Genomic DNA, 576,716 nt, shown 5'->3' with positions numbered 1-576,716 from the left:
AAAATGCAATTGTGACAAAACTAAATTGTGACATAGATGCCAGTAAAGCAATAGATTCGTCAGAAAGTTTAACAAGAGAGTTGTAATTGATATATCATGCATTTTGCCCTTTCATGTCAGTTTTTATAACTCTTTTCTGAAACAATTATCGAGAAGTAAAAAAGTTTTACTTTAATATCGATAGAAGCCTGCTGCTTCTAGCAGACTTTATAATGATAATGATTGGAAGATTAATTGATAAGGCTTACGGGGCACCTGGATGGCTCAGTCGGTTAAGTGTTCAACTTCAGCTCAGGTCATGACCTCGTGATTTGTGAGTTTGAGACCCGTGTCAGGCTCTGTGCTGACAGCTCAGAGCCTGGAGCCTGCTTCGGACTCTCTGTCTCCCTCTCTCTCTCTGCCCCTCCCCTGCTCATGCTCTCTGTCTCTGAAAAATAAATAAACATTATTTTTTTTTAATTAAAACGGCTTACTTTCTATGGAAAGTGCAATTTAATAATGGGAAATTTGTTGATTACATGGTATGTAATTTCCTAGTAGGAGGAAAGAGAAAGATAATTTAGTGATAATAATATATCATGAAATGGATACACCATCTTATGGGGCTTTTTTGTTGTTTTCTTGATGACAACTTTTTTTTTTTTTGCGTCAGAACATGCACATGACTTATAATAATAGTTGGTATAAAAATATTATAACAAACTATTAACTATTTTTAAGTTTATTTTGAGAGAGAGAGAGAGAGCATGTGTGCAAGTGGGGCAGAGGGAGAGAGAGAGAGAGCCCCAAGGACATTCCGTGCTGTCAGCGTGCTGTTAGGAACCCTGAGATCATGACCTGAGCTGAAACCAAGAGTGGGGACACTTAACCAACTGAGTGATCCAGGCACCCCATTAACTGTTTTCAATAGAGCTTTGATTAAAAGTAAATTCAGAAGAGGAGCTATAAGCTTCAGTAGAAAGAAACTTTCCAGTATAAAAGTGCATTTAAGAATGCAAAACCCTGAATTAAAATCAAACTGTTTAGATACATAAGAAAGGTTAGCAAATATTTATACATTAAGCATCATTATATGTGAATCTAAACTTTCTCTGTTTCTTATCATCATAAAGCAAAATTTCTGTTTTTCTGTTTGCTAAATCTATTCCTATGATATTAAAAGGTCAATTTCAGTCATCCCAAGGTCTATAAATGAGATAACAAATGTTGTTCTAATAAGAATGTTTTATTAAATATGTGGTATGAACACGCTGTAATTTAGCTATGTTTGCAAAGCATTGTGAAGTTAATCACTGACCTCACTGTGATTAACTGGTGTATGTTCCACATCAATTGATTAGAACACCTAGTGTGTGTCAAGCACTTTGTAAGCTCTGGTGAGACAATAGATGCAAAATATGTAAGCATGGAGTTGACATTCTAGTAAGACAAACAAAAGCTGAATAAATGTATAACATACTAATGGCAAAATGTTATAAAGAAAAATAAAGACAACAAAATGTTGGTAAACCTCCGCTTCACGTTTTTAAAGTTCACCCACATGACTCAGTCAGTTAATTTATCCAACTCAGTCTTCTGTCCTTAAATCTGGGAGTATACATTCAAATGGATATTTGATTTCCATGCCTACTAGATATCTTATGCCCTTGGCATTGATTGACTCCGCTGGTCTACTTCTTCCCTCGTATTTCATATCTCTGAAGCTGATGGTATTGCTCACCTAGTTGGTCAAACCCCACACTTGGAAACCTCACTGACTCATACCTTTCTCAACATCTAATCCATCAACAGATAATCCTATCTGTCTCAATTCTGACTATTTTTCACCATACCTACTGTGATACTTCTATGAAACCTGGCCTCTATCAGTTTCCACCTAGACTTCAACAAAAGCTTCTCTACTGATTTCCTTGCTCTGTTCTTCCTTCCCCACCAATTTGTTCTCTAAGTTTAACTATTTCATCCCATCCTGAAAATCTTTTAATGGCTTCTCTTCTTATTGGGAATATAATGGATATTACCAGTCATGACCTCCCAGGCCCCATATGACCCTGCCTAATCCTGCTCACCTGTCTGATCTCAGATCCTACTTCTGTCACTTCTGTCACCTTTTGTCTCAGCAACACCAGCCTCCTTTCTGTCACTGTAATGTGGCCAGCATACCCGTGTCTTGGGGAGAGGCACTCCTCCAACAGATGTTACAGAACTTGCAACCTCATCACATCCAGGCCTCTGCTCAAGTGTTATCCCTGGGAGGCCTTTCTTGATGTTTTTTCTATAAGAACACTCATGCTGTACCTGTTTATGCCGATGAATTTTCCTCCTGGGGATTTGTTATTGTCTGCTGTCACATTGCTTTATGTATCTATTTGTTCATTGTCACACTTGCCCCTGTGCCCCTACCCCTCCTACCCTAGTTAAAATACAAGCTCCAAGAGGAAAGGGAAGTTATCTTGTCCCTTGTTGACTACTGAACTATGGGATAAATGAAAAGTGGAAGAAAATGGTAAGCATAATAAAATATAAGACATTCCAATTTGGAGTAAACTAATGCCTAAAGTTGTCCAGAGGAAACTCACCAATCAGTTTGTTTGTGTCCTTTAAAGGAGGTTATATTTATTTCCAGAACTGTTACACAGGGAGAGCACTACTTGTCCTCCACACTGAAGAAGTATATTTTTAACAAGTAAAAGAGGAAACATTTTGCCCTCCAAAGAAAAGAAGGTTAGATTTTGATAGTAGCGGGATGTTCTAAATTATAGGTTATATCTTAAATTCCTCACACTCAAAGTTGCTATAAGGAATAAAAAAGACCAATATGCTGTTTAAAGACCATGAGTAATGGAAGACAGTTGCTCTTTGGTTACTGATTTTATGTAACTTAAAAAAAAGAAAAGTATGTTTTCAAGCATAGAAGAAATACATAACCATTTTGGAAATTATAGAAACGAACAGTGTATACATACAGAAAAGGATAGTATACAATAGTGTACAAAGAATAGTATTATATATAATAATGAACATAACCTCATTACTTGTAGACAATCATTGATAGTAATTGGGTAAACATAATATTTAATAGTTTCATATCCATCTTATAAATATATATAATGTCTTTCAATATATGCCCATGAGTTTATACTACAATTGTTTGAAATTTTCCATAATGTGAATAACATTTATTTTAATATCAGTACATTAAAAATAGTTGTGTTATTATCAATTATTCTCCATCTCAGGTGAATTTGCAAATTATCAAATCAAAAACATATCACAACAGAAAATAAAACTGAGTAAATGTCCAAATTCAAAGTTAATATTTTTAAGTCATTTTTTGATGTGAAACAGAAATATTTCACCACTACCAACTTGATTAAATGTTTTCTTTTCAAGCAATAAGAAACAGAGACAATCACCTTTTAAAAGGCAGTACTATATCATTATAAACTCCTATTCCAGTACATCACCACAGTATAAATGAATACAAAATTAACAGAATTTAGACAGAACAAAAATACTTGCAGTAGTATAGCACATTTTGGTAAAACACAACAACTATGAGATCTCTCATATTTTGAAATATATGAGGTTATGCATTTTGAATTAAGAACAATTTATATGTCTATAGATAACAAAGGCCATTATTTAGAATCTTCTACCATTTCTGAAATATTACTTTTCATCATTTTTCTCATCTTTAATGGCTTGAGTTAAATGCTTATGATGACTTTTTCAAAATTAATTTAATAATGATTCTATTATATGTTGTTTCTATGGCACATAAGCATAGTCAATATATTAAATATTCTTCGAAGTTTAATCTAACTCAAATTTTTATTAAAGTCAAATTAAACATCCTAATGGAACACTGAAGTAAATTCCCAGAGATGATTTCCTTGTAAGTATATATTCAATATATATTTAAACAGCAGCATGTTTTCTTAGAGATAAAACTCTTTTTCAGTAAGTGTTTAAATTTTAATTTTCTAATCTACGTCTTGTTTATTTATTATAGACTTAGAGAGAAGCTCAAAATGAAACACACACAAACACACACATACACACACACCTATCTGCAGAAAAGAGCATTTTCTATAATGTGTTTTCATCTAATGTTTCTTTCAAGGATGGGAAAAAAAAACTGCTTGAAGCTGTATTTTTGAAAATTTAATGGCTGTTAAAGTCACAGGATTTTTTCCTCATTTTATTTCAGTGCCTATATTTTTAAATTTTATATCTTAATTTGTGGTAGTTATACTGAATGACCAATTGACTGGTCACTGATAGACTTAAAATAAAGGTAAGATTGTTTTATATACATATTTCAAATAATAGACCCCAACTAAACTTACCATTAGATTTGTATTATTTAAATAATATATCTTGAGAGTTTTTTTAATGTAGTTAAAATAAAGGTATATTATATGGTGAAAGTATAGATTTTTGAACAATAATATTATGTTTCTACCTTTGCTTATTAATCTAATAATATGGCTAATTAAGTTAACATATTTTGGTAATTTTTATCTGCGAAATTAAGATAAATTGAGGATTATGACAAGAATAACATAATAGTTATTATTAGTAACAGTTTTATTTATATTAGCTTATACACTCCATACAATTTTTGTGTGATTTGAATAAAATAACATATAACAATGCATTTTCTAAACTGCAAAGCGTTTTAGAAATATGTAGCTCAGCATTCACTATGAATTGATTTGTAGAATCAAAATGGTTCATATGACTTTGGTTATTAATAACCAGTCTTTAACAAACTCTGGAATACTAATATTTTTCCTGGGTATGGCAGCATATTTAAGACATGGTCTTTCCAATATTGAAATGCTTCAATAATAGATATGGTAAACTATTGTTTTGCTGATAAAATTCTCACTTTTGCAATGTTGGGCATATGCCTCACATTTATAGGTTAGACTTAGAGTATTAAAACTTTTTAACAAAAAAGTATCTTATTTCTTGCTCATAGAATATTTCCGAGATAAGTAGGGAAAAGCATTATGCAACAGTATAAGGAAGATTATAGCAAATTGCTTCCACAAAGGTTGAGCCATCTAAAGACCTAACCATTGTGAGAGACTGTTAAAGACACCAAAAGAATTTGGAAATTCCCAAGGTTTGCAAGAGTTCTCCCTTTCATATCGAATATGAGCAAAACTATTTCAATATAGTCAGTTCAATGAATTCTTATCTATGGAAGAAAAATGCTAACATAAGCCTGTAACATGCAAGAAAAGGGAAACCATATCCCAAGCTTTTGAGAGAATATTTTCCTATGCTTGAAATGGGGGTGGGGGGGTGGGGGGAAGACACTGAAGGAACTAATCCTACACACTAAACTGTTGACTCCATATGACAGTCATCCAAAAGCATTTTTAGAGTATCAATAAAATTATCTTTTAAGCATATCTATAGGCTGTCTATCATCTATCATCTATCTATCTGTCTATCTATCTATATCTATCATCTATCTATTATTTGCTCCTAATATGTTTGTTGAACAAATTGTTGACCATCTCACTTCTTAGGTATCTTTAAGTTATACAATTCATTATTGTGTATGATGATTCCTTTAAATGTAGGTTCCTCTGGATATCTTCTAAGTTTGAAATGTAATTGACAAATTATATTGAATGTGGGACAAAATTGAATGACAAATTCAATGACAAAATTGAATGGGGGACCTGAAATCTCAGAGATATTTTCAATTTAACTTTTTTACATCCGGATTTTGCCAAGCTGCATGTCCCACAAGCATTGACACCCTGCATATCTTTGATAGATCCATTTTATTTAAAATTGCAGAGCTAGTCTCCAAACCACAGGACCTATGCCTTTTCTTCTGCATCAAACTGAGTCTTATAAATTTTACTGTATTTATCGATGGTTTTCACTCACATCCAAGTTTTTTATAACCTGTACTCATGGCACATAAACAACTATATATTGGAATGTTGCTTGCTGGACCAAAAATATATCGGAGAGTAGTACTTGAAATGCAAAACCCCTTTAAATATGAATTTCCTTTTTATAAATGGTGATTCATTTTATCCTGCAGTGCATTCCCTAACTCTTTCCCTAATTCTAGCTTAGTCTATGTTTTAAAAGTGGTTTGCTTTCTCTCATTGTGTCATTCAGACTGAAAAGCCACCCACTTTTTTTTGTAGGCTTTTTTTCTCTTTTTTCAAGTTTTTATTTAAATTCTGGTTGGTTAGCATACAGTAATGGTTAGCATTACTCTGAGGTGTAGAATTTAGTGATTTATCACTTACATACAACACCCAGTGCTCATCACTACTCATGCCCTCTTTAACCCGTCACCCATTTAAACCATCTTCCTGCCCACCTCCCCTCCAGTAACCCTTGGTATGTTCTCTATAGCTAAGAGTATGTTTCCTGATTTGCCTGTCTCACTTTTTTTTTTTTAATCATATATTCATCTACTTTGTTTCTTAAATTCCACACATGAGCGAAATCATATGGTATTTGTCCTCCTCTGACTGATTTATTTTGCTTAGCATTATACTCTCTAGCTCCATCTGCATCATTGCAAATGGCAAGATTTCATTCTTTTTGAGGGCTGAGTAATATTTCATTATATATATATACCACATCTCCTTGGCTTCTTTTCATAATTTGGCTATTGTTTATAATGCTGCTATAAACATCGGGTGCATGTATCTTTTCAAATCAGTGTTTTTGATTCTTTGGGTAAATTTACCTAGTAGTGCAATTGCTGGATCATAGGGTAGTTCTATTTTTAACTTTTTGAGGAACTTCCATACTGTTTCCCAGAGTGGCAGTACCTGTTTGCATTCCTACCAATAATACAAGAGGGTTCCCCTTTTTCCACATCTTCTCTAACATTTTTTGTTACCCGTGTTGTTAATTTTAGCCATTCTTACTGGTGTGAGGTGATATCTCATTATAGTTTTGATTTGTATTTCCCTGATGATGAGTTATGTTGAACAGCTTTTCATGTGTCTGTTATCCAGCTGTATGTCTTCTTTGGTAAATTGTCTATTCATGTCTTCTGTACATTTTTTTTAAACTGGATAACTTGTTTTTTGGGTTCACCCAATATCCTTTTCCAAATATTATTCCAAAGAAGCAATAGTACTAACTGTGATCTATACAATGTATGGTGTTCCCAAAGATTCAATTTGTTAATGTTACTTTGATTTGTTTTCACATCTTATAAGTAAAATGATCTTTTTAGTTCCTAATAAGTATTTTGCATATAATTAGGATAAATTTTACATTTTCAAGGTGTCTCCATCATTACAGCACTTTTTAAATTTATTATTTTTATTAAGCTTTGTATTTTAATTCCAGTATATATAACATACAGTGTTATATTAGTTTCAGGTGTACAATATAGTTATTCAGCAATTCTATACATTACCCAGTGCTCATCATGATAAATATATTCTTAATCCTTTCCACCTATTGCACCCATCCCCCCCCACCTTCACTTTATTTTAAATGAGTACCCTTAGTTAAAGTTAACTTTTTTCATCAAGAACATTTTTACTTGAAGCATATTTTAGAATACATGGCTCTAAAAGACATATGTATATATATATATATATATATGTGTCTAAAGACACATATATATATATATGTGTGTGTATATATATATATATATATATATATATATATATATAACATTCCATCCAAGGAAATAGAATACACATTTTCTTCAAGTACATACAGAAGAGTTCCCTGGTTATATCACATTAAAAGGGACATAACAAATATTGGAAACTTAAGAAGACTGAAATCATACCAAGTATATTTTCCAACCACAATGGTACAAAACTAAAGACCAACAATAAAACAACGCTGGAATCTACAATGTAAATGTTAAATTTTTAATATGAAATTAAACAATACACTACTGCACAAGCAATGGGCCAAATAAGAAAATCAAAATATGTCTCAAAACAAAAGAAAAAGAAAACACAATATTGCAAAACCCATGAGATACAGCAAAAGGACATATTAGAGTAAAATTTATGCTATAAAAAAAAGTTCAAATAAACAACACTACACCACAAAGAATTAGAAAAAGAGAAAAAAACTTAGCTGAAATTTAGTAGAGGAATGAAATAACAAAGAAAAATCAAAAATATATAAAATAGAGACCAGAATAAACAATAACATAATACTGAAAGTAATGACCAGTCCCCCCACCATCAAAATAAACAAAATTGGTTAACTAAGAAAAAAAAGAGAGAAGTCTCAAAAACAAAAATGAGAAATGAAAGAGAAAATAATACAACAGAAATACATAGTGTGATAACAGATTATTATAAAAATGTATATACTAACAAATCAGATAATTTAGAAAAAAACACATAGTTATTTCTAAAAGCACTCGAGTTACCTGGATTGAATCATAAATTCTGAATCTAAGAAATAGGACTAGACTAGACTGGAAGTTAGACAGAGATATAACCAGAATGAAAGTTGATTTGGGAATCAAAGATCTCCCAGTACAGAAAAGCCCAGGACCACATGATTGCATTGGTGAATTTTATCAAACATTCAAAAAACATATAATTAATGGCAATGTTTGTCAAAATCTTACAAATAATGGAATTGAGGAAACAAATTCAAAATCATTCCATGAGGCCAGTACTACACTGACACCAAAGAAAGATAAAAAAATACAAGAACAAAAAAGTCTAATTGATCCTATTTAAGTATTGCTGCTCTGACATTCTTTTGACATCCATTTGTATGATAAATGTTTCTGTACTCCCTCACTTTCAATTTGCAGGTGTCTCTAGGTCTAAAATAGTTCTCATGTAGGCAGCATATGGATGGTTCGTGTTTTGTTTTGTTTTTTTTTATCCATTATGACACCGAATGTCTTTTGATTGGAGCATTTAATCCATTTACATCCAGGGTAATTACTGATAAATTCATATTTAGTGCCATTTTATTACTTCTATTAGGGAATATTTTATATTTATTTTACATAAAATGGTTCTCTATAGATATTCATCCTAGTATGCTTATAGTTGTTACACCTTTTTAAAAATTGATTTGAAATAAATTTCTTTAAGTTTTTCAATCTAAACTGTATTATGATTTTCAAAATTAAATACTTAATATTTTAAATAATAAGAATATTAACAAGGAAAGGAAGAAAATATTGCTAACTCAAATGCAAATAAAGCAGAAAGGGGCACCTGGTTGGTTTACTTGGTTGAGCGTCTAACTCTTGATTTCGGCTCAGGTCATGATCTCATGATTCATGGGATCAAACCCTTGCCAGGATCCACACTGACAGTGTAGAGCCTGCTTGGGATTCTCTCTCTCCTTCTCCCTCTCCTCCTCCCTAGCTCATGTTCTTTATCTCAAATAAATAAATAATAAATAATTTTTAAAAAGGGGGTTCCTGAGTAGCTCAGTCAGTTGAGCGTCTGACTTTGGCTCAGGTCATGATCTCGCAGTCTGTGAGTTCAAGCCCCATGTCAGGCTCTGTGCTGACAGCTCCGAGCCTGGAGCCTGCTTGGGATTCTGTGTCTCCCTCTCTCTCAGCCCCTCCCCCACTCATGCACACACACACACACACACACACACACACACACTCTCTCTCTCTCTCTCTCTCTCTCTATCAAAAATAAACAAACATTAAAAAAAATTTTTAAATAATTTAAAAAAGAAAAGAAAATAGAAGACGTTAGAGTGTTACAACTGCAACAAGATTGAGCATGTCATTTTACTTATTTCATAGAACACATAGACATACACGTTTCATAGACTCACACATGAGTAATATAAATATATTTACTTATATTCAACTATTATTTATATTTGTCACATAAATTAATTTTATTCCATAAAAGAAGATAAGTAGTATTTTTGTTTGTTTGCATGTGTGTACATATTTTTTTTCCTTTTCATAATCTGCAGTGCCTGGAACTAAATTAATTGCACCAGTCCTTAGTGGGTGCTTGATAAAATTTGCTGATTGAATGAATATTAGTTATTGAGTTAGACTTTTTTTCTTTTTTTTTTTACTTGATATTACATCTTAAAGATCCTCAAATACAGCGACCCCTAATATGGGGGTTTGAATCAACCCTCTCACAGTTAAAATTCTATTGTATAGCTTCCATCTGTCCCAAAACTTAACTACTGATTGCCAATTGTTGACTGGAAGCCTTACTGATAACATAAAAAAATGATTAACACATATTTTCTATATTATATATATTACTTACTGTGTTCTTACAATAAAGCTAGAGAAAAGGAAATGTTATTAAAATATTATAAGGAAGATAAAATACATTTATACTACTGTACTTAGGGGAAAAAATTCACTTATAAGTGGACCCACGCAGTTCAAACCCATGTTGTTCAAATATCAACTGTACAAGTATCTATAACTGCACATAATGATTTATGGGCTGCTTTAAGATTTCACCATTATAAGCTATAAATTTCTATTATATTTTCAACAGTTATTTATGGGATTCCATACCATTATACTGACATCATAGAGGCATTGGAGACACAGGTACAAATATAGATCCCTTCTGTTTTATCATAACACTAACATTCCAAGGGATGAAACATATTAAGCAGGTGAAGAAATGGGGATCCTGAGTGGCTCAGTCGTTAAGCATGTCAGACTTCCGCTCCGGTCATGATCTAGGGGTTTGTGGGTTCAAGCCCCACATCTGGCTCTGTGCTGACAGCTGGAGCCTGGAGCCTGCTTCAGATTCTGTGTCTCCCTCTCTCTCTGCCCCTCCCCTGCTTGCTCTCGCTGTCTCTCTCTTTCAAAAATAAATAAACATTAAAAAAAAAAAAGCATGTAAAGAAATGGAAAATATAGTTTAAGAGTGGATGGTGTTAAGAAATAAGCAGATTTATCTGATACAGGGTAAAGAGAAAAAATAACTAGATCAGGATACATGATTAGGGATGGCCTTTACAGGACATAAATATATGAGTTCAGATATGTAAAAAAGATAAAATCAGCAAAGAAATTAGAGAAAGGAAGAAACAGAACAAAAAGTACAAAATGCCTGAGTTAGAAGAAATTTTTCCCGGAGTAAAAATGATTGTAGTCACGGTAGTAAGAGAAGTACTAGAAAGGTAGATCAGAGCCCTCACTTGAAGAACTTTGTAAACAGTGTTGTAAGACTTAAGTTTATGCTAAATTCAATGGAAAATCAAAATCACTAGTGTAGAAATTATCTGATTTATATATTTTTAAGTCATTACATTTTTGTGTGTAGTGCATATTGTGTGTCATATGAATTGTAGGAGGACCAAAATGGAGGGAAGAAAGTTGTTTACAATAATGGCCATTTAAAAACTTGCAAATCGTATTTTTTTCTTTTTTTTTCTTCTTTTTTTCCTTCTTTCTTCCTTCCTTCCTCTTTTTTCTTTTTCTTTCTTTCTTTCTTTCTTTCTTTCATTCTTTCTTTTGTCTTTCTTCCTTTTTTTAACAAACCAGTTAAATAATGGTGCATTGGATATCTATGCACTTACATTTTTGTGAAAATTATTTTATTTTTTTCAGGACAGATTCATTGATTATTGGGTTTACCTATGTCTTTTGAACTTAAATATTTTTGCCGTCTTTCCTTTATTATTATTAATGCTATATACCATATACTACTAATAAAATCATAATAAAATAATAAAAATATCCTCTAATTTTTTGAGTTTAATTTTGCACATTTGTTTGTTGGTTCTGGCAAATTTCTTAAATCTCCTATAGAATAAAGTCTGATTTAAATAGAAAACAAAATCATTTTTAGAAAGTAAATTTTAAAGTTCAAACATTGCAATCCTTACAACTTCTTCTTCATAATTTTAAAAATAATATGTGTCCTGGCTTATCCATTTTGTTCTTAAGAAAATAAAGCTGATGGAGAGGGAAGATGGCGGCGTAGGAGGACGCTAGGCTCACCGCGCGTCCTGCTGATCACTTAGATTCCACCTACACCTGCCTAAATAACCCAAAAAACCACCAGAGGATTAGCAGAACGGAGTCGCCGGAGCCAAGCGCAGACGAGAGGCCCACGGAAGAGGGTAGGAAGGGCGGCGAGGCGGTGCGCGCTCCACGGACTGGCGGGAGGGAGCCGGGGCGGAGGGGCGGCTCGCCGGCCAAGCAGAGCCCCCGAGTCTGGCTTGCAAAAAGCGGAGGGGCCTGACGGACTGTGTTCCGACAGCAAGCGCAACTTAGCGGCTGGGAGGTCATAAGTTAACAGCTCTGCTCGGAAAGCGGGAAGGCTGGAAGACAAAGGGAGGGAGAGCTGCTGAGCCCCCGGACGACAGAGCTCAGTTTGGTGGGGAACAAAGGCGCTCGCCAGCACCATCTCCCCGGCCCATCCCCCAGCCAAAATCCCAAAGAGAACCAGTTCCTGTCAGGGTACTTGCTCGCTCCGCGCAAACACCCAACTCTGTGCTTCTGCGGAGCCAAACCTCCGGCAGCGGATCTGACTCCCTCCTGCTGCCACAGGGCCCCTCCTGAAGTGGATCACCTAAGGAGAAGCAAGCTAAGCCCGCCCCTCCTGCCCCTGTGCACCTTGCCTACCCACCCCAGCTAAGACGCCAGATCCCCAGCATCACAAGCCTGGCAGTGTGCAAGTAGCCCAGACAGGCCACCCCACCCCACAGTGAATCCCGCCCCTAGGAGAGGGGAAGAGAAGGCACACACCAGTCTGACTGTGGCCCCAGCGGTGGGCTGGGGGCAGACATCAGGTCTGACTGCGGCTCCGCCCACCAACTCCAGTTATATACCACAGCACAGGGGAAGTGCCCTGCAGGTCCTCACCATGCCAGGGACTATCCAAAATGACCAAGCGGAAGAATTCCCCTCAGAAGAATCTCCAGGAAATAACAACAGCTAATGAGCTGATCAAAAAGGATTTAAATAATATAACAGAAAGTGAATTTAGAATAATAGTCATAAAATTAATCGCTGGGCTTGAAAACAGTATAGCTGACAGCAGAGAATCTCTTGCTACAGAGATCAAGGGACTAAGGAACAGTCATGAGGAGCTGAAAAACGCTTTAAACGAAATGCATAACAAAATGGAAACCACCACGGCTCGGATTGAAGAGGCAGAGGAGAGAATAGGTGAACTAGAAGATAAAGTTATGGAAAAAGAGGAAGCTGAGAAAAAGAGAGAGAAAAAAATCCAGGAGTATGAGGGGAAAATTAGAGAACTAAGTGATACACTAAAAAGAAATAATATATGCATAATTGGTATCCCAGAGGAGGAAGAGAGAGGGAAAGGTGCTGAAGGGGTACTTGAAGAAATAATAGCTGAGAACTTCCCTGAACTGCGGAAGGAAAAAGGCATTGAAATCCAAGAGGCACAGAGAACTCCCTTCAGACGTAACTTGAATCGATCTTCTGCACGACATATCATAGTGAAACTGGCAAAATACAAGGATAAAGAGAAAATTCTGAAAGCAGCAAGGGGTAAACGTGCCCTCACATATAAAGGGAGACCTATAAGACTCGTGACTGATCTCTCTTTTGAAACTTGGCAGGCCAGAAAGAATTGGCACGAGATTTTCAGTGTGCTAGACAGAAAAAATATGCAGCCGAGAATCCTTTATCCAGCAAGTCTGTCATTTAGAATAGAAGGAGAGATAAAGGTCTTCCCAAACAAACAAAAACTGAAGGAATTTGTCACCACTAAACCAGCCCGACAAGAGATCCTAAGGGGGACCCTGTGAGACAAAGTACCAGAGACATCACTACAAGCATAAAACATACAGACATCACAATGACTCTAAACCCATATCTTTCAATAATAACACTGAATGTAAATGGATTAAATGCGCCAACCAAAAGACATAGGGTATCAGAATGGATAAAAAAACAAGACCCATCTATTTGCTGTCTACAAGAGACTCATTTTAGACCTGAGGACACCTTTAGATTGAGAGTGAGGGGATGGAGATCTATTTATCATGCTACTGGAAGCCAAAAGAAAGCTGGAGTAGCCATACTTATATCAGACAAACTAGACTTTAAATTAAAGGCTGTAACAAGAGATGAAGAAGGACATTATATAATAGTGACAGGGTCTATCCATCAGGAAGAGCTAACGATTATAAATGTCTATGCGCCGAATACCGGAGTGCCCAAATATATAAAACAATTACTCATAAACATAAGCAACCTTATTGAGAAGAATGTGGTAATTGCAGGGGACTTTAACACCCCACTTACAGAAATGGATAGATCATCTAGACACACGGTCAATAAAGAAACAAGGGCCCTGAATGAGACATTGGATCAGATGGACTTGACAGATATATTTAGAACTCTGCATCCCAAAGCAACAGAATATACTTTCTTCTCGAGTGCACATGGAACATTCTCCAAGATAGATCATATACTGGGTCACAAAACAGCCCTTCATAAGTTTACAAGAATTGAAATCATACCATGCATACTTTCAGACCACAATGCTATGAAGCTTGAAATCAACCACAGAAAAAAGTCTGGAAAACCTCCAAAAGCATGGAGGTTAAAGAACACCCTACTAACGAATGAGTGGGTCAACCAGGCAATTAGAGAAGAAATTAAACAATATATGGAAACAAACGAAAATGAAAATACAACAATCCAAACGCTTTGGGACGCAGCAAAGGCAGTCCTGAGAGGAAAATACATTGCAAACCAGGCCTATCTCAAGAAACAAGAAAAATCCCAAATACAAAATCTAACAGCACACCTAAAGGCAATAGAAGCAGAACAGCAAAGGCAGCCTAAACCCAGCAGAAGAAGAGAAATAATAAAGATCAGAGCAGAAATAAACAATATAGAATCTAAAAAAACTGTAGAGCAGATCAACGAAACCAAGAGTTGGTTTTTTGAAAAAATAAACAAAATTGACAAACCTCTAGCCAGACTTCTCAAAAAGAAAAGGGAGATGACCCAAATAGATAAAATCATGAATGAAAATGGAATTATTACAACCAATCCCTCAGAGATACAAACAATTATCAGGGAATACTATGAAAAATTATATGCCAACAAATTGGACAACCTGGAAGAAATGGACAAATTCCCGAACACCCACACTCTTCCAAAACTCAATCAGGAGGAAATAGAAAGCTTGAACAGACCCATCACCGAGAAGAAATTGAATCGGTTATCAAAAATCTCCCAACAAATAAGAGTCCAGGACCAGCTGGCTTCCCAGGGGAGTTCTACCAGACATTTAAAGCAGAGATAATACCTATCCTTCTCAAGCTATTCCAAGAAATAGAAAGGGAAGGAAAACTTCCAGACTCATTCTATGAAGCCAGTATTACTTTGATTCCTAAACCAGACAGAGACCCAGTAAAAAAAGAGAACTACAGGCCAATATCCCTGATGAATATGGATGCAAAAATTCTCAATAAGATACTAACAAATTGAATTCAACGGCATATAAAAAGAATTATTCACCATGATCAAGAGGGATTCACTCCTGGGATGCAGGGATGGTTCAACATTCGCAAATCAATCAACGTGATACATCACATTAACAAAAAAAAAGAGAAAAACCATATGATCTTGTCAATCGATGCAGAAAAGGCCTTTGACAAAATCCAGCACCCTTTCTTAATAAAAACTCTTGAGAAAGTCGGGATAGAAGGAACATACTTAAAGATCATAAAAGCCATTTATGAAAAGCCCACAGCTAACATCATCCTCAACGGGGAAAAACTGAGAGCTTTTTCCCTGAGATCAGGAACACGACAGGGATGCCCACTCTCACCGCTGTTGTTTAACATAGTGCTGGAAGTTCTAGCATCAGCAATCAGACAACAAAAGCAAATCAAAGGCATCAAAATTGGCAAAGATGAAGTCAAGCTTTCGCTCTTTGCAGATGACATGATATTATACATGGAAAATCCGATAGCCGCCACCAAAAGTCTGCTAGAACTGATACATGAATTCAGCAAAGTTGCAGGATACAAAATCAATGTACAGAAATCAGTTGCATTCTTATACACTAACAATGAAGCAACAGAAAGACAAATAAAGAAACTGATCCCATTCACAATTGCACAAAGAAGCATAAAATACCTAGGAACAAATCTAACCAAAGAGGTAAAGGATCTGTATGCTGAAAACTATAGAAAGCTTATGAAGGTAATTGAAGAAGATTTAAAGAAATGGAAAGACATTCCCTGCTCATGGATTGGAAGAATAAATATTGTCAAAATGTCAATACTACCCAAAGCTATCTACACATTCAATGCAATCCCAATCAAAATTGCACCAGCATTCTTCTCGAAACTAGAACAAGCAATCCTAAAATTCATATGGAACCACAAAAGGCCCCGAATAGCCAAAGTAATTTTGAAGAAGAAGACCAAAGCAGGAGGCATCACAATCCCAGACTTTAGCCTCTACTACAAAGCTGTCATCATCAAGACAGCATGGTATTGGCACAAAAACAGACACATAGACCAATGGAATAGAATAGAAACCCCAGAACTAGACCCACAAACGTATGGCCAACTAATCTTTGACAAAGCAGGAAAGAACATCCAATGGAAAAAAGACAGTCTCTTTAACAAATGGTGCTGGGAGAACTGGACAGCAACATGCAGAAGGTTGAAACTAGACCACTTTCTCACACCATTCACAAAAATAAACTCAAAATGGATAAAGGACCTGAATGTGAGACAGGAAACCATCAAAACCTTAGAGGAGAAAGCAGGAAAAGACCTCTCTGACCTCAGCCGTAGCAATCTCTTCCTGGACACATCCCCAAAGGCAAGGGAATTAAAAGCAAAAGTGAATTCCTGGGACCTTATGAAGATAAAAAGCTTCTGCACAGCAAAGGAAACAACCAACAAAACTAAAAGGCAACCAACGGAATGGGAAAAGATATTTGCAAATGACATATCGGACAAAGGGCTAGTATCCAAAATCTATAAAGAGCTCACCAAACTCCACACCCGAAAAGCAAATAACCCAGTGAAGAAATGGGCAGAAAACATGAATAGACACTTCTCTAAAGAAGACATCCGGATAGCCAACAGGCACATGAAAAGATGTTCAGCGTCACTCCTTATCAGGGAAATACAAATCAAAACCACACTCAGGTATCACCTCACGCCAGTCAGAGTGGCCAAAATGAACAAATCAGGAGACTATAGATGCTGGAGAGGATGTGGAGAAACGGGAACCCTCTTGCACTGTTGGTGGGAATGCAAATTGGTGCAGCCGCTCTGGAAAGCAGTGTGGAGGTTCCTCAGAAAATTAAAAATAGACCTACCCTATGACCCAGCAATAGCACTGCTAGGAATTTATCCAAGGGACACAGGAGTACTGATGCATAGGGGCACTTGTACCCCAATGTTCATAGCAGCACTCTCAACAATAGCCAAATTATGGAAAGAGCCTAAATGTCCATCAACTGATGAATGGATAAAGAAATTGTGGTTTATATACACAATGGAGTACTACGTGGCAATGAGAAAAAATGAAATATGGCCTTTTGTAGCAACATGGATGGAACTGGAGAGTGTGATGCTAAGTGAAATAAGCCATACAGAGAAAGACAGATACCATATGGTTTCACTCTTATGTGGATCCTGAGAAACTTAACAGGAACCCATGGGGGAGGGGAAGGAAAAAAAAAAAAAAAAGAGGTTAGAGTGGGAGAGAGCCAAAGCATAAGAGACTGTTGAGAACTGAGAACAAACTAAGGGTTGATGGGGGGTGGGAGGGAGGAGAGGGTGGGTGATGGGTATTGAGGAGGGCACCTTTTGGGATGAGCACTGGGTGTTGTATGGAAACCAATTTGACAATAAATTTCATATATAAATAAAAAAAAAAAAGAAAATAAAGCTAACAAGCTAGATTAAATAGTAAATCATGAAAATATTCACAAAGCAGGACATTCAGACAACAGCGTGTCTCTGAAGCAAGTAATCAGATGATTTTTGTGATAAGTGTGAAGTATAATCAAAAGAACAATACTTGCCTTTAATCTTCCGTATTGTGTAAACAGCAGTATGAAATTAGCACATTGAGAACTCGGATTAACATTACCCTCAAACAACTATAAACATTTGACAGACTTAGAATTTTATTATAATTACTTTCCCAATGAGCGACATTATTAGAAAAACATGTCCGTTAATATTTTACCTTGAAGGTCACAGCAGAAATTGCATTCACATAATACTTTCCCATAAGTGTTTGTATTTACACAGCACCCATTATTTTCTTTCCAAATAAGCAGATTTACTGCCATCAGCATGCTAGAGTTGTAAATAAATTTCAATATGGTATATAAAAACAGGAAATCAGATTCCTGGAACTTGGCCATTGTTTGATTTTGTCTCTTGCTAGAAGTAACATTAATTTGAAAGACTAGATTGATTGCTGACTTGTAGGAAATACTATAGAAGGAAAAGTAGGCAGTAATGCAGCATCAAGCTCTACTGAATATTCACCAGAAATGAAAATATGCATGTAAACGTGTAAAATTAATTATATCAATTTTGTTCAATTCTTACACTGTTTTCAAATAATCGAAAGTTAATTATATATACTATAAAGTGAACATTTTAGTTATTCGCTGTTTTAGCAAGTAATTTGAACATATACATAAGCTAAACTCCACCTAAGTTCCCTCTTGTAATGTAATATAATGTAATGGAGTGGTACTACATTTTATATATGCCAGTAAATAAGATGTTCTGAGAAAGGAATCTGAGACCATGGAGGGGGGTTATAAAAATACGAATTTCATTGTATTATAATCCCTTAAATCAGAATGTTTGTAAAATAATTTAACAGCAACGATTCCTTATGAAAGTGATCTTCAGCAAATTACTTTGATTAAAATATGTTAGGCAAAATAATGTGGCACAGGATGTGGCCACATCCTGATGACTGGAACCTGTGAAATTGTTACATTACATAGTAAAAGAAACTAAAATAGCAGATGAAATTAAGTTGCTAACAGTTAACTTGAAAATAGGGAAATCATCCTGGATTATCTATGGGGGTCCAATGCAATCATAAGATTCTTTACATATGGAAGACAGAGCAGAAGATGGTCTCAGAGTGATGCATTGTGATGTAAGATTCCACCAGCCTTTGGAAACACTCCCCTTACCATAACTGTTTTCGAAAAATGGAAGGTGGCTAGAAATAAAAGAATCCCAACAGCTGGAAAAGGCAAGAAAATGGATTCCAGAAGGAAATACCATCAGCAAACCCTCTGAAACCCAGTGAAACTCTTTTCAGGCCTCTGACCTCCCTAGAAGATAATAAGTTTATATTTTAAGTCACCAAATCTGTGGTAATTCGTAATAGCAACAATGGGAAACTAATATATACATCAAAGTATTCAGTAAATAACTTTAAGGGGATGTATTTCATATTTCTTTTACACTGGTAAGATATGAAAATATAATTAGTATAGCATCATCTTACTGTACATATTCTAAAGGGAAAGTACAGATTATTGGGGAGAAACTGAATAATCATAAAAGGTCATGAATTCAACCCCAGTTTAACACTCATTTTCATACACCATACTACCTAAACTCACAATGTACTTCAATTCCATAGCATCTTACTTGTAAATGTTTCTCAAAGCCCAGAGAACAAACTTCTTTAAAAAAAATAAATAAATAAATAAATAAAAAGGGAGCCTGAGTGGCGCAGTCGGTTAAGCGTCCGACTTCAGCCAGGTCACGATCTCGCGCTCCGTGAGTTCGAGCCCCGCGTCGGGCTCTGGGCTGATGGCTCAGAGCCTGGACCCTGTTTCTGATTCTGTGTCTCCCTCTCTCTCTGCCCCTCCCCCGTTCATGCTCTGTCTCTCTCCCAAAAAAATAAATAAACGTTAAAAAAAAAAAAAAACAAAAACAAACTTCTTAGACGATTACATTAAAGAAAATAATCATAATTTTGGAATAAAAACACAGTCATTTCAAATTTAAGACCACAAATACAAATTCATTCCAGATCTCTTATAGGGAAAAAAAAATAGCCAATTTTTAACATTTGCAAAATAGGTTTTCCCATAAATAAGTAATATCTCTTCTGTGAGAAGCTTTTCTTTGTGTTTAAAACCTAATCCTGGTTCTTGAGTGCAAAACTGACCCTTTGTATTATATGTAGAAAGTGGTATGAGAATATTTTAAAGAAAGTCTATATTTTTATATTAGAATGAGATAGGTAAAATAAAAATGTAACCTTTTTCTTATTTCTATTTAGCAGTTAAAAGGCTTTGGATTATTTTCACAGTAAATGTTTTACACAAAATCTTTTCCTTCACAGACCTTAATATCACAAACTCAATAATATCTGCCTGAATAAAAAATTTAACTCTTTTATTTGACAGTTGTTTTTAAACATGCACACACACACGAAAAATAGAAACAGATTGGACAAATCAACTACAGACCTGTAAAAGTGTTCCAGATAGATTTGTATAAAGAATTATAAGTTTAAGTAACAACAGTGATTTAACACTAAAGGTGTTTCACAAGTGCCTTTAAATTCCAAGCAATGCGGTTTGTTATTGGTCTATAATACCCAGGTGGTCACTCATGATCATCTGGGAAACAGATCACATTTACATAGGAATTGGAATGTATTCAGTTTTGGCAGGAGCGTCACCTATGGTATAGAGTAATAGACAAAATGTTTTTAAACTGTTTTATGTTTATTTATTTTTTTAAAACATTTATTCATTTTTTGAGAGACAGAGAGACAGAGCACAAGCGAGGGAGGGGCACAGAGCTAGGGAAACAGGATCTGAAGCAGGTTCCAGGCTCTGAGCTGTCAGCACAGAGCCCAACACAGGGCTTGAACCCATGAACAGTGAAATCATGACTGGGGCCAAAGTTGAACACTTAACCAACTGAGCCACCCAGGTGCACCGACAAAATGTTTCTAAATAAACAAATCAAATATAGACCCATAAAGTTACAAATCTTTAAAATTGTTGAAAAATTACATGGATTTCAGATGTGATCGTATTTGAATTTACACTATATACACATGTTATCGGTAGCCTGGGAAAAAGAGCTACTAATACCAGTAAATTCATTTATTTATTTATTGTGTTAAAGATAGAGCAAAAGCATACTTATATACTTTTGGACTTAATTTCTCTTATATGTAAAATAATAATTTCCAAAATCCTTTCAACATTTATAATTCAATGAGGCACAGAGGAGAAAAGTGAGGGTATGATAGGAGAAAATAAAAAATTCATGTGTGACATTTTTTTAACAGCTTCCTTTTGGCAGTTATCTTATACTATAATTGTTCTGGGCAGTGTACAGCATTTAAGAAAATACTAGGCATTTCCTACTGATACAAAGGTAAAATTGTTTTACAACAATTTAAAAGGAGATCATGTATTTTTGGAAAAAAAAATGATTCCTTTGGCAGGTGTCAGATAAATAATAAAAATACAGATGCACTATGAGACCAATGTAGTCTTCCCTTTTCATGAATAAAGAAGTGTCCTGAGACACACTAAAACCTTGGAGAGCCTCGATCTCTAGCAGTAACTAGACTTGTGTTAGGTATGGGAAAATTCACCACCATTTTTTCCTGCTGGATTAATCAAACTAAAGGAATTTTTTTTTTTTAAATTACATACCAAGCCAAACATTATGCCCATATGTTTTGGGGAAAAAAGCAAGAATAAAAACCACAATTATAACACCATTTTGAGACTAGGAAAGCAAATCAATTTCAATATCATTTCTCCATTAACTACCATGAGGTAGCTTCTTATTCTGTTTTATTTTAGTTCTCACAGAAAGGATAAGTTAATGTATCAAGAACTTCCTTGATCTCTTGAGCAATGAAGAAAACAAACTTACGTCAAATCTCTAAGTAGGTGACTAGCTTTGGATGGGCTCAGAGGAACCAAGTGAAGCCTTGTTAGACACATGGATGTATGGCCATCTATGCCATGTATTCTTTAACATTGTGATTATTATTCATTTAGACTATCTACATGAACCTATTTTTCTTCCTTCTCCACATCTCTCTTACTCACCACTTTGTTATTCATTCCACAAATCCTTATTCAGTGGTCCCCAAGCTCCAGATATACTTCCAGGCATTCAGACAACAGAAGTAAACAGATTGGCCAAAAATCTTTGCTTACATCAGAAAGGAGTTTATGTTTTAATGGAGATAAACAAGAAACATGAAGAAAACATGTAAAACATATGGCATGTTACCTCGTGTTTGAAATGTAAGCAAGGTGAGGAGAACAAGGAGGGTAGGGAGTCAGACAAGTTGCAATGTTACATGTGAACCGGTGGAGACTTCAGTTAGAAGATACAGTTTGAATACTACCACAAAATTTACCTTAAAACAGCAATCCTTTTATCGTGTCTCATAGTTTCTATGAATATGGAATTTGGGAAGGGCTCAGCTGGGCAGTTCTACTTGAAATCTTTCATGCAGTTGCAATCAGACAGTAAGTATGTGATTGACATATCCCTTGATGTATCCATTAAGATACTATACCAAATAAAATTACAAAGAATTTCTATCCAGAATAATGGTATAATGGTGAACTTCATTATTGTGCTTCATGTCAATTATAGAAGACAATCAGTTGTCCTGTGATATCAGGACAACTTTCTTTCTTGCATTATGATAGAGTTTTAGCTCTACATATGCTAGAGTTACATTTCCTGATTAGACTAATTTTATCAATTACTGCAGAGAGATGTAGCTATATTACCAGTTCCAGCTGATGAGATTTTAGAGCAAATTGTCCTGAAAACAATTTGACATCATTTTTCTGGTGTTTTCTTTCTTCTGGTGGAGAGATGAGGTGGGGAGAAAAGCTCTCATGGAGCCACAAGCCAAAGCCACTTGCTGAAGATGGGAGAGATACTTGCCAGTAATGGAGTGCCTAAGTCTGTATTGTTACATCAGAAGTAACCTTATACCTTTGTTAGAGCACTAAAGACATTCAGTTAATACAGGGTGAACAGAGGGTAGACAGTTTCCTGTATTCCTCCCAACCCCCTTAAACCTAAGCCTCCCACAGTGGAATGTCCACTGAAGAATGTAGCAGTATAAATAACAAAATAAGTAAGGATGTTATTGGGTTCTAATCCATAGAATAAAAAAAGTGCCCACAAGTCCATCTTACATAGATAAATGAGTAAAGAAAAACAGAAGGTATTGAGGGAAGAGGAACATTCTTCCTTATAGGATTCTAATTTGTAGATAGAGGAGGAATAATGGGAAATGAAAATCACTATTAATAAATAGTAACAATTATTAAAGGCAATAGACGCTAAAATTAGTGGGCAAAACATGATGAGAAAAAGAATGCTTGCATAGTCCCCAAGTATATATTCTCAAAAGATTCTAATGTTTTATAAAAGGAAAAAACAAAGTACAGTGAAGAAACCTGGCAGCCGCCACCTTAGTCAGGTGGGTGATTAAAGTGCCAACACCATTAATAAGAGATACTGACATCATGTACAGCCTGGTACAACGAACGGAGAAGGGGAACAACATAATTTCAGTGACAACCTTGAGCAAACTGCACAAACTCAATCTAATCATCTGAAAACATTAGAGACAAATCCCAAACTGAGAGACAGTTTGCCAAAAAAAGCCCCCCAAAAAACAAACAAAAAAAAAACCAACTAATTACTGGTTTTCAAAAGTCTGAAGGTCATCAAGGACACACAAAGACTGACAAGTTGTCACAGAGTGAAGGAAGGTAAGGAGATATGACAACTAAATGGGATCTTAGACCAAAAAAAGATGTTGATGGGACAACTGGCGAAATTAGAATGTGTAACATAGTGAAAAGTATTGCATTAATACTAGTAAGAGGAGTTGGAAAAAAAGGCTCTGGGAACTCTCTGCACTAGTCATGCAAATTTTGCCGGGGGAATCTAAACTTATTTCAAAATAAAAAGTTAAAAAGGGAGAGAAAGACTGCAACAGTGGATATCCATTATTAACCAAGACTGTCTTAACATTTCTCACAGCCTGAACTTTAAACAGGCTTCTTCCAGACTCTAGGCCCCTGACTTCCCTTTTCTTAGAACATTTACTTCTGAAAATTTTCTATTGTAAGGTCTTGGTCTGTCTCTTTGAGATGTAAATTTTCTCTGCCTTTTGCCAGTTTTATAATCCAAGAATATATCTTTCTTAAAAGACCTGGGAGCTGTCCCTTTGAAATATAACCACATAGGACATCTCCCTTATGTCTCAGTCACTGTGGGTGGGTGGGAACCTAACTTCTAGAGGGGACAATTAAGCACAGAATGCTTAATCACACTGACCAACCTGCTACTAAAGTCCTCTTGTACTTTTCTACTGGTTCACCCATACATTAAAACTCTCCCACATTTTGTTTCCTGGGAGTTGAGTGCAATCTCTCCCCCCTACTGTAATAGTCTTGAGTAAAACACTCCAGGCCTGTTTCACTTGTCAGGTACAATTATTCTTTGACAGTGTTCAAAATTACCATTCAGTCTCATTTTACAGAACCATGATTGTATATAATTTTGGGATTTTAAGACACAATGCTATTTAATTAACTGGTAAATAAAAAATGCCATAATTTAACATTAAGACCTGGAGGGATGGAACATGTGTATTTAATCTCCTCTATTTTTATTTTTGAATTCTTGTAGTGAAAATGACAGGAAAGCAGGATCCTAGGTGCTTCAGTAAGTTTCACCATTTTCAACCAGCACATCTTTATATTTGGAATTTAGAGCTGACCATTTCAGATAGTTTCCTACATGTTGTCCTTTGGTAGAGCAAAAGGAATACAGATATTGAAGTCACACATCATCATCATCATCAACTGAGGAGTGTCATTTAATATCTTTAACTCATTTTCTTCATTTGTAAAAGGGAATCATAATCCCTATGCTGTGGTATCATTGGAGAATTCAATTCCATTGTAAAGTTAAAACAGCACAAGGCCAATTATGTATTAAGTATTTCAGTGTGATGTTGCCCTTTTAAAAACTATTAGAGAAAATTCAAGAAACTTAGTAAATGCCCTTTGACAATTGTTATTCCCACTGAAACAATTATTTGTCTCTGTTTTTACCAGAGGTAACATTAGATTGGAACTTAATTAGAAAATTGGAAAGGGGAAATCAGTAAATAAAAATTATAGCATTGCTGTGGAAAGAATTCTGTTAAATCCCATCCATTAGTCAATATTAAACAAAATGATGCATTTAATAATTAAACTTTTAGGGAAAATAAGACAGTAGTGAAACAAATTTAATGGCTATTTAAGGTATAAACATTTGTTTCCATAATTAGCTATTCTTAAATAAGTGCTTCTCTCTAAACTTCCATAATTATGCACAATTTCTATAGACCTATTAAATTGTTCAAAGTGATCGTAAGTATTAGCAACTTTCTGAGGTAAATTTGTCATTGGCTTTATTTTGAAGTAACTGATGATTCAAAGAATAATATGACTTTAAGAGACAAAGCACATTGAGTAGAGCACATTGGTTTCTTCAGATGTTTAGGGTTGTTAGAAATGGGAAAGATGCTATTAAGTCTAATTAATATGAGCAAATAATAGAAATGGCTTGTGTGGGGATAAAGGAAATTACTTTATATTCCTAAGATATCATCAAAGATACCCTGCTTCAATTTACATATTTAATTCTTTTCTTGTAGAATTTGTGTCTAATCAGATAATAGTTGCATACAAAAAAAGTTACAAGGAAAATAAATCATCTAATTTCTAAGTATATATTTCTAAAAATGAATTTCCTTTGTAAAATAAGGCACACGAAATCTGTAAGTTTTCACATTAGAAGGACTATTTCCATGTGTGGACACAGCAGCATCTATGGGTGTGAGGACAGCATATTTTCACTTTGACTTTGGTAAACTTCAGCATTGGAAGTCTTGCTCAAATATGATCCAAGTCCAGACTTTTAGACCCTTGGTACAACTGCACCAGATGCGAGTTTCCAAAATCTTTTCAACAAATTAGAACACCAAGAATGTAAGTAATTTGACTTACAAAAAGATAGGTTCTGATTGAGTCATGGAAAAAAACTTCCAAGGCTTTCTGGACCATTCTACATGAAATAACAAGAAAACAAACAAACTATAACATCTGTATCTATTTATCTACAGCTACGTCTATATCTATATATATGTTACTGTCTATATCTATATCTTATCTATACCTATGTCTATTTATATCTAGCTCTGTGGTGATCCTTCACTTCCCAGTTTTCATTTTAACCCTTGGTAGTTAGTATCAACTTTATTCCATAATGTTTCTTATCTATTGATCTGTTCACTGTTTAAATGATGATAAAATATCTTATCCCATTGATTTATAGCCTTAACTGCCTTCCTCTCAAATGCATTTTTTTGCATGTAACTACTCAACTATTCTAGAAAAATGCCCCCAGAAATAATAAAGCCTCACCTTTGTAAGATTAATGGCATAGCAATATACTAAAACAATAAAAGCTTGCAATATTCCTAGAACAAGATTTACACACCTAGAGCAATACTGGGGAAACAGAAATTCCCTTCCATTGTTTCTACCAATTAACTAGTATAAACTGTATTTTATATTATATTTATGGGTTTCATGAGATACCATACTTGAGTGTTATCCATGAAAATAAATTATGCATGATTTCTAGTCCTTTATTGATGGATTAATATTTTCCCAGAAAAAATGATGAATACTATTTAATGCATTAGATTAAAGATCTATCAGTGGTATCCAATCAAATTATCAGCAAAAATGGAAACGTTTCATATATGTGGTGTTTAATATGGAACCACTACCCACATGTGGCTACTAAGCACTTGATATTTGAATGGTGTAACTGAGGACCTGAATTTTTAAATTTAAATGTAGCGCATTTAAATTTAAATAGCTACATATGGCTAGATGTTATAATACTGTCCACATAGACAAGATCATTTTATGGGTTTATCTGATAATTCTCAATCTTGTCACAGTTTTGCATTTATTTGTCTGCATAGGAAAAAATATTCTATATTGTAACTATAGAACAAAATAACTATACAACTTTGACTTTGGTATAAACAAATAAGCAAATAACTATAAGTGAACAGTCAGACCAATTTTTTTATTCATATGAGGATACAAAATAAATTTACATTCTGAGTTATTTGATTTATTAAAAGAATAAATAGTGACCTACTTTTTTATTTGGATGTTGGAGGTGGATATCTTCTACATGATTCTACTATAACCAGAACTTTTTACATGAGAGTTGGAAATATAAATATTGAATCTTAATTAGGTAATAATTTGAATAGCTCCAATTTTAGTATATTGAGAAGTAACTTGAAGTCTGGCCGAACGATTATCTTTTTTTTTTTTAAGTTTTACTGATTTATTTTGAGAGAGAGAGAGAAAGCGGGCACATGTGAGTAGGGTACGGAGAGAGAGAGAGAGAGAGAGAGAGAGAGAGAACTCCAAGCAGGCTCCGCACTGACAGTGTGGAGCCTCACTTGGGGCTCAAACTCATGAACTGTGAGATCATGACCTGAGCCGATATCAAGAGTCCCACACCTAATCGACTGAGCCACCCAGGTGCCCCAGAATTAAATTAAAATTAAAATTAATTTTAATTAAGATCAATAATTTGGAGTGCCTGGGTGGCTCAGTCGGTTAAGCACCCAACTCGATTTTGGTTCAGGTCATGATCTCATGGGTTTGTGAGATTGAGCCCTGAGTGGGGCTATGTACTGACAGCATGGAGCCTGCTTGGGATTTTCTGTCTCCCTCTCTATCTGCCCCTCCCCCCAGTTGTATGTGGGCTCTCTCTCTCTCAAAATAAATAAACTTAAAAAAATCAGCAACTCAAAAAACTGAAAAATATCTAAGTTATACACACACACACTGTATCATTTTACTAGTTATTGAAAAATTTTAAAAATTTAAATGAAAAAATAAAAATGATTCTCAATAAAATAACAGGTATCTGTACATTTGATATTCTGCTTATACTCAAATACTGATAGAAGAATGTAAAAAAATATAGGGATTGCTTTTAAAACTATGTTAACTAAATAAAATTTCTACTTAATACTATTCCTAAAGTTTTCAGGTCAAATTCTAAACAAAAAAATAGAATTATATCAGTTGTTATCAGCCAGAAACACTAAAACAAATTTTTTTTTTCCGGAACATAAAGTAAAATGATTCATTCCCCACAACTTTCCCTTAGATGTTTACATTTATACAGCATGAAGCAAAAGTAAAAGGCAAATGTCTTCTCTTCCTGGTCCACCCTACTCACTTAATAGTTTGTGTTATACCTTTAGATTTTCTTCTTTGTTTAATTAATTGTATATTTATAAATCTTAGTCCATGAATCATAACTTGTATTGTTTGTCCACAACCATATCATGTCTATTGCAAACTAGTCTACAGGACTCGTAAGACCTTGCCTTTTCTGGTTTCAGTCCAGGTTCTTGGGGTAACACTGTGGCAAAATTCCAGTAAGACACATCCACTGCACCTTCCTGTTCTTATTCCCGACTGGTCTGCTGTTTTTCGTCCTTCGATCTGATGATAACACTGGATGCATGGGAGCCACTCTGTCTTCCTGCGCCATGCGGGGCCACAGCTAAACCCTGAGATCTAACACTGTCCTGTTCGGCACAGAAGGCATTCACCACTGATGTCTGTGGAGCACTTTAAATGTACCCAGTTGGATTTTAGCTGTGCTGCAAGTGTAAAATACATACCAGATTTTGAAGACTTAAATGAAAAGAAAAAAAGGTAAAAGATTTTACTAATAATTTTTAGACTGCTTGCTTCAATGATTATATTTGGTTATATTGGGTTCAATAAAATATGTTGTTAAAATTAATGTTCCTCATTTCTTTTTACAAAGTGTGGCCACTAAACTTTAAACTTTTCCAATGTGGTTCATGTTGTATCTCCATTGCACAGCGCTACATTAGGCATTGTCCGTCTAAATGCCCCACACAGCTACCCCTCAGGATCTTGCTGCTTCCATAGACAGCTGATCTTAGGTCTCCTCTGCTGTCAGATTTCAACATCTTTCTGAGCATCTTGCTATGTTTTCCTGGGGTGTTTAAGAGTTCAAGTATCAGGCAGACACAGAGATACATATCAGTGTTACCACGAACTTCTCTTTATGATCTGTTTATGATTTGGAGGAGTTGGGTGTGGGGAATGAAAAGTTTTTATGTTTCTCTTTATATATTCTATTAGATTTTTTTTTAACTAGATTTCTTTCCATAGTCAAAGTTGCCTAGGCTTTTGAAATTAAACAAACAAAAATACAGCTTTTTTTCATCTAAATTTTTGCTTTATGCTCTTTTTCCTACTTTGAGAATGATTATAATGAATGCAAAAAAGTATAATGGGAGACAGAAATAATATCACAATAAATTAAAAGTTATTGTTTAGGGGCAGAGGTTCAGTCGGTTGAGCATCTGACTTTGGCTCAGGTCATGATCCGATAGTTTGTGATTTCAAGCCCCACATTGGGCTCCCTGCTGACAGCACAGAGCCCACTTTGGTTCCTCTGTCCCCCCCATCTCTCTGCTCCTCCCCGGCTCACTCTGTCTCTCTCAAAAATAAATAAACCTTTAAAAAAAAGTTATTGTTAAAAAAATCATTAAGCACATGAATGTAAACAAAAATGAATATATAGTGAGGGAAAAAATAAGGATGTTTATAATAAAAAATCAACATCATTCATAGTAACAACAAGGAAAAACTACAAAACACTGTAAATATTTCTACACATATTTTCTCCCCAAATATCATTTCAAATACCATGGCATTCAATTAGCTCTTTTCCATTAATCATAAACTGTTGACATCTTCTTAAAGTCAGTATCTATTTTTAGCTATTTTATTTTATGATATATAAATAACACCTTGTATGTTAGCATTATTGGGGGCAAAACACATTGTTTCCATTTATTACAATCAATACAATAAATGTATTGTACAAACAGTATTGCATACATCCTTGAGTAGACCAAAAACATTATAACAAGCTACACTGAACAATGTGACTTTGGATATAATGGAGTTGGAAAATGGATCCCAACTCTTTTTCATTCTTGAACTGGGCTACCCTCCCAGTATTCTCTGGTCTAAATATTTTGTCAGGAATGGACTTACAAAATGTGTGTTAGTTACTAGGGATATACCTATACATACTGCCACTGTTTGGAAATCTTAGCCACGCACAAGTCTCAGAAATTTCTTCATCAATATTTAAGCCAGAATTGACGCTTACTACCAGGTGGCACATGTCAAATCAAAGCTGTGACTCAGATGGATTCAGATTAGGTAGCTCCATCACTGGAACTATTGGTCAGCTTGCTGGACATGTTTATTGTGGTCATTTCATTAACCACACAATTAAGCCACTCCTTGCCATTGACATTTCTGGAAACTATTTATTGTGATAGAATAGAGTGTCACTATATTTCTAGAAGACATATTTGTAGAAATGAAATTGTACTGTACAATATTGTACACAATTAAATTTTGATAAATGACCAACTCCCAACTCTTCTCTAAATATGTGTATAAATATTATATTTGCTCACTAAACATTCTCCCTCCTTTTCTTCTGCACATAAGGATATTTATCAGCTTTCTTTACACTGACCAAGCCATGCCACTGAGTTCTGGCTAAGGGAATGGGCACAAAGGGAGTATGCATCATTTCCACAGATATTTCACCTATACTTTTAATTCAAAAGGATTTCAAATCATGAGTAGTGTAGCTACAAGGTGAAGGAAGCTTGGGACAGGAACAACCATGGAAAAGGCTACATACTGATTGGATTCTGTATGGATTAAAAAATTGCCTTTATTAAACTGCAGAAATTTTGGAATTGTTGTAGAAATTAGCCTTTGGGACCAACATTTGAATTTTTCATGGCATTTCATTGGCCTTCCCTATATCGTGTGACAGTAATTAAGCTGAAAACTTAGCTAGGAAAGCAAGTATCTGGCCATCTTAGCTTCTTTAGTGGAGATTGTACCGGTCTGCCTCCAACAAGGCTTTTGGATTTAGACTATTTATCTGGAGAGAAGGAGAGAGAGAAAGAGGAAACTTAACTTTTAAATATTCTTAAAATGCCCAGTAATGTCAAGTGAAGCAATGACTTTACAAAGATCTAAAGAAAGAATCTTTTGGAAAGAGTAAACAATGATCCCAAGAGCTATAAGGTAAGAAAATCTTACATGTTTAGGAATTAGGAGGCCAGGGTAATTAGAGACTCATAAATAAAGGAGAGGGTAGCAAGAGCTGCCATCAGAAAATTAGAGAGAAGACATATCGTGTAGGGATATATAAGCCAAGAGAAAGATTTTGGACTTTATTCCCTCTTTCCTTTCCTATATTCCACATTTTATTTGCTCATAAGTAACTTCTATAAACTTTTTTCCCTACTTTAAATCAAATAACCTTATTAGAATATTTTGAGTTTCATGAAATTTAATTTGATGGTTTGCATTACGTACTCCCAAATTTCTCTATGAATGTAACTTCCAAATGTTTTATATTTACTATAAATGTAGTAAGGTACATGTAAATAGATGTAAATACATGGCAATTTGACTCAAAATTTTTATTTCCCCACCATACCTTTCATTCATACACCTACATCCACACACACACACTATAGATTGTGCATAAATGTATTATATATGTGAAATCATTGAAAACAAATGTAACATCCAAATAAATAATAGGAATGCCAACATATTTTATTACCCAGCCATCTTCCACTGAACATACATTATTAGTTCTTGGGATAAAGCCTGTTTGAAAAGCTGAACTATACCATTTTGGTGCAACCGACTTTAGATATCAGGCCTGTGGGTGCGAATGATGAAGTGTGTTATAAAAAGGATTTAGTAGGTTCCTGGGCAAAAGGATGACTCGCATTACAATGCACCAATATCACCTACCAGCTGTTCCACGCACTGCTATCCGAATGTACTGGGAGAAACATATCACCCGCAATACTGACAGGTGCTATAAGGCTAAGCTGCCCTTCACCAGTGAATAAAAATAAGCCACAGTGAAGATCAGAAAGTGAATTTAAGGAAGTATTTTTAGAGAGAGTCTATGAAATTTATATTTGTTTAACCAGTAAAATTACAAAGACTTCAATCTATGTTGAATCCATAGGCTGAATGACTTCAATGGAACAAATATTTAAAATAATGTTGCTGTTGTATTTACTGACAGTATGCATTTATTTTTTTTTTTCCGAGAAACATTCAAAATAAATTTATATAGCAAAAAACTTTCCTTGTACTTTGGGTAAGTCTGAGCCACATAGCAGTTAGTCTTCCTGTATTAAAGTCAGTGTCCATGGGATACCACGTATCTATGTTAAAAGTACTCTGTCTCCCATCCAAGTACTAACCAGGCCCGACCCTGCTTAGCTTCTGAGATCAGATGAGATCCGGGTGCGTTCAGGGTGGTGCTAAGTGAAATTAGTAAGTCAGAGAAAGACAAAAATCATATGACTTCACTCATATGAGGACTTTAAGAGACAAAACAGATGAACATAAGAGAAGGGAAACAAAAATAGTATAAAAACTGGGAGGGGGACAAAACAGAAGAGACTCATAAATATGGAAAACAAACTGAAGGTTACTGGAGGGGTTGTGTGTGGGAGGGGGGATGGGCTAAATGGGTAAGGGGCACTAAGGAATCTATCTACTCCTGAAATCATTGTTTCACTAGGTGCTAACTAATTTGGATGTATATTTTAAAAAACAAAAAATTAAATTAAAAAATAAATAAATTGATACAACCACTTAAAAAAAAGTATTCATATTGTTCAAATAGGAGTTTGGCAACACATGCTTAAAATGTTTACCTTCTCAAACGAGTTTTATTTTTAGCTTAAAATTTTATAACTATATAATCATTATATTAGTGTGGAATGTGCATGTTAAATTTTGAGTTTCTCAGAGATTCTTAGGGAATATAAGAGTAGTGAAATAATAAGGAAGAGATTAGAACTAGTGTTAAAGATCACAGGCTTCATGTATTTCACAGAACTTAAAGAGAGCTTGAAATATTCTTCAACATTAAAAGAAAGCTATAAGATTGTCTTTAAGTAGTTTATTTATAACAGAACCAAATATTTTTCCCTTGAAAGTCAATATTCTCCAGAAAAGCAATAGATATTGGTAATTGTAATATTCGTGGAATTGCTATGATAAATCACACAAATAAATGTAACAAAACAAATATAAACCCAGACAAGCAAGAATTTAAAACAAATATAGGCCAGGAGACTTACAACCTGTGAGAGACCTAAGAAGTGATCTTTAACTATAATTTCAGAATTATAATTGCTAACATGAAATTTTATCAGGCATGTTTTCTATACTCCAAATTCAGGGACATACTAAATTTTTAAGAATTTCTTTTTTTTTTTTTTTTTTAATTTTTTTTTTTTTCAACGTTTATTTATTTTTGGGACAGAGAGAGACAGAGCATGAACGGGGGAGGGGTAGAGAGAGAGGGAGACACAGAATCGGAAACAGGCTCCAGGCTCTGAGCCATCAGCCCAGAGCCCGACGCGGGGCTCGAACTCACGGACCGCGAGATCGTGACCTGACTGAAGTCATCGTGACCTGGCTGAAGTCGGATGCTTAACCGACTGCGCCACCCAGGCGCCCCCCAAGAATTTCTTTATTGAAAACTCATTTCATTGTCATGAAACAAGACAAATGTGCTCTTTATTATCATTATGTATTAGATTATACTCATTTTTTAAAGTCAGTAAAAATGTTTTAAAAATATACACTCTCTTACAGAGAGTGAGAAGAATAAAGTGTCACAATCTATATCCTAGAATCAGTAGTTTGATCGGTTTGAGCTCCAGAGTCTGGAGGCTTAGCCCAGAGGCAGTTGAATCAAAGCCCATTTTCCTGAACAATGTCAAAGACAAAATGGTTAATCATGTTTACTATAAATTTTGAAGTTAAGACACAAAGAGCATATCTCAAATTGATGAATATAAAATCTTTACAAGAACATGGTGAGTGGGGCGCCTGGGTGGCGCAGTCGGTTAAGCGTCCGGCTTCAGCCAGGTCACGATCTCGTGGTCCGTGAGTTCGAGCCCCGCGTCAGGCTCCGGGCTGATGGCTCGGAGCCTGGAGCCTGTTTCCGATTCTGTGTCTCCCTCTCTCTCTGCCCCTTCCCCGTTCATGCTCTGTCTCTCTCTGTCCCAAAAATAAATAAAAACGTTGAAAAAAAAAATTAAAAAAAAAAAAAAAAGAACATGGTGAGAAAGAATATCTTTTCATATAGTATGTTTTTTAAATTTTCATATAGTGTTTATATTGAAAGTGTATTAGTAAAAAAAAAATCCAATGCTCTTTGGAAACAAAAGGTAAGTATGATCTGGGTTTTATGTGTTTATTTGAATTGACCAAAGTATAACATGGTTTTATGTATGTAGATAATGTGAATGTTGTCCAACTTAAGGGAAGTTCTTTTTCACGAAAACCCAATTTGAATATATTTTTCTAATATAATTTTCAATTGAATCATTGTGAGGGATATCTACAGTTATATATAAAATGTTTAAAATAATATAACATTTCTTATACAATTGCAATAAATATTACACAATGCAAAATATTTAAATTAAATAGTTCTTATTCACAACCCTAGTGGTTTTCTAGAGAACACATTTCATGGAAGCAAGTGAAGCAATTAATTGGTTTTTATTTATTAATCCACTTCAGATGTAATGAAAACATAACAGCAAATAAAATATATTTACACTTTAATCTATGATTAATGCTGATACTACTGTTGTATTCAAAGTAGCCTCATATTTCCAACAAATGCATGAAAATATATAATAACAATTTAGATACAAGTCTAAATTAAATCACTAGAGACAAATAGAAGTAGTAAATTATTTTTCTTCATTGATTCAATCAAATTATTTATTGACCTCATACTGTGCTTCAGACCTTGGAATAAGTTTAAAATAAAGTGTTTATCTTAGCACTTTGAAAGTTTTATTGTGGCAATTTAAAAATAATCTCTCAACTAGGGATGCCTGGGTCTGTCTGTCAAGCATCAGACTCTTGATTTCAGCTTAGGTCATGATCGCAAGGTTCATAAGAATCCCCACAGGGTTTCATGAGATCAAGCCCCATGTTGGGCTCTGCATTGACAGCACAGAGCCTGCTTGGGATACTCTCTCTCCCTCTCCCTGTTCCTCTCCATTGCTCTCATGCTCTCTATCTCTCTCTGTCTGTGTCTCTGTCTCTGTCTCTTTTTCAGAATAAATACAGTAATTTAAAACACTTAAAAGGTTAATCTCTTCACTATATTTTTTCAATATATAGACATGTTTTCAACTTGATCTGAATGTAACACTACAACTTTGTTTGTTTCAACAGTTTCAAAGTCACATTTGGAAAATCTTTAGTATTCTTATTTCTATTTTCTTTCAGCCATTTGTTTGTTTCAGAGAATTTTTTATTTATGTTCATACTAATTACCTTACTCTTTAAAATAATTTGGTTGTGGCAAATTTTATATTCCACAGATTTCACTTATTTTAACTTTCCATTTCAGTGAGCTATAATGCATTTATACAGTTGTGCAGCCATCACCACAATCCAGATTTAGATCATTCCCGTCACTCCAAAAAGATCCCTCGTCATCCTCTACCCAAGGGAATTAGAACCGACAAGAGCGAACATCCTTACTCTTTTCCCAGTCTAACAAGAAAGGCTTCCCACTTTCACCATTAAGTATGATATTAGCTGTGTCTTTTTCATAGATGTTCCCTACTAGGTTAATGAAAGTCCCTTCTATTCCTAGGTTGTTAATATATTTTTTAAATCATGAATGGATGTTAAGTATTATCAAATGCTTTTTGTACCTCTATTGAGTTCTTATGGGTTTTGTCTTTTATTCTTTTTCTATGGTGTCTTATGGGGTTTTGAATATCAAAACAACTTTGCATTCCTGGAATAAACACCATTTGTTCATGATACGTGATAATTTTTATATTTTGCTAAAATTCTAATATTTAATTAAAGGTATTTTTCATTCACGTCCTGAGATATGCTGGTTGGACTTTCCTTCTCTTGTTATGTCTTTATCTGTTTGGTCAAGAGGGTAACATAAGCCTTATGAGATGTGTAAGGTTGTATTTTGGTTAAGAGGGTAACATAAGCCTTAGGAGATGTGTAAGGATGTATTTCCTCCTCCTCATCCATTATCTGTGTTTATATAGAATTCTTAGGCCTGGAAATTTCTTTGTGGGAAATTTTTTCTAGACTAAATCAATTTCTTTTTGTCATATGTGTTTAAGAAGACTTTCATTTATCTGGTAAATGTATGTGGATACTTTGTGTGTTTCTAGGAATTTGTCTACTTCATTATATTTGTTGGTATAAAGTTATTTATAGTAGTACCATTTAATCTTTTAAATGGCCCAGAATCTGTATTGATGAACTCTTTTTTATTCTTGATTTTGGTAATTTGGGTTTGTCTCTCTCTCTCTCTCTCTCTCTCTCTCTCACTCTTTCTCTTATTCTCCATCTCTCTCCTCTCTCTATATCTCTTTCTTTTCCTGGCTGTCTAATTATTTATCAATTTTGTTCATCTTTTCAAATAACTAATTTTTATTGATGTTTTATTGATGTTTTTCTATTTTATATTTTAACTCACTAATGTTTACTCTGACATTCCCCCCACTCCTTTCTATTTGTGTTGGATTTGATCTCCTCTTTATTTTCTATATTCATATGAAAGAAGCTTAAGTTGGTAATTTGGATCTTCTTTTAAATGTAGGTGCCAAAAGTTGCAAATCTTCCTCTAAGCCCCATATTCCGTATACATCAATACATTGTTATTTTTCATTTTCATTCAATTTAAAATGTTTTCTGATTTCCTTTGTGACTACCACTAGGTTATTTAGGATTGCATTATTTAATTTCCACATACTTGGAAATTTTCCAGAGTTCTTTCTGCTGCTGACTTCTGATTTAAACCTATTGAGATGGAAAAACATACTTTGCATAATTTTAATAATTTGAAATGCAATAAGATATGTTTCATAATTTACATTTGGTTTATCCTGGAGAACGTACCATATGCACTTGATAAGAAAACTGCATTCTGATGCAATTGGTTAGAGTTGCTGGTTGATAGACCTTTTTTTTTTCCTTTCAGAATTTCAAATATGTTATTCCATTGCCTTTTTTTCTCTGAGAAGCCAGCTGTTTTTAATCACATTGTTATTCTCTGTACATTAGGATTTATAGTCTTCTGCTGATTTCTCTTTGTTTTTGGCTTTCAGCTGTTTGACTATTATATGCCTTGGTGTGATTCTTTTCATGGTTTCTGAGCTCATTGCATCAGTAGATTAATGTGTTACATCAAATTTCAGAAGTTTTAAGCTATTATTTCATCAAGCAATTTTCTGTCATTTTTAATGTTTCTTCTTTTTCTGGTACTTAAATTAAATTTACATTGGAATGCTTGATTGATTCCATAGGTCTGCCACGGTCTTTTCATCATTCTTTAAACTTTTTTTTCCTCTCTTCTTTGGATTGGACATTTTCCACTAATTTCAGGCTCACTGATCCTTTCTTTTGTCATTTTAGATCTGTGGTTAAGTATAGCTGATTAATTTTCATTTAAATTACTGTGTTTTTGATCTGCAGAATTCAATTTCATTTTTTTTACAGTTTGTATTTTCTGCTGAGTCTGCCTATATGTTGACTCATTGTTAACATAGTTTATTTACTCTATGATCATATTTGTAATAACTGCTTTAAAGTCTTTGTTTGCTAAATCAAACACCCAAAACCCCTCATGATCAGTTTCTTTTGAACTTTTTGTCGTGAAACATGGCTCACACTATGCTATTTCTTTCCATGTTTAGTAAGTTTTAGTTAAAAACTGAGTATTTTAGATAACATACTTAAGCAATTCTGGATTTTTGAAAATATATTTTTCTAAAGGTTGCTTTTTTTTTTAAAGTAACTTGACTGAACTTAAACTAGAAACTGTTCCTACCATTGTGTTCACGTATTTACTTAACTACATAGATTTTTTTTTAAACCTATTGTGATTATTTTTTAGCCTATCTATCTAAAAGTTGCTATCGTCATAGCTAATTAGTCGGCCAATGTTTTGGACAGGGATTGCAATTAAATATCTTAAGCACAGAAGACTTCTACTGTCACTAATCAGTTTGTGAGCTAGCAAGACCCTCCAAATTGCACCCACCTCTTGACGTTTCCTTGGCTTTCATTCTTCATCATCTTACTTAGGGTCTCCTCTGCTCATGGACACCCATCTGCCAGGAATGTATGGAGAGCTTTGCTCAGTCTCTACATAGCTGTCTCCTTTCTAGGATCTTCCTTTACATGTTCTGTCTAATCCATTGATGGCCATAAACTAGGACTGTAAACTTCAGTTAGCAAGTCCCTAGGTTTACTTCATCCTTTTCAAAATGACCCTACCACTTTTAGCTGGCAAAGCTGTGGACTTCCCATACCCAGTCCAAATGTGGCTTGCTTCCATCTGACAGGAAAGCTGCTTATTTTCATGGCCATCCTCATGCTGGAAAGAAAGCAGTCTTAGAAAAGAGCTAGAAAGAGAGAGAGGAATGGTCCCAGACTCAGCATCATTCTTCTCCAAAACTTAACATTATTTTTATGATAAAAATGTTTCTCAATTTGTTGTTTGCCTTGAAAATTGGTCAATGTGCAATGCCACAAAATGATTGTTTTTTAAACTTTGTCCAGTTTTAGACAACTTTTCCAGAAGAAAGTCACCGACCTCTTCATACCACCAGTAATGAAAGCTATTCATAACTGGCTGCTTTTGTCACTGTTTTAGGTTGACTATTACAGGGTAAAAAGGCCATAAGACTAAAACCAAATACAACTATTTTGTTTCTCCTTGAAACTTTATTAAAAGTCTCTGTGGAGACTTTGTAAAACTATTGAATTGGTTAATCAATTATCTATAGGTTCTTTCCTTTTGACTTCACAAACTGAAAAAAAACAGCTACCAAAGTAGCAGTTTATAAATATATCTAAATAGCTCTTAACTCTGATAACATATCAAATAAATGGTGTGTTATCTATGAATTGAATATTTACATATATCACACTTCTAATCAAAATTATGTTAACCCTAAATATTTGAATATGGCACAATTACATGCTACAGTTCTAATTAAATAATTGTTATTAAATATGTATAATTCAAAGAAATTATTTCTTTCTGAAAGTGAAAAACTGTTGCAGAATAAATTACAAATTGATGTAGCTATACATTATATATTATGCATAATTATCTGTTTTGGTCATGAAAAATAATCCTAAAACTTCAATAGGGAAAATATGAATATTAGTGATCGAATTTACTCACAATGTGTTACATAAAGTGGTGTATAAACAGAAACCCCAAGGAAATGATAGGATATTCAAAGAGGAGAATCAGACTAAACATGAGCTGCCAAGTTCCCAGTAAGTGGCAAAACAAAGTCCCTAAATCAAAGATTCTTTTTTAAGTTACCATATTTGGGAGAATCACGACAAAGGAGGTTACATTTAATTGGAAGAAGATGTTGAACAGAGGTAACTCAGAGGCTACAGCTTTGCTCAAGTGAAGGAAGAAGAGCCTTTTATGCTTTTTTTTTTAACGTTTATTTATTTTTGAGACAGAGAGAGACAGCATGAACGGAGGAGGGTCAGAGAGAGGGAGACACAGAATCTGAAACAGGCTCCAGGCTCTGAGCTGTCAGCACAGAGCCCGACGTGGGGCTCGAACTCATGGACTGCAAGATCACGACCTGAGCCGAAGTCGGATGCTTAACCGACTGAGCCACCCAGGCGCCCCAAAAAGAGCCTTTTTAAACAGTTTTAATGGAAAGAAGAATATAACTGTGATTCCTGATGGGCTAGAATTCAAGCAAGCTATAATATCCAGCAGGACAAAAAGAAGGAGAACACACATGTAAGGCAGAGAAATACTCACAAAATGTAGAACCAGGAGAGCATATTGCATGTCCCCAATATACCCCTGAGAGAACCCAATGCATGAGGAATTCAGTCACTGTTTTTTTTTTTGTTTTATTTAAAATTCCAGTTAGTTAACAAACACTGTAATGCTAGTTTCTAGTGTACGATATAGTGATTCAACACTTCCATACGATACCCAGTGAAGTCACTGACTCTTAATTTAGATACATATTCATATGTGTTTTCTTTTTAAAAATCACATCCTAGATTGCTGTGTATTGATGAAGATTAACCATGAATGTTTTAAAAGTTATCTTTTCCCTACAGAAATGGATTTTCAGGAATTTTCCAAAGTAATTTGCAAAAAATATATATATATATTTTAGTTTATGTTAGCATAGATATAACAGCTGCAAATAACAGCAACTCAAGAACAAGGATCTAGAAACTCATTAGAAAAAAAAATAGAAGCATCTTTTTTATGAATTACCTTAGACAAAAATGTCAGGTCATGCCCAAGTGGTGAAAAAAACCTGTTAAGTGGGTCCAAATATCCAACTAGATCACCTATTTATTATTACGCCCCTTCTGGGAGAAAATAAAAGACAATATAAAATGGTAGGAATAATTCTTAAGCAATCACTTACAATTAAGAGTAAACTGTCAGAAGTGTTAAAAATAGTAATTAAGAAAGAGGAATTTCAAAGCAGAGGGATAGTCTTAGAAATACAACAGACCACACAGAATAAGACATATGTATGTGTCAAGACTTGAGAGTGGAGGCAGGCAAATCTCTAGAGATGGGAAAGATTTTTAAAATAAATGGTTCTGGGACTATTAGATATTCCTATAAACAAATTTATTGTAGATAACTTCCTCACGAAAATTATATATCAATTTTAGATAATAAAATACTCAAATGTGAAAGGCAACATTATATAACTTGTTAAAATATCTATAGAAATATCTATAGGACCTTGAGGTAGGCAAAGACTTCTCAAAAACTTCTGGAAAACTACATACAAGAAAGAACAGACTTATAAAGTACAGTAGAAATACATTTGTTTTTCTAAGAAAAGAATACCATAAAAAATAAATAAATAAAACAGGGGCACCTGGGTAGCTCAGTTGCTTAAGCGCCAGATTTCGGCTCAGGTCATGATCTCACAGTTCGTGGGTTTGAGTCCCCCCGTTGGGCTCTGTGCTGAAAGCTCAGAGCTTGGAGCCTGCTTCAGATTCTGTGTCTCCCTCTCTCTCTGCCCCTCCCCCAATGGCAGTCTGTTTCTTGGTCTCTCAGAAGTAAATAAACGTTAAAAATTTTTTTGAAAAAGAAAAAGAGGATAATATCAATACATTAATAAATTGAAAGTCGGGGCGCCTAAGTGGCGCAGTCGGTTAAGCGTCCGACTTCAGCCAAGTCGCGATCTCGCGGTCTGTGAGTTTGAGCCCCGAGTCGGGCTCTGGGCCGATGGCTCAGAGCCTGGAGCCTGTTTCCGATTCTGTGTCTCCCTCTCTCTCTGCCCCTCCCCTGTTCATGCTCTGTCTCTCTCTGTCCCAAAAAATAAATAAATAAACGTTGAAAAAAATTAAAAAAAAATAAATAAATAAATTGAAAGTCACTGATATATTCATTGTTTCCTTTTCTTTTCCTAAGATAGAACTACCATTAGTTTTGGATTTTCGCTTTATTATTTCACTTTTCTTTTCCATTGTGATATATACATATATATGTATATCAAAATATATATTACATATGATCATATGTATACATGTATTACATATGATCATATGTAATATATATTTTGATATACATATATATGTATAATTTTTCTAGAAATCATGATTTCAATTTAATTATTTTCATTACCTTATATATTTTGTCTTTGTCACCTACTACTTCAGAGAATTATGATTGTGGGATGTATTCATGCCTACCTATGCATTTGTACAGAGCATTTATGCTGTATAGCATTCCATTTTCTAATATTCCACATTTATTTGTCAATTCTGTTATTGATGGACATATGGACTTTTTCAGTATTTTGATATTATAAACCAGTGGCTATGAATTTTCTGGTATGTGCTACACATATACAGAATTTTCTCTATGGTATAGACTTATCTGGCATTGTCAGAGTGTGGGGTACACACATAATATATAATTTATGTAGTATGTATATATACATGAACCATGAGATCATGACCTGAGCCAAAGTCTGACACTTAATGACTGAGCCACCCAGGTGCACCAATATTTTCCTAACTCTTAAGATGATGAGTATGTGATTGTTTATTGTTGAACTATTTTCCACATATTATTTTATTGAGAATATTTATGGCAACATACATGAATAGGGAGGATAAAATGAGAAAGTAAAGAAATGATTTGATGGATTTAATTTTTATAACAATAAATCTAAAATATCTTGGGGTAGGGACATCTGGGGGGCTCAGTTGGCTAAGCATTCAACTGATGCTGTCAGTGCAGAGCCTGCTTGGCATTTTCTCTCTCCCCCTCTCTCTGACCCTTCCTGACTTGTGCACTTTAAATAAAAATAAATAAATAAATAAATAAATAAATAAAATATCTTGGGGTATTCAGTTGTTCTATATAAAACCACGTGTCTACTTCACTCTGAGAAACATTGGCCGATGTTTTTTCCTTTCCAGCATTTAGCATCCTTCACCTCCCAGACAAGATAGGGCTCTATTTTACCTTTAGGCTGGCACCATAACTCTTTTGACCACATCTTGGGGTTACCTGTACTGTTTGGTACTCTTTTACCACAGTGGCTAGCAAAGCCTCTGACTTGGATGCCTCCATACACCTTGATTCTTTGTTTCTTTGTAAGTCTAATCTTGATCTTTTGCTATGGTTAGACTCCTCAGTTTCTAGAACTTTTTACTGCCAAGTGCTACATAATTTCGTGAGATACTATTTTATTGTGCTGAGGAGACATCCTGATTTTGTATGTTGCCTCTTGGGACTGTGGAAAGGGTGCCTTGCCTGGCATAGAGATTTATAATTCTTTATCTTCTTATAATTTTTTTCATTAGTGCTTTATTTATTTTTCTCCCAATTACACAAACCATTATTTAATGTTGCCTATTGTCCCTGCCAATTTCATCCTTATTTTAATTGCTTCTCTTTTGTTGCTCACTTGCTGTGGTAGTGACAAATCATTGGTATATTTTAATTGTTAAGATAATTTCCAAAGAAATTATCTCTAAATAAACCATTTCATAGAGACAGGCTTAAAATGCTTTTGAATTGTTAACTATACAATCAGTGCTTTGTATTGCCCCAGAAATTTCTTTAAAAAGCAAAATGTGTACTGTGTCCTTTTCTAACTCCTGCAGTTACAAGACACAATTTTGCATTTAATTTATGCTGAACCAAACTATTTTCACATTGTTTAAAGTATATTAGTTTTGTGTTTCAAAATGGGCCATAAGTCGCTTGGGGACAGAGAAAACATCCAATTTTTGTAACAATTTCTAATAACCACCTACCACCTCAATATCTAATACTGAACTAGATTGTCTCGCTCAGTTAAAAAAAATGTTAATTATGTCTTCGATTAATTCCTATACTAAGAATACATTGATATATAACAGATTCCTCATATTTTTCAAATGGCAATTTCGTGGGCTTTCATTCTTTTTCCCTGAAAAAAAAAAATGAACTTTGGAACGAGTCTGATGAGTTTCAGAGACCAATATTTATGGTTTCCAAACATCTATTCTCTTTTTCAAAGTGATGGGGTTACACTAACTTTATATCAAGGAAACACTATCAATTAACTGGAACTTTCTAAGAGGCCAAGAGTCTTAGTAAATTGTAGCTTCTTTGAAACCTGAAACCTATAAATATCTACCCACCACTGCCATCTAGCACCATTGTCCCTGCTTATTCCTCACCCAAGAAAGATCCTGTTTTTCAAGATCTTCTCTAATAAATAGCTGTTAGACAGTGATGTTTTACTGCTGCTGCTCACCCCTGGGTTGTCTCTACATGCAAAAGGTGAAAGGAAGTACAAACTAAGGTTACACTCCTTAATTATAATTAGACACAAACAGAACAGCAATAACCATTTTGCTTCCAATTCCTATAGACTCTAAAGTAAAGGTCATCCAAATTTTAGTAATCAATCTCTAACAAATTTACATAGTATGGCTTCTACTGTATTTAGACAGATAACATGCGTTGTTAAGCCCGATTATTATGGAAAGATCCTTACCTGTATTACCCTTCTCTGAAGATAAGTTTCTATATGTAATCAACAATCTCTTGGAACTATGTAACGAAGACGATAGAATTTCCTGAAAATTACTAACTCCACTACACACAAAAAAACCTTTTCTTCATTTCTATTCTCAACTACAGAATTCAGCATAATATGGAAAAGTATTACTATCAGCCACACGAACGGCTGTAAAGTATTTCAAAGGACAATGCTAGTGCTCCACCCAGATCCTTTCCAATCCCCTTTACATTTTGGGGCACTTCTTCCTCAGTTTTTGTGTGCTTTTGCTTCCAATGGCTAATAACTGCATATTTTCAGAGCCCTGTTCTTGGTTTACAAAGTGCCTAGGAATTTTAGCTACCCTGAGGCAGTCTTTTATAAATGACTCCCTTACAGTTTAGAATTCCTCTGCAAGAGAAGGAGATTTGGCTGGAAATCAAACATTTGTGTGGCTTTCTCTCCTTTCTTGCCCGGCTTTCCCTACAACCTCACCAGTTTTTCCTGGGAGCACTCCTTTGTATATCACATGCACAGTCATCTGCTTCTCTGAGTTTGTTTGTTGATAAATTTAAAGAAGCAGACATTGATAATCACTTATATGATTTATATGTACTGGATGTTGCCTAAACTTCAATCCAACCTCACCTAGAGTCTGTGGATCACCCAAAACCAGGGACTTCAAGGGCATGGTGTAGAGTTTTCAGATAAATTTCACCTTTTCCTGTAAACCTGGCTTTGCCTGTATTCACATGCTGGGTGTCTGCTTCTCACTTCAGATAACTTCATTACTTAATTATAGAGAGTCTTGGATCTCTGCTTATCTAATTTCTTCAAGTATTGTCTTTGAGTACAGAGTCTGTTTCATGCAAGTCTTTTTTCTCCCACTGTAATACACCAAGTGTTTCCTGCCTGCTTATAGATTGCAATGTCATACCACATTATAGTTATACCACATTCTAGTTCTTTAACTCTCCAACTAGAACATTCCAAGTCTCTGCTTTCCCCCCCACTCCTCTCTACTACTTTTAGTTTGCCTTCTGCTTATCAGTGTAGAGCAGTTGTAAATCTCTTTTTGAATAAAACTATTCTCTGTATGTAGTCATGACAGAAAAGATTTTTCTTTAACATTTGGAGCTGTATCATTTCTCCTTAAACATCTTCCTGGCACCCTCCTCTCATGAACATTTATTGCTGAAGACCATCGTGTTTAATATTTGAGGAACAATGATTTTGTACTCTCACACTTTCATAGAATTCTTGAAAAACATCTGTTCTCATATAATAATGATCTTTGTAAAAAAAAGATCATCAAATTAGTTTTTATTCAGGTGCAGCTCTAAATCCTTTTTTGGAACAAAATCTGTATAGTCTGTATAAGAAAGGGATTATAATCATGTAGAAAGGGATTATAGTGATGTGTTTGCCTTACAAATTTGAATGCAGCTTGACTCATTTCTATCTCATATCCCTAAGATCACTGCAAGAAATTCAACTTCTTCATATTAGGTTATTGACTGTGTGATGTTGTTGTTGAAGTTCTGAATTAACTAGTGTTTCCACAAGACCTTTTTAATCTGAATTCTAACTTAACTCTCTTTTCTGTCTTCTTATTCCCTCACTCAGAATTTCATTATCATGAAATTCTCCTCTGTTAAATCCATAGCACATGGCAAAAATTATAAACAAGTATTAGGGAAATAAAGATTTATATTGGTATGTATTACCAAGTCTAAGATGATCAGAAATCAAAATATGTCTTCATTTTTACTATGTGTAGTCTAGTCAGGAACACACTGAAATTGAGGTGTTTGTGGCTTTACCACAGTTGTATGGAATTGACTCAAATATATAATTTAACAGAAGATAGGCTCTGGAGATTAGATGCTTAAAGGAAAAAAAATCCAGAATAAAAAATTTATAAGACAAAGTTCAAAAATTAGACATATATATTTAAAGATTTCTTTAGCTCTTTCTGCTAGAGAGAAATATAAATCTCAATGAGTTTTCAGTAATTTATTTACATGTAAACTTATGATTTTTTACATCAAATAACTCAATAGGTAGCATATGATATTTTTAAAAAGTAGAACCACTAAAATAACTATAAAACAATGTGTTCATATAATAATGATGGGGATTGATGTATCAGAGAGTAAGATAAATTAACTAATGTTTTCAACACTGCAGTGATATTATTTGTTACTCAAAACTCTATTTAGATTCCAGGTTTATTTAATTAAAACTTTTTAGAAACATTAAGATATGTTTTTTTCCCCTGACGGTCAAGATAGAACACATCTAAAGATTGCTTTTATATGACATATAATAGAATTTTTACATAAACTTCAACAAAATTCTCCAAATAAATTAAATACTAGACTCTAAGAGAAAAATAAGTCAAATTTCAAAGTTCTCCAGTGTCCCTTACTTCTACCCAACACACACACACTTATATACACATACGCACACCCACATCCCCATGTGCACATTGAAGTTGAAATATATTTCCTATTTTCCATGTCTAATATCAAGGACTTTAAAATCAGACTACACTTTAGAAAATCATATTTTAAATATTAAAGTATAGAGGCATATGGGTGGCTTGGTCTGTTAAGCATCCAACTTCAGCTCAGGTCCTGTCCTCATGGTCCATGAGTTCGAGCCCCACGATGGCCTCTGTGCTTACAGCTCAGAGCCTGAAGCCTGCCTTGGATTCTGCGTCTCCCTCTCTCTCTGCCCCTGCTCTGCTCTCTCTCTCCCTCTCTCTCTCTCTCAAAAAAAAAAATAATAAATATTGTAAAAAATAATAATAATAAATCATAGTCTGTACAACTTCTAAACAGAAGAGAAATATCTGGCTCTTATCTTTAAGTTGCCAAATAGACTACAAGACATAAACCAATTAAAAACAATTACTAAACTGAACAGACTGTATAAATTATTGTCATCAAGAGGTGGAAATTCTTTTTTTTGGCCTTTCTTTCCTATTTATTTCCATTTCTTAAAAATACATACATAATGTATTTTTCAATAAATGTCTCTAATTGAAAATGAAATTACTTGTTCTAGAGACTCTTACACTATCACAACAAAGTTATTTAAATACCATAAAGGGGATTAAAATTGAAACCCGTGAAATAAGTTTCAGTCCCACAGAACAGAATGTAATAGCTTTGATATTTACAGAGCTCCCACAATGCCTTAGGTGTGCAAATACCATTAATACAGTGTGGAGGGACTTTTCTTAGTTATGTTTTTTCTACTTATTTATTAGAGACCTATATTATAATATCTTATATTTTAATAATATGAATAATCCCAAAAACTGGAATAGAAGCAACACCTTACCAAATATTTTCTGATTGTCCACTCAGTTAAAGACACCAAGATATAAAATAGTATAAGTAAAACACCTGTCCTGAGTTAAGAAACAAATAGGCAGATTCATATGTCAATGAGATTTATAAAAAAGACCTAACTTTCTAATCTTGCAAGAGGGTTAACATTGTCCTTTAAGAAATAAGTTGAAAATGTCTATACCTTTTCACGGAAGAAACCGAAAAAATATTTTTGTCAGGTGAAGAAAGCAGTTGGAGGTAATGGAATTGCAGGCAGAAAGAGTGTGGGCAATTGTCAAAAGGAGGGAAATGTCAACAAATACCATGAGTGCAATGTAGCCAGAAAATAGGATAGAGGGAGGTAGGATGAAATGTATATACAACACAGAAAGCAATTCAAAGTTCTTCAGAAGAACAATGGCACCACTAGTACAATACTTTGATATTTTGATGTCTTCATCTCCTCTCATCCACACGAATTTACACAATAGACAGTTGCAGTGGTAGGAAGCAAGGAGTGGATAGAACACAAAAACAAGTAAAAACGTATTCAAAATTTTCTAGAAAAATAATGCATTCAATTGGAATAACTGCAGTCGTGGAAAGAAACATATATGTTAGAAACATTTTGATACTATACTTAATAGGAATTTATCATGGATTGGGCAAAGTAGAAACTTATGAAAATATGAATAGGCTCATAGGGTGGCATTAAATATAGGGAGAATAACATTAAAGATCTTCATTGCAGAAAAAGTTGAGAAAATCAGGCTTATTAAAATCAGGCTTCTATTTTAGATACTATTTATCTAGAATAGCTCCTAGATGTCAATTAATATATACACAATGAAAGATTAGAAGTGTGGGGAAAATTGTAAAAGAGAAAGTAAGCAAGGTGAGTTAGGATGGCAGAGATGTAGGGGGACCTTAAAGTTGCCTCATCCTTTGAACACTACTAAACATCAAATCATTTTGAACACCCAAGAAATCGATGTGAGGACTGAGAGAGTAAAACTGCACAACTAGAGGTAGAAACAATGGCCGCGTCATGGAAGACAGGAGTTGCAGAGAGTTGATCTGGGGGAGAAAAGAACTGCACTGTGAAGGTTAGTCCTGATCATGGACAGAGGAGTATGAGAGAAAGAGGGAGACAGAATGAAAGATGTGCAGGGGATTACATAAGAGAATGTCTTCCCCAGCACCACTGACTGGGAAAAGGAGAAGGGCTGACTACCACAAGTTATTATAATCAGCAGAGTGCAAAGTCTGAAGTTTTGGAAGCCTGCACCATCTCCAGAGTAGTGCTTAGTGGTGCTCCTGTGGGAAGGAGGGTGGAGACCTGGGGGCAGGCAGTGTGCTCTGAGGATCTTCTGGGTTGCATGGCAGGAAACAGACCTTGTAGTGCAATTCAGAGTGGCAGAATGGCTTCTCCGAGGACAAAAGACAAAACAAAACAAAAAAACCCTGAAGTGCCAACGTGCTACCCTGTTCCCTAGCGTAGGAACAAAGACACTAGCTGAGGGCAGCAAACTTTGGTGCAGGCTTGATTTCTGTAGCGCTTTACCATGAAATATGAACCACTGTGATGTTGTTTGGAAGAAACCAGGAAATGGCAAAAGCATGGTTAGACCCTCCCCCAGAAGATCAGAGCAGGTCCTCATTGCACAGATCCCTAAAATTTGTAGTTTGGAGCTTTAAAACCCAGCCCTGTGCCTGAAAAAAAAAAAAAAAAAAAAAACAGAAGTACTGTGTTGTCTGGCATGCAGGCAGCTTAGACACAGTGTAAAGACAGGGATCTGACAGAAGCTAGTGACACAAAAGAGGTGATTATTTGCTCTTCTGTAAGGGCTTCCTGGAAAGTGAATGTATGTGAATTCCCTACTCCTGGTAGGAGAGAACTGAGCTACGCCATTTCCCTGCCCCTCCCCCTCTGCCCAAGTCATCAGAACTGACCAACTTCAGTGAGCAAAACAATGCGCCCAGTGGAGGCCAGAGTCCTTCACTAAGCTCTATCCCCTGCACCAGGCAGGTGCATCTCTAATAGGGCAAGTCAGTCTGAGAATCAGCACAGCAGGCTCCACCCCCAGACCCCAGAAGACCAGCACAAACCCCTTGCATGCACAACATCGACTGATAATAGAGTGCTGCAAAGCTTCAGCTCCAGAGGAAATAGGATCTAGCTTCCTTTCATTATTTTTTAGGCCTCTTCTTAATATAGCCATTACTCTCAGGAATAGGAATACTCAGGCTTTCCCAACAATCACACACATACAAAAAAACATTGACCTTCACAAAATGGCAATTTTGTGGAGGAACTCACTCCAAAAGGGGGAAAAAAAAAGGAAGAAGTCACAATTAGGGATTTAATAATACAGATGAAAGTAAGATGTCTGAACCAGAATTTAAAACAATAATCATAGGGGGTGCCTGGGTGGCTCAGTCAGTTGAGCGTCCAACTTTGGCTAAGGTCATGATCTCGCGGTCTGTAAGTTCGAGCCCCGCCTCGGGCTCTGTGCTGACAGCTCAGAGCCTGGAGCCTGCTTCCAATTCTGTGTTGCCCTCTCTCTCTGCTCCTCCCCCGCTCATGCTCTGTCTCTCTCTCTCTGTCAAAAATAAATAAACGTTTAAAAAAAATAAAATAAATAAAACAATAATCATAGGGAACCAAACTAAACATGTTGGCAGCTATACTTTAGGAAGGTGTTAGGCCAATAGTCTCCCAGTTTGACAAACTGGATCATTAATTCAATATCACATTATCATTTTTCTTCATAAAACAAACACATGGGGACAGACTCTATTCTGTGGGGTTTAATCACAATAAACAACAAAAACCACAGGGCACAGATCCTAATTAGCTGGGCCGTCAACCACGAACTCATTGTATGCACATGTCACTTCCATTATCATTAGTATGAATAAAACAACTCTAACTTATACTACACATTTGGAAGTAGTTGGATGTCAGTGTTTGTGATTAGATATGTTGTAAAAATTACATTGTTTTATTAACAAATGTGCTTATACATATCAACATGTTTTAGAATTTAATGTCCTCCTTCTTAACAAAATAAATCATTGTTTCCTGAAAAAAAAGTCATAAGGGTACTAGCTGGGCTTGAGAAAAGCATGGAAGAATCTAGAGAATTCTTTCCTACAGAGAAAAAAGAACTAAAAATTGTTAGGCCAAAATAAAAAATTCTGTAACCTAGATGCAAGACCAAATGAATACAATGACAATGAAGGTGGATGAAGCAGAGGAAAGAATCAGTGATACAAAAGATAAAACTATGGAAAACATGGAAACTGAAAAAAAAAAAAAGAGGGAAACAAAGGTATTGGATCATGAATGTAGATTTAGGGAAATCAGCGGCTCTTTAAAGTGTAATAACATTTGTACCATAGGCATCCCAGAAGAAAAACAGAAGGAAAAAGGTGCAGAAGTTTTATTTGAGCAAATTGTAGCTGAAAATTTACCTAATCTGGGGAACAAAACAGACATCGAAATCGAAGAAGCACAGAGAACTCACATTAAATTCAACAAAAGCTAGCCATCACCAAGACATATCATAGTCAAATTCACAAAATACATAGACGAGGAAAGAATCCTGAAAGCACCAAGGGAACACAGTCTTTACCTACAAAGGAAGACAGGTGAGGATCACAGCACATCTGTCTATAGAAACTTGGTAGACCAAAAGGGAATGGCAGGATATATCCAATGTGCTGGGTGGGAAAAAGTCTGCAGCCAAGTATACTTTATCCAGAAAGGCTGTCATTCCTAATAGAAGGATAGATAAAGAGTTTCTCAGACAAACAAAAACTAAAGGAGTTTGTGACTACTAAACCAGCCCTGCAGGAAATATTAAAGGGGACTCTTTGGGGAAAAAAGACCAAAAACAACAAACACTAAGAGGAAGAGAGAACATCACAAGAAATACTAACTTTACAGGTAACACAATGGCACTAAATTCATATCAATCAATAATAACTCTGAATGTAAATGAACTAAATGCTTCAATCAAAAGACATAGAAGTGTCAGAATGGATTTAAAAAAATCCATCTCTATGCTGCCTACAAAAGACTCATTCTAGACATAGAGACATCTGTACATTGAAACTAAGGGGATGGAAAATCATCAATCATGCTTATGGACACCAAAAAAAAAAAAAAATGCCAGCAAAACCACACTTATATGTCACAAACTAGATTTTAAAGCAAAGGCTATAACAAGAGATGAAAAAAGAGCATTATATCATGATTGAGGGGTCTATCCATCAAGATCTAAAAATTGTAAATATTCATGCACCCAAATTGAAACACCCAAATATGTAAATCAATTAATAACAAACATAAAGAAACTCATTGATAATAATACAATAATATTAGGGGATTTTAATACCCCACTTACAACAATGGACAGATCATCTAAACAGAAAATCAGGAAGGAAACAAATGACTTTGAATGACACACTGGACCGGATGAACTTAATAGATATATTCAGAATATTTCATCTAAAATCAGTGGAACACATTCTTTTTTTTTTAATTTTTTTTTTCAACGTTTTATTTTTATTTTTGGGACAGAGAGAGACAGAGCATGAATGGGGGAGGGGCAGAGAGAGAGGGAGACACAGAATCGGAAATAGGCTCCAGGCTCTGAGCCATCAGCCCAGAGCCCGACGCGGGGCTCGAACTCACGGGCCGCAAGATCGTGACCTGGCTGAAGTCGGACGCTTAACCGACTGTGCCACCCAGGCGCCCCTAGTGGAACACATTCTTATGGAGAGCACATGGAACATCCTTCAGAACAGATCTTATATGGGTCACAAATCAGCCCTCAACAAATACAAAAATGTCAATATCATACCATGCATATTTTTCAGACCATGCTATGAAACTTGAAGCCAACCACAAGAAAAATTTGGAAAGCCATCAAATACATGGAGATTAAAAAAAAAAAAAAAAAAACATCTTACTAAAGAATGAATTGGTTAACATGAAAATTAAATAATAAATTAAAAAAACACATGGAAACAAATGAAAATGAAAACACAATGGTTAAAAACCTTTGAGATGCAGCAAAGGAAGTCCTAAAAGGGAAATATATTGCAATACAGGTCTACCTCAAGAAGGAAGAAAAGTCTTAAATACACAACCTAACCTTATACCTAAAAGAGCTAGAAAAGGAACAGCAAATAATGCCTAGAACCAGCAAAAGAAGGAAAATATTAAAGATTAGAGCAGAAATAAATGGTATAGAAACCAAAAAGCCAGTAGAACAGATCAACAAAACTAAGAACTGTTTTGTTTAAAGAATTAATAAAATTGATAAACCCTATCCAGACTTCCAAAAGAGAGAGAGAGAGAGAGAAAGAGAGAGAGAGAAAGGGCCCAAAGAAATAAAATATTTGCAAATGACATATCTGACAAAGTGTTAGTATCCAAAATATATAAAGAATTTAGAAATATCAACACCCAAAAAACAAATAATCCAATTAAAAATGAGAAGACATGAATAGACATTTTTCCAAAGAAATACATACAGATGGCCAACAGGCACATGGAAAGATGCTCAACATCACTCATCATCAGAAATACAAAGCAAAACCATAATGAGATACCACCTCACACCTGTCAGAATGGCTAAAATTCAAAACACAAGAAGCAACAGATGTTGGCAAGGATACAGAGAAAGGGGAACCCTCTTAAACTATTCTTGGGAATGCAAATGCAGTCACTCTGGAAAACTGTGGAGGTTCCTTAAAAAGCTAAAGATAGAACCACCCTATGATCTGGCAGTTGCACTACTAAGTATTTACCCAAAGGATATAAAAATGCTGATTTGAAGGGGTCCATGCACCCTGATGCTTATAACAGCATTACCAACAATGGCCAAATTATGGAAAGAGCCCACGTGTCCATGGACCGATGAATAGATAAAGAAATATGGTATGTATATACAACAGAATGTTGCTCAGCCATCAAAAAGAATGAAATCTTGCCATTTGCAATACGTGGATAGAACTAGTGTATTATGCTAAGCAAAATAAGTCAGTCAGAGAGAGATAAATACCATATGATTTCATTTATATGGAATTTAGGAAACAAAACAGATGAACATATATGAAGGGGAGAAAACAGAAGAGACTCTCAAGTATAGAAAACAAACTGAGGCTTGATGGATGGAGGTGGGTGGCAGATGGGCTAAATGGATGATGGGTATTAATCAGGACACTTTTTATGATGAGTCCTGGTGTTATACGTAAGTGATGAATTACTAAATTCTACTCCTGAAATAAATTTATACTATATGTTAAATAACTAGAATTTAAATTTAAAAAAATGGAAAATAAATGTCTTAAATTTTTAAAAAATTAAAAATTTCTTGCTAAATGATACTTTTACCAAAAATAATAACAATTTCTTACAACTTAGGTGTTCTTACACAATCTTTCATTCAAATGATACTTCCAGGAGCAGTCTAATTAACAAACTACATAACAAATTGATAACAACTATGAATATTAACACAGGTTGCAATGTTGTGTAGGAAAAATAAACACAGAATTCTTTCCAAAAAAAAAGAGAAGAAAAGTAAAGTAAGGGAAAATACATTTAAAATTATTGAACAAATAATATATCAGTAACAATTCTAGATGCTTCCATATACATAATCTCATTTATTCTCAAGCAGCCATGTGAGATAAGTATCACAACTTATTTTTAATGTTGAGAAGCTCTAAACTCAAAGTAATACTTGATTTTTGTCTAAAGTGCCAGAAACAGTAGCTTGTGAAATCAACCCTTCAACCAATTTCCATTTCCGATATACTGATGATGTGAAATATGTAGATTTTTGAGTCATTTACTAAAGAGACAAAAATCAAACTCTTGATAGTAAATGAAGTCACTTTCAAGTAGGTAAAAGAGTAATATAATGTAATAAGTAATAAGTAATAAAAAATGATATGTATTGGCATGCCTGAATGGCTCAGTGGGTTGAGCATCTGACTTCAGCTCAGGTCATGGTCTCACAGTTCATGAGTTTGAGCCCCGCATTGGGCTCTCTGTTGTCAGCACAGAGCTAGCTTCAGATCCTCTCTCCTCCTCTCTCTCTGCACCTCCCCCACTCATACTGTCTGTCTCTCAAAAATAAATAAGCATTAAAAAAAGGAATAAGTATTTAAAAACCTGTCATAATGTCTGAAGAAACAGGTTCTAGGATGGATCTTCAGAATTGGCAGAAAAACACAGAACTATTGAAAGGAGAGCTACAGCATCAGAAGACAACACTGGATGTGTTAATGCAAAATCACACCTGCATTTCAGACGTTAAAAGATGTTTCTACCCTCATGTCATCACACAACTGCCGCTCAACATCCAATGAGCTGAAGGATTGACATTGAAATGACACCACTGATAGTCATTCTATGTCTATCTATGTCATTCTATGTCTATAAGCAAAAGGATGTTTTGCTTATAAATGTAGGAAGGGAGAAAAATAAAGAAAAAAGAAATAACAAAAGCAAAAAATGGAAAGAGAAATATAAATTATGTAAAAAAATCCCTACCCCTCACTTGTCTTCGAAGGGTTATATAAGTGCATCCAAGTGACAGAAACTTAATCATCATCCAGATTTCTAGCTCTGAAGTAATCTGAAAAACCTCTCCAAATAGAAGGATGAAAGAGATATTTAGAAAGTTAATCAGTGATATTTCCCCAAAAAGAGAAAAAGGATGAGTACAGCCATGCTTTATTTAAAACATAGTAGGAGAAAGAGATACCAGTATAAATGATAAAAGACAGACAGCATTAAAGAATGAATGTTAAGTGTAAAGTTACTAACAGAGCCTCCTTTACCCCTGAAAATGTTACTGTTTTTAAGAACAAGGGATATAGACTGAACAGAATCAAAAATTTTAAGAGAAACTAAGGTAATTACAGTATTGTAATATCAGTGTAATATCAGTGTTGTAATTACAGTGTTGTAGTTTGTAGTAAAAGAGAAATATAAAACCAGCCTAAAGAATTATGGAGGTTATTGGCAGGTTTTTTTGTTTGTTTGTTTGAGAGACCTGGAGCAAAATATTTTCCAATTTTATTGATATATGATGGACACCTAATATTGTATTAACCTAAGGTGCATAACATTATGATTTTATATATATATATATATAATAAAATGATTACAACAATAAGGTTATATAACAGCCATTACCTCACATTTTACTTCTTCTTTCTTGTGATCAGAACTTGTAAGATCTACCGTCTTAGCAGCTTTCAAATATATAGTGCAATATTGTTATAGCCACCATGCTGCACATAACATTCCTAGAACTTGTTTATCTTATACTGAAATTTTGTACTTTTTGGCCAACTTCAACCATTTTCCCCTATTCTCCCCTTCCCCACCTCCCATTGGCAACCACCAATCTCTTCTCTGTTTCTGTGATTTTGGGTTTTTTTAGATCCACATATAACTGAGATCATAAGACTTTGTCTGATTTATTTTACTTAGTATAATGCCCTCAAGGTTCATACATGTTGCCATAAATGGCAGAATTTCCTTCCCTTCGTGGCTGAAAAATATTCCGTTGTCTATGTTTACCATATTTTCTTAATCCATTCATCTGTTGAGCTCTTTCCATTCATCTGTTGAGCTCTTAGGTTGTTTACATATTTGTTACTGTAAATAATACTGTAATGAACATGGGAGTGCAGATATTTCTTCTAGACCCTTCCTTTATTTCCTTCAGATATATACCCAGAAGTGAAATTACTGGATCACATGATAGTTTTACTTTAAATTTTTTAAGGAAACTTCATCCTGTTTTCCATAGTGGCTGAACCAATTTACATGTCCAACAGTGCACAAGGGTTCTCTTTTCTCTACATCCTTGCCAACACTTATTTACTCTTGTCATTTTGATGATAGCCATTCTAATAAGTGTTTTGACTAGAAAGTAGCTATCAGAGACAACTAAAATGCAAGTGAAAGGCACATAATTGCTAAAGTGAGTATGTAGGAAAGGGAGAAGTGTTTCAAATGAAAAGAGAAAGAAAAAACTTAAGAAAAAAAAAGAATCATTTTTTTCTTGATCAAAATGTAGGTCCAAAAATAAAACAGATAATAGAACAATAATATTTTTAAGACATAGGAATAAAATTTTGGAAAAATTGCTGTCCAAGGTCTTAGTCTTATACAATGAGCCAGAAACTTTGGATAGGAATTATGAAATTGAAGGTTTGAGTATTATGAAAAAAGGGAGAAGAAGCCACTAAAAGATGGGTCAGAAGATGACATAGAAAGCATGAAATGAAAGTTTATCAATAACCATCAAGTTGAGGCTAAAGTTCAATGTACAGTGAGGCATAATTTTATTCACTTTCCTCACAAAATTCAGCATCATAGATTTGAAAGAGAAAAAAATGACAATAGAGTTGAATATTAGCATAGAAATGATTGTGTAGACTTATAATAGATATGGAGAATGGGGAAAAGTCAAGAAAACACTAATTATGCAAAAGTCTGTAAGACTGAGTGATGAGAGAGGTAGAAGTCAATAGATTTTTTTTTTAACGTTTTATTTATTTTTGAGACAGAGAGAGACAGAGCATGAACGGGGCAGGGGCAGAGAGAGAGAGAGACACAGAATCGGAAGCAAGCTCCATGCTCTGAGCCATCAGCCCAGAGCCCAACGCGGGGCTCGCACTCATGGACCGCGAGGTCGTGACCTGAGCTGAAGTCGGAAGCTTAACCGACTGAGCCATCCAGGTGCCCTGAAAATAGATTTTAATAAGAGAGTACTTCGAGTTTGAGGTTTGGGATGATAGATGAGTCAAAGATATAGTCATTCTAGTCCACGTCTGAAATAAAGGGAAGAGTCAAACACATTGGCTAGAGAAAGTACAATAATGGCAACACTTATAACTGCAGATGTACTATATAAAAGATATGTAGGATAAAAGAATGAATTTGTGTTAAAATCACTGAGGAAATTCATATAAAGTCCCAGAGCTCAGTTGATATAAACATCACATACAGAAGAGTCTGTGGGTGAACAAAATCCTTCACAGAAGTGCAATATAGGAATCTAATTTAAAAATATATTTAATCTTTTAAAATAAGTAGACCATGAATAGTATAAATTCTGTGTTCACCTCCATTGTTATAATGTCACATTTGAATCAATATTATTAGAAAATTATTATAGTAAAGACAGTTTAGGGAACAATTACCAGAAACAGTGATAAATTGGTGATTTAAAATTCTAGAAAATGTCTACCTATTATTTTTCTTTGAAACACTAAGATAATTAGGCATTTTAATACATACTTATTACATTAGTAATATCCTAACTTTCAAAATGAACACAAATCTTTCACTGAAATTTCTCCAATGTCTGGAAGTAAATTTAATTTTTACTGTTAATGTAATCATCTGTAGTCATTCTTCAGGTGGTTATGACGTTATTTCAGATTGATAACTCAACATTTTTAAACTTATTATAAAAAGAATGTTAAGATACTGTTCTACATAGGTCACTTTCTTCAAATAAGACTATATTTGAATTATTCTCACGTATAATGTCAATATAAAAACAAAAAAACTAAATGTTAAGAATAAAAGTTAACATTACTAATTGAAAAACAAACAAAAATTAAAGTTAAATAATGCAAAAGCTGATTATTTTTTAAAAGAACCACAAAATAGAAAATATTCTTATATTAAAAACAGAGGAATCAAAAGATAAGAATGGGAATGAGAAATAAGATATACGATATAAATAAAGAGACAAATGAGTCTAAGAATATACTGCTTACCAATTGATGGGATCAAATGTGTGAAGTGCTGAGGAAATGAATAGTTTCTTAGTAAAAATGTGTTTTGACGATAAGGGATACGAAACTTAGAGACCAGTGCAGAGAAAGAAACTTAAGATGGAAACTAAACATCTATTTTAAAAGATCCCAAATAGCGGAGCGCCTGAGTGGCCTGATTGGTTAAGCATCAGATGCTTGATTTCAGGTCAGGTCATGATCTCACAGTGGTGGGATTGAGCCTGAGGTCTGGCTCCATGCTGAGTGTAGAGCCTGTTTAGGATTCTCCCTCTCTCTCTGTCTCTTTGCTTCTCCCCTGCTCATGCTCTCTCTCTCTCTCAAAATAAATAAATTCAAAAGATGCTTTGAAAGATTCTGAATAGAAGGACACGTGGGTGACTCAGCCGGTTAAGCCTCTGACTTCAGCTCAGGTCATGATCTCACAGCTTATTAGTTCAAGCCCCATGTCGGGCTTTGTGCCAAAAGCTCAGAGCCTGGAGGCTGCTTCAGATTCGGTGTCTCCTTCTTTCTCTACTCCTCCCCCCACTCACACTCTGTCTCTCTCTATCCTTCAAAAATAAATAAAAACATTAAAAGAAAAGATTCTGAATAGCAAACATTTAGGAAAGTTGAATCACTATGTTGTACACATGAACCTAATGTAACATTGTATGTCAAGTATACTCAAATTAAAAAAAAAAGACTGAATTTAACTGTTTTTCTCACTGTGTTGTAGCTACTCTTAAAAGAGTAAAATGTACCACTTGGGGTGGGAGGATCAGGCTCTTCTCCTTTACCACCCATTGGTAGCTGGGCCAACCAGTTGTACGCCTAGAGTTTATGACTCAGCTGCCACTGAACAGGTGGAGGCAGCCCCACACTGCAGGACATGAGAGTCTACAATCCCAAATGCCTATTGACGAGGCTGGTAAGACAACCAGAGAAGACGGTGGAATAAATTTGTGGAGTAAACCTTATTCCCCTTTTCTGGGTTGCACCAAGAAAGAGTTTCTCTAAGATGTTCTTTGCTAGAAGTCCTTAAGTGTCCAGTAAAATCTTCTGGAGTATTCTGTTCAGTTTTTCTTAGGCTTGTTCAAATCAGTAGCTAACATGGTGCGTGATGCATCACTTCCCCCATTGCATCTCACCCTTCCTTACTCCTATTCTTTTCTTCCCACTGTTAGTACCGTATACTTGCACCTTCTAAATAAAATATCCATTCTTTCTTTTTTTCATGCTCTGTTATATAGAGGACTCAAGCTAAGTCACCAGGGATTAAAAAAAGAAAAAAAGAAAGAAAATGATAAAGATTATTTAATACACCTAAACTCATACTCCCAAACTTCTCTTTTCATTTAACAATATAGACAATTTAATACCCAAGAACAGCCCATAAATGAATGAAAAGAGACTAGCACCATCTGTATAAACCACTGTAGTCGAATCATCATTATATTGTTTTGTTATAGATATAAAAAATATTAGTAATAATCTAAGAATATATGTATCAGTATATGTAAGTGTGCGAGAAGGGTGGAATTTATGTAAGTGAAATAAAAAGATGTTTGAGTTGAGAAATGCAATGGTATTGCTGAGCGTCAATGAAGAGGAAAATAAAGGCAAACTTCTATGTCACAATTCAATTTTAAATACACACCAAATGACCCAAGGTATTAATTTTAAAAGTTTACCAGATAGGAGATTACATGTACACTATGGGGGTAAAAAATACCTTCTGATCTTATATTCAACAACAACAAAACAGGTGTATTTTGCCATATTGCAAATTAAAAGTTTTTGTGACAAAAAAAAGAGAAAAATCCAACTCAGATAAAGAGCTAATATTTACACAACAAACGTTTTATTATTTTTTATTTTTTTTTAATGTTTTATTTATTTTTGAGACAGAGAGAGACAGAGCATGAGCAGGGAAGGGGCAGAGAGAGAGGGAGACACAGAATCGGAAGCAGGCTCCAGGCTCTGAGCTATCAGCACAGAGCCCGATGCGGGGCTTGAACTCACAGACTGTGAGATCATGACCTGAGCCGAAGTCGGACACTCAACCGACTGAGCCACCCAGGCACCCCACAACAAACGTTTTAAAACTAAAACGAAAACATTTTGAAACTTTGACAAAGGATATTAAAAAATTATAGATAAAAAACTTATTGACCATACATATATGAAACGAATCTCCAATTTCTTAGGAGCCAAAGAAATGTAAAGTTTCCCAAAATATCTACACTCATTAATCGGTTGATATTAAAAGAATTCTGGTTAAAAATAATAAACAAATCAACAAATATTATCTATAAGGTTTTTTTTTTTTCTTCAACGTTTTTATTTATTTTTGGGACAGAGAGAGACAGAGCATGAACGGGGGAGGGACAGAGAGAGAGGGAGACACAGAATCGGAAACAGGCTCCAGGCTCTGAGCCATCAGCCCAGAGCCTGACGCGGGGCTCGAACTCACGGACCGCGAGATCGTGACCTGGCTGAAGTCGGACGCTTAACCGACTGCGCCACCCAGGCGCCCCTCTATAAGGTTTTGATAAATGCTAAGATGAGGAATGGTCACAGTAAGGGTACAAGGGGTAGGGGAGAGAAGAGAGATCTGTTTTGCTTTTATTTTTAGAAGAGGTAGTAGTCCAAAAGAGTCTCTTCAAGCAGTAAGGAAATGAGGTTGGGGCTGAAGCCCTGAGATGCTGGACTCTGGCCACTCATAACAACCCACTGAGAAGAGAAGAAATTAACCTTAAAGGATTCCACCAACTTTATCAAAACTGAGATTAGCAAATGAAATGCTTCTTCACTCATAATGTGAAAATTTACTGTGTTTAAACATCTCTCCTTCAGTAAAAGTTCAAATTATTCCTGCTTTTGCCAAGAAAGAAGTATGCTTCTTTGTTTTTCTATAAGCCAAATGCATCACCACCATAATTTAGGTTGCAAAAAAAAAGTCAGATACACACCCGAGGGTGAGTCCTTCATACAGAGAGCTGTAAATATAAAAATTGAAGGCCCAGAAGTGTCAACAAGCCAAATGATTTCCAAGGAGGACAATGTGATGGGAGCAGACCCTGCAGCTGAGACAGATGTGAGAACTGAGATGAGAGAAGACAGAGAGAGGCACCTGTGGACCTTGTAGGATTTGGAGGGACTTTAAATGTAAACCCTTGGAGGATTTTCATCAAAGGAATGGCAAGATGTGGCTTACAGTTAGTGAGTGAAAAAACCCAAGTGACAAAGCAAAGTATTAAACATGTTATTATTTCTATATAAACATGTACAAGAAAATAAATGAAATCTCTCTAGGTATGCAGGTTTGTAGGAGCCAGGAGAAAGGACTAGAAAGACCCATACCAACCAGGCTACCAGTACTGCTGCCATAGGTCCATGGGGATGGTGGGTTTGGGATAGAAAATTTCACTGGTAGTGTCACTTGTTACAGCGAGATTGTATTACCTTTCCAACTTTAAAATAATCAAAGAAAAAGGATGAGTTTGAAAAAAGTGTAAATACTATCAACCATAATGATAGTTGAACAAGAAATATAGTAAAGCACAAACTACTAAAAAAGACTATTAATTCAGAATCTTGGCTGTAATTTGAAAGAGTAAATGACTTTTACAATTAAAATATAAACAATTAGATTTGCACTTTCAAGTATTTACATAATGCTAATTACAGTGTACCGCTTTCTAGGATTCATATACTTAATCTCTAAAACTCAAACATGTTTAGAAATTCACATTTGCAAATAGTTGAGAAGTCTAAGAGATCATTCTAACATTTTTTACTCTGTGACTTGGCATTTGCACATAGTATTATTTGCTCTACCCATCAGTAAAATGAGAATGATATTCATCTGTCTCATGGGATTGATATAAGGATTAATTAGATAATGTTTATAAAATGTTTTGAAGATTAAAAGTGCTAAGTATTATTATGCTTATTACTGCACTACTGACTCATCTGTGTTCCTAAAGGACTTAATCTATTAGTTGGCTAGCAATCAACATTTCAAATCAAGCCACTGAAAATAGCTTCCAATCTTTAGCAGGCGAATCCTAAAATAGTTTCCTTTGAAATTGTCTCACAAAATAACAAGAAGTTCTTTTAGTATATTTCATCCAATTTAATACCATCTCCCTAGAATGTTATTCAGATCTCAATGACTTAAATTATTTCTCCAGTGATTAATTCATTTAATCTAACAAATATTGCTTTAACATAATGCCTACAGAAACATAATCAGAATATTTCAAAAGATTTACAAGGAAATCTGTGAATCTTAAAGCTACTATTTAATAAAACAATGTGTCTATTTATCATCTTACTCTTTAGATATTTTAGGTAAGATTTTCAAACTTTAATATAGACAGGAATTCTGTCTTCATTAACAATGATAATGATGTCCCCCCAAAATCTCTCTCATTCATTCCTATGTTTATTCAAATATATATACTATCTTAATTCTATCCCAGGCATCGTTTCTTAGGTGTTGGCTTTAGATAATTTCAGAGTCCACTTTAGTAACAAGAAACTGCACAAATTTTGGAAAGAATAGTACACAAACTGCAAAAATAATGATATAGACAATATTCAGTAGTCTCCCATCTTCCACAAGAGCATAGGTTCAAACTTATAATACACTTACATCAGCTTAAAGTAAAATTGTTATGTCAAAAATAAATCCAGATTGAAGATACTTTGAAATTTTTTCCTAAAATGACAAAGATTTAATACAATTTTATGTTGGTTAAAAACACATTTCTGCCATTGTTCTTAATATAGCATCCATTTTCAGAGCATCAATATTCATTTTAAATGAATATAAAATTTATAATCGTATTTTATACTTTCTATTTGAGTTTCCAAGGTTTACAATTAAAAATCTTATGGAAGAAAAGACATAAATAAGTCAGTCAGAGATACACAAATACCATATGATTTCACTCATATGTGGAATTTAAGAAACAAAACAAAGGAGCAAAGAGAAAAAGAGAGAGAAGCAAACCAAGAAACATATTCTTGACTGTAGAGAACAAACTGGGGGTTACTAGAGAGAATATGGTAGGGGCACGGGTTAAATGGGTGATGGGGATTAAGGTGGGCACTTGTGATGAACAAAGGGTGATTTATGAAAGTGTTGAGTCACTAAATTGTACACCTGAAACTGATATTACATTGTATGTTAAGTAACTAGAATTTAAATAAAAACTTTAAAAAAGACAGATATTGATTCTATCTTCAATAATAACATGTTTCTATCAACTCATAACAACGTTTTTATACATTGAATTTAAAAACACACACAAACAACCCAGAAGTACATAAATTTACACTAAATTTGTGAGTACATGGTAACATGTATATCTGTTAAAGGAATATTTTCTCATCAGCAAATACCATTTCTTCTCATGTGCTGTCATACTATCAAATTTGTTTAGTACAGTCTATAAAACTACTATTAATCCATTTAGGATATTATATATTTTACTTTGACAGTATACTGTCAAATAGGTGTGTAAATAAATATACAACCTATTATTTACAAAGAAGTATCTGTTAATAAGGTCTAGGTCTGTAATGGCATATAAAGTAGGATGCAAGAATTCACATCTATTTTTATGTTAATTGAAAGTTTTAATGTATATTGATTGTTAAATTTCTATAATGGAAAGTGAAAGTGACTAGGACATAAGATTATAAAATATTTGGATATCACTATTAGCATGTACATTGTAAACACTTATAAACTAAATAGGACATGTTATTTAGGGGATTGTTGTAATAGACTCTTATAGATTTTAAAAAGCTCTACAGCTATATTTTATTATTTTCACTAAATGAGGTTACAGCACTACAAAACCTTGGGGAGATTCTATTTAAAGCAGACTGTTTAGAAAGTGGTGCTAGGCTATAAAAAATCTATTAGACATTCACTTAGAATATGCTCGGGATAAAGGAGTGTGGAAAACATCAACATTTAAGGAAAAAGAATAGTAGAAAAAACCAGTAAAAGAGGATGGGAAACAATGACCATGAAAATCTTGTAAAATTAGGTGCCACAAATATGCAAGAAAGGAAAGTAATTTGAGGAAATAGGTAGTGGTTAACAGTGTCTAATGGTCCAGAAAAGGACAGTCACATCATCTATAAACAGACTTTTAAACAAAACATAATTGGCAATTTTGGCAGTGAGCATTCAGTTTTGAAGAGAGGAAGGAAAGGGAACATAGGTTGCTTGTGGCAAAGGCAAGGGAAAAAAAGGATGAAATAATGAATTATAGGTGAGGAAGTAGAGACAGTAAGTACAAACCACTTTTCAAAAGTATGTCAGTAAACAGGAGACTTCAGATAGTGTGGTCATGGATGTGAATGACTGAATGTGATGGTTAATTTTATGTGTCAACTTGACTGGGCCAAGGGATGCCCAGATATCTGGTCAAACATTATTTTGGGGTGTGTATATGAGGGCGTTTCTGGAAGAGATTAACAATTGAATTGGCGAACTGAGTAAAGCAAATGGCCTTCCCGAGGTGCATGGGCATCATCTAATCCACTGAGGGCCTGAAGAGAACAACAATAAAAAGGAAGATTGAATCCTCTGTGTTGGACTACACGAACTGGAAAATTGGTCTCCTGACAAAAGCACTCCTGGCCCTCAGGCCTTCAGACTGACTGGAATCCATGCCATCTTCTCTTTGGCTCTCAGGACTTTAAACTATACCACTGGTATTCCTGGATCTCTGGCTTGCAGATGGCAGACCATGGGGCTTAGCCTTCATAACTCCATGAGCCAACACATTATAATAAATCATATATATTCATATACAAGTATGTATATATAAATATATATTATTGGTTCTGTTCTCTGGAGAACACCTAATATAGATTTTGGTATTAAGTGTAGGTCTAGAGGAGCAGAATTTTAAAGATGAGTTTTCCAAATTAGTTCTGGGTTTTCTGGAATTAGCTCTCCAATTTGATTAGATTTAAAGAGAAATGACTTTATTTACTTACTTACTTATTTTTGAAGTTTATCTATTTTGAGAGACAGAGAGCAGGGGAGGGGCAGAGAGAGAGAGAGACAGAGAGACAGAGAGACAGAGAGAGACAACCCCAGGCAAGGTCCACACTGTCAGCACGTAGCTCAGTGCAGGGTTTGAACTCACACACCATGAGATCCTGACCTGAGCCGAAACCAAGAGTCAGAAGCTTAACCGACTCTGCCACCCAGGCACCCCAGACACAAATGACTTTATTTACACTAGCAGAGAGAGCACTGACGGTCCACAGTGTCTGTGATGTGAGCTGGCAATAGAGATATGCAAGTATGTGCATTATTACTTCTAATCAACCACTTGTAAGAAGAGAGGAGGTAGGTGACAGTATATATGATACTTTGGAACATTTCCAGAAAACTAAAAAATATAATAAGATTGGCTGCTTGCATCCAGTATTGCTGGACAAAGTAAAGAATGAAAAGCAAGAACTCAGGGATTTAAAGTCCCAGCTCAGGCTCTGTGTAAATTACCTGAAGGCTTATATACATCCCTGAAATAGACCCTTATCTTTTGAAGATGCAAAGATGAGATTGCTGAAAATCAACCCAGAGTCTCCTTCTCCTGTGACTGACTGAACTACAAAGCTTGTTGAACTTCCAGCCTCACAAGGTATTTGCTGTTAAAATGAGGATGTTGATTGGGAAAGAATGGGACCTACATTTTGAAATGGGAATGTTTGGAGAGATTCTGATGCATCTAGAAATATGGAGATCCTAAAGTATAATAAGTTTTTTTTTTCTTTTTCTTTTTCTTTTTCTTTTTGCTAGTAGGGGAGGTCTCTCCACACCCAATGGAAGTAGCTTCTAAAACTCCAGTGGTATCAGACCTTTCCATCCATAGTAGCATAAGCCTTTTCACCTCCATATAATAAGATTAACCATATATTCTGCTTTTTTGCAGGGAACCATAAGGGCTTCCACTGAGGCAGTTGCTTTGTGACATAATGCTGACTCTCCTTAGCACCACCCACACCTGACTCTTTGCTTCTGACCTACAGCTAGATTCTAGTTCCAGTGATGAGGGAGCATAAGGCAAGCTGAGCACAAAACACAAGCTAATAACACCGGCTTCCCACCCCAGGTGAGATATGTGTAATATTCCTCAGGCATTGGCTGCCCAAGGACAAAGGAAAGGGAAATAAAACCATTGGTTAAATGATAGAGGTCACAGTCTTGCAGGACTTGAGTCTCCATCAGTTTACAAATCTTAGTAAATTACAAGAAAACACAATCTTATCAATAGCCTAATCTCCAGAAACTCCCTACTGTACTAATGATAATGCTTTGCTAGAGGGTAAAACAACCTTAGTTTAACAATAGCCAAGCCTCCAGTAATCTGTTAGTCTCCTTTAGCATATAGAAATCCCTTTAAGAAACTTCCTCTTGACTGTGTCTCCCTCAATGTTATGTAACCAGTCACCCTTCACAACCCCAGTGCAGCTCTTTCTGCCCACGGGTTCTGTCCCTCTGCTTTAATAAAATCATCTTTTTGCACCAAAGATATCTTCAAGTTTCTTTCTTGGCAGTTGTCTCCAAACCCCACCAACACCCCAACACCCCATCAACTCCAAAACCCCAGCCCCCTAAAAGTGAGATGCAGCCCCCTAAAAGTGAGATGCAACATATGGCCCATAGGAGGTGTGTTGCACCCCAAAAGAACTATTTTGAGTATTATAATTACACCAACAAAAATCTGGAGAACATGTATGGAAATGGATACTAAGGAGGAGGGATAATAGTAGAATAAACATAATATAGTTGACCCTTGAACAATGCAGGGGTTAAGGGTGTTGACTTCCCCCACAATCAAAAATAGTATATAATTTTTGACTTTCCCAAAACTTAACTACTAATAATCTACTGATGACCAGAAGACTTGACAATAACATAAACTGATTAACATATATTTTGTATGTTATGTGTATTACATATTGTATTTTCACATAAGGTAAGCTGGAGAAAATAAAATGTTAAGAAAATCATTAAGGGAAAGAAAATACATTTACAGTACTGTATTCATCAAAAAAAAAAAAAAAAAAAAACAAACCTATAAGTGGACGTATAAACCCATGTAATTCAAGGGTCAACTGTGCAACAGTAAGGCTGATAAATAGATGATATAGGTAGATAGATGACAGATAGATGATAGATAGATAGATAGATGATAGATAGATAGATAGATGGTTTTTGCATGTAAATGTCTTTGTTTTCTTTTGTTTCTTGTTCCTTTTCTATGTAACATAAGATAGGTTGGTTTTATATCAAAGTTTTTAAGTACTGTTAATTTTATCTAACAGTATTTAACTCATGGGTTAACAAAGAAAAAAACACTCAAGTGAGACAGGAAAAATGGAGGGACCACATAAAAAAAGTTATTTTTTTTTCTTTGTTCCTTTTCAGCCTTCTACTCTTGCTAGAAGCAGCACACCGTCCCCATTCTACATATGTCTACATATAGCATAGTACTCCTTGTAAGGGACAAAGAGATAATATCTTTGAAGTCTTACAGCACAATAGATAACATGTAAGGAGTGACAGGGTGGGGTCCTCATAAATATGCTCCAAGACCACTGACTCCAACCACTTTGACACCAAGACCCCTTGACTTCAGGGAATGATGACTTAAGATGGACATCTGGCCCCTGTCCTTGTTTAGATCAGTTCCTGGATGCCTAAGAGGACAGGTGCACCAGACCACAATTGCCAATAAAAATCCCAGACCCCAAGCAAAGATAAGATTCATGCTTTTTTCCTTTTGGAGTCTCCCAGACACTCTATTTGTATCTCTTTATATATCTTTCTGTATGTATCTTCAAAAAAACTCTTCTTTCACCTCATGCTGGCTTATGTGATTTTCATCCTTCATGAAGCCAAGGACTCTCTTGGCTAGTCCTGTGGGATTGTCTCTAGGTCCTTGGACCTGGCCTGCTGACATCATAAGGACTTTACCTCCTTTTCTGGAGAAAGAGTGAGTGTGTTTTCTGTTGTACACAGGATAGCTATCATGTTACGATCTTGTTATTTTGTCTACTTTGAGATTAGGTATAATTTAAGGAGGTGCTTATGAGTGCCAAATTGACAAATGGTGAAATTATGATGGTTAATTTTATGTTTCAAATTGACTGGGCCAAGGAATGCCCAGATATCTCATTAAACATTTCTAGGTTTGTCTAGGAAGGTGTTTCCTGAAGAGATTAGCATTGAATTGATTAACTGGATTAAGTAGATGGCCCTTCTGATGGTGGGTGGGCATAATCCAACCCACTGATGGCCTGAATAGAACAAAAAAGTATAGGAAGAGACAGTTTGCCTTCTTTCTACCTAACTGGATAAGCTTGAGCACTGATCTTCTGTGGTAAGAACTCCTGGCCCTCAGGACATCAAAATATGCCACTGGTTTTCTTGGGTCTCCAGTTTGCAGGTGACATATCATGTGATTTCTTAGCTTCCATAATCGTGGGATTATAAGGTATTGATTTGTTTCTCTGGGGAATCCTGACTAGTAATATTTAGGTATTGAGAATGTTTTTTAGAAGATGGGAATTTTAAGAAAAAGTTTTGAAGATTAGTTCTGGGGTTTCTGGAATTGGTTTTCTAATATATTCCCTATTATCTCTGTTTCTCTGGAGAACCCTGACAATTACACTGAGAAAAGTGGTGAGATAAGTCACTGAATTGGGAAGAACTGGAAACTGAGCCTGGGGTTTTGAGTAGGCCATTTATGTCATTATGAAGTCACCTTCCAGGATTGATAGCTGATCTTTTATTAGAGGGAAAGATAGAGTCAGATACCAGTGTCTTTAGAGGATGATCCAGGGGAGCAATCACTGTAATGTCAGAGAAAGGTAGACAAGTCTCTGCTCTGGCTATATGAGACTCAAAAAGTGTGTTTACTCCCAAAAGAGAATATGTACCATATCTCCTAACCCTGGAGTTTATAAAGTTGTTAAGAAAAAACAAAATCAGTTAATATTTGCAAAGACCAGAAAGCAGTATCCTGAAAAGAATGCCATACTTAGTCAAAACAAGGAGATTAAGGAAACATTTTACATCTAAATTGAAAAGCCAGTTTTTTTCCCTTGGTTGGTTGCTTAAAGGGATGGTGGTTACTTGACCTCCAGTCTTGTTTCCCATGGAAAAAGGATCCAGTGTGTGCAACAGAAAGGCTGACAAGGCTGACCTTAAGAAAGTATGGTTGAGGGATGCCTGGGTGGCTCAGTTGGTTAAGTGTCCAATTTCGGCTCAGGTCATGATCTCACAGTTCATGGGTTCAAGCCCCACGTCAGGCTCTGTGCTGACAGCTCAGAGCCTGGAGCCTGCTTCAGATTCTGGGTCTCCCTGTCTCTCTCTGCTCCTGCCCCACTCACACTCTGTGTGTGTCTCTCTCTCTCAAAAATAAATAAAGATTTTTTTAAAAAGTCATTTTAAGATAGTTTGGTGGCTCTTTTATATTGCTAGCCAATTTTTTTGTGTGTTGTACAAGTATGAGAGAATAAGGGAAGTTAAGTAAGCTTTGTTCAGAATAAGGTTAAAGGTGAGACTAAAAATGGTTCTAAACTCAGACTAACAGCTGATGAGGGAGGACTTTTACAAATAAAATATGCCAACAAAAATGGGAGGGAGGAAGAGGCAAAGAGCCAATAAGAGTAAGAACATCCTTTTATTGAGTATGTTAATAATAAGTTCCAGTTTAACAAATTAGGAATCAAGACAATTGGTTCTGTTTCTAGTTGATTGGCCTTCTAGGCTAACTAGTTTTATATTGTCACTGTCTGTCTGGGGTGCCTGGGTGACTCAGTCGGTTAAGGGTCCAACTTCAGCTCAGGTCATGATCTCACAGATTGTAGGTTTGAGCCCCGAGTCGGGCTCTGTGCTTACAACTCAGAGCCTGGAGCCTGCTTCAGATTCTGTGTCTCCTTCTCTCTCTGCCTCTTCCCCACTCACAGTCTGTCTCAAAAATAAATCAATGTTAAAAAAATGTATATTGTCAGTGTCTGTAATGAAGGTGTTATTCCCAGACCTTGATACATATCATTTGATTTTTCTCAACCACCGCAGCTCATAAATAGGAATTTGGAAAAGATGGAGACAGCAGTAAAGCCCACAGATAGGTTTGGCCATTCCTGTGGAAATAGATTTGTGCTCACAGGTTCTCATGTCTGATAGTCAGCAAGTTTACAGGTGTTCTTTGTGACACAGTGGCATTAGGGCAACAGAGGTGAGAGCTATAAGGGAGGCTTTATCAGTTAACTATTCTTACATATCAAACCACCCCCAAACTCAGTGACTCAAGGCCGTGAGCATTTGTCATTGCTCACAAGACTACAGGCTGGCTGGGTGTTTCTTCTGGTCTTGACCACGTTTACTTTTGCAGCTGAAGGCAGCTGTGATATGAGAACAGGGCTCCACTGATATGACTGGACTCCCTCTCAGGCTTTGAAATTGGCAGCAGTCAGTCTGGTCTAGGCTGCCACTTGGCTAGGATGGATGGGCCATGTGATGCCTTATCCTCCAGCAGACTCACCTGGAATCATTCATGTGGTCTTTCTCAGGATCTGAAAACAAAACAAAACAAAAAGGTAAGCACGGAAAACTTTCCCAAACCTAGGCAAGAACCAATACATCTTCACTTCTAGCACATCCTACTCACCACAGCAAGTCACGAAGCCAGCCAAGATCTGGGGGTTATGGAAATAGTTTCCACGTCTTGATAGGAAGGAGTAGCCACTGTGACAAACAAAATGAGATAAAGAATTACAGACACACTTAGAATAAGTCTTATAAGGGGGCTTTAGGGTGTCAAAATATAAAATGAGGCACATTTTTAAGAGTTTATTGGAGCAAAAATCAGTTAGAATCAGTCAGTGCCAAACTAGGAGTGATTAGGAATGCTCTGGCCCACAAGAACTCGGGGAAAGACTTATAAAGAGAAGGTGTGGAAGTAAAGAAAAGACATTATTAATTGGCTATAGCTTAAAGTCTAGTTGGCTGTTTATGATTGGTTGTCCATAGCATCATGATTTTGTAAACTTGAGGTATTTACAAGCTTGGATTTTTGTTTGCTTACATAGACACTCAAGCATTAGAGCCACCTCAGTCAGCTTCCTTGTGAATTAATTTAGCAAGGGGCAGAGTAAGTATCCACCAACAACTCTTGGTCAAAGAAAAATGCAAGAGAACAGTCTACTGCATACTGTCTAACATATAATGTTAACAGATAAGAACTGAGGGACCTGTAGCAATATTTACAACTAGGAGAGGTGTCCACAGAACGAAAGATGCAGTGTAAACTATCGAGCTGAGTTTGAAGGAAGCAAGGCTACATCCTAGAATATTTCAGTGAAGACAGGAAAATGCCCAGGGATCAGATGAAACTGAGAATATCTCAAATGCTATTAATATTACATCAAGTAAAACCAATAACGAGTCTTCTATAGTCTCCTCCCCCCAATATGGCTGTACTTCCACAAGCCAGTAGATGGTGAGCATGAAATTCAGAAGGGCTTACAGTATAAAATAAAAATGCTACTGGATATGATTGAAGTCATAACTTGATATGACTGAGAAATAACTGAAAATTATACAACTTTAGAAATAAGTTGTTGTGTCGCTGTGCATTAGACAGACAGAATCAGATGTATAAAGTGTAAATTGAATTCATTTATTAAAAAAATAAAGTTAGATTTTTTCCTAAGAATATTTTATTTACTAAAGAAGTTGTATTAGCAGCTAAAACTATTTCTTTAATTCATTTTTTAAATATAAATAAGTTAAAAACTGTTGAGCCAAATAAAAGTTCGATTTTTTTTTTTTAGGCACCTGAGTTTCCAATTGCAAAACCTTTGTTTTACAATTCCACCAAAATTCTTGGGGCACCTGGGTAACACAATTGGTTGAGCATAGGATTCTTGGTTTCGCCTCAGGTAATGATCTCGCAGTTTCATGGATTTGGGCCCCAAATTGGTTCTGCACTGGCAGTGCAGAACCTGCTTGAGATTCTCTCTCTCTCTCTCTCTCTCTCTCTACCCCTCCACTCACACTGTCTCGTCTGTCTCAAAATAAATAAACTTAAAAAAAAATTTACAATTCCACCAAAATTCTTATAGAAGAGAAACATTTACAAAATTGGTAAGGAATTTGGAGGAAGGGTCAATTAGAACTAGATATGGTAAAGTAGCCCTATTTCAGAACTTAAAAAGAAAGAAAGAAAAGCACCTGGGAGGGTAGGATTCATGTTTAGAAGTGTTTACCATATTTCCATAGGTTCCTTACTTTTGTGTATTTTGTTCTGCTCTGTGTTATACAGTTCACAGCCATCATCATTTCCCATCTCTGTTGTATAAAATATAATCTGATGGTTATATTTTATTCCAATAAAGATATACTTATATTAATCTACACTCACTTGTACTTCAAATTTCCTGTGATCTCCCTAGTTGTGTGCTACTATCAAATATATTACTGGAAAGCTTAAGCCCCTGCCAGGCACAGAAGTACTGCTATGACATTTGCAATAATCCATTTATTTATTCTCCAATTTCTTAAGTATCAAAATAACCCTAAGATTTATGAGTAAGGAAAATAACATTGGGTTATTTTCACTTATTTTTCCCAGAGGAATAAAAAACTAACCACTTAGAAACAGCATGGGAACTAGCTTATCATATAGCTCACAATTTGTGTTATATATACATATTTTTTTAAACATTGCTTCACACTCTCATTATTTCTGAAGCTTTCAAACTACGAGTGACCAAAATTACTAGTTCAGTTTTTTTGAATGATCCTTAGCCAGTCAATCATGCAGATTATCAAAGCAGAATGGAGGACAGCAAAGCCACTAAATTTAGACAGACCAGTCCACAATTTGAGAATGCATGTTTGAACCTGTAATCTGAATCAAGTGTCTGTACCTGTTCATCTGTTCCAACATTCACCATATTACAGACAGCAGAGGAAACAGAGGTTGTTTTTATGTGTTGTGTTTCTCTTCTATTTTTGTTTTTTGTTTGTTTTTACTTTTGTTTTTGTTTGGTTTGGTTTGGTTTGGTTTGGTAAGCAAGGATTCTTACAGTTCTCTATTTAAATGGCTTGGAGAATATGCTGAGAAACAATGAAGTTCTCTTGTTTTGGACAGGTAAATTTCCAGAAAACCTCATCAGCTGACACTCTCACATACTATCATCACATTCAGCATCTGGGGGAGTTTGTTCCTCTAAACAGTGGCAGGAAGCATAGCTAGAAGCATAAATGCCAAAGTCTAGAAGGCAATAGCTCTCCTCCAAGGACGCAAAGTCAAAAGGGGTGTGTGGGCTGGAATCTCTGAATTCTAAGAATTCTCCGTCTCTGTCACATGTCAAAAAAAGGGCATAAAAACAGTCAAGATATGTTTTCACAACTTGCCAGGTATTGCTGCTGCACCTGGGCCACGCACAGTGACCACAGTCCAAATTTTAATAGCCATTAATGACATGAAAGTTATATTGTAAACTGAAAAATGTTGCTTAGAATATATTTGTTGAAATTGAGCTACAAATACTGTATTTTATATCAAAATATGTGCATGTGTTTCACTTATAAGTGTATTCATGTGGTATTTGACCTGAATTTGTCTTTCCTTTTTGGAGGGCAGTGGTAGTTGAGGCCCGTTTGGGTCCCAAACACCAGTGTAAGAACTTTAATTTATTCCTCTAGTGACAGGAAGCTGTCCACTTTAAAATATAGCATAAACTAAACTTTATGTCCTATCACAGTGATACAAGGGAGCCATCCCTGAAAATCAGATGGGAAAAGAAGGAAACAAAGATTTAGGAACTCACAAACTAAGCAGTTCTGTTCAAAAACAAGCACTATGCAATTGAGAATAGATTGAATTCAGACTTGTAATTTGAAAACTCGAAATGGGTAGCAATTATGAAGTTCATATCTGAATGATCTGCAACCTGTGGAGAATTCCCTCCGCCCTCAAAGACTAGTTTTTTCTTTGAGATTTTCCTATTTCAATCTTCTGACCTCTCAAACCGCGTGGATACAGGGTGCATCCTCTTGGCTACCCACCATTAACACAATGGTCTATGCACTCCTCATTCACCTGCCATGGCTTCACACTAAAGCTTCTCTCAACACACCCCTTACCTCCTTTTAATCTGCACTAGACTTCTCTCTGTTGGTTCTTGGTCCACACTACTATATTTTCTCAAGGTGTTCCATGTATCCATTCTTTACGCACCATTGAAAACTGTATAAAAATTCTAGGGCCCACATTTTTTGTAAAATTTTCAAGGCCTCACATATCACACAACACAGGGAGGGATGCTATTAGCAGTTGCTGCAGTATTATATGTGCAGTAGATATATTCTACATTAGAAAGTATCTAAAACACAGGAGGCAAATACAATCAGTATTGGTACTGACTGAATGTAATAAGGTACTATGCTGTGAAGGAGAGTGTAGATCAAAAATATCATTGTGAGCGTGTTTAAGGACTCTCTCTAAAACTCTATAGGTAAAGTGAATGAATGGTTAAAAGAATTCAAGCAGAGAGATGTCATGATTGTGTTCTTACATAAGTGGCTCACAAAACAAAAAACAACAACAACAAAAATAATCCCAAGTGTTTATCTGAACCTGGCTTGGAAATGTGCAGGAAAACAGAATAAGGAGCCATAATAATAATCAAATGTATGTCACAATATTGGTAGGTCTGGAAATCAGCACTTGGTGGAAATAATTTTAATTTGTTCTGAGCGTTGTTAATGATGGCACATATTCTCTATTATACACATTTACATTTATATACATATATTTTAATATAAACAAATTATCTGATTTTCTCACAAGCATACAATATGAACACATACCATTATGATCTCGTGGTATTCTTTTTTTTTTTTTTTTTAATTTTTTTTTTCAACGTTTATTTATTTTTGGGACAGAGAGAGACAGAGCATGAACGGGGGAGGGGCAGAGAGAGAGGGAGACACAGAATCGGAAACAGGCTCCAGGCTCTGAGCCATCAGCCCAGAGCCCGACGCGGGGCTCGAACTCACAGACCGCGAGATCGTGACCTGGCTGAAGTCGGACGCTTAACCGACTGCGCCACCCAGGCGCCCCTCGTGGTATTCTTTTAAAAGAATTAATAGCGCTGCTTCTCAGCAACTAATCAAAATATGTATAACTAATTGAATTAGATAATCTATATATCTGTATTTTTCTTCCTGTATCAAACTATTTCTACTGTCACTTTGAAGACAATGAAATGCCATATTTTCTTTACCATACTTCCAGTCAGACAATAATATTATGTTAGGTGCACGTTTCAGCTCAAGAAATTATTATAGTAAACACAAAGAGCAGCCAGCTGCCTAGAAAGGTCCATGCTCATTAGGTAGGCTAAAATTTCTAGTCTTCACCAACAATAATATGACTTTTCAAGTAGATATGTAATATGATTTCATCTAAATTTATAGATAGATTTTACACAAATTATTTCAATAACTATCTTTATCACCCTGTTCAACCGCCACAGTAAATCCCAGACACCATGGGAGAAGTAATCTTTAGGCTACTTGAGGCCAACCTCTCCACATGTAATTTGAAACACAATCTCTTCCTATACTAGGGGACTAGACTTTGTGACTTCACCCCTTGTTACACACTGGGTTCTTGATGTCACATCACTATATGAAAGTGTTTACCTCACCAACTACAATGGTTGATCTCACTGTCTCTGAATTGTACTGCCTCTACTTGAACCAGTTTTCTGACTATCACCTAGTTACTTTGGTTAGGCAAATAAGAGTTCCAATGCCTCAGTTTCCTCCTCTGTAACGCTGGGAAACAACCTACCACCACAAGACTTTGTATGGATTAAATGAATGAAAAATACATAAAGTGCATTTTGAAAATGCATGACATGACAGATAGTGAATATTCAAAGGCGATGGAGTGTTACTGTTTTAAAGTGATCATTCCCATTTTTATTTAATTATCATGTAATTTAACTTCTGTAATTATTCTTTTTTTCTCTTCTTTCTTTAAAAAATAAGTTCTTAAAAATTATTAGTTTATTTACTTACCATATCTACTTATTATCTGATATTTGGTCTTTCTTTTTTTTTTAATTTTTTAATGTTTATTTATTTTTGAGAGAGAGAGACAGAATGCAAACAGGAGAAGGGCAGAGAGCGAGGGAGACACAGAATCCAAGAGAGAATCCTGGAGACACAGGCTCCAGGCTCTGAGCTGTCAGCACAGAGCTTGACTCAGAGCTCAAACTCGCAAACCTATGAGATCATGACCTGAGCTGAAGTCGGATATTTAACTGACTGAGCCACCCAAGCTTGGTCTTTCTTAATGTTAATTTTGTAATAATTCCAAACTTCAAGAAGAGTGACAAGTGTATTACTAAGAACATTCATGAATCCATCACTCAGATTTATCAGTCGTTAATATTCTACCACATTTACTTTACCATGTGCTCTTACTCTTTTCTAACACAGACACACACACATACACGCACACACACTGACACACACACACACACACACACACACACACACACACACCCCTGAACATGTTTAAACAACTTTTTCATGATCACACACTCTGTATTTGTAATTGGCATAAATGGGACAAAATTGACCTTTTTATTCTTGGCTTTGCCCAGTGAAAGAGGCTTGGAACAATTATTCCCATTAGTATTGAACACATCCAGTCTTTTACAAATTATAAAATCAGGAATCTTCCATGCCTTACCCCATTACATATTTCTATCTTCCTTCTTTCATATACCATATACATATATTAACTGTATGAGTAAGCTATACATTGAACTATGTATAGATAATATGTTGATACTTATTGAAATCATAAATTTATAGTGATATTTCTTTTTTACATTTTTTTCCTTTTTTTATTTTTATTTTAGAGAGAGAAAGAGAGAGCAGAGAGAGAGAATACCAAGCAGGCTCCACGTTCAGCGTGGAGCCAAGGCAGGGCTCTATCCCATGATGCTAGGATTATGAAGTAGCCAAAATCAAGAGTTGGATCTTCAGTCAACTGAGCCACCCAGGGGCCCCTAGACTGGTATTTCTAATTGTAAGCTAACACCACAGAAGCCACCTTTGCCTTTTTCATTCCATACTTTATAATCTCTTCTTGTATAGTGGAGGATTCTGGCTCCCAACAACGTCAATATATTTACTCATTACCTTAATGTTACAATACTGCCCGGATAGTTACAGAATTTCTACATCCAAAATACTATGAAAAACAAACTATTAAATATAATTCAAAATTGTTTATTTTTTCTATTTCCACTGAGACATAGAATCAAAGTGTTGGGTTCAAATTTGCACTGGATATTCTTTTTTTTTTTTTTACACTTTTTATTTTGAAATACTTATAGACTCACAAGAAGTTGCAAAAATAGTACACATATTCCTATATGCTCTTCACACAGCTTCTTGCAAAAGCATTATCTTACATAACCAGAAAATTCACATTGGTGCAACATTATTAGCAGAACAACAGGCCTTATGCAATTTCATCTGATTTTATATGCATTCATTTTACACATTCACTTTTAACACAGTAGCAGTCTGACATCTATACTAACATGCAATTAATTCCTCTACAGAAGGTCATCCCTACCTTCTCTAGGTAGGGACAGATGTAATGGACAGAAACTTTTCAAGCTATATTTAACTGATGTTCATGGGATCTTCAATAATTTTGACAACTTCCTCCTTGTGACCCTGCTTTTCTTTCTTTTTTTTTTTTTTTTTTTTTTTTTAGTTTCTGAGATACTGCTGGTCTGAAAAATTGGTATCTCCCCCTTAGTCCTTTTATAAGATTCTCTTCTTTATCTACCCCAGAATGTCAGGATTTTTGCAGTTTACATCTGTATTCTTTTTTTAATTTCCTTTCCTTACACTACTGCCATAAAATAAAAATTCAGTACATGATTACTGAATAAATAGATTGAAAAAGTTCCTTTTGCAAAACACTATTTTGGCATATTTACAATTGTAATTTAAAATTTTTAATAGGTGTTTCAAAGACCAGCAATTAACAATCCTAATATTAAATCCAATCCTCAAAATTAGAGATGAAGAGACAAATGCAGGTTGAAAAGATGTTTCCCTAGAATTCTCCTTTAATTCTGAGCTTTGTTCATAGAAACTTGATTATATAGCAGTCTGAAATAGTTTGAATTCTCTCAACTTCACTGTATTATTAAGGTTCCTATTATTCTGATTAAATAAAACTATTGGTTTCTAAGCATCATCCATCTGAATTTTGTCTTATTTCACTTATAATACAATGGAAAGGAAACTGGATAACAGAGGAGGAAAAAAAAAAAAAGCAAAGTGAAGTGCTAGGAATTAATAAAAAAGAGAGACCAGAAGGCATCTTTGTGATTTAGTTCAGAGTTGGGTTCATTTTATAATCTAAAAACTAACATTCTGCTCTTGCAAAATGTGCAAAATTATGTGATTATGTAAGAATTTAGAGCAGGTACCATGCATCTATTATCTACTTCATCTAACAATATCATTACATCTTAAATATTGGAATGTTATTTACAGAATTAAAAAAAATAAATGATCTATTACTGATTTGAAATCAACTGTGCATGCTGATTTACTAAAATATTTTAATTAGGTACTTACCAAATATTAGATTTTTAATAAAATAGTTTGTTTAATAAAATACAAAGTTTTATTTCACAAATATGGAAGGAAACCACTTATATAGTCATTAAAGGGTAAATCAAATCTACATATCAAAATTGATTATTCCACATAATGGAAAACAATGGAAAATGAGCTAGAAAACTTAATGCAGCTATACACATGTGGAATGAAGGTATTAAGTATAAGGTCCTTATTAATTATAAGGTTTAAAAAGTGAACAATAAAATTATATGATATAATACATGCAAACATTAATTTTTATCATTAAATACTAAAATATACATGAGATTTAAATGATTAAAAATAAAGAGGGTTTATTAGCTCTTAATTTCCAAATAAAAGGGAACTTGAAAAGTATACAATAGAAAACAAATTTTGATAAAGTTCTACCATAGAAAAGGAATGGTTGTTATGCATTCTGTTCTGTAACATACTTGTTTTTTATGTGAATTATCTTATCTATGTTGGGTAAATAAGAGAATGATATTAGTAAGAACATGCTTGTAAACATGCAATTTTCCCCAGCACATTAATGTTTTGCAGCAATTGTTAAAAACATTGAACATCCCACAGAAGCACCTTTCTTAGGTGAATCAGTGGATAGCTGATAATCTTTGAACTGCTAAACCCTCCAATAATAGTAAGTTATTTTAGGATTGTTCACATATAGAAGACAAGCTTAAGTGCATATTGCCCTTTATTTTAAAATAATGATTAACAAAAATGGCTACTCCTGGAATGTATTCATTAACTTTGATGAAGTTTCTCCCTATTTGAAAAAAAAAAAATGTCTTCTGGAATCCTCATGGGAAACACAATTTTCATGATTTAAATGTACAAAAGATTGTCATTTCAGGTGCAAATTCCAGAGGAGATTTAACTATAATAATACCTATATTGGAATTATTATTGTTTTTAAGTCTCTGATTATAAGGTACTCAGGTTTTGGGCGCCTGGGTGGCGCAGTCGGTTAAGCGTCCGACTTCAGCCAGGTCACGATCTCGCGCTCGTCCGTGAGTTCGGGCCCCGCGTCGGGCTCTGGGCTGATGGCTCAGAGCCTGGACCCTGTTTCCGATTCTGTGTCTCCCTCTCTCTCTGCCCCTCCCCCGTTCATGCTCTGTCTCTCTCTGTCCCAAAAATAAATAAACGTTGAAAAAAAAATTAAAAAAAAAAAAAATAAGGTACTCAGGTTTTGAGTGATTGGAAATAACTTTATTATTCTCATAGTCCTATTATTTTTAGTGTATGATTTTTGCACAACAGGGTTTTCAGGAACCCAGATATACCAAAAACTCCTGTTTAATTGTCATATGTTTATAATTGTCATATGTCTTAAATTACTAACAGATGAAGGCAAGATGAAGAGTTAAAAAATATCCACAATGTCAAAACATATATATTCCAAGAAACATATACAAATTTTAAAGTTTACTACTAATTTAATAGCAAGTACATAATAGAAATTGTCATGGACTTCTTAGCATGTAAGCAAAACAGAAAAGTTGTTCTTTCTTTAAACTGTAATATTCTAGCCCACTAAGTAAATTATAAATTTTTCAAGTAGGTAACTGTATGTTTTCTTTCTTTCTTATCCCAGGATGTTTTTCTCTCATTCTATACATGAAGTATTCAGTAGCTGCTTATTGTTGTTAGATCGAGTTTCAGTTCACTTACTATGAAAGAATATAGGGGCGCCTGAGTGGCTCAGTTGATTAAGCGTCAGACTTCAGCTCTGGTCATGACCTCACCTCTTGTGAGTTCAAGCCCCACATCAGGCTCTGTGGTCAGCTTCCGATTCTGTGTCTGCCTCTGTCTCTGCCCCTCCCCTGCTCACACTCTGTCTGTCTGTCTGTCTGTCTCTCTCTCTCTCAAAAATAAACGTTAAAAAATTTTAAAAAATGAAAGAATATATTAAATTTTATGGAAAGTTATACAATAATAGCAATTATATTTATACTTAGTCTATAACCCAATAATCCCATCCCTATGGATTTTCCTTAGAAAAAAGGTTACCAGAATTAACAGTACATATAAAATATGTATTTTTAAATCACTTACAAATATATTCAAATATGTGATAATAATTAAAATGTTTAGTAAGTAAATATATATCAAATGAACAAAATATGTTAAAAAGTAATTACTAATAACATACGGAAACACTATTTTATAAAATAATATCAAGGTAGAAGATATATCAAAAGGTATCATGATGGTAAATGGTGGTGTTTGCTGTTTTGAAAAAAATACCAAGGTAATATGCAAAAATTAACATATGTTTTATATTGTAGAATTATTTTAATTTATTCCACATTTTTATTTTTATTACATATTTTGAATAATTTACAAATGAAATGCCAAAATACTTTTAAGTTGCAAAGTTGACATTTGTTATCTCTGACAAGTGCTAGTTTGTTTTTTAAAAGATTTTTTAGGGGCGACTCGGTGGCTCAGTCAGGTAAGCAAGTGACTTCAGCTCAGGTCATGATCTCATGGCTGGCCCCGCATCAGACTCTGCTGACAACTCAGAGCCTGGAGCCTGCTTGGGGTTCTGTGTCTCCCTCTGTCTGTGTCCCTCCCCCACTGGCACTCGCACTGTTTCTCTCTCTTTCTCAAAAATAAATAAAACATTAATTTTTTTAATAAAAAAATAAAAGATTTTTTAAATACAAAATAAAAAATGTAACAAACTCTATTCGACATTATGCTAGCTACTTGAGAGGTAACCAAATAAATACAGATCTAGATAGATACAGAGAGATAATTCTGTGTAAGTATTGTGTTTTTAATTCTCTCCAGTTACATACTCTATAAATATTGATAATCTGTATCTATTACATATGATGATAGTTATCAATATAGATAATGTTCTTATGAGTTTTGGTTTTTTTCTGCATTTTCATGAATAATTTATAAGGTATATGACTAAAGGCTTAAATATTATAACAATGTACTATGTGAATCAATGTCTTAAATGAGGACTTTTAGTTTATAATTAAGCACTATAGTTATTTCCTCATATTTGATATTTTGGAAATTCCATTTTTTAAACATTTACTTATCTATTACCTTATGTTGTTGAAATAATTTTAACAATTCCTCATCATTTATCTTCATTCATTGTATCAAGCATATAAATATATAATTTTTATATACAACTGTTAAATTATATCTCTGTAAATTGTCCTCTTACTTTTTAGTAACATTTCAGTTTTTATATTAATTTAAATTCTGTTTTGTTTGATATTAACATAGTTATACTAGCTTTATTTTGGCTCATATATTGTACAGTGTATCTTTTTTCATTATTTTATTTTCCACCTTTTTTTTTAATTTTTTTAAAGTTTATTTATTTTTGAGACAGAGAGAGACAGAGCATGAACGGGGGAGGGTCAGAGAGAGGGAGACACAGAATCTGAAATGGGCTTCAGGCTCTGAGCTGTCAGCACAGAACCCGACGCGGGGCTCGAACTCACGGACCGCGAGATCATGACCTGAGCCGAAGTCGGACGCTTAACCGACTGAGCCACCCAGGCACCTCTATTTTCCACCTTTTTGAAGCTGTATATATCACTTATGTTTCTTATAAGCAGTTTATATTTGAGATTGCCTTATTTTGATTATTTATTCATTTCCTACTTTTTAGAAAAATTTATGACAGCTGTCATTCTTCCACTCCTCAGTGGTTATCCTAGAAATTACAATATACATACTTGATTTACCAAAAGTTGACATTTTACTTCTCCCTGGCCAATGCAAATGCCTTAGAATGTATTAACTACTCTATCCCCTCACAGTTTATATCTTCTTATTGCTTTATTATACGTGTACACACATATTCAAAATAAGATATCATATTTTTTTGTTTTATATACCCATGTACTCAGGTTCATCTACATATTTATATTTTACATTCTTTTTCATTTCTATCTTCATTTTCAAACTTGAATCTGTTGTCATTTTTTTTCTGCCTGTAAGAGACACTTCAGAGTGTCTGCTGATCAAACATTCATTTAATTTATACTTGAAGGGTACTTTCAAGTAGCTATAAATTTCTAAGTGGCATATGTTCATATGTCGTGAGTGACCATGTGTCTCTAGTTTAGGAGTTTAACCAGATTCTATGTCTCTCTGTGTCTCTTTGTGTCCGTGTTTCTCTCTCACTTAATCTCTCTCTTTCCCTCTCCTTTTTTGGAAAGCTCTAGACCCCATGTTTTATTTCCCCTAAATTTAAAAGCTATAACATCCCCAGGTAATTTCTCATTTTCTCAGCCTCCCAAATTTCCAGAATTGGCAGATGCTGTTACAGAAAAAGAGACCCCAAATGCTAGACTCACAGCTCTAGTTGTATTTTTCCCCCGTTTTTGTAGCTGTTGTCCCTGTAATTTACACTGCTTTGTTTTGCTCTCAGATGTCCTCAGTAGATGATTATTACTTTTTATTCAGCTTTTCTAGCTGTTTTCTGTGGAAGCATTAGTCTGAATTACCTACTCTTCCTTTGTGGAAAGAAATCATTTGCTACGTGCAATATTATCTTAGTGAAATCCAGCCATCTTGCTGAATGTAAATGGGGTCCATTTTCACCATATAGTTTCCCACTGCTTATTTTTCAGTTCTGGCAAAAAGCTTTTAAAGGTTTTGCTATTGCAAATAGTGTTACTCTAAATATTTTTGTGGATGTCCACTAGTGCACACAGACAAGAATTGTGTTTATATATAAAGCTTATTCTGGGTCTGCATGGTTCTTCCCTCCAGAACGGCTTTGCTTCAGCTATTTCTAATAGCCAGAATGTGCTCAAAACTAAGAGCCGTTATAGGACTCAGATGGGAATTTCAAGCTCAGATTCTCCACATTAGTGTTCCAAACTTTAAAATCTTCTAGCAGTGCTCCATGTCTCAAGGAAGAACAGTGCCTTTGGATTCCTGCAGTTCCAAAATGTTCACCTTTACTTTGACCCTCTGCTGCTCTGACTCCCCACCACTTAAGTCTCCTTTTCCTAGTTTCTCAGGCCCAGGGATTTATGCACCATTCTCAGCTTGCACCTGCTTTTGCTTCCAGCCACAGGAAACTACCCCTTGATCACAAAGGTCTGACTCAGACCCCCGAGGGCATAGTTCATGTTTGTTTACTTGTTCATTTGTTTGTTTGGAGGGTAGTCCTTAGAGACCTCTGTTACCTTCATTATGACTTGAAAATGATGTCCAATTGAGGTCTGGTTGTTGTGGAGTGGGATAATTCCTTACACTTCCTGTTCTATCATAATACTCCAAAGAACTCTTACAATTAAGTACACATAATCCTTACAAAGATCTGTTATATATATGAATTATTATTTTATCTACTGCTCATCTCTTAATTCTGGAGCACATACAGTTCACTGTTTAGGACTAGGTCATACAACTGGTAAATGGAGAAACTGTTTTTCAAACCTGGTTCTTCTCATGCCTATAATCTGCTCATTTCACTTCATAAATGCTGTGGTTCCAAAATAATTCTCACATATTAAATTCTTCAACTATAATTTTTAAAAATGAGCTCTACCGTAGAGGTCAATAAACTCAATGCCTTAGGATTACTGATTGAATTGATAGGGAAAGTTAGCAAACAGAAAAGAGGAAATTTCAATATCATCCTATTTCATTCTTTATTGACTTTGTAACTCTGATAAATCCTAATATCTCAAGGCCTTTAATTATTTCATTGGTTGGTTTCAAAATTATGTCTATTGTAACATTTGAATCACTTAATAGATATGAATTGTCTCAGCAAACCTCAAGAAACTGGATGAATGAACCGAACTACTGATGTTGGCTTACTCAGCATATTTTAGTTGAAAGGCCATCCTGCAAATAGGTGTGTGCACTTATGTATGTATATGGTATATTTTATTTAAAAAGGAAATACACGCCATCTTACAATTGTCTTTTTTTCTGGTCAAGCATGCTTTGAGTCCCTCTGTGGAAACTTGTTTTACACCCATTCTAGGTGCATAATAAAGCATTACTTTGTCATACATAAGATCAATGTACTAATTATATCAAATGTATTAATATCTGACATATATTTATTCTAAAAGCTTTGCCTATTGAAGGAAAGTCTAGTCTTTCCTTTTTTAAAATGTAAAAAGTTTCTATCTGCAATCAAAACCACTGTCTGCTTCAGCAACAAAAATCCAGAATTCTGAACATGGAATATTTATGAAGAAACACATTATGATTAAACGACACATTCTTTCTCTATATAATGCTCCCTGTGCATCTATTACTATTAAAGCCCTGTATAGACTGGGAGTTCAGGAACACAGCAGAGAGTGAGGTGCCCCCATGGTGCTTCAACCAAACCTCATCATTAATTATATACTCTAAGTGGCACATTAGGAATCTTAGGAAGTGTCTTTGCTACACAGGCCAAAAGGATGATTGGAAAGATAAAATGCAAGATGAGAAATCACTGCTACCCCATGAAGTCAAATGATAAGAACATTGTGATTGACTGTGTGCAAGGCCACTGGTAAATTGAGAAAAATCAAGACTGACAGAAAACACTGGGGTTGGCAATCAGTAAGTCACATTTTGTTACATGCGCAAGCATCAGAATATATTTTATGAAATATATAGCAAGAAAAAAAGGAAGAAAGAAAAAGAAAAAAATATCAAGAGGCATGGTTGGAAGGAAAAAAAATATTTCAAATGTGTTTTGGAGTTGAGCTTCCTATAGTTTGAAAAAATAAGTGGAAAATATATTAAAGTCTACAACAGAACAATTGTTATGATTGTAATAAAAAATATCAAGGTCAATAACCGCAGATAACATTATATGCATCTCAGATAACATTATATGAAATTAATCTGAATCTTCAACTCAGTTTTGAAGAGTGAAATTGGCACCAGATTTTAAAAATACAATTAATAATTAAGATTTTTTTAAAAGATAGAGTAAAAGTAATAATAAATCACGAGTATATCTTTTAAGCATTTTTAAATATGAAATTTATTGTCAGATTGGTTTCCATACAATACCCAGTGCTCATCCCAACAGGTGCCCTCCTCCATGCCCACCACCTATCCTCCCCTCCCTCTCAACCCCCATCAACCCTCAGTTTCTTCTCAGGTTTTAAGAGTCTCTTATGGTTTGACTCCCTCCCTCTCTTTTTCTTTTTTCCTTCCCCTCCCCCATGGTCTTCTGTTAAGTTTCTCAGGATCCACATAAGAGTGAAAACATACGGTATCTGTCTTTCTCTGTATGACTTACTTCACTTAGCATCACACTCTCCAGTTCCATCCACGTTGCTACAAAAGGCCATATTTTATTCTTTCTCATTGCCAAGTAGTATTCCATTGTGTATAAGCATTTTTTTAAAGTTTATTTATTCTGAAAGAGAACAAGTGCGTGTGTGAGCAGAGGAGGGGCAGAAAGAAGGAGAGAGAGAATCCTAAGCAGGCTCCATGCTGTCAGTGCAGAACTTGATGCAGGCCTCCATCTCATGAACCTTGAGGTCGTGACCTGAGCCAAGATCAAGATTCAGATGCATAACCAACTGAGCCACCCAGGTACTCCACAAGTATATCTTTTAAAAATACTGTGATTCTAAATAGCTTTATAGAAAACTTTTCAGATGTAGAACCCTATAGTTTGAAATAACAGAAAATTGTTTAAACTCTGAAATATCTATAGAAACCTTTTTGTTCCAAAAAAAATTTCATAGATGTATAGATTAAATAAATGTCAAGTATCATTTCACATTTATATGAAATAGAGAAATAATTTATGTTAGAATCATTCAACATCCTGAAGTGATATTAATGGGTGTTCCATATTTGTCTGCCAAACAAATTTTGGTATTTCTCATAATTGCAATTGTTCTTAATAGCTTTTAGACTTACATGAACTGTAAGTCCCCTTGTACTTCCCAAAGAATAATATTTCTAAGTCATGCATTCATTCATTTATTCATAACCAATACCATCATCTTCTTGCTCTCCTACTCATACAACAGTGAGTAGGCACTGTTCCATATTCTCAAAGATCTCAGATTTTAGTGAATGAGAAAGGAACATCAACAGTAAAATGGGTACCATTAGAAACAGAGAAATTAAAGGTAAAAACAATGCATGTCATTGGGTGACCTAGTCTGAGAAGAATTTATAAAAGTCTTAATGTATGCAGAAGTGAGCTGTTTAAAGTGGCATCAAAATCATAAAATATTTGGGGGTAAATTTAACAACAGATTAACATGAAGCTATAGAAATCAAGACAGCTTTGTATTGGTTTAAAGACAGATATAGAGGGGTGCCTGGGTGGCTCAGTCAGTTGAGCGTCCGACTTCAGCTCAGGTCATGATCTCGTGTTTTGTGGGTTCAAGCCCCACATCAGGCTCAGTGCTGTCAACTCAGAGCCTGGAGTCTGCTTCAGATTCTGCACCTCCCTCTCTCTCTGACCCTCCCCCACTTACACTCTGTGTCTCCCGCTCTCTCAAAAGTAAATAAACCTTAAAAAAATAAAAAAAATAATAATCCAATGAAATGTTATGCTGCCATAAGAAACTAATTATTACAAAGAATATTTCAAGGGGCGCCTGGGTGGCTCAGTCGGTTAAGCGGCCGACTTCGGCTCAGGTCATGATCTTGCGGTCTGTGAGTTCAAGCCCCGCATCGGGCTCTGTGCTGTCAGCTCGGAGCCTGGAGCCTGCTTCCGATTCTGTGTCTCCCTCTCTCTGACCCTCCCCCGTTCATGCTCTGTCTCTCTCTGTCTCAAAAATAAATAAACGTTAAAAAAAAAATTAAAAAAAAAAAAAAGAATATTTCAAAACATGAGAAGACACCCTTGATATAGTGTTACATAAAATAAGCATGATAAAATATTAGGTTAAACGTTTTTAAACCTTTGAGGTATGAGAAAGAGGGAAAAAAAACACAAAATGTAAAAAGAGTCAAATGCATTAATTCAAGAAGTGAAATGCATTGATTCAACAAGTTAATTCTGTGCTGTGTCACATGCAAGACACTATACTAGGTTTTAGGTACACAGAATAAAAAGGTATTTCCTATTATTCTAAACTGACAATTCACATTTAATTACCTTTCAGAAAAAGTAAATTTTAAGTCTCCGTTTTTATTCTGTATTTATTATATTTGTAAGATTAATATTCCAGAATTGTAGTGTTACCAAAACAGATGGCTGTTTAAATTGTCAAATTAGAATAAAAATTAAACCCTTAACAATTTAGTGGGCAAAGCAACAGTTCAAGAAGAACTCAGAGAGGTGCCTGAGTGGCTCAGTTGGCTTAGCGTCAGACTTGGGTTCAGGTTATGATCTCACAATTCATGAGTTTGATCCCCTTGTGGGCTCACTGCTGTCAGCACAGAGCCAGATTCAGATCCGGTGTCCCCCGTCTCTCTGCCCCTCCACCACTCAGGCTCGCTCTCTCGCTGTCAAAGATAAACAAACAAACAAACTCAGAACAGGATAACCAGACCAGAAAGTCTGGTAACAAGATTCTTTGCACGGGCACCTGGGTGGCTCAGTCTATTAAGCATGGGACTCTTGATCTCATCTCAGGTCATGATCTCATGCAGTTTGTGGGTTCAAGCCCCATGTTAGGCTCTGTACTGACAGCACAGAGCCTGCTGGGAGTTCTGTCTCTCCCTCTCTCTGTGCCTCCCCTTCTCACTCTCTCTCTGTCTCTCTCTCAAAATAAATAAACTTAAAAAAAAAAAGATTCTATGCAGATATACATATTGAACTCAACAAAAATACGAGTTTCCAAAATGGATAAAAATTAGGAATGATTTTTCATGCTACAAAAAATGTATTATTCAATTTACAAAGAAACCATTATAAGTCATAGCTGACTCACCTAGAACATTGAAGTATTTTTTTTTCTGAACCATTAAGAATACAATCTTCTTTACTCCCTAACAGCCCTGAGTACATGGTATTGTTTCATTTTACATATGATGAAACAGAAACTAAAAGATCCAAGAAACATGCCCAGTGTCCCACAGCTAGGTAGTGGTGGAAGAAACTTCACTTTGCAATGCTCATGACCTTAACAAAGTTGAGATTGAATATTCAAGATAATTGACTCACCATAGAAAAGCCAAGGAGGAAATGGGATAGAACCTAAGTTTCACCAATATTTTTCTTATCCTTCACAACACCACTTTCTCGTCTCTCTGCCCCACACTACACACCTGTAAAGGAAAATCATGGGAGATGTTATTTTCCTTTTCCATGCTTTTCCATTAAAAAAAATACATACAGGCGTGCCTGGGTGGCTCAGTTGGTTGAGGGTCCCATCAGGCTTCTGCTCAGTTCATGATCTTGTGGTTCACGGGTTCAAGCCCCATGTCTGGCTCTTTGCTGACATCTCAGAGCCTGGAGCCTGCTTCAGATTCTGTGTCCCCTGTCTCTCTATCCTTCCGAAATTTTCCCTCTCTCTCTCTAAAAAAACATTAAAAATTTAAAAAACTACAATTGTTTTATTGAATTTATTTAACTCATTAATTAAATCCATACCATTAATCCTTTAAAAGTGTACAATTCAGGGGCGCCTGGGTGGCGCAGTCGGTTAAGCGTCCGACTTCAGCAAGGTCACGATCTTGCAGTCCGTGAGTTCGAGCCCCGCGTCGGGCTCTGGGCTGATGGCTCAGAGCCTGGAGCCTGTTTCCGATTCTGTGTCTCCCTCTCTCTGCCCCTCGCCTGTTCATGCTCTGTCTCTCTCTGTCCCAAAAATAAATAAACGTTGGAAAAAAAAATTTTAAATAAATAAATAAATAAATAAAAGTGTACAATTCAGTGTTTTGTTTATTTATTTGTTTGTTTTTGAGAGAGAGAGAGAGGGTGCAAGTGAACAAGGGGCAAAGAGAGAGAGAGAGCAGCAGTCTCACCCGAAGCAGGGTTCTGGTGCTCACCCGATGTGAGACTCAAACTCAAAAACCATGAGATCATGACCTGAGCCAAAGTCAGATGTTTAATGACTAAGCCACCTACGTGACCTATAATTCAGCATTTTAAGTACACTTAGAGTTGTACAAATATCACTAATTTAAAAAATGTTTCCTTATTCCAAAAAGAAAACTTAATGCCCATTAGTAGGCACACTTACTCCCCTCTTCCATCAAACGTCAGGTGAACACCAATCTACTTTGCATCTCTATGAATTTGCCAATTCTAGGTATTTCATGAAAATGGAATCACATAGTATGCATCTTTTGTGGTGGGCCCCACTTCACACAGCATTATGTTTTCATGATTCTGCCATTCATTTTATTGCCAAATAATATCCTTTTTATTTTTGGAAGGAGAGAGGATCAGATGTGCAATTATATGCCAATTCATGGGTTTTAGCCAATGGTTTGGCTGGATGGTTAGGGACATGGAAAAACATAATTCGAAAATTGGTGACAAGGAAACTTGGAGAAGAGTTTTTGTATAGATGCCTCTGAATGGGCAAAAAATGTGAAGTTATTTGTGTGCTGTGTGAATGTTCATCAATGGCTGATCTCAACAAGGGAGGATTTTAACAAAGTAACAGAATGATGATCTGTTTTGTGGTTACGAGGCAACCTCTTTCCCCAGCACCCCATGCAATTGCCCGGTTGGCTCACATAAGAAGTGGCCATGTTGGCAGCTCAGCAACATGGACTTCCACTCACCAAAGTCAACCTGACAATGGCTGTGACTGAATGTCCAATATACAAGCAAGAGACATCAGCACTGAGTTTCACATATGGCACCATTTCCCAGGTTGATCAGCCAGCTACCTGGTAGCATGTTGATTACATTGGACTGCTTCCACATTAGAAGGGAAGTATTTTGACCTTATTCAAGTAGACAGTCTGGATATAGATTTGCCTTCCTTGCACCAATATTTCTTCCAAAAATATCATCTAAGGACTTACAGAATTCCTTACCCACCATCATGGTATTCCACATATCATTGCTTCTCATCAAGTAACTAATTTCACGCAAATAAATTGAGGTTCATGGAATTCAATGGTCTTACCATGTTCTCTAGCATTTTTAAGCAGATGGTTTGCTAGAATGGCCTTTTGAAGACTCAATTATAGCACCGGTTAGGTGGCAGTAACTTGCAGGTTTGAGGCCAAGTTCCCCAGAAGGCTTCATATGCTCTGGATTGGTTTCCAATACTTGGTACTGGTTCTTCCGCAGTCAGGATTCATGAGCAAGGAATGACAGGCTATTTCTCCCTGAAGACTTCCTGTGACTCTTTTTTTTTTTTTTAATTTTTTTTTCAACGTTTTTTATTTATTTTTGGGACAGAGAGAGACAGAGCATGAACGGGGGAGGGGCAGAGAGAGAGGGAGACACAGAATCGGAAACAGGCTCCAGGCTCCGAGCCATCAGCCCAGAGCCCGACGCGGGGCTCGAACTCACGGACCGCAAGATCGTGACCTGGCTGAAGTCGGACGCTTAACCGACTGCGCCACCCAGGCGCCCCATACTTCCTGTGACTCTTAATCAATTCTTTACCTGGTCATTCAGCCCTGTAGTCTATGTGTTCTTTTCCCCATCATACTGAACCATCTGATGCATTCACTAATTGGCTTTAATAGCTATGTAATCTGTCACTTCAAATGTCATGTTGGAACGCTGGGGCACCTTCTGTCTTGGGAACCATACCTTATCATCAATTTTGTTCTGATGTACTGAAATGCTAGTGATAATGTGTTTTGAAAGCCATCCTCTTTTCTGAGTCTAAAATGAAAAAAAAAAAAAAAAAAAAAAATATATATATATATATATATATATATATATATATATATATATAAATAAAAGAAAGAAAAAGAATGGATATAAAGAAAGAAAAATAAAAAGAGGAATGGGGGATGAGAAAGGGAGGGCACAAAGAAATGAAGGAAGATGTGAAGGATGGAAGGAAGGAAACAAAGCCTCTGTTCTCGGCTTTCTCCTTATATAGAGCAGGTTTTCCTCCTTGAGTAGGAGTTAGGTGCCCAGGAATTAGGGCCAGAGTCAGGTGGTCTTGTTTAACCCTATCTCTCACTGCCTGTTTTATTTACTTTAATGATTTTCTTATTCTAGGGTTTGGGCTTTTTCCTCCTTCTTGGGTATTCGAGAGCTTCCACATACCCTATTTCTCTCCAACTCAAGGAGTATTTGCCACTCCTTCCTTTGAACTACGCAGGAATTGTTTTTGAAGTGCATCATTTATCAAGGTCAATAATAAAATACACAAAGTTCCAGGCATTATTATCACTCTTCTATAAATTGTATCACAAACTACCTCTGCAGATTTTGACTCTATGTCTTATAGCTGCACTTCCAAAACTCCCTTTTTTTCCCGCTAGTGCTTGTCCAATATGTCAGCATCATATTGAGATATTGAGAAGATAAAGCAATATTAATTTTACATGCAAAAATCCTGATATCCATAAAATTAATATGAATAATATCTTTATTAGAAGCAACTTCTGTATTCATTTTTAATGTTTAATTGAACAGTTATCAAGGTAATGTTTATTCAGATTTTAATCATCACACATATGGTCTCTAACTTTTTCATTTTTATATATTTGTATATTGTTCAACCTATCATGAAGCATGCTGTTAATTTTATATAATTATGAAATGTAATTCTCAAAATGATATAAACGTATATAATAACATATTTAATACAGTGTTTTATGTAGTTACACTTGATTATATATATATATATATATAACATAGAATTTTCAGTTTATATAACTTTTGTAGCTTTCCTTTTTGTATTATAAATTACATTATTCTTGATCATTAAATGATTTTGATAAATCATTTAATTTCACATTTTCATGTTTTCTCACTTAAAATCTTTTTTTAAAGATAATTCACTCAGAATCTTTAGAAAAATTATTTTAATTTTGCTTCCTTCTCAATTTAAAATGACAGCATTTTCTAATAAAGAATTTGAAGAGTAATAATAGTAATTGAAAATTTGAAGTCAAAATTTAAAACCATAGACAGAAATCTTTAAGATTACTTCCAAATTTGATCATGTACAATTGAGAATTTTAATTTTTTATGGTATTTTCTACTTGTAATTTAATGGTATGTAATATTATGCACCAAAATTTGAGATTTATGCCTTTAAGTATTATATAATACTTGGGAGAAAAATGTAAATAATACGTTACTGAATAAATGTATATGATATATAAATACCTAAAACTAGAGTATGAATTTGCTTTTAAAAGTTTACAGCATTATATATTTTCAGAAACCTGAAGGGGAATATGCATATTTCTTTAAACAAATGGTAACGCAATCTTCCTATCCCCAGGGCAGATGTGAAGACACATAATTTATATATTCAAAATGCCTGATTCTAAAGAAAATGAATAAAGGAAAAGTCCCTTTGTAAAACAGATTGGTGAGGAATTTAAACTGTATCTTACCTCAGATCTTTTACAAAGGATATATATTAACAGGAAAGGAAATACAGGAATCTATGAGGATGATGGAGAAGGAAATATAAGGAGACTGAGTGAACATATTACTGTATCAGGTCTATTAACACTATAAATAATATTGAAAATATTTAAGGAATTAGTAATTAGAGTTACTTCAAACTTCATCATTTTAATTAGTTCAGTAAGAGGTTAATGTTTACTTGACCAAAACTTATCTCCTAGAAGCTGACCTACCAGAAAAGAAACTGGCTCAGGCAGAGCCCCATAGAAAGCTGTCACAGTAAAGTGGTTATGCAATTGCTTTTGGTCAAGAACAAGACTTGATCCTGCCAATGAAAGGTTTGTGCTTTTCCGTGCACAAATATTGGACTGCCAGGATAGGACTGGGGCCAAAATTCTGCTGTTATGTTGCTATTGTGTCTTGACCCTGATCTAATTAAGAGGGGGTACTTTAGGGGCACCTGGGTGGCTCAGTTGGTTAAGCATCCTACTTTGGCTCAGGTCATGATCTCATGGTTTGTGAGTTTGAGCCCCAAGATGGGCTCTGTGCTCACAGCTCAGAGCCTGCACCCTCCTTCAGGTTCTGGGTCTCCCTTTCTCTGTGCTCCTCCCTTGCTCATGCTCTGTCTTTCTCTCCTTCAAAAATAAATAAGCATTCAAAAAAATTTTAAGAGGGGGTACTTTATCACTCATTCAGCGTAAGAGATCCTGTGGCCCAAGGATCAGCATCCCTTTCCTGGAGTGTGATGTTGTGCCTTGCTAGATTTCTGGATATGTACTAGAGTATCAGGGACCTGTACACCTGCTACCACTGCTAACCCTGTGTGTTTTCCCAATGATCACACTTTCAACAGTCTGGGCATTTGTGCACTTGTCCATTTGCTCTCATTTGTGGTACAGTCAGCTCCATAGTCAAATTTAGGAATAAGCTGTGTTATGTTCTTTGAGAAAATAAGAGCTTTGTTTTGTTTTGTTTTAGATTACTTTGGTCACTTAGAATTGCCAATACAGGAATATTGTATTGTGTCTTGCCATTCCTTTTCTTCTCAATATTTATAGATATTTGTAAGGCATTTAATTCTCATTTCACAACAAACTATCTTCATAAAAAATAAGGAAAGAAGCTGACAAGATTATTTGATGATATTACACTTTACCATGGGTACACTGGTCTACTGTTAGAATGTCATAACCTAATGGAAGTTAACTCAATTATAGATTTACATGGAGTTGAAAACCTAATTCATTTTCTTATACAATAATTAGTGATTGCTATCTGCAACATGCCTATATAGCTACAAATATTGTTTAGGCCTACAGTAGGGATTTTGCTTAGTCAAAGTTGTCAAAGGCTCACCAGAGAATGACACCTAATTTGTGATATGACCGCTGAGTAGAAATCAAGCAAGTATAGATGAAAAGGCATCTTATTCTGGGTAAACAAAAGCAAGCATAAAGGACCTAAAGCATGTGGGGGCATGACAGAAGAAAATGAAATAAAAGTAGTGTTTTGCTCAAAGAAGATAAAGAAGAGTTTTGTACACCCTGCAGCAGGAGAATTTGGTTGGGGCCAGGTCATGTGGCTTATAGTCCAAACTGGTGAACTGCGAATTGATCCTAAGAGCATTTTAAGGGCAAAGAATCATAATTTGGAGAACGACACAGTTATATGAGTTTCGACAATATATCTCTGACTATGTTATAGAGAATTCAGATTAGATGCAGTTAGGAGGTGTTTTCAGTAGTTCAGATGAGACATAATGATATCTTGGGTAAAGGTTGTGGTAGTACAGTCAAAAATAGTTGATCAGAACAGAGTTGTTTACAGTGTTGCATGTACTTGCTGATGATTGAATACGGAAGTGTAAGAAAGTAATTCAAGAATGACTTACACAGTTGGATGGTGGTACAGTTCACTGAAATTGGGAAGAGTGGGAAAAGAATAGGGTTTAAGGAAAAAGATGGTGAGATCAGTTTTGAGTTTATTGATTTGGAATGCCTTGTGACATTCTTCTAATAGGAGATAATTTATGGTCAGTTATACACATCAATCAGAAGCCAGGCAGAGAAGTCTGGAATGGTAGTACACATGTTCCATTTAATAGCAAATAGGTTTCCCATAAATAGGCGATAGAAACAACTGTGGATCATTTAAGCAGATGTGTGTGTTTATTGGAAGGATTTTTATTACACAAGGGTTTTCTAATATGACCACAGAACCAGGCTCAGAAAACAATTAAGAGCAAAGAATGCAAGGTGGCTAAATCCAAGCAAAAAATCCCCGAGCCCATCTGGTGAGAACACTGATACCCCCATCTCACACACCTCCTACCCCTTTGTGCCACAGGATATTGGATATTGCAAGCACCGCTGTGGCTACTGGGACTGCAAACGAGAAGCTGCTGTTGTGCCTGCTGCTAACGTGAAAATGAGTCCTTTAACGTTTGTGATGATTTGTCTTCCTAGCTGGAGACTCAAATTGCTAGGCATGTGCACCTGATTATCCAACCTAGAACATATGCCTGTGCTGGAAATGTGCATCTCTGTAGCTTCTCTGCAGCCCAACTGGTCTCATTCAGTGCAGAGTCCTTCACTCATAACAATGGGTTTCAGACAATGAGCAAGCAACATTGTGACAAATGTCCAGGCCAGTCCAGGCATTATACTGACTATGTAATGGATTTAAGAATTTCTTAAGGAGAGAATACAGTTGAGAAAATGAAAATGCTTCCATGTAGAAGTTCATCTATATAATTATTCTTATATGGCCAAACATGTCTCAGAAAGATTTCAGTGTGACAATCCTTAATTTTTGTCCCTATACATCCTTGTGTATTTGTTTGATTGACTTAATAACCTGAGTGTACCCTTCCGTGATTGCTTTCATGCTGGAGTATAATAAGGAATTATGTATAACAAACAGTTTATCTCAGGAGTCCTTTCTTTTAATGATACTCTGCAAGTGAGCATTTTCACCTCTAGTAAGGCAGAAAGAAAGTGGTGAATATTGCTGGGCCAGACTGATGGTTAAAAATAATCAAAGACTGTGACTTTAAAGATGAATTAGTATTGAGGCAAATTATTATTTTTTAGCACAGTCTATCTACTATGGACTGAATTGGATCCCTCCCCCCAACCACCAGTTCAGGTATCGAAGCCCTAACAACCCCTTCCCTCCATGTGACTGCTTTGGACATAGGTCTTTAAAAAGGTAGTCTAGGCTAATGATGTCATGAAGATGATGTCCTGATACAATAGAACTGGTGCCCTTCTAAAAAGAGGAAGAAACCAAAGCTTTCTTTCCAAAATATGAGAACACAGTGAGAAGGCAGCCATTTCTACAGGCAAGGACGAGAGCTCTCAGGAGAAACCCAACATGCTGACACCTTGATCTTGGACTTCCCAGTTTCCAGAACTGTGAGAAAAAAATTCCTGTTGTTTAAGCATCCCAGGCTCTGATGTTTTTTAACGGAGCCTGAGAAGACTAAAGCACTGTCTACCTTCTTTTTTTTTTTTTTTTTTTTTTTTTTTTTTTAACGTTTTTATTTATTTTTGGGACAGAGAGAGACAGAGCATGAACGGGGGAGGGGCATAGAGAGAGGGAGACACAGAATCGGAAACAGGCTCCAGGCTCCGAGCCACCAGCCCAGAGCCCGACGCGGGGCTCGAACTCACGGACCGCGAGATCGTGACCTGGCTGAAGTCGGACGCTTAACCGACTGCGCCACCCAGGCGCCCCAGCACTGTCTACCTTCTACTGATTTTGTACTCCCTGCAGTTTTAGGAAAAGATGAGAAGACTCGCATTTTCCAACTTTGACTGAATGATGGAGAACTACAAAGATCAGTAGTTATAATACCATGATAATGTTTGAAGAATTCTCTATGAATCCATAGAATAAAAATGACCTGTATTAAACAAAACAAGTCATATTTACCTATACATAAATAAATATATTTTCTGAATTCTAATACAATAATGAATTGTATATATTATTATAGGTAAACCACCTATTTATATATTAGGCAGAATTTATTACTGAGAATATTTAATAAGAACTATTTTATATAAGTATATGTTAATAGTGAAATCATTAAAATGTTTTAAAACCTGCTAATATCCATGTGTGGGACATGCATCATGATGAATATATTGAGTTTACATTATTCTATATTATATACATATTTATTTGCAAAAATATAATTGCCCTTTGAGAAGTTATACATTTTTCTTATATTCATTTAAGACAATGGTGACTTTCAAAAATCTACTATTACTCAAGATTAACAGCAAATAATACATTATTTTCTAGAAGTGAATGAGATGTTTATGGGCCTGTCAAAACAAATTAAGACCTTATCAAAGGAATTTAGCAATAATTCCTAAAATAATTTTTTACCAGAAATATACACATATCATATTATCTGTGACCAAAGCTTCTACCTTTCATTCTCAATGTCCTCTCTCAATCTCTTCTCTTTATTTTAGCTAATATATTGCTTTTCTTTCTATGTCATTAAGCAAAAAATAATTAAATCTAGAAAAAAATTGACTATATGTATTCTTTTATTTAACTAAGAAGTCTTTAGGGCCTTTAATATCTATGTAAAGAAGATTTACATTAAAATACTTTTTGTCTTGGCCCTAAGGAATATCATCAGTTGAGACAGGACAGGATAGAAAATTAATTTAGGAGGGGTGCCTGGGTGGCTCAGTTGGCTAAGCAGTTGACTCGATTTCTGCTCATGATCTCAGGAGCCCCTCCTAGGACTCGGCACTAACAGCCGGGACCCTGCTTAGGATTCACTCTTCCTCTCTCTCTGCCTCTTCCTCCACTCTCTCTCTCTCTTATTCTCTCTCTAAAATTTGGGACGCCTGGGTGGCTCAGTTGGTTAGCCGTCCAACTTCAGCTCAGGTAATGATTTCACAGTTGTGAGTTCGAGCCCCGTGTCGGGCTCTGTGCTGACAGCTCAGAGCCTGGAGCCTGCTTCGGATTCTGTGTCTCCCTCTCTCTCTGCCCCTCCCCCACTTGTGCTCCGTCTCTTTCTGTCTCTCAAAAATAAATAAATAAATAAATAAATAAATAAATAAACAAACTTAAAAAAAAGAAAATTAACTTAGGAGACTATAGCACATATGTACAAATTGATTTCAAATATAGTTCATGAAATATTATTAATGTACATTGAAGTTAATAATTTTTAGGAAAATTGTCTTACTTTAGAATTTTGAATAATTATTCCCTTTTACATCCTAGATTAAAAATAATTTTCCTGTAATTAATCTCAAATGTTTAATTGTATGTATTAATGTGTTGGCCAATAGTATAGGTAACAACGTGAACTGTTACATTAGTTCAATTACAATTCTTCCTAGAATTCAATTAGAATTCATCAAAAAAGAATAGTTAGATTGGACAATGTTTGTGGATTTTTTCTGAACTGAATATAGGGTTTGAGTATTAAAAGGAAGCTGCTGAAAAAACAAAATTTGTATGAGAAAGACAACATAAGATGATTACATTTCAAACTTCTTTTAAATGTATTTGCATGATAATTTTAATCAATCAAAAATATCCTATGACTCTATAAGATATTTACAATAATCTTGCAACTAAAATTTAATTTTTGATAGTCATTATTTTGCCTTATTGTCCCCTTACTAACTTATGAAGGTCATCACCTTTTAACTATAGAAACTATATACAAATTGGTGGATATTTGCAATGAACTGTGGCTTCTTTGCATTTAACCTACACATTTTTAGGAGAATTTCAGCTTCAAACTTCCCTTCCTTTTTGCCTTTTTTTATAGCGCAGTGCAGGTGTGTGACCTAGGTCCGAAAATTCAGACCCAATTTGAGATTCAATTTTTAAAGTAATAAAGAAACAGATGCTTGGTTGAATTAATATTCTGAAAAGAGTGGGAGTGGAGGCATCCAGACTTTGAAGGTGGAAACTGTCCTGAGTCAAATATTCAGCACTGCTATGACACATTCATTAGATAGCATACTGGAAAGTATCATAGAGAAGACCAAGAAAAAAATATTTACGATGAAAGAAAAACTCACTATTACATGTAGATGGACTCAAACTCATCACCCCATGTTTCTCTTTCTCATAAAGGTTTTGCATAAGTCCACTCTTGGTCTAATACAATGGGGCAATATTTGTATATTTCTATTTAGGAGTTGTTTGCTATTCCTGACCCCTTCTCCCCGCCAAGGAAAAAACAATGTTAATTAAAGTGTTGGGTGTTTAGTTTTTGTTTTCAGTCTCAACTGGCTTTATGGTATAAAACCAAGGTATTTTCTGTTTGCAAGAGGTAAACATTAAATATAATGATTTTTATAAACCTCCCTGTGAAATGGGATGCCATTGGACTCATAGCAAAATTTTTTTTACTCTAGTAGAAAAATTTTAATCTAGAGAATTTTTACTCTGATATTTAGAGCACTAGATAAAGGGTAATTTTATTTACAAAGTTAACAAAAGTTCTTTTGGCCAAGGTGGAGAAGGAGAGGAAAGGGAGAGCCAGATGAAAGATGAGTATCAACAGAAATAATTAGAAATCTCAAAGACAGAGATTTCTGCTCCTTTCTTCTCCTAAAATTTTGGAAGACAACGTGCAGTGGGTGCTGTCCAAGGTATAGTAAAGCTTACATGTAGCATTTTAGAAAGAAAAGGAATCTGAAATAGTATCCCTTTGTTTCTCAGGGACTGTGTGTGTGATGGAGAATATCCAAGTTTTCCAGAGGGAGATCATTCTGGACAGCTGCTTTCAGACCCAGTGAAGTCTGGGATTAAGATCACGTAAGTATAAAAAGGAAATTCCTCTCAATACGATGACTTAAGAAGGAACACGACTGAAAATTTTCTTCAAAGAGGTCAATGTGGCTGGAGGACAGTGACTACAGATATGGTGGTAATAGACTAGGGAATAAAAGAAGGATTACAAGTTTTAGGATCTTGGGAGACATGCAATGATTTTGGTGTTTGTTCTAGATAAATAGGAAACCATTACAAAATTTTTTAGCACAGAACTTGCATGAGAACTTTTATTTTAACAGGATTGTAATATCTGCTGTGTTAAATACAGAAAAAAAAAGTCAGAGCAGAGTAAAGAAGATACTGTTGCAGTAAATCAGGTTAGAAATTATGGTGGCTTAGCTTAGAATGTTAGCAATAAAAGGGATGAGTAGTCAGAAGCTGGATTTATTTTGAAGGTAGGGTCAAGATGATTTGTTGATTATGCATGTCTGAGCTCTGAGAGAAAGAGAAGAGTTAAAGATTCCTTTAGTTTTTTTCCTGACTATATTCAAGGATAGCTTATCATTAAGTTGAGGAAGAATGTAGGTGGAACGGGTTTGAGAGGTGCTGGAGTACAGCAGATGAATTTTGATCATGTTAAAATTAGAATGGTTATTATACTTCCAAGATAAATTATTAAATAGTAATGTCTATAGCCTCTGGAAAGTCTACAAGGAATTACCCTGAAAATATAAATTTGGGAGTAATCAGTAGACAGATGATATTGCGTGCCGTGGAAATGAATGAGTTCTCCAGGAGATTGAGTGTAGATATAAAGAAGTTCAAGGACTGTCCCTTAGTGAATTTCCACTTCACAAGTTCATAAACTAGGGAATAAACTAGGGAAACTAACTGAGAGGCAGCGACCAGAGACGTAGAAAGAAGATCAATTACTGTTCTGTGCTGGAAGCAAATATAGAAACCTTTCCAAGGAGGAGTAATGTGAAAAATGCTGTTGATTAGTCAAAGAAGATTCAGACCAAGAATTGACCATTAAGTTAGACATCCCCTGTGTTCCATCTATTCATCCTATTTTTTTTTTCATTCCCACCAACAAAACACAACCACTGATCAAACACTAATCTTTTTAGTCTCTTTATAACTTTATCTTTTCCAGAATGTCATATAGTTCAAATCATACAGTGGATAGACTTTCAGATTGGCTTCTTTCACTAAGTTGTATGTCTTTTTTGTGTTAGTACACTATTTAAATCAATTAATAATATGATGTGGCATGGATGCACAACCGTTTGTTTATCCATCTACCTTTTGAAAGACAACTTTGTTGCTTTCAGTTGGGGCAAGTAAGAATAAAGCTACAGGTATTTCTCTAGGTATACATTTTTTTTAAGCTTACTTATTTTATTTTTGAGACAGAGAGAGAGAGAGCAGGGAGGGGCAAAGAGAGAGGGAGAAAATGAGAATCCCAAGCAAGTTTCACACTGTCAGCACAGAGCCTGACACCTGACCTGGGGCTGGAACCCATGAACTGTGAGATCATGACCTGGGCCAAAATCAAGTTAGATGCTTAACCGACTGAGCCACCCAGGCACTCCTCTGTTGCCATACATTTTTAACTCATTTTGGTAAATAAGAAGTACAGTTGATGAATCATATAAGACTATGCTTACTTTTGCAAGTAACTGCCAAATATTCTTCCAAAATGGCTGTACCATTTTGCATTACTACCAGCAGTGAATGAGAGTTAATATTACTCTGCATCCTCTGACAATTGGGTATTGTCAGCTTTTTAATTTTTTTTTTTTATTTTAACCATTTGTAGTATGTGTGCAGTGGTATTTTGTTGTTAATATGTACTTCCCTAATGACGCATGATATTGAGCATCTTTGTATGCTTATTTGCCATCTTATATCTTCTTTGGTGAGGTCTCTGTTCAGATCTCCCATCCATTTTTAAATTTTTTCTTATTGTAGCACTTTAAGAGTTCTTTGTATATTTTGGGTAACAATATTTTATTAGATATGTGTGTTGCAAGTATTTTCTCCCAGTCTGTGGCTTTTTCATTCTCTTAATGGTATCTTTGGCAGACCAAAAGGTATCTAAAAAGTGATTTCCTGGGGCACCTGGTTGGCTCAGTTGGTTAAGCGTGCGACTTCAGCACAGGTCATGATCTCATGGTCTGTGAGTTCGAGCCCCGTGTCGGGCTCTGTGCCGACAGCTGGGAGCCTGGAGCCTGCTTCGGATTCTGTGTCTCCATCTCTTTCTGCCCCTCGCCACTCATGCTCTCTCTGTCTCTCTAAAATACATAACATTAAAAAAATTAAAAAAATAAAAATAAAATAAATAAAATAAAAAGTAATTACCAAACTCAAGCTCATGTGGATTTCTTCCTAGTAACTTCTAGGAGCTTTATAGTTTTGCATATTATACTTAGGTCTGAGGTTTATTTTGAGTTTATTTTTGCAAAAACTTTTAAGATCTGTGGATATAAAACTGAGTGCCAATTTTGGGTATAGGGATATTGTATAGGAACATCCAAAGCCATAGGTGTTCATTCATTAACAAAAATTTATTATGTATCAACCATTTGCAGAGCCCATTCTAGAAGCTGGCAAGGACTAGATTTCCTTCTATTACCAAGCAATGCATTACCTATCAAATTCTATCTTCTAATACTGACACGATCATAACAACAAACAAAGTTAAAGTCTCTGTCCTGGACTGAAAGTACAATCAATGTTTGAGAATATCAGTCCAGCAGATTACTATTCATATTCTTTTCTTCTTTCTAGACATGAAATTTTATTTCATTTCACAGCTTCTTTTTTGGTTAGATGCGGTCATAAGAATGTGTTCTGGTCAATGGAATGTGAATGGAAAGGATATGGACCACTTGTGGATCTGGCCCATAAAATCTCCTAAGTAATTCTCCCTCAACATTTGGTCTTTCCCACATTTACCAAATGAATAGACAATATCAGAGGACTTAGTGAAACAATGGGTCATGGGATAAGAGGCGTCTGGATCCTTGAATTGCCGTGTGTCAGATTGTTGCACCCATTCTGCTGACTCCACTAAACTGTGCATTAGACAAAATTAAAAGTGTGGTTGAATTAACGGCATTGGAGTTGTTAATTTTAAACTTATACTGACAAAAAAATTCACTCTGCTGAAACTGTCACCCCTTAAACACTAAGCAAACTCCTCCTGCCAACAAATGTAGGCAATAGGTAAAAACAGTTACATGCTTTCAGAAGCTAGTAAGTAATGTAAATAAGTGAAGCATGATATACTTATTGCTGAAGAGATCTTATGCCTAAAGACACCAGCAATTATTCAAATGTCAGTTTATTGTTTTCTTTTGTGTTGCTGTTATGATTCCGTCAGTATTTGTAAGATGCTTGATGTCCATGATTTTGCTTATCTTATTCAGCATATTATCCTAAGATGTACTTGGCCCACAGATGACAATAAATTTGTTTTTTCTTTCTAATAAAAGGATGATTGATGATGTGAATAGAATGTGGGATAGAGTCAAAAGTACCTTTATATTTATCAGTATACTCTCCTTATCCACCTAGTAGGACATAAAGACTGTAACTTATTTATTTTTATGTCCTTATAACATTTAGAACCTTGCTTCTTATATATAATACTATCAATAAATGATTGTTGAATAAATGCTCAATAAATACTTGTTGAATTGACTTTTAGGCTTGGTCTCCTTCCATAAATATGAAATGAATTCATTTTATATAGTCTTTTAAAATTGCTTTTGTCTGTAAATTCATATTTTCTCCTCAGAGGCAAAACTCCATGATCAATGTGAAGGATTGTTTTTCTTCCTCCTACAAGGTATGTATTTCTTCAGAATAGGAAGTACACGCATTACGGAGATTTAGAGACACCAAGAGAATTGGCAATCAAGTAGCTCAGTTTCTTTTATTTCTACAAGGGGTGAAAGGCCTTAGGAGTTCATGAGACAGTAAAATTAATGATGCATCCTAATTAGGTAAATGTTCAGGTTCTTTCCCTGATTGCATAACTGTATAAAATACAAGGAGAAAATGATCAAATTGCTTCATATCTATCTTTCCATGAAAATAAAAATCCTCCTACATCCTGTCAGTCACTCTGTTGTGGTCTCATTTTGATCTCACATTTCTGTTAATATTTTGCTAATTCTCACTGGCTTCTGCACTTACTATTATATTATGCTTAGTATCTTTTCTTCATACCGTCTAATTTTCATATATTCTTCAAATGTAATGATTATTATTTACTTTCTTACCTGCATCAATATTTGTTACAACCAAATCAGCATGCATTGGCTGCTAATATGTGTAAGACTCTATGCTAGCAGTATGTAGTAAATGAGTAAAGCCATATACTATTATAAATTCTTAATTTTTAGTTTATTTCCGGAGACTAGAGCTATTGTCTAGTTGTCCCCACCCTGGTTTCTATTCATGCTCTATGTAACCATGTTGGATGAATCACCCTGCTTTTTGAGGAAATCAAATTTCAACCTGATGAAAGACAGTGGTTTGTTCAATATCTGGAGGAATGGAATGCCCATGAAGCAAGAATTTGCTGTAAAATCTTAAAATTCCGAGAGAGGAGAGAACATACTACTTATTTTTGAACTCTTTGCATGACTGGCTTTATTAGTTTCCTGTTGCTGCTGTTACAAATTACCACAAACGTATAGTGTCTTAAAAAAAACACAAATTATTAACTCAACGATTTTGTAGGTCAGAAGTCTAAAATGAATTAGCAGGGCTTAATTTCTTCTGAAAGCTCTAGGGTATCATCTGTTTCCTGTCCTTTTTCAGCTTCTAGAGGGTGTCTCAACTGCATTCCTTGGCTAATGGTCCCTCGTCCTTCCATCTGTTTCTGTCATCACATGTCTTTTTCTGACTCCATCCTTTTGCCTTTCTCTTATAAGGATGTTTGTGATTATATAAGGAAGACACAGCTCGTCTAGGCTGCTCTCTATATTTCAAGGTCCTTACCCTTGTGAAATTTACAAAACTCCTTAAATTACGCAAGGTAACACAGTCACACATCGTGGGAATTAGAATGTGGATGTTTTGGGAAATTTTATTCTTTCTACCAGACCAAATAATCATTGAAATTCAGATACAAGGAAGGATTGTAAGGAAGCTGTATCTTATCATATCTTGAATGTTTTCAAAATTGTTACTTTTATCAGTTACTTCAAAAATTGTGCAAGTTTGGGGCACCTGGGTGGCTCAGTCGGTTAAACATCCAACTTCAGCTTAGGTCGCGAAGTAATCTTGTAGTTCTTGAGTTTGAGCCCCACGTTGTCTCTGTGCTGGCAGCTCAGAGCCTGGAGCCTGCTTCAGATTCTGAGTCTTCCTCTCTCTCTCTGCCCCTCCCCCACTCATGCCTATGTGGGCTCTCTCTCTCAAGAGTAAACATTAAAAAAACTTTTAAAATAGTGACGTTTATTCATGTCAGTTGATAATGCATTAATCCATATGACCACTACGCCAATGAACATATTTTGGTCATTGTGCTCATGAATAGATTTTGGAACTATAAATAATTTAGAAACAATCATTTTTGTGAATATCAAATATCTTAATTCTAAGAAGTCTGATTAGCAAAATGTTATATAAACTGATAGTTTTATGATTCAGCTCATAATATTAGAAACCTTTCTCTCTTCTATAAATATATTTTACTTGCAAAAGTTGACAGTTGAAGAATTTACTAACACATATCTTATTTCCAACAAGTTAGGAAATATAATATGGTGGATAAAAACAGCTCAATTGTTTCTTTTAGTAATCAATAATAGTGCTTTAATTTCTTCATACTTTATTTCCCTTATTCTCAAATAAATGAAATGCTTTAATTTACAGCATGGTGAAAGGATAAATTAGTGTGATGGATAATAAGGTATTTATAAAAATACAAAGTCTCATGCGATAGGAAGGGGTCATCTTTTTAAAAATGGTTTACTAAGGCCAAATATATGTCAAATATTCTGAAAATATTTTGAAAAATGCTGCCACTTAGTAATAACATTTCTAAATGTTGTATAAAAATTAAATACAGTAAGTCCTTGTAGGAATATTAAAGATGGAATGTTAAGTTTAGTACTTAATTTCATCCATTAAATAAACAGTTATTGAGTTCCTTCTCTATGTAAGGTCTTGTACTAACTGGTGCAGATTCAAAGCAAGAGGGGTGAGCATAAATATGAAAACACAGTCATGGTTTCTCCTTCATGAAACTGATAGTAGGCAGCTTTTTTCTGAAATAGGTTAGGCTCTGAATTCTATTACATGTCTGTGAAGACATTATTAGTCACACAAAAACACATACAGCAATACAGATGCTATTTAACAAATGCTTCCAGAATGCTTCTAGTATCCCAGTAATTTATATGTGATAGAAAAGTGCAACGGGAATCCACCTAGACTTCGGAGTCATAAAACCTGATTTCTAATTCTGAATCTTCTACTTAGTTTGTGACTTTGGACAAATTAATGAAGCTCTTTGAGACTGTCATTGCGTATATGAAGTGCTTGTAACCAACTTGCACAGCAGATATTGAGATAACCTATTTGAAGAGGTAGGTCTATACTAGGTTCTTCAAAATATTCTATGAATCTACTTACATTTCTCTTTACCAATTAGAAATTTTTATTTAACAACAGGTAGGTTTTAAATAAGAGTAGAATTTTTTTGATCTTTAAAATGTAAAATAACCAATATATATTCTTTCTCATATGTATTCCATCTTTTGCAATATTTCAGATTAGTGTGAATAAGAGCACATTGTATACATTTAAAAATATGTTCACATTTGCTTTTATTCTTATTTAATCTAAGAACAATAATCCCTTTGAATAATGATAACTGTCAATGGATTTCGTTGTTGATATTTGTCTTTTAGGTTTGTTATTTCCAAAAAAAGTAACTTGCATGTTACTCAAATATTGATGTCTATGAAGGAATGAAGAAGAATGGCTTCAGTCACTCCAGAAAACTGAATATTCCCAAGCCACTGAAGTTTTATAACTTTTCTCATATTAAGAAAGCTCTTTGTCGGGGCGCCTGGGTGGCGCAGTCAGTTAAGCGTCCGACTTCAGCCAGGTCACGATCTCGTGGTCCGTGAGTTCGAGCCCGGCGTCAGGCTCTGGGCTGATGGCTCAGAGCCTGGAGCCTGTTTCCGATTCTGTGTCTCCCTCTCTCTCTGCCCCTCCCCCGTTCATGCTCTGTCTCTCTCTGTCCCAAAAATAAACGTTGAAAAAAAAAAAAAAGCTCTTTGTTAATGGAACATGGATTTATTTTTGCATAATAATGTTTCCATCACAATGTATTGTCTTAGTCTCTGCATTTATTTCTTATTGTACATGTGTGTGTCTGTGTGTATGTGTGTGTTTCAGATATAAGTTTAATTAACCTTCTTATTTTGAGATGATGGCTTTCTTCTCGATGCACTTCTATTTTTTATATCGGTAGGGAAATTTAAAAGTAGAACTGCAGGTGACATGATGGAATGTGCTATTGCGGGTGTTGGAATTATCTACACGTTAAGGTTGTGTAGGGGGTGGTTGGTAATAGTCTAGGGAACAACCTAGTGAAGTACAAAAACACTGAGAATCTTTTCTGAGAAAGTAAAATTACACCAAGAAATGTTCCCCAACCACTGAGGGCAGGGATGGGGTGGCGCGAGGGTGGGGGGAACTGGGGAATATAAACCATGATAGGGAAATAAAAAATTTCTACAATGGAGAGTATTAGTTGTCAACAAAATAAACTCCAATAAGGACACATCTTTGTACTACCTTCTCTTTCATCTATTCCTTATCCCAATCTTAAACTGCTTTAACAGCTAGTGTTACAGTTTAATGGATTTACAATGAATACTACCTAAGAAGTTAGGAAAACTACATTTAAAGTTCCTTGGATTACCGGTTAGTGAATGATTACACGAATCACTTAACCTCTCTGGTTCTCAATTTCTTCGTCATAATGAAGGAGTTAGACTCAATGGCCATTAAAGTTCCTTCAAGTTCCAACATACAGTGGTCCCCTCTTATCTCTGGTTTCACTCTCCCCGGTTTCAGTTACCTGGCCGCAGCTTCAGTTTCCGGAAACTTCTGACAAGTGGTCAGAAGGTCAACAGTAGCCTAGCGCTATGTCACGGTGCCTATGTCATTCACCCTACTTCATCTCACCACCTAGGCATTTTATCATCTCACATCATCACAAGAAGAAAAAAGATGAGTATAGTACAATACACACATCACAATACGATACGTGAGAGACACACGTTCACATAACTTTTATTACACCATATTTTTGTAATTGTTCTATTTTATTATTGTTCAACTCTTACTGTGCCTAATACATAAATTCAACTTTATCATAGGTGTGTATGTGGAGGAAAAAACATAGTGTATTTAGGGTTCTCTACCATCCATGGTTTTAGGCATCTGCTGAGAGTCTTAGAATGTATCCCCTGTGGATAAGTGGGGAACACTGCTGTACTTTTTTTGAGATTCAAATATATTGGCTCAGTTTATTTAGCAGCACATTCATTTTATGGAGTAAGGCAAGCAGATGCCTGCACACTTAGGTATTTAAGAAACTTTAGGCACTTTCAAAGAGAAAGATCTAAAACCAAAATAAACATACAACAGAGACTAAAGAAATTTAAATATTCCAATGAGGGAAATTATATATGCATACCTGTGTGTGATATGACCCTTTCATATGCAAGGAACAGTTTGAATTTACTTATCTTCTACATTTTTGTTATAATTTTGATTTAAGGTTAAAACAATCTGAAGCATATTGACATTTTTATTGACAAAGCAAACTGACTCACAATTTCCCCAATACAATATACCTTGAATATTGCTTTTAGATTAGACATTTTTGTGGATTAATAGTTAACAAATATATCACGTGGTACCTATACCACTAAAAAGAAGCAGCCAGGATAGCAAATAAAAACATTACCAGTAATATAAAATGTGCTTAGATACCCATTGCAGATGTGCATTGAGATGATCCAGGAAAAGACATGCTGAGTATAAACTTATAATGTATAACTTTTGAGACAGATCTAAGTACAAACCAGGTAAAAGCTAGCTAACAGATGTAAAAGCCTATGGCTCTATTTTGAGGTTCATCACACTTAATCATATGATTTAGTATAACGCTCAAAGACTTAGCTAGTTTAATAAACTTTAAGTGCTATTAACTATGTTAAAGTTAAGGAAACATGGGTCACAGAATTAATATTTTTTAATCCTGTACTTTTTATTCTCCAAATATTTAAAAGAACATCAATCTTGCATTTATTTTTCATATAAAATAAAAATTTTAATATTATACTTTCTAACTTAAGTCAAGTTGGGTCCTCAAAAAACAATTGTATTTCTTTGAATCACAATTTAGGTAAGTAAGTTTAGCAGCATATTAAATCTTACACGAAAAATATGCTGTCTAATACATCACAACTGTTAAGGTTGAGTTTGTAACAAATTTAATTCGGGGTATCCATCCCCCTACCAACATTTGTCAGCCTGCGTAAAACAGAGACATAACACAGAAATGAGCTTTTGGGTAAAATTAGATCACTGAAGAAAAACTTCTGCTCTAGGTCCTTATTAGGGCTGGAACACAGCCTAAGAACAGAAAGAAAAGAAAAGTTATACACACACATGAAATTTTTTCCCTGGACAATTTTGATAGTAATAACGACTATAGATACTTGTGCACATGCACAGTTTGCCTTTATGTTGTAATATGACACTTAGCTATCTCTCTTCTGGGATTTCCTAGTAGAGATTTCTAGAAAATTGATGACTTGAAATAAAGTCTATTCTTATCAATGGAATTTTAATGTCAGATACTTTAGATGAAATTAAAACCATCCTATTTGTATCAGGAATAGCTCATTCTTTATCATTAAAATTTGGGAATAAGGGGTGTACAGTGTAAGGTATGACAACAATGGAGAAAAAATAATACCGATATTGTACCAGTAAAATATCTGTAACTTAAAATGGCAATAATTTCTCTCAGAGCAAGTCTCCTTTAGTTTTTCACATCCACACTAGTCAGCTTACGCTTGATAAACCAAGTTCACACAATTTGCAAGGTGGATTATTCTGCACACTTAGTGACATGTGATGTAAGCACAATCAAGAGGTGTTTGGCTTCCTCCCTCTTTTTCACTCTTCTCATAATGAGCAAATGCAGGCTGGGGGTGCTATAGACTCATGAAAACCAGAGGGCTTTCTGAATTTATAGCTATCACCACAACATGCAAATAGCTATCTTGGATGCTAATAATTTGTATCTGGTACAAGAGTTGGAACAAAGATGTACAGGTTAGTAAGGGGTATGAGAGCTTTAAGTTACCTTTAGCTTAAAGCTTACTTATTAAGCTTCAGCTGAATACACATTCTTATTTCTGGAGTGGAAAGAATATCATATTTTAGAACATGGCCAAAATATACGAAAACCATGGACACGGAGCTACTACAGTACCCGTGTTCTTCATTTTGAGAAAGAAAAGTGTTAGTAAGAAATAAAGGAGATATTTAAATACTCTTCTAACAAGCAAGCGGGAATCAGCTTTACCTGTGTGTAGGTTTGGAATATAAGAACTGAAGCGCCTTAAAGCCTTCATGTTGCCTCCTTAAAAGCCCGCTAGTTCAAATTCACCCTTACACGCTGCTATTCTCCTAGGAAGAGGGAAAAGAAAATTTCCACTGACCCAGCTCGTGATTTACATACAGAGAGCAAATAAATGAATGGAGTGGGGGATGGGCCAGTGAGAAGCAATGTGTTTCCTTTTCAACCGCAGAAAATAAGATTACTTACCAAGAACATTTTTTATCCAGGGCAAATGTTTATTCCCTCTATCATTCGGCGCCTGAGTCTCTGCAAGAAATCAATTTCCACTCTACCTTTCCCTCCTATTTCTGAAAAAAAGAGAGAGAGGCGGATAATGCTTAAGCTTCAGGGTCCAGAGGAAGGTAGAGCAGAGGGCAAAAGACTCCCACAGCGCTCTTCATCCAGATCCAAGCTCAGACAGGGAACCCATGGGGAGGGAGGGACCTTCCCTAAGGAGGGGACCGAGGGTGGCGAGGGGGGAATCATTTCACAGCCAAAATATAAATCATCTACGAAGAGAGTTACCAGCCCCTAGTCACACAAGCAATCCCCTGGGGAAGTAGGTTTCAAAGAGGAAAGGGAAGTTCCTCACTTGAAAGAGAGGGAGAGAGAGAGAGAGAGAGAGAGAGAGAGAGAGAGAGAGAGAGAGACGAGAGACTGCGATTTGGGGTTGGGGTTTGGGCTTGTAGAAGGGATGGGACCGTGGAGAGGAAAAGAGAGACGGAACAAAGCTAATCTTACCCGATCGATCAGGCGATCGTGCGTGCTGTATCGGGATACGAAAATGGCAAGATAATGCATTCGGCAGCAAAGCCATTTCTAGCACTCTCTCCCTCGGTAACTGTGCGGGAACCAGAGGGGCCGCGAGAACCTCACAGACTGTCACCCGCCTCCCCAGGAACGGTCCTCAGAACCTCCAAAGCCCCAGCTTCTAAAACAAGGCATTTGGAGCTGAGGTTTCGGGTGGAACCGAATTGCCTTGAGTCGCGGGCTGCAGAATTCTCCGAGAAAACAGGACCCGGGAGGGCTCCCGCTGCCTTCGCTGCAGCTGCTGACAACCGCTCCAGGCCCCCGCGCCCGAGCCTCCGGCGCAGCGCCCCCGAGAGCGCCCGGCCACTCGGCCTCCTCCGCATCTTCAGCCCCTTGATTACCACCCCCCCCCCCCCCCCCGCCCCAGTGCAAACCTCTGATGATTTGGTCGTCCTAAAGTGACCACAGGGGCTTATTGGGGGGGGGGGGGGGGTTGTGCTGGGATTCCTTACTACGCCTCCCTCAGTTGCCGCGAGTGAGAGAGTTCAAGGGAAATCCTAGTGAAATACACTGATGGAAAACTATTAATCCTAATAATAATGTGCCCAACGCAGGTAACTCTTAAAGAACTGAGAGTGGGAAGATCAGAGCAGGATTTCCGAAGCAGTGCCCTCTTGAATTCTCATTGGATCCTTCCCAGCAGCCTAAATCATTCCTGCTGCTGAATCTATCAGGATGACTACAGCCCTGCTCACTAGTTCTCGCTTTATCTCTTGTCTTCAGCACATCCTTTTACTTCTCTTTGCAGATTTATCTGTATCTCACCTCCTGTTCTCTGGGGTTACACCGCTTCTATTTCTCCCCACTGTATGGGCATGTTACAGTCAGTAAATTTTCACTTTGTCTGCCCAAGGATCTTCACAAATAAGCCCCCCACCCCCCAAAATAAAAGGCACCTCTTTCGCATGTTGCTTCTTTTCCTTGGGGGTTCCGTGGCTTTCTGTGTAACTGGTTTTTAGTTGGTTACATGCCACCAGGAACTGCTGATTTTTTCAAAGTTCCACCACCCTGCAGCTCATCACTACCTTAATTTGGAAGATCATGGAATATCTGTTTGAATCCTGGATATCTTTTTCTCACAGTCATCTTGCTTCCTGAAATGTCCTCTGGTAAGTTATTCTCCTTACATTTTATTAGAAACTTATTGCTAGTGTTATTTTTAATGAGCTGTGTTGAGACAATATCTCATTAAAAAAAATATTTTTTGTTACTTTCAGAACTCAAACATCTATGTGACTGTTAATTGATTAGTATATTAGTTGCAATTGTGCTACCAAGATACAACCCATGTGATGAATTATCCCATCAGCTTTTACATTATTTATTTCTGTCCTCATTTATATTACAGGTTATAGGAAACATTAACCACCCCTCCCCCCTCCCATTAATGCTTCTTGGCACACATTCTTGTGCCATTTGAAAGGTCAAATTTTATATGTTTATCTAAGAGTAAGCTTAAAAGAAACCTTCAAGAAAATTTCAGGGTCTGAGAAAGTTCACTAGTCTCTGATCTTCAGAAGGTTGTTCAGGTCAGCATTTGTTCATTGCAAGCAATTACATGACTGAAGGAGGACTTTTGTTAAGTGTATTTTTATGGGTTTAGCCGGACACTAAGTGCTAATAGCCACTCTATGGTAAGAAGAAGAGTGGGAGTTTTAAGTGCACCATTTTTTTTTTTCTCACAGTATCCCAAATCACACGTGAACATATTATTTTGGGCATTGTATTTCAATACAGGCATCATATTTAGTATATTTCTGATTTTATGAATTTAGCTAGTGAACAGCTAATTGGACACACAGTACTCATTTCAGAGGAAGAAAGCCATCGGAAGGAAGCACTGATTATCTTCGTTCCAATAAATTGAAATTCAGGGGCAGACTTCATATGAAAAATTTAATTACCTCACTCTTCACACTTGTTCAGCCCCCAGACTCAATTTTTAATAAGTATGTTAATATGGCAGTGTTTTTGGCTTTTATGAACATTTTTTATGGGCTTAACTGACAGTTATGATTATCACTTCCCCTTTAAGTATAGGTATGTTGAGGAACATTTAAATCTTAGCTTTTACTTCACATATTGACAAAGACAGTGTATTAATTAAATGCCAAGCCTGCGTGTGTTAGTTATCTCTAGTGCATACTAAGGTTTGAGGGTTTTCTCTGTGACCCCCTCTCCTCCGCCCAGCCCCCCTTAAGAACAAGTTCCTGGATTCTACAATATTTCTCTTTACTGGGATGGATGGAGGTGAGAACCTATTGTTTAAGCTTTTCTTATTTCCCTTACGTCTTTTCGTTCTTCATTTTCCTTTTATATCTCTCTTTTTTTTCCCCCCTTTCTCGCTCTCTCTGTCTCTGTTTTTTGTTTTTTAATTTCTCGGAAAGAACTGTTCCTGCCCTCATTGATGGCTGACGCGACGACCTAAGTAATGCTTTTTTTAATTCAAAAGCCCTTTTAGCTTCCAGACATAAAAGTACTCCAGCTGCAGCGTCACCCCATCCCCCAGTCTCAGGATTCAAGGGCTTTCCCCCCTTGGCTTCCACCAGCAGCCCATCAGAGCAGGGCTGAGACTGTGGTCCACACCACTTGGCGCCCCTCACCCGTCACTAGTTTCTACCTGGTCTCCTTCCCAGTCTGGTCGTCCTGTCTGACAAGTGCCATCAGCAGCCCTGACTTTACTTGAAGAAACGAGGGCTTCGCATAATTCACCCATTCAAATATCCTCTTTGGAGGACTGTTGCTATTGCGCAAGGGTGCAGGAGGGGGGTTAGGGGGGGGAAAAAGCCCAAAACACCTAAAAACAAAACCAAAAAACGCAACTTTCAGTGCAGTCAGATCTTTTCTTCCTAACCTAGTCTACTCCAGTGAAGCACAGACGTACGTTGTTGAGGTAAGTGCGTTTTGCTATATTCTAGCCTGAAACTCAGGCTTGGGAAAGGGGACATTTACGCTTGAAAGGCTCTGCCACCGCCAAGGACGCTTTAACCGGAGGGCTATCAACAGGCGACTGTGCCTGGAGGCTTCTCCGCAGCTCCTGGCAACGCCTAGGCCACCTGGGCGCGGAGAGCGCGGACGACAAGGTGCCCGGTGGCCTGGCTGGCCCTAGGCTCGGCGCTGGGTGTGGGGATGGCGGCGCGGGGAGGGACTGTGTCCCGCACTCTGCCCGGCCAGCGCAGGCTCCGCACTCAGCCCCTGCGGCGCGCAGTGCTCGGTGTGGGCAACCGCAGCCCTGGAGCGCGGGGCGCGCCGGGGGGCTGCGTCCGTGCCCAACGCTCCGTTTCCAACCTGCCTCAGGCCAAACTTGAGCAAACCCTCTTTTCTGCGTGAGAGGACAGACTTGGGAGCTCTAGACTCTCTTATCAACGCCCTTCTGCATTTGCATTTATTTATTTATTTATGTTTTTTAATGAGCTATATCTAAGACTAATAAATGACGGCTCTTCAGCATGCCCGCTTTGTAAAACCCTAATCGCCCTCTTCATCCCCCTGCTTAGTCGGACTCACACTTGCTAACTGACTTCTCAGGCTCCGTGTTAAAGTATCATTGACCGTCATTCCCCGTCTGCCTTCACCAACTCGCAAGAATCGGGGGGGGGGGGGGGGGGGGCGGGGGGAGGAGAGAGAGTTGAATTTCAACTTGGAGATGGAGCTTGTGATATAAGGTTGAAGTTAAAGCAAAGAGTGGGGTTGGGAGCCGTGTGGCTTATATTAGACCCACTTTCCAGTTGGGCTTTTATTTTTTGTTTCCCCCTTTCTGGAGGTGGGGCGGGAGGTGGGAGGATCTGGGACTGGGCGCGCTCCCCTCCGCTGTCCTGGAGGGGGTGGTGCTTCTTGGCCGCTGGTTACTGCTGGTTCTGCAGCCAGGCAGTGGCAGAGAGTTTAAGTCTCTGATGGCTGTTCTCCTAGTCCCCAGGAGTTGAACCAGAGAGCGTTTTACTCTGCACCAGGTCGAGAACGTGATCAACCCTTTAGAGCAGGGACCTCCTTCTAATGGGGATCGGTCTGGAAAAGGCTGGGGAGGCTCTGCCTCCGAAGATAAGATGCCTGTTTAGAGCTGTGTGAGATGCCAACCAGAGGCTTGAAAAGAGGAAGAGGTGACTGGGGTTGCAAAATAACCCCACTATTGCTTACAGATATTCTAGCCAGTCAAATGTATGTAAGCAAAGAAGAAAGCATCAGGGTATAAAACTGTCACAGCAGCCTCGAAGACAGAGGATTCAGAATTTTGAGACTTTTTTTGCATGCTGTTTAGATTTGTCATCATGCAGTTAAGCAGGTAAGGACTGAAGGTCTATATTTTATTGACAACCATGTAACCTGCATTTGACCAATCCTGTGATAATCTTTTTTCTGCCTCAAGAGATGGGATACATGTATTTTCAGATGGTTCTCCTATGATGCATAACTTCTTGGTATTCATATTCGTGAGCCCTTTAAATCAATTTAAATGTTTAACTTGCATTCATTGAAATGTGTAACAATGCTACAAAAATCATAAACTGGGCAGAGGTCAAAGGAAGAAATGGGGAGGGTACAGAGTTGGAGGGAGGGATGCATTACCCTGATGAAGTATGTAAAATAGTAGTTGAAGAAATGCCTTGAAATTGTGCTTCTTGTTAAGGTCACAGACCTTAATATAAGGACAATTGGAGATTATTAAGGGCATCTTGAACTAGCAATTTAATTCTGACTATTTGAGAGAAATGTTTAATGGGTTATAGTCCTATTATTTTCTCACTTCCAAAAAAACATTATTGGGGTGGGGGTTGGTTGGGCTTTCAAATAGGTTAAGAGAGGAGCTTGCCCTAAGGCAATGTTTCATATAACCCCAGTATAGAAATCTTTGAGCTTGGAAAACTAGTTGCAAACTGAAAAATAAGCAAATTTAGAAAATTATAGTTAATCTCTCATAAATAAAGCTTTTTTTTTAATTTTAAGTTTTGTAGATGTATAATTTTAGCAGCTAATAGATTTCTTCTACTATTAGATTTAACAACAAAATACTTTAATTAAAATGACAACACATGTTTTGAACGTGTGAAGTTTTGTTAGTATTGATAATGTTTTGTAATGTTTTGCTTACATGTTGAAGGAGTCTGGAGTCCCCACATAATGAAGCAAAAAATTAGTGAAACCCAATTCTAAAACTATCCTACTTATTTCTAACACTTTCTCTTCTCTAAGAAATTGTATTCTTTAAGATTTTCCCTGGAAATAATTTTAGTACTTACATTTATTGATGTGGATTTCTGATCAATAATTTTTCTGCTTGTAAGGCTCACTGATAACATCTTGAAGATATAAGAAGGATAATTGCAACTTTGGGTCATAAAATTGCAAAGTTATAGTGCTTTTCTTAAAAGGGAGTTTGATACAAGAGGTAGTTTTTACTCCACTGGAGAAAGTAATTTGTCAATGAATTCCAATTCTTCAATTCTTCCCAATTCCTCAGTTCTTTTGCATTTTACCCTCTAGAATTTTATTGTAGTGAACATGTTCAGTGTGTGTGTGTGTGTGTGTGTGTGTGTGTACGCCCACTTTTGGGTGGGTGGAGAAAGTATTTATTTAAATATACATTGCTTTAATAATGTTTTTGAAGTGAAATATGCACAATACCTATATGATTGATTTCATTTATCATTTAATCAGATAATGTGTTATTCTAGCCTCTCACAAGATATTTTCTTAAACTCAACATTACAGTGGAAATGTAGATTTTTAAATAAAATACAGTACATCTTGATTTTCTTCATGCAAAATGATTGGTATATATAGGTAACTAAATCAAATCTAAATAGGAAGAAACCTTTGGGATTCTAAAAGAATGTGTGTGTGTGTGTGTGTGTGTGTGTGTGTGTGTGTGCGCGCGGTGCGCTTGTATGGATTATATATACACACATGCATATATAAAATGAACCTTATTACTAGATTTGTATGTTCTTTAAATAAAAATGGAATTTATTTTCAGAATAGTGTCTTTGTGTGTTTCCCTCCACAAGTGCAAAGAACTTAACTTGTAGGACTTCAAAACTTTGATACTTTGTTATCAACCTATGCTTCAGTTTCCTATATTTCCTGCTATTTTGATTTTTTTTTCCATATTCTTTTTAAAATGAGCAGTTACTGACTGGAATAAGTGTCTGCAATTTTAGCAATCTAGAAAATTGGGTATTAGTTTGAAGTTCAGACACAAACAGAAATGTAACACCAATGTGGCAAGTTGACATAAATTCATCTTTCATGAAAAAATACCACAAAGGTATTTGGATATTATGATTATGACTTCTGATTAATGACGTAAGCCCCTAAGAGTCTTAAGATTTTTCTCTTAATTTCCTAGCAGTGGGTTATTGTGATACGTAGAGTGAGATGGGTTTAGGATTCCTTCCTCAATGTCAATTCTAGCTCTACCTCAGTAATATGATCCTAGTGAAATTTCTTGACCACTCTTCATTTATTTTCCTCAACTCTCAAATGGGGGAAAATAATATCTATAGTCTTGTTATAGATAAATGACATAAGAGATGAAGATGCTTTAAATAGACAAACATGTTCTGAAAACAAAATATATTTTGAAAAAGATAGCATTTACATTTAATTTTTTTTTTTTTTTTGGCCTTTTTGGATACAGTTCTCCTTCCATGAAGAAGTAATGATGTTGACAACTTTTTTTTTTTTAATGATAGTATCAAATATTCTTGGTATATGGTGTCATGGTGTCTAATGAATTTAAATAATGTTTTCTTTTTGTTTTGATATTGTGTAGCTGAAAAACAAAACAGAAGTTGAAGAATGCATTCCTTCACGCACACTAATTCTTAATTACATTATATTTACCTTGGCTTTAATGTATTTCTGGGACAATAGTCACATTTACAAAAGTAGTAATTCTTCATTAACTTTTCAGTGTCAGTTAGTGAAAGGAACGTCTGATTTCTTAGCAAATTTTTGTTATTAACCTGATTCCTGTCAGTTTAATTGAAAATAAGGTCAACTGTTCTCATGTAGCAACTTTAAAAATGGAGTAACTCAAAAAATGTCAGACTTTAAATTTCGAACATTGTTTATAAACTAGTATTCAGCTTACCAGAATTAATTAGGAGACATCTGGCATTGTTGCTGTTTTAATTTAGCAACTATGTGGATATTTTCATTTAGACATTTAGGTGTGTAATTGAGCAGTTTCTCCATTTGCTGCTATATGGTTTTATGATTTTAATGTTTACAATTTATAAGTTCTAAAGGAGAACAAAAGAAAAAAATAATTTGTTTGAATATTATTATTGACTGTTAATGGATGATCATGATTATTAAAAGAAGGGAATAGTATAATCATGTTTATTCCATTCTAGAAAAGAGGAAAAGAATCTCTAAAGATGAACTTTCATCATGAGCACTAATGATCTTTCCTGAAAATCTATCTGGAAGTTCTTTTTCTTTCTTCTTCTTCTTCTTCTCCTTCTTCTTTAAACTGATATCAAATAGCCACTCTAACAATTTTATACTGGTCATCAAATACTGTCATCAATAACATTTTAAAGCTTTCATTACTGTCATTTCAAGGCATAATTGATGAGTTATTAAGAATATTGGTATCCACTTACTCATGTGCAAACCTATCCAGTTACAAAGTATCCATAGCTAATGATATCTAAAGCTATGAATCCACTTTTCTATACTTAATATATGATATGAAGTATTCCTGCATACAGTTCTGGGATATTTCTCAATTTTGTATTCCAAGTAACAAATCATGAATAACTAGTTGATGCTCCGTAATTGAAATAAACCCAATTATGATTCTCTAACAATTTATTTTCCCCTAAGATTGAAAGATAAAACAAATAGTCAACTCTTTTTAAAGAGTTGACTGGATTGCCAGGTATTTTTCATGAAATAAATGGTTTGTGTTGATTTTTAAAATGATTATTTTTAACCAAGAAAGTATAAATTCAGATATGGAAAAATGACATGTAACCTAAAAATGTAAGAAGTCTTATAGATTCTTACTCTTCCATATTCATTATTATTTCTTAAACATAATTTATACTCACACAATTTTAATTTTTATTAAATTTACAGTTGAAAGTGTATTTTCCCTCAGTGTGACCTATTTTTATTTAAAATTAATATTTTGAGAGTGTTTGTTTTAATGCCTAAACCCTAATTTACTCAGATATAGATGCCTTTGCAAGCACCCAAAGCATAACAAATTCCCTTTTATAGCTAATAAAGAAGTTTCCATGATATAGTTCTAGCAAATTAAATCTATAAAATACACATTTATTGATTAAATTAATAAATATGTTAACATTACATTCAAATGTATTGTAGTTCTCTGCTCTAAAAGAATTATTGTCTCATAATGGTGTGTTTCATTTAAATTCCATTATAGAGTTATGTGAAAGAATACTTATAGATAGACTTATTCTTCCTGATTTCTGTGAATATCAGCCAACCTCATCAGGATTGAGCTGTTTTTTATTAACTTTTCTGGAGTCTTGCATTTTGTTAATTTTAAAAGCTATCTCTAGAATATTGCACTATTAAAAAACAATCTTGCCTTGGGAAGAGCAGAATTGAGGAAGCTAGATTTTCAATGTCAAATAGTAGCCAGAATATAAGCACACTGCTACTTTATAGGTTCATTAAACACTCATTCTCACAACTGAAAAACATTTTCTTTAAAACATGCCAGATGATGTCCACAAATACAAGGTAGTTTGGAAAAGGTGATTAAATCAAACCAAAAATTACATTTAAAAAATCAAGCATGGGTTTAATCAAGTATCATATTACTGAATCCCATGTGTTGTATATAATGTGTTTTTTGTAATTTGTAATATCTTTGATAGGCACATCCTTTAAAGATACAAGTATATTTTAACAGCTTTCAGATATGCAACTTAATACTGTGTGCAGAAGCTTCTTCTGTTGTAGCTAAAGTAAATCTAGAACAAAATTAATTCAATCAGGAAGTCCTGGTGTAGATAATACATTTAAGTGTTTTTCATGTCTTTAGTATGGTAACATTTCTGATGGTTTGAAAAATCAGCCCTTTAAATGTATATAAAGAGATGATAGAACAGTCTTTTTCAGAAGTAAACAACTGTTAAATAATAATAAACACAATTGAAATTTTTAAAAGAAAATCATTAAAGGTTAAATAAATCTTACATCAAAGTTGTATAAAGTGATCTCTTTAGATAATTAACTCATGGTTTTCTCAACATTTTCTTATACCAAAGATATCAATATATAGACCAAGTCTAACTTACACAAAACATTTAAATTGAATGACTCAGGTTTACAAGTAATTGAATTTTTGATTATTCATTCTGACCTGTCACTAATATACAAAAACAAAGTTACAATATATTTTATCAATGTGATAAGTAGTATTTTGGAAATTACACTAGGGAATAATGTGGAAGACAAAAAGTTTCCAGAGAATGAAAATGATCTGCCAATTACCAATCAACAGCAGTAACAACTAGAAAGTATATATTTTTGTTCCATTTTACTAATTTCTGTCCAAATGGAGTTTTTAAACAACTTCTTAATTTTAAGTAAAAAAAAAAAAGCAATTATTATGGGGCGTGTGTTTTCCAATGTGTAAAATTTACTCTTTTGTACATGTCAAAAATTTTAACAATTACCCAAAAACAGTGTTTTCATTTTTACATTGTGAACTAAGAGAAGTGAATCCAGTCTTCTCTGTGAGTCGAAAGAAAATCCATAGTTAAGAAAAACAGGACTCCTGAGAAATTTCTTAAGGGTCACTCCACATATCTTAAATTTAAATTTAAAACTTCTTTTTTGACTAAAGGACTTGCTTTAAGTATCTTTCTCACCTTTGAGTGGAGATATAGCTTATGGATTTATAAACTTCTTTTTCTCCAACACACAGATTTTTGCAATGTATCACTCCTTTTTTTGAGAACTTTTAGATCAGGACAGATTATTGACATTTTAAATATGTAGCTATCTTTATATTTTGGTTAAAAGCATAACACTGATTATGTTTGACTAGTGACAAAACCATGAGGAAAAATAACTGAGGATCCGCGTTTCCTCTCAGAACTCTAGCAGGTTTTCATTTGTGTCTTTCATCCATCCATGAAATGAAGACATTTTACACTCATGCAAAAATAGGCCAGAATGAATAAGAAAGATCACTTATGTCATTATTACTTTTAAAACCTATCCCTGACTTCTGCTATTTAAGAAAATCAATTTTGATTTAGAGTAAGAATCAGCAACTTCATATAAATGGCTGTGATTAACTAGCAAAAATATTTCTTTCTTATCAATAATATTGAGTCCGTAAGACAAACAAGTTTTATCTAGCTTCACCTGATTCTTTCATGACAAAAGTGACAAAAATTTAGCATGCTTTACTATATTTTTTATATAGATTTCTAGAGGTCTAAACTGAAGATGAAAATTTATTGACTCAGGATTTGAAACTAACCAGTTGCTAACTGTTCATGAAAATTTATTTATTACTGGGGAACCTGGGTGGCTCAGTCAGTTAAGTGTCCAACTCTTGACTCCAGCTCAGTCATGGTCTCATGGTTCGTGAGTCCGAGGCCTGCATGGGGCTCTGCACTGACACTGAGGAGTCTTTTCGGGATTCTCTCTCTCTCCCTCTCTCTCTCTCTCTGCCCCTCCCCTGCTGACTCTCTCTCTCTCTCTCAAAAGAAATAAACTTTAAAAAAATTATTTATTACCAAATTTCATTCTCAGATAATTCCCATAACATTGATTCCTATGATTATTGTTTAGAAGGTAATTCTTGACAGGTTCAGACAACATGATTTAAAAAATTACGACCAGTGTGTACATAATGTGCTGGGTATAGCTAATACTCAATAGTTTCTATATATTAGACATAGTAATGTCTTATTTATGCTTTCTTACAATATCCTTCAAAATCTTGCTGTTTTTTAATATAAAAATTCTCTTCAAGAATATAAATTATTTTTTTCAAATAGATTTACTTTGCTTTTCTTTTGAAATTAATATCTTATGTTCCTTATAACTTTCTAAGTTTGAAGAGTTAAAGTAACATAGTGATAAGAATGGTCCTTGAAAATGTCTGATGTTTTCAAAATTGTATGTTGGGGGAAAATAAAACATATTGTTAGAAAAAAGCTTAATTAGACAAGCTGGAATATATTACCAACCAGGCAATATATGGCTAGCTACCATGTGAAAATATTGGCCATTCCAGCATTTCTGGCCATGAGGTAAGATGTGCATTCTTTGATTAGAAACATGGAGAGTCCTGACATGCTTTCTTAAATAAACATGTTTTTAATTTTTTTTTACATTTATTTATTTTTGAGAAACAGTGAGACAAAGCGTGAGCGGGGGAGGGGCAGAGAGCGAAGGAGACACAGAATCCGAAGCAGGCTTCAGGCTCTGAGCAAGACGCAAGGCTCGAACCCCCCAACCGTGAGATCATGACATGAGCCAAAGTCGTATGCTCAATCGACAGCCACCCAGGCGCCCCTGACGTGCTTTCTTAGATGGTAGTTCAGAAGGCACGGAGAACAGTAGATAAAAAAATTAACTACTTGATGTTGGATTGGTTTGCTTATTGTAGATCACCTCTTTTTATTGTTATTTTGGTTTTTTTAAAAATTATTTATTGGGGGCACATGGATGGTCAGCTGGTTGAGCGTTTTCTCTTGAGTTCAGCTCAGGTCATGATCTCACAGTTCATGGGTTCAAGCCCCATGTCGGGCTCTGTGCTGACTGCATGAAGCCTGGTTGGGGTTTCTCTCTCTCTCTCTGTCCATCCTCAACATGCTCTCTCTCTCCTACTCTCTCAAAAAATAAACAAAACAATTAAAAATTTATTGGATGTATGATCAGTGGTGTGCAATGGAGTGAACCTTGGGAATATAATAATGAAAAGATATAACAGTTGTTCATAAGATGTTTATAATTTTTATTTTTGCTCTGTGTAGTACACTTTGTTTTAATTAATGAACAAAGGCAAATTTAATGCTTGGCCACTATTTTTTTTTCACACATGTCCAATTTTGATATTATAAATACCATTCTCTTTGAGAAAAGAAGAGGGATGTCATATTTCTCAGGATAGAGATAGGTCAATAAAGAATGTATTTTCCATTCAGAGTTCTGAGGATAATTATTAAAGGCAAATGAAGGAACCAGGACAGTTCTGAAGGTAAAACCATAACAATTCTCAGAGTGATGACTTAGTTGATGTTTTATCACGGTTTGTTTTGTTTTGTTTTTAAATGTTAGCTTTTTTTTAAAATGGAAACATTTCCAATGTGTTATGCTTTTGTTTTTCAGTGACTAGAATAACGAAAAACGATTAACATTATAAGAATTTGCAAATTTAATTTTCTTATTCCATCATGTGTGTACTGAGGGCTTTCTCCACGCCATGTTATTTTGTTAGTGCTACAGATGCATTAGTGAATAAAAACAGATACCAATCCCTGCCTGGTGTTGCTTGCACTGGAATTGCAGTAAGTATTACATTATTACAGGAATTATTGAATAATTACAAGAATTATCCTGTGAATTTAGTAGTATCTGTAACCAAGACTAGAAGACAAGTTTAGGACTCCACTGGCAATATTTCTAACCATACGCTTCTAGGTTAAAAACACTTCAACATTTTCATTTCCTTACACAGGAATAAAAAGAAGCTGAAGATTATTATTTTGAAATTAAAAAAGAATTTCCTTTGGCTTAATAATCAGAACCTTTTTAAAAACTTTAACAATTTTATTGGACTTTCTTTGAAAATTCCTTAAATGTAGGGTACTTGTGCGGCTCAGTTGGTTAAGCATCCGACTCTTGATTTTGGCTCAGGTCACGATTTCATGGTTCAGGAGTTTGAGCCCTGCACCGGGCTTCTCACTGACAGTATGGAGCCTGCTTGGGATTGTCTCTCTGCCTTTCTCTCTGCCCCTCGCCCATGTGCAGGCACGTGTGTGTGCGCGCACGCATGCACGCGCTCTGTGTCTCGAAATAAATAAAAACTTAAAAAAAATGTTTTTAAGTTCCTTGAATGTAATGTTTACTTTGTGTATGACTTCAGAAGATACACTCCTATTTATGTTTCTTCATATAATAATTTCTAATTAAATAGCCTACTTTACCTTGTAGCACTGGTTAACTCCAAGATAAGTTTTGGTCCTATTATAGAACAATGGATTCATTGTTCATTTGGTTCCAAACTCCAGCGTTTCTACACTTCAACCCAGCATTATGTCTTACTCTTCGAATAAGTATAAATGCTTTTGTTGAAAGTCTAAGTTAGTATTATACTTTGTTTTTACCCAGGATCATTATTAAAAATTTTATTTTAATATTTCTAAAGCCTTTCAAAACTGTGACTCAGTCACAAAACTGTGACTGAGGTCATTGTCCATAGAGGTGAGGGAAAAATGTTTATTGTCCTTGTATTTCATAGTACTTACACATAGTCCTTTTTTAAAAATTATTTCCTCAAATTCTCTTTAAATTTGCCTTTATGTGACAAAAGTCTTTTACTGACCAGAATTGTTTTATCCAGGGTGCTTTATTACCAGACTGTGCCAGAAACAACAGAATTTTTTTCCTGGTTATAGTGACCATACTAAATACAAATGTCTGTAACCATGATTTCCATTCCATTTCTGTATGTACATGTAGATTATTTTAATCTTTATTTTTAATTAATTAATTAATTAATTAATTAATTAATTAATTTTAGTATTGACCATATCCCCTAGGTTGTACTTTTCATCCTTGTGACTTATTCACTCCATAGTTGGAAGCCTGTATCTCCCACTCCCTTTCAATCACCTTTTCCCCCACCCCAACCGTCAGTTTGTTTTCGGTCTTTGTGGATCTGTTTCTGCTTTTTTGTCTGAATGTTTTGCTTTGTTTTTTAGGTTCCATATGTAAATGAAATAATATTTGTTTTTCTCAGTCTGACTTATTTCACTTAGCATAACACCCTCTAGATCCATCCATGTTGTCATAAATGGGAATATCTCATTCTCTTTTATGACTGAGTAATATTCCATTGTGTATATATACCACGTCTTCTTCATCTATTCATCTGTGCGTGGACACTCAAAGCTATTGTAAATAGTGCTGCTGCAGACATAGGGGTGCATATATCTTTTCAAATTAGTGCTTTTCTTTTCTTTGGGTAAATAACCTGTAATGGCATTATTAGATCATATGGTATTTCTATTTTTAATTGTTTGAGGAGCTTTTATACTGTTTTCCACAGTGACTGCGATTTGCAGTCTCATCAACAGTGCATGAGGGTTCCTTGTTTTCTATATTCTGGCCCTGTCTTCTTTCTAGTCTTCTTGATTCTACTTATTCTGACAAGTATAAGGTAATATATCTCATTGTGGGATTGATTTGTATTTCCCTGATGGTTAGTCATACTGAACATCTTTTCATGTGTATGTTGGTCATCTGTATGTCTTCTTTGGAAAAAAATCTTTATTTTATTTTTTAAAAATTGTTGTTTATTTATTATAATGTCTATTTTATTTTTGAGAGAGAGAGAGAGAGAGAGAGAGAAGATATATGGGGAGGGGCAGAGAGAGAGGGAGACCCAGAATCTGAAGCAGGCTCCAGGCTCCAAGCTGTCAGCACAGAGCCTGACATGGGGCTCGAACTCACAAACAGTGAGTTCTTGACCTGAGCTGAAACCAAGAGTCAGATGCTTAACTGATTGAGTCACCCAGACTCCTCTGGAAAAAATATCTTTGTTTTAAGCTGTCTCCTCTTTTATTGTTTTGGTAATCAAAAATACTTATAATCAATTTTCAAAAGCATTTCTCATACTTTAACATTAGATCTTGCAATTTAAATATACTATTCTAAACGTCTTGCATCCGAAATTTATTCTCTATTCTTTTACCACTCTTTCCTTATGAACTAAAAAGAAATACAATCTGAATTTCACCAAGATGTGCTGTTATGTAATCAGTTACGTTGCAACACCAAGATACTTCACATTTAAAATACAAAAAATAAGCCAAATGACTCTTGAACTTTGGGCTTTTAGGAATTATGTCCCCTACGTGCTGGACAGATTTAAGGCACGGAACTCCCCTTCTCTTCAGTTTTTCTAATCAGCTCTACCATTAGGTAGTAGCATTTAACTTCTTCTTTATTGGTAGGACAAGATTGTATTGACAGGATCAAGCAGGAGATTAGTTCCCTCTGCAGTATATACTCCTCAGAGGAATGCTAACCCTCATTAGGATGGAAAACACTTAAAGCTGTAATTCAGAGGCACTGTATTGCCTGATCAGCGAAAATAAATAATGAGAAGGACCCTCTGGAATGTAGGTTTATCAGACTTAAACCACTGGAAAGATTCACTTCTCAGGCTAGTCTCAACCTCTACAACATGATTTAAAATGAGAAAGCTCAATTATTTAAAAAAATAAAGTGAAAAAATATAAAAATAAAGGATTACTAACAGATTAATATAATGACAATCTCTTTCTGGTTTAAGCAGACATAATGAAATAGCCTACAAACAAAAGAAAAAAATGGCATTCGGTGCATGTTCCAGAAATTTGCCATGTACATGACAGTTTGTTAAGCTTTAAGGGCCACAGGGATTACTAAAACATAATCTCTGCCAGCAAGACCTTCACAAACTTCATATGAACAAAGGTGGTAAAAAGGATAATAGTGGCATATTGTGAAATTTTAGAAGATTTATGAATGGAAATCCATCTAGTCTGTAGTTATTTTAATAATTTTAAAAACAACATATTTGAAAGGATTTAAAAGAGTTATTAACCCACCAGGAAAAATGTTTTTAGATTTTTCTTTTTTTAAAAAAAATTTAAATGTTTATTTATTTTTGAGAGAGAGAGAGAGAGAGAGAGAGCATGAGCACAGGACGGGCAGAGAGAGAGAGGGAGACGCAGAATCAAAAGCAGGCTTCAGGCTCTGAGTTGTTAGCACTGAGCCCAACATGGGGCTCAAACCCACAAGATGCGAGATAATGACCTAAGTCAAGTTGGATGCTTAACTGATTAGGCCATTCAGACGCCCCTGTTTTTAGATTTTTCTTAAAGTTCATTTATTTTGAGAGAGATAAAACGTGCACAAGTGGGGAACGGGCAGACAGAGAGGGAAAGAGAGAGAATCCCAAACAGGCTCCACACTGTCAACAAAGAACCCGATGCAGGGCTTGAACTCAAGGAACTGTGAGGTCATGACCTGAGCCAAAATTAGGAGTCAGGTGCTTAACCAACTGAGCTACCCAGGCATCCCCATTCATTTTTAAAATTCAAAAGGAATTGCTATTTCACATAAAGAACACATTCCATTTTTTTTTTTTTAAGTCGCTGATTGGATAACCTTAGGTGTCTGTGATGCCTAGAGTTATATGATATTTTTTTGCTTTGGGGATTATCACAACTTTTTGGCTTTTTATATATTTGTTTTACTTTTTGAGAGATATTGAAAGAATTATTAGTGCATAAAGAAAAGAAAAAAAAAACCTTTCATTATAATTTCCAGATATACCCAGTGACAAATTGCATGGCTAAAAGTCAGAATGACTTTTTCCCCCATTTCTACATGTTACTATTTACTTCAACAGGTGCACAAAGGCAGAGCAACTATTTCTCTATACTCCTGGTGGAGTGCAGGAAAGAGAGAGAGTGGCAAAATTTTGCCTACTTGTGTGGAAAAAGGCACGCATTATGTAATGTATGCAAGATTTTATATCTTGATGAATTTCTTGACATCTTTATAGAATAAAATGCCAAATTCTACTCCATTAGGCTATTTAAAAATTCATTACCTTTATATAAACAATGTGTAGATAAGGAAGAAGAATTTAAGGTCATTTGAGGTAAAAAATTATAGAACATAACTGGCATTTAACTAAAGCCGTAAATTAATACATCGTTACTAAAGTAATGATGTAAATCATTGAATAATGGAACTCTTATTCTTTTATTTATTTGACCATATACCATATATAGGTCATGAATATTCAAAGGTGAAAAGTGTATATGTATATGCAAATAGGAAGATGATGTGTTGTATTATCCATATCTTTGAATACGTTCACCAAATGTAATGCTTGAGTTTGCCATTTTAGAAAAGCAATGCCTTTGAAATGATTTTCCTCATAACTCATAATCTACCCTGCCAAATAATACTTTAAAATATATATTTTTAGTTGTAGTCTTGACTTTTCACACTATTATTCCTTAAAATAATACTTGTGAAAGATGATCCTAGTATTCATGTAATTATCTGGCATTTTTGACAACATAAGAAAACTTACCTTGGTTAAAAATCCATTATTGCATTTCAGAAAATATTAAAATCATCTCATAATTTTATTATGTCTCCATTTTGAGACACCAACTCTTTTTTTTTTCATTTTATTATAAAGCAATTTATAATAATATGGAGTCATTAAACCTACTGGATTAATCTTGCAATTTCTATGAAGAGCAAATAGGTAAATTAAATCACTCTGACCATGATTATACTTTTTAACCCAATAAATAGCACACATAATCTGAAAAAAAGTAGTTTTGTAATTTTTTATTTTATGGTACCTGTTTTTAAAGATATTAAACTGAATCACATTTAACTTTTATTTCATTTTCTATTTCCATTATTTATATTTTCCATTTAAAATTTGTATTTTGTTCAAAAGCATTTTATTAAGTGGTAACAAAATTCCTAATAAATAAATTTCAATCTGCAATCAGTTCCGATTAGGTTGTAGTGTGGTATCATAGGGAGAGCATGGTTTTCAATATGGGTTCAAGACTAATGCCATTCAGTCCTTGCTCTGTTGCATGTTTATTCACCTTGAACCTCAGTCATCTAAACAAGCTAATGGTGATATTAATATATACTGCATTGTGTTGCTATGAGGTGAAATACAGAAAAATTGGCAAATTGTTGGCATATCAAAAGAGCTTGATAAAGGTAATTTATTGGGAAGAAAATAATGTCATTTTCATCATCACTGTCTATTTTCCCCCCAATGAACTTTGGAAGGATTTGAGTTAAAGTTATCCCCAGTATATGACCTTTCAAATGGGGAGGAGCAAGCTATTCAACTGTTGTTTCTGTTATTAAATTCCAGAGTGACAACACAGTATAACATACATTATGCTTAATAATGAAAAGAGATCTATGTTTGACTTTACATTTGACCTTGTGTTCATTTGACCTATCTTTAGAAACTATGAATAACAAAATATAAATGACAGGATCCTAAGTTTTCCACAATTATATGCATGATCATTATATTCCCTTATAATTATACTTAAAGCTAATAATTAATGATAGTTTTACATCCTTGCTCTTAACAATTTTTGAATATTAAGAATGCTTTGCTTTGATACTACTTGAATGTGTCATTTACGTTTGTGATTTGGACATCTAAACCATTATGTCAGGACTCCTTTTCCCTCCTTTCTCAAGTATAAAACTATTGTCATCCTGTGTAGCTCAAATGCAAACTCCTTTGTAAAGCTTTCTTCTTTCCATATAGAATGAGTTTTTTTAATCTTGTCATCCATATCACCTTAATTACACCTCATTTTACTACTTACTTACTCACTATTTATTCATTCACTTAACCAATTCTTATTAAGAAACTTTATTTCAGGTACTTTGTTAACTGTACCTAGTTGTCATTAAAATAAGAACAATTATTGTCCCCTAAAACTAAGTCTGATTGAAGTCAGGGGAGATATGTAGCCAAACAGACAAAATATATGTATAAATATACAATATAAATGTGCTATATAGATGAAGTGATGGGATCATGAAGACCAAACAATCTCAAAGGATCACAGATAGCTTCATGGAGAAATGACAGTATAGTCTGAAATTCAAATATAGGTAAGGATTGGGCAGGTGAAGGGATTCAAGTAGAAATAATAGGTCAGGTAGAATAAACTGCATATGCAAAGATGCTGAAGAAAGGGAGAAAGGGAGATGAATTTGAGGAATAAAATTATGCTTGCAGCATGGTTGATGTTTGATTGATAACTGTAGTGTTATATATAGGGAGAAAATATGCAGAGGAAGAGTTAAGTAAGGAAAGATCATTTTAAAAATTATCTTGAAAAGTTTGGATGTTATCCAGAGGGTAAATGACACAAAATCATAAGTGGGGGTAAAAGAGTTGTAGGTTCAAACTTAACTTTATATCAAGATAACTCTGTAGTATAAAGAGCAAATTGGAGAGAGCCACATGGGCATTAGGAAGACCAGTTATGAAGCTATTGGAGCGACCCAGAATAGAAGCTATGGTGGTAGCATTGGGGGTACAGAATGACCCACTCAAGTCAAGTGCATGTGAATGAAAGTGATAGATTTGATTCTTGGGAAGAACTTGGGAATTGATTGGATACGTGCAATGAGTGAGAAGGTAGAGGAAAGTAAGATTTGGGGTTAAAGATTTGAGGATATGGAAGTATCGTTTATGAGATAAAGAAACCAGAAGGAGAAAAAAATGGAAAATGTTGATTTTTAGTTGACAGAGGTATTGGTTTCTAACAGAGACTACCCTACAGGCCATGTGTCCTTCCTTACATAAAGCTTTCTTCATTTGATTGTAAGTTTCTGAAGACCAAAGCAGCATTTTTAGTGATACCTGTGATCCAGCTTCATACCAAAATATATGAGGGTATTTTGCACATTGTAGATGATAAGTAATATTTACTTTTTTTATTGTGTGATTTCTTTGTTAGTAATTCTACCAAAAAGGAATATAAATAATTGCTATTTAGAAAGACTATTGAAAATTTACAGTTAAAAATATGTTAACTCTTCCATTATTTATTTACTTATACAGTGTTTAGTATATATTTACTTCAGAGCTAATGTTTGTTCAATATATAATAAAACACCATATATTATATGATCTATGGTAATATGATAATATGCTATATATTTTTATAGATTCTAGGAGTATTATATACAAATATATTTATTTTATAATAATAAAATGATTCTAATATTTATGCTTTTGTAGAATGTATTCCATTAAATTATTAAGGAAGAATGTGGTTTTTTAATAAATATAATCATTTGGGAATTAGAGACTTTATTTTGAAGACTTAACTTTTTATATTTAAAAATTCCAATAGTAGTGATTATGACTGTTAAGGAGCTATTTTATAGAGCAATGTAGCAGTTGCTGAAGATGAGGAATTTGGAAAATGGGTGCATGACCTGGAGCAAATCAGTTTTCCTTGGATCCTTGTTTCATACAAAAAAACATGTATAAGGGATTAAGAAAGAGAGAGAGAGTGTGTAGAATATGTGGTAAAATGTAAACAATTGGTAGATGTGACTGAATGATATATGTGTTTATTTTACTAGCCTCTCAACTTTCTGTGTGTTTTCAATTTTCAAAATAAAAAAAAAAAAGGAATCTCTTTGACACAATTATTTTCTGAAGCTTCTTTGCATATGCAAAATTGTAAATGGGTTTTATTCCCTGAGAAACTATTTTGAACATGTTAGCGAAAAATCAGTTCAAATGCAAACCTAAAAGAAGCAATTATATAGTATCCAATATTAATAGTTTAACAAATAGTAATAGTTAATATTCAGCATTCAACTAGACATTAAATAATGAGATAATGTGCTCTAAAAGATGAACCTCTATGACACGACCCTTCAGTCTAAAGGATATTAAGTCTAAGTCAGTAATTCATAATCTACTTTCTATCTCTGTAATTTCAGCTATACTGGAAATTCATTTTTAATATTATAGGAAATATTTCATACATTCCAATATTTTATGAATTTCAAATAATATGATATGTCATTATTTTGGATAAAAATAATGCATTGCCATCCTGCAATAGGATTAAGAAGAGCTAATGATGGGGAATACTTATTATATACTAGAATACATACTATATATATTATGTTACATATTCTGTTATCATTTATGTATTTATTACATGCTTTAGTGTTTATTACTATATATGTAACATCCTTTGGTGTGCTTCTTCTGCATAGACTTTTTGGGTATTTGCAAGTAATAAACTTGTGTCATTTGGTAATGCTCCCACTGAATTTTATTTTGTGAGAATTGATTATGACAGAAGGCCATGTACTAAATATCTATTTTTTAAACAATATGATACTTCAATATTTACTGCTTCCTCTTAATTTTTGAAAATAAAAAACTTGATCAGTGCGATTTTTATTTGAATATCACTTTTTAAATATGAACTCATGTTTTTTTTGCCTTGTTTTTAATGTTTTGTTGTTTTTTGTTCTTCATAAAATACACCCTCACATGTTTCAGAACATGCTGTGCATTGACATTGTCATTTCCTTAGTTGGCCTCTTAGATACTTAGTTAGAAATAGTAAATTCAAGATAATTTTGTCATTTCCTCACAATCCAGAGGGTGACATTGGCAAATTCCCTTCTCAGTTTAATAATTCTTTCTTTCATTGGACCTCATGATTTCCCTTCCTTAGTAACACCTATAAATACAGCTGTTTACTTCAGTAGTAACTTCCAAGTAACTTCAAGAGAACCCTACCCAATACTTTTGAAATTGGCACTCTATATCATAAAGGCATCTCTCACACAAGGACAAATATGGTTATTAATCCGAATCAAATAAAGGAACAAATGCAGGCCATTTGGTAATAATTTAAAATTTACAAATGTGCATTTACCTGCTTTTATGACAAACTAGGTGAACGAAGTATTTTTTTTTAAGTGAACATTGAGTCTAATGGCCACTTGTCCTAAGAATCTTTGGAAGCATACACCTTGCCTTAATGTATTCTGACACTACTTTTCTCTCTGCTTTTTAACTCTTAAAGGTGATTTCTCAAAGGTGACTTCAGTGGAAATGTTGGATATCATAGTTTGGTTATTGTTCATCTCTTTAAAAAGACCTTATAATTATGATTTCAAGAGATTCCCCAAATTAATATAAATTTGGACGGGATTGATTCTCTCATTATCCCAGCGCTAATGAACTTTCTTTCAGAAAAACTCACTTTCAAACAGAAGTGGGAGCATGTACCCAAATTAGAGAAGTAGAAGAAACAGAAATAATTAAAACATAATACTAACATTTTTAGGTAGTTCTCCTACACACAATTTAAGAGAATCTTTCCATTTTTCTCTGTGTTAAGATTATGAAATATCACAACCATGAAACATCTTCAACACACTTGGTAAAGAAAAGAATAAAAACAGTGGTTCTGGCTAATTAAATATTGGAGAACTATAGAATTTTAGAGACCTTAAATGCCAGGTCAATTATATGCTACTTTCTTTTGTAAGTTTGTTTGTTTGTTTGCTTGTTTGTTTAGAGAGCACATATTTCTGCACAGGGGAGGGGCAGAGATAGAAGGGGAGAGAGAGAATCCTAAGCAGGCTCCACGCTGTCAGTGCAAAGCCTGACATGGGGCTCAGTTCCACAAACCATGAGATCATGACCTGAGCCAAAATCAAGAGTCGACTGCTTAACTGAGCCACCCGGGTGCTCTCCTATACTACTTTCTTACAAACTCATGTGCTGGAACATAAAGAGTTGGCTTAATTTTATGGTATATAATTACACAGTTTCATATTAGTATTAAATGTACCTTGAAGCACTCCTAAGCTCCTCCCAACTTCCTAGGCACTATTCTAGGTCTTTATGTAAGAAAATATGACTTTTTTGTAGTGTAGTGATGATTAAATGTTTCTTATTTAAATGTATTAGATCAACAGAATGAAAATACGTGTTTTTTTTTTTAATTTTTTTTTTCAACGTTTATTTATTTTTTTTGGGACAGAGAGAGACAGAGCATGAACGGGGGAGGGGCAGAGAGAGAGGGAGACACAGAATCGGAAACAGGCTCCAGGCTCTGAGCCATCAGCCCAGAGCCTGACGCGGGGCTCGAACTCACGGACTGCGAGATCGTGACCTGGCTGAAGTCGGACGCTTAACCGACTGCGCCACCCAGGCGCCCCGAAAATACGTGTTTAACTGGGGCGCCTGGCTGGTTCAATAGAAAGAACGTGTGACTTTTGATTCTGGGGTCGTGAGTTCGAGCCCTATGTTGGGTGTAGAAATTTCTTAAAATAAATAAAATTTAAAAAAATATGTATTAACAAAGATAAATATTTATTAGTAATAATAGGATTATACTATACCATTACACATAGTAAGAATCCTCAGTTTATGAATATAAATGAAATGTATTAATTTTAAGAAAAGTGGTATAGTTCTTACAGAAGAAACAATATAATTAAAAGTTATGTATTGAATCATTTGACAGTGTTACATTTATACAAGTAATTGATGGCGATCTAGAAACTCTCAACTTATATTCCAAAATCTGTCTATTATATGATATTATTCTTCATTGTGAAAAATACTTTTTTAAATGTCTTTACTTATCAGATTTCCTATGTTGTTTACAAAAGAGGGCATTGTTTAATAATGACAGCGGAGAACTCACATCATTGGGGCAACTCGTATAGTATGTGGGCATTGTCTTTCTAATTGTATAGTGTGTATGACTGAGAATCTGATGACCTAGGTCAGTCATATTGCATCACTGTTTGAGATACTTTATAGTTGTAAAATTATTGTTCTATACCTTTCACGTATAAATAGTGTATGATTAAATTGTGAATTATAGAGTCATAACTAGAAAGCAAATTAAAAATATCAATCACCCTATCCAAACACCAGAGAAATATGGTAACTATTATAATTAAAATATTTTATTTAATACTGTGCATTTTGATCACTTTCTAAAGAGATTTTCCTGACTAAAAACTCTCGCAATCAAAATGTTTTCATTAGTCAGATTTATATATTGCATAGTTCTAGGTGGCATAAATAATGATATTGGAAAAGATTGGTGAAGGTTGGAAAGTACAATTGAATTCAAATATTTGTAGAATATTTTGTGTAACATATAGACATTGCATTCACTGCTCTGTGTGAAGTCCTCTATACTCTCCCATACCAGGATTGCACCTCTGGGTACTTTATTTTTGAATGCTTCTAATATTAATGTATGTGATTTCATAGTTTACGTATAATCTGCATTTGTCTCTTTCTGTGTGTATATGAATTTTGCAGATATGCCTGTTTATCTGAAGAATAAGACACAGATGCACATTTACATGTTTTTAAGGTCCTAGAACTAGTTTCATTATAATTCTGCTTAAATAATGAGAGAAGTTTGTCCATAATAGAATAATGGGAAAAAAAGTCTGAGAAAACACACACACCTCCCCTTCCATCCATCACCCCTGTACATCCATCCATCCATCCATCCATCCATCCATCCATCCATCTATATATAGAAATAGATAGATGATAGACATATATATATAAACACAGTAATTTATTTATGTATTCTTAAGTGCACGATTTTATTCCATTTAGTCTCTATATTATGAAAATAACTACCTGAATATCTTTGATCCATTTCTTAAAGATTATTCTAAAACAACTAAAATAAACAATAAAATACACCTAACATTAAAATTTATAACATAACGTATGGAATAATTAAACATATCAACATTTCCCTTGAAAGTGACCATTGTTATAAACACTTAAGCAGAAAAGAAGTATTCGTCAAAACTTCTGATCGTGGCTGTATGACACTGTCATGACCAAGTTTGTTATGACTCAGTGACTGATTTTCCAGTAAATGCAAAAGGACACAAAGTCTGCAGGCCACACAGCTTTGGAAAAGAAAAAAGAAATCATTTTGTTTTACTTATTATTTACTTCTGCTATCATCTATTTCAAACAATGATATTAGATTAAAAAAAACAAAAGAATTTGCCACCTCAGCACCTTAACTGCTAGAACAGAATCTTCTAGGGGCTAACTAATTGCCTGTGTATTTTGTCTAGGTGTTGAGGGAAAGCTAAGAGAATGAAGGCTCTAAATCCCCAGTGGAAGCATGATATGGCGGAGCAGAGCTGGTGCTGAATTGTTCTCTCTGATGGCTCTATGGGAGTGGATAGCCTTGAGTCTTCATTGCTGGGTTTTAGCGGTTGCTGCTGTTTCGGATCAGCATGCCACAAGCCCCTTCGACTGGCTCCTCTCTGATAAGGGACCCTTCCATCGCTCACAGGAATACACAGATTTTGTGGACAGAAGCCGGCAGGGATTTAGCACAAGATACAAGATATACAGGTATGAAGCAAAGGGAAAGCAATTATAGAGATATCTTCCTTGAAGGTTGTGTATGACTAAGTTTCTCTAAGGGAAAGTTTCAGATGGGAAAGGGTAATTCTCAGAAGGGTTATTATTTACTATTCACAATAGTACTGTTTTCTGGTTATTTAAAAGTATTTCTTGTACATGCAATACATATATATTGTATATTCCAATATATATAAATTTCAATTAACTTTGAAGCTGAGTTTATCATTTTAAATAGCCAAAATTTTAAGTGAATTTTCTTGAGATTCCTTTCTACCTCATACCATGCTATGTTACCTTTTTTAGCTTAAGTAGAAATGGTGTCTTCTAGTTGCTGAGAAGTTGAGTCTCCTGATCCTTTTTTCCCTTAAAGGTAATTGTGCATTCAGAAGCTGGAGAAAATGGCAATGGGCTAAAAAGAAGTAGCAGATAAATGTGACATGATAGCAAAGGCCAAGAAAAAGGAAGGGATGGAGATATATGGCCTTTTCTTTTACCCTTGTTATATATTTGAATATAAATAAGTTACACAAAAGGAGTCATATATTAAATCCAACACACTGCCTGCTTCCCCCAAAACCAGTGAATCCATTAAGTAGAGGAGTGTACAAATGATTGCCTGAATGGATTAGATTGTATTGATCTTTGCCATAAAGAATGTTTTATGTAAGGTTATCAGTTTGGTTTGTTTCTTCATGATTGAAATTTACAATTCCCAGCAGCTGGTTTAGCATTTATGCAGAAGCAAAATTTAATATTGTATTTTTGTGTCTGATTCTATGTAGATACTATTATATAAATATTTTATTTTATGTTGTATGTGCACCAGAGGGCACTGTGCTTCTGGTCTGTATGTAGTCTATTATACATCATTGCGAGAAATTTATAAATCCTATCAGTAATGCATATTTACAGAACAGACTGAAGGTACTGAACAAGTTTCATGAAATCACACTGTTCCCTGTGTTTGGATGCACGTGCGTGCACATGCTTTTGTTTAATAAGAAATCGCTTAGTCCAGGCAGCCAGGGCGCATTCACAAGTCTGCAAAAAGACTTATTCTATTTTAAAAAAATGACATGATAAGTATTAAAGATTTTCTTTCTGAAATGCAGCAGGAAACAGTCAATATAATAAAATTCCAGCTTTATTCTTTTTACATGTGTTTGTTGGTTTAGCCAGATTTCCTTTACAAATTGTGTGAAGCTACTTGAACTTAAGATTGTAAGAATGTCTAATATTTCAGCATTCTGCACGAGGATTTTTAACAGTCTGTCAAACCAACTAACCCAGAGCATGTCTTCATGATTTATTGGCATCTGTATTGGGAGGTCTGAGGTGTTGACTAGTGTGTGATTGTTTGGCTCAGCTTATTGGTCGATCAGCTGTGAGTTGGAAACATGGCCTGACATGTCTTTAGAGGTTCTAAGTTCAATGAAAGAGACACTATTTGGATCACCACAGTGAAAGGTAATGAAAAACAGTGCCTTGGGATGTGTTTGCAAGGCTCATATATACCCTTTTATCTTCATGGAACTGTATTCTTAAAGACCTCCTTTAGCCCTATGCTCCTCATCCTTCCTATGTCTTTATCTGTGTGGCTTGAATAAACATGTATGGGAATTGTTTATTTATAAACAGTGTAATACAGTGTCCCTTTCCCCCAGCCCAGACAAGGCTATAACTTCTTATGTTACCTTTGAAACCTTGCCTAATGATATTCGTTGATGGTTGATATGTAATGAACAGTGTAATATATTTATAAGGATTACTTTTGTTTTGGAACAGTGAGATATTTCATTTATCCAATTAGTATTTATCTAAATTTCAGATAATTCTATCCAACTGTGCATCTAATGTAATGGATCTGCACTGTTCCTTGTGAAGTTAAGCTTGTTTTTGAGATATTAGAGAATCTCAAATAGAAGGATTAGAATGACTTTTTGTTATTGTTGTTTTTACTTTAAAAAGTATTTGTCTTAAAAGCTAATTATTAGAGACTTTGTCTTTTATAAATATTTGTCTTGAAATACAGAATTTAAGGCACATACGTGGAAAATTAACATTTCTTATATTAAGCACTAGATTAATCATTCTAAAAAGACCAATTTCAAAGAATGATCAGCCAAATTTTACTATGTTTATTATTACTGTCATAAGCTCCTTCATGCAGGGTACTGCACTGATATAGTTTCTGCAAGGTATTAGTTCTAAATGTAAAACATATTAACCTATTAAAAGAATTAGGTCAGATCTTTTTCAGTTATCTTCATTTTATATCCTTCTCCAGCAGCATACTTTTCTTTTCACCTCAAAAATAAAACAGCAAGATCATAACCATTAAACATTACTAAGATCACAGTCAAGGCTTAAAGAAGAAAAAAGTGCCATGATTTTTTTGACAAAATACATTTTTGTCAACTAATGAGGCCCATATTTGTATTTTTAAATTAAAGTGTATTATAAAGAAATTTTAGATTTTTGCTCTGGAATAACACAATCAATTAAAAATGGTTATTTTATCAGTAGATCGTTGAATTGGAGGATATAGAATTAACTTGCTAACACTTAACTTACCTGGTTAACATTAATAGTTGGGTGTTTAGCCATCTTTCCCTCTTAGTTGAAGATTGATAATAGAACCTAAGCATAGGCATTTTAAGTGTCCTCAGTTTTAGAAAAAGGATTATGCTTGGAGAAATTTTGTGTGCTACAAGGCATAGAATAGGAGCACACTTGATGCCTTAATCAGTTGGAAGCTTGTGATTGGTTACTATGCTCTAGAACCGCCCATAAGCAGTAAGCCACCAGCAAATGCATAATTTCTTTCAGTCCTGCAGATCCATCCTTCCTTCCTTCCTTCCTTCCTTCCTTCCTTCCTTCCTTCCTTCCTTCCTTCCTTCCTTCCTTCCTTTGTTTCTTTTTTTCTTAAGAGAGTGAAAGTGCAAGTGGGATGGGGAAGAGGAAGAAGAGAGATAATTTTTTTTAATGTTTATTTATTTTGCGAAAGTGCAAACATGAGTGGGGGAAGGGCAGAGAAAGAAAGGGAGAGAGAGGATCTTAAGCAGGCTCCACACCCAGTACGGAGCCCTACACAGGGCTCAATCTCCCCACCAGATCATGACCTGGGCTGAAATCAAGAGTGCAACGCTTAATCGACTGAGCCACCCAGGTGCCCCTTTTATTCTTTTAATAAATTATAAGAGTTCCAGACAAGGGACTCACTTTTAGCAACTCAAACTTAGAATTATCTTGAATCACAGCTATAAGTTCTATGGTCATAGGAAGGTGAATTTTATTTCCATAAAAGAGACATTTCGCATATGTAGATCTTCAGATATGGTGATACAAAACAAAAACCTATAAAATCCTTTCTTTGCTTTACCAAGCTTCTACCATTCTTTGTTTAAGCATATGTGCAGGTAACATTAAGGAAAATAATGTTGCTTTTCTTAAAATCTTCCAAGATAATATAAAGATATGACATATTACCACAACTTAGTTTACTTCCTCAAAGCAGTCTTTCAAAACAAAATTTGAATGAGAATAGGAAACAATTGAAATAAATGTTAAATGTTGTGCCTTATTGGTCTTGGTGGTCATATTCTCTGAAAAAAATGTACTTAAAAAATGGTGTGCAAAGGAGAAGATAGTCTAGAAAATAAACAAATGTATGGACATTTTATATATGATAGGGGTATATGAAATTGTATATGGGAAAGGGTGAGCTTATGAGTAAATGGTGTGCAATTTGAGTATCCATATGAGGTAAGCAGAAATCACATTCCTTCCTCTTCTGATATATACAAATCCACTTTAAATGGAATAAAGATCTAAATAGGAAAGGCAAAAATGTTAACTTTTTAGAAGAAAACAGAGGAAAATACTTTCATGATGTTGGGGTTTGTAAGGGTTTCTTCATCAGGCATTAAACATTGCACATCAACAAATATTGATCAATTCAGGTATATTGACATATATATATATGTGTGTATATATATATATATATATATATATACATAAGTACACACACACACACACACACACACACACACACACACACTAACAGGAATCTGGCCACTGGTAGCAGCATGGATGAATCTCCAAAACAGAATATTAAGTGAAAGAAACTAACACAGGAAAATTTGCACACAGTATGATTCTGTTATATGAAATTCACAAAACTAAATTGTACTGTTTGGAGATGCACACCTGAAGATAGTGGGCAAACTTAAAGAAAAGCAAGGAAATTACTAAAACAAAAATCAATATAACAGTTATTTCTATGAGGATGTAAGAAGGATGGAATTTTTAGGGCAGAATATGAAGGATTTTTAAGGTAATGACAACACTCAATTCCATAAAGTGGATGGTTGTTGCACTGGTGTTCTTTAGATTCTAAATATTTGTTTTAGGGGTGCCTGGGTGACTGAGTCAGTTAAGTGTCTGACTTTGGCTCAGGTCATGATCTCATGGTTTGTGAGTTCAAGCCCCACATCAGGCTCTGTGCTGACAGCTCAGAGCCTGGAGCCAGTTTCAGATTCTTTGTCTCCCTTTCTCTGCCCCTCTCCTGCTTGCACCCTGTCTCTCTCAAAAATAAATAAATAATAAAAATGGAAAGAAAGAAAGAAAGAAAGAAAGAAAGAAAGAAAGAAAGAAAGAAAGATTTTAGACTTTTAATATAGCATTTTATATTTCACAATATAAAAAATTTTAATAGTAGTATTGTGTCAGCTTTGAATTGAAAGATTGAAGTCTTCAAATTAAGTAGATTAATTCTTCCTTTTGAATCACCCCCAAGTTCAATATTTACTATTAAAGCTTATTAAGCTCTTATAAATTCTATAGAAACGTTTAATGATATGAGCAATATATGCTCCATTATAGTTTAGTATCTATACATGCATTAATATGCAAAAATAAAATTTTTCTTGTTGATTTTTGTTTACAAAAACCTTCCATAATTTTTATATGTGAGTTTTACTATAGCCTTTCATTGATGGGATTATTACATAAATTTCAAAAAGCCAACATATAGATATTTTAAATAATATGTCTATAAACAACAAACATTAAAAGAACTTATATTTCTAATTCAAATTAATGACTATTTTACCACAATTAAAAAAAAACAAAAGCCCCCATAGATGACTAAATCTTTCTGCTGTTCAAAACCCAACTCCATTGCACCACTCTTGTCTTTGTGTTCATGCGTATTAGTTTTGCTCAGTAAATATATCCTTCTATCTAATATACATTCTCTGTTGCCAGAGGCCTAACAAAATTGTGTTAGACTGTTGCATTTAAGGTTCCCAATATATCAGGCCTCCCCATCTCAACAACCTTATGTATTACCTCCATCCCTGACTTGGGCTTGGGCAGCCACATTGCCTCAGTGAATGGGACATCAGCAAATATGATGCAGGCAGTATCTTATGAAGTGCTGGTGCACTGGGCTTGCCCTGAATCTTACCTGCAACTACTCTGTGAAGACGTTCAGTCTAGACCAGTAGAAGAGCTGAGGACACATGGAGCAGCTGTTGCTGCTCTCTGGACCTGATAGCCATCATATGAGTGACCCTAGGCATACCAGGAGAACCTTCTAGCTGGGCTCAGCCAATATTGTTTATTCATTCACAGAATAATTAACAGCAACAGCAAAGTCTTGTTTTAGGCCTCTAAGTTTACAGAAGGTTTCCACGTATTATATGTAACTGATAAAAGTATTCTTCATCAGGAATACAGATTGGACAGGTATTTATTAATGGTGTCATAAGTAATATGAAATGGTAAAGATAACATTTATCATAAAGAGCTTTTTTATTTAAGGATGCATACATTTTTTAAATAGAAACTAAGGGGGTTTGGGCTTAAAATCTCTCCTATCCAAACAGCAATTCCTACACAATCACTTTAAATTTCCTACTAAAATACTATGAATCTATGAAAGGGAGTGGATTTTGGAGGAGAATGAAAACTCATAAGAACACAGGATTTGAGATTGATACACATTGTATCGGACTATGAAAGGCATTTCAATAGTCATAAGAATAAGTGATTAGCAAACATACTTAAATGCTTAAGACAGATTAAGCCAAATAGTCTTGACACAGGTGATACCTTAAATACAGTTGGGAACTACATCATTATCACTACCTACTCAGAAGCCTGGATTTGGCACCTAGGTAAAACTATGCAGCCCTCTCTCAACTGCAAGACTCTGTTTTGTGATATAACCAAGTACACATAATTAATTTCTCTATTTTTTTTCAAGTTTTTATTTAAATTCCAGTTAGTTAACATACAATGTAGTATTAGTTTTAGGTGTAGAATTTAGTGATTCAACCCTTACATGATTTCTCTCTTTCTTACCATGCTTGGAGATGGTAGTTCCTAAGAATAATACTATAGGTAGAGAGTTGCCAGTTGAGTAGGACCCATACAATATGTGGGGCATACGTACACTAAAAAAAAAATAATTGTTTATTTAAACTATAATTTGATTGCTTGTCATGTATTTTATCTGTTCTATCTGGTAACTCTATGAGGGGAAGTGATTACTGACTTTGATGATGTTGTATCAATGACAAGGACTCTCAGAAGTAAATTAGGAATAAGAAAAGAATATAATCAATAGAGTTTCTCATGGACGTTTTTTTGTTCACCCTGTCAGAGAAATTAATGTCAGGGTAACTACTGCATTCGATGAAGATAGCCACACACTGACAGTTAAGCCCAAACCTCTACACATCTTCAGCAAACCAAAGAGCATGTGGGGAAAAAAAGTGACTCAAACACTGTCTCTTAGCAAAATCTTTGTATTGATAGAGCTCTCCATTCCACATCATGTAAATAAAATAAGACAGTAATAGCACCTTTGGGTTTGCAGTATACAACAGAGTGCCTATCACATTGTAGTGCTCACAGACCATGTAAAGCATGCTTACAGAAGGAGGCAAGGAACAAATAAAAAAAAAAGATGAAAAAATTACCATAAAAACTCAGTGGGAGAGGGGCACCTGAGTGTCTCAGTTGGCTAAGCTCTGACTCTTGATTTTTGGCTCAGGTCATGATTTCACAATTCTGTTACTTGAAATCTAAAATGCTCTAGCTAAACATGAATTAATTATATAATAGTGGAATTAAAAAAAATGTTGTGTCAGGGTGCCTGGGTGGCTCAGTCAGTTAAGGGTCCATCTCTTGATTTCGGCTCAGGTCTTGATCTCATGTTTCATGAGATCAAGCTCCAAGTCAGGCTCTGTGCTGACAGCGTGGAGCCTGTTTGGGATTCTCTCTCTCTCTCTCTCTCTCTCTCTCTTTCTCTCTGTGCCCCTCTCTTGCTTGCATTCTCTCTCCAGCTCAAATAAATAAACTTAAAAGAAAAAAACTCAGTAGAAGAGATGGCCTCTGTGATCCTCCTCAATACACACATATACAGGCATTACAAACATGTACACCTTGTCTTCTCAATAGGTTGTAAGAAACTGTGAAGTCTACCAAACAGAAGAGACGGTAAGGAAAATATGATCTGAAAAGAAAAGAGAATTGGGTATAATAATGTATAATAACTGGGTAATAATGCAAATAAATGCAGCAATAAGAATAAAATCTACATTAAAAACCATTACACACAGTAAGTGTAAAAATTGCAAGCATGCTTATGAAATTGTATGGAAGTGTTAAAGTATAATTCTTGGAGGATATAATATTTAACATGACAAGCAGTGATTAAATACCTGTGTTGATAAGTTCATTTGATAGAAATAAATACCTAGAAGAAACGTCTTGTTATAGACTGAGTGAAATCTTAAAAACTATTTTAAGAATAAAAATTTATATTTATTTAAATTCTGAAAGTAGAAACTTGAAAGAATAAGTTTAAGTGTTATTGCAAACCTTAAGGGTAACAACTAGTGAATACAAAAAGTATATTTATATTAAAATCTATTGCTACATACAAAAACAAACATACAAAATGTCAAAAAAGAAGATAGTAAAGTAACTTAAGACAAGGTGACTGCAGAAACACCAAACAGAAGGTTAATGTAATGAATGTATATATTTCAAGGTCTAAGCATAATTATTGTATTTTGATTAAAACATTTATTTGAATATGGGACTCATAGCAAAGTTACCCAAAACAAAATTATACCTAACATAAAAGGTCACAAAAGGTAAAAAGATGATCAATTAATTATCTTATTATTCATATAATACTATCTAATGAAAGGTATATTATACTAGATCTTCTAAAGGGAGTTAAAAAAAACAGCTGTCATGAAATTTTAATCTACCGTTCTTATTGATGGATGAAATGGATCACACCAAAAAAAGCAGTGTAGGAGTAGGAAAAAGCAGGTAACTTGAGTATTGAATTTAGCATAATTGTATCACAATAAAATTGTATATGCTAAACATGTAATATACTTCTTAAACATATACACGGGGAATTTATAATATTTAATTTATAAGTTTATGTATATGTGTGTATATATTTATTTTAGTCCACACAAAAGTTTTCAGCACAATGTATCCCTACATTTTAGAGCTTTTGAAATCTTACCATATAGCCTTAAAACTAGTTACTTTCTATATTAATTTAAGATCTTAATTCAACTATTTGCTCATCAAATTGAAAATTGAGATTTAATGGTGTTAAATATGATTTTATTTTAAAATATATTTAATACTATGAGAAATTATTTCATACTTTTAAAAATGCCAAGTTAAATAAAACAAACAAGAGGATTGCTGGAGGGGAGGCGGGCAGGGAGATGGGCTAAAAATGGGTGTTGGGTATTAAGGAGGCCATTTGTAATGAGCACTGGGAATCGATGTAAGTAATGAATCACTAATTCTATGTTTGAAACTAGTATTACACTATATGTAAACTAGAATTTAAATAAAACTGGAAGCATTAAAACAAACAAACTAAAAAACTCAAAAACAGAAAATGGAGCTCAAATGACTTCTTTATGATTTTACTTTTTAAAAATACAAACATGCAGAGCATAAAGACTACAAGTAAATGTATCTCAATGTTTGCTTTATCTCTCCTTGGAAAGTTTTGTACATTTTTCTTATATTTTCTATAATAAGTATGTGTAAATCTGTGATCAGCAAGATACTTAATATCATTTAAAATATTAAGATGAGACATACTTGAAAAACAACTTCCAAATAATTAACAGTGAAATTATTAGTATTAATTAGGATTATTTAAATAAAAGTTTAAAAAAGTTTTAAAAAAGAGTGTACTCTCTGAGTCTTCACACCTATTTTCAAAATAATTATGATAAAACAACTTTATGTCACAAAGAACTATAAAATGGGTCAACACTGGTTTATGGAACATAAAGTGTAGACAAGGAAAAAGAAAGAGATGGAACTAAATATTTTATTTTCATTATGTGATTGTAGTTTCACATGTGAATTTATTTAATCCCCAAACAACCCTAATATAAGAATTCCTATTCTACAGATTAACAAACAAGAACATAAAGCTATTGTCCTTTTGTTGACTCCTAGTATTCCCAAATCTCTTTCATTGCACTTATGCCATTGCACTAAAATCACATGTTGACTCCCTGAACTATGAATGCCTTGAAGGTAGGAATTCTCCATCTTGCTACTTTATTTCTACATTATTATTGTTATATCTATTTATTTATTTTGAAAGAGTGAGAGAGCAAGTAGGGAGGGACAGAGAGAGAGAAGGCGAGAGAGAGAGAGACCCAAACAGTCTCCGCACCGTCAGCACAGAGCCCAACATGGGGCTGGAACTCATGAACGGTGAGATCATGACCTGAGCTGAAATCAGGAGTCAGATGCTTAACTGAGCCACCCAGGCACCTCTTATTATATTCTGTATATTATTCTCTTTCTATATTTCTATCCATCTTTATATTCCTTGAGCAAGCCAGCTGCTCTCCCATTAAAGGCATCAGCTTTACATTTGGGGCTGCCTGATTTCAAAGCCAATGCTCATGCCATTGAAAAGATCCCCTCTTGACTGTGAGTAAGGAGACATGAATTGTTTTCTGTCTTTGCCACTAACCAACTGTGCTACCACAAATTTATAAATTAATTTCTCACATCTCAGTAGCATTTTTGTAAAATTAAGAGTGCACTAGACCTCTAAAGATTCTTTGAATTATAAAATTCAGTGCCTGTAATCCCAAAAGTGAGCAGAAAAATATCAGAACAAATAGATAAGCATTAAATAAAAAATCAACTGTGGTTAATTATTCTATCTGTATTATTCTGTATTTTGCAAAAGTCACTTATAAACACTTCTAGAAACATAATATCTAAAAATATTTCATATAATTCTGTGTTTATGCAAACTTAAACATCAGTTTTGTAATAATTTCCCCTCTACCCACCACTCCGATTATTTTCTATTTCTTTATGTTCTTTTGAAGAGGCTATAGTGGAAGGAAGCTATTTTTCCCAATTGGTTGACTTTCTACAAATCATTCCATTTGTCTGGTACACTTTACAGTGCAGTGATAAATTAGGGAGAGTATTCTAGATAGTGATTTTGTACATGAATGCCATAAATTATTTGATAATTGATATTTATTCAACAACTCTATTTAGTTATATCTCTAATTTTAGGAGTAAACCATATAATAAATTAACAATTTTATTAGTAAAGTCTAATTCACAATTGAATACACATATGAATTCATACTTTGTGTACTTCAGCTGACATCAGGAAACTTTTAGTAAGGAATAAAATAGAAATATTAATTCAAGGGTTTAGGAATTATAATGGATTTTCAGAAAAGCCCGTTTTCAATGGAGATTGTATACAATCTCATGATTATAAGTAAAAGACATGCTTCATCATAATTTCTGTAATTTGTAAGTAAAAATTTTAGTCTAATAGTGCATTCATGTTTGTAACTATTAAAACAAGAAAATGAACAGGACTGCCAGTTTACACTATTATTTACAGAAGAGGAAATAACACTTATGATTTTTTCGTCATTCAAACAAATAATTTATTTGATTATTTTGCCCTCTCCAGTTCCACCTTACCAAACACTCTAATTCTTTACCGTCATCATCTCTGTGATCTTCTTCCAAACAAAATTGCCAAAATTGTCAGTGTTGTTTTCTTTTGGTGTCGCTATTCTGGGACTTTTGAATTGTTAATATGTATTTTTTTTTTTTTACCAAGCGCTATTCAAAAAATGCACTGTTTAAAAATTGAGGGGAAAAAATGAGTAATAATACTTTTACAAGGATTTCCTTGTCTTTTTTCTTGACTGTGTTTGTATTGCACCTATTTAAATGGACTCTTATTTTAAAAAGTCATTTGCATTGCATTTTTTATTGTAAGAAAAGGTCCTAAATAACATTTATTATGCCTTTTCTTGTCTTAACACAAAATAATTACCGTAATTGCCATTTAATTGAAATATTTAAAAAAAAAGCCAACTTTTGAAATATAAGTCAAATGATTAAGATTAGGATATCATCTCTTTTACTTTAATAAACATGTAATGTGAATCATGGTAAAAGATTAGACCTGTACCTTCAAATTGTACTTTCTAAAAAGCCGAAATTTGTCCTGAGTACTTATAGTTTGTAATAGGTTTTATGTAATTAATATATATAATTAAACCATTCTTTTATAGAAGTAGCACATTTTAAATTTTTTGAGATTACTTTCCTATAAATTCCTTATTTTCCCATTATTTTCAATTAGGCTCATAATTCCATAATTTGTTTTAGAATGTAAGAATTATCCAATAAAATTCATTCAGCTTAGAGAAGAGGCTTACCATCAATTAATTAGTAGTATTTAACCATGAAATTTGCCTCTCAGACTCAAGTGGCATATGATAATATGTAGATATTCGACAAATTTGGTAGAAAAAATTACACAAAGAATATTCACATTTATACTTTTTATTGGAGTATAGTTGACATACAATATTGTATTCGTTTCATGTATGCAAAATAGTCTACAAGTCTATATTTTATGAAATACCACAATAAATGTAGTTACCAACTGTCACCATACAGAGTTATTACAATATTATTAACTATATTTTCTATGTTGTACTTTTTATCCCCATGATGTATTTGTATTATAACTGGAAGTTTGTACCTCTTAATCCCCTTCACCTATTACACCCATCTCCCCATCCCCCTTTCCCTCTGGAAAACAAACCGCCAGTTTGTTCTCTGTATTTATGAGTCTATTTCTGGTTTCGTTTTTTAGACTCCACATATAAATGAAATCATGTGGTATTTGCTTTTTTCTGTTGGACTTATTTTACTTAGAATAATGCCCTCTAGGTCCATCCAAGTTGTCACAAATGGCAAGATTTCATTTTTATGGCTAATATTCCATTGTATATGTATACATCTGTATCCGTTCATCTTTTGATAGACACTTAGGTTGCTCCATATCTTGGCTATTGTAAATAATCTGCAATAAACATAGGGGTGTACATATCTTTTTGAATTTGTGTTCTGGGTATAAATACCCAGAAGTGGAATTACTGGGTCATATGGTGGTTCTATTTTTAAGTTTTTGAGGAACTTCCATACTGTTTTCCACAGTGATTGCATCAATTTACATTCCTACCAACAGTGCATGCGGGTTTCCTTTTTCCGTATCCTCACCAACACTTACGTTTGTTTTCTTGTTGATACTAGCCATTCTGATTGGTATGAGGTGATGGTAGCTCATTGTGGTTTTGATCTGTATTTCTGCAATGATTAGTGATGCTGAACAATTTTTCATGTATCTCTTGGCCATCTGTATGTCTTTGGAAAACTGCCTGTTCAGGTTCCCTACCCATATATTCTTAATCTCCCTTTCATCTATTTCTCTACATATTCCAATAAACAAAGGCAATATAAAAAGCATACTATTTATTAAGTATATTTAAGTATAAAAGCTAATAGCCTTGAGTTGAAAAAGAAATTTTTATGCTCTTCAGTTACTATTAAAGAATTGTTAAAAATTATCTGAATGTTTTCTTGGTAGAAACAGAAGATTCCACAATATTTGAAAGTACAGTTGAACTTTGAATAACATGGATTTGAAATGTGCAGGTCCCCTTATGTGAAGAATTTTTCCAATAAATACAGTAAAGTACTATAAATGTAATTTCTCTTATGAGTTTCTTAATAACACTTTCCTTTCTTTATCTTACCTTATTTAAGAATACAGTATATAATACATATAACATACAAAATGCTTTGTTAATCACCTGTTTATGTTATCAGTAAGGCTTCCAGCCAAGAGTAGGCTATTTATTAGTAGTTAAGTTTCAGAGAAGTCAAAAGTTACACACAGATTTTCAACTCTGCAGGGAATCAGTGCCCCTAACCCTCCCCCATTGTTCAAGGGTCAACTGTATATACATTACACACACACACACACACACACACACACACACACTGCAGACATAGAATTATTTTTGTGTCAGCCTTCCCTTTTTTAAAGTAATTTCCTCCTCTTTCCATGGATGTGCAGGCTACCTGTTCTCTTCTTTTTTGACACAAGTGAAGAGAAGCAAAGAGAATGGCCTTACCATGCATTTACATGTCCTTTTTCTAGCAGACATTTCCCAGGCTGCTCACTTAAATAGATATTAGCAGCTAACTAATTAAACTATCTCTTCTGTCAGCCTGAAATTAGCGAAGGCTCTGTTTTGCCGCAGCCTGGTGTGCTATCTTATCTTAAAGGCATGTACTACTATCAAGTGCAAAACATAATAGAAAATTATATTTAAAGAGACATACCTCATTGAACTGTATAAAGTATTTCCTCACAAAATGTATCCTTAAAAGATTAACCATTATATGAAGTGTGATTTTTCAGTCATCACTAAATTCATCACACATGAAAATTACACACAGTTACACATTTTCCTTGTTATAAAAAACAAAAAGATTTTTTTGAATTACATTTTCAGAAGTGATATTTTTTAACGTACAAATAAAGATTCTAATGATAAAAAAATGCCCTTAAAATCCATCTACTCAAATATTTTGGTTCTATTGCATGCTTTTTATATGCCATTGTTTGATATGTGTGTTCCTATCTCCTATAATGTAATACAAAAGCACTTTTAACCATTTGACATATCTGTAAAAAATTTTCTGTTTTTCAACATTATAATCTGATACCTTGTTTTATTTCAAATCTGCACATTTGAAAAGAATGTATCCTATATATTCATTTGCATTGCTGATAATTTTAGCTGAGTAAGAGTAAAAATAGATCGCTCAGTCACATCATGAAAAACCCTCACACAACTAGATATATTTCAACTCTTTGTAAATGTTCGAAGGCCTTTATCAACAACTTCAAAACCTCAAAGCTCTGAAAATGAGTCATTTTCTTTTAGTACACATGACTTGAAAACCGTCCCTGACCTGGGCAAATGTGAGACTACTTACAGTTTTTATTTTTGTGCTTGATGCAAATATTCATACGTTGCATTGCAGGGATATGGGTTGATGCCTTTATCCACTGAAGATATACAAAACATGCACAATGTCTACCTTATTTTTTCTCTAAAATCTGAGAATTTCTGAATTCAGATGCTTCAGATAGAGCATTGTGGATCTGTATTAATCTCTAACCTTTTCTCTAGCTTTTGCATTTGGATAATATTTTTGAACATGTTAAATGCAAACAGCACAGTTGGATCCCACAAGGTGTGTTTTGTTCTCCAGGTGTGTGATGGGGAATATGTGCAGGTCCAAATGGAGGGCCAAGGAGAGGATGGGCTGGGACGTGCTCAGTGTCAGGAGTGGCTCAGAGAACAGGGGAATCAGGCTGCAGACACTTGCTGTTGAGACCACTCTTCCCAGAGAAAGACCTGTCTCCAGGGATCTTAGGAGTTATATGGAAGCAGCAGCATCATTTTGTGATTAGAAATACTTGTGTTCCCCCGGTGCCAGAGACCCCTGGTCCCAGGCTCATCTGTAAGGAGTCTGGCTCACACCAGTTATCAAGTAAACCCCAATTCTCTTCAACACATTTCCTGGTAACCCTCAGAAATTGCCCAGAATACCAACTGATTTCTTGATCTATCAGGTTAACAATCCCATCTAAGGAGATTTCAATACATTTTTCTATTCTTACCTTAACATATAAAAAAATCAATCTTGGACACTTAAATTATTTAAATTAATAAACTAACTTTTTATTTTAGAGAGAGAGAGAGAGAGCATGAGCAGAGGGTGGGGAGCAGTGAGAGAGATAGAGAGAGAGAGAATCTCAAGCAAGTTCCATTCTCAGTGTGAAACTGAACACGAGGCTCGATTCCACAACACTGGGATCATGACCTGAGCCAAAATCAAGAGTTGGAGGCTCAACCAACTGAGCCACCAGGTGTCCCTCCTTTTTCATTTTAAATGTTGAAATTATATTCATAATTTTTTTAGGGGGTTGTGACCTTGTGATTCTTATGCTTTATTGAAAAGTTTTTAATTTTAATATTTTTTAGTTGATCTTTAACTTAAGAAGTTAAATTACTTATTTTTCACATATTTACAAAATTTTTTAAGTTGATTTATTTATGAGAGAGAGAGAGAGAGACAGCACAAGTGGGAGAGGGGCAGAGAAAGACGGAGACACAGAATCCAGATGAGGCTCATGATCAAATGAGGCTCATCAGCCTTCATGATTTCAGCACGGAGCCTGATGCAGGGCTCGAACTCACAAACTGTGAGATCATGACCTGAGCTGAAGTTAGACGCTTAACCGACTGAGCCACCCAGGCAAAGGCAACTCATGGTAGGATAAACAAAAAATGAATTGGCATTATAGAACTAAAGTTTCAGGCCCGTACCTATCATTTACTTTTTGTGTAAACCTGTAAAATTATATATTACCACTCTGTGCTTCTGAATCCTCACTTAACAAATGGTAATCACAAGACAATCTATAAGTTTCTTTCTCACTTTGCGGTTCAGTTGAGGCAAAGCTCTTGCTTGTCATTTTTCTGACAGAAGCTATTTTATAATGCTAATAATTGTTTAGGATATTATCACTGCATATAGAAATTAAATGTCAATGTACAGATATGCCATGGAACTGGTTGCATATTTTTTCTTTAGGATTAATGTTTGAATTTGTTTTGAATATAGATTTGTGATTTAAAGAATTTTACTTAGTGAGTACCATGTTTGAATATAAAGATCTCAGATTTTTCTAGAAAATAATTTCTAAAATTTAAGTGTAATTTTTCAAGATAAGCAATCTTAGTTGCTTCTAAAAGACAATGAGGGGGCATCTGGGTGGCTTAGTCAGTTGAACATCCGATTCTTGATTTCAGCTCAGGTCATGATCCCAGGGTCGTGAGATGGAGCCCCACGTAGGGCTTTATTCCAAACATGGAGCCTGCTTACGAGTCTCTCTCTCTCTCTCTCTCTCTCTCTTTCTCTCTTTCTCTCTCCCACTTTGATCCTCTCCCCCACTCTCCCTCTCTGTCTAAAATAAAATGAAAGAAAGAAAGAAAGAAAGAAAGAAAGAAAGAAAGAAAGAAAGAAACTTAAGTAATGTAAGATATGTGAATAAAAAATCCACTATTGACCCAGCCATGATAATTTGATTTTAGTAAGTCATATGAATAGATTTTTTTTACTCTGTAAAATTTCCAAATAATTGTTTCCTATTTTCAAACTTTAAGTTCACCTAATGCATTTTATATAATTTGTAGCTTTCAAAAATATGATGTTTGATATCTGCCTGAATAAATGTCGTCTAGCAAGATTCTTGAATGTTGTATTAGTACATTTTAGATTAAAGCAGTTATCCAAAGTATTTTTCTGAAAAAAAAAATAGAACTAAAGTATTGTGAGTATTCTTTCCTTTCACCAATGGAAAAAAATTCAAAAGGACAATAAAAAAATCTGTCCATGTCACAGGAACTTAACATCTTGCATCTTGTTTTTGCCCTTATTTATGGACTCCAGTTGCCTTGTTAGAGGAAACAGGATCATTGTCAATATAATATGACATTAATATTATATCTTGTAAAGACTGAGATTCTCTACCTCTATTTCTGGCATCATGCTCATATTTTAGTCTTTTCCCTAGTACTGTTCACTGTTGAACTTTATGCTTTAGGTATCAGGTTTATCAAGTTATCTGCCTTCTGTTTCTTGGCCTTAGTAATACTCCTAAAATAGATCATCACACAGTTCAACATCTGTCTACCATTAACTTATTCAACACACACACACACACACACACACACACACACACAAATACAGGCTTTATTATAAAAAATAATAATGGACTGGTATTTTTCCTGGATTGGAATAAGTCTTTTTTTTAAAAAAAATAAAGTCTAATGATATATAGCATTATATTAGTTTTAGGTATACAACAAAATAGTTCAGTATTTGTATACATTGCAAAATGATCACCACGGTAAATCCAGTCAACGTCTGTCACCATACAGTCACAAAATTTTATTTTCTTGTGAAGAAAACTCCCAAGACCCATCCTCTCAGAACCTCCATACATGCAATACAGCACTATTGACTCTAGTCACCATGCTGGACATCACCCTTGATCTGGTTTCTAACACCTGCCTTATTTCATTAAATATGAGAGTCTTATGCTATGCTTGTGTGACTTTAAACTTCAAAATAAATTAAAAAGGGAAACTCAAACCACATTAGGGTACTAGCATTATATAAAAAACACTTTATGTTAATGTATTCAGTTCGTATTCAATTTCAGTTGAAATACTCTTCATTTTTTCTTTATTATATATTCATGTGAGCGTTATACCTACTTAGGAGCAATATATTTTTCCCCCATAGGAATAGTGGAGGGTAGAAGATAGAGTAAGTCACTTTCACTATGTCTGTTGCCCTGAATTATTTCAGAGCCAAAAGGGAAGAAATATATTCACTTGCATTCCTTTCCCCTTCTGTCCCATCTCCCACACATACACATAGTTCTGAAAATAATACCTTTAAACAGCCTGGATGGATGGAGTATCATGCTAAGCAGAATAAATCAATCAGAGAAAGACAAATATCATATGATTTTCCTCATATGTGGAATTTAAGAAGCAAAACAGATTAACAGAGTCGGGGGAAGAGAGTCAAACTGTAAAAGAGACTCCTAACTATAGAGAAAAAATTGAGGGCTTTGGGAGGGAGGTGGGCAAGGGTTAAATAGATCACGGGTACTAAGGAGGGCACTTGTTGTGATGAGCACTGGGTGTTGTATGTAAGTGATGAATCACTAAATCCTACACCTGAAACCATTATACTGCATATTAACTAATTGGAATTTAAACAAAAATTTGGAGGAAAAAAACCAGAATAGGTAGAAGGAGTGATATCAAATCAGAAAAGATCTGGTCAATTTTACTCTGCCATAGGCAAGCAGAGGGCAAACATGAGTATAGGTAAACCTCAAAATAACCAGTGGAGTTGGTCCTGGAATCTGAGATTGGTGGATCCTATGAAGAGAAAGAAGGAAGTCCCAGAACAGGGCTGGCATTAACCTGTCCTTTGCTCCTTTGCTTCTGTTATTACACTCTTTGATAGCTGAAAGCACCTTATAGTTAGGACATCTTAGGAGAAAACAGTTTCTCTTCCTTGGTTAGTTCTCTGCTTTTTTTTTTTTTTTTTTTTTTTTTTTTTTTTTGGCTCCATGCTCAACTTGGAGCCCAATGAAGGGCTTGATCTCATGACCCTGAGATCAAGATCTGAGCTGAAATCAAGAGTCAGATGCTCAACTGACTGAGCCACCCAGGTGCCCCAGTGCCCTCCTTTGCAATAGATCTTTGACCTAGGCCACAGTTCAAATAAAATTGCTATTCACAAATCACTTATGAAATTGGATGTAGTATATACCACTATTTTCAAAATGTAAAACCTTTGTGAAAATCATTCCACTGTCTTTAAATCTTAAGGTGCTTATGAGATTTCATGTAAAAGGCCCTCAACCTCAGGGCACCTGGGGCTCAGCCGGTTAAGTGTCTGACTCGATTTCAACTCAGGTCATCATCTCAGGATTTGTGAGTTCTAGGCTTGAAGGCTCTGTGCTGAGATTCTCTCTCCCTCTCTCTCTGCCTCTCCCCCGCTTGTGCCTGCTCTCTCTCTCGCTCTCTCTCACTGTCTCTCTCTCTCAGTAAATAAACTTAAAAAAATTCTTTAAAAAAAAGCCCTCATCCTCAACATAGGTTACCAGTTTAATCTAACAATGGAGTTCCATTGGTAAAATGTAAGTTTCCCCAAAGTCAGGAAGTATGTCTTTCTGATAAGGTAATTCTGAAAATCTTGTTAATACAGAATAATACAGATTTGTGTGGTCTTGATTTTAGCATAGTTTGCATACAGATAAGGGTGATAAGTTAGAGGAAGAGAGAGAGAGCAAGCGTGGGAGACAGTACTGTTGATAAGGTCATCTGGTATATGCTTTAAAAATAATATTTAGGGTTCTGTTGAACATTGTTTTATAACAAAACCACAATATTCTAGTTACTTTTATAACTTTTTGTGAAAACATTTAAAAGCTGTGTTTAATAATATACAATGAACAAAGAGTAATTCTGCAATAACTCTTGCACTTGGAAGAGATCTTAGGGATTACTGATTTGTAAACTCATCCCTTTACATTTTTGATTTTATGGTGAAATCTTGAAGAATGAAGGACAGGATTTTGCAAAATAACCTCTGTATTAATATTTATTTCAGCATTACTTTTGTAGTTCCACTACATATCATTCAAGGAAAAATTTATAACAAAATCCTGTGGAACATTAGTCTTTAAAATATTCATTTATCCTGAATATATTTTATTGTCTACAATTCTATAAATGTAAAATTAAATGAGTTAGTTATATTTCCACATAATTTTAACAGCTAAATTGTATACCAATAGGTCATTAAACATTTTAAAATATAATTCTAAAAATTACCTAAATAATAACATTGTTGAATTCTGGCTTCCCAAAGTATTATCAAAATAATCTGTTGATAAGACAAAGATGATTTATTATCCACTGCCACCATTTCCACAACAGAGACAAAATAGTGTCTCAGAGAGGAGAAGATAAAGTTAGAACAGTTCTGAGATTTTAGTTTTGTTTATATGGGTCCATCAATGTGGGTAGTGTGAGGCTTGATTAGGATTGGATAAGAACCCTGGATGTAACAGTTTTAGATGACTGAATGCAGGAAAGGATGGATTTGGAGACCAGGGGTTGAAACAATATTGGTGAAAATCTATTGTTTGCTTTGTTTTGAAGAGTCTATAAGCCTATCAGGAAGATTCTGGAGTGAGCAAGAAACTTATTTGAAATTTATTTTCCTAAATAAGAATTTTCTGGAATTATAAAGTTATGCTGATGTGGATGTTAATAGAGGTAGTAAACTGCATAGAGATGGTACCTTCTCAGAAGTCTATGGTTTTATTGGAGATGGCCAAAAGAAAGTTCAGAAAGATTAAATAATTTGTATCTATTTGGGAGACAAAGGAATAGAGCCCAGGTATTTTGACATATAATGTGCCATCTTGGCATTTTGGTGAGGAAACTTAATGAGGTCACTTAATTTTTTTTAATAAAAATTTAATAATATGAAAAACTCTATAAAAACAAATAGCCACTTTAAACAATACTGATTATTACCAAATGCTTTAGTCAGTTCTCAATTAGGTGAAATTTGTCTTCATTAAATGGGTGGACATGGTAACATTTACATATCTTATATTGTAATTACTTGATTGCCTGACAATTACCTGAGAATATCAGCTTCCTGAGAGTAAACATAATGTTTTATTTATTACCATGGCTCTAGCGTGTAGCACCAGGTCTCGCACATAATATTCGCTCAATAAACACAATCACAGTACAAAAAAAGCTTGTACCAGATGGCACTGAGTGTCTGTAGTTCACACCAAGGCAAATGCTTATTTTCAGCCATGGACAATTGATGCAGCTGTCATGCTACTGTTTTCTTGATATGATTTTCAAACAAACATATTTTTCTGTATTGACTTTTTTTGGTGTATTGCAGGAGGTTAATTATTCAAATAATTTTATTTGAAAACACAATTTTAAGAACATAGTTTTTTTTTTGTTTTTTTTTTAATTTTTTTTTTCAACGTTTATTTATTTTTGGGACAGAGAGAGACAGAGCATGAACGGGGGAGGAGCAGAGAGAGAGGGAGACACAGAATCGGAAACAGGCTCCAGGCTCTGAGCCATCAGCCCAGAGCCTGATGCGGGCCTCGAACTCACGGACCGCGAGATCGTGACCTGGCTGAAGTCGGACGCTTAACCGACTGCGCCACCCAGGCGCCCCAAGAACATAGTTTTTAAATGAATTATTAAGCACCATTATGTGTCACATATTTGCCATTTATAATTCAAATATGTTCAGAGGCAAATCTGGATCTTTTTTTGTTTGTTTTTGTTTTTGTTTTTAGGTAGGATGATTTAATTTGAATAAGTTTATCTGATACAGTCATGGTAATTTTTATCTAAGAAGATCACAGGATTATTGTCCTTTCAGGGAAGATTGTTAGCTATATAAATTTTAAGATCTTTAGGTCTGGAATTGTTCACCCAAGGATTGGTACAAGTATACCAGAGCAAAGCTGGATATTCCACTGTTTCCAATTTCAGTACAATTCCATGACTTTAATATTGTGTTTAAGACACGTGACTTCTGGACTTTAAGTATCAAAGCCATGTTAAGTAGGGCATAATTTGACTTGCATGTGAATGAGAGCAGTAGTAAGATGTGGATAGAAAGGTCAGGTTTTATAGGAAACTGCTGGGATTTATATATTTGTGATTTGTAGTTTTGATTATTTCCAGTACATCCCTCTTCCCATTTGTATGTACACTTGTGTATGAATGAACATAATTTGTCACTGTGTTCTGCTATTACCTTTAGTACTTTCCTCTTAATACCATTATTTAGTTCTTATTTTATACAAAAAATACCCATTTTTAGTGCCCATTAGGGCTCATGAGTTCATGTGCAAATTATTATTAGTTTTTCAATTTTTTTCAGCAATGCAGGTAAACTTTCGAAAGATATTTTGGAAGAAAATGAATTATGTTGTGGATTAATATTAATGTAATTTGCATAATCTGACAGAAAAACAAATAGTTATGCAGTAGGAAATTACTGAAAGAAACTGTGGTTTATGTGTAAAACGTATGAGTATGAATGCATCCATTTTCCCATGAGATTTTTTTTTCATGGAAAAGGAAAGCCTCATCTTTTTCAGTTAAATTATTTATGAATATAATTATTTATACGTAACTGAAATAATCTCTTAAACTTGTATATAAATATTTGAGTGCAACCTTTACACGTAGAATATCAAATGTATTTAAAATGAATTAGTTAGAGGCGCCTGGGTGGCTCAGTTGGGTAAGTGTCCAACTCATGTGTTTGGCTCAGGTCATGATCTCATGGTTGGTGAAATCGAACCCTGCATGAGGCTCTGCACTGACAGTGCAAAACCTGCTTGGGATTCTCTCTCTGTCCCTCCTGCTCTTTCTATCTCTCAAAAATAAATAAACAATAAAATAAAATAAAATAAAATAAAATAAAATAATTAAGTAATAGCCACACTAAATGTATTATTTAAACAAAATTTTTAGTAAAATTCCAGATGTATTTTAATTTAAACTTAATAATGTTAATAGAATTCAGAAGCATATTGCACTTTTAGACATGGCTGCCTAAACTAACATTTTAGCTAAAGGGACATACATACCTATATAATGTCACAAATTTTCTATTTCCTGAGACCTTCTAATAATTACCTACCCCATTATCCTGTAGTTCTCTCAGACATATGACTCAGGAATAAGTTTTCTGAGAAAAAAAGTCTTGTACAATTATCATTTGAACAGGATAAACATATTTGACTAGTTTACAGCACCATTAATTTGATTTCTTATAAATTATACAGTGGGATTGAATTGTTTCATTTTATAGATTGGCTCCAACAGCGAAAACCACAACAATTGAATTCCTTGCTTCATAAAGCTAAATTATGGCTTTTTGTCAATACTTCAGCATTCCACACTAAGAAGAAAATGTGCTATGCCATCATTGTTGTGTATCTGATGATCTTTAAATGTCATTGAGAATTGGAAATTCCCTTAAATGGTTGAAGTTGCAAATTCTAGATAAGAGAAACTCATATACAAAATTAAAATATATTTTAGGTGTATAATTTAGCTATGATATTCTGACTTATTTCTTATATCTGCTTTTCTCCTTTCCCCAAAATTGAGACCCTTTGACCTTTATCATCTGTAGTAGGCATAGTCCCCCCTTTTATGAATCTTAGCCCAATAAAAAATACATATGTGTGTGAATATATGTATATATTCACACACATATATATGTACATATACATATATACATATATGTATATCTATGACTATAACCCTACATTGTAGGACTGAGCCTTTACCCCTCTTTTTCCAGTTCAACTTGAACTACACATATTCAGATTCTGGTGGCTGGGATTCTGCCTTGTTTATAAGAGTAAATAATAACCATAATGGGCAATAATGGTACTTAGGTTTCTGCCATCATTTTCAGTTTAGGTCATAGCATTAATATCTCTCCCTCACTCTTAAATAAGACTACTGGCAAAGTGACTAATAATGATTCCACTCATATGTGGAATTGAAGAAACAAAATAGATGACCATAGGTGGGGGGAAAGAGAGTCATACTATAAAAGGGGCTCTTAACTATAGAGAACAAACTGAGGGTTGCTGGAAAGGAGGTGGGCAGAGGGATAGGTTAAATGAGTGATAGGTATTAAGGTGGGCACTTGTGACGAGCACTGGGTGTTGTATGTAAGTGATGAATCACAAATCCTGCACGTTAAACTAATATTGTACTCTGTATTATCTAACTGGAATTTAAATAAAAACTTGGAAGAGAAACAAAAAAGCAAAACTGACTGGAGGTGTTTGAAAATCTTTTCTTTCTATGATTCACCTAGCCTCTGATAAAAGTCAAATTTAAAGTAAACATCTAAATTTGGTGATCAATGCAGACATCATTATAAAGAAAAATAGAAGAAATCAGGCTACAGTGAAGTCAGATTTTATTAGAAATGTGCCTAAAACTTCCAGACAATAAGAAAGTACATATTGACATAAAAGATTTCTATAATTTTGTGTCAAAAATTTTGTTGTATTGTTTCTTAAATATATATTTAAGATATGCAAATGCACATTACTAACATTGCCCTTCAAAAAACAGTTAGACATAATTAAAATTGCTTACAAGTTTTTCAGATAAATTGTTACAATTAAACATATATACAATAATAAATAAACACAGTACAAATTCAAACAGCACAAGAGAAAATATGGTGAAAAGTCTCCATCCTACTTTTGAACCTCTGTGCACTAATTCTCATTTTTTTATTATAGACGGATACAATTTTAGTATGTATAAACCTACCATATTTTTTCTGCTGGTTAAATTATTCCCACTACATGTGAGAAACACATTTGTCAAACCCATCCTCTGCTGTTGATATTCAGATTATTTACAATCTGTACTGACATGAAATATATCCTTGCACATATGTCTTTGTTCACATGCATTAACATATCTGTAGAGAAAATGCCTATACGTGGCATTATTGGATGAAAAGTTACACACATGTGAAATTTGATACTGCTTCCAGTGGCCTTATAGGTTAAAATGATACTTAGGTTTTTAAACTTGTTTGTCTTTATTATGAGTAAGCTTACAAATCTTATCATCTGTTTTCCCGAAAACCGTTCATTCATGACTTTTGACTCTTCCTTATCTTTACTTAACTTTCATGTTTAAAGAAGTAAAGGTGACAGTATGAAACTGAAATGTTTCTAAAAATTCTATCCAACATAAAAATTATGAAGAGAAGTATTTTAACTAAAAAGTCTAGAGAGGAAAATAGATTTGGTATTTTATCCTTTTGCTCTTCACAAAATCTATTGGCTTTAATTCAGAAAGAGTGATCTTTTAATTACCAGATCCTGGGAACTCTTCTCAATTTAGTGGCAGTATGGGAGTAACTAAATAGAATAATAATTAAAAAGCATGGCCTAGGTTTGAATTATGGTCTTGTCAATTCAATAACTTGTAACCTTGAACAAGTCGCTTAAACTCTAATTATCTGTATCATCATCTGTAAAATGAAGGTAATGATAGTATTTACCTTACAGGTTTTATATGAGGGTTCAGCTAAATAATGCATGTCCAGAAAACACTTAGTGTAGTGCCTGACATAAAGTAAGTCATGTTTCTGTAATTATGATTATTATTGGCATCTTGTCAACCTATCATATGTTCCTCTTGACCACACCTCAAGGTCTAAACTCATTTCTCCTTAGTCTATAGTTGTAGGCACTTGGCTTTCCTCCCGTTTCTCTGATAACTCTTAGAGCTTCTTGCCTTATCCCTCTGTCATCTCTTTAATGAGTGCTTCTATTTTTGGAGGCTATCATATTAGATATGGTATGAGTGTTTCTTAGTTACAGTTCTGATTATGTTATCACTCTGATTAAATCTTTAACAGCAAACTGATTTCGAAACCCTTCTGTTAACTATTCCAAAGTTAAAATCCAATAATATATTGTGCAAAAAAGAACACCATGTCTGCACTTCCTTGTTCATTCCAGCACTGTTTATAATAACCAGGATAGGGAAATAACTCAAGTGTATGTTGACAGACGAATGGATATTAAAAAAAAAAAGTGCTATGTACACACAATGGAGTACTATTCAGCCTTAAACAAGATGGAAATCTTGGGTGCCTGTGTGGCTCAGACAGTTAAATGACTGACTCTTGATTTCAGCTCAGGTCATGATCTCATAGTCTTGAGATCAAGCCCCACGTTGAGCCCCACGTCAGGCTCCACACTGGGCATGGATCCTGCTTAAGATTCTCCCCCTCTCCCTCTGTTTATTCCTGACTCATGCTCTCTCTCTCTCAAAATAAATAAACATTTTTTAAAAAAGAAGTATAAAATTTTACCATTTGGAACAACGTGGAGGACATTATGCTACATTAAGTCAATTACAGAGGGACATATACTGCATGATTTCACTTTTATGAGCTATCTAAAATAGTCAAACTCATAGAAAGAGAGAATACCATAGTGATTGTCAGGGGCTGGAGGATGGGAGGAATGGGGAGTTGTTAATCAACGTGCATAAGGTTTTGGTTATGCAAGATGAGTAAGTTCTAGAGATCTGTACAACATAGTGCCTATAGTTAACATTAGTGCAACAATGTACACTTCAAAATTTGTTAAGAGGATAGTTTTCATGTTAAGTGTTCTTAGCACACACATACACAAAAAAACAGAAACAAAAACAAACAGAATAAGCAACATCAAAAAACAAAAAACAAAAACAAAAACCCACAACAAACGCTGGGTTGTGTTTGGATATGTCCATTACTATATCAGCTATACCTCAGTAAAGATTTTTTTTTAATGTTTATTTATATTTTAGAGAGAGAGAGAGAGAGACAAAGCATGTGTGGGGCAGAGGCAGAGAAAGAGAGAGACACAGAATCCAAAGCAGGCTCCAGACTCTGAGCTGTCAGCACAGAGCCCGACGAGGGGCTCAAACTGAAGAACCCATGAGATCATGACCTGAACCAAAGTTGGACTCTTAACCTAACTGAGCCACCCAGGCGCTGTTTTTTTGGTGGTTGTTGTTGTTTGTTGGTTTGTTGTTTGTTTTTTGTTTTGGGGGTTTTTTTGTTTGTTTGCTTTTAATGAATGGAAAGAAGGCAGAGATTTCAGACAACATTTACAAACGCTCTGGAGGGTCAAGAAGAAAAGAGAGTGAGACAAATTTGAGCAAAGCTTTTTTTTTTCTTTTTTAGTATAAATTATGAGTATATATTTTGGTTGTGAGGTATTAATGGAGAGGAAGAGATGGAACTAGAAGCCATCCTTTTCCCAAATTAAAACCACAAAAATTTATGTTCATAATATATTTTAGTATCAGTAGACATATTGGTTTTTTATTGGTGCTGTAACAAGTTACCACAAACTTAGTGGCTTCAAACAAAACAATTTTTACTTTATATTCTAGAGGTCAGATATCCTATTTAAAAATAATTAAAATTATTGTATAAATGTGATATAAATTAAAGTATTTTATGTCCTTCATAGACAGTGATTCTTGTCAAAAGAAGGCTTCCAAATTGAGTTTGCCTACATGATTTATTTCTCATTTGTACATGTAATGATTCAATGGCTCTTATTTTTTTTATTCTACATTAATTCTAAGTGGGTACCTACAAATACGGACAGTATTTTAAATAACTTGAAATTTAGGATAACTTCTTTTTTATAAGAGGATGTAATTGCTTGTTTTTACTTATGCCCATATAAAGTTAAAAAACAAAAGCATACTGCCTAGACAGAAAAAATACAATATTCCTTTGGCTAACACTATTTACAAGTATGTCTTCCTTCCTACACATGTAGATGAGAGGTATAGAAGTGTCTTCAAAACTCATACAAAATTTTTATGTTATGGAATAAACAAACTAAAAATATTTGATTTTAAGGATATAAAATTTTATTTTTTTAAGTTTTTTTTTAACGTTTATTTATTTTTGAGACAGAGAGAGACAGAGCATGCACAGGGGAGGGGCAGAGAGAGAGGGAGACACAGAATCTGAAACAGGCTCCAGGCTCTGAGCTGTCAGCACAGAGCCCAACGCGGGGCTCGAACTCACTTACTGTGAGATCATGACCTCAGCTGAAGTCGGACGCTTAACCGACTGAGCCATCCAGGCGCCCCAAGAATATAACATTTTAAAGATGGAAGAGTAAACACATACATAGACCAAATGTAAATATTAGATATCAAAATGGCAGAAAATTCAATATTTATATAGAGTGTCCTCTTAGGTTCCAGACGGTATACAGGATATTTTATATTCATTATCTCTTTCAATTCTCATACTAATTCCTGAAATAACTTTTATTTAGAAGTAAAAGTTTTTAGTTTAATTTAGAAACAAAAGTTATAAGAGAAAGTTAAGTAATTTTCTTACAACATAATGTTAATCCAGAATTCAACATTATGTTTCTTATAGCACAGTTTTCTATTTTTGATTAATAAATTAATTGATATTATATAGATAATTGTGAACTAAGGAAAATTATGAAGAAAACAGAATGATTTAATTTTCTGGACAGGGATTGGTATACATATCTAAAGTACAATAATTCCATAAGCCTATAACCAGAGACAACCACATTTTTTCCTTCTAGTATTTTTTCCAAGCATAATTTACAATTGAGGTTATATATTCTTAATCTTAATTTTTCCTAAACATTATAATATAAATAATTCTGTTAGTACATTCTTTATAGGTGTGATATTTTAAAAAATGCGTCCAATTTAATTAGGTTCTGTGCTCTCCTTTAAGGTATAAGTAGGTAGAATGTCAGAAATTATACCATATGTAATCATACACATTATATGAGACATTTAATGTCGCCATACACTTATGTTTTATTATTTTCATTTTATGAGGGGGCTGGAGGGTGTTACGGTGAGACTGGGAATATTTTATTTCTTCCCTCAGAGATGATCCTGAAAATTATCCTCTGGATTTAGGTAAATATTTCTACTACATATTTCCAACCTAAAAGATACGTATAAACTTTTACAATCCTTAGGTTATATTACAATATTGAAAAAATGCTTGCTTCTTCACTTTTGAAGCTATGTATTATACATATCAATATATAATTGTGAAACTTTTTTGCAATACTGACGTTGTGTATGCCAATGCATTTAAATTTTTGCTGATTAAAAATAAAATGCTGGGCTTTTCATTATTTATTGGCTTTTCATGAAAGTCAGATTTATTGGCTTCCTCTTGAAATGAATACTGTTAGAGAGGAAGATTTTATTGCAATGATTCTGGTTTGAGCCATTTACCTTTCAGAAAGGCACAAATCAACATTGTTTGGGTCTAATGGTTATTGATTTGGAAATAATTCTAACAAGTATAGTTCTTTAAGGTCAAGCAAAGGTTTTGCCAACTTAGCTGTTGTGTAACATTACACAGTGCCTAAGTCTCTTTTCATAGGATCCATTTTCTTTTATTTGGCTTACAGTTTATATTCCTAGGGCAATGAGTGGAATGTTAGCCTTTTTCATATTGCCTTGTTAAGTATGTTGATGGTGACTTATAATAGAAGGAATTGTTGTTATTTGCAAGTTAAAAATCCAAATTTCTTTGAAATAAGTAATTTGGTACTCACTTTCTTTGTCTAGCACACTCTCTGTTTTCTCCATTGTTGAAATAAATTAGTTGCTGAAGATTGATTGCAGATGTGAAAGAATTGTCCTTTTGTGTTTAGGAGTTTGGCCATGCTTATTTTGAGACAGTAGCTATGTATTTGCCAACAGCTGTCTGTTAAGTTTTTAAGTGGTTGGTATTACCTTGAAATTGTTACCTCGTCTCTGTCTACAAGCATAAACCTATTTTCAACTCATTAAGAATTTTTTTCCATCCTAATTTTTTATCATTTTCCATGTGTGTAAATTGCTCTATAGGACCTCTATTCATAGGTTTCATATTTGTTTTGGTCCTTCGAACTGTCACCTTGCTTTTTACTATTTTAAACGTCTTTTTTCTTTTTCTTTCCATTCTAGCATTCTTTTCTTGATATTTTCCTCCTTTCTTGCTACAGCTATTTGAAGTGTCAGCTCTCTCTGGGTTTGGTTCTCATCTGATTTTTATTTTCTTATTGTAATTCTAGGTTTTTTGATGTCCTTCCATATCTCATCCATCTTTCCTGTAATCATATCTGTTTTCTCTCTCTGACTTCCTCACCTCCAGATGTGCTCTTTTAAAGAGACACTGTCATCTTAGATGCTTCTTTGCATATTATTGGCACAGTACTGGCATTTCCTTCTGATGTTGGAAAGGGACATCTTTTCAACAGATGACTTCCTATAGATAACATACCTGAAACTTCTAGATTTAGCTTCTTTATTTGTGGCATTTTTAATTAATTAATTAGTTAATCTATTTATATATTTCTAAACTTTAGTTTGAGAGAGAGAGCACGGTAAGGGCAGAGAGAGGAGGGCGAGAGAGAACCCCAAACAGGCTGAGCCTGGTGCAGGGCTCAGTCTGATGAACCGTGAGATCATGACCTGAGCCAAAATCAAAAGACAAGCGCTTAACTGACTGAGCCATCCAGGCACCCCTATCTGTGGCATTTTTTACAGCTCCTGTATTGTAATATGACCTAATCTTTGAGTTCTAAAAAGACTCAATGCTTACAGATATTTCTACCAGACTTGCTGTCACCATTTTCCTTTCTCATATGTACAACAAGAAGGTAATCTGTTGGGCAGCGTTTCTGGACTAAAGTTTTTATCAGCGATTCCTTAATGGTGTGGAGTTGGAATGCTTCACTCAGACATCGTATGGTGCCTTAACAACCTGAATTAAAAGAATGTATGAATATGTAAAGCCCCTATAATAAATACATAGTTGGCTCTTGAACAATATAGCTTTGAAATGTGTGGGCCTACTTATACATACATTTTTTTAAATGAATACAGCATAGTTCTATAAATGAGTTTCCTCTTGTGATTTTCATAACATCTTTTTTTCTAGTGTACTGGACTGTAAAAATGTGGTATATAATACATACAGCATACAAAATATGTGTTAATTGACTATGTTATTGGTAAGGCTTTTGGTCAACAACAGACTATTTAGTAGTTACATTTTTTTTTTTAATTTTTTTTTTTCAACGTTTATTTATTTTTGGGACAGGGAGAGACAGAGCATGAATGGGGGAGGGTCAGAGAGAGAGGGAGACAGAGAATCGGAAACAGGCTCCAGGCTCTGAGCCATCAGCCCAGAGCCTGACGCGGGGCTCGAACTCACGGACCGCAAGATCGTGACCTGGCTGAAGTCGGACGCTTAACCGACTGCACCACCCAGGAGCCCCTAGTAGTTACATTTTTGGGAAGTCAAAAGTTTTACATGGATATGGGGGGGTTGGTTCCCCTAATTTCCATGTTCAAGGGTCAACTATGTTTCTTTTTTTATTGAGGCATATTAGTTTCAAGTATGAAACATAACAATTCAGTATATGTATACATTGCCAAATGATTTAATAAGTTTAGTTAACATCCATTTCTATTCATTGCCTTAAAAATTTTTATCCTTTTTTTTTCTTGTGATAAGAACTTTTAAGATCTACCGTCTTAGCAACTGTCAAATATGCAATATCATACTAGTAACTGTAGTCAACATACTGTACATTATGTCCCTATGATTTTTTTATTTAACATTTTTTAATGTTTATTTATTTTTTAGAGAGAGGGTGTGAGAGAGTGAGAGCGAGCACGAGTAGGAGAGGGCAGAGAGAGGGAGACACAGAATTAGAAACAGGCTCCAGGCTCCGAGATGCTAGCACAGAGCCCGATGCAGACCTCAAACCCATGAACAATGAGATCATGATTTAAGCTGAAGTTGGACACTTAATCTACTGAACCACCCAGGCGTCCCTAATTTATTTTACAACTGGAAGTTAGTACCTTTTTATCCCCTGAACCCATTTTGCCCCATTCCCCCACTGTACAACCACCAATGTGTTCTCTGTAAGAGCTTGTTTGGTTTGTTTCTTAGATTCCACATATAAGTGAGATAATATGGTATTTGTCTTTCTCTGTCTGAATTATTTCATTCAGTATAATGTTCTTAAGTTCTATCCATGTTGGTGCAAATGGCAAGAGTTTATTCCTTTTTATTGCTGAATAGCATATCACGTCTTCTTTGTTCATTCATCCGTCAGTGGATACTTAGGACAGTGGGGAAAAGACAGTCTCTTTGTTGTTGCTTTTTTTTAAATTTTATTTTTTATTTTTTTACATCCAAATTAGTTAGCATGTAGTGCAACAATAATTTCAGGAGTAGATTCCTTAGCGCCCCTTACCCATTTAGCCCATCCCCCCTCCCACAACCTCTTCTGTAACCCTCAGTTCATTCTTCATATTTATGAATCTCTTCTGTTTTGTCCCTCTCCCTGTTTTTATATTATTTTTGTTTCCCTTCCCTTATTTTCATCTGTTTTGTCTCTTAAAGTCCTCATATGAATGAAGTCATATGATTTTTGTCTTTCTCTGACTGACTAATTTCATTTAGCATAATACCCTCCAGTTCCATCCACATAGTTGCAAATGGCAAGATTTCCTTCTTTTTGATTGCCCAGTAATACTCTAATACTCTATTGTGTGTATGTGTGTATGTATATGTATAAATATATATATATGTATAAATATATATATATATATATATTTATACATATATATATATATATATATATATATATATATATATATATCACATTTTCTTTATCCATTCATCCATTGATGGACATTTGGGCTCTTTCCATACTTTGGCTATTGTTGATAGTGCTGCTATAAACATGGAGGTGCATGTGTCCCTTCAAAACAGCCCACTTGTATCCCGTGGATAAATTCCTAGTAGTGCAATTGCTGGGTAGTTCTATTTTTACTCTTTTGAGGAACCTCCACACTGTTTTCCAGAGTGGCTACACCAGTTTGCATTCCCACCAACAGTGCAAAAGAAGAGATCCTCTTTCTCCTCATCCTCGCCAACATCTGTTGTTGTCTGAGTTGTTTATGTTAGCCATTGTGACAGGTGTGAGATGGTATCTTATTGTGGTTTTGATTTGTGTTTCCCTGATGATGAGTGATGTTGAGCATTTTTTCATGTGTCGGTTGGCAATCTGGATGTCTTCTTTGGAGAAGTGCCTATTCATAAGACAGTCTCTTTGATAAATGGTGCTGGGAAAACTGGACAGCCACATGAAAAAAAAAAAGCCACACCATACACAAAAACTAACTCAAAATGATGAAGGACTTGACTATAACACCTGTAATAATATAACAATATTAATTCCCTTACTCTCCCTGACTGTACTCCTTCGTGCAAAGACTCTGCTTCTCATTTTAAAATTCCTCTCTGCCAATATCAGAGGGTTTTTTTGTTTGTTTTTAGTTTTTTTATTTTGGGGAGACTGGAATGCTTCTGAATGGGTATGAAAAGACTGGGAAGGGGCAATACTTACAATTTTGGGGGACTGTAAGGTAGTAACTACCAATATATGTTATGCTGTGTATAACATATCCTTTGGCTGTGTAACAACACATTCAGAAAATAGTAAAGTAAAATTTAGAATAGAATGGAAGAAAGCAAAATTTAGAATAAAGGTTAAGACTGAAGAATTTATATACACACAAGTTCTTTCATGGAAAGAAGCAGAAGAACTCTCTTTTAAAATTTTTAATAAGCTGGAACAAATCCCAAAATAGATTGCACATATACCTACTTAAAAAAAGCAACCGTGCGTATTTATGGAACTCTCACCAACGAAGAAATGGAAAGTAATTTAATATTCAGGATGCAAAGCCTATAAAAGAACAGATTGGGAGCAACACTGAAACTAGGTTAACATAAATTTACCTCACATTGTTCAAAATTAGGTTTTGGTGATATAAAATTATAAACTCCCTGTGAGAGAAAGATAAAAGCTGCCATAACAATAATCAAAGATAAAATCCTTCTGTCTAGCACCAGTAATAGGAAGTGTATGTGCATATGCTGTGTTTGGGGGTGGAATTGTTGAGAGAAATGTGTGAAGTCAAAAGTTTGACAAATTCATTTGTAAATGGGAAAATATCAAAAGGCAATATTTCACTCTTTTGCAATGATTTAATTTTAAAAATGTTTTAAATTATGGTATATTTGGATGCATAAATATAGTATAAAGTAGAAGTAAAACTTAAGTTAAAAGGATTGGCAATATTTTTCTTGTCAATTTGCCAAATAGACAAAGATGCAATAATTTTTCATACGGTAAGAGTAATCTGCCTGCTGTCAATTCATGATATAGATGGAGGAAAAATTTTACACTATGATATGAGTATATTCTAAATATCTACAATATTTGGTCAATATTCTCTCCAATTTCATGCTAAATAAACAGACGGAATTCAAGTCAATGTAGTGGCTTGGGCTGCCTTCAAAAGGCTCCGCTGTGGACTGTTAAAAACAGAACAAACTGAGGGTTGATGGGGGGTGGGAGGGAGGGGAGGGTGGGTGATGGGTATTGAGGAGGGCACCTTTTGGGATGAGCACTGGGTGTTGTATGGAAACCAACTTGACATAAATTTCATATATTGAAAAAAAAAAAGGCTCTGCTGTACTCCTAAAGCACAGAAATGTGAGATAATTTTTTGCAGTTGTTGTCCACGAATTGAAACATATAGCCATGAAAGGGACGTAGAGGTTCAGCTTTCCTCAATGAAAAGGGAACCCCCCATACTAGGTTGTGGAACAAATTTAACCATTAATGACTAGAGTCGGTGCTGTAATGACACACCAGGGAGGGGAATACTTGCCTCAGAAACTCTGTCTCCTTACAGGAAGCTGGAGCTAACCTAAGCATAAGGCACTGCTCATCTATAACGGCAGTATGAAAGGGATGAGGGTCTAGAAACTTCTCCCTTCCCCTCAAAAGAGAAGGATCAGTGGAAGCTTGCTGCCTGCCTGAGCTACAAATGAAAATTGGCACCCTCCAAATATCAGATTAAGAAACCCTAATAGTTCAAAGACTGCTTTCAATAGACAAAATAAGATGTTGATACAGGATAATAATACCCTAGCATTTTAGTTTTTTTCTGTGAAAGTATCTTTTACAAATGATATGATATGTCAAAAGATTTTTTAATATAGAAAAGCTATTTTGATTTAGCCAAAAATCACAAACTTAAAATAAATGCTTAACACTAAAAATACTCAGCGTCCGCTTTAGTTTGTGAATGAGATTCAAGATTTTAAATTCACTCCTTCCTCCCATTCCACTACCCCAAAATCTGGACTTTAGCTCTTATTTTAGGAAATTCGGCTTAGAAAATGTGGTATTTATGGGAGGAATAATTCGCTTATAAATTCTAGAAATCCTATCGCTGCTCTGGTTATCAGTATGTTTGGAGTTACCTATCACATCAGAGAATGTTCGTAGTGAATTTGCAGCGTATGTCCTGAATGTGTCATTTCTCATGCTGACTTCCCCTACAGCATGTATCATTTTTCACTGACAGTTACTTTTATGATTTTTGAAGGTTTAAATAATTTAATAATATAGAATATAATTTTCTGGTGTCTTTTCTGAGGTTCACAGCGAATCTGAGTAATATGATTTCTACAGTTCTAGATTATTTAATATATTCAAAATATGTTACCTACCTCTATCCTGAAAATGACTTGTCAACCAGATTTAAAAAGAGCAAGGACACACATTCATTTATTATCACATTGGTCACAGTTAAGGGTTACAGACATAGGTCTAAATGCTTCATACAGTTTCTTATATATCCCTCAAAGTACACTGTGAGTTAAATATCACATTATGATTTCTCTTTACAGATAAGAAAGCTGAGATGTAAAAATTTAAGAAATTCACCCCAGGCCATATAGCTATTAAGTGGCAGAGAACAATCATCTGATGAGATGTAAGGCCTCCTTGGGAAACATGGACAGGAAAGGAACAGTTTCTACAGATGAGTGATAAATGGACAATTCATCGAGTAGCTAGAAAAAGATAAAGGGTAAAGTGGTTTAAAAATAACAAAGAAAAAGAAAATAATGTAATAAATATTCATGGAAAAAACTTATGAGTAGTGAAAGTGGTAACAGAGACTTTGGCTTTGTGGACATTATGCTAACACCACACACTCATCACATTTGACTCTTTCATGAACTGTAACTAGTAAATTTTTGAGATGAGAAAGTTGCAGCTTAGTGAAGTTAAATAATATGTATAAGGAGTCAGAACAAGTGAGTAGGAGTAACACTATTAGACTATATGTCTATGAAAAGTTCTCAGACATTTATGACTTTTTCTTTAAAAAAGAGAGAGAGAGAGAATACAACTCTTGTTTGCAAGCATTAGAGTAATAAGCCTTCTAATTAACTGTCCCTTCTTAAAAACTTTGTGACTTTGGACCCAGGCTTGATGCTTATAATTGTAGTGATATTACATTTTCTCTTGAACCTCATTTAATTCTGTGTGCTTGAAAATTCAGTTTAATTACAACTGTGTTGAATTTTGAATTAATCAGGGACTTTATGCACATAAATGATATCTAAATGTTTGCTAAAGTTTTAGAAACAACTTTTAAAAATGATTAAATTTTTTATCCTTTAATTTTTTTTCTTTTTTTTTCTTGCTTGAATGACTCTGTCGTTTGCCTTCTGAATGGTTCTAGAACCAATTCTGACAGGTGTGGGTGGGAGAGTCGGTTTCCCCAGCACCCACCAAGCAGTTCTCAGAAGCCATCTGGGTGTCCTGTAATTCAACTCAGTTCTGACACTGTCTACCTGGAAATAGTGTCATATTCCAAAGGTTAAATCAGTCCTACAAGACTGCCTGCTTCAGGCACCAGTCACAATTCCAGGCTGTCATCTATGCTTCTTACCAACTGGCTATAGGTTGGAGGTTCCCAAGGGGACCTCCTTCATTTTGAATAATTTGCTAGAGTGGCTCCTTGGGTTTGAGTAATTTGCTAGAGCAGCTCACAGAATTCAGAGAAACATTTTACTTACTAGGTTACTGGTTTATTGCAAAGGTTATAACTCAGGAACAGCCAGTTGAGAGAGATTCATAGAGCAAGGTGCGCACTAAGTGTACAGAGGTTTTCTGTTCTTTCTGAAGTAATCACTCTCCCCGTATTTCCACATATTCACATGGAAGATCTCTGATCCTCATCCTTATGGGTTTTTATGAAGGTTTCAGTGCTAAGCATTAAAGCATTGGCCATTGATCTATCTCTAGCCCTTCCTCTCTCCCTGGAGCTGGAACAGAGGAGGGTGGAACTGACATGTTGTTGGGTTCCTATCTTTTGGTTACCTGGGCGCTTTCCAAGTCATCTCATTAACTTTACAAAAGACACCTTTTTCCCTTCGAAGTTCCAAAACAGGGACAAAGACCAAACATATATTTCTTATTATAAATCACAATATCACACCTCCTAATGGAATTCCATATTGAATTACATTTAAGCAAATTAGATACATCTATTATGTGGTAATATTACATTATTTTCACTATTAAAGAACTGAATTTTCTCTATTACTGCAAGTAATTATGCAATATTTAACATGCCAAAGCAGATATTAAAAAACAAAAACAAAAAATCAGGTACCTGGGTGTCTCAGTTGGTTGAGTGTCCAACTTCAGCTCAGGTCATGATCTCAAGGTTCATGCATTCAAGACCCACATCGAGCTCTCTGCTGTCAGCACAGAACCGGTTTCAGATCCTCTTCCCCCCTCTCTCTCTGCCCCTCCTCTGCTTGTTAACTCTCTCAAAAAAATAAATATTTAAAAAATTATGATAAAAATTTAGTCATATTTGTTATTAACCTCTTAAGAGATTTTACTTTCTTCCATACTTTATGTGGATCAAACTTGAAAATCAAGATAATTATGAATAAATGAGAAAACTAAATATATAAAGATTTTATTTTAAAGTTTTTTTTTTTAAGTTATTCATTTTAAGAGGTGGGTTGAAGGGCAGAAAGAGGAGAGAGAGAGTCCAAAGCAGGATTTGTACTACCAGTGTGAGCCAGATGTGGGGCTCATACCCAGGAACCTTGAGATCATGACCTGAGCCAAAACCAAGCATCGGATGCTCAACTGACTGAGCCCTCCCAGGCACCCTAGAAAACTACATATTTAGATTTTTTTCTCCAATTATGAAAACTGAAAATTATCTGTATCAATTTGAACACATAAACTAAAACAAGGAAACAAATTAGTCGTATCAAATGACAAAGCCTAAATAATATAGTAATGAGTTTGATGTCCTTTATCCTAGAGGGGATAATCCATGGATTGGGGGAATACAGCACCTCACAAGCAGTGGAGAACTCTTCCCTAGGGATTTTGGGCAAGAGCTAATCTTACAGAATATTAGAAATGCGAAACAAAGAGGACATGATTTGCTAGGAGGTTGCAATTTCCCTATAAGACTAAAACTAAGCTCAGCTAAGGCTGAGTTGGAGGATTGTGATTGGGGTTCCATTTCCTTAACAGTGAAGTGTTTCCCGCAAATGCAGACTGACTTACAATTAGATCTGAGACATGGGACATGAGCCAGGCCACTGGGGTGGCCTCCAATTTGTGGGTTCCCATATATGAATTAACTTTATCAGGCATGTATTCAGAAATTATGTGTCCCCATATTCACACACACACACACACACACACACACACACACACACCTACACACACACTTGTTAAAGTCTTCACATGTTATTAAATCATATAAGCAAGGACATAAAATCTTACAACTATTAAGATAAATGCTGTCATAAGCAATATATGTTTTCCCTAAATTCAGTAGCGTGTATACTCTGTGATTTAAATGAAGAACAAATTGTTTCTGAGGTGATATACTTGAAGAAATGATAAAAATGTGCACATTTTGAAAAATGTCTTAGAATCATATTATTATGCAGAAATTGTATGTGAACATTCTCAAAAGTATAATCTTTGACAAGAGAATAGATATGTGTGCAAAACAACAACTAGATTACACATTAAGAAAATGCTTGTTCAAGCACAATTTTCTTTTATAACACTCATGTGTTAGAAGTATTTTCATGATGTTCACCATAAATTACCACTATTCCTAACATTACCAGATCTAATAATATTTTAATACATATATTGATGGTCTTAAAATGCTGATGTTCACATAACCACATATCCATACTTTAAGTTCTTAAATAGCAAATAATAAAATATATAGATAGCTATAAATAATTGTATATGTGTATTGGAAACTTCTTCCTTTACCTTTATTATAAAATCTATATTTACAAGGACACTTAATATTGTTCTCCAGTTATAGTGTCATGGATCTATCTCCATCCTTCATAGAAATAATTGTAATCTGTTCTTTCATTGCATAATATTTAACATCTACCCCATTTCATATGAAAACTTACTGTCTGTGTGAAAGGCCCAATGTGGTTTTTGTTCAGTTTTACCACCACAGCAGAGTGTCTGACACATAGTAAGACTTCCAAAAACATTTTCCACAACTTTGGCTGAATGAATAACTTGAAGAAACTTTGAAAACTTTGGAACTTACCAAGTTTCAAAAGAAAGCACAATATTTTTGAGGCAATATAAAGAATATAATTAAATAGAAATGCTGAGTTTTTAATGACCTCTGAAATATCAATGATATATAATGTTATATACATATAATATAGACAAAGGAAAAATAAATATAATAACATTGTTAATGCTGTTGGATTACAACTATATTTTCAAGATTATTTTTAAAAGCCTGAATGCATGTGCCAAAACTCTAGGAGTCATTTATTTTAATCTGTGGGGTAATGTGAGCTAATTTTCATGTGTATTAATCTTTTTGTAAGTTCCAATAGTATTAGCAGGCATTATTACTCAACAGAAGGAAAAAAACAGCATATAAACCCAAAAATCTATTTTCTCATTTACAGTTATTTAAAATGGAATGTCTTTCTGCTCAGAGTTCAGGTTTAACTCAATGTAAATATGTAGTTTTATGGCTCCTACACATAAATACATACACCCTTCAAAGAGTTAAAATCCGGGGCGCCTGGGTGGCGCAGTCAGTTAAGCATCCGACTTCAGCCAGGTCACGATCTCGCGGTCCGTGAGTTCGAGCCCCGCGTCGGGCTCTGGGCTGATGGCTCAGAGCCTGGAGCCTGTTTCTGATTCTGTGTCTCCCTCTCTCTCTGCCCCTCCCCCGTTCATGCCCTGTCTCTCTCTGTCCCAAAAATAAATAAACGTTGAAAAAAAAAATTAAAAAAAAAAAGAGTTAAAATCCCTCTTATTATAAATTTGACATTCTTAAATATAATTATACATTTATTTAGATCACATTTGAGATATCATTATTACAAATTCTTTTATAATGAAGCATTTGAGTATTTCTGTCTTAAATCAGTCATTAATCCATGCTTCTTGTTATTTGACTACTATTAATTGTGTTTTGCTATTTGCTACAGAAAATTCTGCTTTCTGGGATTACCACAGTGGGAAAAAAAACAAAAACCAAAAATGTCTTACATTATGGAACCTATGCTGTAATTGAGGGTGTATAGTAAACAAATGAATGGGTATATACATATTATGTCGTGTGGTGATTGTTACTGTAAAGAAAAAATAAAGTAGAGAAGGTGGATAGGTATTTGTGTGTTGGACGCAGGGTTTGAAAACTAAGTGGATGACTAGGGAAAAAAAAACTCATCAAAAGGTCATATAGAAATCAAAGTAGTTTTATATCATACCTCCAATCCATTCTTCATATAAATCCCATAGTGAACTTCCTACAAAATACTTTTATTAATCCAGCAACACATAGTAAAAGTAAAAATATAAAAGTATCAAAAGTCAAATATAACCTTACCTCCAATGCCTACATATTTTTTGTCTATGTTATTTATTCAAGTGTGTTTCTCACACAGCCCATCCAGCTAGGCTTGACTCAAGAGTCTTATGTTTATTCTAAATGTAGGTCCTGCTCAGAAATCTCTTCACCTAACTGTGTCACCGTAGATTGTTTTCCACTGATTATGACCCATCATTTTTATAGGAACGTCAGGAAAACATTAAAATTCTAATGATTTAGCATAAGAATTTTGAAACTAAAATTTAAAAAATTAGCCATATTTTAAAAATTATGAAAAGAATGTATGGAATTGTGATAGGCACAATGGATGACAACATCACTTGGTGCAGAAAAGACTATGATAATCATAAAAGGGATGGAGAAGATTTTATGTGAGGATCAGCTAGGAATACTAGAAACGTTAGAGATAAAAAATTTACATAGATTACAAATTATGGGTAGAGTGATTTCAGGTCTCATGAAATCCTAATCATTATTATATTCCCTTTATGTTGTGTGGAGTCTAAACAGAAGAAAATGATATTTATGTGCATAATCACATATGTTACAAATTTCAAGAAATGGAGCTAAGATTTGTATCATAGGGAATCACTTTTCATAAAATATATTTTGTGACCATGCTTTATCATGGTTGGAGAATCTCCTTTCATCCAACTTATATATAGTGATACATTTCTACATAAAATTGAATAAAATAATGTAGAGATTCATCTTCAGTATCATTTTTTTAAAGATTACATCTTCATTAGTTCATGGGTCATAGATGGACTAAGGAATCTGCTGAAAGGCAGAGTTTCCCTAATAGCCTATACAACTTCAAATAGTTGTAAGAAAAAAGATCTTGTTTAAGTACCTTCTACTATTTTTCATGAATAGGCTAGTCATTACAACATTTTAATTGCATCTGGTACACAATATAAGACATGTGATTTTAAAAAAAGGACAAGTGTCGGGAATGCATATGAAAAGTCTACTGATTAGCAATTTATTGGATTACAGTATGAATAATTTTATTTCTAATTACAATTAGTGTTAGGTTAAAGGTTTATGCACTTGTCAGTGCAACAGCTAATACCAAGATGATATTTGTGTCATTCTTTCATACTAAGTGAGAGTCATGCAACTATTATATTTGCTAAAGTCACAAGGGCAGGAAAGTAACACCTCTTCACTCCAGAGGTTTCAATGAACAAGCTTGTTCTGACCTCTTTCTGATAACTAAAATAGAAACCTTTAGATGGTGGAAGGGCCAAAATCGCACTGGAAGCCCCGTCTTTTGCTAACATCCTCATTCAGACTTGGAAATCTGTAAAATCTCAGCTGTCTTTGTTGGATCTTTGAATGAGATAACTGATGTTGCCTGAATAAGTGACAGGATTTGCGATGTTTCACTTTTAAAGAATAATAAGAATTTTGTCAAGGATGATGGTTTGATGACATTTTCTAAAATCAGAGGACTAAAGTCATTTTTCTAAACAGAAATTTATCAAAACCTAACAATTGACTAAAGTTTTGTGAACAATTCATCTGTTAATTATAAATAGTCTAGTGCTGAAACTTCGGCTTGTGTCTACAAAACGTGACACTTTTTAGAGATAAAAGAATCAGTCAATTTGCCTAATTCAGGGTTACAACAGAATGATTGTTAAAAGTTCGATTTCCTCTTGTGATGAAAGTGGGAAGTCTGATCTAACTGCATTTACTATCAAAGCTTTGCTTTTTTGGGGGGGATGGAATCAGGTTTTACATCCTTACTAGGTCTGGTAATCTCTAACTTTTTTCCACACGTGTCCTATACACCTCTTCGGGATGTAGATTCAAGGAAGGTAACACTAGGACTGTTGAGTGACTGTGACATGTTGTGACAATGGAGACATAATGGTGGCCAAATGATTGACAGAAGATGTCAACTCAATGGACTGGAGAATTAGAGCAGTTGTGTGTGTCCATTGTTACTTCAAGACACTAACACATGCTCCTTCTTGAAGAGCTTCAGTTGTTAAGACATTACCACCTGCAAAACCATCTGTGTGCTCATGGAATCATATTTAAGATTCATATATAGATTTTTTTAAAGAAATCTACTTTGGTCCCCAAATCTGGTTTGCTTGCAAACATATTATACCAACACAGCTGATATTTGTGAAACCTCTTAAAAGAAACAGCTTATTTCAAAAAACAGAATGCTTTCAAATGACATTTGCATATTGACCTGGAATTTTTTTTTTCTAAGTAGGGAATTTTTTTCTTATAGTTGGCAAAGGTCTGTCTGCCAGTATCTTACATTAAATTTCTGTTTCTCATCACCATTGTTCTCTTTATACTTTCTTAGCAACCTGAAATATGTACGAGTGTGTGTGTGTGTGTGTGGGTGGGTGGGTGTGTGGGTGTGTGTAAATGTATGTACACATATAATCTTTAAGACTAGGAGCCATACAAAGAGCATATGAAAAACTAAGGGAGGGAGTAGGGTTTGCCATATTTGTTCACTTGGCATCAGTTACCAAAACTGACATAAAATACTTCTATGTATAGTTTTATTTTAAGTATCCGTTCATTGTAATAAAATACTTTTAAAACAAGTTTAGATACAATACTCATGGGATAAATACATGTATTGTCTTCAAACGCAATGATAAATATTACTGAACAGAATTTTTTGTAAGGGTGACCAATGATTTAAACTTAAAATTCATATAGATTTTGCATTGTGTCCTTGTAGAACAAAAAGAATGACAAGAAACGTACGGGATTTAGTTTTATTAACTCTGTTAATTCAATAAGAAATTGGTGAGCATGCAGTGACTGACTTTTTGTTCTCGAAAACTGGTTTCAGAGTTCTGAGATTCATTTTACATTTCTAAATATAATGCTGTCAAAACACTCAGTTTTCCATTTTCACTTTTGATCATAAAGGAACTCATGTAATTAGATTTTTTAATATTTGAAGTTTAACTAATGAATGAATATTGATTTTAAGATTTGCTTTCTCTCTTAGTAAAGCTAAACAGCCTCTGGCTTTCAAGTGGGTGCTCATATGGAAAAAGAGAATTATTTTAATTTTCCATAAACGTTCTTTAATATCAGGGGCACAAACACTTTAGAAAGGGTAATTTATATGGCAAAAAAATCATATGATTTATTTTTTTTTAGAAAAAGTAAACTCTTACAGGCACAGTTTCAATGGGGTCCCATCAGGCATTACTTAGGTTTGTCAGCAATATAATGAGTAAGTTGAGGGTGCCATTTCTTTTTTAATCATAGTCAGGTTGTGAATTGGATGTAGAGGATCATAAAGAGGCTGGCCTTGTATTAGGTTTGAGACTCACAAGTTAAAGCAGCAAAAGACGAGGCAGGCAGGTGGAAGGCAGATGAGAACCTTAAAGGGCTCACAATAAGTCACTATTCTTGACAGTGTCTACTCAATTAGACTTTGGGGGTTATTCCTTCCATACCTTCCACAACACCTCTCAAACTTATTCCAGACAGAGATATAGATAGCATTCTTGGTTCTGACCCATTAAAACCAATAAGAACTCAGTTTTTTGCTATATTGTTTTTCTGTTTTGCAGACTTTTGTGTAAAAAAGCAGAAATCTATTTAATTGTAGGATAGGGTATATCTAAAAGGATTTAATTTTCAAAGATTTAATATTGGGTAGTTTTATTCAAAGAGTTATATGAAAAGACATTCACCATCATTAATTATCAGGGAAATGCAATTCAGAACTACAATGAGATGTTACTTTGTACCTGTTAGGATGACCCATTGAATAATAATAATAACAAGAGTTATTGAGGATGAGGAGAAAATGAAAGCCTTGTACTCTGTTGGTGGAAATGTAAAACGATGCAGCAGCTATTGGAAACAGTATGAAGATTCCTCAAAAAAATAATTAAAAATAGAACTGATGTTAGATCCAGCAGTCCCACTTTTGGTTATATACCAAAGGAAATGAAATCAAGATCTCAAAGTGATATCCTTACTTCCATGTTTATTGTAACATTGTTCACAGTACTTAAGATATGGAAACAACCCAAATGTTCATCAGCAGATGAATGAAGAATATGTGGTGTATATATATTATACATTATATATACACACACACACACACACACACACACACACACACACATATATATATATATATATATATATATATATATATATATAATGGACTATTATTCAGCCTTATAAAAGAAAAGTCTGCCATCTGTGACAACATGGATGGACCCGGAGGACATTATGCTATGTGAAATCAATAGAAGGACAAATACTGCAAATACTGCATTTTGCTGTTGTTTTTATCATAAAGATCACAGTAGAATATTTAACATGCGTTCAGATAAATCTGCAGTAAGAAAGAAAATAAAAATTCACATAATAAAGAAAAACAAATTGCAAAAATGTACAGAAAGGAGAATTATAAACAAATAGGGTAGAAAATCTGTGCGTTATACAGGGTCACAAATGCAACATGATGCTGAGTGACATTTCAATTTTAGAAAAGAATGAGAAAATAAGTGTGAATCAGAGCATGAAAAAAAACTTTTGTAATCTATTTCTCTTTTATCTTCATCAGCCAGGTTTTCTTTAGATTCCCTCCCTCCTGGTAAATAGCTATGATATTTAAAAGATGTGTAATTTTACATTTAAAATTTTCATTATTGAGAAGAATTATTTATTGCAGCTCCTATTCAATCCTTGCTTCAAGAAATTGGCAATCTAATTAATAATATTACACACAGGGGCCCCTGGGTGGCTCAGTCGGTTAAGCATCTGACTCCTGGTTTCAGTTCAGGTCATGATCTCATGGTTTGTGGGTTCAAGCCCTACCTCAGGCTCTGTGCTATCAGTGCAGACCCTACTTGGGATTTTTTTCTCCTTCTGTCCCTCCTCTGTTCTATTTCTCTCTCTGTCTCAAAATAATAAATAAACTTAATATAAAATAGTGATAATAATTATAATAATAGTAATAATACACACCATCCACCAACACACACACACACACACACACACACACACACACACACACAACTGAGTCCATAAGCAATGAGCATTGGGGGAGAGTTAAATACTTTGAAGGCTTTGATATAGGCTATATGATGTTTTAGGACTTTGTACAGGGAGGACTGAAATTCAAGGAGACATTAAATGGTGATATCTTGAAAGGAGGTAAATTATAGTTGAATCACAAGATGATGAGAATCTCTGTAAGGATGCCTGCAATGCGCATAGTAGGGATGAAGAATAAGAAATTCTTTAGTTAGGAAGAAAGGAGAAACCATACCACTAAGACTTTTAGCTAGAATGAGATCAATAGTGTTGAAGGCTTTGGGAGGTCAAGAGTAATGGGAACTAATATGGTGAGTCACTGTGCTGATATCGTTTAGGGATTAGGTATGCTTAACCTAAGAACTAGATGCTTCATGATGGGACCGATTACAATTCCGTTTTATTCTAAAACTGGTACACTTAATAATTAATTCTCTAGATTCAGAGAGGAAACTTCTGGTTTTATGCTTTTTATTTTATCTGGTTGTTTTGTTAATGGGTCAGAACCAAGTTGAATGATAGCTATAATCTTGTTTTCTAAGAGGAGACAATTTTTTTTTGTGACAATTGTTATAAAGAATGGCCCATCCATACTTCTCAATATTTCTCCCCCTCACCCCTCGCATCATCACCATGTCATCAAATATGGCATATTCTTTTCTATTGTCTAGGAATATAAGGTTCTTATATCTCATATTGAAATAAATTTTGTATTTATAAGTTATGTTTTTGAATATTTTGTATTTTTTTTATTGTTTGCTACTCAAATCCTTCTGTTTTAACTTTAGAGAAGGGTCAGTTACATAGCACTTAAACTGAAAGAAACAAATACCCCAAACTTATGCTATAAGAAAGGCAAAATGTGGTTATATTGAAAATATTTCAATTTTTTGGTAGATGAACTGCTAGATAGTATTACTACATCAACAACAGAAATATCAGTAATGAGTAGCATTCATACTGAAATACCTGTGTGTTGCTGAATAGGGCTTTTAAATGAAGGTTAATAGACAATAGGCATATTATGTTGATCAGATATACTTAAAGTATAAGAAGAGTTCTACCAAAGACTTTTTTTTTTTTTTTTCCAACGTTTATTTATTTTTGGGACAGAGAGAGACAGAGCATGAACGGGGGAGGGGCAGAGAGAGAGGGAGACACAGAATCGGAAACAGGCTCCAGGCTCTGAGCCATCAGCCCAGAGCCTGACGCGGGGCTCGAACTCCCGGACCGCGAGATCGTGACCTGGCTGAAGTCGGACGCTCAACCGACTGCGCCACCCAGGCGCCCCCCAAAGACTTTAATATATGCTCAGGAAAAAAAAAATTCACAAAATGTGTAATCCTATACTTGATTTTTTTGAGAATGAAATCTAATGATATAGTCTTGTTTTGTAAATTCATTTTATAGTAAATTGTATACATATTTGTTATTTCAGTTTAAATTTTTTTTAATGTTTATTTATTTTTGAGAGAGAGAGACAGAGTGTGAGTGGGTGAGGGGCAGAGAGAGAGGGAGACACAGAATCAGAAGCAGGCTCCAGGCTCTGACCTGTCAGCACTGAGCCCGATGCAAGGCTCGAATCCACGAACCATGAGATCATGACCTGAGCCGATGTCGGATGCTTATCTGAGTCACCCAGGCGCCCCAGAAGTTTTTATTAAATTCTAATTAGGTAACTTATAGTGGAATATCGGTTTCAAGAGCAGTATTTCGTGATTCATCACTTACATATAACACCCAGGGCTCATCACAAGTGCCCTCCTTAAGTCAATAAATAGGTATATCTAATATTAAAAACAAAACAAAACAAAAGTGTTAAGTGAGTTTTACTTACCTTAGTTTGTGATTCCATTTTAATAGATATTTCACTGTATCTCAGAAAACTGTTTTTGTTCACTAGAATTTAGGGGCAGTTTACACAATTCTGAAGTGTAAATTTTTTTTGCAATAGGAAAACTGGGGAGCATGATAAAACTAATCTTACTTTGTGCTTAATCTCATACATATAGTTTCCTGATTTAGCGACAGATATGAATCTAGAGAAAAAGGTAATCTATATGGTTTTGATATGGAAGAAAACCCTGGGGGTGTCTCTGCTTACTGAGGTTATCCATGTTCACAAGTTCTAGTTGTAAACCCAAGACTAAATACTCCAGTTGTGTAATAAAACTGTATGTCAATAGCAGTAAAATCTTGGACAAAACAGGTTTATATTCTCTAAATTCCTTGTTGGTAAATGATGGATTATAATAACAATGTGTAGATTACATGGAAAAGACTGTAAAGTACTTACAGAGACTGGAGTATATTTAGTGGGGAGTTAATCTTTGCATCATTATTACTTTCCTCAAATTCATATGAGAGACTTCTAATAAGCTGTGGGCTGTTATAAGCATTGGTAGACATATGCACCAGTACAAAAGTCTTTCAAATATTATGCTCATGTAGGTCTATGTTCTACTTCTGGTTTTGAAATTTAATTGAAATGAACTCCAGATTATTTCGTTTTTATTTGTTCACTTTTGTTTTTGTTTTTTGATATGTTTGTTTTTTTAATAGTCACTCATCGAGCAAGAATTAGTCTCTAACCTCAATAGCTTTTGTTGTAGTAAGAATATTTAAGATGAGATCTACCCTCTTAGATGTTTACGTGTACAATACAGTATTACTAACTCTAGGTACAAGACTGTGCAGCGATCTCTAGAACTTAATCATCTTGCATGACTGAAACTTTATCCCCAATGAACAAGAACTTCCCATCCCCCACCATTACCTGTCAACCACTGTCCTTCAACTTTCTGCTCTCTGTTTCCATGGATTTGACTCTTTTAGATACCTCATGTAAGTGCAGTCATGCAGAAGTGAGACCTCCTCTTCTAGAAGGAAGTGGGGCTTTCCCTAATGGATCTTAGGCTTTTAAAATCCCTCCATATGTAACAACATGGATAAACTCATAGAATGTTATGTTAAGTGGAATAAGCGAGAGATAGAAGAACAGATGCTGTTGGGTCCAGGTTATTTCCTAAGCACACACAATGTGCCAGGTACTCTTAGAGGAGCAGCAGTCATGCCTGGAATAAATCAAAATTCCTTCTCTCATGGTACTCCTGAGCAAGAGGTGGCTAGGGGTATATAAGCAGTATTAGCATCCAGTGGGTGCTTATTACTTAGGTAAGAGATTGAAAACTGAGCAAGTTAAAAATACAGAGAAAGAAATTTGTACATATTTATAGCAGAACTAAGAACTATGTCTTAGCTTGATATATATGTATCTAAATATTCACCTACCATAGATGTGGAGATAATATAAACAAACACACATATATAGGGATAAATTTTTGAAGAGGTTCATAGTTCTTTAGACAAGCTAATGAATTTGTGTATTGAGTTGCTCATTGTTTAATTACACTTTTATATTGTGTTCTGTAGAAATCAATTTAAAAGACATTCAACAGGGACCAAAATTGGGTTTAACTTTAGGAATACATTGAATGTGACTGAGACACAGTAGAATAAAATGTGTACAATAAACATAGATGATGTGTATGAAAGAGAACATTGTCTGAAGATCTTTTTTAATATTGAATCAAATTATATTTAGATTCCTTTATATTGTGCTCATATTCACCTGTTGAGTAATCTTTTCATGTAAAAAAGTGAGAATTTTATTTAGGTGAAAAATGTTCACTGGTGGGTTGTTTAGTATTCATTTGGGATTTGTCTTTTTTCACTTTGCTTCATTTAGCTATCATGGGTCACTAGAATTGGAGCAATTAAATACTAACCATTAATTTATGTAATTTACAAATTGAGGACTTGAAAATTGATAGCTTTCAGTCACACAAAAGTTATCCGTTCATTGTCATTTTTCTTGAATGTGTGGTCTCTTTATTTAGAGACTGTTCTGATTTCGTATCTCATTTGGTAGTAATTTAGGTAGGCAGGCACTTCATGAAGTAGATTTATTTAATGAACAAACTTACATTTCAGCCGATGTTGTATTAGAAAAGAACTGCTCAGCAAGTTGCTGCAAAGGATTCAGGGTCCTTGGCAGGCAACTTCCCTATAGTATCACAAAGTAAAGATGAATTTGGAATTAAACATTTTAAATTCATATTTAATAATCTCTAACTTGCCTATATAACTTAAACAAACTGAATAGTTTTGAATCAAGAATGTAAAATAGGAAATTAGCCTATTTATAGTTTAAGTGGGCAAGAAAGAGAAAGTGGCAGGGTCTCTCTTTAGTCTCAACATGAAACAGTCTTATTGTCTAATTTTTCTTCCTAAAGAGATGGTTGGCAATAAATGTCACATCAGTGAAGCCTCTTGGATCTTGATTTTAATGCTTCTCAGTGACATTTTTATCTTTTTATTTTTTGTGGTTATTTTGTTGTAGTTTATTTTTTATTTTTTTTGAGAGAGAGAGATTGAGATACAGAGAGAGAGAGCATGCACGAAGGGGGGGCAGATAGAGGGGGGGACAGAGAGAATCCCAAGCAGGCTCTGCACTGTCAGCACAGAGCCCATGGTGGGGCTCCATCCCACGAACCTGTGACATCATGACCTGAGCCAAAACCAAGAGTCAGATGCTGTACTGTCTGAACTACCCACGTGCCCCTCAGTGATATCTTTGGTTGTTAGTGCCATGGGTATGGAAGACACTGCCAGTTGTCAAACCAATATCCATTCTTCCTTCTGCCTTAAAAACATTGTGCTCATCTATAAGACTATGATTTGCTGCCTCACGGCAAATTGGGATAGTCAATTAGATATAAGTGGATATTAGAAATCATACCTCCTAAAAGAACAGAGGTTCAGCTGTGTCTTCCTCTTTACCCCTTTTCATTCTCCTATAATGTTGGTCCAGCAGCTACCATATGATGCCCTAATGCCTCTGGGAGGAAAACCATGCACTAAGAATGGCGGAATAAAAAGACAGAAGATACCTGTTCTCCTGGTGACTTCTAGCACTGCTACACCAGCCTTTAATATCCCAATCTTCAGTTTAATTTTATATGGGAGAAAAAAAAACCTGTGAAATGTTGAACTGATCGAAGGCCTCTGACATTAGCAGCCAAATATGATTCCTAAACGATACACAGAAAAGGAGAAACAGATTAATTCAGCCTCAAAACATTATTAATTACATAAATAAGAAAACTAATTCAGGTAGACATGCCATTTCATTGGACTCAATACCCATGGGTACAGATACTTGGACTCTACACTTCAGCCTTTTTGATTAGATATAGGGATGTTTTGTGCTCAGACAGATAAGCAAATGTTATTAATTTTGACTTTAAAGTGAAAATAACATTATTTTTACCTGAAAAAATAATAGTGTCATTGTAAAGGTTAAAAATGTTTTAAATTATAAACTACCAATATTCTCAGTATTCGTTTATAATTCCTGTTACTATATTTTTTCAGGCATTTATGCATGCAGTTTGGGATATGCATTATTTACAAAGTGCCTTTCTCAATTAACAATATAACCTAGGTACTTTTTTCTTGTCAGTGAACATAGTTTGAGATCACAGAAAATATTATCTAGGTCTCTGTCCCTGGTTCCTGACACAGTGCTCCTAGAACCCTTGTAACTTCCAAAGGGATAGGGAGCACTCAGAGCATCTTTTGTTCTAATGAGATGACCGACCCTGGGATGGGAAATGTTTATCATGGAAGACCAAGCATGGTTAGAAGCTTGGAATTTTTAGTCCCCAACCCCCTTTTTTAGAAAGGGAAAGGCAACTGAAAATGAAGTTAATAATTGATCACGCCCATGTTAGTAAGCCTGCATGAAGGCCCCAAAATATAGAGAACTTCTGTTTCAGTTTGCAAATAGGCGTGTTGAGAGAGTGGCACACCCAGAGAGGGCATAGAGGCTCCCAGCCCCTTCCCTCATACGTTGCCTTATACATCTCTTCCGTCCAGATATTCATCTGTACTCTTTATATCCTTTAATAAACTATAAGTAAGTCTTTTCCTGAACTAGCAAATTAATTGAATGCAAGAAGGGGTTTTTGGAATCTCAGATCTGTAACTCGTTGGTCAGAAGCACAGGAAACAACCTGGGTTTTCAACTGACACCTGAAGTGGGGGTTGGGTGGAGTCCTGCAGGACTGAGCCCTGAACCTGTGGAATCGATGCTATCTCTGGGTAGATAATGTCAGAATTAAGTTAAATTCCTGGACACCCTGTTGGTGTCCTACAATCAGTTGGTGTGGGGAAAAACCTCTGAATACTTGATGACCAGAAGTGTCAAAAATGAAGGGTTTTATGTGAATAGTAAAGGAGACCCACAGGAGAGAAACACAAAGTAGGGAATAACTGGGGTTTTCCCCGCTCAGGAAGGAAAAATATGAGTTTTACCATTACAGTAGTGAATTAATTTTCTGTGACTGCTGTAGCCTATTACCATAATCTTGATGGCTTCAAACAATAGACATTTAGTCTATCACAGTACTGGGGACCAGATCTCTAAAATTCAGTATCACTAGACCCAAATTAAAATGTTGGCAGAGTTGTGCTACCTCTGTGGACTTTAGAGGGGAATCTGCTCCTTGCTTCTTCCAGCCTCTGATGGCTCGGTTGGTGGCCACATTACCCTAATCTCAGCTTTGCTGGTAACACTGCCTTCTCCTCTGCTGCCTGCTTCTCTCTTAATTGGACACTTGTAATTGAATTTGTAGCCCACCTGGAGAATTTAGCAAAGTCTGTCCATGTCAAGATCCTTAATCATATGTGCAAAGACACTCTTCCTTGTACGGAAACATTTACAGGTTCTAGAGATTAGGATTGCATGTGTACACATGGTACTTAATTTTATCAATTCCCCAGGATAGGCATTTAAGTTTCATTGATTTTTGAATTAATGAAACAACAACAAAACAATCAAACACATCTCTCCACATCTTTCTTTTTGCTCACTCAAAATATCTGAACATTGGCTTATCAAAGGATTTGAACATGAAAATGTGAAAATACATCAGAAAGCCCTTCAAAAATTATTACTACACATTCAATAGTGGATAGAATTAATCTTTTGCATTTTGTTAATTGGGGTCACCTGGGTGGGTTAGTCGGTTAAGCATCTGATTCTTGATTTTGGACTCAGGTTTGATCTCGCAGTTCATGGGATCCAGGCCCCTGTTGGCTTCTGTGCTAAATTTTGTTAAATTTAAATTTAATTTAAATTTTTTATTACTAAAGGTGAATATAGTTCTTATGTAAATTACTTATGTACATTCTTTGCTCATTTTACTATGAAACTATTTAACTTCCTTTAACTTAATTGCAAAGCACTTATAAAAGGGATATTAACCCTCTTTTGGTTATATATATCCCAAAAGTATATTCTCCTAGTTTGTTGTTTAATATTAATTGTATTTTTATTTATAGTATATGATTTTTTCATTTCCTTTACCACAAGATTATAGAAATAACCATCTATATTTAGTGTGACAACTAAAATCTGTCACATTTTTAGGTGTTATGTTCCCAGTTATATGATAAACAAACCTCATCCCATCCCTTATCTTCCCTAATCCTTGTTAACTTTTTCTTGGTCTGTGTTTATTGTTTTTTCATGAATTTTGCTGTGCCAGGTGTTATAAACTCAGGAACTTTTTCAGTGCTCTTTTATCCTAGTCAGTCCCAGATTTCCTAGAGAGGATATAGACATGAGGGGAATATGCAAGGCACAAGGTAGGTAGGTAGTGGCTTGGGGCTAATGGTAGAAAGAGTCGGAGGTATAAACAGACTTGTGTCCATATGCCTTTCCCAGCTCCATTTGTCACATATTGGGTGACTCTGTGAGCAAACTGATTTGCTTTTTCTACATTTATCCCTTCAAGCACTTAGGTTTTAGTTTCTTCGCACTTCTAAACTGGTTTTCAATTCATTTGCTTTCCAGATGCTTAAATGTGTTTTAAGATCTGATTGCTATTATTGTACCCTCTGTAATTGGTCTTCCACCTTGTAAATTTATACCTTTAAAAAATTCTTAATGTCCTTTTAGCAAAACTTCAGTATGGAAAAAAAATAGATACTTGTTCAATAGACCGTATTTCCAAAAATCTCTATTTTTTTATCCACTCCCAATCAGACTTTTGCCTAAGGCACTTCATGGAAATAATTTTTGTTCAAACTGGAATTTTTTCTCTCACTATATCCAATGGCTGATTCTCTGTGCTCCCCTCACTTTACCTCCAAACAGCATTAGACTCTTTTCAGATCTTCGTTCTTGAAACATTGCTTCACCTGCTTTAAGGACAACATTATCTATTGGCTCCTTTTCTAAAACTGGCTGTTGGTCCCGTTCTCCTTTTCTGATCCCTTATCATCTTCCTGACCACTGAGTCTTCAAATGCTGTGTGCTACCCTGTTTCTTTTTCTCTTTCAAGTTTTTATATTCTCTACAGGTGGTTTTGTACAATTTAAATACCACCTATGTCCTCCTATGTGCTGATGGCAACATATTTATAACTCAACCTCTAACTTTTCCATAATTCTCAAATATTGTCTTATATCTGTATTTATATGACACCCTCAACTTGACATGCTCAAAATAGAATGCTTGATTTTTCCCCCACCAAAACAAGCAAGCAAATGACAAAAATTGCTCAAACAAAACTTATTCTTCAGTCTCTTACCTTAGTGACAATCAATACTATTTATTTACTTGTTCCAGCCCAGAATTTTGGAGGCGTACTCTCTTGACCCTCATATCTGATCCACTAGAAGATCTTATGAGTTTCACCTTACTACTGTATCCAGCACTCAACCATTTTTTTTTTTTCCCATTTCTAACACTACTAACTTAGTCCAAGTCATTACCATTTCTCACTTCCTCAGTCTATTTTCTTCTTAAGAGCCAGAGAAATCTGAAAGGAAAAATGAAAGAAGAAAAATGAAAGGAGGAGGCAGGAATAAAGAAGAGAAGGGAATAAATCAGAGGGGAAGGGACCAATTCTTGGCATTTTACTGCTTAAAATATACTAATGGCTTCCATTACATGACCTTCCATGCCTCATGTCATTTTTGCTCCTGCCTACCTCTCTGGATTCGTTTTCTATCATTCTCTCTCACTCATTATTCTCCATACCCAAATCCTAGGCTTTTTGGCATTTCAATTTTAATTTCTTCAGTTTTTCATATGGTCTACTCCTTCACATCATCCTGGCATGCAAAGAGTGCTCACTAAGTGTGTGTCGCATGAATAATATTCAGTGTAATTCTCAATTTCTATCTTCCAAAGTGAGACATTCACATCAATTTTCTTTAGAAGATGCTTAGTTAAAGGGAAATTACTTGAAACTTCTGCCAAAGAATTATCAGTTTGTAAAACAGAATATCAGTTTCACTTTCTAAAAAAAAATCCTTTAGGTTTTAGTTTTTTTCATTGTATAAGATATGCAAAACATCTTTCGCTAGTAGGTTAAGATAAAAGGAGCTAAAATATTAGACTACAATTTAGAAAGAGATGAAGATATATTAAATAAAAAATGGAGTGTTTTGCTTTCTTCTAAAATAGGCTGTGTTTATAGTTGTGGTGCTTTTTATGGAGATATTTATATTTATCTAAATAGAGAGCAAACTAAGGACAGAGAGACCTTTTCCATCTAGCACAGGGTTTCTCAGCCTCAGAACTTCACTGTTGATATTTTGGGCTAGGTAATTCTTTATTGTGAGCGGCCATTCTGTTCGTTTTCAGATGTTTAATGCCATTGTGGGCTTTTACCTCCAAGGCCATTAGCAACTCCAGGGCCAAGTCATATGACCAAAACTTTCTTTAGACACTGCCAAATGTACCTTGGGGGTGAGATCCTCCCACTCTCCAGAACCATTGATTTAATTTGACTATTTTCTCAAGGCCGTCTTCAGCAGCAATATTGTACCATTCTAACCCATACGGTTAACACTTGGAAGTTGATAGCTTAAACTCCCTGCTGTTTTGACAACCAAAATTTCTGCAGACTGTGATAAATAGCCTCGTGGTGGGGGGAGGGGCTGAATCACTCACTTGAGAATTGATGATCTAGTATAATTGATAGAAAAGACGTTACATATATGGTTTTTAAAAAGAAAATAAAAAAGTACTAGTAAATAAACTTCACTGACCTTTGTGCTTTGAATTCATTAGTAAGATCAATCTTTTCTATTAATTGGTAATTTCAGATCTTTAAATCAGAGCTTTTTAGAATGGAAATGACCCTTGGGTATAGTTCAGCTCTCTAGTTTTATAGGTTAAGCAATTAAAACACCTACAATAAAATGTTGATGCAAGATAAGGTGGAGAACAATTTTTTTAAATAAGTTTTATCTGATATAATTAAAAGAAGATTTTATAAAAAATAGAAAAAATAAAAAGAAATCACAAAAATGTGAAAAAATACATAAACATAGAAAAGAATAGACATTTTTTGAGGGGGTTGGAACTATTTCATACACAGCATTTTCTCTGAAAAAACATGAAAAGCATAACATTTAAAACAGTACTTGTTTGGTTAAAAAGATAAATTATTAATTTTTTATATTAATGATGTCAGTATGTTCTCATTTCCAGATATTAAACTTGATATAAATTAGAGTTTTAATGCACTGAATGTATAAACTGTATGATGCATAAATCTTTTCTCGAACATCACTCCTTTCCGCCAGGGTTTACCAAAGAATTGGGTAACAGCAATGCCTTTAAGTTTATACTTTATGGAGAGAACTATACATGCCAATACCATTTCTTGAGTGTAGAGGGATTCAACTATTTTAGATTGCCATATAACATAGGTGGATTTGATAATCTATTATGTAAGGTGGTAAACCAAAACTGTGTTGATTTTTAATTGCAAGAACACCCATCTTTTGTGAGTGTGGCCCTCAGAGTTGCTGACAAAATTCAAACAATGTATAATTTTTTTACTCAATAAATTGATTTGCTGCTGCTACAAAACTTGTCCTGTAATGATCAAAGAGTTTCAGTTCAAGGAACATGGCTAGTACCTTAGACTGAAATATTTTAAGATTGGCTGTAATCTGGCATCTAATTTGACCAAAGAAAGCCTCGATAATATTCATGTGAAACCTTTGAGTTTGTACTGATCTCCCTTCACTTTCAAGGCTTTAATTAAAGTGAATTAGCTATAAAAGTAACTAAATTAATTAGTGAGTGAAACTGTTTTATCATTTTCATTTAAATTTTATTAGTTTTTGGTTTTGTTTTATTTAGATTTGGTAGAGTTTTCATGGGGCACTTTTTTTTTTTTTTTTCTGGAGGAAATTAGACAGGAGATCCTAAAGGTTTTTTGAGGAAACTCTTGGCTCATGATGACAAACTGTTTTCAGCATATACGATGCTTGCCTATTATAAATTAACTGGATGTATATGACAGCCCGGCAGCATGTATCTCAGTTCATCTCAAAGCTGTATTGAATTATTGCAAAATAAGAGAGGAAAAAGCCAAACTAAAATGCATTGTATTTTATATCACTTGAGATTAAAATCTGATCTGTCAGGAGATTCATCCAGATAGTTCTTATTCTTGTAGTGGTGTGAAAATACAGGTCTAGCAGAAATAGTAGGATAATGTGATTTGTGTTAAGCTTATAAAGCATGGTCCATAACATATTAAAGGATAATGATGGATAGGTGACTACTCTGAAGCATCTTATATTATTCTTGCTGATTTCTCAGAAAGATGAAAGAAAGCAGCCAGTACAGCAGTTGTGCCTAAGAACTGGGAACATAAAGATTTAGTGGTAGAGCTGAGTTTAATATCAGTGCCCTATAGCCATGTCTACAGTTTTACTTCTGCAGCTGTTGTAGTATTAGCAGCTAACAGTTTCACAGTACTTAAGACAACTTGGAAGTCAAATTTAAAATATGCAAATGAAGGAATGGGCAAAATCCTGCTGCCTCAACAGCCCAAATCATCAGGTATTCATTGAATGTTCCTAGGCACGCTGCATCACCTAAGTAAAATGATGAAAAAGACACATCCATCTGGCTGATTAGTCTTCAGTCCTATTACCTGAATATATTTGGATTAATTTTGCTACTCTTTTGTCTATCTGATACAGTGACAGCAGCAAATCTAGCATGGTAAAGGATGATTGCAAATGAAATCCCCAAATCCACCTTTGGAATTCAGAAACCTTAAACTGAAAACTAAAACAATATTGTTGCATGTTTTTGCTTTATTTCAGAGAATTATATCTGGCAATGCATTTCCTTCAGTTTGAATTTGTTTCTCTGATTGTGTCTTGCTTGCTAATGTGACACTGCACTAATTTCTATGGTAAGCCTCCAAGCTGCATTCTCTGTGATCTTGCAGCATCATTAGAGCTCAAAACTGCTCATCGTTATTCATGCTAAGAAAGAATGTGACATGCCGATGATTCTTGGAAAATATTTTTTATTACTACAAACTAAGAATGTGGTAGTGTTAATCCTAAAATTCAGGAACTGTTGATGCAGGGCATGGATGCCCTTTTTATTTCAATAAGCTGAAGAACAATTGCTTCCTTTTTGGTTCATTTGTTTATGTTCTTGGTTTTCTGTATTAGAAATATAATAACCTAATATTACTGCAGGATTTTTAAAAGTCATGTTTATGGGATGTTATGGTTATTTTTTTCATGGAAACTATTCAGTTATAATTTTTAGATTAAACCGTCTTGAAAACTGGGAAACTGTAAAACTCCATCCCAGATAGTAAAACCATTGCTGTTAAAAGAGAGGACCCCCAAAAATCCAGAAAGACATTTGACTTTAATAATAATATATAAAGGCCACCATAAAACTATGTGTATTATTAGGTAAGACACTTAATCTTTCTGAGCCTTACTTTGCTCACCCATAAAACTGGGTTAATAATTTATCTTCCCTGGCAATCTCACCAAGCTCTTGAAGGGCTAAATGACATAATGTGTATGAAAGAGCCTTGAAAACTATAAAGTGCTTTATAAATTTAAGGTACTATTATCATTAATTGTTTTTTTACTAAAGATAGTTTTTATCCATTGGTTAATTACTTCTGTCTTGGTTGCTATGCAAATATGAGAACATTTTTAGTAATTGCCATTCTTCTCCAAGTGAAGGAAGTAAATACGTTAATAAATGTGTTTTATGAAGTTGTGAGCCTCTATAAGTTTATTAAGAAAAAGTGACCACATGTTTTTAGCATGGTTCCATTTGCCCATCAAACAAAATTATTCCAGAAGTACAATATAAACTTTTATTAAATTTCAGCCCTGGGCCATGGATTTCTTCAGTGGATTCATTTTCCTTCTTTCTGTAATAACCGTTCAAAGGTGTCAGATTGTGCTCCTGGCTACACAATAGCTACTGCTATTAATTTTGGTTTGCGAAGGACTGAAGTTTGTTTTATTAGAATGATAACTTGCAAATAACAAAACCATAGAAAACAAAACTGCAGTATAACCAGTAATTTGATTTAAAGAGCATGGACTATGGTGTTCACAGGCAGGGTTCAAGTATAATTTTACTTTTTCTTCTGCTCAGATTTGGCTGTTTGTGGTTACATGGAGTGATTATCACTATCGCCTGGAGTTTTTCTTGAGGATTAAATGAGATAAGGTAGATATGTTATCTGGCACATTGTAGAGTACAAATGATTTCAGATATATTTCACACATTCCCTTACGAAGGTCTGCTTAAAATACACATTGCTTTCTGAGCCAAAAACTTCCCTCTTCGATTTTCACTTGGGTGTGGAGATATTATGCAATTACCTATGGGGATGGGGATAATGATTCAAAATCAGTATATTTAGTGATGAGAAGGATTACATTAAAGAGAATTAGTATTAAATACCAAGAGAATTTAAAGAAAGAGCTCCAAAACATGGAAGAACCTCAATACTTTTCAATTTATCTACAGAATCGCCCTTTAGTTCATAATTTCCCTTAGAGAGTGCATTCCTTATTCATACTGTGATCCACTGATATGTTGATTAATTCCTCCTGCAATTATTAAGTTATTCATGTACTCATGTACATGTATTTGTTCTGTGTTAGGCAGTGAAGACAGTTGGCTCATCCCTGCTTATTTGATGGTGATGTTGATTTCTCTTCTCTCCACATATGATTTTGGCAGGCATTTTAATTGCACTCATTCTGTTTTCACCCTGTTAGAAACTTAGAACCAAATGGGGGTGCTATGCAGACTTGCCTTAAGAATTCAAGTGATTCAGGGTGCCTGGGTTCTCAGTTGGTTAAATATCCGACTTTGGCTCAGGCCATGATCTTGTGGTTCATGAGTTCCAGCCCTGCGTCAGCCCCTAAAGCCTGCTTCAGATTCTGTGTCTCCCTTTCTCTCTGCCCCCCATTCCTTCTCGCTCACATTTGGTCTCTCTCTCTCTCTCTCAAATAAACATTAAAAAAAAAAAAAGAATTCAAGTGATTCACCCAGCAGAACTTAATGGGTTAACTGAGTACCAATTTAATAAATCTTTCCCATGGAGCCAGAATACTGTAATTTGACTTACATCAAGTTAGATTATAGGCTGTTTACTTTGTTTCTTCAGGTTCACACTTGCGAGGCTAATTCAGTATTGAACAATTTTCAGATAATTTGCATGTATAATTTATTGATTCAGAACATTATGTTTTCAGGACAGTAAGAAAAATGTTTTGATAATAAAGAGAAATCTAATATTTTAAAACAATTCAAAGTAAGCGCACCTTTAAAGTCATGGCAGAAAAGTTGACCAGATCACTGTGACTAGGGTGCTTTTTTTTCTTTTCTTTTCTTTTTCTTTTTCTTTTTTTTTTGAGACTTCAAAATTTTTCATTTGGCCTGTTTTATAGACTGGTCAAGCTTGAACATTAAACTCTGTGTTCTGATGCGTGTAAAGCTTGATTCTGATTTTCTAGTATGTCCAGCATCAGTATGTGAACCTAGGACTCTTTCATCTGTTCTGTGAATAGATTGGATGGTTTTAATGGCAAAGCCTCCTTCTCTGGAGACACCTTCAAAGAAATTTTAGCATAGAGTCTGAAAGGATGTTTTAAAGTAAATTGGATTTCTAAAATTGATAGTTGCTATTAAGTATAAAGATAATGTAACTAATTTTAATTTATAATAAGAAGGAGCTATTACAGAACATTAACATTTGAATGTTCATGTGTTTAAAAGTCTTTCAGCTGAGGAGCATATGAATATATTTATTGCATATATTTCTATAATTTTTAAAATTGCCTATAATTTCACAAATGAAACCATAATCAACCATGTAATTTTTTGTAATGTAAAAATATATTACTTCAATTTCTTTAAGTCTCTTTAGAGAAAAAAAATATATACCATACATACACATATACATACTTGCACACATGACATCAGCATCCATTTAAGAATGTTTCATGTGGATTTATTCTCAAGATTGATATTCTAGTGATTATGAAAATGTATTTTTACTATTAACTACTATTTAGATTTTTTCATGATAGACTGGTAAGAAAAAAACATGTCTACTATAAGGATACTATGGTTTCTTTTTATTCACACGACAGCACTTCTACCAGTAAATATGTAGGGTTTTTTTTCCTCATACCAACCAATTTCCCATTTCTCCAGACACCATCTGGGGTCCTACAGTCCTAACAACCAAGTTAGTACAGACCCCATAGGTTAAGGGCTCAGTTCCATAAGACTGTCTCTTATTTTACATGCCAGTCACAAGTAGTGGATCCCTCAGTTACCCACACTTGTGTCAACTTGGCTAAATATTAAGGGTTCCCATGATTCTCTTCTCAGGTTGGATACACTGCTGTAGTGGTTCTCAGAACTTCAGAAAATACTCACTTATGCTTTTCCAGATTATTATAGAGGATATGGTAAAAGATACAGACAAACAGCCAGAACAAGGGAAGGTCCAAAAGGATTCCAAGCCCAGGAGCTTCTGTATTTGGTGAGTCAGGATGTGCCATCTTCCCCACATATGGATATGTTCCCCAAACCAGAAGCTCTCCGAACCTCATAGTTTATGGATTTTTATGGAGGCTTGATCAACTATTAACTCAATCACCAGCCCCTCTGCCCTTCCCAGAGGGTAAAAGTGGGACTAAAAATTCCAAGCTTCTAACAAGGACTTGATTTTTCTGGTGACCAATCCTCTTCCACACGTATACCTAGTCACTTTATTACAAAAAAAAAAAAAAAAAAAAATGCTCCCAGGACTCCTATGACTCAGGATATTTCAAGGGATTTAGGAACTCCGTGTTAGGTACCAGAAGCAGATATCAATATATTTTTCTTACCTACTATAATTTGGTGAAATACGCCTGGACCTTCCTTTTGTTCATTGAATGAAAGTAATATTTACAGATTGAAAATATAGATGTATAGTATAATTTTAAATTATGGTTTTTAAATAGGTTCCATTAAAATTAATGAAAATTTACTAAAAATATTTTTAAAATAGAGCATTATTTTGGTGACTACATATGTATAAATGGCACATTTTATAGAAACGATTGTTTTTTTTTATTAGAGTACATATGACTATGATTAATGGAAATATTGACTCAAAAGTGGTTCATATTCACATTAATACCTCTTAACCTTTGATGCATTTGAAAATGACATTGATATCTTGTACAGCCCTCACATATCCGTAGACAACACTCTTAAGTTCCTGATCCAGTTGGTCTGGGATGGGACCCAGGATGCACATCTTAATCAATTTCTCACCCGAGGCTTATCTTGCTAGCCATGGGGCACACTAAAACACCTCTGGCTTAAACAAAAAGACACGTTAGACAGTCTGAACTTTGGTACACTCCAAGACATAACTGAGCCCTCAATTAGTTTGTTTATATTTTCCTTGTATTTCTCCATTCGGTGCTATACCAAAACATGTTGGATTTGTTGTGAGGTAGGCTTCCCTCAGGGCTATAAATATGACTGCAGGAAGCAACTGAGGCAGAAAGCTTCCTTGTTCACCTTCAACAAAAGAGAGAGAAGGCTTCCCCTGAATCATGGAATATAAGGTCTTTTGTTAGAACTGACTGGACCATCATAAGTCAGGCACCAAACTCTGAGCAAATAAAAGTTGCCAGGGAATTATAGGATCTGCTTGACTTATGCCAGTGTCCTTGCACTAATATTACTGATAAGGGGGTTGTGATTCCCTTGACCAGCCCATACTAATCAGGGTTTATTTATGGAGTTATGGGTAAGGTTTGCTTTTCTGCGTCACAGGGGCTGCACTGAATGGGATAGACAACGTAACAAAGCAAGTGTTCTGTTATGATGGTAGAAGGAAGTGGATGGCACTGGTTGGTCACCTCTAGCAAACACTACTACTGTTTTCACATACTGACCAAGATGTGTTTATACACAAACCGATCCATAAAAAATGGCAGAAATCAGATGTGACCAATCACATCTAAGTAGTTGGTAAAATAAATCTTTGACTACATGTATTATTCTTAAAATACAGAGTTTTGGGGCACTTGAGTGGCTCAGTCAGTCAAGCCTCTGACTTCAGCTCAGATCATGATATCATGGTTCTTCAGTTCAAGCCCCAAGTGGGGCTCTGTGCTGACAGCTCAGAACCTGGACCCTGCTTCTGTGTCTCCCTCTCTTTCTGCCCCTCCCCCCTGTCTCTCTCTCTCTCTCTCTCTCTCTCAAAACTAAACATTAAAAAATAGAGTTCTTACTAAATTAAACTTTCTTTTTTACGGTTATTTAATGCACAATATCCAGTAACATTATTTTTTTTTACATTAGCTAGTCAGTAGAATTGATTTTGCCTCTCAGCCATTTTTGAAAACCTAAAGCATTTAAAAAATTTTTTTTACATTTATTTATTTTTGAGAGACAGAGAGAGAGAGAGCATGAGGAGGGGTGGGGGCGGGCAGAGAGAGAGGGAGACACAGAATCAGAAGTAAGCTCCAGGCTCCTAGCTGTCAGCACAGAGCCCGAAGCGGGGCTCGAACCTATGAACCATGAGGTCTTGACCTTGAGCCGAAGTCAGAGTCTCAACCAACTGAGCCACCCAGGCTCCCTGAAAACCTAAAGCATTTTAATTTTTTTTAAATGTTATTTATTTTGAGAGAGACAGAGACAGAGACAGAGAGAGCACAAGTGGGAGGGAGGGGCAGAGAGAGAGAGAAAGAATCTCAAGCAGGCTCCACGCTCAGTGCGGAGCCCAACGTGGGACTCTATCCCACAACTCTGGGATCATGACCTGAGCTGAAATCAAGAGTCAGAGGCTTAACCAACTGAGTGACCCAGGCTCCACAAAAACCTAAAACATTTTGAGGTTGTTCTGTGTTCTTTCAAAATTAAGTCATATGATTTATTTATACTCCTCTTAAAACAAAATGAAGTACAATCAACATATACTCTAACAAATTAGTTTCAGGCTTAGAGCATAATGATTCTCTATTTGTGTATATTGCAAATGGTCACCATAGTAAGTCTAGTCAACATCTATCACTACATAGCTATAAATTGTTTTTTCATATGATGAGAATATTTAAGATTGGACTCCAGATATATAAGACAGTATTATTAACTGTAGTTAATACATTACATCTTCAGGAGTTATTTTATAACTAGAAGTGTTATAGCTTTTGACCACTTATGCCTAATTTGCCTATGCCCCTCTCCACCCCCACCTATGGCAACCACTAATTTATTCTTTGTACTGAGGAGCTCAGTTTTGTTTTTTTGTTTTTTTTTTTTTGTTTTTTTTTGTTTTTTGTTTTTGTTTTGTTTTTGTTTTAGATTCCACATATAAGTGCATTTGTCTTTCTCTCTCTGATGTATTTAACTTAATGTAATGACCTTGAGGTCCATTCATGTTGTGGCAAATGGCAAGACTTCAGGGCACCTGGGTGGCTCCATGGGTTAAGTGTCCCACTGTTGATTTTGGCTCAGATCATGATCTCACAGTCCTGAGTTTGAACTCCATGTTGGGCTTCACGTTGAGTGTGGAGTTGGCTTGGGATTCTCTCTCTCCCTCTCTCCTTCTGCCCCTTCCCACTCATGTGTGCTCTTTTTCTCTCAAAATAAATAAATAAACATTAAAAAAAACCCACAAATGTTGGGGCATCTAGGTGGCTCAGTCAGTTAAGCATCCAACTTTGGCTCAGGTCATAATCTTGTGGTTCATGAGTTCAACCCTCAAGTCAGGTTCTGTGCTGATAGCTCAGAGCTAGGAACCTGCTTTAGATTCTGGGTCTCCCTCTCTGTCTGCTCCTCCCCCACTCACACTCTGCCTCTCTCTCTCAAAAATAAATAAATGTTGAAAAATTAAAAACAAAAACCAATATCAAGATTTCATTATTTTCTATCGCCAAATAATACATCATTATATGTATATATATGTATATATATATATCATTATTATATGTGTGTGTATATATATATATTATATTATATTAATTTATCCATTCATCCATTGGTAAATGCTTAGGCTGTTTCCATGCCGTGGCTATATGTAAATAATGCTATAATGAACATGAAGGTACATATACCTTTTTGAATTAATGTTTTCGTTTTCTTCAGATAAAACTTGGAGGTGAAATTGCTGGATCATGTGGTGGTTCCATTTTTACAGTTTTGAGGAATCTCCGTACTGTTTTCCACAGTGGTTGCACCAATTTACATTTCCACCAATAGTGCACAAACGTTACCTTTTCTCCACATCTGCACCAACAATTGTTATTTCTTCTTTATAATAACCATTCTTAACAGGTGCAAGGTGATATCTCATTGTGGTTTTGATTTGTGTTTTTCTGATGGTCAATGCTGTTGAGAAACTTGTCATGTGCTTATTGGCTATCTATATATCTTCTTTGGGGAAATGTCTATTTAGATCCTATGTCCATTTTTTATTATTTATTTTTATAAGTTTTATTTAATTTTGAGAGAGAGTGTGTATAAGTGGGGGAGAGGCAGAGACAGAGGGGGACAGAGGATCCCAGGTGAGATCTGTGCTGATAGCAGTGAGCCCAATGTGGGGCTTGAACTCATAAACCATAAATTCATGACCTGAGCCAAAGCTGAACACTAAACAGACTGATCCACTCAGGTGTCCCAAGATCCTCTGACCATTTATTAATTTATTGATCATTTGATTTTTGTTTGTTGCTATTGAATTGTATGAATTCTTCATATATTTTGGAAATTAGTCTATTATCAGATATATGATTTGCAAAAGTTTTCTCTGATTCAGTCAGTTGTCTTTTTATTTGGTTGATGGTTTCCTTTGCTATGCAGAAACTTTTTAGATTGATATATACCACCTGCTTATTTTTCCTTTTGTTATCTTTGCTTTTGGTGTCAAACTCAACCATTGCCAAGGCTGAAAGCAAGGAACTTACTACTATTTTTTTTCTTATGAGTTCTATGGTTTAGGTTTTACATTCAAGTCTTTATTCAATTGTGAGCTAATTTTTGTGTATGGTGTAAGGTAGTGTTTGGTTTCATTCTTTTGCATGTAACTTTCCAGATTTTCCAACTCCATTTGTTGAAGAAACTGTCCTTTCCTTATTGTTGGTCCTTTGTCATAAATTAATTGACCATATGTGAATGGGTTTATTTATGAGCTCTCCATTCTGTTCCATTGATTATGTTTCTGTTTTTATGCCAATTTTGTATGGTGTTGGTTACTATAGTTTTGTAATATAGTTTGAAATCAAGGATTGTGATAACTCTAGTTTTTTTCTTCTTTATTTTTTTAATGTTTATTTATTTATTTTGAGAGAGAGAGAGAGAGAGAGAGAGAGAGAGAGAGAGAAAGCAGAGAGAGAGGGAGAGAGAAAATCCCAAGCACGCTCTATACTGTTAGCCCCATGTGGGGCTCAATCCCATGAATGGTGAGATCATGACCTGAGCTGATCAAGAGTCAGATGCGTAACTGACTGCACCACCCAGGAGCCCCTGTTCTTAAGATTGCATTGGCAATTCAAGGTGTTTTGTGTTTCCATACAAATTTTAGGATTGTTTATTCTAGTCTTATGAGAAATGATGTTGGAATTTTGACAGAGTTTAGTTCAATCTGTAAATTGCTTTGGGTAGCATGAACATTTTAACAATATTAATTCTTCCAGTTCATGAACATGGGTTATCTTTGCACTTATCTGTAGCTTTTTCAATTTCTTTCCTTAATGTCGTAGTTTTCAGGGTGAAGGTCTTTCACCTCCTTGGTTAAATTTATTCTTAGACATCTTATTCTTTTTGATGCAATTATAAATGGGGTTGCTTTCTTAATTTCTCTAATAGTTCGTTATTAGTATATAGAAATACAATGGGATTTTGTATATTGATTTTGTATCCTGAAAATTTCTGAATTCATAAACTAGTGCTAACAGGTTTCGAGATTGAGTGTTAGTATTCGAGATTGTCTTGTGATCTTTCAAAATTAAATTATATGACATTTATACTTCTAATTTAACCTACATGAATTGTCATTATTTAAAATCTGTGATAATCTCTGTTATCCTTTTCAGATATGATATTCTATGAATCTCTAATGCCTGATAAATGGAGATGTGTTACAAATTCAAATAGACAAAATATTTTTTAGTTTTCTTCTATGTCACACCAGATATTTTAGTCAAATACTTACATGGATTTGAAATGTCTTCACCTGTGGTATCTTACATCTTGACCATTTAGGATTTAGATGTTGACCCTTCTGGGAAATCCACAAATGTTTTTTATGTGATAATGAAATAGAAATAGAAATATAGAAATAGAAATAGAAATAGTGTAAAAAAGAAAAAAAAGAAAAGAAGACTAGTAGTGTTTGATATAAGGAGCAATAGATTGGAAGTGATCAGACCACTATCATCAGGATGTATGTATTTATGCTCTCCACTTAAATAAATTTAAGACTCAGTATATTCATCTTTAAGATAGGGAACAGCTGAATATAGGTGAGCCAGACATGCTTTAGCAGTTTTAAAAGTGAATGACCCTAATTGTGACTTGTTCTTGATCCCAAAGAATCTAGTAGAGTGAACATCTGATTAGATAGACAGTCCAGGAGAGGAGGTTTTTACAGTCAGAGAATCTTTAAGAATCATCTTTCTAAGTAGAAACAGTCTCTGTTTGTGTTTGTACATCGTATTCAACATAGGGAAATACTATGTGATATATGCTTCTTTTTCTGTTCCACTTGTACCTATATATACCAGTAGACTAGTAATGAACAGAAGAGCACAATATACCTATTTAAATTTTTCTATCTGTGAAACCCCTGGGAAATTTTAAATGAGAACTATTTATTGTACTTTATAAAGCTATACTTCAATTTCATGCCCAAGTAGTGTCACTTTCATTTTTAGCTGGAAGCCATTGTAACCTGATGAAGAGACACATGGGATCACAAATTAGCTCCCTTGAGAAGATTTCTATTTTTAGTCAGGGACTTTTGTAACTCAGAACACACACACACACACACACACACACACGCACACGCACACGCACACGCACACACACGCACACAGAATTTTTGGAAGTATTGCTATCTTTCCTTCCTACAGGCACTACTGGGTTTTTGTTGTTGTTTGTTTATTTGTTTGTTTTGTTGTTGTTTCTTTGGAAGAATAGATATTTGTTGTCCAGGCAACTGTGTGTTTTTAATTAAATATATTTAATATTTAATATATTAAGTCAATTATCTTTTTTTTTTTTTTTGGTTGTCAATATTGAAGTATTTTTCTTTGTAGTTCTTAACTAGCTGGGCATTCCCCTGCACCATTATTGATGTCATCTATGATATCATGAGGGTGGTGGCCATCAACATTGTAGCCCACAGATTGGGCAGTCCCCAGGATCTCTTTTATGGTTCCAGAGAGTTCTCTGGCTAAAGATCGGTGCTGCATCTGTCAGGCAATGTTGAAAATCTCATCAAAAGTGATATGTCCACCGTGCTTAATGTCTGAATGGTCAGTTTCAAAGTAATTCTCGGACCCTTCCAATCACCAGTTGTCTTCGCAATGCCATCACCATCCTTTTTTGTAGACAGACCCAGAGGGCCAATCTTTGGGGCCAGGGCAGAAAAGGCACTGACTCACCCACAGTGCACCTCAAGTATACAATTTTGATTTCATTGGGGTTGAACTTAGGTGGCATGGTGGAGGCAACTGGTGTCAGATGAACCTGGATTCAGGAAGACCAAAGACATTCACCCCTTTGCCTCTTCTGAGCTGAAAGCCATAAAATTAGTCATCTTAATTCACATGTATCTAGCATGTCTTAAGAGTGTTTCAGAATTTAGCTTGTAGCTGAAGTGTTCCTTCTGCTATTTTCACAAGACATATAAATTAGGACAAATTCCTGTCCACAAAAAATTTTAATCTCTAGAAGAAACAGATGTAAAAACAGACATTAACACCGAAACCTGCCCAGTGATGACATATGATTACTTTTTATTTTATTATTATTTTTAGTTTTTAAACTTGTCAAATTTGAATATAGTTGATACACAATGTTCCATTTGTTTCAGGTGTACAACGTAGTGATCCATCTTCTCTATATGCTATGCTGTGCTCACCACAAATATAGCTACTCTCTGCCACCATACAACACTATTATAATATCATTGACTGTATTCCCTATGCTGTGCCTTTCATTTCTTTGACTTATTCATTCCATAACTGGAAGCCTGTATCTCACACTCCCCTTCACTCATTTTGCCCATCCCCTCACTCCCCTTCCCTCTGGCAAACACCAGTATGTTCTCTGTATTTATAGATCTGATTCTGCTTTTTGTTTATTTATTTATTTGTTTTATCAGGTTCCATATATGAGTGAAGCCATATGATATTTGTTTTCTCGGTCCAACTTACTTCACTTAGCATTATATACTCTCAGTCCATCCATGTTGTTGCAGTTGTCAAGATCTCCTTTTTTATGGCCGTGTAATAATATATATATCATATCCTCTTTATCCATTTATCTATCATTGAGAATTTGGAATGCTTGTATATCTTTGCTGTTGTAAACAATGCTCCAGTAAACATAGGTGTGCATATATCTTTTTGAATTACTATTTTTGTTTTTTGGGAGTAAATATCCAGTGGTGGAATTGCTGGGTCAAATGTACTTTTGTTTTCAATTTTTTTGAGAAAACTTCGAACTGTTTTCAACAGTGGCTGTACCAATTTATGTTATCACCAGTGGTGCACAAAGATTCCTTTTTCTCCATATCCTGGAAACACTTGATACTTCATGTCTTTTTGATTTTATCCATTTGGATAAAATGATGATGATCTCTTATTGTGGTTTTGAATTGCATTTTTCTGATGATTGGTGACATTTAGCATGTTTTCATGGCCACGACTACTCTTTATAAGAGACATATCTGACTGGAAAGAGGTGGATGAGGAAGTCTTCTTGAAAGAGTTTAGTTTTAAAGTAGGTAAATTTTTTGCTAAGTGACAATGGTGGAGGACTTGGCAGCAGAGGTATACTAGGGAGAAGGAGACAACATCCTATTTTGTGCTCATCGTAATTTCCTCAGCAGTTATTGCAATGTTAATAATATCTACCTCATAAATGTTATAAAATTAGAATACAATGTAAGTATAAAACACTGTGCTTAACATTTGGTAGGTGTCCAATAATTGTGAACTATTTTTCCATTTGTACTTAACTATATTTCAGACGATTAATAGAAAAATGTTCTTTTAACTAAAATTATGTTGCTTAGTTAGCCTCCTTGCTAACATAAATTGGATCTCTCTCTCTCTCTCTCTCTCACTCTCTCTCTCCCTGTTTCTATCTCAGAAATGAGATTTTAAACCAAAAGAGTTAAATCCTTAACTCAAGCAATGAATGAAAAAACTACTAACTTAATTCTCTCACATACAAAGGTTTATATAAGAAAAGACATTCTCAAATTCTGGTTTATCTAAAAATTGCTTGTGTTTGTTTTAGTGCAGATTCCTCAGCCTTGAGGAGTCTGTTTTTTGTAGGCCTTGTCTACAACCTAAGAATGTGGATTTTTAGTAAGTACTACAGGGGATTCTGGTGCAGGTGTTCAAAGGGTAAAACTTGTAGAGAAATATACTTCATGGATTTTGTCTCATTTTTAGCACAAAGTACTGCATCAATCTGCAGACTGTCTAGCATAGAGTGTTTCATGGATCATATTCAATACAAAAATAGGCTAGAAACTAGACTTTTTAGATTCACTTGATCCAGATTTATACAAGGTGCATTCATTATTTTTTTCCAACATCATACTTCGTACAAGAGGTAGTCATGTGTAAGAAGTAACCCCCTTGTGAAATTAGGTTATCTTTTCCGCCACCCATATCTTTGAGTCACCACACCTATTCATTTAAATGTTCAAAGTAGACTCTATGTAAATCAACTGTCTACTTTCTGTTAATCATATATGGATGGTCAGTGAGGGTTTTAAAGCTAATGCTTTCTCTCCTTTATAAACATACATATGATCCTTCACACTCTTGATCTCTAAAGAAAATTGCACAGCCTCTCTGTGCTCAAGACATGAACTAATATTAATGTGAACTTAAGTGGAGCATTAATTAAAGGAAAACTTGTCTATCCTCCAAAATTTTTCACAAAGAAAAAAAATACATGACTTTTGGGTTCTTATGTGATATTTTGAAAACTGTAGTTTGATAGGAATCTTTCAAAATCAAATCAAATTTTGTTTTTGTGGCTTAAAAAATACTTATTTTAACATGTGTTCCAAGTAAATTTACTTTAAAAAATATAATCTGCACTGAACAGGATATTAATCCCATACTATAGTGTCATTTAGGCAAAATTTGACAGACTCATATATTAATTTTCTTTTTTGGTAAAAGGTTGTAAAAATCATCTCATACATAAAAATGATTGAGAAAATATAATAAATTATTTTTGGTGTAGTAATATTCAATATTAAAATAGTATTTACCTCTTCCTTTTCATGAGGTAATTTTCTTAGTAAATTGTGGGGAGAATTTTAATAATTAAATTCAGATAACTAAATTACACACCTAGATAATTAATGAAAGCCTAAAATTCAACCTTTGTGTTCAAACTCCAGATATTCAGTTGGGTTCCAAACTTGCTGACTCAGGGAATACAAAATTTAGATCATAATTAGATTAGATAGTTTCACTATATTTTCAGTGTGGAGAGAATTAGGATATGGCATGAAGGAAGTAAAACATGGCAAACTCATTGTTTCCAGCCCACAAGGTGGCAGTAAATAAGGGTGAGGTAGATAAGTCCAATGCCTGAGTCCAAATGTATGGGGAAGTGGGGAAGGAGAGAGTTAGAAATTCTGGAAAGTTAAAGAACAGCAGGCATAGTGACATCCTTCACTGCTTATTGGGGAAGGCTGGAAGCCTGTCAAAGAACAATTCCAAAATGACATGGGTGTCTTGGTGATAGTAGAACATGGCTAGAGGGATGAACCTGGGCACCATTCTTGATTCACCATGGCTTGCAAGTGGTTTGCAAGGGACCACAAATAACACTTGCCCTGTTAAGGGGCTGCAGAAGGGTGAGATGTGGAGTGGCAGAAGATCAGAATCAAATGAAAAATCCAAAGTAGATCTCAGCTTTGAGTCCAAAGGTAAGAGGTAAGGACCATGTTCTCCAAGGAAAAGTCCTAAGACCAACTGAGTATTAGTTCATAGGAGCAAACACAGCAGCTACTGCATATGGAACCTCCATGTATCCTCTAACACCACATGGTTATTAAAGGTCACACATCCCCTTTGTTTTGAAGGGGGTTAAAGAAAGGAGAAATGTGAAAGCTTTATGCCTACAGAATTAGGAGATATACCTATAGGGGAATGTTTAAATACTTAAAAGGACTATGTATTATATCATATATAACTCAATTATATGTTACAAATAATATATAATTCTTAAGTGTTAATTTGACATATTTTTTCAATGCTTACTGGGTGCAATGACTAAGCATTGGGATAAAAACTATGGTGTATTTAATTGAAATATATCAGAAAAACTGGATAAAGTATTTAATAGTTTTAATAGAGAATTAGATTGTGTAAAAAGCATCATTAAATGGAAAGTTTATTTTCTCTGTTGAAATTATTTTTTCCTTCTCTTAGCCTTGCTTATGAAACTGCTATTTTCAACCCATATGACCAATAGAAGACTCTCAGAACGTTTTTCCTTCTATTAAGCAACTGGATTTAGAAAAATTTACACATAGATGAGGCCACACCTCCTCTTATTCTCAGTGATAACCTGAAAAAAACATGTATTTAGAGGAGGAAATCAAAATATAATTTTTGATTAATTTTCACTCATGGTAGCACATAGCAATTTCTGGCAAAATGATAGGAAAAATAAATAAATGCTTCTAAGCCATTGATAGATAAGAATACTATAAACATCACAATATGCTTTGATTTTATGAGATCTTGTCCACTAAAATCACTATGTACAAGATTTCTTCAGTGGTTTTACTAAATCTCTGCTTTAAAAGTAACACATTCTAAACGTACTGCAAAGACATCTCTTTGAAATGGTGTAATTCTGCATTCTTTCAGGTATCTTCCCCTTTCCAAAAGAAGAAAGACTTTTCATGGCTGGGCTGTCTATTATCCCATCATTTAACTCTAACTTAGATGTATGTCCATAGAATATATTGTCCAAGTATGCGAATCTTGGTATAAAATAAATATTTAAGTAAACATAGTTTATATCAAACTTTATATATTATAGTGAACACAGAATATAATATTTGAAAAAAGAAATAATGGATAAAAAAGTACAGTTTCTTCTTACTTTTAATTAAAATGTGTTTCTTAATTTTCTTTGCTATGTTTTAGTTTTAATATCTCTGTCTATAGTAAGAGACCTATGATACTTTAACTACCTAATTTAAGAGAATAAATCCCCTCAGATTACTATTTGAAATATCCTGATTAAAGAAACCAGCATAGTTTGCAATAATATGAATTTAGAGATTTTGCTTTTTTTGGCATATGCACATGCATATTTTCTATAGAAAAGACAATTAGTCATTTGAAAAAGAGTACAAGGAACCTATTGTCAGCTGAATCAGTGTTACAGGAAATAATGACATTTTAATTGTGCTACTCTGTTTAAAAACCCATTTTTATTAAAAAAGGAAATTATATTTTGTTCTGAGGACTCATTAAATACTCCATAATAATGAGACTAAATAATCATAAGTAAAGAGAGAGGGAAATATTTTAAACTATTATAAAATGTTATAGAAGTGAAAGGTTTGGCACTTTTTAAAATCAAGTGCATGTATCCTGGCTTAATTTGTTTCTTTGAATCAAGCACTAAATTATGATGAGCAATTTACCTACAATACTTCACTTACCTAAACGATAAGAAATTCAAAATACAACAGAATTGATGTTAAATATTTTGTATGGATTAAGCTTGAGTTAAAGAATAAAACACTGGCTACTTAGTATATTCTCAGGCAAAATAGTAATTTTAATGCAGAGGGAAATTTTAAAATAAAATACTTAAATGTATTTTCTCTACTTATTCCCTATTCCCTTGGCTTAGCTTTAGGGCATGTGGAAACATTAAAATACTTCTTAAAACTGAAATTCTGCAGTGAGTGCACAAAACTAGCCATAACATTCATTTTAGCATAATCAAATGCAAATTCTAGCAACCATTTTCAGAGTAATACATGCACTCAAGGTTTTTCAACATGCTTTTAGATTTAATAGTTCTGAGATGTGAGCTATATATAAGAAAATTAATCTAAAGTATATTTTGAATTCCTCCTTTAAGTACATGATTTTACTAGATAATTAGGAGGGAATACAGAAGGATGTGATTTTATATGTCTTAGGTTTTCTTAATGTCTATTGCTTTATTTAAAAAAAATGTATGTATGTATTAAGAGCCTGCAGCTTTCCATGCATTGTCCTTATATGAATTGAAGAAATGAACTTCATACATTCCTTCTTTTTCTTTTTTAAGTTTATTTTTATTTATTTTGAAAGAGAGAGAGCAAGCAGAGGAGGGGTAGAGAGAGGGAGACAGAATCCCAAGCTGTCCGTACAGAGCCCAATGTGGGGCTCAAACTCATGAATCTTGAGATTAAGACCTGAGCCAGAATCAAGAGTCAGATGCTTATATATCGGGCACCCCCGATATATATTTTTTATCATATACTGTTTGCGTATTTGATGAAAAGTGTATTGATGTATCAGCAAGGTTTTATTCTGAAGTTGCTAAAAGAATAAAAATTTCATGCTTATTCATACGTGCTACTGTGGTTCCCTTTCTCCCCAGGGAGGGCTCTCTTTCCCATCAAACCTGGTCTCACACTTGTATCCTTCTTAGAATTGCACCAAAGTCAGAAGGCCATTATCAATCAATCAGTCAATAGCTTAAGTTGGTATCAATAATGCCTATCCCTACCTTGATTTTAAGAGAACTCTGTAGCAGTCTTAATCACATTTACTGGTCCTTTGACACACACTGTACTATATATGAATATACATGTAAATACACATATATGCATACATATGAATGTGTGTAACCTATTTAATGCATATAAAATGTTTTAGAGTCTCCCAGTTAATGTTTGAGTAAATATTATAAATAAAACAAAATTAGAATCATGTACTAAATACAATATTACCCTAATAGTATAATTAAAGAAGTTTCAGCTATTGAAAAGTCTACTTAGATCCTTGACAAAATACTATTCACACTGATAGTCCTTTATTTAGACATATTCCATTTCTAATCTTGTGATCTCAGCCTGCTCATAACTACAAACAATGTATAACAAAACTATAGTAAGAAACTCAAAATAATTAAATGTAACACAAGCATTTTGTTACATTAACAGCATTTCCAAGACAATGCAAACAATTTAAAAGTCATAAAACTTAGGTCAAAGAAGTTCTAATTACTTTGTTTTCCTGATCCCCAAATTCTGTTCTTTCCTTTTTTTTTTTCTTTTTGCTTTGAGAAATGAGATTTTTTCCCTACAATATACCCAGTCTCTCTCTCTCTCTCTCTCTCTCTCTCTCTCTCTCTCTCTCTATATATATATATATATATATATATATATGTGTGTGTGTGTGTGTGTGTATCTATATATAGATATAGTCTACATATCTATACACAATATAGAATAGCAGTGCAACTGGGTATAGGTTTGGATTTATTGGAGATGGAGTTAAGTTTTTCATTCTTACTGTGACTAACAAAATATCAAAAGTGTGAAGCACAAAGTGAATGTAAGGTAGGTATTACAAGTTGGGGTTATCTTACTTTTCTTTCAAGAAACGTTTATATTGGGAAGGAACAAAAGTGAGCTTTTCAGGGAAATCATTGTAAACATGTGCTGCCCTTACCTGCACCGTAGCAATATAATGCATTATGGGCAAGAAAGGCAATCTGAGAATTCCAATTATACCACTTGGGAGCTGCATAAACTTAATCAAGTTACCCCACCTTTTTTAATCTCAGCTTTTTTCCATCAGTAAATTGGGAATTATAATAGTATCTACTTCACAGATTGGTTGTGAGAAGTGACATAAATTCTGTGTATACAACTTAGTTCCTGGTCTTTAGTAAGGGGACTGAACATTTTAGACAACATTATCATCACCATCATCATCATCATCATCATCATCATCATCATCATCTGTACCATTGCAATTATTAGGATTGCCCAGTTTGGCAATATTTGTTGAGTTTTATTACTTTAATCTCATGTTTATATTATGAAAGTGTGCAGATGACAATATAATTTTAAAGCCACTGTAAGAGGAGTATTAATCATCTGGCACCAAAACATGTTTGAAACTAATCTCCAGAAGATTCTTTTTAATTACAAAGTTTAGGGTGTTTGACCAAGCTAATCTCTTATTCCATTTTTAACTTCATACCATCTGCTGTGCTAACCAAGTAAAATGGCAATGCATTGAAGATTAGGGTGATGCACACATTACCATCTAGTGAAATATTGTAAAACTGAAGAGGACAGATTCTGAAAATTAATTAGTAGTGTCTGTCCTACTTCAAGTATGGAGTGTAAAGTGATAAAGTTAACTGTCTTTAATCCTTAAGGTGATGAAGGTAGGCATGTTTTGGTCTCTATCATTGATCCTAAGAATTTGGCAAACCCTCTTCTGATGTTAGCATCAGTAGATTAAATTTAATTTATAGTGTGGTTACAGCTCAATCATATCCTACCTGTGAATCACCACAGGAAGCCTTAGTTCCTGGAAGAAAGTGTCTAAAAAGAACATTTCTATTTCTTATACTCTCTAAGAAACCTATAAGATTTTTTTTAAAGTCAATTTACTCTTTTCAAGTTTCTATTTAAATTGAGCTATTTTAAAATCTATTGTTCTATATAATATATAATTGTTGTTTGTTTTCTAATGGCTAATCGAAGACTAGCTATTTATCATGATAACAAGTTGCTATCCTAGATCTGTCAACATAATATACATGCTTTTTCTAATTCAAATTCTAATGCTAATCATACCAAGTATGGAGTAGCAATTATATATCAGCAAATGGAATACAACATATAGTTTACTAGGTATCTATTTTGAGACACTACTGTGAGGCTGTGTGAAGTTTTAGAAATGAATAATCCATATCCCCTTCCTTCCAAAAGCTCATTCAAGAAGTCTTTCTCATTTCTACAGGAACATTTTCATCAGTGTTTAAACAAACTGTTATCACCTCTATATCAATTAAAAACAAAAACAACAAATGACTCTATTGACCCATGACTGCCCATTTCTCTGCACTTTTGAACAGTAAAAGTCATCAAAAGCAATTTATGTACATTTTATTGCCAATATTGCTTCCATTTTCCCTGCGTCCATCCCAGTTAGGGTTTGACTTAACACACTCACACCATTGAGCAATCTTACCAACTTCGCCAGGAATTCCCATGTTCTGAAAATCAATGGTCAGTTGACCATTTCAGTTATACCTTTTTTCCATTTACTGAAGCCTTATTAATGCTTCAGAGAAAAACAAATGATCAAAAGTGCCAAATGATATGATTCAAGCTCACGATTTTTTTTCCCAAAAGAGAGGAAACTATCTCTTCCAATTCATAAAATAGAGTCCTTCACATCGATATGATTGGGTCAAATTAAGTCTTACGTTGTTTCCCTTGATAATAGTCATTTTGACATGTTGACCACTTAAACCTTCATTCTTAAGCCAGTTATTTGTAAAGCAATATAATGGTGTCTGTTTATCAAAATCTATTCTTGGGAGTAGGAAAATATATATATTTTTACATTTATGAGCCATATATCATATGAGCCATATGAGCCATAGATCATATCATTATGATCATATGATATACGATTGGATATTTGATTAAAATTAGAATTGTGGAGGAGCCTGGGTGGCTCAGTTAGTTGAGGGTCTTGGTTTGTGTTCAGGTCATGATCTCATGGTTCGTGAGCTCAAGCCCTGTGTTGGGCTCCATGCTGACAGTGCAGAGCCTGCTTGGAATTCTCTCTCTCTCGTTGGCCCTCTGCCTCACTCTCTTAAAATAAATAAATACACTTAAAAAAATTAGGATTTTATTAGGAAGAAAACATGGGGGAATAAAGGGAATGGAAAATAGGAAATGATCACTACAAGCAGTTTTAAACTCATTTTTGCTTTTTTAAGGTGAGGATGTATTGTGTATAAGGATGTCAAACTTGGCTACTCATACAAACGTATAGCATATAAAAATATAATGAAATACTTATTACAATATTACGTTATCATATTTTTCTCTTTATTTTGTGCAAAAAGTAATTTTGCCTGGTACACAATGTTCTTTTAGTCTCGAATATTCTTCTAGGCCCGCTTTGCCTTATTTCTACTTTATACATTAACACATTCATTCATTATTTGTTCAAGCATTCATTAAGCATCAACTACTGTGCTAGTACCTTCCTAAATTCAATAAATAAGCTAAAGCCTCCATAGAACCTTTACTTCAGGAAAATCTTTCCTACCATCTCCTGGGCATATAAGCTTATAACATTCTGTATGTATTCACAGCACTGTTGCATGATTGCGATTTTTCATCTTTGATGGACTTTGCCATTAGACTGTAAGCATAGTGATTATGACTTGTTACCACTCTATTGCCGATAGCTAGTCATTTAGTTTCCTAGGGCTACTGTAACAAGTAATCACAAACTGGGTGGCATAAAATGATAGACATTTATTGACTTACAGTTCTGGAGACTAGAAGCCCAAAACCAAAGAGTCAGTAGGCCATGCTTTCCAAAGGACTGAGAGGAAGATGTTTACTAATCTCTTCACAGCTTCTTGTGGTTGCTGACAATTCTTGATGTGTCTTGCTTCATAGGTGCATCTCAACCTTTGTCATCACATGGCATTTTCCCTGTATATCTTTGTCTCTACATTTCTCTCTTCTTATGAGGATACCAATCATTGGACTGATACTATCCAGTATGACCTGATTTACAAAGACTCTGTTTCCACATAAGGTCACATTTACATGTACTGGTGGTTAGGACTTAGACCCATATTTTTAGGGAACATAAATCAACCTGATAACCCTATAGTACCTGGAATATTGCAGGAACTCAGAAAATATTGTTGACTAACAGATAGAGTGACTTTCTCCACCCTCCATGGACACTGAAGTATATAGTAACTTACTACATAATCTGAAATACTAGAATTTCATAAAGGGAAGATATTTTGCTATTCATTTATAATGGTGATTTAGAGAAATAATTCTTTTATGATTTATGTTAAGATATGTTTATTCAACCTGTATTTGCACATTAATGACAAAGGAGAATTTATTATTTTGGGAATGGTTTATTTTTACTAATTGGTCAGCTGTTATTATACATTGTATATACATATGTGCATACAATTATACAAATAAATATATATGCATATAATTAATGAAAATTCATATATGTGAAAGCATACTTTATTTTATTTTTAATGTATTTTTTAAAGTTTATTTATTTACTTTGAGAGACAGCATGCAAGAAAGCACATGTATGAGCAAGCAGGGGAGGGGCAGAGATAGAGGGAATAGAGATAATCCCAAGCAGGGTCAGCACTGTCAGTACAGAGCCCAACATAGGCTCGAACTCCCATTAAGATCAGGACCTGAACTGAGATCAAGAGTTGATCACTTAAGGGGTGCCTGGGTGGCTCGGTGGTTAAGTGTCTGACTTGGACTCAGTTCATGAGTTTGAGCCCTGCATCAGCTCTGTGCTGACAGCTCAGAGCCTGGATCTTGCTTCGGATTCTGTGTCTCCCGCTCTCTGACCCTCCCCTGCTCACACTCTGTCTCTCTCTCTCTCTCTTTCTCTCTGAAATAAATAAACATTAAAAAATTAAAAAAAAAAACTGTCAATTGCTTATAAGCTTTCAAAATGCAATTAAAAAAGAGAGAGAGTTGGTGACTTAACAACTGAGCCATCCAGATGACCCTTTTTATTTTAAAGTACTACTTGGACCATTGTGTTGGGAAGCGACTCAGCTGTTCAAAGGCCAAAGCAAGGATGCCAGTCTGTTGTATTTATCCATATGAGAGAAGAAGGTGACTTGTACCAAGGTTGTAGTCTTGGAGATGGTGAGAAGTGGCTACCTCATGCATACTCCTGAAGATGCTGATGAATTGGAGGTGAAGTGAAAAGGACTGAATTGCCAAAGATGACAATAGATACTTTATTTAAGCAACAGCAGTGATGAAGATGCCATTCATTTAGAAGAAGAGGAATTATTATTTAGAATAATTATGTTTTGGGGGAGAAATTGATTTTGAATTTATTGAGTTTAAAATTTATTATATTTTCAAGCAAAGATGTCCAGAAGATAGTTAAGTATTGCAACATAAAGTTCACCAAAGAGACCAGATACAAACTTGTGAGTCATTGTAAAGATGGCATTTAAAGCTGTGAAGCTGGATGAAATCACAAAAGAGGTTAATGTCAACAGAAAAAAAAAAGTCAAGACTAAGCATTGAAACATTCCATTGCTTAGAGATCGTGAGATGAGGACAAGCAAACAAATGAGACTAATGAAAGAGATTAAAAAAAAAGTAGCCAGTAAAGTAGGATATTAAGGAGAGTATAGTGTCCTGCAACTCTAACTCACTCTACACATTATAGCTTCCTCAAGAATTCTCATACAGCTTCAATTACAGACTCGTCCTCATCTTGAATCTTTTTTGATGGTCTCTTGATTCCATTGCCCTTCTTAAATTTCGGTATCCAAAATTAAACAGTGTTCCAAATTCATTTTGACAGTGCAGAATAGAGTGAGCTTATCAATTCCCATGATAAGCACACTATAACTCTATTAATGCTGCCTGGGATTAAATTAGCTTCTGTTAGCTTGTCACATTATTTGCTTTGATTAACTGAAAATCCCCAGATCCTTGACATATGAACTGTTTTCAAGCCAAGGTTCCTCCCTCCTTTAACTTTTACTACTGATTTTTATTTATTTTTTTTTTAATTTTTTTTTCAATGTTTATTTATTTTTGGGACAAAGAGAGACAGAGCATGAACCGGGGAGGGGCAGAGAGAGAGGGAGACACAGAATCGGAAACAGGCTCCAGGCTCTGAGCCATCAGCCCAGAGCCGGACGCGGGGCTCGAACTCACGGACCGCGAGATCGTGACCTGGCTGAAGTCGGACGCTTAACCGACTGCGCCACCCAGGCGCCCCTACTACTGATTTTTAGAAATTATATCCAGAAATTTACATTTATACTTACTAATGTCATCATTTGGTTCCAGCTGATTTTGCCTTTCCAGTTTATTCTCATTCTCATTTCATTTATTCTCATTCTCATTCTTGATTCAACAATGAAATAAAATAGTTACAGTTTTAAACTAGATGTGTTGTCCCAACCTGATAAGCATACTTTAATTGCCTTCTGCAGTTCATCAATATCAGAAGAGATGAAGTCTGTAGCTATCTATTAGAAATGTCTGCAAAGAATATCACTGATTCTTCATGGTAAGGGATGATGTTTGTTGTTGGTGATGCTGGTATTTGCAAAGCATTTATAAAATCAAAATGATTAGTTCTGACTTTTTTCTCACTCTAAAAGAATAATAATGTTTATTAGGGTATAATTAGAGAATAAAGACATAATAAAATCACTCTCCTCTATTAACACAGTTAACAAATATGTCGCAATTATGGGCTGATATAAATTATAAGCTCCTTACTTAGATTGTCAGTCATTTAATCCTTAGTGAAACTCTAAACTAGATACTATTAACATCTCCATTGTACAGAAAAGGAAGCTGAGGCTTAAAGGAGTGAATATAGTAATTCTTCAACTAGTCATAATCATTCAGAAAACGGAGTTGATATATTATTCCAGGCATCTGACTCCAGAGCTCCTGCACTTATCTGGCAGGCTCTGTTCCCTCCTTGCAAATCAGTCTGAGGAGATCAGTGTAAAATTAAAACCACAAGTAATCTCATCATCAGATAAAATTACTATGAATATTTTCAGCTGTATTTTTGTACATTTTTTAGTATATATCTTTATATAGACAATAAAAAATTTGATTATTACATATATGCTTTTATTTATTTTTTTTAATGTTTATTTATTTTGAGAGAGAGAGGGGAGGGGCAGAGAGAGAGGGGGAGAGAGAGAGAATCCCAAGCTGGTCCCATGCTCAGTGCAGAGCCTGATGTGGGGCTTCATCTCACAAACTGTGAGGTCATGACCTGAGCTGAAATCAAGAGTTGGACATTTACCCACTGAACCACCCAGGTGCCCCATAAATACTTTTGAAACTTGACTTTTTTGTCTTTACTTAAAAACATACCCTGAAAACATTTCCATGCCAAAGAGAATGGACCCATAGCAACAGTTAAGTTTATATAATTATATTATATAAACATATAATATTAAATAATTGTAAGAATTAAGTTACATTGTTTATACTTGAAGGATGGGTTATTATTTTATCAACCTCTTGTCACTTAACTTTGCTTCTAAATATTTTTTTAAATATTTTAAACAAAGCTGATAATATCCATTATAAAATTATAGTCACTATGATATAGTAGTTTGAAATCATTAAGCCTAAACTTTAATGCAGGGTGCTCCATGGGATAGTGATCTGATAAGTGAATTACTTAGATTCTCTAAGCTTCAGGTTGCTTATGTTTAAGTGATATAGTTAACAGTATCAGCTTCCCAGAGTTGGCGTATGGGTAAAGTAAAAGAGTGTCAGAAAAAGCTTAGAATGCTGTCAGGCAACTAAGAGCTAGGATGTTTACCCTTAGATTTGTGCAAATGATCCCATTATTTCTATAGGTTGCCTATAGATATGCCTCTGAAACTAAAACATGTGGCACAGAAAATATTTGTAGTTTTTTTTGTATGTTTATTTATTTTGATAGAGTATGAGCAGGAAAGGGGCGGGGGGGGGGGTTGCGGAGAGAGAATCCCAAGATGGTCCCATGCTGCCTGCACAGGTCCCAATGTGGGGCTTGAACCCACAAAACTGTGAGTTCATGACCTGAGCTGAAACCAAGAGTCAGACACTTAACTGACTGAGCCACCCAGGCACCCTATTTATAGTTTATTCCATCTTGATATACATGTGAAATTTCTTTCGAGAGCCCATTAAAATTTTGCCATTACAAAACACATTTAATTACATTAATATAGATCAGAGTTTTCATTTTTCATTACTTAAAGTAAGAAATGACATTTACAATTTGATTTTCTTAGAAGAGATCTGTAACTCGTTTATGTCCTAGGATTTACTTTTGCAAAAATGAAGGGTTTTTTTCTTTTTATTTTATATACAACTTTAAGTTTTATGAGAAATAGTTTTTTTTTTTTTTTAAAGATTCGACTTTGATGGCTACGTATACATGACCTTATACTTATAAAATGCTCAAAAATAAAAGTTCAAAAAATGAAAGTAATGGTAAAGTTGTGCAAAAAGCATTCAGGTCCAGAAGTTTTCCATCACTAACATAATGTGGAATGATATGATATTGCGCCTTTTCACATACTAATGAGGTGACTCTTTTAGTGTTGAAATGGCTACTTCTGTTAAACGAGAGTTTGTGACTCCTATATTCCTAAAACTGGTTAAAGATACCAATGCTCCTGGGCCCCTCCACAAGAAAACTTCTATGATTGATTACATAAGAATGGAGAGTTTAATTTACCACAATGTTAGAGGCTGACAGACCAGTATTGATGCACAATGTATCAGTTTAAGGGTAGAAGCAGGTTAGACATTGTCTTCAAACTAACATTCTACTATTAACCTAAAGGAAATGTACTTGCTTATAAACTTCGATTTAACTCAAATTATCTTTTTTCCCCCACATATGGAAAGAAGCAGCTATAGACAAATGTTTTTCGTTATCTGGGCGTTGTATATTTATCAAATAAGGCAAAAATATTCATATTGATGTTTCCCAATGATACAGATTAGATGATTTACATTGCACTTCCTCCTTGTCATAAACTTCTCTCTGAACATTGTCTATCAAATGTTTTCATCAAATGTTTTTAAGTATTAATATAAATTCCAGTTAGCATACACTGTACTACTAGTTTTGGGTGTATAATATAGTGATTGGACACTTCCATACATCACCCAGTGCTCATCACAAGTGAACTCCTCAATCCCCATCTCTTGTTTAACCCATCCCTCCACCTGTCTGCCCTCTGGTAATCATCAGTTTGTTCTTCCGAGTCAAGAATATGCTTGGTGTCTCTCTCTCTCTCTCGTTCTCTCTGCTTATTGATTTTGTTTCTTAAATTCCACACATGAGTGAAATCATATGATACTTGTTTTTCTCCTGACTTAATTCACTAAGTATAATACTCTAGCTCCATCCCTGTCATTGCAAATGGCAAGTTTCATGTGAATGGATAAAGATGTGATGTACTTACACACACACACACACACACACACACACACACACACACACACGGAGGGATATTACTCAGCCATAAAAAATAATGAAATCTTGCCATTTGCAATGCACAAATATTTAACATTTGCTATTTTAAATGTTTACTTTTTACTCCACAAATCGTAACCATACTTTAGAAAATGAGCTTATTGTAATGATTGAATGAGTTACTACATGTAAAGTGCTACTAGCAACAACGAGCTCCTAATAATCCCTTAATAATCCATAGCATCTATTACTTTATGTGTCTGTATAATCTGAGAGCATGTGAAAACACTTGCCTATTAGAATAAAAATAATTAATATTTGTTTAATATTTAATAACTTAAATATTTTTCACAAATATTAATGAGTCACATAATCTTCTCAAGTAAGTGTTCTTATTCTTACTCTATGGGTCAAGAAAAATAAAACATGGAAGTGCTGAGTAACTTTTCCAGGTTAAATAGATTGTAAAATGACTAGGACTTATTCCAAGGGCTTATGATTTAAATTTCACTATTCATCCTTTATTTCGCTGGCCAACAAAAGATGACTTACTCTCGAATACTATAAAATACATTCTAAAAGTACTAATGGACACAAATCTTATATAATTGATTTACAATTCATTATTTTCAGGAAGTTTTTAGGGAGTAGGACCAAATATCTAGAACTCAGACAATAGATTTTGTTAAGTGGGAGATATTTACACTGACTTCTGTGCTTTTACAAGGGAAATACAACGTTGGAACTTAATCGTGATGCTTCCTCCTTTTATATGTGCTCATAATTACCAAATGCTGTGTCATTGCAACCTAAAGGTGACAAATAATGTCTTCAATAAATCAGAAGTCAGGTTTTATTGTCATTTTAATACAAAAACATGAAATTTAAGTTCTCCTGAATCTAATGGCTCACTAAAAATGTTAAAAAACTAGGGAATTGCTTTGTGAATGACTTCATACAAAACACCCAGTTAGATATTTTCCTGAGATGAATAGAGAAGAAAAAAATACATCCAGGAATGGATGAGTGCCAATATACTAATTTCAAGGGCCTCCTTTCATATCCCTGTTCCACCTGCACCACTGAGAAGACACAAATCAATACTGTATCTATTCTGAGTTGTCAATTTGCCAACCCCACGTGATGAAAGCACTTGAGGAAATTTAGAATGAGGCTGGGTCTACAAGACTGCAGTGAATTGAAATGACTGCAGCATTTGCCCTTTCCAGATTGGGTTGGGTAACTCATTCACATGGCTTGAACCTCACGGTCCAGAACTAGGCATGTTTATTTGGATCTCACAACCAACACAAACCTATTAGGACTGTGCTTTGGTCAATTAAGTGGCTGGTAATTTTATGAAAGCAAATATTAAATGAAAGGGAATTTTTAAGATCTGGGAGCAGGTGAAATTCGTTAGAAGGACATCTGAATTGTCAGATGAAGGACACCTTTGAACGGCCTGTTCTGAAGGGACAAAGAGTTTAATAAATATGTACTTTACTTCAGTATTTGCCAAAGGTAGACTGTCCTTTTCTCAGGAAGATTAAAGAATTAGAGCCTGACTCCCTTCTTTGAATAAATTCATTCTCGGCTCAGTGTGATTTTTTACAGAACTTATAGTTGTTTTTTTTTTTTTTTTTCCCAACTTGTTACACAACTAAGTTGAAGTATGAGTTTTTTAAGACTCATTAAGTGAGTACACATCTCTAATTTTCTCGGCAACTATTGAATATGCAGTTGGAACCAAAAACAATGTTTTCATTTGTGATGGTGTATTAGGAGGGAGAATGTAAATCCCACTTGTGTAGACAAGGAAAGATGTGACAGGATTTCTAAGTATGAAGTAATTAGGAAAAGTTGAGAGGATAAAAAAAAAAAAAAACCTCAAGATTCTTTAGAAGTATGTACATGCATCTTGGGATTTTTTTTGTTTTTTTTTTTGTTTTGTTTTGTTTTGTTTTGTTTTGTTTTGTTTTTCAGTTTTATATTTCATGTCAATGATAAGGTGAAATGGAACTGAAAGGTTCATGTTAATGAAAATTTTTAGGTTTCCCAAAGTAGAAAATAATATTACATTTTAAAACAAAAGAGTCACATGTTCTCTGCAAGTTATAAATGGCCTTAAGCAATACGTACATCCATTTTCTGTATGTGCACATATAATTTTCTACTATTCCTCATTATTTGTGTCTTTCTCCTTTCAAATTTACACATCATAAGCTTTACCCAGAGGAGTTAAGCTTAATATAAAACTTTTTAACAAGGAAATTACCATATAAAATCTGAGGAAGTTAATTTCCACAAATTATCTTTATGAAAAGGCAAAGAATATTGAAATAGTCTTGAAAATAAGTACTGATCCATATGCCTAAGACCAATAAGATATCAGTGTGTGGTGAATGAAATTGGGTTGGAGCATGAATGAGAATTAGCTGATAGATTTAATGAGAAATATGCTATTCACTACCATTCATTTACATTATAATTATTTGATAATTAATGAATATCTGGTAGAAGCTTATGAATATTTTTATATGATTTAGAGTAAAAGAAAAGATGGCTAAAATAAAACTCAGGGTCATTGGGATATATGTATGTTATCAATTAAAATTTTAAAGATCTTGTAAAGTTAGAGATATCAAGGTCTAAAAATAGAGATAAGAAATACAAATGCATGATTATATTTCCTTCACTTTTTTTTCCCTTTAAATAAGTAAATTAGTCATATCACATATCAAGATTAATGTGGGTATCGCTCCTGAAGCTCAAGGCTGGCTCAGCACATGACTGTAAGGAGCTAAAGCCTGTGCTTCCACAGATACTGAGAACCTTATCCATATCGCCCGTGCATTTTTGGTGGAGGAAAATGTCAAGGAAGCAATGTATTGCCAAAATGAGGAACTAGGACTAACATACTTGGAGATTTTCAAGTGATAAATTTAAGAAAGCAGGTAAATGAAGAAATGTAAAGATTCTTTTTATTTTTTTTTTTAATTTTTTTTTTCAACGTTTATTTATTTTTGGGACAGAGAGAGACAGAGCATGAACGGGGGAGGGGCAGAGAGAGAGGGAGACACAGAATCGGAAACAGGCTCCAGGCTCTGAGCCATCAGCCCAGAGCCCGACGCGGGGCTCGAACTCACGGACCGCGAGATCGTGACCTGGCTGAAGTCGGACGCTTAACCGACTGCGCCACCCAGGCACCCCTAAAGATTCTTTTTATAATGGGACCAAGACTAGACAGGAAACCTGACATCCTGAGGTATGGGGAAGAGAGCATTTTTGTAAGAGTTGACACTTGAACTCTAGCCATGACTGCTAATTTTCAGGGTGGCCTTGAACAAATTATCAAAGATTTTTGAGGCTCATATTTTTCATTGATAAGAAAATGGGGATAAGTGGACTTATCAACCTAACTTCATGGGGTTGAAATATCATAATGAAGAAGATTAAATATGTTTTTTTATGACAGATAGAGTGGTGTGCTGGAAATGAGCTTAGACTTTAATGCCTGGCTTCTCTATTAATTAGTTATGCCACCATGTGCAAGTTGTTTTTTCTCTCTGATGATCTATTATCTGTAAAGAAGGTAAACTCTAACAACTATCTTTAAAGACTGCAACATCATTGAAATGGTGAATCCATACCCTGAGAAGTGCAGTTTAGCTCTAATTTAAGTATTTGCTACTTGATAAGATTCCTTCTTAATTCAGTTTGAATTGGAGATGTTTTAATTGACCATAGCTGGTCTAATGCTTCTTGTCTAAATGTTTTCTTGCCTCAAATTTCTGTCCTACTACATCTTTTCCTCTGAAACTGAAATATCTTTCTAAGGAGTCTCATTCAGTCCCACCATTTAATACCCATAGTGTTAAATACAAGCATTTACTGATGTAGATATATAGCATTTGTTTCTTTAGTCCAGATCTCTCTGCAGAAATCCATCCTGATTCTAATACCTGTCTGCTTTTTGACATCTTATTGTGGATATTAAAAGGCTATCTCAAAATTAATATTTTGAAAATGGAGCTCTTGATATTCCTTCAAAAATTCAGCCTCCTCCTATTTCCTCACCATCACTCAGCTACTTGGTCAAATTAAAACTCTATGGATTATTCCTAATACCCCCTTTTCCCTCATTAACCGTATTCAATCCATTAACACCTTTAATCTCCAATCCATTCACTTGTTGCATTCCATATTTCACCTTTAACCAAAGATACCATAATGTTTGATCTGAACAATTCTTACAAGCATCTGGCAGGGCTCAGTGAATTCACTCATAGTAGCCAGGGTGATTCCTCAGCAGTCTAAATTAGATTACATCAATCCTTTGAATAAAAAATATTCAGTGATATTTGTTCTTTTGTTCTTGGAACAAATTCCAAATCCCTTCCCATAACCCACAGATTTCTTCATGAACCTGCTGTCTCCATCTTTCTGATCTTTTCTTACAGAATTCTTTACCTTCTCACTGTTGTCTAGCTATCTTGTCTCCAAGCACTCTTCCCAAGCCTTCGCACTATTTATCTCCCCTGGAATATGTCTCCTTGGCCTTCGTCATGGCGACTTTGTTCTCACCTTTCAAGTCAGCCCTGCAATGCCACTTCCTCAGAAAAGCATTTCTTGGCTGCTGTATTCAAACTGGATTCTCTGGTTCCTTTTTATTCCAAAATGATTGTGCATGTTTTTTTCTTCACAACACTACTCTCAAGCTGCTTATTTTGCTATGGCATTTCTCTACTGATTTATTGTCTTTACAATGCATCTCTCACTAGAAGGTAAATTCCACAAAAGAAATGTCTCAATCTGAGTTTGGTACAGCTATATTCCCATTGTGAAGAACAGTGGCAAGAGTTGAACTTGTGCTATAATAAATTTTACGGGGAGTATGGGAAGGGTAAGTAAAAGAGCATCTTTTCGAATAGGTATTCCAGTCTTTTTTTTTTCTTGATACTCAAATCAGCAAATGACAATGTTGCTTTCACCATGAAAATGAGTGAATTTCATGAAAAATTTTCATATTTTTAGATACAATGTGTTCATCAGCTGAATATTTGAATAACAGTATTCTATTTGGGCGTGTGTGTTTTAATCCTGTAATAAGTCTAGGGGTAGATACTCAGAGGTTGGTACTGTGGCTCGGTTAAGCAGTTCCTATCTTTTACTTTACTGTTTTCAGCAGGCTAGCTTTTGTGTTTAAACTTGTGTTTGTCAGGAACCGTGAAGGGTTTGAAACTTCACCCTACTTGCAGAATAAGTACAGCTGACCTTGGAACAACGTGGGTTTAAACTGTGTGGCTCCGCTTATACAGGATTTTTTTTTTCAACAAATATAGTACATTACTGGGGCGCCTGGGTGGCTCGGTCGGTTGAGCAGCCGACTTTGGCTCAGGTCATGATCTCGCGTCTGTGAGTTCCAGCCCCGCATCGGGCTCTGTGCTGACAGCTAGGAGCCTGGAGCCTGCTTCAGATTCTCTGTCTCCCTCTCTCTCTGCCCCTCCCCTGCTCATGCTCTGTCTCTCTCTCTCTCTGTCTCTCTCTCTGTCTGTCAAAAATAGAGATTAAAAAAAAAAAAATATATATATATATATATATATATATATATATATATATATATATATAGTACATTACTGTGAATGTATTTTCCTTACAATTTTTGAAGTAACATTCTTTTCTCTAGCTTACTTGATTGTAAGAATACAGTATATAATACATGTAACATAGAAAGTATGGGTTAATTGACTGTTTATGTTATCAGTAAGACTTTTGGTCAACAGTAGGCTATTAGTAGTTAAATTTGGGGGGAGTCAAAAGTTATACATGGATTTTTGACTGCATGGAGGTCAGCACCCCTATCTCCCCGCATTGTTCAAGGGTTAACTGTAGTTATCTTGCTACAGCTTCAGAGATACTGGCAGAAGACTTTGAACTTCTGAGTCAGAGACAAACAGAGAAGACTTTAGGGATCTTAGCATAGGAGGTGGCAAGAATTTCTTGTTTACATTGATTCTGTTTGTCCTGCAAGCCCCTCAGAGCTACTCTGCAGCAGCTCCTATGGACGCTACATGCACACTCAGGTTGTTTCACGGATGAGTAACCCCAAGGTAGGAAATCCCAAATCTTAGAAGTAGGCTGCTGGCAAACATGCCCACACCTTTGTACCAGAGGAGGGTATTGTCTTAATTATCCTAGTCGGAAAACAAATGTTCTCTTGTTCAAGGGAAATACTATTTCCAAGTTTCAAAACTGTTTTCCATGCAAATTTTCTTGGAAAGATAATCCAAAAAAAAAGCTGTCACAGTAGGAATAGAAACACCATGGAGAATTTCCTCCAAACAGTCTGGTGTTGCAAGAGAGCTTCTGTAGGTCCAGAATCATGTCTTCACACAATTCTTTTCAAGGCGGAAAGAACAGAGCCATGTATACAGCCTTTTTTCTTGTAACTTCTTTTCTTTTCTTTCTTTCTTTCTTTCTTTCTTTCTTTCTTTCTTTCTTTCTTTCTTTCTTTCTTTCTTCTTTCTTTCTTTCTTTCTTTCTTTCTTTCTTTCTTTCTTTCTTTCTTTCTTTCTTTCTTTCCTACTAGTGATGTAAGTCTTTCCTGGTGAGATGCAAGGAGACATTTTATTAAGACTCCTTGGCTAGAACTGGATCATATCTTTACTTCTAGACCAAAAACTGTCAAGCAGGAAGGGAATTCTTATGTATGGTTTAGTTCAAAATTGGGTATAAGACCTTCATCCATTGAGAAGGTCACTGCTTGATAAGTACATCAACTGTCTTCTTTTGGTAAGAAAAAAGGAGCAAGAGGTAGGAGGAAGAAGGTATGATAACTCTTGAGTAATAATAATAATAATAATAATAATAATAATAACAACAACAACAATAATAAATGGAACACACTTAGTAACATTTACCATGAGCCAGACTTTAGTCTAAGGACTTCTAGTAATTAATGTTATACCCAAAACATACGTTATACAATTTCATAAAGGTAGGTTTTATTATTATTTTCATTCTACATGTGAGCAATTTGAGACATAGTAACTTACAAGTCATGTAGGTAGTATGTGGTGAGGTTTGGATTTAAACTTTAGTAATCCAGCTAGGGAATTCATGGTTTTAAGTAGGACACTATGCAATTACCTTCTCAACCGCAATAAAATTAAATTTATAGAAAAGCCAACATGTACTTGTTGTAGACAAACAAGCTGGTATAAAGGTCTTAGAGTGGAAATAAGCTTCACATGTTCAAGAAACGGATATAGGAACATTTAATGGCATGAGGTTGGAGAAGTAGACAGGAGCCAAAATACACAAGGGCTTGAAAGCCTAGGTAAGGAAATTTGGATTTTATTTTTTAAATAATGAGCATCTATTTGGGGGATTTTTTGATGACAGAATGATATGATTTGAGAGTTTTTTTTTTTTTTTAATGTGGGGTGCCTGGGTAGCTCAGTCGGTTAAGTGTCTGAATCTTGGTTTCAGCTCAGGTCATGATCTCACGGTTTCAGGAGTTCGAGCCCCACATCCGGCTCTAAGCTGACAGTGCAGACCCTGCGTGGGATTCTCTGTCTTCCTCTCTCTCTCTCTGCCCCTCCCCCACTTGTGCTATCTCTGTCTCTCTCAAAATAAATAAATAATTTTTTTAAAAAAAATATAAAAATGTAGTTTGAGGTTTTGTTATTTTACTTTTTATAATTATGCTAAAATAGATACATGCATAACAAACATTGCCATTTTAACAATGTTAAGCATAAAATTCAGTGGCGTTAATTAGATTCACAATGCTGTACAACCATTACTATTGCTATAGTTTTGAAAAATTTTATAAACCCACACAGAAACTCTGTACCCAGTAAGGAATAACTTCCAATTCCACCATTGTCCCAGATCCTGGCAAACTCTAATATATTTCCTGTATCTGTGAATTTGTTTATTTTAGATATTTCATATAAATATTTTTATATGAATCACACACTTTGTGTGTGTGTGTGTGTGTGTGTGTGTGGCTTATTTCGCTTAACATAATGTTTTTATTATTTACTTATTTATTTCAAAGAGAAAGTGGGAGTGGGGAATGGGGCAGAGGGAGAGAGAGAGAATCTTAAGCACCTTTACACTCAGCATGGAGTCCAACATGGAGCTCAATCCCATAACCCTGGGATCATGACCTGAGCCCAAATCAAGAGTCAGGTGCTCAACTGACTGAGCCACCCAGGCACCACTCAACATAGTGTTTTTGTTTGTTTATTTATTTATTTATTTATTTATTTATTTATTTATTTATTTTTTAACATAATGTTTTTAAATTCACCCATGTTGTAGCATATAATAGAATCTAATTGCTTTTTTTGGCTAGATAATATTCACTTTATGAATATATATTTTGTTCATCTGTTCATCTATTGATGGTCACTTGAGTTGTTCCCACCTTTTGACTGGTTGAGTAATGCTGTAATAAACACTGGTATACAGTCATCTGCTTGAGTCCCTGTTTCCAGTTCTTTTAGGTATATACCTAGGAGTTGAATTGCTGGGTCATTTGGTAGTTCTATGTATACAGTTTTGAGAAACTGTCAAACCTCTTTCCATAGCAGCTGCCTCATTTCACATCCCCACCTGCAATGTACAAGAATTCTGATTTTTCCATGTTTGCCAGCACTTGCTTGTTTCTCTCTCTCTCTCTCTTTCTCACTCTGCTTCCTTCCTTCCTTTTTTTTTTTTTTTTAATTAGAACCATTCTAGCAAGCATGAAGTAGTATTGAATTGTGTTTATGATTTGCATTTCCCAAATGAGCAATGCTGTTGAGTATCTTTCATGTGCTTATTGGCCATTTGTGCATCATCTCTTGAGAAATGTTGATTCATGTCCTTGGCTCATTTTTAAAATTGAATTGTATGTGTTTTTGTTGTTGTTGTTGTCGAGTTGTAAGAATTTTTAATATTTTTTGCATATTAAACTTTTTCAGAAATACAATTTGTAAATAATATTTTCCCACTTTGTAGTTTGAGTTTTCACTCTCTTTATTGTGTCCTTTGATGTTTTTAATTTTAATGAAGTCCAGTACCTATTTGTCATTGTTGTTTTTCCTGTACTTTGGCATCATATTTAAGAAACTATTGCCAAATCCAAGGTCATGCAGATTTGCCCCTAAGTATTCTTCTAAGAGTTTTATAGTGTTTTAAAATTTACATCTTTGGGGGCGCGTGGGTGGCGCAGTCGGTTAAGCGTCCGACTTCAGCCAGGTCACGATCTCGCGGTCCGTGAGTTCGAGCCCCGCGTCGGGCTCTGGGCTGATGGCTCAGAGCCTGGAGCCTGTTTCCGATTCTGTGTCTCCCTCTCTCTCTGCCCCTCCCCCGTTCATGCTCTGTCTCTCTCTGTCCCAAAAATAAATAAACGTTGAAAAAAAAAATTTAAAAAAAAATAAATAAAATTTACATCTTTGATACATTTTGAGTTAATTTCTGTATCTGGTATATGGTAAAGGTAAAATCCTACTCTTTTGCATGTGTATATAAAATTTTCCCAGAATTATTTGTTGAAAATAATGTTCTTTCCCTATTTAATGGTCCTTGAAACCTTATACAAAATCAATTGACCATAGTTGGTGAGAGTTTATTTCTAGGCTCTCAATTGTATTCCATTGGTCTACTTGAATATCTCATGCTAGTACCATACTATTTTAGATATTATAGCTTTATAATACATTTTTAAATCAGGAAGTGAAATACTTTCAACTTCCTTATTCTTTCTTTAAGATTGTTTTGAGGGGCACCTGGGTGGCTCAATTGGTTGAGTGTCCGACATGGGCTCAGGTCATGATCTCACTGTCTGTGGGTTCGAGCCCCGCATTGGGCTCTGTGCTGACAGCTCAGAGCCTGGAGGCTGCTTCAGATTCGGTGTCTCCTTCTCTGCCCCTCCCATGCTTGTGCTCTATCTCTGTGTCTCAATAATAAATAAACATTAAAAACAATTTTAAAAAAAAGATAGTTTTGACTATTCAACTCCATAGAGACAGCATATGAATTTTAGGTTGGATTTTTACATTTCTGAACATACGCTGTTAGGAATTTGATAGGTATGCATTCAATCTGTCTATTGCAGTGGATAGTATTGGCATCTTAACAATAGTAAGTCTTCTAATCCATAAACATGAGATGTATTTCCGTTATTTAGGTCTTCTCTAATTTCTTTCAGTAATGTTTTGCACTTTTCAGTGTACAAGTCTTATGTCTCCTCAGCTAAATGAAATTCTATTTTGTTATTTTTTGATTCTATTATAAATGAAATTGTTTTCTTAATACTATTTTTGGATTGTTCATTTTCAGTGTATAGAAATACAACTGATTTTTGTGTGTTGATTCTGAGTCTTATACTTTGCTGAATTTATCAGCTTTAACTGTGTGTGTGTGTGTGTGTGTGTGTGTGTGTGTTTGTGTGTATGCACTCATTAGGTTTTTTCCTATATAAGATCATTTCATCTACAATGGAGATAGTTTTACTTCTTCCTTTCTATTTTGAATGCCATTTATTTCTTTTTCCAAGCATTAGTGTTCTGGCTAGAACTTCCGGTACCATGTTCAATGGAAGTGGTGAATGCAGGCATCCTCGTCTTGTTTCCAATCTTAGGGAAAAAGCTTTCAATCTTTCACCATTTCCTATTATGTTATGTTAATTTGAGTTTTTTAAATACTTACTTTTATTGCTATCTGGAGAAGGGACTGCCAGGAGTAAAAGCAGGTTTTCTAATTAGAAAGAAATTATAATGTTTGTTGCTATGGTGGCTTAACAGATGGGAAAAAAAGCAGATTAGGGATGTGTTTGGATGTAGGATGACAGGACTTATATCATTACAGGGTGGTGGTTTGGCAAAGACATTACAGGTGCACTGTCCAATACATCACCTATTGGTCACATGGAGCTATTGTAAATTATAATTAATTAAAATTAAATAAAAATAATATTCTAGTTCTTTACTTGTGTTAATCACTTTTTTCATTTATAACAAAAATTTAACATTTTCTTCTAGCTTTACTGAGATTTGGTTGATGAATACCATTGTGTATGTTTGTTTGTAGCTTAATGATTTGATGTATGTATGTGAGGTGGAACACATTCACCACCTCACATAGTCTGTGTGTGTGTGTGTGTGTGTGTGTGTGTGTGTGTGTGTGTGTATAGTGAGAATATTTAAGATCTATTCTTTTAGTAAATTTCAAGTATACAATAAAGCATAGTTAACTATACTCACCATGCTGTACACTGTATCCTCAGAACTTATTCATCTTATAACTGGAAGTTTATACCCTTTGACACTTTCACCCTTTCTCTCCTTGTGGCTAGTGTCTACCATATCAGACAATGGAGATATAGAACAAATTGACGATGGCAGAAAATTCTACAGCATTAACCTAAATCCTGCCTGTGTGTTGGTCTCTGCCTTTCTTCCTTTTTCATGGCTAAGAAAGAGAAAATGAGTTTAAATAGGAAAAGAAATATCAACAGCAGCCTTTAAAGAGAGAAAATTATTTTTCTAATGTAACGTACTTAAATCAATTAGCATTCAAGCAAGTTAGATGCGTTTGTTTATGTCAGAAGTTCAACAAAATACATTTGTTATAAATGAATATTCATGACAGTATTTTTGGGCAGACAATATGGTCTGGTGTTTAAGAAATTATGCTCTGATGTCAGATTTCTTATTTGTATTCTACCTCAAAACAGATTAATGAATATTTGTAATCATCTGTTTCATGGGGATAAGATATTTTTAACTACTTGTATTGTTATGAGAATAAGAAAATAAAGCTTATAATACAATTTCAACACATTTGAAATGCTTACTCTGAATCACAGAGAGATATTTATGAAAACAGGTTATAAATAGATAAGCAGATAGATGATAACATGGTTTCATTATACAGCTCTAATTTAGTTATGCCTGCTTCAAATTCTGAATAAAATTCACAGATTTAACATGGAAATTATTAAATGTTTATTTCTTTGAGTATTCTGAACTTTCTACATTTGATGCTATTTCTATATTTCATTTCATCAAAACAATTACTGGATGAAAAAGCCACAGAACACCCAAAGGTAAACAGTTACTTTGCCAGTATAGGTTTTGTTTCTCAGTGAGCTGCTACTGTATGAAGAGAAATCATGTTCATAAAGTATTATGCATATTTAACACTGCAGGGACAAGATTTGTAATCCTCTGCTTCTTCATAGATACAGTGGGGCTATGATAGCTTTGACTATTTAGATTGTTATGAAAATGAAACAAAAAAAATTGTAGCTATACTTTGTGGCTTGGAACTTTTTGACTTCCTTAGTACTTAAAGATGCCCACAGTCATCAGAAGAGTGTGTTTTTGGTTAAATTACAAAGATATCTTTGTTACCAGAAAAATCTATGAAAAACATCATGTCTGAGGATATTCTTGTTTTTATTATGAGGACATTTTACTTAAAACTAAGAAAGCCATGAGGGGAATTAAAAATTCTCATTATATAACGTTTATTTATTTTTGAGACAGAGAGAGACAGAACATGAATGGGGGAGGGTCAGAGAGAGAGGGAGACACAGAATCCGAAACAGGCTCCAGGCTCTGAGCGGTCAGCATAGAGCCCAATGCGGGGCTTGAACTCATGGACCGTGAGATCATGACCTGAGCCAAAGTCAGACACTTAACCGACTGAGCCACCCAGGCGCCCCATAAAATTCTCCTTATATAAAATGGAAAAAAATCCTAACATATTTATTTACTTCTATGGTCTCAAAATGGCAATGTTTTCAGGTATCAAATAATTCAGAAGGCCTCTTTTAAAAAAAATACTTTATTTTTGAGAGAGAGACAGAAACAGAGCACCAGTAGGGGAGGGCAGAGAGAAGGAGAGAGGAATTTTAAAGTGCATTTTCCAAACATGTATATGAACAAATATAATTAGGTTAGCAAGAAAGTCTGTTTCTTTGGATTACAGTTATATGAGTGATTAACTTATTACTCAATATATATAATTGCCTATTTATATGTTTTGCCCATTTCCCATTGAATTAACCTTTTTTTATTGATACATAGAGTTGTTCTTTTTTTTTTTTTTTTTTTTTTTTTTACTAAATTAGGTATGTTAGCTTTTTTATATGTATTGTGAATTCTAATTTTGTTCAGTTGTTATGCCTTTTGCTTTTGGTTACCATGATTTGGGGAGTGACAGTGTGGTGAAGCACACATTCCTATTTATACAAAGTAGAAATAAATATTTTATTTTATGAATTTTCGATTTTAACGTAAAGTTAAAACGACATTTTCCACTCCATATTCATAAGTAAATAAACATATCTTCTATGTTTTTGTTGGATATATATATATATATATATATATATATCATGTGTGAATGTATGTATCTTTAAATCCTTTGGATTTATTTTAGTGTGTAATGAAATATCAATTGAACCCCATTATTTTTTAAATAACAACCCAGTTTATCACACTGTTGATTTAAAATTCTAATACCACCTGGTTTATTTGGAATGCTATCTCTAGGTTATAGTAAATTTCTGTATGTATGTGGGTCTATTTCTGAGACATTATTTCGTTGGTCTGTTTATCTGGAAGTCATTAAGATAATTTTTCTTTTTATTTTGTTTTTTAATAAGCCTAACTTGTCACTGCTACCACCCTTGTCCCTCTTCTTTCTCAAGGTTTCTTGGACATTTATGCTTATTTGTTTTTCCATGTAGTCTATCCATGACACCTTTATGAGGTTGTCTTTCTATGGTATATATTTCCATTTATTTCATTTTATGTTGGTGATTAAGAATGTTCAAAATTTGGAGCACCTGGGTGGCTCAGTCAGTTGAGTCCAACTCTTGATTTTGGTTCAGGTCATGATCTCATGGTTGGTGAGGTCAAGCCCTATGTCAGGGTCTGTGCTGATAGCACAGAACCTACTTGAGATTCTCTCTATTCCTCTCTCTCTGCTCCTCCCCTGCTCACTCATGCTCGCTCTCTCTCTCTCTCTCAAAATAAATAAATAAACGTTTAAAAAAAGAATGCTCAAAATTTTTTCTCAGGTAGATTTTTCTCATACTTTGTGTTTTTTCTCAGATTTTGATTTTTTTTTGTTTAAAATATAAGTAAGATCTTTTTCCTTATATCTTCAATCGGGCATTGTGCATATACATGAAGGCTATTGATTTCTGTATTTTAATTTCACATCCTACCACTGAACTGAATTATTTTATTTGTAGAAGTTTTTCACTTAAGCTTAGTGGAATTGCTGAGTTTAAATCATATCATCTGCAAATATTGGTATTTTTAGTGCTCCTTTTCAGTGTTTATACTTCTAATTTCTCTCTTTTGACCAGTCACATGGGTGAGGACATCTAGTACTGTGTTACACAGAAAGGTGATTATAGTACTTTCATCTTCTTGACTTAGCAATAAGGCCTTCAGTATTAGCCCGTGTATATGATGCTTACTTTTCACACATATATAATACACACACAGATATATAAAATTTATATAGGTGTATGTATATGCACATACATATGTATTTCAAGTATTATAAATGTATTTTATGTATGTGTGTATCATACTCACCCATACACACACACTCGATTTTCATTCTTCCTGGTCTAATTATAGTCTATGAAGTCACCACAAATCCTGAATTAACAAATATTGAACCATTGCTCCCAGGGGTAATGTGTGTATATGTATGTATTTGTGTGTGTGTGTGTAGATAGAGACATATCTCACGTATGATCTTAATTCCTAAAACAATGCATCCTGGTAGATTATATTTGCTTTATTTTGCAAAAGAGAAAATAGGGTTTAGAAGTGTTAAATGACCAACCCACTGACAGTACCAGACTTAACTCTGCATAACTGGCCGGAGAGCCAGAGTGTCTTGTACTACACTGTGCTGCCCCCTGCTGTCCCCATCCTGTGGTCATCTCTGTGGGAGAGCAGAAAGGAGAAGTCAGAGAGAAGCAGCACCTTGCTGGACCTCAGAGGGGAAGTGCACACTTGACAACCAAACTTTTCACTGCTCTGCGTGTGTGCATGTCTTGGAATGATGGTGAAAAAGCCCCAAGTATTAATTTCAGGGTTATGAGTAAATTTAGCCAGATGGTGGAATTGCAGACACAGAACTATCAAATAATAAGGATTATAAATGTATAATGCCATTTATAAGTTATGTTAAGGAATTACCCATCAATTTCTATTTTATTCAGTGTTTTTTTTGACCATTAATTAGTATTGAGTTTTGACAAATTTCTTTTCAGTGACCAAGAAGGAGATCACTTGAATTTTCTTCTCAGATATATTAATATTGTGACTTATATTAATAAACTTCTTAATATTCCATGATCTCTCTGACTTCGTAGAATGTTTCTGTTACTACTAATAAAATACTATTTAAATGAGGTCTTGGAACTTCTTTTCTAGTATGTTACTTACATTTTTAATTGATATAAGACAGAGATTGGTCTGTGAAGTATTTGTACAATCTTTCTGCAATTGTTTTTTTTTTTTTTTTTCCTAATGATTTACACTTGTTTCATAAAAAGTATTTGAATGGAAATATATTCTCTGGAGTAGTTTAAATAGTATGTAGAATGATCTGCTCTTTACAACATTCTGTTTTGAGGTAATTCATGTTTTAGAAACTGAAATTACCTAATAAACAATTAGGAAACAGGGGGATTATGACAGTAAAATGCAGGAGTCACGTTAGTTCGTACACAACCTCTGTTTGTAGATTTAGGATATACAACACTAAATAACAACAGCTGAAGGGAAGTTACGTGAACAGAGATGCCTGCATTCACCTCTTGTTCCAGAGGCACTTTCTTGTTTGCCTTCCAGCTGGTACAGGTCTTGATCTTGTGACAGCTTGAACCCTTCCTGAACTGTATATGGTCTGTGACTTGAACATCACAGAGCTACCCCTTCTGTGTGTAAACGGCCAGCTGACGTGTGCAATTCCAGTCGGTGAACACCTTGGGGAAGTGAGGCAGGACGTGCTGACAGAGAAGCTCTTGCAGAATGCAGCGGCATGGCCCTCACTGAAAATGGCACTCCCTTGAATTTGGTCACAGAGGCTGCAGGAGTGTGGGCAGAGTGCAAAACATCAGGCTGAATGGTGTCGGACTCTCTTCATCCTTTCAAATTCAGTGATGTCTGAATGTCTTTTGGGTCTAGACTTTTAGAGTGTCCACTCTCAGCCCCCTAGGGCTTCGGTCCTTCACCTCTCCCCTCTGTGCCTCAGACACGTGCTTTTGTCAGTCCAGGCTGCTCTTCCAGCATTCCTGCTCACAGACCGGTAAAGAACCAGCAGCGACTGGAGTGGTGGCCAAGTCTCCCGTCTGTGGCATTTTAACCCTTTGGATGGGGTTTTGAGGAAGTGAGGGGCTGCAAATTGAGTTGCTGCAGAACCCTCAGGGCACCTGGGTGGCTCAAGTCAGTTAAGTGTTTGACTCTTGGTTTCGGGTCAGGTCATGATCTCACGGTTCATGGTTTCTAGCCCCACATCAGGCTCTCTGCTGTCAGTGCAGAACCTGCTTCAGAACCTGCTTCAGATTCTCTGTTCCCCTCTCTCCCTGCTCCTCCCCAGCGCGCTCTCTCTCTCTCTCTCTCTCAAAAATAAATATTGAAAAAAAAAATAAGTTGCTGCAGATCCCTGACAGGGGGAACCAGGCACACACAGCCATTATTCCAAGGCGGTGATGCTTGAGTGGCACCTAACTCTTTGGAAGCCTTCAGGTCTTGGGCCTTGACATTCAATCACCCGCTACCCCACACTCAACTGTGATTCTTAAGGTCAGTGCAGCTGTCCTGGTCAGTGGCTGGTCCAGCTCTGTGCCAGGAACAGAGGCCTCTCCAGCCAGAGCCCGCCCTGCCTCTGCTATGCCAGCTTTCTCACTGCCCCAGTATCCTGTGACCCATTTCTTCACAAGCCCAGTTATTTTTAACACAAATTTGCTTTGCAAAAGCTTTATAAAAGCATAAACATAGATCCATATTTGATAATATTTTCCCCTGAATCCACTGTCGTGTATATTTTCAGACTTGTTCCCTGTCACCCCCAAATATTCTGCTTTCCTTATGGTTTGTTTAGAATTATATAACTCTCTTGAGTTTGTTTTGGTAAATTAGATTTTTCTAGAAAATTATCCATTTTATTTCAGCTTTTAAATTTACTGCTACAGAGTTGTGTTAAGTGGTCTTTTATAATAAAAAAAAAGAATCTGTATCTATGATTATTTCCATATTTTTCTTAAAAAGTGTTTATTTATTTTGAGAGAAAGAGCATGATCAGGGGAGGGGCAGAGAGAGGGAGAGAGAATCCCAAGCAGGCTCCACACTCTCAGTGCAGAGCCTGATGTGGGGTTCGAATCCACGAACCAAGAGATCATGACCTGAGCTGAAACCAAGAGCTGGATGTTTAACTGATGAAGCCACCCAGGCATCTTGATGGTTATTTCCTTCTTGCTTGTATATATACATACATATATACATATATATATATATATATATATATATATATATATATAATAAATGTTTCTTGATTAGATTAACTAGTGGTTTGTAAGACTCACCTTACGCAAGTGTGTATATGTGTGTGTGTGTGTATTTAATAGTTACACTATTATGAAAATGTTAAAGCGATGGGAGCGACTTGGAATCATTCTTGCAGTATCTTCCTTTCTGTCCCCCTTATTCTGTTCAATCTCTTCACCCAGATGGTCAAAGGAATGTCATGCGTATTGACAAGGTGAGAAGCATAATAGTAGAAATGAAGTAAGCAGAGGGATCTTTGGCGATAAATTCCAGGGAGAGTTAAAAATACTTAATATATCAGATTATTCACAAAGGTCTAAATGTATATTTGCTCAGGATCCTTTTTAGTGATGATTAGTGTCTCAATTGTTAATTCAAACACTGTCATAAAACCATAATATATTTAGTAATATGAAGCATTACAACAAAATTTATATCTTAAAATTTTTCAAGTATTCAAGCCAGTACACTCATAATTCATGTAAAACTTGTCTTGGACTAAACTTTTTTCAAGGAGGCTAGCTACAGAGGTGTGAAATGCCTTTCAAAATCACAAGCACGTACTTTACACGAATCTATGCAAACTAAAGCATTTTAGAAAAAGTTGTCTTTCTTGGGGGCGTGTTTTTTTCAGACACTCAGAATATATATTTAATATTAATTTGGAAAACTTTGATAATCTAAAAATTTAACATTGTTTTTTGAAATATTTCTGTGATCATCTTTAAAACTTTATATTAATTATGGTTTTAAAAAATTAAAACCTGAGCATTAATTAGACTTATTTTCCAAGATGGTCTGTTGTATAGTTGATAAAAGCTATTTCTGTCATGATAATAATATGTTATTATTAATTCTATGACAACTCTATTACCCTCTGACACTGAACTATGACCCTGGAGTCCCCATTGCAATAACATAAAAATATATTTCAATCTCCATATATTCAACACTTAATGTATATTTCTTGGGTTGCCCGATTGGCTCAGTTAGGGAAGCACGTGACTCTTGATCTCAGGGTTGTAGATTTAAGCCCCACATTGGGCGTAGAGATTACATAAAAGTAAAATCTTAAAAATAAGTATATTTTCTATTATCAATGATGCAAATATTCTTGTAGATGAGAATGTTGACACGGGACAAAGTACCATGTAACAAAATGTCAAATTATTTTATCTAGTCTTTTCCCATCACACGGGAAGATTCTTTGAACAAGCTATTTTAGTGTGTAAGATTTGCGAGATACACTGGCCATGACCCTTCATGCTTCTTTCATTGGAAAGCATTTTATCCCCCTTTTTCCTAGTTATTTACTTCTGTTCTTCATAGGTCAACCCAAATTTCTTCAAAGAAGCTTTCCTTCATCTTTCAAAATTTGACAGGGTGTATCTATCTATCTATATCATCTATCATCTACCTACCTGGATAATTTCCTCCCTCTCTTTCTCTCTTATTGTCTTCTTTGTAGCATGTATGCTACCGTACTAGAAATATTAATTTTATAATATTTGTTTAATATCCATGTCCCCTGATGAAATGTAAGCTTCATGAGGACAAGAATGCTATCTGGATAGTTCACCATGTATCCTCAACACCTGGGAGAGTAAAGGCAGAGAAGGTAAGCACATTACACATACATGAATGGACATGTAAATGAAGAGGTGGATGGAGGAGCACAAACATAACCAACCAATTACCAACATTTCTCTCTGAGTGGTCATCTCTCATTTTATGGGATGGGACGGCCTCACATTCCACTGCTACTTCATTCTCAGGAGTCAGGCAGGAGTCTGGTTTGTGTGAGATTTTTTTTAACATACTCATATTCACTAAAGTTGATAACCAGTCAAATCCAAAATGATTTGACTTTGTGATCAGGATCTCCTGGTGATTTGATGTCTCACAACACAGCTTTGATTTCGGTGAAGGAAACCACTCACTCTCCCACATCACCTTTATTTTCAGCTGAAGTAGAAGTACTTTTGGCCAAACCGATTCTGGGTTAAATTCAAGTGTTATCAGCCCACAGAGCCATCAACCAGTTCTTTTTTGGGAGATTCTATACACAGGCAAATTAATTTTTAGATAGTCTTATAACTCAATCATTCCTTTCTCTCTTCTTTCAATCTATTTTTTAAAAATTTGGTTGGATTGGAAGCCCCATTCTAGGTTTTAAGCTTTTCTATAAAAGATATTTACAAAGGCAGTTTTTCAAAAATTATTGAAATTATAATTATTATATAAATATGATATATTTAATAAATGTTATTCTTTACCTTCATAACTGTCACAACATATAATAGTTACATTTTAGTCCATGTTTTCACACAACAAGCCGCTTCTGTTTTTCTGGATCTCAGCTTTTTGATTGTCACATTTCTGCCTCCTTCCTGGGTTCCACTCTCCCTATCTCATAATCTGATCTTTTCCACAGTATGGAGACCGATATAACTTACTCCTTACCTGACAGATTCATTGTCTAGAATAAAAATTTCAGAATATCTGGATAGGGCCATATATGAAAGTATTATTTGAAACTTGATGCAAGGGCTGATTCCTGAAACAGGCCAGTTCAGATTTATGCTTGTGACACACATCTAAAGGGAAAAAAAGAGTCATAGAATACCCATGCAAAATTAAAACAGAAAAAAAAAAAAATCTTGGATCATTAGACTCTTTGATTGACAACTGAGTGGGAGGGGGATTCATTTCCCAGAATCAGTGTGAATACCATTAAAAGTGTATCTTGAAATTGCTCGAACATTTTATCAGAAATGTTAATTTCTTCCAAGAAGAAGGTTATGAATTACTCTTCACGCAAAAAGGAACAACAGATTCGGGACATCATTTCTTCTTCACATTTTCTTCTATAGACACCCCAAATACCATATTTTAAAATTTAATTAATCATTTTCTCCCATCCACCAAGTCAAATCTGTACCTCCTCCTGTGTTTCCATTAAAGATTGTAGCCCACGGTTCACCTGGACGTACATGATAGAAATCTTGGAATCATTCTAGACAATTTTTTGTCCCTTTATCCTTGACATCCACATAATACTCATGCCTGTCATTTCTCCTGTTAGTTTTGTTTAATGAATTTTGCTTCGCTCAATTCTATTTCCACTCTCCTCAGGCTCTCCTCACCTGTTTTCCCGGTGAGTGTGGCAGCCTTGTATGTGGTCAGCAGTAACTCCCACATACCTCTCCTCCAAGCTCTGGCCAGAGCAACCTTGCACAAATGAAATCTGACCCCCCATGCCCCTGCTTGTAATCATTCAGAGATGTCTCCATAATCCACATAATGAAGGCCAAGTTCCTTAAAAGGCTTCAGAAGATTCATGAAATCCTACCTACCTGTACTGTATCCTGCTTCTTTTAGTTTCACGTTTTGTGGTCTCTACTAATGTAGTAGCTTCTACTGCTACTTAACAAGTGGCCAGAGTTGGTCACTTAAAACAACAGAGACTGACTTTCCATGGGTCTGGAATCTGGGTCTTCTGCTCAACTTATCAAAAGATTGAAATCAAGGTATTGGTTGGGCTATGCATTTTTCCTGCCAGCTAGTATCCTCTTTCAAGCTCACTGGGTTGTTGGCAGTATTTAGGTTCTTGCAGTGGTAGGACTGAGGTCTCCATTCTCTTGCTGGCTCTTGGCCAGAAACTGCTCTGAGCTCTTTCAGGCTCCTCTAAGTTCCCTTCCCTGTGACCTCCTCCACAGGCCTTCTCATACTTCAATCTCTCTTTCTTCAGGAAGGCCCCAGATCCTGCCAAGGGCTTTTCTGGTTAGGTCAGGTATGCCCAGATGAAATCAAAGTCAATTGATTAATAACCTAATCATAGCAGTGACATCTCATGAAGATTTGAATTTCTTTCTGGAGCCAAGATAATAAAGTGGAAATCTTAAACAGGCTGACTTAGAATTCTGCCCTATCACAAGAACCAACAAGTGTGGATTTGCTGCAAATATTCATATTCCTGCTCATGCTATTTCTTCTGATGAAACATTCCTTCCTAACTTTTGCTCCTGGTTGATTTATATTCATCATTTGAGATTTTACTTAGCCATAATATTTTACAGAATAACTGCTTTCCCTGAATTCACAGGATTAGCTAAGTTTTCTTCTGATTTGCTTTTATAGTATACTATGCGTGCATGTCTCCTAGCATGAGTCTTATTAACTTAAGACTGTTTATTAGTTTGCTTCCCAAGGGTAGGTTATTAGTCAGCTGATCCCACCATAACAAAATACCATAGACAGTAGCTTGAACAATAGACATTTATATTTTCAATATTCTGGAAACTGGAAGTTCAAAGTCAAGATGCCAACATGGTCAATTTCTAATGAGATCTCTCTTCCTGGCTGGTAGATTGCCTCCATCTTGCTGTGTTTTCACATGACCTTTTATATGTGAGCAAAGGGAGAGAGAAAGAGAAAGAGAGAGAGAGAGAGAGAGAGAGAGAGAGAGGGAGAGGGAGGGAGAGAGGGAGAAAGAGAGCTCTCTGATGCCTCATCTTACAAGGGCACTAATCCCATCATAAGGGAACCAATCCTCTGATCTCTTCTAACCCTAATTACTTTTATAAAGGACCTGTATCCAAATGCAGTCACATGAGATGTTAGGGCTTCAATATATGAATTTGGGGGGGATATATTCACTCCACAACAGGGAGGGATGGTGACTTCTTCTTCTTTGTAATACAAATGTCTAGTACCCTTTCAATAATACTTTTAACTGAACTAGTCTTGCAGGGTCAAACTCATCATATTTGATGTCTTTTGTTTTGACCTCTGTTATTCAATTAGTAACTACTTTCTATGCTGTAATATTACTTTATACCCTTCTAAATAATTTAATTCTTCAATTTTAACTTTGACAATACCACTTCATTAACGAATTAGTACACAAAATAAGCTCAATATTCCTTAACCTGCTCAGGCTCCAGAGGTCCGGAGAGATACACAAATACTGGGATAAATATCTTTCTTTTAATTACAACATTGTAGCCTAAATCCCAAATAGAAAGACATGAAGATTCCATGGTAGGGGATTAGTCATGCTAATTATATATTAGCAACAGTAAATAATGTATTCATTAAATGATATTGTAGAAAACAATAGCATCAGATAATAATTATGCTGGGATGTTAAGTAAAAAATTGATTTGAAGAGACAATTTATTTTTATTATATTATTAGTTTTCTTATCTAATTCACTGACCCCTTCACATATACTGTATGACCCTTGAGGAAAAGGGCTGTGCATTATTCATCATTATGTCCCTGGAACCCAACAAGATTGTTTAAAGACAGTAAACACTGAAAAATGTTTATTGCTTTGAGTGGATTGGCTTAAGCAAAGCAGGAGAGACATAAAATGTGAAAATATTTTTACTACAAAGTACACATACCATATATTATTGTGTAATATTAAATGTCAAAAATGTTACATACATTTTGAAGTAAAATTAAAGCTATCAATGTAATTGTAAAAATAAATTCACCTTTGGAAATGGAGGGAATTTAACTATTCCCTGTGTTTCGTCTAAGTACAGGAACTTTTCTCATTTTTGAAATGTTCTCTATTTATTTTGAGAGAGAGATTGGGGAGGGGCAGAGAGAGGGAGAGAGAGAATCCCAAGCAAGCTCCACAGTCAGCATGGAGCCCAACTTGAGGCTTGATCTCAACCATGAGATCATGACCTGAGCCAAAATCGAGTCAGGCACTTAACATTGAGCCACCTAGGCACCCTGACACTTTTCGCATTTTAAAATATTTCTTTACCTGATGTGGCTATATAATATTATTCCAGTTTTATTAAATGGGCTAAATGTATTGCTTTTTAAAGAATTATTTGGATGCTTTCCTTACTCATGGTTTATACAGATCCTCTAAAACCCAAAGGTATTCTGATACACCTCTAAGTATATCTGCAGGTGAACAATCCTTTAAAAGCCTACAGTTCTAACGGTCAGAAGTAGCTAGAGAAACAGTTCAGTTAGTCAGAATGAACCATTACAGTACTGAAATTGTCAATCATTGAGTTGTGTATTATATTGTCTGTATGTTTTTCCTTTTTCCTAACTAAAGAAGCTAGTTATTTTCTTGCTGTGGACCCCCTGGATTTATTTAAACCACTATCTTCTGACAAGAAGAATAATTTCTAAAAATTATCTCAGCAGGACCTGCATGAAGAACAAAAATAATAAGTGATTGTATGTGACTTATATTTTCCCCAAAGTTCATTGTGTGTGTGTGTTCATGTTTGTATTTACTAAACAATAGTAATTTTATAAGCTAAACAAATAAGGCATAGCATCTTGCTTCATTTTGAGATCTAAATAAAACTATCAGGCGTAAATATTCATTTGTCTATTTAAAAGTACTTGTTGAATATTTACTATTCACTATCATGTTAGAAAGTAACTTTGTTTTTTTCATGTATTTTTTAAATGTTTATTTTTATTTTGAGAGAGAAAGAGCAGGGTAGGGGCAGAGAGACAGAATCCCAAGCAGGCTCCACAGTGTCAGTGCAAAGCCCAACACGGGGCTTGATCTCACAGACTCTGAGATCATAATCTGAGCCAAAATCAAAAGTCTGATGTTTAACCAACTGAGCCATCCAGGCGCCCCTAGAAAGTAAGTTTAAAATAGTGAGTAAGAAAGGGATGCCTGGGTGTCTCACTTGGTTGAGGCATGGACTCTTGATTTTGGCTCAGGTCATGATCTCATAGTTCCTGAGTTTGAGCCCAGTGTTGGGCTCTGCACTGACAGTGCAGAGCCTGCTTGGGATTCTCTCTTTCTCTCTCTGCCCCTTGTCTGTTCATGCTCTTTATCTTTCTTTCTTTCTCAAAATAAATAAATAAACTTAAAAAAGTAGTTAGTAAGAAAGACATATACTCTCTTCTCCAAAGCTTATTCTTTTTTGGTTTATGTGCACTTATTTGGGGGTCAGTGGTGAGAACAGGTAAATTCTAGCAAATTTAAGTGAGGCAATACAATGTTACCAACTATAATTACCATGTTATCCATTAGATCTTCCAACCTTATTCATCCTATAACTGAAAGTTTGTATCCTTTGAACAAAATCTGCAATCACTCCTACTCTTTGAGTTTTACCTTTTTGTTTTTTTCAAAGTTTGTTCTTAGTTTACCTGTATTCTACCTCTACTAATTCCTTCTGGCTATCTTAGAGAAGAAGGTTTTTGCTCCTCCCCACGACAAACTCTTCTGTCCATTTTGATCTTATTTGGTAAACTTTCCCTATCATATTTTTACCGTATGATAATTTCAATGTGGTTTTCATTAGTTCCTATTTTTAACCCTACAATGATTACACTGTATTACACTCCATTAAAGCAAGTTGTGTGCTTTGGTTCTCTCCTCAAGTGGAAGAGTGCTCAGCATTTAGTGGTTGTTATTAAGTATTTGGTAAATGTTGAATAAGTAAACATAACTGTTGATTACCTTTAAGAAATTAGCAACAGATGTCTTTCTTGGATGCTGACAGTTCTTCACCATCAGATTTACTGAAAGAGAAGAAAGAGTTCTTTATTCTTCCTGCCTTTCCACTCACTCAACTCACTGCAGACTTGTTTTTGCTTTTGTCTCTCTCATGATATGGCCTTCATTAAGGTTAAAGATGATTTATTTTTTTTACATGTTTTAATGTTTATTTTTGAGACAGAGCATGAGCAGGGGAGGAGTAGAGGGAGAGGGAGACAGAGAGTCCGAAGCAGTCTCCAGGCTCTGAGCTGTCAGCACAGAGCCCTATGCAGGGCTTGAGCTCACAAATCGTGATATCATGACCTGAGCTGAAGTCTATGCTCAACCAACTGAGCCACCCAGGTGCCCCAAAGTTGACTTAATTTCTTAATGCAACATGTCATTTTGGCTTTTGACATATTTAAATGATCTTCTGCACTGTTGATAATGTTGATCACTCCTTCTTCATGAAACTATCCATTGCTTTGTCTTCTTTCACAGCACATTTTATAGAATATATTACTTGCTACCTGATTAGGACCTCTCCTTTTTATTTCCTTTCTTATCTTCCTTTCCTTTGAATATTGGTCACTGAACATTTTAAAGGTTGTGTCCTCGGATTCGTCTCTCTTAATTTCCAAAGAATTCCTTGCCTTATTCCCTCATATGACTGATATTGTTGCTTAACATAACTTATGTTTCCAAAACCCTCCTCTTTCCTAAATTCTAGCCTTTTATTTCTAACTATCAGACAGCACTGAATGCAACCCAAGGGCATATCAAACTGAATATTCAAATTAGGACTCATCTTATTTACCTTCCTCTTGATTTGATCTATTAAGGGCTTATCTGCTCTGCCTTACAAACCAGAAATGGGAATCCATTGTTGACATCCCCTTCTGCCACAAATTTTACATTTAGTTAGGGTCAAAAGGCACCTATGCAAGTAGGAGAAAATGTCGCCTAATACTCAGGACCCTTGGCTTTCATTTTGTAGAATATTATCCCAGTTTTGTTAATGTTTTTATTAAAACTAAATATTTTACCACCACATGTCATAAAATAACAAATGTAAAAATTCTACAGTGTCTAGTTTGTGAATGGCAACCTTGACATGTAGCATCCTTGTACATAACGTGCACAAGCAGAGATCTCCAGAGTCCTGTTGACTCTATCTGTGAGCATTTTGCAAATCTGGTCTTACCTTTTCCTAGTTCACATATCCATTCTGTTTTGCAGGTATATGAGGTATATTAGTATGTACCTCAACATCTCACTGGTTTTGCAACTATGTAAGAGTTATTTCATTAATTACCCCTTGGATAATGTTATCTCTTGACTTCAAAATCTTTGATGGCTTATTTAAACCCAGCCTCCTAAAGGCTGGCCTCAGTGTCTTTAGATAGCCCTCTCCCTCCTCCCTTCACCATGGCGTCCACGCTTTGGTCAAATGTAGTTGCTCATTATTCTCTGAACAAGGTTTTTCCCTTATACTTTGAAAGATTTTCACACATTTTCCTTCCTTAAAATATTCTTCATCTCTTCCCACCTACTGAAAAATTTCATTTCAAGTCTTGGGTGGCACTTTCCCTGACAGCACTACCAGAGTTAGTTATGCTATTCTTTATGCTTCTTTAATATTGTGTAGATATATAACATTTGCCACATTAAATTATAATGATTTGTTTACTTCCCTGTCTCTTTTTCTAGATTGCAAGTTCCCTGACTAAACCACAGATTATTTTTCTTTATAACTGCAGTGCTTGACACACTGCCTGGTTGTTTTTGAAAACATGAAAAACACAGCTGGGAATAGACAAACCCAAGTCACATGTTTCCCACCAAGGCAATGATGGAACCTGGAAAAAAAATTAGTCTCATAGCCTTTTGATACTTCCTCATTGAAGATTATCGTGTGGGTAACAGTCTTGTTACATGCAAAAATAAGAGTCTTTGAGAAATTCATATTTTTTAAAAGGCAGTTTGCATAATCCAGAAGCAATGAAAGGATCCATATGTAACTCATTTTCAAATTTTAAAGGTCAGTGTTAGATATGCTTTACAAAATCTACTCATGATATCCCTGAGTCTTGTTTTGTTTTGACTTTGTCTAAATATGGTTTCTGAGGCAAATCTGCCTCCCTTCTATGATGGGGGTACAGTGACCATACATCACCCTTTGTTCCGATGGTCCTGTTTTATGCCTGTTTTACTAGTAGAAATTATTAATAGAATTCCTATTCGATATCAGAAGTATTCTGGTTTGGGCAATAATTATAAAGTTGCCCTGATTACAGGAAATTTTATTGGTTTAATTAGAATGTCACACAGAACTTTGAAGGACAACACTAAGGCTTGAAAAAGTATTCCTGATTATTTCACATTTGTTAAAAGAACAGAGTGTCATTGAAAAGAGTTTGAATAGTAAGATCAAGCGTATTTTTTTTTTATTTAGTTTCCCCTTACGTTGTGGAAAGAATCAACAACTTGACAACCTTATTACCACCGTTTTTTTTTTTTTTAATTTAATGCTTTATGGCTTGAAGTTTCCTATCTTTTCGATAAAAGCCTTATTAATATCTTAACTCAAGGAAATCTTCATGTCATCCACACAATGTCAGGGAGTGTGAAGACTTCAGTCAACACCATAGTCAGAAGGATCATGGTCCTTTACAAGATCACCCTCGCTTCTGACACCAGTTGCAAGTCCGGAGGCTCCAAAATATACTGTCAAGTTTGATTCAGTTAAAGATCCCAAGAAAATCACTGAAAACTCTACTCACTTTATGTTTACTTACAGAGAAAAATACAGATTAAAATCAGTCAAAGGCAGAACTGCATAGGGTAGAATCAGAGGAACTACCACCTGTGGAGTTTCCATCATTTTCTCCCTGTGGAATTGTGTCATGTTGTTTCCTAGCTTCCATGTGCGACAATATGCACACAATTCAGGGAATTGCCAAACTCACAGGAGCACTGATGTTCAGAGATTTTACTGGTGCCCCATTATGTAGACATGATTGACTGATTGCTCATGTGGTGGTTCCCAGCCTCCGTGTGTACTGATACCTTGTGACCCAAAGCCTTGACACTAAACCACATCGTTAGTGTTTTTTGATGTGGCCACTCCTCACTCTAAGTCACCTTGTTAATGTCTGGCTAGTACAGGCAGACAACGATCACCTCTCAGGAGCCAAGAGCAAAGGCTAGAATTCTTTTTGGTCAAGGTTAAATTCTTTAGTAAACATCAAGTTTTTTTTTGCATTTTGATATTCTTAAAAGATACTACATTGAGTACAGATACCTCAAGGCTGTAAATTCAGTGTCTAAGTGTGGAAATGGTAAACTAAAGAGACTCAAAAATCTCTATTTAAGCATAGAAGGTTAAAAAGAAATGTTAGTGAAATTATACTGCAATCAAAGCACTTGTGGAAATTATGTTAAAAATACCAATTAATTAAAAATAAAACCTTTATAACCATAATCATCAGTCAAATTAAAATCTAGGTAAAGTAGTTGACTCAATGAGGTCAGTTTCAAAATATCTTTAAAAAGATTCACAAGATTCTTTTTTGCAGCCAATTGTGCTGCAAATTGATAGTTATTTTAATTATCAGAACTAACCATATGGATATAAAATAGAAGCTTGGGCATTAAAATAAATTATGATTTGGTGGCCAAAAAAAAAAAAAGGGAGGGAGAAGGAATTGAGGGAGTCTTTTTTTAATGTTTAGTTTTGAGAGACAGAGAGAGACAGAACGAATGAGCAGGGGAGGGGCAGAAAGAGAGGGAGACAGGAGATCTGAAGCACGTCATGTGCTGAGATCAGAGAGCCCAATGTGGGGCTCCAACTCACAAATCTTGAGATCATGACCTGAGCTGAAGTTGGATGCTTAACCAACTGAACCACCCAGACATCCTGAGGGAGAGTTTTTATCAACACTATTAGAAGAAGTAGTGCTGATAATTCCCAAAGCCCCTCCCATTGCTCCATGAAAACATTTCTCACTCTGTCATTCTCCATAAGTAACTACTAACCTAGTTATGTAACTTGTCATCTTTCCCTTTCTAATGCTCTGAGCAAATCTTGTTTAGTGCAGGTCCTGGAGTAAACTGCATGTTTATTAAATGAGCGAACAAATGAATGAGTGATTACTTTCGATTCAAATGGGAGAACTGGATTATTTGGTGTGTTGACTCACCACAGGTGTTTATGTCCTAATCCCCTAAACCTGACAATGTTACCTTACATGCCAAGAATGACATTATAGATATGATCAAGTTAAGGACCTTATGATGGAGAGATTTTCTTGGATTATCTGCATAGGCCCCATCTAACTGCATGAGAAAGGTAGGCAAGTGAGAATCGGAGGACAAGATGTGACCATAGTATTAGAGGTAAGAGAGGAAGAGAGATTTTCAGATGTTACACTCCTGGCTTTGAAGATGGAGGAAAAGGCCATGAGCCAAGGGATGCAGTCAGCCTCTGAAGGCTGGAGAAGGCAAGGAATTTAAAAGATTGTCCACAATGAACTCCAGAAGGAATGCAGCCATGCTGACTCATTTCAGACTTTTGACCTCAAGAATTCTGAGAGGATACATTTGTATTATTTTAAGCCTAAATTTCTGGTAATCTGTTACAACGGCAATAGGAAATTAATATACTTGGTATCTGCTGCTGATACTTGGTATCATTTTTAATGACTACCCACAGAGCCTGAAGGGAAGACCTGTTATTTAAAAAGTCTGATAAGCCCTGAACTTTTAATCAGGCTGTAGGCAGCAAAAGACAATATTAGATTTTCTATTTTTGTTAAAGGTAGATTACAAAAGACAATGAGAAGGCATTCACCATTCATTCATGTAAAGAATACTTACACAATGCCTGTCAAGTTTCAGGGACTCTGATTAAACCAAAAGATAGAATTGAACATAATAATCATGGTGTGTGTCCCTCACAGAGTACACATAATTTCAGTTAAAATTCCAAATGGTTTAGAGAAAAGAGTGGAACAAATTTTTGTTTATGGAAATCAAAGCTTTAATGGGGATCATTCTTGCTGGCTAATGTGTCAAATGACTATTACCTACTAAACAGATATTGAAAAGGTGAACACAGAAGTAAATATAATATATACTACCTTTATATTTTGAAGCAACACACCTAGGAAGATAGGTGGAAAGAGAGAGAGAGACAGACAGACAGACTTGATTATGACTGGGGACATGGCTTAGAATGGCAGGACATTCCCTCTATGACTTGAAAATGATTCAAGGGAATCCTATAAAGATTGTAGGAAAAGGCATCCCAGGCAGCGGGAGCAGATATGAAAATTCTGGATTGTGGGAACAACTTGATGGCCATGAATTTCACGAAGAATAACTGTGTGGCTTAGTGTTCCAATATGGAAATTTCTTCCTGGTATTTCTTAAGAAATTGATATGTTTTTCTGATTCTTGTTCCTGAGAACAATCAGCTGGGAAATCAGAAAAATAAGACAAACTTCTATGCATGAACAGGAAATGCCAAAGTACATACAGGAAGGTTAAAGCCAACCGTTTGGGGAACCAGGACAGTTACAAGCAGAAAAGAAGTGGTCACAATCCATTGTGTGTCAGTCTTGGTTGTAGGTGTTGCCACAATATACTGTGTGTTTTGGGTTTGTATACAGCTAAAGGTGAGTTGTTCTAACAAATAAAATATGTGTTTAGAAGTTTATGTACACACTATATACAAATCCTTTGAGTGTGCCAAGAAATGTCAAGTGTCTGGAGCAAAATAAATCCTTAATTTGGCAATTTTGCAAGTGATTCTGTGCATGGCTTTTAACCTTACTAGGAGATCCGAATGTTATGTTATTCAAATGCTGCTGGGTACTATTCACTGGTGCTCTCCACTCTGAATATTTACTATAGGTTACAGTCCTTGGAAATATTAAACTTAATATTTTCTTTTTATTCAGTAAATATTTTACATTTCCATAATAATGACTGGAGAATATAAAGACTATTAGATAATTATTTATGATTTCAGGGATGCCTGAACATGGTGGGAATTCTAATTGCATGTTCACAAAATCTGAAGAAATTAGAAAGACTAGGGTAACTAGTAAGTAGCTGAATTAGATGAGGCAGAACTAAAAATAGAACAGAATACATAGGGTCTTGAATATCATATTAGAGCTTTAAAAATTACTATTATCTTAAATTAAATGGGAAAAACTGCCAAATTTTAAGCAGAGGAGTAACACGATCAAGTTTAGTTTCCCTAAATGATCTCTGGCTTCTGTATACAAACAGATGAAAGGGGTACATAAATGGAAGAGGACCCTTAGAAGACCACTCAGAATGGGAAGTGGCTTTGACCTAGGAAGATGGTTGCAGTAGAAACAGAAATGGGCTTATTGAGATATATTTTAAGGTAGAACAAAAAAAATATTTGGTGGAATATTAGAAATGTGTGAGGGGTAGCAGGATATCCAAGCAAAGGATATATGAGCTTAGGAACAGAAGAAGGGATAAACTATGGAAAATTAATTTTTAAAGCCTTATCCAAACAGCTCATCTTAGTATTTAATTTTCATAGTTCAAAGACTATATCCGTATGTACATTCGTTTAGTGTGTTTTATAAAAGGTCTTTTAAGAGGCAGGGCCTCTGTTAGATGCTTAGAATTTCAACATAAAAGATGTCATTCTTGCCTTGAAACGGGATTTTCAACTTCCTCACCATGACATTTTGGGCTGAATAATTCTTTTGCGTAGGGACTGTCTTGTGCATTGTAGGATATTAGTGGTGCTCTTGGACTCTACCCGTAAAGCCAGTACCACTGCACTTCCAGGTGTAATAATCAAACATTACCTATTGCTAAATGTCTTCTGGGGGCAAAATCATCCTCAGTGGAGAATCACACCTTTAAGAGCACATTAGGGGGAACAAATAAATAGAAAACTGTAACATACAAAGTTTACTATGAGAGAGTAGTAGTGCAGCTTAGCCAAAGTGGGAGCAGGGGGTCACAGAGCACCTGGGCTTCTGGTGAGAGGAGTGGACCTGTGGATAGAGACATAAGTCATACAGAGAAAACAGATACCATATGTTTTCACTCTTACGTGGATCCTGAGAAACTTAACAGAAGACCATGGGGGAGGGGAAGGAAAAAGAAAGTTAGAGAGGGAGGGAGCCAAACCATAAGAGACTCTTAAAAACTGAGAACAAACTGAGGGTTGATGGGGAGTGGGAGGGAGGGGAAGGTGGGTGATGGGTATTGAGGAGGGCACCTTTTGGGATGAGCACTGGGTGTTGTATGGAAACCGATTTGACAATAAATTTCATATTAAAAAAAAAAAAAAAGACTGATCAATAGGTCATGACCAAGTCTGTAAGTAACTTGCCTGTTAAGAGATTTGGATTTGTTGTGAAGGCAGTGAGGAGCCATTGAAGGATTCCAAGAGAGGGAATAATATGGTCAGATTTATGTTTTAGAAAACACAACTGAGGCACCTGGGTGGCTCAGTAGGTCCAGGGTCTGACTCTTAATTTCAGTTCAGATGATTATCTTCTGGTTTCATGAGTTTGAGCCCCATATGGACTCTGCGCTGATAGCACGGAGCCTGCTTGAGATCCTCCCTCTTTCTCACTTGCAAGATTAGAGGATGTTCAAATGAAGACACTTGACCTCATTGAACTAAGGTAGCTACAGGCGAGATGAATAAATAGGGACGCACTTCAGAGACAGTCCTATGGGTTGTAATACAGAGGATGTCGTGACAAATTAGACATGGCGGGACATGGAAGAAGGATGAAACATGTTGAGGTTTCTGGATAGGGTGATTGGTTATATGCAACACGCTTTCTTTTTTAAAGAGAAAGAAATGTAATGACAGGCAGCAATGCACCTACATATAAGTACATAGCATCAAATAAGAACAAAAAAAACACTTGCGATAACCAATTTCATTTGAATTATTTTTGTAGTATTCATGTTTCAGTTACAGCTGATGACAATAAGAGTTTAATTTTGATAAGTCACCATGATCATTTTATGTACCAGCTACAGTCAAATTTTAATCAAACTAAATTGTATGATTTAATGTGAAGTGATGTTGCCGACACACTTCCAGTATCATCTCACTTTCAAAATCCATTGTCTTACTAAGCCACTAATCAGCGTGGCATTCATGATGAATTTTTGGCTTATAATATTATTATGGGCCACATTTTACATCATGCTGAAGAATACTAAATGATGGTAACCTTTTGACTCTTCATTTTGTGCATTTTGTATCACTAATTATTGGCAGTTTTATTCTAACGTCCTTGTACTTCTTTCCTAGCCTGATAAGCCATGTATCTTGTTATTTAAAAAGTCCAGCGATGTGTAAAATGTGGAATAGATTTAAAACGAAACCTGTGCTCTGTTGAGAGCCTGCATATATCATTTTAGTTAAAATGTTTGACAAATGAAGATTTTTATTTCGGTTTACTTTTTCATGGACAGCCAAGAAAATGCCTATTTCCTGAGTAACAGCCACACATATTGTCTGCTCTGTAGTTTGGATGCCCTAGAAAATGCTCTGAACAGAGAGTTCTAGCTTTTCTAGTTTTTACTTTGTTTTGGTTTTTAAAGCAACCTGTTCTTTTTTTTTTAAGTTTATTTATTTATTTTTTGATACTGACAGAGACAGTGTGAGCAGGGAGGAGCAGAGAGAGAGAGAGAGAGAGAGAGAGAGAGAGAGAGAGAATCACAAGCAGGCTCTGCGCTGTCAGCAAAAAAGCCTGATGCAGGGCTCAAACTCACTCACAAAATCGTGAGGTCATGACCTGAGCCCAAATCAAGAGTCCAACGCTTAACTGACTGAGCCACCCATGCACCCCTAACTTGTAGTTTTAAATTGAAAAAGACAGAAAGTGAGAAGGGAGAAAGAAAAGGAGATTAGCATATTTGTCACAGTGCAATTGCCCTTCAGAGAAAACTGTTGTAATATTTATATCTTAGCATGAATGTCATAAAAGAATCGGTTTTATTGGGGTGCTAGAAGGTGGTGTAGAAATGCTTCAGAATAAAGCATGATAGAATGGTGTGTTAAATAGGGCAAAGAATATAAATTAGATTAAGAAGCATTGAGATCCCAGAGTGCCTGGGTGGCTAGTCGGTTGGGTGTCGACTTTGTCCCAGGTCAGGATTTCACTGTTCCTGGGTTCCAGCTTAGCTCAGAACCTGGAGCCTGCTTCAGATTCTGTGTCTCCCTCTCTCTCTCTCTGCACCTCCTCTGCTCGCACTCGCTCTCTCTCTCTCTGTCAAAAATAAATAAACATTAAAAAAAGAAGTATTGAGATCTTGCAAAAAAAAGATATTTTGGAATTAAAAAAAAATTCTGTACCACCTTTCTTGCACTAGTAGAAAGGCAGGTATAATGAGGTTTTGCTTTTTGTTTTTAGTGGGTTTTGTTTTTGTTTTTGTTTTTGTTTTGTTTTAGTAAAAGCTTCAGTCTCTATATTTTTTAAATAATTGAGTTTAGCCTTTTTTTTCTTGAGAGAGAGAGAGGGGGAGAGAGAGAGAGAGAGAGAGAGAGCACATAGGTGAGGTAGGGGGCACATGCTGTGCATGGAGCCCAATGTGGGGCTCAATTTGACCACCATGAGATCATGACCTGAGCCAAAATCAAAATCAAGTTGAGACACCCAGGTGCCCTATGTTTAGCCATTCTTATATCTAACGCTTAGATCAGTCATTGTTTTCTCAGCAGGTACATTGTGGATATTTTAACAGAAAACATCACCTTATGTAATACTATTCCTTTCATGGCAGACTATTTAGCAACAACTGACTTCTAGTATTCACTCTTCCACTTTTGACATCCTCCCCACCCATAAAAACAAGAATGAAATAAATTATAAATTCCTAAGCTTCTCCCAATGGAATAGGATCACCCAAACATATTAAATTTCCTGAATCCTGAGAATGGTGTTAGACTATATTTTTGAAGGTCTAAATCAAATTTTCTTTAGCCAAATGATGCATGAGCCATATTATAAGTGTTCTAACCATCCAAACTTTTGTGTTTTCCATAGGGGATACATTTTTTCTATATAATTTTTTTTCACTTTTTCTTTTTTTTTTTTTTCTTTTTTTTTTTTTTCTTTTTTTTTTTTCCAACGTTTATTTATTTTTGGGACAGAGAGAGACAGAGCATGAACGGGGGAGGGGCAGAGAGAGAGGAAGACACAGAATCGGAAACAGGCTCCAGGCTCTGAGCCATCAGCCCAGAGCCTGACGCGGGGCTCGAACTCACGGACCGCAAGATCGTGACCTGGCTGAAGTCGGACGCTTAACTGACTGCGCCACCCAGGCGCCCCTTTTTCACTTTTTCAATTATCAGTCTGATAAATTACCCCTGAAACTTGGAACAAAGTGCAATGATTTTTATTATGATCATATTCCATTGGATGATTACTGAGGAGTAATGATTTATGTTTAACGTGTCAAAAGAAAGGATTTTTCCTATGAAAAATCTACCATTGTCAGAAACCTTTACATCTAGTTTGTTCAAGGTGAATTCAAACCATGGTTCCAAGAGAACTTCAACCATATTAATATATTAAAGATAATTGTTTAATTTTTTTTTACCAAATAATTCATTGACACTGATATATTTATTTGAAAACTGGTAAAAATTGGATTGGATCTGTACAAAAAGTGCGTGTTTTAGATGGTATTTTTGTTATGAGAAATTGCTGATCCTTTCTAAAATTCTTCAACCAAGTTGTATGAATTTATGCTAGCCCACAAATAGCCAGAAATTAATATAAACCTCATTTCTATTTTTTTTGAAATATATGCTTTATAGGTTGAAGAGCCTAGAAATACAGTGCTGTATTCAACAAGGAAAAAAGTATATTTTTCTTTGAAATTGCATTTTTTCCCAGCCAGGTAGTATATTTTAGTATTGTACAATATGTGTATATTTTGCAAATGCCAAAATGTACCTTTATATTATAAAGGTACTACTCTTCCCAATATGCTTTGCTAGAATTTTATTTTTATGACTCCATAAACATTCATAAATTATTGATAATATCCATTGGTAAAATAAACTATTGCAGAAATTATAACTATTTTCAAATGTTAAGCAAAATAACTGTCATAATGTTTTGACATATATTGGCAATGTTTCCAATATAAATCGCTGTGCCTGGTGTGTCCATTGGCTTGGACTGAATATCTGAAATATGAATAATGGAAACCTAAAATGTTAGCATGCTCTATCTTTCTCTCTCTCAATCTAAAAATGAGCAAAATTTTTATTCTCTAAGTGGCATTGTTTGCTTACTTTGTAGCTATAGTCCCAATGGAAATGCCAAAAGCAACAGGCCTTAAACTTGATTAATTTTGGCTAGAGAAATCCTTTATGTGGCCAGCCGGTGGTCATCAGGAACCTGCCGACTACATCACTTGCAAGCATGGGTTTAGATATTGCCATGTCTTCTAAACTGTGAAGAGAAACTAGTAATTCATTTAGATTAGACGGAGCTACATTAAGAACAAAGAAGCAAATAAAACCTAACTTCACAGTGGTTGGAAAAACTGCAAGTTTATTCTTCTCGCTGTTTGGAAAGCTAGCAGTCCAGGGGTGTACATGGTCATTAGTGACTTCACTCCTTTTGTCTTTTGCCTCTACCATTCTGGTGCCTGGTGTCCAGCTTTCAAGGTCATCTTATTGTCCGTTGTGCTACCAGCGTGCTGGCTGCTGTGACATTATTTCAGGCATCAGGAAGATGGAAGTGAGGAGGACAAAAGGGGCTTTGCCAACAGTTTGTCCTTTTTAGGAGCCTTTCTGGAAGCCCACAAATATTTAATCCACCAGTAACTTAAAGCAAGAAACAGGAGTCTTTGCTGGACATTTTGCCACCAAAATATAACAGTGATTCCATATCTAAGGAGGTTTGTAAGGTATTGAATAAAACTAATTTTACATTATCTCCTTGTCTGCTTTGGCCTTGTGTTGCAATGACCCTGTAAGCTTGAATGTCTGATGAACATAGTGCTCCTGATTAAGAATATGGCTCTATTATTTTTCCGCATCCCATTTAGTCTGGAAACCTTATGGTTTCCAAGAAAAATTCTACTATTAGTTCTGCCCTCCACTTTCCCTTGTATTTTCCTTTCCCTCCCCACCTCTAATAGACTGTCTGACCTTATTGTATCTTTAGTCTAAGTCGTAGCAGATCAAGAGCTACAAGATCAACCTTCTTTAGGTTTTCTGCTGGCCACACATGAAGAGGACACCCTTTTGTTTTCCACAATGATCTTAATATATAGGAAAAGTCAATTTCAGGTGAAGTATATCTAAGGATGGGCCTTTTCTTTCCCTGTTGTACCTTTATGGAGACAGGAATATACATGTTTCTAAAACATGAAGTCCTTACATTTCAAATTAAGAATATCATTCCTGATGTATGGAAGAAAGGTTTCACATGCTTCTGTGGCATAAGAATACAAGGCCCCAAAACAGTGTTAATATTCTTCAGAACCATCCTGTCATACATTCTAATGATAATCAACCTAATAAGACATGGACCTTAGTCTCCCTGGGCCTAGATTGCCCAAGAACCTCTGATATTTTTTTCTAAATGACACTAACCAAGGCAGATAAATATTTATATTCTTAAACCTAACTAACTCTCTTTCTGGAGCTATCTATCTACCATATGAATTTAGAGTTATTTACTTTAAGACATTCCAGAAAATCATCCTTTTTTAAATTCTCCTGTTTCCTCTTCTTACTTCCTTGTTGACCCACATTGTACTTTTCCTCCCATTTATAATCTCCAACAACTATTCTTCCTACAAGGAATCTAAAAACAGGTAAAATTAAGTAGCTTATGAAATTAATAAGGGGAAAATAGTACTTTCATTCACTTTTTATTATAATGGAGGAATTTTAATCAGCTCAAAACCGAGACTAGGATGGGATTCATTTTCTGGAATCAGTTGTTGAAATACCCATCTCTTAGTGGAGAGTTTAAGGTGATGAATTTTTGAGTATGCTTGCATTGGTCTATCAGCATGCCATTTCATGGAAAAATTGTACCTACAGAAGCCCAGCTATTACATCTGATGGGCTGAACCTCTAAGTTCCTCATTATTTGTTTAATGTGCCTTATAAGAGAAAAAAATATATATATATATATAATATATAATGTGGTACCTCTTGAAAGAGAAGGTGCAATATATTGTGAAATAAGTGCTTATTTTCTTCCCAAGTAGGAAGTAAATGAAGACAAAGCCTGAATGAAGCATGGTTCATCCCAAGTAACTGTGATAGATAAGGCAAAAATTAACCCCAAAAGGGTGTGTCTACTATTCTTGAATACACATAAATAGCCTGAATTTGAAGGCAGAAGCTACACGTGGACCTACAATCTGATAATTTGTGTGTACAAGTCAAAACAGTAGACCCTTCAGGAGATATACACAAATGCTTAGTATTTGGCAGGGTCATTTACGTTATAAAAATACAGAACAATAAGGGATGTGCTGCCAATAAAGCAATAATCTGTGGATAAATTAGGAAGTCAGTTCCCAGGATTCCTTATACAACCATTCCAAATGTGTCAGGATAATTTTGAACATACAGTCACTGCTGGATTTAAGGATTGTGTGGTTTTTATTTATTTCATGTAAAGGATTCGGACCATAGCACTGATTATTTGGGGATGTCTTTCCAGGTTTCTTAGGTCCTAGCAACATGTTTTGAGGTTGACTGAATAGAATTTATTGACCGAAGTCACATAGAGCGAGCACTCTACTCAATTTATAGAGCTAGAAGCATATGACCAAAACATTTATAAGGTATGATGTCAAAAAGGACCAAGGCAATAATATCTTGATTCAAAGTAAAAAACCTGAGTTTTCTTCCACTTTCTAAATTCTAGGTCCATTTCTTTCCTCCGTAAGTTCAGTCTTTCTGAATGGTTACTTATGTTTTATTTCTGTGTTGTATATAATCTTGTCATATCTATTTGAATTTTATTGAAGTTTTTATAAAAAACACAGTGGCAGCAATATTTTGGATAAGCTTCCCAAGTTAAATCTCCAATTTGGTTCATTCTATTTTCTTTATTAAAATGTTAATGTTTTAACTCATCATCCTACTTAGGATTGCATTCTATTTTCTATAGAAAACCTTCCATTCATGACTTCATTCTTTACTTTCTTTGTGATGTAGCTACTTGGCCACATACTATAAAAGATAAAAAGAACATTTTTCTCATTTCTGTAGTTCCTGCATTGGTAGCTGCAAAAACTCTAAGCAAAAGAAAAGAAATTAAACACGTGCTACTTCAGTCATCTAGTGGTCATTTTAAGGTGTCAGGAACACAAGCCTTCGATAATCCTAAAGTTACCAGGTGGGGGGAGATATTCTAGCACTCTCTAGTAGAATGAGAAATTCACTCTTCTTTGTGCCTGTTTCTGGAAATTGCAAAATAGGGGGAAAATAGGTATTTTCTTTTAAGCAAATACGTATTGAATTCCTATTATGTGCTAAGACGTGGGAAGCAGAAATGATTTATAAGAAATGTTCTTTCCTGAAATTTAGAGACTAGTAGGAGATATAGATAAGAACATGTTTTATTCTTATCATTAATGGAAAGTTACTGACCAGTCTTATATTAAGGCATTTTCCATAATATATTTTTAGCTATTTTGTTGATTTTCTTTGATTTCCTCATTAAGAAGTCGGTAGGAGGCATCGATTTTGAGGTTAGAAACACACACACACACACACACACACAGCAACAGCTTAAAATTGTATAAAGCACAAGGTTTAAATTGCCTAAATGCAAAGTGCACTTTTTTTGGAAATTGATTTTAACTGAAATATCTGCTAATGCAGTAAAGAGGAGCCTACTTTAATATATATTTTCTAATATTAAATTCCCATGCCTTTCAAAATACCAAATTTAAATCTTGGCTTTATTAGAATTTTCTGAAGGAGTCAGAAGAAAGTATGGATTTCTAACAAGTACGTGAATTATGGAAACCCATAATGGGGGAGGATCAAACAAGTTGGGAAAATAATTTGTGGTATATAATTCCTTACTTTTCTAAAAATAACATTAATTTTAGTCACCTTAAAGTTATGATATAATGCTTTCAGTGTTGGCCTCTGTTTCCACTGTTATGCCATCTCTCAACCCTCTTGTGTTTATTTTCCCTTCCCATGTTTGCAGGTAATTCATAATGGGTACTCAATCATTACTTTTAAATAAATAAACAAAATGGAAATACATAGGAAACCAAAGAAGTGTAGCATAGTAAGGGAAAGGTGGAGTCAGGCAGCAAGATCCAGAGCCTGGGTAAATTACTTTGCCCCTTAAAGCCTCCATCTTTTCAGATATAAAATAATAATTTTGATTAATTCTAATTTTGATAGACACTGTAGTGTCTATGGAGTTTTGACACAAGGCAAACACTGAAATGATACCTGTTATGATGATAATTGTTACTGACTTTGTGTGTGGTAATTGATGCTGTTGGATACAAATGTTTTCCTGCCCTTTATTTACCATTGTCATTAATGATTGATTGTAAAATTTATTTAATGAATCACATTTATTATTGAGAGCTCTCTGTGTGCTTGTCATTGTAAATAGAACAACAAGCACATAAGGTTTTAATCTTTAAACTGTTTGCTTTCTTTGGGAGAAGATCCAGGACAATAGCCTGTTTTATAAATACTATGATCTAACACAGTTTGCACTGTGTTAGTTTTAAGCTAATCAAAGAGAAATAAGTAGTCTTTGACATTTCAGAGATTGCTACTAAGGAGCACGAATTCCACACTGAGTTCTCAACACTGAAGTGGAGTTTGTCAGGTAGAATGTGGGGGAACAATTAAAAGGGATCTTCTAGGAAGAGAAAAAAACCTATAAAGAAAGTCCAGATTAAGAGATACTGACTAGAATTTTCAGATTCACGCCCACCAGTTATTAGATAGCTATTGACAAGTAATGAGTAGTCTTGGGCTATGAATAAGCATAGGAATGCCTGTGACCAAAGGCTTTCAGTGAGAAGTTATTTGGGGATCATAGAGGATAATAAAAGTAAATCAACGATGAAAACGAATGCCTTGTTATCTAAAAAGAAAAAAAAAATCTTTCAGGAATTGTTGCATATAATCACCTGAGTCTTAACAGAGCCCCTGACAAGAATGAAATTAGCACTCTATAGCCATGGCTTTGAGGTGCTCTTAGTGTTTTCCTACAGTAGTTGTAGTATACATATGAATCAATATGCACATTTTCTTATTATATATTTTGGCAATATTCTTCTACCTCTATTGAAATACTGCTTTTTTGATTTTTGCAGGATATTCCCTTAGGGGCCTATACAGAAATTACTTTATGCTTAATAATTTCAGTACAATTGATGGTTATTCCTACCAAAGCATGAATTTCTGTTCCTGCTTTTGAAAGCATGCTAAGAGGATAGACCTGCTAAGAATGCCACATTTTCTTAGCTCTTTTGTGGTTCTAGTGTCTGATACTCTGAAATGTTATTAGTTTCCATTTTATCTAATCTTTCTCTTATGCAAGTCATAATTATTACATTTATTTCAATATGAACATTCTTTAAAGCAAACTGGCTATTTCTGCTATTGGTGAGTTGGTCATTTCCACAGAGAAGATGTACATTTACATACTTACAATTAATTTTAGAATGAGAAGGTATTTGGAAATGATTTCCAATGAACGTTTCAAAGAAAAAGTTACTTAATTTAAACTAATAAATTATCCTTTTACTATTTACTGCTTTGAGGGGACAAATGATAAAAAAGAGTTGCACTTATTTTAAAATTATTGTTTTTCTGAGAGCAAATGAATATTCTGTGCTTGATTTGGTAATTTAATTCCTTTCATGACAAATTTTCCAAATTAAGCTACATAGTTTTATCAATAATCTTCTAAACAATTTGACTTGCAAATTTTGCATACATTTTTTCATATTTTCTAATTCTAAATTAACATTTTCTATATTAAGCAACATTACGGTATAAATGAAAAGGATATATATATATATATATACATATAGCTATAAAAGCTATAGATAGCTTTTATAAAAAGCTATAGCTATATATAGCTATATATATATTTATATATATATACACACATACATACATACATACATATAACTTAATTAATAATATCATATTTCCAAACAAAAGTTAATAAAAGACTGAAAGGAAATAAAGGAGGAGAGAGGAAATAATTTAAGGTTTCCTCTATATATCTTTCTGACTCCAGTTCCTGGTTTATTCCCTTTGTGAGCTGTGAATTCTTGCCTTATTTTATGGATGAATTGACACTTTTAGAATTTTTAATATTTAAATATTCTGGATTTGGAATTCTCGAATCCCTTCTCCAGAGAAAATCTAAGTGTTTTTTCTGGAATGATTAAAATGCACAACTGGTGTGTGAGTGGTGAGAAACAAGTGGACTTCTTGGGGACCTTTCCAGATGTGAGTCCAAATGTTTACAACTTTCAAAGTGAATCTGGCATGGAATGTTCATATAAATGAGCCAAGATCATGACTAAAATACTGTGTGGGTTAATGGACTTAATAAAGTGATCTAAATTCATACCATGATTTAAAAAATTATTAGTCATTTGTGACAATTTTTATTACTATGTATGTAATGTATATTCAATACAATTATATAAAAGCCAATTATGTAACTCTCACAGTGCTCACTGTTTCTGCCTTAAGTTAGTATATTCTTAACTTCTTGTCATAGTACTCTCTTGAATTGCTACTCTCAGAAGGTCACTGATGGTGCATAGGTTAACATAATGTTAAGTAGTTGAAATATTTGAACTTTATCCTATGACTAGTAATAATTTAATACTATACTTACTACTATCATTTTAAAGCTAGATTATTTATTATGTTAAACTTTTAAACTACTTCATAGCTAAAAGTGTTCCATATGATTGATCACCGAACACTTGATATCATACACATTCTTTCTTTTGTGGTCTGATTTCTTAGAAAATTTTTCAAGATGGAGAGGAAAACGAGGATTATCAGGAAAAGTGTTCTCTAAGAATGTCATGAAGATGGTATTCACTTTTTAAGATTTTATTTTTAAAAATTAATTAATTAATTTTTAATTTGACAGAGAGAGAGAGAGAGAGAGAGAGAGAATGAGTAGGGGAGAAGGGCAGACGGGGAGAGAGAGGGAGAATCTTAAGCAGGCTCCACACACAGTGTGGAACCCAATGTGGGGCTTCATCCCATGGCCATAAGATCATGACCTGAGCCAAAAAGATGTTTTTTAGAATGGTTTACAACAAAATTGGGGGTGGGGGGGAGTACAGAGATTTCAATATGCCCTCTGCCTCCACACATGCATAGCCTCCACCATCATCAACATCACTTATCAGAATGGTACGTTTTTTTACCAACGGTGAATCTACATTGGTGAATTGTAATCTAAAATCTATAGTTTGCCTTAGGGTTCACTTAGTGTTGTCTATTCTATGGGTTTGAGTAAATGTATAGTATCATACAGAATATTTTCACTGTCCTAAAATCTTCTGTGTTTTGCCTCTTCATCTCTTCCCACCCCTACACTTGGCAAACACTGATCTTTTTATTGTCCCCATAGTTTTGCTTGTTCCAGAATGCCATATACTTGGAATCATACAATATGTAGCCTTTTCAGTTGGCTTCTTTTACTTGGTGATATGCACTTAAGGTTTCTCTCCATGTCTTTTCATGGCTTGATAGCTCATTTTTTAAGGATTGAATAATATCCCATTGTCTGGAAGTACTTCTATTTACTTATCCATTCATCTACTAAAAGGACATTTTGGTTGCTTTCCAGATTTTGACAATTATGAATAAAGCTGCTATAAATATCTGTGGTCAGGTTTTTGTGGAGAAACACATTTTCAACTCTTTGGGTAAATGGCAAGGATTATGGTTGCTGAATTTTATTTTTTATTAATAAGTAAAAAAAAAACCTACTGAGTAAAAATCATGAACTTAAAATAGTAGTTGTCTTTGTTTTTCTTCAATAAAATACTACAAAATGTGTGGCTTATAAACAACATAAATTTATTTCTAATAGTCTTGGAGTCTGGAAGTCTGAAATAAGGATGACAGAATGGTCAGGTGAGGGCCTTTTTGTGGGTTGTGGCCTTCTCATTTTATGTCACTTTGCAGAAGGGATGAGAGGTTTGTCTGACCTTGTCTCTTCAGGACATTGATCTCATTCATGAGGGCATAGCCTCATCTTAATCATCTCCCAGAGTTCCCACCTCCCATGATCCACATGTTACACATTAAGTTTCAACATATAATTTTTAGGGAAGACACAAATATTCAGACCGTAGCCATAATAGACAGTCAAATATTTGCTGCTTATATTTGCACTCAAAGATTTTCGTACTGTTGGTGCTTAATTTAGCCATAGTAGGTGAAGTGTTACCTTTTTAGTGTCAAGTCGCCTGAATATTAATCTTAGCACCTTTCCACTTTGTGACCTCAGAGAACTTTACTCATCTCCTTTACATCTCAGTTTACTCAGCTCAAATTTGGCAATATTAAAGTAAACTCATAAGAGAAACAAATTAATTCACATAAGCAATTGACACAATGCCTAGCAGAAACTTCTCAAATACGGTAGTTACTCTCTAATTTTATTCTCAAAAAGAGCTCTTTTTATTCAGTGATGGCTGAAGATGTTTTCACAATTCAGATTGAAGGGCACCACATTTGCTCTTGTTGAACATCATGTGTTTTACTACATATTCAGTGGATAGTTCTCTAGTGATATTTATTACCTGTATATTTGCTCATGAGTACAAAATCTACTCATGATATGGTATATCATGCTACATTGTGCTTTGTTCTGATATTATGATTAAATTACTGCAGTAAATGCTTGGGACACAGTCTACCAAGCCATACGGACTTATTAACAAGTTTAGGGGAAGAAGCTTATGCTTATTTACTCACAAGGGGAAAATCTGATCTTATTTGATATTTGAGTATCACTCTTCCCATTTGATTTTTGAGTGCAAATAATTTCATTGTTATCCTTTGATTGTATAAGGGAAATTAAAGGACACATATAAAAGCAGTTTATTGACTGGTAGTAGAAACTCTGTCCCTTGGCAACTTCATCAGTTTCCCTACTTGTATCACCTTAAACAAACTGACTAACATATGTAATAATAATAATGATAATGATGATGATGATGATGATAATTATTGTGATTCTTCTTCTTCTCCTCTTCCTCCTCTTCCTCCCTCTTCCCATTGTAGTGATACCAAAGGAAGTAAAATCCCTTATTGAACAAACACTACATACCAGGCATTCAAATAATCACTTTATTTACATACTTACTGTCATACTTGTATACCATTTTGCCTTTAAAATAACTATGCAAACTGCATATTATTTTCCCATATTTCAGTTAAGGAAACTGAGGCTTGAAGTGTTTAACTGAATTTCCTAAGATGCCACAGTACATAGCAGAATTAATATTCAAAATCAGTTTTTTTCTGGTTTAGGAAAACATTTTGCTGTCATGTGACTGTGCAGAGTTTTTGCTTTTATCTTTGTCATTATCTACTCACAAATCATTGCTTTAAATATCTAACTTCTTTCTATCTCTATTTGCCACAAACACGTAAATATTTACCTCTCCAAATACAAGCTACGTTATTTTTCTGTCAAAATATTTATTTCTTATGATTTCTCTGGTTCTGAGGTCTTTTTTTAATTAATTAAATTTTTAGTGTTTATTTTGGAGAGAGAGAGAGAGAGAGAGAGAGAGAGAGGGAGGGAGAGAGAGAGCAAACTCAGGGGAGGGGCAGGGAGAGAGGGAGCCAGAAGATCTGAAGTGGGCAAGCAGAAGACCTGACAGCAGAAAGCCTGGTGAAGGACTCGAACTCACCAACCATGGGATCATGACTTAAGCCAAAGTCGGATGCTCAACCCACTGAGCCACCCAGGTGCCCCCCGGTCCTGAAATCTAACCCTGGTCATTCTTCATGCACCTACCAGTTTCTTCTCTTAATTCAGTCAGTCCCTGGATGACTCCTACCTGTTCATCTTAACGTAAGCCATCCTTTGACTGATGATAGATTTTCTTTTTCTGAAAACACAATTAAAGAGGACAGTTCTAATCAAAGATGTGCAATGGCTCTCCAATTCATACTGAAAAAAGCCCACAGGTTTTAAACTTGTATTCAAATCCTTTCATCACTTGATCCTGACATAATTTTTTTTCTAGCCCCTATTAGACTTCTATATTCTATGTACCAGCCAAATACAACTATTTGTCATCCTGGACATTCTTTATAAGATTTTCCTATCTATATTAATTCATTTTTTTTCCTGAAAAGAAATATGGCTTCTGGACATCAGAGTTATTATTACTTATAGGAATAACCATATTGATTTATTTCCCTTACCTGAACCCCCTGGATGACACCATGAGGGAGACATCAGATGCATATAGAAGAGTCTGTACTGCAGGAGAAGGACCCCAAAATTATGTATCTAGAAATATATAGAGGCTACATGTTTTCCAGGGGCTAGTCTCTCCTGAGAGGAGAGAAACCTTGATTCCCTAATATAAACAAATCTTTTGGAATGTAAAAACCAAAAACAAAACCTGTCAGGAAGAGAAGGGAGAAAGTGTCTACCTGAAATACAAACATTTTACTCAAAGGATATGTTTCAATACCCTTTGAATGGGAGCAGATGGCTCAAGGTTTAATACCCTTGGGATGTAAGGAACAACTGATAGAGCAAAAGATAGAGCAGATGATGAAGGGCTAGAGAAATGGCAGATTTGAAAGGACTTGGTCCAACCTTGCTGATGTTGAAGATGTGAGAATGGGGTGACAAGCCAAAAAAACATGGGCTGCCTCTAGGAACTACAAAAGACCAGAAGTGGATCCTCCAGTCTGGCTTCCGGAAAGAAAGCAAACCTGCCAACACCTTGCTTTTAGCTCAGTGAAGCCAGTTTTAGATTTCTGACTGGCAAAAGTTAAAGAAAATAAATTTATATGATTTTAGGCCTCTAAGTTTGTGGTCATTTGTTATAGTAGAAATAGCAAATTAATACAGTGCAAAAGAATGGAAATGTTAATGTTACTTTGTGACAGTGGCCCACATTCATGTGTTTGTATCCGTGTGTACTTTGTGTCTGTGTATTTATGTATGTATCTGCATGTTTGTTTATTTCCAACTCTGTACCTTTTCTATGTCCTGTCTTTTTCTCATCTCCATCACCATCTCAAAATAATGTTATTTTGTAAGATGAGGTCAAAAGTCATACCTTTGAAATCTAGAGTGATATTCCCTTCTATGAATATATGCATGTTCTTTATTCTTTGATTATTTTGTTGTTGTTGACTTCAGAGTTATTTTGTTATATATATTATATATTTTGTTATATGTTATATATGTGTTATATATATATTATATGTTATACGTTATATATAACATGTACTATGTGTTATATATATGTTATATATTTTGTTATGTGTTATATGTTATTTGTTATATGTTTATGAACTGGGTGGCATTAATTACACATTAAAGATGACATTGTATTTTGGAATACCTTGTACCAGGGAACACACACTGAAAGAACAATACATTTTAAAGAGCTCTTACAAAGGAAACATGGTGGTTACATAAAGGATAGTAAACATCATAGAAGATCACGTGTAATAAAGGCAGTTGGAGATTTTGCTCTAATCAAAATCTTAAAAAGGATGTGTTGTCTCTCCTACTAACTTTTAGTTCATGTGTAAGTTATCTGTATTGGGTTATGCAAGTGTCCTCCACGAGTTAATATGAAAAAGGATGGCATATTTGTTCAATTAACCAAAGTGAAGAACAATGATGACTAACCAGTGGCTGACTGCTTCCCCAAGGAGTATAATGGCAATTGGTTTTCTAAGTTTCAGATACTTGGATCACAGATTGTACCTTGTACTGCTGGAGCCAGCATCATCTCAAACAGATAAAAATATTAATGTTTCCTTTGTGTCCCTAATAACATGAATGTGAGTTCTACTCAACAGAGTGTAAACTGCATGAGACCAGAGGTTTTCATTTTTCCTAGATTTTCCTAGATTTTCAGAGCTACACATTCAAAAATGTTTTTGAACTAACAAATAAGTATCAGAAGCATATATTATCTGCATCTACTCCGTTGGAGTCTCAAATTCAGAACCAGTTTACTCTTAGCCTTCTCTTAGAGAATAGCTGTAGGGAATGAGCTGAGGATCATGTACCTGGCATTGATAACAGCATCCGCCCTTCATTCCACATTTCCACGTTGAGAATCTGTCATCTCATCTATAGAAAGATTTTATTCTGATATCCAATATATGGAAAGGGAATAAAAGCTTGCATTATGTTATCCAGTATAACCACTGAATCTCAAGTAAATAGACTTCTAGTTTTGGAATGTGTCAGAAATACTTAGCCTTGACTGGTCAATCTTATATGTTATAAGGGTCGTTCATCTCTCAGAGCTTTTAGGTTCATTCCCATTGAGTTCTAAGGACTTGTAATAAATCCATGGACAGATAACTCATCAGTATACAGGCAGAGCAAAAAGCAATATCGTTGAGCTAAAGCAAAAAAGTAATGCCTTCAAAGACTGTTTTGGGGCATAATCCTTAAATACTTGATTATGGAAAAGAGAACCTTGGTTTTTGGGCAGACAGCACAGAAAAAGAGTCCCTAAAGCCTCACTTGTGGTTTGACAAATGTCCCTTGGGGAGTGTCCTCCACTTTTCCAATCCTTTATTGCTTTCAAGTTAATAAATCCTCTCCCTGTCTGCTGTCAGAATATAACTTAACTCAGAGGTCAGTCAGGACTCTCAAAATAGATTGTATTGAGAGCTTTCCTTATCTAGGGATTTTATTTACCTTTTATTCCCCCACATTTTACAGAATCAATGTATAAAATAATAGAATGAGTCACTTTAAATGTGATTATAAAATAGCCATTTTAACTTCTCTCTCTCTCTCTCTCTCTCTATCTCTCTCTCTCACTACTCAGTAACAGCTAGGAAGTCTAGCCAGGCAAATTTCCCTATGTTTTTGTCATAAGGCACCCATTTAATAATTGGACCAATAGACAAAGAAGTCTAGTTTGAAAGATATGTCTTTCCACAGAAGAATAATCTAATGTCTTTTGCTATCTTAAATTACAGTTCACAAAAAATACCAAGAGAGTGTCTATAAGTATTGATCTAAAATACACCTCAGCTAAGTAAAAATATTCACTTTGGAAGATCAAAAATGAAGAGCTCAAAGTATACCCACGGGCTCATAGAACAAATGCTTAACTGAACTATATTATTAGACAAAGGGTTTGGATAATTTTCATATTTTTTTGAAAGTATGGGGAAGAGGTTAGCAGACAGGCCATTAAGACAGGATCAATACAGATATCTAACAGAGGATGACCCACTCTGAATGAAATCATTACACAAGAAACATTTCCATCATTGTTGCCGTTTGAATGGAAAATGACGAGCCACTCCTCACAGATTTTCATTTACTCTAACATTATTCACTGCTTTGCCTGACCTTCCTTTACATTTGAGAGTGGATTCCTGAGCTATCTTCTTATTTTCTCACACGTCACTGGCACAATGAATTGAGTTGTGATTTTGGTGCAACTTGTACAAATATTATTAAAAGACGTGTGGGAGTCCTCAGTGTTATCAGGGTTTCTACCAGACACAGAGGGAAGAATTTGATTTTGATTTTTTTTTCAATCCAAGATTACAGTGTTTTTTTTTTTTTTTTTTTTCCCAAAGATATTCTCAAGTTTAATGACTCTATGGGGCTATCTGCCGTACAGCTGCTGCTTCACAAAGGGTCCTGTGAAGCTTTAAGAGCAACAGGGACAAAGCAGATTAACCAGTTTTGTGAAGCTTTTGAAAGGCCACTATCCTAAGGAAGGTGAGGTAAATTGGTTTGTTGCTGAGCATTCTTTCAAGATTATAGATGTGCTGCCTAGGCTCTGCACTGAAAGCTGAAGAAAAATCTTCCTTTTCCTTTTCATTCACGATCAGCCATACTCTGCTCCATAAAATGAAAATATACAGGAAGAAATTAAGATGGCCTCCTAATGTATACTTGCTTACACAAATCATTTGCTTACTTTAGTCAATGATCAGACCTTGCAACTATGCACGAAACTATTCTTCTCTATAGGCAAGAATATATTGCTCACTATGTTTTAGCCCTTTGTGAAATGGAGGCACCACTCAATTCCATTCTTCTTAGTTAAAAGCTCCTTACTAACCATTCCTAAGTCTAAAATTACATTACCTTGCATTAAAAATTGATGAACTGTCATCACTTCCTCAGAGTTCTTGGTAAGCAAGGCACAACCCACCAGGAAAAAAACACCACTACTGCAAACGTACCATAAGCTGATAGATAAAAACAAGTATGTGTTTAAAATGTGTTCAGTTTATTTCAATTAAATATCCCATGTCTTGATGTGGATCTTTTGTTTTCTCCACATATTCCGGGCCTGAAAATATGTTAGTAGGATATACGTGCATAAGATCACAACCAGTAGCAATTCTGGTATAAGTACAGTGTTTTCTGTCCTGGACTTTGAAAGCTGAAAGGATAAATAGGCCTGAGCTCTCCCTATTCTTAAAGTTTGCTTCTTCAATCATGCCGTCAACATGCACAAAATTTGTATTCCTCTCAATGTCTAAGGTATAAACTCCTAATTTTCTCTACTAATCTTTAACTGCTTTGAAAACGAAACAAAACACAATTCCTCTAGAGCTAGCCTTAGACATTTTATTCTTTCTAGTTTCCTACTCGCCTCAGACACCACAGAAAAAGAAGAAAAGTTGTCTCTGCTGCATTTCAATGTTTGTATCGGCACCTTGGATGCTGCTTCAATTGCTGAAATCACTGATATGTGGCACTGAAATTTATAATACTGTTCCTGGACATCATATCAAGTTTGAATTCTTGGACCAAGCATTTATTATACAAAACAGAGTGATTCTACTTGAAACTATCAATGCAGACCTGAAGAAATAAAGGCAAAACTAGGCAAAAAAAAAAAAGCTTTTTCATATGGCAGAAACTATTTCACTATTTCACTATTTCACTACTTCACCAGAAGTAGAGACCGTCATAGTTAAAAACACAAAATTTAGGGGCGCCTGGGTGGCGCAGTCGGTTAAGCGTCCGACTTCAGCCAGGTCACGATCTCTCTGTCCGTGAGTTCGAGCCCCGCGTCGGGCTCTGGGCTGATGGCTCGGAGCCTGGAGCCTGTTTCCGATTCTGTGTCTCCCTCTCTCTCTGCCCCTCCCCCGTTCATGCTCTGTCTCTCTCTGTCCCAAAAATAAATAAACGTTGAAAAAAAATAAAAATAAAAACACAAAATTAAAAAAAAAAGAAAGTTTAAGTATGGCCTTTGATAGAGTTCAAGTCTACGCCCAAATTCAAGTGAATAAACAGAAGTTAACAAAGCTAACAAGTTGACAGGCATAGGAAATTGGAGGATATTATTCAGTTTATTTTAATTCCTTTTTCTTGGGCAAGAGTGGGGAGCAGAGGGAATCTTTTTTTTTCTTTTTTTTTTTTTAATGTTTATTTTTGAGTGAGAGAGAGAGAGAGAGCTTGAGGGGGAAGGGGCAGAAAGAGAGGGAGACACAGAATCTGAAGCAGGCTCCAGGCTCTGAGCTGTCAGCACAGAGCCCGATGCGGGGCTTAAGCCCACAAACTGTGAGATTATGACCTGAGCTGAAGTCGGATGGTTAACCCACTGAACCACCAACGTGCCCTGACTTTTTTTGAATATTTAGAAATCTACCACATAGGCATACAGTCTTCTATATTAGACATATAGTCCACAGAGACTTAAATTTTTCTCTCCTTGTAAGATGCCTGATGTTATTATTAGTGTAATTTAATATTACATGTAACTCATGTTTTTTGCTGACATTCATGGAATTTTTAAGCTATTTCATCAAATATCCATTGTGCTCTTTGTGGATATTTTTCTAGGTAAAACCATTTATGAGAAATGAAAGAAAGAGTGAGAGGGGCGCCTGGGTGGCGCAGTCGGTTGAGCGTCCGACTTCAGCCAGGTCACGATCTCACGGTCCGTGAGTTCGAGCCCCGCGTCGGGCTCTGGGCTGATGGCTCAGAGCCTGGAGCCTGTTTCCGATTCTGTGTCTCCCTCTCTCTCTGCCCCTCCCCCGTTCATGCTCTGTCTCTCTCTGTCCCAAAAATAAATAAAAAGCGTTGGAAAAAAAAATTAAAAAAAAAAAAAAAAAAGAAAGAAAGAGTGAGAAAGAGAGGGGGAGAAAGGGAAAGAAAGGTGACTATGTGAATTATTTTCAGTTTATTAGAATGTTATTTATTATTCACTGTGATATGCTTTAGAAAAAGCATATTTTGTTAGGGCTTTTTATGTGTGATTTTGTCTGCACCAGATTTAATTTATGTTCACATTTGGGAACACTTTTTCCTAAAAAGTAGGCTTCCTTTGTGAATAACATACACAGTAATATTTGTCTTGAGCTAAAAATCTCATTAAATATGCATGGCTTGATTTACAAAGTGATTTATATTTTCTTGATTGGAGAATAGTCATTTTTATACCTGTGCTTTGGGTTTTCTCTTATGATATTCTAATTTCCTTGCTGTTAATGTAGATCCATATGGCTTTCTTCCAGAAACCATGCCATTATTTCACCCATAACATACTTTATTAAAAATAAGTAAACAAAAACAAGGTAACCATTCTAACTTTATTGCTCGAGGAAGGTAGATGTGGAATTCTTCTTTGGAGCCCCTCTTTCTCCATCTAAAGAATGATAAGTATAACTTAGTTGGACCAACCAGAAAGCCTATGGCTACAACTACAAGTATAATGTTCAGAAGAACTATTATGCAATTGTGTAGTATTGGAGTTGTGGACCTTTCAATTCAAAGAACAAAGGAAAGTAATTATGGAATCAGTAAATATAATAGCTTGACAGAATCTTAATGGTTACCATATAATTTTAATTTGGGGATACAGAAATTAAACCACTTGCCTTAATATATATCTCACAGCCAGGTTGTAAAATGCCCAACTTCCCACAATGATAGTCCCACTATGTTATCATGTAGGTCTTGTACCCCTGGGGATCACCAAGTAGTTTTGTTACTTACTGGATATCAGATATCACATCTGAGAGAAATAAAAGGTTTCAGCTCTCACTGCTCCTAGAGAGTGCCTACTGAAATATCATAGGGCAAAAAGCTTTTAATTGTTTCAATACATGATACAGAGGAACTAGACAAGTTTAGGGCACAGACTTCACAAGAACTTTTAATTTTCATATGTAATGAAGATATCCAATAGATAGTGATATTTTCACCTGTCGAAATTATTTTCCTGAAAATATCTTGATTTTACTTTGAAAACATTTGGTAATTTTAATTAAGATTTATAATAATGTGTAACTGAATCACATGTTCTTTGAAATACCAAAGTATTTAAGACTAAGATTTCATACAAGCTTTCAACACAAGAAACATATCTATATCATCTCATATGAAATAGTTGGTCAACATAAAATCTCTTTATTAACAATCTGAGGCTTAACCCATTCAATAATATAAACATTTATTTTAAACATCTATATGTTATTAAAAACTATCAAATTAGGTAATTTTTAATTTTATTATTATTATCATTATTATTTAGTGTATGATAAATTATTTATATAGTATCCTATCATTTGTAACTTTGGGATGCAAAATCCTCTTCTTGTGGAATTACTCATCCTTTGAGGGAAATAGTCAAACAATGTAACTTTAGAGTTCATCTTTTATGTGAATGATGAAATAAATATCTTAAGATTTGCCTGGGGAGGGGGGCGCCTGGGTGGCTCAGTAAGTTAAGTGTCTACTTTTGATTTTGGTTCAGGTCTTCATTTCACTATCTGTGGAATCAAGTCCCACATTGGGGTCTGTGCTGACAGTGTGGAGCCTGCTTGGGATTTTCTCTTTCCCTTTCTCTCTGCCTCTCCCCAGCTCAATCTCTCTTTCTCCCTCTCTCTCTCTCTCTCTCTCTCTCTCTCTCTCTCTCTCAAAAAAAAAAAAAAAAAAAAAAAAGAAAAGAAACGTTAAAAAAATGTATGCCTGGGGAATGTTTTGTGGTATTGTTGTGGATGTTTACCTCATTCTATTAATTTCTGCTCTTGCATTCTCTTCTAGCTATTTTATCATGACCAGATCTTGATGTAGATCTTTCTGCCCAAATCTTTCACTTAATTCTCCCTGCTTTCCCTCCCTGCTTTAACTAAAAGGATAATTATGGTTAACTAAATTTTATTGGAGACTTACAGAAATCAAAAGAGATAATATGGAAGAATTAGACTGTAAAAGAGGATGTATCTTTAAGCTGTATATAAAAAATAAAAATTCATCAAGCCCATTGGCCACACCCAACATAGGAAGTCTCTTCCAAGAGATTATTTCTTTTTTGTTTCTGATGTTTCTCTTTTTCTACAGAGACTGCTATTTCTTCTTTTTCACATACTACTAACCTTAAGAAATTTCCTGTCTGGGCATGCCCAAATAAAATCAAATGTCAGTTCATATTTAAGGATTAATAGTACAAGCATGTAACATTATTAAATTGTCATAGCAATTTTATATTTTATTCTTTTATAGTCCCCATTTTAGAGATGCTTTAGGAGACCTAATTATCTGTCATTTAAAGATCCAGAAAAATCACCACCTAAATAAAATGCAGTGTAGAGATCAGTTTTGCTCAAACATAAAATATAGAAAGGGCCATGGTCAATTTTCAGAGCATTTTCCTTTATATAACATGTGTAGTGGGTAGAATCTCATCATATTCAAGAGCAGAAAAGTCATGTAATTCTAATAAATAAGAGCAAATACATCCTAGCTCTATTCCTCTCCCAAAAATCATATATACAATACACGTATACAATACATGTGTATATGTGCACAATACTTATATATAATAAAATATTTAATACAATGAATAAAATACAATAAAACCCGCCAACTATGAAGGAAACAGAAATTTTCACAATAGCATTTCTTATAGAAAAGACTTGAAAAGATCCAGATTTTTCTCTCAATTGTGATAGAGGAAATTAAAAAAAAAAACAATAATTATTATTTTTGACCATATGCCTAAGTGAGAAGAGTTTACTCTTGAAAACAGCTTGGGAAGGGCCTTAGAAAACAAGAAAAATCAAGGAAAAAGTGAAACCCAAGCACAAAATCAAGTTACTTATTGGCTAGTCCACTTCATTTGTAAAGTGACCTTACAATTGTAAGTATCTAGGATTTTCAACTTTTTATATTTTCTAATTTCCATTCTTATTATTTGTTTAACTGACGACTTATATGTCCTTGTGTGCATGTGTGTGTGTCGGGGGGTGGGTAGGAGGAAAAGAAAGATTTTCCTTCATAATATTGTGTTAATTGTGATACTATGCATCTAAACTAAGAGGTTTTTTTCTGGAAATGAGAAACCCATTGGGGTCATTATGGAAACCTATAAATATTTGAAGGCTGCCAAGAAGAATCAGTAAGTAAATTAATTATGTGTTCTTCAGAGGACAGAACTGGAATCAATGAGTTGAAGTTCGAAATAAGTGGGATAGATTTCAGAAAGATCACACACTATAGATTGGGCTCTGTTATGAGGAATTGATCTCTTTTTCCCAGGAAATGCTTAAGTAGACATTGATGATCAATTGCTGTGAATGTTGTTAAGATAATTCCTATTTTAGAAAATAATTTGTAAGATATCACTTTAAATTCAATTTTAATCCTGCAAGCATTTCATAAACAGAATGGTAAAAATAGTTTAAAAAATGCCTTTACAATGTGATGTCATAATTTGATCATAGCAAGAAGTATTAGGTTCAACTGTATTTCTTAAAATGTGCATATGCTGCAGTTATTTTACTTAACTTTATTTTATCTTTATTTCTTTATTCTTCACTCATTTGACATTTTAATAAGTTAAGATTTGGCCACCCATTGCATAGCTGCTCCATTAAGCTTAGGACCATTAGCAAATGTCATCAGTGTACCTATACTGCCTACGTGTTTACTTCAGAAAAAAAAGCTTCAAAAAAAATATGTTTCATTGAATCCTAGGTTCACCACTTAAAAGCTGAGTACCGAGGGGTGCCTGGGTGGCTAAGTCAAGCATCTGACTTTGGCGTAGGTCATGTCTCAGAGTTCGTGTATTCAAGACCCACGTCGGGCTTTGCACTGACAGCAAAGAGCCTGCTTCAGATCCTCTGTCTTCCTCTCTCTCTGCCACTCCCCCCACTCTCTCTCCCACACTCATGCTCGTGTACACTTTCTCTCTCTCTCAAAAATAAACATTAAGAAAAAGCAAAAAAAAATTAAAAATTAAAGCTGTGTACTTAGAGATAGTTTTTAATTTTTTTGTACTTTTGTTTCCTTATCTGTTAAATTATAGGGAAAAGTTACTTTAGCTGTTATAACAATTAAACGTTATGCTAATCAATTAACACAGGCTTATAATAATTACCAAAAAAAAATTGGATATAACCTTCTGGTTACAGCTATTATTTGATAATACTTGATATTATAATTATCACTGCCTGTACTTAAAAGTTGCTTAAGGATAAAAACATGATTTTTCATCTTTACATACAAAAATTTTAAACAGTTTTATGTGCAAAAATGGTATAAAATGAAGCTGTTTTTAAAATGGTTTTACACAGATAAATATAAAAGAAAAGTAGAGTAAGTCACTGGAGAATCTCTCACTAAGAAAACATACCCAAATTGATTGTAGCCTTATTTCAATGTTTCGTTAAATCAAGAAGCATATATTCTATCATGTTCCTTTTCTGTCTTTATTCAGAGAAATACTTTAGTAAAGGATTATCTGGTTCATTTTTATGAACTGCCATTAGAGAAATCATAGTGGAGTAAATCACAGTGAACACATCCCTTGTCTTGTTGTATATAGATACATGATTTTATTTGCTGCCAGAGTTTTCCAAAAAGGAAACATGAAAGATGTAAAAATGGCAAAACACACAGAAGGGTGTATTTTTTCCAGAAGGACTGTCTTCCTGGTGACATTATGCCAGAAGACATCACAGACTGCTCGTAGCTACAATTCCAAACTCAGCCACTCTTCCCATTGGTGAGAGCACACTGGCAAAGGAAAATAGGTAAATTTAAATCAACAGCTGGGGCATACTGGGGGATGTGGTCAAATGGACATTAGCGGTGGTCATTATGTAATAAGAATAAGTCATATTTCGTTACCATACAATATACCAGTTGAGCCAACTGGGAGTTCTTTGATTTGATGATGGACCCCTTAGTTGGGGCAATTTGCCCTTTGGCATGCATCTACATACTTACTCCCACTTCCAGTAGTAAAATAACTGGAGATGAAGAAGAGATGGCATTATACACACAAACTAATTTGGGAATATCACAGAAAGACACACACACATACACACACATATACACATTCATTTATTTCTTCTTTGACATAGGTGTTTATGTTATTAATATGTAACATGTGAACAGAAATGTGTATATATTTTAAAATCTAGTTTATTGGTAAATTATAGTTCAAAACAGGGTTGATATAAATGTTATTATAAATAGTTGAGTTAACCAAACCAATTATAAAAAAAAAAAAACATAGTGATGACTAAAAGAAAATTATTATCAAAAAACAAGAATAGAGAGAATTAATGACTACAACCAAAACAAGAAAATACTAATGACGTACTGATAACAAAAGGATTTTTCTTAGAATTATGAGAATTTAAGCTCTCAACCTGTCTGCAAGATAGAAAGAGTTTAGTAATATCGTTAAACTTTGTGTATTAGCTTTGCAAGCTCACTGCTGCAACAAATAGATACCAAAACCAAGGATTCAAATATAAATAGGGTTTATTTTTCATACATGTGATTGAACTGCTGAGTAATTGGCTATCTTCAATATGGGACTTCCATTGTAGACCTGGGGGTTAACTCCATTTCAGCTAGCTGGAAGAGGAAAAGATCATTTGGAAGTTCAGATGGTAGATGGTCACAGGCCAAGCTCTCAGAGGGGCCACACACCATGTCTGCTTTTAGCTGATGGTAGAAATCAGTCACATAGCCACTTCTGACTACCAGATAGGCTATGCATGTGCCCAGGAGAAACAGAAAGCAGTTGTGTGTGTGTGTACTTAATAGACTCTACCATACGCTACATAATAATCAGACATCTTAAAAGCATAATGAAGAGTCCTCAATAAACTATTATCCTAACAAACGAACTTTAGTTTGTAAAATTTAGATGAAGTAAGCTTTTATAGTTAAATTAAGATGTTTTCAAGTGGTTATAATGAATAGGTAAGAAAAGTCCATGGGATTATACATCATTCAATTAAGAGGAACTCATTATTTTTAATGAGTTCTTTGACCTTCAGGGAACTCGCAGAGGGTTGAGTTTTATAAAATAGTTTAGTTTTGATTTTTCTTTTTAAAATTTTTGAGTAATAGGATTCATTTTAGTCGTATAAACTGGATATTTCTGAATAAATGGAAATGACAAGTCCTAAGTAATAATTTTTGTGTGTATGCAGAAATGATAAAAAATATTTTTATATGTTAGAATGTTAAATTTTAAAAAAATGTCAGATCAACACAAGAACTAATCTCTGAGTCTACCAGTTCAAAGTCATGTTATATTACTGGCTTCTGAATACATAAATGCCTAATTATTTGAGTATTATCAAGCAACTCAGAATAACTTTCTTGAGTAGCCTAGACTTCCTGTTAGTTCCCGGTAAATGCTCCTTTTTTTACACCTAAGCCATTAATTCACAATTCTGACTTACAAATTTGCAAGGGTTGATATCAAATTCTTCAGTGTAAAGTTTCAGTATCTTCCTGCTACCACTTCCTCTTCTTTGGAAGTCAGGGTAAGTTGTTTCTTAAGACTTTCTGGTACCTTTGCTGTGCTTTGTTATTTTGCAATGTTTGCCGACATGGTTCTGATCATTCTGTCAGTAAACTTGTTTAGTGGAGCCAGTAATATTCCAGATGTGCTGGAAGCTAAACCCTTGCTTACCACAATTTTCCTTTGGTGAAATTCATTCCCGCTTAAACCAGAAAAAAAAAAATATTTTGTTAGGGAAGTTGTAAGCAAGTCAAGAACTTTTCTGAGTTTAATTCAAGAAATAAAGTCAATTCCTTTAATACTCGAAACATAACTTTAAAATATATTTTTGTTCCCTTTAACATTTTACTTAAACTTCTTCTTGAGTATCAGTCCTTCATACATCAATGCTAGATATTTGTGATTTTCTTGTATTTGTTCTACCGAGATTCCTTTTATTTAATTTTAATCATTTTATTCTAAAACATACACACACTGGAAAAAAATCCACAAATTAATGATATAATAACCTTTTGTTTTCATCCTCTAAAAAAAGTTTGTTATCAGATTTTTGTTTATTGAGCTCCACATATTTCTGAATCTTATTCCCACTAGGAAACCTAATGATTACAAGAGACTGCAATTATTAAAAAGCCGTCAATATTGCTACTTTTTTCTGCTTCCTTCATCCTCTCCTAGCTCCAATTAGTTAGAAGTAATTTATTTCACTAAACTTATGACAGATAATATCATCAAGATAATAATTGCTTTGGGGTTACAAAGTATTTTTGTATAGCTATTTATATAAACATTGATACCTATTCTTTAAAATATTAAAAATTATATTTATAGAAATATTTGATAATTAGTAGCAATTAACGTTATTGGTGAAAAATTTAAACCTCCCCCCCCCAAGAAAAAAACAGACAAATCAAGAAAAATCCTTATCAAACACTGGCAAATGTTTCAAAGCAATATTTATTATCATATTGTGAAAATATATTGAAGTACTACACTTTGCAGTGATTAATCAAAACTAGATTTTTCCCCTCAAATAACTTCTCATTTATTAGTGATAACATTCAATAATTTCCTAGAGGAAAAAAAAGTTTGTGTTAGGTGGCTTGTGGTGAAGTTACTGGCTTTAGAATATAGCTTCATTATGTGTTAGAGACAGATAAATGTGGTGTCAATCTCCAAAAATTATAATAGAACATAATTTGAGAAAATGCCATGTCACTTTTCACTCTATTCATATTTAACCCCTCTTTTTAAGTCATCTTTCTCCTTGCCTCCTAGTTTTGGGACATCACACAAATTCTATAACCAAGATGTTAGAACACGATCTTTCCTCCTTGCTGCTTACCAAACCAAATGAGAAGCTTGTATTATAATGAAAAACATGGTTTAACTAGATTTAGCAATGTCTTCCACATATTCCTTCCACTTTTTACCCTGTGAAACATGCTCAAAATAATTTGAATTGCTCTTACCCAGTAAATGGCCGTGAAGTAGTCATTTGTATTTATTTAATGTTTGTTGAAAGTTCCTATCTTTTGGGGCACCTGTGGGTGGCTCAATCAATTAAGTCTGACTCTTGACTTCATCTCAGGTCATGATCTCAGGGTCATGGGATTGAGCCTCGCGCCAGGCTCTGTGCCGGCAGTGTGGAGCCTGCTCGGGATTCTCTCTCTCACTCTGCCTCTCGCCCGTTCGTGCTCTCTCTCTCTTTCTCAAAATAAATAAACTTAAAAATATATACTAAAAAATAAAAAGAAAGCTCCTATCTTCTAATACTAGAAGCGTGCTCTTCAACTAGTTTATCTTTCTTTAACAACACTTTTTTTTATCTATCATCTATCATCTCATCTAAGTATCTATGTAGGATTCAAGTTGTGAAAGTGTAGATATTTCTTTCAAAAGGGATAAGAACTTATCACTCAGCACTTTGATGCACTTATGCTGTAAATTGCAAAGGGATTTTTTTCTTACAGTTTCTTATGTGTAAGTGAAGGCTTTTCATTTGTGGTAATTATGCAGCTGTCTCATGATTCTGTCGTGCTTGCCATGTTTGCCTTGCTTTCTTGTATAATCTCAGTGACATGAGTTATAATATTCTGCCACGCTGAGTAGTTGAATAACCAGTCTTAATGCAGATGAGAAAAAAATTCTTGTGTAAACTTTCCATATTCCTTGAAGCATGTCTCTGAAGTACAAACAATTTTGTTATCTGTTAAATATTAAATCATGTATTATTATTTTATTCATTCAGTTGGGTAAATCTCATCAGATAAAAAAAATTAAACTACTACAACATACTTCATTCCTCAAGAGAAGATTTGCGATGGAGTTTTTTTTTTTTTTCCTTTTGTAAATGTTATAGTTCTTAGCATCTCCATTGCTCCCATTTGAGCACTATGTCAACTATGTTTTAAAATTAAGCCATCATTTGATAACCAATATTCTTTGAGACTGGAAAAAAAAAGGACCTAATATTCCTTCTAATATGTATCCAGTTACGTTTAACAGAAAAAAAATGATCATTCAAAACAACCCCCAAAAAATCCAACTTAAGGTAAAATTTGTGGCAGAAAATAGCTTTTCTCCTTACTTTTGCTCCTTATTAAATTCTCACTGAGCAGGTCAGATATATAAAAAGGATTTAATTACCATACAGAAGACTATCTGTGTACTTCAGTTGGTAGCTGATCTGTACACCTAGAACTAATTAACATTTTAAACACGAAATTATTAATGTTTTGAATTACTATATTCCTAGTTAAGATCTTGGATCTTCAAAGTATGATTTGGTTGGGGCGCCTGGGTGGCGCAGTCGGTTAAGCGTCCGACTTCAGCCAGGTCACGATCTCGCGGTCCTTGAGTTCGAGCCCCGCGTCAGGCTCTGGGCTGATGGCTCAGAACCTGGAGCCTGTTTCCGATTCTGTGTCTCCCTCTCTCTCTGCCCCTCCCCCGTTCATGCTCTGTCTCTCTCTGTCCCAAAAATAAATAAACGTTGAAAAAAAAATTAAAAAAAAAAAAACAAAGTATGATTTGGTCAAGTTACTCAATTCTTCCGATCTTGGTATATGTAAAACAGATGTGAGTCACATCACCTATTCTTTACAGGAACTGAACAGATTAAATGAAATGATTAATGTGAAGCAATTCATTACTGTTTGAAAATTAACAAGCGTGAGCACTCAGGGCACGGGGATGATGACGGTGATGATGATGGTGATTGATGGTGATAGCTAACAATCACACATTTACAGCATTATGAGAAATGTAATTTTATTTTTATGAGAAGATTCGCATTTTAATATGTGTTTCCACTTAGCTTGGATGGCAGAAATTTAATCTCAATCGGTGCGATCAGTGCAGGTTCCTACTTCCTTTCTTTGACATGGGACTATTGGAAAGATTAACATGGCACCTGGTGACAGCTGGTGGGAAGGACTATCTCTGCTTGTCAAGATCATCATTTATTTATGTTGGCATCCACTGAGATGTCTGTACCACCACCTGACTTAGTGGAGAGAGTACACTGTACAATATTTCCTTTTCTCAGGCATGAGAAAGCCATTCACTTTTGTTCAGGTCTTGTCTGCTTACACAGTCACATTCATGCTGTTCTATCATGAATAGGAAACATTCCGATCCCTGCGGAGCACTTTTAGGCTTGTCTGCTTTAACATACAATACACACTATTATTTTGTTACCTTGAAGATCTGGGAGTAAAGGGATTCCTGGTCCTTGCCATTTTTCCTGGACCATATTTAAAGAATGTAGACTGAGCTTCTTCTCAGATGGTCAAACTTACAAAAACTTTTTCTATCTACCTCTCCTATCCACCACTCCCAGAACTGAGTGAGGTATAGGAAAAATTATCAAGATCAACCACCATATTTTTTTGGAATCCAAAGTCTCCAGTTTCTAGATACCTTGTATGATATCTCTTGCTATCTTTGCTTTAAAGAAAATTTGAGTTCTATAAAACTTAGCTATATTATTATCATTCCTTCTCTCTGTGTTTTGTTCTTAGCCATATTTTTCTCCTTAAACTTCTTTCCCTGTAGGCAATCATATAGTTCACATAGCTATAACTATAGTTCTCTGTTGATTATTTTGAAGAATCTACATAATCCCTGATTATTTCCTCTGAACTCCAGTACAAAATATAGCTTATTTTGTAGATACCTCCTCTGGGATGTCCATAGTAGCTTAGGCTTAGTATATGAAAAAAGTGAATACTTTGTATTCCAAAACTTACTCCTTACTGTATGTATTTCTACATTGGTACCATCATTGTCCTATTTTTTGTTTTTAGAATAGCAACATCAGAATTTTCTCGTTTCCCTTTCTTACCTTTAGGGTGTAGTTGCTATATCTTATAAATTTGAATATTTAATGATTCTCTTAATGCTTTTTTTTTTTAAATTCTTTCTGTGACTTTGTTTTACTTACCTTTTATTTAGTCTATTAAAATAGGGTTTGGCAGGTTTTCCTTTCTTCTCCTTCTAGACTTTGTATTCACTCTTCATATTGTCACCAGAACCATTGCACCCCAGTGTTACCACATAAGCTACTCATTATTTGTTTTCTGCTGTTCTCTCAGATGTTAGTGTGCTCTTTCCTAAAGCAACTTCCCTTTAATATCCTCCCTACCTGTCATTTCCCCCATGCCTCTGGAACATCTGATTTCACAGTAAATAAATAACCCACATTGTAAGCTTCTCCTCTCAATCATCTTTACCCCCTGGTGTTATAAATGACCTACCACTCCACTGAAGCTATTTCCCCTGCAGGCAAATCAAGAAGAAGCTTATTCTCACATACCCTTCCTTACCTTAAACTTGCTCCCCTATACTACTATCATATTATTACTTCCTAACTGTCAATTTCTCCTCTGCCCTTGAATAAAATCATCTGCTGTTTTAAAGCTTAAACCATCAGAGCTTTTTATTCTCTGCCCTCTTCTTACCACTATAATCTATTGAACTAAAAGTAATTTCATGACATTTACTGAAGACCCTAACACTGGGGTCTATACATTCTTCATCAGCCAAAACTTGCTCTAACATCCAGGGCTATTTTAAATATCCATATGGACTACACAGATGGCATACTTGTTTTTTAGTTCCTCTATATTTTCATGTTGAGTGACTTCCAGTTTCTTTTTTTTATTATTTTTTTGAATTTTTTAAATTTTAGGGAGTGCCCTCCTTATTCACTATCACCTATTTAACCCATCCCCTACCCACTTCCTCTCTGATAACCATTAGTTTGTTCTCTATAGTTAAGAACCTGTTTCTTGGTTTGTCTCTCTCTTTTCCCTTTGTTTGTTTGTTTTGTTTCTTAAATTCAACATATTAGTGAAATCATATGTTATTTGTCTTTCTCTGACTGACTTATTTTGTTCGGTATAATACTCTCTAGCTCCATCCATGTTGTTGCAAATGACCAGATTTCATTCTTTTTGATGACTGAGTAATATTCCATTGTATGTATATACCACATCTTCTTCATCATCTATCAGTCAATGGACATTTGGGCTGTTTACATAATTTGGCCATTTTTGATAATACTGCCATTAACATTGGGGTGCATGTATTCCTTGGAATCAGTGTTTTTTTTTTTTTTTTTTTGTATCCTTTGGGTAAATATCTAGTAGTACAATTGCTGCATCATAAGGTAGTTCTATTTTTAACTTTTGGAGGAATCTCCAAACGTTTTTCAGAGTGTTTTCCAGAGTAACTGCACCAGTTTGCATTCCCACAAACAGTGGAAGAGTGTTCCTCTTTCTCCTAATTTTTGCCAAAATCTATTGTTCCCTGTGGTGTTAAATTTAGCCATTCTGATAGGTGTGAGGTGGTATCTCACTGCGGTTTTAATTTGTTTTTCCCCGATGATGTGTGATGTTGAGCATCTTTTCATGTGCCTGTTGACTATCTGTATGTCCTCTTTGGAAAAATGTCTATCCATGTCTTTTGCCCATTTTTTAAATTGGATTATGTGTTTTTTGGCTTTTGAGTTTGATAAAGTCTTTACATTTTTTGGATATAACTCTTTATTAGATATGTCATTTGCAAATATTTTCTTCTGTTGCATAGGTTGCCCTTTTTTTTTTCTCTATTGCTTCCTTTGCTTTTTAGAGATTTTTATCTTGATGAAGTCCCAATAGTTTATTTTTTCTTTTCTTTCTCTTGCCTCTGGAGACATATCTAGAAATAATTTGCTTTAGCCGATGTCAAATAATTTACTGCCTGTGTTCTCCTCTAGGACTTTTATGGCTCACATTTAGGCCTTCAATCATTTTGAGTTTGTTTTTTGTGTATGGTGTGAGGTAGTGGTCCAGTTTCATTCTTCTGCATGTTGCTGTCCAGTTTTCTCACCACCACTTGTTGAAGAGACTGTCTTTTTTCCACTGGTTGTTCTCTCCTGCTTTGTCAAAGATTAGTTGACCATATAGTTGTGGATTCATTCTTGGGTGTTCTATTCTGTGCCATTGATCTATATGTCTATTTTTGTGCCAGTACCACACTGTTTTGATCACTACAGCTTGTAATATCACTTGTAGTGCATAACTGTTATGCCTCTAGCTTTGCTCTTCTTTGTCAAGGTTGCTTTGTCTATTCAGGATCTTTGGAGGTTCCATATGAATTTTAGGATTGTTTGTTCTAGCTCTGTAAAAAATGGGGTTGGCATTTTGACAGCAGTTGCATTAAATGTGTAGATTGCTTTGGATAGTATAGACCTTTTAACAATGGTTGTTCTTCCAATCCGTAAGCATGGGATGTCTTTTCATTTCTTTGTGTCATCTTCCATTTCTTTCATCTGTGTTTTAGAGTTTTCAGAGTACAGGTCTTTCACCTCTTTGGTTAGGTTTACAATCCAATAAGAAGATATACCAATTTTAAATATGTATGCACCCAACATGGGATCACCTAAATATATAAAACAATTAATAACAAACATAAATAACTAATTAATAATAGTACAATAATAGGGGAGTTTAACAGCCATTTACATCAATGGACAGATCACCTAAATAGAAAATAAACAGGGAAATAATAGCTTTAAATGACACAGAGGACCAAATGGACTTAACCGATACATTCAGAACATTCCATCCTAAGAAAGCATAATGCACATTCTTTAAAAGTGCACATGATGGGACATTCTCCAGAAAAATCACATATTAGTTCACATATCAGGCCTCAACAAATACAAAACAATTAAAATTACACTATGTACCTTTTCTGACCACAATGCTATGAAACTAGAAGTCAGCCATAAGAAAAAAAAATTGGAAAGATCATCAGTCTTTAGCAACTTTCTTTGTAGTAAATGATTAATTTAATAATTCCTTTAGTCATAGATTCCCCTTGTACTCCTATTTCCTATATCTTCATCTTATGCTAGTTTTACTTTCTTAAATGAATTTTTTTCAGTCCTCTGCTTATAACTTTTAATGTCTTTTTCTTGTGACTGAGATGAAGTCCATTATCTTGCCCATATTTAACTGGTCCCTCCAGGAACTGCCCCTCGCCTTTTGGTTTTATCCATTGCATTTTTACACTATATTTTTCCACTTATATTTTCTTTTCACTTCCAATATATATATTTCACTTTCAATATATATAATTCATTTTAATAATGTTATTAAAAACAGTAATTAACATACTCTCAGCTCTGGGTCTTGCACATGCATTCTGTTCTACTGCTAACAATTTTTCTCCATTTTGAATAATATTTTTGAAGTTAAAAAAAAACTTGTTTTAAAAGGGCTGAAATTATTGTATGCTTAATTGAAGAGATAGGTTGTACAAGAAAAAATCTTGAAATTCTCTTTTTCAATGTCCTCCAAGATTTGTATTCCCTTATATGTGCCTTGTTCTTTCCTCAGATTGGAATCGAGTGTAAATGTGGCTTCTAGTTTTTCCCTCATATCATTCTCGGGCTTCAGACAAGGTGCTGGACCTCTTAGCCTACAAGCAGGTTATGGGTCATAATACCAGGGAAAGATAAAGCTTTGGGTGATAAAAGTTCCTTCTACATGGCACCCTTACACACTTTGGTCTTCTCCAATTTCTCAGGTGTCCACATGTTTTTATGTGCACGTCATAGTGAGCTAGTTTGACTTATCATAAAAATGCAAGATCCTTAGTACATAGGTCTCAGTTTAGGAATTTGTATTAGTTTTCTATTGCTGCTGTAACAAATTACCACAAACTTGGTGGCTTAACATAATACAAATTTATTACTTTTTAGTTCCGGGAGCCAGAAGTCCAACATGAATCTCATACTAAAATCAAGATGTCAGTAACACTGCATTACTTTTGGAAGCTCTAGAAGAAAATTAATTTTCACTCCACTATTCCAGCTTCTAAAGGTGACCAGCATCTGTTGGTTTCCAGCCATATTCCTCCATCTTCAAACCAGCATGGTCAGGCCAAGTCTTTCTTAAGCTACCGTCTGATTCTCTTTTGATTCTCTCTCCTTTACTTTTAATGACATTTTTGATGATAATGGGCCCACCTGCTTAATGTGGATAATCATTCCATCATAAAATCAGATGATTAGCAATTGTATTTCCCCTTTGCCACAGAACTTAGGGTAATTCACAGCTTCAGGGGAGTCGAATGTAGACATTTGGAAGGAGGTGGGAGTAATGTGCCTAATCCAGTATATGTTTCTCCAAGGAACTTTCTCTTATTCCCTCTCCATTCTAGATTATTGATTTTCACTTGTGTTTCCAACAATACTTCTACTTTTAAAGGTTAAATATCACTTATTACACAATATACTATAGTCCAAAGCCTAAATATTTATCTACGTCTATTTCTAGCATGCAAAACTGCATGATGGCAGGGGCTGGCTGTGTATTAGTCACTACCGTAATTCTCACACACACAGGAATTTCTGAAGAAATAAACTAAATGAATGAATGGATACCCTGTGCAGAGAGCCAAGATTTAAGGTTAGAGTGTTGAGTTAAATCCTAGCTCTACCACCAATAAACTAATGATATGGAAACCGGTTAATTTATCAAGTCACCATATCCTTATCTAAAAATTATTCAAAATATTATGTGTCTTACCTCCCAACATTATCCAATAATAACATGAGCTAAAACACATAAAGTCATGTTGTTAATTGACAAGCTACCTATGTAAATAGAAAATGAAGTATTATTAGATCACATATTGTTCTTTATAGTTTCTCAATTCTCAAAAACCTAGTCCTAACAATGAGTCCAGAAAAAAATTTCAAATTCTATATCATTTTATTAAGATCTTTTTTTTTTTCGGGGCGCCTGGGTGGCTCAGTCGGTTGAGCGTCCGACTTGAGCTCAGGTGACGATCTCGCGGTCCTTGAGTTCGAGCCCTGCATCGGGCTCTGGGCTGATGGCTCAGAGCCTGGAGCCTGCTTCCGTTTCTGTGTGTCTCTCTCTCTCTCTCTGCCCCTTCCCCGTTCATGCTCTGTCTCTCTCTGTCTCAAAAATAAATAAAACGTTAAAACAATTTTAAAAAGATCTTTTTTTTTAAATCTGGCCTAAATTTCTCTTTCTAAAAGTGTCTTAGATTATATCTAATACTCATTCTTTTTTTTCTAGTGAATTTAATTATACTCTATTCCTAAGCCATACTATATTCAATTATTCTTTACAAAGTGATATATTATTAAATATCATTATAAAATGTATTTTCCAAGTATGTTCAAATACTCATGGCATAATGCCTATTGTATTCTGTTACAACAAGAATATTAATAGCAGTAAAATGTCTACATTATTTCAAATATTACATGAGCTTTATATCCATTTCCAACCTTGATCTTTACTGAGGAGATTCCATCCCTGAGATTTTTATTCCCATCCTGCAGGTGAGAAATCCAGTACAATGAGGTTTTCAGAGTCTACTGGCTCCTCCACAGAATTCTCTTTTCTCATTTTTTATTTACTGAAATGTTAATCTTTTAACCCACTGAGATATTACCTACTTTCTTAAAATTTAACTTCCTCAGTTGCCAATAATTATAGCATTCTCTACATTTCTACAGCATATTTTGTGTGTGTGCATTTCCAAGCTATTTTATTCTCCATTAAAAATATAGTTTTTAGTACAGTTCAGTCCAAGATAAAATCAAGGTTTAAAATACCTTTTTTAAATATCAAAATGTCTACCACAGTGCTCTCTTTATGTAAGTCATCCATTATCGGTCGAAACTAAATTAGATAATTGAAGTGAAAAATACAAGATCTGTAAGCTGGCTAGGTGGCTCTTAACATCTCTTTCAGCTATACTTTATTTCATAAAATTGAATGTGACAGAGGAAAGGTCAGCCAAGACATTAAAGTACTTAGCTATAGTTTTTCTGAATTTGATACTATGAGTTGAAAAGTATTTTATACATTAAGCTTACAGAGTACCAACATAACAGAAGAATGAAACTCAAACATTAAGAGGCCATCAAGGTCAGTTGAATGTAGACTAGAATCCTGCCTTTCTTTGTGTGGCTCTATGGTATTTACTCTAAATATCTCAGTTTTCTCATTTGTCATATCGGAAGAGTTCACTTTACCTCGAAGGTTGTTATGAGAATAAAATAAAACATAGAACTTATCAGAGTGCCTGGAACATATTTATGTCTCAATTACACTATGGAGGATGTTATTATAAGAACAAAAAAGTTACACATGTCAAACCAGATAGAAATACTTTATATGTGGTTAATATGAAAATATATGTTGTAGCAGGATTCTCACACAGAGAGTCCTGACACCGAGGTTTTCCTTCCAGGAAGCAACTTTATTTGTGCCAGTACTGGCTCAGTTGGATTCGTACTGAAAAATTGAGCCCTGAACGCCACATGGCTTAGTCTTTTATGCATCTTCAACTTCTTTGCCTCCCATATATGGGTAATGTATAGACATACAGTCTGATTGGGTGATCTCATGTTACAGAGTCATGATGGATGTCATGTACCAAGGTTGCCTTCCCTTATCTTGAGGTCTTTTCTCACCATATTCCTTAGGGAGGGGACTCTACCACAGTATCACATAGTTGGTAGAGCTTTTCTTTGTAGTTCTCTCTACATAGAGAGCCTTCCCTACTTAAATTATTGTTGTTAAATTCCTGTTGTTTTTGTGCATCCTGTTTTACCACAGTTACCACTCTCACATTGCCCTCCTCACCAGTCCCCAACTTTGACCTGCTTTTGTTTCAGGCACCTGATTCACCTATACTACCTCTTACTTTATCTATATCTATATTGATATCGATATCAATATTGATATCAATATCAATATTTTTTTACCTTAACAGAGAGAGAGAGAGAGAGAGAGAGAGAGAGAGTGTGCATAAGTGGGGGAGGGGCAGAGAAAGAGAAACTCCACACTGTGCACGGAGCCCTATGCAGGCCTCCATCTTATCAACCCGTGGGATCATGACCTGAGCCAAAACAAAGAGTCAGATAGATGCTTAACCAACTCAACCATCCAGGTGCCCCTACCTCTTACATTTACTTTCATCTTACCTATTGACTTGATATAAATGAATTAGGGTAAGACACTACCAAATTTTGTTGCTTTGATTTATAAAGCATCTCAACAGCTTCTCTTGAGGAACACTCAAAAAAAAAAAAAAAAAGAAAAAAGAAAGAAAGAAAAGAAAAAAAACACACAAAACGTTCTGGAAGTACCAATCTTCTGTACTTAATTAACTAGACAACCAATTTATCTAAAAATTTAATTACACAGCACTCAAGTAGGTCCAACCAATTATATTTGTAAATTTTTTTTAAATTGTTGTAAATTACTTGTAATCTGTGTCCCCCATCTTGACCTGACAATATATGCATTCAAATAATTTGTAAATTAAATACCCTTATGCAACACAAAGTTTGTGGTTGATAACAATGGTAATTACTACAAGAATACATGGGTGAATTTGAAATGAATGTTTTAATTCAAATTTAATAGAATGCCAATCTTGCTCAAGCCCATAAACCGTATATTCCCAGAATAGGTTATTGTATCTGCAAGTTGGCAAAGATTTCCAATTAAATGTTAGAGACTATAAAGAAATAATCCTTCACATACACTATGACATTTCCCGCAAAATATCACCCATATCCTTAGCTATCTTTTGTTATCTGATGATACAAAATGAGATTTAATTTAAGATTTGAGATCAGTATTTCAGAGTTTTAATTTAAGAAATTTTATCTTGCTCTACTTTTCAAAACCTTTGTATCTCTCACATTTGAAAGTTCTCAGTTACTTCTGGAAAAAATTGCAGAAGAAAGGCTGAGCATATTAAAAACACCTTAAGTCCTATTTCATTTCCTATTTGGAGAGATAATGGCAACTTATAACTGGATCCACAGCGAAGGTATTTTGAACACCTAGGAAAGGCTGCTCTATTCAAGACTCTATGGTGGATTAGATGTATCTGGGATATCACTGAGAAACATTTGTTTTCCCAAATACCTGTGGAGAACATATAAATGTATTACTACAAATTCTATATTTTGACTTATTTTCATGTTTGTTTTTATGCCATTTCAAGACTTATTTTAGCTCTTTGAAATACATATATGTTTCCTTTCACACTATCTCTATATTATAGCTCATTTTCAACTATGCAGGAATTTTGTGGACTATTGTATTCAAATTTGCAATAACACAATTTATAAAAGATCATAATTGTCTATTAAGTATTGGCACCACTTCAAATGTGGTGAGTAACTTAAACACAAAAATGCTTTCATTAGTAAGTGTTTTCATCTATGAAGTGGCCTTAGACGTACTTGACATATATCCTTGATTTTTCTGGACAATCTTGATTTTAAACATTCTGTCCAGTTACGAGACCACATGCTCTGTACATATCAAGAAATATGATGAACACGCCTCAAGGCGCATGAGCTTTCAATCCACTGGCACCATTTTTATGTTTTGCTGTGTTCAATCTTTATAAACTTGTTTGGATCTGTGGAAGTAGACTTTACATTTCTTTTGTTTTTCTTCCATGTCTCTAGTTCCATCATCTCTATATCTCTAGCTCTTCTTCTACTTCTTTACCTATGTATTCTGTGTCACCAGCTTTTTCTAATTCTATTTTGCCTAATAGATCAAATCAATTTCTTTTTCACACAAGGTAGGTTTTTGTTTCCTTTCCTTTTTTTGTAACTATATGATTTAAACTTCTTACACGGTAAAGCAGTGTTTATCTATTCAGAATAAGAGTGAAATTAATTGTAGCATTTTGTTAATACCATTTTCTAGATCTGTGATGATATTATTACCATTACTCTTTGAATCCTCAAACAAATCACTATTATTTTTATTTTATTCCTATTCTTTTTGGTTCCAAACCTCAAACTCTTAAATTTTTTTTTTCAACGTTTATTTATTTTTGGAACAGAGAGAGACAGAGCATGAACGGGGGAGGGGCAGAGAGAGAGGGAGACACAGAATCAGAAACAGGCTCCAGTCTCCGAGCCATCAGCCCAGAGCCTGACGCGGGGCTCGAACTCACGGACCGCAAGATCGTGACCTGGCTGAAGTCGGACGCTTAACCGACTGCGCCACCCAGGCGCCCCTCCAAACCTCAAACTCTTAATCATTACACTTTCCTGACACAATTGCTTGTTTGTTTGTTTGTTTGTTTTCAAATTTAATTACGTACCTCCTAACAGTGATCTTTGTCATCTAGGATTACTCTCTGCTCCATCAACATTCATTGCATTTTCATCTACACAAGTCTGTTCTCAGGTCTTTCTCTTAGCCTTGAATGCTTTTCACACATTTCTCACATATGAAAATTCTTGTCACTTTTCAAGACAAAGTTTAAATTCTATGTCTTCCATGAAGCTTTCCCTAATAATCAAGATTAAAATAAATGTCCCACCTTTACAAACCAAAAAGATTCATGATATGTGAGACTTGGCACTCACTGATTTTAGTTTGTGGAAACTCACTAGGATTCTGTTTCCAGCCTAGAACCAAGAAGAAAGAAAGTACAGGATAAAAGGAAATGCCTGGTTGTGTCCATGGGTAAATATTAAAATGTGTGGAATCTTTCAGAAAATACTACATTCGAATAAGTAGCGGTGATTTTAAAAGATACTACATTGCTGGTACAGATGCTATTATGCCTCTAGCTCTGGTTGAGGTAATAATCAACCCATTCAAAATGATATTTTCTTATTTGCTTGTATAAAATGGAAACCCTATGCTAGAAGTAAAAATCTGTCACCAAAAACTAAGGTGGTATGACCAACTTCTATGCCATGTTGTGAATACAAATGTATTAAAGGAAATATATACTTAAAGAAAAGTTTGGGTTTTGAAGTAAAGATATAAGGGTTTTAGATCAGGCTCTGGCTTTGAAAACATTTACTAGGTGAATAAAAAGATGTAAGGGAAATGAAGAATGGCAAGTTCCCTATCTCTGCTATAGAATATGGAATACTCCACCAAGGTTAAGGAATTAATATACATTAGCCAGCATTTATTTAGTGTTTATTGACTTCAATTATATTGTTTGTGTTCAAACTTAAATTGCCATTTGGTAGTGAAAAATAAGTTAATCTATTAATTTAATGTATTCTCACGTTGCGCATTTTGAATGACTGGAGAGGGAAAAAGTATAGGGTAAGTAATGTTAATTTTGAGAGAAGATGAGCAATGAGGAATCTTGGGGGAGAAGGTAGAGGCTTTATATATTTTCACAGAAGGTTGTTCTATGATTATACAATTAATGAGTTAGAGAGGCTTGGGATGGAAAGAAGGCTGAAGAAACAGTAACAAAGGGAGAAAGTTGTAATGATTACATATAACAAGCTTATGATATTGCTTTAAATTGTCTGTAACAGATAATTTCGGGATTTAGAGGAGCTCATTAGTATATAATTAAATGCCAGGCTCTGTGCTAGGCAGTTTACATATGCTATCATATTTCTTACAAAAAGGAATTTTGGTTGATAAAGCATGTCAGAATGATATTATAAGTATTTTTAGTCATATAAAAATATATTAGCACTGAAAACACATAATGTGTTTTAAATTCATTTTGGTTGACTAGCCCTTGAATTACTATCTTGATCACAAATTAATGTTCTCAGCCTGTATGCTTTATAAACATGAATATGAACTATCGGAGTTTTTGTCAGTGCTCCAAAAGTCAAAAGACAATAAAAAATTTCCTGGGGGCGCCTGGGTGGCGCAGTCGGTTGAGCGTCCGACTTCAGCCAGGTCACGATCTCACGGTCCGTGAGTTCGAGCCCCGCGTCAGGCTCTGGGCTGATGACTCAGAGCCTGGAACCTGTTTCCGATTCTGTGTCTCCCTCTCTCTCTGCTCCTCCCCCGTTCATGCTCTGTCTCTCTCTGTCCCAAAATAAATAAATGTTGAAAAAAAAATTAAAAAAAAAATTTCTTGTACAACCAACTGCAAATGCTTTGCATTCATTATATCATCCTCTTCCTTATAACCTTTTTCATTATGGACTTTTTCTCGGTGTTAATTTAAATAGGGAACCAGTTCAGTCAGAACAGCAGTTTTCTTAAAAAAGAAACAAACAAAAAAGGTGAGTCCCGGTCCCAATATACTAAAAACAAAAGCAACAAATAAGCGGGAATATACAGACAACTAGAGATTGGTTCCATTGAGTACTCAATGTCTTTCTAGCTGCAAACCCTGGAAGGACTTCCATAAAACTGGGTAAAGTTTCACAATCACTACACTAGAACATTAAAATAAAATGCATTAGATTAATTTAGGATGTGTATCTCATTTTCACTCTAAATATTTGTTTTGAGATTTAAATTTTATATACATAAGTAGGATTAACTAACAGTCGTATTTTCAGGTTAACAGATTATAAAGAGAATAAAAAATCCTGTTACTTGTATAGAAGTAATCTAATGGGAACTGGGGTGGCTCAGTCAGTTAAGTGTCTGATTTTGGCTCAGGTCATGATCTTATGGTTCATAGGTTCGAGCCCCACATTAAGGTCTGCACTGACATGTCAGAGCCTGGAGCCTGCTTCAGCCCTCTCTCTCCCTGTCTCTTAAAAATGAATAAAGTTAAAACAAAGAAGTAATCTAAGAATTATTTAAAAACTGGAAAATGAAAATAGATATCCTTCAAATGATTCATTAGCAACAAGATCTCATTTTAAGCAACAAAATTTTCTTACCCCATTTATATTATCCTATTAGAATAAGATTTGTACAATAAAAATCTTAAACAGTGAGTTTAATACCAGCCATACCAGTCATTTGAAACGTTCTTCCCAAATTATTTTTTGTTGTAACTCTAAGAAAAATTGATAACATTTCTCTGAAGATATGCATCTGGACCATACTTTAAAAAAAATGATTTTTTAAAATAGTTGTAGGGGAACCTGGGTAGCTCAGTCGGTTGAGCATTAAATTTTAACTCAGGTCATGATCTCAGGGCTCCTGAGTTTGAGCCCCTCATGGAGCTCACTGCTATCAGCACAGAGCCCGCTTCCTATCTTCCATCCACCTTTCTCTCTCTGCCCTTCCCCATTTGTGTTCTCTTTCTCAAAATAAATAAGCCTTTAAAAAATAAAATTAAAAATACATAAAATAGTTGTAAAATATACATAACATAAAATTTACCTTCTTGACCTTTTTTAAATGTACAGTTCAGTGGTATTAAATTAAATACATTCGTATTTTTGTGTATCCATCACCACCATCCATCTCCATCATCCATCACCTTGTAAAACTGAAACTTTGTATGCATTAAACAATAACTTTCCATTGCCCCCTCTCCTCAGCCCTTAGGAAATACCATTTTGTTTTCTATCTCTATGAATTTCACTACTTTAGGGATCTCAAATATGAATGATATAGTGTGTGTGTATGTGTGTGTGTGTGTGTGTGTGTGTGTGTATGACTGGCTTATTGCACCTCGCATAATGTCAACATTTATTCATGTTGTAGCATGTTTTAGAATTTCCTTCCATTTTAAGGCTAATTAATGTTCCATTGTATGTTTATGCCACATTTTACTTTCCAGTCATCTGTCTATGGGCAGTTGGGTTAGTTCCACCTTTTAGCTATTGTGACTAATGTTGCTGTAAACCTGAGTGTACATGTATTTCTTTCAGATCGTGCTTTTAATTCTTTTGTGTGCATACCCAAAAGTAGAATTGCTGTTTCATGTTGTAATTCTAGTTTCAATTTTCTGAGAAGCCACCACCTTGTGGCATCACCATGGAGATGAGATGATATTTCATTGTAGTTTTGACTTTATTAGTGATGATAGATACCTTTTTATATGTTTGTTGGCCATTTGTATACCTTCCAAGGATGAATGTCTGTTCAATTCCCTTGCCCATTTTAATGTTGATATACGGGAGTTCTTTATTATGCTGGATATTAACTACTTATTAGATACATGATAATTGTCTCCCATTTTATAAATTGTTTTTTCACTCTGATGATCGTGTCCTTTGACAGACAAAATCTTGCATTTTGGTGTAGTTCAGTTTAGCTATTTTTACATTTGTTGCCTATGTCAAAGAACTGATTGTTGTCATTATTGATTGTATTTTTCTATATTATTGCTTTCTTCTCTATTTTGTCCCCTTTCCTCTTTCTTGCTTTTGATTTGTTAATTATTTACTTACTTATTTTGCTTACAAGTGTATATCTAATTTTCATTCTTTTTTGAATTTCCAATGTAAGAATTTGAGATAATTTTCATCCTTATAACTACTTAACTATATCTAACAGTTGCTAATGCACAGCATTGTCAAGTTCTAAATACTTCCTTATTTCTGTTTTCATACATTCCTATGTTTTTGCTTTTTCAGATTTTTGCTCTTGAACAATCATAATTTTCTTGCTAGTTCAACACATTTTAAAATATTTTAATCTAGCATATTTAATTACATTCAAGTTAGAGACAATCTACCCTCCTACCACATATGGAAACTTTGTTCATTATTTTTAATTTTCTTTTTGTTACTATTTCAAAGCACAGATGCAAGGAGAAGGAGGGAAGCTATTTCCAAATACTGAGAGTTTTTTTTTTTTTTTTCATCTTTAGGAGTGAGCTATGCTTAGCATTATTGATGAGTAAAATTTATACTATCTGAAAAACATTTTCTTTGAAATAACTCATATTTCTCCTCCCAGATTTTACTAATAGTATTATTCTCACTTTTAGGGACTATTTAAAGATGTTTTTATTTATTTTTTACTTTTTTAATGTAATTTATGCGAAATTGGCAAACATACAGTGTGTACAATACATTCTTGGTTTTGGGGGTAGATTCCCGTGATTCATCACTTACATACAGCAGCCAGTACTCATCCCAACAAGTGCCCTCCTCAATACCCATCACCCATTATCCCCTCTCCCCTGCGTCCCCCATCAACCCTCAGTGTGTTCTCTTCATTTAAGAGTCTCTTATGATTTGCTCCCCTCCCTCTCTGTTTGTAACTATTTTTCCCCCTTCCCTTCCCCTATGGTCTTCTGTTAAGTTTCTCAAGTTCCACATATGAGTGAAAACATATGATATCTGTCTTTCTCTGACTGACTTATTTCACTTAGCATAATATCCTCCAGTTCCAGCCAAGTTGCTACTAATGGCATGATTTCATTCTTTCTCATTGCCAAGTAGTTTTCCATTGTATATATAAACCACATCTTCTTTATCCATGCATCAGTTGATGGACATTTAGGCTCTTTCCATAATTTGGCTATTGTTGAAAGCACTGCTATAAACTTTGGGGTACATGTGCCCCTATGAATCAGCACTCCTGTAAGATGCTTTTAATAGAAAGTTCAGTTCATCAAAGTGTGACTAAACAAATAAGAAACTAAAACTTTTAATACAAAATTAGGTTTTAATTATTAATTCTTATTCTTAACTATTACTCTTTGAGTTTAGCAACCTCAAAATGTCATTTAACCTAGCTTAATCAGGGATTGGTTTCCAAGTCTGTAAAATGAAAAAATGTGCTATATAAAACACAGAGTGATCTGTACTCAATAGACACTCTAGGATTCAAAGAATCCATGCTCCTCAATACCATACAATTTCTATGAAAATGATTTATGGTTTAGGAAATTAGTACTGTCAACTGTAATTTTTACTCTTAAGCAAGCTTATAAAATTTGAACAATCATAAATATAAAAGTAATATATTATTTTACAATATTATCTGCTATTTAAATAGACTAAATTTTTTTAATAAATTTTATGAATAGGAATTACCCCATCTGCCTTTGAAATGCAACATTTAGAAAAACCATTTATCCTGACCTGGTTCCTTTGTCTCATTCTTGTGTCTACCTATAACCGTAACTGTCGTACTATGAATGTTGATTATCTGTGCCAAAATAAGTTGAGCTCTAGCACAAAAAATAAAAACAATTCACCAATTTGCTGTGCTGCAAACTTGTTCCATTAGACCAAGGTCATGACCATTTTTTCTAAAATAATATACCTTCCTCCATCCTCAACTTTGCCTTTTTGTTTTTAATGTTTATTTATTTATTTTGAGAGAGACAGAGAGAGAGAGCATGCACACAAGTGGGGCAGGGGCAGAGAGAAAAGGAGAGAATCCCAATCCATGCTGTTGCATAGCCCAATGTGGGGCTTGATTTCAGGAATAGTGAGATCATAACCTGATCAAGATCTGAACTGAAGTTAAGAGTCGGTCACTTAACTGACCAAGTCTCCCAGTTGCCCCCTTCCCATCTGTGGCTTTAATCCAGAAAGAATTTTATTACCTTTAAGAGGTAATATTGTTTGTCACTATGTCAATATTACTAATAAGTGCCAAAATCGTATCTTTTTGTTTTTTATCAAATTCCTTATTTTCTTTTCATTCTTGTCATTCTGATTGTTGACTGGACTTTTCTCAGAACCAGAGTGTTCCAGTGGCCTCCAGAATGGCTTATGTAAATTCAGATACTCCCTTCCAGCCCCAACACCTCAGCCTTCTTTTCACTTCTCAATGATTATGTCAGCCTCCCGCTCAGATGCCATCAATAGCATTTGTGGCTCACAAAATATTTCTACTGGGTAATGCTGGCTTATAAACTGTTTCAGATAGGACAAGTGCTTCAACTTGACTTTGTCTTATTTCCATCATTTATAAAGTAGTGAAAATAATTATACATGCCTTACAGGGTGATTGTGATTCTTCAGAGAGGAAATAGATAAACAAGTTATGGTTGATTGTAGTTATTTTTGCTTTCACATATTATCAGCAGATTATTGCCAAAAAAAAAAAAAAAACAAGCAAAGAAAAAGAAACAAGCAAATGAGCGACATTTTATCACTAAAGTATATACATATGATACAATGGCATAGGTATAGATATAGAAGAATTAATGTAGGTCAATGTAAAATAATGTGAATCACATACTAGCTGTTTAGAGATATGCTTAATCTTGAGAAGTTTAAGTGTGAACATTTTCCTCTACATAATTACATACATTTCAAGTGGGAAATCAGAAATCTAGAAAAAAGACACTTGAATTTTGAAAGCCCATGCACTTAATTTTGCAGTGTAAAAAATTAAAAATCTAAGTGATAAGTAATGTATTCAAGGGCATAAAACAATTTAGTGTAGAAACATATGAGTATATAATTCTTCTTTGCAAGTTTTTATTTTTAGAACTTTATTTAATAAATATTTTTTTAAGTTTATTTAGAAGTTTATTTAATACAGACTGTTACTTCTCTATAAGATGACTGCTTGTAACTTTTGTTATGAATGGTTACTTGAGTTACTAACTTGTGGAGAAAAATAAATTACCCGTGATTTTCTTTTGATTGATAATTTTTTATAGAGTCAGTCCCTTTTAAAATACCTAAGGGAAAAAAGAAGATACTTATTGTGTCTACATCTGTAATTAGGAGAAATGAGTCATCTTCCATTGACGGGGCAAATTACCGGCAATTTTCCAATTTGCCAGATTTTCATGTATATCACATGAATAATTGAATAATGAGAATGAGCCAAATCCAGGGTAGTTAATTTTAGTTGCGTGGATTCAGTGCCATCTGGACTTCTGGCTTTACTAACTTTTAATTGACCGAGTTCTTTCAGAAAAGTCCTGATACCTAATTTATAAAATAGTTATTCAAGCTCAAACCAGAATGAGTAAAGACCACTTGCTAGAATACTTGCTTAATTGCCATCTTAGTCTAACCCAAATAAATGAAATAAATGGCTGACTTTGGGTCGTAAAAGCTCATTTCGTTTCAGTGTCATCATTATAGCAATTCCATAACATTGTAGCCTGATTTCATGACATTTACCTTATATTTTCTTATCTCTCCCTTCTCAACATTTATTGACTATTTTATCTGTGTTACTCAGTTGTAGCCTTTTAATTAGAATGTATCAGCTTTATAAAAAGCATGGTCACCTTCAACTTAACAGCTACCCTAATCCCATCTGAAATATTTCTTTCCTTTAAATATTGTAGTTAAATTATCATCAGAATGATCATTATACAACTTAACTTATGTTTACAGAGACACCAAAATGTTAATGTTTCTACACAATTTATTTTTAATTATTCTTTGGGGATCTCCTTGCCATGATCTTCCTATTAAATTTAACAAAAATATGATTTCCATTTGCTGCTAATGTCAAACTTGGAAAATTAAAATGTTATCTAATTAATAGTTATCATTAAGGCCTCCATGAAAAAATAAGGCCTCAGAATTTTCCCACACCATTTTGATTTTAAGTGTTTTTAATTTATTAATTTTAAAAGTTAAAATTTAAATTTGTAGGTATTTCAAGTTGATTCAGTAAAGAACACTGTTCTAAATCTATACATTCAAATATATTTTATGGTCATCATTAATTTTGTGTTTTATTAAGCACAACAATATTCAGCAGATAGGAGCTAAATATCCTCTGCATTCTGAGAAAATATTTGTGTTATATTGAAGACACACAACATATAACTATTAAAAAATATTCTTATTTAGAGGAACACTATGGCCCTGTGATTCTTGCCTATTTTTCATATTTATGGCCTGAGCAACCAACAGGAGCAAGTCTAATCTATGAGACACATGAAGAATAGTTAAAATGTGAGGAGTAAGTAACTAAGCCATGTCATAATATATACAAAATTTTGATGTTGCTGTTGTAATTGGTTTCGGTTTGTGTTTTTTCACAGACTTCATTTTTTAAACTTACAATGTGATATTTGTTTCTTTTATAAAGCGAATTTGACAATCTCTGCCACAACTTGTCGCCATAAAAAAAAAAAAAAAAAAACATATATCACCAAAAACACTTTCAATACAGAAATATATTTACAGGAAAATGTATAGATTTACAAATCATTTCTCTAAGTGTAATGGAGAAAGATGGAGTTCAATATCAATATATCTATACCTATATTATATGTAATTAAATACAGATTTTATTGGAAAGTGCTTGGTTTTGTGCTTCATTTTTAATCTGGACAAATAGCATTTTCTATAGTAACATGACCTTTCAATAAACACTTACAAAAATCCTACCTTTAAATGAACACAGAAATCTCCTTCAAGATTACTCTAATTATACTTTCACTAAATAAATTTCCTATGTAATTACAAAAGGATGGTTTCTCCACCTGACTTTATTTCTTCACCAACCTCTTTTATACTTTCCAAAAGCTCTAAAAGAATTTTCAATGTCATATATAATTTTCTCTTTATTTTTTCTACATATCTTCAGAAAGATATATGAAATTGGTAGAAAGGATTTTTGACTCAACGTTTTTCAAGTCACCTGTATTAACTTTAGTAACTCCTTCTAATAATTTAGTGGGATTACTAACCTCTTAGCAGTGTTTTGCGCTTCCAAATGCAATTACATATTTGCTATCCATTATTAAGTAAATGAAAGTAATTTTAAAATATTAGCATGGTTAGAGCAACTTGTACTTCCAAGGAAATAAATTAAATGTAGCTTTCTTGATTTCTCCTACTAAGTACAACTAAAAACCTGGTTATTACATATAAAACAAACCTAAGAAGACTTTGAAAGTTGTAGAGAAGAGGGTGGTCTAGGGATGTTGAAACCCAAGCAGAGACAAAGAAGCAAAGGCAATACAATAAAGCAAAAAATAGTCTTTCCAACAGATGATGCTGGAATAACTAGACATGCACATGCAAAAAGGTGAATGTATGGGTCGCCTGGGTGACTCAGTGGTTAAGCATCCACTTCAGCTCAGGTCATGGTTTCCCAGTTTCATGAGTTTGAGCCCCACGTTGGGCTCTGCACTGGCATCTCAGAGTTTGCTTGGGATTTTCTCTCTTTCCCTCTCTCTCTGCCCCTCCCCCACACATGCTGTCTGTCCCTCTCAAAATAAATAAATCAATAAACTCAAAAAAAAAAAAAAAGGATATATGGCCATAAAAAGAAAGCATAATACATGTCTATGTTGAGCCTATTGTATAATGGAAGAGGCAGATACTAATCAAGCAACCAGACAAATTATTAAGTACTAGGAAGGAAAAGAACACTCAGTTATGAGTATACGTAACAATTATTTGGGGACTGGCTTGGTGTGGTAAGACTACAGTTTCTCCATGTGATATTGGTGTCTTTGAAGTTTGTATATAGTGGGTGATATTTAATACCTTTATTTTACATAAATTCCAAGCATAGAAGACAGGAAGAGCAAGTGCCTGTTAAATACTAAATTTCACATTGTAATCCATAAATTCTGAGGGTAATGTCTAGAGAAAGGTGACATTACCAGTTTATGTTTCACAAGCTTTTAGTGTGTAAAATGATATTTTGACAACTCAAGCCTGAATCAGGCTGAAAGGTTATAATTTGAGGAATAATCATTTACACTTTGTAAATTTAAGAGTATACACTTTTTTTTCCTGAAAGTTTTTCATAAAAGATCATATCTGGTCTCTCTTCCACATTTTGATGCAAAAGACATAAAATTAATAGCAAGTTTATTTCCCTTAATTATGTGGGAAAAACATAATATTATAAGAAGAGTTTTTTAAAGTACATTTTAAAACTTATTTAAAGAAAAATAAATATTCTATTAAATTGAGTTACTATTTAAAACTAATTTTTATATGGAAAGATTTCATTCAAAATTAACTTTGTATTCACTGTCTCTAAAAATTGTAATTACTCTAAAAGAGAATAACACTTCATCTTATGTTTTAAACTTAAGTTACTCAAAATGAAGCAACATATGAATTTATAGTTTATTTCAAGTTCAAATATTTAATTGGTTAGTTACTTGTCATAAATCATTATTTATGAGTGTTTGCTCCAATATTTAAGGTAGGAAAAGGATGACCATCAAGAAATTTTAATGAAGTTATTACTTAAATGTTCAAAGACATTATCACCAAGCAGATTAATTTTCATTAGCAAATAGCTATTCTTTTGGCCATAACCTTCTTCCTAAGCATTTAACTTATTAGTCTGTTCCCGGACAAAGAAGAACAATTTGTAGATACTTGGAGTATGGTTTTATTTATAAATTATTTTGTTAATTTTACTCTTTAATTCTACTAAGGCTTATTACCTTGACCAATGTTTATATATATTTAAAGAATTAACATCTTGGAACAAAAAATCACGACTCCACAAGCATACATGTCCAAAATTTGCTAAGAGATAAACAGTGTCCCCTGCACCATTTTAAAGAGAGAGGGAGGCAAACCTTAAGAGACTCATAAATACAGAGAACAAACTGAGGGCTGCTGGAGGTGTGTTGAACAGGGGGATGGGCTAAATGGGTGTTCATGTTGGCGTGAGCATTGGGTATTATATGTAAGTGATGAATGACTACATTCTACTCCTGAAATCATTATTACACTACATGTTCACTAACTTGGTTTTAGATAAAATTTAAAAAAAAATTTAAAAAGTGTTACACATTTTCTTCTTTAAATCTCTACAGAGTTAGTACTATTAGACATACGTTCCTAAATGAAATGACATCAGTGAGGTTTTAAGAACTTGCCAAAATTCACAGGGCTTTGAATTCTATGAACTGAATTGATGCTGGTGGGACTTGAAACTTTAGCTTTCTGACTTCTTCTTTTTTTTTTTTTTTTTTTGAAAACTAATATTGCCTCCCTAAAGTACTCAAATTATTGTGCGAAATGCAGATATTTTTACTAATTAACCAACATAAATACCCTTTTAATTATAAATATAAAAAAAGGGACATTCATATTTGTTTATTTTTTTCAGAGAGATTCAGAGTATTTTATTTTAGCTCAATTGTATCTCTCTCTTGGCTTATCTACACTGTTTAATAATTACCAAATCAGTATATTATATCAATGTGATTGATGGAAAATTTTGTTAAGTTGTAACAGAAGTTAAATTGTAGTTCCAAAATTTAGAAAGAAAAGCTTTTGCCTGTTACTTAATTCCTTCTCTTCAACTTAGAGATCATTCATTGACAGCATATGTGTATATATTTTACATCAATACTTTGGCTAACATCTCTTCAAAGGAGTGGCTTAATTTAGATGTAAATAACAAATTTCTCTATTATGTATATATCTGTGTAGGCACAAACATGTAGTACCCTTATATTTCTATTAAATAAGTTTCCTTTTGGAATAATGAAATTGACTACAGTAACCGAATTATGTGGTGTCTCTTAAAATTTGGATAGAACCTTATCTATTAAATTACAGAAAGTAACTTAAAGCTAGGTAAGGTAAAATTAATTTTAAGTCATTTCATAGCTCTGAAAATTTAACATTTTTTTAATAATTAGAAATATACATTACTAGCCACAAATCATTCTTTAAAAGATTCTCAGTAACCCCCACCTCCACTTTATGTAATTCAATGATATAAAGAGGCTACAGCTACAATTCTTGTTGCTTTCTGGACTGGGGACGATATTTTGTTGCAATCATGGTAATTTGTCTTCTTTAATCTACTATGTGTTGGCAGTTCTTGCAAAATACTACAGTCCTTAATGGTGCTTCTCAAAAATTCTGCATGTACACATTTTACATAAGTCCTATTTTTCATAGGGTTTTTTATTTCAGTATTTTATTTGCCTAGATTCATTGTACCAAATTCCTAGCCTCACCCAAAAGTATCTCTCAAGCTTTAAAAACTCCACTACTAGGGTGCCTGGGTGGCTCAGTCAGTTGAGCATCTGACTTAGGCTCAGGTCATGATCTTGCAGTCTGTGAGTTTAAGCCCTGTGTCAGGCTCTGGGCTGACAGCTCGCAGCTCAGAGCCTGGAGCCTGCTTTGAATTCTGTGTCTCCCTCTCTCTCTGCCCCTACCCTGCATATGCTCTGTCTCTCTCTGTCAAAAACAAATAAATATTAAAAAAAAAAAAAAACTCCACTACTGTTAATTATTTTTTAACGTTTTATATCAAGGGGCAGGAGGGCAAAAGAAAGTGGAATCACTCTCCTGCCAACTGTTTAGCATTCAGCTGCTTTAAAAACACTAGCTTCAGAGCTAGTCATCCGGGCTGTTAGAACATTTCCCTTTTACTGGCCAAATGGAAAACAACGTCATCTGTGGGATGTGAAAGCTTTAAGGAAAGAACATCCAAATAACCTTTTCTATATGTAACAGTTACACATAATAAAAGTATGAGGAACTAGTATTGATTGTTAGTGGCATTTTTAAAGACCAGTATGATTTTACAGATGTAATAAGGTTATTGCTACTGAAGATCAGCAAGTCAATTTACGATTCTTATGGTGAATTTGTTTGGTGGATATTAGTGTTTGGGAAATATATTTTGTTTTACTATTCTGTTGTGTATGCAAATTTAATTAAGATTGATGGAATTAAACTTATAAGCCAACAAATGTAGTGTTGTGACAAGTGATATAATGATAGACTTTTAAGGCATAAACAACTTTATTTAGTGTACATTAGCAGTTAAGGATTTTTTCAGCAACTGCATCATCTGACTTGGTCAGTTTTTTTAATGCTGCTCTTCCTTTGGTACTGAACAGTGACAGAGTCTATATTTTTCAGGAACTGGATATACATGTGTAATTTGAAAGAAATTACGGTAGTTAATATATTTTAAATACACTGAGTACTTTAATGTATTCACATAGAATTTAAATACTAACAAGAAAGGTCAATGGCAATATGGCAATGATGTAATCATTATTTAAATGGAATGCGTTGATGTCATTCTTGTTTTCCAACCTTTTCACATGAGATGGGCACAGATAAAATTATAATAAATGTAGAAAAGCAAACATTACATAGACATACATAATAATAGATGCCTGCAAGTCAGACTTTTTAGCAGGCAAACATACAACTCTAATCAACTAATAGAGGCTTCTTAGAGCCAACAAAAGCATTTTCAAAGTAATGTTCTGGCTGAACTGTTTATAGCCCATTTGTGTGTTCCACAAAATAGTGCTGCTTCTAAAAGGGCTGAGTTACATTAAACTCTAATGATTGTGCCTCTTTTATTTAAAGGCTTCCAAAGGTTATGATGAGAAGATATTTATGTACTGTGAAGGCTTCAGGTAGAATGGAGCATTCACTTAGATGCCACAATGTTCTTATTTAATACAAACATAATGAATCTGGATGGAATCCTTGGATCCTTTAGGTAAAATGTTCTCATTATGAAAATCATACCCGACAGCACGTTATCAATTCAGCATTCCATTGCTTTGTTTTTCCAAAATTTAATGAATGCATAGTCTAGTTGCAACTGAGGTGAATTGTATCTTCAGGATGAAAAAAACTGCACCCGTAAGTTTCCAATTTATATACAACCATTACTTCCTTATTGCCTTCTCAAGTTACCCCAAAGTCAAAACACTCTGCATTACTTATTATGTACTAGATTATATTACTAGAAAGCAAGAAAACGAACCAACTAATAACCCCATAATCTTGATAGCTTTTCATGACAAAATTTCTTTTTAGTTCATGCACTTGTTCATCCCAACAAGCTGCAAGGCTGGGGTTGGGGGATGGGGATTTGAATCATCATTGTTCATTAGGGCCCCTGGCTGATGGGCCAGCATAACCATACAGGGCACACTTTGTCAGTGAAAGCAAGTCACACGGCCACACTGATTTTAAAGGACACCAGTGGGGGGCGCCTGGGTGGCGCAGTCGGTTAAGCGTCCGACTTCAGCCAGGTCACGATCTCGCGGTCCGTGAGTTCGAGCCCCGCGTCAGGCTCTGGGCTGATGGCTCAGAGCCTGGAGCCTGCTTCCGATTCTGTGACTCCCTCTCTCTCTGCCCCTCCCCCTTCATGCTCTGTCTCTCTCTGTCCCAAAAATAAATAAACGTTCAAAAAAAAAAAAAAAAAAAAAGGACACCAGTAACTGCAATCCTATCCTGTGCCCAGGATGAAGAGACACTGAGTATTTGTATTCATATCTAGCGTTCACTACTCACAGTGTGGTACTTCACTGTCCAGAGAGAACTTCCTTTACTTATCAGCACTTCTCAGGATTATTTCAGTACTTTCCATCTGAGTTTTCACAAAAAATTTGTAGAGATTGTAAAAGTGATCGTGTGTCATTACAATACAAACGGATAATATGGAGAGTGGAAATGAGAGATCTCATAGCTCAAATCAATATTTGTGTTTTTTACACACACACACACACAATTACACTTTCGGATATACATAATGAAAGTATAATGTATTACTTCATCTGTATATAAAACATAAAAGAAAAAGTAGAGAAAAAGTTTTAGATGGAGCTCTTGAGATAAGAATTTGCTGTAATTACTAACAATAATGTTTTTTTTAATTAATTAATTTAATTAGTTAGTGGGTTGTTTAATTTGTGTTAGTATTAGTCTTCATTGGGTGATACCTTCAAAGAGTCTGTCCTCTACTTTTGGTTGTTGTGTGACAGAATAATCAGAAGGGATGGCAAAGTGTTTTGTCCATCTGAAATGTTAGAATATTCATGTCCATTTTATCTTGCTTAATAATATAATCTTTGAGCCTTTAAGGTAACAGTTTTTCATCTATAAGCCTAGCAAGATTTCTGGTAATAATAACAATAGTGAACAATTAATACTTTTTTTTATTTGGTGCTAGAAATTGATTTCAGGAAATGACATGTTTGTTTTAGAGCTTTCATGTTTTATTTATTTATTTATTTATTTATTTATTTATTTATTTATTTGCTTTTTTTATTTGGGGTTTTTGGGTCAAATTTAATAGGAAGAAACAGGAGAAAGTAGTAAATCAAGTCAGAATAGATCATGGGATTTGATTTGAATACTCATTAGCTGCTAAAGATAAGAAAGACTAGAATTGTGCTCTTCAAATATGTATTTACGCATAGTCATCTAGCCTGAAATACTCAATGATTTAAAAAGAGTGTATATGGTATGTAAAATACCACAATTGAATCAATCTTCTTGGTTATTCAAAGTCCAATTAATTCATTTAGCAGCTCACATATTAGTCTATGAATGCATGCATATGAGTTTATAAATTTATCACTTTAAACCATTGAAAAAGATATGCCAAAATTCTAGGTTCATGTCACTCTCTTGACAAGATCATAATGTTTTTTCAGCAAATAAAAAAAAAATAAATGTTCAAGGGTAAGTCTATAAAGTTTGGAACTGAACAACTATTATTTACATCTTGGTTTAATAAATTACTTCTTAGACGTATTATATGATTATATAGTTTGAGATATATCACAAAATATTAAAATGTAAATATTTTATTTTTAATTCTTTTAAATTTATTTATATGCTTAGAGAGAGAGAGAGAGAGGTAATGAGTGGGGAGGGCAGAGAGAGAGAGGAAGAGAGAAAATCTCAAGCAGGGTCCCCACTATCAGTGAAGAGCCCAATGGGGACTTGATTTCAGGAACCGTGAGATCATGACCTGAGCTGAAATCAAGAGTCAGATGTTTAACCGATTGAGCCACCAGTTGCCCCAAAACTTAAATATTTTATTTTAAATGCTCTTCTTCACCATTTTGAATATACACTTATATTATATATGTATCATATATAATATTATATATGTATCATATTATATATGGTATCATATATAATATTATATATGTATCATATATAATGTATATATGTATATATACATATATGTATATGTATATATGTATCATATATAATATTATATATGTATCATATATAATATTATATATACATATGTGTATATATAATACACAGGTACAATTTAGGTAATTTTTTATAAAAAGAAAAGACATAAAATTGTTAATATCAACCCAGGTTTTGGGAAAAAAAGACATTCTTACTCTCTTCTGAAGAAACATGAACTAATAAATCCAGCATAGTGTCACTAAAAATCTTGTATTTACTGAAAACAGAACACTGACAAAATTTTGGAGACAATATACTAAATTATCTAATAGTTTTCTTCAATGTAGCGGCATTAGTGTTGTTTGTTAATGCAAACTCTGGATCCCACTTCAGTCCTAATGGATCAGAAAATTCTGGCGTAGAGTTTCTATGTGACTCTACTAGGTGCTGAAATTTGAGAACCACTGGTAGAACAAAACTGTTTAGATCAGCTGATTTATAGAGGAGACAGCAAGAGTTTCTGAAGGAAAGAAACACTAAATTGACTTACTCTAAGGCCGAGTCTTCCCTAGATTCCTTAGTGAATCTTATCTTCTAATTAATCTCCAAAAGACTGGGTGGATTGTTGGGCTGACAAATGTGTGTCACACAAGCAAAATATTCATAGTTAGAGACTCTGTCAGAGAGATGCCTCTTTGTTCTGCAAGTATTTACTCTTCTTTATTCTGTGTAAATCTCTTCCCCGCTTCCCCGCCTCTAGCAACCTTTTTTTTTTTTTCTCCCCTCAGAGACTGCCTAAATATTAAATATCACCTCTCCAAAAGTTGCCATCCTGGTCACTTAAAATAAAATAGGGCCTCACTGTCCACAGCCAGATGGCTCATCACAGCAGGCTGTCTCTGGTAGCTCTCAGCACTTACAGTCCTCTGACATGTGTTTAAAATTTAATTTAATGTCTTTTTTTTATTTATTTATTTATTTATTTATTTATTTATTTATTTATTTAACATTTATTTATTTTGAGAGCTAGAGAAGGAGCAGCAGGGGTGGGGAGAGAGAGGGAGACAGAGAGAATCCCAGGCAGGATCCACACTGTCAGTGAGGAACCCAATGTAGGGCTTGAACTCACAAATTATGAGATGATGACCTGAGCCTAAATCGAGGGTTGGACCCTTAACCAACTGAGCTAGCCAGGTCACCCAGTTTTATTTATTTTTCAAACTTTCTCTAGAATGTGAATTCCATTTGGACATGGACAGTATTGGTCTGCTTTACTGATGTATCCTTATCATGCACTGTTTGTTGGTACACTACAGGCATTTTGTGGGGAAAAATATAAATAAATATAGGACATCTTTATACAATATTACTTAATATTTTATTTGCCAAATAGTTATTGAGTTAAACAACACGCCTAGTAGTATTAAGCCTGGTTGAAGGAATTCTTTCCTGTGGAAGGTATTTGAGATTTTTATCAGACCAACCCAGAATAATTCTGTACAGTTATCAGGAGATGCATTTCCCCACAGTTCTTTTCTGAAGTGTTATTAGTTTGATTTCAACTCAATATAAATGTATAAATCTTTGTTTAAATGTATAAATCATTTATAACCATATTTTCCATTTCCCTAATTTGGCCGAATCCACCTGAATGTCATTTGCATCTAGAGAAATTGCTAATCAAGTTGAATTTAGGTTTCAAAATAGGTTGTAAACAATAATTATTGTAAAAATATTTCTCTTTTGGTTATGCTTTTAAAATTCTTCCACAGCGCCATAATATTCTCGAAGTGTTTTACAGGGTCCCATGCTAAAGTGAATAAAGAAAGGAATCATTAGAGTTATGAAAATAAATTCATTCTCTTTTTTCAATTTCCCTCAAAAATAATAAAGTATTACCTTAGTGTTTTTTAATGGCTCTACATTCATATTCTATGCGTAATGAAATCATTTTTATGAGTACGTCTTTCCTTGGGAAAAAACGAATGAGGGAAAGCTGTTTCTTTTACGTGACTTATTTTTCCTTTATGTGATTTGGTTTTCAGAATATTCACTCGAGTTACATAAATTATAAATGTTGCTTCTCCTACTCATAGCACATGACATATTATTACAGGCGAGACTCATTGTAATGTGGTGACCCCAGCTAAACTACCAAGTGAACTTTTCAAATGAAAACATTCAGGTAGATTGTGTATTTATGAATAAAAATAAATTTGCTTTTCAGGGAGTTTGGCCGCTGGAAAGTAAATAACCTTGCAGTCGAGAGGAGAAATTTCCTTGGCTCTCCTCTGCCTCTTGCTCCTGAATTCTTCCGCAACATAAGACTTTTGGGACGCCGACCTACCCTGCAGCAAATCACAGAAAACCTTATCAAGAAATATGGGACACATTTCTTGCTGTCTGCTACTCTGGGAGGTACGACTCTTTGAAATATTTGCGCCTATGTATGCTTGTGTATAAAACTGTATAAACCAAGTAAATATGTGCTGATTAATTCAGATAGCTGCAGTTTGAATAATTCTAGAATTCATTCACTAATTTGTTCAATATGTTTACTGAGTTATTACTAAATGCCTTTTATGGTGTTCCCAATGGTGAGGCAGATGGTTATTACCTAGTTCTTACCTGAAGGCAGCCTACAATATAAAAACATGCATTAAATATAGTCTTAGTTATTACACTTTAAAATGCAAGGTGATGTGACAAATTTTATTTAAAAAATGAATAACAAACAGCCCAGTCACAAGTGGAAGTCATCACTTCAGGTTGCAGAGAGCAGGAAAATTTCCCTGGAGTAAACCTTAAAGATCTAAAATTATATTTGTAGCACTATTTTAGTATCTTTGATTGTGGTGGATATATGATATGAAAAGACTGATCAATAAATGTCAATTATGATGTACAATGTAAAAGTAGGGATTAATAAAGTCACTTCTTCAATTTATAAATGTTTAAAAATTAAGAAAACTGTGGTTTTAACATCATTAAATATGTTTATTTATCATAGTGATGTATAATTCAGCATTTTGAATACACTGAAATGATATTTGGGGAGGTAACATGTAATAGGGAAAATACAATTTTCCTAAAACTTATAAGTATCCCAGAATTCCATGTATTTCATTTCTTGCAGGACTTTAAATAATGTCCAGCCATTTTATTTAGAAATAAATGTTACTTTTTCCTATAATGAAGAGCACTGAATATTATTGGGTAGGAAAGCCATGGAAACAGTGATTTCCTGCTTCCTTGTCAGTTCCCCAGTAAGTTTACTAAATACGGGCAAACTGATTCACACCAATGGGGAGGTGGTGTGAAAGGCCACTTAAGTTCTTCAGTTTTCCTATCTTAGAAAATGAGTCATTTCTTTCCTTTACCTGCCAGTCCAGTCTGTCAGTAAGTCGTGCCAGTATTTCCCCCCCAAATATATCCCATGTCAAACCTTTCTGACTTTTACTTGAACATCCCTAGACCAAGTCATCATGTTTCTCCCAGAATGCTCCTAAGGTCATGCTCCACACAGATCCTTATAAAACTTGAATCAGGTCAAATAATTCCCTGTGTCAATTAAAACCTATAACTAGCCACTTAAAATCCAAATGTCTTGCTATGGCTTATAATGCACTACATGAGTGATCTGGCACTGACTTTCATCACAGACCTCAACTTTGCTCTTTCCTCATCATGCTGTATTTTTCAGTGAGAATGACCTTCAAGTGTTTCTGGTCAATATTTCTGCTTAAATGTTACTTTCCCGAGAGGGCTTTCCTGTCCATACCTCCAGGAACAGTGCCCAGTTGTCCACCAATAGTCTCTACTATTTTATGATCTTACTTTGTATTCTTAATTGTATTTATTTTATTTTTTCATGTTTTAGTATTTATTTTGAGAGAGAGCACAAGTGTAAGAGGGACAGAGAGAGAGAGAGGGAAAGAGAATCTCAAACCATGAGATCATGACCTGAGCCAAAATCAAGACTTGGATGCTTAACCTACTGAGCCACTCAGGCGCCTTTTTTATAGTATTTATTTTTATGTGAGATATTTTATTCATTAGTTTCCTTATTTATTATCTGTAATTTCTGCGTATTTCCTTGAAAAAAAGGGACTTGCTTATATTTGTCATCAATTTACTCTCATAGTTAGAAGCACACAATATATCCTCATGAAATATTTTGGTTTTTTTGTTTGTTTGTTTTATTTGGATCCTGATTTTTATTTTTATTTTCTTAAATAATCTCTACCCCCAACATGGAGCTCGAACTCACAACCCCTGAGATCAACAGTCACGTGCTCTACTGACTGAGACAGCCAGGTGTCCCTGGATCCTAATTTTTTTAAGTATTTTTTTATTATTTATTTTTATTTTTTAATTTACATCCAAGTTAGTTAGTATATAGTACAATAATGATTTCAGAAATAGAATCCAGTGATTCATCTGCTACATATAACACCCAGTGCTCATCCCTACAAGTGTCTTCCTCAGTGGCCCTTGCCCATTTAGCGATCCCCCAACCCACAACTCCTCCAACAACCCTCAGTTTGTTCTATTTATGAGTCTTTTTTGTTATTGTTGTTTTGTCTCCCTCCTTGTTTTTATATTATGTTTGCTTCCCTTTCCCTATGTTCATCTGTTTTGTATTTTAAATTCCACATATGAGTGAAATCAGTGTGACATTTGTCTTTCTCTGAGAAATCTTGCTTAATGTAATACCCTCTAGTTCCATCCACATTGTTGCAAAAGGCAAGATTTCATTCTTTTTGATTACCGAGGAATACTCCATTGTATGTATATACCACATCTTCTTTATCCATTCATCTGTTGATGGACACTTGGGCTCTTTCCATACTTTGGTTTTTGTTGGTAGTGCTGCTATAAACATTGGGGTGCATTCATCCCTTTGAAATAGCATCCCTGTAACCTAGTTCATTATTGCTTTTTATTCCCTTGCTTCTGGAGACGTGTTGAGTAAGAAATTGCTTTGGCCGAGGTCAAGAGGGTTTTGCCTGCTTTCTCCTTGAGGATTTTGATGGCTTCCTATCTTACATTTAGGTCTTTCATCCACTTTGAGTTTATTTTTGTGTACGGTATAAGAAAATGGTCCAGGTTCATTCTGCTGCATGTCACTGTCCAGTTTTCTCAACATCATTTGCTGAAGAGACTGCCTTTATTCCATTGGATATTCTTTCCTGCTTTGTTAAAGATTAGTTGGCCATACGTTTGTGGGTTCATTTCTGGGTTCTCTATTCTATTCCATCGATCTAAGTGTTTTTGTGCCAGTACCACACTGTCTTGACTACAGCTATGTAATACAGGCTAAAGTCTGAGACTGTGATACCTCCAGCTTTGTTTTTCTTTTCCAGGACTGCTTTGGCTATTCAGGGTCTTTTCTGGTTCCATACAAGTTTTAGGATTGTTTGTTCTAGCTCTGTGAAGAATGCTGGTGTTATTTTGATAAGGATTGCATAAATTTGTAGATCACTTTGTATAGTAATAATGTTTTAGCAATATTTGTTCTTCCAATCCATGAGCATGGAATATTTTTTCATTTCTTTGTGTCTTCTTCAGTTTCTTTCATAAGCTTTCTATAGTTTTCAGTGTATAAAAATTTCACCTCTTTGGTTAGGTTTATTCCTAGGTTTTTTATGGTTTTGGTGCAATTGTAAATGGGATCCATTCCTTGATTTCTCTTTCTGTTGCTTCATTCTTGGTGCATAGAAATGCAACTGATTTCTGTGCATTGATTTTGTATCCTATTACTTTGCTGAATTCATGGATCAGTCCTGGCAGTTTTTTGGTGGAATCTTTTGGGTTTTCCATATAGAGTATCATGTGGTCTGTGAAGAGTCAAAATTTGACTTCCTCCTGGCTGATTTGGATGCTTTCATTCCTTTCTGTTATCTGATTTCTGAGTCTAGGACTTCCAATACTATGTTGAATACCAGTGGTGAAAGTGGACATCCTTGTCATGTTCCTGACCTTAGTGGGAAAGCTCTCAGTTTTACCCCATGGAGGATGATATTAGCAATGGGTCTCTCCTACATGGCTGTTATGATCTTGAGGTATGATCCTTCTATCACTACTTTCATGAGGGTTTTTATCAAGAAAGGATGCTATATTTTGTCAAATGCTTTCTCTACATCTATTGAGAGTATGATGTGATTCTTGCCCTTTCTTTTATTAATGTGATGTATCACATTGATTGATTTGTAGATATCAAACCAGCCCTGCAGCCCAGGAATGAATCCCACTTGATCATGGTAAATAATTATTTTAATGCATTGTCGGAACAAGTTGGCTAGTACCTTGTTGAGAATTTTCGCATGCATGTTCATCAGGGAAGTTAGTCCATACTTCTCCTTTTTAGTGGGGGGTTCTCTGTCTGGTTTTGGAATCAAGGTAATGCTAGCTTCATAGAAAGAGTTTAGAAGTTTTTATTCCATTTCTATTTTTTGGAACAGCTTCAAGAGAATAGGTGTTAACTCTTCTTTAAACGTTTGGTAGAATCCCCCTGGAAAGCCGCCCGGCCCTGGACTCTTGTTTTTTGGGATTTTTTTCTTATATTTATTCATTTTTGAGAGACAGAGAGAGATAGAGCACAAGCAGGGTAGGGGCAGAGAGAGAGGGAGACACAGAATCTGAAGTAGGCTCCAGGTGCTGAGGTGTCAGCAAAGACCCCAATGCGGGGCTTGAACTCACAGACTGCTAACTGAAGTTGGAAGCTTAACCAACTGAGCCACTCAGGTGCCCCTGGGAGGTTTTTGATTACTAATTCATTTTCTTTATTGGTTATGGGTCTGATCAAATTTTCTATTTCTTCTTGTTTCAGTTTTGGTAGTTTATATGTTTCTAGGAATCTGTCCAGCTCTTCCAGATTGCCTAATTTATAGGCATATAATTGCTCCTAATATTCTCTTATTTTTGTTTTATTTCTGCAGTGTTGGTTATGATCTCTCCTCTTTCATCCTTGATTTTATTTATTTGGGTCCTTCCCTTTTTTGGGGTATCAAACTGGCTAGGGGGTTTATCAATTTTGTTAATTCTTTCAGAGAACCAGCTCCTGGTTTCATTGATCTTTTCTACTGCTTTTGTTTGTTTGTTTTGTTTTGTTTTGTTTTTGTTTTTGTTTTTGTTTTCCATAGCATTGATTTCCACTCTAATCTTTTTTTTTCCAATCTTCTTCTGGTTTGGGGTTTTATTTGCTGTTCTTTTTCCAGCTCTTTAAGGTGTAACATTAATGTTGTGTACCTGAGACCTTTCTTCCTTCTTTAGGAAGGCCTGAATTGTTATATAAATCCCTCCTATGACCATCTTTGTTGCATCCCAGAGATTTTGGCTTTGGACTGTGGTGTTATCATTTTCATTGGCTTCCATGTACTTTTTAATTTCCTCCTTAACTTCTTGGTTAACCCATTCATTCTCTAGTAGGATGTTATTTAGTCTCCAAGTATCTGTTGTCTTTCCAAATTTTTTCTTGTGGTTGATTTTGACTTTCATAGTGTTGTGGTGTGAAAATATGCAAGGTATGATCTCGATCTTTTTGTACTTGTTGAGGGCTGATTTGTGTCCCAGTATGTGCTCTATTCTGGAGAATGTTCCATGTGCACTCAAGAAGATCTGCTGCTTTAGGATGAAATGTTCTGGATATATCCGTTAAGCCCATCCAGTCCAGTGAATCATTCAGAGCCATTATTTCCTTGTTGATTTCCTGCTTACATTGCTGCAAGTGGGGTGTTGAAGTCCCCCATCATTGTGGTATTATTGTCAATGAGTTTCTTTATGTTTGTGATTAACTGATTGATATATTTGGATCCATCACATTTGCGGCATAAATGGTTACAATTGTTAGACCTTCTTGGTGGATACACTCCTTAATTATGATACAATGCCTTCTTCATCTCTTGTTACAGTCTTTATTTTAAAATCTAGATTATCTGATATGACTATGGCTTTCTCCAGCTTTCCTTGGCAACCATTAGTATGATAGATGGTTCTCCATACCCTAACTTTCAATCTGCTGGTATCTTTAGCTCTAAAATGAGTATCTTGTAAACAGCATATAGATGGAACTTGTTTTCTCATCCATTTTGTTACCCTATGTCTTTTGATTGGAGCATTTAGTCCTTTGACATTAAGAGTGGATAATGAAAGGTATTAACTTATTGCCATTGTGTTGCCTGTAGAGTTGAAGTTTCTGGTGGTGTTCTCTGGTCCTTTCTAGTCTTTGTTGCTTTTGGTCTTTTTTGTTTTATTTTATATTTTCTCCCCTCAGAGAGTCCCCTTAAAATTTCTTGCAAAACTGGTTTAGAAGTCACAAATGCTTGTAGTTTTTGTTTGTCTGGTAAATTCTTTATTTCTTCTATTTTGAATGACAACTTTGCTAGATAAAGAATTCTTGGCTGCAAATTTTTTCCAACTCAGCACATTGACTACATCCTGCCACTCTTTTTTGACATGTGAAGCTTCTGTGGATAGGTCTGCTGTGAAACTGATGTGTCTTCCCTTATAGGTTAAGGCCTTTTTTATTTCCTTGCTGCTTTCATAATTCTTTCCTTGTCTGTATATTTTGTGAATTTGACTATGATATGCCTTGTTGATGATCAGTTTTTGTTGAATCTAATGGGAGTTCTCTGTGCTTCCTGGATTTTGATGTCTGTGTCTTTGCCCAGGTTAGGAAAGTCTTCCACTATGATTTGCTCACATAAACCTTCTACTCTTTTTACCCTCTCTTCCTCTTCTGGGGCCCCTATGATTCAGATGGTGTTCCTTTTTAATGAGTCACTGAGTTTCTCTAATTCTTATATCGTGCTCTTTTGCCTTAGTTTCCCTTTTTTTTTCTGCTTCATTATTTGCCATATGTTTGTCTTCTCTATCACTGATTCGCTGCTCTGCTTCATTTACCCTTGCTTCTGTGGCATCCATTTGAGATTCCATCTCAGTTATTGCATTTTTAACTTCATCCTGACTAGATTTTACTTTTATCTCTACAGAGAGGGATTCTATGATTTTTTCCAACCCCAGATAGTATTCTTATTATTGTGACTCTAAATTCTGTTTCAGATATCTTGTTTATATCTGTGTTGATTAAGTCCCTGGCTGTCATTTCTTCCTGTTCATTCTTTTGGGGTGAATTCCTTCATTTCATCATTTTGGAGAAAGAAAAGAGTTTATAGAATTAAAAATAAAATTAAAAAAAAATTAAAAAGAACACACACAAAATCAAATAAAGAAAGCTAGATCCAAGGTGTGTTTTCTTCTGGTTGTTGAAAGAAGCTTGATAGAAGAGAGAAGAAAGGGAAATAAAAGAAAAGAAAAAAAAATGAAAAAAAGTAAGATATGTTTAAAGATTTAAAAAAAGTCATACAATAAAATAGAATAAAATGAAATGAATAAAGTAAAATAGACTAAACAATTTACAAAAAGTAGTAAAATATAGTAGAAAAATAAACTCTTTTTTATAAAAACAGAAAAAAAGTCTCTTTTTGTATCCAAGAATAAGAAAAATAAAATTAGATGGACCACTGGACAGAATGAAATCCTAACAAAATTACATGCAGTTTCCCCTAGAAATCAAACTATGAAGTACGTACTTATAGTATGTACACTAAGCACTAAGCGGGGGGGAAACTTGTGGTGCCTCTAGGGCATGTTTGATGTAGGTGGACAAGACTTGGTTTAATGACTCTATACTCCACTAGGTATTACTGCTTAGCATACTGGGGTGGATTGGTGTGGCTTGCTTATATGCCTATGCACATGGGCAGGGGAGGTGAAAATGACATCCTCCATCTTCCCAGTCTCTAACATCAAATCTCTGTGCTCTCACCAAATGGCAATCAAGCACCTCTCCTTTGTCTCGAGCTTCCATCCGCTACCTGCATCTCCACTGCCTGGGACCAAGCTGTCAGCCTGCCAAGTGGTACCTACCTCCCAAATTTTATCTGAGATGGGGCTGTGTTTCCAAACCCTTCATTTCTGAAGGTCCTGTAGCTTGAACCTGCTCCTACCTTCTGGAGAAGGGTCTTGTGGAGTTGGGGCCAGTTGTCGGCCACCCTGAGAACAGTCATGCGACTGCACCACTGTAGAAGCCCAATGTCCCAGAAAAATTTCACATGATCATGTAGCAGCAGTGGTTCAAGGACTATGGTAAATCACAACACACATCTGGTACCAGGCTTCTTCATACCTTAGCATCTTTGTTCCACCAGCAAGTGTGGCTGTAATCTGGGGTCCGCTGGGACCTTTTCCTGTGTGTACACTGCACGGCCTCTACCAAATGTCTTCCTGGCCGGGGAACCATCTTTCCCCGTGTGGCCTGAGGACCCCTTGGACCTTGCTGTCTGCTCCTGAGGATTTGTTCTTCCTACCAGAGCACCGCCAGGTATCCAGCTGCGGAGTTTCCAACTCTGCGCTCCCCTGTTTATAGAGTCCTAAAGGCAACAAAACTTCTCCTTTCTCCCTTGCTTGTTCAGTTCCTGAGAGTGTTTCTACTCTTTTGCTCCAGCTGCTTTTGAGGAAAGTGCTTTTCTTGTACTCTCCCCCGCTCCATCTCTGTCCTGTCTCTGCAAACAAAAACAACTCTCCACGCCCCTGCAGCTTCTCTCTTCCCCATTGTACCTCTCTGTGCCACATACCTGCCAAGTTATGTGCCTTAAGTTATGCAGATTGTTGATCGGTGCTCAGATCAATTTTCTGGGTGTGCAAAATGGTTTGATGCTGACATAGCTGCATTTCAAGAATGAAAGAAACAGAAAATTTCCATGCTGCTCCACCAACTTTGCCCCTCCCCCTTTCTACTTATGAAATATTTGTTAAATTAATATGTGAGATTGCACTTTGCTTAGAGGCTGTGGTTTTCAAGTTCACCAAATAGATGTCAAAAATATGATACACACAGAGAGTAACCGAGATCTAATTCAAGAAGAAAGGTGAATGAAAAGCAAACACAAAGAACCCAAACAGCCGGTTAAACAAAGATTCAGAATTGGAGAGATTCAGGATGCAAGCAAGAGCAGGTGAGCAAGGCATGGAGAAGTTGGTAAAGGAAATTCCTGGGCACATTGAGGAAATATAAGTGTCAGGTGGCCTTAAGGAATTACAGGTGGAAGATGTAGATGGTTCTGGGAGACAAGAAAGGTCAGCCATGAAAACTCATTATCTCTGTCCTCCATAAATCAATACACTAAATAATACGATGAAGAGATCAGACAAAGCTGGTATTGAAAATTAACTCCCCCATCTTTTTTTAACTAATTGTGAAATTGTTCAAAAATGCTAAGTAACTTCTCTGATTTTAGGTTGTTTTTAGGAGAAAGTGGGAGAGTAATATCTATGTTGTAGGGTCATGGGAAGATTAATGTCTATGTAGGAAAATACTCTTGGCACAATATATGGTATGATGTAAACATGCAATGCACTCATGTTATTGTTATTACAGCAGTGCAGATAGAAATAATTATAAAATATCCCAATAATTATAAAAACTTATTCTGTGAAAGCTGCATCTATATAGGTTAGTGAGGTCAATAATTATTAATACAATAAAATCTGAAGTAAAAGTGAAAATCATTACTCTAACTTATTTTATTTATTTTTATTTTTTAAGTTTACTTACTTTGAGAGAGAGACAGAGAGCATGAATGGCAAAAGGACAGAGAGAAAGGTGGAGAGAGAGAGAGTCCCAAGCAGGCTCTAGACTGTCAATGCAGAACCCCATGTGGGGCTCTAACTCACAAACCATGAGATTATGACCTGAGCCATGATCAAGAGTTGGACGCTTAACTGACTGAGCCATCCTGTCACCCTGTCTAACTTCCTTTAAAAAGTTCAGTGGTTTGGGAGCACCTGGGTGGCTCAGTCAGTTAAACATCCGGCATCAGCTCAGGTCATATCTCATGGTTTGTGAGTTACAGCCCCATTTCAGGCTCTGTGCTAACAGCTCAGAGCCTGGAGCCTGCTTCAGATTATGTGTCTCCCCCTCTCTCTGCCCCTCCCACGCTCATGTTCTATGTCTCTCAATAATACTTAAATGTTATTTTTTTTTTTAAGTTCAGTAGTCTTATACTCCTATCAAGCTTCATTGTGGAGAAGAATTTCGGAATATAAAATATATTCTCCAAATAAGAAAAGAAGAAAGTAACAGGGGAAAGGCAGAGACAGAAATTAAAAAGGTGACTTTTTAATTGTTTTCATTGATTTGGCATTGTGAATGCCACATTTGGGCCTTCAGATTGGTTTTTGTTGTGTATGTTTTTATTTGTTTTTATGAACATGGTTCAAAAATCCTTTGTGGGATTAAATCTTTTCTTCAGGTTGATTATTCAATGATGATAATATAGTCTCTTAAAATTGCTTTTCTTGGGGCGCCTGGGTGGCGCAGTCGGTTAAGCGTCTGACTTCAGCCAGGTCACGATCTCGCGGTCCGTGAGTTCGAGCCCCGTGTCGGGCTCTGGGCTGATGGCTCAGAGCCTGGAGCCTGTTTCTGATTCTGTGTCTCCCTCTCTCTCTGCCCCTCCCCCGTTCATGCTCTGTCTCTCTCTGTCCCAAAAAAATAAATAAACGTTAAAAAAAAAATTTAAAAAAAAATTGCTTTTCTTTAGTTATTTAAGTCTTATTCAAGCATTTTCTTAAAGGCAGAGTGGAGTAAGGTGGGGCTGGGGGGTGAAGAAGGGGAAGAAATAGAATTGCCATACTCACTAGCCTTCTAACCTCTGACTATTACTTAGATTTAGTGTTCCTTATATTTTCTATTGGAATTTTCTTTTTTCTCTGTAAATATTACTTATGTTTTCTTTCAGGAATCTCTGCTGGATGATGTTAATAATTTAGCTAAAATGCATGAAATTATTTACGTAGCTTAAGGATATAAACTATTTACAATTAACAAGTACACCAGCTTGATTTCAGACGATTTTTTAAATATTGCTGTTGTAATTACACTAAGCCTTTTTTGTTGCTGTAAGTGTAGTTTAGTTTTACATGTTTTACCTAGTTGAACATGAAATTGTGTTTTTCCATTAAAAAATGAGATTTGTGGTGTTTAATTGGAGCTAATTCTCTCTCTTAACTGAGTAAGTAACAACCCTAATAATAGCACACTGAGGATGTTATGTATATAAGTAAACATTTTAAATGAAAAGACAGTTGTTTTTGCTTCTTAAGTAACTAGATCTTCAACTAAATTTAAACATTTGGAAACGAGTTGAGTATAAAATATTCACTGTCAGTACTACGGTGATGAAAAACAAATAAATGAAAAATGTCTTTTTTCCCTGAGTTATTTAGTACATCATATTATTGACTTAGACATAAAACTTTGGATAGCATATTTGAAGCCTTTAATGGGATATTTTATGATAGATAAAGCTAGTGATTGAATTCCCTATAGGGAAAAATAAATTATAAAAAAACCTTCTTCAATCTATATCATTTTCCACATTTATTTCATCTTATAGCTTCCAGACTATTTATCAATAGAGTAATTCAGCTTGCTTCTATTTGGATAATGATATCTAAACTCCATCACTGGTTAAATATCTAAACTAAGCTACTCAATTTGAAGAATCAATCTTGAAAAAGATTGCACTACTGGGATATATTGATTTCTAGCTATGGAATATATTTCATGACTGCTTTTATAATATATTTCATTATAATACAATATATGACAAACACTGAAATAAAAGTGTATCTGTGTACTGAATATAGAACAACAACAAATGAAAATAGGAAAAAAAAGAAAAAGATCTTAAACCTACTGGGTTGACGGGAGAGGGAGGGTGCCTACTATGAAGCAACAAACCTAGGTTCTGCACCAAATGAAAAAGACAAAAGACTATGCAAGATGGAGCCCAAAAATTGCACTTAAAATTTTATAAAACCTTGTAACAAAATGTTTATAGTAATTTTATTTTTTAATGTTTATTTATTAGAGAGAGAGAGAGAGAGAGAGCGCACACAAGTGCACTAGTGGGAGAGGGACAGAGAGAGAGGGAGAGAGAGAATCCCAAGCAGCTTCTGTGCTGTCAGTGCAGAGCCTGATGTGGGGCTTGATCCCATGAACTGTGAGATCATGACCTGAGCGAAAATCAAGAGTCTGACACTCAACCTACTGAGCCACCCTTGTACCCCTATAGTAATTTTAAATGGGACCTGATCCCCATCTCCAGTATTATGCAGATTTGTGTAAGAGTCATTGTTACAGCCCTGAGCCACATATAGTCTCAAGAACATATGTGTGGTTCCCTATCAACCCAGGCTCTCTAAAGCCTAACACACTGAAGAGGAGAACAAATCTTGTGCTCTCTCCTGACAAGCACAACCTGTAGAGAAAGAGGAAGAGGTGGGGTTACTCACATAAGTTGCTCTCCTGCACCAGCCTCTCTGTTAACTCACTCACTGTGCTTCTTCTGGTAGAATCAAGAATGCAGGGACAATGAGGATTGTTTGGGAAAAATACCTTCCCAGGAAGAGGAGTGCAAGGAAAAGTACTCTTTACTTGATAGAGATAGTTTTAAAAACTCAAACTCAAATTCATTCTAGAAGCAACTAGATAATCTATTAAGATTTGTTCATTTGCAACTTTGGAAAATATTTTTCACTCTCAGTAACATAAAAACAAGTCCTGTTTGACTACTGGCTTTGAATGCACAGAGTTTTAAAAGCCATGATTACATTTTTAGTGGAAATAGTTATATTTCTTTAATGTGTGTGGTTTTTATTAATTTTTTTCCTGCAAGTGCTTCTTATGAGAACATATCTTGTCATTACCCCATTATTCAACTTAAGCATTTTATCAGATATATAATTTTTTTTATATAAAGAAAATATTTGCTTTGTTATTACAATGGAAAAACACATGATTGAATGTCCACAGTAGCATTAACTTACTAGCATAGTTATTCATTATAATGAATACTACTGGGGCTCCTTGGTGGCTCAGTTGGTTAAGCATCCGACTTCGGCTCAGGTCATGATTTCACAGTTCGTGAGTTTGAGCCACGTGTCGGGCTCTGTGCTGACAGCTCGGATCCTGGAGCCTGCTTCGGGTTCTGTGTCTCCCTCTCTCTCTGCCCCTCCCCCACTCATGCTCTGTCTCTCTCCATCTCTCAAAAATAAATAAATGTTAAAAAATTTATAATAATGAATACTACCTCAATAACCACTTAGTATATAAGTTGTTATGGTTGCAAAGCTCTAGCTTGAAAAGTGTTACCATATGTTGCTTGCATGTGTATTTCTTTCAAGAAGAACAGAGCAGAGTCAGGCAGTAACATACACTATAGGTAGAACAGCAATTCAATTTTTAAAAATTTCCTTGCATCCTTATGAGGGTAAGATTCCAAATATCCTTGTTTAATTTCAGAAATACTCAATTCTCACTCTTCTCTATGTAAATTACATTCTGTATAAAGTGTCCACAGATAGTTTTAACTCTACATCATATACAACCCTCTTTCAAAATTGATTAGTGACTGTGTTTCTCATTTTCATTTGGCCTCATCTTAGGAAATATAAATTATTTTATTTTAGTTTAACTATAACATAATTAAAGGAGCAAATCTGATAAAAAATATATGTAATTTATTTCTTGAACAAAAAGAAATACTCACTGAAAATGCATGGAACTATTTCCTCTATTAGAATGCATAGTCTGCTTTAAGAAAAAAACTGAAAGGAAAAGCAATCTTTTCTGAAACTTGTAACCCAGGGAATCATTAAGCTAATGGTATTGAAAAGGAAAAAAAAATACTTAAAAAAAACCTGCCATACTGTTTTTTAGAAATAAGTATATACTCATGCTACTTAAGATTAGTTATGTCCATTCCTCTCTGTCTCAGTCTCTCATCTCTCTCTTTCACCTTGTATCTCTAATATTTCTCTGATAAATTAAATGTTTTAAAAGTGAAAATTAGGGGAGCCTGGGTGGCTCAGTCGGTTAAGCGGCCGACTTCGGCTCAGGTCATGATCTCGCAGTCCGTGAGTTCGAGCCCCGCGTCGGGCTCTGTGCTGACAGCTCAGAGCCTGGAGCCTGTTTCAGATTCTGTGTCTCCCTCTCTCTGACCCTCCCCCGTTCATGCTCTGTCTCTCTCTGTCTCAAAAATAAATAAATGTTAAAAAAAAAATTAAAAAAAAAGTGAAAATTAAAGCAATATTGTTAATTAAGTTTTATTGGTTTATAAGACAGTTATCTATTGAAATGCTTTGAAGCCATTTATATAAATAATCATATATATAACACAAAAGAAAATGGGATTAAAATTGCTAGGCCGATTGATCTTAATAATGACCTTACTGGCAACTAAGTCAAAAGATAAATGTTAAGTTTTGGAATTTTATAAATTATATGTTTGTTTTTCTCCTCTTCATAGCACTTTGGTAAGGTAGATAAATGTCCACTGTTTGACAAACACGTGCTGAGTTACCTAGAACAATGCAAAGACCCAAGACCTTCCTTAAAGGAACACACAGGTGACTAATAAATACAGACGTTTAAATTGGTAATAAGTTTACTGTGGTTTAGAGCCTCATTACTCAAGTGTGGTTCATGGCTCAACAGCCAGCACCACCTTGGAGTTTGTTTGAACTGCAGAGTCTCAGATTCCATCTCAGATTAATGAATCAGAATCTACATGTTAACAAGATCTGTGGGTGATTTATATGCACATTAAGTTTGAACAGCACTGTTTAGAGTATCTATATAAATTTAGAGTGTTCTTAACTCTTCCAGAAGTCTCACTTCTGAAAATTAATGTTACCAAAATAATAACAGGAGTCTATAACTATATATGTAACAAAAATGTTCATTATAACATAGTTTGTAAACAACTCCAACATAGAGGGGACTTCATTGCATTTCACTCAGGGTTGATTCAGTTTCATCTGACATGGGAACTATTTATTTCTAGTTCTTCTTTCATGTCATTGTTCTATAGAGAATATAATGATCTGGGTAATTTTGCTTAGAATTTTCTCAGATGTTGTGGGGGATAACTGTTAATAATCATAAAGTCAGTTGCTCTCATTTGGAGTGTTTTGCAAAACACATTATGTTTCTTTGTTGAGGCTCTATAAGACCAGTTATTTCCTTTCCGTAATATCTTGCAGATGCCAATTGGTGTTAAGCCAACAAGTCTGTTTTTACTTCTTTTATATATTTGCTCTGCTTCTTGTCAGAAGCCTAGTTTTCTCAGATTGATGTTTTTTAATATCTATTTGTTTCCAAACCACTGTTTTTTTTTCAAGAACACTACATTAGTAGAAAGATATCATCAGGATGTTTACCTTTTAACATGTTAAACTAAGAAAGAATGCTCATTGGTAGTGAGCAAAATATTATCATATTTTAGCACAAGAAATAATGTAATCTCTCATTACCAAAAAGTAGGATAATGTTTTTCAGTTAAAATTTTACATCAAAAGTAAAACCTACAATTACATTAAGCTGTGTTTGCACTGATTATTCCTAAGAGAAAGATTTTTATAGCAGTTCTTTATAAGTAAACCTGACAAAAAGCAAAACAGACATTTACAATCAGATCTTCCAGTGTAAGGAAATTGAATGACCAGGCAGACATCTGCCATAAGTTTAAAGTGTGTGTGTGTGCGTGTGTGTGTATGTGTTTGTCTGAACAGAATGTTATATGTTATAGGTTGGTACACTGATCCAAAAGCGGAACAATGATAACATAAAATACAGTCAACATATAAGAGTTATTGTCATCATATTAAAGAAGTAAAACACAAAATAAACAAACGAACAACCCTCAGTGGACTTTAACTATAATAGCTGTGTCTCCCTAATATGCTTTGATTGTGGATCCTCCATGATTCTGCTCTGGTTGTCTCCTCATTCCAAGAATCAAGTTGAAGAAAGTTCTCTTTGGAACACGCTGTCCTCCTGGCAAATACAAAAAGCTAAAGAGTTTGTGTAACTTTGCAATGCTTCTCAAAAACTTTTACTAGATCATGACCTACTGGTTCTTATGTATTCTACTGACCAGAGTGTTATCCTTTCCAATTTTAAAGGGAATCACCCATGAACTGTTTATAGTTCTTCTTTACAATGGACCATTGATCCATGTATGCGTGTTTGCATCCATGATAGTGCAGAAAATAATTACAAAGATAATGCAATCGACTGCATCATCATTATTTATTTATCCTTAGGATGCTTTTATTCATTCTATTATCCATTGTTTTCTGACTTGTTCTGACTTTTTTTTTTAATTTTTTTAACGTTTATTTATTTTTGAGACAGAGAGAGACAGAGCATGAACAGGGGAGTGGCAGAGAGAGAGGGAGACACAGAATCCGAAACAGGCTCCAGGCTCTGAGCCGTCAGCACAGAGCCCAACGCGGGGCTCGAACCCACGGACCGTGAGATCATGACCTGAGCCGAAGTCAGACGTTTAACTGACCGAGCCACCCAGGTGCCCCTGTTCTGACTTTTTGAAAGCATTACCTTTATCCTCAGTAACCATATATATATATATATACACATATATGTATGTATATATGTATATATATATATATATATATATATATATATATATATATATATGAGAATGCAGATTGAGAAAATCCAAGGAAAATATAATAGGGCAAAAGTTCTTTAAAATTTCTCTTCTTCATGGACATAACATAGATGATTTGAAAATTAGGACAGAAAAATACATTATTGTGAGGTCCATTGCATATCAAATGTACCTCATCACCTCTTACGAGCCAATCATAGGATGACATTAAGGTCATGATTGTTTTTTGTTATTGTTTTATTGTCTTCTGTTTTGCATTCTCCCTAAAAGCATTTTTCAATATGTGCTCTTAATGTCCATAAATGACCACAGTATTTTAGTTGTAAAAGACACAGCTGCATGATTTCTGTGTGAAATGATCACATCTTTTTATATCCACAGTCATTAATCCTTTTCACTTTCTAACAAACTCAGAATGTTGAATCATTTTCAGAATCACATTTAGTTTTTACAAAATGTGTGGATGCCCTTTGGTACTCATGTCATGCTTATGAGCTACAGCTGGCTTAAAAAAATATGAATAAAAATGGCATACGAACACAAATTTCAGTTGGTTGAATAATATCTCAGTTTTCAAATCTGAATATTGTGTTATTTATGTAGAATTTGGATGAACTTTTATAATCAAACACTTAAGAAAAAAGTTACAATTAAAATCCAAAATGCATTCTTCCTTAAGACTGACTGTGAAAGTTTCAAAGAACATGAAGACCATAAACATATTCAAAACATGGTAGTTATATATAACCTAAAAAGACCAGATCTCTTAGAGGAAAGAAATAGGCCTCTTTTCAATGTAGATTGAGTAGCTTTGTTAAAATATCTTAGATATTTAACAATCCATGATTTATAACACTTGAAATTTAGCATAAACTACCCAGCTTACATTGCAATGTTGTCTCTTGTTAACTAAGGGTTTAAAACAAGGTATTCATGAGAGAACAATTAGGGTAATTTAAACTGCCTCTCATGCTTCGCTGCAGGGAAAGCTTCTGCATGCATGGATTAATGTTCAACTGTAGACAAGAACTATGGGCAGCTTCTGAATGGATTCCCTTTATCCAATTCTTAGAAAGAATAACCAACTGCTATCTCTAATAATCCCATATATCTTGATTATAAGATCCAGTAGAAACCAGTTTTGACTAAGTCCAGGTTCCTGTGGTGAAATACAATATCTATGAAATGCTAACTTATAAAAATTTAAAACCTTCTCATTTGCTGTTAGGCCCTAAGCAAAAAAAAAAAAAAAAAAAAAAAAAGAAAGAAAATAGAGGAAACCAACATTTATTGTGCACCTTAGATGTGTTCTGCCAGGATCTATGGAGGAATTATATTGCTTAGTCTTTTCAAACAGGTGAGAGTAAGCTATTGCCTGTCTTTTAGAAATGGGAAGGCTAAGGGCATGTATAACTTTACCAAAGACCCATAGTCATCAAGTTAGGGGCCTGTGGGCTGTCAGGATTTACCTTCCTATACAGCTGACTCCAAAACTCATGTTTTCCTTTCTCATATTATATCATAATTCCTTCAAATTAATAACAACAAAGATTGAACTAAAACTAGTGATAAAAGTATATTAATATTTACGATATTTTTCCTTTGATTGTCTCTGTGCACTATAATATATATTTACTCTCAGGATAGAAGGAGGAAAACACATTGACCTGTACCTTACAAGCAAATGTAGACACTTTGGAAAACAAAGGAAATATTTTCTTTTAATCTCCAGTAGATAATGAATGGAAACTACTGTTACTCATGATGATGATTATGGGCCATCGTTTTTCTATGCACATCTTTGATTGCTTGAACTTATATTAGGATTTGTTATCATTCATATTGTAATGTAGGACCACTCTGAAATAGTAATCCTTAGTTTTTGTTACGTGTCATTTTCTAAATTATCATGAGGCACTCTAACATCTGCAAAATATTCTTTTTTTTTAAGTTTATTTATTTATTTTGAGAGAGAGGGAGAGAGAGAGTGTGTGTGCAAGCAAGGGAGGGGCAGAGAGAGAGGGAGAGAGAGAGAATCCCAAGCAGGCTCTGAGCTGTCAGGAACCTGACACTGGGCTGGAACCCACAAACCACGGGATCATGACCTGAGCTGAAATCAACAGTTGGACACCTAACCAACAGAGCCACCCAGGCACCTGTCTGCAAAATATTTTTAAATCAAGTATTTTAATTTGCTTTTAAAATAAGTTTATGCTACTCCTCTCTTTTTGCATGAGACATGACTCAACTGAGAGCCTACGAAGGAATTAATAAAATTCCTTCTAAGGAGTTTTCATCAGAAGAGTGAAGACATATAGAGGGATACAGTATTTAAAGGACTATTTTGAGAGATATTTACTTTCTATGTGTGGATACAGATTGTAGGACCAGGGTTCATGGATATGTAAAAGAAGTAGAAATAGAGGCTTCTGTCCATCACAAATATGACAAAGCAGCTAAAATTACTAGAAATGTGCAGATATGGAATGAGTTATTTTATTTTAAGTTTAAGAAATTGGGTGAGTAAAAGAGAATAATACCTTGCCAACAACTTTCAAATTCTTACTGCAGTCTAGTCATATTCTAAACCTTTTATGGATGTTATCTGTTTCATGCCTATAGCTCCTCTTAGTAGAAGGAATACTATACTCAAGTTCCATGAGAGGAAATTGAGTCAAGTTATACAATTCAAGGTCATTCAGTTACTAAATATAAGCCAGTATTAAAGCTCAAATCTGTTTGGCACTAGCAGTTGGCATAGTTACACTGAAACTATAACAATTAATTCTATATTTTTCTTCCTTCCAGTACCTCATAATTCAGTGAAAGAGTCCATTCTAGTGGTCTAATTATCTCCTCTGATCAATGATGTATACTTTTTCAATTCATGTTGGACAGCTCCAGTAATAAGAAAAGTCACTACTATACAAAAAGAGACCGTGAGGATGACTCTCCTTACGTATTTAAAAGGCTTTCTTGAATCTCCAGAAGGCAAAACTAATTTCTAATAAATCAATTGAACCAATATTTTAAATTTAATGTATCACTGAATTGAAGAAAAATTAGATATTATTTCAAAGAATAGATAGTTACGCTTCTTTCCATCTACAGGAATCTGTAGAAAACACTGTAAATGCAAGGAGGCTAAACTTGGATATTTCGGTGTACTTTCTAAGTAAAATCACTTGAGAACTGCCAAATCATCCACAAATTTGTTTTAGTCATAATATTAAACTCATAAAACTTACTTATGTGAATAAATGTTTTAAGTCATTTTCACTTTTTTTTCTTTTCTGTTTTTAATGTCTATTTATTTTTGAGAGAGAGAGAGAATGAGAGACAGAGAGCATGTGTACAGGGAAGGAGCAGAGAAAGAGGGAGAGAGAGAATCCCAAGCAGGCTCCCACACTGTCAGTGTAGAGCCCAATGCCAGACAACCCACAAACCTGGAGATCATGAATGGAGCCCAAATCAAGTCAGAGGCTGAAGCAACTGAGTCACCCAGGCGCCCCTCTCACTTCTTTCTTGTGGCTGCAGTGTATTCTACTTTGTAGATGCAACATAGTTTATTCTTACTGATGAGGTCTCTGGGTTGCTACAAATATTTCAAATAAAGCCACAGTAGGAAGCTTTTTGCATATCTTAATCAGTGTTTTTTGGGATAGATTTTAAAAGTAGAACTGCTGAGTCAATCATTGCTAACTATTGCCAGATTTCTCTCTGGTTACATCATTTTGCATTACCATCAGCAATATATCAGAGGGCATGTTTCCTTCCAGTTTGCCAACATCTTTGGCAAGGTTGTCAAACTTTCGGATTTGGGCAAATTCCGTAATTGCAAAGTGCTATATCAATATATTTTGAATTTGCATTTCTTGTACTATTTTAACCTATATCTCCGGTATTTTCTGCTTTATTAAAAGTGTTGTCATTAAAACAACTTGACAAGTTTCAGTCTTTAGTACTCACTATGCAGTGTTTTTCTTTTTCTCACTTATTAATATTTGGTCCGAATTCTACAATATCTGATATCAAGATTGTTAACTTTGTTTTCTTTTAATTTACATTTACCAAGATCTTTGTCATTTTGTTTTTAACCTTACTTCATAAGACCTGCCTCTTGCTGTATTAGTCTATTTGGGCTGCAATAAAACACCACAGACTGGGTGGCTTATAAACAGCAGAAATTTATTGCTCACTCTTCTGGAACCTGGAAGTCCAAGGTCAAAGTACCATCATGGTTAGGTTAGAGCCCTTTTCAGTATTGCATAGTCTTGTATTTTCATGTGGCGGAAGGGGCAAGGGAGCTCTCTTGGAACTTGTTTTATAAAGGCACTAATTCCATTGATGTGGGCTCTGATCTAAACACCTCCCCAAAGCACCACCTCTTAATCCCTTCATCTTTGGGGGCTAAGATTTCACATATACATTCTGAGGGGAACAAACATTCAGACCATAGCACTTGCATCTGTGATACACCCTCATTATGAGTTCTCAGACTACCACAGAACTGTTTTTTCTACATCCATGTACAGGATGTTGTTTGTTTTGGTATTCTCTCCCAAACTTGGCACATAGGTGATTTTTTTTTTTTTCTACAATTCACTGGTCTTTCTGAGATACATTCACTCAAATTTCCACACTAGTTAATCCTCTTTTTCTGGGGGTAAGTAGTCAGTGGGGACTTTTTATTTGCTTGTGTAGTAATTTACATATATATTCACTTTTCTCCTCCAGATGTTCTCACCTGAAAACCATTTATCATGCACATGACCTAATGCTGTTCATAATTGGACCTACTCATTCATATTTTTGAGAGTTGTTTTTTTTTTTTTTTTTTTTTTTTTTCAGCTGCTGTAGTTAGGCTGCTTGATTTCTACTCTGCCTGTGAGGATCCAAATACAAACTGAGAATGTGACCTTTCAGAAATAACACTGTTAATACTTTATTTCTGATATCAGTTGACCTGATCTCTTGTGGATAAATATAAGCTGATACTTAGGATTGAATAGTCTCCGAGGATGTGTCATTTTTAAATTAATATTATTTTATTTATTTGGTATTTTCTAAAACTGGGTTGTCACTTTCTAAGCTGGCATAATGCCCCCTAAACAGTGGGTTACTGAAAGAATAAGAGTAAGCATCAATTCTGACAATTGTGTGTTAGATGAATATCCAAGAATATGGAAATCTGTAGATAGCAAGTTCTTAAAGTTAAGCTTAAATAACATTGATATTCTTATAAACATTTGAACATTGAAAATTGCAACTTAATTATATTATACCTTAAATTTCACCTTTGAAAATCCATTGGCACTACTTAAATCTTCCATTGAGGTTAGTGATTTCCATAGAGCTTATTAACACATAATATTTGTATATAATGCCACATGTCAGGAACCTCTGAATTTAATACATATATTTACATAACTATATTTGTATATAGTAAAACCTTCATTTGCGACCATAATTCATTCTGGAAACATGATTTTAAATCAAAGCACTTGTAGATCAAAGTGAATTTCCCCATAAGAAATAATGGAAAACAGATGATTCATCCCACAACCCCAAAAATTCATATAAAATGATTATAATATTGTAACATAATACAAAATAATACAGAAAATACAAAGTAAAGAAATATAAAGAAATTTATTTATAAAGATAAATAAACAAACTAACTTGAACTTACCTTTGAAAACCTTCGTGGGTAGTGTGAGGGAGACAAGAGAGAGGAGGATTATTGTGTAGGACAGCTTTCACTATCACCAACAGATGTTGACTACAGTACAGTATTAAACTCTTGACATATACTGTATTTAATGCAGCTGGAAAAAGGGCAGAAGACAGAGGAAAGGGTCTATATCTGCAGGCAGCCTGACCTAGAATGAAGCAAAGCATTCCTAAGCTTACTCTTTTCTGGAAAAGCAAAGGACTATCCATAGGTGCTTTGAAGGGACAAAAAATACACTAGTGCCTGTTGTGGGCACCTTCTAACGTTCTGAAAAATCACTGATTTCTGCCAAACACCATGGCCTGACACTGAATATCATCCGAGTATGGGAGACTATCACCCACAATCCCTCAGTGAGCAAACGAGAAAGAGAGAGAGAGAGAGAGAGAGAGAGCAGAACCATTGGCCCCATTGTGATCATGTGATGTTTGGCATCACTTACTCCTTGTATTCCAAGACATCACTCATTTATCAAGTTAAAAATGATAGAAATGTTTGCTCATCTTGCGTGACACTCACATAACAAGTTACGTGCAATCCAAAGTATTACTGTGCATGTTTTCTCTGCACTTTAAACACGGCTAAGGGCACCTGTCTGTCTCAGTTAGTGGAGCATGTGACTCTTGATCTTGATATTGTGAATTTGAGCCCCACGTTGGGTATAAAGATTACTAAAATATTAAAACCTTTAAAAAATGGCTAGTGTTTAGTAATATGCTTGGTCATGTTTCCATTAGTCATGCTGATCTACAGTAAAGATTTCTGAGTAAATACAACTTTGTATCATGCACCACACTTAAGTTCATATTACATATTTTCCATTCTTAATTTGCTTTTGTGCCACAGGGGTTTTAGGTAAGCTAAACTATATGAAAGTCAAAAAAATCCAGAGAAATCATCCCACGAAAGCTAGTTTTTCACCATTTACTAGTCAGTATTTACAGCCTTCAATACCTCAAGTACCTTTCTAGGTACCAGGTGAGCGACACAAAAGTAAAACTTGCCCTTTTGTTACTTATCAGTCTTTTGTTTCATTATGTCTGTAATCTACACTTCCTCACCTGCAGATAAATGAAAAATTGATTTTAAGTGGAAAATTGAATAATTTTAAATATTATTAATGCAGGAGAGGAGTCACTCACAATTTTTGTGGACAAGCGGAAGTTGAGCAAAAGATCTGAAGGAAGTGATTCCAGCACCAATAGCTCTTTGGTCACTCTGGAGACGCTACATCAACTAGCCGCTTCCTATTTCATTGACAGGGACAGCACCCTTCGGAGACTTCACCACATTCAAATTGCATCCACTGCCATAAAGGTATGACTGACTTTACCCTAAAATGATATCATACCATTATTATTCCTAGGTTTAAAATGCATCTTTTTATCTTTGCATGTCTCACTGATGTAAAAAATTACATTATAAAAAACAGTTTAACATTTTCATTTGTCATAAGTTTGGAAACGTATTTCAATGAAATGGTGTTTATCTCAGTGTAATTTTTTGACTTGATAATTGGGTCGAGGTTTTTCATACCCTAATGTTAATTGAAATGCATTGGATACACAGACTCCCTTACAATGTGTATGTGGATGAAACTTTTTAAAATAATATTAATTTATTTTGCAAATATTCATATTTTATAGTACGTAGTTAAAAACATTCTGAGAACATTTTGTGTCAGTGACACAAAAGTCATCAAGCAGCTTGGTTTAAGGAATATTCCCCCCCAATATTTTAAAAATACAATTAAGAAGTACAAGTATTTGGATAGAAGTTCCTAGAAGTCAAGACATAGCACAATCTAGAATTATTGTGTAAATTCCATGAATTCACTAGAATTTTTTTGCCTCTGACTATACTACGGATGACTTTATCAAAACAGAGAAAGTGAGAATAAGGCCCCTTTAATTTTATTTATTTATTTATTTACTTACTTACTTATTTATAAATTAATGTTTATTTATTTTTGAGAGAGACAAAGTCAGAGCATGAGCGGGGGAGGGGCAGAGAGAGAGGAAGATACAGAATCCAAAGTGGGCTCCAGGCTCTAGCTGTCAGCACAAAGCCTGACATAGGGCCCAAACTCACGAAACATAAGATCATGACCTGAGCTGAAGTTGGACACTTAACCGACTGAGTCACCCAAGCACCCCAAGAGGTCCCTTTAATTAAAAAAGAGAGAGACAGAGGGAGAGAGATACAGACAGGCAGACAGATGGTGACTTCAAAAACATTAGATTTTTTGACACATTTCTCTGGCAATTTGAAATCAGCATGTTGTTGTGTTTGTTCAATGGCCACTTCAAAACAAACAACCCATTGCAATGGGTTAAGGTCATCCTAGACTAAGTTAACAAGAGCAAAATAAAATACAAAGAGCATTTCTTAGTGTTTCAGCTGTAACATTTCGTAATTAATGTAAAAATCTGTCATTAAATATATAATTTTGTTGCTTTATGATTTTAAAATTAATGTGTGAATTTGTTTTGTAAGTTAATTGAAAAACTAGTACTTCAGTATTTTGGGAATGCTATGGAAAATTTGCACCATGTATATATTGTTCAAGATATACAGGAGAGAATAAAATGTGATATAGAAATATCTTTTATCATATGGGTTGCATAAATAATACTACCTGTCTTCAAGATCGCTAATAGATGAAGTTGGTTAAAAGAATTCTGTAGATGTAAATTACACAATTATAATTAGTCTATGTCTGACTGTAGGACTCATGTTGGATAATCAAGTATATAAATAGTATTTATGCTGTCTAGATAAAAATGTAGCCAACATGAATACAGATATTTTAGTTAATTTAAAAATATTGTAAGATAGGATACTGTTAGAGATATTTAGCTAGAGGTTTCTGAGGAGACAGAGACTTTCTCAGAAATCAATTTCAATGATATAAACAGTAACTTAAAGCGTATTTTCTAATAGAAGACATCATTATTGTAAGTATGTTTATTATATGGCTATTGATTTTTTTTCTCAGCACCAAGTAGAATTTTGCAATAGAGTTTTATACTTTATTCAGCAAGAAATATTCATTCACATTTTGTGTCAAAACCTAATGGAGGGTCACTAGGGACTCGGACCAGGACGTGGGTCTAGAGAGGCCTGGTCACAGGAATAGGATCTTGGGGACAAAAGGCATCTGCTTATCTCCGAGTAGTAAACTACCCAGATGTGCGTATCCCCCCACGAAGACAGAGCTGGAGGATACTGGCCTGCCATCATAGGACAGGGACTTGCTGGTTGGCTGGAATTTCATTTAGTGAGACACCAGGGACTCCTAGCTGTTGGAGAAGCCCTGGACCCCATCAGGCAACAAGTCCAAATGGGAGCTGACTGTTGTCAGTCTGTAGCTGCCACTTCAGGGTAGTTTACAGGGGGTGGGCCTCCTCCTTACTGGAGCCTGTGCAGGTGGTTGGTACTTGGCCCCAGCTCCACAGGTCTGGGGGGCCCAGCTGTCCCAGGCTTGATAAAGGGGTGTATACTCCGTCTGCATGTGGAGCAGTTCAGGGTGCTAGGGATTGGGGGAAAAAAAAAGAAAAAAAAAACTTATGGATATTTGTATGTACTTCTGTTCTCCCACAAGCAAGCAGAGTCTGTATCACAAAAATCAACATGTTTTAATGGTGTAAATATTGCACACAGGCATTGTTTTTCCGTTCTGTGATACAACTGGGAATGGGAAGTCTTCATGAAACTCATAATCTAGCTGTGTGGTAGAAAAGAGCTTTAGAGAAGTGACTATTTTTAAGTTTATTTATCTATTTTGAGAGAGAGACAGGCAGAGAGAGGGAGAGGGGGAATCCCAAACAACCTCCATGCTGTCAGCACAGAGCCCAAAGAAAGGTTCGATCTCACTGGTTTTGTGAGATCATGACCTAAACCGAAATCAAGAGTTGGTCACTTAACTGAGTGAGCCACTAGGGCGCCCTTAAAGAAGTGACTTTTTTAAATAAGTCACCTCAGAGAAGCTCTGAGGAAGAGGAAGGAGTAACCCGGAATGTGGGAGAGTGAACAGCCTCACCTTTAGAGCTACAGGGAATGCTGGAATGCTCATTATCCATTAACCATGGGAGAGCCCTCCAGGGCACATAATGGACATATTTAAAGTGTAATGATGGAAAGGAGAAGTGGGGCTTTAGATCAGGGAGAGGAAGCAGAGAACAATATTGGAATCATACAGGGATGGATAGTAAAGAGAAGTAAACGTATTTTGTGCTATAACCAAGGTAAAACAGGAAATGAGGTATGTGCCAATGGCAACAGCATGGCTAAGAATATATAATCACAGAATTACATGGGGCGTGCAAGGGTGAGGTAGTTGGAAATGGGAAAAAGGTAGACTATCAGACTTTGCAGGATTTAATTAGGTCTGGATGGAGTTCTCTTCCGAGGCAGTAGTAATTTTAAGTGACTGGTGATTTTCTGGTGCTGGGTTAGCTGCTGTCTGGGTTACTGTGAAAGCTCTAGGGGTAAGCTCTTGAGGTGGTCTACAGGTTCCTGTCTCACATGCACAATTGTGTGTTCCTGTGCATTTTTCTGGAAAGAGTATCCTTTATTTTCATTAGTTATCAAGTGTGTCCCTACACAGATGAAAGGTGTCCCTCCTCAATTATAAGATTATAATTGCTTAGATGTAAGTTAACACAATAAAAAGGACTGGGGTTGGGGATGAGGTGGGAGGTGTAAGGGGAATCTAAAGGCATTCAACTACTGGAATTCTTCACACTTGAATACATAGTTCAATGCCAAGGGCTTTTGTAGTATATTTGGATCAAGAGCTGAGCTCCTTTACTAAATCCCTAAAGGTTTAAAGCTCTGTTTATATATTTAAATTTTTCAACTAAGCATAGTGAGATCCACAATTTCTTTGATAAGGCCAAGTGTCTTGTGTTTGAAGTGCCATGCAATAGGTGTTTAATTTCTTGAAAAAAACGTATGAAGTTGTTCATTGATTTACAGAATTTAGGAAACAGAGTATTGTTAAAAAATAACATCAAGTAAGATCATTATCAGATAACGGCAAAAATATAATTAAATCTGGAAAACTGTGCCTGCTTTTATCATGTTAATTCTTGCAGAAACACAAAAGAGCTGGACAAATAGTGTTAACTATGAGCCAATTTCTAGGAAATGGGATAGAATGATGTTGTTTTTATCTCTTACAATTATGAATATAAATGTAGGCTGCAGTTCATTAACACATCTGGAAATAAAAAAAGAGGCTCAAACACCTATGTAGCTTAATTAACTGCCATATTGTTCCAATTAACAGCATTTATATAAAGTATTATTTTCCATATTGTTTTTAATGCAGTAACATGTCAAATACAATTTCTAGAATTGGCCATTATTTTCAGAAGATCCAATTCAATTGACTCAATTTATCTAAAAGATCACACCGACCTGTTCTTTAGAATTATTATGAAATAGTATAATAAATTTAATATTATGTTACTGACAATGAAAATATATATTGGGAAACTTTAATCTATTACCTGATGTGGTGTGTGCATTTTCCAAAACTTCCTTAGTACTCTAAATTTTAATTATTTTATTTTATTTTATTTTTAAGGATTTTTTAAAGCTTATTTTTGAGAGAGAGAGAGAGAGGAGAACATGAGCAGGGGAGGAGCAGAGAGAGAGGGAGAGAGAGAATCCCAAGTAGGCTCTGTGGTGTCATCACAGAGGCTATGTGGGGCTGGATCTCACGAAATGTGAGATGGTGACCTGAGTCGAAATCAAGAGTCGGAACCTTAACCCACTGAGCCACCCAGCCATCCCAGTAGCCTAAATTTTAAAAATCAGTTTACACACGGTGAGTAAGATTAAATTTTTTATTAAAGACTTAAAATTTTTTTAATTTTTTTTAATGTTTTATTTATTTTTGAGACAGAGAAAGACAGCATGAGCAGGGGAGGGGCAGAGAGAGAGGGAGACACAGAATCCAAAGCAGGCTCTAGGCCCTGAGCTGTCAGCAGAGCCCGATGCGGGGCTTGAACTCACAAACCGCGAGATCATGACCTGAGCCAAAGTCAGACGCTTAACCAACTGAGCCATCCAAGCACCCCTAAGGACTTAAAAATCTTAAAAGAACTAAATTATTATTAATTTCTCAAAATAAGTACTGATTAATGTCTGGTATTTCTGGCATTTTTCTTGTACAGAGAAAAAAAACAGATTTTATTATTTTATTTTATTTTATTTTATTTTATTTTATTTTAGAGAGCACAGGAAAGTGTCAGTGGGGAAGAGGGGCAGAGGGAGAGACAGAGAGAGAGAGAGAGAGAGAGAGAGAGAATTTCAAGCAGGTCTCACACTCATCTTGAAGTGCAGCATGGGGGTTGATCCCCTGACCATCGGATCATGACCTGAGCTGAAATCAAGATCAGACACTCAACAGACTGAACCATCCAGGAGTCCCATCAGATAGATTTTTAAAATTATAGTGTTTAGAAATGTCTTCTAAAAAATTTAAGAAGAAACACAAATAATATGTTAAAGTTACCTTAAAGGTTAATATGCCAATTAAAAATTGCATCCACAAATGATGTCTTAGTGCCGCTTGGCTTATTTAAGAGTGATGCAGGTGATTTTGAGAAGAGGCTCCAGAACTTTGTATCTACATTTCTGTAATTATAAAAAGCCATTAAATTAAAATTTGAAAAGCTATTTATAATATTAGGCCTGATAATACTTGTCCAAGAAGCTTTTCTGCTATGTAAATTATTTTCTCTGTGAGATAAATTTCAGTAAAACCTCACAATTAATTTTTAAATGTTACTTTTATATGTTCAAAAAAGCTTAAAGAAGACACAAGACAACAAAATTTACCTGTAAGCCATTCTTAATAATTGGAGGATTAATTTCATATATTAGGTTCATTTTCAGAAAGGATTCTCTTAACAAACTCTTTTGGGATTTTAAAAGAATGTTTTAACTTACACACAAATTTAAGCATCTGGGTACAATGCAAGTACATTTAACAAATTTGACAATTTTTTTCAAATTGAGAAAAAGTGTATCTACATTTTCTTGTGTATACATATTTCCTTGCCCACAATATTTTTTATCCTAAAGGAATAACATGTTATTCCAGAAGATTAATATATAAATATAGTATCATGATTAAATTCATAAAAAACAATCTCAGAATAATTAGGGTTAATATTTTTAAATATTTAGAAAATTCACATATTTTTTAGAACCTTCATACATTTTAATGTTTATTTATTTATTTTGAGAGAGAGTGGGGGAGGGGCATAGAGAGACAGAGAGGGAGAATCCCAAGCAAGCTCTGTGCCGTAAGCGCAGAGCCTGATGAAGGGCTGGATCTCACAAACCATGAGACATGACCTGAGCCAAGGTAAAGAGTTGGATGCTTAACCCACTGAGCCATGCAGGCACCTGTCGACGTTCATATTCTTGATAATAATTTTCCACTTTTTGTTGTAGGCATTCATTTCCTTGTGCTGAGCTTTCTCTATTTTGACAAAAGTCCTAATTTTCTAGAGAGCAAAAGCAGAATATGTTTTTATTTTTGTTCCATTTTTAATCAAAATAGCTTATATATAGTAGCTACCAAATGGTAAATTAGAAAAATAAAATTAAACTTTACTGTTTAGGTTAAATTCTTTTTATTTTTTAAAGTTTAATTCCAGTATCATTAACATGCAGTGTTATATTGGTTTCAGGTATACAATATATGATTCAGTAATTCTGTATTCTAAATCATAATTATACAAATCTGAAAAAAATTTAAAACTTCTATTTGTGATATTTTTCTGCATCTGTTTCATTCTACTGCACTTTTTCAGCTGTGTTCCTAGTGTTAGCTGTTGTTTCTTGTGACAGAATCTATAGTCCTAAGTCTATAATATTGATTTCTTTTCTGCTCCTTATAACATCTCAATTGTCATATTGTCTCCAGTCAAGACCTGCTTTGTATTTATATTCTTGTCATAAACTATTTATAATTATATTTTCTGTGCTATCTCAGAATGCTGACTAAATTATCTCTTCCATTTACAAAAAATAAAAGTGAAAAAGCCTGAAAAATATTATCAAGAAATGTATTTAATATTAAGTAAAATTAAAAATATCTAAGTAGGGGTGCATGGGTGGCTTTTGATTTCGGATCAGGTCATGATCCCAGGGTCATGGGATCGAGCCCCATGTCAGGTTCTGTGCTGAGCATGGAGACTGCTTGGGATTCTCCTCTCCCTCCCTCTCTCTCTGACTTTCTCCCACTGTATCTCTTAAAACACTATACATATATATGTATGTATACACATATATGTATATGTATATATACATATATATGTATGTATACATATATGTGTATGTATACACATATATGTATATGTATATATACATATATATGTATGTATACATATATGTGTATGTATACACATATATGTATATGTATATATACATATATATGTATGTATACATATATATATGTATATATATACATATACATACATATCCCATATATATATATACAATTATGTATATATATACATATATATATATATATATATATATATATATATATATCTCCCTGCTTCTAACCAAGATGAAAAAACATATGGAAATACAGTCTAAGATGGAAATACATATACATACATATGTATGTATGTCCACATCCATCAGAGGAATCACTACCTATGGCAACTATAGCCTCTGAAATGTATTTCTTAAATAATAAGACTTGAAAGTCAAAGTTACTCTTTTATCCTGCAATAATATTTTAAAGGGATTTTTTTTTTTCTGAGCAGTAGGGAAATAGTTTAAAATATTCAGTAAACCATGTTGCAAACAAATGTACTGTCTTAGAAGCTCTGTTGTTCCATATTTGGAGCATAGGCAGTTAATTTGCCACAGTTTTTAAGATCCCTAGAACATTCTGAATGGTAAATGAGCACTGGCTTCAACTTCAAGTCACCAGCTGCTTCAGCCCCTAACGAGAGGGTCAGCTATCTTATGAAGCCAGGCATTGACTTTGCCTTTCTAGCTGTGAAAGTCCTAGATGACGTCTTCTTCTCATAAAAGGCTATTTCACCTACATTGAAAATCTTATATTTAGTGTAGCAAAACTAAATCATTAATTATCTTAGTTAGATCTTAGGGATAACTTGCTGCAGGATCTAAATCAGCACTTGCTACTTTATCTTGTGCTTATTATACAAAGGCTTGTTTTCTTTTTTTTTTTTAAGTTTATTTATTTTGAGAGAGAGAGAGTGTGAGTGGGGTAGGGGCAAAGAAGAGAGAGACGGAGAATCCCAAGCAGGCTCTGCACTGTCGGCGCGGAGCTTGACGCAGGGCTCAAATGCATGAACCTGTGAGATCATGACCTGATCTCAAACTTTCTTTTTCTATCAGCACTGGGCTGTTTTGCTTTTTTCACATTTAGGTGTTTATTGGAGTAGCACTTTTAATTTCCTTCTAGAACTTTTCCTTTGCATTCCCAACTTAGCTGTTAGGTAGAAGAGGCCTAGATTTCAGGTTAGCTTGGCTTTTGGCATACATTTCTCACTAAGCTTAATCATTTCTAGCTTTTGATTTTAAAGTGAGAGATGTGCAACTCTTCCTTTTACTTAAAGGCTTGGAGGCCATTGCAGAGTTATTAATTGGCCTAATTTCAATGTTGTGTTTCAAGAAATAAGGAGGCATGAGGAGAAGGAGAGACAGGGAAATGGCCAATTGTAGAACAGTCAAAACACACACATTTAGTGATTAAGTTTATTGCCTTATAAGAGTGCGGTTCGTGATCTCCCCAAAACAATTAAAATAGTAACATCAAAGATCACAGATCACAAATCATTATAACAAATACAATAATAATAAAGTGTTTGAAATATTGTGAGAATTACCAGACTGTGGCACAGAGATACAGTGAGCAAATGCTATTAGAAAAATGGCATCCAATACTCTTGCTCACCAAGAGTTCCACAAACCTTCAATTTGTAAAAACTGTGACATCTGTGAGGTGCAATAAAATGAAGCACAATCAAATGAAATATACCTGTAATTTTACCTAGATGGAGCTCTTCTCTGGACTCAACTAACAAATTATAATAACAAGACCCAAAATAAACAAATTGTTTTCAAGAACTGCTTTCCAGAACAAAGCTCAAGAATATTTATAGGAATAGGGGAGCCTGGGGCACTCATTGGGTTGAGTGCCTGACTTTGGCTACGGTCATGATCTCACAGTTCATGGGTTTAAGCCCTGCATCTGGTGTTGTGTTGTCAGTGGGGAGCTGCTTTGGATTCTCTCTTTGTCTGCCCCCCCACCCCAACTCTTGCGCTCTCTCTCTAAAAAATAAACATTAAAAATTTTAAAGAAGTATTTATAAGAATATAAACAAATAAGCCTAAAATGCAACAAAGGAAGATTCATAATGTTATTCAGTCAAAAGTTCCAGGCAATGAAGAAGCAGGAAAACACAAACAATAATGAAGAGGACATTCAGACAAATAAAACTGACTCTCAATGAACACAGACATTAGAATTAGCAGATAAGAACATTAAAATATGTATTATAACTGCATTACATATTTCCTAAAATAAAATAGAGACATGAAGATATAAAAAAAGACCCAAATGGAACTTACTGAGATGATGAATTTAATCTTTGACCTAAAAAATACAAAAGATAAGATTAAACACCTGCAAAAACGCACAAGCTAAAATTAGTGAAATTGAGACATAGATTGTGAGTATAGTAACTCTCGAAAATGAAAGAGAGAGAGAAAAAAGAATGTGAAAAAACAATGAACAGTGAGCTGTGGGACAGTTTCATCTGGTCATAAATATGGGTAATTAGAGTCTCAAAGGAAGAAAGGGTGAAGGGAGCATGTATTAGATTTCTATTGCTCTGTAACAATATTATCATGATAAAATTTAGAGGCTTAAAATAAAACACATTATCATCTTTTCAATTTTGGGGGGAGGAGAGGTATGGATTAGCTAGTTTCTCCAATCAAGGTGTTCACCAGAGCTAGTTTTTCACCTGACTCTCAACTTGGGGAGCATTTGTTTCCAAGCTTATATGGATGTTGGCACCATTCAGTTCCTTGCCAGTGAGAGGGTTTCAGTTTATTGTTGGCTCTTGGTGGGAGGTGACATTCAATTATTTGCCAAGTAACCTGTACTATATGGCAGCTCACAACAACTTAATTTGTTTCCTCAAGTTCAGCAAGGAAGAGAGTCATTATAAAATATTACAATGTTCTGTGTTCAGAAACAAGTCACAGTCCCCACCTATACTCAGCGGGAAAAGATTACAGAAGAATGTACATACCCTGAGAAAGGTGTCATGGGGGCTACCTTAGAAATTGCCTTAGACAATATTAAAATATATATATATACACATATATATATTTGAAGAGTTAATGGCCAATTTCCAAACTCGATCAGGATTTAAATCCCACAGATCCAAGAAACTCAAGAAATACCAAACGTTAGAAACCTCGAGAAAATGACGACTCACTTCATAATCAAATGGTGCAGAACCAATTTTAAAGGGAATATCTTAATTTTCATTATTTATCCAGGAGTCCTTGCACAGATAAAGGCATCTCTACTCATATATAAAGCTTACTAACACTGTAAGTGCTTAGATGTAAGTTAATGAGGTAGGGACATCAGGAAGAAATCAGAATGCATCGGGTACAGAGGAACAGCGCAAAAGGATGACAACAAACTTCTTGGAAACAAGGCAAGTGACAAGCCAGTGGAGGTGAGATCGTTAAAGTATTAAAAAAAATCCTGCCAACTTAGAGTTGATTTTTTTAGAAAAAAATGTTTCCAAACAAAGGAAAATGTATTTGCAGATGTATGAAATCTTTAGGAATTTCACCAACAGACCTGAACTGAAGAAATGATGTAGGAAATCTTTCGGTCAGGAAGGAAGATGATGCCAGTTCGAAATATGGATCTACACAAAGGAATGAAGAAAAGTAGCAGGGGCACCAATATGGGTAATTCTATCTTTTATTATTCTTTAACAAAATCACAATTAATATATTGTGAAGTTTATGGTATATATAGAAAAATAGTATGCCAGCAGCATCACAAAGATCAAAAAAGGAGAAATGGAAGAATATACTTGTAAGGTCTTGTGTTATCAGTGAAATGGTATAATATAATTTGAAGGTAGTTGATAAGAATGTATACTATGAATCTTAAAGCAACCACTAAAATCACAAAATAGAGCTGATATGAGAAAAAATGACATGTAGAATTATTTTAAAATTAGTCCAAAAGAAGTCAGGAAAATAAGGAAAGGTTAAAAAGAACAGATGGGAAAAATAGAGAACAAATATCAAGTAGACAGACTTTAACTCTATCAATAATTGCATAAAACATAATTCAATTCTATTAAAAGGCACAGATCATCACATCAGATAAAAAAAAGGAATAACCAACTTCATGTTACCTACAAGAAAACCACTTGAAATTTTAAAATAAGTTAAAAGTAAAATGATGTGAACACTGGCGTGACTATTTTAATATAAGAAAAATGTGTTTCAGAAAAGAGCATTACCAGGGAAAAGGTAGTTTCATAATGATAAATTAGTCAATAATCCAGAGGAATTTATAATTGTAAACATTTATGAACCTAGTAGCATAGCTTCAAAATACATGAAACAAAAATTTATAGGAGAGAAAAAAGTAATGAAGAAATCCATAATTACAGTCAGAGATTTTAACAGCCTTCTCTCAATCCTTGACAAGAACAAGGTCTGTAGAAGATTTAAACAATATTATCTATCAAGCCTTGCAAAGTATATATTAATACTAGGCAGTCATCTAGAAAATCCTTAAATATTTAAAAACAAGTAACAAATTTTATATATAACCCATGACTCAGGGAAGAAATCCGAAAGGGTATGAGGGGCTCCTGGGTGGCTCAGGAGGTTAAGTGTTTGACTTTTGATTTCGGTTCAGGTCATTGTCTCTCAGTTCCTGGGATCAAGCCCTGCGTGGGCCTCCGTGCTATCAACGGAGCCCGCTTGGGATTTTTCTGTCTCTTTCTCTCTGCCCCTCGCCCCTCTCAAAATAAATATATAAACTTTAAAATAAATAGGTAAAAAATTGGTATTAGGAATTATTTTGAACTTAATAAAATGATGAAAATACAACGTATCAAAATCAATCAAATATCGGTAAAGCAGTACTTAGGGGGATATTTGCCAGAAACAATATTTTTATTAGGAACAAAGTGATAAAATAATGACCAAAGATTCCTCCTTCAGAAACTAAAGATAAAGATGAGCAATGAAACCTAAAGTAATCAAAAGAGTGGAAAAAACAATCAAAATAGAAATCATTAAAATAGAAAACAGAAAAACAATAGAGAATAAAATGAAACCAAAAGCTGTTTTTTAAGTGTATTAATAAAACTGATTAACATTTAGCCAGAATTATCGAGAAACAGAATACTGAATATACAAATTACCAATATCAGGAATGAAAGAGATAACCACATATCACTATAAATGACACAGACATAAATTTAACAAGGATATATCACGAACAGCTTTGTGATTATAAATTTGAAAACTAGTGAAAATATTCCTTGGAAGACACCAATTTGTAAAGCTCACTTGAAAATAAACAATCCGCATGGTCCTAAACTTATTAAGGCCAAGTGTTTTCACTATCGAATTCTAGCAAACATTTTAAGAAGAAATAATAACAATATACACATCCTTTTCCAGAATATTCAAGAGGGTTAAAAAATGACCAAACAATTCTTTAAATTCAACATTACTCTGATATCAAAACCAGACAAAGATATTATAAGGAAATAAAACTACCAATATCTCTTATTGATATAGAGGTAAGTATTTTTAAAATGTAAGCAATTTGAACACAACAACATATCAAAGGTATTCCACATCATGACTACTTTGAATTTATCCTAGAAGTTCAAGGTGCATAACATTAAAAAATCAACCAATGTAATTTATCATATCAACAAGGTAAATATAGGGATGATGGATGATAGATAGATAGATGACAGATGATAGATAGATAGATAGATAGATAGATAGATAGATAGATAAGTAGATATATAGATAAACATATGATAGGTAGAATCTTCTGAAGAAATACAGAAAAATCTTTAGAAAATATCTGACATAAGATTCTGATTTAAAAAAAAAAAAACTCTTAGAAAACCGGAAAGAGAAAGGAATTTCCTCAACTTAATAAAAAGCATATTTGAAAAACCTTTATGTAGCTCAGATGATACTGAATGGTGAAAAAGTAAATGCTTTCTCCTTAAGTTTGGGAACAAGACAAGGATTTCTGCTATCACTACTTTTATTGTAGTAGAATAATACTAATATTCTGCTAGTAATACTACCAAAATGACAGTAATAAATATTGTATTATGGATTCCAGCCGATACAATCAAGCAATAAAAAGAAATCAAGCATTCAGATTTCAAAAAAAATTAAACTTTCTTTATTCACAGAAGACATGAGTGCCTGTAGAAAGTCTAATGAAATCTTTTTGAAAGGTACAAGAAATAAAAAGGGAGTTTACCAGTTATAGGATACATGATTAATTTATTAAACCAAGTGTATTTCTACTTACTGGCAATAGACAATCAGTAGTTGAAATTAAAATTTATAAAAGATTTGACTCCTGTATACTGAAAACCAAAAAAAAATTACTTAAAACCTAATTATCGCTCATTTTAATATTTTCATTATTCTACTTTATTTTTTTTTTCAATGTTTATTTATTTTTGGGACAGAGAGAGACAGAGCATGAACGGGGGAGGGGCAGAGAGAGAGGGAGACACAGAATCGGAAACAGGCTCCAGGCTCTGAGCCATCAGCCCAGAGCCCGACGCGGGGCTCGAACTCACAGACCGCGAGATCGTGACCTGGCTGAAGTCGGACGCTTAACCGACTGCGCCACCCAGGCGCCCCATTCATTATTCTACTTTAAATACACACACATGCACACAATACATGTGTGTATACTCATATGCATATATCCATCCCTCAAACTGTCCTTTCTCTTTGTCTGTCTGTCATTCTTGATCTTACTATTGTCTTCTGACTTCCATTTTTTCCTGGTGAGAAGTTAGCTATCATAATTGTAAATTTTATCTTGAATTCAATGCTTCACCTGGTCTGGCAGATTTTAAAGTTTACATTTTCTTTTGGACTTTCAAAAGATTGACACTAATATGCTTTGGTGTGTTTTTTCGTATTTATCCCTCTGGGAATTCTCCTCTGGGACTCTGATGCTAGACTGTTTGATATTGTCCTTACAATCTTGTACTGTTTCATGTTATTATTCCTCTCTCTCTTTGCTTTTCAGTTTGATTAAATTCTAATGACTTGTCTTGAGTTTATTCATGTTTTTTCTTATTTGCTCAGCCTAATGTAAAGCCAACCAAAATTTTTATTGTGCTGTAATATTTTTCATATCTACCATTTATATTTGTGTACTTTTTTAGTTTTTCTTTTCTGAAATCCCCTATTTGTTTTTGTATACTGGGTGTAACTTTTCCACTAGTTATTTTAGCAGAGTCATTATCATAGTCCTTGAAATCTGGTGATTTCAACCTCTCATTCATATCTGAGTCATCTTCCATTGACTATTTCCTATCTCTCCCATTGGATTTACATTTCTTGCCTTTTCATACACATATTATTGTTATTTACCATTGTGTGTAAAAAAAAAACAGAACAATACAGAAGACATCAAAGTAAATGTTATTTCCTATGAAAATAAGTATACCCTTTCTTCTGTTAGGCTTCCATTATGTGTGGCTGAGTCAAACTAATTTATAATTGGGGTAGACCTGTGCTTTCTTGAAAATTTAACTCGATCTACTGACATCTGGATTAAAATAGTCTGAAGGCAGCATCAATTCTTTACATTTAGAAGGGTTTAGGATCTGGCCAAGATTGAGATTCAGATTACCACATTCTTTTCAACCCAACTATCAGCTTTCTGAATCATGGGAAATCTCTTTTTGCTTTTAACTACCAATCTCTTGGATCCTGCAGAATTATTTTTGCTTTCTAGTCTTGTCTTGTCTTTCTGTATACTGGAAGATTATTTTCCTTCTTATTGTTTTGTCCCTAGCATTTAAAAGTTCAATGTCTGGGGGCACCTGGGTGGCTTAGTTGGTTAAGCGTCTGACTTTGGCTTAGGTCATGATCTCACAGTGAGTTTGAGCTCTGCATCAGGCTCTGTGCTAACAGTTCAGAGCCTGGACCCTGCTTCAGATTCTGTGTCTTCCTCTTTCTCTCTCTCTCTCTCTGCCTCTCCCATGCTCATGCTCTGTCTCTCTCTGTCTCTCAATAGTAAATAAACATTAAAAAATTTTTTTTAAGTTCAATGTCTGGTACTTGGTTAAAGGCTGGAATGCCTCATAGGCATCTTTACCAGATCTTTACATTTTGTGCCCGATACTTGGTGAAAGTCAAAAGAACCTTGGAGGGTTTCTCTCAGTTCTGTTACTATGCTCAAACTTTGGGTTGCCACAGCTTATCCTTGGGGAAAGCCTGTATGCTTCAGACAGTATTTCTCTCAGCTCTGCTACTTTGCATCAGGCCACCTATGCACTACTCAGTGAAGTCTCATGGCCAGGTTCGGGGGACACTCACTTTGGGGCTTTCTGGTATTTTAATTTATGATATCACAAACACAGCCATTAAAGTTTTTTTTTTTCCAGTCTCTCTTTGTCTTATCAATTACAGATTTATCCTCTTCCCTCTCTGTTTTATCTGCTGATGAGAGCAGCCTTGTGTCCCTTTCTTCCCGGAAAGAGCTAATCATTTCCTAGGTTTCAGTTCATTTACAGCATTCACTGCTCTCTTATAGTTAAACAAAAACTTTTAATTTGAGTTTATCTGATTTACTTTCACTGTTAGGGTAAGAATGATGGTCTCTTTTGATTTCCTACATCCTAAATAGAATTGAAAGTCCTTCCTTGTAGCATCTGCTGTTTTATTCCTATTTCCCTCTCTCCATGATAAGTATATATATTTGTTCAAAATGCTATACTGTATTACTTTAGCCTCTTTTCTCATGTAAGGCCATAGAGACTTCCTGGAGACACTTCAAATTTCTATTATATACTGTGTTACCTTTCTAGCATTACTTCCTGGTAAAGTGCATGGACTCCAGTGTTATACCTTTTTTCCTCCTTAGAAACTTTAGCACCAATTAAGAAGTACTTGTAGAAATCACTAAGCTTGAAGTTAAATTATAAGCCTTATATATTTCAAGTCATCATGTAAAAGAAGCAGTCACAATAGGCTTCCAAACAATTCTTCTCCAATTAAACTTAAATAACTAACACTCCCCCTCAAGGCAGCACCAGCCCCCAAAAGCACAACCTGTAAAAAAACAGACAGAATTATAGCTTCTCTAATGGATCTACCCGAGTGATATTTCAGAAAGAGCAGAGTTGAGAATGCACAGTCCCATCCTTAGATAGCACTAATCAAATGTTCTTTTCTCTCTGACGGAAGATATTGAATGTGGGAGGGAGATGGGCTATGAGAGGGCATCAGGTAACCCTAACAAAACCTTGTCAAGGAAATATTAGGCGAAGTAAAATATGCTTTCTCCTCCAAAAACTTCTAGGACATCTTCCTTAGATTGAATATAACCAGTGCCTCAAAGTTCTCAAAGTAATCCTCCGTATATAACATGACCACTTTCCTTATTATTATATTGTCATCTAAATAAATCTATTTTATTACCTAGTGCATTATCTCCTCCATGAAAAGCAATTAGATGACATTTTAAAAAATATAATACATGTTGATCATAATCACCCTACCATCAACCAGGAAAACAAGGCTGCTTTGATTTTGCTTTGTTTTGTTTTGTTTCAATATAGCTATCAATATCAGATCACTAAATTTATGCAAATCTTTGTTTGTCATTTAACCTTTTTTTAGAGATTGGAAGCAAAACTCAATAGTGTTGTGTCAGGGGTCATGTCTTTCTAGTAGAACTCAGAACTGGTTTATTAGAAACAATGATCTGGAACAAAGACTCTCACAAGCAATACTTTAAATCAATAAACTCTTGAACTCTATTTCTTCCCACGTATAAATTCAACTTACAGTTTCCAAAGGACTATAGAAGGAGCAAATGTCAAGTAATACCACCAGGAAAGGATTCTTCCATTTCACTGAACCCATTATGGCTTCCCACCATTCTTGCATAGCCTGGTCATTCTGGAAGCTATCGGCAGAAAAACTAAAGACAGATCTAAAAACCACCTGGAGGATGCATTTGTTTGAGCTCCTTTCACTCCTTATCCCTTGTGTTAACTGCATTCTGTGTGTTTGTGTGTGTGTGTGTGTGTGTGTGTGTGTGTGTGTGTGTGTTTGGCAGTATTTATTAAGAGTTCTGAAATGTTAACTAATACTCTCCCAGATTTTCGTTTCCCTGCAACCAATCAAAGTGATCTGATCTACAAAATTCAAACTGCCCTAGAATATTGAAATAAACATCAATGTGCACATATGAATATTCCTCCAAAAATTAAAATGCATTTTAAAAATAAGTATAAAAATTAAGTATAAAAGAATAAAAAAACTTTGCAATATTTCGTTCAAATATTTTGTGGATTGCACAAAGAGAACTTTGATTTTATTTCTTATGTATTTTTATTTTTAAAGCAGGAAGTGAGTGATTTTAGAAATACCATAACATTCAACAAATGGAGGCTATAACTCTTCCTTGAGCCTCTCCCCAATTTAGTGCATTACACTAAAAAGATCTAGCTATGTTAAAGTACTAGGTGGTGTGGTCTTATGTAATGTAATGCTCATTTTAAAAACCTTATTGAGATATAATTTATATAGCATATAATATACACATTTAAATTATCCAATTCAGTGTTTTTAGTATTTTTACATATATGTACAATCATCACCACAGGGAAATTTAAAAATTTTTCATCACCTTACAAAAAAAAAACCCCAAGACCATTTAGCTACAATCTCCCTCTGCCCTACCCATCTGTACCCAGTTCTGTCTAGTAAACACTATTCTATTTTCTGTCTTTATAGACATCCCTATTTGGGGTCCTCATATGAATAGTATCATATAATTTGTGGGCTTTTGTGACTGCCTTCTTTCACATGTCATAATGTTTTTTGAGGTTCATCAAAATGGTTGCAAGAATCAGCACTTTTCCATTTTTATGGATGAAGAATATTCCATTGTATGGATATAACACATGGTTTATTCACTGATCTGTTGATGAGTATTTGAGTTGTTTGGGCCTTTATGGATAATACTGCTATCAACATTTGTGTGTAGGTTTTTGTGTAGACATATGTTTTCATTTCTTTTGGATATATACCTAGAAGTATAATTGTTGGGCCATGAAATGACTCAGTTAATTTAGGAACTTTCATACTGTTTCCAAAACTGCTTCACAATTTTACACTCCCACCAAAACATCTGAGGACTCTGATTTCTCTATGAACCTTGCCACAAATTGTTATAATCTGATTTTTTGATTCCAGACATGCTAGTGGGTATGAAATAGTATCTTATTGTGGTTTTGCTTTGCACTTCTCTTATGACATCACTGAGCATTTTTCATATGTCTGTTGGTCACTTGTATATTTTCCTTATAGAAATGTCTTTTTAGATCCTTTGCTCATTTCTTAATTGGGATTTTGTCTCTTTTTTTTAATCATTGAGTTTTAAGAGTTCTCTGTGTATTCTAGATAGAATTCCCTTATTAGATATGTAATTTGCAAATGTTTTCTCCCTTTCTGTGGGTGGCATTTTCACTTTTCTGATGTAGAACAAAGGTTTTTAATTTTGATGACACCCAATTTATCTATTTTGTTTTCTCTTGTTGCTTGAGCTTTTGATAATATATCTAAAAATCCTTTGCCAAATCCAAGGTCTTAAAATTTACTCCTGTTTGCAGCCCCTGGGTGGCTCAGTCAGTTAAGCATAAGCATTCGGCTCAGGTCATGATCTCAAGATTCATGAGATCAAGTCTCTCATCAGGCTCTGCACAGACAGCGTGGAGTCTGCTTGGGATTCTTCCTCTCTCCCTCTCTGTCTCTGCCTCACCCCCACTCCTACTCTCTCCCTCTCTCAAAATAAATAACATTAAAAAAATTTACTCCTGGGGCGCCTGGGTGGCGCAGTCGGTTAAGCGTCCGACTTCAGCCAGGTCACGATCTCGCGGTCCGTGAGTTCGAGCCCCGCGTCGGGCTCTGGGCTGATGGCTCAGAGCCTGGAGACTGTTTCTGATTCTGTGTCTCCCTCTCTCTCTGCCCCTCCCCCGTTCATGCTCTGTCTCTCTCTGTCCCAAAAATAAATAAACGTTGAAAAAAAAAATTTTTAAAAAAAATAAAAAAATTTACTCCTGTTTTCTGAGGTCAGAGTCCAAAACTTCTTTATTTTTTGCATGTGGTTTTCCAGTGGTTCCAGCATCATTGTTTGACAATACTACCCTTTCCCCACTGAATGTTTTCGGCATCCATGTCAAAAATTAGTTGACTATACATGTGTGAATTTATTCAGGGACTCTAAATTCCATTTCATTAATCTTAATGTTTGCCCTTGTGTCAATACCACAATGTGCTGATTACTATTGCTTTTTGGTAATTTTTGATATAAGGAAGCATGGGTGCCCCTACTTAGTTCTTCTTTGGAATTGATTTCTTCTTTTGGGTCCTTTATAATTCCATGTGAATATTAAATTAGGATTATCAATTTCTACAAAACAGAAATGTGGGATCCTGATAGGGATTTCTTTGACTCTGTATATCAGTGTGGGGACTATTACCATGTTACCAATGTTAAGTCTTCCAGTCTATGTATATGTACATGGGTATGATTTTTCATTTCTTTGGACCTTTAACATATTTCAACATTTTGTCATTTTCAACATACAATTTTTGAATGTCTGTTATATCTATTCCTAAGATTTTTTTTCTTTTGATTCGACCATGAATGGAATTTTTTTTCTAATTTAATTTTGGGATTGTTCATAGCAGGTGAATTAGTCTGGGTTCTCCAGAGAAGCAGAACCAATAAGAGATTTTAGAGAGAGAGGTGGGGGGAGGATGGGGGAGAGAAATAGGTTTATTTTAAGGAATTGGTGCAGTATGGAGACTGTCTTACTATTTGATCTCTGGTGCTTTGGTTCTGTCAGCATGAAAAGTGTTTGTGTCTCTGCTCTTGGCACCAATGTATTAAAGAAGTAGAGATTGGTGTCCAAAGTGAAAGCAGAAGACAATTTTATTAAACAGCAGTACGCTCTAAAGGTGGGAGAGGGCGGACTCAGAGGTGGCAACTGCTCTGAGGCTACAAGGATCTTTCCTCTTAGGTGGGCAGGGTCTTGCTTCATGGAGAGGGTGGTTTCTAATGAGGGCTGCTTCTAGTCATCTGGGGGACTCATCCCACAAACTGCAAGGGGAAGCTTTTGACAGTACAAGGTTTGTGCTGGAACCATCATGGCAGCCTTTCCCCATGGGGGTGGGGGGGCTATAACCACAATGCTAATTTATGTTAATGAATGTATAACTAGTTATCCATCAAGATGAGAATGTCTTCTCTCTGGACTATGCATGTGTCTCCTTAGGGAGAGTCCCTGTAGGCTATGACATCCTTCAGTGAGGATGCTGGCCCATTTTGTTGCCACAGGGGCATTCCTTTGGTTTTCCTTCCACTGCTCATATCTAGCTGCTATGTAACACTTCCAGTAAAAACCCAAAGGCCTGAGAACCAGGGAGCCAGTGACATAAGCCCCAGTCTGAGTGCAAAGGAAGCAAGGAAGTTGATGATGTAAGTTCTAGTTTGAGTGCAGGAAAAGATGTATATCCCATCTCAGCAGTCAAGCAGAGAGCAAATTCTTCCTTTCTCTGCTTCCTTCCTTCCTTCCTTCCTTCCTTCCTTCCTTCCTTCCTTCCTTCCTTCCGTTCATTTGTTTGTTCGTTTTTTCGTTCATTTGTTCATTGGTTCACTTTTTGTTTTTCCTATTCAAGCCCATAATGAATTGAGTGATGCACACCTACATTGGGCAGAGTAATCTTTTCTACCCAGTCTACTCACTCAGATGCTAATCTTATCTGGAAACACCCTCACAGATAAACCCAGAAATAAGGTTCAGGCAAATATCTATGTACCCCACATATCAGTGATAAAATTAACCATTGCAGCAAATGTATAGCAAATGTGGAGTTTTTAATTGATTTTGTATCCTGAAACTTGGCTGAATTTGTTTATTAGTTCACTTGCTAGTGGATTTTATGATTTTTTTATGCATAAGATCATGTCATCTGCAAATAGAGATACTTTTACTCTTCCTACCCAATTGATATGATTTTTATTTCTTTTTCTTGCCTAGTCACCCTAACTAAGACCTCTCTTATAATGATGGATAGAGGTAGTGAGAGAAACATCTTTATGTTGTTCTTGATTTCAACAAGAAAGCATCCTTTTTTTTCAACATTAAGTATGATATTAGCAGTGAGTTTTTCGTAGATGTTCTTGACATATGAAAAAAGTTCCTTTCAATTCCATTTCATAAGTGTTTTTATAATGAAAATGTGTTGTGTTAAGTGCTTTTCCGGTGTTTATTGAGATAAGCATGTTTTTATTTTTTTATTCTACTGATACTATACATTAAGTTAAATGATTTTTCATGTATTAAATTAACCTTGCATTGTTAGAATAGATTCCACTTGTCATGATGTGCATTTCTTTTTAATCCTGGGTTTGATTTGCTAGTATTTTGTTGAGGATCCTTACACCCATATTTATCAGAGATATGAGTCTATAGTTTTCTCGTGATATCTTTGGTTTTGGTATCAGGCTAATACTGGCCTTATAAATGGAGTTGAAAAGTGTTCCTTTCTCGTCTACTATTGTGGAAGAGTTTTTGAAAAATTGGTATTTATTCTTTAAATTTTTGGTAGAATTCAGTGGTGGAGTCATCTGGGCCTGGGTTTTTCTTGTGGGTAGTTTTTTATTACTACTTTATTTTGTGCACTTGTAGGTTTATTCAGATTGTCTGTTTCTTCTTGATCAGCTTTGGTAGTTTGTGTTTTTCTACGAATATTTCTATTTCCTCTAAATTATCTAAATTGATGCACATTTGCTCATAGCGATCCTTTATAATCCTTTTTATTTCTATAACGTTAATAATAATTTCCTCTTGTTTATTTTTGATTCCAGATTCTTCTCTCTTTTTATCTTTGTCAATCCAACTAAATGTTTGTCAATTTTGTTGTTTTTTTCAAAGAACCAGCTTTTGATTTCCTTGATATTCTTCATTGTTTTTTAAAAAAATTCTCTATTTCATTAATCTTCACTCAAATATTTATTATTTCTTTCCTTCTGCCTCATTTAGGTTTAGTTATTTATTTTTCAGTGTTCTCTTTCTTATTTAAGCATTTACAACTATAGATTTCTCCTTGTCTTTTGTTTTCAGCCTTTTTATTATGATGTGTCAACTTGTGGATCTCTGTGTCTATTAGAGTTTGTTGATCTTCCTGGATCTGTAGGTTGTTTTCAATAAACTTGAGACGTTATTGTCATTACTTCTATGGACTTTTTTTTTTTCCTGCTTTTTTCTCTCCTCTCTTTCTGGTATTCCCAGAATGTAAATCTTGATACACTTAAAGTGTCCCACATTTCTCTGAGGCTTTTTTTTTTTATTCTCTTTTTCTTAGCTTGCATAATTTTTCTTGATTTATCTTCAGGTTCGCTATTTCTTACTTTTGCCAATTTAAATCTATAATTGAGCCCCTCCGGTATTTTTTTTCTTATTTTAGTTATTGTATTTTTTAACTTCAGAATTTCCAACTGGTTGTGTTATAATTTCCATTTTTTTAATGTTTATTTATTTTTGAGAAAGAAAGAGACAGAGCACGAGCAGGGAGGGGTAGAGAGAGATGGAGACACAGAATTCAAAGCAGGGTCTAGGCTCTGAGCTGTCAACACAGAGCCCGATGGAGGGCTCAGACTCATGAGCTGTGATATTATGACCTGAGTCGAAGTTGGACACTTAACCGACTGAGCCACCCAGGTGCCCCAATATAATTTCCATTTTTAAAATTCATACTGTCTGTTTGATGTGACATTGCCTTTCTATTACTTCTTTTGTCATTCTTTCTTTTAGTTCTGTAAGATTTATAATGGCTATTTTAAAGCCTTTTTCTGTCAAATCTGACATCTGGTTTCTCTCACAAGTAATTTGTATTCTTGCTTCTTTTCCAGGATATGGGTCATAGTTTCTTGTTTCTATGAATGCCTCACAATTTTTTGTTGGCAAGTAGGCATTTTAAATAATATATGTGGCAACTCTAGGTACTGTTCCTCCATAATCTAAACATCTTTAATATTTACAAATTTTGCAATTAATAACCAATATGAAATTATTCGATAATTATTATAAGAACTAGTGAAAAATTCTAATAGCTTAGGAATAAGTTATAAAAGGAAATATTTTAAGTCCTTTATTTTATAACATATAAAAACAGACTCTTTCAAGATCTTCTCTTTCCCTCTGATAATCAAACCTCAACATTTGATACTGTTCTGACTTCCAGTAGTATAAAAGTGACAGAATTTTTTTTTCAACGTTTTTTTTTTTGTTTGTTTGTTTTTATTTTTGGGACAGAGAGAGGCAGAGCATGAACAGGGGAGGGGCAGAGAGAGAGGGAGACACAGAATCGGAAACAGGCTCCAGGCTCCGAGCCATCAGCCCAGAGCCCGACGCGGGGCTCGAACTCACGGACCGCGAGATCGTGACCTGGCTGAAGCCGGGCGCTTAACCGACTGCGCCACCCAGGCGCCCCAAAAGTGACAGAATTTAAGACATGGATTGGGAAAGAAATAGATTCCTGGAAAAATTCTAGATAATTAAAAAAATATAGTCTCCTACTGTATGCTGCTGCTTTTTAAATCTATTTATATTTATACAATTCCTATGAAAGAGATATGCTAAAAGTCAGGTACAAAACATATATTCTAGATATATGGGCCACCACAGAGGAGGGGACTTGGATAGCATTCATCACCTTAATAACTTTCCAACAACATTAGCAAGGCAACCTTTAGGAAAGTAAGAAAGAAGAAAGGAAAGATAGAACAACAACAAAAAAAGTATCAATGCCTTTATAAAATATGCCCATTGTGAATGCGGAAGATGTCTTTTGTTAGCCGTTAGAAAAAAATGGCAGTTTATACTATGTATATGTTAATTGAATGTTAATTGAAATTTCAGTTTTATTCATAATATGTAGAAAAAGCAGAAAATGGGTAGGATGTTTTCTAAATTATAACACAACTGTAATTTAACAGAATTGCACACCCTGTTTGTTACAGTTACAGAGTAAATGCCAAGCATCAGGGCAGAAATAATGATGAAGTCCAAATGGGAGGGTGAAGTCAGTGAGATTATAATGTGTGGAAGAATGGAACTAACCAACCATCAGAAGTTTTTTTTTTTATTCTGACAACCCTCAATTTAAGACAAAAATGGGGGTGCCTGGGTGGCTCAGTCAGTTAAGCTTCTGACTTCAGCTTCGTGATCTCACGGTTTGTGAGTTCAAGCCCCGTGTCAGGCTCTGTGCTGACAGCTCAGAGCCTGGAGCCTGATTCAGATCCTGTGTGCCCCTCTCTGTCTGCCCCTCCCCTGCTCATTCTCCCTCTCTCTCTCTCTCTCTCTCAAAAATAAATAAACATAAAAATATTTTTAAAAAGACTAAAATGTATGGAGTTGCAGATCTCTTCAGGAACCTATTAGCCTTGAAAAGTATGCAAGAAACCTGATCAGGAATTATTTTTGTTGGTTTGTCAGTTTCTTTCTCTCATGACCCACCAAGATTTCTGTTAGTAAATACTTAGGGTTAACGAACCAAATTCACTGCTTATATTTTTCTTTCTTACTGGAGTTTTCTCCCATACTATCTTAAAATGTTTCCATTTAACTCATGTTCCAAAGGTCTCCTTACTCAGTATCTTTCACATAATCATTTAAAGCATGTATGCATCCATTCATTAATCAACTCACTTACTCCCTAATTTGAATACTTAACATGTAAATTCTAGAATCACAATACCTGAGTACAGATCCCAGCTGATCATTAGTCATGACACCTGGACAAATTAAAACACTCAACTTCTCCCCTACTTAGGTTCACCATCGCTAGAATAGGGATTATGCAGAATAGTGATGATTGAATGAGTTAAACTGAAAAGCTTTTCAAACAATGCCTAGCATGTGAAAATGCCAAAAAGTGTTATCTATAAGTATTTAACATATAGTTCTTGAGCCCTTATTATATTCCCAGAGTAGCTTGTTTATCTTCTGATCTCTCCACCCAGAGCTCAGTACAAGATAGGAGCTCAATAAATGCTAATTGGAATTAAATGAACCCAACTCAGCATGAGCAGAATTGATGATGTTGTAGCAATCAGAAACTGCAGCAACCCCAGAGTTTCACGTAGCTAAAATTAGGTGAGTGGTGGCAACTATAGCACGGATGCTGAGACAGCTTTGAAAAGTTTCACAGGAATACCCAGTAGTCCTTTATCTTTCAAATCCTCATATTTCTCCTGCCTCTAAGTAGCAGAGTAACAGCTTTTCTAATAAGCAGAAAGAAAACTCAAAACCCTCTTTTGGAAGTGCTTATTTTTTTTTTTTTTATTTTTTTTTTTTTATTTATTTTTTTTTTTAAATTTTTTTTTTTTTTTTTTTTTTTTTTTTTTTCAACGTTTATTTATTTTTGGGACAGAGAGAGACAGAGCATGAACGGGGGAGGGGCAGAGAGAGAGGGAGACACAGAACCGGAAACAGGCTCCAGGCTCCGAGCCATCAGCCCAGAGCCCGACGCGGGGCTCGAACTCACGGACCGCGAGATCGTGACCTGGCTGAAGTCGGACGCTTAACCGACTACGCCACCCAGGCGCCCCGGAAGTGCTTATTTTTAATAAGAGCACACAACTGCCCTTTTATAATAATTCTATGTATTCCTCTTCCTGCTCTCCAAATCGTCACGATCACAGCACAGCTCAGCTAGGAAATCTCATCAGTGTAACTAACTGTAAAAATCTTTGGCAGAAACTCCTCATCTTTGAACTGCCTGCCGCCCTAAGCTTGGAGCACATGCAGGATTGTACACGGTGACACTTGACAAATATTTATTGAGTGTATTTTGTTGAATTTGTGAAATCCCAGCTGCCAGGAATAAAGGTGCTCAGAAAGGAAAAACTGTCTTCTTAAACTGTGTACAGATTGACTATCTGTTGAATCTGTTTCACGGTAAATCTGACAGCCCTTCTTTAGGGAGAGAGTTGTGTTTTTTCATTTATTGGGTGAATAAGAATCCAATTCTTTGTGTTAATTATCTTTTTATTAATCATTCATGTCTGAATGCAAGACACACGGGATTATTTTTCCCACTTTTGAGAATAGCTCTGGAAAGTAAAATAAGGAACTGTTAGTTTTTTGGAAAGTATGAGCATGGTTCATGAGCTCTTCAGCGTTGGTTGTTTTTAAGAGTTTGTGTTTTTAGAGGAGTTTTAGGTTTACAATAAAATTAAGGGGAAGATCAGAGATTTCTCATATACTGCCTGCAATCACACATGCATAGCCTCTCCCATTAGTAACATCCCCCACCAGAGTGGTACTTCTGCTACAGTGGATGAATGGACATTGACACATCATAATGACCAAAGCCCATAGTTTACATTATAGGTTGCTCTTGGTGGTATAAATCCTATGGGTTTGGATAAATGTATAATGATATGGGGGCACCTGGGGTGGCTCAGTCAGCTAAGCGTCCAACTTGGGCTCAGGTCATGATCTCCTGGTTTGTGGGTTCAAGCTCCACGTCGGGCTCTGTGCTGACAGCTCAGAGCCTGGAGCCTGCTTCAGATTCTGTGTCTCCCTCTCTCTCTGCCCCTCCCTGACTCATGCTCTGTCTCTCCCTGTCTCTCTCTCTCAAATATAAATGAACACAAAAATATTTAAAAATGTATAACGATATATATATATCCATTATTATGGTATCATACAGAATATTTTCACTGCCCTAAAAATTATGTGTGCTTTGTCTATTCATTCCTTCTCTCCTGCTCCCCACAGACACCAGCAACCACTGATCTTTTCAATCTTCATAATTTTTAAAAAGATATCATTAAATATCATATCGATTTAAATGACAGAAAAAAATAATTTTGCATCCTACCTCTCCCTTATTGTTCTGAAATTGATTTATCTACCTGTCAACAGATGATAACTAGCCCTTGTGAGACTGTGTGTTTTTCTCAATTTCTTCTATTGCATTTCTGAAGGTGGGATTAAAAACTTTAGCGAAAAATATCTTTTTGTTTCCCTTTCTCTACATATTTGTACATATCAGCATGTCACATAATGTCTAAAAGAGCCAGGAGAGCAGAGCAGTGACAAGTTCTGATTCTGGAGTCACATGCCTGTAGGCTAGGGTCCCCATTTATTGATTGTGTGATTTTGCTCCAGTTAGTTATCTGCTCTATCATTTTAATCATCTGTAAAAAGGAGATAATAATAGAACTTATGTTATATGGCTGTCATGAAAAAAGTTATTATATTTAAGGTGCTTAGAACATTGCCTGCATATATTAAGTACTATATAAATGTTAACTTTATTAATTATGCTTATGAAACAGATCAACAAAGGGCTCAGAAACAAGCTCTCATACAGAAAGAAAAAATAATTTGAAAAGAGGAAAAACAAGCCAGAATCTCTTTACCCTTTACCAAAAAGTTGGTTATTTTTTATTATTTCAAAAAAATTTTTTTTTTTAGAGAAAGAAAGTAAGAGCGAGGGAGAAAAGCAGAGGGAGAGAGGGGAGAGAGAGAGAATCTTAAGCAGGCTCCACTGAACTTGAAGCCTGACATGGGGCTTGTTCTCAAGAACATGAGATCATGACCTGAGCTGAAATCAAGATTCCTCTGCTCAACCAACTGCTCCACCCAGGTGCCCCAAAATGAAGTTGGTTATTAAAGAAAGGACCAAATCAAAGGGTAGAAAAGGGCAGATTACTTATTAGAACTAACCTGCAGTATAATAATCCATTTATTGGAATTTATGAAAACTCATTGAACCTGAGATGGAGGCTATGCCCTGGTGAATTTATGTGTTTCCCATAATGACTGGAAGACTATTGGGGAAAGAGATTTTAGAACACAGCAAAATTCTCCTTTTCAAATTACAGGGAATAAAAATAATTCAGGAATCCCAAACTTAAAAATCTTTATTTTTATGAGTGGTCAGATTCAATTTTGCCCATATCATTACCATTAATTAGGGATAATGGGATTATTGGGTCTAAATGTCCTTGACTTGCCCTTTATCTTTTTAACAAAGGACTTGTTTTTCATGACTAAAGAGACAGGAGAAAGCTTGATTCTCCTCTCTTAAATAATAGCACTTTTTGACTGGCTGAGAAAACAAGCAAAATTTTAAGAAAGTTTATCTGCAAAATAAACATTTTGCTGACAAATATTTGCAGTTTTGTAGAAGAGTGTATGGCATGAAGTATGGTATGAGGACCTAAACGACCTATATACCAGTTACTCTCAGTTTAATTCAATATAGGAAGGACTTTGTTAATAAACAATTGTGCCTTTGAAATAAGCTTTTATTAATAGAACTATCGGGATATAAGAAATGTCAAAAAAATCTGTTTTGTGTATTTCATGGTTTACCAAATGCCAAACTTTGTTGACAACTCCGAAAGATGCACTCTGATTCTCCTCCTCCAATCCGTTTCTTTCTTATGTTTTCAATAACCTAAAATACTTTCTTCTGTTTATCACATTTTCATCAAATTCTAAATGGTTACAGATAAGCTGTCTGTATGCCATTCTCTCCATTTATTCTCTCTACCTATCAATGAATGGGTTCTGCAGATGTCTCTCGTTCCCATTCCTCCTTTCCCTTCCTGAGAGGAGCCTAAATCCGGCACTTCCCATTGTAAAGCTTTCTAGTTACTCTCCCTGATTTCATTTTATTCTTTTCTTTTTTTTTTTTTTTAATTTTTTTTAACATTTATTTATTTTTGAGACAGAGAGAGACAGAGCAGGAACAGGGGAGGGGCAAAGAGAGAGGGAGACACAGAATCTGAAACAGGCTCCAGGCTCTGAGCTGTCAGCACAGAGCCCGACGCGGTGCTCGAATTCACGGACCGTGAGATCATGACCTGAGCCGAAGTCAGACGCTTAACCGACCAAGCCACTCAGGCGCCCCAAATCATTTTATTATTTTCCAAAGAAGGCTGCATGCCAATTCCAGTTAAGCCCTCTGCAATACTCTCTTGAACCATACTACAAAGTTGCTTAACACTTGGAGAGGTTCTTATTTCCTGTTACATATAACACTCCACAGATAATAGCCTCTAGAATTGAATGATGCAATGCCTATGTCTTCCCTATTCATCCATTTAATCCCTGACTTGCATACATTGACAGAAAAGACAGGACTACCAGTTGGTGGATACTGCAAAGGAAGTGTAGAGATCCAAAACCATCTCAGTAAGCTGGAGTCTAAATAAATCCAAAAAGATGACATCGATATAAATGTAAAGTTCTAAAAATATACTGCATATTCCCTTTTCAACATTTTAAACTATCAATATATTATTCCTTCATCTTAACATTGGAACACTTTTGCCCAAGTAATTAATTAAGACTTAGCTAGGTTTAAAAAGCTATTTGGGATATGTAATACCAAATTTATTTTATTCTGCTTGATAATGGACATTTTCCCCATCACACTGCTTAAAGAGGAGCTAAAAGTTTAAGTGATCGAAACTCACTAGAGGATGTGCTGGACATAGAATTTATATTTCAGATTGCTGCTTCTGCCTCCAGCTGGATTGTAAAAGGTTGAGGTTAAATTACTTTTACATTTTAAAGTGCACTTTAAAGTGCATTAGCTTCCTAACATTTCTGCCCTGAAATGCTACACTAATTTGATATTTGTCCTATATCCTTTTTTCTATCTAATCTAGATAGAAATCTGAGCTGACCTTAATTGTATTTTCTTTACTTTTAAACTACAGTCCTCTATTAGCAGTTTTTGGATCATAAATGGAAAATTTTTGTCATCTTAAAAATGATTAGATATTTTCTTTCAAATTTAGAGGTTTCTTTGAGAAATGTAATAATACTGTCAAGTTTAAAATATATAGCATTAGTCATTTGTGACTTACGTAAGTAGAAAAGGTTGGAGCCTATTTTAGTTAGGTGCATGAAAAATGTACTCTCACCTTCACATAACTCAAGAATGGCTGAAGCAATTTAGTTCAAACTCTCAAGCAAGTTCACCTTTGGTCCAAGTTAAAGTTTGAAAAATCTCATCTAAAATGGAATCATGCCCAGTGAAAATTATGACCTAGAAAGGAGATAAAAATTTAAAAATAATTCTTTTTTTAAAACTTGATATATACATTTTTTACTAAATTAAAAAAAAATCACTTTTCTTGCTGCACATTTTGATGAAAATCAGTTGCTAGTTTCTTTCAACTAATCTTTAGGTGAATTTTTTTTTCATGGTGTTAGTCAAAGCATTTAATTACTCAGTTGAATTTATAAAATTGGAATTTAAAGCAAAATGTATACATAATATATGAAGCTATAATTTCTGGATCTAATACAATGTTTAGTGTCCTACAGTAGAGTAAGGATGCCTGAAAGTTTACGAATTGCCCAATTAACTTGCTTATTTAGTAAATGTTTATTTAGTAACTGTGATGTCTCAGCACTGCCAGATATTAGGCCTATATAAAAAAGAAATGACATGATTTTTAGCCTTGAGATATTTAATCTAGTGAGGCAGATATCTAAACAGAGAAAGGCAATATGGCAAAAATAAATTTGCTTCAAGGACACTCATCGATTCCTACCTGAGGGAGCTGGTAAGAATGCTCAGAAATATCTAATCAGGGTTTTGAAAGATAAATAGCAGGGTAGTAACATGGAAGGGAAAGTCCAGACAGAAAGCAAACGCTTTGAAATGTGAGAGTGAGGCATGCTTTAAACAAGAACAAAAACAAAAACTAAATAAAGTAGAGAATTTCAGTGTGTCTGAAGAGCTTTGTGACTGATTTGTGAAAAGCATTGTTTACCAAAGTTAGAAAGACATAAATTGAATTATTTTTCTCAATTCTTTACCCATGCCTTTGGCTTTTCGTAGTTTTTTTTTTTTTTTTTTTTTTAATTTGATAAATTTCACATGTTACAATTTCTAACTTTAAGGTATACAGCATGCTACTTTGATACACTTATATATTGTAATATGATTGCCGTTGAAACAATATTTACCATATTACATTATTATAGTACAGTATTATTGACTAAATTATTCTGTGCATTAGATCTCTATGGCTTACTTACTACTCATCTAGTAGTGTGGATACAAACTTGTATCCTTAAGCACCATCAATCTTGTGCTGACACCCCAGTACCCCAGTAACTACCATTTTACTTTCTGTTGTTTTCTTTTAAAGTTTGACATTTTGGGGCGCCTGGGTGGCGCAGTCGGTTAAGCGTCCGACTTCAGCCAGGTCACGATCTCGCGGTCCGTGAGTTCGAGCCCCGCGTCGGGCTCTGGGCTGATGGCTCAGAGCCTGGAGCCTGTTTCCGATTCTGTGTCTCCCTCTCTCTCTGCCCCTCCCCCGTTCATGCTCTGTCTCTCTCTGTCCCAAAAATAAATAAACTTTAAAAAAAAAAAAAAAAGTTTGACATTTTTAGATTCCACATATAAGCGATATCAAATAGTACTGGTCTTTCTCTGTATGTTTTATCTCATTTAGCATAAAGTGTTCAAGTTCCATCTATCTTGTTGCAAATGGCGGAATATCTTCCTTTCTCGTGGCTGAAAAGCATTCCATTGTGTATATACACCCCATATTTTTTATCCATTCATCTACTGGGGGCACTTACATTGTTTCCATATCTTGACTATTGTGTATAATGCTACAATAAATATGAGTGTGCGTGTATCTCCCTGAAATCCTGTTTTCATTTCCTTTGGGTATGTATGTAGAAGAGGAATTATTGGATCATATGGTGGATCAATGTTTTATTTTTTTGAGGAAACTCCATATTGTTTTCCACAGTGGTTGGACAAATTTACATTTGCACCAACGGTGTTAAAATACTTTTCACCCCATCCTTGCCAGCACCTGTGTCTCTTTTATTTTTGATAATAGCCATTCTAACAGGAGTGAAGTGGTATCTTATTGTAGTTTTGATTTGCATTTCCCTGATGATTAGTGACATTGAGCATCTTTTTATGTGCCTGTTGGTCATTTTGATGTCCTTTTGGGAAATTCCTCTATTTAGTTCTTACGCTCATTTTTTAATCAAAGTGTTTTTAGTTTTGTTATTAAGTTTTGTTTGTTCTTTATATATTTGGGATATTGACACTTTACCCAATGTTCGGCTTACAAAAATCATCTCCCTGTTGCATTTTGTTGATTGTTTCTTTTGCTGTGCAGGAGCTTTTGAGTTTCATGTAATACCGCTTGTTGATTTTTTTTCTTCTGTGCTTTTGGCGTTTCAAAAAATTATTGCCGAGACCAATATCAATGAATTTCTTCCCTATATTTTCTTCTATAAGTTTGTACATTGTTTGATCCATTTGGAGTTAATATTTGTGAGTGATGTGAGATAGGGGTCCATTTTCATTGTTCTTCATGTGTTTCTGTGCTCTCCGTTTTGTTTCATTGGTCTAGTGTGTGGTTTTGTGCCAGCACCATACTATTTTTGAAATCAGGAAGTGTGATACCTTCAACTTTGATCTTTCTTCAGGATTGCTTTGGCTATTCCAGGTCTTTTATGGTTCCACACAGATTTGAAGAATTGTTTCTTCTATTTCTGTGAAGAATGTTTTGGTATTTTGATGGCTATTCCATTGAATCCGTAGATGGCTTTGGGTAAAATGTCCATTTTAACAATATTTATTCAATACATGAACACAGGATGTCTTTCTATGTATTTGTGACATCTCCAATTTCTTTCAGCAAAGTTTTGTAGTTTCCATTGTATAGATATTTCACTTCCTTGGATACATTCATTTCTAAGTATTTCAATGCTTTTGATGCTATTGTGAGTGGGATAGTTTTCTTTTAATTTTGTTTTCCAATGTTTCATTATTAGTGTAAAGGTATATCACTGATTTCTGTAAGTTGATTTGATCTTGTAACCTGTCTCTTCACTGAAATCATTGATTAATTCCAACAGGTTTCTGATCATTTTGGGGGGATTTTCTCTATATAAGACCTTATTGTCAGCAAATAGCAAAAATTTTATTTCTGCCTTCCTGATTTGGATACCTTTTATTTCTTTCACTTGCTTAATTGCCCTAGGTAGCACTTTCAATACTATATTGAGTAGGACTGACAAGAGTGGGCAACCCTTATCTTCTACCTGATCTCAGAGCAAATCTGTTCAATTTTTCTCCATTGAGTATGTTAGCAATGGGTTTATTGTACATGGCTTTTGTTATGTTGAGTCATCTCCCTTTTATATATAAGCTACTAAAGGTTTTTATCATGAAAGGATAATGCATTTTGTCAGATGCTTTTTGGTGTATGTCTATTGATATGATGATCTGATATTATTTTATTGATGTGGTGAATTACATTTATTGATTAGTGTATGTTAAACTATCTTTGCATGCCAGAGATAAATCCCACTTGGTCATGGGATATGATTCTTTTAATGTGTTCTTGAAGTTGGTTTGCTAATATTTTGTTGAGAATGTTTGCATCTATATTTATGAGGTGTGTTAGTCTATAGGTTTGTTGCTGTTGTTGTTGTTGTTTTTCTTGTGATATTCTTGTCTGGCTTGTGTATCACGGTAATGCTGGCTTTGTAGATTGAGTTTGGGAGTGGACCCTCTTTGTCGATATTTTGGATGAGTTTGAGGAGAATTGATATTAATTCCTTAAGATGTTTGGTATAATTCACCAGTGAAGTTCTCTGTTCCTGAAATTTTCTTTGTTAGGAAATTTTGACTACTGATGCTATCTCTTGTTATTCATCTGTTCAAATTTTTTTATTTTTTTCTGACTCAGTCTTGGTAGGTTGTGTATTTCTGGAAATGTATCCAATTCTTCTAGGTATATAATTTGTTGTCATATAATCGTTCATCATAATCTCTTGTAATTATCTGACATCTCTGTAGTATTACTTGTAATGTTTTCTTCATTTCTTTTTTTTTTAATTTTTTAACATTTATTTATTTTTGAGAGACACAGAGAGATAGATCGTGAGTGGAGAGAGGCGGAGAGAGGGAGACACAGAATCTGAAGCAGGCTCCAGGATCTGAGCTGTCAGCACAGGGCCCGATGAGGGGCCCTGAACTCACAACTGTGAGATCATGACCTGGGCCAAAGTTGGACAATTAGCTGACTAAGCCACCCAGGTGCCCCTGTTTTCTTCACTTCTAATTTTATATATTTGAATACTCTCTCTTTCTTCTTAATCTAGCTAGAAGGTTGTCAATTTTGTTTATATTTTCAAAGAACCCTTTTAGTTTTGTTGATATTTTCTGTTGTTTGATCTCTACTTTGTTTATTTCTGCCCTGATTTTTGTTAGTTTATTCCTCTATTTTTGGGTTTAATTTTTTTTCTAGTTCTTTAAGGTGTTTATTTGAAGTCTTTCTAATTTATTAATATATGCATTTGTTTCTGTAAACTTTCAGAATTATTTTTTCATTATCCCACTAAATTTGATATGTTTTATTTTCGTTTTCATTTATTTCAAGATATTTTCTTATTTACTTGTTCTTTTTTTGGCCCATTAGTTGTTTAGAAATGTGTTGTTTACTTTCCACATATTTGAAGAACTACTTACTTTCCTCTTGTTGTTTTCTAATTTTATGCCATTACTGGCAGAGAAGGTAGTTGGTATGATTTTAATCTTCTTACATTTGCTAAGATTTGTTTTACGGTCTATCATATGACCTATCCTGCAGAATATTTCATGTGCACTTGAGAAGAATGTATATTTTGCTGCTAGTGGATGGAATGTTGTATATATGCCTGTGAGGTCCATTTGCGGCTCAATTCCAATGTTGATATGATAATTTTCTTTGCGGATGATCTATCCATTACTGATAATGGGATACTGAAGCTCCTATTATTATTGTTGTTGTCTTTCTCTTTTAGGATCTATTAATATTTGCTTGATATATTTTGGTGCTAGAATTTTGGGATTGCATATAGTTATAATTGTTATATCTTCATGATGTATTGACCTCTTTTCATTATATAATCACCTTTGTTTCTTGCAACTATTTTTGGCTTGAAGTCTACTTTGTCTGATAAAAGTATGACTATACCTGCTTTCTTTGCTTGAAGTATCTTCTTCCACCCCTTCACTTTGAGCCTATGTTATTCTTTAGAGCTGAGATGAGTCTTCTGAAAGCAGCATATAATTGTCTCTTATTACTCTTCACTTTTTAATTGATGTGTTCAATCCATTTATATTTAAGGTGATTGTTGACATATGGAAACTTATTGCTGCCGTTTTATCTTTTTTTTCTAGTTGTTTTGTGTCTCCATTTTTCTTTTCCTAGTGTTAGTACCTCTTAAAGTTGGTGGATTTCTCTCTTGATTTGTTCATTCTCTCGGCTTTTTAAAAATGCTTTATGTATTTGCTCCAAACCTCATGTGGTTTCCATGAGGTTTGTATAAAACATTTCATAGATAAAATAGTCTTCTTTCAGTTGATGATAGAAATTTATCTTCATTTGCCCATGAAAGTCTCATCATTTTCCTCCTCTTCTCTATTTTTGTTGTCATTAGTTATCTTTTTTTATGCTTAGTCTGTTACAAAAATGTGATAGTTACAGTTATTTTATTTTATTTTTTAATTTTTTTTAATGTTTATTTATTTTTGACAGAAAGAGAGAGACAGAGCATGAAGGGGGGAGGGGCAGAGAGAGAGAGAGAGACATAGAATCTGAAGCAGGCTCCAGGCCCTGAGCTGTCAGCACAGAGCCCGATGTGGGGCATGACCTGAGCTGAAGTCGGACGCTCAACCGACTGAGCCACCCAGGTGTCCCAGTTACAGTTATTTTAACACATTTTTTCTTTTAACCTATATGCAGTAAATAAGTGTTTAACACCTTATTCTAAAAGAGTTATAATTTTCTGGTTCTGCTTATCCTCTTACTCAAGGTTTTGTGTGTTTTTGTCTCTTCATTTCAGATAGAAGAGCTCCTTTCAACATTTCTTATAAGGCTGGCCTAGTGGTGGTGAACTCCCTCAGCTTTTGTTTGTCTGGGGTAATTTTTATCCCTCCTTGAGTATGAAGGGTGACTTTGCTGGATAGAGAATTCTTTGTTGATAGTTTTTAATCTTTCATTACACTGAATATGTCATGTTACTTTCTCCTTGGCCAGCAGAGTTTCTGATGATGGGGATTTCTTTTTTAGGTACTTTATTTTTTGCCTGATTGCCTTTAAGATTCTTTCTTTATCATTGAGATTTGACAGCTTCATGTCTTGGAGAGGGTGTCTTTACATTAAAGTAGTAAGGTGATGGATTAACTTGTATGTCTAGTTCTTTCCCAAGATTTGTGAATTATCAACTATTATTTCTTTAAATAACTTCTCTGCCTCTTGTTCTCTTCTTTTCCTTCTTATATACAGATTATGTTTATTTGGCTCTTCTAATGGAGTCTGATAGCTCTCATAGGGTTTCTTCATTTGTGTAAAAATCTTAGTTCTCTTCTTCCACCTGAATCATTTCTAGGTTTCCATATTCCATATTGCTTATTCTCTCTTTCTTCTGATCTACTCTGTTAACAGTTCTTTCTAATACACTCTTCATCTCATTTGTTTATTCAAAAGATATGTTAATGGGTGGGTGGGTCATTATGGAATAAAAGTTTTGTTTTCATTTTTTTGGAATAAAGTTTTATGGTTAAATATATTTTTCATGTTTTAACAGAGAAAGAATTTTTTTTCATTTTTTTAACATTTATTTATTATTGAGAGAGTGTGAACAGGAGATGGGCAGAGAAGGAGGGAGACGCAGAATTGGAAGCAAACTCCAGGCTCTGAGCTGTCAGCAACGAGCCCGACGCAAGGTTCAAACTCACAAACCGCAAGATCATGACAGCTGACGTTGGACACTTAACCGACTGAGCCACCCAGGTGCCCCAATAGAGAAAGAAATCGTAATTATGAGTGTCAACAAATGGAAGCTAAACACTAATGGAAGACAGAGGTGAAACAGGATATTCCATACCAGACAAGGAAAAAATAAATATATAATAAAAACTTGACTAAGTCAATAAAAATGAGACAAAAAGGAAAAAAAAATGCAAAAGAAAAAAGAAACAATACTAACATAAAAAAAGAAAAATTTGAATCAAGACTATCAGTGTAGGGGTGCTGGGGTGGCTCAGTCGGTTGAGCATTGGACTCTTGATCTCAACTCACATCATAATCTCACAGTTCCTGGGATTGAGCCTCATGTCAGGTTCTGTGCTGACAACATAGAGCCTGCTTGGGACTGTCTCACTCCCTCTGTTTCTGTCCCTCCTGTACTCATGTACACATTCTAGCTCTCTCTCTCTCTCTCTCTCTCAAAATAAAAATAAATAAATATTAAAAAAAGAATATCTGTGTAAGGCAAATGTGAATGGATTTTATTTTCCCATTTAAACCAAAAAAAAAAAAAATAAGTAAATAAAACAATAGAGTGACTATTAGAAAGAACACATTAATACAAGGTGATAAAGAATGTCAAAGCTTTCTTCTAATATAGCAAAAGGGAATTCAGATCTCCCACTGACAATTGAAAATAACTGAAAGTGGTGGGTGAAATTGACAACAACACATTCTTCTATGAAATTGACAAGAAAGAAATTCTTAAGCATGTTGAAAAAGAAACCATGGAGCAGGAGACACTGAGATAGGCTTCTGCCTTGATAGTATTTGCTGAATTGAATGGATCTGAGCTCTTTGTGGATTAGTCTCATGGGGTGCAAGTTACAAATGATAAAGTTCAACTACTATCCAAGATAGGGAGTCTAGTAGGGATATCCCCATAAACCTAAGACCCCAAAAGTCCACACTTAACAGCAAATGTTTATTGGAAAACTAAATAATGATTTATCAAGAAAAACCCACAGGATCATATCAATGCATGCTGAAAAGACACAATAAATTTCAGCAGTCAATGTTAGTCAAACCTAAAGGCAACAAAAGAAAAAAATCAATTAGATTTAATTAAAATCAGTTGATTAATAATAACATCAAGGGTATTTTGAAACTAGTGGTTCTCAACACCTCTAGCAGCATATTAAAATTCTCTAGTAATTTAAATAAAAACTTAAAAAAATTAAAAAGAATAAAAATCTCCAGATAGCTTTCTAAAAGTAGCAGTGCCTAAGCTCCAACAAGAGACTGAGGGTGTCAAAATTTCTAATTAGTGATTTTTTTTAAAGCATCTCTGGTGATTTGAATGTGCAAAAGAGGTTAAAAAATCAATGTTCTAAATAAAGAAATTATAGTACCTTTCAATGTAAAGGTATTAACATATATATTAATTATCTCAAAAAATTATACATACAATTACATTTTAATTAATGATTTGTAAAGGGGAACAGTGGGAGGACAAAAAACATAGACTAGTAAGAAATAAAGACAGCAAAAAGGGGAAAGGGCAATTCACTCCCTCCTCCTTCTGCTTCACCATTTTTTTAAACATTTATTTATTTTTGAGAGACAGAGACAGAGCACAAGTGGTGGTGGTCAGGGGCGGGGGAGGGGGGGCGGGGGGGGGCGGGGGTGTGGGTTGTGCAGAGAGAGAAGGAGACACAGAATCCAAAGCAGGCTCCAGGCTTTGAGCTGTCAGCACAGAGCTCAAATTCAGGAGCCATGAGATCATGACTTGAGCCAAAGTCAGATGCTTAATTGACGGAGCCACCCAGGTTCCTGAAAGGGATTTAGACATTCCTTAAAAGACATTTCTTAAAATTATCTCCTTCTGTATGTGAGAAAGTTAAGACCAATTGATTTTGAATGATCTCTTCTAGGAAAGGGAAGGACTAGATGTAGGACTAGAACTCAGGTTTTTTTAATTTAAGTTCTAAAGTTCAAGAAATATTGATAGGGGAAAACATGATTTGATACGATATTTTTGTGTATGATATTCAGGACTAGAAACTAATCACTTTAGTTCTACATGAATAAAGAGGTGTAAACTTTAGAAAAACTTGAATATTTTTATGTTGGCTTTCAGTCTTAAAATTATGTCATGAGACATGACTCAGATATTTCTGTATAACCCATACTTTTGTTTGTTTACTTTAAATTCAATTTATATAATTTTAAAAATAAATTATCTGAATTGGATGTAAATTTCAATAGGATGCTCAATTATTTCTATCTATCTATCTCTATCTATCTGTCATCTATCATCTATCTATATCTGTATAAACTTATTTTTAGAAAATGTTTTATATTAAGTACTCATATGTTATCAAATGCAGGTTTTATGTGAAACTCTTCATTCCAGATGTATCAATATGGATCAAATACATTATTTTTGATAGTTAGGATCTTTGCCACACTGTTAATGAAAACTACTAATTTGAGAATTAAATTTTGAAATCTTCTGTTCCCTTTTCTAAACAAAAACCTATATTTGTGTAGGGATTACCTATTTTTACTGAAGCAAAATTGACATACAATATGCTATTAGTTTCAGACATAAATCATAGTGATTCAATGTTTTTATACATTGCAAAAGGATCCACATGATAAGTCTAGTTACCATTTGTCACCGTAAAACGTTATTACAATTTTATTGACTACATTTCCTATGCCATGCATTACATTCTCATTACTTATTTCTTTTATAACTGGAAATTTGTTCCTCTTAATCTTCTTCACCTATTTCACCCACCCTCTAACGCCTCCCACCTATGATAACCAACAGTTTGTTTACTGTATCTATCAGTCTGTTTCTGTTTTCGTTTTGTTTTATGATTTTAGATTCCACATAAAAGTGAAATGATATAGTATTTTTCTTTCTGTGTCTGATTTATTTCACTTAGCATAATGCCCACTAAGTTTATCCACACAGTCACAAATGACAAGATTGCATTCTTTTTTATGGCTGAGTAATATCCCATTGTATATATCTGTCTGAATATATCTGAATCTATTTTATCCATTCCATTCATCTTGGATGGTATTTATGGTGCTTCCATAACTGAGTTAGTATAAACAGTGGTATAGTGAATTACAGGAGTATATATATCATTTCAAATTGTTGTTTTCATTTTCTTCAGATAAATACCCAGAAGCAAAATTTCTGAATTTTATGGCACTTTTTTTTTTTTTGAGGAACTTCAGTACTCTTCTCCATAGTGGTTGCATCAATTTATGCTCCCACACAGAGTGTATGAAGGTTCCCATTGCTCCATATCCTCACCAACATCTGTTATTTTTGATAATAGCCATTCTGACACATTTGAAATGATACCTTATTGGGTTTTTGATTTGAATTCCCATGATTACTAGCGATGTTAAGCATCTTTTAATCTGCCTGTTTGTATGTTTTCTTTGTAAAAATGTCTATTTAATTTATATGCCCATTTTTAAATTGTTATTTACATTAAGTTGTGTAAGTTCTTTATATTTTTTATATCAATCCCTTATTGGATGTGTGACTTACCAATATCTTCTATTTAGTAAGTTGCTTTTGTTTTTGTTTTGTTTTTTTGTTGGTTTCCTTCACTGTGTGACAGGTTTTGAGTTTAACATAATCCCATTTGTTTTTTTAGCCTTTGTTACCCTTGTCTGGGTTTGAAAAAATTGCTAAGACCAATGTCAAAGAGCTTACTGTTGATGTTTTGTCCTGAGATTTTTATCAGGTCTTACATTAAAGGTCTTTCATATCTTTTGGATTTATTTTCATATATGGAGTAAAGTAGTGGTCCATTTTGATTCTTTTTCATTCAGTTTTCTCAACACAAAGAGAAAATCAGATTACCTTGACATACATGAAAACGGAAATTCAATTTTTCAAAGCCTATGGGAAACAACAAAAGAATTTCTAAGATAGAAGTTCATAGTGATAGTGATACAGGCCTACTTCAAAAGGAGAAGTTACAAAGGATGATAACAGATTAATATGAACAATTATATGCCCACATATTGGATAACCTAGAAAACATGGATAAAATCCTGGGAAGACACAACGTTCCAAGAGTTAACACAAATATAAAAAATCTGAATTGAGTGATTACAAGTATTGAAAGTAATTCAGTAATTTAAAACTCCCCCAAAACTAACATCTAGGACCAAAAGATTCACAGGTGAATTTTACGAAACATTTAAAGAAGAGTTAGTTCTGGTTCTCCTCAAATTACTCCCCAAATTGAAGAGTAATGAATATTTCCAAACTCATGTGTTTGAAGCTAGTATTACTCTGATACTAAAACTAGACAATGACAGCACAATAAAAGAAAATTACAGGGCATTATCCCTGGCAAACATAGATGCAAGAATCCTCAACAAAATATTAGCAAATTCAATTGAACAATATATTGAAAAGATCATATACCAAATTGAGTGGGAGCTATTCCAGAGATGTAAGGATGGCTCAGCATCTGCAAATCAATCAACATGATCCCACATTAACAAAACAGAGGACACAAATCATATGATCTTCTTGGAAGCACCTGGGTGGCTCAGTGGGTTAAGCTTTCGACTTCAGCTCAGGTCATGATGTCACAGTTCCAGGGTTCAAACCCTTCCTTGGGCTCTGCACTGTCTCCTCTTTCTTTCCCCTCCCCCTCTCTTGTGTTCTGTCTCTCAAAAATAATTAAATATTAAAATCATATGATCTTCTCAATAATGCAGGGAAAGGATTTGACAAAATTTAATTGCTATTTATGATAAAAAGTCTCAACCAAGTGGGATTACATTTGTACCTCAACATAATAAAAGCTATATATGGCAAATGTACAGCTAACATCATACTTAATATGAGAAATTGGAAGTTTCTCCTCTAAGACCAGGCATAGGACAAGGGTGCCCACTCTCACCACTTTTATTCAGCATAGTAGTGGGAGCCCTAGACATATCAATTAGGCAAGAAAAAGGAATAAAATGCATATAAATTGGAAAGGAGGAAATAAAACTATTATTATTTGTGGATGACATAATACTGTATATAGAAAATGCTAGACTTCACCAAAAAACTGCTAGAACTAATAATGAATTCAGTAGAGTTGCAGAGTACAAAATTAACATAGAGAAATTTGTAGCCTTTTTATATGCTAATAATGAGCTATGAGAAAGAGAAATAAAATAATCCCAATTACAACTGCATCAAAAAAAAAAAAAAACCTAGCAATAAATTTAATCAAGAAAGTAAAAGTCCTGTACTCTGAAAACTGTAAGATACTGACAAAAAATAAAATAAAAGAGAGAGAGAGATGACACAAAAAATGATATAAAATATATTTTGCTCATGAATTTGGAAAAAATAATATTGTTAAAATGTCTGTACTTCCCAAAGAAATCTACAGATTTAATGCAATCCTCATTAAAATATCAATGGTATTTTTCACAGAACTAGAGCAAAGAATTTTAAATATGTATATAACCACAAAAGACCCTGGACAGCCAAAGCAATCTTGAGAAAGAAGAATAAACAAAGCTGGAGGCTTCAAGCTCCCTGATTTCAAAATTTCAAACTATATTACAAAGCTATAGTGATCAAAACAGAGCTTAACAGAGTTTAAGTAACATATACATGTCTGTGTGTGTGTGTGTGTGTGTGTGTGTGTGTGTGTGTGTATACATATATATACACACACATTAAATTATTGAATCACTTTCAATACTTGTAATAACTCAATTCAGATTTTTTATATTTGTGTTAACTTTTGGAACATTGTGTCTTCCCAGGATTTTATCCATGTTTTCTAGGTTATCCAATATGTTGGCATATAATTGTTCATATTAATCTCTTACCATCTATTATATATATATTATATATATAACATATATATATATATATATATATATATATATATATATATATATAATCTCTTTTTCCCTAAGTAATGCAGGTATTTTTGTTTTTATATGTGAAGATATTTACACCATAAACAAAGGACAAAGCTGGAAATAGAAACCAATTTCATAACTGCAATTTGGTTCCCCTTTTGGTAATCAAATTGTTTCATTTTCTACGCTTGAAAATCTAGTGTCCCATTATAGTTAAGCATAATATGGATATTTCTGACTTGAAATATAGCCTTTTTGGAAATTTTAATGTCATTTTTCAATAGCTTAAACTGTAATATGTCAGAAAACTTAAAAGCAAGTATAGAAGAGGCCTAAGCAATCTAAAGAGATTTTGTAGGTTTTATCTTAAAGTCCATGTTTTTATTTTTATTTTATTTTTTTAATAAGAGGGAGTCTTCCAGGTTTTCCCTTAGAAACCATTCAAAAACAAATCTACCCAGCTTACTTATCTGATTTCCTCACTGGTAACAGATTAGTAGTAGATTTTCAGGAAGACAAAAAGGGCTGGAAGTTGGATTCATAGTTATATCAATAGATTACAGGTATAGTGAGATAAGGGGATGGGAAACCAACCAAACAGGCCAAATGACACCTCACCTCAGTAAAATACATCTGAATAACACCTCAGTCATTTTTAGGAGGTCCCACAATGCAGAGGCAAATACCTTTATACTCAATATGTTATAAAGATAATTGGTATATCAATAGAACCAAGAAAAGAGGAAATTGTGATTAAGGAGCAGATTAGTTTATTTTTTACTTTTAAAAAAAGAACAGTGAATCCAAGTTGGATCATCAAGAATAAATCCCTTTGAAAGTTCTTCCCTAGCAATGTTGAATGAATGAGATATGAATGAACAGGGACTTGCTTTTGTAATCTTTCATAAGGAAAAGGGAAAAAAAAAACATAATTCGAAATTATATACCCACTGAGGAATTATCTTTTTTTTTTAATGTTTATTTATTCTGAGACAGAGCATGAGAGGGGGGCGGCAGAAAGAGGGAGACACAGAATCCGAAACAGGTTCCAGGCTCTGAGCTGTCAGCCAGAGCCCGATGCGGGGCTTGAACTCACGGACCGCGAGATCGTGACCTGAGCCAAAGTCGGACGCTCAACCGACTGAGCCACCCAGGCGCCCCTATCTTTTTCTTTTAAGATTTTTCTTTACTAGCTAGGTGGGTTTTAGTGTTTACTGTGGCTAAGAATCACCTGGTTGTATGACTAAAAAGTATCTTCTGAGATTCAAAGTTAATAGACTTGGTGCTTTGTAATCATGGGTGCATGTGGTCTTTGGACTGCATTTTGAGAAATGCTTGCTGTTAACAAAGCTCCATGAAGTCCCAGAGGCACCACGGAGATATAGAAGTCCCTTTAGTAACCTGATATCTAGCGGCACTTGGGTGGCTCAGTCGGTTGAGTGTCCGACTTAGACTCAGGTCATGATCTTATGGTTCCTGAGTTCAAGCCCCACTTCCGGCTGTGGGCTGACAGCTCAGAGCCTGGAGCCTGCTTTGAATCCTGTGTCTCCCTCTCTCTCTGACCTTCCCCCACTTGTGCTCTGTCTATCAAAAATAAATAAAATGTAAAAAAATATAAATAAAAAAAGAAACCTGATATCTGAAGGTAATAAATGGGAAGAAATAATATAACAAGGATTAGCATTTAGGAAAGAGGTAATGGAATAGGAAGACAAAAATGCAGTGCGAGTCCACATTGGATTTTTGTTATTTTATTTCTTTAAATTTTTTTAATGTTTATTTATTTCTGAGAGAGAGACAGAGTGCAAGGAGGGATGGGGCAGAAAGAAACACACACACAGAATCTGGAGCAGGCTCCAGGCTCTGAGCTGTCAGCACAGAGCCGGACGCGGGGCTCGAGCCCACGAACCTGGAGATCATGACCTGAGTGGAAGTCAGACACCCAACTGACTGAGCCACCCAGGTGCCCCAAATTTGTGTTATTTTATTTCTAAATTTATTCCAGGAAATAGATACATACATGCTTTAAAAATGACTAAGCTTTGGGTCCTTTTCACCTTTGTTATGTTTCCATTAATTTTTTTATGATAAATGATTATATTAATTATACTCTTTAGCCTGTGTTTCAACTTGAAACAATAATGCAGAGGGGTGCAGCCCTACAGAATGTGATTGCAATATTACTGAGAGATTTGTTCAATTTATTCCTCACCCCAGCTCTTAGAATTTTACTAATGTGGATGTAATTCATGTTGATTATAAGATTCTTCTTTCTCATATAATTTTGTTTGTAAGATGACGAAAAGTAATCTTAGTGACTTTTCATGATAACCAGTTACTAAAGAAATTGGGTTTATCCGAACATTTTTTGTGTGGGCAAAGCCAATTATTTTTTGGAAAAGAAAAAAACAAAGAAAGACAGAAAGAAGGAAGGAAAGAAAAGAAAGAAAGAAAGAAAGAAAGAAAGAAAGAAAGAAAGAAAGAAAGAAAGAAAGAAAGAAAAAGAGGGAAAGAAAGAAAGAAAGAAAGAAAGAAAGAAAGAAAGAAAGAGAAAGAAAGAAAGAAAGAAAGAAAGAAAGAAAGAAAGAGAGGGAAAGAAAGAAAGAAAGAAAGAAAGAAAGAAAGAAAGAAAGAGAAAGAAAGGAAAAGAAATGACAGCAGAACTGTTTCTGTAATGACCAGTTGAAACAAGAAATCCACTTCTGTCTTTTTAATTATTCCTGAGTCTGTGGAGTTTTGGCATGGTGTGCTTATCAGTTCTCTCGGGCGCTTGTTTAATTGGGTGACAAATGGAAGAATATGACAGTTACAGTATGAAAGTTTAGCTAGTCTGTGCACAGGCATTAGTTGTCCTAGTATAAAAAGATAACTGAAGTCAGAGATTTTGACATGCTTAAGGAATTCAGAAATATTGAATACTGCTGAAACTTCAAAAGGCTACAATAAAAAGTTTTATATTTTTAATCATAAGCAATAAGATATGTTTTAATAAGTAGTTCAGAATAGTGATATTAAATATGGAATTTTAGAGGAGTGATACAAAAATTTTTGGTAAGGTATTTTTTTTTAATAAGACAGTGGGATCTGTGCAAAATGGTACAATACCCTATACTGGCTCCTAAATTAAAACAGAAAATAAAAAATAAAAATAATGAAAGAGCTTGATTAATTGAAAAAAATTTAATGTTTATTTCTGAGAGAGACAGAGTGTGAGCGGGAGAGGGGCAGAGAGAGAGGGAGATACAGAATCTGAAGCAGACTCCAGGCCCCAAGCTGTCAGCACAGAGCCCGACATGGGACTTGAACTCATGAACCGTGAGATCATGACCCAAGCTGAAGTTGGACGTTTAACCGACTGAGCCACCCGGGCGCCCCAAGATTAATTTTTAAGCACAAAAAAAGCCTATATCTAATAAGTTGCCTTGCTTTAGTATCCCAGTATGGCAGAGCATTTTGCGGTTGGCATTTTGCTAGTGACAGATTGTCCCAGGGTGTGCTTTGTATGCACTACTTGTCATGGTGGATTGACAGTACCCTTGAATCCGCTGCCATCTTTCTCCAATATTGTGTTAGGTTCTTTCACTCCAGTACTTGAAATTTGTACCTGCACGTTTTGTTTTAAGTTTATTTATTTTTGAGGGAGAGAGAGTGGGAGGAGGGGCAGAGAAAGGGGGAGAGAGAGAATCCCAAGCTGGCTCTACGTTGCCAGCCATGAGCCCAATGCAGGGCTAGAACCCATAAACCATGAGAACATGACCTGAGCTGAAACCAAGAGTCAGACACTTCACAGACTGAGCCATCCAGGCGCCCCTGCATCTGCACATTTTTTAGTTACTTTGATAAGGAAAGCAAAATAGATAATTCAATTGATAAATTTTTATATTATATGGAGCCTCAGCTCACAATTCACTACTTGACTGAGACTCTGGGTAAGTACTAAATGGACAGAATGGGTAGATTTAGAAATATGCTGATAAATTATAGAACAGGGATAAATGAAGTGAGAGGCTGTGTTTAGTGTAACTCTTTGCTCACTCAACTTGGCAACACGTCTTGTTTGTGGACTCAGTGGCGTTTGCTCAGTCCTAGGTGACACTGTATAACATCTTGGATATGTTCAATCTAACTGCTTCTCTACTTTTTCCACCGAAGAAGAGAGAACACTTAAAGATAGAGGCATGTCTTGGAGTGGTTGGATCTAGACATACAGAAAAGATTTGGAAAAGGAATAACAAAAACCATAAGGGATAGTCCGTGCATGTTCTTTTGCAATTAGAGATGACTGTCTCCAAGGCTAAGGACCCTTTTTGAATCCAATTCTTTGTTATATTAAATTTAGCCTTTTGTGTAACTCCTAATTTTGTATTTTTGCTTAAAAGGGACAGCTGACAACATTGTTGTTGAAAATGATTTTAAAACACTCTTAGTTTTATGTGATGATTCCCATAATATTTGTATTCTGAACTTGGGTTTAGAAATAGATTTTTTTTTTTTGCTGTTGTATTTTAGAGTTTGTGATCATTTGAAGTAAATTCAATAACTAAAAGGCAATGAGATTGCAATTCATAGAATAAACAGAAAACAAAATCATTTTTAAATATTTTACTTCTTCTGTTTGCTTTCATTTTTAAAATAAATATAATGAATGCTGCCTTGGATCATTTTTATTTTTTGGGTGAAGCCACAGAAATGAACCTCTGGCTCCTGAGTTCCCTCAAATGTAGTTTCTTTGGTCTGGGGGAAGTGGCATTCAGGTCCACACCGGCCACAAGAACTGCAGTGCCTGCCTAAACTCTCACCAGAACGCAGGTGACATGCCCAGGCCCCAAACCAGGTTGTAAGCTCTTTGTTGTTTGTAGCTGCCCTGTGGCAGTGAAACTTCTCTTTTTTAATTATTAATACTGAATCCATCAGAAAACTCTAAGGCAACTCTAGTGTAATAACAATATTCCTTTAGACTTCATATAATGAAGTACAAAGTTCCCATTTACGTACCATGATCAGTTACAGGTACACAAATGTAGCTTTTAGGAAAATGTCAATTTTCTAAGTGTGTATATATATGTAGTTAGGAACCTAATGAAAACTTTTTTTTTCTATATAGTTTCTTCCAATTGCTGTGATTTTAAGCTCTGCGTTATTTATAAAATAAATCAAACAGCATCTGTAGGAGTGAGCTTATAGATTTGGCCTCTTTAAGACCAATCAAGTGCCACACAGTGAAATTCCATGGTAACCTGGGATTAAGCACAAAGGAGTCCTGATGTTATTTGGCAACCTTGCTGTGACTAAATTGTGTCCACTTTACCTTATTCCATATCAAACTGAATAGACACTTTAAGAAAATTTCTTTTTTCTAGCCTCATGTGTAATTTTATATTTTAAGTATACCAAAGGACATACATGGACTGTCTCAACAGGTTTACATGTGGGTGTTTGTGTATAATTGTGATGGAGGGTGATTTATGGGGTATGAAAAAAATAGGTCAATCATTATAGCCATGCCTGGACTCGTGGTGGCAGGTGTAAATGAAAACTGCACTAAAGCAATTGCTCTCCAAGAAGACATACTCTGTTTTGTCCCTAAATAAAGTGTACCCTGTCTTTTGTATTATTCTCTTCACAACGTAATAGTTTATTTCACATGCTATATTTTGATCTACACTGTGTCTCATTCCTTACATTTCATAATTCATAGTTCTGTTGTTTATTCTGCACATGCGTTATGAAAATACATAACTTATTATTATTTATGATCATACATTTTATCCTGTGTACAGTATCACTGCTCCTCCTGTAGAATAAAGTCCAGATAGCTTTTTAAAATGCAACCCTATAAATGGATGATTCTAATATTTAAAAGTGTGTTTTTTATTGAAATTATGGAGAGTAAAATTAGGAGAAATAGTTTTCAGCATAAAGTTATTTGCATAGATAAATAATTCAACAATAGTGTATGCTCCTTTACATTCAATTTGTATTTGATTCGTATTTGTGCTTCCTATGTAAATATATGAGTCATCTGAGCATTGATTATATATCATGTACTATTTTAAACTTCTTTTGAACAGCTAGAACAGGTTCAAGAAACATTGACGATGTCAATATATTTTAAATCATGATATTAATTGTGTATAATGCACTAAGTGTAATGTGTGTTATAATGTGAAAATGCAATTAAATTTTGCATCTACTCATGTACATTGATCTACTCATGTATTTTTCACTTGAGGACATATAGCATTTTGTATATGAATTTGTAATTTCCCCACAAAACTTAGTATAAATAACAAAGTAACTTTAAAAGTAAACGATGTTCTTGCTACTAGAATATCATTATTCCAATATGAACATTTTCATATGCTTTTTGTAATTAACAACATGTTTGAAAATTCTTTCTTAATTAAATATTAAGCCCCAGAAATATTGCAGCAGGATAAAGAACTCAGACTATATTGAATTGTAGTTTGATATTAAGTGCTCAGTAAAAGGTTAAAATAAGAATTAATGACTGGCAGAGGAAAAAAAACGGTAAAAGTACATTTAAACTTAATATTCACATTTGAAAGTAAACAGAAATGATGCATGTATGTAATTTCTAATTATTATATACAATTTATAATCAAGTGCCATATATAATATCATAAAATTATATAATATCATAAATGAATATCATATGATAAAATTATTGTATATTTAATTATAACTTATATCTAAGACTTATATAGTTATATATATACAATTATGTATGTTTTAGTATCCTATCATGATTTAATTATAAATAATGGTTACAACATATATATTATACCTTATGTAAATTTATATATATATAAATATATATATTTGATATTGGTATTGTCTAAAGGTTTTTGTTATTTTGATAGGTTTAACCATATACAACTATAAAAGATCCTATGTTAGGACATAATAAAAAGTAATCAGCATTTGTATTTTACTCTTTAAAAGTCTAATGTAGCATGATATAAGAACATGTGGGAAGTTATATTTCAAGTCTTTAATAAATTAATACTTAGAGTAAAAGGTAATTCATTTGGCTTTTAAAAGCCAAGTTGTATTGTTGTATTAACCATCACATGGTAAATTTGTATTAACCATCACATTCATGGCAATATTTGTTATTCATGAGAATGACCCAAGATACTACACCATTCTAACTGACCTATACATCAATCTAGACCAGTTAAATTTTTATTTACTGTAACTCTATTGCTAAAGAGAGAGGGAAAGGTAGAGGGAGAATGAATTAAATTGATGAAGGCAAACAAAGTTTAAAACCCTTACATATAGAACTTGAAAGCCAGTATGATGCTCAGAATGGGTCTTTGATTGATGAGTCAGGAGGTTTAAGACCCAGTTCCAGCTCTAATTTCACTTACATGATACTGAGCATGCTCCATAACCTCTCTGGGCTCCAGATACTTCATTTGTGTAATGAGATGATGAGGCTGGATGGTTTCTAAGACTCCTGATAGTTCTAAAACTTTTTGTATGCTGTCACTGCTGCATTTTCTTCACGAGGTTCTCAGAAAAGTTGAATAAATGAATGTAAATATTCTTTTGTTATTTCGAACTATAACATATTTATCCACCAATTTATTTCACAATCATTGAATTCCTACCATGTGTGAAGTACTGTGTGTAATTACGAATAGGGAGTTTACAGTTCAATAAGTGAAGAAAATAATGTGAACAGATGAGTGTAATTTTATAATTGCCAGGGGCACCTGGGTGGCTCAGTTGGTTGAGCGTCCGACTTCGGCTCAGGCCATGATCTCATGGCTCTGGGGTTCAAGCTTGGCATCAGGCTCCTTGCTGACAGCTCAGAGCCTGGTGTAAACCTGCTTAGAATTCTGTGTCTTCCTCTATCTCTGCCCCTCCCCCACTCATCCTTTGTCTCTCTCTGTCTCAAATATAAACATTAAAAAAATTATAATTGCGGGGCGCCTGGGTGGCACAGTCGGTTAAGCGTCCGACTTCAGCCAGGTCACGATCTCGCGCTCCGTGAGTTCGAGCCCCGCGTCGGGCTCTGGGCTGATGGCTCAGAGCCTGGAGCCTGTTTCCAATTCTGTGTCTCCCTCTCTCTCTGCCCCTCCCCCATTCATGCTCTGTCTCTCTCTGTCCCAAAAATAAATAAATGTTGAAAAAAAAAATTAAAAAAAAAAATTATAATTGCCATAATAAAACATAAAGAAAACTTTGTGATAAAATAGAGGATTAAGCTATTAAAATATCTTGAGAAGGTTAATCTCCCAATTCTTAGTATATTTATTCCCTAAAATAATTTTCTACTCTTGGGAAATAGTGTTTCTCATGGCTACTCACTGATGAGTTTATTAGGAAAAGGCTAATTGCTTTTCATAAGAAATAATTGTGCTTTTTGAATTATGAGTACTTAACAAAATAAAAAAGAAATAAGGATGATACTCCTAAGGATGGTTACGGTACTCCTAGTGGAAGACTGATTTATCATGTGTTTATCCTTTAGATCATAGAATAGTCATCACCATGGCCTTGAACAAAAACAAAATAAATATAACATTTCAATATTAAAAGTGGATTGGATTGGATTGGATTTTTAAAAACTCCTTATAAAAGAGCTACATTGTACTTATCAGTATTCTATTGTTTCCTATGCACAATCAATGATGATATAAAATTATCCAAAAAACTACTTCAGTGTACTCTAATATAATTTCAAAGCAAATGAAATCTAAGAAAAAATAGGAGGAAAAAGCTGTAAAGTTTGAAGTTCATGAAAATTTGGTCGATGAATAAAAGATGGTCTTGAACAGCCGTTTCTTCTAGTTTCAATGATTTTCATGTCTGGTAAACGGAAGATGGTAAATAAATGAGAACAGAGGAGAAAAGCAGTTGTTACTTTATTGTTTGAAGTTCCAACATAAACATTTGTTATTTTTGTCATTAAAAATGACGCATTGGAACAAAAAGGATACTGCCATTCCATATTTTTTCTTATCATATGGTCAATAAATAGCTCACAAGTGACAAGCCATTGTAATGGAGAATAAACAGATTCTTATCTGTTTTATACTTTAAGAGGTATAAAAAAAAAGTCCCCCTATTGATTTCAGATAAAGTTTCCAGGAACATTACAAGCTTTTTTTTAAAAATGTGCATTTATAGATCTGCGATAAAGAGATATATTATTCATATGATCATGCATTTTATTGAATTGTTGATAAACAATAATCAGTTTAGGCAAAATGACAAACTAATGCTTTGCTTCATTCTGTAAAAAGCCTAGAGCAATATCACATTCACAGAGCTATGTATATAATGGATGTGTGTGTATAATTTTATGAGGTATATATTCATTTTCTTTTGCTTTTTTCCCTCAACATGGATGAAGATATTCTCATATGATCATACTCGTTTTGAGAGACTCCTTGATTGTCTTCAATACTACAGATCAGAAAACTTTTTCTATTTTTCTTGTAGCTACTGTTGTTCTTTTCATTTTATGTAATTGAACTATTTTTTCCTATACCAATATTTCTAGCTTAGTCTGTGGATTATTCTTACTATATTGTGCTCTAATTGTGTATGGATGTGATTTTGTACAAAATTTCTACCTAATCTCTTTCAAGGGTGAGTTTGATTTAGGATGGTTTAAAATTCAGCCCCCTGCTCTCTAACTACAAAGAAAGGTGTTAGTTAACATTCAGCACTGACATCAGAAAAAGTATTGTGATCTTAATAACCTTGATTGAGAGGTAGAGTATGGATAATTTCAATAGGTTTTCATGAATTGAGATCATCTTGTGCCTTTGCTTTTTAATAGTAAACATTTACACATACTTTACATTTACCTTGAAATAATTACTGTGGCCCAGGCACATGGTAAGCACTGTTTATGGGTCACCTCATTTTTGTTTCCCAAGCACACTGTGCTCTAGGAAAATTTTAGTCATTCCACCCAATAGAAACTTGAAGCTTAAATAGCTTAAGTTGGTGGAGCTACAGTAGTGACCTGGGCATGTTCATTTAAGTCTGTTTTCTTCAAAATATATAACATTATTATGATTTTGACTGCAAATATTTTAAATATGTAATGCCTGACTTTGAAGATGATGGACTCTTAATAGTGCAATTTCGTTTAGGAATGTGGCATGTTTTTTTGTGTGTTTGCTCTTTTGTCCCATTTTCTTCACTGTTTTAATATTTTAAAAAATTTGCTTCAGATAGTTTTTCTTCAACTAGTTCTCATTGAATTGATTTTATTACTCCACGGCATCGCTGTGGCATTATATCATCTTTAGACTATGTAAAACTGTAGAGAAATTTGATAGAAAATCATAAAGATGGTTTATTTCCGAGTGAAATATTTGTACCATTTTATTTTAATCTAAATTAACGTGACTCTATACTATTGGTTAATATAATTACTTCCAAGGAATTTCTTTGAGTTAAGAAGGTTCTATATTCTTCTTTTAGACTGTAAAATTCTCCCAACTGTGAAAATAGTAAGCAGTAGTTTATTGCAACAACATAGGAACAATATAGGAAAAATTGAAAGGATCTTTTGTATCCGCTCTGATCTTTAACGATATATTAAAACACAACCTGCATAGAGGCACCTGGGCGGCTCACTTTGTTGAGTCTCTGACTTCAGCTCCGGTCATGATCCAGTGGTTTGTGAGTTCAAGCCCCATATCAGGCTCCCTGCTGTCAGCACAGATCTTGCTTCGGATCCTTTGTCTCCTTCTCTCTGACCCTCTCCCACTTGTTCTCTCTCAAAAATAAGCATTTAAAAAATTGTTTTAAATAAAACACAGTTCACATAAGTCAATGATAGAAATAAACACCACATTTGTTATATTTTGAAGACATATTTGTCCTAAATACGTTCAGAAGGTTCGATTTTTCTTTCTACTCCTGGTAAAGTCGCCTCTTCTGTGTTTGCTACTCCACACTGGTCCTTCAACTTCCACAAACACATACAGTTTTCTTCATAGTGCTCAGATACAATCACAAACCACTGTGACACCTCAGAGAGGGCATCATTTTTGGATACTAAGGACTACATTCCCTTGCTTTCAACATCCTCCTTCCAATAGATGAATAAAATAAATTTAAAAAAATATTTTCTCATTCGATATCACAGTTCTCAAAACACTGAAAGCTATCAGTACTGCATTGTTGTCAGTCGGTATTCATTTTTTTTTAGTCTTACTCATTGTTATGTTTATCTATTTAATCACTCTTCCATTTTTAGATTATATATGAAGACCTCTATACCAGATGTTCATCTATCAGCTGATGAATAGAAGTTCAAGCTATTTGTGGTACCACCACATAATTCATTTTTGGTAGAGTTAATATATCTATAGAAATGCTTATAGAATAAATTGGCTTTTATTAGTTTCTTTTCATTTCATTTCGTTGATAGTATTAAAGAAACAAGGATGGATGCATTTATTAATGTTGACACTAATAAGACATGTAAGAGCCTTGAATATGAAACCATTGAAAATAAGAGGTTTGCATTTTGACTGTGCTAGAGTTTGTGAACTTTTATATTAGATCAGAAACGTATTAGCGAATTCACTTTTGAGCGATAATAAACAAAATAAAATGATAAACTGGGGCTCCTGGGTGGCTCAGTCAGTGAAGCTTCCGACCCTTGGTTTTAGGTCAGTTCATGATCTCTTGGTTCATAGGTTTGTGTGTGCACTGACAGGACAGAATCTGCTTGTGCTCCCTTTTCCTCTTTCAAAAACAAATAATAATTAAAAAATAATAAAATTATAAATAGGATCTGCTAGATTTTTATTATTGTATATTGTGAAAGGCAAGAGATTAAATCAATCTGTCGATATAGGAAGGTATTCAAACTTCTAAATTTATAAACCCATTATTTAAATTTCCTGAATTTATTCTCAAAAACACAGTAACTTCACATAACTGAAGGTCTGTAAAGAGATGGAATACTACCATCTATCTTCTTTCAAAAGTTAAGTGTCAGAAGATTGCTTTCTAAATTCCAAGATCTCATATCTCAATAAACGTGTGCTTGAAGCCAATTTTATTTCTTTTTTCTTTTTATTTATTTATTTTTTTTTAAGTTTATTTATTTTGGGAGAGACAGAGACAGTGTGAGTAGGGGAGGGGCAGACAGAGAGGGAGAGAGGGAGAATCCCAAGCAGGCTCCGCACTGTCAGCACACAGCCTGATGCAGGGCTCAAACCCACAAAACCGTGAGATCATGACCTAAGGTAAAACCGAGAGTGGGACGCTTAGCCAACTGAGCGACCTCGGTGCCCCAGCCAATTTTACTTCTTAAAAATTCCTTACGATGACAAATGCTGGAATTTGTTTCTATTATTTTTGTGTCTGTGTGTTGGTGGACAGTAGTTAAACTACATGATAGGACAACATGAAGATTTAAGTTACATGAAACCTTAAGTATTTCCTTTGATGGCTTTAATCCTTCTTTTACCCTTTTGTTAATCATCTATATTTAAATGTCATGTGTATATACACACTCATACTCATACATGTATGCTATACATATCAACATTAGATATGATTTCCCTGAAAAAAATAAGGGATGGTCAGTATCACCATTGGAATAGAGTGGTGGGGAGTAGACAAAGTTGGTGTGATGTTAGGGAAAAAGTATTGCTTTGCGCATGATAAACTGCATTCTCAACTATTGCTTTGTACTCATAGTCAATATACATTGTTCTAAAGGACTTGTTACAAAATATCATAGAGCTGTAATGGTACAAATTATACCTTCACTCAGTGCATCTGAGCTGACATGTCTATCCCTTTGTCTTTGATTATTACCTGTAAGTGTTTGACTCCCAAGTTAGTAATCCCATCTTTGACATAACTTCTAAGAAATAGAGCTGCACTGTTACTCCTACTGGATGTTTCTGGTTGAAAATGTTATTCCATTCAGAAGTCAGAATGCTCAAAACCAAATTCTCTTACATGTTCTCCACAGTGGACCCTATTTGCAACATATCATAATGCTATCACTTATGCTCGAAACCTCAGTTTCCTTTTCCTCCCTCCACTGTGTATATTTTCAGTGTTTCCTAATCTTGCCAGGTCCAATTGTTTTATATAATCTGTCTTCTTCAGACAAATGTTATTGCCACTGCTTTATTCAGGCTTTATCATCTCAGTAACGACCTTACTGTCTTCCTTGTTATGATTTTCCCCCTCAAACTGTCCCCTTCTTTTTCACTTCATCATGGGCTTATATAAGAACCTAGTATGTGATGTGGATACTATAGTGAACAAAATAGGCAGTATTTCCTGCACTTGTGGAACTTGCATTCCGATGAGCGGTGTCAGCGGTAATCATGATAAACGATTAAATTATACTGCATGTTAGAAGCTGAAAACTACTTTGGAAAAAGTAGAACAAGGTAAGGAGGAAAGGAAATAATGTTCAAAGAGGGAAGTGTGGAAAGGTGTATTCATTGAAAATAGGCTAGTCCAAGTAGTCCTAAGAGAGTGACATTTGAACAAAAACTTGAAAGAAGTGAAACAGTGAGCTTATAAATATTTTGAGGAAGAGCATTCCAGATGCAGGAACAGCAGGTCAGAAATCCCAAGGTCAGAAAATAACTAGCATGTTCGCAAAGGGTAGGTGTAGTTGGAGTGGAGTAAACAAGGAAAAGAGGAGAGGGGATGAGTTTAGAGAGGTAACAGGGATAACTGGATAGAATGACATTTGTTTAGTTCTAGGAAGGGTTCTGGGTTTTACCCTCAGTAAGATGGAAAGCCATCATGGAGTTGTGAATGGTGAAATGAGATGATGTGAATTAATTTTGGAAACTATTCTGGTTGTTGTGTGGAGAGTATCTTTTTTTTAAAATACAAAGATCAAAAAAAAAATACAAAGATCATCACAATATTTCCCTGCTTCAAACTATGTTTTTTTTTAATTATCCTGAGGATAAATTTAATTTCTCTTTATTTCCTAAACTCCTCCTCATCTCCTAATACTCTACATCCCAAGAGACCCATGGAAAAATTAGTCTGCAACATGTGATTCCATAATTAAGTGCTATGGCTGAGCACTACAAACCCCAACTTTATAGAAATGGGAAAAATACAAGTGAAAGTCAGTAAGGAATATTTTGTGTGGGTGTTTGAAAATGTGCTTAATCTTGAGGAGAGATAAAATAAGTTAGTCAAAGGGGAGAAAAGAAAGACGGGGGTGGAGGATGTATAAGCAAAGGCATAGAATTAAGAATGTCCAGCTGGAAAGCAAGTTAATGTGTGTTGGGGATAAATGGGACAGATGGAAATCAAGCAAAAGAGTTTGGACTTCGAAGGCACCATAAAAGATGGGAAAATTATAGATTTTTAAGTAGAATAAAATAATAAAATCAGTTTTTAGACAGTAGCCTGACAGATGGGTCTGATTTATTGAGGAAAAATGAACAAACAAAAAACAATTCTCATACGAGTCAGAACTTGCTCTCTATCTAAAGGGGCATGGCCTTGTCATATCTTGGTTAAAATCAATGACCTTAGGTGAGTGATGCTTTTGACCAAAAAGGGCTTTCTATTATTTTCCCAGAAGATTTATGCCTAGCCAAAGGAAAGAGAATGGAATTGAAGACAAAGGGAGTTATTTGTCTTCTCTGTGCTTAGGTGTGTGTATTGTTGGTATGTATCAGATCCTATGCCTTTCAGTGATGTTTACTGTCAAACATATAATATCAGTGTGTGACAGCTACATTGAGCTAAAAGAACATGGTGAAGTCTGATTTATATAGTAAAGTTGATGTTTTGTTTGTCAGGTAACAGAAACACGGACTGGTCCTCTTGGCTGCAGTAACTATGACAACTTAGATTCTGTCAGTTCTGTTCTGGTTCAGAGTCCTGAGAATAAGATTCAGTTGCAAGGTATGTAGCTAAAACTTCATTAATTCTCTACAAGTCTGGATAACAATTACCCAGTTGTGATTTCTTTCTCCTTCCCTTCCCCCAGCCCCTCCTCTTCCTCCTCCTCCTCCTCCTCCTCTTCTTCCTCCTCCTCCTCCTCTTCCTCCTCCTCCCCCTCCTTCTTCTCCTTCTCCTTCTCCTTCTTCTTCTTCTTCTTCTTCTTCTTCTTCTTCTTCTTCTTCTTCTTCTTCTTCAACAAGCCATATATGCAGCACTAGGCTGTTAAAATTCTTACAAAATGCTAATTTCCTATTTTTAATTGCTAATAACATTCTATACCAGATGAAGAAAATGTTAAAATTCACTTTACTTCTTAAATTAGGTAATCTGTGGCAATTGAAAATTTATCATGATATTTTACTTCTATACAGTAATCTTTATCTCAATATGTAGCTGTGTTTTCATAGGTTTGTCTGGGTTTGACTTTTTCCTTATAGATTCTAGTAAAAGTTGTAGCCCTATCAATGCACAGAGTAGCATGAACTGTTGACATTTTAAGTATGACATAATATCTAAGCGTTTCGGCTCAGGTCATGATCTCACATTTTCGTGAATTCAAGCCCCATGGCTTGGGACTCTCTCTCTCCCTCTTTCTGCCCCCTCCCCCATCTGCACTGTCTCTACCTCTCTCAAAATCAATAAATGCACTTTAAAAATAAGTAAATAACTAAACAAACAAACATAGCCTAATATGGTACATAGAGCTGAGTTTGGTACATAGAGAGGAGTCTATCCTCTGATAGACACTTATTTGAGAATATATTAACAAAATATTTATATTTGAATTACTTCCATCATAGAGATAGATTATGTGATAATGGTAATAATTTGCCTTTTGTTTTCTATTGCTATATTTTGTAAGAAAACTCAATAGAGGATTTTTAAATAACTTGTAACATATATATACTGTCCTCAAATGGGTCATTGGTGTGTGTACTTATTTATTATTTATAATGACAAGAAAGGTTATGAATACACATGTTTAAACATGTACTAGTTGAAGAAGTTCAGAAAGGCCTTGTTTGTGGTGACATATTATCTAAATTAAGTTGACTGATCAACTTGATCAATTTTCAGTCACTCTTCTCTAGTCTACCTTTTCTCTCGTCTACTTTTTTCTTTGACTACATAAGTTAGAGTTGCATTTACATTATTCAGTTTTACATAAGAATGCTCTAAAGTTCCAGAAATTCAGACATTTTCCCTCAACATTTCAATTTTCAAAAATGTAATAGCTTTGGGTTATTTAAACTTACCCTAAATAATAAATGAATCTCATCTCTTTTCAATTGTATACAAATGAAAAAGGAAGTACTTAAAAATTTAAACTTTAAATGCCATCCAATTTCTCATTATCAATTTTGGATATAAAGTTATTGAAATATTTTTTTCTTACTTAAACAAATGTACTCTACTGATATCACATGTAATTCTCTACTGCTTACTCTTTTCTAATGTATGGATTAACTTGTCATCAGAGCATTAAGTTTAATAGAAAAGGATTTGGAGGGGCGCCTGGGTGGCGCAGTCGGTTGGGCGTCCGACTTCAGCCAGGTCACGATCTCGGGGTCTGTGAGTTCGAGCCCCGCGTCGGGCTCTGGGCTGATGGCTCAGAGCCTGGAGCCTGTTTCCGATTCTGTGTCTCCCTCTCTCTCTGCCCCTCCCCCGTTCATGCTCTGTCTCTCTCTGTCCCAAAAATAAATAAAAAACGTTGAAAAAAAAATTAAAAAAAAAAAAAAGAAAAGGATTTGGAATATTTATATGACATATGTTTATTGATTTATTATTAAAATGTATTTATTAACATGAGTTATTATTTTTTTTATTTGTGAGTCACTGTGCTTAGTTTTTAGAGTATTATATTATAAAAGCAAAGCTTCAATCTCTTATCTGTCTTGAAAAACAATTCGCACATGAATAAGTGAAGCAGTACTTCTTTTTTGAATAATTATTGTTTCAACCTTTTACCATTTCTGTGAGTAATGCAGAAACCTGTGTCTCTATTTTTCACCTTTTCTATTTTCCAGGCCTCTATTTTCAATTGTCTGCCACAACTTTATGTGTACCCTTGTGGTGCCAAGACCTTTCCAAAGATAATTTCAGGAAATTAATATCAAAATCCTCAACTCCCCATGTGTTCTTTCTCAGACTTCATCTTTATTGAGAGTCTGAGTATTTATGTTGATTTACTTGTTCAACCTCACCATTAATAGCAGCGCTTTTCCACTTAAAAAAAAAAAAAAAAAACAACAAAGCATTAGTTGATTCTGGATCAACATTCCCAGGATACATTCCTTTGATATGTATAAAAGATTTTAGGTCACTATATTTGACAAGTGGAAACACTGGTGTCTCGAAGTAGAATTTCATCAGAGCAAGGAAAGCATCAATAAGAATTATTCAAGGTAAAAGCATCAGGCAACAAATTCAGAACAAAACTACATGACCTCACTATATTAGAATGAACATTCTGAAATGAGATGTCAAAGAGATGCACACAGAACATTAATTTTGACCTAAAAAAAGTGAAATCAAATGTTTTCTGGCAGTGAGGAAGCTAGGTTTACCTGCTTGTTTGTCCTCGAGATCTGGCTTCACCGGTTAGCTTACAAACAGACACTTCAAAACTTGAAAAAGCCATACCTGCAACTCCAAATTATTGATGATGATACATGTAATATATGACAAAGAGTAACTCATAAGAAAGTGTTAATAAATATACTAACATTAATATATTCATATTAATATATTAATAACATTCCAATGTTTCCAACGCCTGGCTAATTTAACATATCAAAGTACTTCTGAGTGAAAGGGTAAAAGAGTAATGAAAAGTCATTTATTAAGTCTTGGTAATAACTTTTTGGTAAAATTCCCAGAAACTGAGATGTGAATGATTCATATGATTGAGTAACAAATACTTTTCCAGATCAGTTGGTTCTTAATGTTTTATTTCAACAAAATTGACAGAGGACTGGTTTATTATCAAATAGGAGATTTATTGGTAGGTCACTATAATTGTTTTGTTTTGTTTTGTTTTTGTTTTTGTTTTGCTTATAGTAAAAATTTAATGATATTGCCTCATAAAACTGTTTTATTTGCTATTTTCTTTATTTATTGATGTATTGGAACAAATTTTCTTTTTTCTTTTTTTAAATATTCTTAAGAGTTTATTAGAAACTAGTTTCACAGGCCATAAGGAAATAGAAGGACTATGTACAGCATTACAGGAAACAGGCAGGGAGCTGAGGAGGGCAAGAACAGTCTAGGGCCTTGGTGGGCGCATTCCTGGGGGAGGAGACCACCAAAGGGAAACCAGACAACTTCATGAGACTGAGAACAAAGGCATAACAAACAAACAGGCCTGTGGTAACTTGGCCCTGGGCAGTCGGGCCCATGCCTTTGTGGACTACATCCATATCTCTGTGGCCACAGGTCAAAGAAAGCATCTCATCCCCCTGGAAGGCTGTTGCATCCTGAAAGGGGCATGCTCGTTGGACTTCCTCATCAATGAGGATCCTCACTGTGGGACCCATGGGAATCCTCATGCCAGGTGGTGGGTCCATCATGCCTGGAGGGGGTTCCTCTCAGCCCTTAGGTGGGGAAGGACACCACAGCCAGGTGGATACTGGGTTGGGACCCCGACAATACTGGCTATAGCAGCAACTGCAGCAACCTAAATGCCTCTTCCTTGGGGGGGTCATCACCTGTTGGGCTGGCCCACCAACCCCTCAGCTGGGCACAGAAAGTCCTGCAGGAGTGTGGGGCATTGGAACACCACCTAGGATTCCTCTGTCATCAGTTCTGCTAATCCCTGGGCCTCTGGCAGCTCCAGCAGGTGTCACTCAGATAATGTCAGTATCTTTGGGAAGAGGTCCCTCTCCTGGCATTGAGACCAGTTTCTCCTCCCCAAGCAGTGCCAGATGAAGGACTTCCTTCTTTCTCTTTCTGTTTTGAATTCTTTGGCATGATCTTCCTGAACTCATTACAGTCACAGAGGATCAGATTCACACGCTTGTTTAAAGCCTTGAAGGTGCCAATGAAGATACGGGAGTCTTGAGGGGTGCACCTTATCCTGTAGTCGAGGTACTGCAGCATCGTGCTGCTCTTGTCCACAGTCATGGTGGCCGTTCTGATGGCTCCCATTCCCACCAGATTCGCATTGGCAGGGGCTTGGATGCCAGCCCACTTCCCTGGAATAGATTTCTTAGAGCTTAACATATATAAGGATGAAAAGCAGGAAAATGATTTTTATTAACATATATTTCTAGCCAAAAAACCCATAAACTAATGAACACTAAAACCCTATCAAGTCATTAAAATCCTGTGTTTTCAATAAGATGGTAACATTTGTTTTTAAAGATTATTTATCAATACATGTACTAAATTTAAATCTACTGAGTTGTGTGTTACCAGTAATTATAATGATTACATCGAGAGTTAACATTCTTTAGCTTGAAGATTTTCATTATTAGAAAAGTACATATTGAGGTGCAGGTGGCTCACTCGGTTAAGCATCTGACTCTTGGTTTTGGCTGAGGTCATGATCTCAGGGTTTGTGAGTCTGAGCTGGCGCTGGGCTCTGTGCTAACAGAACAGAGCCTGCTTGGGATTCTCTCTCTCCCTTTCTCTCTCTCTCTCTCTCTCTCTCTCTCTCTGTCCCGCGTCTGCTTGTGTGTTCTCTCTTTCACTGTCAAAATAAATAAATAAACTTAAAAAGTTAAACAAAAGAAAAGCATGTATTGTATAATTTATGCCATAAAATTTTATGTTATCTCTACTTGTCAGTAAAATATATACACATCATCAATTATTTATTTTCATAGCAGTGATATGTGACTGAGGTCAGGAAAGATGCTTATTAGTGAATATATATTAGAACAAAAATATGTAGGGATCGTGAAATGAATTAACAAACACATATGCACATACACACACCTCACTCATAAATTCTTTCTAGTAGATGTTATTAGATCCCAAATTGCCAGGACAAGAGTCCATTGTTACATAAGGAAATACAATGTAATATTTTTATTTTAAAATAGAATTATTTGTTTGTTTGTTTAATGCTTTTGTGTTTATTTTGAGATAGCACAAGCTGGGGGAGGGACAGACAGAGCAGAGAGAATCCCAAGCAGGCTCTGTACTCTCACTATGGAGCCCATTGAGGGGTTTGATCTCATGAACCAGAAGATCATGTACCTGGTCAAGTTGGAGGCTTAACAGACTGAGCCACACAGGTGCCCCAAGAGAGAAATATTTATAATGCAACAAATTGCTACTCTTGGTTTATTTAATATGTGATGAAAATTTTAGATGGCAACTTGATAATGTCCAAGGAATTTCTTAGTTTTTCACGCTATTTTGGGTGAACAGCATTGAAGAGCACTAGTCAGCTGGTCATTTTCACTTTGCTGCTTGTCTTGCCAGAAAGTATATTTTGCCTTGCCAGAACATATATTTGCACATTACAGCTTTCTTAGTGTCTCATCAATTTTGAAAAATTTTTAATATATTTATTCGTCAAATATTGCTTTTTTCCTTCTTACCTCTTATTCTGGGGTTCCACTAAATATATTTTTAGACCTTTTAGTTATGACCTATATATCTTTTATACTGTCTTCTGTATTTTAAATTCTTTTGCCTTTTTTTTTACTACTTTGTATTCAATATTTTTATGACATATTCCAGTTTGCTTATTATCTGTTTAACTATTTCTAGCCTGCTATTAGTCCATCACTTATTTCTTAACTTCAGTTTGCAGAATTTCCATTAGATTATCATTTATAATTTCCAGTGCCCTGTTTCATATGCTCCCTTTAACAGAACATTCTGGGCTCAGAACTCAGCTTCCTTAAGCAATGGCTCAGTGCCAAGTAGACCTTCTGTAATTAGTATTTTGGTGTTTTTACTCTATTTTTCCTGTACATTAAAAAAAAAAAAATCCCCAGGAGAGCCTTAAAAAACTCAAAAAGGTTTTGAGTGATTTGTCTCTAGACTTCTTCCCCATCCCCCAAAAAACTTTTTACAGAATGTCAGTTTTCTTCTTGCAGGGATAGATAAGTAGATAGATAGATAAAGAGACAAACATAATTGTAAAACCCAATTTTGTAGTAAATGTCAATTAGGTATTGGCCAGATTTTTCTTTTTCTTTTTCTTTTTATATACTGATCACTTTGAATATTTACCTTTTTTATTAAATTTTCCTATGTAACAAGATGGCTGAAATTGAAACTATTTTCTTGAAATATCATAATAAATACTAAACAAGTAAAGAACCCTAAATATTAATCATATAGACTTATCTTCATTTTTGAATGTTTTCCTCAGAGATATCAATTCACTAAACTTGCATGTAGACAAGTAATGAATCATATCATAGAGCTGTCTTAATACATGGCAAGGACATGAACTGTGTAACAATGGAAATCAGTCCATCTGCTTCCTTGTAGTCTCAATGATCACTCCTGAATAACAGAGTTGGACAAGTTATGCATTGTTAATAACAAGAGATAAGCATTATCATCAACATTCTGTAACTCCTTTACCATTGCCACAACCCATTGTCTTGTGATATCTATGTAAATGTGGGCTAATAGTCTGAAAGTAAAAGAAAATATTGAAAACTACTTGAAATCATGTGGTGGAAAATAAATGCATCTCTTTTTAAAGATATAGGAAGGTAAGCTCTATCTACATTATGTAAAAATAACTAAATATTGTAAACAATTAGGTTAAGGAGACAAAGGAAGAGAAATACCATATAATTTTATTCATATGTGGAATTTAAAAAAACAAAAAAAAATGAGCAGAGAGAGAAAGAGAGAGACAAACCAAGAAATAGATTCTTTCTTAGTTATAGAAAACGAAATGATGGTTACTGGAGGTGGGGGAGATGGGTTAAATAAGTGATGGGCTCCAGGAGTGCACTTGTTGACGTGAGCGCTGAGTGATGTATGGAAGTGTTCAATCACTATACTGTACACCTGAAACTAATATAACACTGTATGCTAACTAACTGGAATTAAAATGAACATTTTAGGGACGCCTGGGTGGCTCAGTCTGGTCTGACAGGTCAGACAGAGCCTGGAACCTGTTTTGGATTCTGTGTCTCCATCTCTCTCTGCCCCTCCCCCACTCTCTCTCTCTGTCTCTCACTGTCTCAAAAATAAATAAAATATAAAGAAAAAAATTAAAAATAAAAAAATAAAATGAAAACTTTAAAAACTTTTTTTTACATAAATGAAGAAACAAAGAGCCAATTACATTTTTAAAAAATCAGGTAATCTGAGGGATTAAACACTTCTATCATTTCTGAGATTCTTGGACAGTGCACAGAATCAGCACATGTTGAAAAGAATTACAAATATTTGCAATTTTGAAGGCTTAGATCATTTTCTTTCTTTTTTCTTTCTTTTTTTTCTCTTTCTTTTTTGGCTTAGATAATTTTCTAATGATTGTTTAAAAAATTTTTTTAATGTTTTTATTTATTTTTGAGACAGAGAGAGACAGAGCACAAGCAGGGGATGGGGCAGAGAGAGAGGGAGACACAGAATCCGAAGCAGGTCCAGGCTCCAAGCTGTCAGCACAGAGCCCGACGTGGGGCTCGAACTCACAAATTGTGAGATCATGACCTGAGCTGAAGTCGGTCGCTTAACCGACTGAGCCACCCAGGCTCCCCTATTTTTAATTGTTTTTAAATGTTTGTTTATTTTTTGAGAGAGAGGGAGACAGAGCGCAAGGGGGGAGGGGCAGAGAGCGAGGGAGACACAGAATTAGAAGCAGCCTCCAGGCTCTGAGCCATCAGCACAGAGCCTGATGCGGGGCTCAAACTCACAGACGGTGAGATCATGACCTGAGCCAAAGTCGGACGCTCAACCGACTGAGCCACCCAAGCGCCCCTCTAATGATTGCTTTAAATTCATGACTTATATATTAAATTGTTGGCCTTTTTTGAAGATTTTAAATATGTGTTATACCTTTTTTCTTTGTCAAAAAACAAAAAACAACTTATTTGCATGTTATGCTCTTTAAGGGCTGCAAGTCCTCCTTCCAGACTATCTTCAGGAGCGTTTTGTACAAGCGGCTTTGAGCTACATCGCTTGCAATTCAGAGGGAGAGTTCATCTGCAAGGACAATGATTGCTGGTGTCAATGTGGTCCCAAATTTCCAGAATGCAACTGCCCCTCCATGGACATTCAAGCCATGGAAGAGAATCTTCTTCGAATAACTGAAACCTGGAAAGCCTACAACGGTGACTTTGAGGAATCAGGTAAGATAAGTTTTAATGCAACACTTAAACTTGGTCAGAAATAAAAAACAAAAAATACTATACTGAAATGGCTACTTTCTTTTTGGAAGAAACTATTACATAATTGGAAAGCCTTTTATTTAATTTCTGTTATTATTGCTTCAAATAGACATCTATATCACTTTTATTACCAATGATTCTGTATTTTACTGAAAACATATCGTGCTTTGTGTATTGCTATGTATCATGGGCACTAGAACCTAACCTGCTCTTGAACTCATGTATTAGTCATTTAAGAAAGAAAGCTTTTGCCTTTCTCAATATAAGAATTTATCATCTGATTTCCCTGATGTATCTCTAGCCTTTTCTAATAGCGCATGGGTTTCATTTGTGAGGCAAAAACGCAGAGAGCATTTGTTTGTCCTATACCTTGTTTACATTACCATGAATTTCATGAATGTGCACCTTCACTGAACTCTTTATTTTTTAATCAAATTTAAATCAATTTTGATTTATGTTTGTGGGTTTTTGTTTTTGTTATATCTGAATTTTTATGAGTGTGTATGTGTGCTTTCAATATTGTTTCTTATTGATTACATAGCCTGTAATAGCTTTCATTTCATAAAGCACTGAATTTTAATAAAAGATTAAGGATGTCTCAATATAAAATTGAAAATGTTGATAAAAGCATATATAATAATACAAGATAAAAGAATAATAAAAATCCTTAGATTATGGTGAGCATAATTGTATAGTAATTACTCAAAAGTGTTGGGCATGTCTAACTTTCAAATGGGCAAAAGAGGTTTTAACTTCCAAGAGGCCAGACTTATAGGACTGAGTGTTAGAATTCTTCTGGTGATTGGATTAGCCAAACATACTTAAAAAGTGACAACAAAATTCAACATCCATTCATGATAAAAGAACTTAACATATTAGGCATGGAAGGGACATATCTCAACAAAATAAAGACCATCTAGGACAAGTCCACAGCTAACATCAGATAAGAAACAATACAATTGATGGTTGCAACAAAACATCATCTTTTTGTGGAATAGAACCACCAAATTATAAAATAAAAGGGTAGGCAAATAAATGTAGGAAGGATTGATGAATTTAGAAATTCTTGAGGTATATTTTGATCAAAATAGTGCTTAATAAGTAACAATTTTCAATTATAAATATTTTCAAATATAAATATTTCTATTTATATAGACAGGAAGAACTGTTTAGAATCAAAGATCCTTATCCCCTTGAAATTGTTGGAAAATCTTATGAATCTCTCTTTCTATAGTTTATATATTTTTTCTTTTTTTAAGTTTTAATTTAAAATCCACTAAGTTAACATACAGTGTAATATTAATTTCAAGTGTACAGTATAGTGATTCAACACTTTCATACAATAATGGGTGCTCATCCCAAGCGCACGCCTTAATACCCATCACCTGTTTAATTCATCCCCCACCTACCTCCCCTCTGGTAACCATCAGTTTGCTCTTTATAGCTAAGACTCTGTTTCTTGGTTTGCCTTCCTCTCTCTCTTTTTTTTCCCCCATTTGTTTGTTTTGTTTCTTAAACTCCATATATGAGTGAACTCATATGTTATTTGTCTTTCTCTGACTGACTTATTTCCATCTGCAGCCACGTCATTGCAAATGGCAAGATTTCATTTTTTATGACTGAGTATAACGTCTTCTTTATCCATTCACCAGTCAATGGGCACATGGACCGTTTACATAATTTGGCCTTTGTAGATAATGCTGCTATAAACATTCAGGTGCATGTATCCCTTTGAATGAGTATTTTTCTATTCTTTGGGTAAATACATAGTAGTGCAATTTGCTGGCTCACAGGGTAGTTCTGTTGTTAACTTTTTGAGAAGTCTTCATATTGTTTTTCAAAGTGGCTGCACCAGTTTACATTCCCACCAACAGTGCAAAAGGCATCCAAATGAACAAGGAAGAAGGAAAACTTTCAGTATTTGCAGATGATATGATACTCTCTATAAAAAGTCCAAAAGATTACACACACACACACACACACACACACACACACACACACACACACCTGCTAGAACTGATAAAAAAATTTAGTAAGATCACAGGACACAAAACCAATGTACATAAATCTGTTGCATTTCTATACACCAATGATGAAGCAACAGAGAGAGAAATTACAGAATCAATCCTATTTATAATTGCACCAAAACCAATAAGCTATCTAGGTATAAACCTAATGAATTTCTAATCTCAAATTTTTCTTTCTAATTTTCCCGGTAGAATACTCAGATACCATGCCTGAGACATTTGTAATGTTTTATTCATGCATACCATCTGATGTTTAAAAATAATTATGGAATACAGCACTTTTAGATAAATTATAATATACCATAGTCTCCCTGGGTTTAAATTAAAAACAAGAACAACTTCCATTTCATAGTACAGTGTATGATAGGTTAGATCAGGGAATCCTCTGGGCCTCTCTATATTTGTGGAATTCACACAGGAATGCTACACTTTTTTATTTTGCCTTGGAAATTTATTGAAATAGAGGGCACCTGGGTGGCTCAGTTAGTTAAGCATCTGACTTCAGCTCAGGTCATGATCTCACAGTTTATGAGTTCAAGCCCCACATTGGGCTCTGTGCTGACAGCTCAGAGCCTGGAGCCTGCTTCAGATTCTGTGTGTGTCTCTCTCTCTCTCTGCCCCTCCCCGCTCGCATCTGTCTCTGTCTTTCAAAAATAAATAAACATTAAATTTTTTTAAAGCAAAGTTTATTAAAATACAAATCACCAAAAGAGCATTTGGATTTTGTTTCCAGGTAGAATGTAGTATATTGAAGTAAGGCAGCACTTCCATTGATAGTGCTAGGAAGGTAAATAATTTTTTAAATTATATTTTTACGCATGTAGTAGGTCACAAAAGCAACAAAACTAACTGAAATAAAATTTCTGACCAGAGGTATAAGCTGGCGATTCACATTTTTCTTTCCCTCCTTTCTTTCTCCCCTCCTCCCTCCTCCTTCCGTCTCTCCCTCCCTTTCTCCCTCCCTCCCTCCCTCCCTCCCTGCTTCTTTCCTTCCGTTCTTTTATTCACTAATTTACTTAGTTCTGTGAACATTTGACAGTTCTTGATTTAGAGTAGACTCTGAGGACTGTGCATTTAGCCACTCAAAGAGTGGCTGAAGGAAGAAAGATAAACCTGCAAAACTTTCAGTGGTTGTGGACATCGGAGTGACAAAATTCTAGATCTGATGGACCTAAAGAAGTTCAGTTTTAATACAAGGTATTTGCTGAATTTTAGACAGTGTTAGATGCTATAAAATGATTCAAAAGTCTCTGAAAGTGGAAAGAAGTTTATCACAGACTTTCAAGAGCTTAAGACAAAAACTCTCTAAAAGGAGGAGCTTGAAAATAAAACTGGCAAGGATGGAAAACCCCTACAGAAAATGATGAATTGACACAGTTTCTATAGCTGCTTTTCCCTGGGGCACATTTATCAGTTCCAGTCAGAGCTAGAAGCTGAGAACCTAGGATTAGCTCTTGGAAAATGCTGCTCTTCCAGAACACTGAAACCACAAGAATATTTTGCATTTAGTGTAGATCAAAGAGAGAATATTGGAGACTTAAAGGCTTTTAATTTCATGGCCAGTCTCCTCTTTAAAAATGTTTGTCTTATTTTGAATCTACCTGTGGCAGATGACTAAAGAGATAAACTAAAGTCTCTCAGTGATAAAATGGAATCTTTGCAGTGTTACAGACCTGAAGAAGCAAATGCTCAAAAGGTGGATGATTGAAAGTTTGAAAGAACCACACTTTAACAACAGGGGAGACCCAGAAGTAGATTGAGTCCTATACAATTATAGCCCAGGACTAATGCAGTTTAAATCTTGATCTTAAGGAGTTGACCCTGAAAAAATTAAACCCCATAGCATCTGTTAAATATGGAGAGGGTGGCCTCTTGAGGTTGAAAGATTTTCTAAAGAGTCTGCAGTTCTTTTGATATATGATGGACATAAAACCCTAATTTACAACATATGTGAGCACACAAGACGTTGTAGATAATGTCAAAGAGAAAAGAAACCAGACAATAGATGTCAGATGACTCCAATATTGAAATTAGTAGAAAAGATTTCGGATAATTGTTATTAAAATGTTCAAAAAAGTAAAGGAAAGAAATGATAGTATAGATGAAGATGTTGAAACATTCACCAAGATTTGGAATCTCCAGAGGTGGACTAAAGGATATTCTAAAACATAAAAGTACAGTAACTGAAATCAATAGCTCAGTCTTTTTAATAAGAGTTTTAATAAGAGTTTTGGCACAATGGATGGCAAGGTTAGTGAATGTGAAGACAGATGAATAGAACAGACAAAATGGAAGCAGTGAGGAAAGCAATCACAAAATATTGGAGACATGCATAAAAGGTCTAACATATTTTTTAATCTGAGGCATAGGAGGAGTAGATGGTAAAATGGCATAAACGATATGCAGAGACATAATGGATACAATTTGTTTTTAACTAAGAATCCATACAAGTCAACCTATAGATAAAAAAGCACAGCAAACACAAACACAAAGAAAGATAAATAAAAAGAAAATCACAGATAGACACATCATAGAGAAACTGTTGGGGAGAAAAGGGCAGAAAATAGTTTTCAATATAATTACAAAAAAAAAAAAGACATTACTCTCAGTGGAGTAATAATAGGTCTGACTCATCAAAAACAAAAGATTTTGACATCTTTAAAAATAAAAAAAAATAACTATTGATTTATAATTATTTACCAGTCCACAGTTTTTCAAAACTGAGGCTGAAAATAAAGATGTTCTCAGACAAGAAATGCTGGGTAAAGACATAGAAATGCAAAGAGGAAGAGGAATAATAGAGTAAGCAAATATATGAGAGTGAATACAAGTGAATATCAACTGTACAAAATAATAATTATAATGTGATGTGGAAACAATATAGATGTATATAGAATTTTGATATATTACAATAGTATAATAATGAGTGGTGAATGGAAAGAATTAATATTCTCAGTATTCCAAGGTGCTCCTATTGCTAAGGATGTGTTAAGTGATGTAATTTGTATTAGAGTGAAAAAAATCAAAGACATATATTCATAATCTCTATGATAATTCTAAAATAAGGAAAAATGCTTAAAATCTAGAAGAATGATCAAATAAAAATATTTTATTACCCCCACAAAAGACAATAAAGTAGAAAATAGAAGAAGAATCATCTGTATCAAGTAGATAATCCAGTTATAAAGGGGTAAGTTTAGATTGTCCTTTCAATAAATTGTAACTGGTCAGATATAATCCCACTATAATGGTTATTTATATTAAATATTATATTTTTCTTATCACATTAAATATTCTAAATAAAAGACCACAGGACTGGTTAAAATAACATAGCAATAATAACAACAATAATAGTAATAAAAGATTATTTGTTATTTACTAGTGACATGCTAAGGACATAGATAAATTGAGGTTAAAGGGTGGAAAAAAATATGTAATGTAAACCTAGCTAAAAGTGCTAATTTATAATACAAGATGTATTAATTGAAATAAAATATTTTATGCTAATAAAACAGTCAATCCAACAGAAATATAATTATTAATTTATATGAACTACAAAATGAAAATTGTACCCCATCAGTTAACTAGTCAAGTTAGACTTTATTTAAGACTATTGTAATTGGGGCACCTGGGTGGCTCAGTTAGTTAAGCATCAGGTCATGATCTTGCAGTTTGTGAATTTGAATTCTGTGTGGGGCTCTATGCTGACAGCTCAGAGCCTGGATGGAGCCTGCTTTGGATTCTGTCTCCATCTCTATCTGCCTCTCTCTCTCTCTCTCTCTCTCTCTCTCAAAAATAAATAAACATTAAAAAAAAATTGAGACTAAGGAGAGAGACTTACAGTAGGGAAGAGAAGTTGAACTCAAATCCTCTGAAACAAAATGAGGGAGGATTTTTAAAACATTGGGATTAGCTCATGGTAAAGTACAAGAAAACATGACCAGGAAAGCTGGTCAACATGATTAAGCTAGCTGTGTTTGCTAATTGTCCCTTATTTAAGTTTGTCTTCTACTTTCCCCCAGAGGCTGGAGAATAGAGGTACTGTCTCCTTTTCTTTGGATGATTACATTTCCAAGAGGTCACTCCCAGATCCTTGAGAAAGTCTTTATGGTTTATAAAGGATTTATATCTTAAAAAGGACACAGAAAGAATTTACCAATGCAAATTTTCATACAAAAAGGGAAATCAGGGGCCTGTAGTCAAGAAGAAACCTGTTCAAAATTTAGTGAATGTTGTGAATAAAATCCCAAATATTGACAGTAAAATACAAAAAAAAAAAAAGAAATTTAAAATTTCTGTAATTAAAAACAGCATTAAAAATGAGAAGGCAAGGGGCACCTGGTTAGCTCAGTTGGTTAAGCATTTGACCCTTGGTTTTGGCTCAGTCATGATCTTGTGATTTGTGAGATTGAGCCCCAAATCAGTCTCTGAGTTCTTAGCATGGAACAAGTTTGGGATTCTCTTTCTCCCTCTCTCTCTCTGCCCCTCCCCTGGTTGTGCTCTATTTCTTTCCCTCCAAATAAAAAAATAAACTTAAAAAAATGAGAAGGCAATTTATACAGAAGGAGAACATATTTGCAAGACTTTTGTCAAACAAGGAACTCCTATGGATAATATATACAGAAATCTTTCTAATCGTTTAAAAAAATCAATAAAGAAATGGTCAAAGTATTTCAACACCTTGAAAAAGAGGGACTCCAGATGGAAAATAATTACACAACAAAGTGTTCAATAGCATTAGTAATAAAAAAAAAAAGGCAAGTAGAGTCATAAAGCCACTAATGATAGCACTACTTACCCACTAGAATGGCTAAAAGTAAAAAAAAAGAAAGGAAGAAGGGGAAGAAAAAGAGAAAGAAGTGGGGGAGGGGAAGAGACAGGGGAAAGGGACATTATTTTCCACACTCTGAAAGTAGAAAATATCAAAATGCCTATCAAGAGGAAAAGAGTAAGAAAATCACATTTACACAATGGAATTCTATGAAGCTAAGTGAATAAATGATCTACCCAGGATGATATAAATAAATCTAAGTATCAAATTGAGCAAAAGACCAAAAGCAAAAGTATACGTACTATGTGATCCCATTTATATGAAGTATAAAAATAAGCAAAGTTCATCTATCCTAGTCCAAGTGGGGGCTTCAGTTCCTTTGCTGAGGCAAGCGCTGATGTGACAGATGAGGGTCTGAGGTGCTTCTTTGGTGCTAAAAAGTCATTATCCCTCACTCCGGAGGCTGCTACAATGGCATGTTCCGTTTTTGAAAATTCTGAGTTCACACCTACGATATGTGCATCTTACTCTATTTATATCATAATTTATTTTTTTATTTTTTTGTAGTAATAATTTTTTTTTAATATATGAAGTTTATTGTCAAATTGGTTTCCATACAACACCCAGTGCTCATCCCAAAAGGTGCCCTCCTCAATACCCATCACCCACCCTCTCCTCCCTCCCACCCCCCATCAACCCTCAGTTTGTTCTCAGTTTTTAAGAGTCTCTTATGCTTTGGCTCTCTCCCACTCTAACCTCTTTTTTTTTTTTTTTCCTTCCCCTCCCCCATGGGTTCCTGTTAAGTTTCTCAGGATCCACATAAGAGTGAAACCATATGGTATCTGTCTTTCTCTGTATGGCTTATTTCACTTAGCATCACACTCTCCAGTTCCATCCACATTGCTACAAAAGGCCATATTTCATTTTTTCTCATTGCCACGTAGTATTCCATTGTGTATATAAACCACAATTTCTTTATCCATTCATCAGTTGATGGACATTTAGGCTCTTTCCATAATTTGGCTATTGTTGAGAGTGCTGCTATGAACATTGGGGTACAAGTGCCCCTATGCATCAGCACTCCTGTGTCCCTTGGATAAATTCCTAGCAGTGCTATTGCTGGGTCATAGGGTAGGTCTATTTTTAATTTTCTGAGGAACCTCCACACTGCTTTCCAGAGCGGCTGCACCAATTTGCATTCCCACCAACAGTGCAAGAGGGTTCCCGTTTCTCCACATCCTCTCCAGCATCTATAGTCTCCTGATTTGTTCATTTTGGCCACTCTGACTGGCGTGAGGTGATACCTGAGTGTGGTTTTGATTTGTGTTTCCCTGATAAGGAGCGACGCTGAACATCTTTTCATGTGTCTGTTGGCCATCCGGATGTCTTCTTTAGAGAAGTGTCTATTCATGTTTTCTGCCCATTTCTTCACTGGGTTATTTGTTTTTCGGGTGTGGAGTTTGGTGAGCTCTTTATAGATTTTGGATGCTAGCCCTTTGTCCGATATGTCATTTGCAAATATCTTTTCCCATTCCGTTGGTTGCCTTTTAGTTTTGTTGGTTGTTTCCTTTGCTGTGCGGAAGCTTTTTATCTTCATAAGGTCCCAGTAATTCACTTTTGCTTTTAATTCCCTTGCCTTTGGGGATGTGTCGAGTAAGAGATTGCTACGGCTGAGGTCAGAGAGGTCTTTTCCTGCTTTCTCCTCTAAGGTTTTGATGGTTTCCTGTCTCACATTCAGGTCCTTTATCCATTTTGAGTTTATTTTTGTGAATGGTGTGAGAAAGTGGTCTAGTTTCAACCTTCTGCATGTTGCTGTCCAGTTCTCCCAGCACCATTTGTTAAAGAGGCTGTCTTTTTTCCATTGGATGTTCTTTCCTGCTTTGTCAAAGATGAGTTGGCCATACGTTTGTGGGTCTAGTTCTGGGGTTTCTATTCTATTCCGTTGGTCTATGTGTCTGTTTTTGTGCCATATATCATAATTTAATACAAATTAAAAATTAAGAGCAAGAATCCTGGCATGTAAATAATCAGAAGGACATACTTCCAGAATAATTGAACAAAGTAAACATTTTTAATGCTCATTATATGTTATGTGCCAAAATATGTAATTGGTGAAAAATTAGTCAGAAATATTCAATGGCCAGAGGCTCTGAACTACTAGCTAAAAGCTAATGCTAATTACAGTCGGACTTTTTCACCCCACCACTATCAAAAAAAAAACCAAAAAAAACAGTCAGACTTTTTCATCTTAACTCCTGTGTGTACTGTCCATCTCAGGTTAAAACCAGATTCTTACCATATTGGTTCAATTGTGTCAATGTTGAAAAAAAAATGATTTACTGAATCAATCTATGTTTGGATGATATTTCTGAAACTATTTACAATATTGAAAAAACATAATATTTTTTTGTTTCAATTGGTATATAGTGTATTTATTTAGCTGAATCAAATTTAATTTGAGGAGTGACCCTACTTTGCTGTAATTTTTTGATTCATGATAGATAATATTGAGGTGTTTTTTTTTTCAATTTCAATATAAAGATAAAGAATGAATCTAAACTTTTTATTAGTACACTACATCTTTGGTAAAACCACATTTATTTACGTACACAACAGGTAAAATATTTTTACTGGACTCCTTTCAAAACTAGTGAAATGTATGGAAGAGCACACTTGATAGTTTTGAGAAGAAGTTTTTTCCTGAGAAAGAAAATTTCCTTTTTTTGCCTCTTAGACATAAGCAAAATATAAAAAGTAATGAGGCAGATATTGCATTGGGAAAAGGTTTTCAAATGATCTCATCACCCACAGGCTCCTATAAGTGAATAGACTTTATTCTAAGTACTTTGATTGTAAGGAAATGCACCAACTTATATCATTTTGATTAAGAATGATGATAAGGTGATTTTCAAATATTTAAGTTTACTTGACGACTTTTTAATGCAAGCAATTAATGAATCTAAAATATATTTTTATAGAAGCTGAAGAAAAAATACATTTCAGATTCTATTGGAGCAGGATAACTTGTTTGTAAATACATTTCTGTTTTGTGTGTTTTCTCTTATCACCAAGTATAAAATTAAATCAGCTGACCAGATTAGTGTACGTTGTTAAGCCATTTTTATATTTGGTTATATGTGATTCATTTTGTTTTGTAATACAAGTCCTCGAAAACATGCCTTTTACAGCCTGCCAAAAAGGTGTCAGAAAATTTTAAAATAGAATGTATTTTTTTCATATCTTGCAACCTGAGAGAATTTTGGTTGTAAGAACTATATTTGAATAAATGTATTTATTCTTTACCTTTATATTTTCAGAAACAAATTAATGTTGTTCAATAAGAAACAATGGTGGCATATATGCAACAGCAATTATAGTGAAAGAAAGGATCTAGGATAGAGATACAGGGAAAGGCGTAGGGAGATATAGATGCAGACAGCAAACGAAACGTGCACACAGTAACAGTAACCAAACAAACATTGATGTCTCCTATATAATTTGAAAAAAACAATATTTTTGCCAATTGCTACCCAGGTTTTGGTCAGGAATTCTATCCTAATGAAAAACCTGGAAGACCTTACAGTTTTAGAAATGTATCTAAATAAATAAACTTAAAATTCATTTTGGTTTGGATCATGCCATCATTTACTAAAATTACTAGAAAAATAACCACTATCTAGGTAACAATATAGCATCTTTCCCATATAATATCCTAAGTTATCCTTAATTCTTCTTTGGATGAATAAGAAACTTAATTATTTAAGCTACAACTATGGAATATAATGATACAAGTGATAGCTAATCTTTAAGTAGTAACTAATCTTAAAAAAATAAAGGGCTTTACATACAGCACAAATCTTTTAGAATTTTTTGACATGACATCTTTACTCTTTGGAGAAATTGTGTCATCACTTGGTATGTGGGAAATCTAAGGTGTATTGTATGTTGTCAACATAAATCTCTATCAGAATCATGTCCTATTAAATGTAAGGATATTCGTTTAATAAACCAGGAATGACAGCTGGAGGCCACCTTGTAATGGAAAGTGTTTAGGTGTTACTTTTAGAGAACACTGTCCATTTGACACTTCATCTGAAAAATGGATAAACTTTCTAATGTTATAAAGAGAAATTGTATGGACTATAAAAGTTGTGTTAACTTTATTTACAAATGTTTTTTAAATATAGACTATTATTAATTTTCTTTCCCCAGAGCAGTTTCTCCTTCAGATGATAGTTAATTATAACTTTACAGAAAAACAATATTTTCCAGAGAAAATAAGTGCATCTGAATAAAACCCTTGAATTTTAACTAACTGTCCAGTTTACATGTTATAATCTTTAATGAAACCTTACTGTTTGCTGCTCAGTATTCACCACTAAAGAGCCTCAAATTTTCTTTGAGGAACTGCCCCCATTCCCATTCGTAGTATTGCCATGTATGGTACTTAGCTCATACTGAGATCCAGAGTTGCACTCTGATTAATGCAAGCAAATCACCAGAATCCACTCCCTTAGCTACATAGATCAGTTTAAGACACATGAAAAATTGGGTCAATGAGACCCAGAAATATATTTCCCAGGAGTATTTGAAGGAAATGAAAGATGCCTATTTTTTCCACTATAGCTATAGGGAATGTTATTAATTTTTCTTCTTAGATAAGAAGAGCATAGTCATAAGACCTGTAGAGCGCCATCTTGCAACTATAGGAATTGCTTGACCCATGCAGGACGGAAAAATATATTTCTTTGGTTACATTGTTGTGCTGTTAAATCACTCCTGCTTCAAGGTCACCTTTTCTTTAGTTTCAGTTACATGAACCAGTAAACTTCCTTCATTGTGTAGGGACTTTGAGATGATCTACCATTCAGGACAGGCTAGTAATAACTGCAGTAATCAACAACCCCCAAATATCTTTGGATTGTAACATCAATGTTTATTTCTTCCTCACATGACTATGGCAACTTTGCTGGCAATTTTGCTCTCTGCCCTCGTTCGAAGGCTCAGGCTGACAGACCAGGGCCCATGGGGAAGAGTGATCACCACAGAGAAGGAAAATAACATGGCAGGCGATGCGTGTATTAAGTCTTAAAACTTAGCCAAAAAGTGATACGTAACACCAATGCTAAATTTCATTGGTCAAAACAAGTTATCCTTGCCTACCTAAAGAGGTATCTTTTTCCTTAAAAGAGATCCTTAATATTTATAAAAAGTTGTAATGATTTCACGCTCCATTGTTCTGATTACTAGATATTCAATTTCCTCCTCTTCTCAAGATGCAGAACCCGCATCCCCATGAAAGACAGAACCTAAGTCCCATCTATTACTGTGTTGAGCTCAGAGGAGTGATACTTGGCAACCTCTTAATCCAATCCATATGTGGTTTCTTTTTTTACAGAGACATGAACCAAACAGCAAGTTATGTGTCCCAGACATACCATACACCAAGATAGAATCAACCAGGATAATTATAGTGAGCACCTCCACCTAGAAAGAGGAAAAACAGGGAACACAAAACAATCTTGTTGGTACCAATGATGAAATTCTATTCCGAAGACATTTTGAGGGCCCCAGACCTGGGAATATCCCTTGATTTGTCCTCAATTTTTTTTTTTTTTAAATTTTTTTTTTCAATGTTTATTTATTTTTGGGACAGAGAGAGACAGAGCATGAATGGGGGAGGGGCAGAGAGAGAGGGAGACACAGAATCGGAAACAGGCTCCAGGCTCCGAGCCATCAGCCCAGAGCCTGACGCGGGGCTCGAGCTCACGGACCGCGAGATCGTGACCTGGCTGAAGTCGGACGCTTAACTGACTGCGCCTCCCAGGCGCCCCGATTTGTCCTCAATTTTTATCTCTGGGAGTGGCTCTCTTGTTGACCGTTTCCAAATTCCAAAGTATATGTGATCTTTCTATTCCATTTCCTCCTTAGTCACATGTGAGGTGAGAATCAGAAAATGTGACTGGGGAACCACTTTCTCAGTCTGCTTTCTGCCCAAACATTGGAAGGTCATTTTAAATCTTAAACTTCACATTTCTTTTTTTAACCCGGGTTCATGGGTTCTTTGGCAGCACAACTTATGTAAAAATTTGCTGCTCTTTTATCCATTTGAATTCAATCAATTCCATGGGCCAACAGCCACACCCACAGTTTTTCCTAGAGATGCCTTCCATATTTGTTTTTTTTCTTTTCTTTTCTTTTCCATCCTATTTCCTTTCCTACCTCTCTCATTTGAATCATGGGATTTTCTTAGACTTCTTTACTTGTGCCTTGTCCAATTAAGAATATGTGCTGAGTGCTACACCTTTTTTGGGCAAATTCTGTAAGACACATTAATCTATTCTGCGGTTGTGAAAAAAAACATGAGGCCAGATACTAAATTTTATATTTGTTATGAAGGGGTGCCTGGGTGGCTCAGTCGGTTAAGCATCCAACTTCGGCTCAGGTTGTGATCTCACGGTCCGTGAGTTCAAGCCCCGAGTTCGGCTCTGTGCTGACAGCTCAGAACCTGGAGCCTGCTTCTGATTCTGTGTCTCCCTCTCTCTCTGTCCCTCCCACCATTCATGCTCTGTCTCTCTCTGTCTCAAAAATAAATAAACGTTATAGTTGTTATGAGACATTGATCGTTGTAACAGAGTCATTCATTTTAATATTGGGAGGTGAAAAGCAGTTCCCACTTTCAAACTCTACCTGCTTCATTGCTTCTCTACTTATTCCCTTTTATTTCTGCTTGTAAACTCCCTAATTCTTTTCTACGTCTGAGGTAGTACTTCAGACACAAAAGCTAGGCAATGCTATACAAATGCACAATCCAAAGCTCATGTTGAAGTGTGACGTTACCATTTGTCTTTTCCTCATACCACTTGTGCGTCGTGAGTGGGCTGCAGGGTCTCCTGTATGTCTCTTCACTCCAGGCCTTAGGCTGACGGTGCAGCCTCCGCCCGGAGCAATGTGTCACTGAGACGGAGGACAATACCTGGCCATCCCTTACCAGAAGCAGCCATTAGCAATCGAACATTCTATTTTATGACAGTTTCCCTGGCACTTGGAGCTTATTGGTCACATGATCTTCATCCCCAGCTACCACGGGCAAGAGTTTTACTAGCCGTTTTCCCACTGCTTAACCTGGATTGTCATCATTCCAGCTCTGGTACAGTGGCCTTCACACATTCTTGAGTAACTAAGTCAGTGTCACAACTGTAGGCTTTTGCTTTCTCCAGCCCACCCCTCCCCTTCCATTCCTTGCTCCCATTTTCGTGTAAGTCAAGATCAGCTTGGTAACACTACAACAGCAAACCTCTACCATCTCAGCTATAAACAGAGGTCACTTCCTGCCTATACAGCATGCCCACACAGGTTAGTGGGAGTATTGGCACTGCCTTGTCCTCGCTCCTGGATGGAGGCTGAAGGGCATGTGGCCACCTGGAGTGGTTTGCTTATGGAGGCAGCGGGAAGAGTGCAGTAAATCATCACTGGCTCTTATGTGAATTGCTGAGAATTCATATTAATTCCCAGCAATGCACATTACCTATGATCACATTCCATTGCCAGGCCTAATTTCAAAGGAAACAGAAAAATGCCACTTTACCATATGCCCAGAAAAGAAGAGGATCTAGAATATTTGTGAACACCCAAAATATCGGCCACAGTTGTTTTTCAGATACAACTAAAAAAATCATATTCTGTAGCATCTAACTGATACTCTTAGGTGGGAATATATATTTTGCCCTTCCTATCTGAAATTCTACAGTCTTCTGTATTAACAGCGAAAGGAGATGTGCATATTGTTAAGTGACCTTTGGCACATTCAGTCCACTACACCTATTGTTTTGTCCCAACTAAATACCTGAACATTAGATCAACAAACAAACATTTTTAGCAACAAGCTATGTGATCATTAGCAAGTCATTTAATCCCTTAAAATTTTGGCTACCTCATTCGTCATTCAGTTGCCTTGTTTAGATTAAAGGAACTATATATAAAATTCTTATTCAAAATTGACTATCACATATAATATTGCCTTCTAATGGGTTAAGTTTCTTGGCAATCATATGCTTATGTTTATAGTGTATTTGTTTTAAAGGGATCGGTGACTAGACTACAAGAGCAGGGGAAAGAAAATAAGCTTTTTACAACATGAAGTCTCAATTGCAATTCTCACAGTATCTAGGTATGTTTTAATTTATTGTGAGAATCTTTTATTGGATATACTGTAACTTAGAGATAGCCTAGAGAATTAGACAGAGTATTCAGCTTCAAGACTGATACAGCAAAATCAATTTGGTTTTCACTGCTGTTTGTTCTGATTGGTCAGCATTTCTGCTCTGATTCATCAATGCCTGGCTGTATCATATTTAATCTATTATGAATATCACCTTTGCCATTACCAAATTTTATTCTGTACTTCAATTAATTTTTTAACATCATCTGAAATAAGATGGCTGTAGAGTGCCAAGCAGGTGTTTTATGTAATGATTCCTGATTTAGATCCCAAAAGGCTGTCTGCCAAATGCAATCTACCTGTTCTAGTTCGCTTGATGTATTTCCATACCTAGATCAGTGTCATCATCCCAACTGTGTAAAAAAGTTTGATATTCCTTGAGGGCAGAGAACATCATATTTCTTTTTGTCATTACACAAAAAACTAGTAAAGTGTGCTATATTTAGAAGACACATTATACATCACCATATATGTTGATTGATTGATGGATGAGATAACAAAATATATGTGTGGCCAGACATTGCCCAGGAATTTATTTCGATCCACCTCATTCACTGCCTCTTGAATGTCACAGTGACTATAAGACTATTCATCTTTTCAAAAGGTAACTCTGAAAAACAATTCTAAAAAACAAAAATACTTTACCTCTTACATTGTATTTCTTTTTTACCCAGGTATTTTAGGAATTTTTTTCTTATTTCCGATCACTCAAATCCGAATGAGTGTGAACAACTGCCATGTATTTCTCCTCATAATAAGATGATAGATTATATAGATGCACCAGAACACAAAGATGTAATGCTTTTTCCATCACTTTGAATTTATTTGTTATGAAGAATTATCTCTCAATATATACATGTGTTTGTTCTAAAGCTATCATAGTCAGTATTTATTAGAACTCATAATTTGTCATCTCTCTGGTTTAGTCTAAAACAAATCATTCAAGGCTTTGATTCAGTATCATAAAAACAAAATAGTAGTGACTTCATTAAGTGTTTTATTGTTTGTTTTTCTCATATAGACATAGACTGTGGCAAAGAGAGATTAATAAATAATACTGTGTGTTCAGGGAATTTTTACTTGCTACTGTACGGCCAGTTTTATAAGAATATATGCGATGACCTTTCAGGGTTGTGTGCACTTTATGCTACCATTTGGATCATTTTGATAAAAATGGTCATTCATTTCAAATAGAAACTTGAGGAAAACAGGACAAAGGCTTTGACCACTCAGTGCATTCATACCTTCTACAGTTGCCTCATAATGATCACATAGACTTTGTTAAAATCTTCTAATGTTGTATACTAAGTACTTCTGTATTAACTATATATAACTATATTAACTATTCCATTGTATACATTTAATGTCTAGATGGTATTCCCTTATTACTACAAACTAACAAGTAATTCTATTCATCCATTTTCAGAGATTGTCCTTTGTGTTTTAGAATTTCATTATTTTCCTAAAGCAAACGAATCAACTCTTTATATGGATGTAGAGTGAATTTTGTTGTTTTTTACATGAAATGCTTTGCCATTTATTTCACTGATAAATGAAGACAGCAATATGTGGAATTTTAACCTGGGTTATTGGATTCATGCACAAAATCTAATGGTAGGACATTAGAAATTAACATAACGTCAAGGTATATCCCGTAAAATTTTTATGTGGTCATCAGATCTTTAAAATTAGATATGGGATGCCTGGGTGGCTCAGTTGGTTAAGTGTCCAACTTTGGCTCAGTTCATGATCTCACAGTTCATGGGTTTGAGCCCTGCGTTGGGCTCTGTGCTGACAGCTCAGAGACTGGAACCTGCTTTAGATTCTGTATCTCCCTCTTCTCTGCCCATCCCCTAGTTGCACTCTGTCTCTCTCAACAATAAATAAACATTACAAAGAAAAGAAAAGAAAGAAAAGAAAAGAAAAGAAAAGAAAAGAAAAGAAAAGAAAGGAAAAGAAAAGAAAGATATTTAAGGTATATAACAAAATTTCCAAATTGGCAAATGAAATTGATAGGTAATATAAAGTTGTCATTCATGCTCTTCAGCAAATATTTTGGGCTCTTTTCCTTATGGATACATAAGAAAATTGACTTTGCATCACCCTTAAAGTTAGATATGGCCATGTGACTTGTTTTGATGAAGGAAATGTAAGAGGAAATAATGTAATTCTCTAGAGGAAGGCTTTCTGAGCCAGACACAATTTGTTAGGTTTGCTTCTTCCGCCAAAGCAACGGATGGTGTTTCAGATGGTAAAGACTCTGACAACATGTGTCACTGAAGGGACAATGGACAGTATAACTCACTCCAGCTATCCTGTAGTGGATCTGGGATATAAGCAAGAAATAAATCTTTGTTGTGAAATCTAGCAATATTTTAGTGATGTTTGTTATTTTGGAAAAACTTAGCCTATGCTGACTTACATATGAGAAGACTTGGTATTTCACTGTAAGTGAAGGAGACATAGAGATTGGTGTTAAGATTTATTTATCTACTTTTAAAAAGTAACATTGTGAGACTCTCAGTTTGATTGCTCTCTATAAGAAATCATGGTAAGTATTTCTTATATTTTCCAAATTTATTGTTGAATGGTTTTAATAGAAAGTATATAGACCTTTTAGGCACATTTTCGACTTTATGCACTTTATTCTTTAAAATAATCCTACAGGAGGGGCGCCTGGGTGGCTCAGTCGGTTAAGCCTCTGGCTTCAGCTCAGGTCATGATCTCGTGGTCTGTGGGTTCGAGCCCCGCGTCAAGCTCTGTTCTGACAGCTCAGAGCCTGGAGCCTGTTTCAGATTCTATGTCTCCCTCTTCCTCTGACCCTCCCCTGTTCATGCTCTCTCTCTCTCAGTCTCAAAAATAAATAAATGTTAAAAAAAATAAAAAATAAATAAATAAAATAATCCTACAGGAGCATCTGGGTGGCTCACTTAGTTAAGTATCTGACTTCAGCTCAGGTCATGATCTCACGGTTCATCAGTTTGAGCCCTGCATCAGGCTCTGTGCTGTCAGCCCAGAGCCAACTTTGGATGCTTTTCCGTCTCCCCCTCTCCTTACTACTTCCCCATTTGCTCACTCACTCTAAAGTAAGTAAGTAAATAAATAAATAAATAAAACAAACAAATAATCCTGCAAAGTACTAACATTATATTTGTATTTTGCTTTCATTTTACGGATGAGAAAGCCAGGGCTAACCCATGTTGTCATTTGTTCAACACATCTAATTTGTGGCAAAGCAAGAATGCAAGCTATGAGCTAGAGGTTGCAATAAGCCCCTTATGATCAAAACTGAATACCTGCAGGCAATGTACAAGATAAGCACAGGAAATGGCATTGTCATAGTGTGTTACATGTATTGCCATGAAATATGATATTGATAACTAATTCCATATGTCTTAAATTCACTTAAATGCTCACAGTGAATTTCGTATATCATCATCTGCTAATTTTATTATGGAATGATGGAAAGCTCTAGAGCCAAGAGATACTATTTTTAGTTCGAGTGAGTTGCATTCCATGCAGGGTGTCTTCAGTCTCTGTTCATATTTGCTATCTACATTTCAGCAAGGCTCTAATTACTTTTAAAGGTGGTAATCTAGGCTGTAACACTAACTATAATGATAGTATTTCTACATCTCTGATTCCCCCCACCCCCGCAAAAAAAGAACAATTTGTTCTTTACTGTTAGGATAATTCAAGATTTTATATACATTGATTATTGCGAGCTTTGCAGCATAGCCAGATTACTCACAACAAGCATTAAATCTGTTTGCAACAGATATATATCCTTTGGTTTAACCAATAATTCCTTCAACCTTCTCCATTCTCTTATAGTGACACCCATAGCATGCACATAGCATCTGCCACACGGCTAAATGGCCTGTCACGGAGAGTCTCGTTTAATTTTTGTTATCTTGCTAGTATGATCTTAACAGCTAGCTGTGAAGTAGAAATAACCCTTCTGTTGGCAAAAGTCAGTGCTTCATTTAAGGAGTTGACAAAGTGTTAGTGGAAAGATCTTGAACTTAATTGGCAGCAAAACAAATGTGTGGTGTTATGTCAGATTGTCAGGTAGCTGTGTTGTGTGAACTCTGAACAGGTATCATCTTAGGAAGGTTGACCAAATTTGTCGCACTGGCTATGCAAGATAACACACATAGAATAACAAGATAAATTTCCCCGAACACCACTGAAGCATGAAGACAAGCCTCAACTCTTAAACCTGACAGGTACTTTATCGGCCAGTTTGTCAAACCTTCTACCTAATGAAAAATTCTCTGCCTCATACAATATAGTGTTGATTATTTAACTTCTATGTCCAGCGATGGGGAGCTCAGTGTATCACGAAGCTGAAGAGTATGAGTTTGAATGGCTCTAATTATAAGATTACTCTTATCTATTTTGAAATGTTATTAATTCCTCAGTTTTCTGCAACAATAGCATGATATTGCTAAAATATGTGTAACTCTACTTCTAAGAGAATTAGCCTTCCTCTGTGTGGTAGTACAAATGTCCCCTCTCTCTTCCATAGGACAGCTTTCAGCTGTTTGCATACAACTATCACATCCTGTGTGTTTGTTCTAGCAAATGTAATATTCCCACTTTCTTAGATAGCTCTTTACTTCCAAACCATGAACAGTTCTCGTAATCCTTTTGGGATAATTTCAGTTTGCCAGTGGAAATCAGAACTGAACACAGTGCTATCAATGTGGTTTCATTAATGTAAAATAAATAAATTAAATAAAAATTACTGCTTTCATTATGCAGACTAAGAATCTTTTCACTTTTTAACATCTATGTCATACTTTTCACACATGCTGGGTTGTAAGCAAAATTTCTAAGAGTTTTTCACATAATTTGCTTGTAAATCAGATCCCCTCTCTTTGATTTTAACACACACACATGCACACACACATGCACATAGGTTTTTGGTTTTGTTTTTGTTTTTTAATAAATGCTGGACTTCACTTTGTTTTAGTATTTCTGTCATTGCTGAACCCTTGAACTTTCTTTGGATTCTGATTGCATCATGGACTAAAGTTGTCTTTTATGCTTTCTCATTAATCATTGAATCATTAACTGTTTCTTGTTTGTTTGTTTGTTTTAACATAAAAGGGCCACTAGCAGAAGCCACACTAGGATTTCCCTGGAATTTGAGAATAGTTCCATATTGATTTTAGTACTTTACATTGCCCTTTTACCCTTCATTCTTGGTATACCTAAAATAACATTCCATGATTTCTGTGTTTTTACATAGAATCCATTGAATAAAATAATGGGTCCTAATTTAGCCTTAATTTGAAATGGCACACTTACAAGATTATTTTAGGCTCTGGATGATCTTGCTCTAGACCATGGTTAAACTTAACCACCTAAGTACAAATATATAGGGATGTATTTTTAGTCTGATGCTACTCTCTACCCTCTGGTTCTCCACTTAGTGATTATCTATAATTTGTCTTAATGTAAAGTTTTCCTATAGAAAAATACTATTGCAGCATTCCATTCTTCCTGTAAGTCCTTGAGGCTCATGATACAGGTACATGGTGTCACTGTAGTATTAAATTTTGTTGTGGGTTTGGAAGCAAAGGGTCATGAAGCAAAATGTATGGAAATTGGAGGAAAAAGATATATCTTTTTCTTGGCTGCAAGCCTGGCCCTAAACATATTTGGAAGTTAGGTTAGCATACACCTGACATTTTAAATAACATTTATAAGTTCATATATAACAAATACCCCAACTTTGACTTCATCATTTCTTCTCCCCATTCAGGGACATGGTCTGCTTCTGAAAATGCATAAAGCCCAGAATACTCTTTAACCCAACTCCTGTTCATATCAGAAAGGACAGGGAAGGTAACAAATGACCTCAGAATCTCAGACCTCTACAACAACATACATTTATTTATCCTTTGCGCTCTATGTGTACTATACGTCAGCTGTCTGCTTCTTCCTACTCGTCAGAGACCCATGCTGACAGAACAGTCTCTCATTTGAACCAGAAAACATTTCCCATGGTCCTGGCAGGCAAAAGAGAGACCTAGAAGGACAGCACCAGCATCAAATTCAGCTGATGTCAGTGTTTAAGAAGAAAGACAACCAGCTTGAATCGATCCATGCTTAATGTCTAAAACCTGACAGTTCTTAAATATTATTGGAATTCTTTTCATTTTTAAGAGAGGTTACTTGCTATTCCCAATGAATCTTTAACTCCTAAGATTGTGGATTATATAAATCGATGCAAAGAAAATCGCAAGCTGTGAGGTTGAGGGTACTTTGGGTTATTTGGCAGACAGACTCTGCAGTCTCCTCCTAGTTTCACAATCTTTCAATGTGGTTAAATATATTAAAGATCAAATAGTATGTCCTACCCATCCAGTAATTGAATTCTTCCTCTCTAAGACTCTGAGCATTGATGGGTGAGCTTCCTAAGGTGATCAGATGGCTCATGCTCTTTGAAAATAGCCACTTCAATTTTTAGATAGCATTACATTTTTATTTCCCATTAAACTCTACCAATCTATATCTACTGGATTTCCACCCACTCACACGAGTTCTGTCCTCTGGAGCTACACATAATGAATCCTAGTATCTTTTCCATTTAGTTTTTATTTTTGAAGTGAAACGATTTATTACTATAGTGTCTTATTTTTAGAGGCTAAATATTTCTTGTTACTCTACCTTTCTTTCCCTTGTAAAGCGGCTTTAAATTTCTGCATTGCCCTGTTTAATATCTATTTCTTAATTCTCCTCTTAAGGTTTGTTTTACAGACATTTTAGGCATAACTTACTTTGCACAAAATGACAAAAATCAATTTGGATCTTACTTATCTAGAGAGTATTTCCTGACAGTTTAAGTCTTGATGAGGTCTCTTTCATCAAGCCAACATTCAAATAGCTTTTATTCAATATCAATTTGCGTTAATTAATTACATTTTATTTCAAATTAATACCAAGTCCTAAATGATATCTGTATACCCAAACATTTTAACAGTTCAATTTAAAAAAGAGATTACTTTTATAGAATGTAATTAGCAATTGCATTTAAATGCCTTCAAGCCCAGTATTTATTATAAACGCCCATTTACACTATTTTATACTATTTATGATTCGGTAGTCTTATTTATGTGAAAAATGTTCAGCAATGCTTCACTTTGACACATATTTCTAATTATCCAGTAAGAGTGGCAACAGATAAAATGCTAACATGTCCTCAGATTCCATCCTTGATAATTTTTTTCTTCCCTGATATCTTACTTTCTGCTAAAAATGCATACTTGTATTTTGAAGTTCTCAGATGAAATACAAGGTATTTACCATCAATAAGGTCTCCAAGGAGAGGCTACATCTGTTCTACAATTTTTAAAACAATGCTTGAACTTCTTAGTGTCTTTAAATTCCAAGCCAGCTTTGATGATAACATTCTAGTATGTGAAAATCCTTCCCAGGAGGGTGGAAAGCTGTAGTGGAATCTAGTTAGTTGAAGTTCTAAGAAATAGATTTTTAAAAGAGAAATACATTTGTAATATGTTTCTTTTAAAAATGTTCTTTGTTCTCTTTTTATCTTAACTTCACCCCATCCATGTTCCTTTTTGGAGAATCCTATGCAAATTTTTTATACAAAACATACTTGAATAAATACACTTTTTCTTTAATGAATTATACAACATTTAAAAGTACTATTTATTTCTTTTTAAAATTTATTTAATGTTTATTTAGTTTTTGAGAGAGGAAGAGAGAGACACAGTGCAAGCTGGGGAGAGGCACAGGGAGAGGGAGACAGAATCTGAAGCAGGTTCCAGGTTCTGAGCTGTTATGACAGTACAGACCCCCATGTGGTGCTCGAACCCATGGGCCATGAGATTATCAACTGGGCCTATGTAGGACACTTAACCCACTGAGCCACCCAGGTGCCCCTAAAAGTATTATTTATTTCTATAATATGTCAGTGATAACTTCATCTTGCAACAGCAATGAAGTCTTGGAAGTTCTAATAATACTCTAGGTGAGAAAGAATGATACAAAAATTCGAATAGTAGAATTTTGCAGAGATCATCCTGGTACACAATCAAAGAAGAGTGAACGAAGTTAGTATGGTAACACATATTTCAGAAATCACTAAGCCCATGGGAAGATTGTTAAAATTGTAGCTGCTTAGGCCATGTTTACCATCATAATACCTAAATATAGTGCATCTCTTCATGCATTTTGTAAGTGATACTGCTTGTTGAGTAAATTGCTCCCACAGTTAATAATACATTTCTTCTATTGTCAGATGATTAATTGATCAAAATTTGAGATTTAGGAACTATATCAGTGTCTCAGCAGACATATCTAATTTGCTAAGACCCATCTATAAATAAATGTTCCCTGCAAGTCCACATGTCTAGGAGGGCGATCCAACACTTGTCCTCCATTTGTACCCTATGCTTTCTCTGGATAGAGACAAATATATGAACCATATGATGTATATTCCACTCCAGTTAAATTCTAAATTCATCCCACGTCTGAAATTGTCTCAAGATGAAATGCAGAGTTTTGGATCCAGGAAGAAGGCTCAGAAAATGTAGGCATGATTTACAAGCAGTAACTATTTGTTGAGAAATAGGTACTGATTAAGCAGAAGAGATAAAATGATGAAGCTTGTGTGCTCAAAGAATTCAAACTTTGTCTGGGAAAACAGATTTCAACCAGTGATGCCAAAATATATGAGACTCAGGTAGGCTCTGGGTGGTGCTTGTACAGGAAGAAATATAAAGGTTGATATGTTGAGGAGATGAAGTGAGGAGAGCTTATGGGGAAGTGAACACTTCAGCTACCCCTCAAAGAATAAGGAAAAGTTAGCCAGGCTAACTCCTGTCATGATCAGGGACTACACAATTATAAAATAGAAGGGGAAATGATAGAAAACAAGGCAATTTATCCATTTATCACATGATAAAAGTTTTTTTTTTCCATACAAAAAAGGTTGCATTGATAATGAAGTAAAATTTTTGAAAAAGAAAAAAAAAAAAAAAACAGAAGAGATGGGGCTAGAGTTTCATTTTAGGCAGACTGTGTTTTGAGCAGAAGGGCGGGTTGAATTTATGAGGAGTCTGTCACTTTAATTCTCATCTCTTCTTTTCTTTGTTTTGACCTTCATGTTGGTCAGTTTTCCCCCAAATTGTGACAAAGATGGCTACCAGCATCATCTGAATTTTATCCTACTAGCTTAGCCTGAGGAAGAAAGATTTTTTTTTCCCCAAAATATTCCAGAAGTACTCTATTGGAGCCTTATAATTCTGTTTTGGGCCAGGAACATAATGCTGAAATAATCACTGCAGACAAAGGGGTTGAAGTTGAGGGAAAATATTCTGGTTTACCAGATGTAGAGCATTTGTTTCTCCTCTTCCTTGGCCTCAGACTTTGTGGTGCATAAGACAGCATTTCAGGATTATTCTCAAGTCCATTGCATCCCTAGGGATAATGGAATAAGAATAAAATGGATCTAAAATGAGGCATTGAGATGCCAGTTTGAAAACATACAATTTAAAGTTCTGTTTGTTCTAACAATGAATGTATTTTAGGCCTACCCCTGCTTGCATTTGTTTAAAAGAGAAATTACAGAGTTAATCACACCCGTGATAATTTCCCAGGGATTAGTTAGACTCCATTCACAGAACAGCCTCCTTAAATGAGTCAAGTATGTTTCTAGAAACACTGTTGACTAGAATTAAGTTATTCTTTCTGAAATACAAAGTATAATTTTTTCCTGAAAATTTTCCTAAAGGTTAGACATAGCCAGAACAGAAACAAACACACAAAACTATCATTTAATGTGCCAACCATTGTGGAGACATGGAGAAAAAATAACTGAAGTACTTGGGTTCTGATTAGATTTCTCTATAGCTTCCTTTTCAAGTCTCAATATCACAACCTAGGTTGGATGCTTCTCTGTTGAATTTTTAGTTCAGGAAACTTCTATTATTACTGTTGACTATGGAATACAAATACATTTGTAAATATTTTGGGGGGTAAGATGTATAGTATAGTTCCAAGGCCCTCTCAATATTCATATGAAATATCCAGAAAGTTACTAAATCTCACAATAGTTGGATAGCTCTCTGGTATTGGGCAAGCAATTTGACTATTTGATTTATAGCACATAAGACTAAATTTATATGCTTCAGCTGGTAACATACCTGACTAATGATGGCACACCAATAGAAGAGGACAGGGTACTCTTGGTGGGGGAGCGGAAATGTAGTGGTCTTGAAGGAACAGAATCTCTTTAAGAAGCATGACTGAAACTTGGAAGGTAGGGTTGGGATAATATATTAGTGACTGATGTCAAAGTCTGCTTTGTAGAGTCAGAAACTGTTAACACTAATAAATCTTGGTTAGAGAATGATACAGGAGAGTTGCCAGAGGAGTTATGAGAGCCTCCATAGGATCTAGAGAAAAAGCTCATGCTTACATCTTCTTGGCAACTGTCTACAATAGTTACTTGACATGAAATGTTTTGGACTGAGAAAGGAGGCCAAATACAGAGTTATTAGTGATGTGTAGCTGAACATGAGCTTAAGAATAATTGAATAGAAAGAAAAGTAGACACAACAAATTTATTTTTTTTTCAAGAACTTTTATTATGAAAAGAGAGAACCTTAGTGTGGAGGACTGAGGAAAACAAAGAAGCTGGTCAACATTATTTGATTAACAAAGTCACAAGTGCTATTCTCATACCTAAAAGGGATGAGACAATGAAGAGAAGAAGTAATTAACCAAGAGAAAGGGGATTACGAATCATGTTTTAGGGCTTGTGGCCATCGATGGACATAGGTATATGCATAGGTATATGCATATATTTTTCTATGAGATAGGAGAAAAGGAATTCTTCATACCTGTAATAAATAGGAAATTTTGAAGTAAAAGAAAATAAATTTTTCAAGTTTTAATTCTGTTTTTCAAGAAGAGGAATGGGGATTTTCAAGAATAATTAACAAGGAATATATAAAAAACTTTACTAGAAAATGCAATTATCCAATAAGATTATAAAACTATGAGGTTAGCACTATATATATTTTTAACTGATGGAATGATTTTGGATTTTTATATATAAAATAAAATAAAATTAGATGAAATATTAAGAAAATGTAAACTATAAATACTATGCAAAAGTTAGTTTTATTTATTTATTTTTTATTGTTATAAATACTGATATTTGTTTCAGGTTGTAATTGAATCTACATGTGAGAAAAGTGAATACCATTCTAGTCTCAACAAAATTTCTGCTGGAGACCTAGGTATACCTAATCGTGATTGGGCATAAAATGTACACATAATAGTTTTATATGATCATGTGATGTCCTTGTTTGTATGAGTTTGAAAGAGGAACAATTAAATGATGAAAATTTTTGTTTTGTTTTTAAACTGAAACCAATCATGGAAAAGAAATAGACACATTGTACATCTAGAGTTCCAAGTAACCTTGTAAACATAGTTCAACATATTGTTTTTACCCAAAGAAGTGACTGGAGAGCTATTTTGAATTATTTATGCTAACCATCTGTTCTTTGCATATCATATCTTCCAAAACAGACAAATCTCATGGCCTTCAGACTTTAGCTACTACTACTTCTAGATGAGCAGCTGTTTTCTTATCAAAAATCCATACTGAAGCTGTTTATCCTAAATTGGTGAATTTCACTAGTATCTCCAGGGCTCCAGCTGAATTAATCTATTTAAACAACATTCTCCTTAAAAACAGGTGCTTAAGTGGCTTATCCCAATTCTATCATTTTAACAATAGTACTCAGGGAAAAAAAAAAAAAAAAACAAAAACAAATAATATTTCACATTTCCCATGAAAACAAACTATCACTATTGCTTTCCCTTGCTACTACTTTTCCTTATGAAAACAGTATACAGTTGTCAAACACAGAGTACTTTTATGGCATCACCTTAATCGGAGTGGTATCAGTCTAAAATGTTTCCAAAGTGATGAATGATTTTACAAGAGTTTGATTATAAGTTTAAAAAGATACTTTGAAATAACAATGTTCTCTGATCACTCTCTTGATGTTCTAGAGCTGCCAAAAAAAAGTACCACAGACTTGTTGGCTGAAGACAATAGAAATTAATTCCCTCACAGTTCTGGGTGTCAGATGCCCTGGATACTCTGGAGGAGAGTACTTCCTGGCCTGTTCTGGCTTCTGGTTGCTACCAGCCTTTCTTAAAGACTTATCACTTGCATCACTCCAATTTCTGCCATTGTGGTCACATTCCTTCTCCTCTTATGTATATGGGGTCGGCCTCTACCTCTCTATTATAATATTGTTATAATATTATAATAATAATTTTAATTTAATAATTTAATAATATTATAGTATTATTATATTAAAATAATATAATATTTGATATGCTATGATGGTGTTTGGAACCCAGGTCAGGAATTCAGATGAATCATCTCATGTTATCAAAGGAAAAAAAAATCACACTAGAAAAAGGCAGGAAGATTTTAATCAAAATCTTATAGTAGGAGAGAGAGAGAGAGATGGACCTCAATTCTCCTTTAACAAAAGGTGGGAGAATTTTTTTTTTTATTTTTTTAATGTTTATTCATTTTTGAGAGAAAGAGAGAGACGGAGACAGAGCACAAGTCGGGGAGGGGCAGAGAGAGAGAGAGAGAGAGAGAGAGAGAGAGGAAAACACAGAATCCAAAGCAGGCTCCAGCACAGAGCCCAATGCTCGAATGACCTGAACCACTCAGGCGCCCCAGAGGTGGGGCTATTTTTAAACAGGGGTGAGCTAGTGAGAAAGTATTGGAACAATTCAAGTCTTGGGGGAGGTTTATTAATGTTAATAGGCCATAGGTGCTTGCTAATTATTGCCTATATTTAGGCTCCTACCTTCCCAGAGAACATGAGAAATAGGTGCCTCTCTAATGATTATATTTCAAAGGGATGGTTCCCAGGTTCTTGAGAAAGAAATTCCTGGGTCATAAAACTAACCAGGGGCTGGGATAAGATTTACATTTCAAAGGGTCAGAGGAAGAATTTATAATTCCAAGTTTTCTAAAGTAAATGCTCTAAGCAGAGAGAGGTCAGGGGTTGCCATAGTCCATTTGGACTGCTGTAACAAAAATATCAAAACTGTATGGCTTATTATGAACAACAGAAACTTATTTCTTACAGTTCTGGAAGCTGAGAAGTCTAAGATCAAGGTGCCGGTGCATTTGGTATCTGGTGAGGTCCTGCTTCCTCATTTTTAGGTATTTGTTATAGCAGGAACCCCAGTCCTAATACCATTACCTTATGGGTTAGAATTTCAACATTGGACATAAACTTTCAGACCATATTAAGGGCCTGTATTTAGGAAGAAACCTGTCTAAGTTTGAGTACGCTGAGGGGAACATTAAGGCCATCTTGGTCAATGTCAGGATCCTTAAATTAATCATGTTTGCAAATATGTTTTTTCCAATTAAAATAACATAAGTTCCAGGGATTGGATATATTTTGTATGTGGATATCTTTTGGGAGCACATTTTTCTATTGCAACACTAAAATAGTGAATAACGTTGGTAACTGTCTTTATAGTCAAATGTCTTAAAAAGTTTTGATAACTCAGATATTTGAGGGAGTACACACATCAAGTAAACCTTCCTAACACCCTTTGAAATGCTTTATCACTCACAGGACTCAAATGCAGAAGTTCCTGCTTAGGCTTCCTACATTACTTCTTGTCTCTTCCCAAATATCCTTTTACTCTTTTCCATATTATTTTTTTTTTCCCAAATGTATTTCATATTATCACCTCTCCCTTTTCCTTCCATACTGACAGTTTTTTTTTTCTTTTCAAAGTCCATTAAGTCATTTCACTAGTTTACAACCAATTGTTGTTCCAAATCTACTGTGAAGCTGAGTTACAGAAATGTGGTCTCTGAATGCCCTTATTATGTTACCTGCTATTCAAAACAATGTGTTCAAAGAAAAGCAGTTCCAAGAAAGTGCTGTTCTCTCTAGACAAAGGACCAGGAAAGGGGAACCTAGAAAGAGAAAATTTTGGGACACTAACCTCCTGACTCAAGCCGAACACCCCAGAAAAATCTCAAGTCCTAACCCACCCCTGTCAACAAAAGCTAACTTGGGATCTAGATTTCTGACCTCTCCAGGCTATAATGAGCTTCTTCCAACCCCCTCCTTAGGGTGTGTCATAAAAGACCAAGCGATAAGTCCTGCTGTGTGGTAACAATACCCTCTTTCTCAGGGCATCAGAGGGGACCTACAGGACAGTCAGGACTGTCACAACCAAGGGACCAACAAGGCCAAGTCCCTCAGTGTCAGAGAAGAGTATGTGCAGAGCAGTAATGAGACACCTATTCCTTCCTGGCAGGACTCTATCAGCAGAGACACCCTGTGAAAACTGATCTTTCACCCCTTCTAGCAGTAATGAGAAGTCCTTCTCTCCAGGAGGTTCAGTGTAGGACAAGATTGGAATTTGGGTTTTTACCCTGATTTGGCATTAACAAAATGATGCCCTTTTCCATGCGTGACAGTGTCAAAAGCAACCTGATAAAATACATTTAAATAAGACCCAGTGGTTTCTAATGTTATACCCACAAGATTCACATCTTATTTGAAACTACTTACCATATAAAGTATCAGAAAAATCTCAACTTGAATGGAATAAGACCATTAACATATAGCAACAACAAAATGAAACAGATTTATCTGATGAAGATTTTAAAGCAACTATCGCAAAAATGTTTGACCGAGGATTTATGAACATGCTTAAAACAAATGAAAAAAAAAATATATATATATAAAGTCTCCTGTGAAAAGTTAGGCCAACTGCTAAGGCAGAGGTAACAGTTCTCATAAGACTGCCCTCATTTTGACACCAATGGCAAGGCTGAGAGTTTTCCAAAAACATTCTCACTTTTGATAATTCGCTGGAAAAACTCACAGATGTCACTGAAAACTATTATATTCATGGTTATACTTATTTACAAGAAAAAGATACAGTTAGTCAGCCAGGGGAAAAGTGAATAGGGCAGAGTCCTAGGAATTTCTAAACTTGGGACTTCTGTTTGCCTCTCTGCATGGAGTCATTATGCGTTAGTTTCCTGTCACTGATTTGTGACAATATGCATGGTGTGTTTGTTACTAACCAGGAAAATTCAGCTGAGCCTCTATGTCCATAGTTTTGTTTTGTTGAGAGAGAGAGTGCGTGCATAAGTGGGGGGAGGGGCAGAAAGAGAGGAAGAGAGAGAATCTCAAGTAGGCTCAGTGCTGTCAGCACAGAGCCTAAAGTGGGACACTATTCCACCAACCATGAGATCATGACCTGAGCCCAAATCAAGAGTTGGATGCTTAACTGACTGAGCCACCCAGGTGGCCCTCTGTGTCCATAGTTTTTACTGGGGCTCTATCACGTAGGCATAATTGTTTGATTGCTCATGCCTCTGATCTCAGTCCGCAGGTCAACTGATACTGTGTGAGCCAAATCTTCAACACTTTACCACATTGTTAGTCTTTCTGGTGTGGTCAGATCCCATCCTAAATATTATCTTGTGTGATTAGCCCCGTCCCTAAATAACATGGTAGACAATCTGTTATAACTCAAGGCTCCATGGAAAAGAAAGATACTGCCATCAAGCATGACAAATATTTCCTCCCAGAAAATTAGAGCTAAGATCAGACCTTTTTTTCTTTTTGCAAAGATAAATGTTTTATTTTATACATTCCACAAAAAATAAAAGTTTTAGAGAAGAACATATGGAATTTTTAGAAGTGAAAAAGATAATAACTAAAACAAAACACTCAATAGATGGGTTCAATAATAGAATCACTGAACTGGAAACTAGAAATATGTAAATTACCAAATCTGGACACCAGAGACCAACTTATAAAACAACAAACAGAGCTCCAGGGAACTGCAGTACTCTAACAAAAGATCTAACTTTCTTGTCATCAGAATCTTGCAAGTAGAGGAGAAAGAAGGGGAGGGCACAAATTATTCAAAGACATTATAGCAGAAACTTTCCTAAAGTTGGTCAAAGACACAAAACCTACAAGTTCAAAAATTTGAAAGAACATCAAACAGAATGGACACAAAGAAATCCACGTTAACACACATCATGTCAAGCTTCTGAAAACTATGGAGATATATATATATATATAGATATATAGATAGATAGATAGATAGATAGATAGATAGATAGATAGATATAGCAAAGAGTGCAAAATAACTTTTCACTTGTAGGGATACATGGTTTGAATGACTTCTCTTAAGAATTATGGAGGTCAGAGGAAGTGACACAGTATTTTTCAAGTGTCGGTAGAAAAGAAATGTTAAGCAGAAATCAATAAATATGAAAAATATCCTCCAGGAATTAAGGAAATGTTAAGACATTCTCAGATGAAGAAAAATGTAGGTACATTTCACCAATAGAGCTTCCCTGAAGTGATGACTAGAGGAAGTGTTCTAAACAGAAAATAATAAAAGAAGGAATCAAAACAGCAAGAAGAAGAAAGAACAACAGAAACAGTAAACATATAGGTGAAAACAGTTAACAATAGGCTTTCCTTTTCCTCTCAAGTTTTCTAAATTATGTTTGATAGCCAAAGAGGAAAAACCATAATACTGCCTAATGTGATTCACTATGTATGCAGAGAAAATATTTAAGGCAATTATATTCTAAAAGGAGGAAAGTAAAAGAATTTAAAGGGCATAGGTAGTGTTTCTGTACTTTTTTCAAACTGGTAAAACCTCTGTACAAGCCCACTGTAATAAGTTATGTGTGCATGATATATGCCTATCGCAACCATTTAACACAGACTTGTGCAAAGAAATGCATTGAAATACTATAGATAAAATAAAATTCTAAGACATGTTCATGCAATGCACAGAAAGGCAGTAAAAAAGGAAACAAAGGAAAACAGGGAAGAAAAGAGAAAATTAAAAAAAAATAAAATGGCAGAGTTAATCCTTCACATATCATTGATAATTTCATGAAATGAAAATGATTTACTTTACTTGTATTAGACAAAAACTGTAAACAACCATAACGTCTCATTAGGTAAATAGTTAAGCAAACTGTGGTGTATTTATACCTTGCAATTCTACTCACCAGAACAAGGCACTAGTAACTGTATTGGTATACACAAAAATGTGGATAAACCTCAAGTGCATTATGCTGAATGAAAAAAAGAAAAACACCCTCAGTAGATCACATATTGTCTAACTCCATGTGGATAACATTTTCAAAATGAAAAAAGTTATGGAGATTCAAAATTGGTTATTGTTTGCCAGTGGTTAGTGATGGTCAGAGGAAGAGGGATTGTTTGGCTATAAGAAAAGAAACAAGAATACCTTTGCAGTGAGAGGATAGTTCAGTATCTTGATTGTGGTGAGAATTAACATATCTCTTTATGATAAAATAGCAGAGAACTATACACAGGCATTGTACCAGTGTCAGTTTTCTGGTGTTGATATTGTGCTATATTGGTAGAAAAATGTACCCATTAAGATAACTGACTCTAAAGTACACGTGTTTCTGTCTGTACTATTTTTGTAGCTTCCTGTGAGATTTTATTTTGAAATAAAAAAAATTTAAATAAAGGGAGCTTAGCACTAAATAATGGTGTGTTAAATGGAGTTTACCTTATATTTAAAAAACATAGATAATGCCTTAACTTCTAAAGTCCTTGAAGAATCAGTTGGAGTTAGACTCTGGTAATTTTGAGCTAATTATATGTGATTTATTAAGTAATTTCACACACTAACTCATTTAACCTTATAAATCCTGTTAGGATGTTACTATTATTACTTGTGAGAAAACATAACTTCCCTCGATTTCTTACCTGTTCTGCAAAATTTCTTAGTCTCTGAAAAACATGTTCTCGTACTATAAGAATTAGATTTGTCTCCCTGATTCAGTAGCTAATTGCTGTGATCTGAAAGGAAAATAAAACTTCTATCTCCCCAAGAGGGCCAAGTGGTTACAGCCCACACTGGGTTTCTTGCTTAATCCCCAGGAAGACAGCAGATACTCTCTCCCTGCATCTGAACATTTCAAGGGGAGATGAAGATCCAAAATTCGCAGAAAATAATGTAAAATTTGAAACATACGGGCTGTCTGATTTCTGGAGAGATTTTATTTATGTACCAGTATTGAGTTCAGATTCAGCCCCATTCATTTCCAAGGAGATGTCTTCAGATAGGGAAAGGGACTGTTGCCTCCTTCTTTGTGAACAGAAAAGGTCATTTTTCTGGTAATGCTGGACCCTGGTCAGGCTGCTTGTGGAGAAAAAAATATTATCACCTTCATCATGTCACTCCAGAGGTAAGGACTAGAGTGAAGGGGGCTGACACATCATTATTTACAGTGAGATATTTCATAAGAAATCTATCTCCGAACCAGAACACCTCGTGTGCTCATTCAGGATAAAAGTAATAACAGTGAATATTGCAAACCCAACATTTCTCCACTTAACAGAATAGGAAACAGATATATTAAATTATTTTTCCCAAGGTCATATGGTTTCTGGAGGGCAGTGAGGGAGCTAAAGCCTAAATAGACTGCTCCAGAGTCTCTTCATTGAGCTCCCTTCTGTAGTGGAGAAAGCAGCAATTTAATTTAACACAATCACAAACTAATATTAGATAAGGTGTCCTGAGTCTTTCTGACAGTAGATCTATTTTGCCAGAAAGATGATTCATTTTGTATGCAAAGCAAATTTCTCTTGTTTTCACTGAGCAATCCCTTGGGGAACTTTTAATTGGATTGATGAAAATTCAGGATTCTTTTTAATAATTTAAAATAAGGCAACAGAGTATTCATAATTACCACTTTTTGTCAGGAACAGGGACTGGGTTAGGAGTGTAGACAAAAAGGAGTGTCAGGACCTGGGTTGCCATAGATATTCAGAGGCCTGGGAATATCACATTTAAGATTACAAACAGTCTCTGTGAGTTCTCAATATAATTATGTTTTCTTTATTATTTTGCAAGGGTGTTAATTGCCTCCTAGTAATTAACTTCCCATGTGACTGTCAAGAAATGTAATCAATAGTAAGAGCAAAGGGACCAAGCTGTCATGGTTTCTGTGACCAATATCCTTTTCTCATCTCTGGCAAGGTGTTTCTGTTTTAATAAAATGAACAGGTGCAAATGTACGAGGTTACTCCAGAAAGCCACCAGCTAAATCAGTTCATCTCATGGTTTTGAAATTAAAATGTAGCCAATAAGAACTTTGAAATATAATTGCCTCATTTTCAAACTTAAATACATTATGAGCCTCCTGCTAGTGCTGCACCTGGCAAATCTACTTATTAAAGTCATGAAGGGAAGAGTTTGCTGAGACATTTTAAATATTATCCTGACTTTGTAATAAAAGAAAGGAGAAAGGTAGGCATGATCTAATTCTACTTATGTCTGCTCAGTTTGGCGTATATTGTTATTCCTGCAAAGCTGATAACCAAATTTCAATCATGGAAATATTTCAAACAATTTTGTACAACGTAAAACTTACAAAATTTAAATATATCACCTCCTTTATAATTCTTCAATTTCTCTTGACTTTTTTTCATTACTCCGATATTGTCTTGTCATTTGACTCACCCAATTTGTTTAATATTTCTTTTTTTTCTTTTCTTTTTTTTTTTTTTTTTTTTTTTTTAGCAAATCCATTTTCCTTCATCTCCATAGTGGTTTTCTGAACATTTATAGACACTATGTGAGTAACAGGTAGGGGCTGTAAGAGAGATGAAATTCAATCTCCGTCACTGTGTTGGCAAAACAATTATAGGTGTTCTGAGATGTAATTAATCTTCATCAGCAAGCAAGAAGGATATAGAATCGGTATTCAGATTTTTGTCATCAACATTTTAACCTAATTCCTTAGATATCTTCTCCTCCTTTTCTTGGATGGTATAAATAATAATAAAATGTTATATTTTAATGAATTAAAATGCATACTTGCAAAGTTTGATATTGTAACTAGCTTATATGAAATGCGATTACCCTGAATGAATATCTTTATAATCCATGTGGCTATAATACTAACAATAATGACAGCACACAGTGGTATTTATAAAAAAAATACACATACTGAATATGGGAAAATTTACAAATCTAAATATAATTAAAATGGGGAAACATAATGTGTGCCAAAGTATTATGTACCAGCAGTTACCTCATGATATCCTATTGTTCTTGGTGACTTAGGAATTATAGGTCCCTAGTAATATATGTAAAACCTTTGGGGAATACGTATTACAGAACTTATAGTATCTCAGCTTTTAGAATAATAATATGATTTTTTTAAATGTTTATATTACATAACATTCCAACTTGTCTGGAACTGTAGACTCACCTTTTTCAAGAAAGATTTGTTTCTTAAAGAACTTAGGTAATATCAAGCATGGTTGTCAAATTAATTAGAAATTCCTATTTGAATTTTAGAACTTCTTGGGATTTAGCGTTGTAAATATGGGCTTGCGGAATTTATCACCAAAATGTTTTATTTTCAGTGTTTTTCTGTTATATGATAATTTTACTTATTATCAGAATTATACATTAAAATTATGGGGTTTTTTTCTAAAAAATAACTTGACATTGACACCCAAAATAATGGCAGTAATGAATACATTATATTGTGCATGGGTTTGTCATCACTGCATAACCTTGTCCATCCTGACAACCACAGGAGTTGTGTTTTGGGAGAGGTATACTTCCCTGATAAATCACAAACAAACAAATGAACAGATTTGATATTGGCTTAGTGGTAAATTGATGGATAGTAAGGAAAGATGTCAGCCTATGTGATCTTTTGGTAATGCTGTCATCTGTACCTATTTACAGGGGAGGTCACTTGTCTCATGCAATTATAGCTCTAGGGAAAGGAGGTAAAAAGCAAAGCCTTCATGTTACGTGTTGATGGCAAATGGCTGTGTTTGGCCATTTGTTAAAGAAACACATGAACTCCCTTTAGGACATGAAAAGAATAAGCTCTTTGGGGGACATGAAAGGGACAAAGTCCAGAAATTTCAGGCTTTCAGACTTAAAAGAGCTAACTGCTTCTAGTGTCCAAGCATTTCAAAGTGAAGAACGAGAAAGCTCAAGGGACACATGTTCTGTAAAAGATCAGAATAAGGATGTGGTCTTCCGTTAAAATCTTGGTAGCTTCAAGGCAGTCAGTCTCCTTTAAATCTAAGACAGGCAGAAAGGCACAAATGTAAAAAAATGTAGCAGATCTAAGAACTATCTCTGGAAAAGAACTGTGAGTTCAGTTACTGGTAAAGGGGAATCATAAAAGGAAGAACCTCCCAGAAAGTTAAACCAAGGCCTAATCAAGGAACACTTTCCACTTCCAGAGTAAGGACTCCATAGTGTGCCATGGAGGGACTCAGGATGGTTGTGAACAGTGACTTCTTTGTGTCTTCTATTCACACTCTTCACGAATGGTAGTGATTATTGTCATTACTTTCTCCCTCTTACAGCATTTATAGTATGTATAAGAAGCAAATAAATAACTCACCTTTTTAATTTATTTGACTTGAAGACCAATGGAATTCATATCTGAAATTGATTAATAAATTAGTCCACATCTCTCAAATAACTTGGCCTTTGCACTTGATATGGTGATGGGATATTTGTTTCATCTTCCCTGGGAAGAGTAGAGTAGAAGGAAAGGGATATTTGATGATCAGCAGGGTAGACTCCTGAGATAGTAATGTTCAACCAGCACTTCATTTGCTCCCTTATTTTTCTTGGTCCTCTCATAGTTACATGGTGTAAGTGACAAGTCTTAACAAATAAAGGATCAGGCAAGTAAAGTGTGTAATTTATGGACTAAGGCAGTAAACACAACAAAACACATGTCACTTTCTCTTTCTCCACTGTGAAGATCAAGAAGGTCTTATGTTCCAGGGTATGTACTTAGAAGGAGGTAGAGCCTCTGTGATCCTGGGATCTAGTAGAACCCACTGCTGATCCAGTGGACCTGTAATGTGAGCAAAAAAGAAGTGTTGTTGTTGTTTTAAACATGTAGGTTTTGGGGATACATTTTTATAGAAGCGAAATGTAGCCTCTCCTGACAATTACAAGATATGTAAGAGAAGATAGATACATGATAGATGATAGATAGATAGATAGATAGATAGATAGATAGATAGATAATACTGATATTAAATACAAAAATAGATTTCTGTTAATGTTTTAGTGTCCTATAAAAAGTAAAAATTATACACTATTTTTTATGTTTCCTGAATATGCAATAGAAAAAAGAAAACTACAATTTGTTTGGAAAATATGAGAATTGTCCCTAAACGTTTCTTGAATAATTACATTGACTTCATTTATTTGTACAGAGAAGAAACATTTCTGGCCAAGGTCTAATGTTTCCATGGGTTCCAATACAAGTAAACATTCCTTGAAATTAAGTAAAGTATTGTGAACAACAAAAATCATTTGGAACATAAAAAAAAGTGTATTTTCATTTTTGTTCTTTGTGTTTTGCCCCAGTATATGAAAGATAGCAAGATATTTTTAAGTAATATATCTTTGGTAAATTGCTATCATAATGTTTGCACAATAGTGAAGCATCACTTTATTGAACATTTATTTGGGAGCTTGAAATATTTGTTTTATTGTAGATCAATCCCTTTGATAACAATTTTACTAGCTTTGCAATTTGCTATTTCAATTTAATATTGCCAGTGGTGTTAGACCTGCTATTACTTTTATTGCTTAGATTACTATTGAAAATATTGTTGTGAGAAAGAAGTAATATTGCCATGATTTTATTATTAGACCACTTTTCTTACACACAATGCCAGGATTCTACAAAAGCATCAGGCTCTCAGACCATATGGTATCATTTATATCTTTTATGACTGGCTCTCAGAGTTCTCCACTAAGAATAGTAATGGTGATTTTCAGAGCTATGATCATAGAAGCTTACCAGTGTACCAGATCAAATAAATATGATGCTCCAGTTTTGAAACTTTGCAGTACATTTTTTTGGGGGAAAAACAAATAATAGCTGTGTCAGTTTTGTTTTTCTGCCCCATGTAATTCTAAGATAACCTATGACTTAAAAAAATTATTGAAAGCATGCAGCAGCTATTAAATTTAAACTAACATATGATTTTTATTTTTGATTATTGTTTAGATTGTTTGAAAAATGACACATTGTATGTACATTCTTGGGGGATGGATATTCCAAATTCCTTTTTCTTCAATTTAATAGCATAACCATCTTCTATTGATAAACACATAAAATATGACATTGCTTCATACTGTGAAACTGGTCCCATTTGTTGTTATCAGTATTATATTAATGTTATTACAAATAAAACTATATAGTTATTTTATATATTAGTCACATATTATATGCATTCAGTACCTAATATATAGACTTTGAATACAAGAGGTTATATGTATGTTATTCTTCAGAGCAGCAGTTCTCAAAGTGTACTCAAAGGACACCTGGGGGTCCCTGAGACACTTTCAGGAGGTCCAAAAGATCAAGTCTCTTGTTATAATGTTATTGAGATGTTATTGCTTTTTACACTTTCATTCTCTTATGATTGTATAGCGGAGATTTCTGGAAGCTTCATGGTATATGATATTGCAATAAATTGAATGCAGAAACAGGAGCATCAGATGTTTTCTCTTACGTGAGACATTAAAGAAGTTGCAAAAAAATGAAATAAAGGCAATATTTTATGAAATATATTTCATCTTAAAAATATAGGTATTTTTCAAAGTATGTTTTTTATATGTGAGGTGTCCATCACTGTTATTTTACATGAATAAAAAAATAAATATCTAATTTAATATGGTAAATACCTATGAGATAGCCTACAGAAACAAGAACTTTTCTTACCTCAAGATAAGAAGTTGAGGAACTATCAGTCCACACTTTTCCTTGTCCATCCTCAGTTACAATAATCTGTGTGTTACGGAAGTAAGGTAGTAGTGCTTGTGCTTGGAGGAATTGAGGACATAAAACAAAGTCTCTCCCTTGCCATTGGGTTTTCTATCATGGTTGCAACACCGTAAGAGCTTCGTTTTGCTCAGGAGGATGCAGGAAAGGCCTGCAAGGAAGAAGAACAATACCTAAATACCTAGAAAAGCAAGACTTAATCCCTACACCGCCCCCCCCTTGCCCCGCCTCCCCGCAGATTGCTGCTTCTGTGACCCTGGCCGGAATGCTAGGTATCCACTAGAGACTACAAGCCGTTTCATATTTGTTCATTGCCGTCAACAATAAAATCAATGTTCTGTAAGTGGACAATGGGTAGGGGAGGAAACTAGCCACTGGTGCCTCACCTACTTTCTTTACCTGAACTGAGTAAAATAAAACCACTAAAGCATATGGGAACAAGGGGCTTGAAATGGGAAATTGTGCTTGCATGAGGAAAGAACTTGGAAAGGGAGGGATTTAATGGGATAAACAGAAAATTAAGGAAATATCTAAATCCACTTAATCTCGAAGCCCCACAATGGCTTGGAAAAGCGAGGCTTGGCAGCTTGGACAAGTCCACGAGGCTGCATGTATCTGGCCACTGTCACGATGGAGCCCGTGGAGAGGTATTTGGAACTTGCTGTTTCTGGGCAAGCTGCCATTTCTGTGGAAGCTGCTAAATCTGTAGAAGCCACCATGTCACTGAATTTACGGACGGACTGTTTCTGTCACATGTCTATGGTCATAAACTCCGAGAATAATGGTTCCCACTTCATATCCTCCTTCCGCCTCCCGCAAGTTTCTCTCACCGACATGCTCTAACCTGGAGCCGTCCAAAGAAAGGGATTTGGGGAAAGAGCTCTCAGCTTTGGTCTAGTGATGATGGTTTCCAAGTTCATAATAAACAATTGACTTTATTGTGATGTGAAAATGCCATAGTCAGAGATGTTTCAATTCGGAAGAAATAGAATAAGCAGGAACAGTTGGCAAAATCACATATTGTTTTTACTTTAAAAGGTTAAGGTCCTGAAAAACTTACGTATTATGATGAAAAAATGTATTGGAGGAGCACGATATAAAATACACTTGGTTAAATTGAATCCAGATTTAAAAAATCTTCAAATATTAATATTAAATATTAAGAAATATCAGGAAATACTTTCAATTCATGACATCATAAAATAGAGAATATAACATCTCAATTCTACATAAAAGATAATATATAAATATTTGAGGAAGGAGTTAAAGATAACTATACATCCTTAATTACTATATTATACACAGTAATCCCTACACACATAATTATATATATATGTTAATTTTATACATACAGATACATATAAATGTACATTTACACATTTATTTGTTACCACAGGCACTGACTAGGTCTTACTGAACATTTCATCATATTTTTTATACCAGCAGATACTGGTATACGTGTAAGATTTTTATAAGAAAGGAAGAAAAATAACAGCAGATTTCAAATGAATGTCATACAGCCACATAGTGGCCTGGCTTCTCCATCCTTCCTAGTTGTGTGTAGAGACATTCTATGTGGCTGCTTGAGTAGTCTCCTTGTCTTGATAGTTTACCTGTTGTTTTTGTGCAGAATCTTGGTCGCTTTTTTTTGTTGTTGTTCTCAGAGGTTTCAGTATTTGAAAGGTATATTCACTCTTTGTTAAAGTTTGGTTTTCCAAAGTTTTAAAACAATGTATTAAGATTCTATCAAATGACCAGGGACTCAGATAATTTCTCTATAGTGCATCGAGAGTCCTACCTATACTTGGAAATATACTTGGCGTAAACTATATCAGAATAGCGTAATATCTTATATGTTTATTGGTAGCTTATTTATAAGTCACCCACATGAACATTGTTAAGAAATGGTGACTCTGTGGGGCACTTGGGTGGCTCAGTCGGTTAAGGTTCTGACTTCGGCTCAGGACATGATCTCACAGCTTGTGAGTTCGAACCTTGCATTGGGCTGTGTGGTGACAGCTTGGGACCTGGAGCCTGCTTCGGATTCTGTGTCTCCCTCTGTCTCTGCCCCTCCGTTTGCACCCTGTCTCTATTTCAAAAATAAATAAACATTAAAAAACAAACAAGCAAAGAAAAACTTCAAGGGGTCTTAATAAAAAAGAAAGAAATGGTGATTTTGTTTTTATAGTTCTAAAAATTATCTTGTTTGAAAACACTTTATAATAGTTCAATAATATGTGAATCAGGATTATTTTAATAAGTATCATACATTTTCATGTATGTTTAATAATACTTAAGATGACAACACAGTATATAAAATGCAAGTTATGGCTGAAAGTTACTTAAGTACTAATTCACCTTTTCTGTAGACCTGTGCTCATAGGGAAAGCACTAAATTTTTTGGCCTCCACTTTCATTGTTGTGAAAGAAGAGAAACCGCTGCAAAAAAAAATGGACAACTGGTCTACAGGGGAAGGTGGTGTCAGATGTGCTTTTCCAACTTCAAGAGAAAGTGAATATTCTTTACATATTGCTGGCTAGTGAAAGGATATGAAATAAAATCTCTCACTTCTCACCACCATTAGTTACCCTCACCCAGGTTTCTCTGTCTGACATTAGGCACGTGGCTTCTAAAAAGCTCCATATCCTAAGCATGTCCATAACCATATCCATTCTAATAAGCTCCATTGCCTGTGGGTTCCAGAGTCTCTCTCTAGGTATTACTTGCAAGGCTTCACATCTGGAGGGGTTTATTTAACATCTCTAAATCATGGTTTTAACATTCATACAATGGGCACAGCAATAACGATTGTGTAGAATTAAGAGGTAAGTGCCTAGAGCAGTACTTGATACTTAAAAGACACTGAATGTACATTTTCCATAATCGATCGTGAATGCGTACTTTGAGTTTTGCTTTTAACCCATGATTACATTTTTGCAAGATATTTTGAATATTTATCAATGGTCTGAAACTTACATATACTGTAATTTCACCACCTGAAAATCATTTGCCAGTTTCTCATCCATAAATTAAGAAATCGATCTATGTTTTTATTTTATAATGTTGCTTTCAACTTGAATTCCCTTTTTCCATAGTAATATTCAGGCTTAGAATTATAATATTTATCTTATTTTCATTCTGTTTTCCCACATGGCTAACTTGTAGTTTCATATTTTATATGACTAAACTCAAACTCTCCTTTTCCAAATGAATTATTCTGTATATGTTTACGTTTAGCTTCAACCATTTCTCTCTGGATCTTGTCAATTGGTTAAGCCATTTAAAAAATATATACTTAATTCATATTATATGTAATGTACTGTGTTAGGCTTTTGCAAATGGAAAAGACAAAGAAAAATAAAAGGTTGCTGCAACCCTCAGAGAAATATAAAATTATCACTCCTTTTATATTTCCTTGAGTCTATTATTTTCCTCATTTTCTTTTCTCATAGTTGGCTCTGTGCTATAATTCCAAAATTCAAATTAGTTTCACATCACATCTCAATAAATCTGGTCTGTCCTACCGCACTGTCATGAGGTTGGATGTAATAACATTTGTGAAGTCTACCAAACAAAGGTACTTTTTAAATATAGAGAATAGTAACTTTTTCCTCATTACCTCTGTTTGTTAAGACAGAAATCATGCATTTTTCAGAGTTGGTTTGTTCTGAGCTCTAATTAATAACTGTGTCACTTTAAACAATTTGTTGAACCTTGCTAAGGTACATTTCCTCAACAGTGAAATGCAGAATATAATAGCACCCATCCCCAAGGACTGCTGTAAGGATTAAATGAGATAATCCATGTAAAGTGCTCACCACAGCATGCATAGAAACACTGAATAAATTGTAAGAAGAAAAATAATAGCCACCATTTATCACTAATTACGAAAAAGGCATTTTATTAAGTTTTCATGGTAATTATCTAATTTCATTTACACAGAAAACCTATGAAGAAAGTACTATTGTTATAGCTACAATAATGATTCTTATTGTAGTTTTAACACAGCCAGCACAGTGATAGGCATGCCGTAGACATTTGATAAATACTTGTTATACTTTTGTTAACCTCTAGATTGTAATTACCTGTAGGCCTTTATTAGCTGTATCTACCAGTCAACATTCTTTCAAAAATAGAATCTGACTGCAGTAGAAAAAGAATTTATTTAAAGAAATGGCTTGGACGGCTCACGGAATCTGCAGGAGGACTAGAGATTCCGGCTCAGAGGCTATGCCAGGCCCAGTCCCTAAATCACATAGCAAGTGTAATTTCTTGAGGACGTCGAGAAGCAAAAGAATCTACAACTGGCACATCTGACACCCCAAAACAGCTTATTGAACTCATCGTTATTTCATTTCACACAACTTCCAACATTTGTATATCTTTGTTGTAAAGGGAGTTGAAGAAGCAGTTACCTGTTCCTCTTTTTGGAGAGAATATCCAAATGTGCTCAGGGCCACTGACTTAGAAATTTCACTCAGGCATTGAGTGCTTCCGTTTTCATAAGATTGATTTGTGGTCCTTGTACATGGCGAAGGTACGGGCCAGCAGCCAGGATCTCTGCTACCTGGGTTTCCAAGTTTTTTCAGTATGATGTCATTAACAAAATAAGTCCTGGGGCATGATGAGATGGTCTACGTTCCCATGAAATAAATCATATCACGGAGACTGTGAAATGATTGAATCCTAGAATGAAAGGAGAAATGAGAATGTTTACCTTTTGTACCTGACATTTGAAAGAAAACTGCTTCCGGTATATTCTCTGTGTACAATGATAGAGGAAACAATTTGTGCCACAAGAGAGGATTTATCCCTAGTGCCAGGAGTCATTCCGTCAGTAAGCTGCCACATCTGGAATAGCATTTCAATCAGAGTTGCTCTATGGTTAAGCTGTAGCCAACACGATGAGTTAATTGGAGACGGAATATGAATACTATCCTCACAATTTTCAGTACTGAATGGATCTATAATTCCTGCAATTGTGTCAAACAGAACAAAATAAGCAATATCACTTTGGATTTAGTCTTTTGGTAGGAAAGGAAAGCTTCATTGTATTCTTCTTACCTTAATAGGTCTTATTTCATAATACGTTAGGGAGCCAATGTTCCTCTATTCTAATTCTTTACTCAGGGACTGGGAAAATAAAGATGGCATGAGTTAAGTTCCCACCGGACCTAATTTGAGGGGGATTCACGGAAAACCCAATTTACTATCTTAATTCTATAAGGCTGCCCACTGATTCCTGGAATATTCTGGCATTCAGGAGCCCTAAGAATTAATTCACAATGTACAGAAAAGATTTGTCCTACTTAAACTTGTTACAGGAGTTCCGAGTCTTTGAGATGATTCAGGATTGGGAATTCAATAGGGCCTCATTCTTCTCTCTCATGATGACTCAAGTCAGGTCTTAGTCTCCAGATTTAATTTTTTTTCAATTATACAAATCAAATAGGACTTCAGGGCACCAGTGCTGTATTTAAATCCCTAGGAACCATGAGGTGATTAATAAACTATAAAATTCCTACTGTTTAGACCTTTCTAAGTAGCACACTAGAACTAATGTATACTATGATACCTATGCTTCAATCGGAGTATTAATTGTATCCTCATTGAAATCAGAATTTTCCTGATTTCACACAGCTTTTCACACTAACTGGTATCCCTACCCTACAGAAAACAGCCACGTTATTCAGCAGAGATGTTAGCTTTGTCTTTCACCAATGCATGTAATTTTTTTCTCCAATAAAAATTCGCTAATTCCTGATAGCTTATTGGAAAATTAGTCTTAGTTTCAATACACTCCCCTGGGGCATAATGGCTGATGGAAGTGGGGCATGATGAACTCTGGCTTCCCAGTGAAGGTCATTCCTTTGATTAAGATTATTACAACGGCTGAAAGCAAGACAGCATTAGTTAATCAGACAAAGAAGAAGGTGCTATTTCTTGGAGTCAAGGAAGCAAGTATTAATGATTAATGCTTTGAATTATTCTGAGTTAATTTCAGTCCTTCCATATACCTACCTTGCAGTTACCCTGTTCCCATGCCTTCCCAATCAGCGTTCTTTCTAACTTTAATTTAACAGATCTAGCAGGAATTTAAATTCAGTCTTGGGATCAAAGTTTGTTTTGAAGCCCTACAGCTGCAAGAGATAAAAGATTCCTTTAGTACACTCTTTGAAAGTCTCCAACATTCATTCCGTTCTTTGAGAAGAAAGTGCAGGGATTTGAGCTCTTTAAGCAAGCCATCTCTATTTGCAGTAACCAATTCACCCTCAGTCTTTGAATTTTTCATGTTCTTCGTTCAGTTCTGTGGGTACATAGTCCCAAATGCTGTCTCCACAGCATTCTAGATGAGCACAGGTGGTAATTTCTGTTGTCAAATTTCCACTCATAAAACCATATAGATTGAAAAAGCTTCATGTCTCAACCAGTCTAGGACACCAAGTATATATTGTCCCAATTCCCCAGGAGAGCTATTGCCAAAACACTTCTGATACCAGTACTTTATTAGCCCGGATTCTTTGCTGCAAGTAAGGAAAACAGGCTCTAGTTGAGCTAATCTGATAAGGAATTCATTAGAGGATATTGTATAGCATATGGAATCATCAAGAAATCTGGAGAAGCATACTTTTGGGATACATAGGATAAAGTAAAAAATCTTGCATAAGACTTACTTAGTGAGGTCATCACCGCTAACTGCAATAAATGCTAGATTGCTCCGGACACTACCATCACCGCTGTCACCACTACTGCCTGAGAGAGTTGCTCTGGGCATCCTCTTTGCTATTGCATCAATGGCTTAAGATTCAAAATCTGGGTGGGCACACTGGATTCCTATAGCTTTCATGATGCGCCCACTCTATCTGTAAGGGGACTGGGAAAGTGAAGACCTGAAAATTTCAGGTTCTGTAGTTTATGCTCTGTTTGGGTAATTTCTCAAAAGTTTGAAAAGGAGTTCATAAAGAGGATCCTCTAAAGAAGGGCAAACTAATTGGCTCGCCATACTGAAGTATTTTAATATGAAAATATGTTATGTCTTTCAGAGAAAAGGAAAACAGGAAAAGCACAATTTATTTCTACACAACTACTAGGGATTAGGATCAGTTTTAGATTTATGCCGTTGGGTACCCATCACTTTGTAGCCTCATAAAATTGGCCAGTTCACAAGTTATTGAACAAGCTTGTCATTTAGTTTATGCAACATTATAGTATTTTGTCAATTTCAGTAGAAACTCTATACCCATGACATAGAATGATGTGAATAGACTTCCAATGATATGTGGCCACTCAAAGTCATGTCAATGATTTACTGTAAAAGTTAGGAAAATTCTAAGCTAATAAAAATCATTCAAATAGTCCCTATGAAATGTTTGGATAAAAAATCTTTATAAAAGTAAAAATTGAATAATTATAGTCAGAATTATGGAGTGGGTCACAATTTATGTATTTATGTATTCATTGTACTCCCTCAGGGGTAAGATTTTCATTTCAATCCTTGGTAACTTTCTGCCATTCGGGACACTGATTGCATGAATTTTCTTTCTCTCAATTTTTTTTTTTTTTTATATCAGTCTATCTTCCTACTCACATCCCCAATTGCTTCTGGATTGTGTATGTTACCAAGTAAGGCAATGATTTCTGTCATGTCAAGGTTTGCAATTAATTTGGGCAAATCTTTGCTAGCAAATATCAGAAGATAAAAGAATCCATGCTATTTTCTAGAAAACTGGCTCTTGAGGAACAAAAAGTAACTTTATACCAGGGTGTTCCGATTGAGCAATAACTTTGACGAGCATTGATGAACACAATTTCATGTTCATCTGTCAGCTTTGGAGTTAGTACTTAGTATAAGTATCAACCTATTTTAGACTAAACCAACAAACAAATTAATAAATAAAAATACAGCCATAGAATCAATATATTTTGCCATGTGTTCAGGGTACAGTACAGTATTCAGTACAAGGAACTTTATTTGTTTTATTGGCTTATTGCTTACAGAAAATTTGTGTTACTACAGTCAGTTGTTATTAATATGTATTACTTCAGAAAGTCCTGCATTCGCAAACATAAGCATGAGATGAGTTTGAAGGCATTAAATTGGTAGTGTCACAAAATCAGAAATGATGGTTCTTTCTTTTTAAAAACAATGTTTCATAGATTCATCACATACAACTGACACACAATTTTTTTTGCCTATTAGCTTCCTTCATTTTAAAATGCCCTGTGTCCCTGTTCTTTGCACATTTTGTTAGATATTGTACAATATTTTATTACTGTAGTAAGACCATTGCTATACTTTCATAATAATTAAGATTGTCATCCATATAGCATTGTCATTTCTACTGAAAAGATTTTTGATTGTCTCAGTAGGTTAAGTATTCAGAAAGCAATGCATAAAATGTGAACCAGCAGGCTTCTACTTTTATATTAACAAGTAACTAAATAAGATCATTTTATTTAAATGTGTAACACATAAGACATGCACATAGTGTATTGACAAGTCAATAGTATTTTTTGGCTATCTTTTTATATGGATTCACAATAGTTATTTAAATTTTACTCAAGTAACACATTGATATGAATTCATAAAAAACATAAAAGCACAGTTTCCTCCCTCAGTCCTTCCTAACCATAGTCCTACTTTCTAAAGGAAAGAGTTTCTGTTTTGGATTATTTTGATGGATTTATAACTGAAGAAGTAACTTCTAAATAATCATGAAAAATACCTGATTACTTTTCTACATTTTTGAGGAAATGAATTGTATTTTCTCAAAGCTCTAGAAAATTTAGAATGCTTTAGAACACATTTGAAAATATATCCTCAATAAGTTCTGAACATAGATTTTGAATATTTGAAAGTATATAATTATATTGGTCAATGCTTTTCATGCTCATCAGTATAGGCAGAAAGGCAAATCAGGATATCCATATTTATGACTGTGAAGCATGAGAATAGCGTATAAATATAAAAATCCATAAGATCAATATGTAAATGCTGTAGTGTTAATAAAAACTTTTGCTAACAGGGTTATGAGATGAAAATCATCTGTATTCTACATCCATAACTGTGCCAATAAAATTCACATGAAGGATTATTAGAGGAATTGTATTAATATTTAAAGCACTTAAAGGAGCTCCTGTCAAAGTAAGAACTAATGAGAGAGACAGAGAGATGGGGATGGGGAGAGATCAGATTAGTTTCAAAACTAGCTGATTAAATATCAAGTGTTAACTAGAGTTACTATCAGAGGAGGGGGTGGAGAATGAATCTTGTTCAACTGTTTTTTAAAAAATACATTTATACTTTAAAAAATATTATTTAATGGAGAAGTACTAGCAGTATAGAGAGTTAACATGGTGCCCAGCTAATCTTCTATAACTTATTTGGAAAGTGTCACTTAGCCTAATTCCCTTTGCCTCCACATATTCATTAACGCCATACATTTCTCTTCGTATTATTCTTTGCTTCATGTGACCTAGTTTTCTTAAGAACAGTGATTGACTGCAATTTCCTGCCAGCAAGAGGTTGTTTATTACTATTATAATTATTGTTGTATTATTTTGTTTCTCTATAGTCCTCAAAACCATGTTGAACAAAATTACTTAGTTGGTACATACTTAACAGGTATTTCCAGATTTATATCTCCCTAATAATCTAGATACTAAATTTAGTTTTTCTGGGTCATTTTTATATAACCTTAATTTGTTTTCTAAGTTTTTGCACCACAAAATGTATGGTTAGTCATCGTTTACTTGCCATTTGAAAGTACTTTATCTTCGACATGACTTCTGGCATATAAAAATATTGTGTGACATCCCTTAATCATTGTATTGTCTCTTTGTAGTTATGTAAATCACTAGACATGTAATAATTCTAATGTATCACTGAAATTTCGTGTTCACATTCTATAAAAATGAATTTTACTAATTGCCAAGCACAAAAGAAAAGATATCCAGAAGCATATTTCTGGAGATTCTCTTGACCTCTAGTAGAATGAATTTCAGAAACTGAAGACATTATTTTAGTATCAAAAATAACCTTGTGTCATTTGCCATTTAAAAATTAAGATGAGGGCGCCTGGGTGGCGCAGTCGGTTAAGCGTCCAACTTCAGCCAGGTCACGATCTCGCGGTCCGTGGGTTCAAGCCCCGCATCGAGCTCTGGGCTGATGGCTCAGAGCCTGGAGCCTGTTTCCGATTCTGTGTCTCCCTCTCTCTCTCTGCCCCTCCCCCGTTCATGCTCTGTCTCTCTCTGTCCCAAAAATAAATAAACGTTGAAAAAAAATTTTTAAAAAAATAAAAATTAAGATGAAAGTTTATCCACACTCACTTTCATAAATTGAAACATCTGTATGTTCTGTGCACAACAGGTGCCCAATAAGTATTTTGAGTGACTGTCAATAGTGACTCTTAATGACTTCATAATGAAGTCATTATTCAAGTGCCATGTTAAAACTGTGTTTCTTAGAAATTACATAGTGACAGTTTTCAGCTGACAGACACTGTTACATACATTTTGATAATCCAAAATGCATTCTATTTTAAAATACTATTTAACTGGAATAAAATTTACTAATTTAGAAACTTTCAGAAGTGTATTACAACAAACAATGAAAATAATTAAAATATGCATAGCCATGAAACAATAAAGTCTTATCAAATGTTTTCAAGTAAAAGATGACAATGAAATGAATGATTAGTTTTCAAAGTAGTGGCATCTGCTCTGTGAATATTCCAAGAAATGCTTTCCAATTTCCATGCATCAACTCCTTTATTCAAAAGAAGGAATTTCTCAAAGAGACACATGGGACCAAACAAAATGTAGGGTACTGTGAAATTGGAATTTTAAAATGCATCTCTTATTTATACCCTGATTACTTTTAAAAATTATTTTAAGCATATCAAATGGGTATACCTTCAAAATTCTTCTTCATAGGGGTGCCTGGATGGCTCAGTCTTTTAAGCATCTGACTCTTGATTTCGGCTCAGATCTTTATCTCATGGTTCATGGGCTTGAGCCCCATGTGGGACTCCGTATTGACAGTGCAGAGCCTACTTGGGATTCTCTCTCTCTCTCCCTGTCTCTCTCTGCCTGCCCCCTCAAAATAAATAAATAAACTTTAAAAATTTTTCATCATAATTTTTTGATATAAAAATCATTTTTCCTTCTTCTAGTAAAAGTCTATACCTTCAATAACCAAAAGATGCCAGGACTCCGTATTCCTTTGCTCTAGAAGAAATAACAATTCCAATATTCATGAATGTAATTTTTTGTTAATTGACAAAAAGTACTTGGCAGCATTGATGAAATAGTTTGGATCTGAATATTGAAATAGCCCTAATACATAAAATGAATATAAAGTAATTGCCCTAAATATGTATATGTGTTGGTGTAATTCTCTTTTGCCTGAGTGGCATAGTTTAAAAATGATAATTTGGAGGTTTTAAAACAGTGTGTTAGAAACACTGCTTGCATCACGAAACTGCTATTGACACACTTTGTCCGAATTCAGTTAAATAAAAATGACTGCAACTGACCATTTGAAAACAACTGTTTTTTGAATCGGATATTTAAAACTAAATGGAACTTTAAAGAATTGTGTATAACATCATAGAATTTTAAGTTAAATGAGATTATGATCATCCATAATGTTCTGATTTTCAAAGGAGGGAATGAAGGTACAGAGGAAGGGTTTAATGTGTACCATATAACTTTTTGGTGGGTATAAGAGTGACTATAATGTCACTTGTCTCACCTGCCAAATAATACTTCTTAAGCCACTGAAAACACTTTACAAATTTTGTGGTGTGTTTGTGTGGACAAAACTCAGCCATACACTATAGTGAAATGAAAGCAACATGGAATTCTTAACAAAACCAATGCTTTCAAGAAATAGTAAAAGCCATAAAAAGGATGTTTTTGTTTTTTGAGTCCTTGTTCATATTTACTTTGGAAGTAAAAGAGACATGGGAGAAAGGCTATACTCTTTTCTTTTGTGAAAATATATTTTTATTGAGGTAAAATATATATAAACATAAAATTTGCCATTTTATCTATACACTTCAGTGACATTAATTACATTGGCAATATTGTGCAACCATCACCACTGTCTTCTTTTCAAAAAGATTACATCACTGCAAACAGAATTTCTGTATCTAATATACAATCATTGTGTTCCATATGCTCTTCCCTCACCCCTGGTAAATTCTAATCTATTTTCTATCTCAATGAACTTGACTAATCTAGATATTTCATATAAGTGCAATCATACAATATTTTGCCTTTTTTTTGGCCTGGCTTATTCCACTTATGTATTTTCAAGGTTTATTCATGTTTTAACATGTATCAGAACTTCACTTATTTTTATGGGTCAATACTGTTCGTATATTATATATATATACATATATTATATATATATATATATATATATATATATATATATATATATGCTACCACAATTAGTATATATAGTTATCTATGGATGGATAGTTGAGTTGTTTCTATCTTTTGGCTATTGTCTCAACTATCTTTTATGTTTAGATAATTAATAAACTTTTAGATGCTTGCTTATTTTAGTGTGGCATCAACTTTGGTTTCTACCGTTGGTTAATCAGACATTTGAAAAAAAAAAACAATTTCAGATAGATAATTAATGGCACCAATTTTTAATGTTCATTTTTTTAATGTTCTTCTCTTCTGTATACACTTTGTTTCAAACTATTTTGCCTTGACACATTAAAATATAGTTAAAGGGAATAACCAGATTGCATAGTTGAATTTAAAAATTTTCTATTTTAAAAGCTTTCTCTTTCTTTGAACATTAATATAATCATTTAATAATGATTATATATATTTTCTCTACTGAGTTAATGAAAATATTTCTTTAAAATGGAGCACTTGTAAAGGATTATTAATATTAATGCCAAAAATGAAAGTTAAATTAATGACTACCATTTGTGGGAGAAAGTTCATTCAAATACCATCTAAGGAGAACATGGAAAAATTAAGTTCAGCTTTAACTTTCAGGCCAAACTATTTGCCTATTTGGCACAAGTTATTTTAATTATCTTCTTCCATGAAAGTTCTATTTTAAGGGGAACAAAAAAATAAAACAATTCGAAAGCACCAAAAAAAAAAAATCCTAACTTGCTATTAATTTGCTACACACAGAATCATAGATTGTATTTGTTTTTAATATTAACATATTAAATGTGTTTGGAGAAAAGGGAAAATAACTATTTTATTAAAGTATTGAATTTCAATATTTTTCCAGATGAATTCAAGTTCTTTATGAAAAGGCTACCCATGAATTATTTCCTCAACACATCTACCATAATGCATTTGTGGACAATGGATTCTAATTTTCAGCGCCGCTATGAACAACTGGAGAACAGCATGAAGCAACTGTTCCTAAAGGCGCAGAAAATTGTACACAAGCTCTTTAGCCTTAGCAAGAGGTGCCATAAACAACCCCTCATCAGCTTGCCAAGACAAAGGTAAGACATATGTGGCAATATAGACAACTAAGGACATTGTTTGGCCAGTAAACTGTATTTATTTTCTAAATGTGAATGTGGTGATATACATAATTGTGTTATAATTTGTATTATTAGAGATAATTTGAAAACAATATTTTCTCAATAAGTCCTAAAATAATAAATAGTGTTTTCCAAAGTAGTATTCCAATGGGGAACCCATATACTGATACTTCCTTGTTTTTCCTTTTCTTTTATTATCATAACCAAGAAATCTTCTGACTGTTTTGTATGGTAGTCAACTAATATCCATACTACAGTGAACAGAAAAACACAAAACCCTACAGGTATATTATAAGCATAGGATGTAAGCAGTACCACAAAGTAAAATTTCTCTATATGTAATATTCAAATAAAAGAATTTAAAGTTTATTTTCTTTGAACATTGCTCATAATAAATGAATAAGCATGAATAAACTTCAGTCTACATCAACCTCTGAAAATTGCTGTAAAAGTTGTAACAATATATATGAAAAATGACAGACTCTTAAAATATTTGTGTCTGAGCTAATTTAGAGAAGCATAGTTTTTGGATTTGCTATTTCAGGGTGGTCAATCGATCAGTGCAGTGAGAAGCTATATTTATTTATGTGAAATTAGATTTTAAAAATACAGCAAAATTGGGTTGCCTGGGTGGCTCAGTCAGTTGAGCCTCTGACTCTTGATTTTGGCTGAGGTCGTGATCCCAGGGTACTGGGACAGAGCCGCCGTGCGTTGGGCTCTGTGCTAAGCATGAAGCCTACCTGAGAAACTCTCTTTCTTCCTCTGCGTCTTTCTCCTGCTCACGCACACTCTCTCTAAAATGAAATTTAAGCAAATACAGCAAAATAGAAAGCTAAAGAAAAATATAGGAAAATATCATCGAACAAAAATACATCTGTATAAGTATCTCTGTTATGTAATCTCTTGTATGTCTCTTATATATAATGCTTGAATTTTGACTTGAAGCTTAAATCTTCATGAGGAGAAATAGATATAATTTTTTTCACTGAAAAAAAAGGGGGGGAAGGCAATACATTTTTAAAAGTTCAATTTCAGAGGTGCCTGGGTGGCTCAGTCAGTTAAGCATCTGACTCTTGTTTCTGGCTCAGGACATGATCTCATGGTTTCATGAGTCTGAGCCCTGTGTCAGGCTCTGTCTCAGCAGTGCAGAGCCTTTTGGGATTCTCTGTCTCCCTCTCTCTCTCTGCCCCCCCCCCACCCTATTCCAGCTGTCTCTATCTCTCTCAGGATAAATAAGTAAACTTTAAAAAATTTTTAAAGTTCAATTTCAAAATAAATCATTGACATTTTTTGAACTCAGTGGCTTTTAGGCTATTCAAAACATCTGCAAATATTACCACTTGAGAATATTTTCATTGTCCCAAAAAGCAACCCAGTACCAATTAGCAGTCCCTCCCCATATTTCCATACCAAGCCCTAGGATATTTGCCACTAGAAATTTGTAACCTGCTGTTTGTGCCAATAATTTGCCTATTTTTGACATTTCATATACATGGAATCATACAATATGTGGTCTTTTGTGATTGGCTTCTTTTACTTAGAGTGCTTTCAGGTTCACCCATATTGTACCACATGTCAGTAGTATGGGTATATCACATTTTGGTTTTCCATTAATTACTTGGTAGACATTTGGGTTGTTTCCACTTTTTGGCTACTATGAATAATGCTGCTATGAGTATTCGTGTACATTTTTTGAAATGTGTACATATTTTTAATTTTCTTCAGTATACCTAAGAGTGAAGTTGACAAGTCATAAGATATCTTTATATTTATCATTTTGAGGGGATGCCAAAGTGTTTTCTAAACTGGTTGCACCATTTTATATTTCCATCCGCCATGAGTGACCGTTCTAATCATTCCACAACTTTACCACCACTTGTTATTGTCTGTCCTTTTGACTATAGTCAACCTAGTGGATGTGAAGTAGTACATTTTTGTGGGTTTTTTAAATGTTTATTTATTTTTGAGAAAGAGAGAGAGCATGAATGTGAGTGGGGGAGGGGCAGGGAACAAGGGAGACAAAGAATCTGAAGCAGGCTCCAGGTTTTGAACTGTCAGCACAGACCTTGACACAGGCCTCAAATCTATGAACTGTGAGATCATGACCTGAGCCAAAGTTGGACACTCAACCAACTGAGCCACCCAGGTGCACCAAATTTTTGTTTTTTTTAATTTACATTTCCCCAATGACTAATGATACTGGTTATCTTTTCACGTGTTTGTTGTCCACTGTGTATCTTCTTTGATGAATTTTCTATTTAAATTCTTCCCTATTTTAAATTCTTTAATTTTTAGGGGCGACTGGGTGGCTCAGTCAGTTAAGCGGCCAACTTCAGCTCAGGTCATGATCTCACGGTCCGTGAGTTCAAGCCCCGCGTCGGGCTCTGTGCTGACAGCTCAGAGCCTGAAGCCCGTTTCAGATTCTGTGTCTCCCTCTCTCTCTGACCCTCCCCTGCTCATGCTCTGTCTCTCTCTGTCTCAAAAATAAATAAACGTTTAAAAAAATTTTTAAATAAATAAATAAATTCTTTAATTTTTATTATTGAGTTTAAGCATAAGTTACATATTTGAATGTCAGTCTCTTTTCAGCTATATGATATACAAATATACCATTCCATTCTCTGAGATGTATTTTTTTAATTGTTTTCATTGACATTTTCTCTCTCTTTCATCAGTCCAGCTAAAAGGTTGTCAATTTTGTTGATCTTTTGAAAGAAATTTTAATTTTCTTAATCTTCTTTATATTTTCCTTTCCTTATTTGACTTGTCCACTGTAATCATTATTATTTCCTTCCTCTGTTTGCTTTGTGTTTATCATGATTTTCTTTTTCTAGTTTTGTAGAGAGAAGAGTTAGTTTAGTGATTTGAATACTTTCATCTTTTTAGTATAGGCTTTCACAGTTATAAATTTCTCTCTAAGCACTGCTATGAGTTTTGTTATTTTATGCATCCTGTAAGCTTCTTATTCTCTCTATGCGTAGAATATTTTTTTATATATCTGTCTGCATATGTCCAGGGAACATTTCCTAATAGAGAATCATGGCTAGGGAAAACAACTGTTATTTAATTATAATGAACTTTAGGCTTTATGTGGGTGGGTTAAGTGCAATTTGCAAACTACTCAAATAGATGGTTCTACACTCCAACAAAATCAGAAATGCAAGAAGATGAGGCAGGTTAGGAAGCAATTGATGAGTTTGGTTATTAAGATGTTAAGCAAGTACAACTAGAACAGGATATATACATCTAAGCTCGGAGGAGATCTGAATAACTGGGATGGCAATTATCAGTGCATGTCAAATTGTGGAAATGGAATATAATACCGTGGAAAATGGGTAGACAGATATATTTACAGGGTAAGTGGAGAAATGGAACCTGGAAATGAGCAGATGGTGGGGTAAAATATACCTTGAGAGCCTCATTAATTTCTAGCAAAAATAAATAAAATTTAAACATACATATATGCCATAGAAGTGCAAGATTTATAAGAAAAACATGAAAATATGAAACAATTCAAATTGGATGTGTACAGAATAAATAAGCAAAATAAAATAAAGGTGTTTGGAACTACATTTAATGGAAAATAAATGGAACTAAATTAAATAAACCAAGGAAATAAATTCTTATTTTCTAAAACTTTTAAGCTAAATACATCAAATATCACCAGAGGCTTTCTTGACTTTATATTTTAAATTTAGCATAATTCCTATATTGACTATTACTCATCACACACACACACACACACACACACACACACACACATACACACACATGAAATGTAGACTTCTTGCTAGATAAAAGATTTTACTGAGTTTGGATTTTTTCCCATTATTATTTTTCTTTTACTAAGAACGCGGGATTTATTTGTTTTGCTTTTTTTTTTCAATTTTAATACAGTAATATAAAATGACATTAGGAGACAACAACCAACAATGGACTATCATCTGTTAGGATACAGTGGAAAAAAAAAGAGGTTAAATATTTGTGGGGTATGTTTTGAAACATTTTTGAAAGAAGTAGGTAAGCAATACTTGCAACTCACTTTCATCTGAGATTTTTTTTTTTTCTGTCCTGCCTTAAACAGACCCTTAAAATTGGTCTGTTACACTAAAATGTGGAAAAATAAACAAGAACAAATAAAATGAGACCTACAAAATGAACCTCAACTAGTATGATGACTTATTGACCCTTTCTGTGTAATGACATGTAGGTTGAAATTTTTCTTTGTAATACATAGTATAATTTTTCCTTGAGATAAAAGATACTCAGATTAATCTCATCAAGTTTACACTGACACCACTGTTGATCTCATGAAGTCATGTGACATTAAAATCCTCTTTCTTACTTGAATAAATTGAGAAGTGGTAATCTGGCTTTCTTGAGGTAGTCCCCTTTTGCTGCTGTTCTAAAATTGTTGAGATTACAATGATATATGCACTTCATAGAAGGACAACAATTCTAGCAATTATTAAAAAGTATTCACATATAATAATTCTTACAAAATAACTCAACTACACTATTTTGTGCTGTCAAAGCTTATTTACAGAGCAGTCTTGGGCACATAGAAATACATTTAAGGTGTGTTGGTAAAAGTTTAACCACCAGCTGGCAAGGTGGGGGGGGGATAAAAAAAAAAACTAATAGCATTTGCCTATTTTTGTTATATGCACAATTGACTCTTCTGAGCTAGTACATGCAGGCAGCAGCAAACCACTAAACAAGATTAAGACATTTTTATGAAATTATCTCTTCTTCATTAGTAATGGAAGGTGGGATATGATAAAATCCCTTCTCTAATGTCACAGAGAAGAATAAGTTCAAGTGTACGTCACTCTTATCTAAGAATTATGTCATGCACTTCCTGTATATGCTCAACAACAGTGTTTAGCAAATTAGCTCATGGCCATAACTGGCCCTCCACCTCTTTTATGTCAGCTCCTAAGGAAAGACTGTGTCATACATTTCAAATTATTGAAAAAAAAAATAAAAGTATAATAGCAGGGGCATCTGGGTGGCTCAGTCGGTTAAGCGTTCAACTCTTGATTTCGGCTCAGATCAGGATCTTGTGGTTGGTTAGTGAGTTGGAGCCCCGTATCTGGCTTTGCACTGATGGCACAGGGCTTGGTTGGGATTCTCTCTCTCCCTCTCTCTCTACCCTTTCTATACTGTCTGTGGTCTCTCTCTCTCTCAAAATAAATAAATAAACTTAAAAAAAGGTACAATAGCATTTTTTGATGGATGAAAATTGTATGGAATTAACATTTTAATGTCCATATATAAAGAAGCACACTCATGTGGTTACATATTGTCTATGGTTACTTTCGTACTATGATGGCAGAGCTAGAGAGTTCCCACATAGTTATATAGTCCTGAAATGCTACAATATTTGTTACCCGGTTCCTCACAGAATAAAAATTTGCCAACCTCTGCTCTAATGTAACATATACTCTGTCTTTAAAAGTGTTATTGAGTGTTTTAAAAGCATTTTAATTCATATATCATTGAAATATTTTATATTATAAATACATGTTTTGCTAAATACAGGGTATTATAATAATTTTCATCATATGGAGAACTTATACAACTAGATTAAATCTTGAATCCCGAGTATTCATGGAGTAATATTGAATATTTTACTAATAATTTCTCTACATATACATCTACATTACATATTATAATGCATAATATAGAATATATATGGATATATGAATATAAGAGCATGTATTTGTTTATGTCACTCAGTGGCTTATATATACATACATCTATATAAAAATATATAATAGAGACATAATATATATACACATAATATATAAGATTATTAACTATATACATTATGTATATACATATGTATATATAATTTGACTAATATAACACCTATAGGAGTAGTCTAAAACCCTATAGATCAAAATGATTTCAATTCAAATGCTATTTCAAATTGGTATCTAAATACAGAATTAGATTATTTCATAAAGTTGGCCAACTTTCCTATTTTCTCCTTCCTCTACTCCGGATCTCCAATTCTAGTACAATTCAGAATGATACTTTGATCATGAACCAAAGAGAACAATAACAACAACAAAAATGAACATTTGGGGAAAATGAATTTGAAAGATTTAACAGTATCTTTGGATAAGAGAGGATAAAATAAGTCTGAAATGTTGAAATGAAATAGCTGTTAATTTGTTTGGGAAGAATTGCCCTGCCCACTGGAACTCTCTGGTAATATGAGATTCAGGAAGAGTTTACAGGAAATCTGATTGTTTGGCTATCAGCTGGAGTTCCTAGAGACAGCTCTCCAATTCACAGACAGCAAGTACTCAATAAATATTTGATATATACTCTGTGATATGTTTTCTAATACTTTAGTTCAACTTCTAGAATCATAGGGCAGTGAGTTGTCATTTTATGTGAAATATTTCCTACTCTATATACATTGGATCTCCTGTTACAATAAGCATACCATGTTCTGTTTGTTTTGTTTTGCCAATAAACAGGTGAATGCCTTCCTCCACTCTATCAAATGGACCTGAGACAATGTATTAGTTAGTTAGGACTGCTATAACAAAATTCCCAAACTAGAGTGACATATAAACAGTTCACAGTTCTGAGGTTAGAAGTCCCAGTGAAGGTGCCAACCTATCCCTCTTCAGGGCTGTAAAATGCTGACTCTCCTCTATGTGTTCACATGGTAGAAGGTGCAAGGGATCTCTTTGGGGTTTTGTTTATAAGAATACTAATCCCACTCACATAGGCTCCATCCCCATGACCTAAGCACCTCCCAAAGGCCCCACCTCCTAATATCATCTTCTGTGGGGGTTAAGATTCCTACATGAGAATTTTGAGGGGACACAGATAATCAGATGATAGTTGACAGGGCTGGTCTCTACCTATCAGTAAGACTTTGAGATGTGAGGGTGAGGGAGTAGCTAACCATCTCTTGTGCAGGGATTCTGTCCATGGTGGATGACAGTGTTGCTGGCATGTGCCCAATCTGGGGCAGAGCATTCAAGTACCACTCAAATCCAATTTTCACTTGACCCCTAGATCCAGTGCATTTCTCTTTCCAAGGTTTTGTTATCCAACTTTTTTTTTTCTAACTGAAACATGACTCTTTCTGCCCCATATGTGTCACCAAGTATTTAGATGCAAGAAAAATAGAAATTATAATTTCCAGGTGAAAATTAGAATGGCATTTATATCTGACATACAGGAATAATGTGTAAAAATCCTTTAAATCCTATGTGTTTTTCCCTTTAGTTTCTTTTAAGCCCTTTTCAGCCTATTTTATTACTTCCCTTTCTCTTATCCATTTTCTTCTTTTAACCCTTCCTCTTTATTGACCCTCATTTCTTCAGTATAACCCCTTTTTACCGAAATCTTTTTTTTTTTTTTTTTTTTTTTTTTTTGGTGCAGACTTATTTGGTGCTCTTAGAAAATCAATTTACAACTCTTACTTATCTTCTGCAAAATAGTGTCTCTCCACATTGGATCAACTTCTTTTTTTCATGCATTAGAGGATTACATATAACAGGTTTTTTTCTCTTTATTTTTTCATGTTTTCAAGTATATGAGATATCAGATTATTCTTTCAATAATTTTTCTCTTATAACATCAACTAATTCAAGTTGGTTTCCTTCACTTATTATAAGAGGGAACTTTTTAGTCAATATAAAATCTAATAAAAACATCCATCCATTTTGATTATGTCCTAAAAGCAATGAAAATGAAGTATAAAGATGTGATTTGCCTGTGGTAATAAATATCTTCTACTTTCCTGTAAAGCTTATTTGAGATAGAGAAGTACCTTCAAAGTCTAGTTCTATTAATGTTTGCTTTTTTTGTTTGTTTTGATAGTTAATTTTGTCAAAGCCTATGTATTATTAGAGTATGTTGATAATCTTCCAATGCACCATTATTGCACAATGTTGAGAAAGGCAATTTGGGAGAATATTGGCCCCAGGGATGGGGCAGTGAAAAAGCATAAGTTGTTGCCAAGTCTTAATGGTGCATTACATAAACTAATAAAGAAACTAATAAATACATAACATTAAAAGCAACAATATAAAGTAAATATAGCTATTAAACATTGGGGAAAAAGTCACATTTTACTTGGCACATGAACTAAATGGAAATCTGTGAAGATAAATTGCAACTTCCTAATTTATGAACAGCAGAATTATAGAAATGAAAATAATTTTCAGTCATTACAGGACATTTTTATAAGTAGTCTTTATGCATTCAATTAAAGCAATCAGGGATTACAATCTTTATCTTGAATTAAAATATACAATCTTGGCAAACAAAAAAGATTTATTTTGTTGTTTCTTTAATAATGAAGAGAGACAAACTTTGAGTAGATAAAATACTCACATATGACGTTACAGTATTTACTCCTTGACAGCATAGATTAAATATGCTTAGAAAAGGCATTTATACTTAAGCGTTTTTTAGACTACTATCAGCTTGGGCAAGAATAATTATAGGATTTTAGGTACTATGCCCTGACAAAAAAAAGCAAAGGCTGGGTTGGAAGTGTATTTCATCCAGATCATTTTTTTCTTGTTTTTTTTTTTTTTAATTTTTTACTTAAATTTGTATTTGTTTTGGGGAGAGATTGTGTGCAAGCAGGGTATGGGCAGAGAGAGGGGAGAGTCAGGATCGGAAGTGGGTTCCGTGCTGACAGCAGAGAGCTAGATGCGAGGCTCAAAACTACTAGCTGCGAGATCATGACCTGAGTCAAAGTCGGAAGCTCAGCAGCCTGAGCTACCCATGCGCCCCTAGATCATTTTAATTTTAATGACCCTTATTTCGTTCTTGAAAAGTCACACTATACGGTGAGTTGAGAAAACCATCTCTCTTGTTTGGGAGATATGGATTTGAAAGCTCAAGACTCCTTCCACTTACCTTCAGCCATGTTTGTGTCTGTTTGAGCTCAAATTCCAGACTTGTGCTGCTCTACCTTCATTTCCCACTCCCTGGCTGATAACCTGATTCAGAGTTTCCTTTTAGTGGCGCTATATACACAGCAGCTTAAAAGCTTATCCTTAAAAGCCTATGTAATCTATAAATTAAGATTTAATTACTTTAAAATTGACTTAAAAAATTCTGTTTTAAAATGTAATAACTAATTCTTTTCGCTATATTGTTTTGCATAGTATTTATCTTAAAATCTATTTCATAACCATTTGCATTTTTTCCCGATTATTTTGTTATCATATACAACAATCAGTTCGACCAGTTTTTGTAAATTTGTTTTCAAGTGTTGTCTTGGGGGTTTCAACTATGTAATTTTAAACTAATCTTTGGTAATCGTGGTATGTAATTTAAATAATTAGTATCAAAGAATCAATGAATTCTGTAATATTTAACTAATGAATCGGTAATGTAAATCCTTAAGTTGGTCAACTGCTTAGAGTTGATTTCGGACTACAGAATTGTGACAATTGAAACACCATCCATAGCACTACAAAAATTAAAATGTGTCAAATTAAGTTGCACACTACTTCCTGAGATGACAATCCATAGCTTAGTATGTCAAGAGAAATGCCCCAGGTCCTTGCCATCTTTGCACTGACCTTTGGAAAAATAAACCACAGTGATGTAAGAACACATTTTATCTAAGTTTATTATTTTAATTACATTATTCACAGTATACCAATGAACTGGTTGAAGCAACACCCTGCCCCAAGTTAACAACGCTTAAAATAGGGGAAAAATCAGAATTAAAAGTCTTTATTATTTTCTTAGGGCAATTTTCACTTTAATTACATGTTTTATCCTATCACCATTCCCTCTTTATGCTCAAGAGAAGAAAAGCAGACTTAAAAGACAAAGCATTTCTACTTCCTAGCAGCAGGTATGATATTCAGGTGACATGTACATAAAGCATTCTGCTGCTTTATATGTTTCCATTGTAGCTTTTATGTTATCTTAGTGGCAAAACCTCTAGCTGAAATCTTCTGTAATGACTTTGACCAGCAGATGTCAAACTATTTGGCCTCAGGATCCCCTAATCTTAAAAATTATGGAGAAATTCAAAGAGTTTTTGTGTATGAAAGATATAAATCCAATATATACGTATATGTATACACATACAAATATTTATATAGTAAAAATTAAAAAAAGAAATGTTAAAATATGTATTTATAAATATAATTCGAACAGTAAGATCACTGCATCTTATACATAAATTTAAATTTGAGTGATTTCTGCACATTTGCTTAATATTTGGCCTAAGTGAAGATAGCTGAATTCTCAGGGCTATATCACTATAAAATTGGTTGCAAATTGTAATTTTGTAATCTCACACATATTTATTGGAGAAGTGAGTATTATAATAGGCTTTTTAGGTAACAGTGGATATTACTTTTTTTTTTTTTTTCAACGTTTATTTATTTTTGGGACAGAGAGAGACAGAGCATGAACGGGGGAGGGGCAGAGAGAGAGGGAGACACAGAATCGGAAACAGGCTCCAGGCTCTGAGCCATCAGCCCAGAGCCTGACGCGGGGCTCGAACTCACGGACCGTGAGATCGTGACCTGGTTGAAGTCGGACGCTTAACCAACTGCGCCACCCAGGCGCCCCATGGATATTACTTTTTATACTGCACCCAAAATTCAGCAAGTAGTAGATTTTAAACACTTAGATGTAATGTGGAATCTAAAACCATGTGATTAACATTTTGACACCTCTTACATCAAATTATTTTGTCTATCTTGGGGCGCCTGGGTGGTTCAGTTGGTTAAGTGTCTGACTTAGGCTCAGATCATGATCTCGCGGTTCATGGGTTCTAGACCCATGATGGGCTCTGTGCTGACAGCTCAAACCTGGAGCCTGCTTCAGGTCCTGTGTGTCTCCCTCTCAGTCTGCCCCTCCCCTGCTTTCACTCTGTCCCTGTCTCTGTCTCTGTCTCTCTCTCAAAAATAAGTAAACATTAAAAAAAATAAGTTATGTTGTCTATCTTGAACTTTGAAAAGGATATTTAACCATGCATATAAATCAAATGCCTGTCGTTTGGAAAATATTGATGCACTAAGTTTTGAAGATCTTCCAAATGTTGACAACATATCATTATAAAATAACAAAAAAAAAAATCATTCCTTAATACCATCAATAGATTCTTGAGAAAAATCTTTATGTATTGGGAAGCTATCACTCTCATACTTGCAGTTATAAGTTTTCCAAATTTCTAACTTTCACCTGAAAACTACGCTTTTACCATTGATATTAAATATGTCAGTGGTTTGTCTAGAAGTGATAGGTTTTCTTTCTTTCAGTTTTGACAACAGATCTGCCAAATATCTAAACATGAATAAACTAGTTGGTCTGTCAATTATTCTTTCAAGTAAAAGTGGTTTGCCATGAAAAAGTGCTCACCTCAGCTTGCAACCAAAACAATTGCACAGGTGTTTTGCCTCAAGGCAACCATTATAGTTCCTTGTGTAACACAAGTGCTTTATCCATATTCCCACTTTGTTCTGACATATGGATTTGTACTGAAAATTGAGAGCAGTAAACTTTTGTATACTGCTTCACCAAGAATATTGTTAAGTGAAACTTCCTTTCTTTTTGCTCTACAAGTATGTGGCAGAACATAATATATGCCTCTTAGTACCACAGTTTGGTTCTACTGCCTTGCTTTGAGCTAAGTCTCCAGCAATAGTTTATCCATCATTGCTTTTGGCATCAATGCAAATGTCAACACAATGCAAAGGAAAAATAATGCCTTAGTATTTCTATGAACTAGTTTTCACCTTAGATACCGCCCATAGGATCATGCCTCCACTTCCCCACTGCCACTCATCCACACCCAGAGCTATGTGAACAACTCCAAGAATGCTGCCTTAGATCAGTTTCAACTCCTCATAAGGACCTAATACTAGACCTGGAAGACAAACCGTGGGACTACAACGGAGATTATTTATCCTCTTCCTTTAGTTCTCTTTCCTTACTGACACAACCCCTGGTTAAAGATGAACTAACGCTACACTGCACCTTTTGGGTTTCCGTGACCAAGGATGGATAATTCTAGTAAAATATACGTTAAGTGGAAGGAATACAGGAGACTTCTGACTTGGATCCTTAAAGGAATAGAAATACATGCCTTCTCTTCTTCCCCCTGGCTAAAATGAAAATGCAATGGCTTGGAACTAAAAATCATAACATGAAGAAAACTGTTAAGGATATTAAAGCCCAATCCTTTTGAAGCTACCAAGTCCTGGATTGTTTATGTTTGTACTGTTTTAGAGAGAGAAATAAAATTGCACTTTTTTCTCAGCCAATATTATCTGGCTTATGCTACTGCAGCCAAACTTGCTGTCCTAATAATAAAAGGACCTTACTGAATAGCCTCCAAGTCCTTTAATATTGTAGAATCTGTGATTTAATTAAATATGGCATTTATATGATTAATACAAGGGACTTTTGCTGAGAACAATTTTATATGAAACTGTAGGGAAAAGTCAGGATATTAATTTCTTTACATTTCTATGTTACAAAAGACTTTTTTAAAAATTATTTTTGTATGTGTGTTTCAGCCACTCTGTGATGACTCACAGGCACATGCTAAGTAATAATGAAGCAGTATATTTAAAGAGTTTAATATTTAGATATCTTCAATGTGTGATGGGGAAATATAAAAGACACAATTAACAATTATAAGTACTCCGCACATGGGAGGTGCTTAAATAATTTTTAACTTTCCAAAACAGAAAACACAATTTCTTATGTGTAACTGTTTCTAATATATTAACAAGTGAGTTTCATAGTTAAAATTTGTCATGAAGATAATAATATAAACTATAAGAAACACATAAGCTATAAGAAACATATTGTTACTTGTATAGAATGACAGACAGTAAATTGGATTCTGATTCAGGAAATCCAGGGATGTAAGATTTCAAGGAAAGAAGAAAATAGAATGCTCCCCACTTTCTTGGCACAGGGCCACTTCTACACGAATTTCACAGCAGACAAATTTTTAGTTTCTCTCATGCCACTTCCTTTTACTTAATTCTTGGTGTAGTTTATAATTCATCTCTCATGGCTCTAAAATGTCCTTATCTTTTCACTATAACATTCCTACTTTGACCTCGAGCTCAAAAATCATTTTGTGATGCTTTGGGGCTCCTGGGTGGCTCAGTCAGTTAAGCGTCCAACTTCAGCTCAGGTCATGATCTCATGGTTCATGAGTTCGAGCCCCACATCTTGCTCTGTGCTGACAGCTTGGAGCCTGGAGCCTGCTTCAGATTCTGTGTCTCCCTCTCTTTTTCTGTCCCCTCCCCAGCTCATGTTCTGTCTCTGTCTCTCAAAAACTAAATAAACATTAAAAAAATTTTATTAATCATTTTGTGATCTTTTAATTCGTTAGATTTAGATCAAAGTTAGCTGAAAATAATTATTTTAAAACTAACTTATATTTAGGTATAAAAATTATTTGTGCTTTTCAAATTTTATTTGCTAGCCATAGCAGGACCCAATCTTATCTATTTTAGGTAGAGTTAAAAAATATTAAAATGGAATCTGTGAGATTATAGTGCTGTGCTTGCTCCTTTTTGTCTCTCTCATGTATAAAAGATGATGTGAAGCAATCAAAGATCTTGTCACCTTGACATTTTATTGACAGTATGCTCTCTACCAGCCACAACCTTTAGAATGAGGTCCAAATTCAAACCAAAGAAGCAGTGTTTTTATATAGCTGCTTTTGAAAACATTAATAAAATCAAGGGACTTTGCTCCTCTTGGAAATTCTGTGCACTTAAGTGTATGTGTCCATGAGTATATGTGTGAGAAAGGTGCAAAATGACAGATCATCAGCTCATTACACGTTTTAAGTAAAAGTCTTATAGTGGTGTATTATTCTGTCTTTAAATCAGTCTGTTCTCTCAAGTGAGGAAAATGAAGCCAAGAAACAAAGGGCAAGGCTTGAGTATAACATATTCCAAATGAAAAAGATTTCTTTTTCTCTTTTTTTTATATTGTTCATTATGAAAATGTCAATTCAGTACCTCCTACTCTATTTTCTTGGCATTACAACACTCTTCTAAGAAAGATAAAGAATGTCATTCCCAGGGGTTCCTGAATCGTTCAGTCAGTTAACTGTCTGTCTGGCTCTTGTTTCGGCTCAGGTCATGATCTCATGGTAGTGAGTTCGAGTCTCCCCTCGTAGGACTCTTTGCTGAGCCTGGAGCCTACTTAAGATTCTCTCCCTCCTCTCTTTCTTCCCTGGCCATGCTAGGCACACAAGCATGCACATGCTCTCTCTCAAAATGAATAAATCTTAAAAAAAAATAGAATGTCATTCCCAACACAACCTCCCCCCCCCCCCCAGTAACTCACTGGAGTTCCTAACTAAAATATCAGGTTTTTGAACAGTAACAGTGTAGACAGCTATATTGAAAGAGAACTCTTTTAACACTTATGCTAACTTGCTTGAAAGAAAAAGAGTCTTCTCAGGAAAATCTTGGAAATAAAGTCATAAGGTCTATAATATCCAAGATTAAGAAGCCCCTTTAACAGCACTATTTCAAGTAGTACTACTTTGTTAAACAATCAGAATCAGTTCCTTAATTGACACCAACCGTTAAGTTTATGCAACAGAGAGTGGTTAAACAGCTATGCTATCAGTCATCATTTTCTCTTCACTAAAGAGTTGATGATGATTCTTCTTATGTTTCACTAAATAACTTGCATCTTGTGAGATGTTAATGCTTGTTTCTTGAAATAAATACATAGACACACACTTTAAAAGAAGCTATGACTAAGCAAATTTGGAGACTATAGTTACTAGAAACCCTACTTGGAAATCTACAGTGTATATATGCATGCCAAACTCTAAAACGTCCTACAATTAAAATACATTTGTTCAAACACGGACTTTTCAGAACAGTTTTTTTTTCCTAAAACTGTTAACATCTTAAAGTATACAGTTGGAAAACACTGTACTATCATTTTTTAATCCAAATATTACAGATTCTAGAACTGCCATCAGTTGTGATCCAGTCACCTCAGTCACCATAAAATATTTGATTAATTACTTTGAGCTTAAAATGATTTTAGATCTTTATTTTCTCAACTTCTCAGATGTTTTCTGAGTACTACGTACCAATTCTTGGCATATAGTCATTTTAAATACTTTCTCAGAAAAATATAGAGATTATACTACATCACTCTATATACGTATAACTTGAAATGGTCCTACAAATTAAATGCTAATTCATTTACCAAAACACTGTTTTAAAAGAAAGAGTTCTGAGATTTTTATCCCAATATTTTGCATGAGGTAGAGATTTGCATTAAATGCACCCTTTGCTGTGATGATTAATTATTACGTGGAGTCACATCTCAGAAAGAAAAATGTTATGGAGTACAGGAGAATAAACATATTGTTTGTTGATATCGTATTAACCATCAGTGGTTTGTATATGGATCACAAAGTACGAATCAATACAGATCCCAGGATGCTAATATTTTTCTAAATCCTACAATGTTATTGACAATCAAATTCTTAGAATGGATACACATTCAATTTTTGAGTATGTTTAAATCAGGGCTGAGAATCAGTCTCATTTCTATGTGGATCACTTCTAAGCATTTATATTATGGAAGAAATGGATACAGGTTTACTTGCCAAAATAAATAGGAAGCTGAACTTCATCCACTTTTGGGATGGTGTGGTGATTTTATTATCTCAAAGCAGAAATCTCTTATAAATCAGAATTATTATGTTATCCATGAATCTTTCTCCCTGAATATTCTTCCTGTAAAATGTCAAAACGAGAGGTAAACACTGTGATGTAGGGGTGATCTGACAAACTTAAAGTAAAATAGAATTTCAAATATCTTTTCCCACAAAGAGTATTATAGTATATACATAAAAGGAGAATAACTCAAAGTGGTTTTTTTTCATATTATATGAAAGTCTTATGTCAGTTTTCATACAAGTGATATTGGAAACTTTACTGTGTGTGGATGTTGACAATAAATTATATTTAAAAAAATAATGTGTGTGAATGGAATTGGTTATGTTAAAACTGTCACTAGTAAATACATGAGAAGATAGTATTTGTCCTACACTACTGTTTTAAATTACAGAACTAATAAAAAATAATTTGATGTTGAACTAAAGACTAAAAATTAAGTATATGTTAAAATACTGCCTTTTTACAATCAAACAGGAGGGAAAATCTCATTTGGATTGTTTTAATAATAAATTTAATCTAATTCTTAATTTGGTAGTGCCATGTAGGGGCAGTGTGCAATCTTTAATCTTCATGTATGTTTTATAATCTTCATGTTAAGGGCAAAAAAATAGGAAAATAGCCTTCTTCATATCCTCTCATTATTGTTATTTCACTACATATATTCCTTGCATGCATATGTATGTATGTGTATACACACACATGCACACACAGGCATGAACATCTATACCAAGCTGTTAAAATAGTGTATGACTAAAACCCAGAGCGGTTTTCCTTGAGTATTATTAAAGTAAGATACTATTTTCTAAAGGCAAATGGAGTTATGAATTAATAAAACTAAATATTACCAAAATATATACCAACTTAAATCCCTAACACTGAAAAAAAAAAAAAGAGCAACGTTTGAAGCACTTCATTTGAGACAGCCACTACAAGTTATAAAGCGAGTGAATAAATTTCAAAAATCAATGCCAATTGCAATCAAAATCCCCTATCTCACAATCCAGATGCACTTCACACAGCAACAAATAGAAGAGCACAAAAGAACATTGATGTGACAAAAGAATACAGGAGAAAACGAAGGTCAGTTTGTTGTGGGTGTTCTTTGTTCTATTAAACCCAGCAGGAAGACTTCGTGTAAGGTTTCTCAAAGGAAAGAAAAAAGATTAAGTCTGAGGTAGTAACTTTTATTGAGCTGGAGCAAAATTACTTCATACAAGTACGAAAGTTAGCTAGAAACAAATCTAAACATAGAGTAGTGAGAATATAATGAAACCCTGCCAATTTATGGGATATATATATACTCATATGTATACTTATATCATCCCTATCATTACCATACACACATACACACACACACACACACACACACACACACACACACACACAATGCTCACATCCTCATCTATATATTAAAAACAAAAGGAGAGGGCACCTGGGTGGCTCAGTCAATTAAGCATCTGCCTTTTGATTTAGACTCAGGTCATGATCTCACAGTAGTGAGCTCAAACCCTGGTCGGGCTCTGCACTTGAACATGGAGTCCCTGTAGGATTCTCTCCCTCTCTCTTTGCCAATATCCCACTCTCAGATGTGCTCTCTCTGTAAAAGAAAAAAAAAAAGGAAATTACATGATTATGATCTTAAGACCTGATTTTTGTTTTATAATCTAATCTAAATTACCATAGAAAATTAAGCTATATCACAACCTGAAGTTATAGAATTTTTCAATTCATATGGAAGAAAGTGGAGAGATTTTTTGAGAGATGTACTGCAGGAAACAAACAGAAATGAAGGCAAAGCTGATCAATTTGCAAATTACCATGTCCAAGTGAAATAGCCTAAGTAGCAAATAGAGGAGACACTCAAGTGGAAGCCACGAATACTCTTTAATACAGAACCAGGGACACATTATGGCAAAGGGTGATAATTCTGAGGTTGAATTGCTAACGAGAGCTATTATAATTAGGTAACAGGTATTAAGCACAAACTATTGTCAAACTCTTCGAAGTCATTACCATTGTTGCTCATTTAATACAATGTTACATGGGGAGTCTGGGTGGCTCAGTCTGTTAAGCATCCAACTTTGGCTCAGGTCATGATGTCGATGTCGTGGTTTGTGAGTTCCAGTGTCATGTCAGGCTCTGTGCTGACAGCTCAGAGCCTGAAGCCTGCTTTAGATTCTGTGGGTCTATCTCTCTCTGCTCCTCCCCGACTCATTCTCTCTCTCTCTCTCTCTCTCTCTCTCTCATAAGTCATTTAGACTTATGAGGTCATTTTTTATCATAATCTAATGAGGTTAAATATTTTAAGTGAAACTTTTGAAGCACAATGTTTTAAATGACATTATTACCTGACTGGGAATTTACCCCTACTAATCCTTGGATCAAAGAAATCCAAAGTCTAACTCTAGAAAAAGCAATAAAAGAAAGAATTCATAACAATACCTATTAGATCATAAGAAAGTTTTGGGCTCCAAGTAAAATTTATAGTTTTAAATGCCTTAAATATTAAAGAAGAAAAAATTAAAAATTAATGTTACTTAGACCTGTAATCATTTATTTTTTCACTCAACAAATAAATATTTAATGACATTATAGGTAAAGGGGGTGCATCAGCCTCCAAAATAAAAAGAATTTTTATATATTTATGTATATATGAATAGTTTTATATAGATATAGATATAGATATAGATATAGATATAGATATAGATATAGATATAGATCTATCTCCTGGAAATTTGGAGTTACTGTTTTAGTGAAGTGAGAAAGAAAATAAACAGGTAAATTTTATTGTTTTAGGAGTTGATGGGTGCTCTGGAGAAAAATTAACCAGAAAGATAGAAAGTTTTAAGAATACTGTCTGTGTGTTTTCTTAATATCTCTTTCTAATAGTTCTTTATTAGTATATAGTTCATTGTTAGAATGAATATTAGTTCATAATTAGAATATAACAGATTTTTATATTTTTGTTTTGTATTCTGAAACTGTACTGAATATTTATTAGTTCTAACAATATTTTGGTGAAATTTCTATATTTTTTAAATATATAATATCATGTCATTTGAAAACAGAGACAATATTACTTCTTCCTTTCCAATTTGGATGTTTTTTATTCATTTTTATTACCTAATTGCTCTGGTTAAGACTTCCAGTACTATGTTGAAGAAAAGGGATGAGAGTGGAGATTTTTACTCTGTTCTTGATCTTAGAAGAAAAGCTTTTACCTTTTCACCATTGAGTGTGATGCTAGCTGTGGGCTTGTCATAAGTGTCCTTATTACGTTGAAATATGCTCCTTCTATACCAATCTGTTGAGAAATTTTATCATGAAAGGATGTTGAATATTTTCAAATTTTTTTTTCTTTTTAAGTTTATTCATTTTTGAGACCTAGAGAAAGAGCATGAGTGGGGGAGGAGAAGAGAGAGGAGGAGAGAGAGTTCCAAGCAGGCTCTGCTGTGCAGAGCCCAATGTGGGGCTCGAACTCAGGAATCGTGAGATCATGACCTGAGCCAAAATCAAGAGTCAGTCGCTTAACTGACTGAACCACCCACGCACTCCTCAAATGCTTCTTTTGAATCTACTAGCGTGATCACATGAAGTTGAGCCTTCATTTTGTTAATGCAGTGGATTTATTGATTGACTGGTGTAGTTGAACCATCTTTGCATTATCCAAATATATCCTCCCGAAGATGAGGATTGCAGTTAGCAAACACCTAGATGCACACAAATTAGAAGCCGGGCCCTGAGGCAGCAGCTGTAAAATACTCCTATTTCTTCCAGGGAAATCCTGAGAGGTGGGTATTTTTGGCCTGCTCTCTCTGCACTGAGCCCTGGGGCAGAAGTGAAGTGAGTGCTTGCACCTCCATTAACAACTTTACTGTTTTCTACAGTCCTGTGGAATTGTGACACATACATTGTTGCCTTTCAGAGCTAGGTAGTTTGGGGGCCCATCTCCTGGGCTGTAGCTGAAAGACTTTACATTTGAGTAAGCCACTGGTGAACCAGTTTCTCTTTTTTTCAGATTTTGGGAAGCACCTCATTGTTTTCATCCGGTTCTGTGGGTCCTCCCCTCTGTTTTATTCTCTGTTGTGGCTTAATTAAATTGAAGTGAGTGGACGTATGGTCTGGAGCAACATCAATCCCAGGGTGAGAGAGATAGTCTGATGTGGGGCTGAGATTCTCACCGTGCTCCAGGAGCCCAAAATCTTTATAAATATTACCAACTAACCCATGGGCTCCTAGTCTTTTACTTCCTCCATTTCATGCTAATGCATAATTCCATGAAATCTTCACAAATTTGAAAATGTTTTCAATTTTTTATTGAAAACCTCTTGCAAATTGCCTTTATTTTAAACTAGGAAATGTGTATGTAGCCTCTATTCCTCTATAATTTTTTTCTCAGAAAAACCTAGTTTCTCAAGCCAAAATTCTAAACTACCAAAAAGAAGAATAAAGTTATTTCCAGACTTTAAGGAAACTTTTTTGGTAACAGTTACTCAGGCATATTTCCAGTCTTTCCTTTTTCTCGGATCTCAACTTCATTCATTCTTTCTTTTTTTTCTTTTTTGTTTACCTATTAAAGTTTATCCCTTAAACAAAAAGTGAGCATTTTCATAGATTAATTGCCTGAAGAGTACTTCAATTCCATATTTAAAAGTTTTCCATTTGGAAATTACATTTTCCTAAGTATAAAAATATTTTCAAGAGATTTTCCTTTCAAAAACTATTAAACTGTTAAAAACTATTAGGACAAAAACAAAACCCACTAAAATTAGTGTGGAAACAAAAATCAACAGATACATGTTAAAATAGATTTCTTAAGCAGAATAGTAGTATGGATTTCATCATTTCTTAAAAATAAAACTTAAAATATTTCTTACTTCTGTTCTTAGCTTTAGTTATATAATTCTCACTTCTCTGGTTTCTGACTGGAGTGCTACTGCATTTTTCTATTCCTATAACTAATCATGTTAAGTATTGTTTCAGATGCTTATTGACTATTCATATGTCATATTCTGTGAGGTATCTGTTGAAGTATTTTGTCCATTTTTCATTAAATGTATCTTTTTTATTGAATTGTAGTAGTTCTTTGTATATTCTGATACAAATATTTTCTCCTATAGATATTTACAAATATAGTCAGCCCACATGTGTCTGGCCACTTTATTTTCTTAGTGGTATCCTTCACAGAACAGATTTAAATTTTTTTTGAAATCTTATTTATCACTTATTTACTTCTGTAGTTAACACTTTTGAGTCATAAGCAATCTTTGCCAATCAAAAGGCTGAGAAGGTTTTTTCCAATGTTTTCTTCTGAGAAGAGAGGGTTTTTAAAAAATATTTTATATTATTTTCCTTTTTCATATTCATTTCTTACATTTTTATTATATACATAGTTTTCATAACTGGTCTTATATCCGATCCTCCCATTAACTCTTTGAGATATACAACAGGTCTTTATTATTCTGTTTTACAGGTAAGAAAAAAGATCAAAATATTAAATGATATTCAAAAGAGTATACTGTAAGTGAATGGTGGTGATAAGTCTCAAATAGCCCTAGTCTAGTGTAATTTTCTCTACATGGCCAACAAACATCTCCAAGTACCAGAGTCTCAGTCAAGAGAGCTTGGATTGAAATCCCAGACATAAAGTCCTCTTCATTCCTGGAAAATAGCCAAGGGTGTTAGCAATTTAGTGTAGACAAAGAAATGGGATTTTTTAATGTAAAAAATCACCAAATCTATAAAAAACTTGTTAATATCTTAATGGTAAAATTTTCACAAGAGACACAATCCAACTGGCATTTGGTATTTTTTTATTAGTAAAATAAACTGGGTACAGTATGAAGAGTTGGAGCATTTAAATTAAAAGACCTATGAAAAGCAGGCCTCATTTAAAGAGACAGGGAATAAAAACGCTAACGCGAAGGGATCCTTTCAAGAATATTCATAAGAGAGCCAGTGTACCATTCTGCACCTGTTGTTAAGAGGAGGTACCACTGCTCAAGTTCCAAACTGAATTGGCTTCAAAGATTTTGAAAAATAGCCCCTCTGTTTGTAAGTTTTTCTCTCTTGTGAATAGAGACGTTTCTTTGCGAGAGAGGAGTGGCAGACTGTAGGGGCATTCTCTGCACGAGGCACCTGTGAAATTTGGCAAACTCAAGTGTCTTAAGCTGCTGGTATGAATAGCTTTACAGTATGTGGGTAAAGAGGCAACCAGTACGTTCTGCTGCACGAATCCATGGAATGCTAATTTTGTTATCCCTGAATTGAGTGACTAACGCAATGTTTTAAGTGTTATTTTGAAATACGGTTCACTTCATCTCACCAAGTCTGAAAACACATCGTTCAGCTTTAATTTTAGCATGTTTTTTGTAAAGTTTGTTTTGATGTTGAGAAAATGTCAAAACTAAGTTATGTCTGGCCCTAAAATTTCTGGTTTTAGTAAATAAAATTAACTCCTTGGTTAATCTGCAGTTAACTTCTATGTCTGCAGTAGGATCAATAGTTCATAATAGTTAATAGTATGCACAAATGTAGTCCTGTATCTGGAACATTTTTAAATAATACGATTAAGGGGCGCCTGGGTGGCGCAGTCGTTAAGCGTCCGACTTCAGCCAGGTCATGATCTCGCGGTCCGTGAGTTCGAGCCCCGCGTCAGGCTCTGGGCTGATGGCTCAGAGCCTGGAGCCTGTTTCCGATTCTGTGTCTCCCTCTCTCTCTGCCCCTCCCCCGTTCATGCTCTGTCTCTCTCTGTCCCAAAAATAAATAAACGTTTGAAAAAAAATTTTTTTTTAAAAATAAAAAAAAATAATAATAATACGATTAAGCAAATAGGTAAGTTACCTTTTCATGGCCGATGACCCCAGTGCCAATAATAAGCATATAATATTGATGATAGTATCACATACAAAAGTAGATTTTGTATATTTTAATGTATATAAGAATCTTTATTTTAGATTAATACAAATAAATTTTAAAGTACAAATCAATATGGTTTTGAATATTAGTGAAAATGTTTATATAGGGTAACATAAATAAAAACAGCTTTTAAAAGAAATAAAGTTTTATAAGTAGAGAAATACTTATGGCCACATGGAATAAAATTAAAAATACTCAAGTTAGCCCAACTTGAACGTTCTTTTCCTGTGTCTTTACCTTATTTCCTCCCCCTATTTGCTTGGTGAATTTCTACACATTTGTCAAGACTCTGTTGAAATGTTACCTTCTTTCTGAAAACTTCTCTTCACCACCTTTCTCTCCAACAAGTTAAGAATTGCCTTTCTGTGCTCTATCTTCCTCAATTAGGACTTATGCCATTTTTATTATATTTATTTGCTGTGTTTGTTATGTGAACCCCTCAGAGACAAGAATTATGTTTTACTGATTATGCAGCCCTTTTGTTTCCCATAATGAACATTAAATACACATTTATAATAGATATAATATTGAGTATAAAAAAGAGATAGATAACATTACACATTGACTGGAGAAAACCTTAATTGTGTGGATTTATTTCATGCGCTGTATTCTTGCAGCCTGGCTTAGCTGACTCCAGCTACCACTCAGCGTCAATTAGCATTGTTTCTCATTACCTATAGTGACTTGAAATGTTTACTATCTTTCTCAAGTTACTCTACTCATCTTTCCTGCTAATACTGTTTACCATCAGATTTGATGGGATTTGCTTCAGATTTAAAATGGAAATAAGAGGGGCGCCTGGTGGGCTTAGTTGGTGAAGCATCTGACTTCAGCCCAGGTCATGATCTCATGGCTTGTGAGTTTGAGCCCCGCTTCAGTCTCTATGTTGACAGTGTGGAGCCTGCTTGGGATTCTCTCTCTCTCTCTCTCTCTCTCTCTGTCCCTCCCTCTCTCTCTCTCTCTCTCATTCTCTCCCTCTGCCCCTCCCCTACTCATGCTCTAAATAAAAATAAATAAATAAATAAATAAACAAACAAATAAAATTAAAAAAAATTAAATATAAATAAGACATAGCATGCTTTTGAGAGTCACATCCACAGATGTGAAAAACAGATGTCATTTTTTTCTTGTGATGCAATATTTTGACATTTAGCCATCTATTGTATCAAATGCAAAAATTTAATCTAAGCATCTTTGGGCTATTCTTTCTAAATCTAACAGTTAACTCTTGTCTGTATTTTCATTGTATTAAGTTCTAAAATCTTCTCTTTAGGATTCTTCCTCTCTTTGGGTTGATTTTCAACCTAACATGGATTTTCTATACCCCAGTCAGAATGGCCTTGTTGTGGAACTCCAGACGTGTTTGCCTGTCTCTGTTTGTTCCCTTTGAAATGTACGTGGTTCAGACGTGGGCTCTGGTTGACAAATCTATACAGCCCCCTGTATCGTCCTCCTTTTTACATTAAAGTCATTCAGATGTTTTTGTCCCTCCTTAGACCATCTGGACCCAAAGGAGGAATTGGATGTTCTGCAGTCCTGTGGAGGCACATTTTTGTCTACACACTGCTACAGTCCTACAAAGTGTGTAAGTGGGCAGCTGGCTCCCTTTGTACTGATCCCAAGCTTCACAGGGGTGCCAGCACAGTCCTCTAGGAATACCACCTACACTCAGGCTCAACACAGGGTCCAAAGCGTGAACACTGGCCAGCATTCCACTTTCTGGGTTTTTCTCTGATTCTCTTCTCTGGGATGGGCTATCAAATCATTTTCTGACTTAACCCCCGCATCCCAACATTTCTTGTTTTACTTCCAAACTGTGGTTTCAATAATTTAATACTTTGGTTCTTAATTTATGCAGTAACTTCTTCTTTGCCTCATTACTCATTACTATGTTTAACTGACTACACTGAGAGAAGGGATCCTAGAATACTAATAAAGAAATTAGTTTGGGTTTGAATAAGCTCTACCATTCAATAACTGTCAAGTATTTTCTTCATTTCTATAAACCTAAGTTGCACCATTTATCAGACGAGGACAGGAAAGATGTGAAGGTTGAAAGAAACTGCATATATAAAGTACGTAGCACATAATAGTACCTGGTACATTTATTAATAAATGGAATAAACATTCACTTCCTTTATTTCCTCTCTTTTTGAGCAGTTTCCATTTCCTTACCTATCATCCAGTCTTCCACAGATTATAAAATGGTTTTCCCTCCATCTTTCCATTTTATTCCTCCAGCTTAAAATAATGACCCCAGCTAAGTACCAGCAATAGATTGTCTTTCCTTTCCAACCTGGAAATATTTATTTTAAAACCCGGTAGCTTCTGTTCTTTCTTGAAACCCTCTCTTCTCAATGTATATGATCTTATATCCCCCTGATACTCTTCCTGCTTTTTCTTTTTATTATTCTCAAGTTAGTTAACATACAGTGTAGTCTTGGCTGTAGGATTAGAACACAGTGATTCATCTCTTATGTATGAAACCCAGTGTTCATCCCCAGAAGTCCCCACCTTAATGCCTGTCATACATTCAACCCACCCTCCCCACCTTTTTTCTCCTCCCCACCCCCATCAACCCTCAGTTTGTTCTCTGTATTTAAGGTCTCTTATGGTTCGTCTTCCTCTTTGTTTTGTCTTATTTTTTCCTTCCCTTCCCCTATCTTCATCTGTTACGTTTTTCAAATTCCACATATGAGTGAAATCATATGTATCTGTCTTTATCTGACTGATTTATTTCAATTACCATAAGACCCTCCAGTTCCATTCATGTTGTTACAAATGGCAAGAGTTCATTACCTTTCATCGCCAAATAATGTTCCATTATATGTATATAAACCACATCTTCTTAATCCATTTATCAGTTGATGGACACTTGGGCTCTTTCCCTAATTTGACACTTATTTATAGTGCTGATATAAACATTGGGGTGCATGTGCCCCTTCAAATCAACATTTTTGTATCCTTTGGATAAATTCCTAGTAGTGCTATTGCTGGGTTGTAGGATAGTTATGTTTCAATTTTTGAGGAACCTACACACTGTTTTCCAGAGTGGCTGCACCAATTTGCATTCCCACCAACAGTGCAATAAGGTTCCCTTTCTCCACATCCTCGCCAACATCTGTTGTTTCCTAAGTTGTTAATTTTAGCCATTCTGACCAGTGTGAGGTGGTATCTCATTGTGGTTTTGATATGTACTTCCTCAGTCTACACATTGGAGGTTTTCCTTTTCCCTTGGTTCTGAGTCTAGAGTTCAGTTAATAGAATATCTACATATCCAATCATGATATCTCCCTACTTCCAGTCTCAGATCACTGTTCTATGTCCTTTGCATGGTAGAGTCATTTTTCTTTCAAAAATAAAACTCTGATTATGTGGCATTATATTTACTCCCTTCCTATCTATAATTCCTCATTGTTTGTTAAGAAAAATTCATATTGATATGAGCATTTACTATCTCCTCTTGCCTTTTGTCCCAAACCTCCTTCAGTAGCGTCTGAAGGACACAGTGTTTTCGTTCAGAAAAAGTCATATTCAAGTCATGGACCTTTCATTATTCACCTGCTCTATAAATTAGTTGATTTCCCTATAAATTAGAGAAAAATAATGCCTCCTCCTCTAGATATTGTGAGGATTTATAAAAGCTCAGTTTTATTGAGTATTTACCATATGCTAGACATTTAAAAGACATTTTTATAAATATGCATTCAATTTTTTGGAGTTAATTCAATTAAATAGTTTTTTTTTAACTTAAACTGACTAATTAATGCCTAATATATAGAAAGTGCTCAATAATTAATGATCATGATTATTTTATACACACCTCTTTCATTGTTCTTCTAGTCATAAATTTGCTTCATACTACTGCTTTCGACAAATCTCTTCTTAATTTTTTTTTAAGATTTTAGCTTTAAATAATCTCTATACCCAACATGAGGATCGACCTCACACTCTGAGATTGTCATGCACTCAACCAACTGAGCCAAACAGGTGTTCCTAAATTTCTTTATCAGTAAATACTGAGATAAGAATATTGATTCTCCTCAATTTATAGGACTTATGAAAATAATATGAAATATATATAAGTTTGGGGTGCCTAGGTGGCTCAGTCCATTGAGTGCTTGACTCTTGATTTCATCGCAAGTTATAATTCTAGGATTGTGGGAACAAGCCCATGTGGGGCTCTGCACTGAGCATGAAGCCGGCTTAAGATTCTCTCCCCATCACTATCTGCCTCCCTCCCCCATTTGCATGCTCTCTCTTTCTCAAAAAAAAACAGAAAGAAAAATATATATGTATATAAAGAAAATGAATTAGATTATGGAATAGAGAAAAATGAGTGAATATGTGGACACTGTAATCTCATGGTAATTAAAATTTTCAATGATGACAAAAATATTGAAGCATTATTTTATGGAGTTAAATGTTTTAATGATAAAGTTATTCAAAGAATGAAGGCACAGAGAAATGTTACAAGCATGTTCCATAATGTGTTAAGTAAAAGCTGCAACCAGTGCATTCCAATGGGAATAGAAAACACAGAACTCATTGAGAGGGACTGAGATGACAAGTTGTAGTGGCTGAATATAGATTCAAAAGATGGTGATTTTATTAAGCAATGCTTGTTGGACCTTTGATGATGTTGCTAATTAAGTCAACATTTTCAAAACTCTCTTTAAGTCAGATAGATTGTGTAGCATTCTTTTAATTCAAACAAAAGCTAAAGAAAAATGGAAAAAAATGATAGAAATATAATGTTCTTGAGATCTGGGATAATAATACTATTTTAATGTGATTATACTATGCTAGAATCTCTGTCTAAATAAAAGAGTATTTGTTTTATTGTTAAAAAGACAAGAACCTAGTGCATGTGCCTCTTCCTGTAAGTGAATCAATAGAAGATATTCTCTATACACATGCACACCCACAGTTACATGTGTGTTTTAACTGTCTTGTTTCTAGACTTAATTTTTAGAACATTTTATGGTAACTTTGTTCTGCAAGAGGTACCTCCTATAGTAATATTATAGTAATAGAGTATTTAATATACTATATAGTATACTATAATATAGAGTATATAGTATACTATTTAGTACATTATAATTAGTATATTAATTTTTTTAAGTTTATTTATTTATCTTGAGAGACAGAGAGAGAGAGAGAGAGAGAGAGAGATCATGGGAGGTGCAAAGAGAGAGGGAGAGAGAGAGAATCCCAAGCAGGCTCTGCACTGGCAGTGAGAGACTGTGAGACTGTGAGATCATGACCTGAGCCTAAACCAAGGGTTGGGCGTTTAACAAACTGAGCCAACCAACTGAGTTTAACCAACTATAGTTTGTAGATTATACACTATATACAGAATATAGTAAGAGTAATATGTAGTAAGAATATATATTATTAACATATTTATATATTGGTGTAGAGGTAATAAAGTGAAAGATGTATACAGACATTTAACAAAATAGATATAACGGCATATACTGCATTCCATCCTAGCTTTTCACTTATATTGTAAACAACTCAAAATATTCAAGGTAAATGAAGAATATAAACTAAAGCAGAAATAATTATTTATTTATAATTTATAAGCCTACACCTACTCCTACTCCTACTCAAATCAATATCATGATTTGAGATAAATACATTGAAGTTCTTGTTTATCTTGGGTTTATAATCGAAATCAAATTGTCAGATGCAAACATCATTGGTCACTTTATTAAATGCAAACATACTTGTAATAAGCATGCCATTATCTCCATGGAACAAAAAGTATATAAAGTTAGGAGCTCTGGTTACTCCTACCATATTGCCTTAAGTTCCCCACATAGTTTTTGTTGTCCATTACTATACATACACATCACAATTAAGTGTAACCACACATTAAAAATGACAAAAACTTTGAAAATTAAGTGTCATCTTCACAGTACTAAAACTAATGAACTCCAAATTCTATCAACACATGAGAAAAGTATCAGAGTATAACTGAAACAAAGAACATTCCCAGAAGCATTTCCATAAAAATGCTTTATAGAGAGCTTTTAACAAAATATATACCATTAGCAACGTTTTATTTAACAATTCTACAATGGTAGCATTACCAATTCTCAGTTTAAATTGACAGTCTTTCATGGTAATTCTAAAGGGTTAATTTCCATAGATATTTCTAATGACAAAGGCTACAATGCCTTGTGGAGATCTGTTCAAGAGAAACCAATCTGTTGTTAGAAAGATCTCATTTTAATCAAGACCACTGTCTTACAAGCTGGGCACTGGCAACCACCTCTGATGCTGACTGAAGGATATATATTCACTACTCCGGAGTCAAATCTTCCTGGAATTCCATGTGGATTTAAGCTTGTGACCCATGTCACTAGACTTGTGATAAAGAAGACCTGGGGTACACCCCAGGTCTGACCTTTTCCTAGCCTCCTCCAGGGCATTATTTTCCTGTTGTAAAGGCTCATTCACCATCTCTCCAAGACAAGTTATCTTAATTGTTGGCATTTCATCATTACTCATATATTTAATATGTGAACATTATGCAAACTAAATACCCCTCCCAACAAGCATGAGCTAAAATATAAGCTATGCTTTTTTTTTTTTTTTTTTTTTTTAAATTTTTTTTTTTCAGCGTTTATTTTTATTTTGGGGACAGAGAGAGACAGAGCATGAACGGGGGAGGGGCAGAGAGAGAGGGAGACACAGAATCGGAAACAGGCTCCAGGCTCCGAGCCATCAGCCCAGAGCCCGACGCGGGGCTCGAACTCCCGGACCGCGAGATCGTGACCTGGCTGAAGTCGGACGCTTAACCGACTGCGCCACCCAGGCGCCCCAAGCTATGCTTTTATAAATCAGATCATATAATTCCATTCCCACTCATTTTCTCTGAGATAAAATTGAAGTCCCTCATGTAGCCCCCTTGGTTTTTATGACCCTTCCTGTGTCTGGAACCTCCTCCTGGCCACACCATTGCACCCCACCCCATTGGCCCCAGTCTTCCCTGTACATGCATGCACAGCACCAAGTCCTTGCACATTCTTTTCCTTAAGCTTAGCACATTCAACCCACTCCCTTTCCCTGCTGTCATGGTTCAATCTATCCGTAATTTTTACATCTTTCACAAGTGTAATTTTATATGATTTATATGGCTATTTGAGCATCTTTCTCCCCTGTTAGATGGTAGTCTCCAAATGGTGTGATGACCATTTATTATTTGGCTCAATATTTTTTGGCTCAATAAATTTTTTCATCAAAGTTTTAGCATGCTTTCTGGAACAGACATGCACATTATACCAATTTCACCCAGGAAAATATATATTTTGGGAAAGAGATATTATCTTATTTAGATTTTTATATTGTTTTGAGAGGCACATTATTGAGAGATTTCTATGCATCAAGCACTATGTAAAATTATTGTCATGCCTTAGCCTGTGTAATTCTCATGGGTTATGTATTATTATTATCTCCATTGTCAGTTGGGGAAACAGAGTTGAAGAGAAATTAAGTGTCTTGTCCAGTATCCAAAAGCTAATAAAAGACAGAGTTGGTGAGAACACAGGACTTGTAATATTTAAGCTCATGTCTTCAAAGTCTACATATTCTAATTCTGGCAGGGGAGAGGGGGATATTTAACTATTATAAATTTACTAAGAACTCTATTCAAGTTAACAGAAAAAGCTCTAATATATATATATATATAAACACACACACACACACACAACTAACTCTCAATTTTGTCGAGGTTTCAGGGTCTCATTTAAGATAAATGATCAAATACTCAAAAGATTTTTTTTAAACCGATCTTTATATATCATTACTTATTCATACTGCAGTGGCCCCATCCACCTGGTTGTTCAGATACAACACATAGGAATTGTCCCTGTTTTCTCTCTTTCCTTCATACTGTGTATGCCATCTAACAACAAGTCCTGTTAGTTTCACTTCAAAATATCTACATTCCATTTATCTAGGTCTTTCTGGCCCCTCTGTTTCCACCATTGCCTGAGTTACCATCACAGCTTCCTGAAATTATACTGTACCTGTGGCATCTTAACTGATCTGCCTCATTCCACTTCTGTCCCCACCTCCTAAATTCCTACTGCACGCAGCAGTCAGGATACTGTTTCTTTTCTTCTTTTTTTTTTTAATTTAAATATTTTTAATGTTAATTTTTGAAGGAGAGAGAGACAGAGCATGAGTGGGGGAGGGGCAGAGAGAGAATGAGACACAGAATCCCAAGCAGGTTCCAGGCTCTGAGCCATCAGCACAGAGCCTGATGCAGGGCTCAAACTCACGAACTGTGAGATCATGACCTGGGCCGAAGTCGGACGCCCAACCGACTGAGCCACCCAGGTGCCCCAGGATGCTGTTTCTTAAAACAATTTTTTTTTCTTCTTTGTTTTCTATTTTACTCTAAAGCTGTAATCCAAATCTGCTTCTTATGACTAACATTATCCTACTGAAGCTGGCCCCGGTTTTATCACTCTCCACTAACTCATGATGCTATAGCCATGCCGATCTTTGTTATCCCTTTCATGCCAAGCCAAAGCATTTGCACTCTGCCTGGAATTCATATTCTTTGCTCAGCTTTGCAACGATAATGAATTCTAATCATTTAGCTCTCACTTTAAATATCAGCCCTTGTACATTATTCCCTATCACATTACACTTTTAGTCTTTTCATAGCACTTATACTTCTTTAATGTCTCCTGTTTAGTGTTCCACTTATTTATTGCAGGTTAAACCCACAATGGGACTGTGTGTGTTTTCTCACTATTGCAGTTTTAATCATAAAATACAAGAAATATTATAGGTGTTTTTTGTTTGTTTGTTTGTTTGTTTTGTATTGAAACTAAGTACAGAGATTTTAGTTAATCACATATATGGATCATAGTCATAATTTTCTTTTTATGCTAGGACCCAGCCTTATTTGATGTATATATGTATTATGCTATTCTTTGTTCTTTATCCCTACTAACATTCTGATGGATGCCCTCTCTGCCAGGATTGAAATATGTCTTTAAAATGTGGCTCTCTCATTGTAAAATATGTAGTGATGATTTTAAAGTACGAATATTTACTTTGTATCACTGTCTTATACATTTTGTTTATTACTTTTTTCCATAAAACATGTTTTTAAAATCCATTCATTCTTCTGTATTTATATTTTGTGGTTTCGATTGCTGCATAATATTTTATAATTTGCATTCACTCCACTTTTTCACTGAGTTGTACCCAAATTCTCTTTAACACCCACAAGCATACACTATGCCCCAGTGAACATGCACCTCCATATTCTGCCTCTAATCTGGGGAAAATTCCCCTGTGATGTATACTCAAGAGTGGGGTTGCTAAGCCCTAACACACACATATACATATTTTTCTACATGACATAGTAGTTGTTTAGTAATATTTATAAAATCAATTATTATGTCTTAATTTTTTTAAAGTTTATTCATTTTTGAGAAGGAGAGAGAGAGAGACAGAAAGAGAGACACAGCATGAAGGTGGGGGCAGAGACAGAGGAAGACATAGAATACAAAGCAGGCTCCAGGCTCTGAACTGTCAGCACATAGCCCAACTCAGGGCTTGAGCTCATGAACTGTGAGATCATGAACTGAGCCAAACTTAGACACCCAACCAACCAAGGGCCACCCAGGTGACCCTAAAATTAATTGTTTTAGTAGTGTTTAATAAACTCTTAAATTACATTTTTGTCCTGCATATAATATAAAGCCCCACATAAAAAAATAACAAATTCTTGGAGAATAAGTTTATAGTTTTACTATAAGCTATAAAATATTAGTTAAAAATTACTTTAAAATTTAGCATCTTACAGTAATAGATACTTATAATTTCTGTGAGTCAGAATTTGGGGAGTATCTTAGTTGGGTGTTGTTTACTCAGAGTAACAACATGACTTTGAATGGTAAGCTGCAGTCATCTCAATGATTGACTGGGCTGGAAGATACACTTCTTAAAAAAAAACTATTTATTTTGAGAAAGACCAAACATGAGTGGGAATGGGGGGGTGGGGTGGAGCAGAGAAAGAGGGAGAAAGAATCCCAAGCAGGCTTCGGGCTGTCAGGGCCGAGCCTGATGAAGGGCTCAATCCCAGGAACCTTGAGATCATGACTTGAGCTGAAATCAAGAGTCAGCCAGCAGTCAGACACTCACCCAAGTGAGCCACCCAGGCACCCCTGGAAGATACTAAGCTGGATCACTGACATGTGCATTGGAAGCAGTTCTCAGTTCTGTGACAAGTGGATTTGTCAAAGTTCTCAATGGGTGTTCTCCTGGTATGTCAGTTTGCTTCTCCCTGAGTTAGTGATCCAAGAGAGAGCAAGAAGGAGACACGGATCTTTTTATGACATATTCTCAGAACTGATAGTCACTTTCATAATTTTCTATCTGCTATATGCAAACAACCCTCACTCAAGGAGAAGAGAATTAAGCTCCACTTATTGAAGAAAAGAGTGTTAAGCAATTTTAGGCATATTTCAAAATCATTATAATTCCACAAGTTATAATCGAGTGTTATATCCTGTAAACCTACTTCTTAATTTTTGGTTTTGATTCAGTAAATAACATTAAATATCTACTTTGTACTAAACATTTGGCTAAATAATGGGAAGAGTAAGATAAATAGTATTGATGCTGTGAAGGGACTTAAATTAGTTAAAACAAAATATGAAATAAACAACTTGAAATATAACTCAATGCAGATCCACTGAAGTACATTTCACTACCACCCAATATAATATAATTCAAATATGTGAGATAACATGGCCCTACGTGACACATTAGGATAATAACAAAATTTGTAATGGCACAATACAAAGGTAATCAACATAGGTAAAATTAGCCTATGTAGTAAAATAAAGGTTTCACAATTATAATTTGAGTTAAGATTTAAAGAGGCACTTGCCAGATAAACCACCCATCTGTAGAAGGTTCTATGTAGAAAGAGCATCATGTGCAATGTGCAGAAGCACAAACACTTCAACTGTGTTTGGAAATCCATGAGTGTAAGTCCTGGCAAATTTAACATGTAAGACCTGAGTACTTCATGACTTTCATATTAGAGAATGTCACAAATTAATATAGGCACTTGAAAGGCTTCCTTTATAGGCAAACAGTTTTCTTCCACACATTAGCCAAGACTAACAGTTCAAACCTTTGCTGCACGTTTTGCATGCATTTTCTTAGTCATCCCATCACACTGTGTTGTACATATTACTATCTCAATTACAAATGACTAACGGTTCATACAGCTCCAAGATTAGTTGTAAATGACCAAACACAAATCCAAATTCAACAATGCCCTGGATATACTATAGTTTACAGTTTCTAGCTCATAAAATTCAAGGGCAAGAATTGGGGTAAGTGAAAATAGACTTGTAGATAGGAGCAACGTCATGGAGAACTTTATTAGCCCACAACATAGAGCCATTGATTATTTGAGCAGGGGGATGGTGATACCAGATTTACTTGTTAGACAGCTCACTTTGGTGATAGTATAAAAGTAAGGAAGAGAGGTTGAAATAAAATCAGGGGACATGCAGGCAAAAGTTGAAAAACATTTTCACAGAGTAAGGAGGTAAATATGAGACACATTTAAGGAATAGAGTAGAAAGACCTTGGCAATTGAGGCTGTGCAAGGATGAGGAAATCAGAAGCAATTAGAAAGATGTAAGCATCTAGCTTTGCACCGGGGTTGACAGAGATATTATTTACTGAGTTGGATGGTCACAATATTTGAAACAGATGGTGTCTTCTGTTTTATTATAACTATTTCAGGGATCTTCAATGAGAAGATTATACATTTCTAGCTAATCTCAAAATTTTATCTCATAAATCTCCAGTGAAGGCTATAGTCAACACATTCTGTATCCACTTCAATGTAAGTGAAAGTTTTTGCACAGCTTTTGGGGGCAAACTTTGGACTTAGAGAATTCATCACCTTTACTGTGCAACCTGAGGCAACTAACCTAACTTCTGTTGGTCTCAGTTCCATTTCCTATAAAGTGGAGATAATAACCTATATCAGTTAGGGCAGGCTACCTAATAGAAGGCTACAAATAGACCCACAATGTATAGTGAACAAACAAAATAGGAGTTTGTTTTCCTCACTAAAAGAAACCAACAATGTTCTATGTTGGTAGGGGATGGAGAGCAGGATTGTATTGTTGTGGGAACTTGTTTACTATGCTTCATTCAGGGATCCTGAGTTATGGAGGCTTTGTGTTTTAAATGAGTAGCTTCGAAGGTTACCCAAGACATTGACGTCCAGCCAGTAAAAAGGACAGGAGTGTGTGCAAAAGCACTTACCACCTGCCCCTTAAGGGCCTAGATCAGTTTAGTTATCTCTTCAATCTCCACTTCCTGCCAAGAACTTGTCACTTGGTCATAACTGGATGCAGAGATGACTGGGAAATGCAATCCCTGGCTGTTTCACCACTTCCTGGTGATACCTCAAAAATGCCCTGCTAATTTTTAGAATTGTTGTGGAAATTAAATAAGATTATATATGTAGCGCTTAGACCAGTAACTGCTCATATACTGTAAGTGTTCAGCAAATACTAGGTTGAAGGGAAGTATTATGAGAAGCCATACTCTTTTCCTGCTTTGCTTAGGATCTTCACAGCACATTTTTCTTTTAAAGAGGTGATTAAATTAAGGCTTAAGGTAAATAAAAGCAACTAAATAGGTTTGAGACCACTAAATCTGAGTAATTACCTGATTACCTCATGAGAGGGAGTCAAAAATGTTTTGATGAAAGACAAATTGAATAAAAGAAACCAACAAACCAGAAAGAGAGCAAAGAGTTTGGCCAGTTTAGATACCTGATTGCTCAAAAGATAGCATAAGACACAGGGCAGCAAGACTAAAGAAAGATTCCTTTTAATTATTTTTAAGGAGAAAGTCATACGTGCAGTCAAATAGCACAAAAGTGTCAGTCAAGTCCTTTATTTGCTCTGAAAAACCGGCAAATTAGAGGGATAAAGTGACATGTCTAAAACCAGACAAAAAGCTTTATGGCAGAAACAGAGTCTATATCTGGACATCTTTCCAGAATTCTTTCCTGAAGATCTACTTTTCCCCCGACCTGCTTTCCCCTTGCTTGGCAACTCCTCTTTGTGAGCACAACCACCCTCGGATCTGTATTCAGAAATTCAGAAGATAAAATCATGCCTCCAAAATAGATGCATAAATCCTAAGGGATTTTACTCTAAAGAACGGAATTTTGTGCACCACATTGTTTTAAAATTAGGACTGGCTTCCTATTCACATGCTTACCATCATTATTTACCTCTTCTTCTATCTTGATTTTAGAACTATAGCCTTCTCTGTGTTATTCATTACAGTATATGGAATTGATGTAACCATTTCTCTATACATCTTCTGTGACTTTTGGCAGAAAATGCTAGACAATTAAAGACTAACTAGGCAGCTAAAAACAACCTTTGTTTGCTAACGTCATCTGCAGTTTAAAAGTATGATGTCAATAGCATTCTCATTGTTCACATTAGGCATGCTGCTCAGAACACAGATTGGCTTATTGTCCTTAGTGTTCAGAAACTGCACCTGTTCTTTTTACTGGTATTTGAAGAACATAATGCTGTAATTATCTAGTGCATGAATTACAAGTATCCCCAGAACTGGTAAATAATATAACACTACAAACTAAAATTATAATTCAATGCTTATTTGCATGTAGATGACTGAATATATGTCTGTCTGCTCACTCTTCATCTACTAGACAATGAAATTACTATCACTTCACTTCTAAAGATACTTGCTTTTAATTATTGGCTGAGCTGGATAAACTTTAGAATTGGTTTATATAGAGGAAACAGTAAGAATGAAGAGAATGAAGGGTTAAGGTATGTTCGTTATTAACCTTCTAACACTCCTATCCCTTATCTTGATCCTCATTTGAAGGAAAATAATAGAGTAGTTTTGCGTGAATAAGGTCATCATATAAAATTGAATCTGATGTTTTCAGTGTTTTGAAGGAAATTGAGCTATGTATAAATGAAGAAGGCCTAACAAAAATTCTATTCTGAATTCCATATATAAACATGATAGACTTACTTATCCAATCAGGTCAGAACTTCCAAGTGTTTATTCTAATGAAATGATAACCAGACACAATTTAAAGTTTTCAATTATTTTTGCATTTTGTACTTTCTGTTGCAGATTTGGAATTGACATAAAAGCCTTTATTGATCTAGTGTAAGTCAAGCCTTGATAAATAAGCAGATTCAGCAAGGATTTGCCAGATACAAGCCACATATTCATGTTTTATCCAATATCCTCCTCCCTCACACATGTCGGACAATGTGGTTTGCGTGGGTTAGTCTTCCTCCTGATTATCTGCTTCTTCAGACATAGGTAAAGGCATTTCAGTGTTTATTTGCTAAACTGGTAAGCCATGGAAAATATCAAGTGAGAGTTAACCCTGGAAAACTATTTTATTAACAGACGATGTGTGTTCAGTGTGACCCTTTGGGCACATATCAGGCAGATTTCTCTTGTAAGATATTTAGTTGTGAGCCAAGTTGATATTTAAGTTTCATGAAATCAGTAGACAGGATTATCTTTATCTATTAACCAATTCTTGCCCATTGATATTTATTTATTTTTATTTTTTTATTAAAAAATTTTTAATGTTTATTTATTTTTGAGAGAGAAAGAGACAGAGTATGAGCGGGCGAAGGGCAGAGAGAGAGGAAGACACAGAATCTGTAGCAGGCTCCAGGCTCTGAGGTGTCAGCACAGAGCCTGATGTGGGGCTTGAACTCAGAACTGCGAGAGAGGGGCGCCTGGGTGGCGCAGTCGGTTGAGCGTCCGACTTCAGCCAGGTCACGATCTCGCGGTCCGGGAGTTCGAGCCCCGCGTCAGGCTCTGGGCTGATGGCTCGGAGCCTGGAGCCTGTTTCCGATTCTGTGTCTCCCTCTCTCTCTGCCCCTCCCCCGTTCATGCTCAGTCTCTCTCTGTCCCAAAAATAAATAAATGTTGAAAAAAAAATTAAAAAAAAAAAAAAAAAAAAAAAAAAAAACAAACTGCGAGAGAATGACCTGAGGCAGGGTCAGGTGCTTAACCGATTGAGCCATCCAGGCTCCCCTAATTTTTTAATGAGAAGCTTCAAAAAATAGTCTGTGGCTGATAAAATTGAATTGTCAGCTACATAACACATAATACTTACTTACTACATATCTGTAGAAAGAAATTAAATTATTGAATTATAAAATAATATGGCTAAAAGCCATTTTATAGTCTAAAGTATTTTTTTAAGTTTATTGATTTTGAGAGAGAGAGAGAGAACACAAGCAATGAAGGGTCAGAGAGAGAGAGGCAGAGATAATTCCAAGCAATCTCTGCCTTGCCAGAGCAGAGTCCATACTCACTATGGTCATGAGATCGTGACCTGTGCCGAAACCTAGAGTCAGATGCTTAACCGACTGAGCCACTCAAGTGCACCTAGAGTCTAAAGTCTTTAAAGAAAAGCAGTTAATACTTGCTGGGGACTTACCATATGATTATCTCTTACATATGTCATCCTTACCACAATGGTATAAAGTGGTTATTTATTTCTCCATTTATGTAAAGGGAGAAACAAAGTTTGAAGAAGTACATTATAAAAATTACATGACTGTATGAGGTTTGAAATAGAAACATTTACTGACTACTGAGTATCCATGTGACTCTCCCTCCCATCTGCTTTTTCAAGCTCCATTATAGTTAGATGAGGCCACAAGACTAGTTATAGCTAATGGATTGAGAGGAGCAATGGTGTGTGTCACCTCTGAACCACAGCATTTAAAAGTCAGTGAATGACCCTCCAGCTCTTCTTCTACCTTATTGACCTTGGAGACTTCATGTTGACATGGTGAGTAGGTTATACTTCTATAGCTTACAAACTCTAAAGGTCAGTGATGTAACACGACAGAAGATTGTTTCTTACTCTACCTGTACAGAAAGAGCTAGCAGGCTCTCTGTTCCTTGTGATTACTCAGATACCCAGGTTGATTGGCAGCCCACCTGGGCGCATACTTTCACGATTGCTGAGGCAGGAAATGCAATACTTAACTGCGCATTCATTTTTAGGTCTTCCTTTCAGGAGTGACGTACATCACTTTCATTCTCACTCGATTGGTAAATAAATTCACTTGGCCGCTGTGATGGTCCGTGTTATGTGTCAAACTGGCTATGCTAAAGTATTTAGTTGTTCAGTCAGATGATTGTGTGGGGAACAAAAACAAAATTATATAACTTTTAGAGAATTTGTGTGCTCAGAGTTGTAAAAAACAAAGAAGACAGTATGAAAGTCAAATGCATGTTGACAGTACTGACATTTGATTGTATAACTTAGAAAAAGACTGGTCTTTTATTTTATAAAATGTTTTACATAGCCCAACCTTTTATATTTTATATGAATGAGTAACTAAAAATATTTTCAAATACTTGAACATTTCAAATGAATTTATTAGATAATCTTTATTTTCATTAGGTAATCTTTATTCATGTAAACATAGAAAAAATTAATGTTATTCCAGTTTCAAGGACAAAATTTGGAATAGTTATTCAAATATATTGTAAGTCCTTCAATTGATGAACAAAAATAAATTCATGTAAAAAGATATAAAATGTATCTATTTATATTACAATTTATTAGAAGAGACTCATAACACTCTAAGTTACTGATTTATGAATACTTGTAGCTTTACACCATATTGTGTACAGTGCTAAGATTCAGTGAGCTTATGATTCATAGTTTTAAGAAACAAGTGAATTCTGGGGCACCTGGGTGGCTCAGTCTGCTGAGCGTCTAACTTGGGCTCAGGTCATGATCTCACAGTTCTCTTGTTGAGTTCAAGGCCTGCATGGGGCTCTCTGTTGTCAGTGCAGAACCTGCTTCGGATCCTCTGTCCCCCTCCTCTCTGTGCCCTTCCCATACTCTCTCTCTCTCTCTCTCTCTCTCTCTCTCTCTGAAAAATAAATAAAAGACACATTAAAAAAAGAAACAAATGAAGTCTGATTCTGATTAAATTTAACTTTGTATAAGAGCCACACCACCCTCTTAATGATTACCTTAGTAATTCTTTGTTAAATGTTTTCTTCAGTGTCCTGTAAATCCAATTAAAGTAGAAAACGTGTACATGTTTGAGATTGCTGAATCTCAGCACCTCTTCTTGTATGCAATGTGCATTCTTGAAGATGGCAAGGGGAAGGCAGAAAATAAACAATCAACAAACAAATACATAAGACAATAATAAGATTGAAATCTATGAAGGGAGTAAACAGGTGGATGTAGTAAGGATTGACTAGGGAAGAAAGTGCCATTTTCCATAGAGTGTCTGAAAAGTAAGATTTGCACAAAGACAAGAAGGATGGAGTGAGAGCTTGGCCATATAGTTCTGAGAAAAGGATGTAGCAAATGCAAGACATGGAGCATTGTCTGGAAGCTGAGGATGAAAAGATCTAACACTGAGGTATCCTGCCTTCAATGGAAAGTACAGATAAGTAAATAAACAATTATAATACCAGTTGATAAGTTTTATGGCACAGGTACATTAACAGGATATACCTCCGGGATATCCAGAAAAGCACAAGGCAGAAGCAGTCGAAGTGGACTGTGGTAGAGCTAGGAATGTGCAAATGACTCCATAAAATAGTAGCTAGTGCTGTCAACCCATGGTTAAGATGTGGAAAATGCAGAAATTCAATTTAATAAAATGAGAGTTTTTAAAAAAAAATATCAGTGTGTCTCTGCAATGAATCATTTCAAGGCCCACTGTTTAGTCCAATTTTCTCAAATATTCCATACATCACATGGTCAATGAAGCCTCCCAGTCAAATAATTTCCATTGGTATCAAGCAGGATATCTGATAGGCTGCTATGAAAGGAAAGACTCAAACGGTAGTTTACAGAGTCTACCAGTGTCTTTCCCTCTTTTGTAAGTAACCATGTAGGACTTTGAGGACTGGTTTCGTGGCTTCACAACGTCCGAGAGCCACCTTCTTCCAGCTGTCGCTCTGCCATCTCCCACACCCCCAGGGTTCATGATGGCTTTCAGCTATCTCTGTGGTGAGTCTATCTGAGCAGAAGTGAAAAAGACATGGAAAAACGAACACTCTACTTTCCTTTGAACGACTAACCCCAAAGTTATATACATCATCTCTGTTACAACCCAGAGGTGAGAACTTATTCTTAGGTCACTTCAGCTGCAAGAAAGTTTAGGAAATGTAGTTTTTGGCTGAGTGACCATGTCCTCAGCTAAAAATTTTATTACTGCACAAAGAAAGGAGGAATGAATATTAAGAAACAAGTTGTGGTCTCTTCCATACTATACCATCATGATTGTAATTTTCAAGTGTTAGATTCATTTCTGGAAATGGAGCAGGTTCCTTAAGATATAATCAAATGAACTGTGCAGAAAATCAATTACATATTCCGAATAGCAACCTCATTCTCACTGCTTATGCCTTCATCATTATCAACAAAACCATCATGTTTAATAATTGTTAAAATAAAAAGTGAAACTGGGGCGCCTGGGTGGCGCAGTCGGTTAAGCGTCCGACTTCAGCCAGGTCACGATCTCGCGGTCCGTGAGTTCGAGCCCCGCGTCGGGCTCTGGGCTGATGGCTCAGAGCCTGGAGCCTGTTTCTGATTCTGTGTCTCCCTCTCTCTCTGCCCCTCCCCCGTTCATGCTCTGTCTCTCTCTGTCCCCAAAATAAATAAACGTTGAAAAAAAAAAATTTTTTTAAAAAAATTAAAAAAAAAATAAAAAAAAATAAAATAAAATAAAAAGTGAAACCTATTCTTTAAGAAGAACAAACATGCATTTTAAAGAATTTTTTAAAAAGAGCAAAGATATATGTACATATCTACATGTCTTTCTATAACATATTATATATGAATATTTTTTACCTGTTCACTTTTATTTGTTGAGAATGTGCTTGATGATGGAGCCCTTTATTCTATTTTATTTTTTAGTGCTTTGAAACAGCATGACCTTTATTCAGTTGAAAGGACCCCAGTTAGGAGTTTGAACACTTATGTTCAAGGCCTTGTTCTGCTACTAATTATCTGTGCGACCTTGGGAAATTATCCTTACCAATCTAGTTTCAATTTCCTCATCTGCCAAATGAAGGTGTTGGACAAGGTGATCTCCAAGGTCCTATCCTGCTCTAATTTCCATGATTCTGACTCATGGTACATTGTGAATGCTGATCTAATTAATTTTCTTAGTCACTCTCATGACACTCAATGGAATATATTTTCTCATGATGTTCAAAAGGCTGATATGTATATACATAAAGATTTCAGTTAAATATAAACACTAATTTGGGCTTTCCTGAAAGGCACAGAGTTGAATTAATGATATTGTACACTAGTTGCATAGGACAACAACTCTCTCTTTTCTTTGTTCTTCTTACATCAGTTTTGCACATCTCTGCCTCCTTTGATAAGCTATGCAATGGTGTCAAATTAATTTTTATACCAACAGTTATATGTAATGCTTTGTGGTTCAGACTATTTCTCAAATACATAGCAAAAACAAATGAGCTTTCTAAAATAGTGTTCAAACTGTTTAAATTGGAGTGATTTCTTTAAATATCATCCATGCATCATTTTTATGCATGATGTTGTTATTTTCACTGTAAGTAAATATTTACTGAGCAGCTTCTATATGTTGCACATTTTGCTGGCCTTCAAGAATTAAAACCTAGGAGCCTGAGCCTGGTGGCTCAGTACGTTAAGCATCTGACTTTGGCTTAGGTCATGATCTCATGGTTTGTGAGTTTAAGTCCTATGTCGGGCTCTGTGCTGGCAGCTGACAGCCTGGAGCCTGCTTCTAATTCTGTGTCTCCCTCTCTCTCTGCCCCTCTCCCACCCGTGCTCTCTCTCTCTCAAAAATAAATAAACATTAAAAAATTTTTAAAAAGAGAATTAAAACCTAAATGTCATCAGTCCTCAGAAGTTTAGCACTACTTAGGGGCTTAATAAGGATGTACATTTTATATAAGCACAAAGATGCTTTAAATGACTTCAGAATCAACAAAGGGTAGGGGAGCTGAAGACAGTTTGGGGATCCTACCATGTTTGTCCATTAATATAAGAGCAAGACTTAAGGAAAGTTGATGCAGCTATCTAAATAAGGGAAATAATTTAAACAAAGATGTGGAAGTGAACATATTTAGAGAGAGTGCTTAGAGATATATAGTAAATACAAATTCCAGGCACCATATGAGGTCAGATTGTAAGGGCCTAGAATGTTGCATTGAGAGCTTTGCAATGGGGACTCAATGCATTTGTGGGTTTTTCCCCCTCCTGCTAAGTGATATGGATGCTCATTTAGAAAACATTTTTAAAAAGTGTTTCTAGTAATCCAGTTGCTAAATTTGGTGCCATGATGAATAGGGCTAAGAGACAGTGAAAATGATAAAACCATAATATTTCGTAAATTAATGAACATGGAGGAAGTTTCTTTTTTTTTTAATTTTTTTTTCAACATTTATTTATTTTTGGGACAGAGAGAGACAGAGCATGAACGGGGGAGGGGCAGAGAGAGAGAGACACACAGAATCGGAAGCAAGCTCCATGCTCTGAGCCATCAGCCCAGAGCCCGACGCGGGGCTCGAACTCACGGACCGCGAGATCGTGACCTGGCTGAAGTCGGATGCTTAACCGACTGCGCCACCCAGGTGCCCCAAGGAAGTTTCAAGAAATGTGTAGGATTCTGAAGTTTTATACTACTTGAAAGCTACTATGTTAGCCTCTTATCTCTCACTGACAAAGAACTCAAGACTCCTGAATCAGACACAAAGGGTTTTATTACTACTCAGGGCAAAGTAAAGCAGAGTAAACATCAGTTCAATTGCATCAGCTCCCCTTGCCTGAAACTCACACAGAAAGGATGTGTGGGTCCAGATGGATGCTTTACAAGTGGTAAGATTTCATCACAGCTGAGAAATGTAGCACCAAGGGTCTAACACCTTTTGAGGAAAAACCAAGCATGATAATAATCAGTAAACAAGCTTGTCCCCCTTCCCCTGGGACAGCTACAAAGTAGTCCCCATCAGGCTGTAGTAGTTTTCATCTACTTAGCCACCTGTGTGACTAGCAACAGAAATGCTTATTAATGACATAATCCTCTATAACATCTATATTGATGTCTAGCTCATGAGCATATATGTGTATCAATATGAGTGAACAAATGAATGAATTCAAGACCATATAATTTGATGAACAATGGATCCAACTGCAAAAAAATATTATAGGAGGATTCAATACTAGACATGCTGATTTAACTTGATTAATGGGACTTAAGGTAAAAGGACCCACTGTCAGTTGGAAAAAAACATGGGTGTTGTCTCTCTATTACTTACTACTTCATGTAATATATGCTTCTCCTCAATAATATTACCCTGGTGTTCCCTTTGCTTATCCATATTTTATTCATTCTCTACGTGTCAGCTAAGGGACCATCTCTTTTTGGTTATTTTCACTCACACAACTTGTATTTTTATAACTTCTCCTACACTTATTAACATAACCTATGCTTTGCTTTTTATTTAAGTTATATATTTATTATATATTTGTATGTATTTCTAGTGTAATAGGTACTTGGAATTCACAAAAAAACTATTTTTTAATTCCCATTTTGCTCACATACTATTATCTAAAATTGATGCTAGACACATAATTAGAACTTAATAAGTACTTACTAAACTTCCATATTTATGTTTATGCAAGTTTTCGGTAAGTAGACTAATTCAGATTTTGTGTACAAGTTAACGTATTTCAAAATAGGGGAACAAAGTAATACCAGTTTTAGCATTTATTTATAGAAATATTATTTTTATTAAGAATTGTATATGAAAAGATTTCAATAGTTTCTCTATGCAAATTGCTTTTAAGCAGCATTTGATATTTATCCAACTTTGACTTTAAACATTTTTGCTTTATCTCTAATATTAATATACCATTTGCATTATCTTCATATCCTCAAATAATGAAACACATTTTGTATGATCTTGGAGATTATACTAGTAACAGTCTGCCATGAACAAAGCAAACTACAGTTCGAGCCCAGCACACTGTGTGTCTGGTTCAGCAGAAGGTTAACTTTCAAGGCTTTTTTTTTCAGTTTTGCAAATTTGCCTGATCTATTTTTCATTCCATATTTAATTTGATTTCATGGCATTTTCACCTTAGTTGACAACATGTACTATACTAAAAATGGTCTCTTGTCTGCATTTTCCTTAGTTTAATTTTAATTCTGTATTAGGGCTTAAGTTTTGGTCTACAGACCTAGAGACGCATTATCTGTGACTACTGTATGTACTTAATTCAAATATTATTTTTAAAAGGCACTATATTTTGATGCACCTGGGTGGCTCGATCTGTTAACCATCTGACTCTTGATTTCAGCTGAGGTCATGATTTCATGGTTGTGAGATCAAGCCCCACCTTGGACTCGGTGCTGGGCATAGAAACTGATATGATTCTATCTTTCCCTCCCTCTCCCCCATCCCCACCCCAGCTCACACATGTGCACATATAAGTGCCTCTCTCTCTCTCTCTCTCTCTCTCTCTCAAAAATAAAAGAAAAAACAAAAGTCACTATCTTTTGTATACAACCAGTTTTAGGTAAATTCTATACTTAATAAAAGGCAGTTTTGTAAAATTGTATTTAAATCTTGCCATTATGAGAACCATTAATTATAATGACAATATTTATATGTCCTAGGGGAAGAAGCTTTTAAATGTTTTCTTTGTGATATGTTGCATTTTCTAATCCACATATTCCATACAACACATTCTTTTCTAGTCTCTTTTCATGGAATGATAAGATTTTATTATTAAATACTTCATCGTGCATTGAGTACAATGAAATAAGGTTGCAGTAGAGAAATAAGGTACAATGAAATAAGGTTGCAGCATTATTTTAATGCTGAAGAAGGATGAGGGAGAACTGAGTTTTTCAGAATTCTCTATTGTTAGAATTCAGAATCATTCACTTCTTATCACTAGCCTTCAGGTTTTTTCAAATGTACCCTTCATAATGGTCAGAGAAAGCCGTTAACCAACCTTCTTTCCCTGCAAAGATAAAATAAGTAAAAAACTAAAATAAAATAAAAACAACTGAACTGACAATTGGAAGGAAGAGTCAAGGAAATGCAGCAGTGAGATATTTACTTTCTAGATTTGATGGAGTCATAAATTGACTCATTAGTTTATTGCAAAGTGATAGGCAAACAGAGAGCTGCTGAGAATTAGTAGATGGCGTGTATTGGCACCCGTCTTCACCACAGCAGCACTGAGGAGTGAGACCTGCGGGGTCCCCAGCTGCAAGGTCTTCGGGCAGCATAAAAGTACTCCATCTTGAGTGCTACTCATACCAGGTCGTGGGGCCTTAATTTGTATTTATTTTGAGAGACATAGAGAGCAAGCAGAGGAGGGACACAGAGGGAGGGAGACAGAATCCCAGGCAGGCTCCTTCGCTGATGGCACAGGGCCCAACGTGGGTCTCAAACCCATGCACCGCGAGTTCATGACTGAGCCAAAATCAAGAGTCGGACACCTAACCGACCAAGGCACACAGGCACCCCTATCTAGAAGATTTTATAGCATAAGAAGATATATGTAAGGTTTTAATCAATCAGAATAAACTACAATTCAATATTGTCATTGCTGTTTTCCCTGTCCCTCACATAATTTTAAACCTCATGATAAAATTACCTGAAATCTGCATTCAGTATAAGTGAACTTTGTGGATAATAAATGTCTGAAAAAATAGAAGGAAAATTTTTTTAAATAAGTTTACTCTAATGTAATATCTTAAAAATTTAGAGACTATCAGGAAGTACTGACATGTAAAAGATATAAACTTTTATATTAATTCTGATAATGATACTGTTACAGAACCTGGTCTGGATCACCCGGCAGAAGAACCAAGCAGCACTCAGAGATCTTGGAAGGCAGGGGATTTATTTTACACCGGTCGGCTCAGAGGAGATCATTCTCCAGAGATCTGAGTCCTGAGCATAAGCTGAGGGGACAATTTATAGGCTGTTACTTCCTCATTCCTCATTAGTAGTTATTTGGCAAGAGCAGCAAACAGGGTAGGAAGAAGAACCTGGAAGGGGAGTCTTTGGGCAGGGACTGAAATTCCCCTATCAGTCCTGTCAGCCATCTTATAACAGAGTTTTCCCTATGAACACCGTGGAAATGAATCTAATTGAATTTTTGTTTTTGTTTAGCTACACACCAGAAAATCAGAAAAGTATAACCAACAATTATCTTGTTTTTCTTTTCTTATTTAAAATACAATTTCAACAGGTTTTTAAAATTCAGATTTTAGCTCTTATTATTAATGTAGAAACAATGGCTTTTGTCACAAATAAGCAAACCAAAAAGGACCTGAGATAACCTGTTGGAAGATGCTTTGAATTGATGAATCTGCCAGAAATAAATAATCTCAGCTCAGTAAGTGATTCATGAATCAACAAATAACTGAATAATTTAGGTTTTCTCTATTTCTCTGTTAAAAAGTGTTCCTCTCCATCGCCTCTTCCTCGGTACTGGCATACATTCTTACCTCTTTCATGTATCAATGAGTCTCTTAGAATTGATTGAGGTTTTAATTATCTGAAGGAAATGTCATTACCTTTCATTGTGCCTTTTAAAAGAAGCCAGTTTTATGGAAATGCAGTATTAAGTAGTGCATAAGAGTATCATATTGCTTGTTTAAGTCCCAGCTCAGCCATTTCCGTGTTCATATTCAAAATTACTTCACTTCTCACTGTAATTCACTTTCCAAATCTGCAAAATGGAGAAGCTATCAGTCCCTATCTTGGGTTCCTGTTGAGTCTAAATGAGTTAATAAAGGTAAGGTGTTTAGGAAAGTACCTGAACACAGTAGGCAGTGCATACTATCCACTACGGTAAAATTAAACCCTTATAAAAATACTTACCTATTTCAAAATTAAAATATAAATACCAGTTAATCAATACCTTTGTTTATACCCAAAGTAATTATTCTAAGGCTAAAATTTAGGGAAAACTTAACAGCAGTTTGCAGTTAAGCTGGGAACAAAACCAAATACTTTCTATTATAATAAGCAGTCTTGGTACTATATTCTCATAATTTTCATTTGAATTACTAGCTCTTTTCTTTCTTTCTTTCTTTCGTTCTTTCTTTCTTTCTTTCTTTCTTTTTCTTTCTTTCTTATCCAAGGAAATATGTTTTCTAATGAAAGAATTACAAACAGCAAAGTAATTTATTTGCAGCAGGGTTCCTGATTTATAATGGTTCAACTTGTTGTAGACTCTAAGTATAAAGTTCTCTTTTGGCCAGCAAAAGAGAGGATGCAGGATTAAAACAAAAGATGGCTAATGTCTGGGAAAAAGATACGAGCCCTGAATAAGAGTCCTTGCCCCGTTTTTATTAGGATCAGAAGGCTTACAGACATGGCGATGGATGTGCACAAAGGGACAATGAATCTGTGAACATTAACTTGTGGACATGAGGGAAGGGGGTCATAAGGATACTTGGGGTTAGGGGTTTGGCTTAATACAAAACAAAATGTGGGCGCTGGGCAGTTGGGAGGAAGGTTGTTTACAGCGGACATGAGGCAGCATCTCTGTGTACCTTAGTTAACCTAGGGGATGAGACAGGTAGGGGAAATAACCTCAGGGTTGACAACGCACCTTTTCTTTTGTTAACCATCTCAGCTCTGGGCTGCTTTGCCTGCAGCGCAGGGGTCCATAGTCCAATTCACTAATTTACCTAAACTGGCCCTATTCTCCTATGAAAGCAACTTTCTGCTATAGTACTAAATTGGGGGTGCTTTCACCCTGAATATCTAATCTTGTTATTCCTATGTATTGGGCACCTTTGCACTGTTTCTATTTCAGGCCTTTGCCTCTCTCTATATATTTTTTGGGGCTCTGCACCCCTCCTTATTTGGGGGTGATTTTGCACCTCCCTATTTCTGGCACCTTTGTGCCTCCCTATTCTTGGGGTGCCAATCTGATTTCCCCAAACTCGGGTGTGAGCATTTTATGACTTTGTATTTCTTTATGCCTTGTTAACAACCCATTGGTGTAAGCCTGTGGGATTCCTAAGCTTTTCCCCCACGTCAACTTATGATTTTTTGACTTCATGATGCATAATGGTAGGAAAGGAATAATCATTCAGTCGAAATTGTACTTCAAACTGTGGATTTTTTCTATTTTCCCAGACTAGCCATATACAGTATGATACTTTCATGATGATGGGCAGCTCCCAGTCAGCCACATGGTCATGATCTTCAACAACCCATACACTGAACAAGCAATCTGTATCCATACAACCATTCTGTTTTTCACTTTCAGTATAGGATTCAAAAAATTACTGGAGATATTCAACATTTTATTATAATTTTTTAATGTTGATTTATTTTTGAGAGACAGAACATGAGCATGGGAGGGGCAGAGAGAGAGGGAGACACAGAATCCAAAGCAGGTTCCAGGCTCTGAACTGTCAGCACAGAGCCTGATGTGGGGTTCGAATTCACGAACTATGAGATCATGACTTGAACCACCCAGGCACCCCTCAATATTTTATAATAATACAGATTTTATTCTAGATATTTTGCCCAAGTGTAGGCTAATGTAAGTGTTCTGAGCATGCTTACGTTAGGGTAGGCTAAGCTATGATGTTCAGTACTGTTCAATGCTTTTCTGGCTTATGATATTTTCAGTTTATGAGAGGTTTATCAGGACAGAACTCCATCGTAAGTGGAGGATGATCTGTGCTCATACTCATCTATGTACTTCTAAGTTTGCGCTAGTTAGTAGGAAGATCTTTGCTCAAATCCCTAATCCCCCCACCCCTTACTCATTATCTATATGACCTTAGGAAAGTTACTCAAACTGTCTCAGTAATCTGCTCTGTAAAAAAAATAGTGTTAATACCATTTACCTCAGAGTAGTGAGAATTATATGAATATGTAGGTAAAGTGACTAAAATAGCTACTTAATAAAGTTAGATATCTTTCTCTTCTCTCTTAGATCCCTTGTGAAGGCCCGTTGTGAAAAGCTGTGTCTATTACAAACTCTTTTTTTAACCTAATTCCAGTTGTATACTTTATCATATAACATTTTATTTCTTATTTGCACAGGAAGAAATAGAAATCTAGGGTTAGACAGAATGCCCTGGTTTGGTTTAATTATGCTGTTTCTTAATGAAAATTTTTAGATCCTAACACAGCTTGGTTTGAAATCTGAGTTGTATTTCTGTGAGTTTGTGTGTGTGCATTTATGATTTGAAGGAAGAATATTAATGTAAAGATAAAAATAGTGAATATTCAGAATCACTTATGAGATTTATATCCTGTGCCCCAAAACACAATGTACTTGAGTTTAATCATACATTTGATGTCAGTTAATCATACAGGTAATTAATAAAGGATAGGAGAACAAGTTTCATGGCACCATCAGATGACACTGAGAAATCTATTATTCAAATTCAAAATAGGATATTTTACAAAACTGATCTCATGTCTTCAAAAAGTCAATGGCATGGGGAGAAACCAAGAAAGACTGAAAAGATTTAAGGGAAGTAACTGTCTAATAAAATGAATAGAATCTCTTTGAATCCTGATTTTTAATAACATATATATATATTCTTTTAACTATATATATAGACTTTCAGAGGAATTTGAATACAGCCTGGGTATTAGTTGATAAGGTTTTGGGGGTGTTGGTGGGGCTTCCGGGGTCCAGAGTCAATGACCAAGAAAAATTCTTGAAGACCTCCTCGGTGCAAAAATGTGATTTTATTAAAGCATGGGGACAGGACTGGTGGGCTAGAAGAGCTGCCCTGGGACCATGAGGAGAGACTGGTTATATACTAAGGAGTTGGGGGAGGTAAAGTCCAAAGGAAGTTTCCAGTGGGATTTTGATATGCTAAAGAAGACTCCCAGGATAGTGGAGGCCTAGCTATTGTCAAGCTAAGGTTGTTTTCCCCTCTAGCAAAGCATTAGAGTTAAGCCTGGAGGAGTTCTGTGAGTACAGTAACATGTTTTACTCTGCCAGCCTCAAGTATTTGTCAATGGGCTGCAGGTTATAAGGAAATTGAGTTCTATCTTCCATTTCCTTTTGGCTTTGTTTCCCACATCACTATGGAGAGGTAATGTTGGGGTTCCAGGAAATGGAGTCTATAGGTTTCTGGAGATTAGGCTATAGATAAGATTGCCTTTTTCTCGTAATTTACTAAAATATTTATAAATAGATGGAGACTCAGGTCCTGCAGGACTATGATCTCTATCAGTTAACCATTTATTTTTCCCCTTTCCTTTGTTCCTTGGCAGCCAAGAGTGCCCAAGGAGTATCACACTCATCCCACCTGGGGGTGGGGAGTGGTTGCTGCCTGTCAGCTTGCCTTAGGCTCCTTCATCATTACTCACTGTCAATAAACTATGGTTAATTTTTGTTATGTGATAACTGCAATTGTGATTATGTAAGTTAATATTCTTCTAACATTTTAATTTTTGAGATGCATATTGAATTGCACACAGAGTATTTAAGAGTGAAATTAAAGATTTGCCTTAAAACCTTCTAAACTATCCCAACCTACCCTCCTCATAAAATGGGAGGAGGTAGATAAAATGTGTAAAATAAAATGTTGGTAGTTGTTGAAGCTGACTAATGAATGAATACTTAGAACTTGAGTGGAATTCTTACTGTTGGTGTGCATTTAAAAATTTCAAATTTGGGGAGCCTGGGTGGCTCCGTCAGTTGAGCCTCCGACTTTGGCTCAGGTCATGATCTCACAGTTGAGGAGTTCGAGCCCCACATCGGGCTCTGTGCTGACAGCTTGGAGCCTGGGGCCTGTTTCGGATTCTGTGTCTCCCTCTCTCTCTGCCTTTCCCCCGCTCATGCTCTGTCTCTGTCTCAAAAATAAAGATAAACATTAAAAAAAAACTAAAAAAAAATTTCAAACTAGAAAATTGTTTAAAATTAATTAAAAAATTGATTGTAGTGTCCTTAAGATTAGTTAGTATGTCTTTCCGGACTTCAAACAATTTACAGAGTAGGAACTTAAATAGCTATCAAATTGTTATGTGCACATTTTAGTTTATACTAACACAAGATGTTTGTAGAAATGTGTTAAACAAAAAAGTTTAAAGGTGGATACTACAATTTTAAAACCTTTAAAAAGAAGTTTCTTCTTAATTTACCTCCGAATAACAATGAAACAGCACTAGGATAGAGCGATTGGATTACAAAGGCATTTAGACCCTTTAGTTCTACAATTTGCAAAAGCATTATATTGAAAAGGTCATTATATTTTGCATAGAGTAGGAGTTTAAATACCCAAAGTAGTGGTAATTGCTCCGTTTTAGCCAACTTTGACTTGATTTAAAGAGGTAATAATCTTTTTTAAGTTGGAGAATAACTGTAAGGATTATGGCACCCCTATACCCAAAGCACTGTTTTTTGTTGCTGTTGTTGTTTGTTTGTTTGTTTGTCTTTTAACAATCATACAGGAAACCAGAAATCTGTCTTTGTGTACAGAATTTTCAGGAAACACAAAGCTCTCAAATTCATTGAGCAAAAGGCAAACATGAATGTATCAAAAGTATTTCATATGCAGATAGTTAAATATAGCTTCAAGTCATCCCTTTAATTCTCTTCAGGTAACTGCTCCATAAATAAGATTTCATATTTATCTCACTTAATTTTTGAATCAGAAAATCTATTAAGAAAGGTAATGGAAATATGTTCATTTGAAATTGTGTTTAGTCCCTTTAGAATGTTGTGTTTACACCAACTGCTGACATTGCAAGAACATTTGATGGGCTTACACCAGGGTGGGTATCCAGTTATATGGCGGTCATGCTACTTTGAATTTAATTTGTCAAACAAATAACAGAAAAGACAGCAGGTGTTTTTGTCTAACCCCATTGGTTATGATTAGAGATATTACAAAACTATGAAAATTAATGTTGACATACCACTTTGAAAGCTAATTTTCTCGAGTATGTGACATGCCATAGCATATCTGAAATGTGTGTATTCCCACTTGCCAGAACACCATATTATTTGTTGGAGCCTTTGGTTCTAAAAGCAGATGTTGTCTACTTCAATCAATTTTCAGCTATTAACGGCAGCTTTTAACTACATTTGTGAAAGGCAGATACCTCCAATTAGTATTTTTTGGGAGCAACATGAAGTTTATTCTGAGGAGAAAGTTATGGCTGCCAGAATCCATTGCAATGTAGCATCATGTAGATAAAAATTTCCAAGTATAAGCAGTACTACACAGCTTTAGGGAACAACTTCATTTTGCCTCTGATCTTACACTACACAGGAAGCAATGAATGTTGATTATTGGCCTTAGTGGAATGGAAGGAAAAGAACAGAAATAGAGTGAATGGATTAGCAAGTTAAGATGCACCAAAAAACTCCCCCAATGGCTGTCAGCTGTTTGGGATAATACAGTTGCTTTGTTTCTCAGAAGACTCCTCAGAGAAACATATACATTTACTTCAAATCTCATTTCCCCATTAATGTGTAAGGAAGCCAAATAGAAAGCTGAATTAGAACGTGTTCAGAAAATTAATTTTGTCTACTGTGTTTTATATGTAATCAGAGCCATTAAGCAAAATATTACTAAATCAAATATTAAAGCTACAATAAAAACTGTCACCTTTGCTTTTCTGCAGCTATCCGTGACTGTGACGTGCAGGCTTTTCTCATAGTCTGAATGTCTCTACATCTCCCTGTGTACAGAAAGCACTGAGCATAGGGGGCTATTAAGTCATCCTAAGTTATTTGATTTAATTCTTCAACCTTGACTTCTATTGCTAATACGTAAAAACATTAAGCTTCTTTCCCATGTTCTTCTTTTCTTTAAGAAATGCAGTAAATAATAAACTCAGATATTGATGATAAAATAAGAGATTTTTGATATGGATGGAAGTAATACCCATTGACTCTTCAGGGGAAAGGCAGATAGATGCTATCTAGATCATGTTATAAGAAGCTAGGATCTAGAAATATTTGTCAAGTTATAGGTGAGAAATCTATTCAAAGATTGACCCTTCTCTTTGCTCTTTAATTTTGCTTTATTCTAACATTTCCCCAAGTGGAATTTTTATTCCAAATACCCCTGTGCTTGACAAAAGAAAACTAAATGGAGTGAAATTTGATTGTTGAAGCATAGAACATAAAGTTGGGAACAAAAGGAAAAGAAATGGGTGATAATTTTCAGGCAAAAGTATTTCTACTTTGCTGAGAAATGTTGATACTATATCTAAAAGAACCTTCTGAAAATTGAAGATAGGCAAATTGAACAGGCTATGCGTATTTGTGTCTGCTAAATATGCCTCTCACTTTATAAATTTTCTAAGGAATTAGTTCATTTATCTGTCAGTATAATTTATTGAATGCATACTATAAGCCAGATAGTGTTTCTGGGAATAAACTGTAAATAAGTGACATAAAAATTCCTACTTCCCTGGAGCTAATATTCTGGTGAAGAGAGACATTTAAAACAACATGAAAATTAATGCTCCAAGAAAAATAAAGCAAAGAAGGGTGATAGGGAGGACTGGGGTGGGCAACACTTTTAAACAGGATATTTGCAGAAAGCCTCAGCTAAGAGAATAGAAGTTTAAACATCTGAAGGAGGTGAAATAAAAAACCAAACAAATGTATGATCAAGGGAGTCCCAGGACTAGGAAAAAGCTAATGTAAATGCCCAGAGGCAGGAGTAAAGGAGTGTTTTGTTCAGGAAGGGGTGAGGACGCAGTGAGGCAGACGTGGAGCTAGAGTGTGGGAACAAAATCCTGGTGAGGTTAGAAAGTGCTAGGGGGCATGGTTATGCAGGATCTTAGAGGTCACTCTAAGGACTTTTATGCTAAATGAGATGATTGGAAGGTTTTGATCTGAGGGGTGATGATCCTACCCCTAGGCATTAATGGAATCACGATGTAATCAGAAGAGAAGAATTTGGGAACTAAATGTTCATAGAGACAGCCAGTGCCACCTCAATCCGTCTGTTCTCTAGATAATAATAATGTATTCAAAGGCACTTAGAGGAGAGCAGGAGAAGGAGTGGATGAATTTGACCCAATTGTTTTTAACACTTGTTAGGAAGAAAACATACTCTGCTATTTTCTCTTCATCTGAAAAACATGCCTTGAGTATTGAAATGGAAGTTGTAGATTTAATTTAATCCTGGGTTCTTTCCTGGGGGAATGTAGTGCCTGAGCACAACTCCCACCAAAACAACTGTGGCATTGAGATATGGTGACGGGCGTCTTTCAGTTTGGAGGAGTAGGAAGAGGTTGTACTTCAGGTCACTTGCGGGGGTGATATTTGTGGGAATAAACTGAAGCGAGAAATAAAACATTTCTTGTAAGGGTCCAAATACTTACTACCGAAGACACTAAAACCACACTTTTGATTCACTGAAAAAGGAAAAGCATACATTGGATTTAAAAATTCAGTACATATTTATTGGTTTACTTTGTTTCACAATCTAGAACTGCACACGGATTGTCCAAACCTTTCATTGCAAAACGAAAGGCATTCCAAAATATATAGAATATTCGAATTGGCTTATGTGGTGGCACAGTCAAAGGGGTCAGAATATATTAATACATAGAAATAGTCAATCATTTCAATAATATCAGTTAATGACTTATTATTTTTTTGAAATTCTACTAAATCCTCACGAACTAAGAAAACAAAATAAACTCTGAACATTCATTTGACATTGTTTCAAAAATAATTGCATTATAGGGATATGGCTGAGGCTAAAAGCACTGACTTAATTAAAATAAAATTTTTAATGTTTACTTTTGAGAGAGAGAGAGAGAGAGCCTGAGTGGGGAGAGGCAGGGGAGGGGCAGAGAGAGAGGGAGACACAGAATCCTAAGCAGGCTCTAGGCTTTGAGCTGTCAGCCCAGAGCCAGATGCGGGGCTTGAACTCACGAACTGTGAGATCATGACCTGAGCCAAAGTTGGACGCTTAACCAACTGAGCCACCCAGGCGCTTCAGATTGTCAGTCTTTATATATTTTGATTCCAATAAGTTCCAAGAATTTGGCTTGCTTGGGTTTTATTTTAGTTTTTGCTAAAAATTAGTCACTTTTGTTGAATTTCCTTCTAAAACTTTGTTATAGTTAGTACACAAATTACTTAAAGTTGTTTCACCCTAAGATATCCCTCCATCCCTAAGTGCAACTGGTTTCTTTTTTCTTTTCTTTTCTTTTCTTTTCTTTTCTTTTCTTTTCTTTTCTTTTCTTCTTTTCTTTTCTTTTCTCTTTTTTCTTCTCTTTTCCTTTCCTTTTCTTTCTTTCTTTTTTTTCTTTCTTTTTTTTCTTTCTTTTTTTTCTTTCTTTTTTTCCCCCCCAGGAACAAGATCAAGGAATTATTTTGTTTCAAAGTTTACATGCTTCTCTGAAACTTTTCATCTTGTTACTAGTAATCAATATGCTGCTACAAGTAACACAAAACTTGGTGAATTGAACCCTAAAAGGAAAGATTTTTCCTTTTTTTTTTTCCAGTAACAGGAATTCTGTAGAAAATCACTATTGGCAATGGTTCTGCAACTCGATGTTGTAGATGTTGCTGTTGTTGATGGTTCTTGATTATGGGACCAGTTTCCATGCTTTTGTTTGTTTGGTTTTTATTTTTGTCTTCCCTGCAACTTTTCTTGCATGTCTGTTGTCTTCAAACCATGGGACGGTTCTTGTTGCTTCAGACATCAGAATCATTTTCAGGATCAGTAGCAAGAACAGGTGTGGTGAGCCATGGCTATTGACTTCTTTCAGAAAATAGAAGCTACCTCAGGCTCTTCCACCTCAGAGTTCTGTTTGTATCAGAACTGTGGCATGGGCCCAGTGCTAACCTCAAGGAAAACTGAGAAAGTAGGTCATTTTTGGCACACTGAACAAAATCAAGCTTCTGTTTGTAGAAATAAGGGACCCATGGGATATTGCATAGGCAATTAACAGCAAATAAAATATCCATTCTTAATTTATATAGTGTATATATATATAAATATACAGCTTGACTTTGCCTCTTACACAACCAGATGCTATAACATCTGATATATATTAAGATAACTTCATAAGTGAAAACAGAATAGGCACGCCTGGGTAGCTCAGTCCTTGACGTGTCCGACTCTTGGTTTCTGCTCAGGTCATGATCTCACAGTTTGTGAATTCAAGCCCTATGTGGGGCTCTGTGCTGACAGCTCTGAGTCTGCTTGGGATTTTCTCCCTCTCTCTCTCTGACCTTCCCCACTTGTGCTTGTGCTCTCTCTCTCTCTCTCTCTCTCTCTCTCAAGGTAAATAAATAAACCACCTCCCTTAAAAAAAAATTCAGAATGGGAAGAAATCTTGAATAAACCACTATGTTTAGATAAGGATGTGATTATGATAAAACTAATCCCCTTCCCTAGGTGAAACATTCCAAGAAAACAGTTCATGATCATTCTCCAATAGGTTTATCCTATGGTAGAAGAATAAGGAAACATGACTAAAAATGTTTAAATAATAACAATTTAACTTCCAGAATCAAAGACAAGTTGGTTTTAGTCCTGGATCCACGTAGGTGTTGTTTCTGTTTCATGGAAGATACATATGACCTAAAAGTCGATTTATTATTGTTCCAAACAGAAGGTGAGGTAGGACCTACCCTTTTTTCAATTTAGTGATAGAATAGCTCTGAGACACACTGATCCAAATTACTTCAGAATATCCTTCATATATGGGGTACCTGGATGGCTCAGTTGGTTAAGTGCCTGACTTTGGTTCAGGTCATGACTTCGTGATTTGGGAGTTCGAGCCCTGCATCAGGCTCTGTAGAGCCTACATGGGATTCTCTCTTTCTCCCTCTCTCTCTGTCCCTCCATCACTGGAACTGTCTCTCTCAAAATAAATAAACTTGAAAAAAAGGAAACACACACACACAAACACAAAAATAAAGTTAAAAGAAATACAAAAAACTTCAACTTAAAAAAAATCTCTTTTGTACAACATGACTCCTTTTCACTGTCACATGGCTTTAACATAATCTATAAAATAATGGTTTTAAGAATATTATAAACACTATGATGATATTAAGATGTCAGTGTGAACTATGTTTTCATCTCACTTTCTGTTTGTTAATCCAGAAACAGTTTAGTGGCTCACATTTTGTCCAAAGCTTATGTGAACTGTCCAAACATTTCAGACGATTGTCACCTGAGGAGGTAGACTGAAATAATAATTATCTAGAAAAATATACTTTCTGGACATTTTTTCACATATGCCTTTTATCGAGTCCATAACATCATAGATAAAATAACGGAGTGGTGAAGAGCGTGGAGGCTTGCTCATTTTTATAGACAATCTGTGCTGTTGCTTAAGAGGCTCCTTGTGGAAAATGATAGTACTCACTTCATAGACTTGTTGCAAGGGCTAAATGTTAATGTCTATATGTAAAATGCTTAAACAGTCCTTGGCATGTAGTAAGTGCTCTTTATGTATTTGTGATTATTACTTAATCGTGCACATGAGGATGTGTGATTATGGTGGTGGCTCTGAGGCCTGAAGAGAATGTGGTTTTGACCTCTAGTATATACACTTTCGGTAGATCTGACCAACTAGCTCTGGAATGGCCTTTGTTAACCCTTGGCTTGCAAATTACATATGATTTTATAAGGTCATACTATTTGTATTAGAATAGGTACTTATTCCAGGGGCTCCTGGGTGGCTCAGTCGGTTGAGCGTCCGACTTCAGCTCAGGTCACAATCTTGGAGTCCGTGAGTTCGAGTCCTGCGTCAGGCTCTGGGCTGATGGCTCGGAGCCTGGAGCCTGCTTCCGATTCTGTGTCTCCCTCTCTCTCTGCCCCTCCCCCGTTCATGCTCTGTCTCTCTCTGTCTCAAAAATAAATAAATGTAAAAAAAAAAAAAATTAAAAAAAAAAGAAAGGTACTGATTCTATGTCTCATATATAACCACACAAAAAGAATTAATTATCTGATTGTTTTACATCATGGTTTCAGCAGGTATTTGCATTATAATGTCTTTTTCCTTTTATTTTCCAAAGTATTGTTTGGAAGATTAAATTTATTTATTTACCAAATAAATTTGTTACTACTAAAAGATAATAAATGACAATGGTAATAAATGAAAACAAAAACTAAGGTAATTTAAAATTATTTTGTAAGCAAAACAATAATAATAACTAATTTCCAAATAATTTCAACATGGATTTATGGTTCAAAAATTAAATTAAGGCTAAACCTGCAGCACTAAGGAATAAACTTGTGGATTTTTCCCCCTGCCAACAGAACAGATTAAGCTCTTGAAGTGACATAAGTTTCTTTCTATCTTTCTGCCAATTGATAAGAAGCTCTCATTTGTATTGTTGTGGTTTACCCTACAAGTAAGAGAACCATACATTTTGAATACCCATTTGATTTGTGTCACTGCTGATATCCTCCAGAGTGACTCATTTTTTTCCCTATCAGATGATATTTTGGTTAATGGAACGTCTTGTGCGCTGAGGAAAAAAGCGATGTTCTACATAATGTAAGTCTGCTTGAGAACCCAAGGATTAAAGTGATTGCTCTACTATTTGTTTTCTGAATAGATGTGGCATGGTCATTTGAGGTAATTCATCATTTTCTGTAGTCTCATTTGGAAAATAATGAGGCCAGGGAAGGCTAGACTTACTGAGTTGCTTCTGTTTTCTAAACAGTCATTTGCTCCACGTTTCTTTTCCACAGACTTAAATGTGATATTAAGTTGGTAGAAAAATTAGGAGATAATACCTGTCTTAGTCAATTTGGGCTGCTATAACAAAATTACCATAGACTAGGTGACTTGAACAATGAACTTTTATGTCAAACAGTTCTGGAGGCTAGAAGACCAAGATCCAGGCACTGAAAGACTTGGTGTCTAGTGTGGGGTCACTTCCTCCTTCATAGATGGCCATCTCTTCACTGTGTCCTCACATGATGGAAACAAGGTGAGACAGCTATTTAGGATCCCTTTTCTAAGGGCACTAAAACCATGGATGATGGCTGCATCCTCATTATCAAATTACCTCCCAAAGTTCCTAACTCCTAATACTATCCATTGAGAAATGGGTTTCAACATATAAAATTTGAGTGCATATACACATTTGGTCCATTGTAATACCTGCATACTTTTCTTTCTGATGAACCAAATTATGTGAAATAGGGCCACAGGTCATTGTTATATTAGCAAGCTAAGTAAGCCAACTTTTTAAAATAGTTATTCCCTACATCATTGTATAAATTTTGCAACATTTAACACATTCACACACAAACCACAATATTTCCTTATTCCTATAAAAGGTGACATTTTAGGGGCATAAGCACCCATTTTTTTCTGAGATTGTGGTATAATCATTAACTATGTCTATGGTTCAGAGTATAGTATTTTATCTCCAACAGTACGCAATGTTCATATAAAGCCACGGCCCTGAGCATGTGACTCTGAGACAGTTTTGATGGATAACAGAACTCTGGAAGGCGATTTTTTTGGTGTTTCCCACCCCCTCCCCCAATGGTCTACTTTCTGACAACCATAAAGCTCCAGAATCGCCATTTACATTAACACCTTAAAGATGACCAGTTTGGGGATCATAGTCCAGTCAACAAAATTCTTAAAGAATAACATACAATCCAGAAGGCTACATTGTTATTTGTTGTCCTAGCTGTTATATAACTTATAAATCTTCTATAATTTTGTCATTCAGATTTGTTCCTTTAAGAAACTTACATGGGAATCCAAATTATTATCATAAAAGTTCTTAGTGGTCATGGAATAAGAGCAAGTGATTTAGTTGATTGACTTTCTTTCCTAATGGCATTACATTTTGATATCTAGATACATTAAGGTCACAAATGCTAATTTACCAAGAGGTCTGAGTCCACTCACCGTTCTGTCAGGGCAACCTCATGCTCAGATAATGCTAGATAAACATTGCTAAATATCACTATACTGAATCCCCAGCTTTCTTTGTCCTCATGTTTCCATCCTCTTTATTTAGATAAATAGTATTAAACATATGCAAATGCAATTACTTAGTCTGAAGTTACATTCTTTTGTTCCAATTTCTGAGTTAGGAGATAATCTTTTTTTTTTTTTTTCAAAATTACTTCATATCTATCTTGTCTCCGTAGTACAGATTAATAATTAAATTAGCAGTCTGAAAATAATCCTCTGCAATATCACATTTATAATTGCCATAAATTCAATGAAACCTTTTCAGCTTTGTAGTTAGAGTACAGCACTGGTATTCACATTATAGAATCAATGTCATCTTTATACTACTCACAGTTGTTCAATAATTTGAGAAGCATAAATAATAGATGTAATACTGATGTCTTATAAATTATAACTATAGTGCTTTCAGATTTTCAAATTTCTTGGTGTGGTACATAAAAACATGATTTTGCCAGTTTCTTGTCCTTTATTATCGAGATAATCAGGGTTAAGTTCTTGCCAAGTGGAAACAAAGAGCTGAAAATACATGTAGGAGGGGACACCTGGGTGGCTCAGTCAGTTGAGCAACAGACTCTTGATTTCGGCTCAGGTGATGATCCCACGGTCTTGGGAGAGAGGCCCATGCTGGCCTCTGCACTGAACATGGTGCCTGTTTAAGATTCTCTCTCTCCTCCAGGCCCTGTCCCCTGCTCACTCTCTCTCTAAAATAAATAATAATAGTAATAATAATAACAATAAATAAAATTTTAAAAATCAAAAAATAATTATTTTGTGTTTTTGAATGTAGAGATTATGCATTTTTCCCTTCTATTAACAATAAGGTGAGGGCAAGCACTCATTTGTCTCTCTTCCTTCACTAGATGTTTATTGCTATTGCTTTTGTTGTTTTTTAATCTGACTCTAAATCCATAGTGTCTGTCTTTCCAAACATAGTGGATCCCTAATTCAACTTCTTGCCTTTCAAGTGTACCAGACTTTGTCTTTGATACAGATCAAGCAAATGTACATCTTCCTTCATATTGTTCTTTATTTCAGTTTCAGCGTCTGAAGTTTACTGCATCTTACTTTCCATATCATAAATGCATTAAAAATAATTATTGCCAGAATTACTTGCCATTTTGTGTTGAGGAGTTTTTCCGCAGACTTAAGTCCATAATCCAATTTTGATTTAGCAGTTTGGTTTGGAAGGGTCAGGAAGGCATTTTATTGGTCTCTGGAATTCCAATGAATATGCATTTTCTTTTTTCTGAGGAGCTTATATTCCAATTAAGAAAACTAACATGTAGGGGTGCCTGGGTGGCTCAGTCAGTTAGGCATCTGACTGCAGCTCATGTCGTGATCTCATGGTTGGTGGACTCGAGCCCCACATTGGCCTCTGTGCCGACAGCTCAGAGCCTGGAGTCTGCTTCAGATTCTGTGTCTCCCTCTCTCTCTCTCCCTTTCCCACTTACTCTCTCAAAAAGAAATAAACATTAAAAATAAAAAAAGAGAAAACTGACATGTAGAAAATTACAGATATTATCATAAATAGTATACTTCAGTTGAAATGATATAAGAATCTATTAAACCACAATATATGTTTATACATGGTTTAACTACAAATACAGTAATATAGATAACTGATACATTTGTTCAAAGAATTAAGTTGTAGTTAATTAGATTGTCCAAAAGAGACTGTTTAGAGTAAAAATGGTCCAATTTGCATCTTGAGCTGGTTAAGCAGAGGAGAAAGGGCATTCAATTCTAAAACAAGAAAATTCAATGTAGTTGAAATCGCGAATCATATATTTAGGGAAGGAAACAGGAGCAGCCTAAATGGAGGATATATTGAACTGAACAATGAAAGTTAAGTGTTGTCAGTTCGTAAAGGGATTCAAAATTAGGCAAAACACATAGTATATATGAAAAAAATTGGGGTGTCATGCAATTAAAAATGGATCAATTTTAAGGGTAGTTTGCTAGTACACAAATGTAATAAAATGACCAAAAGAGCAGGTGCAGGGCTTCTAAAAACCAGGTTCTTGCTTTACTTGGGGTACAAAGTGTTAAGCTGATATCCACCATTGCAGATAAGAGCGATTGTTGTATTTAGAGAGAAGAAAATGGTAAGCTCAGAGACATTCTACTTGGAAGGATGCTCCCCAGACAAACACAGGTATACCATAGACAGTTCATGTCATAATTGTGTTCATGGGTATAAGACTAGATGGACACCAGATTTGGGAAAATTATATTTTTTTACTTAATTGAAAAATATGCCTTAAATGTAAATAGTATGCTATTAGTTTTAGAAAAAAAATGTTAAAATCTGTTAAATCGTTTAAATGGTAGAGTTAGTAGAGAACATTTTATTGATGTTCTCTAAGTTGGTAAGAAATTGGTCATGAACCATACTTAAAAAAAAAAAAAAAAGATATTATGGTGCCTGGGTGGCTCAGTCAGTTAAGCGTTCAGCTCTTGATATCAGCTCAGATCATGAACTCACGGTTGTGGGATTGAGCCCCCTATGGGACTCCACTGGGTGTAGAGCCTGCTTGGTATTATCTCCCTTTCTCTTTACCTCTCCCCTGCTCATGCTCTCTCTCTCTCTCTCTCTCTCTCTCTCTCGTCTCTCGCTCTCTATCTCTTTCTCTCAAAATAAATAAACTTTAAAAAATAAATATTTAAAAACTAGATATAATAAAAATAAGACATTTTTTAAAGGTTCATCACTTACTGGATATCAAGAAAACATATGAAATATTAACAAAAAAGTACAATGGACATTTCCAACTTAGTCTTAAATTTTCTCTTTCAACTTACTCTCTTGTTCACTAATTTATTCACTCATGTAAAATTTATATTAAATTTGAAGTATTAGGATCAGAGATGAACACATCTGTGAAGTATGAAATGGAGTGGTCTCTTTATAAGCATTTTATTTTAAATTCCTAAATTATATTATTTAGATTTTCAAATTTAGATCCATAATGCACAATTTTAAGACCAATAAAGGTTTAGAAGGTTTTAATGGGGGAATTTAAGCATAGACATCATAAATTGATTTAGCATGTTATGGTGAAGTAAGCAAATATATATTTTTCTTCACAGAATGTGTAATATAATTACAGACATAAATTATTTCGTAATAATGACTTAGTGTAAAGGACATTATAATGGATGAAAGCCAGGACGTCTTGGGTGCACTTAGGAGAAGCTAGATTTCCCCATCTTTGTGAAATAATTGCATTTGTGTCAATGTTCATCAATTACACTAACCACATTTAATAGCTGAACTTGCACATAATAAATACTTTTTAAACCTTTTTTTTAAAAAAAATTTATGTTTATTTATTTCTGCGAGAAAGACAGAACGTGAGTGGGGGAGGGGCAGAGAGAGAGGAATATACAGAATCCGAAACAGGCTCCAGGCTCTGGGCTGTCCAGGCTCTGGCAGCCCAGAGCCTGATGCGGGGCTTGAACTCACAGACCTTGAAATCGCGACCTGAGCCAAAGTCAGATGCTCAACCGACTCAGCCACCCAGGAGCCCCACTTTTTAAATCTTTTTAACTTAGTATCTAATGTGATTTAATGAGCGAGGTATTCCAATTTTTGGTAATCTTTGGAAGAAAATGAAATGTGAACCCTAATGAGGAAAATATTGGGGTTCTTTTGGTAATATCTTCTCTTTATTTATAATAATGTAATTGTGTTCGTTTTCATGTGCTTCACATTTCACACCCTGAATGTTGACCTGTTTCTTTTCATATCTTATGTCACAAGTAAAAGAAAAACATATTTATTGATGTTTTTTGAACTATAGTATCAAATGCAGCATCTTTGGGGACAAAGTGTTTCAGTCACTCTCTAAGAAGTAAGCAGATTGGTCTCTGTACACCATTCAACCAAATGAATTACAAATTAGTTGGACTGAAGCCTTTTAGTTTGATGTTGTCCCATGCATTAATTTTTGCTTTTGTTTCTTGTGCTTTTGATGTCATATCAAAAACAAAATCACTGGGAGTAATAAAGACCAGGGATGTGTTTGTTTTCAGTTCTATCACTTACTGGCTGTTGGACTTGTGGCAGGTTTAAGTTATTTAAGCTTTAAAAGGCATGCCCTTATCTACAAATTGGGGCAGTAAGCATCCTTACTGTGAGTATTGAGAATCATGAGGAGTAAATAAGTAACGCCTGTTACGTACTGTATTTCTGATAAATCCTCAATGAATGTTACTTATCAGCTAATAATTTCTTTAGAATACAGCAAACACCTACAACTGTTCCACTCACTTCTTCGTTGTCCTTCTGCAAGCCAAATTATTAGTAGATACTACAGTTTACATTAATAAATTAAAATGTGTGTATATATGTGTCCATAGGTCTCTAGATATATATCGATATACCCACGTAGTATATAGATGCTTCCTTGGGGACTTTTTTATAATGACATTCTTTTTCTTGGGGTGCAAACTTGTTTCCAAGAGTGAAACTACTATTATGTGTTGGAGGAGGCATCAACATGAGCCCCAGGCCCCATCGCCAAGGCTGAGATGGCCAGAACAACAGAAATGGAAGAAGGCTAGTGACAGAATATTATTTGGTTATTACCTGCCTGTGACTGAGCTAATAATCAGCTTATGATTGTTTAAATAGCCGTGGGTGCTTAATACCAAATTCATATTTAGTTTAAGGTATTAGAGTCTGAGAAACACAAATCTATGAAGGCTAAAACAAAATTCTCTATGCAAAAAACTGATATTGAACTTCAAAAAGATGCTGAAATTATATTGTTTAGGTTTTAAGATTTGGATCCACATTGCACAGATTTGGAGAGCAATAAAAGATTAGAAGGTTGAAATAAGAGACCTTTGAAATAAGATTATTAGTGCTCAGAGAGGATTTAACCGTGAGAGGAGGTAATTGTTTTTGTATCAACATATGTTCTAATACCTCAGTGCAAACCATTATACATCAGAATATATGTCCTGAACTTGAGCAATATTGCCTTTACACATGGTTTAGAGTTTCAAAACTGTCACAAAGAGGCTGTACATGTACTTTTAAATACAGTCTTACTTGTGTTATCAATAACTAGGTCTATTTTGATAAAGGTGAAACACAGACATACAGTGTAATATGCATGTGATGCATGAATTGTCATAGAAGAAATAAAATCTTCAGTTTTCTGGAGGAAAAAAGGATTTGTATTAAAGGAACTGCATACAACGACATTTCTTTAAAAGATAACACTAGTAATAACAGCGATAATAGGACTAAGCATTTACATTTATTTTCCATTTATTCTGTGCATAGGCACTCTTAAGTACTTTTGAAATTGTGCTTTAATTTTTACAACTACCTATATTTTATTCCCAATTTACATATGAGGTAAGTGAAACAAGGTTCAAAGTTGATAGTTGGCTCCCCAGAAGCGATTGAAGCCAATATAGTGTTGTGTGACTCAAAAACCTAAACTTTATATCATAATTAAAAGTTATTTTATTTTTGATGCTGTCTGCCTATAGCAAAACGTAGATACTTTCCGTGAAGTCATTTGTTAAGCACTTTTTCTTGCTATCCCATGGAACACTTTCAACAACATTTAAAAAATAATATTTGAATTTGCTTCTCTGAGTTTGTCTTCATTGTAATAGTTAATAGATGTGTAATGGAGAAAGTCATTGAAACTACGAACCTCAGTATTTTTTAAATATTAAAATGAGGTTAACCTTTAGAAGCAACTGTGAAGAATTTTCAATAATGAATACAAAGTATCTGGCCCATGACATGGGAGATATTCACTAAATAATTAATATTACTGTAACATAGTCGAATTCATTTATTAAGGCAGGATTTAGTATTTGCTTTGTCTTCAGTGAATGCACATGGCAAATTTTTCTAGTGTAGGGTTTACAAATTTTAGTGTATATGGTGGCCACAAGCCCCACATACATGTAAATTCAAAGTCATTTGCTGGTGACTCTTCTCCACAGAAATCTTAACTTTTCTCTACCTTTTTGGACACAGTTTGTTAATACTTACCTCTTTTGGGGAGAGCGCAAGTGAGGAAGGGGCAGAGAGAGGGACCAGAGCATCCAAAGCAGGCTCTGCACCTACAGGCTGACAGCAGTGAGCCCAATGTGGGACTTGAACTCACGAACCACAAGATCATGACCTGAGTCGAAGTTGGACGCTCAACTGACTGTGCCACCCAGGTGCCCCCTTTGGACATATTCTTACGTGCTGATGGCTAGCTTCTTTTTAAAGAGCCCCTTGTAGATATTTGGGTTGTTAATTTTCTTACAGCCTACGTGTACATAATGTCCTCTGGGATTGCATATTCCCGGGCCCTGTTCCTAGAAATTCTTATAGTATCTCTGGAGTGAGGCCCAGGAATCTGTTTCATCAATCACACTTACTATCATTCAAAAGATATAAGCGTTTCATTCATACTGTTTTATTATGAGCAGCTACTGTGTGTGACACAGTGATGATGGGGTATATATGTTACATCATTTCACCCTGGTCAAAGGCTGGCAAGTGCAGTCACACATTAAAGCATGAAGGTTCAGACAGTCATCTGCAGTCCCCAGGGTCACACAGAACCAAACTTTGAACCAGTGTTTTTTTGAGCTTCTGCTTAAGATTAAGACCCGTCCCAGGTCACCAGGTAAACTCTGGCCCCAGAATGAGGTATCCATCTTCCAGTCTCAGATAACATGTATCCTGTGGAGAAGAGCAGATCTTAAATCACAGGGAACATCACATGTCAAACAGGGAAAACTGGTTAAACGGCTGTCTAAAGTTCTCAAATTAGGATGCCAAGGGATTCCTCAAATATAAACATGCTATAGGCTTTTAACTTAAATTTTACATTTTCACTTAATTTTGGAAGGCAGTTTTCTCTTTTTAATACTATCCCATAAAAGCTTTGTAGAATTTATTTTCAAAATGCAAACTCTGTTCCTGATAGATAAGGAGTTCCTCCCCTTCCTGAAATGCTATATATCATAGTAGTTATCACACGTCAATGGCTTTTTTAAATGTTGTCTTTCATTTTTTTTTTTTTTAATTTTTTTTTTTATTTTTTTTTAACGTTTTTTTATTTATTTTTGAGACAGAGAGACAGAGCATGAACGGGGGAGGGGCAGAGAGAGAAGGAGACACAGAATCGGAAGCAGGCTCCAGGCCCTGAGCCATCAGCCCAGAGCCCGACGCGGGGCTCGAACTCACGGACCGTGAGATCGTGACCTGGCTGAAGTCGGACGCTTAACCGACTGCGCCACCCAGGCGCCCCTTTCATTTTTTTTTTTTTTAAGAGAACAAGGCAGTGGGGTTGAGGGGCAGAGAGAGAAGCAGACACAGAATCTTAAGAAGGCTCCACACTCAGTGCAGAGCCCTACATGGGGCTCAATCTCACGACCCCGGGATCATGACCTGAGCTGAAATCAAGAGTAAGAGACTTAACTGACTGAACTACCCAGGTGCCCAATGCTGCCTTCTACTATTTCTGTCTTCTGTTCTTCCATAATCCATAGTTCTTTCACTTTAATTTGTCTTTCCCTCCCTCCTTACTCTACTTTCTCCTTTCTCCTTTCCTTTCTTACTTCCTGTATTAGTAAATATTTATTGAAGTGCAATTAAGTAGATGTCATACACAACATCACATGCTTGACAAAGAGTAGCAAAAGACCTGCCTGCCGGTAGCCCATCTTCTGACATTGCAACCTCTATCCTTAACCCTAGTGACACCAGATAGCTTGTGTGAACAAAAGCTATATACCAGACTTAAAAAAAAAAAAAAAAATTGGTACTCTTTTGCTTAAACATTTAGGTATTTTTTAAAGTGTTTAAAAAAATACTCGATACAGCCTACTTTTCATTTTTATTTATTTTACATTAATTACATTAATTTATAAATTTATTTAACCATTAAACTCACTTAAAATAAATTTAAAATTTATATTTATATTAAATATATATTAAATATAAATTTATAACATAAATTGTTTAAAGTAAAGAAAAAGCAGTTAAATTTTACTTTGCTGGGAAAAATAAAGCTACGTGGTTTTTTGGGTAAGTGAAAAATCCAGGGTAGGCTTCTCTCTTTATTTTTGGCTCCTTGTTTAGCCTAGATTTGGTCAGGATTACTTTTTCCTTTAAAAATCTATTCCCTACTTGTGAAATAAAGTAAAATAGTCAAAAGGTAGGTAGTAGGGGAGAAAAGACAAGCAAAAAAGAAGAAAATCCACATGCTAACTCTTCCATCCCAGGGTACGGGAGCTTTGACAGCGTGCCAAGTTATCAATATTCATACATGACAAGCTGAAACCCGCAAAGCCGAAACACATTCCTTCAGTAATGCATCTGTGGGGATGTGAAAAGGATTGGAGGAGATTGAAAGCTGAAAAAGCCATTGCTTTTCTAAAGTGTCCAAATGCTTCTTTCTACAGTGCCCTAGTTTTGTGAGCTCTGTCTTTAGCCTTAAGGTCCATTTATTTCGTTTGTTTGTTTGTTTGTCCTTATGATTTGGAAACATGATTAGAGCTTACAGTGAAAGGTGAATTGGCTAAGGGAATTTATGCTTTGGTTTCAGGGAAGAAAATATAATTTCCAATCCAGATAGGATATATATTTTATATTCTTTATATTAGAAAGACAAAAGTAGAGTTACAGAAGACAGAGAGAGAGAGAAAGGAAGGAGGAAGGGAAGGAAAGAAGGAAGGAAGGAGAGAGAGACAGACAGGAAGGAGGGAGGAAGGAAAAGGGAGAGAAGAAAGAGATAGAGAGAAGTCAATAGGGCGAGACGTTAATGGCCTGTGAAAGAGAAAATTGATGAAATATATGTATCAGTAACTACACATTAAAAATTAGTAATAATTTCTATGTATCTAGACTGAATACAGAAATAAATGAATTGATTTCATAAACCACAAAAGGAGGCTTTTTGCACATTTCTTCTGTGGGAAGAAAACAAGAAGCATCATATATAGATGTCTGACTCATGAAGTGCCAAAGAGCCTCACATCATTCACAACTCTTGAGTGTACTCCTGGGAGATTTTTTTTTTTTCTGAGAACTTGTTTTTAAATTATCTAGAGAAAGTTCAAAGTGAATTTAATAGGTTCAGTTTTCCTGTCAGTGTTTTTCAGTGTGAGAAATAATTAAGAGGACAATGTTTTATGCTTTGGCTGGGTTTGGTTTATTTATTTTTCTTCTTTTCTTCTGGGTCTATAGCAAACAGTTTCATTTAGTAAAGGTGGAAAAGAAAGGGTTTTCATATATTTAATTGTGGAAATGTCAAAGTGTATGTTGTGTAACTCCACTTCCTAGCTGAGTCTTTACAATTGAATTAAATGTTCTTTTTAGAGCTTTAAATTTCACTCAAAATTACACTTACGAAGAAAATGTCTTTTCATTCATCTGTGCATTTGACTTAAGATTCCGTAAACATTAACGGGCTGTGATCTCCTAGCATGCTACCTGGTACTGTGCTGTATACTGATAAATAGGCCTACATGGTTCTGGCAAGCTGGTTACTATAGTTGACAGAGGAAATAGAGTACGGACAAGTAGGTACCAGTAATATAAAATTTAAAATTAAAAAAAAAGGTACCATGAAAAAAAGAAGTGTTATCAGAGGGAAGAAAGGAGTCATTTATTTGGGAAAACAAAGAAAAACTCACTTAAAAAAAGTAAGTGTTGCATAGCAAGGGGAGGCTGGGCAGGGACCAAAAATGACTATGTAATATAAATAGCTCAAATATTGTTCTGAGTATCTTTTTTTTTTTTTTAATTTTTTTTTCAACGTTTATTTATTTTTGGGACAGAGAGAGACAGAGCATGAACGGGGGAGGGGCAGAGAGAGAAAGGGAGACACAGAGTCGGAAACAGGCTCCAGGCTCTGAGCCATCAGCCCAGAGCCTGACGCGGCTGCCATCAGCCCAGAGCCTGACGCGGGGCTCGAACTCACGGACCGCGAGATCGTGACCTGGCTGAAGTCGGACGCTTAACCGACTGCGCCACCCAGGCGCCCCTGTTCTGAGTATCTTAATAGATTGTTTTTATTGATTATTTGCACAGATTAATACCTGTGCTTTACCAATCGTCTCCATAAACAAATTCTTTAAACAGCAGCAGCATACAGGTATAAAGGATCGGGTGTAATAGATTTCGCTGAAAATCTCATAGGTACTAAATAACAAACACCAGAAAAGCATAAGAATATTAAAGATAGATACACTGTGCAATATTCGAAACACAAGCATACCGTCTGAGCCTATTTTTCCCAAGAATGCAATATGGGAGACATGACTATTCCCACTCTTCACGTGAGAGAACGACAGGTTATAGACGCCCTTCAACTTCTCCCTGATCATATGGCTAGTGTGAGATAGCAGCATGATAAAAACAAAGACTTATCTGATGACAGGGCCACACATTTCACTTCGTTATTTTACTGAGATTTTAAACACACCAAAAGAGTTTGAATAATGTGAGAAAACAGGGAAAAGCAAAATCTGACATTTGCATCATGAAGAAAAAAATGTTAATGATTCTAATCAAACGCGTCAAACTGGCACACTTAACTCTTATTAAAACAACTTGTAGTTGGTTTTAACGAGATATTTTCAACAATATTGTTAAGCAGCCTGTAACAATAAAGCCAAACACGTTTTAATAATATTTTCCCTCTCAGTGGGTACTTGTTCTGTCAATGTTGATAACACCCCGGGATTTAAATACATTGATTGACATTTTAGAGTTGTTTATTTTTCTTTCATTTTTATTTTACTTTCTATTTAGCTGCCTACCACATCAGTGCTTTATGAAGCTAAGAGTGAATGAATGAGCCGTCCTCATGTATATGCTGTAATTCTACTGTAGATATTTTACGATAATATCACTTTTATTTCCTGTTGCTGGATAGCATTTCAAAACAATAACCGACCCAATTATGTTCACAGTCAGCCTCTGAGTACCCTAGTGAAATGGCATGCAATCTCATTGGAAGGTATCCCGTGGGCTATTCCAGATCTAATCTTGTGCAGTGAAGAATGGAAACAATTATACAGTATAAATATATATAACATATATAAATGTTATATAAATATGTATCGTTTTCAATCATAAGCCGTATAGCTCTTTTACCTCAGTTAAGTAACTGGAAATAACCTGAAGAAACGATAAAGCTTTCAGAGCTAAGGTTAACTTTGTTGCGGTACACAAAGAACATGTCTTTGTATTTACACGGAGCCGTGCTGTTTTGTGTTTCTAGAACCTCAACCTACTGGCTCACTCGCATCCAGTCTTTTCTCTACTGCAACGAGAACGGCCTCCTGGGCAGCTTTTCGGAAGAGACGCACTCGTGCACGTGTCCGAACGACCAGGTGGTGTGCACCGCGTTCCTGCCCTGCACGGTGGGCGACGCTTCGGCCTGCCTGACCTGCGCCCCGGACAACCGTACCCGCTGCGGCACCTGCAACACCGGCTACATGCTGAGCCAGGGGCTCTGCAAGCCGGAGGTCGCCGAGTCCACCGACCACTACATCGGCTTCGAGACCGACCTGCAGGACCTCGAGATGAAATACCTGTTGCAGAAAACGGACAGACGAATAGAAGTCCATGCCATTTTTATCAGCAACGACATGCGCCTCAATAGTTGGTTCGACCCCTCCTGGCGCAAGCGGATGCTCCTCACCTTGAAGAGCAACAAGTACAAGTCAAGTCTGGTCCACATGATCTTGGGTCTCTCCTTACAGATTTGCTTAACTAAAAACAGCACCCTGGAGCCAGTGTTGGCTGTTTACGTCAATCCCTTCGGAGGCAGCCACTCAGAGAGCTGGTTTATGCCTGTGAATGAAAACAGCTTTCCAGACTGGGAGCGGACTAAGCTGGACCTCCCACTGCAGTGTTACAACTGGTCGCTGACTCTGGGGAACAAGTGGAAGACATTTTTTGAGACAGTGCACATCTACCTGAGGAGTCGCATCAAGTCAAACGGCCCCAATGGCAATGAGAGCATTTACTACGAACCTCTGGAATTCATTGACCCTTCCCGGAACCTGGGTTATATGAAAATCAATAACATTCAAGTGTTTGGTTACAGCATGCACTTTGACCCTGAAGCAATTCGGGACTTGATTTTGCAGCTGGACTACCCCTATACTCAGGGATCCCAGGACTCAGCACTTTTGCAACTTCTAGAGATAAGAGACCGTGTAAATAAACTCTCCCCACCTGGTCAGCGTCGTCTAGATCTTTTCTCTTGCTTGCTTCGTCATAGACTCAAGCTGTCTACCAGTGAGGTGGTGAGGATCCAATCTGCTCTGCAGGCGTTTAATGCCAAATTGCCAAACACGGTGGATTATGACACGACCAAATTATGTAGTTAACCATAAATGTCAAGCACAACCCAAAATCTTGAAGGAGTTTTTACAGTGCTTTTGTGGAACAGTTTATGTTTGGAAGAGTACATTTAAATTGTCTTTTCAATATCTGTCTTATATCAGTCAATAACATTGGATGGCAATTTACACACATGAACTTGCTGACAATGAATATATTATACTGCAGTTTTGGTTTATGAATGAAATAAATACTGACACCAGTCTAGAAGACATTCTACTTTTTACAATAAATTTCATTTGTAATTTTATATGTTCCGTGGCAATGCTTTTGTGCATTACATCCTCTAGAGGGAACATAAAAAGATACCAATAAAATTTTGTAGCTGAACAGTTATTAAAAAGAAGTGCTGTGGGATTCCTTTTTTCCATGAAATGAGTTTTATTTTGATGTAGCTTGTTAGAACCTGGGGAAAATTCACCAAGAGTTTTTTAACATTTGAAGGTCCCCTTCAATAGCCTTTAGAGAGAACCCAACTAGGTAGAATGTTTAGTATTCAGTTGTATTTTCGTGATCGACAGCAGAATGGCAGTGGTACCTTTATTACCTGTGCTTATAAATCATTCCTAGAGACACCATCATTATTAAACAGATAGACTATTTCCCAACTAAATATGAGAACATTCTGGCAAACATAAAGAGTCAGTGTGATTAGAAGCTCATGGAGAAAGTAAACCCTTTATTTCCTTAGCAACATGTTTTGGTCTTGCTTTTCTTTCTAAATTCTAATAACCAATAATCAGCATACTCTGAATAATCATTTTCATTTCAAGTACTGAAAACCCTAGTTATTCCAGCACTTTACCAAAGTCAGTAAAATAACATTTCTAGAATTCACAAGTTGTAATGTGTTGGTATAAAATAAAGAAGCAAATAAGTAATTCAAATGTAAATAGACATTTTTCTCTCAGAGAAACTGCTATTACTACAGTATATTTTGAAGACTAAACTCCTTCAATATAAAACTTATTTTCATTCAGATTTTTGGCTTGAAATTTAAGTTGACCTCCCATATTACACATGATATAATATTAGATATATAATTTGTACTTTTTTCTAGAAATTTAAATTGAATTTTTGTTTAGACATATAGCTGTATCTGTAGTGTGGTTATGATATTTGTCACTCAGCACTTGTCTAAAGATTTTATAAATATTTCTTTTTTTTAATTTTTTCTCTTAACATTCGTTTATTTTTAAGAGAGAAAGTGAGAACACGAATGGGGGAGGCACAGAGAGATGAATACACAGAATCCTAAGCAGGCTCCAGGCTCTGAGCTGTCAGCACATAGCCCAACGAGGGAATTAAACTATGAACTGTGAGATCATGACCTGAGCCAAAGTCAGTTGCTTAACTGACTGAGTCACCCATGTGCCCTACACACATTTCTTATAATTGAAACACTGTTCAGGCCAGCTTTCCTGTTGATTTCATGGAGTATTTCTCATGGCATAGAGAAAGGAACCTATGACATGAATTAAAAAGATAAGACTGATGACACAAACATTACACAGACATTCTAGATTCTTGGGCTGTTTGCTTTTGGTTCCAAAGCATTTTAGACAACAGCTCAGACAGCAAATGCTTATTTAACTTACCATAGGCAAGACATTGTTTTTCCACCCACTGAGGAGGAGCCAAGATGGCAGAACAGCATGGAAGTTTTTTGTGTTTTTCCACCCCTTGTTATCTGAGTAGCTGATTATCTTTCATTTTTCACCTAATTTTTTCTGCTATTGAATAAAAAAAATACACACCTATTAAATGCCATATTTCTGATATCATAGCAGACATTCTCTTCATTTACTTCTGACAAAACCACTAGGTTATGGATTATTATACCCATTTTCTTGGTAGAAAAAAACAAAAAACAAAAAAACAGGCTCAGTGTTGTTAGTCAAATTCCTCAAGATCACAAACCAAGAAGTTGAAAGACCAAGACTCCAAGATAGACTCTTTTGCAATGAATCTATCTTCTTTTCAGTGCATCACTGAGCTTTAAATGAATCATCTTATTTCTGTATTTAATCCCATTATATGCAAAGACTTATGGCAAAATAAGAATCACTCACAAAATTGAGGTCTAAGTCATTATAAAACACATACTTTCAGAGTACATTTGAACAATTAAATAAAACAAGAATTTATCATCCCTCATCAATCATCTACAGAATGACCAATCTTATCAAATATAAACAATGTGTTTCAAAATATATTCACTGTAAAGTCAAGAACTGCCACTAGGACTTTTTCCAGAAGAGTCTTGGAGGCCCAGATATCTGGCCTCTGAAACCACCAAGCAGCATGCATGGTCACCAATTGACTCTGAACAGCAATCACTCCTTGGAACATAAGGAAATTTGTCAGTAATGTGACTTATGGCTCAGCTCACTCTGACGTAGCTGGCTCAGGCGAGAGAAGATTCTAGAATCACAGGTAAGAAAGTACATAACGAGGCTAAGTCCTGGGACTTCTTGTGTCTGGTATGAGTTGGCACAAAAGTCCCATTGGATATGATCAAATTATCTTAGTTCCAACAGTCTTGGTAACACTGTCAGTGAATTCTTTATATCTCTGAGTCAGTTTTCCCCCTCAAGGTGGAAAAGTGATATGAATGCATTTCTCTGAATGTTTTATCTAAGGTAACATATACACTATAAGTAAACACATCAAGCAAATTCTAGAGTGCTTTACAGAGTTAAGGGATAAATAATCAGCATACATTTTTATATTTCTATTTCTCATGTGTTACCAGCTATTAGAGAGTGTCCAGTAAGCAATAGAAAATATAATCTAGTTTAATACAAAATGTGTTTGCCAGTGTATGGGGAAATAGCCTGTAAACATTTCATTTTTCCTGAATTAACTTATATGCAACATTTTTGCTCATTATTACTTTAGGAATTTGAAAAAAAAATAAATATAGCTTTATTGTCAAAATCTTATCCAGAGCAAAATATCAGGAGGTGTATATGCAAAAGCATATCTTAAAAGGTGGGTGGGGTGCCTGGGTAGCTTAGTAGGTTGAGCATCTGACTCTTGATCTTGTCTCGGGTCATGTTCTAATGGTTTGTGAGTTCAAGTCCTGCATCGATCTATGCACTGACAGCATGGAGCCTGCTTGGAATTCTCTCTCTCTCTCTCTCTCTCTCTCTCTCTCTCTCTCTCTTGCCCCTACCCCACTCGTGCTATTTCTCCCTCACAATAAATAAGTAAACTGAAAAAAATAACAATAAAATGAAAATAAACGATGGGATATTTTATTTCTTTTTCAGTATTTCTACTTTAGGTCTCTAAATTAAGGACTAAAATAAAACCTTGGTTTGCAAGCATAATTTGTTCCAGAAACATGCTTGTAATCCAAAGCACCTGTATATTAAAGCAAATTTCAAGAACCATTGGCTCAGCTGTGATCATGTGGCACTCAGCATCAGGTACTACTCATATTGCAAGACATTGCTCTTTTATCAAGTTAAAATGTACTAGAAATGTATGCTCGTTTTGTGGAACACTTGCAGAACAAGGTACTCACAGTCCAAGGTTTTACTGTAATTGAATTTAATAAATTTTCTGAAACTTGAAATTCTGAAAATCAGAAACTTACTGAGAATACATTTCCTCCAGAAACATCTCTTAGTGCTATAGTTATTTTGATGACTATCTTAACTTGACTTGCCTCCTTATCCCTGGAATTTCTGTCAGATTGAGTTTTAGCAAGTTGCATCAATGGTCAAACGATCAGTGTCAGAAAAAAAATAAATAAAAAATAAACTAAAGTAGCTAATGGTCTTCTTTAACTGCATTTAAATAATGCAAGAGAATTAATTTTCTCTCTCCTTTTTTTGGTGATTCTTGTCAAAATAGGAAAAAATATTTTGGAGGAACCAGGACCAGGTACTGCTCTCTAATAGTTTATGTTTCTTCTTTGTGAATGAGCCCCCTATTCTTTTTATGAGGATATTGATGACCCCTTTGTATAAACAGACCTAAAATTTATTCACCATTTACAACAATTTGAGAACAAAATAAAACTATGTGTATTTGCTAAAATGGAACTTACAAAATATAGAAATTCAACTGAAAGGAAAGTTGAAATTTTGGAAACCTGGTAGAACACACAACTTAATTTTAAGGAATAGACTTTGCTTAAGGTTTTAAAAAGCTACACATAGGTCTCTCAAATCGATGCACTTGAAAAAAAAATTTAAATAAATCCAGCTCAGAGAAACTGTAATAGCAATTTCACTCTGATATGGTGCCTAGATCATTTAATTAGAATGATGATCCTTGAGCAAAACTGCATTTTCCCTTTGGTCATAAGTATGGTGTTTATAATTTGAAACCACAGAGTCACAGATGGTAAACTTGTGTTCTTAGGCGATAATTGTGCAATCAGCTGAAGTTTTGACATCTGACAGCTTCTATTTTGCCATGCCCATTCACTGCACTACTATTCTGCTGCTATTGACTCCACTTTCCTCTCCTCCGCCAACATGATCAGATTTATATTTCTACCTGCACGCTTTCCTGGACATAGAAATAGAAATCATAATTCAATCACTCCATAATATTCCAATCATTGGTAAATCTATGTTAGGTGGAAATTTTTACCAACATCTCCATTATCTTTAACATTACCCATTTTAATGAATCATGAGTGACTGATGAATTGGAATACCCACATCAAATCATTTGATATTGACGACATGCAGTCAATTGTGGTAAGTTAGCACATGTAAATGAAATTCAATCTGAAGCAAACATCCCACATTTGAAATTATCTCCTCTGCTGGCAGACTATTTAATGACTGGTACTATATCATTCTGTGATTGTGGAGTATAGCTATCACATAATAACTATCCCATATTCTATTTGATGAATTAAATACCTATGCAGTACTTACCATGAGTAAAGCACTGTTCTGAGGGTATATATAGTGAATACAAAGATTTCGAGGTAAGGTAGTGACCTGACCTGCCTCTCCCTCTAACCAACATTACAATGGGTGTAAAAAAGTCCTGAAAGGATCTTCAAAAGTGCAATGATGAACAAATAGGAGAAAGAAAAAAAAGGGCTCAGAAAAAAGATTTGTAGCCATAATACAGAACATGACATTCAAAATGTCAACAGTAATGCATTTAAAAATTAACTATATACAACAGAAAACTGAAATCAACTTCATAATTTACACAAAGCATTTGAAAAAGCATCCCATATAGTCTTGATTTTTTAATCAAAAATATAGTTTTGTTTGTTCATTTATAGCAATGTGGGCAGATTCTTTAAAAATACACCAATTTCAAATCATGAAAGTAAGGGAAAAATTAGTAAAAATTCCTCCGTAGAGTGAATATGCTCTCAGCTATGTAGATTTTATACTTAGTGTTTAAGAGATCTAGGGTAATTAACATAAAATATTATGAAAATAAGAATAATAAATGTTTAAAATGCTTTTAACTAAACCTACAATTATGAGTGTGTAATGGGAACAAAAAGGGTTTTTATTTTTTATAGCAAAAATGAGCTATTAGACCCTAATTTCTAATATAATTGGATATTTTTCTTAACATAGATTGAAAAAGTCTTAATGCATAAGAAGAAACTATAATGTAAAAGACAGAAGCTTAACTAGTTAAATATAAGAAATAAAAATTTAAAATATTGTCAAGAAAAAATACAAAATAAAACTGATGGTCTGGGAAATACATATAATGCTATCAGTGGGACTCCTGGGTGGCTCAGTCAGTTAAGCATCTGACTTCAACTCAGGTCATGATCTCACCATTTCTGGGTTTCGAGCCCTGTGTTGGGCTCTGCGCTGACAGCTCAGAGCCTGGAGCCTGATTCAGATTCCGTGTTTCCCTCTTCTCTCTACCCCTCGCCCCCCCACAAGCCCTGTCTCTCTCTCTCTCTCTCTCTGTCTCTCTCTCTTTCTCTCTCTCAAGAATAAGTAAACATTAAAAAAAGTAAACAAAATCTCTGATTAAAAAAAAGAAAGAAAGAAAATTACACTAAATTTCTTATAAAAGATGTAAACTTCATTCCAAAATAATGTTTAAGTTTACTTCCAGTTAAATAAGATTTAATGGAATCTTTTATTAATATAAACATAACACAAAATTTGAAACGTGTTTGGAGAAACTAATGGTTTTGAACAAACAAATCAATAAGAAAATAAGACCAATCAGTGGGAACTTCTATCAAAAGACATTAGAATGTATAAGTGGTGGAAAAAAATGTAATATCAAGAAATATAGAAGGTGTGAAAATGGCATTTATGATAAAATTGTCATTTTAAGGGGAAGGTGGTCATACTGGCTGGAGCATTTGATTTTCTATTTGGAAAAGGAGATTCATTAATCAAATTTATATTTTAAAGCAAAAGCAAAAACCAAATTAAATTCTAGTGTACTAGGAAGTTAACAATATAAACAAAAAATAATGTAGTTACTAACTGGGAGATCTTAGTGCTAAAAGGTCATCCCCTAGGGCAGAGCTGTCCAATAGAAAGATAAGTTGAGCCCCAAATGCAAGGAATGCATGTAATTTGACATTTTTTATAGCCATCTACTTTTTAAAAAGTAGAAGAGGGGGAGCTGGGTGGCTCAGTCCATTAACGCTTCTGACTCTTGATTTCAGCTCAGCTCACAATCTCGAGGTTCATGAGTTCGAGCCCTATGTCAGGCTCTATGCTGGTGCCAGGGAGCCTGCTTGGTGTTCTCTCTCTCTCTCTGTTCCTTCCTCTGTCTCTCAAACTAAGCAAATAAATATACATTAAAAAAGTAGAAGGAAACAGAAATTTTAACATATTTTAATTAAACTAGTGTATCTAAGATACTATACTTTCAAGTGTAATTGACAAGAAACTATTATCAGTGGGATATTTGTATCATTTTTTGGTATCATCTCTTGGGAACTTGACATATATTTTACATTTACATCTCATTTTGGTCTAGCCACATTTCTAGGGCTCACAAGTAGTCAATGGATACTGTTTTGACAGTGCAGCTCCAACCTGTGACCCTCATTCTTGCTGTTTTCAACGTTTATTTATTTTTGGGACAGAGAGAGACAGAGCATGAATGGGGGAGGGGCAGAGAGAGAGGGAGACACAGAATCGGAAACAGGCTCCAGGCTCCAAGCCATCAGCCCAGAGCCTGATGCGGGGCTCGAACTCACGGACCGCGAGATCGTGACCTGGCTGAAGTCGGATGCTTAACCGACTGCGCCACCCAGGCGCCCCTCTTGATGTTTTCCCTTAGCAGCCTGACCTATGAATTCACTTTTTCTAGGTGGGAGACTATCTGTTACCTTGATTAAACTTTTTCTTATCTACATTTTATAAGATTTTGTTTGAATATTTTCATTATCTTTATTTAAATACTTTTATGGTTGGGGCGCCTGGGTGGCTCAGTCGGTTAAGCGGCCGACTTCGGCTCAGGTCATGATCTGGCGGTCCGTGAGTTCGAGCCCCGCGTCGGGCTCTGTGCTGACAGCTCAGAGCCTGGAGCCTGTTTCAGATTCTGTGTCTCCCTCTCTCTGACCCTCCCCCATTCATGCTCTGTCTCTCTCTGTCTCAAAAATAAATAAACGTTAAAAAAAATTTTCTTTTTAAAAAAATAAAAATAAATAAATACTTTTATGGTTTTTCCTATGTTGTACGATGGTTAAAATCTGAACCAACTGATTAGCATGACTCTACTTGCTCACCAACTGCTCCTCATTATCCTACCTCTACACTTCCTCCTTGATCCCAGGGTTCATAGCAGCCTCTGTGTTTCAATTTATGTTTAATTTGTGGACTTTGACAATTTCTCTTGCTTTGTTACTTGTTACCTCTGCTTAAAAGGACAGTTGGATATTGTTTATTTAATTTGTCAGTTTTAAATGTTTGTTAAGGATCTTTTTATCCCCTCAAATTGCCGAGTCTGCTGTATTGATGCAAGTCTACAATTCATCTTCTAATTCCTCTTGATACTTTTCCAATCCATCTTTTGTCTAGTCACCAGCATGAACTTTTACATTATAAATCTTTTAAAATGGTAATGTTACACAACTCTCTACAGGATAGGGATCTAACTCTTTATTTGGCATGTAATTCCTTTCTTAATCTAGCTCCTAGCTATTTCCCTATCCTCTTCTTTCAAAGTATTTATTTCATGTCAAACTATAATCTACATATATACGTGTGTGTGACATGTTCTTTCATGCCTCCAGGCTTTTTCTTATGCAGCCTCCTGCCTTCTGTCTGCAACATTCTTCCACCCTTTACCATTGATTATCTTCTAAAAAGCAAAGTAATAATAATTCTCATTCATGAGTCAGATAAAAAAATTATCTCATATTTGAATTTATTTTTCCTCTTTCCATTGGTAAGATGGATTATTTCCTTTTATACTCCAATTGCAACTAGGTAAAAATACACATTTTTTTGATATTTTACTGTACTAATTTTTATATCCCTATTATATGGTAGATTTTTATTTTTATTTTTTTGAATATTTATTTATTTGTAGAGAGTACAAGCTGGGGAGGGACAGAGAGGAGGAAAGAAGATGCAAAGTGGGTTCTGCACTGACAGGCTGATAGCACCAAGCCTGATGTGGGGCTTTAACTCAGGAACCGCAAGATCATGACCTGAGCCAAAGTCGGATGCTCAATCAATGAGCCACCCAGGTGACCCTAGATTGTAGATTTTTAGAAAGCAAAAGCTGTACATACTCATATTTTTTAATATTTACAGTTATTGACAATGCAGAAATCAATGTCTTTATTACCCAGCACATTTTTTTAAGTTCAATAACTGGTGGTTCTATGAATAACTGATATGGATAGGTTGTTCTGAATTGAAAGATTCTAAAAAAATTCCTTGAAAGATTGACGTTAATAAATATTTTAACCTTGTGCATTCCTTATATTATACTAAATTTGAAATCAGTAGACTTAAGAGTGAACAGTACACAATGAGCAATTTACTATGTTTTTGTTTAAATTTAAACATGATCATTCAATCCTTTATTTTTTTTTCTTTTTTTTTATTTATTTATTTGTTAAATTTTTTTTTTTCAACGTTTATTTATTTTTGGGACAGAGAGAGACAGAGCATGAACGGGGGAGGGGCAGAGAGAGAGGGAGACACAGAATCGGAAACAGGCTCCAGGCTCCGAGCCATCAGCCCAGAGCCCGACGCGGGGCTCGAACTCACGGACCGCGAGATCGTGACCTGGCTGAAGTCGGACGCTCAACCGACTGCGCCACCCAGGCGCCCCTCAATCCTTTAAATAGTATTCATTGATCATTGTATCAGCAAAATATGTATCAGCATCATTGTATCAGCAAAATATGGCTGATTCCACTGCTAGAGCTTGGTATCATTTACCTGAGATACATCATCTTTTAATATGTATGTAATAAAGGGTGATGATTAAAGCAGTTATTCAGATATAAATTTAGATGATCTTCTCTTAACAAGACATCTATGCTACCTGACACAAAAAGAAAAGATTGGAAAATGAGTAACTCTCTCAAGAAAATTCACTTCCTTTATTTTCATACAACAGGGCTAATATAATTAATTATTTTAATAAAACATATTTGGTGGAAAATCACCAAATTCATTATTTAATATTGGGCTGGATTAAAAAAAGAAAATAAGGAGGAAAAAACATGCATGTTTGTACTATCTATTTTGCCTTAGTACTATCTGTGATTTTTTTTCTAGAAATATTGTTACAAATTTTAATAGCATAAACTTAAAGTTATAAATTACTTGCTTGTTTTTAATTTAAAAAAATTATAACATGTCTTCCTTATTCAAATTTAATTGATTTAAAATTAATTTAGATTAATATACAGTTTCAAAGCCCTGATCATTCATTTTCCAGATTATTGCTTATCATTTATTTTTTCCTATATTTAAGTTATCCCATTTCTATCAGTATTTACTCAATCACTTATTCACTTACCAAATAAAAATTTACTATATGTGTCATAGACAGTGCTAGGTATCGATTGTACAAAGATTTTTAATGTGATCACTTCTCTTAAGGACCTGAGTATGTTAAAAATAAATAAATAAATAAATAAATAAATAAATAAATAAATAAGAAAAAGGTAGGGTCAAGAGAGCTTTTACTCTTTTATTTTTGTATCTGTAATGAAAAGGATAGTGGAAGTATAGTCACAAAATTAATCACAATTCAGAAATTTAATTTTCTAGTCTGGGTTTTCATCTTGTTTACTTTATATAATTTAACTTGACTATAATAAACATCTAGTTTCATGCAGAAAGCCGATGGAATTTTCTAAACTTTTAAAAATAAAATCACGCAATATCCTCTCAATTAAATATGTTCTTTAATAAATTGTATATGTTAATAGCAAAATGATATACAATAAAATATAATGTGTTAAATATACAAAATAAAACATCATAACTGGCCTTCAGACTCAATGGTGACATAGAAAGAGCTTGGAAGTCATCACTCCTCTTCATACAGTAAGAAAAACTAAACTACCTAAAAATCAATGACTTTTATTGAACCAATTAGAGAACTAAAGAACTTGAATTTGCAGATCAAACCACAACCTCAAAGTCTGGAGAAACAAATGAACCCAGAGAATAAAAGCCAAGATATGCCTCTCTGGAACAGAAGCTGCTGGCGCCATAAACTGATGGGAACATCTACATGGTAATTTTATGAATTGCTGAAAGCTGATTTTGGTCCGGCACAAAATTAACAATCTCCTGGGGGCCATTCTTAGCCTCCCCACTACCCACGCCCTTTGTGAATTTTACCTTTAGGAACACCAATAGATTTTCATGGTGAAGATCAAAAAGAATGACTACATAGGTCTGACAGAATGAGAGGAAGAGAATTATTGTGAAATATGCCCAGAGGTTTCTCCTTAAGAAAGGATTACTCTTCAGGAGAAAACCTTTGCCAGAGTTTATACCACATTATGGAAGGGCATTCTGCTTATTTTGGTCTCACTAGCCCACTTGTCTTGTGAAAAGGGTGACAAGGTAGGATTACCACTAGAGAAAAAACACTTGGTCACAGTGAGAGGCAGAGGTCCACTAAGAGACTACTATTTAATCAAAAGATTATAGAATGCATTCTCTCTTGCCCTGATGCCTTACCATGATAACAATAGGGTTCCAATATAGTAACTGTGGATCACAGCTGAAACAGCAGACTCTTTCCAAGAGGGAGTGAGAACTAAGAACCAACTGAACATGGGAGACAAAAACAAGAGAACTAAAGTCCGGGCATCTGTAAGTACAGAAGGCTTTAAAAATAGCCCAACTGCCATCCAGATTAACATCATCACTTGTCACTAAGGCACATTTACCTCAATTCCAATAACCTGATACAATGTGTCTACATTTCAAGAAAAAATTACAAGGCATTCCAAAGGGAAAAAAAGGAAGATACTGGATTTTTTAACTGGGAATTTAAAACAGCTATGATTAACATGTTAAAAATTCTACTGGAGAAAGTAGACAAAAGGCAAGAACATATTGGTAATATAAGCAAAGAGACAGAAATTCTAATAAAGTACCAATGGTGAATGGTTGAAATGAAAACACCCTAACAGAAATGAAAACTGTAATTGATCAGTTTTTTTGTAGACTGTATCCAGTTGAGGAAAGAATCAAAGAATCCATGGGTTTAAAGATGCATTAATAGAAATGTCCCAAACTGAAAAGCAAGGAGAAAAAAAATGAATGAAAAAATAAATAAAAACACATCTGAACATCCAAAAACTGAACTGTGTGCTCCCAAAGTTTATAGGTTGATGCCCTAATCAACAGTACCTTAGAATGTGATTGACTTTGGAGATAGGGTCTTTAAAGAGGTTAAACTAAAACAGAGGATCACTAGTATGGGGCCTAATCCAATATAATTGATGTCCTTATCAGAGATCAAGACACAGGGTGCCTAGGTGGCTCAGTCTCTTAGGCGTTGGACCCTTGGTTTCTGCTCAGGTCATGATCTCAGGGTTCATCAGTTCGAGCCCCACATTGGGCTTGACACTGAAAGTGCACAGCCTATTTGAGATTCTCTCTCTCCTTCTCTCTCTGTCCCTCCTTCTCTCACTCTCTGTCTTTCTCTCTCAAAATAAATAAATAAACTTAAAACAAAAGAGAGAGATTAGGACACACACAGAGTGAAGACCTTGTGAGGACACAGGGAGAAGACAGCTACCTCCTAGGCAATCAGAGAGGCCACAGAAGAAACCAATCCTACAGTCACCTTAACTTTTAGCTTCCAGAATTGTAAGAAAATAAATTTCTCTTCTGTAAGCCACCAAGTTGGTGGTACTTTCTTAGGGCAGCCTTATCCAGCTAATGCAGCTATGGAACAATTTCAAGAGCTGTAACATACAGATAATCATAATAACAGAAGAATCAGGAACTTTTGAACAAAATATTTGAAGCAGGTATGACAAAGAACTCACCAAAACCAACAATAGACAACAAACCACAGATTCTGGAAGCTCAAAAAATCCTAAATAGGATAAATATCAAAAATTCTAACCCTAGACTAGTCATATTTGAGTCACAGAAAAGCAGACAAAGATAAAATCTTGAAAGCAGACGGGGGGGGTGGGTAACTTTAATCAAAGAGGAATAAGAATTAATTAAACTTCTAGTCTCAAACCATGCCAGCAAGAAAAAAAGAGGAATAAAATATTTAAGTTCTGAGAGAAAACAAAAACAAAAACAAGACAAACTCAGAATGTTATGCCCAGTTATATTTTTCCTTAAAATGTCTAAAGTCTATTCCTTTATAATCCCCCCCAAAAAATGAGAGAACTAATTACTAGCAAATTTGACCTTTTTTAACAAAAAAATTTTTTAACAAGTTCTTCAGGGAGAAAGAAAATTATATCGGTCAGAAATTTGATCTGTGTAAAGAAAGAAAAGCATTGATAAAAAAAAATGTAGGTTAATAATTTATTTTTCGTGTTAGTTGATTTAAAAATAACTGCTTAAATTCTAAAAAGCAACAATTTGATAGATAATTATAGCACATATGTAAGTGAATAAATGAGATCAATGTCTTAAGAGATCAGAGAAAGGTATTGGAAATACTCTGTTACAAGTTACCTGAATTAACATGATGTTGTATAGTGTTGTTTGAACTTGGAATTAAGACAGTTAAATATGTATATATATTATATATATATATATATATATAATATATATATTACATATATATGTATTATATAATATATATACATATATATACATATACACATATACACATGTACACACACATATATACACATACATATATACACTTACACATATATACATGTGTGTATATGTGTATATATATATACACATATTTGTATATGTGTATATATATATACACATATTTGTATGTATATATATGTAATACATAGGTATACATATATACCTATACATATATACCTCTACATACATATATACCTCTACATACCTGTACATATATACCTATACATACATATATACCTATACATACCTGTACATATAATATAGAGGTATACATATATACCTATATATTACTCATTTTAGAACAACCACTATACATATATTTTTTAAAACTATATAACTGATATGTTAAGAAAGGAGATAAAAGATAATAACAAAGTTATCAATTAACCAGAGAAGGCAGAAACAGACAGAAAAAGAAAACAGAAATAAGAATTCACTTAATATAAAATGATTAGAAACATAGTAGGTATAACTACAAGTATATCAACAATAAGAGAGTGAATAGTCTCAACACACTAATTAAATGTCAGATTGTCCTAATCAATTAAACAAGACGTTATCCAAAAGAAACCATTTTAAATACAGAAATTCAGATAGCTTGAAAATAAAGGAATGAAAAACGATATACCATCCTAACACTAATCAAAAGAAAGCTGAAGTAACTATAATCACTGATGAAACAAGTTTCAGAAGGAGGAAAATTATCAAAGGTAAAGATGGGCATTGTGTAATGAAAAAGTGGTCAATTTCAAGAAGACATAACAGCTTTAGCATGTATGTACCTGAGAGCAGAGTATTAAAATACATAGGGCAACAACTGATAGCACTAAAAGCACTAGACAAATCTCCTATTATAGTTTGAGACTTCAACATCTCTCTCCAAGTAATTAATAGATCAAGCAGACAGAAGATTAATAAAAATATAGTTGACCTGAGCAGAACTATCAATCAAGTTGTTCCAATCAACATTTATAGAATACTCCATCCAGCAACAGTGGAGTATATGTTCTTAACATGATTAGACTGGGGCTCTGTACTTTTGGGAAAAAGCCATGCATTGGCATTTATTACATCATATAAAGGGTACAAACTATCCATTTGAATTATTGGTGTTGATGTCAGCCTTGATGATCTAGATGAAGTAGTGTTTGTAAGAGTTGTGCACTGTAGGGGCGCCTGGGTGGCTCAGTCGGTTGGGCGGCTGACTTTGGCTCAGGTCATGATCTTGCGGTCCATGAGTTCGAGCCCCGCGTCGGGCTCTGTGCTGACAGCTCGGAGCCTGGAGCCTGTTTCAGATTCTGTGTCTCCCTCTCTCTGACCCTCCCCCGTTCATGCTCTGTTTCTCTCTGTCTCTCTCTGTCTCAAAAATAAATAAACGTTAAAAAAAAATTAAAAAAAAAAAGAGTTGTGCACTGTAAACTTACTATTTCCCCCTTTCCTTATTATACTCTTTGAAAGGAAGTTACTTTCTTCACCACACATTTGAGTGGGTAATTATGCTCAACCTCCTTGAGAATACAGGAGCTACAAAACCTAACTGAAATTCTGCATGGGAGAAAAGTCTCTTGTCCCTCATCTCTTTATGTCAGTATGGAATCATCAATATTTATTTTATACTTTGCCTTATAACCTGCCATTACTTATTTTACCCTCAGCTTTGGCTATGAACGTTCTTTAAGGTGACTTCTGCGTGCCTTTGGCCTGTCAGTGTCATGGTGATTTTGTTTATGTTTTTTGAGCACCTTTTTACTCTCTATCACTACATGATGCTTTCAGCTCACATATATTTCCTATCCTCGTCCTAGAGTTAGCCATTTGTCCAAGCAGCTCCCTTTCCTTTTACTGGAGAAAAGCATTAGTAATCAAGATCTGGGCGCTCGGATGTGCTCATGGCCACAGAGCTGTTACTGTGGCTAGGCCTTAGCCACTAACAAAGCAAGGATACAAAGTTAACACTGTCAGTTCTTTCTTACATACCATCAATGAAAAAAAGGCATTAGGTAAAAATTGAGGAAATCTGAATAGAATACAAACTTTAGTTAATAATAATGTTACAATATTTATTCATTGTAACAAAGTACCATACTAATATAAAGTCTTCATAGTGGGGGAAACTGGGGGTGGAATATATGGGAACACTGTCTTCACCATTATTCCATAAATCTAAATCTATTCTAAGTAAAAGCTGTGTAGACATAAGTCCATTAAGACATTCAGTCTATTGCTCAAAATTTCCTAAGTATAAATAATTTTCAAACAAAAATCTCAATTCTTTTTTTTTTTTAACGTTTATTTATTTTTGAGACAGAGAGAGAGCACGAGCAGGGGAGGAATAGAGAGAGAGGGAGACACAGAATCTGAAACACGCTCCAGGCTCTGAGCTGTCAGTCCAGAGCCCAACGCGGGGCTCAAACTCACGGACCACGAGATCATGACCAGAGCCGAAGTCGGCTGCTTAACCGACTGAGCCACCCAGGCGCCTCCAAAATCTCAATTCTTAAATGAGGTGTTGCTACAATTCTTGTTTATCACCTCAAATTAATCTACTTTTCCCTAAATACAAACCTTCCTAGGTAGACAGCATTTTTTTGCCTCACTTGTAGGTAAGTGTGATTATGTCTAAATTTTCAACTGGTGAAATGTGAATGAAAATCCTATCAGCAGCTCCCACCTCACTTGCTTAAATTAGCCTGGGGGCGCCTGGGGGGCTCAGTGGGTTAAGCGGTTAAGTGTCCTACTTCATCTCAGGTCATGATCTCACAGTCTGTAAGTTTTGGCCCTAAGTCCAGCTGTGTGCTGACAGCTGTGTCTCCCTCTCTCTGCCCCTCTCCTTCTTAAACTCTCTCTCTCTCTCTCTCTCTTTCTCTCAATAATAAATAAAACTATTTTTTTAATTAAAAAAAAAAAAAGAAAAAAGAAACTTAGCCTGGACTCACTCTTACTTTTCTCCCTGCCTATGAATGGTCATTAATGGAGCTGCCTGGAAAATCATGTTTCAAGGGCAGCAGAGCCCCTAATTACTCGGAAATGAATACTCTGAGCAGACCCTATGTACCCATACTATACATTATGGAAGAGAAGAATTCATTTCTCTCTTTTTTGAGTCATTCCATTTTAAATCTTCTTAAAATTATTGTTTAGCTTTTATTAAACTACAGTAACACACTCTATGCATTACTTTTTCTTTCCAATGCATCCTCTAATTGAATGTTGTGTGTTTTTATAGAAATGGCAAAAAATTTACAATGTACAAAATATAAAAATGTTTTTAGGTTTTTATAAGAATATTTTCCAAATATACAAACCTTAACATCCCTTTTATGGCCTCAAACTGTTTTGTTGTTATTCTTTTGATTGAGCTTTTTCTAAATTCCTTATACAAAGATAGCAAGTAATCAAAATGACCATCAGTTATCTTAGGCTGTTGTAATAACGTATAAAACATAGTGATTATTTTGGCAATAAGCTTGTTTTGCTCTCTACTAGAGGACTAGATGTTGCTATAATTTTTGTGTTTATGTCACTTTCACAAACATCAGCCTATCATTTGGGTACCTAGCATCACATGAAATTGTCCTAACACTCTTTCTTTTTTTTTTTTTTTAATGTATTACTCTTAGTGGTTACAAAAAGGAAGTTATGATACCAAACTATGCCTGAATTAAGACTATTTTCCAAGAGTCATTTGATACACTCAGCGATTAGAGAACATGAGATTTTTGTACCTCTGAACATATGGTTTGATCAAATATGATTTATACTTATGAAAATAGAACTCCACAGGACTACTACTAACCTAATTTTGCCTATTGTGTATCAAGGATTTTGTGTATTTTCTAATCTTTGGAAATGTGTACTTAGCATTAAATATTACTACTTTGGGATGGTCTCATTTTCCTAATGGCTTTGATGACATGCATCTACCTAAAATGGAAAGATTTTAGTTTGCTTTACCTCCATTTACTCAGTTATTGAACCATATATTCATTGAGCTACCAACAACAAAAAGCATGTTAAACACCAACCATGTGCCTATAGTATTGCTAGGTTCTGGGAATAAACAAGGGAAAACATGGGCATGTGGCTACATACACTGGTTATAAGCAACATTCTTTATTTTCTTCTTTTAATATTAGAACTCCTGAGTTTTAGCTGGCATTGGCTACCAGCAAGATATTACATTCCTTAGTTTTCTTAGAATAAGTTGTGGTCACATAGCCACATTCTGGCAAATAAGAGGTGAAAAGAAAGAATGTGTACTTGAGTCATTCTCTCAGGGTCAGATACATAATTTGCAGGGTTCAATGAAGAACAAAAATGCAGGGATCTTATTAAAAATTATTAAGAATTTCAAGATGGTGGCAGTGGTGCATTGGTCCCAAGCATGGGACCCTTCTAAAGGAGATATCTTTGGAATCTGCTGAGGCCTTGGGATCTGACTTTGCAGCCTCTTAATAAGAATGCGGTTAAAGAGTCCTTGTACTTTTCTTCCTTCTGCACTTGCTGGGATACAAAACTTAGATCAGGGCCTGAAATAGCCACGAATGCAGAAGTAAAAGAGATGACAATGGAACAGCTACCCGTTATCCCTGGTCTAGCTATCTATTTCCTCATTATCATGTCAGATAAAAATAGAAATCTTGTATGAGTTATTGCAAATTTTAGTCTCTTCGCTAGAGCACTTGGTCAGATGCCAAGTGTTCCATACATACATTTTCAAAAGGCCATCTTGTAAATTTGCCTTTATTTTATTTCAATACCCATATAGTTGAATGTTTCTTATCATTATGTTTACTTTCTTGAGATGTAAATTAAAACTGAATAGGTAGACTTGTAGAAAGTTATTTATTTAAGTGATCCTAAACTCTTTTAATATGGTTGAGCATATGTTCATTGTACCCTGCTATATAAAAACATGTTTCTTTGATATTTGATTTCATTTAATGAATCATTAATTTTATTAATTAATGTTGATGTCAGTTATGTCAAACTGTTGATACATATAAAATTACATACTGTTTCCACTTCAACTGACTTTATTACTCTCATTATCATTAATATCAGAAATCATACTGAATACATAGTTTACTCTAAGCCGTTGTGAATCAGCTGGATGGGTTGGGGTAATATAAGTTTTTTTTTTTAAAGAAAATATAACATTTTTTTTAAGACTGATAAACACAGTGGTTTACTCAGTTGTTCAGTGAGATTGAAAAATTAATGCCATTTTCCACTGGCAAGACTTTCTGTGCACAATTAGATATATTTTGGCATTTGCAGTAACACAGCCACAGTTAAATTTGCCAATACAGCAATTGCTAAAACCATAATTGTACCATAATGACTGGTGGAATAAAAAGAATATACAAAGAATGATTCATCAGATTAATTCACTTTGTATAATACACCAAATTCTTGAAAATTTATTTTAGTCATGTTCGTTACAGGGATTACCAAAAAGTATATGTAAAATTTAGAGATATCTTTCAAAAAGCTGAACCTTTAAAATCAACACATAACAGATTCACCAGTGTATTCTGAATTATTTTTTTTTTTACAAAAAAAAGGTCCTCAAAAGAGATTAATGTAGTGGTGCCTAGGTGGCTCAGTTGGTTAAGCAATCAACTCTTGATTTCAACTCAGGTTATGATATCACTGTCATGAGATCCAGCCCTGTTTTGGGCTCCATGCAGGGCATAGAGCCTGCTTATGATTCTCTTTCTCCCACTCTCTCTGCCCCCACTCATGCTCTCTCTCTCTCTCAAAAACCAAAAAATAAATAGGTCAATGTAAAAGAAGGCTGTAAGCTTTTCAATTGCATTGCCATTTACAAAGGTAGAATGTCTCAATAAAAGTAAAGTTGCCTATATGGGTTCTAAAGAAAGGGGAGCTCCAGAATCATGATTCATCCATAGTTTTCCAAACCATCCTGAAGCACACCTGCCCTGATCAGTCTATTTCCTCTTTTATTTTTTTAAAGATTTTATTTTTAAGTAATCTCTACACCCAATGTGGGGCTCAAACTTACAACCCTGAAATCAAGAGTCACATGCTATACCAACTGAGCCAGCCAGGTGCCCCTATTTCCTCTTTTAAATGTTTGTTTTCTGTGTTAACATTTCTGAAACATGTTACTCCTAATAAGAAGCATTAACATGGTAGTACCTATTTTTAGTTCTGGTTTTCCAAAACTAGCAATTTTTTTATTGCTATAGATTGAAAGTTTGTGTCCTTCAAAATTTATATGTTGAAACCTAATTGCCAATGTGATGGTATTTGGAGGTGTGGCCTTTGGGGTGATTGGGTCATAACGGTGGAGCTCTCATGAATGGGATTAGTGTTTTTATAAAAGAGACCTTAGAGAGCTCCCTCATCCCTTCTACTATGTGAGGACACAGGTAGAACACAGTCATTTACACACCAGTACATGGACTCTCCTAAGACACTAATCTTCTGGCACCTTGGTCTTGACTTTCCAGCTTCCACATCTGTGAAATATAAATGTTTGTTGTTTAAGCCACGACTCTATGGTATTTTTGTTATAACAATCTGAATGGATTAATTATAACGTTGGCAAAATTTCTTAAAATCACTTGTGCCTTATTAAAGATCATAAACTTAGCTCATGCCCAGAGTGATAAGTACCTCAAGTCTACCTTGTTTATTTATTTATTTATTTTTAATTTTTTTTTTAGCGTTTATTTATTTCTGAGACAGAGAGAGACAGAGCATGAACAGGGAGGGGCAGAGAGAGAGGGAGACACAGAATCCAAAACAGGCTCCAGGCTCTGAGAGGTCAGCACAGAGCCTGACGTGGGGCTCGAACCCACGGACGGTGAGATCATGACCTGAGCCGAAGTTGGATGCTTAACCGACCAAGCCACTCAGGCACCCCTACCTTGTTTATTTATTAAAAAACATTTTTAAAGTACCAAATACCTGGTATAGTTCTAAGTATTATATAAACATCAATCCATTTAGTTCATATTGTGAACAGTGAAGTCTATTTAAATCACTAGTTTACAGCTCGAATGAACGAAGACACAGAAAAGTAAAATAGTATACTCAAGGTCAATCAACTGGCAAATAATAAAATCAGACGCAAACAGTGGCATTTTTAGTCCCAAACTCTATGCTCTTAAGTGTCATACTTTTAATCTCTTTTTAAAAAAATTGCAATATGATATATGCATTTAAACTTAGCAACTTCATTCATACTCTCAATTTCTTCATAAATAAATAAATAACCTTTAGGGACCATAAATGACTCATGTTGTTAGGTACAGAACAATAATTTTAGCTAATTTTTAAAATGCATTAATTATCCATTCACTTCAATTACTTCATTTGTTGCACTTGTGTTTACTTAAAATAATTGAGTGCTTACACATGATAGTATAAAAACTCTGGAAATTAATTTTCCTTCAGCCATATGTAAATTACTGTATACTTAAAACTATAACCAAATTACTTTCTCAGATGCTAACCATATCCCTTGGGTCCTTAATTCTTAACTTTTTTCTTTCCCACCTACATTTTTTTTAACTCAGTCAACATCAATCATTCATTCCGTTATTTGCGTGTTTGCATTCAAAGCACAACTCATATCCATGTGAAGTTAGTAACTGTATTATTTTCCTGTGGCTGCTGAAACAAATTACCACATACAGAGTGGCTTAAAATAATTTAAATTTATTTTCTTACATTTCTGAAACTCAGAAGTAAGAAATTGTTATTCCTGGGCTGAAATCAATGTGCTAGCAAGACCATACTCTCTGAGGACATTCTTGAGGACAATCCATTCTTTGTCTCTTGCTGCTTCTGGTGGCTGCTTGCAATTTTAGCTCCCACAACCATCACTCCAATTTCTGCCTCTGACTTCACATTGTCTTTGGTGTGTAGTCACCAGTCAGCCTGGCTAGAAATCCTGGAGGCTTCTCAAGCCCATTCTGGTAATGCATCCTCTCTGGGCTTGTGCATATAACCCCCTAGTTGAACAGGTGTGTTTCTTTCTACTCAGGTGTGAGTCTACTATACTGAAGGGTCGCTGGTGTTGTAACAAGCCATGGTCCTGGAGCTTCCCCTAGTGTCTATGTGTGGTAATTCTCTGCAAACACTGGTGCTAGACCAAGCCATAGTGATGTCCTCTTTACTCATTGGCCACCGTGCCGGTGCCCATTCGTGTCAGCATTTAGATTGAGGCAAATCAGAAACCAATCTTCAGGCAGCCTCCCCCTGAACACAGAACATGAGACATGTGTCCCATTCTTCTTTTTCTATCCTCAGAAAGAAGTCAGGAATTGGGAGTTTTCTCCTGATTGTGTACCAGGGTGTCAGAGGAAGAGGCATGGCACGTAAATGCCACTGATTTTCCTACTAGATTCAGTGCAGATCTTCTTGACTATCCCTTGCTTGAAAGGTGGGAAACTCTTAATTGCTCTCTGGGTTTCTAACAAGTCAATTGGTCCATGTGTTGTTGTTAAGTCACTGTCTCCATGGGGAAGGAAGGTGTGGGGTTACCTATTCTACCATGCTGTCACTACCCAAGATGTTTTTATTTTTTTATTTTTTTTATTTATTTATTTTTTTTTTTTAAATTTTTTTTTTTCAACGTTTATTTATTTTTGGGACAGAGAGAGACAGAGCATGAACGGGGGAGGGGCAGAGAGAGAGGGAGACACAGAATCGGAAACAGGCTCCAGGCTCTGAGCCATCAGCCCAGAGCCTGACGCGGGGCTCGAACTCACGGACCGCGAGATCATGACCTGGCTGAAGTCGGACGCTTAACCGACTGCGCCACCCAGGCGCCCCGCAAGATGTTTTTAAAGTCTATATATGTCAGTCCCTGTGATTCAAGTTGGTGACACAAGGCTGAAATAGCATAATTCTATCCTTCAAATAGCCCAAAAACTAATAAAAATTGAATATAAAGTGAAACTATAACACTGATACAAAGAATTGATGAACAGTGGTATTATAGGTAAAAAAAATGGAGGTTTAATAACAAGGGTCTCAGAAAAGAAAACATCCAACCTGTGACCTGTGACCTGAATGCTCAACAGAAATTTTCTAGTTGTGTGAGTGATAAATAATATGGGAAATACCACATGAAAATAACCATAGTTTTTTTTTTTTTTTAATTTTTTTTTCAACGTTTATTTATTTTTGGGACAGAGAGAGACAGAGCATGAACGGGGGAGGGGCAGAGAGAGAGGGAGACACAGAATCGGGAACAGGCTCCAGGCTCTGAGCCATCAGCCCAGAGCCTGACGCGGGGCTCGAACTCACGGACCGCGAGATCGTGACCTGGCTGAAGTCGGACGCTTAACCGACTGCGCCACCCAGGCGCCCCAAAATAACCATAGTTATACATATATACATATATAGCAATCCATGTGGGCAGGAGGAGTGAAATTAGTTTGGACATAGAAATGTGATTCAGTTTTAAGCAGAGAAATAAAATAATTAGAATTGTCTTTTTCAGTCAAGAAGAATAGGTAGTAGGGTAGAGACCAGATTTAGAAAGATAAAGAAAGAAGAGGAGGAAAGGTTAAAAACATAAGAGTTGATGGGATTGGGAAATTTATTTTAAATTAGTCATGAGGAATTGGGAGTTTAGATTTAATGCCAACAGTCTATCTCGGACTGTCTGATCAAAAGGGGTATTATCATCAATAAGATAGGCAACGTGGCAGGAAGAGAAGGTTGGCAAAAAGGATAAGAGTTTAGTTTGGCCACACTGAAATTCACACTCCTAGAAAACTTTTAGTTGAAATTATCCAAGGGACACAAACTACTGCACAATGAATATGCATTATCATAAATGTATCTCAGATAAAACTCTGAACAAATACATACAAGAAAAGAAACTGGCAGAGGGAACAAAAACAAAACAAGTGGCAACAAATAATGTAAACAATGGGAAAACTTGGTTTCTTCCTACAAATCAACAAATAAAAGAAGAGGGTGTTCAGGAAAGTCATAGGCCATGGATAGCTGCTGGAACAAAGATTGTCATGCTTATGACCTTAGCAAGAGAATTTCCAAGGCATAACCCGATGGAACGATGCTCTTACTTATTTTAAAAGGGGATGGGAAATAAGGTAAAAATTAGAAAACATAGTTTCTTCTTAAAGAAATCTGGCTATGTGATGTAGGCTAACGGTTCATCTGCACTGGCCTCCTGATATCTTCACATGGGTTGTCAAAGGTGTCAAATGCAGTCTGCAGGTGCTTTTTTTAATTTTTTTTTAATTTTTTTATTTAAAAAAAAATTTTTTTTTCAACGTTTATTTATTTTTGGGACAGAGAGAGACAGAGCATGAACGGGGGAGGGGCAGAGAGAGAGGGAGACACAGAATCGGAAACAGGCTCCAGGCTCTGAGCCATCAGCCCAGAGCCTGACGCGGGGCTTGAACTCACGGACCGCGAGATCGTGACCTGGCTGAAGTCGGACGCTTAACCGACTGCGCCACCCAGGCGCCCCAGCAGGTGCTTTTTAAATGCATTCCTGGTAAATGAAGAAATGGAGAAGGACACAGAATAAAACATATATGACTGTCTGCACATCTTCCAGCATAAGTTAACTCATGTTACTATTACTTTGCCTTTGCACCAATGTTAATGTTTTTCCTGGTCTTTGGCTTCCCTGGCACAGCCTCCCTATTTTTCAACCTATTGGGAAAATACTGAAACCAGAGTATGAGGAGGAAGATCTACTCCTTAAGTACTCCTTAGGAAGGAATGCGATGGTTCCTGTATATAAGAGAGGGGTCATAGTAAAATTGCTATCGTGCAGTTGTAAACGGGAAAGCCCATGGTCATATACATAGGCTAAGATAAGGAACCAATGGAAAGAATGAAGGTAAACTCGGAATAAAAAAGAAACTAAGAATTTGGTAGAGGTGAAACTGTAAACATAAACATTTCCAGTTTAATTACAGACAACAAGATTCTGAAATGAAAAAAATAATGAAATTAGGAGTGTGGAGGAAATAATTTAAAAGCAAGTGGACACATAGAGATATATCCTGAATGATCCTGAGAACAAAAGTGCTGATCCATAATTGGTATTGTTAAAAGGCAGGGTTGCATTTGGGAGGATTGTTTTGTTACGATTAAAGTGTATTTTAGGTGAGTCTTAATTTAGTTGTGGATGCAAAGCTTCAGACCTTCTGAAGGAAATCCTTTCTCATTGAAATGAACAGACTGAGTGTAACAGAGAAAAATTACAAGGAAACAGAAAGAATTAATGACGGGTTTGAATCATATTTTGACCTAGTCAAACTTTGATATGATTGATATATATCAATAATTTGGTAAAAGATGAGAATGTGCAAGAATTTCTTAATGAATAAAAGTTCATAATAGTATATTTCCAAAAGGATTCCATTTGGGACAAAATGATTGAATATGTTTTCCCAGAGGCATGATATGAATTTTGTCTTCACAAAATCAACAGCAAATTCCCAACTAGGGTTGTGTATCATATTCACATAAAATGTGGAAATGAAAAATATTTTTGTTACTTGCTTCAGAAGTTTTCTGTTTCCTACGTTTACTTTTTTTTAAAATTCCTATTAAATAAGTTGACTGTAAAAAGGAACCACAGAAAGTAGATTGCTCATTTTTATTTGATACACATTGCTTTCTATTATTTTTTAAAAATTTGTTTAATGTTTTTTTATTTTTGAGAGAGACAGAGACAGAGCATGAGTGGGCGAGAGGCAAAGAGAGAGGGAGACACAGAATTGGAAGCAGGCTCCAGGCTCTGAGCTGTCAGCACAGAGCCCAACGTGGGGCTCAAACTCATGAACCACAAGATCATGACCTGGGCCGAAGTTGGTCACTCAACTGACTGAGCCACTCAGGCACCCCCATTGCTTATTATTTTTAAGCCAGGCAAAATGTTGTAACATCAAGTAGATGGACATCTGTTGAAAACTTTAAATTGATTTTTACATAAACCCATAGGATCAAAACATATTCTTCTTGTTTTTTTGTTTTTTAAAAAAGTCATCTTCTAATAGCCAATACTTCCTGTAAAAGCATGAAATATGGTGTGAAAAGCTACTTTTTAACCCTGTTGAGTTAAAAAAAAATATTTCAAGGGTCATTGTGGAGAAGCATGCTATTTTATTTGCAGATTTTCAACATATACTGAATGTTCAACATTGCTAGAAAGGAGCTAAATAAATTACCTTTTTCAAGCTAATGAAACTGATCTTTCAAACCTGTAGTATTGACATCTGAATTACTATTGGCTGCAGAAACCTGGGGCTGTATTTCAATGGCCAGGAAATTTCAAAGGGGATTCTAATAGGAATAAGAGGAAAACAGAGCTAAGGTAGATTAAATGGCAATTGATACAGGTTGAAATAGTGAAACAATTAAGTGGGGCTAAATTCTAAAACTAATTTTAGATAGATGTTTTGGTTTCTTTAAATAAATTTCAAAATATTATGTTCCTTTAAAATAAATTGTAGAGGATGTAGAAGTAGTAACTTTTGCTCATTCATATTATAATGTGGAAGCATATTTATAATAAAAAAATAAGTTATAAGATGGGTATACTTTTTAGTTGAATGGGAATAGTCATTACTGATAAAATAATTTGGCTATTCAAAATACTCCTAATAGCATCTACCAGAACTGCAAACATAAAGAGTCCAGAAAATATGGATTCAAAATTCAACATATTATAGTGACAAACACTATTTGATATATTTGCAATAAGCTTGTTTACTTTTTGTTTAAACTTACAAGTCATTTTTTCAAGGAAAATGCCTCAATCAAAGAAAGATTAAAACTTGATGAGAAATATATTAGTTCTGGCAACACTATGATAATATTGGCGATAATATCAATTAGTTAAATAATAGCAGTTTACCTTTTGCTCATGAAACGATGCCATGTGGATGTTACTGATTAGTGCACAGAATTTCTACAAGTTACCCACAAGATTGGTTTGTGGACCAGACTCCTCTTGCTCTGAGAGCATATTAGCTGCCAAGGCCTCAAAATACTTTGGGTCAAGTTTGCAAACATTCTCTAAACTTAGAGAAGGTGCATGCACTTCTTAAATTCCAAAGTCAGAAGCTGGTGTTGAAATTAGAGAATAGTCCACTCTCATCTCTGAGAATACCTAAAGAATTTGGTGGCCCCCAGATCAGCCTCAACTTCAATAATTCACTACAGAAAAAATTATATGACTAATTGAAAGCTTTGATATTCACAGTTACAATGATTACAGGAAAATGGCACAGATTAAATACAGTTAAGGGAAGAGACTGTGAGGAGGAGTCCAAGCATGTTCTACGTGTGTAGCTTCCTCTTGTCTTCTTCCAGTGGAGTCATGGACAATGCTTTTTCCCAGAAAGAAAGTGTGACAATATGCATGAGGTATCTTGTCACCGGGGTAGTCACCCGAGCCTTAGTGTCTAGAATTTTTATTAGGGCTTATCACAGAGACTTGGTTCGCTGCCTACATGACTGACCTGATCTCTACCCATTTCCCAACTCCAGAGATCAAGCTCATACAATGTAACCCAGAGAACCCACCCTAAATCACATTGTTAGACTACCTACTATGGCCCAAAGCACCCACGAATACTAAGGAACCTTTATAAGGCAAAGCATTCTGAGAGTTTAGATATCATCTCCCTGGAGGCAAGTACAAAGCCTAGACCATTCTTCGAGCAAGGTTAAATTCTTTACTACACTGTAACATCACTTCTACTAATGTGTTTGTTGTTGTTGGTGGTGGTGTTGTGTGTGCTTTTTTCTTTTTCTTTTTTTTTTTGTGACAAATAGTCATGTAATACCATTTAAACTTTAGGGCAACTGGAATTTGGAGATCTTGTCTGAATAGCCTCTTCCCAAAAATGACTATACACAATAGAAAAGGGAGCACAACTCCTGCTAGACAGCTATTTCTGGACTAAGGTTACTTTCTATAAATTAATATTTTCTCAAATTTGTACAGATTTGTGGTGGGTTTGTGGATATATACTTGAAGATACATAATTTCTTATAATTATTGTTCATGATAATCTTAAAATTAGCATACTTTCATCTTAATAAAGATAAAAATAGGTAATATTTATTGAGTCCATACTACATGACAGCCAATATTGTAACTACTTTACAAATATTATCATATTTAATTCTTAGAATACTCATAAAAGAACAAAATCAATAGGAAAAAATAGATAAATAACCCAGGCACTTGTCCCATAAAAAGTTCATGCTGCTAAGCATAAATCTTTTGGGTTGCAAGATTTTATTTTCACAAAGAACTGATAGATCATTTTAGTGCCCAGGATTATTTGTGTTTGCTCTCATATAGAATCTTACAACAGGGATAATATTTTTGGAATATTAAAGTTGTTTTTAATTTCTAGAAATCATATTGCCCTGCTGCACCTGTTAGGTTATCCTGGGTACTAGTGACTGAGTGTTAAATAAGTCAATTTTCTGACTCATTGAGAAATTGGAGTGCTAGAGTGGACTTTAGGGACTGTCTTTTTTTTTTTTTTTTCATCCAGATTTATTGAGGCATAATTGACACGGAGACCTTGCATGTATTTAAGGAGGTAACATGAAGTTTGATCTGTGTATACATTGTGAAATGATTACCACAATTAAGGTAATTAACATATCCATCAGTTCACATAATTATTTTTTTTCTTCATGGTTAGAACACTGAAGATCTACTCTCAGAAAATTTGAAATATCAATACAGTATTATAAACAATAATTACCATGCAGTACATTGTATCTCCAGATTTGATTCATTGTGTATGACTAAGATGTTTTACACTTTGACCGACATCTCTCATTTTACCCCAAGTCCCATTCCCTGGCAACCACCATTCCACTCTGCTTTTATGAGTTCTACTTTTTTCGATTTCACAGGAAGTGAAATGCAATATTCACACTTCCGTGTCAGGCTTATTTACTTAGCATAATGACATCTATGTTGTTGCAAATGGCAGGATCTCTCTCTCTTTTTTAAGGCTGAATAATAGTCCACTGTATGTATATACCACTTTTTCTTATTCCTTCATCCATTGATAAACATTTAGGTTGTCTTCATACTTCAGATGTTGTGAATACTGCTGCAATGAACATGGGAGTGTAGATACCTTTTCAAGATAATAATTTCATTTCTTTTTGATTATCTGCCCAGAAGTGGGATAGCTAGATCATATGGTAGTTCTAATTTTAGTTTTTGAGGAATTCCCATGCCATTTTCCATAATGGCTATGCCAATTTATTTCTCGCCAAACAGTGTTACCAAGGTTTCCTTTTCCACCAACACTTTTTTTTCTACCAACACTTTAACTTTGTCTTCTTGATAGTAACCATTCCAACAGGTTTGAAGTGATATCTCATTGTGGTCTTGATGTATGTTTTCTGATAATTAGTGATATTGAGCATATTTTCATATACTTGTTGGTGATTTGTACGTCTTTTGAGGAACATCTATTCATTTCCCATATTTTTTAATTGGGTTATTTGTTTTTGTTTTTGTTTTGTGTTTTTTGTGTTTTTTGATATTTTATTATTTGAGTTCCTTATATATTTTGGATATTAGCCCTGTAGGTTTGCAAATATTTTTCCATGTTCCATAAGTTTTGTCTTCACTGTGTTCATTTTGCATAAGTTTTTTTAGTTTGACATAGTCCCACTTGCTTATTTTCACTTTTGCGTCTTCTGCTTTTGCTACCTGATCCAAAAACTCCTTGCCAAGATCAATGTCAAGACTTTTCCCTTTGTTTTCTTCTAGCAGTTTTACAGTTTCAGGTGTGACGTTTGTCTTTTATCCATTTTGAGTTGATTTTTGCACATGATGTGAGATAAGCGTTCAATTTAATTCTTCTGGATGTAGATATCCAGCTTTTGCAGCATCATTTATTGAAGAAGCTGTCTTTCCCCATTGAGTATTCTTAGCACACTTGTCAAAGATCAGTTGAATGTAGATATGTGGATGAGTTTAGAGTCTCTATTCTGGTCCATTAGTCTATACGTCTATTGTCATGGCAGGTCCACACTGTTTTGGCGTACAATTGTTCATGGTAGTCTCTAATGATCCATTGTACTTCTGTGGCATGAGTTGTAATTTCTTTCTTATTTAAAACTTTATTTTATTTGAGTCCTTTCTTTCTTTTTCTTCTGGTTAGTCAATTTTGTTCATTCTTTCTAGACTTCTGTTTGTTTGTCTTTTAATTTCTTCTCTAATCTTTATTATTTCCTTCTGCCAATTTTGGGCTTCGCCCGTTCTTTCTTTGAGGTGTAAAGTTAGCTTGTTTACTAGACATGCTTCTTTTTTTCTTAATATGTGTTTATTATTATAAACTTCCCTCTAAGAATAGCTTTTGCAGCATCTTACAAGTTTCAGTACATTGTGTTTCCATTTTCATTTGTCTCAAGGTTTTTTTTTAAATTTTCATTTGATTTCCTCTTTGATTCATTGGTTGTTTAGCAATGTGTTATTTAATATTCATGTATTGGTGAATTCTCTAATTTTCCTCCTGTTATTCACTTCCGGTTTCTTCCTGTTATGATCAGAAATCATATCATACCTGATATGATTTCACCTTTTTAAAAAAAATTTTTTTAATGTTTTATTTATTTTTGAGACAGAGAGAGACAGAGCGTGAGCAGGGGAGGGGCAGAGAGAGAGGGAGACACAGAATCCGAAGCAGGCTCCAGGCTCTGAGCTGTCAGCACAGAGCCCGACACGGGGCTTGAACTCACAGACCAGGAGGTCATGACCTGAGCTGAAGTCGGACGCTTAACTGACTGAGCCACCCAGGCGCCCCAGATTTCAATCTTTTAAAATTTGTTACAACTTGTTTTGTGACCTAACATCTGATCTATTCTGGAGAATATTCTGTGTGCACTTGAGAAGAATGTATAGTCTGTTGCAGTTGGATGGAATCTTCTGCACATGTCCAAGAAGTCCATCTGGGCAAAGTGTTATTCAAGTCTTCTGTTTCTTGATTGATTTTCTGTTCGGATGATCCAGCCATTGTTGAGAATAGAATATTGAAGTTCCTACTATTATTGTATTGCTGTCTACTTTTCCCTTCAGTTCTGTTAATATTTGCTTTATATGTTTAAGTGTTTCAATGTTGGGTGCATATTTATTTATAACTGTTATTGATTCCTCTTGGTGAATTGTCTCATTTCTCATTATCTAACAGCCTTCTCTGGTCTCTGTGACATTCTTGCACTTAAAGTCTATTTTGTCTGATATTAGTATAACCACCCTGTTTCCTTTGGTTACTATATGGAATACCTTGATTACTTTACTTTCAACCTGAATGGTTTCCTAAAGAGAAAGTGAGTCTCTGGTAAGCATCAGATACATTTTGTTTTTAATGCATTCAACCACCCTATGTATTCCTGGTTTGTTAATTAACTACTTAATTAATTCTGGGTTTTACTTTCCGTCCTTGCTTAAATAGGCAGTTGGAATAGCACTAAGCATTGGTTATCACCTACTATATTTTATACTTATTCTATTGATGTTTTAATTCCTCTAAACATTTTATCATCTGAGGTAGTATATATATCATCTAAACCTCTTGTTAAAATCCTTTTTTTCAGAGAAGAAGGACAATATGATCAATCTTTTTTTTTTTTTTTTAATTTTTTTTTTCAACGTTTATTTATTTTTGGGACAGAGAGAGACAGAGCATGAACGGGGGAGGAGCAGAGAGAGAGGGAGACACAGAATCGGAAACAGGCTCCAGGCTCTGAGCCATCAGCCCAGAGCCCGACGCGGGGCTCGAACTCACGGACCGCGAGATTGTGACCTGGCTGAAGTCGGACGCTTAACCGACTGCGCCACCTAGGCGCCCCTATGATCAATCTTAATCAACCAGGCCTAATGTTCACCATAGAACTGGAATAGGGTCAAGGAGGCCCTAAGCAGTCAGGATCAAAAGTTTATTTACTGAAGCATGGAGTGGCGAGAAGATTCTGGAGAAAGAATTTGGCACCTGGAGATTTGGAATTTTCAGAGGACTTACAGAAGTGATGTTCATTGAGGAATGTGTAAGACAGGTCACTGGCTGCATCACTGGAGTTTTAAAATATCTAAATAGCTTTGAGTAATTGAGGACATTGGGATTCATTATAGATTCCCCCCTCTAAATACCACTCTTCAATTTCACACATGTAAGCCGTAATTTCCAATATGACTGTATTTGACAATAGGGTCTTTAAATATGTAAATAAAACTAAATGAGATCATAAAGACGTGGCAATAATCTAATATAATAGTGTTTTTGTAAGAAGATGAAGAGACACCCGTAATACATAGTCACAGAAAAAAGACCATACAAGAACACAGTGACAGGGTGGCCACTTAGAATCTAAGAACAGAGATCTCAAGAAAAACTAAGCCTATTAACACTTTGATTTTGGACTTCCAGCCTCTAGAACCGTAAAAACTAAATTTCTATTTTTTAAGCCATCCAGTCGATAGTACCATTCTGCGGCAATCCTAGCAAACTAATATAGCACCTATCCCTTCACATCTTGACATAGACTTTGGAGGTTACGTTTTTCTCAGAGAAGCCTTAGGTCAATATGGGACTAATCATATTAGATCAGAGAGAACTAAGTAATGTATGAGGCAGAGATAAAACTTAATCCAACACCCTTCTTGTTCCCCATGGTATGTATCAGTTTGAAATGATATATTTACTTTCAAATAACCCTTAGGGAAAGAACAGTGGTAGCTGAGAAGCAAATTTTATGTGCCTGCCCACTTCTTGGAAGCATGAGACTGAAGAACTCAGATAAGTATTTAAAGTTTAGCAGCACCAGCTAGAACGGAGGTGGAAAGCCTCATCAGTAAAGCAAGACAGTTGAGCAATTACCATCAATGTCTTGTCCGAAGATAACAGACCACCAGCTGGCACTCAAATCCTGTGAAGATAATCTATACTATACAAGATGGCAAAGTATTTAGAGCACTGACACAGCCGTGGAATAAATATAAAATACAGTGGAGAATAACCAGGGACTCCACATGGTGTTTTCCACAAGTCAGAATAATCCAATGTAGTCTTATTCCTGCACACTTAGACAAAGACTTAAACTATAATTCAAAACTAATTAATTATTTAAACATGCCGGAAATGCTCCTTGCTTAAATGGATGTTTTACACACACACACACACACACACACACACACACACACACACACACATAAATAAGGCAGAATAAATATTTTGTAAAATGTACCTTGATGTCAAGTATTCAATCTTCTCAGGTTATACTTTGCACTTGACGGTATCTGAACGAGTTGCGCATCATGAGAGTTTGTAAAGAACACTAAATGATGTTATAAGAATTAATGAAATCATATTATCAAACAGTAATGATATTGGTTTCAGATCAGGGAAGCAGAGTTACAGATGTACAAGCACATTCGCACACACCTCCCCAAACTCAGTTACTATGCCATGTACTTCTATTAATCACTTTAAATCCTATCTTCCCAGTGACTTGTGTCCAGATGTTCTGTAGGCAGGTACAGGTTTTGCAGATCCTCTGCTTTGCTCCTTGTGCCGGTTTGTTCAGGAATGACTTCTGTCTGGCCAGTTTACTTCACTTATGAAGAATTCTATCCCTACAGCTACACACATTTAATCAAAACTGAAATGTTTTCTGAGGAAATGTGTGTCAACAAACTGTTCACTTTCGTCATGATGATTGTTTATGCAGGATTTGTGAGGATCCCATAAGTTTAGCAACTAGAGAATATTCTCTCCCTCATTCTCCAGTTTGTAAATTTTATCTCTAGTATTCTGGAATTCCATACCAATCTTTCTACATTGGTGTGCTGCACACTTGAGAAAATTTTACAATATTCAGATGCTTGACATCCAAGAATAGGAATTTACTTCTTTTTATGTTGATAATATCTCCCCATCTGATTTTCCTCTTCTTTCTTTGTCTCACTGAGTCTCATATACATATATATTTTTTTTCACCAGTTTGCATTCATCAGTTGCTTCAGCTGGTAACTGGATGGAATTAGTTCGAGGCAGAAATTGGCAGGGATTGATTACTGACAATAAATAACATGCTTACATGTATCTAATATAATGATGGTAGACATTGGTGAAACAGAAGAGGTGTGTAGTTTGGGGATAAAGTCACTTTTTAGAAGTTAAAATCTCTGTCTCTATGCTTTTTTTTTTTTAAAGTTCACATTAAAATAACAAGAATTACACATAACAGCTTTTGAGTGGATTGCAGAAGCTGTGTGCCTAATTTGCAAAGTTACAGAATTTCCTAGCATAAAAGCACTTAAAGAAGCTTGTTGTGTTGAGAGGTTGGCACTGTAAAGGCCAAATTAGTGCAGATGGAAGGTAGAAATACTTGCAGCATATGATCTGGGAAGCAGGTAATGGAAATAAATAGTGGCATAATGGAGAAGGTATTATTGAAAAACTCAATTTGATGAAACAATTGCTAAATGTTTAATGGGGTAACTCTTTTTAAATTATCCGTCCCAGATAGCATACTTCAAATTTTACTCCACTTCTCCCATGTTTCCTTATTTTTAGATAGCTATTGATTTATTGTACTTCTTTCAAATTACCAATTAAATTCATTGCTTTGAATTTAGGGATATTTGAACTGAAATTTTAAAAAAAAAAAGCATGTTATTTGGTTTTAATTAACTTTTGTTTTTTAATTTTAATTTTTGAGAGAGAGAGAGAGCACAAGTAGGGGAAAGGGTCAGAGAAGAGAGAATCTCAAGCAGTCTCCATGTGGGGCTCAATCCCATGACCATGAGATTATGACCTGAGCCAAAACCAAGAGTTGGACACTCAACTAACTGGACCACTCAGGCACTCCCTCCCCTTTTTTTGAAGTAAGCTCCACACCTAAATGTGGAGCCCAATGAAGGCTTGAACATATGACCCTGAGATCAAGACCTGAGCTAATACCAAGAGTTGGACACTTAATCGACTGAGCCACCAGGCACCCCTTAACTAGCATAGTTTTTGAACAAAAGTTTATTCTATATTTCCACACCTAAGAACATCCTATAAAATGGCTGCATGAAATACTCAATTAAATGCATTGTATTAATTTCTCCTTTTGTATTATAGTGTATAACGTGTTGTAAAAATTCTTGTTGGCAAACTTCCTTCGTATTTCTAATTATTTCCTTAGAACACATTTCTAGAAATGGAAAAACTTGAAAACAAGTCATGAATATATTAATCACATAAGATACATGGAAAAATTGGCTTCAAGAAATACAATAAAAATTTATTTTTCAGACTCAGTGAAATTTACACAAAACTTTTACAATATTAATTATTTTGTAATTGAAAAAATGAATTCAATAAAAGCATAAATGTTAAAGTAAGCATAACTGTATAGAGTTAGAAGCTACTTAATAATTTAATGTGATGACATCATTTAGTTAATGACTCAGTTTAAAACCAGTTCATTGCAATCAGTAGTTATATGTTAGAATACAGACATATCTGATCTAGATTTTTTCCTTGATATACATTGCATTTCAAATATCAAGTGATATCTTGTAGATATCTTAGAATTACAAATGAAGCGAGTGATATCCTAGACCACTGCCAAGATAAAACTGTATTTTCACAGCTAAAATTGATTTCTTATTGTATCTATCTCAGCTGACAACTTGAATGAACATCTTTATCAGGATGAAAAAACAATAGAATATTTTTTCCCAAAGTGACTAATTATTGGAATTGGGCTGACCTTGAAAGGCTAATAAACTCTGTTAGATAACTTTTCTGGCTATATTTAATAGATATAATTATTTAACAAGATGTTTGAGTATGGGCTGTATGAATGAGAAATTATGTGACTCTTTTTTAAGTGAAAATAATAGGTTACTTGTAAACACTGCAGTAAGATGATGAAAGTCCAAGACTACACTCACAGGACTGCATCAGATGTTTCTGGTTATCTCAGCAAACATTTTTATCAATTTCAGCTTGTAATTCTTGCCAATGTGTATATTCAATGTTTATGTATTTCCTAAAAATATTTTGATATTATCCTCAGTTAGAATTACTCTAGTTTTGCTCTCACATTTGCTGCAATCTGTTTTTTGTTTTCCTTGCCAACTTCCTTCCTTTCTGTCTTCTATCACTCCAAGTAGTGATGCCCTTCTCACACACACACACACACACACACACGTACACACACACGCATGCACACACACAAATAAAGGATTGTTTCCTTTTGTACTTTACAAATATTGAATCATCCCATGTAGAACTTAATTTCTTCCTCAATACACAATGTCACATGAAAATATTTACCATTTGCTGGACAAAAACCTGTCCCATTCATGTTAATGAGGTAATTGAACTTTGCCTAAATCTAATATGTATCATCTTTGAATTATGGTAATGGTGTAATTCATTTTTTGATATACAGCTCCAGAATTAAAATTGTTTGGCTTTTGTATATGTAAACTCCTATTTTTAATATACATTGAAAGTTTCTGACAACCGGAGATGTTGAGAGCATCTTTAAATGTGTTTTTGCCATGTTTGTTTTGTGAATTGCCTTGTCAAATCTCATTAGTTCACTTTTCTTTTGGCATTATTGTCTTTTCTTAACAACTGATAGAAGTAGTTTCTATATATTGTAGAAAAACTCTTTAATATATGTTTTATAGTTTTCAATCATTTTGATTTATTTATTTCATTTCTATGTAATGCTTAAAAATAGATTCTCTATTCTCCTTTAACTGAATTTTCTTCTTTCCTTATACTACCAATCATAGGTTTCTGAGTATGTTTGTAAGTTTAGTGTATAACAAAAGTTTTTTATATAATTCAGTAAGAAAATTATATTTGTTTTATTTTATTATTTTGGGGGGGAAGATGAAGGAGAAGAGAGAGTGGGAGAGAGAGAGTTTTAAGCAGACTTCACACTCAGCGAAGGGCTAAGTCTTATGACCGTAAGATCATGACCTGAGCCCAATCTTTACTGACTGAGCCACCCAGTAGCTCCCCCAAAACTATGCTTGCTTTAAAAAATAATTAGCTGTCCACCTGAAATAAAGTTGAATTTTTCCTTACATTATATAAAAATATATCATTTATATTGTTAATATATTTAAACATAAGAAAAAAAGAGTTTTGGAAAAAATATTAAAATATAAGCATATTATATATTGCATTTTACACCATAATTTTAAAGGTTTTACATTTAAATCAGAAGAAACACATATTTTATTAATGCTAGCCACAGCTATTAATAACTGTATATATTGTATGTATAGAAGAATAAACCAATAATGAATTAATACATGAATGAATATAAATTAAATAATAGTTTAAATAAAGCTAAAGATTTTAATGTTTATACAAATTTTTACTCCTTCAGTTACCTACCTTTCTAAAGTTTTCACAATATTTTTCAAATTTCAAAATATTTTATTTTCTATTTTAGGTTGATCATTCAAATATTCACCAATTCTATATTGCCATTTCTATATTTTGATTTTCTTACTTTTTATCAATTTATATTTTAAACTTGATGGAACATTTTAAATATAAGCACTGCTTGCATCTTTTATTTTACTTCATTATCTCCTTTTTTTTCCTTGATTGCCATTTTTCTTTTGTCCTTCTGTACCTTGTGATGATATTAATTTTCTCATGTCCCTCAACTCTTTGAGACACAGTTTGGGGTTGTAATCTCTCACAGAGAAATCCTTTTCTACCCACAGACTAACATCCAGCAATAATGTTAGGAGTATGGAAAGCTATTTCAAGTTCCCTTTTACAGGTATAATAGATCTTTTCTGGCTCTTACTCAAATGCTTGGCCTCAGCTCAACTCCTGTGGCCTAGGCTGCAGTTTGCATGACGGCCATCATAGCCATCAAAGAGTATATCTGATCTTTGTTGCTACCTGATAAAATGTGGTAACTTCTGATAACAATGCTGTGGTACAGCTATTAATTTTTGATATCCAGAAAATTTCTTTCTTGCCTTAGATCTTCCAAAAGTATATTTATTTATTGTATCTTGCATTTCTAAATATGTGGAGAGTGAGGTGGAACTTCCTGTGTTTGTTCAGCTAACTTGCCCAGAAATTCTTTATTAACAATCTATAGATAGATATGACATATCACCATATGTATCCAGTGCATAAGCCACAGTTTAGTTTCTTTTAAAAATTATTTAGGTACGACCATTAAATTGTTGTTATACTTTATTGCAATTCAAATAATTTATTTACATGAGATACATAACGAAAATATTTTTGGTTATGTTTTAACATTTATTCACCAATTAAAAATTTTCTGGGGCTGCTGGGTGCCTCAGTCAGCTAAGCATCTGACTCTTGATTTCAGCTCAGGTCATGACCTCGCGGTTCGTGAAATCGAGCTCTATGTCAGGCTCTGTGTTGACAGCTCGAAGCCTGCTTTGTGTTGTCTCTCTCCCTTCCTCTTTGCGCTCCCCCACTCATTCTCTCTTTCTCTTTCTCTCAAAATAAATAACACTAAAAGAAAAAAAAGTTTTCTACATAATATTCCTTTAAAAACGTAGGTGATGTAAACAATAAAAGGAAATTAATCTGCTTTTTTTTTTTTATTTTGAGAGAGAGGGCAGGGGGAGGACAGAAAGGGAGAGAAAGAATCCCAAGCAGGCTCCACCAGCACTGAGCCTTACCCATGGAGCTCAGTCTCAGGAACCATGAGATCATGACCTGAGCTGAAATCAAGAGTGGAGGTTTATATGGAGGTTCCACAAAAAATTAAAAATAGACCTACCCTATGACCCAGCAGTAGCACTGCTAGGAATTTACCCAAGGGATACAGGAGTACTGATGCATAGGGGCACTTGTACCCCAATGTTTATAGCAGCACTCTCAACAATAGCCAAATTGTGGAAAAAGCCTAAATGTCCATCAACTGATGAATGGATGAAGAAATTGTGGTTTATATACACAATGGAGTACTACATGGCAATGAGAAAGAATGAAATATGGCCCTTTGTAGCAACGTGGATGGAACGGGAGAGTGTTATGCTAAGTGAAATAAGTCATACAGAGAAAGACAGATACCATATGGTTTCACTCTTATGTGGATCCTGAGAAACTTAACAGAAACCCATGGGGGAGGGGAAGGAAAAAAAAAAGAGGTTAGAGTGGAAGAGAGCCAAAGCATACGAGACTCTTAAAAACTGAGAACTGAGGGTTGATGGGGGTGTGAGGGAGGGGAGGATGGGTGATGGGTATTGAGGAGGGCACCTTTTGGGATGAGCACTGGGTGTTGTATGGAAACCAATTTGACAATAAATTTCATATATTAAAAAAAAAAAAAGAGTGGAGGTTTAACTGACTGTGCTGCCCAGGCATCCCAATCTTTTTTTTTTTCATGAGTTCAGGTCTTTGAAAACATATGGATATGGAGTGGGTAATAAGTTGTATCCTACTTTTTTGAAACAGTTAATATAAGCTCCAAAAGTTTTGAGAATTTAAAGGTAAGATAAATTACAGTAATTTAGGTAGAAGCTGCATTCTAAATTTATGTATTCTAAAACTTATTAAACATTTAAGTTAAGATAAATATATGTCACATTGTGACAATGTTTTAAAAGATTTATAACTAGTAAAGCAATGTCATTCTGCTTCTGGTTTTGATATCAGCTAGCTCCTGAGTGTTTTGTAATAACCATTTTGAAAACAAAAGTTTAAGACTCAACTTAGTTTAAGGTTTTCCACTACAGTGTGTGTGTGTGTGTGTGTGCGTGTGTATTCCCCCCGCCACCCACCCCAACACACACAAAGGAGTGCTCTTTCCAGAAACAATTGTATTTCCCCAGACTCTGCTGTTATGTCAAATCTCTTTGAGCTCAGATTTAGGGCATTATCCCAGAGGCACTTCAAAGTCTGATGATCCAGAAACAAAAGAGAACATCCAGAATTCTCTAGCTCATAATAAAACGGGTCCTCCGGATCTAAATTAGCCAAGCAATCCATCCATGTCACGTTATTGGAATAAGATGGTCATTAAAATATTTAATCTGGTCTTTTTCTGACCTCTTGTATACTTTTATCTCCCCCGAAATTAAAGCATAAGCTGTACAGATGATTTGTAAATACCACTGTTTGAAATAAAAAGATTTGAGACATGCAAAAGGAGGTTAGCTTTTATAGGAAAATGAAATTCCAGAAATAAGTAAGGAGTTAGTACTGATCATAATTCGTAGAAATATGTCATAATATTAATTAGAAAAAAAATAGGAAATGCAACATTCCTGAATTCAGAGGCAATATTGAAAAAAGTGGACACGATAAGGAGAACACATGGTATTTATGAGCTTCAATGGATGAGTGAAATGAGCTATGAGTCAGAATTCCATTCAAATGGCACAAAGTGTCCAAATGACACTGAACTGTGCAAACACCACTTCTGGTTGTCCAGGTTCAAGTTACCTATCTGGTACTAACAAGATATAATTTTTAAAAAGAATAACAGGGGCACCTGGGTGCCTCCATGGGTTAATTCTTGATTCTTGACTTCGGCTCAGGTCGTGATCTTGCAGCTCATGAGTTTGAGCCCCGCATTAGGCTCCGTGCTGACAGCATAGAGCCTGCTTCGGATTCTCTGCCTCCCTCTTTCTGCCCCTTCCTCCCTACCCCTCAAAAATAAATTAATAAACATTAAAACATAAACTAAGAAAGAATATACAAAAGAAGCAAGTAATATGCTTGACCAATTTGATCAAATAAAACATTTTGAAAAATTATGTAGTCACATAAGTAAATTATTTAGTCTCTTCATGTGTGATTTTAATTAGTTTCACTATAGAAAAACCTAGAATTATTGCATGGACAGTAACGATAGTAAGTTTTTTAGTCTCTTGGTGAAATATTTCTGTGTCGCTTGTTCTTTTTGCGTGTGTCAACTGCCACTTACTTTCTCCGCTTAATGAGCTTAATAAAACTTAATGAAAGAAACTTGAAACTGAATGAAGCACTTTAAAATGCAAAACAAAGGACAAAAAAGATTGGACAACAGCTGCAGACCAAAAGAAAAAAAAAATCTGGGGACCAGGATGTGGACAGGGCATAAATCTATCACAATGAATATTTAGATAATAGTAAAGTTTACTTGACAAAGTATGTTGTGTTTCTCCCGTTAGTTGGGAAAAGGCTATTTTGTAATATAATCTGAATTATATATACACAGATAAATAGATATACATTTCTGTTGTATTTCATAATTCTGAATACATTAAAAGCTTTACTGCAGGGGCGCCTGGTTGGCTTAATCGGTTAAGCATCCGACTTTGGCTCAGTTCATGATCTCTTGGTTCATGAGTTCGAGCCCTGCCTCAGGATCTGTGCTGACAGCTCAGAGCCTGGAGCCTGCTTTGGATCTGTGTCTCCCTTTCTCTCTCTCTCTGCCCCTCATCTCCTTACTCTCTGTCTCTCTCTCAAAAATAAATATTAAATTAAAAAAAACTTTATTGCACAAAACTACACAGAATAAATTACTGATTTGTGATGTGGTAGGACCAAAATGAGGGTTGAAGTCTAAAATGTTTATGCATGGTGGGTTTTAGGGATTCCAAGATATTTGTAGAAGGTAAGGTAAGCTAAAGGCAACTGACATCACCACAGAGTTTAAAATTCAATTGCACGGGCTTTTCTGAAGTTCAGATTTTCATGCAATCTCTCTTTGTGAAAGCATCTCTGTTAGATTTAATTCACAAAGATATTTAATGCCACATTAAAAATAAATAAATAAATATAAGGAAGAGTGACAGTGAAAACTAAGTTAAGGTTAAAAAACACCCTAAAGTCATTGGACATATTTAAAACATTAATAAATCAGTTTAAGGTCAATAAAAACCTATGATGTATTCTGAATTACAGATTTTTTTAATGAAAGAATACTAATTCTACACTTAACAAACCCGATTAACAAAATGTCTTCTAGCTGAACATATTGTTTTAATATAAGAAAAAAGTTAATTAATGACATGCTGCTAAATTTTTTAAGGTGAATTACTCAGCGTAGTTCTAAAGATGAGAGCTTGAGCCCAAGTTTGTATGGTATGGCCATAGTAAATTACCTCTCAAACCTTAATATCCTAGTTAGAATAATGAGGACTAACAATTTCATTTCTTCCATCTCCATTGTTCTTTGGGGCAGTCCAAGAAATTTCATGCATAGAAACACTGTAAAATCATGTACACTGTTAATTTCTGTTCTTATTATTTGTCTTCTGTTCTGGATAGTGATAACATATATATTATGCCCTTCAAGATATTGTGGAGTAATTATAAACATGTTATTTGTACTGGCTTTTGGAACATATTACTTCTTTATAAACACAGAGAGACTGAAATATTATCAGCCAGTCTTTTTATAAACATGACTGGCTCTTAACTCAAGCTGTCAACAAGTGTTATAAAACTTTGAATATTTATTTCTATTTTTGCCATAATTAGCAGATGAAAAGTCAACCCATATTCATTGAGAATGAGAAACAACTTTAAATAATGTTGGGGTTAATTGGAATATTCAACAAATAGCCTCTCAACTTTCCCTCTGTTTTGGAGAAAGACATGTTTTCTGTCCAAAGGACTCTGGGGTTGGTCATGTGAGTTACTTTGGATGACAGTATGAGGGAGAAATAATGTGAACAAAGGATCAAAGTGCGTTCCAATGATTTGGCCAGTTTTTGGTTTCTAAAACATCCTCCAGGCAACTGCTGTTACTCAGTCCGTGACTCAGACAGAGGCACGTGCTTAACCCAACAAAAAGAGCCTGAAACCAAGCCAGCCTAGATCGGCCAAAGTGCAGCAGTTGCCTTGTAAACACAGAACCAAGTAGTAAACACTTGATATTTTAAGATATTAAGTTTAAAATCATTGCTACTCTATATCACTGCAGCAATAAATGATTGATACAAATAACTAGTCCAAATGTTCTAAATTCAAAAATGGATTAAATGTTAGTGTGTAAAAATAAAAGTTCTGTGTTGGGAGATAATCCTCCATGGATCTAGTATTTTCGCACATCTTGTAAGCAGAGGCACCAACAGCTTTTATTACAGACTAGATTTCCAAGGATGTTTATAGAGCAATCAACCTTAGAAGATAAGTTGACTTGTTATCTTACACTGAGAGTAAAATCCTAGACACTTCATGACAACATAACCAAGATTTAATATTTGGGGATAAAGGTCTGTTCTACACATTCGATCATAAAAATGTACCTAATTCACAAAAAAGGCATAATTATTATAGTTCTGTGCAATTAATTATCAAAAATAAAAGACCAATATAATACAGCAGATTAAACTTGAGATGTAAGTGGGATTCTATATATAATTACTATATACATATATATATGTATATAGTAATGTATAAAGAGTTTAAGTCTTAGAACTTTAAAATGTATAAAGAGTTTAAGTCTTAGAAGTAGTTTGAAATTTTGTTAAACCTGAAAATTTTCTTGTCAAGTATTCATTGTCTAAGGAGAATCCCAAAGTAAACTTGCTTAATCACCGAAAATTACATATTAGTAAATAATACAAGAGTAAGGATTTACTGTAGTTTCAAAGTCAGATACAACAGATTTTCCAATTTGTATATATTGCTGAGATGTGGAAAAGGGAAAGATGGTATTTAAATATAGAATACCAATTTCAATATCACTTCATAAATTATATAATATATTATTGTATACATATTCCATTACAGACTTCAAATAATTTCGGTACTGAAAGGAAATAAACGAAAATGTTGTGTGCCAGTATATGTTTAGTGACACAAGTATGTAGGTTGTATAGTTGGTATTCCCTGCTAAAGATTTCCTCTTGTATCTAATTTTCATTCTATATTTTAAGTTTTTTTCCCTCTGCTTTGTGTTGGAATATAGCTTTTCTTTTTTTTTTTAATGTTTTATTTATATTTGAGAAAGAGAGACAGAGCATGAGTGGGGAAGGGGCAGAGAGAGACGGAGACAGAATCTGAAGCAGGCTCCAGGCTCTGAGCTGTCAGCACAGAGCCTGATGTGGGGCTTGAACTCATGAACCATGAGATCAGGATCTGAGCTGAAGTCAGACGCTTAACCGCCTGAGCCACCCAGGTGCCCCAGAATATAGCTTTTCTACACACGGACTGTCATATTTGACAACTAATATGTCTGTTGAAGCAGCTTCTCCATATTTTGTTACACACAATGCAAGTGTTGTTTCTCTGCAAGATAAATGACTATTACAGCTCATGCCACTGTGTAAAACACATGGATGCTGTGTGCATGCTCAAAGGCCCAAAGTTTGGAGATTAAAAAAAAAAAAATAATGGTGTTTTTGATGCTTTGCTTATAAAAATAACAAAATCTCTCACTAAATATGGCTATACCGAGATTTATTGATTTGACTATTTTATCATTTCCATGTCTAAATCTCAGAGCCAAACCCCAGCCCATAAGTTACTAATCAGAATTTAAGCACATGTTTTGTTAAAAGACCAGGAATATGAATTCAAAATACTTTAGTACTTAAGATTAAGTAGTATTATTGACCACTTTAATTTTTTTGAAAAAGCTCATGTCAAGAAGAAAGGTTATGACATATAGCTTTTTCATGTTTTTCTTCCTTCATTCCATGTATTCCTTTTTTTTTTATTTATATATGAAATTTATTGTCAAATTGGTTTCCATACCCATGTATTCCTATACTTATTCATATATTTGTAAATTCATTCATCAAAATTATCATTTGTTGGGTTCTAGAAGTTAAAAAAAAAAAACAAACTTCTATGTAGGTAGATACTGAAAAACAGTTTTGATTTAGTTCCATGTAGGTAAATATCTTCTGTGGGCATTGATTCTGATAGTCTCACATCCCAAACTGTCCCTATTTGAAAATCAGGCAGATGTGGGCAGTGTTCCTCATATCTCACAGCCTGAAAACTCACAGACACTCAGTATTTGTTTTTGTAAAGATTGAATGAATACATTATGGAACAAATAGGAAAATGTATAGGTTAAAAAATTGCTAACTTAAGGGGCGCCTGGGTGGTTCAGTTGGTTAAGTGTCTGACTGGAGCTCAGGTTATGACCTTGCAGCTTGTGGGTTTGAGCCCCACATCGGGCTCTATGCTGACAGCTCAGAGCCTGGAACCTGCTTCGGGGACTGTGTCTCTCTCTCTCCCCCTCCGTTGCATGTGGTCTCTCTCAAAATAAAAAAATAAACATTTGAAAAACATAACTAACTTTAGAATATTGCTTTACAGTGAACAAAACACCATCTTATATGTTTTTTACATAAACATTAAATGCTTATTCATTTATGAATACACTAATGACTAAATATGTATTCATAAATACTTATTAACTACTCATTTTCTATACTTTATTTGCATATTAATCTGAAGTCAGCAAAGACTAGAATAAATAGATTCTGAAGAAAAGTAAAATTTATCCATGAACAGATAGACCCCCCTTGTGACCTACTTATTCATATTCTTCAGGAGGCCATAAAGATTTGTCTGCTCAATGCTAAAAAAATAGATTATATTCTTCTTATTCTCCTGTATTACTATCCTCCAAAATCAATACATTATTTCAGAATTATATACAAAGTGAAAGGAAGCTCAATAAATGTGTTCATTGGTAAATATAATCATTACAAAATTGAGTAGTCTTTATAATCTCTCAGATTACTCTGATATCCATTAACATCATTAGCTGAACAACAATGGTGTGTAGGGAGGCCAACAATTAACACTTTCCACTTGCACAAGAGAAAAACTGAACTCAGAGAATTACATTGCTTCCCCATGGTCCTCCATGGTTAATAAATCATGATCTTGGAAGGGAGGCCTCATTTTGTTATTTGAAGACCAGTATTATTCCAATTCGTCTGCTGTAGCAATGTTGTTTGTTGTCTGTACTAAGATATCCTTAGTTTTTAATTAATTTATTTTGTTTTTACTTATTTCCCAGTCCAACCCAACTAGGAAGCCAGACTGGAGAATCCAGGCAAGTGCAGAGCCCATCCAGGCACTGTGATTAGGCAGGAAACTGAGGCAGCAGTCCTATCCAATTGTTCCCAGCCAGCAGCTCACCCCCTTGTCTCACCCCAAAATAGACCCAAATAGCAAGCCCCATCTGCCCAAGGAATCTACTCACTGATTCATCCAGAACCACAAATAGGTTGAACCTAAAAATGGCAATATCAACGTTCATTATAATTAAATTAAGGACAGAAAAAAGTTTGAAAGTAGCAAAGAAAAAGTGACACATTACGTCCAGTGTAGCCCCATCAGACTATAGGAAGATTTGTCAACAGACTCTTGACAAACCAGGAGAAAAGGGGATGATAGATTAAAAATATTGAAAGAAAAAAAAAATCTACCAAGATTATTATACTTGGTAAAGCTGCCCTTCAGAAATAAAGGAAAGATGAAGGTTTCTTTAAACAAACAAAAGCTGAAGGAGTTCATCATCTCTAGACCTGTCTTAGAAGAAATGCTAAAGATGAGCTTTCAACAATAGCCAAATTATGGAAAGAGCCTAAATGCCCATCAACTGATGAATGGATAAAGAAGATGTGGTTTATATATACAATGGAATACTACTTGGCAATGAGAAAGAATGAAATCCTGCCATTTACAGCAATGTGGATGGAACTGGAAGGTATTATGCTGAGTGAAATAAGTCAGTCAGAGAAAGACAGATATCATATGTTTTCACTCATTTGTGGATCTTGAGAAACTTAATGGAAGACCATGAGGGACAGGAAAGGGAGAAAAATAGTCACAAACAGGAAGGGAGGGAGGCAAACCACAAGAGACTCTTAAATACAGAGAACAAACTGAGGGGGGATGGGGGAGAGAGGAAAATGGGAGATGGGCACTGAGGAGGGCACTTGTTGGGATGATCACTGGGTGTTGTATGTGAGCCAATTGGACAGTAAATTATATTAAAAAAAGAATAGGGGCGCCTGGGTGGCGCAGTCGGTTAAGCGTCCGACTTCAGCCAGGTCACGATCTCGCGGTCCGTGAGTTCGAGCCCCCGTCAGGCTCTGGGCTGATGGCTCAGAGCCTGGAGCCTGTTTCCGATTCTGTGTCTTCCTCTTTCTCTGCCCCTCCCCCGTTCATGCTCTGTCTCTCTCTGTCCCAAAAATAAATAAACGTTGAAAAAAAAAATTAAAAAAAAAAAAGAATAAATGCTAAAGAGAGTTCTTCAAGCAGAAATAAAAAGATACTAATTAAAATTGTGAAACATATGAATGTATGTGTAAAACTCACTGATAAAGAAATATGTTTACTCAATGGTAAATATATAGTAAAAACCAGATTCTCTAATATTGTAATGGTGTATAATACACTTATAAATCTAGTTTAAAGGTTTAAAAAGCAAAGCAAATTTAAAATAACCATAACTATAATAATTTTGTTATTGGATGCACATCTGAAAAAATATGTAACCGTAGGGGCGCCTGGGTGGCTCAGTCAGGTAAGCATCTGACTCTTGATTTTGGCTCAGGTCATAATCTCACAGTCTGTGAGATCCAGCCCCACATTGGGCTTTGTGCTGACAGTACTGAGCCAGTTGAAGAGTTTTTCCTTCTCTCTCTGACAGTAAATAAGTAAACTTTAATTTATTTAAGTGAACTTTTAATTTATTAAAACTATATGTAAACTGTAATATCAATAACCTAAAATGTGAGAGGGATGGGAGTAAAAGTATAAAACTTAGGCATACTATTGAATTTAAGATGATAGCAGCCCAAAGTAGTGGATTATAAATGCAAAGTATCAAGATAACTGCAAAGGAAAACCAGTAGCGGTTACACAAAAGATTAAGATAAAGGAGACAGATCATATTGCTACCAAGAACATCACCAAAACACACATATAGAAGATCCAACAATATGCTGCTAATGATCCACTCACTTTAATTTTACAGATACACCTACACCGAGAGTGTTAGAACTGAACCAGACATTTCAAACAAATGGTAACAAAAAGAAAGCAGGGCTGGCTGCCCCTATATCAGACAAAATAGACTTTGAGCTGAAAATGGTTATAAAAAAAAGACAAAGGAGGTTATTATCTAATGATAAAAGGGTCAATCCTTCAAGAAGATGCAGCAATTGTAAATATACACCAACACTAAAGCACCTAAACATATTAATGCATAAAGCAAATACTAACAGAACTAGAAGAAGAAATAAAGAACAATGCAATAATAGTTGGTGACTTTACTACTCCACTCTCAAGAAAGGGTAAATTATCCAGACAGAGAATCAACAAGGAAACAGTAGATTTGAACATTATAAATCAAATGGACCTAACAGACATATACAGATAATTCTATACAATGACCACAAAATATGTATATTCTTTTCGACACCACATGGAACATTTTCTAGGATAGATCGTATGTTAGGCCACAAAACAAGTTTTAGCAAATTTAAAAAGATTGAAACCATATCATGTGTCTTTAATGACCACAGTATATGAAACTAGAAGTCAATAACAGGAGGAAATTGGAATATACACAAATACATGGAATTTAAACAACTCACTACTGAACAACTAATGTTTTTAAAAAATTAATTAAAAAGGAAAAAAGAATCTTGAGATAAACACAAATGGAAACAAAATGTTCTAAAACTGATAGGATGCAGCAAAACACTTATAAGAGGGAAGTTTAGAGCTATAAACTCATGCTTTAAGAAAATAGAAAGACCTCAGGGGCACCTGGGTGACACAGTCAGCTGAGCGTCCGACTTCGGCTCAGGTCATGATCTCCCAATTCATGAGTTCAAGCCCCGCGTCAGGATCTGTGCTGACATCTCAGGGCCTGGCGCCTGTTTCAGATTCTGTCTTTCTCTCTGCCCTTCCCCTGCTTGTGCTGCTCTGTCTCTCTCTCTTTCTCTCTCTCTCTCAAAAATAAATAAACATCAAAAAAATTTAAAAAAAGAAAATATAAAGACCTCTAATAAACAACCTAATTTATCTATCTAAAAGAACTAGATATGAACACACTAAGCCCAAATTTAACAGAAGGCAGGAAACAATAAGGATTAGGGCAGATATAACTAAAGGGGAAAATTGGAAAACAATAGAAAAGATTCACAAAGCTGAGTTCATTCTTTGAAAAGAAATGAAAATTTGGCAATCCTTTAGCTAGACTAACCAAGAAAAAAAAAAGGAGAAAGAACACAAATAACAGCACAGAAACACAAAGCCTCATAAGAGACTACTGTGAACAACTATACATCAATAACGTAGACAAATGAAAAGAAATTTTAGAAGAAATGAAAAAAAAATTGTATAAACATACTGCCTACCAAAACCAAGTCAGAAAGAAATAGAAAATTTGAAC

General features: G+C 35.0%; 1 protein-coding gene, 1 long non-coding RNA gene, 1 other non-coding gene and 2 pseudogenes across 5 annotated transcripts; 1 reads left to right on the top strand and 4 right to left on the bottom strand.

The window, feature by feature from the left end:
• Positions 1-108,765: 108,765 nt before the first annotated feature.
• LOC147572487 (uncharacterized) lies at positions 108,766-112,238 on the bottom strand. Its single transcript, XR_015246462.1, has 3 exons — positions 111,871-112,238; positions 111,094-111,437; positions 108,766-110,132 (listed from the first exon to the last, which is right to left on the bottom strand). It is a non-coding gene; the product is annotated as an uncharacterized LOC147572487 (long non-coding RNA).
• Positions 112,239-112,359: 121 nt separating this feature from the next.
• BRINP3 (BMP/retinoic acid inducible neural specific 3) lies at positions 112,360-528,382 on the top strand. 3 transcript variants are annotated; one of them, XM_025927773.2, is made up of 8 exons: positions 112,360-113,048; positions 136,864-137,149; positions 313,080-313,270; positions 336,252-336,442; positions 394,040-394,145; positions 402,221-402,457; positions 454,722-454,944; positions 526,907-528,382. In XM_025927773.2, the coding sequence occupies exons 2-8, from the start codon at positions 136,914-136,916 to the stop codon at positions 528,021-528,023; spliced, it is 2,301 nt and encodes a 766-aa protein (XP_025783558.1). In that variant the 5' UTR covers positions 112,360-113,048; positions 136,864-136,913; the 3' UTR covers positions 528,024-528,382. The 3 variants fall into 3 exon arrangements, with proteins under 3 accessions (XP_025783558.1, XP_086551005.1, XP_086551004.1); XM_086694879.1 differs by lacking the exon at positions 112,360-113,048 and adding an exon at positions 114,415-114,832; XM_086694878.1 differs by lacking the exon at positions 112,360-113,048 and adding an exon at positions 115,802-116,218.
• On the bottom strand, positions 205,482-206,160 carry LOC112864755 (large ribosomal subunit protein uL11 pseudogene; annotated as a pseudogene).
• On the bottom strand, positions 288,871-288,936 carry LOC147572486 (small nucleolar RNA SNORD29). The gene has a single exon (XR_015246468.1). It is a non-coding gene; the product is annotated as a small nucleolar RNA SNORD29 (small nucleolar RNA).
• LOC112864754 (small nuclear ribonucleoprotein-associated protein B' pseudogene) lies at positions 397,409-398,306 on the bottom strand (annotated as a pseudogene).
• Positions 528,383-576,716: the final 48,334 nt, after the last annotated feature.

This window comes from Puma concolor, chromosome E4, assembly GCF_028749965.1.
Source record: "Puma concolor isolate L17-30 chromosome E4, mPumCon1.1.hap2, whole genome shotgun sequence".
Classification (NCBI taxonomy): Eukaryota; Metazoa; Chordata; class Mammalia; order Carnivora; family Felidae; genus Puma; species Puma concolor.
The sequence above is the reverse complement of the archived record's forward strand: the minus strand, read 5'-3'. Positions and strand labels throughout refer to the sequence as shown.

Excerpts from the sequence above, each read along its gene's own strand:
- BRINP3 (XM_025927773.2), top strand. The coding sequence starts at position 136,914 with ATGATATGGCGGAGCAGAGCTGGTGCTGAATTGTTCTCTCTGATGGCT. Across the intron at positions 336,443-394,039 it reads TTGCATCCACTGCCATAAAG|GTAACAGAAACACGGACTGG; the intron begins GTATGACTGACT and ends TTTGTTTGTCAG. Across the intron at positions 402,458-454,721 it reads CGGTGACTTTGAGGAATCAG|ATGAATTCAAGTTCTTTATG; the intron begins GTAAGATAAGTT and ends ATATTTTTCCAG.